We start from the raw sequence: 533,527 nt of genomic DNA, 5'->3' as shown, positions 1-533,527 counted from the left end.
TTTGTTTTTATCAAAAGTTCTTTCTGTATGATTTTTTAAATTTTATTTGTATTTATTTTTGACCATGCTGAGCCTCTGTTACTGTGCACGGCTTTCTCTAGTTGTGGTGAGAGGGGGCTACCCTGTAATTGTGGTGCTTGGGCTTCTCATTGCAGTGGCTTCTCTTGTTGCCGAGCACAGGCTCTAGGCATGGCTCAGTAGTTGGGGCTCCTGGGCTCCAGAGCACAGACTCACGGGCTTAGTTGCTCCCCAGCATGTGGGATCTTCCCAGATGAGGGATCAAACCAGTGTTCCCTGCCCTGACAGGTGGACTCCAAACCACTGGACCACCAGGGAAACCAGTCTGTGATTTTTAATAGCGTGGAATTTTGGAGTGAATAATTCAGCTCTGTGGATAAATATATGGATATTTGGAATCCTGAATAGGATTTTTAAGATTTGCATGGACTTATGATTTCATTATTTCTACTGTGGCGAACCTTTGTAGTGATCCCAACAGAATTTTTATTCTAACAAAAATTCCTGGGGTAGACATGAAAGGTACTGAAAATGAAACTCTAAATTGTATATCATGATAATTAGCTATTTATAGACACTGTGAAAGGATTCCCCCAGCTAGGTAATTAATATATCCATCATCTCACATATTGATCTTTATGTGTGTGTGTGTGTGTGTGTGAGAACATCTTAATGTCTATTTGTATTTCAATGATGCTTCTGGCTTTTCAGTCTTTCGCAGTGGCTTTTTCTTCTGCAGTAGCTGATGCTTTTTGTGTAACTTAATATTTAAGGAAACAAGTATTTACAGTGGCAACATCAGGAATCTGGAACATGCCATGGCCATTCTGGGGTCCTCCCCTGCTCCATCCACTCTCTGCTTCTGAATCCTCATAAGATGGGACTCAAACCCAGCCAAAACCCACTGTCATTTAATTAAGATTGCTCACCTGGTCTCAGGACTTAAGACAGGTTCTTTATGTTTTAGCTTAGAAGGAATACAGCAAGAGGCAAAGTGATAGGTAAGAAGTGGATATATTTAAAGAGATACACATTCCATACTTTGGCCATCTGATGCGAAATGCTGACTCATTGGAAAAGACCTTAATGCTGGGAAAGATTGAAGGCAAGAGGAGAAGGGGACGACAGAGGACAAGACTCAGTGGACATGAGTTTGAGCAAACTCCAGGAGATAGTAAAGGACAGGGAACCCTGGCGTGCTGCAGTCCATGGAGTCCCACAGAGTCAGACATGACTGAGCGACTGAACAACAAGAATACATTCCATAGCCAGAATGCGGTCCACCTCAAAAAACAAGATCAGTCCTGAGAGAAACACCCTCAACAGACAGAGTGTAGGCCACCTCAGAAGGCGAGAGGCCCTGAAATGTGGGGTGGTTAGTTTTTATGGATTGGGTAATTTCATAGGCTAATGAGTGGGAGGATTATTTCAATTTTGGGGGGAAGGAGTGGGGATTTCTAGGAAGTGGGCCACTGGTCACTTTTTGGCCTTTTATGGTTGACCTAGAGAACCATCATGGTGTCTGTGGGTGTGTCATTTAGCATGCGGATGTATTACAGTGAACATATACTGAGGTTCAAGGTCTACTGAAAGTTGAATCTTCTGCTATCTGGAACCTAATTGCTTCTAACCAGTTTTTGTCATATCCTCAATGACTGTCATTCTTTTAAATATTGTGCCCTGCCCACTTCCTTCCTGTTTCACAACCACACTAAAGCTAAGTCTCATCGTTATCCCATATTGGGGTACCTACTCAGAAGAAAAGAGCACCCCCAAATGCCAGGCTACTTAAAATCTGATGGAAATGTCTGTATCTTGGGGTGGTCTTGCACTACAGTTTGTAGGGGTGAGAAGCTGAGGCCCGAATTTCATAATAAAGTGGTTTTGGTGCTGGAAATGGCTGAGCCTCACAAGTAGTGACCAGGTGGAGTCCACAGACTATCAGAATTAACAACAGAAACATCGCTAACGTCTGTTAAAGGATTGTAATGTCCTCAGCACTTTAGGTAGATAATCTCGTGAAAAGTGAAAGTCGCTCAGTCATGTCCAACTCTTTGTAACCCCATAGACTATTTAGTCCATGGAATTCTCCAGGCCAGAATACTGGAGTGGGTAGCCTTTCCCTTCTCCAGGGGATCTTCCCAACCCAGGGATCGAACCCAGGTCTTCCACATTGCAGGCAGATTCTTTGCCAGCTGAGCCCCCAGGGAAGCCCAAAAACACTGGAGTGGATATCCTATCCCTTCTCCAGGGGATCTTCCTGACCCAGGAATCGAACCGGGGTCTCCTGCATTGCAGGCAGATTCTTTACCAACTGAGCTGTGAGGGAAGCACAACCTCCTGAAGCTTCTACTTCTTTTCTTATTTACCGCTGGCACCAACCCTATGGAACAGGCACTATTATCATCCTCATCTTGCAACTGAGGAAACAGGCGGGGTTTTTTTAAGATTTATTTATTTATTTTATTTTTGACTGCCCTGGGTGTTTGTTGCTGCGTGGGCTTTCTCCAATCGCGGCGAGGGGGACTGCTCTATCTGCAGCACGCAGGCGTCTCTTGTTTTGGAGCACAGGCTCCAGGTGTACGCGGTCAGTACTCGTGGTGCTTGGGCTTAGTTGTCCCGAAGCACGTGGGATCTTTCCGGGACCTGGGACTGAACTGTGTTTTGCCGAAAGTTGTCACTTTCCCCAGATTAATTTTTTGCCAAAAATTTTCACCCTCATCTCATGTTCAAAGGATTTGTTAAGAAAATAAGCCACTCATTGTATACAAATGAATACTACCAATTGAAGACTCTTGAGAGTCCCTTGGACAGCAAGGAGATTCAACCAGTCCATCCTAAAGGAAATCAACCCTGAATATTCATCGGAAGGACTGATGCTGAAGATGAAGCTCCAATACTTTGACCACCTGATGGGAAGAGCTGACTCACTGAAAAAGACCCTGATGCTGGGAAAGGTTGAGGGTAGGAGGAGAAGAGGGCAACAGAGGATGAGATGGCTGGATGGCATCACCAACTCGATGGACATGAGTTTGAGCAAGCTCCGGGAGTGGGTGATGGACAGGGAAGCCTGGTGGGCTACAGTCCATGGGGCGGCAAAGAGTCAGACATGACTGAGCGACTGAACTGAACTGAATAAGTGAGTAAATAGTGTTAGTCACTCAGTTGTGCCCAACTCTTTGCAACCCTATAGACTGCAGCCCACCAGGCTCCTCTGTCCACGAGATTTTCCAGGCAAGGATACTGGAGTGGGTTGCCATTTCCTTCCCCAGAACTGAAGTGAAATGAATATTTATTAGAGAATTATCTAGCTTACTTTCAATATACTAACATTAGAAGAGAAATAGAAACAGCAGAGGAAACATCACCAAATTGGATTTTGACCAACACCCAGACTCAAACAGTGTTGGGAAGTCCTATGTCACAGCCCATCCGGAGACCCAATTGGGAAAAGGTCCCAGGCATCACTTCTGCTCTGGGGGTGAGACTTCAAAGATTACAGTTCAGGGTTCCCCGTTTGCATCCTGGGACACAAACTGATACCATCATCAATCTGTGAGCAAATTCCAGCTCTGATTTCATGTTAATGTATAAAACTTAGAATGTTGTTAAGCCTGGGGCTTGGTTAGCCAGCCCCGCTCCAGGGACTCAACAATCTCAAGATTCCTCCCCAATCTTATCTATGGTGCTGCTAGTCTTGCAGTCAGAGCAGGCAGTCACTCATAGTCAGGGCAGTCTCCAGGCAGGTTAGAAGCAAGGTCAGAGGCCTGCTCTTCATTGTCTCTGAAGCCTAGACAAGACTGTTTAATTTCCCTAAGAAACCTGTGTCCCTGGATTGACTAGCAGATCCCTAACCACTACACCACCTGGGAAGCCCAGGAAACAGGCTTTTAGAGTGCTTTAAAATGGCAACCAACGTGCCCCAAATGGAGTCACTTGCCCCCAGAAAACAAATCTGGTTTGCTTTAAGATTTAATTTCAATTTCAGCTACTCTCAGGAGTGTGAACTTTAACTGGTCAATCTGGAATGACCACATCAGCTCCTGTGAGGTCAATTGCATGATAGATTGATAGATTCCCCACCCTTCTTCCAAAGAAAGGTGACTTTGCCTGAAATATGGTAACCTTTTACCTTTTTTATGACTTCCTTGTCCCACCCCCTTTCTATCTATGAAAACCTTCCATTCTGTACAGCTCCTAAAGCTTCTTTCACTTGCTAGGTGGAATGGTGCCCAATTCATGAATCCTTTATTATTATTATTTTGGCTGCACCATGGTAATTGAGGGATCTTTGTTCCCCAACCAGGGATCGCACCCATGCTCCTTGCAGTGGAAAGACAAGAGTCCTAACCACTGGACGGCCAGGGAATTCCCATGAATCTTTGAATAAGGCCAATTAGGTCTTCAAATTTACTCAGTTCAATTTTTTTTTTTTAAACAAGAAATAACTTCCTTCATAGCATCAGCTTACTGCTGTCCCCTTACAGCTTTGGGTTTTACTTTTTTAGTCGGGGAAAGCAGGGAGATTGATGCCCAGATTGAGTCATGGTTGTATCATTTAGGCAGTGAAGGTGAAGAATATGGGACATTTTTTTGTTTTTAATATTTAGAGGTAGAGCTAATGATAATTAGGTGACTAATTGAACAGAGAGGGTGAGGAAAAGAAAGAAGAGTCAGGAATTATACGAAGGCACATCAGGGAACCCTCAGATCATTCCCAGTGATCTTCGGCAATTTGCTAGGAAGACTCACTGGGCTCATAGTACGGTCATATTCATGGCTAAGATTACAGTGAAATTGATATCTAGCAAAACTAGAAAGGAGAAAGGGAAATGAAATGGAGATATAAAGGAAACCAGATTAAAGCTTCCAAGAGTCCTCTCCTCCAGGAAAGACTTGTGGCAACATTGCGAAGTGTTATCTGCTGATAAGCAAGCTCATGAGAGACTCACTCAGGATTTTAACTGGGAGCTGGTCACATAGGCACCCTCTGCCTAGCTTTTACCAGAATTCCAGGCTGCCAGGAAGAAACCAGGCTTTTAGCATGAGCCGCATTGTTTGTGCAATCAGTGTGGGCACAGTGAGCCATTATCACTTAGGAAAAGTTTCATATCTGTGAAAAGAACTATTTGCTTGCCAAGAGTCCAGTGACCATCCAGTGGCCAGCCTTGTGAGCAAGACTTTCTATAGAGAGCAGTCTGAGGTCTGTGGGCTAACTCCCACACACAAGGTTTATGTGGTGGGCGGTGCTAGTAACTGTGCCAGGAAATAGAGAAGAACAGCAGAGCTGGGATGGGGACAGAGAGAGGGGGAGTTTGGACACGTTCAGTTTGAAGAATATACGAAATCGATTCCAGAAGGCAGCTGCTGGAAATAGCTGCTTATCGTTTAGGACAAGACTCTTCCGGATATGGGCATCATCTGTGTAGAGGTGATGGTCACAGTCATAGGACAGATGAAGTCCCCAGAAAGACTCTGGTGAGAGGAAATAGATGAGAGAAAGGAATCAGCAAAGGAAATGAGATGAAATAGACAGGAGCGGGAAGTGAAACGTGGATAGTGGGAGGAAAAAAATCTCAAGGACAGGAGAGCAGGCAAAAAACCCCATGAAGAAGTGTGACCGTGGGACTTACCCAGGGGGCCCGTGGTTAAGACTCCATGCTCCCAAGGCAGAGGGCACGGGTTCAATCCCTGTTCAAGTAACTAAGATCCCGTGTGCTGTGTGGAACAACCTTAAAAAAAGAAAAGAAAAGAAAGTAGTGTGGCCATGAAACAAGGGCCAAGAATTCCAGACCTCTTTTGCTGCACAGGCTTGCCCTTGGTGAGCCAGTTCAGTCATCAAAGAACTCTGGCCCTGAGCTGGAGAGGAAAAACGTGGTGTCTGGTTAGGACCTGGAGCTAATGATAAGTGGCTGACCTGATTCTAGTTCTGTTGGTAGAACTGTGTTGCCTTCCTAACACTTTCTAGGGCTTTCCAGGTGGTGCTAGTGGTACAGAATCCACCTGCCAATGCAGGAGATGCAAGAGATGTCGGTTCAATCTCTAAGTCAGGAAGAACCCCTGGAGGAGGAAATGGCAACCCACTCCAGTATTCTTGCCTGGAGAATCCCATGGACAGAGGAGACTGGTGGGCTACGGTCCATGCGGGCTACAGTCAGTCCACAAACAGTCGGGTACGACAGAGCAGCTGAGCACGCGACACTTTCTAGGAATTGTTGGCTGCCATGAGAATGCATCTCCTCTGCTTGTCCCCAAGGAAGAATTTTGTGCGTGATTTGTGCAGTGTCTGTGATTGTCTATGCTGGTCAGTTGGTCTTAGTAAGTTTTATATCACTACGAGAAGATGCTAAAAAATGAGTGCATAGAACCATGTTGAGGCCCAGCTATGAACAGAGTCACACCGTGTGATGATTTTTCAAGTCTTTTCCCCTCATCAGCTCACACCCTTGTACTTACCTGTGCTTCGAAACACAGAGAAAACCAAAATTGAAACAAAATAGGCCAAAATCAATCTCTATGCTCTCTGGGCAAATTTGGAATAATTTCTTTCCCATTCCTCTGACAGAGAGCCTTGCCTGTCTCTTTTTGCTGCTTAACCTACTAAATGCAATGAGATAACCTACTAAATGCAATGGGACTCATTGAGGTGTTTTCTCCAAGCTCTCTGATCATACTTAGTCCTCAGTTTAATAATTTATGCACTAGTGGGCCTGAAAAGTCTTAGAATCTTTTCCTTGTGTTTTACCCTTATTTATTGGCAATATTTTAAGAAAATTGAAAAATATGAGTGAAGTCATATTAAAACAATTCAAGGAAGTTAATGAAATATCTTTTTTCTTTTTGGCTGTGTCATGAGGTTTGTGGGATCTTAAATCTCTGCCCAGGCATTGAAAGTGCTGAATCCTAATCTCTGGACCACCAGGGAATTCCTGAGAGCTTCAGTTTCAAGATGCTTTGTCAGCTTTAGCTCTGGCAACAGAAGGCATGACTTCTCCCATCTTTGATCTCTTCTCTCCCTCACTAGAATTGAACCTTCTAAGTTTTAAGGAAGGAAACGCTGCTATTGTTCCTATTTCTTGCAGTTAAACTTTTAAGAATAGCCTTAGAAAGTCTGCCCTTTACAAGAGTTAGTCTTCCTATTTTAGCAAAGATAAGACCTAAAGCCATCCCAGGGGAAGGAAACTATATTATGTGATTGAATCTTCCAAATTAGGGAAAGCCAGGGCAAAATACTAACGGCCAAGTTCAAGTTACCTCCACACTAATGAGCCTAAGCTACATTGCAACCCGTGACTGGATTAATCACCAATTCAAGTATCCTTAGTGTGGTGAGTAATACTTTACCATAAGTCTGACCAACAATACCCCACTTCTGTACTCTCATAAACCACTGACACTAAAGTCATGTGTTGTAGCCTCAGCTGTTTTAAATGAAGGTGTCTGTAAAATTCAGCTTAAGTATGGAGTTTTAAAAGTTTATTACAGAACCCCAAAGAATTAGGGCATATTTCAAAGAAATGACCTGCACAAGAATGTTTGTAGCAACTCTATAATAGCCCAACCTGGAAACAACTCAAATGTCTGCCATGGTATTTTTTTTTTTTGCCATGGTATTTTTATACCATGGAATATGACCCAACAATAAAAACAAACAAAAAAGATGAACTATTGCTATAAGTGATGTGGATGAATCTTACAGACATAATGTTTAGTGAAATAAAACAAGACACAAAAGATGACTCAATTTGTATGAAGTTCAAGAACAGCAAAAGCAATTTATGATGATAGAAGTCAAAACAGTGGCAAAAAAAGAAAAAAAGAATGGCATGCTACAATAAAAGTTCTACCTTGCTCTTTCTTGGATCACTTGCTCTGGAGAAAGCCAGCTCCCTGGTCTTGAAGGCAGATGAGCAGCCCTGAGCCACGTGAAGTGGAACCGAGGCCTCCTGCCAGCAGCATCTTGGAAGCAAATATTCCAGCCCCAGTCAAGCCTTTAAATGATAGTAGCCTGGCTGACATCTTGACCACAGACTCATGAGCCAAAACCACCCAGAACCACACAAAGCACTGATTGGCAGAAAATCTGATCTAGTCAATGTTTGTTCTTATCATCCACTATGTTTTGGGATAATTTGTTATCAAGTAATAGATAATATAAATATATAGTATGTAAGAACTTATTGAACTGTACATGTAAGTTTTTTAGATTTTACATGTGTATTATATATTAATAAAAAAGAAAAAAAGTTTTTTTTACCAAAAAGAGGCTCTCAAAAACACTCAACCTAAAACTCCCTAAGGGTTTTGCAGAAGCTCTAACTCAAGGTTTCCTATAGTTTACCAAAATATGTTTGCAATGTGTAGACTGACAGAGGGAGTCAGGTGTGAGCTGGTCACCTACTCATGTTCCCTGTGTTGAACTGGTCACTCTTCAATCATCTACAAGGTGGTGCTTTTAGAGTCAGCTCTAGTTGCTCTTCCTGGATCTTTTTGGGGGCAGTCTGTTAGCAAGATTTACAGTGTCTACAAAAGTGGGTCCAATTTCTCCATTAAGCCAAGTAGGCCTAGTGTGCCTAGGGCACTTGACACTTCTAAGGTCTCATGAAAATGTCTTAATAGCAATTTATTTTAAAATCAGAAGAAAAATATAATAATAATAATAAATATATAATATTGAAATCAGCTTGGATTATATCTATCTCTATACCAATGTGGTTATAAAGTAGAATTTTAAGTGTTTGGGTTTTTTTTTTTAAGGAAGGAGGGGTCCCCAAAGGCAAAGGTGCTTAGAGCCCACAAAAGTCATCAAGCAGCCCTGAGCACAAAGAGGGATGCAGTGAACTGAATTGTGTCCCCCTTCCCCAAATTCCTACGTTGACGCCCTAACCGCCAAGAAACTATTTAGAGACAGGGCTTTTTGTTTGTTGCTGTTTAGGGGCTGTGTCTGACTCTTTTGAGACCCCCATGGACTGCAGCCCACCAGGCTCCTCTGTCCATGGGATTTCTCAGGCAGAAATACTGGAGCAGATTGCCATTTCCTCCTTCAGGGAATATTTGTGACCCAGGGACCAAGCCTGCGTCTCCTGCATTGCAGGCAGATTCTTTATTGCTGAGTCACCAGGGGAGCCCCTAGGGCTATTAAGAGGTTTTAATAATTAAGGTTGAATATGGCCAAAAGGAGAAGAGGGCAGCAGAGATGAGATGGTTGGATACCATTACTGATTCAGTGGACTTGAACTTGGGCAAACTCTGGGATATGGTGAGGGGCAGGGAGGCCTGGTGTGCCTGGGGTCGAAAAGAATCAGAGATGACTTAGTGACTGAAAAACAACAACAATGGTCCTAAGGGTGTGGCCTTAACCCAATAGGATTTGTGACTTTATGTAAAAGGAAGAGAGATCTCTCTCTCCACACATACGCACCAAGGAAAGAGCACATGAGCACACAGTGAGAAGCCAGCGTCTGCAAGTCAGGAAGTGGGGACTCACCGGAAACCGAACTGACTGGCAGCTTGATCTCAGACTTCTCTGTCTCCATTACCATGGGATATAAATTACTGGTGTTTAAGCCATTCAGCCCATGATATTTTGTTACAACAGCCTAAGCTGACTAACACAACGGGGTGGGTCGGGGGGGGGGGGGCAGAGGTGAAGGAGTTGGGGGAGGTAGCGGGGGTGGCAGGGAGAAATGAAAAAAAAGCAAAGTGAAGAGGCACCCAGTCCATGCAGAACGATCTCAGGTATCACCAGGTGAGGTCAGCTGCATCCTAGTACCCCAAAGGCCCAGCTCCATCTACATTTCTCATGATTAAATTTCAGCCTTCAAGTTAGAAACTGGGCAAGCTTGCAATCTGTACAGAAGTTAGGCCTTCTTTTTTCTTTGTCCCCTTGAATCATTGCCTACTTTGAAGCTTCAAAGTTAGCAGCAGCAAAAGAAAGCTTTTATATTAGAAGAACTCAAAGCTATTTCATTGAAACAAAATTTTATTAATAGAAACATGCTGCTCAAATCATATCCCTTAGTCTCTAGGAGATGAGATGCAATGGCTGCTTAGCCAGTGAGGTAACCCAGGAGAATGAGGGTTAAAGATTGTTTAATGAAGAACATGTGATTATCTGTGCTCAGTGTTACTAAGAGAGCACGTGAGATGAGAACAAATAGGTTGTCATTGATTCTGCAACACGAAAACTAGTGATGACTTTAAGAAAAGCAGGTGTCCATGTGATTGACAAGGTTCTTGGACAGGGGTGGGGGTGGGGGGTTGGGGGGTGTGAGGGATGGGAGATGGAGGGTTGGGGTTGGAGGGGTTGGGGTTCCTGGGGAAAGCTGGATCCTTATATCACTGCTCACAGCAAAACAATTCCAGACAGATCATTATCTTCAAGAAATCATTAAAACTCAAAAGGAAAACATGGAATAATTTTTTATAACCTTGTAAACCATGAAATTAAAAGATGGTTACTCCTTGGAAGGAAAGTTATGACCAACCTAGACAGCATATTATTTTGCCAACAAAGGTCCATCTCATCAAAGCTATGGTTTTTCCAGTAGTCATGTATGGATGTGAGAGTTTGGACTATAAAGAAAGCTGAGTGATGAAGAATTGATGCTTTTGAACTGTGGTGTTGGAGAAGACTCTTGAGAGTCCCTTGGACTGCAAGGAGATCCAACCAGTCCATCCTAAAGGAGATCAGTCCTGGGTGTTCATTGGAAGGACTGATGTTGAAGCAGAAACTCCAATACTTTGGCTACCTGATGCGAAGAGCTGACTCATTTGAAAAGACCCTGATGCTAGGAAAGATTGAAGGTGGGAGGAGAAGGGATGACAGAGGATGAGCTGGCTGGATGGCATCACCGACTCGATGGGCATGAGTCAGTAAGCGCCGGGAGCTGGTGATGGACGGGGGGGCCTGACATGCTGCACTCCAGGGGGTCTCGAAGAGCCGGACACGACTGAGTGGCTGAACTGAACTGAACTAAAACTAGTAAATTAGTAAAAGTATCTGCACTGCATATACTAGACCAACAGGTTAATTTACTAATAGTTTTTACAAATCAATATGAAAAAACTAATAGAAAATAAACAATACAGGGGCTTCCCTGGTGGTCCAGTGGTTAAGATTCTTTACTGCCAACGCAGGGAGTGCAGGTTCCATCCCGGGTCAGGGAACTAATCCCACATGCCTCACAGCACGACCAAAAACTGTTTTTTTTAAAAATGAAGAATATGGACAAAGAAATAAAACTGCCTATAAATGTATGAAAATATTTTTAATCTCACATATAATTAATAAAATACAAATTAAAGCATCAGAATCTTTTTTTATATAAGAAATACAATAATTAAAATCACAGATGCTATTTTTCACCTATCAGAGTAGCAAAGTTAAGTGTTGACAAGGAGATAGAATCAGGTACTTCTGTACGTTATTAGCAAAGATGTAAATTGCAGTCTGTTTGGAGGGCAATTTGACAATTCAAAACTAAAATACACATTTCTTTTGATCCAACAATATATAAATTTTTCCAACAGTTCTATTTATATATGATTGTAAGGATTTAGGCATAATGATGTTCATTGCATTATTGTTTCCAGTAATGAAAAGTGACAAACCAAACATCCAAAAGGAGATTGATTAAATAAATTATCTAATGGATCAAGTTTGGAAAAGTCAGCAGTGGCCACTAGACTGGAAAAGGTCAGTTTTCATTCCAATCCCAAAGAAAGGCAATGCCAAAGAATGCTCAAACTACCGCACAATTGCACTCATCTCACATGCTAGTAAAGTAATGCTCAAAATCTCTAAGCCAGGCTTCAACAGTATGTGAACTGTGAAATTCCAGATGTTCAAGCTAGTTTTAGAAAAGGCAGAGGAACCAGAGATCAAATTGCCAACATCTGTTGGATCATCAAAAAAGCAAGAGAGTTCCAGAAAAGCATCTATTTCTGCTTTATTGTCTATGCCAAAGCCTTTGACTGTGTGGATCACAATAAACTGTGGAAAATTCTGAAAGTGAAGGGAATACCAGACCACTTGACCTGCCTCTTGAGAAACCTGTATGCAGGTCAGGAAGCAACAGTTGGAATTGGACATGGAACAACAGACTGGTTCCAAATAGGAAAAGGAGTGCGTCAAGGCTATATATTGTCAACCTGCTTATTTAACTTACATGCAGAGTACATCATGAGAAATGCTGGACTGGAGGAAGCACAAGCTGGAGTCAAGATTGCCGGGAGAAATATCAATAACCTCAGATATGCAGATGACACCGCCCTTATGGCAGAAAGTGAGGAAGAACTAAAGAGCCTCTTGATGAAAGTGAAAGAGGAGAGTGAAAATGTTGGCTTAAAGCTCAACATTCAGAAAACTAAGATCATGGCATCTGGTCCCATCACTTCATGGCAAATAGATGGGGAAACAGTGGACACAGTAGCTGACTTTATTTTTCTGGGCTCCAAAATCACTGCAGATGGTGATTGCAGCCATGAAATTAAAAGACGCTTGCTCCTTGGAAGGAAAGTTATGACCAACCTAGACAGCATATTAAAAAGCAAAGACATTACTTTGTCAACAAAAGGTCCATCTAGTCAAGGCTATGGTTTTTCCAGTAGTCAGGTATGGATGTGAGAGTTGGACTATAAAGAAAGCTGAGTGCTGTGCTTGCCTCGGCAGCACATATACTAAAATTGGAATGATATAGAGAAGATTAGAATGGCCCCTGCGCAAGGATGACACGCAAATCCGTGAAGCGTTCCATATTTTAAAAAAAAAAAGAGAAGAAAAAAAAATAAAGCTGAGTGCTGAAGAATTGATGCTTTTGAACTGTGGTGTTGGAGAAGACTCTTGAGAGTCCCTTGGACTGCAAGGAGATCCAACCAGTCCATCCTAAAGGAGATCAGTCCTGGGGGTTCATTGGAAGGACTGATGCTGAAGCTGAATCTCCAATACTTTAGCCACCTGATGCAAAGAGCTGACTCATTTGAAAAGACCCTGATGCTGGGAAAGATGGAGGGTAGGAGGAGAAGGGGATGACAAAGGATGAGCTGGTTGGATGGCATCACCGACTCAATGGACATGGGTTTAGGTAGACTCCGGGAGTTGGTGATGGACAGGGAGGCCTGGTGTGCTGTGGTTCATGGGGTTGCAAAGAGTCAGACATGATTGAGCGACTGAACTGAACTTCGTGGATCAAAAACTATTAACATCGGGATGGGGAACACATGTAAATCCATGGCTGATTCATGTCAATGTATGACAAAACCCACTACAATATTCTAAAGTAATTAGCCTCCAACTAATAAAAAAAAAAAAGTAAAAAAAACCAAAACTATTAACAGACTATTTCTAGCCTTCCCCTTCCATCTGTCAGGTGAAAAGAAATTTGGGGTCAACGTTCTCATCTCTCTCCCTCTGGAAAATGTTCAATAGCTTTTAGACTTCTGTGATGCAATATCACAAGGAAAGCCGAGGGCATAGAAACATGCAAAGCTTTGTGGAATCCAGACAAGCTCAGGGATGTGAAAAGGCATAAGAAAAAGAAAGGTGAATTTATGCAGCATTACTATGGACATACAAACACTTGGCACGTACCAGAAATGTAATTTGAGGCTTGAGTTATTATGAAATACTTTCTGATGGTGCAATCCATTTCATTGACTTAGGCACTGCTCTGAGACTGGCCCACACTGCTGGCTTCAGAAATGTCACATACACACAATGAAATCCTGTAAAACTAGTAAAAGTAGTGAGGTGGAAAAGCATACTGCTTACTGTTAAAAAAAAAAAAAGCAAGCTGCAGGGACTTCCCTGGTGGTCCAGTGGCTAAGACTCCATGCTCCCAGTGCAAGGGGCCCAGGTTTAATCCCTGGTCAGGGAACTAGATCCCACATGCTGCAACTAAAGAGTTTGCATGCTGCAACTGAAGATTCCACATGCCACAACAAAGATCAAAGATCCCATCTGCCACAACTAAGACCTGGCACAAACAAATAAATAAATAAATATTAAAAAAATAAAGCAAGCTGCAAACTATATACCATATGTCCCCACTTGTTTAAAAAGCCCATATATTATATTCACATACATGTGTTCAAATACATAGATGTTTTCTGGAGGATGTTTCTGCACATTGATAAAGATGCATACATGCAATAATTTCATTGACCCTCTTGTTTTGTCCTTTATTTTTATGCAATCAGTGTTGGATGATGTTTATAATGATAGTGGTATTGACAAGTATTTAAACAAACAAACGAAAAGCCTCTCCTAGGATTCTGACTACATGTCAATTGAAATAAAAATGCACAATATAAAAGTTGTGAGTTAAGTTTCATTCAGGGACCTTATTGAAGACCATAGCCAGAGAGACAGGCCTCTCAGAGAGCTCTGAGGACCTGCTAAAAAGAGGTAAGGGAAGAACCTGTGTGTACGTGAACTTTTCTGCTGGGAAAAAAACATGTAATTAAGCATGAAAAGATTACTGCTGTTGACTTAAGATGCACAACGTGAGAGATGCAAGTTAAGTTTTATTGGGGGTAAAATGAGGACTACAGTCCAGGGGATAGCACCTCAGATAACTCTGAGAAACTGCTCCAAAGAGACAGGGGAGAAAGGTCACTTTATATGTGACTTTTGGTGAAGGGGGAATACATGCAATCAAGCATATATTTGTCCAGAAGGTTTCTACCAGTCTTGGGGAGCCTTCGCTAGTCTTGAGGAACAAAGTCACAATGAAGGATTTTAGCCCTTTTCTATATATGAGAAGATATAAGAATTGGGCTCATAGAATCAGCTCCTGATTTAAGCACCCATGTGCTAATTTGTAGTTGGCATTGCTAATCACAAAGAACAAACATTTCAAGTTAATGATTTTAGGGCTTTTCTAAATATGGGAAGATGGAAGAATCTGGGGTCTTTGAAATTTTCTCTTAGATATGTATCTTACCTAGTGACCCGTATATCTAATGCACAGAATGCTTCCAGTTGTTTTGCATCCTAAATTGCCCTCCAAGCACCCATGTTATGGACTGCAGTGACTAAGAGCTTAATCCTTGTGGAACTGAAGGGGCAGGCAACATTTTTTTCTTTACATGCGCTAAAACAATTTTCAGAGAAGGAGAAAATACACCATGATGTGACATAGATTATCATAAATGGTAGAATTATAAATGATGTTTTTAATTCTTGCCTATAAATTTTCAAAATTGCTACCATAAGCATGGATTGCTTTATCAGCAAAAGCATTTCTCTTAAAAATAAGATACTTTATTTTAAAAATAGGTCATCACCTTTTAGATATCATCGAAGCTGTACAAAATACAGAACTAGAAATATATGTATATAGCCAAAAGATCTTTTTGTTCCTATTTTGGTGAGTGTGTGTGTGTGTGTGTGTGTTTCACCCACTTTTAATTGCTCAGTTGTGTCCGACTCTTTTTGACCCACCAGGCTCCTTTGTCCATGGGTATTCTCCAGGCAAGAATACTGGAGTGGGGTTGCCCTGCCCTTCTCCAGAGGATCTTCCCAATCTAGGGATCGAACCCAGGTCTCCCGCATTGCAGGTAGACTCTTTACTGTCTGAGTTCCCACCATGGAAGTCCATTTTGGTGAATAGTGGCCATAATTTACTGGGTATCAAAATTTCTGCCCATCCAAGAAATGTTTCATATGGTGCTTGAAATTTCCCTTACTCAATTCAATTATTTAATAAGGGTTTTTGTTGGTTGATTGGTTGGTTTCCCCCATAAGTACTGGAAGGTAACTAAGTCACTGAGATCCTGAGAACACGTTACAGAAGTAGTTCGTGAATTGGAATGTGACTTGGGACCACATGGAGGGCTTCATCCTCCTAGGGTTTGCATGGGGAGGGGTTTCCAGGGTGGGGCCCATAATTTGCATTTCTAAGAAATTCCCAAGGGTGGTCCTGCCAGCTGGCTCAGTGACAGCATTTTGATTATCTTGTGTGATGCATACCAAGTTATCATCAGTGAGCACAGCAGGCACTTGAGGGCAAGCAGATGCATGAGGCCAGGAGATTGCCAAGGCTGAATGTCCAGAGGGAATCCCTACAGTTCAGTGCCCAGCCAAGCCGGTGTACATTTCAAGGCTGAGGAGGTGGGGAGGCAAGTCAGTAACTGCAAAGTCAGTCAAGGACAGTTGCCTTGTAGAATAAGGATGAGAACATTACCTGATCATGGTCCTACCTCCACTGACTTTGATCATTGCTACAGATGGATATTTAGTCTTTACACTGTACATTGGCTTCCACTGTGGGGAGGAGGGATCCTTACGTCCACTTTCCTAACTTCAAAATGGAAATGACTGATTCTTCTGAGTGATCTTCATAATTAAATCTGAGGGGAAATGATACCAGAAATGCATATAACAAAAATAAGTGTCAGATCAAAAAAAGTATAAGGCTCGAAAACGAAGATGCTTCTTTATCTGTGTTACTTACTTCACTTCACCTAGAACTTACGGACTCTTGTCCCCCCTTTGCGCCAAACTTCCCGGGGGTGGTTGCGGGGGTAGCTCTTCTACCGCGGGCGGGTTCCCTGCCACCCTCTGCTCCGCCAGCAGATGGTGCGATTCTAGAACTTTTTTCAAAAGTGGGCTGAGCGGACAGAAAACAGAGATTGGGCGGCTCTGAGGCATCGCCCACTGCCACGCTCCGCCCGTCCAGCTCTCCGATCACAACACTGTCAGGCCACCGCGTGGCGCCGCCCCCAGCTTTGCTAGAACAGCCCAGGCACCGATTCCTTTTGGGTGACTGGGTTTGGAAAGAGAACTTGCTTGGGGGTGCTAATTGGGTCCGCTGAGAAGTGGGATCTTAATTGGGAAAACTGTCCCCACGCACCCCGATTTGCTAAAACCTTCTCGCCCTCCCATTTCCAATCGAGGAATGACAAAAAGGGGAGAAAGGAGTTAAAGCATCAAAACCACACACTGTTGCGACAACCCCAGAAATATCCTTCCCAGGCCGGATTCCAAATGTTCAGCTCTACCCGGGTCTCTTGGTCCCTGGCCCCACGCCGCGGCCCCAGGTGCCTCAGGGCGGAATCAGTGCAGAGCCCGGACTGGGAAGTGGCTGTGGCAAGAAGTGGTCCGGGCCCCATTAGCCCCGCCCATGCCCCGCCCTCACCCCGCCCTCACTCGCTCCGGCCCCGCCCCAGGGCGGGTCCTGGGCTCGGACGGCTCCACCCAGAAGTGGGAGGAGCCGACGATGCCTTCGTCCTTCCTGACCTGCGCGCGCAGCCCGCCGCAGCCGGCGCCTGGTCTCCCTCCTCCGCCGGCGCGGGAGCCGAAGACAGTCCCGGGCGCCGGGCCGAGCCTGCGAGCCAAGTCTGGCCGACGTCTGCAGTCGGTCGCCGCGGCAGCATGAGCGTGCGCGGCCCAGCCCTCGGCCTCCTCCTGCTGCTGTTCTGCCCGGCGCAGGTGAGCTGCCGCGTCGGGGAGGGCGGCGGTCTGTGCAGCGACTCTAGTCCAGTGCCTTTCTCTGGCCACGTACTCTTCCCAGTGGTCTGGAGGACGGTGGCAGCTGGGGACTGCCTCTTTGACCTGTTTTGAGCTTATTTCACCCGTGGTCATCTATTTTCTGGGTTTAGGATGTGGGATCAAGAAGGGAGGAAGAAAATGGGTAGAAAGGGATAGGTTTCTTATCATTTTAACCTGCCTCCCCACCCCCTTCATTCTGCCATTTGTACAGGAATTCTTTATAAATATGTTTAGGAGATCGGACTTCTCCCCTAACGATGAAGGAGAGCGGGGAGGTAAAGAAATGTTAGTTCAGCACCAAATCGGAATTGACCTGAGCGCTTCACATAAGGCAGCTTGGTCTTCCAGAGACGGCAAGTTACTTCTTATCCGTTCCCTTTACATCCGTGGTAATGGAGGCCCGCAAGTGCGGGGATTAATTGAATTTCGCCTTGTCACAATCCTAGCCGTGGAGAGGATGGCCTTGGAACCCCCAGTCCTGACTCCTTGGGTCGGCTTTCTCTTGCTTTGGTAGCCTTGGGCGTGAGCACCTCACTGCTATTTGTGTATCTACAGTTTTCTCCTTGAAAACTGGGTGATTGGGTGTTGCGCGGGGCGGGGGCAGGGGGGGGGGGTGTCTAAGGATCTAGTGCTGATTAAACCAGATCCAGTGGGAATCCCAAGCCCTGGTGCCCACTCGTAGGCGTGTCTGTGATGAAGGTGTAGTGAGTCACAGAGGAAGGCTGATGAAGGGGTTCCCTGCACTAGAAAAACCTCTCTTTGAACTATATCGTTCTCAGCAGGGGTTGGGTGAGGCTGACCTGGGAACGACCTCCTGTGATGGGGTGGAGGGGGGGTGGCCAGCCGTGTGGGCTTCTGGAAGAGCACGTGTCTGGTGCCTGGTGGGGAGGAGAGGCAGAGAAAAGCAGGTTTTTGGGAGGTGGTTTGGAATGGGGTCAACCGGTAGACCACCTGCTAGCTCTGTGGCTTTGGGCTCATTACTCTTCCTAGCTGAACTTTTACTGAAGATAAACAACACCTCATAGGATTATTGGGATTCTTAAGTAACATGGTGTATGGAGGGGCCTCATCACAGTAGTAAAAACTCAAAAAATGCTAGCAGTTATTTGCTTTGAAAATATAGCTGTTCAGTTTCCTTTTGGTTTTAGGTCAGGATCTAATAGGCAGGCTTCTGGGTAAGTAGCTTTAACTTATCTCTGAAATCCGTCAGTGCCTCTCGTCCTAGGACTTCTGGGGTAGGTCAGAGGTTGGTCACAGGTTTCTTGAAAAATGCTTGGAAGCCTTGAGAAGGTTTGTGAATGAATATGAATTGGAAACACTTCTGTTGTATTTAAGATTGTCTCCCTCAGGCTGAAAGATGAACCCATTCCTGATCTCCTTAGGAAAAACAATTTTAATGGCTTAATTCCTACCTAGGCCTCATTGTGGTCCAAGTTCCTCAAGAGAAAAAAAAAAAAACTTTAAAAAATTACAGTCAGGAGAGAGACCATTAATAAGGCCTAAGTAGGAATTAAGCCATTAAAATTGTTTTTCCAAAGGAGACCAGGAATGAGTTCATCTTTCAGCCTGAGATCATTGAAGAATAAGCCTCTGAAATTGGAGCGAGTGTAGGTAATCTTTCCCAGTCTCCCGCATTCCTTGATTGATGTTGTGATCAATTATTTTACTAACATAAGTAATCAAGGGAAATGAGTTTTTTTTTTTAATTATTATTATGATTAGCAAGTGGTTAGAAAGAAGACAACTAGCTGAATAGGTCTTTGTATTCCTTCAGTGTTTGTCATATTACCCGGAACAAAGAACTCTCTTTCCTGGGTAACCCTTCCCCTTCTTCCACTCCTAAAAGGGACTCTTGTCAGGGTGTTAATGGCTGACACGTTACCTGTCCGGAAGCCTGGAGTGGGCCATCTCTAACCTAATCTCGGGTGCTTCATCTGCTCTTCTCACCCACAGCTCTGTGAAGGGTGTTAGCTCTCTAGCTAAATAAAGTGCTGTCAAAACCCTGCCCATCTTCCAAGGTCCAGTTCAAAAGCTTCATCATCTATAACATTGTTATTCCCAATGAGAATGCCTTCCCTCTGAAGTTCTAAATCTTTATTTAAATGGCTGCAGCAGCTTTTGGTGTTCTGTTGTTGTTTAGTCACTAAATTGTGTCTTTGGGACCCCGTGAACTGTAGCCTACCAGGCTCCTCTGTCCATGGGATTTCCCAGCCAAGAGTACTGGAGTGGGTTGCCATTTCCTTCTCCAGGGGATCTTGCTGACCCAGGAATTGAACCTCTGTTTCCTGCATGGCAGGTGGTTTGTTTACCATCTGATCTACTGGGGAAGCATTTACAGGCTGGCACAAGATTTGGCATTAAAAGACCTGGCGCAGATCTTGACGCTTCCTCTTACCAGGAGTAGTCTTGAGCAAGGCAGCTGCCTCCTCTGTAAAATGGGTTAACAACTCTCCCTACCAGATGATTCATATTTAAAGTTCAGCAGATGTTCCACTTGGCCAATAACGTTCACAGCCTGTTCCTGGCTCCAGTGTGGCTTCTCCAAAAGCCAATGATAGATCAGGAGTCGATTTAGCCTGTTGGCCCAACCCTTGGTTCAGTTGTCACCTTGTAAAAAAAAAAAACCTGGGGACTGTATACACCCCATCTACTTTCATGATTTTATTTGACCTTGTGGCTTTTGAATTATTTTTCAAACTTGTTAGGTGCTCGAGCTTGTCTAAGACTAAACTAGTAGTATAACCTTGAGCAAGTCAGTTAAACTGCAAGCCCAGGGCTCATCTATAAAGTGAAGACTGGCTGAACCCATCTAACTCTAAAAACGTATCTTAATACATTTAATACGTTTAATAATATTTAATCTTAAATACCCATCTAAAGGCATGACTGGTGCTCACAGCAATTATCATTTGTTATGTGGATACGTTTATCCCAGATTGGCTATAAAACAGAATTCCAGAGGGTTGTGTCAGTAAAAGTCAGACCAGTCCAGCCTCCACCCAAAGTGTCCTGTCATATTTATTTGATCTGTCTACCTGACTCCAAAAGATACACAGCTTAATCTCTGGACAGCATTCTCTGGGCCACCCCCTCCACCCTTGTCCTGGGTTATCCTGACTGGCCAGACCAGCCCTGGTATTCCAGCCCTTGCTAGAGCTGAAGCTGGGCGTGTCTCAAGGTTCTGCCTGGAGCTTTCCTCATCCAGGACATCAGCAGAGTTCGCCCTGTGCTCCACCTGCGTGGGCTGGCCAGGTTACAGGCATGGGGCTGGGGATAGTCCTGGATCCTGAGGAAGTGAGTCAGGATTTGACAGCTCCCTGGAGTTGGATGTAAAGGGTAGTCACTAGTCATCCAAGTGAACAGTTCTATGTAGCAGGAGGGGCATGGTAGTGGCCGGGCCAGCCCATCCCTGGCATGTTCACAATCTAAGGATACATCGGCGTACAAGCCGAGCTGGGGTTTGAACAGTGCAGCAGCTGTGGGGTGGGCTTGGGGTGGGGGGAACGGGAGGGAGCATGCTTTCCTTGGTGTTCAAAACCTTGGTTCTCGTTATTGGTTTTATCACTTACCACTCAGGTGGCCTTGGAGAATCCTCTCTGAGCTCGAATTCTCTTACCTGTAAAATTCTGTGATGCTCCTCCATGGGGTGTCTGATAAAGAACCGAGGCGAGGAAGGAGGACTCACTCAGCTTTGTGCCCGGCACCTGGTTAATGTTCAGTGAGAATGTGAGTTAGTTAATAGCCTGAAGTATAGGATTCTGTGGCTGATGACCAGAGCTTCTCCATGTGGTAAGATGTGCTTTCATGGAGCTCCCAATTAGAGTCTGCCAGAGTTGCTGACATATAGCAGAAGGGGCTTTTTTTTTTTTTAACTGTCCTGAGCTATTGCTTTTATTATTGAAAGATGCTTCCCTATGCAGTCACATATCTGATAATTAAACTTTAGAGCATGTTGTGAAATAGCCGTACGGCCTAACCTTTAAAAGCAGAGACATCCTAGCCTTGTACTAAATTCTGGGTTAAAGCCAAAGTCACTTCTTACATAATCCAGTCAAGCTCCTTTAACTCATTGTGTACATTTGGATGGTTTCTGCATCAGGGAGCAAAGAGGAAGTATAACCCCCAACCTCTGCCCGACACTTGCAACCTCTGCCCACATACACAACTTCTCGATTCTCATAAATGAATTCTGCTTCATCCTTGCAGGAGTCTGCAAGTTAGTTGTGGATGGTTTCCTTGGGACACACCCATGCCCATCTTTTACTTGATGTCTGTGGTTACTTTTGAGTTACAGCAGACAAGATTGAGTATGTACCACAGACATCTTAGGACTCACAAGCCTACATATTTAACATAGTATCTGGCCCTCTAAGGAAAAGTTTAGGAATTTCCCTGGGTGGCCCAATGCAGGGGGCCCGGGTTCCATCCCTGGTCAGGGAAGGAAATTCCGAGTACCGCAACCAAAGATTCCGAATGCTGCAACAAAGATTGAACATCCTGTGTGCCACAGCTAAGACCCAACTCGGCCAAATAAATACGTGTGTGTGTGTGTGTGTGTGTGTTGCTCAGTCGTGTCCAACTCTGTGACCCCGTAGACTGTAGCCCTCCAGGCTTCTCTGTCCATGGAATTATTCAGGCAAGAATACTGGAGTGGGCTGTCATTCCCTTCTCCAAGGGATCTTCCCAACTCAGGGATCGAACGCAGGTCCCCCACATTTCGGGCAGATTCTTCAGTCTGAACAACCAGGGAAACCCAAATAAATAGCAAATTGAAAAAAGGAAAAGTTTATCCACCTGGTCCTGGTGGATGCACAGGGGAGCTTATGGAATGGGTGTGTACAGAGCTCTGGGTGCAGGATGCCTGGTGGCTTGAGCATTGAGGAGGGATGCCCATGAGCACCTTTGAGGCCACATGAGCTTTGCTCATCTGTAAGTTGGACATAATAATAGCACCACCTGCCTCTCCCCAGGACAGCTCACCCAGACCAGGTGAAAGAAGTTAAATTCAGTGTTGGCAGCGAGTCTTGGGTGAGGCTTGTAAAAAGGGAGGCTGTCCCAAGATGTGGGGGTTAGGGGGAGACTGAAATCTGTGGAGAAAACAAGGGACAGCAGACAAGGGCTAGAGGCTGTCCTTGGGGACCTGGATAAATACAGTTAGTTCAAGTAGAGCCAGTCACGGAGGGTAATCGAGATTTGTTTGTGAATATGTATTTAAAAGTTAATTCACTTGTGTTTGTGTAGGTGCATCTATATAGGTTTACCTATTGGAGGAAATTGAAAGCCCAGAAGACCAGGATCTAATAAATCAACATTTGTTAAATCTGAGGAATGTGATGGGGGTGGAGAGCTGAGGGGGGCACCCCATGCCATCTCATGTATACTTGTGATGTCTGAATATTTGTGATCACTGGATATTCTGTAATTAAAATATGATCATTTATTTTTGACTTTTTAGGAATCGGTCAAATGTTTAAATGCTTAAATAAGGTAGTTCTTGTGGTCATGAGTCACCCTGTAAGAGACTGGTCGGTGCCCATGAGATGAACTGGGAAGAACTATCCTTCTTTGGGCTTGTCCCCCCCACCTCACCCCCACTTCCTCAGTGGAGCTTTTGCAGCACTTATTAGAGATGCTGGGTGTGTTAGTGACTTTCAGACCTGTGGTGTTTCAGCTGATGGTCACTCTACTCCGGTTAATCTCAGGATAACCGAGAACATGCTCTCTGCAGTCCTTGCCACTGGACTTTTCTCTTAGGTGGTGAAGGACATCTGAGCTCTTGTTTTGTGTCAAAATACACATAAAGTTCACGGTTTTAAAGTACATAAAGGGACATTAGGTATATCACATGTCATGCAGCCACCACCAACCATCTCCAACGCTGAGCACACATGTGGTCTGGTGCCCTTGGAGCTGTGTGTGTGTGTGTGTGTGTGTGTGGTCGCTCAGTTGTATCCGACTCTTTGTGTGTGTGTGTGTGTGTGTAGTCGCTCAGTTGTATCCGACTCTTTGTGACCTCCTGGGCTGTAGCCCATTAGGCTCCTCTGTCCACGGGATTCTCCAGGCAAAAATACTGGAGTGGGTTGCCATTCTCTTCTCCCCGTGATCTTCCCAAGCCAGGGATCGAACCCACATCTCCTGCATTGCAGGCAGATTCTTTTCTGTCTGAGTCACCAGGGAAGCCCCCCCTTGGAATCCTGGCAAATCTCAAACCTTGGTGACTTTCAGTATCAGCAGGATCTGCCTTTCCCCAGGGGAGTATGGGTATGAAGCAGCAACAGGTGTTCTTGTATCAGTAAAGGCAGCTCTCACCCAGACACCTTCCTTTTGGAAATCACGTGGTTCCCTGGGAAGACAGGTATGTGACCTGTGGCCGAGCCCTTGGTCTGGGTGTCTGCTCTGGTTGCCCTCACATTCCAGGGAATCTTCCAGGGATCTCAAGGTGCAGCCCTTGTCTTTGTTAATAAAGTCCTGGCCGATGCAGTGCTGTGGCCATTTGGAGACCGGAAATTCTGGTCATTGGGACTGCAGCTAGGTTGTGGACGGGCTGCAGAGACGAGCACGGCCCAGTCAGTGGTCCACGGAGCAGTGACCCCGGTGCAGCGGAAAGGAGTAAGCGCTCCAGCTCCCAAACCAGCCAGGCCTGGCTCTCCCATCTCTCAGATGTGGCCTCAGAGGAGTCACTTTACCTGTGTAACCCTCGGTTTCCTCATCTGTGAAGTGGTGTTATTTTAGTACCAGACTCACAGACCTGTTGTGGGGTTGAGCTGCCGGGGGCACCCTTAGCCAGTGGCTGGCTGCTGGGTGCCATGGGGTGGGGGTGGTGGAGGTGGCCCCCGTGGGAACAGGCCAGGTGGAGGGAGGTGATGAGTGGACAGAGGAGGCCTGTGGGCTCCCAGGGGAGGGTTCAGGGAGGGCAAGGGTGAGGGAGACTGCACCAGGGAGGCTTCCCGGAGGCTGGTGGGAGAGGACCCGGGGCTTTAAACCCTGCTGAAGAGGGCCTGGTGATGGAGGAAGGATCGGTTTCCTTGTGAGCATCTCAGCTGTTGTGGTTGGAAGTGCAGCTGGAGAGGAGTTGGGGGCGGTTTGAGCGGGGAAGGAAATGGAACCGCCTTTATGGGAGGAGCAGGTGAAAGGACCGACATGGAGATGAGGCTGAGCATGTGGATGAGACAGGGGCCAGGTGGTGGGGTCCCCGGAGAGGCTTGGGATCATGGCAGCACCCGGGCCTGGGGCAGAAGGAGGCGCTTGGGTTTCAGCTGTAGTTGAGCCCAGGGGAGGTGGAGAGAGGGCCTGGAGGTGGGCATGGGGCCTCCCCCACTGGTGCAGCCGTGCAAGTGAGCTCAGAGGGTTGCGTGCCTGCACACAGGGTGGGGGGAGGCTGATGCCAGAGCAAGGGCCTTCATTAAAGGGTTAATTGTATCTTGTTGAGAGTCTCTTTTTGGAACTACAATGTTCTGGTTTGAATCCTGGCTCTGCTGCTCTTGGATTCAGACTCTCTGCCTCTGTTTGTTCGTCTGTAAATTGGGCATAATAATAGCACCTCCCGAGACTTCAGTGGTGGTTCAGTGGTTAAGACTCCAGGCTTCCACTGCAGGGGACAGGAGTTCTATTCCTGGTCGAGGAGCTAATCCCACCTGGCATGGTGCAACCAAAAAAAGAAGAAAAACAAAAAACACTGTCCTCTGGCTCATGCTATAAGGATGTATTGGGTTCATAAGGTGAGAACAGTTAAAGCAGTGGCCTGGCACCCAGCAGGTGGCCTGTGAGCACCTTTGGGCCCCGCTGGTTCATGCTTCTTCAAGCAGATGACTTGGGAAAGCAAACCTAAGAGCAGTGACTCAAGCCCAGCTCTTTCCTGGCCTGGAAGAAGCTTGAAGTTGTTTATTTTGTTCAGGTCTTTGAACCTCTTTGGTGAAGTCCCATATACTTCTCGGAAAACCTGGAGAATAATTCCTTACGTTTGATGGGTGGTGCTTTCTGGCTTTCTAAGTGCTTTCTCGTTTATTCCTGCATTCAGTCTTCCCACCTGAACTGTGATGTAACCGGGGTCGGGGGTGGTCAGGAGTGAGTAGGAGGTGGGAGACTCCTACTCGGCACAGCTGGGTGACCTGCTCCGGGTGCAGCTGGGCTCAGCATTTATTGAGGATTAGAGCCCAGAACTCCTGACCTCCCGACCCTCAAGCTTGTTCTCCACCCCCATCTCTCTTGCCTGGTGGCTAGAAACACCTTTGCTTTGAAACGGATGGTGTAGATTATGAAGGATGATCTTGTAAATAGGACCCAGACAGCATTGGGTCATCTTTATTGTCTCGTAGAGTGCCAAGTGCTGAGGAAGGGGAACTTAGACTCCAGATGCCCGTCTATTAGTCATGCTAGAGCTGTGGGGTTTTTTTTTTGGACTGGATTCCTGTCACTCCTGTGGGTGATGAGCCAGAGTGCCCCTTGGCCAGCACCTGTTTGCCCTGGTCTGTTGAGAATTCTGTGCGAGAGGGGTGGGGTGGGGTGAGAAATCCAAGGGGTGGGTCCCTAGTATGTAAGTTACAGGTCAACATCAGTAGTTGTCACCCTCCTTGGCTTATTCACCTTTCTACACTTCAGTAGATGGATGATGACCTTTCAGTGGGAAACCCAGAATCGGGAAGAGCAGTACTTTTCCTAGAACCACTGGGTTTACAGACAAAATTATGATTCTTTTTATATAGGAATGGTGGAATTTTGTAAGTTCTTGCCAAAGGTTTGGGACATGGCATTGCTGAATGCTTGTCACTTCCTCATTTGTATAAGTTCCCTCCCTCCCTTGTGGCCTAAACCTATGACTTAATGAATCAAGTTGGGGTAAGTCATAATTGCTGGTTTAAAATATCAGAAGATTGAATTCAGAGACAAGTCTTGTGGGCCCTTAGATTTCGCCTCCAGCACCCCTCCATCTCCTGCCTGCTGGTCCTCCTATGTTTTCAGGCCTGTTGTGAGGTTTGTGTCTTTTCATCAGGGACCAGCACAGCTCAGCTCCTCGTGGGTCACGTGCCCTTGTCCTTGGAGACAGTTCGCTCTCTTGCATCTGTGCCCATTTTTCAAAAATGGCTTTTCCATCAGGCACCTCGGAAGCCATGGTTACTTCTCAACGGCTGCTGTTTCCCTACAGGACAGCTGACTGCACAGTCACGCCAGCCGTGACCCTGGCCAGCTTGGCGGAGCTTGGTGGCCTTGCTAATGAGATGAGTCACACTCGTGCACCCCCCTGACTTTTCTGATGCCATGTGACTCTCACATGGGGAATAGGAATGGCCCTTGAGAAATCTTTATGCAAGAGGTTTTACATTTTTTCAAGATTCTGAGGTGATTTTCCTTAAAGTATGCACATTTCTTGCTTTTTACTTAAACTCAAGGACAAGATACTCATTCTTGCTCCTCCTCCTTACGGTTTTTTTTTTTTTTCACATTACTCATGGTGTGCTGATATTAATTAACCTAAGCAGATATGGAACTGTTCTTTCATTATTTACACCTGACTCAGTTCCTTATCCTGATGTGTAAAAATAGAGCCTTAGTAATTATAGACTCACATACTATCTTGCTTTCTTCTACACTGGTCGATAGTGATTCTTGTATGGAACTATCACTTCCTCTTAATAAATAATCTATCAGGAAGTAGAAATCATGTAAGTAATTTCTATTACCTTCTTTGCTGACTGACTTCACAAGTCCGTTTTGGACTTTGTTGTTGTTCACTTGCTAAGTCGTGTCCAGCTCTTCTGCGCCCCCATGGACTGCTGGAGGTTGTTCAGACTCATGTCCATTGAGTCGGTGATGCCATCCAACTGTCTCATCCTCTGCCTCCTGCTTCTCCTCCTGCCCTCAGTATTTCCCAGCATCAGGATCTTTTCCAATATGAAGTCAGCTCTTCACATCAGGTGGCCAAAGTATTGGAGCTTCATCTTCAGTATCAGTCCTTCCAGTGAATATTTAGGGTTGATTTCCTTTAGGATTGACTGGTTTGATTGCCTTTCTGTCCAAGGGACTCTCAAGAGTCTTTTCTAGCATTGAGCTTTGGGTTTATTTTAATTAATGTTTTTCAAAATGCTCTACTAACCAGTGCCTCTGGCTTTTACTTCATTTGGCAGGTACTGTTGGAAGCTTCTGTGAATGAGGCTTGAGTGGGCGTTTTTTGCTGTTGAAATTTGTGTTATCCCTGAGGCCCTAATGAACCATTTTCTGTTGACTTTTGCAGGTATTTTCACAGTCCTGCATTTGGTATGGAGAGTGTGGAATCGCATCTGGAGATAAGAGGTACAACTGCAGATATTCTGGGCCGCCAAAGCCATTGCCAGAGGACGGCTATGACCTAGTGCAGGTGAGTGAGTAGTCTTGGGCATTGGGAACACAAAACACTAATCAGAGATCCTCTGCAATTACACCGTAAGTATTCCCGTGGGGTGGGGTAGGGATGGAATGAATGGGCTTCTCTTGTCCCAGACTCTTACCTGTAGCACAGAGAAGATAATATACTAACTCTGCAGGCATCATTTTTCTGGGGTTGACCATGCCTTGCTCATAAAGTTTCCTAGTAGCAGGTTACTACTGAGGGACTTGGTCTTGATACTCCCATGTTGCTCTTTGCAGCTTCTGCAAAATACAGTCAGAGTTAGCTCCTTTTGTTCCTAGATTTCAGGACTCGAGTGGACAAGGATGCTGAGTGGCTGTGACTTGCTTGTCCTCTGTTCACTTTAGTGGTTCCTCCAGTTTCCACCGAGAGCCTGTGACCTTTGACTGCCGCCAGGAATCTGTTCCTTGTCTCTTTTACCATCCCTGATAGACCGGGATATTAGAAAAGAACTGGAAGAATCCAGGTTAAAAGACTGGCTTTAGAGGCTGCAGTTATCTAAAATCCAGCTGACAGGGCAGCAGGTCTTCTGGACTTATTTGCTTCTTCCATCAGAATTTTTAAAGGCATTTAACTTTCCCTGGAGTGACTCACAGAAAATAGCATTCTGGTTAAACATAACCAAATAATCTAAAAAGAGGTAAAGTGATTGTCACGGAAAGAAAGTGAGCTTCCCAATAAGAAAAAAAAATTGAAATGTCTCTATTGCCTCTATTTTTGTGAATCCCTGGTTATCTAGAGGAAATTTGATTGCCTTTTAAAAGAATTCTGCACAAACTTTGCAAATAGGTGTGCCACCCTTGTGTACCTATAAAAAGATGATGTGCATAAAGTAGTCTCCTCTTTGAGGAGTGTTTGTGTTTATTTAACTCGGCTACTCTGATGTTCATGTTTTCTCTCCCGAAAGGAGCTCTGTCCAGGGTTCTTCTTTGGCAATGTCAGTCTTTGCTGTGATGTCCAGCAGCTTCACACACTGAAGGACAACCTGCAGCTGCCTCTGCAGTTTCTGTCCAGGTGGGTTGACCGCCAGGCATGCAAAGAAAATGGGTCTAAAAGTTAGTTCTTGTTTCATTTTAAGAATGCTATCTTAGGGCCTCTCAGAGATAAAGAAGAACTTCTGATAAAGTAGTAATGATCAGACTTCGTTCTCGCTCTCGTTACATTCAGAGTTGCTACTTGGTTTGCTTCTGAGATGTCTTCACCCCAAAGGGGACCTGCACTGGGGTCTGGGTCTTTTCAGACTTGAGCCCCTTTGCACGGTGGAGAGGAGAGGCTCCGGGGATCCTGCCTGGGTCTCTGAGCCAAGACCCTCCTCCTCACAGTCCTCTGCATCGCCTCCCTCCCCTGTTTTGTGCGAGGTTCGCTCTTCCTCATCGGAGCCTGCCTTTGGTGACTGCTCACAAGCCTGTTCTGGCAGAGTCGGCTGGTTTTGTCGAAGTTAGTTTGCTGTCCATTATGTTCTCTGTAACTGGGACAGTGAAAAGGGGCGCGTAAAAGGTGTTCTCCAGGCTTACCCAGCAGTTTTCAAATGTGGGAAGAACGAGCTGGTGGCGGTCTTCAGAGCAGCACATTGTGAGCACCCTGATGAAGGTGGATGGAAGGACATGTGCTCCTCTGTGCAGGTCTCACTGCAGGTGACAGGGCTCAAGGGGGCATCCTTGTTTCTTCCCAGATTTTCAGTTGACAGTGCAGAGCAGAAAACCATCCCTCTGTATGTTCTCTCAGGGTGACATACAATGTAGTAATAGATCTAATTAGATCATCAGAGTTGAGACTCTAATCGGGCCAGTGTATCTTATGGAAGGAAATCTCATGGCTGTTGCTAGAGCCAGATTGAAGCTGTCATTCGGCCAAATACATTTATTTAGCATCTGCTGTACGTGAGGCATTATGGGCATAAACATCAAAAGATAGCCAGGTATTTCCCGTGTTGTCAGAGGTAGCAAAGCTTTACTTATAATAGCAATGAGATGCTAATATGGAATATTATGCAGCTTTCCAAACTGATGACTGTAGAAGTTAAATGGAGTAACATGGAGAGACGTTTGTAATTTATGGAAAGTGGTAGGAAGCAGTGCACCCCAGGAGCGATTTCTGTTCAGGTGGTGTAATTGTCATTCCTGTCTGTCACAGTAAAGCGTGGGACTCCTGAGAGCAAGTCAATGTGTGTGTCTGCTCCTTCACTACACGGGAGGCTTTTGTTTTATTTTTGGCTGCGCCATGCAGCGTGTGGGATCTTAGTTTAGTTCTCTGACCAGGGATAGAACCCATGCCTCCTAACCTTGAAAGCAAGGAGTTTTAACCACCAGACTGCCAGGAAAGTCCCACGAGACCAGCAGCTTTGAAGGTCGAGACCAGACCTTCCTCATGTCACGTGTGGTCATCTAGATGGGAGCAGAATGGGGGGCAATCTTGGTTGGTTGTGTTGCAAGAATGCAAGCCTGATGAAGCAATAGCTTTTGCAGATAACAGGGAACTAAAGGGGAAGACAGAGGTCTTCTGCCACATAACTGGTCAACATTAGAAGCATCGCAGTGGACAACTTGTGGTTCTTATGAAAACCGGGTGCTTCTGAAATGCATGTAGCTGGAGACCACCACTGATGTTCTTTTTATCTTCTCTAATCATGGGGAATCCTCTTGTGTTTAGAGATGGCCTAAGGTTATCTGGGGCTTGAAAGAGAGCCCTTCAGTAGGTTATGAGATGAAAGCACTAATGTGTATATCTCATTTTTCCCCCTTTATATTCTCAATCAGAATGTCACCATGGTAGTCCTAAGTCCTTTTGGCTTCAAGATACAGAAAACATGACCAGATTATAAAGTGCAGGATTCAGAGAGCATTTGTCTCTTGAAATTACATCTGGGCAGCACAAATGTTAGTAATTAGGGTGGTTTTTAAAGAGGTGTCTTTATTTTAACGTGAGGTTTTAGATTTGGAATTGCTGGGTTTAATATATCCTCATGGTAATCCATTTGCCAGTTTACGATAAATTTTAAGTAGTCTTTGTGTATTTTAAATCATCTTTTTGCTGGCCCTGCTATCCATGAGATCATTCAAAATAGTTTGCTTTTTCTTTAGATGTCCATCCTGTTTTTATAACCTTATGAACCTGTTTTGCGAGCTGACATGTAGCCCTCGACAAAGTCAGTTTCTGAACGTTACAGCAACTGAAGATTATGTTGATCCTTCTACAAACCAGACGAAAACAAATGTAAAAGAATTACAGTACTATGTTGGGGAGAGTTTTGCCAATGGTAAGTAAACTTTTAAGTTATCCCCTTTTATATTTGATATCAGGACAGTGGATCAAGTTATCCTGTTAGCTCTGTGAAAAAGGACAGTTTTCAGTTCCGTTAGCACTGAAATGCCAATGGAAATGTGAGTTGTTGCTTTGCTTGTCTTCTGGGACTTGAGCTACAACCTATGAAACAATCTCCTTAAAGTATTTACTTTAACTCCTTCCTAACTCTTAAGTTCCCTCATGGAAATTTTTAGTTTGTGCAAGTTTATTTCTATACATTTTAGGAACCATTTGGACTTTGGTTCTATTGGACATGAAATGCATAACTTCATGAATTATTGCAAGACTGCAGAGATGGGGTGGAAGGGAGACCTAGTTGGCAGAGGAGAGATTTTGCCTGTGAAGAAGCCAGTCACCATAAGGGAAATTAAGCAGATGTGACAAACAGGAGAATGATATCCCAGGAACTGAAGATCATAGAACAGTCTGAAAAAGACCGTGTCATGTTTGTTGAAAATGACTGAAATAAGAGTTCTGAAAGAATAGGACACTAGGGAAAGAGAATGAACAGATTAAAAATCGAACCAACTGGATCTGTTAATGAGAAACAGTCATGTAAGTGGATTAAAAGATAGAAGATTAGATGCAGCTTAATAAAGAATGTGCCCCAAAACAATAAAATGAGAGAATAAGAATTCAACAAAGTTGTTGACTATAAGAGCAACTATAGTCAATTACTATAACAATCAATTAAAAATGTAACCAAAAAATTTAATAAAAAACTTATGCTTTGACGGATACCATCAAAAGAGGCAAAAGTATTTGCAAAGCATGTATTTAATGAAGGACTTGTATCTATAATATATAAAGACCTCTGACAACTCAGTAAGAAAGTAACCCAGTTAAAAATGGGCAGAGGATTGGAGCAAACATTTCTCCAAGGATGTTATACAAATAGCCAATAAGTTTATGAAAAGATACTTGAAATCAGTCATCAGGGAAATGCAAATCAAAACCACGACGAGGTACCACTTGACAGCCAGTAGGGTGGCTAGAATAAAAAAAGATAAGTTCTGGTAGGTATTTGGAGAAATCAGAACCCTCATACATAGCTGGTGGAAATGCAAAACAGTGTAGTCACTTTGAAAAACAGTCTGGCAGTTCCTGAAGCAATTAAACATGGAGTTACCATATGACCCAGTAATTCCACTCACGAGAAATGAAAACATATCCTAATAGCCAAAAGGTGGCTATATGAAACAGCTCTATAGTACCATGGCTATATATCCATCAACTGATATATCGATAGATAGATAAACAAAATGTGGTATATCCATATGATGGAATATTATTTGACCATAAAAAGGAATAAAATAAGGATTCATGCTGCAATGAGGATAGACCCTGAAAACATCATGCTAAGTGGTAGAAGCCAGTCACAAAAGACTATACATGATTTCATTTATATGAAGTGTCCAGAACAGGCAAAGCTGTAGACACAGAAGTAGATTAATAGTTGCTTAGGGCTTCAGGGGATGGGGAGTTAAGGGAGCATTAGTTAAAGGTCCTGGGTTTCTTTTCTAAGGTGATGAAGATGTTTTAGAATTGACTATGGTGAAGATTTCTCATATCTATGAATATGCTAAAAGCCATCAAGCTGTAACTTTAAATTGGTGAATTGTATGTGAATTATCTCAATAAAGGTATAAAAAAAGGAATTCGTAACTAAATATAGCTCATTTTAAAAACTATAAAATCTGAATGACAGGTATCTTAAATGCAAGTAGAGAAAAAGTGGAAATCACTTCAAAAGAACGACAATTGGAGATTTTCTACCCAGCAAAGATAGAGGCCCAAAAGCAGTGGGATTATCACACTTCTGAAAAAAACTATTGCTCTAGCTAATCTGCCTTTCAAGAGTAAGGGTAAAACTCAGTGAGTTTCTAAGTATCTCCCTAAAGTTTAGGGGAAGAAGGTTTTAGGAAGTTTCTAACAAGCAGGGACTGGCAATTGAATATTAATATAAGACCCATTGAAGCCTAGTGTACTACAGTCCATGGAGCACAGAGTCCGACACGACTTAGCAACTAACCAACAAAAACAAGTAAGACCTATTACTACTGCTTTCTTACGTGCACAATGTCATTGACGTTGCTATTTCATGTGTCTTTATGTGTACTAAAATAAGGCTCCGGAAGAGAGTGTTACTCAGTTCATTCACAGGTGAGCTCTGTCCCGAAACCAGTCTTTACCCTGGAGGTTCCATCATTCGCCAGCGGTGGTTTCTTGGACGAGCTGCGCTGGCTGAGGAGGCCCTGACGGTCTTGCTTCTCCCTCCGTGGCCTTCAGTGTTTCCTTCCCTGCGCGGGGGTGGCAGCTCTCCAGGCCCCTGTGCACTGGGATGGCCACGGCTTGTCCTGCCTTTGACTTTGAATTGCTTGGAATCCGGCCTCGCCTGTCGCTTGCAGGGTGACAGGCCAGTGTCAGAGGTGACCGCCGTTCCTTCCCTTAGCGGCTGCTGTCCGGAGTCCCCGCCCTGCCTGCAGTGGGTCTGGGTTTCCACGTTCACACGTGGGAGGCCCCCGTCAGCTCTCAGCCGGGAAGTTCCAGCAGCGCCGTTTCATCCTCTCCCTTCCTCCCCCGCCAGCCATGTACAACGCCTGCCGGGATGTGGAGGCCCCCTCGAGCAACGAGAAGGCCCTGGGGTTGCTGTGCGGCCGCGAGGCCAGCGCCTGCAACGCTACCAACTGGATCGAGTACATGTTCAACAAGGACAATGGCCAGGCGCCCTTCACCATCACCCCCGTCTTTTCAGGTGGGGACAGAGGTGCACCCCCACCCCCCCGCCCCAGGTTTGGTGTATTGTACTTAACGTTTTTTTTTTAAAGCCCAGGAAGCCTAACCTGCAATAGCAAGATGAATTCAGATCAGTAGGTCCTGGAGTTCCTCCAGCGAGAGGTAGCTGGAGAGGTAACCCCTGGGTTATCAGGGGCGGGATGAGCGGGCGGAGGAGGAAGGATTGCCTTCAGGCGTTGATACTTACTTGAAGGAATAAGTCGTTTGTAAAAAGGAGCCTTTTCAAAAAATAAAATGGATAACTAATAAGGATCTGCTGTAGAGCCCAGGGACCTCTGCTGAGTGTTACGTGGCATCTGAGGGAGGATGGATGCAGGTGTAGGTGTGGCTGAGTCTCTTTGCCTTCCACCTGAAACTGTAACACTGTTAATCGGCCATACTCCAAGACAAAGTAAAAAATGTAAAATAAAAAAAAAGGAGCCTTTTCAGCAGCTCAGCCTTAGTATTAAACTAGCTCGTCAGTGGAGATAAACACTTGATTGAACGTTTACCCTGAAATGTGGTGGACTTGAATGTTGGTGATGAACCCTGTGCCCAGAGTTACTGAGGTTAACTTAAAAATTTTGCAGGACTGAATAGCAAAGCACAACTCGATCACCCAGAAGCCTCCAGTCTCTCTCATTCTTCCGGTTGCATGACTTCTTTCAGTGTGCTTATCATTGCGTTAACACACAATTTAATGCAACCCTTGTAATTAGTTTTTTTTAATGGAGAGTCTCACCACGCTCCTTCCCGCAGATCTCCCGGCCCATGGGATGGAGCCCATGAGCAACGCCACCAAGGGCTGTGACGAGCCGGTGGACGAGGTCACGGGGCCGTGCAGCTGCCAAGATTGCTCGGCCGTCTGCGGTCCCAAGCCCCGGCCCCCACCCCCTCCTGTTCCCTGGAGGATCCTGGGCCTCGACGCCATGTACGTCATCATGTGGAGCAGCTACATGGCTTTCCTGCTCGTGTTTTTTGGAGCGTTCTTTGCCATGTGGTGCTACAGGTAATCCGTTTTGTTTCCTACCCCGCCCCAGACAAGAAGGGCACACTTCACCCAGTGGCATTTCTAAGCTTTCACTTGGTAGACTTTGGTTCATTAGAATAAGAACAAAGATCTGCGTTAATACAATTCCATGATTTGCTTATGTCCTGCAACTAGTCAACACTCAAAAGCCTATTTAGACATTGAGATGTTTAAAGTTAGTTTCATTGGTTTATTCAAAATGGCGTGTGATTTAAAAGACCCATTCTCTAACAGAAGGTCTGCTGAGCCAAATCTGATTCAAATCCTTTTAAATGCGGTACTGTAGTCCTTTTAGATACCTGCGTCTTGACTTAGGACAACATGTTTATTTAAACCTTTGTCTTTGAAATAATTTTAGACTTACTAAAAGGGTGCAGAAATAGAGTTTATTTATATCTCTACTGGCTTCCTCTAATGTTACCACTCACATCACCCATGGTATATAATTTAATCAAAACCATAAAAATGACGTTGGTATACCATTATTGGTTAAACCACAGTCCTTAAGTTTTACCAGTTTTTCCTCTAAGGTTCTTCCTTTTTCTGTTTCGTGACCCCATGTCATATTCACGTCTTGTTTTATTCGTCTCCTTCAATCCATGGCAGTTTTTCATCTTTCTTTTTCTTTTATGACCTTGGCACTTTTGATGAGTGCTGGTCAGTTATTTTGATTGTACCCTGATTTGGTTTTATCTGATGTTTTCTCATGATGAGGTGGAGGTTTTTGACAACATCACAGACGCAATGTGTCTTTCTCAGTCAACGGCTTATGATGCCAGTATGTCTCATCACTGGTGATATTAGCCTACATCATTTGGTTTAGAAGGTGTCTGCTGGGTTTCTCCACTGTGAAGCTACTGTTTCTTCCTTTGGAATTGATAAACATCTTTTGGGAGCTGTGTTGAGACTGTGCTAATACCTCATTTCTCCTCAAACTGTCGCCTGCTAATTTTAGCATCCATCTGTGGGTCTTCAACACTTAACTCTTGTGGTTTTTGCCTAATGGTGATATTTCATTTCCCTCATTCCTTCTCCATTTACTAACTGGACTTACTCTGTTATTCCTTCTCCCCTACTTACTTAACCAATAGTTATTTATTTATGTTTACATAATGGACTTAAAAAAACTGTGATCTCTGTTCAGTACCATCATTTATCTTTTTGCTCAGATCTTCCCAATTTTGACCACTGGCACCACCTTCTGCTGGTTCCTGTGTATTTTTTAAGCATGCCCTCACCTTTCTCAAGCTTGTTCTTTTTTCTGGAATCCCAGGATGTTTTCATATTTTCCCTGCCCCAGCCCTAGAAGCACCCTCTTCTGCAAAGAACCCTGGTTCCTTTCACTGGAAAAGGGTGTTTAGAAACCAAGATCTAGGCTCCAGGTGTGCTCATTGTTCCTGGAATATAGTGTTCACTGTGTTTTTAAGGGACCTAAAACTTTTAAATGTGAGTGAGGGCTACAAGGTGAAGTTATCTTCTTAATACTGTCTTAAATTTTCCCTGAGACTAGTGAGCAGAGAGACCCGGGGCAAGGGAACTTCAGGAAAGGAAGGCACCAGTTAGGAAGGAAGCAAACAGGCTGAGGAAGTAAGCTTTTAACAGGGTTGTGGGAATGTCAGGAACAGTCTCATGATGCTGAAGTCCACTAACATGACTTACATGCTTTTATCTTTCAGAAAACGGTATTTTGTCTCTGAGTATACCCCCATTGATGGCAATATACCTTTCTCTGTAAACGCCAGTGACAAAGGTAGGCACATTTGTGCTTAAGTAAGAGGGTTGGAGCCGTGTTGGCAGGAGAGTGTTTATTTCTTTAACGTTTACGCGCCTCTTCTGGGAGCAGCACTGAGCTCGTGCTGGGGTCGCGACTGCGATGGAGATACAGTCCCTGTGTTTGCGGCACTGACAGCCTGAAACGGGGTGGCGGATGGGAAGCTCCTGGTTCATAGTATCTGGAGAGCGATGCTGGCCTGGGGTGAGAGCAGGGGCTCAGGAACAGTTGGAGGGAACTGCTTTGGCTGGAACGCTCAGAGCACTTTGCTTTTCCGAGGCTTATGTGTGAGTCCTGTCCCTCTCAGGGGGCTGGTGGTCACTGTTGGCAGGTGAGCAGGGCCTCCAGGAGACAGGTAGCTGGGCGGGGTGGGGGATGGTCTCATGCACGTCCCTGGGTGTCCCGCCACATGCAGTGGTAGTTAACACTCTTCCCTGTTCCGACTTTCAGGAATGGCTTGGCTCTTAACCTTTACCCTCCTTTCCTCTCCTGCTCTTCCAGGGGGACCAACCTGCTGTGACCCTCTGGGCGCTGCCTTCGAGGCCCATCTGCGGCGGCTCTTCGAACGGTGGGGCTCCTTCTGCGTGAGGCACCCCGGCTGTGTCGTGTTCTTCTCCGTGGCCTTCATCGCTGCCTGTTCCTCGGGCCTGGTGTTCATCCAGGTCACAACCGACCCGGTGGACCTCTGGTCGGCCCCCGGCAGCCAGGCGCGCCGGGAGAAGGAATACTTCGACACGCACTTCGGGCCCTTCTTCCGCACCGAGCAGCTCATCATCCGGGCCCCCCACACGCCGCCGCATACGTACGAGCCCTACCCCTCGGGAGCCGATGTACCCTTCGGGCCTCCCCTCGCCATAGACATTCTGCACCAGGTAATCGGCTCTTGGCAGAAATCACTTCCGGGGACCCAACACCGGGCCAGCTTTTGACCAGTTCACTTGATGTGGGTTTCGGGCTGAGTGTGATGGTTTATCTAGTAAACCTTAGTGATAAGACACTTTTCACTTACTTTCAAAAAAGTGATCAGTGTTGAACTTAATGAAAAATCTGCTGTAGACTGCTTTTGTGTTTATTTCATACAGTAGGTCTTGCTTGAAATTGAGAAGAGCATTTCTCTACTGAAACACAATGTATTTATTAATATACTCACCTTAGGAACTTACGAATTTTTTTTCACTAGTAATTGAAAAGTAATACACCAGGACCTAAAGGAATAAAGCCTCTCGTGTTGTCCTGGAGACCTCGGAGGGGCTGCTGGATCACTGCAGACCGCCCCCACCACCACAGGACTGACCTTGTCACTGCCTGAATGTGGGCCCCTGGCCTGCGTTTGGAATAAGATCCACCCCATGGTCCTACAGAGTCCTTTAAATGTGCCCATCCTCTCCTCCCACACTTGCCCTGGAGAGCTGTCTGTAAATTAGCTGCCTCCCTCTTATTTCTTAATGAACAGTTGTACAGTTGCATACTTTTTCCTTTCAACATTGCTCTTGCCCTACAGAATGTCTGATTGAGAAAACATCAGCATGTTTCCAAGAGTCTAATAGAATCTCTTTTGCACCTGGTGACCGTTGCTTTCTCCCAGCTTATTGCAAAAGGTGCACATGTTGTCATTTACCTCCTGGAGTGTATTTGTATTCTCTACTAAAAAATACGAGAATATACATAAATAAGCGTAGTATGGAGCAAGGTGGTGTTTGTTGGGGGTGGGAGGGCCTGTCAGGAAGAACCAGCAGATGACCCAGGCTCCCCTTGGCGGTCACTGTTTCTCCAGGTGGGAGGGCACATGTTGGTGTGTCCTGTGCTGGGATGTGGCCTGTCGTGGTGTCCCCTCCCCCTCTCTCCGAGTGCCCCAGTTTGCTGATCCTCAGCAAAATTATAGTAAATTAAAAAAATTTTTCACCCTCATTTATCTCAGTCTTCTCCCCTGTTTCAGGAAGAAGTTTCCCCAAAGACTCTTTATCTTCTAACCTCCCCCCCTCCCCCTAGAGCAGTAAGAGTTAATCAGCATCTGAGGGAAAACCGATGTATTTCTGGGTTTGTTTATTTTAAAAAATCCTCTTTCAGGTCCTTGACTTACAAACCGCCATCGAGAGCATCACTGCTTCTTACAACAATGAGACTGTGGGCCTGCGGGACATCTGCGTGGCACCTCTCTCGCCGTACAACCAGAACTGCACCATCCTGAGCGTGCTGAACTACTTCCAAAACAGCCACTCCGTGCTGGACCACCAAGTCGGGGACGACTTCTTCGTGTACGCGGATTACCACACGCACTTCCTCTACTGTGCCCGGTACGTGGCGGGGGCGGTCCTTCCTCCGTCCCTCCAGCAGGTAACGCCTGCCGTGGTCACACGCTGCTGTAGGTGCTAGAGCCCCGGGAGGGAGCAAACAGCAGGACCCTCACCGTGAAGCCTTTGTTCTGATGGAGGGAGACAGCCGGTGAATGGTAGATACTCGGCCTGATGCCAGGTCAGGGCAGCGCCAGGTCCAGGTGACGCCATGGGGGAAGGAAGCCGGGCGAGGGTGGGCTTGCAGGGGAGGTGCCACTCCAAGTGCAGCGGAGCCTGCCCAGCGGAGGGGAACAGAGGGAGCCTGTGAGAGTCAGGGAAAAGCTTTCCAAGCAGATGGACAGCAGGTGCAAAGGCCCTGGCGTGGAGTGTTCACCATGTGTCATCGAGGTACCTCCCAGCCCCTAACTCCCTCCCAGCTGGATTACACCTTGCTGCATCTGCTATACCACCCCAAGCATTTCTGAGCCGGTTTCTTGCTGCAAAGACAGAAGCCTCTAATGCCTTTTCTTATCTTTCAAATATAAATTGATTCCACAACACTGACTTTGCAAAACATGCGGCGTCCCCTCGAGGGGTGGGGGGTGGACTGGAGTTCAGTTTAGATGGGAGACCACTGAAGTGGCTTCGCGTCAGAGGCTTGTCTGGCTGCACAGGCCAGCGTGTGGTTTGAGTTAGGCACAGAGGAGCCGCGCGGGGTGACCTGTGAGGCGACCTTTAGGCCTGCCCTGTGGCAGGAGGAGCAGCTCGCTTCTCTGCCCTCCCTGGACGCCCTGTCGCTTGGCCTGACCTGGCCCACAGACAGCTGTCCGGCCACTCAGACAGCCACTGTGGCTGTTCATTCGTTACAGAAGCAGAGAGAGTGCTCCCCGTCACCTTTGAACGTGCTGCTCAATTAACCACGTCTCCACAGCCAAGTGCTCTGACTTCTGGCCCAGTTCAGTGACCTGAGGTTCCATCTGTTTTTGTTACTGGAGTGTGGCTGACTCTAGGTGTTTGTGCTGTATTTATTGTCTTCAGGAGGTAACCTCTATAAACATGAGCCCTTGAAGCAATAAGTGTAGCCCGTGTATCCCCAAACGAGCATTCTCTGAAGGGCAGGTAGTACAGGGCAGCCAGGGGCATTAGAGAAAAAAAAAGGTTTTGCATTATATAACTTTAATATTTAAAGAAAAAAAAATTTACTTTCCGTTTTACAAAATAAAACAGAAGTTTGGCAGTGGGGGAGACGCACAAGATGGGTGTATCATCCGAGGGGAGCGTGGTTCGTCCAGGTGTGGGAACACTGCTGGGAGCACCCCGTCTCCTGTGAGGCGGCCTCTATGTGGTCTGTGGTCACGCCTGTGTGTCTCCAGCTTTGAGTTACTTCACCCTCCGGCTTTCTCTGGGCTTGTCCCCTGGTTCCCTGGTTAATACCCCAGCAGCACGTAAAGGCATCAACACCTACCACTTATGGGCTCCCCGGACTCTTCCTCACATGACTCTGTGGATGTTAACTGCGCGATGAGCTCTCAAGCCCACGATGTGGTGGCATAGCCCCACGTGTGTGGGTGGACAGGACCTAGCTGACTGCAGCCCTGTAGCCTGTTTGCCCCAAGCATTGACCTGACCTTCTGTGGCTTGAGTCCGTCCCCAGGCACTGAAGGACGGTGGTTCAGGTTATATATGAGGTTATATATGACATATATATATATCAGATTATATATAAGGGAGGTGGTTCAGATTATATATGAGGGCCTTCATGTGCGCCCAGAGTCCAGCTGACACCTCTTCTGAAACACTGGTTGTCTGTCTGTCGGCCCTGCGCTGCTGGCATCCCTGCCCAGTCTCCAGACCTCTCGCTGTTTTGCCACCGAGTTATGTTTGCCAAACAGTCCTTGATCTCCCTTTCCTTTGATTGCTGCCAGGTGCCGACAGAATATAAACCCCAGCCGTGGTCACGACACTTACCCCCTCCTTGCATTGCTTCCCTCCTCCTTCGCAGCCCCAGCCCCTCCTTGGGTACCCCACGCACAGACCCAGGACTTCCTGTGGTCCCACAGGGACTGTCTGTCCTCTTCTTTCCTCATGCTCGCTCTTCTCTTCCTGCTGGTGTGCTGCCTGGACGCCTTCACCTGCTCCCGTGCAGGTGACTTCTCCCTGCTCCTCAGAGGCCGGGTCTGTACATAAAGTTCTCTCCATAGTGACAGCTTCACCACGTATTGGCAGCTCCCCCCTGTGCACCAGCTGATGTCAGCCACATCCCACTGTATTTGCCTGCCTCTCTCTCAGCGACTCTGAGTTCCCAAAAGCAAATACTGAACTGTGTCATTCACCCAAGGGGACCTCAGGCCCATGTTCTTAATCAGCCTCGTGACTGTTGTGGAAACATCTGGGTCTCCGTGATGTGTTGAGGTCGTTCTGATTGGAAGGTGTTCTCTGAATTCCCGGCAGGGCTCCTGCCTCTCTGAATGACACCAGTTTGCTCCACGATCCTTGCCTGGGGACGTTTGGTGGCCCAGTGTTCCCGTGGCTTGTGCTTGGAGGCTATGATGGTAAGTGAGAGAAGCTTTTACTCTTCTTACCGGATAAAGCAATCTTGGTTCTGTCGTTAACACTCAGGTGGTAATTATGAGGATTCATCAAACACTCACTAACTACCCAATATATTGCATACCAAATACCATATCTCCTTTGGCTTTAGGTCTTATTGTGCGTATGGAGGAAGCAGTTTTAGCCATTTTTAGGTTACTTTCTGGGAAGCTGTCAACAGCTAAGGACATTTTCCCAGAACAGTGTCACTGTTAACATCCACATAATATGTTGCTCAGTCTCAAGTTCATGGGACCCTTGAAACTCATCAAGAGAGCCCCCAACGAGTCTATGGACCTTGGATTAAAAACATCAGTAATGGAGAAGAGACATGTGAGATATAGGGGGAAAGAAAACAGATTTTTTTTTTTCCCTTCTAAACCAGTTGGACACTTCCAGTGGGAGGAGCAGTGGGGCTTTGCTCAGATTACTCCAGGTAGATGGGGTAATAACTCAAGTGGCAGCTTTGGCTTCTGAAGCCTAATTATAAGCAGCTCAACAGGTTTTTCTCCAGCCCATTGAAGAGGCCAGATGTTCTTCTAATCTGGTGGGAAGGGAGAGATTGTGAGCTATAAAGTAATTTTTAGATGGAGAAGGCATTTCTAAGCAGGACACACAATGGGAAGCCACAAAAGGAAACCCTGATGAGTTTGGCTGTGTGAGAATTTAAAGTTCTGTGTAGAGAACAAACAAAGTTTTAAGAAACTGAACAAATGGCCAGTTGGAGCAGGAAAAATGTTAGTGTATGTAACAGTGTTTCCTTAATACATAGAGAGCTCTTGAGGAAATAAGACAAGGTCAGCCCCCCAAAAGAAGTGGGCAGAGCCCTATGCGTGTTAATAAGAGAAGACAAAGGGCTTTTAATTATATGGAGAAAATGCTGAACCTTACTTTAAGCTAGTGAAACATCTCTCACTTCAGTCTTTCACGTAACAAACAGATTAGCAAAGATCTAAAGTGAAAGCATTAGTCACTCAGTGGTGTCTGACTCTTTGAAACCCCATGGACTGTAGGCTGCTAGGCTCCTCTGTCAGTGGGATTTCCCAGGCAAGAATACTGGAGTAGGTTGCCATTTTCTCCTCCAGGGGATCTTCCCAACTCAGGGATCAAACCCCGGTTTCTTGCATTGCAGGCAGAGTCTTTACAGCCTGCTGGGCTTCCATGGTGGCTCAGATGTTAAAGCAAAGATCTGAGAATTTGACAAAACCCTGTGTGCATGAAGCCCTGCCGTGGGCAAACTGCATTTTGGTGGGAGTGTAAATGGTTCTAGAATATAAGCTCTAGGAAGGTTGAGATTTTTAATTTCTGTTGCTCATTAATGTATCCACATTCCCTGAAATAACACTGGCACATAGTAGGTCTCAGCAGATACTTTGTTGAATAAAGAAATGAAAAATAGGATGGCATCTTTGGAGGGCAGTTTGGGAGATCCATCCAAATTAAAAATGCACATTTTTTTTTTCTGAATTCTGAGTGCTTGTAAGATTTGGTCCTACAAATATGGATTTTATGTGTTACAAATATCAGGTTAATTTTTGTAGTAATTCTACTTATAATACCAAAAAAAAAAAAAAAAAGAAAAACTTGGCAAAGATATCCATCAGCTGGAGATAGAGTTGAACTGTGCTAGAAAACATCATAAGCAGAAACAAGAATAAGGAAGTGCTGTGTCTATTAAAGCAGCATTCTCAGGATATAAATTTAAAGGCAGCATTTGCAGAAGGGTGTGTTACTATTTGTGTGAACAAGAAGGAAAGGGGAAGGCTGTGCTTGTGCACGTGGTCTGTGGCTGGAAGGGGCTGCAGCCGTCACGGTGTGAGGAGGAGAGCTAAGACACAGATGGGGACAGAAGGAGGAGAGACTTTTCCCCGAACACCTGTCCACTTTGTTTGAAATCGTCACCCAGCACGTGCTCGGTAGTCATGATAAAATGACAATTGTGTCTACATTTGCTCGAGAGTCCCCTTTTCTCCCTGGCTGAACTACACAAGCACCAGGTCAAGTGACCTCCCATTTTGTTCCACGAGCTCAGGCTTGTTTAGGCTTCAGGCCCATGAAGACCCATGAGAAACCGGGCACCTAGCCAGCTTGTGATTTTTTCCCCCCCTCGTATTGATCTGGTTTTCTGCACACTTATAATCTGCTTTTTGATGTCACCTTTTTCCTTTCTAGATCAAAACTACAATAACGCCACAGCCCTTGTGATTACCTTTCCTGTCAATAATTACTATAACGATACAGAGAAGCTCCAGAGGGCCCAGGCCTGGGAAAGAGAGTGAGTTGCTCACAGAGTCGGTAAACCAGCTGCTCTTCTCAAAGGAAGGTGGACGCTAGCGTCCATTGATGATGCTAACATCATTTATATGACATTCAGCTAAATTAACCAACATCAGATCTAAGTCATGCCATTTTTTTTCACTTGGTTCTAGTGATACTGTGAAAAATATATAAATTAATTTTCTTGTAAACATTCTTTAAATACATAGTCCTGCAACAGGAATGCACAGGTATCTATGCAGAAATGCTCCTTTAGTTGTTTTCTAACAGCTAAAACCTGGGAGCAAGCTAAGTGTGTATCAGTAAGAAGTACAGTAGAATGTTATGCCATCATTAAAAATAGTGAAGTAAATATTAATAAATGGTTCAAGAATTATTAAATAAAAACTGGTCAGCATGTTTGGGCAAATGTATGTCATGCATGCTGTTCATGCCTAGAAAGGATGTCAAGTAAGTGACCCAGGAACCGATTAGCTGTGATGTAACCTCTGAAGAAGTGGGAGGGGGGCCCAGGAGAATGGGACACTGGACAACTTTGTTGGGATATTCGTATACCATACAATTTACCCATTTGAAGTGTACAGTTCAGTAGCTTTTAGTATTTTCACCAGTGTGTGCAGACATCACCATGGTCAATTTTAGAACATTTTCTTTACCACAGATAGAAACCCCATCTCCTGCAGCAGTCTCCCTCCTAACATCCGGCCCCACATAACCCTCAGTCTGCTTTCTGTCTCCATCAATTTTCCTGTTCCAGACTTTTATATGGATGGAATTACATACGAGGGCTTTCCTGTCTGGCTTTGTTCACTTAGAATAATGTTTTCAAGGTTCATCCAAGTTGCCACATGTGTCAACACTTCATTCTTCTTTATGGTAGAAGATCATTCCACCCTATGGATAGACCACATTTTGTTTATCCACTCATCAGCTGATGAACATGTGCGTTGTTTCTCGGAAACTTGCTCAGTCGTGTCTGATCTTTGTGACCCCGAACTGCAGCCTGCCAGGCTCCTCTGTCCACGGGATCCTCCAGGTCATTTCTCCAATTCTCCAGTGGGTTGGGTAGCCATTCCCTTCTCTAGGGGATCTTCCTGACCCAGGGATCGAACCTGGGTCTCACTGCATTGCAGGCAGATTCTTTACCGCCACCTTTGGCCATTAGGAACAATGCTATAAGCATTCACATGCAAATTTTGTGTGAACATGCCTCCATTTCTCTGTTTGTGTGAACGCGTTTTCCTCTCTCTCGGTTGGTTGGTACACACTTAGGAGTAGACTTGCTCGGTCATATGGTAACCCTGAGGAGCTGCCAGACTCTTTTTTCCAAACGGACTGCCCCTATGGGTCTTCCCTTGTGGTCCAGTGGTTTAGACTGCCCTCCCTTGGATTAGGGAACTAAAATGCCCCATTCCTTGCAGTGCAGCCAAAAAACCAAATGACCACACCATTCTACATTCCCGCCAGCGTGTGTGGAGCATTTTCATTTTCACCCCTTGCCAGCCCTTGTTATTATTTGACTTTTTTAATTCTGGCTATCCCAGTGGGTAGGAACTGATATCTCATTGCAGTTTTTTTTTTTTTTTTTTTTGTCCACGCTGTGCAGCTTATGGGATCTTTGTTCCCCAACCAGGGCTTGAACCTGGGCCTGGCTGTGAAAGCACAAAGTCCTCAGCACGGGACCGCCAGGGAATTCTCTCCTTGCTGTTTTGATTTGCATTTCCCTGGTGACTAGTGAATTTGAATACCTCTTCATGCACTGATTGCCCATTTGTATTAACTTTCTTGGAGAAATGTTTATTCATAGCCTTTGTCCATTTTTTGACTGGATTGTTTATGTTTCTATTATTGAATTAGAAGAATTCTTATATATTCTGTAAATCCTTTATCAGATCTATGACTTCCAAATATCTTCTCCTTTTCTCTGGTCTGTGTTTTTGCTTTCTTAATGGTGTCTTCTGAAACATAAATGTTTTTAATTTTGATAAAGTCCAATTCATCTGTCTTCTTTTTTGTTACTCATACTTTTGGTGTCATAGCTAAGAAACCATTGCCTAACCCAGGGACGTGGAAGTTTACACCTGTGTATTCATCTGACAGTTACATGGTTTTAGCTCTTATGTTTAGTTCTTTGATCCATTGAGTTCTTTGTATATGATTCGAGGTAAGGGCTCAACTGCATTCATTTGCATATGGCTGTCCAGTTGTCCCACACCATTTGTTGAAAAGATTATTCATTCCCTGTTGATAGTTTTGCCACCTTTATTGAAAATTAGGTGAAGATACTTGGCGTATTTCTGGACTTGGTTCTGATCCTTTGTTCTGTATACCTGTCCTTATGCTGGTAACAACACTGTCTTAATTACTGTTGGTTTGCAGTAAGTTTGAAATTACGGAGCATGAATTCTCCTGCTTTGTTCTTCTTGAAAAATATTTTGGCTGTTCTAGGCCCCTTGCAATTCCATGAGAATTTAAGAGTCCATTTGTCTTTCTATAAAGAAGTCAGCTAGAATACTGATAGGGATTGCATTGACTCTGAGATCAATTTTTAAAATTTTTGTTCCATGAGCATATATCTATATTATAATACACTGCACTTAGAAATCATTTATAGTAAAAAATGAAATGAGACTATGAAGCAGTTTTTAAACTTGGTCCCAACTTGTTTTAAATGGTAGAAAACTCAGCATGTCTGGAACTTTGTAATCTGGCTAGGATATAAAGTCCTAATGAGGGAGAAGGGTTAAATGTGGCTTTTGTGTCGTAAAAGTTAGGAAAAAGTTCCTCACTTAGCTGTCACTCATTTTAACTAACAGTATAAAATTTTGCTTACCCTTTTAGGTTCATAAATTTTGTGAAAAACTACAAGAATCCAAATCTGACCATTTCTTTTAAGGCTGAACGAAGCATTGAAGATGAACTAAACCGTGAAAGTAACAGTGACGTCTTCACTGTTCTGATCAGCTATGGCATCATGTTTTTATATATTTCCATAGCTTTGGGACATATCAAAAGCTGTCACAGGCTTCTGGTAAGTGGGGTGTGTATGTATGTGTGTGTACGTGTGTGTGTGTGAGAAACGGCAGTACATAGCATGATGTTATGTTTTTGCCTCTATTTAATCCTAGTTCATTATGTTCAAAACTGCCTTAAATTGCCCTGTGCTTTTTTTATTTTTTGGCCATACAACTCGACATGTGGCATTTGGGATCTTTGTTCCCCGACCAGGGGTTGAACCCATTCCCCCTGCAATGGAATCATGGAGTCCTAACTGGAAATTGTCTGTGTTTTAACTGTTTGTCACATTTTCTGCTTCCTGCCCTTGTTTTCTTTAGTTCCAAATTTTAATCTTCAACTTAAAATTTATTTCACCTAATTCTTTTTTTTTTCCTAATTTGCCATCACTTAAGAGTGCAGGGTCATGAATATGTGGCTTGGGAAGACCTAGACAACTTTTCCTGTCTTCTCTCAAACCGGGAACTGTATGTTTAAATCTGGATGGGCAATAAGCTTGTAAAGAGGTGAAAGTGAGGACCTGTTAGGAGCAGGACAGAAGACACTATAAATGACTATTTATGTCTGTGGCATCTCCAGGTGGATTCAAAGATCTCCCTGGGCATCGCTGGAGTCCTGATCGTGCTGAGCTCGGTGGCCTGCTCCTTGGGCATCTTCAGCTACATCGGGGTCCCCCTCACCCTCATTGTGATAGAAGTCATCCCGTTCCTCGTGCTGGCTGTGGGGGTGGACAACATCTTCATCCTGGTCCAGACCTACCAGGTACGTCTCACAGCCTTACAGCGTCTAACCAGGTACCAGGCCCCACGTGCATGCATGCTGGCTCCACGCAGTACCTGTGGGTGTGACACGTGGAGGCTTCATTTCCATGCCTCTGAGTGTTTGCATATTGGTGCTTGTTTTGGACCCTTTGAGACCAGGAAGTATAAGACCCTTCTCTTTGCTTGGTGGCATAGATTCAGAGTGAGAATTTGGTTTTAAATATGTGCAACATGCGTGCAAAAAGTGCTGATACACTTGTGGAAAATATTTTGGGTACAGCAGCTATTAAAATGATTCAACATAGTGTAGAAGGAAGGACTTGAAAAAGTGCTATTAAAAGGCAAAAGGTCAACGTAGGACCCTGATGTAGAATATGACGTCATTCCATTGGTTCTCCCACGGTCCCTCGTCCTGCAGGCCTTACATGGGTGGAGGCCCAGTGGCACCTAGGAGTGTTATTTAAAGATTCAGCCACTTGCAGCCTATGTTGCATGTATTTTCCTGATAACCTGATTCAATCCTTCCTTTAGCCTCTCACCTGTTCCCTTGGCTCTGGGCTTCAGAAATACCCTGAATGCATCAACATGAGAAGTTTGGGGTCCTCACCACTTTGTTGTATAAGGTTTATAAACAACAAGTAGATGCTGCCAGTCATTTTTCTTTACTATCAGGCTAACACAAGGCAGCCAGGAAACAAAGAGGTGGCATTGTAATTGAGAAATGTGAATGTTGCATATTTCACTGTTTTTATTTTTAAGAGAGATGAACGTCTTCAAGGGGAAACCCTGGACCAACAGGTGGGCCGGGTCCTGGGAGAAGTGGCTCCCAGCATGTTCCTCTCATCCTTCGCAGAGACGGTAGCGTTTTTCTTAGGTAAGTACTCTTGAAACTCGGCCAGCCCTGCGGTGTCCTGAACATGGGTGTATCAGCATGCCCCTCTGCGTTCCTCCTTGGTTAAGCCGTATTCTGTAATTATAAAGTATCACAGTGGACCACGAAGAGAGTGGGTGGCAGTAACTTGGGCACCATTGGCAAGCATCTTCTCTCACGTTGTTTCAGGATGGTATTGATGTGGTTGGTTCGGATACCTAGGGCTGCTGCCCCTTCCCCTTTTGGGCAGCACTGGAGAGTGCTGGGATTTGAAATGGCAGTCTTGCACAGCCACGAGTCCTCCCAGCACAGTGCTCCCAGCAGCAACTCCACAGTCACAGGCACTAGCCCTCGAGGTGTGTACCCCTGTTCCTGAGGGCAGTCTTCCCCCTCGGCACACTCACTTCACAGTGAAGCACCCTCGTGACTGAGCAGAGGGGAGTCTCGAATCTTCCGTCTGTACAAGGAGCCACAAGCTGGAACACAACCCAGCGCTCCTGTCTTTTTATGTGGAGAAATCCAGTAGGCCCCTCCCTGCCCCGTGTCTGGTGATAAGTAGGAGGACACTGGCCACGTCCTCTGCACGGGACACCGGCTAGGATTGCCCCGTGAGTCCAGGGACGACGCACGGCCTGTGGGTCGCAAGTGGAAACGTCTGCAGGGGCTGCAGCACACCTTACAAGGGGCCGCGGGAGGGGCGGCGCGCCTGTGGCCTTCGGACTCATACCCCATTAGCACACGTCCTGCTCCACTTCCGCAAAGCAGTGCACTGTGGAGCCTGTGGCCCTGTGGTTCCTTCTGATAGACTCGGATGCAAAACAGTCACTTCCTTTCTTTCTGTGATAAGAAAACCAGCGCACGTGTGTTGGTGACAGCACCTGACCCTGGGCTTTAAGGTTGGAGTGCCTTTGTGAGGACAGGAGGAGTTGGGGTGGGAGGACCCCGTGGCTCCCATTTATAAGAGGCCAGCCCAGTGCTGCCAGATTCAGTTTTCTTCTCAAGCAACATTGTGAATCTAGAGGTTTTTTTTTTTTCCTCGCTCAGTTGACACTGTGACTCTCATTGTTAAATATTGGCTCCTTATGTTTTTAAAAATGTTTTAAAATTCTGATATTGGAATTGGAAATGGCAGCCCACTTCAGTATTCTTACCTGGAGAATCCCATGGACAGAGGAGCCTGGTGGGCTGCAGTCCATGAGGTTGCAAAGAGCCGGACACGACTGAGCGTACACACAGCATACACACAAAATGGGTTGATGATACACGTGTGGCCTGTGGGCGGCCAGTGTTCAGTTTCTGAGTCTTGGTGGCCTAGAGGATGCTTACAGGCAGCACCCTCATCTGATTGTAACTAAACCTAGAGACTGATTGGATGATATAAGAGCAGATAAGAAATACCATCCCTCTTGTGGACTGAATCACAACAGATCCCATAAGCAATGACCTCTGTTAATGGTTCTTAGATGCCAATGTGCGTGCGTTTGTGTGGAGAGAGGGTTAAATTACAGAGGTGGGGCCCTAGAATTCTGAACAGTAGAAGTAGGGTTGAATTTCCATCGTTTTGATAAATGGGATGGATCAGGTCCCTGGAATCTACGTTTTTAACTCCCAGGGTGGTTCTGGTGTGACACCCGCAGACAAAGTGCCTTTAGGAGGGGGAGGTAGGGGTCTCCTCCTGGGCTTGGCTGCTCTGGGGCCACGTGTTCATCCATGCATGTGCGTGTGAGGCCCGCATGCCCTCGGCCGGGCAGGACATGACCTCTGTCCTTTCCCCGCAGGAGGCCTGTCCGTGATGCCAGCCGTGCACACATTCTCTCTCTTTGCGGGCATGGCGGTCCTCATCGACTTCCTTCTGCAGATCACCTGCTTCGTGAGCCTCCTGGGCTTGGACATTAAGCGGCAAGAGGTAAGTGGTCATCAGGACTGCAGCCCGTTTCCTCTGAGTCTGGAATCTGGGTGAGGCGGCCGGAGGGTGACCTCTGTCTCCTTTGATCCCCTCAGAAGAACCAGCTGGACGTTCTCTGCTGTATCAGGGGGGCAGCAGACAACACGGGCATCCAGGCCTCCGAGAGCTGCTTGTTCCGCTTCTTCAGAAACTCCTACGCCCCGCTTCTGCTCAAGGACTGGATGCGGCCCCTCGTGGTACGAGCCTGTCTGTCGTGGTGTCCCCAAACAGACTCGTCACCTGCCTTCTGAGAAGTCACCTCGGGAAGGGTGCCGACAGCTGTTAAGTATACATACGAGAATGCTTGGGACTTCGCTGGCGGTCCAGTGGTTAGGACTCTGCTTCCACCGCAGGGGGCATGGGTGCAGTCCCTGCTTGGGGAACTGAAATCCCTCATGCTGTGTGGTGTGGCCAAAAAAAAAAACCATAGCAGATATGAACAAATATATAAAATATTTTTAGCAGTCAATATAAACAGGAGTTTTGGGGGCTTTGGGGTTTTTTTAAAAAAAATAATTACAGATTCATAGAAAGGAGCCTGCTGCCCTTTCACAGCTGCCTCCCACGGTCTTACATAATTGTAGTTCAGGATCAAAACCAAGAGCTTGACGTTGGCACAGTGTGTGTGTCTAGTTCTCTGTCAGTTTCTTAGCTATTGCAGATTTGTGTAAGCACCACAGCCGCCAAGATAGTAAATCTGTCTCATCACTCTTGTCCTCATCTTCAGTGTCACACGCACACACATACACAGACACATACAGCCGTGTAAGAGTGTTTCATAGTTTACATGCTGGATATACCCAATAGCGATCATGTATCATGTCTCTGCTAAAAGCATAAATTCATTCCAGTCATAGTAATATTTAGCATTTATTGAATACTTAATATCTGGTACTGTGGTCAGTACAGGATGCTACGCTAAATTCTGGATTGATTATTCCTAGAGTTTTCTCATGTAATCCACAAAACTATCTGATGCTACAAGTCCTATTTTTCCTGTTTTATTGAGAAGGAGATAGAAGCTCAGAGAGGTTAAATGACTACCCCAGGGTCACTCAGCTTGTCAGAGGCAGAACCGGGATTTGAACCAGGTGGTTTGGCTCTAGAGACCGTGACTTCAGCCACTGCCCCGGACTCCTTGTTTTCTTAGTATGTCATTTAAACTTGCTTTTCAGTTTAGGAAAGTCCTCTTTTGTGTGTTTAAGATCTGATTTGTGTTCTTTTTTTTTTTTTTTAATTTATTTTTGGCTGCGCTGGGTCTGTATTTCTGCTCGAGGGCTTTCTCTCCGGGTGAGCAGAGGGCTGCCATCTGGTTGTGGTGCATGGGTTTCTCATTGCAGCAGCTTCTCTTATTGTAGAATGCGGGCTCGGTAGTTGTGGGACACGGGCTTAGTTGCTCTGAGGCATGTGGGGGTCTTCCCGGGCCAGCGATGGAACCCATGTCCCCTGCACGGGCAGGCAGATTCTTCACCACTGCACCACCGGAGAAGTCCCTGGTTCGTGTTACCAGCTCACGACAGCTCTGGCTCTGTAACTCACTTCTCGTTCCAGGTAGCAGTCTTTGTGGGTGTGCTTTCGTTCAGTATCGCAGTCCTGAACAAAGTAGCAATCGGATTGGATCAGTCTCTTTCAATGCCTGATGTAAGATGCTTTCTCTCTTATTCTAACTTGTTTGGCCCACGGTGAATACATTTTCCCAAGCACACACAGTCGTTTCAGCCTCTGCCGGCTTCTGAACACAGTTGCTGGCGGGCTCTCCCACGTCACAGGGATTGCCCGGGGATTGCCCGGGGGCTCTGCCCACTAACCTGGGGCTTCTGAGCGCACAGGCCTTGGGCACCGCTCCAGAATATGAGCAGCCGGGCTTGACCTCATGAGGTGCCCTCCTAAGGGTGGGACTGACCGGAGAAGCACCTGGGCCCAGGGTGGAGGCCCAGGGCTGTGGAGGGACTCAGGAACCTGGGCTGGAGGCGTCTCGGCTCGCAGGACGTTCACGCCGTGTCCTGTCGTGTGTTCTCTCTCTCTCTCTCTCAGGACTCCTACGTGACGGATTACTTCCAGTCCCTGAATCAGTACCTGCACGCAGGCCCACCCGTGTACTTCGTGCTGGAGGAGGGCCATGACTACACGTCCCTGAAGGGGCAGAACATGGTGTGTGGGGGCCTCGGCTGCAACAACGACTCACTGGTGCAGCAGGTCTTCACGGCCGCCCAGCTGGACAGCTAGTGAGTACCCCGGCCACGGACAGGTGCCTGGCCTGGCACCTCGGCCTCACGCCTCTCTCTAAAGATAGCTTCTCCTAGAAAATCTTCTCTTGCAGAATGCAGGCTGAATCTAGCTTGACGTGAGCAAAACCTCTCAAAAGGCTAATTAGACCGCCTCATAGTCTTTTTTTTTTTTTGGTTTAGGCAACAACCATTTTATTTATTTTTTAATTCAGTTTTTTTTTAACACCAAAAACATTTTGTATTGGGATATAGTCAATTAACAATGTGATAGTTTCAGAACAGTGAAGGGACTCAACTTACATGTACTTGTATCCTTTCTCCCCCCAAACCCCCTCCCATCCAGGTTGTCCATTTTAAATATAGGAGGACCATCTTATATTCTGAAGCCTTTCCCATTAAGTACTAATGTGGTTTGTCTTCTGACTGGGTGGAATGAGAAGGTCTAGAAAAGGAAGTTCCGAATTTCAAGAAAAGGGACTGAAACTGGAGACTTCCTCCTCGTGGGGGCACCTGTAACACTTTCTCTTCTGTTCTGTAGCACCCGGATAGGCTTTGCCCCGTCGTCCTGGATTGACGATTACTTTGACTGGGTCAAGCCTCAATCATCTTGCTGTCGCATCTACAACAGCACAGAGCAGTTCTGCAATGCGTCGGGTACTTGACCCTTTTCTAGATCTTTTCCCTTTAAAAAAATTTTAAATTTATTGTTTAAAAATCATTTGCTTGTCACCTCCATTTCCACCTCTTTTTGTCGGCCATCGCTGGGTCTCATCCCCCTTGTCCTTGTCCCCTTTCTCTGTCATCCACTCTGGAGATGCCCCACTGTCCTGTCTCCTGCCCGCCATGGGCCTGCAGGCTGAACCGGGTCAGGGGACTTTGGTTTTCAGGTTTCTCATCTTTTCCCAGTGACATGGACGGCCTCTCTTAATTGTTATCTGGCTGTAGCTTGTCATGGGCCTGCTTTCTTTTGTTTATCACTATTGCCCTATGGTTTCATAAGTGTGTTGAGGTTGTCCTAGAATTCTTTTCATAAAACATGGAAGCCCTGTGCTCTGGTAATAACATACTGAGGTTGTCCTTAAAGCAGGAAAACTACTTCGGGGAAGGAAATTTGTACAACCTATATTAGGGGAAGATGGGACTTCCACTTTATTAGACTGCAAAGATCACGTGTTTGAAGCTTTTGGATAAGCAGATTTAGGAGAACTCCTGCCATTTCTTTATCATTATTTTAAAATGTTTTAATCTGGACACTCGTCCTTCCCACTCGGGCTCCTCCACCCGTTTGCACAGTGGTCAACCCTGCCTGTGTCCGCTGCCGGCCGCTGACTCCGGAGGGCAAGCAGAGACCTCAGGGCGCAGACTTCATGAGGTTCCTGCCCATGTTCCTCTCCGACAACCCGAACCCCAAGTGTGGCAAAGGGTAAGGGAGGCTGAGCCGTTGAGCTGCAGCTCATCGTGTGCACTGGGAAGCTGGGGGGTGGGGAGTGACTGGGTGGCCATGGTGGGCAGGAACATTCTCTGTTCTGCCATGTGCCACCCTGTGCCCACCCTTCTGTGAAAACAGAGAAACCAAACCACCTTTGAAGAAAATTCCTCCTTCCTCCTTCTCAGCTGATTCTGACTGGTCTGAGCATTCGGTCCCAGGCTCCCCTGTGTCCTGGCCCGCTGGTGGCCCAAAGGACTCGGAGTCCTGTGCAGGCTGCCAGCAGGGCAGAGTGCAAGGAGGGATGTGGGCATTTCAGGATGTGAGAGAGTTTGTCCAGTTGTGTGTGGGGTATATGAGACCTCGGATCTGTTCTGGTGATGTTGCCTGGGATAAAGGTCTCTGTTTTCTGTCCCCACTGTGCTTCTTGCCAGCCTGTCTGTACATGAGCTCTTGGGCTGCCCCACTTCCCCATCCATCCAGGCAGCCAGTTACCATGGAAACAGGATCTCTGGCCCGGAAATAGCAGAGATGACTGAGGTCTGTCCCCGAAAACAAAGTAGGAATGAGGCTTGCATCTTGATCTCCTTGCAGACTGAACACTCAGCCTGCATAAACGAGTCAGAGTGAATGCAGCTCTTTGGAAGGCAACAGCCACCACTCAGAGGGAGCTTCCTTTGAGCTCGAATAGTGCCTGGCACTACTTCGTTTATATACAGCCCTGTGAGGAGATGGTGGTGCACCCATTTGCAGATGACACTGCAGCCAAAATTTAGTAATTTTACCCCGGGGTTCCAGGATTGAGGACGATCTCATGGCTACCTGACTCCAGGGCCCCTGTCCCTTCCTGCCTCCTGATGCACAGCATGGCTGGGCACACTCTGTAAAAAACACATTGGATGGCAGAGCAGAGCCAGCTGCAGAAATGAGAGCAGCTGCGTGGAAAGAAACCAAAGCAGCAAAGGAAAGCCAGTGTGGGAAGGCATAAGCTAGACCTTCCTCTTTCCTTTTCGAAGGCTTCCCTGTCCCTGAAGTTGACAGCTGGTCTGACTCCTGAGCCCAGGGTCAGGTGACCCCACTAAGCTTGGATGCCCAGATCCTGCAGGTGTGGCACAAGGTGTGGCCTCTGACACTGCTGTCTTGTCGCAGGGGACACGCTGCCTACAGTGCGGCCGTCAACATCCTGGACAACGGCACGAGCGTGGGAGCCACGTACTTCATGACCTACCACACGGTGCTGCAGACCTCGGCCGACTTCATCGACGCCATGGAGAAGGCCCGCCTCATCGCCAACAACATCACCAGAACCATGAACCAGCAAGGGGGTGATCATCGCGTGTTCCCATACAGGTAAAGTGTTCATGAGGGTGTCCTGGGGAGTGGCCCCACACACCAGGCCTTCCTTGCTGGGACTGGTGTGGGGTAGGAGGGGTACGGTGCTGACACTTGGCTTTCCTTCTGAGCCCGGCTCCATCCTGAGCTCGGGGAAAGCCTGTCGCTGGATATGGCGTCTGGGCAAGGAGAGCCGGATTGTGCAGCACCTGCCAAAGTCTCAACGCGGAGCTCACCCTGCAGAACAGCACGGGGGGCGGGGGTGGGGGCGCCTGGGAAGCAGCTCCACAGGGAGGACCCAGCAAGGCGGGGCTCCCGACGCAGGTTACTGGAGATGGCACCTTTATGGAGGTTTCTTGCTTTCATTTATTAATTGTTTTTTCATTATAAAGAAAATATTGGGACTTCCTTGGCGCTCCGGTGGTTAAGATTTCACGATTCCATTGCAGGGGGCATGTGTTTGATTCCTGGTCAGGGAACTAAGATTCCACATGCCAGAGGGGTGTGGCCAAAATAATTAAGAAAATATTTTACGAAATACTGAATTTGGAAAACGTAGGGAAGTAGGAGAAACAAGTGATTTCCCCACCAACCCCCAGGGTCTCAGTTCAGGGAGCCTTGACTTTTTCCTGACAGAGGGCCAGCTTGTTGTCCTGGGGAAAGAGCTCTCAGAGTGGGTGTCCTGACCTCTAGGAGGAGCTGGTTAGCTTTGCCAAAATAGCATTATCTCCTCAGGACCTGCACAGACCCTGTTTGGCTGGGGGTAATCCTCCAGATAGACCAGGGCTTGTTTTCCCAAAGTACCCTGAAATATTCTTCATAGATGAATGCCTGCAAAGCAGAATGGAGGCTTCCCTGATGGCTCTGCAGGTAAAGAAGCCACGGGCCGAATAGAAGATGCGGGAGACACAGGTTCAACCCCTGGGTCGGGAAGATCCCCTGGAAGAGGGCATGGCAACCCTTTCCAGTATTCTTGCCGAGAAAAGCCCATGCATGGACAGAGGAGCCTGGTGGGCTACAGTCCAGGGGGTCACAAAGTCAGACATGACTGAGCACACGTAACACAAAGCAGAATGGATTGGGCATATGAACAAAAACTTTATATAAGATACACGTCTATGAGGCCCTGCTTTGGGCGTCAGTGGTCAGAGGTCCAGCTGAACTGCCAAAGGCGAGTCTTACAAAAACAGGTAGGTTTCCTGTGAGGCCTGCCTCTCAAGGTAGCTTCATTTCGCAGTGGCGGCAGGATGAGGAGTAAAGCCCCCTGGAGTGAGAACGAGCAGTAACAGACCCCTCTTCCCCTTCCAGTGTGTTCTACGTCTTCTATGAGCAGTACCTGACCATGATTGACGACACCATCTTCAACCTCAGCGTGTCCCTGGGCGCCATCTTTCTGGTGACCTTGGTCCTCCTGGGCTGTGAGCTGTGGTCCGCGGTCATCATGTGCGCCACCATTGCCATGATCTTGGTCAACATGTTTGGGGTCATGTGGCTGTGGGGCATCAGCCTGAACGCAGTTTCTCTGGTCAACCTGGTCATGGTGAGTCCTCGGGGAGTGCTCGGCCCTCACTCCTGTGCCACTGATGTGCCTTGTTTCTTGGGGTGAAAGGTCAAGGTCAGCTCTTGTTCTTGGTGCACATGGGCAGTTGGACGTGGTCACGTAATGATGACGGTGTGACCTCACAGTCTGGCTGAAGTGCTCTGTGTGTATTATTCTGAAGGGTGAGTTGTCGAAGTATGTAGCCTGATGACAGGACGATGTTCCATTTCCTCTTAGACTAATTGCCCCTTCTGAATGGAATTTTCTGACCAGGACTTTTAGCCTCTCATGTAGTTGCCAGGTGCTTTTTTAAGTCTTGAATGTATGCGCATCTGAAAAAGTATGAACAGAAGCTAGACCCAGTGCATGTGCCCTTCATATAGGAAAAGAACATGCTTCAGGGGGAGTGGTAGTGAGGCCCTGCTAAAGAGATGACAGTGTGCTGCTTGGGTCTGGGGTGGGAGGACCTTGAGAGGTTTCAGCCGCTTCCCTATAGAAGGCCGATCTGCTGGAGGAATCTCGAGTGCTGGGCACTGTGCCTGGAGGTTCCACGGGCTTCCCGGGACAGCTGATATGGGTGCCCCGGGGGCTTTGTCTGGCAAGTAGGAGGGGCTTTGCTCGGGGCTCCTTGACTCCCCAGGGTGCCCTGGTAACCACAGATCCCAGGAGAGGGGCGCTGCTTTTACCACCTTTAATCAGAGCAGGGCTCACGGGAGCACTTTGTTTCAGAGCTGCGGCATCTCCGTGGAGTTCTGTAGCCACATCACGAGGGCGTTCACGGTGAGCACGAAGGGCAGCCGTGTGGAGCGGGCGGAGGAGGCGCTCTCCCACATGGGCAGCTCTGTAAGTACCGCCGAGCGGGCCCCCCGGGCGGCAACTTCACTGTGAAGGGCCCAGTCGGGCGACTGAGAGCTTCTCAGGAGAAGAAACTTTACCAGATTCTGAAAACAGAATTTGTTATGTCTGACTTAGCGGCAGTACCTCAGGATTACAAGTTTTCAGGCAATTCAGGAAACTTGCGTAGAGCTGGATCTTGCGTAGAGCTCTAGCCTGGAATTCTTTGGGACTATTCCTTTTGGGGGACTCCTTTGCGCAGTCTGGCTGAATGAAGCAGGAAAACAGGTTTGATGTGAGAGCCATTGAAAAACCAGGCCCAGCCATGTGTGTTGAAAAGCAGGCGAGCTGCCATGCTTAGAGCCCAGTGTGGTTTGTGGGTCAGGTTGGCAGAATCTTCTCAGGCTGAACCAGGATACAGGGCTGGACTGTGAACCAGTTTCTTTTCCACCATAGAAAATACTGTTATAGATGAACAATGAAAAGTGTGCAATAGCATTGTCTAAAAACATAATGTACATACCTTAAAACTAATGCTCTTGGAAAAATGGTGCTGATAGACTTGCAAGGTTGCTATGGGGTATATGCAGAATACACAGCTTTTATCCTTATTACACCTTTTTTTTTTTTCAGATTCATAAACAGCAAATAAGCAGCATTTGGCTCTGCCTAAATTGTTTTATCAGTAACTCTGAAAGCTGGGGTTCAGTCCGTCATTACTTTGGACCTTGATGTTTAAGAAATTCCTTTAGGAGGAAGTGTTCAATTATGGTCGGTTGATACAAGTGGTTTCTGAGCCCATCTCTCTTCTCTTAGGTATTCAGTGGAATCACACTAACAAAATTTGGAGGCATTATCGTGTTGGCCTTTGCCAAATCTCAAATTTTCCAGATATTTTACTTTAGGATGTATTTAGCCATGGTCTTACTGGGAGCCACTCATGGATTAATATTCCTCCCTGTCTTACTCAGTTACATAGGTAAGAGCTTTTTGTCTTTAACCTGGTGGGATAGAGGAAGCCTGATAAAAGGGCGGGTACCTTGAAGCTTTCCTTTGAAGTATTTGAATGTACTTATACCAGTGGTCATTTGATAAATATTTATTCTAAGAGAAAAACTCTGATCCTGGGGCTTCATGGCTAAACCACTTCATTAGAAAACTGGAGCCTGACGTGGTCAGCACTGGGAGTAAGGTTGCATGTCAGAGGCCCAGGGCTTCTCCCCGCTGAGAAGGACCTGGTCTGGCCACAGCCCGGGGTGCCCTGGAGCAGCCTTCATTTCCGTTCACTTTTAAAGAATGCTGCTCTGTGGTTTGTCTCTAATTTGGAGTTCTCTTTAGGAGCATATTTTGCCTCTGTGGCAACTTCAGCTTCTATAAACGACCTGTGGTTGACAGAACAGTACTAATTTGCTTGATTTATAGCTTTGTGATTGAGAAAATGAGGATTTTTTTCCCCCCTAAATCTCTGGAGGACAGGAAGTTCTGTTACAGTAGAAACCATCTCCTTTTCTCAAGAAATGATTCATGGGTTATTTTATCCCTCATAGGCCCGTCAATAAATAAAGCCAGAAGTCTGACCGTGCAGCAGCGATACAGAGGCACAGAGCGAGAACAGCTCCTCAACTTCTAGCTGCCCCTCACGGGCTTGAGACTGTGTCTGCGGGTTGGCTGGTTTACCACGACGGCAACCGAGTTGTCGAGGCTCGGTTGAACTCTGGACGTGAGCAAGCATTAGGCTACTTAACAGCAGCCGCTCTGGCCCTAGCGCTTTTAAACTCAGGAATGCAGACTCTGACTGGAAGCAGTATTGCTGAACCTGGAGGCAGCCCCAGGGTGCTGGAGCACCTTTCAGTTCCCCAGGAATGAGGCCTGGTTCTCGGGCAGCCAGAAGGGGGCGCTAGGGAGCCTGCGATCTGCTCACTGACACTTCCTAAAGGCCAATCAATGCAATGTTTCTCCTTTTTCAGGAGTAAGCCATCACACAAGTTCTACACCTTATTTTTAGTAACATTTGAGGATGTGGTAGATACATACTTTATTACAACATTTTGTAGTTTAAAGAGCTTTATTAATGCAATAAATTAACTTTGTACACATTTTATATATATATATATATATATAAAAAACTAGCAAGTGACCTCAGAAAGTTGTAGGCCTCATCAGAGCTTGGTCTCCGAAAACTTGTTTGAAAAAAGCAACATGTTCTTCACAGTGTTCTCCTGTAAAGGAAAATGCAGATTTAATCCGTTAAGACGAGGCACAAAAGGAAGAAAACAAGGAAACACTCCGCAGCTCCTAGATGTGGATACTGGGTTTTAACTTATTTTTCTCTCATAAAATACTTTGTTTTCCTAAGCTTCTGAGTCATCCTTTCTGTTCACACAGCTCATGCCATCACAGGACTAGCTGGTGCCTTGACTGCCAACAGCAACCCCGCCGTCTGCCCTGAGAGACGGTGGAGAAGCAGGGAGATCTGTAAACACTGGAAGCCCTGAAGGAGTCACAGGTTCCCCCATCCTGAGGAAAAGGGTGCTTTAGATTTCATAACTTTAGAGATTAGACTGATTGGCCAATGCATCCTGCCTAGAAATGAAACATTGACAAGCCTCAGGCCACTGTTAACCCTCTGCAGCCATTTCCGGTCTTGTTCCTGATTCTTCAGAAAGGGCCATACCAGGCCCAGATGTGAGACAGCTTTGCCCAGATGACACTGTCTCCACCCCATCCCTCCCTGCAAGTTCCACAGCAGAACCCCAACTCCATCAGCACCCTGAATACATTCTCACTACAGTGAACAGGCTAAGGCTTATGCGGGCTGGTACAAAATTTTGTTAAGAACCAGCCCAAGAGTTCTCCAAACCAAAAGTCTTCTCGCCCCACCCCAGCCGTCAATGATCTCCTGGTACTGAGTGTGGCCACCCCACGTCTTTTCCTTGCAGTTGTATTCTCACCTGGTGTGAAACTAGGGTTCCCTCGCAGACGCTGGTTTCGCTGTTCAAAAAATCGGAATATCGTGTAGAAAAGCATGTGGTCTTCAGTCTGCTTTGCAGCATCTAGAAACTTCCGTGCAGAGATGTTATCATGGCCACCAATCCCCCGGATGAACCTTAAGGCAGCTAACACTTGGTGTTTGGAAAGGAGAACTTCTACTATTTCATCATTTGCTGTGGAAAGTCGCTGGAAATAAGGTAGAAAGCTGGGTCAGTGCATGCAGTAGGAACAGCCTTCTGTGTGGTTTGAAACTTGGCTATATCAGTTACCTTCAGCATATCCAGAGACAGCTGGTGGGCAGGAGGATAAAAACTTTCTAGGGAAAGCAGCAAACAAGCCTGAAAGATACACGCTTTCAGATTGCATTCATAATATGTTAGAAGGTCAAAGGTTTATTTTATACTTGTTTTTATTTGGCTATGCCACGTGTCTTAGTTACAACATGTGAACTCTTGCTTGTGGCAAGCAGGATCTAGTTACCCAAGCAGGGTCAAGTTACCCCACCAGGAATCAAACCTGGGCCCCCTGCATTGGGAATGTGGAGTCTTAGCCACTGGATCACCAGGGAAGTCCCTCAAATGTTGAGTCACAGAAGTAAAGCCGACTGGCACTCACCAAAGGCTTTGAGTCACTGAGGACGTGGTACTGCAGGAACTGGTGCAGCATGTAGAAGAGGTTGTGCTGGACGAGCGTCTTGATGACCAGCTCGTGTAAGTAATGCTGAGAGACAGACAGACACGTCAGTCAACTATGACAGACTAGCGATGCGGCGTGCCAAGGACCGTGGCTGCTCTAAGTGAAGTTCCCGTCACTAAGAGAAGTGGGTGCAGGTGAAAACCCAGCCCTGATCTGACACTGATTATTCCACTGAAGAGCACAGGGCCCTATGAGGGGGGCGCCTCACTCTGAGCCAGGTGTGCAGACCCTTGGGGGATACTAAGTCACTTCAGTTCAGACAGTGACGCTGCTTTTACTCTAATGATTCCCTGTCCCTGGAACGTGGGCCCACCAGAGGTACCTGTACTGTGATCTGAAACTGGTTCAGGGATCGGATGTACTCCATGAGCACGGCGATCACAAATTTGTGCGGCATCTCCTGCACAGAGGAGAACGGTTAGACACATGTGACTCCTTGTTCATCTGCCCCCGGATTCTGGGGTTCCACTTGGCTGCGCTGTGCTGCTTCAGTCATGTCCAACTCTGTGCGAACCCACGGACCGTAGTCCACAGGCTCCTCTGTCCATGGGATTCTCCAGCCAAGAATACTGGAGTGGGTTGCCATGCCCTCCTCCAGGGGATCTTCCTAACCCAGGGATCAAACTCACATCTCTTACATCTTCTGCACTGGCAGGTGGGTTCTTTACCACTAAGCCACCCTCCAAACCCTCCCTGGTCTGTGATCATATTTAAGCTTGAGTATTAGAGGCCAAATGATGAGCATTCATCCAGTCCTCACTCCAAGACAGCTCAGTTACTCTAATCACATTCTGAGTTCTTTCTCCTCAGTTCCCTTCAAGTATGATCACTGCCTTGTGAATCCTAAGCCCAAAGGGGGCTGGCGAGCCTCCCCTACCTTCTTCTCCGTGAACACTGACAGAACGTGGGTGTACATGTCAGACTGGTCGACCACGGCTTGGGTGCGCACTGGCCTCCTGAGCAGCGGGCCACTCCGGCTCTGCCCTGCCTCCATGGCCTGCACAAACCACAGACAGGGTCTCAGGCGTCTTCTGGGTAATGGCATGTTTGCAGTCAACCCCAAAAGACCAAATTCCTAGATGCTGTGAGCCTGGACAGGAGCAGAGGATGACATTTGGACAAACACTGCAGTGCAGCTGGAGAGGGTGTTGAGCAGGTCAGAGCTGATCATCCTGAAAACACACCAGTGTTCATGGATGGAACCTAAAAACCTAAGACGTAGTTTTATTGAGAATTTTAACCTCTAACTCCCTAATAATATTAATTGCAAACCATGTGGCATTTGTTGTCTAATAAAATGCCTACTGCATCTTTGTTTTATGAAGCCCAGATCCTACACTGAGTGAAAAATATCTCTCACAATGAGAATCAATAGAATTTTTTTTTTTTGGCTGAACAGCAAGGCTTGTGGGATTGACCACAATCCAGACCAGGGACTGAACCCAGGCACTCAGTGCTGAGAACACAGAGTTCTAACCACTGGGTCGCCAGAGAATTCCCTCAATAGCTTTGTAAATGGCAAGCAAGGCTGTCACTGAACAAGAAAGCCCTGTGAGATCTTGACGACCTCACCTCACTTTGTAATGCTGACTGCAGGGGGCACCTGAGAACCTGCATTTGCAGAAGCCCGATGCATTTCAGTGGTGGTGTTGGTGGCCCACGCTCTTGACTCCCACAGGTTTACAAAGCCAGAGCACTGCAGCGTAGGGGCTCACAGAGGCTGCCATTTGAGATCAGACCTGCTGCCTCTTCTGCCCACAACACCCGTGGCAGGAACAGGACAGCTCCAGAAGGGCATGGGTCTGAGGACAGGGCCACGCAAGGCTGCACACTGCGCCCCTGAGAGGCTAAAGGGAAGGGGTTCTGGGGGGTTGTCACTGTTTAAAACCACTGCCATTTTTAGCCTTCGGACTACTCAGGTTCATGAAGGCAAATAATTCATTCCACTTGTCCTGAACTTCCTTCTAGCTTCAGAAGACACACTTATGAAACAGTATAAGCCAGACACTCGACATTTTTGTTTGTTTTTTTTGGGGGGGGGGGGGGGCGCCGCAAGTGGCATGCGAGATCTTAAGTCCCCAGACCAGGGGAACTGGTCCCAGACCATGCCCCTAACAGTGCAAGTGCTGGGAGCGTGGAGTCTTAACCACTGAACCGCCAGGGAAGTCCAACAGACACCTGAGCCTACGACAGGAAAAGCGCAGTGCTAGTACTTAATCATCAGGATCCTAAAAGGAGCTTGACTGAATGACAGGATAAGTCTTACTTTTATAGCTTTTCCATCCTAAAAGGAAAGGAAGATGTGGCAAAATGATTTACATTACTGATTTACCAAAGTCTTGACTCTGGCTTGGCAGAAAGACATAAAATAATGCAAACCGAGACTGATTTTCTTCTCCGTTCCATAGAGGGAGACCACAAGGATCTATACATGTAATATGACCAAACAGATTAAAAACAACAAGTGAAGATGAAGCCATTAAGTGACATGCAGCCCCTGGGCTCAGGGGACACGGGGACTCAAAGTTTACGCTGCCTGTAAACATCCACCATGCCCCCTGGCACAGGGCAAACCGCAGTGGTATCATTCTATGAGAATCTTGCTTATAGTTACGTTGAAAATGTACCTGGGGTGGGGTGGGGTGGAGCGCCCCCTGGTGTACATACAACTTACCATCGTGTAACTCTGCTCGGCGTCCAGGTACTTCTTATACTCCTGGTTGAGTTTGTCAAAGACGGTGGCTATCACGGGCAACGTCGCTCTGTCTGACTCTGTCAACACTGGAAGGGATCAAGGTTCACACCGGTCAGCCGACACGCTAGGAGAGAAAGGACTCGTCTCCAAGGGTCACCAGGAGACATGACAGCGTGGTCACCAGCCCTTGCTGGTTCCTGACAGAGGGCGTCAGGAGAGTCTCAGAGCGTTAACAGACACAACGTCCTGAGTGACTTGGACTCAGAGAAAGGTTTCTTTTCCAGCTGGGGAGGGCATCCTCTACCCTCGTGTGTGCCCAGGTTTAGGTCTGTTTCTTTAGTCTCTCCTACCCAAGAAATGTCTTGCAGGGATACATCAAAAAGCAGCCTTTCCAGGGGTTAAATGATGCCTCTGTCACAAGCCTACAGGCTGCAGAGAGGAGAAAAGCGTGGCCCATCTCACAGCGGGCATGCAGGCCATGTCAGGAATCAGACCGAGGGGCTGAGGACCCCCAAGCCCTACTCACTCTGCGAGCACACAGACAGGATGACCACCTTGCACTCCTTCCTCTGCAGGAGGAAGTCCACGAGCCTGCCTTTATCCGGCAAGAGGTTCACTATGGGCTGCAGTTTCACCTGGAGGTTCCAGAGGTAACCTGGTGAAGAGGCGGCACGCTGAACCCTGGCTGCAAACCAGAGCAGCGGCCCCCAAGCTGCTTCCCTCCACCTTCAGGGCGGGCGGGGGGGCCATGCTGCAGAGCCGAGCCAGTGGCTGCGCTCACAACACAGCCAGGCTGCGACGCTCGGGACACCCACTCCACCGCGGGGCTGCAGCCAACGAGCTCTGCGTGTTGGCCGACTCCTCACGGAGGAACCCTCCCTGCACACCCGTGGAGCATCCACTGAAGACGGGCACCTCCTCCCCTTCAGCGCTGACGGAGAGCAGGTGGCAGCCCGGGCACGGACTCTGGTCCCGGGATCCTCTTCTGCTCTGACTCGTTAGTCAAAGGCAACTCCTGAGGCTCCCAGAGGAGCTCTGGAACCCACCATCCTCCCAGCCCTGGGCACCCCCCGTCCCCGAACCTCCCAACACCCTCACTGCTGGGCAGTGGGCACAGTCCTTCTCAACGGGGGTCTGGGAGAGAAAGGCTTCACTGGAAATGTCCGAGTCAGCCCTTTCTCCGCAGGACCAGCACTGAGCTGGTACCCTCGAGTCGGACAGAAGACCGTCCACAAGCTCATATTTTCTAACAGGACACTCCCCACCTGCACCTCAGACCCACCTTGACTCGCGCTGATGATGATATCGGGCTGGAAGACAATCCACGATGAAGAGTCCACACGTTATAGGAAACACTACCCCAGGAGAAGAGGACAGAAGACAACCCAGCTCCCATTAGCATCCTCCCCACCCCTCACTGAGGCCCCCATGGAGGCCCGGCCCTTGATGAGAGGGAAACCCCACAGGTGCTTTCCATGGTGTGATTCACCGCTTACTTGGGGGCTTGGACCACCCTTAGACCCCGGTGTAAGGAGAGGTGACAGCTCCCCTCCCCAGCCCTGCCAAGGCTTTCGGAAAAGATACAGAGTTTACACGGGACAGGAGACTGGCTGGTCACAGGAGCCGGACCTACAAACAGAAAAGACACGTGTGTAAGGCCTAAGTAACCCAGCCAGAAAGTGCTGCCAGTACGACACTTAATACTTTCTAAGGGCTTCAGTGAGTGTTCATTCGACTGCAGTTAAGGAGGAAGTGAGTTGGCATGTCCCACTGATAACACCCATCAGGAGTAAGAGGGAAGTCAAGAACAATTCATGAAGAAGTTTTAAAGGAAGAAGTCTTAAAAGAAGCGGAAAGCAGATTGAGGTTTCTTTCACAGAGCTGTCTTGCTTTTTCACACATGTGCACAAGAACTAAAAAAGTCACCTGGGTGATTTCAGATTGGAAGAAAGGTTTTAATCAGCTGGTTAGAAAAGATGTCAATTTTGCACAGACTCACCCACCCCTACCCCCCGCCCCATTAGAGGACTGGGCTGGAATATTTAGAGAGTTGTTTTTGCCCCAATTGCCAGCAGTTATTTTCATGCTGAGTAAGCAATCACAGATAGCAGCCATTCATCTGACACCATCTACTCTTTAAGTGCTGACATCTTTCAACTACCCTGGGAAAAGGAAGAAGCTGGAAAGACCAGAGAAGGCTGAGACCTAATCAGATGTGAGAACTACAGCCGACCCTCAAACAAGGCGGGCATGAACTCCACGGGCCCACTTACACAGGGACATTTCTCAACAGTAGAAACCACAGGACTACACGGTCTGTGGGTGGCTGAATCTTCAGGTGCAGATGGATGGATACGGGGGACTGACCATCAGTTATGTGCAGATTAACCCTCATTGTTCAAGGGTCAACTGTGGCTTGTTCTCAAACTCTGCTCAGCTGGCTGATCCTGCAAGACCCAGCGCGCAGGCACGAGGCAGCGCTCCGGCTAAACAATCAGCCAGAGCCTGACCTGATTCTTCTCGGGACAGGTACACGGACGTCCTGTCAGTGGGTGAGGTCAACCCAAAGCTATCGACAAGGATTCCTTTAAGAAAATGCTCCTCCCAGAGTTCCACATGTGCACCTTCTGACTCTGGTTTATACATGGCAACCAACTTGGTTGGTTGGTTGTATATACAACCATCTTGCTCCAGACTCCCATCTCCTTGAAAAAGAACATGCTTTGAGTTCTCCCCTGAAGTCAGTCACACTAAGTAAAAGCAAAAGGAATGAAATGGCTTTTCCCCTTTTCTGACATCCTGACCTTCTCTCTCCTCTGACTTCTCACTGCCACCACTTCGAGTCGGAGAATGGGTTCAGAACACTCACAACCACAGCCTTAACCCTTCCCATGACCACCAGTCAAGGGAAAACAGTCTTTGTCATCATAGTGACACAGAACATAAGAACGATAAGGAGAAGTGATCCCAGGTCAAAATAACAGCCATAAATACCCAAATTTAACTGCAGGGTTACCGAGCAGAGACAAGCAAAAACGTCAACATCTTACTTAACATTAAAAACTCTTTGAGCTTCAGTGGGTAATCACAATGCTCCATTGTAAAGCTCAGAGAAAAGAATCATTGTTTTCTTCAAAGGGAGATTCATATCACTTATAAAATGCTTTTCATGAGAACACAATTTTAACTTATAGACTCAGTAGTGTTAGTCGCTTGGTCGTGTCCGACTCTGAGACCCCAAAGACAGTCACCCAGCAGGTTTCTCTGTCCATGGAACTCTCCAGGCAAGAATACTGGAGTGGGTTGCCATTTTCTTCTCCAGGGGATCTTTCCAATCCAGAGACTGAACTCGCATCTCCTGCGTTGCAGGCAGATTCTTTATTATCTGAGCCACCAGGGAAGCCCAAGTTTCAGTAGTGACGTTAAAACAGACAGACAGAACCAGCCCTGGAAAAGCGAACAGGTGTGGGAAGCCCGGGACCTGCTCCCCCTTCCACCCACACATGGCGACTCCCTCTTACCTGCCGCGGGGATCTGATAGGGCTGGATGGATCGAGCTGGGAGCACCGGGTGATGCAGAGTAACAGAGCCGTCGAATTCCCCCCTCAACCTAATATCAAATATCACTGATGTCTGGCGGGTAGAAAGACAACAGTGTGGTATCAGTCCAACAGACCTCAGAACCTCACATCTTCTGATCAGATCTGCTAAGGGAGCCTCGTGTCTGCGATCTACCCCTGCATGCTGGTGGCTATCTGAGGAGGACTCTGCTGTGACATCACAGCTCTCAGCCAGCTCTCACATGGATTCCCACATCTATGACTCACTGCCTCTGAAGGGCTCCAGTGATGGGAACACAGCCTTTTCACTTTAACTTGCGACACCTTCATTAGTTAACAACACGGGTGTCACCAGCCTCCAGGAGGCAAGTGGCTTGTCTCCCACCGGACACCCAGCTGACAGGGCATTCTAGTTCTTTCTCTGGAGCCACGTGGCCTCAAAACCACCATCATTTACACTTACAAAGGAAGTGCAAGGCTCAGGCGCTAATGCAACAGAGTGGCTCAGCAGGAATTCCTGGCTTAGATGACTCAACCAAATGACTATTCTCAAGTTTGGTCTCATGTGTGTTGTTTTCTGAAATAGTATTTAATTATCCTAATCAACTGGTAGGGTTTTCCTAAACCATCTAGAAGACCAAACCCATTTCTACCTGGAAGACCAAAACTTTGAGCATTAAAAGCATTTTCTAATCTTTTTCAGTATGTTTTGTCCATTTTCACAGTTCCTTAGAGCAGGACACCCCCTAGTCATACCTCTGTGTCCTGATGATGAACCACTACCAGGTTGTCCACCACATTTAGGGCGAACTTCCCCGTCCGGTTTAACTTCAGTATGTGCATCTTCTTACAGGCACCTTCTCTGTAAAACAAGAGAAAGGTCACAAAATAGATCAACAAGCTTTAGTTCGTGTTTTAAAATTGGAGAAGAGGGAAGACAGCATTAAATGTACCGTGGTAGGTGATACAGGACTACCTCTGCTCCAGTACTATTGGAGGTCCGAGAATGATGCCTCAGGAAGAGAACGTACAGCTGGCCATATCTGATCAGAGAACAAGGAGACGTAAGTCATGATGGTCATCTGACATCCTTCCATTCTACTGAGTTATAAGGCCATAGGTAAGTGAATTACCAGATACCCACTTAATCAGATATTCTGCAGCCAAGAGAAACATTTACAAAGAAAGTGCAGTTAGCTTAAAAAAAAAATCTAATATTAAGTGAAAAAGGGGGGGTGCAAAACTAAATAGAACTTGATCACAGTAGTAAAAAAACCCACAAACTTATGCAGGCTGTCCAAAACTACTGGAAAGAAATGCAAGTTGTTAATAGTCGTCCTTGAGTAACATGCTGTGCTCATGTGCTCAGTCATGTCTGACTGTAGCCCACCAGCTTCCTTTGTCCATGGGATTTCCCAGCCAAGAATAAAGGACTGTGTTGCCATTTCCTCCTCCAGGGGATCTTCCAACCCAGGGATCAAACCCAAGTCTCCTGCAATGGCAGAGGGATTCTTTACCACTAGTGCCAGCTGGGAAGCCCAGAGTAATATGCCAAGTCTATTTTTCTTTTCACTTTCTGTGATTTCCCAGTTTTGTAAAATGAATACAGTCCTTAATCATAGGAAAGGATAATCACTTTGCATTTTTAAGCTTCATCTGATAAATGCTGCTGTGACCAGTTCCTGTAGGCAGGCTTTTGTTCCAAGAGTTCACACTGTGCTGGGGCCTGCCTCAGGGACAAGGAAGAGACAGAGGGAAGGGTCTCCTTTTGCAAAGATTGTTCTTATTTTCTTTTTCTACACCATCATGCCTCAGATTTCTTAAAAAAAAAAAAGCATTCTAAGTGCTAAAAATATTTTACCATTTGGAAACCAGTTTTAGGCCACAGAAGAATCAGAAGTAATTTAGAAGCAAAGTGTTGATATCTGTTGAATTTGGGTATACAGGAGAGTCTCTGAATTAGTTTTATTTTTGTGTTTGATATTTTCATAATAAAGTTTTTAAATTGAGCTATCTACATTTCCAAATGAAAATAAACCTTCCTACACAAATAATTTAGGTCTACATCTGTTAGATAAAAAATGTAAGCTATGTTTTTCTTTAGAACAAGTATATTTTATCTAAAAAGATCTTTGATAAGCTTCAACTCAGAACTAAAAAAAAAATTTCTGAAACTGAGAAATAAATTGGCTCAATGGTCTCATTTTATCAGACTAACGTGGTGAAAAAAACTTCTCTAAGATCACAAAGTCAATAAAATCAGAAAAGAATGTCAGGAAGATGAGGAGCTTTCTACATTCATAAGATCCAAAAGTGGAGAAGCAGGGGTCCTTCTCGTGTGTTCCGAGGCTCCAAGAGCCAGGGCAGCCCCGGTGTGCTTACAACAACCTCCTATCATGACAGCGCTGAAAGCAATTACGAAGAGGAATTCTCCCAAAGGACAGACATACATTGTCGCCATGGCAATGTCTCTCTCCGAGAGGCTCAGTTTAGTTGACTTTGGGGCAGCTGGTAATTCAATCTCAAACTTGGGCAGCTTCGACATGGTGCCAGCCTGTTTGGGGGAGAAAAAGTGTTTTTGCAAAAGCTTATTAAGCCCTTCTGATGTTTCAGCACTCCCCATGTCAAGTCACTGAGGATACACATGCACTGTCTTCCACTCCTTTTCAGGGTTCCAAGGGCCTGGTCTTAGGACTCATTTTTGGCGGAGATGGGATGGTATGGGGTGCCCTCTAGTGGTCAGAAGGGGCAAGGCTCTCGTTGGTGGAACTTGCACTTTTCAAGTTACAGATCAGTTAGGCTGTTATCAGAGGACTTTTTTTAAAGGGAGGCTGACCCTTACCCGGAAGTAGAAGGGCTGCAGCACATTTCCAAGCACTGTGGTGGACAGCAGAATCACGGAACCCTCGGGACAGTACATGTACCAGTTCACGTTGATGTTCTGGCTCTTCAGAAGCTTCAGATTCCGCTTCTCTGGTAACACCTGACACAAAGTTCAGAAACAGAAGCCTCATTTGAAAACAGCAAATGGGAAATTCCCTGGCGGTCCAGTGCCTCTGGGCTCTGTGCTTCTGCTGCAGGGAATCCAGGTTTGATCCCTGGTCAGGGAACTAAGATCCTGCATGCCTCGACGTACGGCCAAAACAATAAAAAAGAAAATACCTGAAGACTGACACAGTACACAAAGAAAATCATAAAAAGAAGAAGCCAGTAGTTAAGTAGGGGGGAAAAATCATTTTTATTTATTACAGCTACCATTCTTCCAGTGCTGTGCTTATTAACACTTCCAAATCTTAGCTCATTTATTCTTTCCCTGCCCCCAAGGGCTGGACATCATTAGGCTGATTTGAGGGGAAAAAATAAGGCTTCAAGGGGCAAAGGAACCTGTGACAACCCAGGCAGCCCACCTCACTCCAGGGCCGCCCAAGCCCCCACACTCCCAGGCACTATCCTCCCAGGAGTGGGGAGCAGCAGCATCCTTGGTTGATACGGATCCAGCAAAACAAGCCGACGCCCTGGAGCCACGTGCACCAAATCAGCCACAGCCCTGCCTGCAGAATCAGCCTTCCTCCTGGTCTCCCGCTCGATCTGAGGCTGGGGGTAAGGGGGTATCCTTCTTCTAACAGACTTGTTCATGAGACTCCACGTGCAAACCGAGTAACTATTTTATAATAATGGCACATTTAAAATATACTCAGAAACTCATTCATTAAGGAGTGCTGAATAGAGCCCCAAGATGATGTTAACACTCCCAGAACACTGCCCTGAAGAACTGACATGGAAGTCAGCGTTGGGGATGTGGGTTTCTCGATGATCCAGGGATAATAAAATAAAGATGTGTCAGATTCCTCTTTCTTTCCAACTTATTTCTTGAAGATCTTAAAACCACCTAGATGACCCAAATGTACATTCTTCTACTTCTGAGAACAGAAAGATATACTTTTAAATGACTGCCCAAGAACCCTTCTGTAAAGCTATAATCCTTTCCTTGCTATTCACAGGCACAAAATTCTATTTCTGTGTGTATGGGATTCAGGTAGCTTTTCTTTCTGCCGGTCACTAAGGTTCTGATAACAGACCTACAGCAAAGTACCATGGCATTCACAGCGCCCTGTGTTACAGAGGTGTGCCTCCTCCATTAGTACATTCCAAATGAAATTACACTGGTTTTGTTGGGGCAACAAACTTAATACCTGAAAGAATTCTAACCCTCTCCACATTGGCTCCACTTAAAGAGATTTCAGGAGCTTTCTCAATAGATCAGGCAGCTGGAACAGATTAACACATTACTGACCAGGGGATTTTTGCAGAAACTAAGGCCTGTGGCCAGCAATTTGTTATGTAAGTGAATACTGAAACACTCTGGTCAATTACATTCCGGTAACATAAGATGCATTACTACGTCTCTGGTCAATAAGTTAGTTATTAAAAGATAAAGAGGAAAGTCCAATGTAAACAGCAGAGTGAAAAGGCAACCTACAGAACAGGAGAAAGTATTTGCAAATTATCTATCTGATAAAGAGTTAATATTCAAACTATACAAACACTTCCTACAACTCGACAAAAAGAAAATAACCCAATTTAAAAACAGAGGGGACTTCCCTGGTGGCACAATGGATAAGAACCTGCTTGCTAATGCAGGGGACAGGGGTTTGACCCCTGGTCCGGGAAGATTCCACAGGCTGCAAGCAACTAAGCTCACGTGCTACAACTGCTGAAGCCTGCTCGCCCTAGAGCCCGTGTTCCCCGAGAAGCTGCTGCAATGTGAAGCCCGAACACCGCAACGAAGAGTAGCCCCCGCTCGCTGCAATTAGAGAAAGCCCTTGAGCAGCAACAAAAACTCAGCACCGCCAAAGATAAATGAAATAAATATTATTTTGTAAAAAAAAAGGAATAGACACCATCCAGAGCACGAACAAAAGGACAACAAGTCATGAACAAGGTGTACACCATCACCAATCAGAGAAATGCAAATCAAGACCACAATCAGACACCATCTGACACCCAGCAGGATGACTGCTATGGATAAAACAGAAAACAACAAGTGTTAGTGGTGAGATGCAGAAACTGGAACCCTTGTGCACCACTGCTGGGAATGTAGAATGGCATAACTGCTATGTGGAAATGCCTCAAAAATTAAAAACAGAATTATTATGTGATCCAACAATTCCATCTGGGGGTTATATACCCAAAAGAACTGAAAGCAGGATCTTGAAGACACACTCATACACTTGTGTTTATAGCAGCATCATTCACAGTAGCCAAAAAATGAAAGCAATGCCACTGTTTGTCGCTAGATAAACAGACAAACAGAATGTGGTGTATGTATTCAATGGAATATTTTCCAGCCTGGCAAAGGAAGGGAATTCTGACGCATGCTGTAATATGGATGAACCTTGAGGACATTATACTAAATGAGACAGGACAGTCAGAAAAAGACAAACATTGTAAGATTCCATTTATAGGAGGCAGAGGACCTTAAAGCAGACAAATTCATAGAAGCAGAAAGGAAACCAGTGGTTACCACAGGCTGGGAAAGGGGAAATGGGGAGTTGCTGTTCAATAGGCACTGAGTTTCAGTTTTACGAGATAAAAGTTTTGGAGCTTGGTTTCATGACAATGTGAAAATACTTAATGCTAATGAATTATACACTTAATGGTTAAGATGGTAGATTTCATGTTCTGTGCTTTTTATCACAGTTAAAAAAATTCTGGACTTCCCTGACGGCCCAGTAGTTAAAGCTTCCAATGCAGGGGGCAAGGGTTCAATTCTTAGTAGGGGAACTAAAATCCCACAGGGCATAGCCAAAAAATAAAAATAAATAAAATAAATAAGAATAATAAAAAAAGTTTAAAAAAATATTCTTTTTAAGATGAAAAGGCAATTCATAAAATAGGAAACACAAATGTACAATAAACAAAAGATGCTTAGCACCCTCCTAATGAAACATGCAAATTAAAATGGCTTTCCACCTCTTAAGATTAGCAAATGTCTACAGACTTACGATATCTACCTCTGCTAACGGTGTGGAAAACAGAGATTCCTATATTGCTAGTGAGAATGCAACTTCTGGAAGAAATTTAACAATATCTGTTCAGGTTTTTACTTTTTATTCTTAATTTAGTTCTTACTCACAATTTATCTTTTGGCCTTGTCGCAAGGCATGTGGGATCTTAGTTACCTGATCAGGGACAGAGCCTTCAACACCCCCACCCCACACATACCACCCATTGGAAGCAAGAAGTCTTAATTACCAGACCACCAGGAAAGTCCTTGTTCAGATTTTTAGGTATTCATACCTAGATTGTAATTGCCCTTTCAAGAACTGTGTCATCTAAGAATATAAACCAATGTTTACTAGCTCATACACTGCTTGAACTCACTACAGAATTGTTTGTAATCACTAGAAAACAAAGATGTTCATGAACAAGAAATGGTAAAACTGTAGCACATCTACACACCTGAATACCAATCAGAACAAGATATGGTAGGATGTGTAAGAAATATCCCTATGCAAAGAAAAAAGAGCCAGTTGCAAAAGTTTATACAATATAACCATATTTGTAAGTGCAGGAACCAAGTGGAGGAACAAACACCAAATCAGTTCATAATGGTTGCTTCCTGGAATTGTGGGGGACTTTTTACCTTCCATATAAAGTAAAGGTAAGATCTGAATGTTTTACCAAAAAATATGTATTAATTGTAATTAGAAAAAAAAGAATAAAAACCCAAGTGAATTCAAACAGCTGCTAAAACATGATCACAGACCTTTCTCTAGAACATGTAAGTAAAAAATATTTGTTCATGTTTGTTTGCTAAGTCCTATCTGACTTTTTTGCGACTCTGTAGACTGTAGCCCACCAGACTCCTCCGTCCATGGGAATTCCCAGGCAAGAATACTGGAGTGGGTTGCCATTTCCTTCTCCTGGAGATCTTCCCGACCCAGGGATCGAACATGCATCTCCTATATTGGCAGGTGGATACTTTACCACTGAGCCACCAAGGAAGCCCAAGTAATAAATATAATACCTGGTAAAATTCGATTCCTTGATCTGTGATGAAGACAATTTCAGTAGAACTGGTCCAGCAGAATCCTAGTATGTTGGCATTTTTGGTCTGAAAAGAATTGTAGAGAAATTTTTTTTAATTAATAATAAAAAAAAAAAGAACCTGTAATTTTTTTCAAAAGTTTAAAGTACTTTTTAAACTACTTTTAAAGTACTTTTAAAGCACTTTCTCAAAAGTTTAATGTTTAAAGTGCTGTTTATATCACTCTTTGATAAAAGTTACCAAGATTTGATTACTTATGAACAAATCAAACTTTCTGTTAAATACAGTGTTCCCAGATCTCCAGCTGAAACACCTCACTGAAGCACCTGAATGTGAAGTAATTCTCGTCAACAGGATGGGGGAAAGGACTGAGTTTGGCAGGAAGGTAACTGCCCAGCACTCTGATACCAACCTCTACCTTTAGAAATCAAAGGACAGCTGACATGCTGAGTCAAACACATCATAAAAGCTAGTGGTATAAAGGCCTAAAGATTTTCCTTGACTGTTACCCAAAGTGGGGTTGAAGATCTTGAGCCCTGCCCTGAGTCACCTAGAGCCACGCTGGGAGCCTCAGGGCAGCCAGGCCAGGACCAGGCTCTGCTGCACACAGCAATGGAGCCTGCCTGGAGCTAAGGTGTCTGCAGACGGGCCCCTCTTTGCTGAGAACCCATCAGAAGTATTAGTTACTCAGTCGTGTCCGACTCTTTGTGCCCCCACGGACTGCCAGACTCCTCTGTTCATGGGACTGTCCAGGGAAGAATACTGGAGTGGGTTGCCCTTTCCCCCTCCAGGGGATCTTCCCAACCCAGGGGTCAAACCTGCATCTCCTGCTTTGCAGGCAGAGTCTCTGAGCCACCTGGGAAATCTGAGGAACCCAGGTGGATTCTCAAGTAGCAAAACCATTACAAAGACGCACAAAGACAAACCCCTTCACCAGCAGCGTCTGCTGGGTTTCCTGGCTGCCAGGATGCTCTCTGAGCTGAGCCCCCTCTAGCTCATCACGCTCAGCAAATCTGAGCGTGGATTAGAACGCTCCACTGACGGGATGGATGGAAGAGGAAGGACACAAGGAGCCAAGTCCAGACAACATCATCAGGAAAAAGGGGGAGAGAACTCCTTTTCCGAAAACCTCCGAAGAGGCTGCTATGAAGGGAACCCATGTCTGACCCAGAAACACCGACTAGCAGAGAAGGGCAGGGGCCACAGGAAGACAACAGCCACCAAGGGCTGAAGCGGCTCGGTGTTCAACATCGCCCATCCGTTTAGTTCTGCTAGCTCCATCTTACAGCTGAAGAAATGCACTTTAAAGTTAAAAAGTGTCCGAAGTCAAAGCCAACGTGAGGCAGATCCCAGGGTCCAAGCACAATCTAATTCCACATTCGTGCTCTCAATTACCCAGCTACCCTGTGCTTCTGACCCTGGGGTTTGTGCCCACCAGCTCAGACAGAATCACCCCACCAGCCCATACCTTGCACTCCTGAGTGTACTCCAGCTGAGAACTATCCGGGATAAAATTAGAAAAGTCCTGAAAGGAAAGAAGCACACAAGAGGAGAAGTGTGAATCTTCGAGTACAAAGAGACAAGAGGAAAAAGACAAATAAATTTAAAAAGTGGTCAGGAAAAAAAAAAAAAAAAAACGGACAAAACCCCAAGGACAGGAAAAATAACCGATCTGGACAAACTGCCCCATTATCAGCAACAGGTTGACAATTCCAATTTTTAAAATGAGTTAATCCAAATATTCTGAGGGTTCAGAAACTGATTTTGAAAATGCATTCCTCAAATGACTGACTTCAGAGAAATGGGTTGCTATATTTTACAAGAGGCTTTCCAAAAATTTTAGCAGTTAATACTGACAGAAAGAAACAGGATTTGCCTTTCTCAACAGCTTTTTCCCTACAAATTGCGATGGTGAATACTGACGAAAGCCAAAATGCCAACAAGCTGCTCCAGCTTTGAATATCTGCTCTTAGATCAAGCATTCAAAGATGAGAGAAATGAAAATATGAAGATACTGAGGTAAGGCTAACTCCCAAAGTTGCCAAAAATATGCTTTGAAAAATCTATGGTTCCAGTTATCCATCAAAACAAAAGATGCCTGATGTTCCAAATAATTTTTAAAAACACTTTAAGGGGACTCTGTGCAATTCCAGGAGTTAGGATGCCTCACTTTTATTGCAGGGGGCCCAGGTTTGGTGCCTGGCTGGGGAGCTAAACTCCTGCAAGCCACGCAGAGCAGAAGAAAAAAAAAGGAAAAATTTTAAAAGAGGTACATTAAAAAAATTTTTTTAAGTAAAAAATGACAAACTAAGGCCATTAAGCATTTATCCATTTAAATGTATTTCTCATCTTCAAGAATACAAAAACTCAAATACAATGCAGCATGGAACTACAGCTTCCATGAAATTAAAATAAAAATGGGTCCTTTGACACTGGAATTTTGCAGTTCGTTCTCTTCCAAATGTACTTCTAGTTTTATATTTCCCCATTCCTTATTATTTACTGTGTACTTTTATTTGGTCTATTTTCTCTGCTGTCAAATGTCTGACTCTTTGCGACCCCATGGAATGTAGCCCACCAGGCTCCTCTGTCCACGGGATTCTCCAGGCAAGAATACTGGAATGGGTTGCCATGCCCTCCTCCAGGGGATCTTTCCAATCCAGAGATTGGATCCACATCTCTGGTGTCTCCTGCATTGCAGGCAGATTCTTTACCACTAGCGCCACCTGGGAAGCCCACCAAATGTACTTCTAATGTCCTTTTCTTTGTACTATAAAGATATGTCTTACCACGGTCTTTGAGGTCCTCTGAACAGCCAATATCTTATTTTCCAAGGAAAACTTGATGCACTTCACTTCTCCCTTGTCCTCCATTCTTTAAGAAGAAAGAGCAGGTGATGAGTTGTACAGTTCATGACTGCATTCTAGCTTCTATCATTTTATGAGAAGAAAAAAGACAAGTTAAATATTCAGGAAGCAGCAAATCTTAGTTTAAAATGACAATGATGTTTCTGAAGCTTCAGTAGGACCACTTTTTTTTTTTTCATTTATTTTTATTAGTTGGAGGCTAATTACTTTACAATATTGTAGTGGTTTTTGTCATACATTGACATGAATCAGCCATGGATTTACATGTATTCCCCATCCCGATCCCCCTCCCACCTCCCTCTCTACCCGATCCCTCTGGGTCTTCCCAGTGCACCAGGCCTGAGCATTTGAGTAGGACCGCTTTTCAAACAGCAAAGTCCAACTGGCAACAGGAGGCAGAAGAAACTGACCGAATTGCACGTATCAAGTGACTAAGGTGTTATGAACACTGTACTTTCACCTGAGCCTCCTTTTAGATGTCACTGAGTCTAGACCCCAGAGCAACTTTCTCCACACACTGCCGCCTTCTCTCTCCATTGCCTTCACAGCAACACCTTTTTTCTCCTGAGATGCTGGCAGCTGTGAGATATTTACTTATTTCTGATTGAAGTATATAGCAGCGCTTTTGAAAAAGGAGTCTACTTTTTCCTACCCAGCACCCCATGGGCTGCGCCGCCCAGGACGGCTGCACCTCCATCTCACAACCACCTCAGATGGACATCAAGAGGAAGTCAAGGGCTGGATCACAGGGGAAACTCTCGAAGGAAATGGGGCACTCACTGTCCCGATTATGACGGTTTCATGTATCAAAACTCATCAACTATGTATGTCAAATATATGCAGCTAGTAATAATTAGACCATAACAGAGCTATTAAAAGTAGCAAGATGTTTTTAAAACAGGGTAGGGAATTTCCTGGTGGTCCAGTGGCTAGGACTCAGCACTTTCACTACTGGGCCTGGGTTCGATCCCTGGTCGACAAACTACGATCCCACAAGCCGCTCAGTGTGGCCAAAAAAATCAAAGAGGGTAAACTCAGTATCTCCCCTCAAGTCTTCCTGAGCCTCCTGAGCTAGATCCTCATGGCCTCACCCCCACTTTCCACACCCAAGCGACCAGCGAGTCTTCCCCCAGACCTTCCTAAGCAACCCCGGAGAGCCTACTGGAGGCCAGTCAACCCTGTCTTTGGTCTACACTGCCTTCAGGCAGGTTTCCACTGCACCGCTCAGAGCGCAGCAGTTGTCTTTTACTGGGACACCTGGCTCACGTGACAGGTTCCCAACCAATCGAGCCTCAATGCTGCACCAGTGCACTCTTCCCACTACTCATCTTTTTGCCTTTTTTAAAAATCTAAAGTAACAAGATGAACAGAATATAGAGGGTTCAAGCTGACTGCTGTCAGTGGCCACATCACCACCCATGCCTTCCCTGCGTGAAACCTCCCCGCAACAGGGAGACTGCTTGTCTTCATGTTCTCTCCATCCGGAAGCCTCCTGTCCACCTAGAAGTCTCCCTTTCAGGCCTCAATCCTCTCTGAGGCTTTCCCCCCTCCCAGGCAGTGATCTTCCCCAGCCCATTCCAAGATAAATGCCCATCTCTTCTCTGTGCCTACATTCTGAAGAGCAGGTGATTACAATACCTATCACAGTAAATACTATGTGTCCACTCCTTGCCTCCCAACACTAAACGTATGGGTTTTCCAAAAGCGGGGTGTGCTCACCTACTCAGTGGCTCTGTCGTGTCTGACTCTTTGCGACCCCTAAAGGGGGCCAGGCTCACTCAAAGCCTCCACACGCTTGGAGCCCAGCACACTGCAAGTAGTGTTTTCCCAACAAAGGATGATCGAAGAAAAAGAGGCTGATTCATTTTCTACTTCAAAAATTGTTTTCAAGGGACTTCCCTGGTGGTCCAGTGACTAAGAACTCTGCGTTCCCAATGCAGGGGGCCCAGGTTCCATCCCTGGTCAGGGAACCAGATCCCACATGCCACAAGGAAAAGAACCCACACGCTGCAACTAAGACCTGGCCGCTGCTGTTAAGTCACTTTAGCCGTGTCCGACTCTGTGCAACCCCAGAGCTGGCAGCCCACCAGGCTCCCCTATCCCTGGGATTCTCCAGGCACAGCCAAATAAATAAAAACTTAAAAAAAAAAAAAAATAAAAACTGTTTCCTAGTTACACAGTCCAACTGTAAAATGTTTTTAAAGTCACCATTGAACTGAGGATTAACTCTGTACTTTCCCCTCTGTAATCACAAGAGTTAAGGTCATCAGATAGTTTATCATCCAAACTGAGATACTTCTGGAAGTGAAAGGAGCTGCTACCCATAGTTACACTGGTTCCACTGGGATATACTGGGACATCCAGTGCCCTTAAGTATACTGGAAGCTGAGGTTTCAACACACATGATTACATGGCAAACACTGACCCAGGAATCTCCTCCATCTCCCAAAAGCTCTGGAAAGCCCCTGAGCCAAAAGAGGAAATAAAGCCCCTCTTCCGCCAAGAAGCCGGAAATACGAACGCTGACACTCTGACTGGTTAATTTCAAGAGACACGAACTGGAGTATGTGGATCCCAAAACAACAAGGAAAGACTGCACACCTTCACTCTGACGGGAAGTCCAAGGATATCCACCAAGATTGTATAGCAGGTGTCTGCTTCCCTCTTCCTACAGGCAGGGATGTGCCCCACACCCAACATATAAAACAAGCTTCTGAATGAGAAACAGATAAAAACACCATTTTGTTGACACGTTGTAACAGTCTGGAAACGTCAATATGATAATTACCTAAATGAGATGGGATTCCTGTCATCAGGGCCTTTCACTACCACTCCAGTGGCTCCACCAGATCGAACGGCAAAAACCTGGGAGAAAAAGCAGGGACGTTTTAGCATCCTAAACTCTGAAAGGCTCCAGACACCTATGCCTACCTGCGACGATGATTTCTGCTACGCCCCACCCTGGGTTCAGCTGAACTAACGTGGCACTTAAGCAAACTGCGGATGCTTGGTGTCCACATGAGTGTTAAGAAACAAGAGAGTAGTGACCAAAACAAGCTGCCATTTGGCACGCTGCCCGCCGTGCGAGACCGGGTCGGTCCTGGAGCCTGCAAACTCTAACCTGTTTCTGCAAAGGCACCGTGAATGCAGTTAAGCACACCCAGCTACTCAGCCAAGCTGCTCCCCGAGTTTACAAAATTCCCTAGAACAGTGAAAATCTCAGCGCCTAAATCCTTCACTGCAAGGGAAACTGACGACCAGAAGGCGTCGGGGAAACACCGGCGTGCCACCAGCGGACCGCAGCGGCCGAGGGGAGCGGGGTCCGCCCGGCTGTCACTTCGGGAGAGGAAGCCCTGGCCGCGGCGGAGCCCGGTCACTTGGATGCCTCACAGGACCGGACTGGCGCGGGGGCCCTAGGCCTGATCCCCGGGCCCCCGGCCCCGGGGCGCGGAACACCCAGCGGCATCGGGGGCGGCTGGCAGGGCGCGCCGGGCCGCTCGGGGGAGAAGGGCGCGGGCCGGCCCGGACCTGCTTGTTGGCCTCGTCGAAGAAGACGCAGTTGACCGGGTTCGCTTTCTCGAAGTGCACCGGCCGCTCGCACAGCTCCAGGTAATAGTCCTCTTCGCCCATGGCGGGCGCCGCGGCGGCGGCGGGGGGCCCAGGGGCGGCCGCCAGCGTGAAGCCGGTAGAGCAACACCGGATGTAAGGAGTCTGGCTGGGCGGCGGCGGCGGTGGCGGCGATCTCGCGGGCGCTGAGGCCGCTTCCTGGTGCCACGCCCCCAACCCTCTGGCACGTGACCCGCAGATCTCTTCGCTTAAACTGGCGACTAACCGCCCGCCTCGTAGCGGTGGGGCCCACCGGCCGGAGACCAAGCCGGCTCTCCGCGGGAGGCTCCTCCCCTTTGCGGTGGGGGCGGAGCCCCAGGGCAGCCCAGCAGACGAAGAGTGAAGGGCGGAGGGGCGGAGGGCCTGACAGGGAAACGATGTTTGGTGCAGTGGGCAGGCGTGCGCGCCCTGGAGCCCAGCCGTACTTTTCCGGGCAGTCGGTGGTCCTGGCTCCCTCTCGGTCACAGGAAGCTTGCGTAGGGCCGCGTGCTTGTGTGGGGCAGGGCTGCCCCCTGGTCTAAGGAAAGCGCATCCTTCTAGAGCCTGTCTCTTACTAAAGGAGAGCATGGTCAGCGCCTGGATGCTCTGAGCGTGTAACAGGGAAAACTAGTTTAGATTGCGGGTCTGAAAGCCTCTTGATGGCTTTGATAGTTGAAGGGGATGGGGTAAAGTGGGGGTGGGTCCTCATTCAAGGGATAGAAGAGAGAGATGGGAGGGAAGAAGGGAGAAGCACAGATGACCCCCTAGATGTCTGTTCTCAACAACCAGATGAATTTTGGCACCATTTTCTTAAGATACAGGGTGGCTTGCGAAGTTTGGCGGAGAAGTGGGGAAGGTCAAGAATTGGGTTTTGGACACGTGAATCCGAAGAGAAATGATACACAGATGGATATATGGGCACCCCTGGTGGCTCAGACGTTAAAGAATCTGCCTGCAATGCAGGACACCCAGGTTCAATCCCTGGAAGGGTAAGATCCCCTGGAGAAGGAAATGACAGCCCACTCCAGTATTCTTGCCTAGAGAATCCCTTGGACAGAGGAGCCTGGCAGGCTACAGCCCATGGGGTTGCACAGAGCCCAACACCACTGAGCTACTAACACATATAGGTCTGAAGCTTATCAGAAGAGTGACAAAACTGGAGACAGAAATTGGGAGTTATTGGAATATAGATGGTATTTGAAACCATGGAATTGGGTGGGATCACCTAAAGTGAAAGTGAAGTCACTCAGTCGTGTCTGACTCCTAGTGACCCCATGGACTGCAGCCTACCAGGCTACTCCGTCCATGGGATTCTCCAGGCAAGAATACTGGAGTGGGTTACCATTTCCTTCTCCAGGGGATCTTCCCGACCCAGGAATCAAACCCGAGTCTCCTGTATTGGAGGCAGACTCTTTAACTTCTGAGCCACCAGGGAAGCCCCGGGTCACCTAAGACAGGTGCATAAAGGAAAACACACACAACCAGCCTTTCGAGGCCAGGAGCAGGAATCGCAGAGGACAAGCAGAGGCTGCCAGAGAAGTAGGAAACCAGGAGAGGTTGTCTGTGGAGCTGAGTGAAGAGACTGAGGAAACAGGTGTCATTTGCTTTGACAAAGGCTGCTGAGAAGTCAGCTAAGGAGAGCCCTGCAGATGTTCCAGGTTGGGACCCTGCTGAGCTTTCCTGGGACAGACCCCTCCCCTCTCTCTCTGCTGTTGCTCTTCTCTGAAATACCCAGATAATAATATCTTGAGTGTATTTGCTGGGTTTTTCAGATGCTGCTCCATCAATCTGAACAAAACAGCTTTCATCAGCATTCCCAGAGTCCTCCATGTCACTGTGAAGATTTGTGAACTCACTGTGTTTCCCAGAAGTGTGCAGTGCCTCTTAATCATGCCCTCAATCTCACAAAACGTTGATCTGTTCCTGTTTTACTGCAAGAGCAAGGGCTGTGTCATTTGTGGTACTCAGCCCTCATATCAGTGACCTCCTCTTCTCCACTTGGATGTCTCAGAGCACCTGGAAACCAGCATTTCTAAAACAAAACTCCTGATCATCCCCCGCCAGGGTCTTCTCCAAGGGCCCCCTACCCCAGTAAAGGCACTGTTACCAAACTAGTCAATGACCCATGCTGGGGTCCTAGCCTGGGCAAGACTCATCTTGACCTCGGAGGAGGTTCTTTTTCCAAGTAGACGGGCCCAGCTGATAGCAAAATGGATGCTGAGACTAGAGCAACATAAGCTTTATTTAATAGCCAAAAAATGGAGAAGCAGGAACCTAGTTTGCAAACAACTTCTCAACCTAATTCAGGTGGAGACACCAAAAATATAGAAGGGTTGAGGAAAAAGGGAGGAAATTGGAAAGAGTGAGAGGAATACATGAGTTATTCAAGAACAGGTGTGTGATTTTGACCTGAAACTGTTGCAGCTCTCCTTTTCAGTCCTCATACAGCTTTACCAGTTGTCATGACAACTGTCTTGGTGCTGGTGGGCGTGTCATTTAGCTAATGTATTACAGTGAGCCTGTTATCAGGCTCAAGGGCCACAGGAATCAAATCTTCTGCCATCTTGGCCCTAGCTGGTTCTAATTAGTTCTTGTTTTTTCCTCTTTGCAGCTTCCTTTTGAAAGTTAAACTTAGATATTCATGCTCAGTCGTGTACGACTCTTTGTGACCCTATGGACTATAGCTTGCTAGGCTTATGTCCATGGGATTTCCCAGGCAAGAATCCTAGAGTGGGTTGCCATCTCCTACTCCAGGCAATCTTCCCAACCCAGGGATCAAACCTGTGTCTCCTGCATTGCAGGTGGATTCTTTACTGCTGAGCCATCGGGGAAGCCTAACCCCAATAAATAGAAGATGCCAGTATTCCTCATTCCAGAGAAGACCACCGAAAGCCAGATTAAAAAAAAAAACTGGAGGGACTTCCCTGGCGGTTCAGTGGCTAAGACTCTGTGCTCCCAATGCAGGAGGCCTGGGTTCGGTCCCTGGTCAGGGAACTAGATCCCATATGCCAAACTAAGACAAATAAATAATTAAAAAAAAAAAAAAAGAACTGGAGAAGCTCATCAAGAGATGACTTGAGCCCAGATTAAAGGAGTGCAGGTCCCATACACATCCTAATCTCATCAGCAACCCCACCCTTGAACCATTGCTATAAAACTCACCTAATCCTCCCCAGTTAGGACACACAGTTTTTGAGGCAGGAGCCCACTTTGTCCCCCTTCGCCTGGTAGAGCAATAAAGCTGTTATTTTCTACTTCCACCAAAACTGTCTCCAAGCTTCGATTCAGCACATAGGAGTTTTCAGCGTCACCCCCACACCTGATAATTACTTCTGTTACCAGAAGGTTCTTTCTGTAAATTTCCTGTGTTACTTAGGTAGATGTTTCCTTCCTCATTTCATTTATTTATATAACAGTTTATGTTTCTGTGTTTCTTTAAAGCCTAAATTGAAGAATGGATGCAAAGCTGTATCTCTGTGTCCGTATGTCTTGTCTTCGCTGCCATACCTTTTCTCTGATTTGATTTTCAAGGAGATATAAAATTTCATTATACAACTCAGAATAATTTTAATGTTTAAAATTCACTTTTGGGCTTTCCTGATGGCTCAGTGGTAAAGAATCTGCCTGCCAATGCAGGAGACACTGGTTTGATCCCTGATCCGGGAAGATCTCACATGCCTCAGATCAACTAAGCCTGTGCCCCACAGCTATTGAGTCTGTATTCTAGAGTCTGGGAGCTGCAACTACTGAGCCCATGTGCCTAAAGCACTCAAGCCCCCGTGCCTAGATCCTGTGCTCAGCAACAAGACAAGTCACTGCAATGAGAAGCCTTGCACAGCAACTAAACAAAGTCCACGTGCAGCAAAGACCCAGCGCAGCCATAAAGAAACATCTTTTTTAAAAAATCACTTTTATTGGGAATTTAAAGTTGCATTTTTAAATGACTCATTAAAAATTTCTTGTACCTTTCCTGAAGGTGCTGGAGAGCTCCCAAAGTAGCTGGAGCCCAAGAAGCCATGATCCTGGGGAGCAGGGAGGCCCAGAGAAGACAGCCTGGCTGGTGTTGCTGCCATTTTGTTCTACTATGAAATTGCTGCTGTGAAAGTGATGGCTGAGACGCGGAGGCGCTGAGCGGAAGGGGAAAGAGAAAAGATGCTGAAACAGAGCAAAATGTGTCTTTAGACACCTCGGGGCTGCCATGGAGGAGCAGGGCTTTCAGCGATGCCCTGAAGGACACGCCTACCCAGGAGCAAAGGAAAACGGGGCTGCCTCCAATCGGCTCAATCTATGGTGGGTTGGAGTCACCTGCCCTGCCCTGACTGTCCCAGTGTTAGTGAATCAGCTGTTAAGTTCATAATTGGTTTCTTATTTCATTGTGGGCTTGAGAAAGCTCAGTGTATGTCTGGTGTTTAACATCAGCAGCTTTACAAGCATATTTTCTTCCCACTGTAGCTTAAAAGGTGCTTGTGACAGTTTCTAAAACCTAAACACAAAACAAGCAGGCTTTTCTGTTTTTCTGAGTTTTGTTTTGTCTGTCTTTAAATTCTTTTTCAGGCTTTATGACTCATCTGGAAGGATATGTATCAACACTATTAGAGTGGTTCTCTCAACCTGGCATGCTTTCAGGAATTTCACTTTCTTCTTTGAACTTTTCAAATTCCATTTGGTTTTTAAAACAAATGTAATTTTTATAAGAGGAACTGTTTTAAAAAGTTTGAGTGCCTTTCTTAACTGGAAGATCTTGATTATATATCACTGTTGTACAACCTGCTTTTCATTTTTAAGTATTTTATACATGAATTTATGTTTCCTTACATATATGTATTTGCCTGTGTATGCATATACAAATAGTGTTAGGCATAGTATTTATGATGGTTCTTGTACTGTGGTAATTTCTGATTTTTTTTCTCCTGCCTTTGGTATTATTTGCATTTAGAAAAGTAAATGTGCATTATCTTCATAAACAGAAATAAGAAAACACGTGCTGTTAAGTCACTTCAGTTGTATTCAACTCTTTGTGACACTATGGACTGTAGCCTGCCAGGCTCCTCTGTCCATGGGGATTCTCCAGGCAAGAATACTGGAGTGGGTTGTCATGCCCTCACTCCAGAGGGTATGCCCGACCCAGGGATAGAACTCACGTCTCTTACATCTACCTGCATTGGCAAGAGGGTTCTTTACCACTTGCCCCACCTGGGAAACCCAACAGGACACAAAGGAAGGTCCATAACAATTAGCTAATCTAACCAACCACCTTATGTTCCTCTGTACTGCACCATGAGTGCATCTAACACCTGTGTCTACTTGCTCAGGTGGTAAGAAGCTCACATCCTGCCAAACAACCTGTTCTGTTCTTAAACAGCTGCAAAGACTTGTTTTAAATTGAACCTGATTGCATGTAATTTGAACAGAAAAGGGAGCCGATTTAACTTCTGTTTAGAAAAGATCATTCTGGCTGCTGTGTTAAGACTTGTTTGAAATGAGGAGCAAGATAGGCAAGAACAGAAGCAGGGAGACAGTTAAAACACTAACTTGCACTAGGGAAGTGGCAGTGGATGCAGTAAAAAGTAGTCAGATTCCAAATATATTTAATCATAGGTGGAGCACAAAAGAAAGTTTGAGATGCCCACCAGATGGCTACGTAGATATGTTAAGGTGCTGCATATACAAATTAGAAAACATTTTACAGCATAAGTTTCTTTCCCTCACTATTTAGTTAGGCATTTGTTCATTAATTCATTCAAAAATTAAATGAGGGCCTAAGACACAATTCTGGGTGCTGGGGTTCCAGCTGGTGAAAAAAAAAACATGAAAATCTCTCCTTTCATAGAGCTTACATTTTTAGTGGAATCTCATCTATATTAGGACATATAAGACTTATAAAACATACTGGTTCAGTGGCTGAGGAAAACTGTATGGTGAGTCCTTAAAAAATTAAAACAGGATTACTAAATGATCCAGCAGGAGCTTCACCATCAGTTCTTCCAATGAATATTCATTGTTGATTTCCTTTAGGATTGACTGGTTTGATCTCCTTGCTATCCAAGGGACTTAAGAGTCTTCTCTAGCACCACAATTCAAAAGCATCAGTTCTTTGGCATTCAGCCTTCTTTATGGGCCAACTCTCACATCCATACATGACTACTGGAAAAACCATAGCTTTCACTAGATGGACCTTTGTCAGCAAAGTGATATCTCTGCTTTTTAATAACTCTGTCTAGATTTAACATAAGCATCTTTTAATTTCATGGCTGCAGTCATTGTCCACTGTGATTTTGAAGCCCCCAAAAATGAAATCTGCCACTGTTTCCACTTTCTCCCCCATCTATTTGCCATGAAGTGATGGGACTGGATGCCATGATCTTAGTTTTCTGAATGTTGAGCTCTTAGCATATACACACAACAAAAGGAAGCAGGGACTCAAACAGATAATTGTGCCCCCATGTTCAGTTCAGTTCAGTCGCTCAGTCGTGTCCAACTCTTTGCAACCCCATGGACTGCAGCACACCAGGCCTTCCTGTCCATCCCCAACTCCTGGAGTTCACTCAAACTCATATCCATTGAGTCAATGATGCCATCCAACCATCTCATCCTCTGTCGTCCCCTTCTCCTCCTGCCTTCAATCTTTCCCAACATCAGGGTCTTTTCAAATGAGTCAGCTCTTCGCATCAGGTGGCCAAAGTATTGAAGTTTCAGCTTCAACATCAGTCCTTCCAATGAGGATTCGGGACTGATCTTCTTTAGGATGGACTGGCTGGATCTCCTTGCAACCCAAGGGACTCTCGAGAGTCTTCTCCAACACCACAGTTTAAAAGCATCAATTCTTCAGCATTCAGCTTTCTTTATAGTCCAACTCTCACATCCATACATGACTACTGGAAAAACCATAGCCTTGACTAGAAACACCTTTGTTGGCAAAGTAATGTCTCTGCTCTTTAATATGCTGTCTAGGTTGGTCATACCTTTTCTTCCAAGGAGTAAGCGTCTTTTAATTTCATGGCTGCAGTCACCATCTGTAGTGATTTCGTCTGCAGTGATTTTGCCACTGGAGCGGCAACAGGCCAAGAGGAGATACCCTGTGTCCAAGGTCAGGAGCAGCGGCTGTGCTTCACTGGACCGGCCATGAGGAGATACCCCATGTCCAATGGCAAAGGAGAAGCCCCAGCACAACTGTAGGAGGGGTGAATTCATGTTTAGACTCAAGCCCCATTCCTGCCAGAGATACTCAGAGGGCTCAAACAAACCCTGTGCGCACTAGGACCCAAGGACCCCACAGAGACTGAGACAGAACTGTGTTTGAGTGTCTCCTATGGAGGTACGGGTCAGCAGTGGACTGCCGCAGGGACAGGGGCTCTCAGTGCAGCTGATGTAGGTATGGCATAAGCCCTCTTGGAGAAGGTACCCATTACCCTCACCACAGAGCTGCCAGAACTTACACAGGACTGGGAAATAGACTCTTGGAGGGGACAAACAGAACCTTGTGCACCAGGACCCAGGAGAAAGGAGCAGTGACCCCACAAGAGACTGACCCAGACTTGCCCGGGAGTGTCCAGGAGTCTCCAGCGGAGGTGTGGGTCGGCGGTGGCCTGCTGCAGGGCTGGGGGCATTGAGTACAGCAGAACATGCATGGGATCTTTTGAAGGAGGTCGCCATTCTCTTCATTACCCCCACCATAGTTTGGCCCCAGGTAAATAGCAGGGAGAAAGCAAAGGAGAAAAGGAAAGATATACCCATTTGAATGCAGACTTCCAAAGAATAGCAAGGAGAGATAAGAAAGCCTTCCCCAGTGATCAGCGCAAAGAAATAGAGGAAAACAATAGAATGGGAAAGACTAGAAATCTCTTCAAGAAAATTAGAGATAACAAGGGAACATTTTATGCAAAGATGGGCTCAATAAAAGACAGAAATGGTATGGACCTAACAGAAGCAGAAGATATTAAGAAGAGGTGGCAAGAATACACAGAAGAACTGTACGAAAAAGATCTTTATAACCCAATCAACCATGATGGTGTGATCACTCACCTAGAGCCAGACATCCTGGACTATGAAGTCAAGTGGGCCCTAGGAAGCATCACTACGAACAATGCTAGTTGAGGTGATGGAATTCCAGTTGAGCTATTTCAAGTCCTAAAAGATGATGCTGTAAAAGTACTGCACTCAATATGCCAGCAAATTTAGAAAACTCAGTGGTGGCCATGGGACTGGAAAAGGTCAGTTTTCATTCCAATCCCAAAGAAAGGCAATGCCAAAAAATGCACAAACTACCACACAATTGCACTGATCTCACCCAGTAGTAAAGTAATGCTCAAAATTCTCCAAGCCAGGCTTCAACAATATGTGAACTGTGAACTTCCAGATGTTCAAGCTGGTTTAGAAAAGGCAGAGGAACCAGAGATCAAATTGCCAACATCCGTTGGATCATCAAAAAAGCAAGAGAGTTCCAGAAAAACATCTATTTCTGCTTTATTGACTATGCCAAAGCCTTTGACTGTGTGGATCACAATAAAATGTGGAAAATTCTCCACGAGATGGAAATATCTGACCCCCTGACCTACCTCCTGAGAAATCTGTATGCAGGTCAGGAAGCAACAGTTAGAACTGGACATGGAACAACAGATTGGTTCCAAATAGGGAAAGCAGTATGTCAAGGCTGTGTATTGTCACTGTGCTTATTTAGCTTATATGCAGAGTACATCATGAGAAATGCTGGGCTGGATGAAGCACAAGCTAGAATCAAGATTGCTGGGAGAAATATCAATAACCTCAGATATGCAGATGACACCACCCTTATGGCAGAAAGTGAAGAAGAACTAAAGAGCCTCTTGATGAAAGTGAAAGAGGAGAGTGAAAAAGTTGGCTTAAAGCTCAACACTCATAAAACCAGATCATGGCATCTGGTTCCATCACTTCATGGGCAAATAGATGGGGAAAGAGTGGAAAACTATTTTTTGGGGCTCCAAAATCACTGCAGATAGTGACTGCAGCCATGAAATTAAAAGATTCTTACTCCTTGGAAGAAAAGTATGACCAACCTAGACAGCATATAAAAAGCAGAGACATTACTTTGCCAACAAAGGTCTGTCTAGTCAAGGCTGTGGTTTTTCCAGTAGTCATGTATGGATGTGAGAGTTGGACTATAAAGAAAGCTGAGCACCCTAGAATTGATGCTTTTGAACTGTGGTGTTGGAGAAGACTCTTGAGAGTCCCTTGGACAGCAAGGAGATCCAACCAGTTCATCCTAAAGGAGATCAGTCCTGAGTGTTCATTGGAAGGACTGATGCTGAAGCAGAAACTCCAATACCTGATGGCCACCTGAAGTGAAGAGCTGACTCATTTGAAAAGACCCTGTTGCTGGGAAAGATTGAAGGCAGGAGAAGGGCATCACAAACTCAATGGGCATGAGTTTGAGTAAACTCTGAGAGTTGGTGATGGGCAGGGAGGCCTGGTGTGCTGCAGTCTATGGGGTTGCCAAGAGTGAGACTGAACTGAACTGAAACAGCAGACAGGGAACACAGGTCCACACATCAATGGAAAATTGGATTCAAGATTTACTGAGCATGGCCCCGGTCTTCAGAACGAGACCCAGTTTCTCCCTCAGTCAGTCTCTCCTATCAGGAAGCTTCCATAAGCCTCTTATCCTCTCCATCAGAGGGCATACTGACTGAAAACCACAGTCATAGAAAACTAACCAATCTAATCACATGGACCACAGGCTTGTCTAACTCAATGAAACTATGAGCCATGCCATGTAGGGCCACCCAAGACGGACGGGTCATGGTGGAGAGTTCTGACAAAATGTGGTCCACTGGAGAAGAGAATGGCAAACCACTTCAGGACTCTTGCCTCGAGAATGCCATGAACAGTATGAAAAAAGGCCCCCATGTTCACAGCAGCAGTATTCAGGACAGCCAAGAGGTGGGTACAACCCAAGTGTCTGCTGACAGATGAACAGATAAAACAAACATGGCATGTGCATACAACGGACTTATTCAGCCTTTAAAAGAATGAAATTCTTACACCTGCAACAATCTGAATGAAACTTGAAGACATTATGTGAGTGAAATAAGCCAGGCATAAGCTAATATTTATATGAGGTGCCTGGGGTGGGTAGCCATTCCCTTTTCCAGGGGATCTTCCCAACCCAGGGATCAGACCCAGGTCTCCCACATTGTAGGCAGATTCTTTACCATCTGAGCCACTGGGGAAGCCCCACAAAGTGCCTCAGTTCAGTTCAGTCGCTCAGTCTTGTCCACCTCTTTGCGACCCCATGAATCGCAGCACTCCAGGCCTCCCTGTCCATCACAAACTCCCGGAGTTTACTCAAACACATGCCCATTGAATGGGTGATGCCATCCAGCCATCTCATCCTCTGTCGTCCCCTTCTCCTCCTGCTCCCAATCCCTCCCAGCATCAGGGTCTTTTCCAATGAGTCAACACTTCACATGAGGTGGCCAAAGTACTGGAGTTTCAGCTTCAGCATCAGTCCTTCCAATGAACACCCAGGACTGATCTCCTTTAGGATGGACTGGTTGGATCTCCTTGCAGTCAAGGGACTCTCAAGAGTCTTCTCCAACACCATAGTTCAAAAGCATCAATTTTTCATTGCTCAGCTTTCTTCACAATCCAACTCTCACATCCATATATGACGACTGGAAAAACTATAGCCAGACGGACCTTTGTTGGCAAAGTAATGTCTCTGCTTTTTACTATGCTATCTAGCTTGGTCAAAACTTTCCTTCCAAGGAGTAAGCATCTTTTAATTTCATGGCTGCAGTCACCATCTGCAGTGATTTTAGAGCCCCCCCAAATAAAGTCTGACACTATTTCCACTGTCTACCCATCTATTTCCCATGAGGTGATGGGATCAGATGCCATGATCTCAGTTTTCTGAAGCTTTAAGTTAAGCTTTAAGCCAACTTTTTCACTCTCATCTTTCATCAAGAGGCTTTTTAGTTCCTCTTCACTTTCTGCCATAAGGGTGGTTCATCTGCATATATGAGGTTATTGATATTTCTCCCGGGAATCTTGATTCCAGCTTGTGCTTCATCCAGCCCAGAGTTTCTCATGATGTACTCTGCATGTAAGTTAAATAAGCAGGGTGACAATATACAGCCTTGACGTACTCCTTGCCTAGAGTACCTGAAATCAGAGAAACAGAGTCAAATAGTGGTTGCCAGAGACTGGGGGAAAGGGGAGTTTATTCTTGGATGTGAAGTTTCAGTCTGGGAAGATAAAACAATTTTAGAGATGGAAGGTGATGATGGTTGGATAAAAAATGTAAATGCACTTAATCTCATTGAACTGCATTTAAAGAATGGTTAAAATGGTAAATTTTATGATACCTATATTTAATCACAGTTTAAAAAATGAAATTCAGAAAATAGAGGAAGAGAGAAAAAAATGATTTAACTGTTCAAACCAGAGAGCTACTAACCATAAGTGGTCTCGAATACAGGTCTCTTTGATTACTCCTGCTGTTAACTCCCTTTCTACACTGCCTTCATAACAAATCAATACACTCTCATTTCAGAAGCTAGTTGTTAGGTCCTAAATCTTTTCCAGGCTGCTGCTGCTGCTGCTACTAAGTCGCTTCAATTGTGTCCGACTCTGTGCAACCCCATAGACGGCAGCCCACCAGGCTCCACCGTCCCTGGGATTCTCCAGGCAAGAACACTGAAGTGGGTTGCCATTTCCTTCTCCAATGCATGAAAGTGAAAAGTGAAAGTGAAGTTGCTCAGTCGTGTCCGACTCTTAGTGACCCCACGGACTGCAGCCTACCAGGTTCCTCTGTCCATGGGATTTTCCAGGCAAGAGTACTGGAGTGTTTGGCCACAGCAATCAGAGCGGAAAAAGAAATAAAAGGAATCTAGATAGGAAAAGAAGTGAAACTCTCTCTGCAGATGACATGATCCTCTACATAGAAAACCCTAAAGACTCTACCAGAAAATTACTAGAGCTAATCAACGAATATAGTAAAGTTGCAGGATATAAAATTAACACACAGAAATCCCTTGCATTCCTATACGCTAACAATGAGAAAACAGAAAGAGAAATTAAGGAAACTATACCATTCACCATCGCAACAAGAAGAATATAATACTTAGGAGTACATCTACCTAAAGAAACAAAAGACCTAAACATAGAAAACTATAAAACACTGATGAAAGAAATCAAAGAGGATACAAACAGATGGAGAAATATACCGTGTTCATGGACTGGAAGAATCAATATTGTCAAAATGACTATACTACCCAAAGTAATCTATAGATTCAATGCAATCCCTATCAGGCTACCAACGGTATTTTTCACAGAACTAGAACAAATAATTTCACAATTTGTATGGAAATACAAAAAACCTTGAATAGCCAAAGTAATCTTGAGAAAGAAGAATGGAACTGGAGGAATCAACCTGCCTGACTTCAGACTATACTACAAAGCCACAGTCATCAAGACAGTATGGTACTGGCACAAAGACAGAAATATAAATCAATGGAACAGAATAGAAAGCCCAGAGATAAATCCACGAACCTATGGACACCTTATCTTCAACAAAGGAGGCAAGAATATACAATGGAAAAAAGACAACCTCTTTAAAAGTGGTCCTGGGAAAACTGGTCAACCACTTGTAAAAGAATGAAACTAGAACACTTTCTAACACCATACACAAAAATAAACTCAAAATGGATTAAAGATCTAAATGTAAGACCAGAAACTATAAAACTCCTAGAGGAGAACATAGGCAAAACACTCTCTGATATAAATCACAGCAGGATCCTCTATGACCCACCTCCCAGAATCTTGGAAATAAAAGCAAAAAAAAAACAAATGGGACCTAATGAAACTTAAAAGCTTTTGCACAACAAAGGAAACTATAAGCCAGGTGAAAAGACAGCCCTAAGATTGGGGGAAAATAATAGCAAATGAAGCAACAGACAAAGGATTAATCTCAAAAATATACAAGCAACTCCTGCAGCTCAATTCCAGAAAAATAAATGACCCAATCAAAAAATGGGCCAAGAACTAAACAGACATTTCTCCAAAGAAGACATACACATGGCTAATAAACACATGAAAAGATGCTCAACATCACTCATTATCAGAGAAATGCAAATCAAAACCACAATGAGGTACCATTACACACCAGTCAGGATGGCTGCTATCCAAAAGTCTACAAGCAATAAATGCTGGAGAGGGTGTGGAGAAAAGGGAACCCTCTTACACTGTTGGTGGGAATGCAAACTAGTACAGCCACTATGGAGAACAGTGTGGAGATTTCTTAAAAAGCTGGAAATAGAACTGCCATATGACCCAGCAATCCCACTTCTGGACATACACACTGAGGAAACCAGATCTGAAAGAGACACGTGCACCCCAATGTTCATCACAGCACTGTTTATAATAGCCAGACCTAGATGTCCATCAGCAGACGAATGGATAAGGAAGCTCTGGTACATATACACCATGGAATATTACTCAACCATTAAAAAGAATTCATTTGAATCTGTTCTAATGAGATGGATGAAACTGGAGCCCTTTATACAGAGTGAAGTAAGCCAGAAAGATAAACACCAATACAGTATACTAATGCATATATATGGAATTTAGAAAGATGGTAATGACAACCCTATATGCAAAACAGAAAAAGAGACACAGATGTACAGAACAGACTTTTGGACTCTGTGGGAGAAGGCGAGGGTGGGATGTTTCGAGAGAACAGCATTGAAACATGTATATTATCTAGGGTGAAACAGATCAGCACCCCAGGTTGAATGCATGAGACAAGTGCTTGGGGCTGGTGCACTGGGAAGACCCAGAGGGATCGGGTGGAGAGGGAGGGGGGAGGGGGGATCGGGATGGGGAATACATGTAAATCCATGGCTTATTCATGTCAGTGTATGGCAAAAACCACTACAATATTGTAAAGTAATTAGCCTCCAACTAATAAAAATAAATGGGGAAAAAAAAGAGAAGTTGGGTGTTGCTGTCAGCACAGAAGAATAGGCTGTAGTCATTTAGTGGTGCAAGATAGAGACTGCATTTGCAGTTTTTCCAAGCCTTCTTGTCATGTATTTATCACTAGTGTTACATTATCCGTTAACTGTTCTGATAGGAGATGTCTTCACAGATGGAAAATCTGCTTCTTTTTTTCATGGGTATTTACACAGGGAATTTGCAGTCGGTCAGTTCCCAGACTGGCTGAAGGCTTTGATGTCAGCACCGATGTGATTCAAAGGGTTTTAGAAAGGAAGTTTGTACCTGTTAGGGTCCACAAGGGGCTCAGAGTATATTATTTAAAAATGGCCCATTGCAGTGACTTGACAAACATGGGATGATGTCACAGTGGCCACATCGCCCTGGTGGCATCCTGTTCTTTCTTAAGGCAATGTCCTGTTTTTCCCTGCTGGTGCCAGTTGCTCAAGACTACGTGACCACCCGCCTGTGAGACCCCTTTGACTACGTGATCACAAGACCCCAGCTGCAGGCTGAAGATAAACTAAGGCCCCCTTCCTTCAGGGCACAATTTCCCATCGATAGTGTATGGAAGGGTTTGCTGTAAAGGGAGATCACTGGTTTCTCTCTAAAGCCAGTCAATTTCTCTCTTCCTATAATAAATCTTTCTCTGCCTGGAAAAAAAAAAAAAAAGAGTACTGGAGTGGGTTGCCATTGCCTTCTCCTTTTCCAGGCTAAGCACCTTCGAATTCTTTGGCTAATCCACGTACAAGATTTCCAGACCAATTCTAGTTGCTTTCCTTAGTATACATTCTCATGCTTGTATCTTTGACAGTAGCCATTCTCAAACTTTTTGGCCTTAGGACATCTTTTTACTTTCAAAAATTATTGAAGACCTCAGTGAGCTTTTGACTGAGTTACATCTATTGCTATTAAAAATGAAAACTGTGAAATTAAAACAACTCTTAAAAAATAACTAAACATGTTAATACTACAAATGTTTGCAAGTTAAAAATAACTGTATTTTCCAAGACTTCAGTAAGAAAAATGGCATTTTTATGTTTTTGGCAAATCTCTTTAATGTCTGACAATAGAAACAGGTGAATTCTCTACTTCTATATTCAATCTGTTGAGACAGCTTGTTTTAGTTGAAGTATATGAGGATAATCTGTCCTCCTGCAAATAAGTAGTTGAAAAAAGGAGGGGTAAATTAGTGGTCTTCTCAGATTATTATAGATATTCTTTATGTACAGCTGAGTCTGTTTGATGTCCACCTGAAACTATCACAATATTGTAAATCAGTTATACTCCAATGTAAAATAAAACACTAAAAAATGAATAAAGATGATTTTAAAAATGCTACACCAATACCCAACAAATCAATTTCTTAAATGGTAGTTGCAACATGGAATCTGAAAGTGTATCAGTGAATGTTTTGTACTGTTACATTAAAATTCATTAGTCTTTCTTGAACTTTTTAAATAAAGTATTTACTTGTTTTTATTTAGCTGTGCCAGGTGTTTTATTTGAGCACACAGGATCTTCCAGCTTCCTTGGGCACACAGGTCTAGTTGTGGCAGTCAGGATCTTTAGTCGCGGCAAGGGAACTCTTAGTTGTAGCACGTGGGATCTAGTTCCCTGACCAGGGATCAAACCTGGGCTCCCTGCATTAGGAGCAGAGAGTCTCAGCCACTGGACCACCAGGGAAGTCCCTTTCTTGAACTCTGAATCTCTTATCCATTGTATTCGTTATCTATCCCTCCAGTACAAATGACCCATAGGACTTGATGGCTTAAGACCACCACCATTTATGATTTAGCAGTTTCCGTGCACCAAAATTTGGGTATGCTTCCCTGGGTAGTTCTGATTCAGGGGCCCTCCTGAGTTGCGGTTACAAAGTTGGCCCGGGTCGCTGTCACCTGAAGGTCTGACTGAAAACACAGAAAGAGGGTCTGCTTCTAACCTCATTCGTGTGGCTGTTTGCCAAGGGCTTCAGTTCCCCACTTGAGTCTCTCCATAGGCTTCTGGAGAAGCTGGCTTCCCCCAGGGCAACAGGGTCCAAGAGGGAGCAAGGCAGGACCATATCTTTTTACGAATGAACCTCAGAAGTCACACACCATCACTTCTGCCACATTCTGTTGGTTAGATTCACTGAATACAATCCACATTCAAGAGGAGAATTTGCTTCTACCTTTTGAAAGGAGGGGTGTTAAAGAATTTGTGGGCATATGTTGAAAGCAGAACACTCATAAATGGGTTTTGTAACATCATGCATCAGTCACGTGGAAAATATTTGTTCACTGAGTTACATGGATCTTTTTTTTCTTCCTGTGTCTCTGGACTTGTGGGATTTTAGTTCCCTGACCAAGGACTGACATGGATATTTTCAATGTTGATAATCTCATTATATTTTTAAAAAAATCACATCAGTATTACTACTGATATGACTGCACACTTATTAGAATGGCTAAAATAAAAAAAAACTGATTATGTAAAACAGTGGTGATGATGTAGAGAAACACTGCAGGTGGGAGTGTGACATGGTTCAGTTTGTTTCTAACAAAGCAAAGCATGCATCTGTCATTCAAGTCAGCAACTGCACTCTGTGCAAAAACCTGTATATAAATGTTCATAGTAGCCTTATTCATAGCAGCCCAAACCAGAGACAATCATCCAAACGTCTTTCAACAGGTGAACAGTCAAAGTCTTGGCATATTTCACTCCCAGATTCCTGTCATTTCACGAATCTGATAACTGGATCTGTTATATCATCAAGTCTTTGCTAAAAACACTGAATAAACTATGCTTGATAGGGAAGTCCTGAGTCTCCTGAATCAAATTTGATAGATTAGCCAGATTTGCTCTGAAGCTAATTTAAAGCTACCACCATGTTGTCTATACTCTTCCAGTTTATGGGGTGGTAGAGCAGGGGTGGCAGAGAGAGCTAATGTCCAAAATCCTATTGTTGCATTTCCCTATTTTAATAGCCCTGCTTAACAGTTTTGATTGGTGTTTTCTTTTAGAAATTCATGCAAGCTCAAGTGGTAACAACATAATTTTAATAATTCTGTGTGTGCAATATACTATCTTATCATATACCTTCTTCCCTCTTTAGAATAATTTCCCAAATATCTTGGATATTTTTTACCTTAGCAAAATTCTTAACTTAGCTGAAGGAGTAGGATGCCCTTCCAACCTCCACTCGCCAAATACACTTTATCTACCTGGGGTCATGTATTAGTCTGCTTGGGCAACCACAGTAAAGAATCAGACTGCATGCTTAGAAAACAGAAATTCATTTTCTCACAATTCTGGAGGATAGACATCCAAGATTAAAGTGCAGGGTTGACATCTGCTGCGGCCCCTGTCTTTGGGATACAGACAGCCACCTTCTCCCTGGTCTTCACATGGCCTTTCCTCCGTGTTTGCGTGAACAGAGATCTCTGGTGTAGCTTCCTCTTCTTACAAAGACACCAGTCCTGTTGGATTAGGGCTCCTATGACTTCACTTAACATTTACAACTTTTTAAAGGCTCTGTTTCTAAATACAGTTGTCATAATCGGGGTTAAGGCTTCATATGGATTTAGGGGAGAAAACTAACGGAACAGACTTCAATTGCTCTGTCCAATATTTATCCTTTCCCAAATTTAATACAACTTGAAGATGAAATAGGAAATTAGTTGTTTTTGTACTTAATAAATTAACACTTTAAGCAATGGACTCATCTGTTTCTTCCTAATAAACTTCCCAAACCCTTTTTGATGTTTCCCACATTCTTCATAAACTCTGGCTCATCATCTAGCACTTTACACAGACACTGTTTTTATGGTTTTGCGCCTAACATTCTAATTATATGTTCTTTCCCTCCCAGAAGTCAGTAGAGAGAAAAAAAAATTCAGAGCTATAAGTAGTAGCTCACTCATTTATCCTGTAATGAATACCCTACTTCCTCCTCCATCTGCTGTGTTTTTATCTTTCCACTATATTTGGTCTTGACTCCTCAAAGAGCTAGCTATGTTTGGGAGAAAGTTGGAAAGTCAAAAGTCACACTGTTTCCAAATGTAACCTTTTTTATTTATGAATTGGGAAATAAATATGAAATCAAAGAATAAAAACAAGAGGCTTTGACAGGAATAAACTGGTATCTCCAACTATAAACTTTGAGAAATTAAGTCATTCATAAAATGTATCTTCAAAAATATATTGAGGTTTGAAAATACAATCAGATGAGCTTTTCCCTAGCAATTTCTGAAGTGTTGGAAACTGATCAGAAGTTTTCAAAAGGTGCAGACAACAATCTCTTCTGATGCCCAGGGCCTCAACAAGCAACACTGTACAGCCTCTAATGTATCTTAGGGCCTTTGTCTCCTTCATCTTCCTTAGGGCTTTACCATGACCAACACTTCATCAGCAGCTGCCTAGCTTCATCTCACTTTCTGTCCAGAGATTTTTTTTAAAAAGAGAATATTAACATTTGCTGAGAGGAAACAATATGGCATAGATGTATACCCCCACTGCATGCAGTGATTTTTGGAATTCAAGGGGGTATTTACTTCAGCACTTCTGGATTTCTGTAATATTTAAATTTAAATAAGCATGCATGTATGTCTTAGTTTTGGAAGCAGAAAAATGGATTTTTTTTTTTTTTTTTTTTTTTGCTGCTCCATAACTTCTGACCAGGAATTCAACCAAGGCAGTGAAAGCAAGGAATCCTAACCACTCCCAGGGAAGTGGATTGGATTGCCAGGGAAGTCCCTGATTTTTTTTAAGAAAAGGAAACTCAGAAAAAATTATCTTGTTGAAATAAAAATACACATAATCTTCCTTATTTCGATAATTTCTCTCATATTCAAACATCTACTTCCATTAAAGTGAGGCAAAAGATCCTTGTTTTCAGATTTTGTTATTTCTCATTTGTATTTGACTATTAGCAAATCAACATTTTCCACTGTGTGAAAAATTTACTCTCAGCTCTGCATGAGGGGAAAAACTTATTTGTAATGTGAAATAGGTCATTTAAAAGTGAAATCTAAAGATGGGAAGTTGGGGGGTGGGACTGCTTACAATAGCACTGCTGAATTTAAACAGGAGGGGTAATGTAACTCAATGCCAGGACCTATGTTAATATAAGCAACAGGAAGAATACACACAAAGAACCAATTCTAAAATGATCTCTTCATTTTTAATTTCTTAAAAAGCGTGTTCACAGCACACTCCAAGAATGCCACACAGCAGTAATTTGCTGCTACTGTCAAACAGAGTATGTCAGAAAACAAAACAAAACAAAACAAAATTTAATGGTTAATGGTTTTTAAAATTAGTTCTTTGAAATTTCTGTAAAGTCAATAATTCCCAGTCATTTAAATATTTGTTTCATAGTGGTAAACATTTCATGAAATGCAATGAGTAGCCCCAAATCACACTTCTCTGAAACACAATTAAAAGTTATACAACAGGGGAAAAAAAAAAAATAAAAGTTATACAACAGAAACAAAAATAAATATTTTTCTAGAGAGAATGTATTTGGCATTTTAAAATAATCTTAATGGAGAAGTTTTCAAGTGTAACTAATGTTCAGATTTTTACTTTCTACTATCAGACAGAGAGTTTAGGTCTTCAGTGATTTCAATCTGATTCTAGTAATAGGAGGAACAATTCTGTTGTTCTGAATGATCTTCAGTCTTAAAAGAGTCAATGTATTTCGTCTGCATTAAGAAGTGGTGCCCCAACAGTACTAAAAATTATTAAAAGCGAAGTCAGGCAGTTTAAATTAGTTGGTGATTTGGTACCCAACATGTTTTGTATGTACTTTTCTTCCTTTGATGATATAATCTTTCTAGGTAGCCTGCTGTATTTCTTTCAAAAACAGTAAGTATACAGCTTGAGTGATGTGTAAACTGAATTTTGTTTCAATGACTTCATTAAAAATGTTAAACATGGTTGAAGATTCTATTCTGTCCTTCCAGATAATTTACATTTTCATTATAAATGCAGAGCGGCTGCACCATGAGTTATATCCTAACCATTTCACCTAAATGTAGAAAAGCTGGAAGTTAAATTTAAAAACTGTGGATAGTTGAGAAGTACTTATTTATCTCCTTCAGAAACTGATGATGCATTTCCCTTGCATATGAGTGTGGAAAAGAATTCATGATGTACCAATAAAAAGCACTTTACTTCTGTCAGCCATTCTGAAACCAAATTTCCATTTACGCCACCTACTAAAGAGAAGAAATTTTCCTTTAGAATCATGGTCACAATCTGGAAAAAGAATTAAGAAGGGCTAATTTTAGGCCGATCAAATATTTGAGGAAAGATGCAACACAAAAGAGGGAGGTGAGAAAAGCCAAGTGTGTTGTAATAAATGTCTCCTTCGTAAACACATCTGTCCCTTCCTTCCATATTTGGAAATGTTAAAAATTCTCATCAAAACATTTTATGCCACAAATCCTGTAAAATCAGGTTGATTTCAGCTGGATAACCTGTAGCTGTTAAGAGTTATATTACCCTATTCATATCATGAGAGGTAGTGACATTTTATTCTCTCAATGTTGAGCTAAAAATTCCACGCATCTGGTATATGGGTTACAAGGGAAAAAAAGCACAGAAGCACCATTGTACACGCCTCATGTTTTGATATTTCAAGTCACCCGTAACTTCATTTGCCATTGGCAGCTGACAATCACCACTGTGTCAACACGAAAGCAGTGGGCATTAGTGCTATTCATCATATAAGACTGGTGGACCTCCATCATCTTTCAAAAATGAAGCAGCTTTCCTTCCATTCTTCTGAACATGATCTTCATTCATTTTCTCCAAAGCTTCTATCTGTAAAATACATACATTGAATCCATTGGTTAAAATGCTACTTCACAGAAATCATGCTTGAGATTGAACTGGTATTTTTATTCTCCTGAAACGACATTCTTATTGACACTGGACTTGAGTCAGAATTACAGTGTGTGACACAGATCACAGTGTGATACATACATCTATGTTTTTACTTGATTATGTTATCAGGATTGATGCTGAGTGTCTTTATCAAGCTAGCCACTGGCATCAGATAGGTCTTACGATATAATCTATACAGCTTTCAGGAACAAGAAAAAGGAAATCCGAAAGCTGATTCAGCAGCAGCAACATCAAGAAACTGTCCTGAACTAAAGGGTAGATGTACCAACTTCCCGTCATTTCTCTTCTGGCCTTAGACTCCAGCACGGCTTGGCCAAACTCAAGTCACAATGGGGCTTTCTGAAACAGAGTCTACAATCATTCTCTGCTTTGGTAGGTTGCTGGGAATAATTAGTTGCTATTTCACATTTCGGTTTTTGTTCAGTTTTGAGAGACCTTCCCTGCAGGAAGGTTTTTTTTATGGTTCTGTAGATCCACTGTAATGACTGGGTATTTCCAAGGAAGGATCAAAAACATCTCAAGATAAGAAAAATCTCTAATTAATTTTGTTTCTGAGGGGATGAGAGGATAAACTCAGCTCTGGGTTTCATTATCTACTCCATCAAGCTCCCCACTATCAGCGGGGTGAAAAACAGCCTTACTACACTTACCTCAGCTAAGAAATCAGCTTCATTATCTGCCGAGATGTTTAAGCCTGAAACAGCATTGAAGAGTTCTCGCTCACCAAGGGCTTCCTTTACTCCTCCTTTCTGAAAAAACTAGTAAAGAAATATGAGAAAGTCAGCAGAGATATTAGCAAGGTTCTCTCAGAAACAGGAAACGGTGTACTTGTAAGACACTGGTGAATTCCCTCCATAATTTTTTAGCTACAGATGTTTCCAACTCAAATATAACTGCACCCAGGTTCTACTTGCTTACTGTCCTCTCACACGTTCGGGCTGTCTTCTGGATTTAGTAATAAGTCTGTCATATTGCACCTTCTATACCTCTAAGTATGAGTAGTATATATGAAATTGCTTGGCACTGCTTTAAGTAGACACAAAATTATCACTAAATTTCATGAATTAAAATTTTCCAGTAAACTCAGACATTATTTCCAAAATGAAGTTGTTCTATCATATTTAAAAAGAACATTCCTATCTGAATCTGCTGCTGACAATTCATTTCCTTTAAAAAATAGCAAACAGATGTGTCTCAACTCTGTGATGACTGAGTTTTACCTTCCCTTGTCTACTCACTCTGCCTCAGAGAAACAGAGTCCAGACTACACCACAAGGAAGACTCTTTTCTTAGTGTGGTAACAATAGCAGGAAGCATGCAGGGTAGCTACAGTTCAGCTTCCCTTAAAGCACCGTGCATGGATTACATGTCTACTTGACGGCTTAAATATTTAGAACCAAAATAAAGCTTACTCTCTCAGAAATTTAATTCATTGGCCCAAATGTGAGGCATGCAATCAAATTCTTGCAAAAAAAGAAATCTGACGTATCAGTCTTTGTCTCTTTATCGTGAAAGTGAAGAACTAAACCCTTTAACTTCTAAGAACAGTGTCTTCTTATTGGTCTTAGGAGTCAGAAAAATATATCAATCTATTACAGCCCACCCATAAAAAAGATAATTTACATGCCCACCTGTGAGATGTTCCTACAGTCACGAAATAAGAACTCCAGGCCATGAGGGTGGGTTGGTTCTACAGACTGACTGACATCGATCAACCAGACCTATTTAAATACAGAGCACAGTGATTTCTTTACAGTCAGTCATTTACACCAAGTCACTAAGTCTGAACATGAACAAAATGCTCCTCACCTTCCCAGCATGCCAGAGCATGTTGTACTCACTGAGGTCGGCGTGTACGAGCGTACATTCGTTATATAACTGCTGCATCAACTGTGAGGAGGCAGGACAGACACTTAGGACATGAGGAATGATTCTAAGTTACCCACGAAACTAAAACATCTATATCAACCAATATTTTCCAGGGTAAAGAACTTCTTTGTGCTATTGTCAAGGCTGTGCCTTTCTTTTTTATCTCAAGGGAGGACAGGATAACAATGAAACAGTGGAAGAGATAAGTATGTGACACTACTTCCCTGCCCATGTGACAATAATGAGATCCGGAGACCAAAGGGCAGACCTGGATTCCCATGCATGTGAGACAGCTGTGGTCACTTAACCAGGGGACCCAGGCTTACCCTTCATAAAAGGGCAAACATCTCACTGAGAGTTCTAAGGGGTGCACACAACTCCAAGATAAAAAGCACTTCCTGCCAGACATGTGGAAAAGACACAGTCTTCTAGATTAAGTGGTATTATATATTATATAATTTTATACATATTATATGACTGGTGGTGATCCCTAGCCTTAGAGTAGAGAAATCAGCACTAATATTTGTTTCCCAGCTTTAATAGAATCAAATATGAAGTTCATCATTACTTCATCTCTTCCCTAGCCACCCCACAGCCAAAAGAAACCAGAAAGGTAGGCTTGATTTTCATTGAATGTTTTCCTATTAAAGGCAGAGAAAACTGGACTCTCTAGCCATACCTTAAAAAATTAATTTGTGTAACATGTTCATATTCACATCAACTGCTCCATGACATGAGAGCTCCACACAGACACTGCGCTAAAAACATGTTTCTCTGATTCAATTAAAAAAAAAAAAGATAATACAAAACAGAGGAATAACAAAATCAGGAGCAGTTTCTTGAGCTAGAAGGATCCCAGACTGAATTTGGTTGCTGTCCCAAAACATAAATAGCTTCCTCAAGACTCCTGACATATGCCTTCCAACTCTAATGCCTGCACAGATGGATAAACCACACCTCACCGTCTTCTGATCATCACTTTCTTACACTGAGAGCGAATTTGCTTCCTTCTAAGTTCCCAACACTAACGGTATTTCCTTCACTGTTTTAAGAAGGCATACAAACTAACAAGGCACTGTATCTGCTAAATATAGTAACATCAAATTTTATTTAATGAAGTTTTATGAATAACAGCTTCTGGCTTCCATGTCACTAACACTGACCCTTCACTTGCTCCACTGGTCCATGATTTTTGTAAAACTCAAGACACACACATATTGATAGAAAGACCACTCTTCAATATTAACATTCCTTCACAAACTTCAGTTTGTCCCTGTTATAACACCTTAAATAGTACTGTTAGGAATTTTTTTAGTTTAGAAGAAGTATTTTTAAAAATTGGTATCTGAATGCTCTGTACGGCACAACTTACATGAAGAGTTTGATAGTAGGCGTCTTTCATTTCTTCACTGCTGAGCTTTACTTCTTTCAATTTAGGGGCTGGAACTTGATCATGGCCAATAAAAGACATAACTAAAATGTGTTTCTTGAGTAGTACAACTGTTGGACAAGGAATTCCAGCTCTCTGCATCCTATACAGAAAGAAAGGATCAAGAAGGTAAAGATCAGTAGGAGAGAGTATTTCATTTATTCAACAAATATCTAACGAGGTCCTGCAACGAGCTGGCACTGTGCTCCACTCTGGGGAATGCTGGAATGCAAAGGCAGTATGACACAGCCTCTGCCCTCACAGAGCCTGTGGCCTGGTGTAAACAAAAGATGAGTGAGGAGATGATGACAGCGCAATGTGGTACGGGCACTGGCAGAGATGTGGGTAGGCGGCATCGAGGAAGAAGTGGGCAGACAGGAACCAGCCAGGTTCAAACTATGGGGAGGTGTGGTGTGGAAGCTGCTGTGAGATGCAGAGGCATCAAGGTGCACCGTCCACGTGGGTGTGTGTGGGGGTGGTTGTGTGTGTGTGTGTGTGTGTGTAAATCAACACAGTTGGATCGTGAGTGGGAGCAAGGACAAGTGGGCTGAGCCCACAGAGAACGGCTGGCTCCGCGTCACAAAACAGCTTTGAACTTTACACTAAAGACTAGGGGAACTGCGGAAAAACGTTAAGAAAGGCAGTGATGAGGTCTTAGTTAATACAGGAAAGAGCCTGTAGGGCAGAAAGGTCTCTTGGGAAATTATCCTAATTAGAAGTCCTACTAAATAGAAGACTTGCAACTAATAAATATGGATAATTATGTTTTAAAAGCAAATAACTTTAGGAAAAGCAAACTAAAATGAAAAGCTTTTAATAGTTCAAATATAGGAAGGTTTGTGAATAAGAAAGATTATTACTCAATTTCTTGGTTGACAAAAAAATTTCCTTCATAAATTCTGTTTAGAGAATTGGGCAACAAGTCTAAAAATTAAAGCAAAATGCAATCTCACTGGTAAAACCCTGCCCTCACCAAATTAACAAATATTAGATGGGATAAACCTTTCCTGAACAAAAAAGGAAATTATTATTTATAATATGCCTAACTGGAAGCTGGAAAAGATAGCATTTAGATATATGACAAAATATCTTTAGTAGAAAATGACTTAATTTCCCTCAAACTTTACTGAGGAAAAGAAAAAACAAAATGGATTTTTCACCATATGAGTATGAATTCAGGTTATATGCATGGAAATGCTTTCTTATAGAAGCCCTCCTTAAATACTAGAATTTCAAGGCCTTTCATGCTTTCTACAAATGAATTTAAAAGAAAGCATGGGTGTTTTTGCCAGGCTGGTAGACTTAATACAAAGAGGTGATCACCCAAGATGACTTCCAGCACAATGATTTTCTTTACCTTGTAAGATTGTGCATTTCTTTTTCTGCCCACATGCGGATGATCTTACGCGGATTTAGTTTACTGAAGCGATCTTTAAACCTGAAATCATCTTTAATATATTTGTCACGATTCTTAAACTCATTAAGGGTTGTTTTAAATACCTTGATGGCACATTCTGTAGGTATAACTTTACTATCTTCCTTTCCATCGTCCATGCTAAGTGGAAGAAACAAACATTAAGTCAGTGTAAGGTGCCAGGTAAAAAACAATTTCAAAATAAAAGATTTTATGACATGAAAGTAAATCTATCTTCTCTGAGAACGGAAGCCTTGGGGTGTTTTGCTTTTTTTAAAGCCTCCACGTTTTAGGTCTTAAGAAAACCCTAGCTTTTAGCTTTTTTAATAAGACACACTTTCAAATAAATTGTCAACGGTTTTCAACAACCCATAATATAATCCTCATTTAACGACTATGGAATTAAACTTGAACAGTGAAGACCTATACACCTGCCCAAAGTTTATTCAAATTTCCTTAATCAATTTTTTTTCCCTTTTTTTTTCATAACTTTAAAATAGGCTGCAGTCTGCCTGGGGTCTGTCTCCCTCCCCACAGCCAACCCCACAGCACAGACTGTCCACTCTCAGTTTCCAAACACACACCAGCAGTCTCGTATTCTTCATCTTCATCACCTGTTAGTCTGACTTAAGTCATCTCTCAACTATCACCACAACTTTCTAACTGATCTGTTTCTTCTCTTGCCTGACTAGAATTCATTTCCCACACAGCAATCTGAGTAATCTTTTGAAAATGAGACTCAAATCTGAGCTTTGGTTCCCACTGCACTGAAAAAGCAGACTCCTTACCCTGGCTTACAGAGTGTTGCCTGATCCACCCTTTGCTTCTCCAGCCTTCTGGATCCTCCTCACACACTACACTCCAGGGACACTGGCTTTCTTAATCTCCCAAAGATACCAAGCTTACACCTGTCTGAAGGCATTAGCACTAGCTGTTCTTCAGTCTGGAATATTCTTCCTTCTGATATGTGATACTGAATCCAGGTGTGTCATTCAAATCCAGGTTTAAATGTCACTTCATCAGAGGTTTCCTAGTCCTACTGATAAAAAGCAGTCACCCAGTCACTATGACATCACCCTGTTTTATCTATTTGCATGGCACTTATTTGATAATCTTGGGAGGGGATTGGAGGGAGGGGTGGGAAGGAAGTGGAGTCCACGAAAGCACGGACTTCCCTTTTACCAGTCATTGCTATAGCCCCAGTCCACAGAAGATGCCTGGAGCATGGTAGCTGCATAAACACTTGGTGAATGAGCGAACCAGTTTTCAAGGAGAATAGAGATTCTCTCCAAGCAAGAAATGATAATTTAAAGATGTTATAGACATCTCTCTCTGGATTTTGAGATAAGTTCTCTGTCACTGAAATAATTTAACCATAGGTAGATGAGGCCCTATCAAAAATACCACTGAGGAGATTCCTCACTTGGAAGGTTTCCAGGGTAGAATCTAATTTATATGATTCATCTTGTCATTCTCCTACTAAAAAAAACTTCCATGTTTCTCAGTAAATTACACAACCCTCTGCCGAGCTCTTAAGGTCCTCCTTATCAAATTCTGGTTTGCTTACACAATTTTATATCTTATTACCTCTAAATATGTAACTTCTAATTTTCTGTCTAATCTCATTGTCTAAATTTCAATCTTCCCATTTTCAGCACTCCCATCTCTACTTTTTTTTTAAAGAATTAAACTTTACAAATAAAGGTGAAACTTCCTTTGATTACCACCTGTGGTAGTTAGTTTCATTCCCCATTTCAACTCTTGAGAGACAGTCACGATCATGAATAGTACTTTTCTAATCTTTTAAAAAAGATACATACATATGTATTAAAAAAAAAACAACAATGTATGTGTGTTACATTCTGTATAATTTTTACCAGTTGTTACTGTAATGTCCTCCTCTTGAATATACCATAAGCTCTTTGAGAGAAGAAAACATGTTATATGCACTTATTTCCTGAAAAAATCTAGCACATGTTACTATTCAAATAACTGTTGATTACTTGGTCAATCTGAGCATGACAGAACCCAGAAGAGCTCTGTGGCAGGCAGGACCTAAAAGGGTCCCCAAGATCCCAGTCCCTGGTGTACATGCCTGTATAAGCCCCTCCCTTGAGTAGATTACACTACAGCAAAAGTGACAGTACAGTCATTGCCAGGATTATCTTCCATCCTCTAAGACTCAGTCTTAGTAGACCCAAGGCAGAGAGTTTCCTGATTATTCTGAAGATGCCACCTGCTGTACAAAAGGGCTTCATGACTAGGACTTACAGGGGCCTCTAGGAGCTGAGAGCAGTCCCTGGCTGGCAGGCAACCAGAAGGTGGAGACCTCTGTCCTACAGTCACAAGGAACTGAACTGCGCCTACGGAAGAGGACGTCACGCTCCAGAAAGGAACACAGCCCAGCTGACATGCAACACTGAGGCCCTGGGAGACCCTGAGCAGAGATCCCAGCTAGGCTGTGCCTGCCCGATCTTCCGATCAACAGGAACCATAAGATAATACATAGGTGTTGTTTTAAGTTGCTATATCTGTGGTAATTTGTTATGGAGCAGAAGAAACTAACTTATACTTTAAAATATATTTACTCTCAGCTGTTGAAAACCAAATGCTCTCTAGCTTTACTAACTTACAAATGCCAAAGTATAGATTATAATACCAATTCCACCATAAGGAAAGGGAGCTCACTTGCTCTATCAAAGGATCATTAAGATGAACAAAAAATGGACAAAGAATAAACAAGGCAAATGACAAGAAAAGAAACCCAAGTGGCTAATACATGTGAAAAAAAAAAACAACCTAATCATAACTAAATAAATGTACACCAAAACACTAAAAAGGTATTTTCCATCTTTTACACTGAGAAAAAAATATTAAGTTTGATAAGACTAGGCACTGATGAGGATGAGGGAAACAGGTTCATACTGCTTACTGGTGGTGGCATAAACTGGTTAACCGTCTCACTGGGCAATTTGGCAACACCTACTGACATTCAGAATTATGCAACCTGCAGATCTAACTAGCTCATAGAGAAAAGTGTATTTGCCCCACTATTAAAAAATAAACAAATTTAAGATTTCTGGCCTTTGGTGTGACACATAAGAAGAAAAAGTTTTTAAAAAATTTTAATGAATAACAGAAATCAAGAAATATTGGTTGCTATAATAGCCAGCTCAGCGGCCCAAACAGTGAGCAAAATCTGGTACTCTCCCTTCAGTAAGGCCTTCCACTGTTTAACAGCAAGGGGAAAAATGCATGCAGTCTTTGCCCCAGCAATTCCAAGTGTTAGGAATTTAGCTTAAGGATTTATTTGCAAAAGCACACCAAAGCTTATGTACAAAGATATTCCTGTATATTCATAGAGTGGAATGTTCTACTATAAAAATGGTATGATATAAACCAATAAAATAGAAGGACCTGAGATATATTGATTGAAAAAAAAGATGCTGAATGCAGCATATAAACAAAAATAAGAAATACATGCCTAAAAACTTCTAGAAGACTAGACTAAAAACTATTAATAGCAGTAACCTTTAGAGGAAAAACCTGTGGGGCCACAGCTGGTAAGATGAAGGCTACTTTAATTTGTGCCATTAAGTTATGTTTGCCTGATCTCAGGGAACCCTCAGTTGAAATTTGGAAAGAGGGCAACAGAGCTTAGAGTAAAAAAAAAAAAAAAGGTTTATTAAGATTAATTTATACCAGGTAAATCAAATATGATCTCAATTTCCCCCATTAAAATCCTATGAAGGGAGGGTCAGTTTTCAAATAAGTTTAATAGACTGCTCCAGAGCATATTGCTTTAAAAATGCTGAGTCATTAAAAAAAAGAAAAAGAAAAAAATGTTGAGTCATTTTAACCTAACATTCATTTTTATCCCTTTCATTTTGGAACTTAGTGTAATTCAATACATAATTATATGTGTATGTCTCATCCAGAAAGGGAAAAAAGTTAAATAAGAAAACTAAAGACAAGTACTTGAGCAGTAATTGTTTGAATCCCTTTAAGTATATAATAAATACCTTCTAAAGCTAAAAATAACTAGAATAATCTGTAATCTATTTTAACATTTTTGTTTATAAACACTGCTAACATAAAGGATTAGCTGAGCTAGTAAGCCTTGCTGAACTAGTTAAGACTTCAAAGCCAAGTAACCAGATGACATCATATTCCTGGTTTGCACATTCTCTCAACAGGCTCCACATTTAAAATGTTTTCTCTTCCTCATGCCATCCTTTACTCGACTAAGCTCCAGTAACAAAAGTAAAGTGGGTAAGATCTAAAATGACAAAAAAGCTTTAAAGACATCTCTTTAAATAATGCAAGCATCATTAAAAGGAGGAGGAATCAATAAGTGATCTAAGTATAACCCTCCCAACTTGGTATCAGAGTCCCATAGAGAAAAGAAAAGCTTTGAATCAAACTCAGGTTCAAATTTTGCTATGCCACTACAGCTGCCTGTATGATATAGAACAATTAACAATAATATGAAAAATAATACGTTCACAGAAAGAAGACTGGAGGAGTCTACACAAAATTATTACTGGTTCTCTCTTGATGGTACAATTGGGATGACTGTTTTTGTTTTTTTGTTTTTGGCCACACGGCGAGGCTTGCAGGATCTCAGTCTCCCAGATCAGGGACTGAACCTAGGCCACAGCAGTGAACCCTAACCACTAGACCACTAGGGAACTCCCGTGGAGCCTAACCACTAGACCCTTGATTGTGTTTTTCTTTTTATGTCCCTACATTGCTGAAACTTCCTAAAATAACACTTTAAACTTTGATTTTATGTATATTCAGAACAAGGGACTAAGCTTTGGTTTATATTATGGTATTGTTTTCTGCTCATTTACCTCCCTCCATATGCATGAAAGACAACAGATTCCTTTCCTGTACTAATACAGCCAGTGATTGTCTCCAACATTCCAGAGTTGACCATTTTATACATAAGTAAACGTGTCTTAGGATCAACTGCTTTTTCCTGCAAAAGATAAAGTGCTGTAAGTGAAAATGACTGGTAATCACAAAACATTTTCTGAGCCATTTCTAATATCTAACATTCAAAATATACACTTTAAAACTTTTATTGCTCATTTACTTAGATGTATATATAACAGGCTCTTAAAAGAGGACTGTTAAGATACCACCCATTCCTATAACTCTACTGTCTCTGAAAGTGAATATCTAGAAGAACTACTAAAAATTAGACTAGCTTAGTTAAAGTTTTATCTCCAAACTTTAAATAGCTCTCCTGATGTACCTACCATTAGTTTGTTTTTCTAAAAGTTTAAAAATTATTCTCAAGATACTATACACTAACTTGATTAATGTAAAACATTACAAACTATTACATTATTATAAATACGTCATGACAGAAAACAATTTCTCACATGCAATGAAAGCAATAGTCCAAATTAATTATGACCACTGAAAAGGCTAGTCTTGAGTAACTGATTAATAACCATTACATGAAATTTGAAAGTCAAATAGCAAAGCTACTTGGGTTTTATTCACATCTTTGATTTGAAAAGTCAATCTCATGAAAAAATATCAAACATGAACTTTTGTCTTGTTTTTCCTCCAAATGTGAAGTTTTCCAATATCAATCTTTCCATTAAACGTAAGAATACTTACTGCAGTAGAATGCTCCTTTTTCTCATGGAGACGGGCACTTCGACGTTCTTCTGAATAGGCATGTTGTTTTAAAGCATTGAAAACATGGTTTGATAGTTTTAAGTCCATTCCAATTCCATCTCCTACCTGAAACCCAGGTGCAAACTGAGAAAATGAAAAAGAAAAATCAGCATCTGAATAGTTTAACATGGGACAGGGAAAAACAGTTTTACTTGGATTAGGTTATCTACTCAATAGATGATTACACTATGAAAGCAGAATCCACAGACATTACAGAGGAAAAGCCAAAATAACTCACCAGTGAGTGCAACAGAAAGGGAAACAAGGCTTTTTAAAGAAATTTCATCCCAAAGGAAGGGAGGATTTATTTTATGCATAGAAAACATCCAAACACATCTAAAAACTAAGGTATTTTAGCATATGCTCTGAACTTTGCTTTTATATCAAAGGATATATTATATTGTGAAATCACACCAAGTCTTACCAAAAAAAAAAAAACCCAACCAATTTCACAGTCAATTAGTTTTGAAGAGTAGGGTAAAATAGCAAGCTATGCCCACATTATGACAATTAAGTCCAATATGGAAGACACTAGCCACATGTGGATATTTATATTTAAATTATTAAAATAAAATTAAAAATTCAGTTCCTCAGTTGTACCAAATTTCAAGTACTCAGTTGTCAAATATGGCTACCATATTAGATAGCACTGGTACACACAGCATGTAGTATTATAAAAAAATTCTATTGGACAGAGTTGTTCTAGAATCAGATCTAGATTATTTATAGAATTTCATAATATGTTTACTTAACAAGCATTTTTGTTCTGAAGTCTAAATGTCTTATATTTACCACAATATTTATGAAGGAGGAAAAAAATGTCATTTTTTTTCTATTTTTCAAAAATCACATTTTGTTTCTGATTTTGCAGGGGTATGCACAAAATAAAAAATTCAAAAACTGTAACACGGTATACAGTAGGAAGTATTTCCACCTCCCACTGTTATCCTCCAATCACAATATCCTAAGGTATTTCACATGGAAAACTAAGATATTGAAAAATGTTACTTTCATAAGAACAGTTTCTTAATTTTAGAATCAATGTAAATCAAACTAGTTTTCTTAACATTGTTGGAGAATTTTATTCTGAGGTACAATATATTCTCATCAGTGGCTGAGTTTCCATTGTGTTGCTGTACTGTCTTCTAAAGTATCTCTAGAAAGGATGAAGGATATTTTTAGAAACTTATAGTGTATTTAGAATCCTATGTTTTTAACTTATCCTAATAAAACTTTAGGATATTTATGATTCAGAGGAATCCTTTCTGTAACTTACATTTTCCATTCTGGCTGTGTTCTTTCTCCCACATACTACTTCATCGTGTTTGGTGGTGATGTCTTTTCCTTTTCCAATAAAACCCTTTTTGGGAGTAGGAACTGGTTTTGCTAAAGGTGATTAAGACAAGTCAAGTATGTAAAAATAGCAGAGACTAAATTGCTGCATTCATTATTGTCTGAAAAAGATATCTGAATCTAATAGTAAATTACCAAATGAGAGTCAAAGATGAATATAGAATACTTAGTCCTCCTGTCTCCCCATTCTATGCCCCCAGAAGGTCAAAGCCCTGATACCTGGTCTGTAGGGGTCATCACGAGTGTCCTGCCAGTCAACCTCATCTTCAGAGCTATCACTGTCTTCGTAAGGATGCACTTTTCGATAATTTTCAAAGGAAATGGAAACTTAAAAGGCAAAAACAGTTGAAGATTTATTTAGGGCCCATTACAAGCATTTCCTACCACCCAATGGGATTGTCACAATAAGGTCATAGTACCTTTGCTATCTCCATTGAATTTTTTTTCTTCACGCCTAAGCTGGGCATCATATTCTCTGTCAAACTCCATCTGTAGCATCTGAGCCAGCATTAGGTCGCTGGAAGTGTCAATGTTTTCTCCAGTAATAAACGGTCCTTCAGCAACACTATTCAAAATAAGCAATATAGACTAATATAATGTGCTGCTATAAACAGATGCTACCAATCATGGGTGAGCTGTGTCTTTTCAGTCTTAACACTGTATTGAAGAAACAATGGAAGAACTTCACAAAATCCTTCACCCTCTCCTGCCCAGCTGCCCTCTGACCAACAGCAGGCACCTGTGAGAGCATCGAACAGGATTAAGGGAGCTTTAAGAAACAGAAAGCTAAAGGGCCTATCATAAGAACCAAGCAGACCCCAAATTCATTTGTTCTGTGTTCTGATCAGAGAAGAGACGATGTATATATGGGAAGATAAACTACCAACACTTAATGAAAACTGTTAATCAATCTATTTGATTATTATTTGTTAATCTATTCAATAACAGAGTTCAACTGTTGCAGTAACTAAAACCCAGAGAAACTGAGTGGTTTGCCCAAGACAATACTGAAAACTAGTCACAAAATTGGGACCAAAACCCAAGTATCAGTGAACTCCCAAAATGGCACTCCTTCTATTGCACTGCTTTTCTAAATCTCTGACTTATTTGTTATGACAATCACTAATCAAATCCTAAGACTTGGCTATGGTCAGTTGCTAGATCAAATAGATTCTTTGTGACTTTTACTTACGCAACTTCAGGAAAAGCGGCAGCTTCTTCTTCTAACTGCAATTCTTTAGCCAACTGCTCACTCATTACATCAGACAAAGAACAAGATATTGTATTTTGAGGGGTAGCCCATGGACACTATAAAAAAAAAAAAAGGCAATTCAAAATAATGAAATGAAAGTGACTTCCAAACTTGGAAATAAGTTTATTTTTTGAGAATTAGATGAGTTAAATAAACTCAAAAGGAATGTTTAGTTTTTTGCAGAAATCATCTTGAAGGTAGAAATAGCTCCTAGCTCAAATCTTATCAAAGATACACCTAGACTATGACAGCCAAGAGCACTTTCCAGCCTGCTTGGTGGGAATATCCTTATAGCAGAGGGGAGCACAGGGTACGCCAGCATCACCTGACTAGCCACTGAGTTCATAGGATGCCCCTTGTTCTGATATCATGCTCACCAAGCAACTTATACTTTGCTCACCTTCCACTTTTGGCTTCCTGGGTAGATTCTCTTACAGGAACAGGCTATACCAACTACCACAATTCAAAGCCCACTTAGAAGTTATACTTCCTTCTAATTTAAGCAGCAAGTCTTCAACAAGTAAAAAGTGTACGGCAGCCCCTGTCAAGATATCCTGGGATACGCTAAAACAAACAAAAAAAAAACCCCAGCAGTTACAAACAATGAACCCTATACTTCTGAACTTTAGAAGTTGAGAGATGGATTCTTGAAACAATATTACTAGAGCAAAGTAGTATTCTGCGAGACTCTTCAGGAACAGCTGGCCGGTCAGTCCGTCTCAATGGCATCACCATCTCAGCCCTCCTGCAATGTGTATAAACCACAGGTTTATTTCACAATTCCTAATTTCTGAGAGGAGAAGCAGCCAATGACTCCACCTGAGAGTCCAGTGATTAAGACCATTAATACTAATAAGAGGTCTAAGTATCTCCTGAGCTTGCCCTCTATCCCCTTTCCGAGGAGTCATCCTCCCATTGCTGGGTTACTCACCGTAAGAGCCTCCTAACTCTGCCTTCTGTTTGCTTCCACTCTCCACACCACAACACAATGGATTTTCTAAAATGTAGATTTGACTGGCTCAGTTTCCTTATTAAAGTTCTTTTATTGCTTTAATGTTTCCCACTGCCTTCAAGATAAAGTCCAAACTCATTTCTTAACCACTACCACTCCTGAGAGTCTAATTTAGAATAGCATGTGATGCTAAGTGTTTCAGCCAGAGCCCAGCATAGGACTTCAGACCTAAAGAGGCATTCGATGTCTTTACTAAGCAGGCGTCAAAAGGAAACCTGGGGATATGTCAGGGAACGGCCATGGTGTCCCTAGGCTGGAGAGGTCTGATTTCTTTCTACACTGCTCCTAGGTTAAAGTCCTCCTCTCCACCACGCTGTCAACCCCTCTGCCCACCCACTTCTCAGGCCTCTAGTCTCCAGCCAGCAGTCAATCAATTCTCCTAAGATGTTAAAACATCTGTGGACAATCTCCCAAAGAGAGGTAAATGATGAAAGGCTGTCACTGTATTACTTTGGAGGCAGAGATTTACCGACTTCCAAGACAGACTGAATGGGAAAGGGAGACATGCAGAGACTGAGAGCACCAACAAGACACCAGGCCTGCTCAGTCCTGCTGACCATGCTCCTGGGAGCCTGAGGCTCTAGAGCCGGACTTCTCTCTACCCCTGCTGGCCAGCTCAGCTGGGCCACCTCACATTGAGGTGACTTCCTTGGGTGGGATAAATAAGTAAAGATTTCTGAAAGTCTGCCAACTTCCATATTTTGAAATCACATCTTCAAACCAGTAGCCCAAAATCCCTCCTTAAAACATTCTGGGCTGTGAGGGACAGCTGCCAGGCATGGTAGCCCTCCACAAGCTCAAGTGGTCCACCATCCCGAGGGGGGCTTAGAAAAGGCCCTCGGGTCCCTCCTCCAAATGGGCACCGTTGTGTGAATGGAGGGGAATCTTCTCTTGTCATATTGCAATTCTTAAGGAAGTTGCCGGCTCCCTCTGTTAAATGTTTAAGGAGATAAGAGTAAAATGCCCTTGTTCTACTCGTGCAATCCGACATCATTTCCCACTACTGCTGTCAACAAATTATAAACTGACCAGGGCATCAAGATCTGATGGGAAACTCCAACCACTTCCAGTTAAGTTATTCTGCTTTAAGTGACATCTACCAGTCCCATCATCAGCTCCCTGACTCCTGTTCGCTGAGGACCCAGGACCTACCCTGTTCTCCTCTCCTGGGAAAATGCAACCACTGAACGCAGCAATGTGCAGGCTTCACAGTTACCATCCTCCCACACCTGGCTGGCTGCAGATGGGAGGGAAATCATTCCCCCTTCCTTCTACTCTTCAAGATGCATCACAAGCTGCCCATCCCGCTTTTTGTTTCTTTTTAAAGATTTTACTGCACACAACTATGGGGAAAGAATCAACTTAAAAACAAGAAACTAAAAAAACAGCAAACACGAAGGAGGTACATAATAACAAAAATTCTGCCCTCAACTTGCAGTCAAGGGAACTATAACTCACAGCAAAGTCCCTTTTCTGCTCATGCAGCTGGAAGACATAATCTAGGCAAAATATTTAAGTGGGCAATTTTACTTCTCAAAACAAGGATTTCTGCAAAATGTGATCTGAGCCTATACAACAACACTACTTTTTTTTTTTAAACTTTCAATTTTAGAGTATTTTTAGAGTAACAACAACAAAAAATCACAAAGACTGTAGAGTCACCAGATTCCCTATACCCAGCATCCCCGTGTAGATACTGTACTTACGTCACAATTAATGAGCTCAATCATTAATTAAAGCCCATACTTCATTCAGATTTCCTTAGCTGCCCCCTAATGTCTCTATTCTGTTCCAGAATACCATCCAAGATACCACATAACATTTAGTCATTATGTCACCTTAGGCTCCTCTTGACTGTGAGTTTCTCAGACTTTCCTTGTTTTTGGTGACCTTAACAGGTCTGAGGAGTACCACTAACCCACTTGTTACAACTCTTTCCAACAGAGCTACATACTTCCTCACTTTTGCCTATAGTATGTCCATTCTCTCTTCTTGGAATAGTCCCTAAAATTCATTGCTCATAACAGCAGCTTGGCATTTTGTAACTGAGGACCCCAAGTCCCTTTCGGGGTGTCTAAGATGGGCATGAGTTTGAGTAAACTCCAGGAGTTTGTGATGGACAGGGAGGCCTGGCATGCTGCGATTCATGGGGTTGCAAAAAAGTCGGACACGACTGAGCCACTGAACTGAAGAGGTCAAAATTATTTTCATAATAGTTCTAAAAAAGTTTCACTCTCATTCTCTCAAGAAAGTTTCACTCTCATTCTCTCAAGAGTGTAGAGTTTTCCAGAATCTATATCAGATGTGACGGCAGCACTCTGGGGGCTACTAGAATGAGTGCCTGTGTATTGTATTCTCCAAAAATTTCAAAGGTAGTGGGTTTAGAATATAAACGTGAATTTTAAACTACCATACATAGGATGGACAAACACAGCACAGGGGACTATAGTCAATATCCTGTGATAAACCATAACGGAAAAGAATATAAAAAAGAATGCATGTATATGTATAACTGAATCATTTTGCTGTATAACAGAAATTAAACACAACACTGTAAATCAACTATACTTCAGTAACATTTTTTTAATGTGATTTTAAAAGATTAACTCAGTTTGTTCTCAGTGTATCTACCGGGCTCGTATTACCCATCTGCAATTATGCCTGCTAAAATTGATGTATTTGTAAGGACTGATTTTCTTCATATACTTCAACTGATACATACTGCAATGGACTGAAGAAAAACGAGCTATGAAAATCCAGCTGTCTTCTACTAAGTTACTACATTAAAGAGATTTGCAAAAACACAAAATACTACTCCACTAATTTTTCATTTTGGAAAACAGCTTTTTTGGTAAAACATAAAAATATTATTTATATAAACATCATGATTTATATCATTTAATAAAGTTTTTCAATATCTCAGTTTTAATTTCTGATATGACAAATAGCAATAGATATAACCAATATAAACAAAAGTTCCTGGAGTTCTCAATGGTTTTTAAGAGTATAAAGAAGTCCTGATGGAAAAGTTTTGAGAATCATTAGCCTTTAACATTCTTTCCATTTTCCAAGGTTTTCCTCAAATCTCCACTTACTCCACACAGGTTTCTATAATCACTTCCATCTTCCAAGAGGTTAAAGAAGGAAATGATACTTGCAGTGTATTTCTATTGTTTCCCCATGAAAATGCTGTCTTCTCAACAGAACATCAGTAAACCCCAAAATGATCTCTTATTGCAAGATGAAAATGAAATTTTATAGTTCTGATGATGCACACTTAAATGAAAATATGACTGATGTCAAATATTTTATTACTGAATTAGTTTTGTAAGTGAAGTTTGTTATGAGCTTAGGTATTCTGAGCAGTTTGTCTCATCTGACATTTTTACAAGCTTTACAAGCTTACCTGGAGAAATTTAACATGTATAGTATATATTTACTAGTGTCTTTCTAATGACTTGTTCTTTTATATCTACTGATCTCGATCTTGTAAACAAAGCTTTGACAAGGAAAAAAATAAACAATATAACAGACAGATGTAACCACATTTGCCAATTAAATATCCTAGATTCTTCTTATGGTTGTATGAGAACTTTTATAAAAATTTCCTTTACAGTACTTAATAGATTTCCCCCACTTTCTGTTAAGACCTGGTATGAAGATCTAATAAGATTAATGAATGACCCTTTAAATGGAACAAATGTTCTGTCAACATGTAAAGAAGTCGGTGAAATGGGTAAAGGTGGTCAAAAGATAGAAACTTCCAGTTAACAAAATAAATAAGGCATGAGCTGTACTATACAGAATGACTAAAGTTAATAATGCTGTACTGTACATGTGAAAGTTGCTAACAGACTAAATCTTAAAAGTTCTCATCTCAAGAAACAAAATGTAATCCTGAATGCTAACTAGACTTACTGTGGTGAGCATTTTGCAATATATACATGTATCAAGTCATTATACTGTACATCTTAAATTAACATGCTGTTAAATGTCCATTTTATTTTAAAAAATGAACAATTAGGAAGCTAAAAAAGTTAAGATTCCTTCACAACCTTAATTTGAGGAACACAAAATCTCAATTGACCCATTTATGCTTTCAAGAAAACCCTCCATAAAGCGACAAAAGAATCTTTTCATCCTTCTAATGAAAGTATCATGAAAAGCAGCAGCCAAAAATCAAAAACCAAATGTTAAATGAGCATTTTAATTGGCCATTACAGGAAAAAGCATAAACGTTAAAACCAAAACATAACCATCTTACAGTTTGTAAACACTTCCTGGAGGGGAGGAAGGGTGCGCCTCGACTTACCTCCTAAACTTACTACTTCAAAAACAACAAACCGCCCAAGTAGGATGACCACACTCGACAAGTTAAGATAACAGCTTCTTCAACCACCTTTCTGTCTGGCTTTCTGTGAGTAATTGGGCGGACTCATTTCGCTGGAGAAAAACAAGTTCGTGCTTGCCTTCCCTCAAACGTCAGCATCTCTAAGCAAGTCCCACCCAAATACATGCTGCTGCTGCTGCTAAATAGCTTCAGTCGTGCTACGGGGGTTCAAAAACCAAGGTGCAGAACTAGACGGAGACTCCGAAGCGGGGTGGCCTTTGGTAGCCTGTGCCTCTTCCCTGCCTCTCTCTCCCCGACACCCGCAGCCCGCCGCCCGTCCTCCCTTTCCCAGGCGGTTGGTATTCAACCCAAAACTTTCTAAGTAGCCTGGGAAGCCGCTTCGGCGCCTGCCATCCTCTCCGGTCCTCCAAGAGGACCAGTCAAGGAGGCTACGGCAGGTGCGTCAACCCCGACTGCCACTCACCTTGCTGGGTCCCCAGGCCGCTGCTGGCCCGGGCTCAGGGGATGCCACTCTGACCAGATCCATGTAGGGGAAGAAGTCAGCGACGAGAACAGAGCAGAGAGGTGGCAGGACCGGGAAGCAGCTCCGCCGAGGAGGCAGGCGGCGGGGCCGGGACGGCAGGGTGCCGGTGCCGGAGCTCAGGTGACAGATGGCGGCGGCGGCGGCGGCCGCGTCCGGAACTAGACCGCTTCTCTTCCGCCTTTTACGCTGGTATGCTCGCTTCCGATTGGCCGCCTACAGGGGCTCCGCGTTAGGTCACCTTTCTCCGCCTCAGAGGACCGCACTTCCGGTCGCTGTCCTGGCGGGAGGCTGGTGGTCACTGTCGCTCTTTCCTGGCAGGGCAGCTGCCGGATGTGGCTTCCTCTGGCCAGGCTCTACGCTGACTCTGAACCCCCTTTTTGGCTGCACGAGAGGGCAGCTGTATCAAGTTAAACGGAATCAGAGTGCGTGGACTGTAAATAAACAAGCAGAACAGACTCTGTTCATTCAGTATTTCCCCGGCTGGATTCTCAACTGGGATGAGATGGGAGACTGAAAATGGCAGGTTTAGAGAAGGGAGATCGAAGGAAACGGTCGGGTTTTGTTTTTATTACAGTTGTCAGTAGGAGGCGGGGCGAGGAGTGTGAAATTTTGTAAAATGTGTTATATAAAATGGAGCAAAAATAGGACTGCGTAATAAATGTTTTGATTCAGCTTTTCATAACGTGACCGGAAAAATCCGGAATAGGTAAATCTGTGAAGACAGAAATCAAACTGGTGGTTGCCAGGGAACAGGGTTGGGAGGAGGCAAACGAGGAGTGATTGGTTAATGGGTAAAGGGTTTTCTTTTGGGTGATGAAGCGGTTTTGGAACTTGTTAGCGTTGATTGGACAGTATTGTGAATCTGTTCAGTGCCACTGAATTTTACACTTTGAAACGTTTACACTTTACCTCAGAGAAAGAGTGTGTGAACGAACCATTTAAGTGTTTTAGGGGTAAAGCAGATACTGGCTATTCTCAGATCAGAGGAAACCACAGTGAAACATTGGTGAGGACGAGGTCAGGAAGCTTAAGGGAGCAGAGTAAAATGACAGGATGTTAGATGGGTGATCCACGTGGACCTTGAAATTACCCAGCAAGACTGCAGGGCTTGGGGTGGAATGGAAGAGTGTGAGTAGGCGCTGGTCTTCAGAAAATGTGCAGATTGTAACCCAGAAAGGTCGGTAGATGCTCTGCTCCGGAATCTTAGAGACAGGCAGAGATGTCAGAGGACAGCCTTATAGCAGGAGTCACGTTTTGGTAGCTGCACTGGACAAATCAAGGCGTGCCAGCTGGCTCCCCTGCCTTGCACACCAGGCAGAAATGAATAGTCTCAGAGGACACGCAGGCTTTACTTCAGACAAGGAAGAGAGAAGGCAGGCTGTGGGGACGAGGGAAGTTTCTTTATCCTGAGTTGGAATTCCAGGTTAGAACAGAGTTTGTGAGTTAACAATCCTAATGGTTGTGTCTCAACAGTTAAGGTATATACTTTATGCCATCAACTATGTGCTCCTTAAAAGGGAAGATAGAAATTTACAATATTTACAGCTTACATTTACAAATATTAACAGGAAAAATGTGGTTTACCAACAACAGCATGTTGTTGTATGTTACTTTTTTTTTTGTTTAGTCCTATATTATTAAATAGTGAGTTCTTGAATGGGGTAATGGCCATTTTGCTGTGAAGAGGAATAAGTACAATGTTTAAAAGATTTAGTTTCAGTTTTTACTTCTATCATCTCTGCTGATAAACTCACTGGTGCTCAGTTGAGATGATCTAGTCTAGAATTTGTACTCCCTAAGCACATGGAATCAGCAGATTCTTCAGTCTCTAAAGGGAACAGAATTAAAATTCTTTACTCTTTATTACTGAAATTAATTGTCACTTTTGAAAGTAACTGTTTCAAGCAACCAACAGATATTCAATAACTACTTACAACATTCCTAAAGTCCTGTGGGAGAAGAAAACTATGAGATATCGTTGGAGAGATAACATATTCACATAACAATGTTGAATGACAATACAACACTTCTGTCTCAAAAGGGTGCATGATTAATTGCCACATGACAGCTATAGACAGTGAATGTTTCAGGATTCTTTGCTGGTTGGAGAAATCTAGAAAGGCTGCATGGAGGAGGTGCTACCAAATTAGACAACCAATTTGGAGAGAAGCTATAAAGCTAGTTTAGCTGGAATGAACAGCATAAAACTAGGTATAGAGGTAGGAAAGTCTATCATATGTTTAGTGATAACAGAATTTTCCTAAGTTTTCTATAGTGGGGTGTTATGGATATAGGTCGGTTAGGTTCAATTGGGACACAGTGATTTTTGAACCCTATGCAACCCATTGCCATTTTCCATCTTTCTTTCTTTCTTTTTTTGACTGCACCGTGTGACTTGTGGGATCTTAGTTCCCCCAACAGGGACTGACCCTGGGCCACTGGCATTGAAAGCCTGGAGTCCAAACCACTGGACTGCTAGGTAATTGCTGGTTGCCATTTTCTAACAACAAATATTTTGTTTTGTTCCCTTTACTGCACAATTATTTTTAAAATTGATATAAAGAGTTGGACATGAATAACTGAACTGAATGTTCTGACTATAAAAGATAAATAAAGGGAGAATAATTTTTAATAAAATATATATTCTTGATCGCATTCAGATAAGGTATCCCAAGCAGTAGGAAGAAAATAGAATAGTGGTTCCCATTTCCAGGGGCCCCAGGGGAAGCTGTTCCCTGGGTGTAGAGTTTCAGTTTAGCAGGATGCAAAAGTTCTAGAAATCTGTTGCACAACAATGTGCATGTAATTAACACTACTATACACTTGAAAATGGTTAAAATGGTTATATAGCAAATTATATGTTGATATTTTTAATGCAATAAAAATGTGAATTTTAATATGTAAATATATCTGAGCGGATTTCTTTTCATTTAGTTTGCTCAGGATTCAGCGGGCTAGCTCTGAACATTTTTCTTTACGTGCTAATAGACTGTTGTGAATTGTCCTGTCAGCTGCTTTTCTCCTCTTTTACACCATTTTCTGCCTTTTTACAAGGAGTACCCGCTCTTGCTCTACAGGTGGTCAGAGTCCTGCTGCTGCTGCGGCTGCTGCTAAATCGCTTCGGCCTTAGTGAACCTTATTCCTCCCTCCACATCTTGGGGAGCTGGCCCCGCCCACCGCGAGCCTGGGAGTTCTTGAGGAGGCGCGGCCCCTTTAAGAGGCAGGCACCGGGGGCGGTCGCTGCGCCGATTGGCGGAGCTCGCAGCCACGTGGCGGTCCTGGCAGCAAGGGCTGTGGCCCGGCTCTGGTGGAGGCAGTGGGGCTTCTGGGGGGTCCCTGGGAAGGGGCGCAAGTTAGCAGATGTGCCTGAAGAAGTGTCTGGTCGGCCTCACGTTTTGTACCTGCTACCTGGCTTCTCACCTCACGAACAAGGTGAGGAGGGGCGGGTGCGGGGTGGTGATCATTGCCCGTGGGGGATCTGAGTCCCCAAATCGTGTGTGGACCAAATACTGCCTCCCGATTTTTATCTGATTTGTTCCTGATGGTGATGGAGAAGAAAACAACTCTGCACGATGCTCTTCTAGTAGTAAGATTTGTTGGACGGTACTGTCCTCGTTTCTCGTGCTGTCATACATTCTTTACATCTACTGGGAAACGGGATTTTTGACTGGTGAATTCCCAGGAACTTTATTTTGGGATATGTGGACTACTTTTTTGGGAAGGGGAAAGCTGTTGGCCCCTGTTCCCTCTAGGAGGAAGAGTAGAAGAAATCATGCACGTTTTGCTCTCTCTTCTAAACATATCCCTGCCCCAGAACCACCAAGGTTCCAGAAGCCTTTAAATACAAGATATCAGTCCATCTCCATCTCTGCCTCACACCACTGATTCTCAAACCTATTTTTCTTGTGACTCCATCCCAGGCATTTCGAATATATTTGAGTTTTTCGTGAAATTATTAAAAAATAAAACAAACTTAATTTTGTTTAATGTCATAAAACCCTTTTGATGAAAAGCAGTGGCACTGTGTTTTTGTTTTGTTAGGAGGGAGCCTTGGGTTTGGCACTAGGTAGAGAAATGTTAGATCCCTGTGAGCTAGGGTGGGATATCACCCCTTGTCCTGGACTCTGGGGTAGATGCCAAGCCAAAGTGATGATAGGGGGCTCAGGACCACCTTTCCCCACCATAGGGTCTCTATTACTCTCTTTCCACTCCCCCTTGTGGGGGGAAAAAAAAGCAAACCTAAAACCCTCTTTCTCTAGAAAAGAACTACTAGCAAATAGCAATGAATGAGCGTTTATTGTCTTCATGAAGGTTGTTCAGGATGATGCAAGACATGGTCCAGATGCTAACGTAATCCTTCCCCTATCTCAATGTTACAAATAAAATATCAGAGGAAAGTGCAGAGGAACATATTGACTTAACGTGAGTAAATAGGCTTCAAAGAAGAATGAAGGTCCATCTCTAGAATATATACACCAGAGCATAGGCAGGTAACTATACCTGTAACATTTAGAAATTCATACACGGGGAATTACAGGTTGATTAATCCATGGGGGGAGAAAATAGAAATGTAAGCTTGTATTAACACCAGTCTATTGTGCTTTTCCGGAGAAGGCAATGGCACCCCACTCCAGTACCCTTGCCTGGAAAATCCCATGGATTAAGGAGCCTGGTGGGCTGCAGTCAATGGGGTCACTAAGATTTGGACACAACTGAACGACTTCAGTTTCACTTTTCACTTTCATGCATTGGAGAAGGAAATGGCAACCCACTCCAGTGTTCTTGCCTGGAGAATCCCAGGGATAGAGGAGCCTGGTGGGCTACCATCTATGGGGTCGCTAAGAGTTGGACACGATTGAAGTGATTTAGCAGCAGCAGCAGCATTGCGCTTTTTAGATCATGTGAAGAATCAGTGGTGTCCTTGCTTAAAGCCATTTAATGGTCTTTAGGCTTTTAAAAAATTCTTTAAGTGTTCCATCATAGAAAAAATAGAAAAAGATACCCAGAAAGACAAAATACAGTTCTCCTGTTCATAATGTGCTGTAAATTTGGTTAAAAGACATACGAGAAATACAAGTTGATCTTAGTTGAATTGGCTTAAAAAAAAAACCCTTAAAAAACACACCTAACGTGTTAGATACCTGAGCAGAATTAGTTAGAAAAAAAATCCTAAGAATGAAAAACCAAACAAAAGTGGAAGGAAAACAAAGGAAAGAATGAATAGGATGGCAAACACAGAAAAGCAGTGAATTTTTAGGTAAACTGGGCAATATATCTACTTTATCAAGAAAACTCCGAGCAAACCGACTGTGTCCAGGGGTTTTTCCAGTTTTCTCTGGAGTTGCCACAGGTATAGCATGGCACTTCCAAGGTCTGGGAATGCTGAGAGGGGTCAGCTGGCCACAGTATCTGGCCCAGCTGTTGTATGTTCCACTTTGTTCCATCCCCAGCTGCGAGGTGGTCAGGCTTCTGGTGACCCTGGGGAAAGCAGCTTCCCTCACCCCCTTTTTAAAATTTTACTGCAGTATAGTTGTTTTACAATGTTGTATTGGGTTCAATTGTACAGTGAAGTCATTTAGTTATACATATGCTCATTTCTTTTTCAGCTTCTTTTTTCGTATAGGTAATCATAGAATATGGAGTAGAGTTCCCTGGGCTCTACAGTAGGTCCTTGCTGGTTGTCTATTTCATATATATGTATATGTTAATCCCAAGCCCTGATTTATCCCTCTTCCACAGGTTTCTCGTTTCAATATCTGTAAGTCTGTTTCTGTTTTATAGGTTCATTTGTCATTAAAAAAAATACATTCCACATATGAGTGATAGCATATAATACTTGTCTCTCTGACTTCACTTAGCCCCTCTCTTTAGTATAAATTGGAAGGTCATTGTTTTTCCCTACTGTGTGATTTCTTTGGGGAGGATAAGAAAGGCCTTTTTGAAACTTGAGTGTATTTATGTTTCTTTAGTAGGGATTTCCTTGATTATATGGTCTATCAATTCTCTATAATTTGAAAATGCCCATTAATTTGATATTTGTTTTTCAGTATGTCCTGTCTGTCTTGAAATTTACCTACCCTACGTTATTCCAAGGGTGAGTATCTTTTATATATATTTGTAGGAAATGTCCAACTAGCATCATTAAAATATTTTTAATGACTGCATAGATTTTTCATTAGATAGACATACTGTAAATTATTTAGTTGTTCTATTCATGGCATTTAAATTGTGCCCCCTTTGGAGGGTATAAACACAACAATATTCTCAGACTTTTTTTGCATTTAAATCTGCCAGATTTCTATTTCTTGGAACTAAATTCCTGTATACGAAGTTTAGATTAAAGAACATGAACTTCTTTAACATCTGCTTGAATTTTAAAAATTTATTTTTTAGAATTGTTTTATCAATTTACATTGTAACCCAGCCTGTGTGTGAAAGTTTCTATGATATTTTGAGTTGTGCTCAGAGTATGGCTCATTTTTTTCCCCTCTCTGCTAATTTCATGAGCAAAAAATAATAGCACATTACTTTGTCTTACCATTTCTTAGATTATTTGTGAAGTTGGATGGTTTTCTTATGTTATCTACTTGTATCTCTTTTTTCAGTGAATTATATTTTTGTGCCTTTTATCTTTTTATGATTTATTTATTTTAAATTGAAAGATAATTGCTTTACAGTATTGCATTGGTTTATTATCCTTTTATTTTTACTAGGGTTTTAGTATTTTCTTATTAATTTAATGAATTCTTCATATTTTAAGGATGTCAACAACTTTTTTGTCATATTTATTGAAATTTCTTTTTTTTTTTCAATTTATTCTTTACCATTTCATTTTGTTTATAATTATTTTGATTATTTGGGCTTTTTAAGTGACATTATAGACAATTCATTGTTTGAACATAGGAATGAAGCAGCAGAGAGAAACACAGATGAATCCAGAATGTGGTCTTGTAAACTGAGGGACGCTGTTAGAAAGAAGACAGAAAATGGTGTAGAGTCAGGTCAGTAGAGTAGATACTGTAGCTATATCATGGAGTGCTCTGGTGCTCACATTTCCCCCTCTTACCTTAACCACCTGCCCCCCAGCTTTTTAAAAAAAAATATTTTATTTTTATATTGATTGTTTCTTTTGTGATAGCTACCATTGCTTTTAGGGGCTTCCCAGGTGGCACTAGTGGTAAAGAACCTGCCTGCCAATGCAGGAGACTTAGAGATGTGGGTTTGATCCCTGGGTCAGGAAGATTCCCCTGGAGGACAGCATAGCAACCTACTCCAGTATTCTGGCCTGGGAAATCCCATGAACAGATGAATGTGATGGGCTACAGTCCATGGGATCATACAGAGTTGGACATGACTGAAGTGACTTAGCATGCACCATTGCTTTTATACTTATTCTTCTCATCACTATATCATATAGATATTCACCTATATGTCACTAAAATTTTTTTCAATTCTTAATTATTATCTGTTTATTTTAGTGTATGGTTCAATGTGAAGAAATCATCCCCCCCCTCATGGTTTTTATTTATGCTAGCCCCATTTATTATATTTCATTGTATAATCCTTCATTTTGCTTTTAGGTTGTTAATATCATATGTGAGGTCATTTTCCTAGAGTCTATTTTTGAGTGCTTATTTGTCAGCTTTTATGGAAAGGGGCTAGTGCTAAATTGTTTTCATTATTATAGTATTTAAATATGTGGTAGAGCGCACCATCCCTCATTCTCCTCTTCCTTTTTTTTTTTGAAGTATCACAAATGGATATAGAAAAGCAGGGATAGACATCTTAATATCAGTCAAGGTGGAATTCAAGACAAAAAGCATTAAGTAAACAAAGAAATATGTGTTACAATGCTAAGCAATGCAGTTCAGAATGAAAAGACACATTGTAACGCTAGAGCCTGGAGTTCAAAATGCAAATGAAATAGGGAAGAATATCTGTCAACCAAACAACAGAGCATCATCTTCTGTCAAATAAAAATGGCAAGACTATCAGGGATAAATAGAAACATACTACTAATAGGAGACAAACTTACTACTATTTTTTCCCATGACAGATCAATTGGACAAACAAAAAACTAGAAAAAAATATTTCATAAATAGTGCAATTAATAAATATCAGACTCAGTATCTTGAAAATAGAGATTATGCCCCCTTTTAAATTGCCCATAGAATATCCACCATGAATAAAGCATCAATTATTTCCGAAAGAGTCACAATTATATAATCCCAGTGTAGTAAAACTAGATCTCTACCTCAAAAACAAAAGTCCTACCTACAAAGGGCTCTTGAACATATAAAAAGATATTCTTCATTCATGAGAAAATATAATTTTATACCATGTTGAGATATATTTTTACTAACAAGATTTGAGAAATAAAATTTTTAAAATTTGATCATATAGTGTTGATGAGGATATAGAAAGCAGGTAGGTGTTCTAGGGACTTCGCTGGTGGTTTAGTGGTTAAGACTTTGCCTTACAATGCAGGAGGTGTGGGTTTGATCCCTGGTTGGGGAGATAAGATTCCACATGCCTCTTGGCCAAAAAGTCAAAACCTGAAAAAACAGGATCAATATTGTAACAAATTTAATAAAGACTTTAAAAATGGTCCACAGCAAAACAAACAATAAGAAAAAGCATGTACTCATGCTCTCATGTGTTGATTATAGGTGGAAAACTGTTGATGTTGATAATTGGCACAATGTCAGTGATTGGCATTTTGGTAGAATATAGCAATATGGCAATGGTTTGAATCCTTTAATCCAGCAATTCCACTTCTGGGAATCTACCTGACAGATTTACTTGCATTTATGTAAACAAAATATGTGCAGAGATATACATGTGAAACATTGCAGCCGTTTGTGACAAGCATTTTTAATCAGCCTAATTTTCATCTTTATAGAATCAATTAAATAAATTATATTGTATTCCTTGTGGAATACCATTCAAACGTTAAAAAGAAGTAAGGAAATTTGTGTATTGAAAAGGAGAGATCTTCAATGTCTCTCCAAAACAGTGTAGTACACTACCAACTTCTGGGAATGTATGTATGTTTTCCTCATTTAAAAAAAAAGATTGGGAATTCCCTGGTGGTTCAGTGGTTAGGATTCAGTGCTCTCACTGCTGTGGCCTAGCATTCAGTCCCTGGTCTGAAAACTAAGGTCTTAAAGCTGCATGGTGCAGGAAAAAAAAAATCATTAGAGCACTTCCCAGTGGTCCAGTGGTTAAGACTGTGTCTGCCAATGCTAGGGGTGTGGGTTTGATTCCTGGTCATGTGGCTAAGATCCCACATGCTTCCTGGCCAAAACATGAAACAGAGGCAATATTGTATCAAATTCAATAAAGACTTTAAAAATAGTCCACATCAAAAAAATCTTAAAAAGGTGAAGATTCTAGTAAGAGTGGTTACCATAGGGAAAGATGGACATGGTGCATATAGCAGACAGGGAAGGGGAGAAGTTTTATCACCACTTACTGTTTTATGCTTTTGAATTTTTTGTTCTTTATAATATTATCACCAATATGTTGTTTCAGGTGAACTTTGCAATCACTGTCAATTTTCTCACTAATAGTTCATAGCAAGAATTTTAAAAGATATCATCCATGATTGTGTATATTTTGGTCAATAAAGCTAGGCTATTGTTTTCTCCTTTTCTGACCCTGATTGTCCTTTCACTTCTGTCCAGGTTGGGGGACTTAGGGAATTTAGGTGGGAAAGGATGTTGTGGTCACCTGAATTGCCTTTTACCCTCCTCCTCTGTGGGCTTACCCCGAGGCTCAGTGGTAAAGAATCCACCTGCCAAGTAGGTGACACAGGTACGAAGGTTTGATCCCTGGGTCAAGAAGATCCCCTGGAGAGGGAAAGGGCGACCCACTCCAGTATTCTTGCCTGGGAAATCCCATGGATAGAGGAGCCTGGCAGGCTACAGTCCATGGGGTGGCATAACAGTTGAATACGACTGAGCAGTTCAACAACAGCAAGAAGCTTTCCTGGATCCACTCTCTCACCTGTGAGCCATTGTCCATTCTGGGCCTCCTGCTTCAAACAGTCATCTGCTCAGATTTATTGGCTTGGCCAAAAAGTCCGTTTGGGTTTTCGTACTATTGTATGGGGGAACCCGAATGAAGTTTTTGGCCAACCCAATACTATCTCTAGGAAAACTTACCCAGCTCCCTAGACTAGATTAATTGCTCCCTGCTAGGGTGTTTGTGCTACCTGGTACTCTTCCCCCTAGGACTTTATCACACCTTATTGTATTTACTGGTTCATTCACTTACTTCCCACTACACTAGGGTTCCTCTGCCTCAGCACTATTGATGTTTTGATCTGGTTAACTCTTGTGGGAGGCTGTCCAACATGTTACAAGGTGTTTGGCAGCGTCCTGGCTTCTACTTATCAGATGCCAGTAGCATTGCTTCCCCCACCCCCAGCGGTGACAACCATAAATGTCTCCAGATTCTGCCAAGTGTCCCCTGGGGGGAAGATCCAAATGATCAAGATCCACTGCTCTAGACCAAGTTGTTGGAGGACACGACCCCATGTATTTCCATGCTGCCTGGTGGAGTCATTGAAGGCTCCACAAGGGAGACATAAAAGCTGGATCTTATAGAATAGGCAGGTGTCCACCAACACAGAGGAGATGGGAAGATGTTATGGGTCAAGAGGACCACATGTGCAGACTCTAAGAAGTGTGAAATATCCTGGCACATTGCCAAGGCTGTGGTCAGTTCAGTGGAGCTGGAATGTGGCTGCCACTGGCAAATGAACAGGAGCTGACCCTGGGAGGGGCCGCTGCAGGTCCTGGGAGGCTTGTGTGTCCCATGCAAGTGATTTTGTCCTTTAGGCCAGGGGATCTCCACTGTCATGTCCCAACTCGTGGATGTGTTGTAATCACCTCTGGAGGTGAGGTGTCTCAAGTCATAACTACAAATAAGGTTTTGAAATTTATGAATGACTCACCAAAAATAGAGTAAAAGCAGTGACTGCAGAGCAGGATAAAGTTGTGACTATAGTACCTGTCACTCATTTGGCACTCAGTCATGTCTGACTCTGCGATCCCATGGACTGTAGCCAGCCAGCCTCCTCTGTCCATGGAATTCTCCAGGCAAGAATACTGGAGTGGATTGCTATTCCCTTCTCCAGCGGATCTTCCCGACCTAGGGATTGAGCCTGGGTCTCCAGCATTGCAGGCAGCTTCCTTACCATCTGAGCCACCACAAAGAAGACCATATAATACCCATCTTTCACTTGGTGTTTTTCTGTGCTGTCTGTACTGGGAGGGGAGGGGTGTTTATTTTGTCACCTCTGCCCCCTGCCTGAACTTTGCACTTGAGGAAATGTGTCTCCTGAGAACTTCATAACCCCAGGTGTGTTGGCGTAGCAAGGGGGCTGAGAGCTGCTGCCTATGGCATCAGGAGGAATCCACTGTTCTTAAAACAAGTGAGGAGCACAATTAGGTTTGCATTTTAGAACAAACCCTTTGGCTGCAGCATGGAAAATAGTGCAGGACAACCCTGGAGAGAAAGGGGACCCATTAAGAAACTGATGCTGTGAACTAGATGTGGAATGATGGGAGGCTGAATTAGGCAGAGGGATGGAAGGGAAGGCTTCAGGTTTCAGAACTGTTATGGGGTAAAGTCAATAGGATTTTGTAAGTAGATGAGGGAGGTGATGGCATAGGAGGGCTAGGATGACATCTAGGTTTCTGGTTTGGCTGATTAGGAATAGTAGGAGGATGACCAGGATGGGGAAGGGGAAATTCCAGGTTATGTTTCTTTTTTTTTTTTTTTTTTAATTTTTTGCTTTTCTTTTTCCCATTTATTTTTATTAGTTGGGGGCTAATTACTTTACAGTGTTGTAGTGGTTTTTGCCATACATTGACATGAATCAGCCATGGATTTACATGTATTCCCCATCCCGATCCCCCCTCCCACCTCCCTCCCCATCCCATCCCTCTGGGTCTTCCCAGTGCACCAGCCCCGAGCACTTGTCTCATGCACCCAACCTGGGCTGGTGATCTGTTTCACCCTTGATAATATACGTGTTTCAATGCTGTTCTCTCGAAACATCCCACCCTCGCCTTCTCCCACAGAGTCTAAAAGTCTGTTCTGTACATCTGTGTCTCTTTTTCTGTTTTGCATATAGGGTTATCGTTACCATCTTTCTAAATTCCATATATATGCATTAGTACACGGTATTGGTCTTTATCTTTCTTGTTTACTTCACTCTGTATAATGGGCTCCAGTTTCATCCACCTCATTAGAACTGATTCAAATGAATTCTTTTTAATGGCTGAGTAATATTCCATGGTGTATATGTACCAGAGCTTCCTTATCCATTCGTCTGCCGATGGACATCTAGGTTGCTTCCATGTCCTGGCTATTATAAACAGTGCTGTGATGAACATTGGGGTGCATGTATCTCTTTCAGATCTGGTTTCCTCAGTGTGTATGCCCGGAAGTGGGATTGCTGGGTCATATGGCAGTTCTATTTCCAGTTTTTAAAGAAATCTCCACACTGTTCTCCATAGCGGCTGTACTAGTTTGCATTCCCACCAACAGTGTAAGAGGGTTCTCTTTTCTCCACACCCTCTCCAGCATTTATTGCTTGTAGACTTTTGGATAGCAGCCATCCTGACTGGTGTGTAATGGTACCTCATTGTGGTTTTGATTTGCATTTTTCTGATAATAAGTGATGTTGAGCATCTTTTCACGTGTTTGTTAGCCATGTGTATGTCTTCTTTGGAGAAATGTCTGTTTAGTTCTTGGCCCATTTTTTGATCGGGTCGTTTATTTTTCTGGAATTGAGCTGCAGAGTTGCTTGTATATTTTTGAGATTAATCCTTTGTCTGTTGCTTTGTTTGCTATTATTTTCTCCCAATCTGAGGGCTGTCTTTTCACCTTGCTTATAGTTTCCTTTGTTGTGCAAAAGCTTTTAAGTTTCATTAGGTCCCATTTGTTTATTTTTGCTTTTATTTCCAATATTCTGGGAGGTGGGTCATAGAGGATCCTCCTGTGATTTATGTCGGAGAGTGTTTTGCCTATGTTCTCCTCTAGGAGTTTTATAGTTTCTGGTCTTACATTTAGATCTTTAATCCATTTTGAGTTTATTTTTGTGTATGGTGTTAGAAAGTGTTCTAGTTTCATTCTTTTACAAGTGATTGACCAGTTTTCCCAGCACCACTTTTAAAGAGGTTGTCTTTTTTCCATTGTATATCCTTGCCTCCTTTGTCGAAGATAAGGTGTCCATAGGTTCGTGGATTTATCTCTGGGCTTTCTATTCTGTTCCATTGATCTATATTTCTGTCTTTGTGCCAGTACCATACTGTCTTGATGACTGTGGCTTTGTAGTATAGTCTGAAGTCAGGCAGGTTGATTCCTCCAGTTCCATTCTTCTTTCTCAAGATTACTTTGGCTATTCTAGGTTTTTTGTGTTTCCATACAAATTGTGAAATTATTTGTTCTAGTTCTGTGAAAAATACTGTTGGTAGCTTGATAGGGGTTGCATTGAATCTATAGATTGCTTTGGGTAGTATAGTCATTTTGACAATATTGATTCTTCTAATCCATGAACACGGTATATTTCTCCATCTGTTTGTGTCCTCTTTGATTTCTTTCATCAGTGTTTTATAGTTTTCTATGTATAGGTCTTTTGTTTCTTTAGGTAGATATACTCCTAAGTATTTTATTCTTTTTGTTGCAATGGTGAATGGTATAGTTTCCTTAATTTCTCTTTCTGTTTTCTCATTGTTAGTGTATAGGAATGCAAGGGATTTCTGTGTGTTAATTTTATATCCTGCAACTTTACTATATTCGTTGATTAGCTCTAGTAATTTTCTGGTAGAGTCTTTAGGGTTTTCTATGTAGAGGATCATGTCATCTGCAAACAGCGAGAGTTTCACTTCTTCTTTTCCTATCTGGATTCCTTTTATTTCTTTTTCTGCTCTGATTGCTGTGGCCAAAACTTCCAAAACTATGTTCAATAGTAGTGATGAGAGTGGGCACCCTTGTCTTGTTCCTGATTTCAGGGGAAATGCTTTCAATTTTTCACCATTGAGGGTACTGCTTGCTGTGGGTTTGTCATATATAGCTTTTATTATGTTGAGGTATGTTCCTTCTATTCCTGCTTTCTGGAGAGTTTTAATCATAAGTGCGTGTTGAATTTTGTCAAAGGCTTTTTCTGCATCTATTGAGATAATCATATGGGTTTTATCTTTCAATTTGTTAATGTGGTGTATTACATTGATTGATTTGCAGATATTAAAGAATCCTTGCATTCCTGGGATAAAGCCCACTTGGTCATGTTGTATGATTTTTTTAATATGTTGTTGGATTCTGTTTGCTAGAATTTTGTTAAGGATTTTTGCATCTATGTTCATCAGTGATATTGGCCTGTAGTTTTCTTTTTTTGTGGCATCTTTGTCTCGTTTTGGAATTAGGGTGATGGTGACCTCATAGAATGAGTTTGGAAGTTTACCTTCTTCTGCAGTTTTCTGGAAGGGTTTGAGTAAGATAGGTGTTAGCTCTTCTCTAAATTTTTGGTAGAATTCAGCTGTGAAGCCATCTGGTCCTGGGCTTTTGTTTGCTGGAAGATTTCTGATTACAGTTTCGATTTCCTTGCTTGTGATGGATCTGTTAAGATCTTCTATTTCTTCCTGGTTCAGTTTTGGGAAGTTATACTTTTCTAGGAATTTGTCCATTTCTTCCAAGTTGTCCATTTTATTGGCATAGAGCTGCTGGTAGTAGTCTCTTATGATCCTTTGTATTTCAGTGTTGTCTGTTGTGATCTCTCCATTTTCATTTCTAATTTTGTTAATTTGGTTCTTCTCCCTTGGTTTCTTAATGAGTCTTGCTAACGGTTTGTCAATTTTGTTTATTTTTTCAAACAACCAGCTTTTAGCTTTGTTGATTTTTGCTATGGTCTCTTTAGTTTCTTTTGCATTTATTTCTGCCCTAATTTTTAAGATTTCTTTCCTTCTACTAATCCTGGGGTTCTTCATTTCTTCCTTCTCTAGTTGCTTTAGGTGTAGAGTTAGGTTATTTATTTGACTTTTTTTTCTTGTTTCTTGAGGTAAGCCTGTAATGCAATGAACCTTCCCCTTAGCACTGCTTTCACAGTGTCCCATAGGTTTTGGGGTGTTGTGTTTTCATTTTCATTCGTTTCTATGCATATTTTGATTTCTTTTTTTGATTTCTTCTATGATTTGTTGGTTATTCAGAAGCGTGTTATTTAGCCTCCATATGTTTGAATTTTTAATAATTTTTTTCCTGTAATTGAGATCTAATCTTACTGCACTGTGGTCAGAAAAGATGACTGGAATGATTTCAGTTTTTTTGAATTTCCCAAGGCTAGATTTATGGCCCAGGATGTGATCTCTTCTGGAGAAGGTTCTGTGTGCACTTGAGAAAAAGGTGAAATTGATTGTTTTGGGGTGAAATGTCCTATAGATATCAATTAGGTCTAGCTGGTCCATTGTGTCATTTAAAGTTTGTGTTTCTTTGTTAATTTTCTGTTTAGTTGATCTATCCATAGTTTTGAGTGGGGTATTAAAGTCTCCCACTATTATTGTGTTACTATTAATTTCCTCTTTCATACTCATTAGCATTTGCCTTACATATTGTGGTGCTCCTATGTTGGGTGCATATATATTTATAATTGTTATATCTTCTTCTTGGATTGATCCTTTGATCATTATGTAGTGTTCTTCTTTGTCTCTTTTCACAGCCTTTATTTGAAAGTCTATTTTATCTGATATGAGTATTGCGACTCCCGCTTTCTTTTGGTCTCCATTTGCGTGAAATATTTTTTTCCAGCCCTTCACTTTTAGTCTGTATATGTCCCTTGTTTTGAGGTGGGTCTCTTGCAGATAGCATATATAGGGGTCTTGTTTTTGTATCCATTCAGCCAGTCTTTGTCTTTTGGTTGGGGCATTCAACCCATTTACATTTAAGGTAATTATTGATAGGTATGGTCCCGTTGCCATTTACTTTGTTGTTTTGGGTTCACATTTATACAAGCTTTCTGTGTTTCCTGTCTAGAGAAGATCTTTTAGCATTTGTTGAAGAGCTGGTTTGGTGGTGCTGAATTCTCTCAGCTTTTGCTTGTCTGTAAAGCTTTTGAGTTCTCCTTCATATCTGAATGAGATCCTTGCTGGGTACAGTAATCTAGGTTGTAGGTTATTCTCTTTCATTACTTGAAATATGTCCTGCCATTGCCTTCTGGCCTGAAGGGTTTCTATTGATAGATCAGCTGTTATCCTTATGGGAATCCCCTTGTGTGTTATTTGTTGTTTCTCCCTTGCTGCTTTTAATATTTGTTCTTTGTGTTTGATCTTTGTTAATTTGATTAATATGTGTCTTGGGGTGTTTCGCCTTGGGTTTATCCTGTTTGGGACTCTCTGGGTTTCTTGGACCTGTGTAGCTATTTCCTTCCCCATTTTAGGGAAGTTTTCAGCTATTATCTCCTCGAGTATTTTCTCATGGCCTTTCTTTTTGTCTTCTTCTGGGACTCCTATGTTTTGAATGTTGGGGCTTTTCACATTGTCCCAGAGGTCCCTGAGGTTGTCCTCATTTCTTTTGATTCTTTTTTCTTTTTTCCTCTCTGCTTCATTTATTTCCACCATTTTATCTTCTACCTCACTTATCCTATCTTCTGTCTCTGTTATTCTACTCATGGTTCCCTCCAGAGTGTTTTTGATCTCATTTATTGCATTATTCATTTTTAACTGACTCTTTTTTATTTCTTCTAGGTCCTTATTAAACATTTCTTGCATCTTCTCAATCTTTGTCTCCAGGCTATTTATCTGTAACTCCATTTTGTTTTCAAGATTTTGGATCATTTTTATTATCACTATTCTAAATTCTTTTTCAGGTAGATTCCCTATCTCCTCCTCTTTTGTTTGACTTGGTGGGCATTTTTCATGTTCCTTTACCTGTTGGGTATTTCTCTGCCTTTTCATCTTGTTTAGATTGCTGTGTCTGGAGTGGGCTTTCTGTATTCTGGTGGTCTGTGGTTCCTTTTTATTGTGGAGGTTTCACCCAGTGGGTGAGGTTGGACAATTGGCTTGTCAAGGTTTCCTGGTTAGGGAAGCTTGCATCAGTGTTCTGGTGCGTGGAACTGGACTTCTTCGCTCTGGAGTGCAATGGAGTGTAGAGCAGTGAGTTTTGAGATGGGTCTATGTGTTAGGTGTGACCTTGGGCAGCCTGTATGTTGACGCTCAGGGCTATGTTCCTGCGTTGCTGGAGAATTTGTGTGGTATGTCTTGCTCTGGAACTTATTGGCTCTTGGGTGGTGGTTGGTTTCAGTGTAGGTATGGAGGCTTTTGGACGGTCTCTTATTACTTAATGTTCCCTGTAGTCAGGAGTTTTCTGGTGTTCTCAGGTTTTGGGCTTAAGTCTCCTGCCTCTGGATTTCAGTCTTATTCTTCCAGTAGTCTCAAGACTTCTCCGACTATACAGCACTGATGATAAAACTTCTAGGTTAATGGTGAAAAGATTCTCCACCGTGAGGGACACCCAGAGAGGTTCACAGAGTTACATGAAGAAGAGGAGAGGGAGGAGGGAGATAGAGATGAGCAGGAGGAGAAAAAGGGGGACTCAAGAGGAGAGAGACAGATCTACGCAGTTCTCTGTTCCCAAAGTGTTTTCCGTAGCCCAGACACCCACAAAGATTCACAGAATTGGATTGGAAAGAGAAGGGGAGGGAGGAAATAGAGGTGATCTGAGGGAGAAAACTGAGAGTCAAAAGTGGGAGAGAGTAATCAACACACTCCTGAGTAAAAATGGGTACTGAATATTGGATTCTTAAATGTCCAATATTGATGTCAAATACTGAAAAACAAAGATTAAAAATCTAGAGTAGAGGTTATACTCTTAAAAATACAATATTAAAAACAAAAACAACAAATTTTAGAAATATATATGAAGCTCAATTTAAAAATAGGCCCTCTTCTTTTTATTTTTTTGCAAGGTTATAGTGAAATGAAAATGAAAGTTAAGGAGTAATGGAGGAGTAATAGGGAATTTAAAAAGAAAATAAAAGATTAAAAATAAAAAAAGAAAAAAAATTTAAATTATCTTTTATATATATTTTTAATTAAAAAAAAAGTAAAAATATATCTAGAAATTCCTCTGGAGCTGTTTCGGTCAGTGTGGGTTCAGTTCAGTTTTTAGATAGCTCCTTGTTCCAGCTTATACTTCTCAATATCTATAGGCCCCTTCCGGTGTAGTCGGTGTTACCTACAGGGATTTTAATCTGTTGCACCGGTCCCTTCTGAAGCAGTTCCCTTTGTTTATTTGGCTTCTGTTTGCCGGTCTCTTCAGTGTCTAATTTCCGCCCTGACACAGGCAGGCGGAGGTGGTCTCTTGTTCAGGTTCGTTTGTTCAGTCGTGCTGTGGGGAGGGAGGGTCGCTCCTTTCGAAGATGATGGGCTGCTTTTCTGGGCGCCTGATGTCTTCTGCTAGCGGTCAGAAGTTGTTTTGTGAAGTTTGCTCAGCGTTCAGATGTTCTTTCGGTGAATTTGTAGGGGAGAAAGTGATCTCCCCGTCCTTTTCCTCCACCATCTTCTAAAGAATATCCCAGGTTATGTTTTATCATCAGGTGCTTGGGGTAGGTGTCAGGATGGCTGTATTCCATGAGAAGGGGGGTTTGGGCTTCACCAGTGCAAGGTCATGGAGACATGCTGGCTGTGGGTGAGATTGTTCAGGAAAAGTCTAGATAGAATAAGAAGAGGAGAGGGTCAGCGTCAGCAGGGAATGGTGCAGCTGGACTCAGGGGAGTGGCAGAGGTTGAGAAGGACAGGTCTAGAGCTGGGGTGATGATTAGGAGAAAGTGGTAGAAAAGAGCTGTAAGAAGGCTCACGTGTGTATTTGCCGGCCAGCATGTCTGCGGGGGTGAACCAGGAGACCGCGGCACTCTTAACTTCACCCTGGCCCTCTTCCTTTTCAGGTGGCAGACACTGGTTGCTGGGCTTCTGCTTCATGTGTCATGGAAGCTGGGCTGGGTGGAGATCAACAGCCGTTCAAGGTAGAATTGCCTCTTCTGTGCTTTATTCGTGATTCATACCCTGCTTCCTTGTATGTTATTTGTATTGCATGGTGTTACATTGGGAAATACTCATGTTTATTTGAGTCATTTGATCTCTTTAATTCCCTCCTAATCTTGAGATTCAATGGCTTTATAATCAAGTAGAACTCAAGTCGAGTTTTCCTGGTTAATGCCACTAATGTAATGTTAAAATAAACTGAGATATAAAAATTATAATGCCATATTAATTTGACTTTGTTTTAGATTATAGGCTCACTATGAGTAAGTTATTAAATCAACTTTAAATTTGGGGGATAAATTTTTTATTTTGAAATTCTTTCCTGCTTACAAAACAGTTAAAAGCAGTATAAAGAGGTCCCATACTCTTTATTCAGATTTCCAATTATTATTTTACCTTGCTTCTATTATCATTTTCTCTTAATATATACATATATATGTATACAGTAATTTTTTCTGAATTATTTGAAAGTAAATAGCAGCTTTTCTTTAATTCTAAATTGCTGAGTGTATATTTCTTAAGAGCAAGGACTTTCTCTTACATGACTTCAGTAGTTATCAAAATGAGGAAATTAACACTGATACAATACTATTATCTCATCTGTAGACCAATATTTATTTTGCCAGTTTCCTCAATAATATTCTTTATAACCCTCTCCACAAAAATTCTGATCCAGGGTCCAATTCAGTCACACATTGTTGTTATGATTCTATTAAGACCGCTTTTCAATTAGAGTTAAAAGAAATGTCAAAGACCATGATATTTTTCAGCTAAGATGATCATCTGAATTGGCTATGTGAATCATAGATAAATCCTCACATAGGTAAATCCTCATGATTCTTTGAGAACAACATGCTTCACCTGATATGCTGTAGAAAATGGAAAGAAAATGAAGTTAAAATTTACACAAATAAGGTAAACATCCCAGTTGAATGATCAGGCCAAGTCATTTGCCTTGTGTTCCGAGTTATCTGCCCAACTTCTCCATGAAGATAAGCTGCTTCCTTGCTAAGTCACCCCTTGGCTTAGCATACTGGAGAAGCATTGAGAATGAGACCAGTATAAATATTAATAATTTTGGCTTCTCCTGAAAACATACAATTGGAGAGCAAAATACTGGTCTGAAGAGGTTTGACAAGGGTGAGGCCCTGGGAACTTGGGTGTGGATTAATTTCCCTGACCCTATTACATCACAGTTCATATTCTGAAAGAATATCCCACATGAGATGCTTAACTAATCTGAAGGAATAGTTCATTAAGTCATACTCTTGCATTTCCATGATAGAGTGTTCTCGACTTGATAAAATACAGAGACTTCTGGGCTTTCATAGGTGATATTGAGCACATGTCTTATACTCCATTATTATGGTGCATAGTTTAGTGAGAACTGGGTCTCCATTTAAACAAATGTGGTCCCTGAATTCACAAAGCCTGTGATAGTTCTATGATTTAGTTAAATAATAAAGCATTTGGACTCTGAATAGTTGAATCTATTCCTCCATAGAAGCAAGAGAGTTGGCTGTCGGATTTTGGACTAAGGTCTACCAGGGCTGATCAACATGCATCTTCTGCTCTTACAGCGTTCCTGACTATGATTAGCTTGTAGTTTCTGATGAGAATTATTTACTTGTTCTTAATGGTCATTTAAACATTACTTAGGGATTCCCAGGTGGCGCTAGTGGTAAAGAATCAGACTGCCAGTGCAGGAGACTCAAGAGACATGGGTTCAATCCCTGGATTGGGAAGATCCCCTGGAGAAGGAAATGGTAACCCATTCCAGTATTCTTGCCTGGAGAATCCCATGGACAGAGGAGCCTGGCTGGCTACAGTCCATGGGGTTGCAGAGTCGGATGCTACTGAAAACATTATCTTACTCATATTTGCTGAAAAGCAATACCATTGTTCATACTTAAACATTTTTGGGTATGTAAAAGATACATAACATAACATTTACTGTTTTAAAATGGTTTTTAAGTATACAGTTCAGTGGCATTTAAGTACGTTCACAATATTGTGAAACCATTACCACCATCCATTTCCAGAACTTTTTATCATTCCAAACAGAAACTCTGTACCCATTAAATGATAGCTCTGGCATTAAAAAAAAAAAAAATCTTAAAAAAATATAGCTACAGGACTTCCCTCGTGATCTGGTAATTAAGACTCCATGGTTCCACTGTGGGTGGCATGTTTCCTGGTGAGGAAACCAAGACCCCACATATCTTGAAGACTGGCAAAATAAAAAATAAATAAATAGTTGATAGCTCCCCTCTCTCTCTACCACCCCTGCCCCTGGTAAAGCTCTGTTACATTTTCTGTCTCTATGAATTTACCTACTCTGGGTACCTCCTTTAAGTAAAGTTATATAGTATTTGTCCTTTTGTGACTGGTTTACTTCACTTGGCATAATGCCTACAAGCTTCATCTAGGTTGAAGATTATGTCAACATTCCCTTCCTTGTGGCTTTTTGTTGTGTATATAGACCACATTTTGTTTATATAGCACATTGTATACCGCATTTGGTGTATCCATTCATCTGTTGATGAATTTCTTCATATTTTTATTGCTTTTTTTTTTTTGAGGGGGAAGGGGAAAATGACTGTTAGAACTTGATGAAGTCAAAGATACTCAAGATGCTTTCGTTGAAAGAAGTGGTTCTCAACAGGGAAGTTTGAAACCCACAAGACACCGTTGTCCCTTGAACACACGTGATGATAGATGTTACCCATCTCAGAAGGGCTGTCATCATATTTCTTTTTAGTCCCCTTGCTAAAGCTCCCAGAGACTTTTTTTAGTTTTATCCCCTAGACTTCTTTGGTGATTTCACAGCCACATACAAGATATCAGCCCAGTTAAGCTTCTTGGCAAAGATTCTAGTGTCTTAGTTTGTAGTGGGTGTTGTAATTGATATTGGGTATCACAGCTCAGAATTTCCAGTCACCCCTGGCCCTGGGCAGAGGGGTGTTACCAGGTAGCAAATGGCAGGGATCCAGGCCCAGGGCTCCTGCATGGGCTGGGCGGAACTGGGTTTGTATTTGCCGTGGCTGCTGTTTCCTACCAGGCTTGGCTTTCTGATGATGTCAGTAGAGAACCAAAGTCCAGCTTCGCTGTGTGACTGGACTTGTTCGCTGTGTGACTGTGGACTTATGCAGAGATAGTAGAGGCTGGGCTCTACTCAGAAAGGAAACGACCCCAGGAAGACAGTTTGGAGTTCCCAGTGAATCATCCCTGGGAACATGGGTGACATCCCTGTCACCCATGGAGTGAAAGTGAGAGTCACTCAGTCGTGTCCAACTCTTTGTGACCACATGGACTATACCGTCCATGGAATTCTCCAGGCCAGAATACTGGAGTGGGTAGCCTTTCTCTTCTCCAGGGATCTTCCCAACCCAGGGATCAAACCCAGGTCTCCCGCATTGTGGGCGGATTCTTTACCAGCTGAAACACAAGGGAAGCCTCTCACCCATGGAGGGCAGGTCCCAAATTGGTCCTTTTTTTTTTTTTTTAATTGGAGGATAATTGCTTTACAATGTTGTGTTGGTTTCTGCTATACAACAATGTGAATCAGCCTTAAGTATACATATTATCCTCTCCCTCTTGAGCCTGCCTCCCACGGCTCCTTCCTGCCCCTCTAGGTCATCATAGAGCACTGGGCTGAACTCCCTGTGTTATATAGCAACTTCCTACTAGCTATCTATTTGACGCATGGTAAGTATATATATTCATCATGTGTATGGGCTTCCCAGGTGGCACTAGTGGTAAAGAACCTGCCTGCTAATGCAGAAGACATAAAAGACATGGTTTCGATCCCTGGGTCAGGAAGATCCTCTAGAGGAGGGCATGGCAACCCACTCCAGTATTCTTGCCTGGAGAATCCCATGGACGGGGGAGCCTGGTGGTCTACAGTCTACAGGGTCGCAAAGAGACAGACACATCTGAGGTGACTTAGCATGCATGCACCATGTGTATATATTTCAATGCTACTCTCTCAATTCATCCCACCCTCTCCAAATAGTCTTTAATAGCCTATGCCATTGAGAGTTCATTTAAACTGTCCTGGTAGCCAGGAACACAGGAGAATCCTAGATTCCCTCTCAAACAAGTCACAGAACCTCGCACCATGCTTCTTCTATTGCAGAGAGGCCACGACTGCTGTGTGGGTCAGCCTCTGGCCATGTCATGTACTGACTCCACCAACTGATCCGATGGAATCTTCTCCTCCCAGGATGTTTTCCTAGCACCCAGTTGTTATCACCGGGTGCTGGATGATACCCTGGGAGACTCTATCTTGGGAAAGATAGCACTGGTTTTCAGTTACAAGCTTGTCATTCTACAGTGGCTCCTGCTGTTGTCAAACCTTTGCAGAACATTGCAGTGATTTTTCTAGCAGATGTTGGAAGGCCTGAGTGTAAGCTTTCTGTATCTGCAAAATGTGATCCTGAATGAACATTGTGACTTGTTTCAGCTGACAACTGTCATAGCACCGTGAGGCCATGTCCTTCTGTTAGACTCTAGAACCACTGCTGAGGACAGACTCAGTTGTAAATTCACTGGAGACTTTATTTTATTTAAAAATTATGTATTTATTTTGGCTGTACCTTGGGGCATCCAGAATCTTAGTTCCCTGACCAGGGATTGAACCCATGCACCCCTGTGATGGACGTGCACTTTCTTAACCACTGGACCATCAGGGAGGTCTGTCACTGGAGACTTTAGATGTCATCTCCTGGCTCCTGTGTTATCAGGCTGTATGTTTAAATAAAAGTATTTTAAGAGGAACCTTTAGCCTGCTTGTCACTTTTTGTCCACTATATATATGGGGAAAAAGTTTGACTCTCAAGGTTTTCAGTTGAGAAATTCTACATTGGAAAAACAACAACCTGTGTCATAATACCTTTGTGACCAGAGATTTCTAATAGATGAAGAAGCCCCCACCCCTTAATTTTCCACTGAGAGTCTTTACTGGAGAACCTTAACAAATATCTTTGATAAAACCTGCAAATTAACTCAGCCCTGTCCCTAAAGAAATGAACAATGAGACAGCTAGCTAGGGTTGAAATTGTACTTCTTTTAAATTATTGATTATTTATTGGTTTTTAAGTGAGCTAGCCCATCTTTGTCAAAGCTACTGGCGGTCCAAATGTCCCAAATAGTGTTGTATTGACATTTCATTTTGAGTGACTTGTAGTTTTCCAAAACGTGATCTTTGCTCACGGAGGAAAGTTAGCACTCAAGTTCATGTGTTTTTTATATTCTTTCTTGTTGTTTTTGCTCCAGAGGAATACTTTACACATATGCATATGTTGGAATTACTTTGGGGGAATGATAAAGCCAGCTTTCAAAACTTCCTCAGGAAATATGCTAAGAACCACCAAAAGGATAAAATAGGGAATAAAATCTGATTGGTGTTGGTCTGGTGATTGGGGTAGTACCTGGGGGGAGTCCAGGAGGCCAGTGATAGTAAAAGGACAAGATATTTTTAAGTGTCAGCTTTTTTGGGGGCTGCTTTTGTTCTCCATTAATGCACGCAGGCTTTCTCTAGCTGTGGCACAGGGGCTTCTCATTGTGGTGGCTTCTCTTGTTGCGGAGCACTGGCTCTAGGGCCCTCAGGTTTCAGAGGTTGTGGCACATGGGCTTGGTTGCCCCGCAGCATGTCAGATCTTCCCGGACCAAGGATTGAGTCAGTGTCTTCTGCATTGGCAGGTGGATTCTTAGCCACTGGACCACCAGGGAAGTCCTCCTGAAGTATCAACTTTTTTTGAAGTATCCTTTACAAATACAATTTAAAGTTATTCATAGTATACAGTGAAGCTTCTCAGGTGGCTCAGTGGGTTAAGAATTCACCTGCCAGTACAAGAGACACAGGAGACATGGGTTCAACCCCTAGGTGGGGAACATCCCCTGGAGTAGGAGATGGCAACCTGCTCCAGTATTGTTGCCTGGAGAATCCCATGGACAGAGGAGCCTGGTGGGCTGCAGTTCATGGGGTTGCAAAGAATTGGACATGACTGAGCGACTGAGCATGCACATGCACAAAGTATACAGTGTGGTGATGTAATTTTATGTATATATATATATATATATATACACACATTGTGAAAGATTCCCACCTTGCAGTTAATAAAGGCATCTGTCACCTCACTTATTTATTTATTTGGGGAGAACAGTTAAGTTTATTAGCAAATTTCAGTTATAGGGTACAATGTAAGCAATTGTAATCACCGTATGCTATATTAGATCCTCATAGAATACATTTTTCATTGTTCACCAATAATCAATATACATTATTCACCTTGTAGCTGAAATTTTGTGTCCTTTTATCAAACGGAGCTATTCCCCCCATTCCCTAGCCACTGACAGCTCCTTTTCTTCTCAGTTGCTATGAAGTTTGACTTTCTAAAAAAAGGTGGCCCATATAAGTGATACCATGCAGTATTGGTCTTTCTCTGGATGGGATCTTCTGAGCTTTGACACTGCAGGCCTTGCCCAGACCACTCAGTGCCAAGGAATCTGCTGAACTCATTTTTGATAGGCTCACCATGTGGCACTGTCACTCCCTGGTCCAAATGGCCCTTTCTGACTTTTTAAGTCCCTGATATGAAATGTAAAACATTCCTAAACTGTTAGGTCTTGCATGTTAACTTGCATCTGCAGTCCCCTGGACCGTGTGCATGAGCAGGGTGCTTGTTTTCTTTCTCCCGTCTGTTAGAGATGAGATATGTACCTCTTCTATCCTGCCTCACTTCATATTCGGGGACTTGTACTCAGGCATATCCAACTCTTTGCAACCCCATGGGCTGCAGCCCATCAGGCTCCTCTGTCCATGGAATTCTCCAGGCAATAATACTGGAGTGGGTTGCCGTCTCCTACTTCAGGGGATCTTCCTGATCCAGGGATTGAACCCGGGTCTCCTGCATTGGCAGGCAGATTCTTTACCTCTGAGCCACCAGGGAAGCTCCCTGATCTCTTGTTCAAGGGCTGTTTTCAAGTTTGGAAACAGCTTTTGGGTCACTAGGTGTCAGTATAACACAGAGTTTTCAAGAATTCGGCTCAAGGATCCTGCCAGGCTCCTATGAACAGATAAACTGAGTGTTTTCAGAGAGCAGATGTTCCTTCAATAATGCACGCTCTATTTGAAAAACAAGTGATTTAATTTAATTAGCCTTCATCTCAATAACAACAGTTTTAAGATTCATGCCAACAGACTATTGTTAGCTTCTTGCAAAATGCTTTATTCATCAGGGTTCTTGGGGACAGTAGAGTGTGCAGAAGCAGAAAACAAAAAGTACACGATGCAAACAAGATGCAACATTTGTGCTAATAAATCATGTAGGAAAAATTGTGTGTCACCACTCTTTTTAAAGCCGACCCCATAGCAAATAGTCCTTCAACAGAGTACAGTCTGCAGTCTCTCTCAAAAAGAGTTGCTATGAGATCCCTCCTACACACACACACACACACACACACACACACACACACACACACACACACCCATGCACGCATGCACTTCTGGTTCAACAGCTCCCCAGAGGCCCTCAAACCACAGAGACTTCAGATTCTGTCAGGACCTTCTCAGGATTTATTCCTGTCTTGCCTCCTTTGATAGAACAATGCAAGAGTAAACCATCATGGGAGGCCCAGATGGTGCCACCTTATGAATTAAAGGTGGAGAGGAGGTGCTCCTTTGTTCCTAATAGACAGGCTGTTGAGTGTCTCGGAATCACACAGTGTTGGAGCTGCCAAGGATCATCTCCATCATTTCAAGCTGCTGGCACAAAAGACCGTGGGCTTAAACAACAGACATTAGACATTTCTCTCTCACAGTTCTGGAGGTTGGGATGTCCAGGATCAAGGTGCCAGTGTGGCTGGGTTCTGGGGAAGGCATCTTCTGGGTTTATAAACGTCTGCTTTCTTGCTGGGCTTCCCTGGTGGCTCAGTGGTAAAGAATCTGCCTGCCAGTGCAGGAGACTCGGGTTCAATCCCTGGGTTGGGAGGATCCCCTGGAGGAGGAATGTCAACCCACTCCAGTATTCTTGCCTGGGAAATCCCATGGACAGAGGAATCTGGCAGGCTCCAGTCCATGGGGTCACAAAGAGTCGGACACAACTTAGCAACTGAGCACACATGTATGCATGAACTCTTTCTTGCTGTGGCTTTACATGGTGGTGGTGTGTGTAGGAAATAGAAAGAGAGAGAGAGAGATCGTTGAAGCAGAGAATAGAGGAGGCATGTTCTTGTGTCTCTTCTTACAGGGGCACTAATTCCATCATGAGGGCCACACCCTGATGATCTGATTACCTCCCAAGGGCCCTGCCTCCTCCCATCACACTAAGGGTTAGAATTTCAACATATGAATTTGGGGAGTGCATTAACATGCAGTTCATAGCAGAGAGTGAATCAGTATAGGTCCTTGGAAGGCAATTATATAACCAGTTGCAAACTTTAATAGGTGTATCTTTGAACAGCAATTCCCTTCAGGAAATGTATTCTGAATATTGTGAAAACATCATGAATATGAGAGGAGGATATAGTCAAGGATAATCATCACTGCATTAGAATAGTGAAAAGCTAGTGCTCAGTCCCTCAGTTGTGTCTGACTGTTTGCAACCCTATGGATTGTAGCCCACCAGCATAGGATATAATTATTAATAAGTTGGGGATGACCTTTTTGACATGGGAAAAATGTTAAGCAGGTTATAAAGCAACCTGTATAGTTGGATCCAATTTTTGTTGAAGTGTTTGTATATATGCATATCAGTACTGTTTGGAAAGAGATGAAACAAGGTATTAACAGTAGTTATCTTTGGGTAGTAGGACTGTAATTATAATGTTTTTCTTGATAATCTGTGTTTTCAAAATTTTCTAACATGCCGCTGCTGCTGCTGTTAAGTCGCTTCAGTCATGTCCAACTCTGTGCAACCCCATAGATGGCAGCCCACCAGGCTCCGCCATCCCTGGGATTCTCCAGGCAAGAATACTGGAGCGGGTTGCCATTTCCTTCTCCAATGCATGAAAGTGAAAAGTGAAAGTGAAGCCGCTCAGTTGTGTCTGACTCTTTGTGGAAGGCACCATTTTTTAATAAGAAAAAGAGATTCAGTTATCATGGGAAACAAAATAACTTTGCCTCTATTCTAAGTTTCTAAATTCTTGTCTATTGAAGAAAAACGTTTGCTTTTTAATGCAGTTAGTTTTTTGTTGTCTCGGTTGTAGGTTACAACGTGATTGTTGTAAATGTTTATTGAATTTGAAATAGTTACAACTCCTCCACTGGGGCCATTTTAAAGAGGCAGATGACAGGATATAGGAATTTTTTGCTTTCATCCCCTGTCCTTGGAAACTGAGTAGCTGTAAGCACCCACAGTTCTGTTGAGAACAGTCTCTGAAGGGTTGAGAAAAGCAGAGGAAGAAATGTGAATTAGGATCATGACTGCAGTTTCCCGATGTATCTTGTTGCTTTGTACTGAATTAGCAAGAGCAGGGAAAACTTTTTTTTTTAAGTTACAGAAATAATTCATGGTGATTCATTCAGCACATATGTGAGTATCTATTGTATAAGCCAGATATTGTTTAAGGTGTATGGGATAAACAAGGAACAGAACAAACCAAAACCCTTGCTATATTCTAGCAGAGGTAGACAGACAAGAAACAAATGAAATGTAAATGGATGATGTGATAGGTGTAGAGAAAAGTGGAGCTGGATAAGTGGATAGTGTGTACGTGTGTGTGCCCGAGTGTGATCCAGTGGATGGGGTGATGGTTGTTATTTTGTATGGCATGAGTAAGAAGGATTCAGGGATAACATGACTTTTGAGTAGAGATCTGAGTACGTGAAAGAGTGAACCATGCAGGTATCTGGAGGGTGAGGGCTACAGGCTGAAGAATATTTGATGATCAACAGTGAGGTCAATGCAGTTTTATCCCACTTGTCAGTGGAAACATCATCATAGATATCTTTAAGTACCTCCTCAACAGCAATAATAAATAATAAAGTACAGAGCCTCCAGAAAAATACCAATTTAGATTCCCTGATGGCTTAGATGGTTAAGAATCTGCCTGCAATGTAGGAGACCTGGGTTTAATCCCTGGCTTGGGAAGATCCCCTGCAGAAGGCAATGGCAACCCACTCCAGTGTTACCGCCTGGAGAATCCATTCCATGGACAGAGGAGGCTGGCAGGTTACAGTCCATGGGGTCGCAAAGAGTTGGACATACTGAGCGACTAACACGTACACACATATCCCACAGCAGTATATGAAGGCGTTAATTTTATGACCCCCTATATTACATATCGTTTTTTAAAAACTGCTAGTTTCTTGGGCAAAACTTGGTATATTATTGTTTTTTAAAAGATTGGCTTAGTTTTTTATTTTTATTTTTATTTATTTATTTATTTGGCTTAGTTTTTTAAATTATTTATTTATTTTTAGCTCTGCTGGGTCTTTGTGGCTGTGCTTGGGCTTTCCCTTGTTGCAAAGAGCAGACGCTACTCTACTTGCAGTGCATAGGCTTCCCATCGTAGTGCTTCTCTTGTTGCAGAGCAGAGGCTCTAACTAGGCGGGCTTCACTAATTGCAGCACATCGACTCGATAGTTGCGGCACATGGGCTTAGTTGCTCATTAAGAACCAGGGATCGACCCCACGTCCCCTGCATTAACAAGCGGATTCCTGTCCACTGTATCACCAGGAAAGTCCAGTATATCATTGTTTAATTTTAAAATTCTTGTAGTATAATAGACGTTGAATAATTTTTCATATGTTTATTGGCCATTTGTATTTCTTGTGTGTATATGGGTATGAGAGAGAGACACAAAACCTATTTTTGTCATTTGACTGTTTTTCTTTTTTCTTTTGGGGAATTGGTTTTTCTGTCATTGATTTATAAACACTCATCCTACATCAAGCATATTAAACTCCAACCACTTTTATGTGTTGCCTGTATTTTTCCTGGTTTGTTAATCATTTTGTTAATTGATTTTCTTCATGATATTTTTGGCCATTTTATATAGGCAGATCTCTCAATCTTTCCTAGTGGTGCCTGTCCTTGGAGTTATGTATGGAAAACCCAGAAGCAGAACATTTATTGAATATTGTTTTTTAACATGCCATGCACTGCCCCAGATGCTGCTTATTCATTCTCTTAGCTAATCATCTCAGTAGCCTTCTGAACATTATTATCCCTATTTTATAAATGAAAAAATTGAGCTTTCACTGAAAACTAGCTTTAGAGCTGGGGTAAAAACCAACTAGCTTTAGAGTTGGGATATAGACCTGCTAAGTCGGAAGGTTTGCCTGACCATATTCTTTCTACTACATACAACCCCCTGCTCTGTATTTGTGCATCCTTCCTGCCCCCACCCCTAGATGACCTCGATGACCCCTAGATAACCCCTGTCCTAGATGCCCTGACCTAGAAGACAGGGCACAGCCCACCCAGAGATGTGAGTGAAATCTGTCCGTCTCTTAGAGCTGTTGGTTAAAGTTAGCTGACTGCTGGAACAGTCCTTGGAAGTGAAGAGAGCTAATCATAATTTCCGAGACTTGGGCAACCATGTGACTGTTATAAGATTATAGTCTCCAGTGCCCAGAACTAGATACGATTTTCATCACTTACTGCTATATCTTCTGAGAAAAGAATCCTCAGTTTTAGCTGAGCTAACTAGGATGTCAAAATTATAGTTTCCTTTCTTCCTGAAGAAAGGATTTTAAAGAACTGCTTCAAGAGATGACAAAAACACTAAGAAGCACCACCCTCGCAGCTCGTGTCTTCACCTTGTCTCCACACTGCCTGGAAGATCATGGAAAGTTCAGTTGTCCTGAATTTTATCTGCCCCAGTAGCTGTTGAAAGGTCTGACCCCTCCATATTGTGAGACCCCACTCACAGTTGTGAAAACTCTGGGAGCCAGAGATCCAAATTAGAATTCCTGAAGCAGCCTGTGTATATATTTTTTCTGGTTGAAGTTCTTTCTTTCTTTTTTTTATTAAAAGTCTTTATTGAATTTCTTACAATATTGTTTCTGTGGTACATTTTTTAGTTTTTTGTCCACAAGGCATGTAGGATCTTAGCTCCCCAACCAGGGGTCTAACTGGCACCCCCTGCATTGGGTGGCAAAGTCTTAACCACCTGACCACCAGGGAAGTCCCCTTTCTTTTTTTTTTTTAATAACAAAAAGAAACATGTTTTATTGAGAGAAAAAAATTCTATTCTAGTAGTAAGACATGGAGGGAGATTTAGTCAGACCTTATGCCATGCTCCATACTCATAGTACTTACAGAGATAGAATTTTTTTTTGGCTTAAAAATAACACAAATTTATTATCTTACACTTCTGGAGTCCAGAAGTCTAAGATGGCTTCACTTGGGATGACAAGTCTTTGGCGGTAAAGACTTTACTACAATTAACAGATTTTCCCTCATTTTTTTGTGTTTCAAAACTTTGCAGTACAACCTTAAATTTTCAGAGGTCCCAGTTGCTTTTCAGAATCTGCTGACAATTTTCATCCCCCCAAAAAATGTTTATTTGTACATATCTTCTAATTTTGCCTAAACGTTCTCTTTTTTTAAAAAAATACACATTTAAAAAATGTTGGTGGTATTTTCAAGCTGAACAGTCAATACTGTTTTGTTTTTGTTTATTTATTTTGGCCACACCACCCAGCATATAGGATCATAATTCCTCAACCAGGGCTTGAACCCACATACCCTGCACTGGAAGGCAGACTCCCGACTGATGGACCACCAGGCAAGTCCCTGTTGTGCAGATTTTTAAAATGATAACAGCATAGAAAATATTTAACACTGGGCCTGGTTTGTAGGAAAGGCTCAAACAATGTCAGTGGTGATGCTGGTAATATTAACTCTGCTGTGAGCACCTTGGCCGTTGCTGTGAGTTTTGGCTGAATGAATGTGTACAGGAGGTAGGGTTTGAAGGCCTTATTTGAGACTAAAAGCATTTTCATGCTGCATTCTCTGGGAGGTTGTGCAAAAAGCAGGTTTGATGATAGATAAAGTCCCTGCTCATGATAATCCAATTAACAAAGAACATTTCTTGAACAGGCACCATCCGAGGAGAGCAGTTCATTGAGTTACTTGGGATTATTATGTTATATTCTGCAGGAATGCTTTCACTAATTCATATTTATTATTAGAATGACTCTGGGAACTTGCATTAGCCAACTGAATGCATTTGTAACTAATGGGGAAAGCATACATCAGTGATGTGTGCTCTATGTAAAGCCTGGGATTTTGCTTTTCTTGAGGAGAGCAAGACCCTCAGCTGAGTTAAAAAAGCAGTTCTTGTTGTGGCCACAATGTAATTGAAGAAATGTGCCCTTGAGAAGTCCTTAGAGATTTCTCGAACTGGCATCCCAGGTTAGCTGCTGAGGCTCAGCACATGGCCACCCAGCTCAAGTTCAAGCGCTGGTTTCAATTCCATCCTTTTAAAACACTGTGGCTCCTTTCGTGGTTCGATGGAGCTGTTTGGTACCTTGCTAGGTGTGTGTGTGCTTAGTAGCTCAGTCGTGTCTGACACTTTGAGACCCCATAGATTGTAGCCTGCCAGGCTTCTCTGTCCATGGGATTTTTCAGCAAGAATACTGGACCGGATTGCCCTTTTCCTCCTCCAGGGGATCTTCCCAGCCCAGGGATTGAACCTGCATCTCTTATGTCTCCTGCACTGCAGGCAAATTCTTTACCCTCTGAGCCATTGGGGAAGCCCTTTGCTGGGGAAATAGCTTTTAAAAAAAATTTAAAAGGAATTTGGTGTGGCTTCAAAGCATCTGGCTACTTAAATTTCAAAGAATAATGTTCACTGCTCCTTAACAAAAAAAAACCCAGGTCTGTTCTGTCTCCCAACCTGCAGGAAGTCTTTTTCTGTCTCTAGCTTGTTTGTGGCTGATTGTGGGGTCAGTAACGCCACATCATTGGCTGAGTGATGGGCTGTGGGCAGAATGTTTTGGTCAGCCTTCATCCCGCTTGATGATACAGAGCGTGTCAGGCTTCACCAGTTACTTGGGGATGCTTAGACAACCACGGGTGCTGTATTTGGTGTATGGGAGGGTCATATCTTCCAGGGAGGTCTTTTGGACAGAAATATCATGGCCTCTTTCCCTCTTTTTCAGATCTGATGTTTTGACGTGGCTTCCTGCTTCGGTGCTATTTGTGGGTATCATCTATGCTGGTTCCAGAGCGCTGTCCAGACTGGTAAGTGTGAGAGCCTTTGAGGGGGGACAGTCCTTTTCTCATCTTCCTCTCTGCCTTTTAACTGGTTGCACCTCAGATCAATAGTGGACAGAGCATCAGCTTTAACGATGGTACAGCTAGATTGGAGAACTAGTCTTCAGGCTGAGGCCAATGTGGAGCCTGTTACCCCCTCTTCCTGAATTGAAGGGAACCACGTAACAGGGAAGGGACTTCCCTATAGCTCAGATGGTAAAGAATCTGCCTGCAGTGCAGGAGACCTGGGTTTGATCCCTGAGTCAGGAAGATCCCCTGGAGAAGGAAATGGCTACCCACTCCAGTATTCCTGCCTGAGAAATCCCATGGGCACAGGAGCCTGGTGGGCTATAGTCCATGGGATCGCAAAGAGTCAGACACAACTGAGTGACTAACACACACATGTTAACAGGGAAGAACAGACTTGTGTTATGAAATAGAGACTCAGAAAGGTGGAGACTCAGAAAGACAGAGTAGGGATATTTGTGGAGCTTGCTCTGTGTGGATGCAGCCTGTCCTTGGGAGCAGGGAGGGCGGGCTCAGTCTGTTCCTTACTTCCGGGGACCATGACCCCACCCATCAGTAACGCCGCCTGAGAGCGCTGGGCTTACTTGTGGGTGCACATGCCTGGCCTGAAATTGATGCCCATGACACGTGCACCCTAGTGAAACAAGTGTTCATTCTGTCCTCCCACCCAGCCCCCAGAATTGAGCTCCTCAAAGGAGGCTACTGTGAGGAACAGATTCCTTCCAGTTACATTATATAGTATGTGGAACTCCAGAAATTTATTTTGCCACCAAAAGAGAGCCCTCAAATATCACTGTTGACCAGAGTCAGAATGTGGCTTAAAAATCAGGAACGGTGTTAAGACCTCTTCGCTTTTAAAATCCCCTAATTGCTACTTTTATCTATCAGAAAATGATTGTATTCTGATGTTGGAAAAATGCAAACTCTTCACACAATTTAGTTTTCTGTTTTAAATGCATACTTCTCCAACCGATTTATTTCGGTAAAGGAATAGATTTTGAGGAGAAAAACCATGAGGCAGAGAGGTATGGAATAGAAAATAAGTACAGATGTAAGCTATTTTGCTAGTTGCAGTATAACCACAACAAACTAGTACAGAGAATGTTCTGGACAAAACAACACAATAAAGGTTCAGATATCAAGGTGTTCCCTTAAGCAAGACTGAAGATTTCAAGTCTCTGGTATTTGGAATTTAGGCTGCAGTCCTTGTTTTTGGATGGATCACTTGGTATGTGGCCCAGGCCATGCTTTAAACCAGATTTGAACCAGAAAATGACCCCTTGGCCCAGGTAGAAGTCGATGAAATGTTTGGTTTCATGTGTCACGTAACCAGCAAAGTTCCTCCACATGATGCTCTGCCGGGTGGGGTGTACTTCTTGTCAGACACCTTCTTGATGTGGGCAGCAATGTCCTTCTCTGATTATATTTCTCCAATGTCTGAGTAGCACACTCCACCAAGTCCTGTTGCATCTCCTCTGGCATATCAGCATTTAAAAAATTATTATTTAAAAAAATATTTATTTATTTGGCTGTGCAGGGTCTTAGTTTCAGCATGTGGGATCTTTAGTTGCGTTATACGAACTCTTAGGGCTTCCCTGGTGTTTCATTCAGTAAAGAATCTGCCTGCAATGCAGGAGACTCGAGTTCAGTCCCTGGGTCAGGAAGATCCCCTGGAGAAGAAAATGGCAACCCACTCCAGTATTCTTGCCTGGAGAATCCCATGAACAGAGCCTGTTGGGCTACACCCCATGGGGTTGCAAGAGCCAGACACCACTTAGCAACTAAATCACCATCATGTGAACTCTTAGGTTTGGCATGTGCAATCTAGCTCCCTGATCCCGGGCCCCCTGCATTGGGAACGTGGAGTCTTAGCCACTGGACCACCAGGGAAGTCAGCATATTGGCATTTTTGATCACAGCCTTTCGGTCACACATGGTTACCAAGGAGCGGTGTGTGTGCTTAGTTGCTCAGTTGTGTCCAACTCTTTTCGACCCTATGGACTGTAGCCCACAAGGCTCCTCTGTCCAAGGGGATTCTCCAGGCAAGAATACTGGAGTGGGTTGCTATGCCCTCCTCCAAGGGATCTTCCCAACCCAGGGATAGAACCTTGGGCTTCCCTGGTGGTTCAGCTGGTAAAGAATCTGTCTGCAATGCAGGAGACCTGGGTTTGATCCCTGGGATGGGAAGATCCCCTGGAAAAGGGAACAGCTACCTACCCCAGAATTCTGGCCTGGAGAATTCCATGGACTGTATAGTCCATGGAGTCACAAAGAGTTGGATATGACTAAGCGACTTTCACTTTCTTTACCATCTAAACCACCAGCTACTAGGGAAGTCCAAGAATACTGGAGTGGGTAGCCTATCCTGTCTCCAGGGCATCTTCCCAACTCAGGAATTGAACCAGAATCTCCTGCATTGCAGGCGGATTCTTTACCAGCTAAGCTACCAGGGAAGCCTGCCAAGGATCAGAGGGTTGGCCAACTGTGATGGTCTCCTGGGGGAGAGGCTGAAGAGGTTCAGACTTGTTGGGAGCGGTCATTGCTACCTAAGCCATGATGCTTCTCCAGATAATTTAGTTGGTTTTTTTTTGGCCATGATGCATGGCATGTGAGATCTTAGTCCTCCAGGAGTTGAATCTGCACCCCCCTGTATTGGAAGCATGGAGTCTTAACCACTAGACCGCCAGGGAAGTTCCAAAACAATATTGTTTTCTAACGTAAAGTTTATTGTTGTGCTGGCTCCTTAGAAGTCAGATATGAAAATGTGTTATGGTAGCTGTTCTCAAAAACAAACAAAATCTGCCTCTCTGGATAATGATAGCGTTGTTAAGGACAACTCCGAGGTTGCAAAATAGCAGTTGAAAATTAGTACTGGTAATTTCTAAATGAAATCATCATTTTTCTTTTGTGATTCATAAGCTTGAGTGAGTGGGATGTTCTGTGTGATGGGGGAGAGAACAGTCCGACTGACCTAAGAGGTGAGCCGCCACACCGCGTTGGTGGGTGCTGATCCTGGAATAGGGGCCAGGCTGGCTCACCGCTGCCCCTCTTGATGCGGTTGGGCTCCTCGGGTCTGCGGCCTCACTTTATGCCTTCTGGCCTGTAGGGGGAGCTGCTTCTCCAACCATAGAGTATAGGATTTGTTTGGGGAAAAAAAAAAATCTATAGTTGTATAAAAGCTTGTAAAATTTTTTTAGGCTCTGGATAGTTATGGATCCCACAATTTTTTAGTTTGAATAAGTAAGGTGTCATGTTAATAATGATGATGATTTTTTGCTTGTATGGTGCTTTTTCATATGTTTCTGGAGTGATTTCCTTTGTATCTCTCTGTGGGGTTCTTCCAGTCACCTGACAGAGGAAGGAACTTAGGTGTGGCAAGTTACCAAGACTTTCGCCACCTAATGGAAATCTCTTCTGACTCCCCACCTTTCACCTTTTCTGATTTGTCTTTTTAGGGTCAGTGTATATGGATTTTCAAATGAGCCCTGGGTATAATAGTCTTGCATAGACTTGAGACTCTTATGGTTGCAAGTGCTAGAAAGCTCACCAACTGGTCTGAGCAAAGGGGAAATCTCCTGGTTCACATTAATGAAAAGTCATCGGTTAGAAACTGCTTTAGGCATGGCTTGATTGAGAGATTTGAACTGTGGTGTTGGAGAAGACTCTTGAGAGTCTCTTGGACTGGGAGGAGATCCAACCAGTCCATCCTAAAGGAGATCAGTCCTGGGTGTTCACTGGAAGGACTGATGTTGAAGCTGAAACTCCAATACTTTGGCCACCTCATGCGAAGAACTGACTCATTGGAAAAGACCCTGATGCTGGGAAAGATTGAGCGCAGGAGGAGAAGAGGACCACAGAGGATGAGATGGTTGGATGGCATCACCGACTCAATGGACATGGGTTTGGGTGGACTCCGGGAGTTGGTGATGGACAGGGAGGCCTGGTGTGCTGCGGTTCATGAGGTCACAAAGAGTTGGACACAACTGAGCGACTGAACTGAACTGTTAGAGAGATTCCAGTGACCTACTCAGAATCCAGATGCTATCTGTCTGTCAGTTCTGCTCTGTCTTTGCTTCATCTCACAGTTCAGCTTTCCCCTCATGAGTCTTGTTGATTCCAGGCTCACATCCTCACAACTTCAAGTCTAATGGAAAAAGACTGTCTTCCTTGCAGCTTCTGCATAATTTCCAGGATTCACTCTGATTGCATCAGTTAGGGCCACTGCCCATCCCTGGTCTAAAAACTAAAAACTAACCAGGATGGAGTTATGCTGATTGGCTGGCCCTGGATCATGTCTTCCCTGAACCATTCTCCATGACTGGAAAGACCAAGAACACTATTTGGCCAGCCCTGGTCACACAGGATCCCCACCCACAACCATAGACTGATAAAGAATGAGGCACATCCTTGATATTGGGGTGTTTCATCAAAGAAAGGTATCAGGAGACGAGGTAGCCAATAAACCCTCAAAAGTCATTTGTAAATGTCAGTCCTGTATGTCTCAGGCACATGGAGAGCTCTCTAACCTGGAATAGTGCCTGTTCAAGTGTAGTCCACAGGTGGTGACAGCCTATGAGCTCTTGTTCAGTTCAGTTCAGTTGCTCAGTTGTGTCCAACTCTTTGCGACCCCATGCACTGCAGCATGCCAGGCCTCCCTGTCCATCACCAACTCCCAGAGTCTACCCAAACTCATATCCATTGTGTTGGTGATGCCATCCAACTATCTCATCCTCTGTCTTCCCCTTCTCCTCCTGCCTTCAATCTTTCCCAGCATCAGGGTCTTTTCCAATGAGTCAGTTCTTCACATCAGGTGGCCAAAGTATTGGAGTTTCAGCTTCAACGTCAGTCCTTCCAGTGAACACTCAGGATTGATCTCCCCTAGGATGGACTGGTTGGATCTCCTTGCAGTCCAAGGGACTCTCAAGAGTCTTCTCCAACACCATAATTCAAAAGCATCAATTCTTCGGTGCTCAGCTTTCTTTATAGTCCAACTCTCACATCCATACATGACTACTGGAAAAACCATAGCCTTGACTAGACGGACCTTTGTTGGCAAAGTAATGTCTCTGCTTTTTAATATGCTGTCTAGGTTGGTCATAACTTTTCTTCCAAGGAGTAAGCATCTTTTAACTTCATGGCTGCAGTCACCATCTGCAGTGATTTTGGAGCCCCCCAAAAATAAAGTCTGCCACTGTCTCCCCATCTATTTGCCATGAAGTGATGGGACTGGATGCCATGATCTTAGTTTTCTGAATGTTGATCTTTAAGTCAACTTTTTCACTCTCCTCTTTCACTTTCATCAAGAGCTCTTGTTATCTGGCTCTAAGCAGACTGTGCCAGAGTGAACATCAAGCTTGGTACTAAACACATTGTTTAGTTGAGCTGGCTTTTTTTTTTTCACAGCCATACTTTTTGAAGAAGGAAGCACTGTACCAACTTACATTCTGTGTGTGAGCTCCTTATTGTCTTTTTTTAAAATTTAATTTATTTATTTGGCTCCACTGGGTCTTAGTTTGAAAGTGAGAGATCTTCGATCTTAATTGCAGCATGCTGGATCTAGTTCCCTGATCTGGGCCCCCTGCATTGGGAGAGCGGAGTCTAGTCACTAGACCACCAGGGAAGTCCCTGGAGCTCCTTTTCTTCTGAGGGGACTGCATTTTAATGGCCCTGACCTAGAACACAGATTTGTTTCATGGGCAGAAAGAAGCTGCTGCATTTCAAACACTAAGCAAAGCAAAGCAACCCCAAACCAAATACACCTGGCTAGAGGAGGAGGAAGACAGAAAGGAGAGACTTACTTTTTTCTTTTTTAGTGAAATAACTCAACCCAGCATCTTTTCTTTGTTTTCTGAGTTTTTTTGTTTTTACATAGTTGCTTAAAAATCTACAACAGAGTGGATGAAACATGAGGTACTTGTACAGCTTGTGTTAGATGGAAAACAGGCATCAACATGCTGGTGCCAAGCTGTCAGTTTCATGGATTCACGAGGAACTGGGGGAGAAAGCACTCAGTTAAAATCCGTGGGCGTGTTGTTATGCAAAACACTTACGGAGTTACTTTGCTCCATAAAGGCCTCCTTTATCCAACGAGACTTTGAAGCCATTCTTCTGATGTGTACCTCCTGAGAGGAAGCTGACTTAACTCTGCAAAGGCAAGGTGGGGACATTCTTTATTTTCCGCCTTAAACTCACAACCAAATGATAGAATTAAGGCAAGATTATTTGGGGGGCTCTCTATTCAGCAAGTATTTTGTTGGGGAGTCTACTACTGGGGGCTTAACAAGGAATAAGACCCAATCAAAAAGTGGGCCAAAGAACTAAACAGACATTTCTCCAAAGAAGACATACAGATGGCTAACAAATACATGAAAAGATGCTCAACATCACTCATTATCAGAGAAATGTAAATGAAAACCACAATGAGGTACCACTTCATGCCAGTCAGAATGGCTGCTATCCAAAAGTCTACAAGCAATAAATGCTGGAGAGGGTGTGGAGGGGAACCCTCTTACACTGTTGGTGGGAATGCAAACTAGTACAGCCACTATGGAGAACAGTGTGGAGATTCCTTTAAAAACTGGAAATAGAATTGCCATATGACCCAGCAATCCCACTGCTGGGCATACACATTGAGGAAACCAGAATTGAAAGAGACACGTGTACCCCAGTGTTCATCGTGGCATCGTTTATAATAGCCAGGACATGGAAGCAACCTAGATGTCCATCAGCAGATGAATGGATAAGAAAGTTGTGGTACATATACACAATGGAATATTACTCAGCTGTTAAAAAGAATACATTTGAATCAGTTCTAATGAGGTGGATGAAACTGGAGCCTATTATACAGAGTGAAGTAAGCCAGAAAGAAAAACACCAATACAGTATACTAATGCATATATATGGAATTTAGAAAGATAGTTAGCGATAACCCTGTGTGCGAGACAGCAAAAGAGACACAGAAGTATGAACAGTCTTTTGGACTCTGTGGGAGAGGGCGAGGGCGGGATGATATGGGAGAATGGCATTGAAATATGTAAAGTAGCATATGTGAAATGAATCACCAGTCCAGGCTTGATGCATGAGACAGGGTGCTCAGGGCTGGTGCACTGGGATGACCCAGAGGGATGGGATGGGAAGGGAGGTGGGAGGGGAGTTCAGAATGGGGAACACATGTACACCCATGGCGGATTCAAGACAGTGTATGGCAAAACCAGTACAATATTATAAAGTAAAATAAATAAATAAATAAATAAATAAATAAAATCTTAAAATGGAAAAAATAAAAGAAATTTAGGTCAAGGGAAATAGAAGAAGGCCACAGAGAGACTTAGCACATAGAAATTTATGCTATAGCATCTTATGAAACAAATATAATTGGGCGTTGGTTTCAGCTCTTTATCTTTTTGCAGTGAAGTAAAGAAGTTACAAGAGGCTGCGTGCTTGTAAGGTAAATGCAAGCTTTTGCTGAAGAAATGCAGTGTCCTTCTTTGCTCTCAATTCCTTCTGTATGCTCTGTGCTCAGTGTGTCCAAGTCTTTGCGACCCAGTGGATTGTATAACCCACCGGGCTCCTCTGTCCCTGGCATTTCCCAGGCAAGAATACTGAAGTGGCTTGCCATTTCCTCCCCAGGGACTCTTCCCAACCAGGGATCAAACCCGCATCTCCTGTGTCTCCTGCATCATAGGCAGACTCTTTACCCATTGGACTCTCAGTTACTTAGTCCTCATTATGGGTAGGATTGGCCACATAGGGTCTTTGGTTCCGTCCTTATAACAAACCCAATGGTAACCTAGTTTCTGGGATTCCTAGTCCGTCTGGTAGCATGATGACAACATGGTTCAGTAGGAACAGTTCTCTAGGGTTAAAACTGCTGCTCTCCAATTATCTGACTCCTTTCCTTTAGGAACATTTATTTCTGCAGGCATGATTTTGATAAAAAACTAGGCAGCCAAATGTTCAAAGGTATATTCTTTGGCAAGAGCCTGGCGATGAATTATTCTATAATATATTGTAGATTGAAGTCACACACATCCAAATTGAAGGTAGGATTGATGTTCTACAAAACTAAGAAGCCAACCCACAGCTTGGCTAAGCGAGCCGTCCACACTCCTGCAGAGGGACCCGAGGCCGTGCCTGTGGACAGGGCCAGAGCTTTCCATAGAAAACTGTTTTAAGTCAGTCCCAACACCTGAACAAACAACAATCAAAGCTTGAAAATTCCATGCTGGGAAGCATGGGAATAATGAAAAATTTGAAGTAAAAGTTACTGATTTCTTTTTACAGCCAGAGAAAAATTTCCAACGGTGCATGGACAAAATGTTGAATTTTAAGTGAATGGACTCCAAGAATAAATTAGTTGCAAATTATGCCCCTGAGTCATGAAATGAATTGGACTGCAGTGTAGTTGAGTTTGGTCAATTATGTTTTGTGTAAAAAATGATGATTTGGGTTTCATGGTAGTTGATCTTGGGCCATTTTTCCTAATGAAAGATGGTGGGACCTTTTGTTATTGAGGCCATTCCTAGCACCTTGACAATGTGGAAGAACAGACTTGATTTTCTGTTCTCTTTAGCAGTAAGCTAGTGTCTAGATTGTCTAAAAGTGGTTTCAGATTATTAAGAGGCAGGTTTAAAAAGAGAATCAAGGTACATCCCTTCCTTTTCTCATCTGTATAATAGGGATGTTATTAGTGTTTCTCTCAAAGGGTTATTATGATGATTCAGCATGTAAAAGCAGTTAGAATGGAGTCTGGCACATAGGAAGCATTCAGGGTATCTTGACTGTTATTATTGTTATTATCATTTCTCAGAACTTTTTTTTCTTTGGCCATACCATGTGGCTTGTGGGACCTTAATTTCCCGACCAGGAATCAAACCCATGCCCCCTGCAGTGGAAGCGAGGAGTCTTAACCCCTAGACAGCCAGGGAAGTCCTCATTTCTCACAACTTTTGTCTGATTTCACAAAAGTAAGTCTACTGAACTTCAGCCTGTAAAGGGCAGGTTTTCTGAAATAATTGGTCACTGGCGTCTCTTGAACTAATCACGTAGTTCAGACTAAGACTTGGTACACAGAGGTGGAGGCCAGGGGAAAGTCAGTAATTTTAAGTTGCAGATTGCCTTAGTATTGTTCTTGATAGATCTCTTTGGAGGCCTATAAAAGTCAATGGTAGAGTTACTGTTTCTAAAGTCTGCTAGCTCCTCAGTCAAGAAAGATGGCTTGAGAAATTCAGATTAGACCATTTTAAAGTAGAAATGGATGATGTCTCTTTAAACATGGGGTTTACGCTAAGGTCATGCGTTTTAGATCACACCAGTTTTATCACTGGAGGACGAAGACTGGCAGATTTTGGAACAATACACAGTTGTGATGGACTTTGTACAGGTGTGGATCCAGGAAGCTTCCACTGGGAGCTTGCCATAACCTGGATCCTATAACTTCGAGGATGGGGCTTCCCTGGTGGCTCAGGGGTAAAGAACCCGCCTGCCAATGTAGGAGACGCGGATGCTATCCCTGGATTGGGAAGATCCCCTGGAGAAGGAAATGACCACTCACTCCAGTATTCTTGCCTGGGAAATCCCATGGACAGAGGAGCCTGGTGGGCTACAGTCCATGGTATCACAGAAGAGTCAGACGTGACTTAGCGACTAAACAACAACAAACATCAAGGCTGGGAGCGTGGGCTTTGCTGTTACTCGGTTGGAATCCTGGAGTCCCACCCTGAGCCAGTTGTGAGCTCACCAACAAGCTGCCCCGTCACCCTGAGCTTCAGTTTCCTTGTCCGTAAATCGGGGTAACAGCATCTGTGGATACAGTTGTTGAGAAATGATTTAAATAAGAGAATGCAATTAAAATAATTAGCACTGTGCTGGACACATTGTTGGTACTTATTATTAGTGAACTTTAACATCAGTTCTATATGTACAGATAGGTACTTTTACAGAATCTGCTCAGATTCTGCTAGGGCGATGGAGGAACCTATTGACGGTTTATAAAATTGAGAAAGTAAAACCTCTTTGAGGTCAAGAGTTAGAGTCTAGTGAAAGTGAAAGTCACTCAGTCGTGTCCAACTCTTTGAGTCAACCCTAAATCTCATCTCCTTTCTGACTTTAGAGTCACGGAGGCAGAAACATGTAAAATCAGGTCTTGTTGTGTGCTCAGACGCTCAGTCTTGTCTAACTCTTTGTGACCCCATGGACTGTAGCCTGCCAGGCTCCTCTGTCCATGGGATTTCCCAGGCAAGAATACTGGAGTGGGATCCAGTTTGTTTTTCCAGGGGATCTTCCTGACCCAGGGATCAGGTCTTAATTTTAAATAAATATGATCTAGGTGGCCCTTTTATTTTCAGTGTCATGTACCACAGGATTAACCTAAAGATTTTCTGTTCTGTCTTCTTAGGCTCAGACCTGGAAGGCCAGGGCCCAGGTTTTCCCAGCATGAACCTAATGGATGAGGCCAGTTAAAAAAGTCTCTAGTAATTTTAAAATACATAAAACATAATAGAAAACATAAAAGTTTAAGAGGAATAAAAAGAGGCACAAAAGATATGAAAAACATAGGAAATAATTATGATTTTAAAGGGAAAAAAGAGTTGAGTTGAACTTTCAACGAAAAAGAGTAGAAAACATTAAAAAAAGGAAGAAAAATGTAAGAGCTCAGAATGAAATGAAACGGTGTGAGTTAGAACAAAATACTAAAATAGGGCAGAGCTATAAAATTATAAAAGTCTTAATGACAAAGTAAAAATATATCCGCCCCAAAGATAAAGAATAAATCCACCTGGAAGTGATAGGGCAGTAGCATCTGCTTAAAGACCCACTTAAGGGTCCTCGAAGCGGAAACAATTTCTCAGCTCAGATGGCCCTTTTATTTTCACTGTCATGTACCACAGGATTAACCTATAGATTTTCTGTTCTGTCTTCTTAGGTGTCCTCGATCGACACCACTGAGTGGAGGCTTGGTACCCGTTAACATTGACAGCCTTCATGCAGGGCTCCTGCATGGTTTCCACCCTTCCTCCCAATAGCTTCAGGTTGTAGGTATTGTTATCCTCATACTACAGGGGAGCAAACTGTTTGGATAAGCGCCCTGCTCCATGAGCAGATGGTGGAGCTGGAGCCTGAAACCCAGGCTGATGCCAAAACCCATGCATATTCTTGATTTTCTTCTGCTTTCCAGGAAACATCACCAGTGGCAACAACAAAGAAAATAGCAAATATCCCTTGCCCTTCAATCCCTCCCTTGGCCTTGTCAAGATCATCTGTCAAATTAGGAAAGACTGCTGTTCTTAGCAAACAGCCTGGCAATAGTCAGTGTGCAGTGGGTACTCTGTGTATCTTGACAGCCCACTGCTTGTTGTCCAGTCTTTAAGTTGTGTCCAACTCTTTGCAACCCCATGGACTGCAGCATGCCTGTTTCCCCCATCCTTCACCATCTCCCAGAGTTTGCTCAAGTTCACGTCTGTTGAGTCGGTGAGGCTATCTAGGCATCTCATCCTCTGTTGCCCCTTTCTCCTTTTGCCTTCAATCTTTCCCATCATCAGGGTCTTTTCCAACGAGTCGGCTCTTCACATCGGGTGGCCAAAGTGTTGGAGCTTCAGCTTCAGCATCAGTCCTTCCAATAAATATTCAGGACTGATTGCCTTTAGGATCAACTGGTTTGATCTCCTTGCTGTCCAAGAGACTCTCAAGAGTCTTCTCCAGCACCATAATTTGAAAGCATCAGTTCTTTGGTGCGTGGCCTTCTTTATGATCCAACTCTCACATCCATACATGACTACTGGAAAAACCCTAGCTTTGACTATATGGAACTCTGTCGGTAAAGTGATATCTCTGCTTTTTAATATGCCACCTAAGTTTGTCCCACTGGAGTGTTACATTTTAAAAATATTTTCTCCTTCTCCCCCTTTTTTTGGGGTTACAGTGTTGATCCCAGTTATTCCACCTTTGACTTTAGTCTCCTAAATGTTTCCCTCCTGTGTCCACTTTTCTTCATCTACACAGCCACTACCAGGTTCAGGCCACCATCTGGGGATTCCTTCTGTTAGTCTCCTGTAGCTACTGTGACAAATTACTACATCCCTGGGTGACTTAAAACAACAGAAACTTTCTCTCTCCCAGTTCTGGAGGCCAGGGTTCTGAAACGGCTGTGCTCCCTCCAGGGGCTCTCGGGGAGAATCCGGGCCTCGCCTCTTCCGATTTCTGGGGGCTGCTGACATGCCTTGGCTTGTGGCTGCATCCCTCTGTCTCTGCCTCTGGGGTCACAGTGCCTATTCTCTATGTGTGTCACATCTCTGCTTCTCTCTTAGGAGGATACATGTATTTGCATTTGGGACCCACCTAGGTCATCCAGGGTATTCGCTCCATCTCCAGATTCTCGATTTAATTATATTTGCAAAGGCCCTTTTTTACTGTATGAAGTTGACTTTAACAAATCCGAGGGATTAGGACTCGGGCATAGCTTTTATTTTTAATACTTATTTCCATATGTTTATATGTATTTGTTGTATTTATATGTATTAGTATTTATGCAGCTGTGCTGGGTCTTAGTTGCAGCACTCAGCCTCCTCAATCTTTGTTGCGATATGCAGGATCCTTAGTTGTGCTATTTGGGATCTGATTCTCTGACCAGGGATTGAACCCAGGCCCCCTGCATTGGGAGCACAGAGTCTTAGCCACTGGACCACCAGGGAAGTCCTGCGGCTAGAGTTTTGAGGGTCGATTTTCAATCTGCCACACCACTAAACTTCTGTAATCATCTCTGTCTCTTCTGCACCCAGCAGCCCAAGTTCCTATAAACATGCAGATGCAGTCATGTCACTTGGACTTTAAACTCTTCAGCATCTCCTATGGCCCTCGGGATGGTCCTGACTCCTTGATATGGTTACCTCCTCACCTTCCCCTCGCCCACCTTCCCCTTCCACACTATTTCCACCCCACTCAGATCCTCTGGGCTCTCATGTGCTCTTCTGTCTCCAGCCTTCTCCCACCTTGTCTCTTTTTGCTGTGCTCATTCTAGCTCATCATTCGGTTCCTGTTTAGACTTTGGGCTTCATTTCTTCCGAGAAGGCGTGCTCTGCCCACGCTGGGTTAGTTTTGCCTTTCTGTGCATCTGGTCAGAGCTCTCACCTCTAGAGAGACAGCCTATCTGTCACGTGTGCAGCTGTTTATGGGATGTGTCCCCTACACCTAGCACAGTCCCCGACACACAGTAGGTGCTTAATAAGTGATGAGAAAACCCATAGGAAGGGAGTCCCTACACCTACCAAGCATCATGCCAGCAGCGAGAACACTGATCCACGCAGAAGGGTTTATGCTGGAGAGGAGTAGCTATGTGAATGCCAGCAGTTCCCACAGATCTTTTATTTTGAAGCAGACATCAAGAATTATGTAATTATGAGATCAAAGAAATATTTTCATGCTTATTCCTTTGTTTTCTTTCAGGCCATTCCTGTGTTTCTCACTTTGCATAATGCAGCCGAAGTTATCATCTGTGGGCACCAGAAGTGTTTTCGGAAAGAGGTAAATGATTACGCAAAAGGCTAGTTTCACTTCCCTTGCTTGAAATTTCAAAGACATGCTTTTTATGTACGGCCCAGGTTAGTGCCTGCCTTTTTCCTGCCATCTGTTTCCAGTCAAGGCTGCCTAACGGTGGTCATTAATTATTTTCAAGGACCACAGTTTCGACATCCCTTTCGGTTACCCAGCATACGCTTGTGGGTCTGAACAGAACTCACCTCCAGTCCAGTAATGAACCAGGGGCTGAGGGGGGCTGAGGAAGAGATGCCTGTGGGCCAGGAGGGTGTTGGGGGAGTGGGCATTACCCCACCGCATCCCAGCACCACGAGGAAATTGATGGCAAGCTTCCCATAGGGTGCTGGGAGCTTTAGCCCACCCCAGGGAAAACTTCTTTTCTTCCCCACCCCAGCTCTGCCTTCCACCACCTGGAACAGCTTCCCACACCTTCTGGGCCTCCATCTGTGCAACGGGGAGAGAAATGTCACCCGCCCAAGAGTCGTAGGAGGACCCTATCAACTACTTGGTACTCCCAACACTTTCTGGCACATAGTAGGTGCTTTGTACTCATGAGCTATGATTTTTAATCTTATGAGTGGTAGATTTTTTTTTATTGTAGTGGTTTTTGCCATACATTGACATGAATCAGCCATGGATGGTAGTTTTATTTTTTAATAATTTTATTTATTTTTTATCTTTGGCTGTGCTGGTCTTTGTTTCTGTGCAAGCTTTTCTCTAGTTGCGGTGCCCAGGCGTCTCACTGTGGTGACTTCCCCTGTTGCAGGGCACAGGCCCTAGGGCTTCAGCAGCTGTGGCTCCCAGGTTCTGGAGCACAGGGTCATTAGTTGTGGAGTGTGGGCTCAGTTGCTCCACGTGATCTTCCCAGATCAGGGGTTGAATCCCTGTTTCCTGCACTGACAGGCAGATTCTTTACTACTGAGCTGCCATGGATGCCCATTGGTGCTTTTAGTTTGGTACCTCTTTTGAGAGTTCCTTTGTTCTAATATCTGCCTGTTTCAGATGACTTCCATCAAAAATTTGTAACTCTTAAACTCGAGAGAGGCTAGTGGGTCATTCAGGCAACACACTTTTTGTAGGCGTGCTGGGAAGAGAGGTGGTCTTCCGGTGGCCAAGGCCACTCCACTCACTCCAAGGGACCAAGGGACTTTTCTGACACACAGATCTGATCATGTTCCCCCACATACAGCTCTTCAGGACTGCCCAGACCTACCTGGAGGCACACAAAGCCCTTCACCACCTGGGCCCCGTCCATCTGTCCGGCTTTAGAAATTCCAGCCATAGCCAAACTTCTGTCTTTTCCTAGACCATGTCTTGATGTTTCTCTACTCTGATCTGTCAGGAAACCTCTTCTCGAACCCCCACCCCCATTCACTCTGTGAATATTTCTGCATCCCTGGGTGTGTGGCTGCCCTGCCAGGCCCTGGGTCTACAGTCATGAGCAAGAAGCGTAGTTTCTGCTCTTAAGGACATGACCGAGCCACTGACATTCACGTGGGCACACGCCGCTGCATTGGAAGCTCGGAGTCTTAACCGTTGAACCGCCAGGGAAGTCCTGAGCATCCCTTTCGTTCTCATCTTCATTTCTACTCTTCTTCCAAACTCTGGAGATGTTGGCTGTGTTTAGCTCAGAATCTGTTAGTGACACATTTTCCCAAGTTGGGAGCAGTTATCCAGTTGGCAGGCCAGGTCACCTCTGCGTGTCATCCTTCCGGGACCGAAGGGATTCGAGTCTCCACCAGGGGGCAGGGGAGGCAAGGTCCGCTTTGCCTTTTGGACTGTTGAGGCAGGTTCCACAAAGCTGAGAGAGAACATAGGAGAGGTAACGAAGGATCTAAAGACGGGAACCATGGCTCTGTTCACAGACACCTCGTGTTTATTAAACCAATGCCAACCGGATGATTTAGTCACATGTGAAAACTTAAGGGAGCCTTCACAGCAAACCACACAATTCTCTTGCCAGTGCTTGACCTTCTCTAAAAAAAAAAATTGAGATATACTTGAAAGATAAAATTATATTCACTTCAGGTGTTCAGTATAAGGATTCAGCGTGTATATTTCGAAATGATCACCACAGTAACTCCAGTTAACATCCGTCACCAGGCATAGTTACAACATTTTTTTTTTCTTGTGATGAGAATTTTAAGATCTACTCTCGTAACAACTTCCAAAACATGCAGTAGACTGTTGTTAACTGTAGGCACTGTGCTGTACATTACATCATCAGCACTTGCTCATTTTATAATAAATGGAAGTTCGTACCTTTTAAGTGCGTCACTTTTATAGTGTTATTTATTTATTTATTTGTTAGCTGTGCTGGGTCTTCCTTGCTCCACGACCTTTTCTGTACTCTCTAGTTATCGTGCACGGGCTTCTCATTGCAGTTCCTTCTCTTAGTGGGAAGCACATACCCTGGGACGCGAGGGCTTCAGTAGTTGCAGCCCCCAGGCTCTAAAGCACAGACTCCATAGTTAGTTCCTCTCCTGTATGTTGGATCTTCCCAGACAAGGGATTGAACCCCTGTCTCCTGCACTCGCAGGAGATGGATTCTTTACCTCTGAGCCACCAGGGAAGCCCAGTGCTTCACTTTTAAATAATATGGTCATACTTCACACTTCGAGCCAGAGAAAGGAAAAAACCCCAGAACTGTAGTTTGTCCTCAACTAGCAAAACAATCCTTCTGAAATGTACAGAAATAATCTCTTACCTGGCCATTTTCCTGATCAAATGTAGAAAAATCTATGCTTCTCCCTGCTACAGATTTCTTCCCAAGTGCCAAGGCCTAATTCCCTTAAAGTAATAAAAAAGGAAGTAATAAAGGTGGAGTCTGTGTTAAAATTTCTTTGTTTCTTCATTTCAGGGAGCTGTAAACGCCAAGTTGCGATTTCCCCAATCTGCCCTTTTTTCCTTCTCTCTAGGGGTGGACTCAAATGTCCCTGCTCCTTTTTTTTTTTCTGTTTCCTAATTTACACATCATACCAGAGAATTTATAGCACTGCTCAGAGTCAGAGCTGGATTAATGAAAGGAAAATTTAAAGAGACAGAGTGGAATAGAAGTTGAACCAGAGCCTGATTTCTTTTCCTGCACAGGATACATCGATTTCTGTCTCCTTTTCATGGCGCGTGAGATATTTGAAGGCATGGGCGCGGCGGCATTGTGCCTTTTTGTGGGTAAACAGAGTTCTAATGGTGAGAGTGGTAAAACTACTCATCCAGAAGTGACTCACCTCTGGACCTCTGAGTCATCCTTCATTTGGTCCAAGCAGAAAAAGCCTCAATAAAAACTGAAGTGCAGCAACTTGTTAAGACCCCAATAAACTTACTCATAATTTATGTGCTTCTTGATCTAAATATTTTCTTTTAAGGAGAACAAAAAAAATTTTTTTAAAGACTAATGCTAAGTCTTTTTATTTTCATACAGAAAACTTCTCCTGCAAAGATTTGTAGGTAAGTTTAAAAAAAAAAAAAAAACTCCATAAACCTCTAAAATAGAAGATTTAACCTGATTTTAAACTCTGATAAGAAACCGTCTGTTGATGATTCATACTTGAGAGTTGACAGAGGAATTTCTTACAAACACTCGTATATCCCTGTTTCATGTCTATTTCAAAAATTTGCTTCCTTTTTTTTCCCTGAAATATTTTATTTCTAAGGGGAAAACAACCCGTGCTAGGTTTCAACCACTGATGCCCAGAATTTCGCTGAGTTGCGCAATACTGATGAAGAATGAAAATGGAAAAATGGAAACGACTTAAAGTTTTAAAAATAAGGTTTGCAGTTTATTGAGTTTTTAAGAATTCCCACGGTGGAAAAAGGTGCATCCAGGGATCTGAGTCGTGGTCTTGGGCCACATGGCTCCATGGCCGTGGACAGGCTGCACACCCCTGTTTCTCAGGGTCCCCAGTTGAAACATGAGCAGTGACCTGCCTCCCCCCGAACCCATCCCTGTGCCCCCTTTTGTGCAAATTCTGATCCGAGTGCCTCATTCTCTGATGACTTCCTGTCTCCTGGGCAGTAGCTGCGAAGCTCAGTCCTGTAGATAGAGAATCAGCAGAAATGCTTTGATGCATGGATTTGGGCCTTTTTGTTTCAGCTATTTCTGGGCTTTTATCCAATCTCCCTTTTTTTTTGGCCTGTATTACAGGCTGCTACTTGAAGAAGAAAAGAAACCCACAGTCAGGACTCATCCTCTTGTTCAAGAGATTAGCAGGTGTTAAAGAGAGGCATTAAAACCCATTCATGCCATGCCTGGTGGAATCAGGTGTTGCTCAAGGGCAAGTTTGGTGGGAACCTGGGCTCTCTCACACCTGGCAGGCCCCCTTCTCCCCTCAGTCCCAAGGGCCTGTCTGTTTGAGGGCTCTCACACTCATTGCCTGTGGATGGTGAAGTGTCCTACGTCTGAAGCAGGGGTCCCCAACCTCCAGGATCTAATGCCTGATGATCTGAGGTGGGACCGATGTAATAATAATAGCAATAAAGCGCACAGTAACTGTAATGTGCTAGAATCATCCCCAAACCATCCCCCTACCCTGGTCCATGGAAAAAAATTGTCTTCCATGAAACCGGTCCTTCGTGCCAAAAAGGATGGGGACCGGAGCTCCAAAGCCTTCTGTCCACTGCAGGCAGACACTGAAGTCATGAGGGTCCTCCTCTCCCCACACCTGCAGCCTGTCTATTCATGTGCAGTTGCAGGAATCCTCGCTGTAAGCCTCCCTCCCATTGCCTTACCCTGGCCTCTGAGTTGCTCTGCAATTGGGTGCCAGGGAGTCTTCTTGAGGCCATTTGTGTGTGTGCCTTGAAAGTTGGCGAGACTGTAGGAGTGAGTGGGCTGGAGTGGAGAACCTCTGCCGTGTCATCCTGCCCCTCCCAAGGCCCTGAGGCCCCCGCTCCGAGGCTTCCCCCATGTGTTCGGGGCTGGGCTGGCCAGGCCAGTCTGTCGGGTACACGTGTGTGTCATGATAACATTGAGGACTCGGGGGGATGGTGTGTGGACAGAACTGATTAGCATCACTATTGCCAATGTACTTAAGTTATGAAGAGCCCATTGTCATGTATTACATATATATGTAAGTAATACAGAATTCAATACGTAAATAGAATATATGGCTTCCCAGGTGGCGCAGTGGGTAAAGAATCTGCAGGCAATGCGAGGAGACGCAGGAGATGCGGGTTCAATCCCTGGGTCAGGAAATCTCCTGGAGGAGGGCATGGCAACCCATTCCAGTATTCTTACCTGGAGAATCCCATGGACAGAGGATCCTAGTGGGTTACAGCCCATGGGGTCGCAAAGAGTTGGACACGACTGAAGCGACTGAGTACACATAGAATATATATGGATGTGAGAAGTCCCACAATAAAATCCTCTACTGGTGAAAATGCTGTATTCACTGTCCTTGTTCATGTCCTTGATCCTTTGCTGTTTGCTGCCTGATGCAGTGGTCAGAAGGGACCCAATCCTAAGTATGTTGCTGCCTCATAAATGGAAAGAGGGTAAAAGAGCATGTGATCATGTGGGTATTGTGTTTTCTGCTGCCTTCCTTTAGAAAGAGAGAATGACTGAGACAAGATAGAAGGCAAGGTATGTTGGTATAGGAAACCCAAATACCATATAAAAACCATTTATTTCTAAGTCAAAAAATAACTCCAAATCAACTTTCTAATGAATGAGAAAATATGAAAATATCTATGATTGGCAATGTTGCTTTTTTGTGCAAGAATTTTTTTTTAAAAGCCTTTTATGATGGCAATTTCTAAATATATATAAAAAATAAAAAGAATAGTAAAATGAACTTCTGTAGACTCATCACTGAGATTCAACAATTTGCAACTTAAGCCTGCACCCAACGCCTCATTTCAGCAAATCCCAGGCTCTGTAGGATTTCATCCATAAATATTTTTGTATGTATAAGAGATTTTTTTCTAATGAAATTTTAAATTATTATTACTATTTGGCTGTGCCAGTGACTTGCAGGATCTTGCTTTCCTGACCAAGGATTGAACCTGGGCCCTTGGCAGTAAAAATGGTCAGAGTCATAACCACTGACCACCAAGAAATTCTCTTATTTGGGAAAAAAGTTTAAACTGGTAGAAAAGTTGCAGGCATATTACAATGAACTCCCATATACCTTTTATTTAGTGTCACTCTTTGATAACAGTTTTTGTATTTGCTTTCTTTCTCTCTCCATATATATATATATACACACACACACACATACATGGTGGCCCAGCAGTAAAGCGCCTTAGCCGATGCAGGAGATGCAGGTTCAATCCCTGGGTCAGGAAAATCCTCTGGAAAAGGAAATGGCTACCCACTCCAGTATTCTTGCCTGGAGAATTCCATGGACAGAGGAGCTTGGCAGTCCATGAGATCGCAAAAGAGTTGGACACAAGTTAGTGATTAAACAACAACAACATGTGTCACACAAAATATATATCAGAATATATATAATTATTACTCATTTTTTCTGGACCATTTGAGGATATGTTGCAGGGATTACGACTATACCCCTAAATACTTCTAAGTGTGTCTCCTAAAGATAATAATCTTTTGTGTAACCACAGTGCAATGATTATGTTTAGAAAATTAACGTCTCATACAATACTGCTATGTAATATTGAGTCGATGCTCAAATTTGGTCAATTATCCTGATATTTTCTTTTGTAGTATTCACCTCCCCCAAAGATGCCATATCTCTTCCTAACCTTTATTTTTTTATATATAACCTTTAATCTGGAACAGTTCCTTGGTGTTTTATTGCCTTTCATTGCCTTCAGATTTTCCAGTAGTGTAAGCCCATTGTTTTGTGGACTGTTCCTGAGTTTGGGTTTATCTCAGTATTTCCCTGAGATTCAGTCTAGGTTGTGCATACTACCACATGAGTGACACTGTACCCTTCTCAGTACATCATATCAGGAGGCACATGATATTGATCTGTCCCACTACTGGAGATGTTAAGTTTGATTATTTGAGTAAGTTGATAAGATTGTAATATGCTTTCCACAATGTTTTCTTATTGGTAAGCAGCAAAACTGTAGTCTGCTTGGCCACATTTTCCACTTCCCTAGTGGTTCAGACGTTAAAGATTCTGCCTGTAATGTGGGAGACCTGAGTTCAATCCCTGGGTTGAGAAGATCCCCTGGAGGAGGGCATGGCAACCCACTCCAGTGTGCTTGCCTGGAGAATCCCTTGGACAGAGGAGCCTGGTGGGCTGTAGTCCATGGGGTTGCAAAGAGATGGACACGACTGAGCGACTAACACTTTCACTGGCCAGTTTTCCACTAGTGTATTTGTTGGGATTGGTAGTTTAAAAAAATCTCCTTTTATGTACACTTTTTTTTTTTTAACCTCGACGCATGTGGGATCTTAGTTCCTCAACCGGCAACCGGCCATCCAACCCATGCTCCCTGCATTGGAAGCACAGACTCTTAACCACTGGACGACCAGGGAAGTTCCTATATATACTGTTGTTCCTGAGTGAGCCAGCTGTGGTTTTATACATGTCCTGCAAATGCCTCTTTCTGGGAAGATGGCTCACTGCGCCCCAGAGAAGGAACTGTTTGGTATCTGCAGAGCTCGTAACTGAAAACTAGACAGATAACGCGGTGCTCAGAGGATGAACAGGGCAGCTGGGTGTGGTCTCTCGGGATCTCTGCCTCACCGGAACTCCAATCCACCCTCTGGGATGCCCTTCATGTTGAATAGTAAAGCTGTGTCTTTTACCTCCTCTCCACAGTGCCCTCTTCCTCCTGGCCGCCGCCGGGTGCCTGCCCTTCAACGACTCCCAGGTAAGTTCAGGTAGACTCACTTTGCCTTCAGGTATCTATCTCTGAAGCCTGCCTGGATGAGCAGAATTTCCAAGTCCTTCCTTTGAGAAGTGGTATGACCCCGGCCTGTGCAAAGACATGTAAAAGCAAACTTTCAGGCAGGGCCTAGGGGATCCATTGGCCAGGCCAGCACCTCCCCTCAGGTCTTTGCCTTCTGTCTGTGTGTGGCAGGGTGGCCCACAGACCTCAGACCTCTGGGTGCTGTGATGGGGGCAGTCCACCCTCTGTACCAGCTTGGAGGACCTGCGAGCCCAAATAACCCACACACTGAGGCAAAATTGATTTTCCCCTCTCATCCCAAGGGGACTTCACAATGGCTCAGCGGGTAAAGAATCTGCCTCCAATGCAGGAGACACAGGAGATGTGGGTTTGATCCTTTGGTTGAAATGATCCCCTGGAGGAAGCAATGGCAGCCTATTCCAGTATTCTTGCCTGGAAAAATCCCATGGGCAGGGGAGCTTGATGAGCTATTGTCCATGGGGTCGCGAAGTGTCGGACATGACTGACCAACTACCATTTTCACTTTCACATCCCAAGGGCCTCATCTACACAGTGATTTTCACTTTGTTTTCCTGAGCTTTTCTTTCCTAGGCACTGAGGACTCACCGCCACCTCCAGGAGTCATCTCTTGCCTGGGTCTTTTTTCCCTTCTTTCCTTCCCCAGCATTGATTAAATTCCCATCAAGTGTCAGGCACCAAGCCAGGCTCTGGGGGCACAAAGAGAAATTGCCTTCATCCGGGCAGAAGCTGGAGTCTAGTCAGAGCAAAGAGGAGGGGGCAGATGATGAACAGATAATTATAACCCGGGGAGGCCAGGGCTCTGTCCGGGGCGGGGTGGGATCCTGCCAGGCGCCTGGGAAGACTTGGAGGCTCAGAGGAGGAAGAGCTGATGATTATATTGAGCTTGCTGGGTGCCAGGCTCTGGGCCAGTGCTTTAGTGCCTTATTTTATTTAATCTCACAACAATTCCACAAGGGTAGCGGCTATTATTGTCTCTATTTTGTAGTTAAAGAATAGTGAGGCCCAAAAGGTCACCAGCTAACAAGTAAGTGGAGATTTTAGAATTTAACCCAGATCTTTCTGATGCTGGAGCCAGGCTCTGTTTACTGGACCTAAATCTTTCTTTATTTGGCTGTTCTTCATGGCAGCGCACAGTTGCTTCTCTCTGGTTGTGGCTCATGGAGTTCTCTCTCTAGTTATGGTGTGGGCTTAGCGGCTTAGTAGCTGTGTTGCTTGGGTTTAGTGGCCCCGTGGCATGTGGGATCTTAGTTCCCTGACCAGAGATCGAGCCCACATCCCCTGCATGGGGAGGTAGATTCTTAACCACTGGCCACCAGGCAAGTCCCTGGACCTAAATCTTGAAGGGTGAGGAGGAGTGAGCCAGGAGAAGAAGGCAGGGGCGGACAGAGTCGTGGAGGTCTCCTAAGTGCTCTGTGACTCAGCCTCATGGAGCACCTACCCTGTGTGTGCCCCTGGGCTAATTCCTGCCCTCTTGGAATTGATCATCTCATGGAGGGTGAAGACAGATCATAAGCTAAATGGAATGTGTCAGGTGAGATAAATGAAAAAAATAAGGAAGGGAAGGAGAGGAGGGAGTGCCCCTTGGCCAAGTTGGCTGGGGAAGTGCAAGTTCTCTGTCTCTGAAGAGGTGATGGGCAGTGGATGGGACTGGTTGGGTTGACAGGGGCTTGTCATGGGGGTTCTTGGGTGCCTTGTGTTCAGATTTCATCCTGAAGCCACTGGGGGACTGTTGGATGATTTTAAGCAATAGGTGACACCATCTGATCTGCCTTTTTTAAAAACACGATGATTCTTTAATTTATTTATGTTTGGCTGTGCTGGGTTTTTGTTGCTGCCTGGGCCTGCCCTTGTTGTGGAGAGCAGGGGCTACTCTCTATTTGTGATGCGTGGGCCTCTCACTACCATGGCTTCTTTGTAGTGGAGCACGGCTTAGGGTGCCCAGGGGCTTCAGTAGTTTCGACACATCTTCTCAGTAATTGCGGCTCTTGAGCTCTAGAGCACAGGCTTAATAGTTGTGCATAGGGGCTTAGTTGCTCTGTGGCATGTGGGATCTTCCCAGACCAGGTATCGAACCCGCGTCTCCTGCAGTGGCAGGCAGATTCTTTATCCCTGAGTCACCAGGGAAGCCCCTTGGATCTGCCTTTTAAAGATGTGGTGCTGGGGTGTGTTGGGGGTAGGGAAAGAGATGCTGGAGACAGAGAGCCCAGTTAGGGAGATGTCGCGTAGGCCAACTGGGTGAGGAATAAGGAGGGGCTGGCCCAAGGTCCCAGAGTCCTGTCTGGCACCGTGCCTGGTGCTGTGTTGGCATTTAAAATTGCCACGCTGGATCCTGTTTGTCTGTACTTACAGCCTTTTCTTTTTTTTAAAACCCTGTGTTACAGTTTGATCCAGATGGATATTTCTGGGCTGTAATTCACTTACTCTGTATAGGTAAGTTTTTAAAGAATTCTTACTTAAACAATTGAGACTTATTATTTAGACCTCATCATATATCCACTTTTTAGTGATCCCAGACAATAGGAAGATTAAATCCAAGATGTCAAGGTTAAAATTAAATGGGCATTTTTTTTCTGGTTTGATTTTCCTATTTTGGAGTTTTCCCAAAATGGTTCCAGTCCCCATAGAGTCTCCTCTTTCTCATGAAAAAATGTTAACTAACGCACCAGGGCCTAGGTTCCATTTGCCCAGATCCACTTGTGCAGTGCTAGCTGGTCTTCTTTAAAAAATGGTGGGAAGAATTCCATATCCAGAAGTTTGTGTCCATAAAAACTCTCTTTCAGCAGTACACTTAAAAAAAAAAAATAGTGGGTGAAATAAAAGGACCGTCTACTTTATTTCAAACCAGTGTTTCCTCTCTTAGAGGGAAAGCAGTGCCCTGACTTTGTGACACACACAGTTCAGAAATCCAGTGATGTTTCTCATGGCACCCTCAGAGGAAACCCAGCCTCCTGTTGACTGTGTCCTTCTGTGGACCATGAGCCTCACTGGCCCAGCCCTTTTTGTGAACTGCATCATCTGGGGGATTATCAGATGCGCATCCTTAAAGTCCTCCGGAGTGCCGTGGTTCACCCTCTGTGGGCTGCGGGGGACCCTTGCGGGGAAGAGGGGTCCTTCTCCCCGAGGAGCTCGTGCCCTCTGCAGAATTCCCTGTCAGTGACTCCTGTTGCTTCCTCTCCAGGGGCTTATAAGATACTACAGAAATCCCAGAAACCCAACAAGTTAAGGTAAACTTCTAAAAAAATACATGTATATTTTGTATGGAGCTTCCCTGGTGGCTCAAATGGTAAAGAATCTGCCTGCAACGCAGGAGACCCAGGTCCGATCCCTGGATTGGGAAGATCCCCTGGAGAAGGGAATGGCCAGTATTCTTGCCTGGAGAATCCCATGGACAGAGGAGCCCGGCGGGCTACAGTCCATAGGATTGCAGAATTGGACATGACTGAGTGACTTGCACACATATATTTTATAATTGATTAATTAAAAATGTTTTGTTTGCAGTGGGTCTTGGTTACCACTCACCAGCTTTCTCTAGTTTTGGCAAGCGGGGACTACTCTTCAATGCAGCGCACGGGCTTCTCATTGCCGTGGCTCCTCGTGTTGAGGAACACAGGCTGCAGGCACACAGGCTTCAGTAGTTGCAGCACCCGGGCTCAGTAGTTGTGGCTCACGGGCTTAGTTGCTCTGTGGCATGAGGAATCTTCCAAGACCAGGGATTGAACCCATGTCTGCTGCTTTGGCAGGCGAATTCTTATTCACTCTGCCACTGGGGAACTTTTGAAGTCTGGTAAGTCAATGTTTCCCTAAAGTAAAGGGGGAGACCCATGGGGTTGTGAGCGTCTTCCATCAGAGAGACTCTTGAGAGTCCAGGGTGTGGGGAGGGCAGCAGTTTGGGTCCTCCAAGAGCTGAAGTGTGCCAGCCGCCAGCCACGTGCAAAGACCCTGAAAGTCTGTCCTCTTCCCTCAGGGCGGACGTTTAGATGACGTTTGACAAAAATTATGTGACTGGCTTCCTTGGGCCCCGGTTCATTTCTTGCAGCTCAGAAGCACAAGTCTTTTTTCTTGTTTCTCCAGCCCCTTCCAAACTAGACCCAGAAGTCCCTCCCATCACTAGCTCTGTTCTGAGATAAAATGAAGCCTTTGTTGAAGGCAGTCAGCGGCACAGTTGCTAAATGTAAATGAAAAAGATGAGAATTCAGGCCTCGGTCAGGCTGGAGCTGCCAGATCAAAGCCCCCTAGTGATCAGCTGGGTTTCGGGGCCAGGTGAGCCCCACAGAGAAAGGTTTGAAGGGACTGACTCCTGGGAGAAGGCGGTATATACTCTGAGGGTGTGTGATGGGTCCTAGGGCATCGTATTTTCTTTGAATAAAGTGTTTTTGCCGCAAGAAGTTGGTAGAGTTGTTAAGATAATATACAGGATACCCAGTTAAATTTGAATTTCAGCAAATGATTTTTTTAGTTGAAGTATGTTTCATGCACTATTTGGAACACGTTTGTACTAAAGCATTATTCTTTACCCGAAATTCAGATTTATTTGGGTGTGCTGTATTTTTACTTGTCAAATATGGTAGCCTTAGAAGCCAGTCCAATGGCCTGAGAGAGGTGACACTCCTTTTATTTTTTGTTTTTTGGCCAAGCCTGGTGGCATGTGGGATCTTAGTTCCCTGACAAGGGATCAAACCCTTGCCCCCTGCACTGGAAGGGTGGAGTCTTAACCACTGGACCACCACGGAAGTCCCAACACAGCTTTTAAAACTGCAGATGTACCTAAAGGAAATAATCGACCAAAATGAAAATGCATGTGATGGTACTAACTTAGGAAATGGTTTTCGAAATCAAGCCAGGAAATGGTTTTGAATATGAAGTACACTTTGTATTGTTTCTTGATGATTTATAAATGTAACTTGTACATAGGTATAATTTATTAATAGAGGAAAATTTTTATTCTGTATATGTAAAACATCTATTATTTCATCTTTTATCTTTTTTTTTCTTATTCCTTAGTGACATTGACCAGCAGTACTTAAACTATCTATTCAGGTAAAATATACTTTAAAATTTCAAAAAATAATTCATATTCTTCTAGAGCTAATGGGGGATTTTTATTTTCAATAATATCTTGATTAGGGAGATCTGAGCCAGTGTGCCTGCCAGCAAGGCAACCTAAATAATTGGTGAGATGATCAGAGTTGAGGAAACTAAATAGTAGTCTTATCCTCAGGCCAGACTAGCAGGGCTTCCACCCAGCCCAAACTTCAGAGGGCTATGCCTCTCCCTAGGGATTTTGGAGTCTATAAGGCTAATAAGAACCCACACCTTTTCTTCTAAACTGGGCCCTGAAATTTCCTACCCATGTGGATTCCAAAGTTTGTCTTCTTAACTCATTCCTAGACCCAGTGGATGTCCAAGGAAAGGATTTTAGTGGGAAGATTGTGGGTGGAAGATGGACTTGCAGGCTGAGATGTCCACACACAACACACATGTGTGAGGTCCTTTGGGTGCAGGATGGAGCCTGGTTTGGGGAGACAAGAGGGTGCTTTGGGGGTCAGGAGCCAGAGGCTGGACTTTCCCCGTACTACCACCTTCTGACATGAAGCTCCAGAGACTCAGAATTCTGCTTTAATCTAGACTTCCAGGTTGTTTTGAAGGTGTTTTTGTTAAGGTAGAATGAAGTTTGAGGCTTGGTTTATGACATTTAAGTGTGATATTGAATAATATTGAATAGATTACACTTAAATGTCATAAATCAAGCATAACATTGAGTATATGGGCTTTCTTGGTAGCTCAGTGGTAAAGAATCTGCCTGCACTGCAGGAGCTGTAGGAGACCAGGGTTCAATTCCTGGGTTGGGAAGATTCCCTGGAAAAGGGCATGGCTACCCACTCCAGTATTCTTGCCTGGAGAATCCCATGGACAGAGGAGCCTGGGGGCTACACTCCATGGGGTCACAGAGTTGGACAAGACTAAAGCGATTTAGCATGCATGCATTGAATATGTGGATCCTTCTGTACCCTTGCCCCAAAACAGGCATAAAATAGCGCTTGGCCACTCAGTAGAATAGCCTGGGAGCATTCTTGAACCCTGAGAGTCCCTGGGGCACCCTGCGGGACCTAATTGAGAAACAGCGAGGTTTGTTGTCCGAAGCTCAAGTTTGCCTAATGCAATAGCATTCTGTCCAGAGGACTGAGTTCACAGAGGTGCCTTTCAACATTTGGTGGTTTAGTCTCTAAGTCATGTCCTACTCTTGCAATCCCATGGACTGTAATCCACTACACTCCTCTGTCCATGGGATTCTCCAGGCAAGAATACTGGAGTGGGTTGCCGTTTCCTTCTCCAGAGGATCTTCCCCACCCAGGAATTGAACCCAGGTCTCCTGCATTGCAGGCAGATTCTTTACCAACTGAACTATGAGGGAAGCCCCTATCAGTTTTGGCCTCATAGATTTCTGGAGGAAGTTACTCAACTTAAAATGTTTGACATGAGCTGTATTCTCCACCTACAGATAAAGTTCCTGAATATCTGAGTATTTATGAAAATGCCATTTTGAAGGCAAGATTCAACTCAAACATAGCTGTGGCCTCTTTTGTACTCAGCTGAAAACAGTCATTAGTTCCACTCCGCCCAGACCCAACAGCTGCCTTTTCAAGAGATGTTTCTGAAAATGCAGAAAGACTCTTGGTGTTTGAAATGTTTCCATGACATCGCACCACTTTAGACAGTTCCCCCCCCCCCCCCCTCGCCCCACAGAACTTATAGCCAAGTCGAGCAGCAGCAGAGGGTTAAGGGGATGGAAAATCAAGCTGCTGTGACCATCCCCACCTGCTAGTTCTTCTGCCTGTCCCCCTGTGTGGTGAGGGTTTCACTGCCGAGGAGCCTGATGCTCAAGGCTTCCTGCCTCAGACTGCTGATTCTGTTTCTAAGTCTTTTCAGTACAAGTGAAGAAGGTGAACCAGGGCTGAGATTCGATTTGCCATGGGCCCTGAGCATCCAAACCCAAAGATCTGCAGTTGGTCAGATCTGTCTGGACCTCTGCCTGATAGGTTTGATCTCTCTGCTGGTTTGAAAACACAGAGAGAACCTGCTGTGTATCTGACCCTGCTAAATACTTGAGATCCAAAGATGAATAAAATATGGCTTTTGCTCCCAAGGCCATCATTGTAGGAATTAAGAAGATGTGACATTATATTTACAAATTTTCAGATGTTGACTAGAGAACCAACTCTTTTATTTAATGATTTTATTTTTACCCCCTAGTCTTTTCTTTTAGAGTCACCCTTTGGGGTGATCCTGATGATGGCATTTGGAATGCCATGTCAGGCCCTGGGAGATATTTTGGGATGGAAAAGTGTCCCTCATGTCCTACCATAAGAGCAATAACTTCTGCTGCTAAAGTTATAAGTGGAAGGGGATCCAGTGAGCTAGAATAATGGAGTATGTAGGGGGTATGTGCTTTCTGGAGAAAGAAGAGACAGCAAGCAGACAGCCTATGTGAAGGATAGAAAAGCTCATTTTGTTTGTGGTGTGTATGTTTTTTACAGCTGCATGTAAACACTTATCTTACAAACCTACAACTTCTGAATGGCCAGAATGTGGCTATTCTCCATGGCCTTTGTCCTGACCCTCCTCTCTTCTCACCTCTTTTTGTGATGCTGCTCCTCTGGGAGCTGTCAGAAAATCAGAAATGGTGCTGGGAGGGAACTCAAGGTCAGGGCAGGGCAGGGCTGAACTCACATTGGTTTCCCTGTAGAACTGGCCTCTTCTCCTTCCCTGTAATGTCACCAACTGCAGATCTGAGGCAGTGGTTCTCAGCCCTGGTACTTTAGAGCTTCAGGAGCCATGGCAAAGTAAAACCATGGATGCCCAGACTATTCCCTTAGAGATTCTAGCCAGGATACTGGGCTATTCAGATGTGTCTGCAGGGTTAAGAATCAGAGTGAGACCATCCAACATTGAAACAAACAAACAAACATTCTTTCTTCTATTTGAATACAAGGTTTTATTCCTACCTCCAACTAAACCAGCTGCCTGGTAGCATGAGTTTTGATAGAAGAGGGTATGGAAGTTGGGCTTAGGGCCACACGAAGGTGCTTGTAGACAGGCACTGGGAGATGGGACAGGTTTCCAGAGAGGAAGATGGGAGAGAGCCAAACAGATATGACCTGCATCGTCCCTTACAGCATCGACTACAGGTCCAGGTAGTTTTCAGGCACAGGGTGACTGGCATGGATCATGTTGTGGATTAGTTTCTTGGAAATCTAACACTCCTTTTGTAGTTAATTTTGTGATTTAGCTCACAAGTCGATTTAGCTTACATTCAACAGCTAGCTTTTAGGCTGCAGCCTCTTTGTAATTTAAAGTCTGTTCTGTTTCGCTGACAAGGACTCTGTTTAGATGAGCAGGCTATGATGATCATTCGTGGTACAGCTGATGCTGAAAGAAAAGTGTGGACCCTCAGAATCATCACAGGAGATCCAACCCTTTTGCCAAAACTCGAGGCATTTCAGGAGATTCTCACTCTCTTCCTGATGAGTTAGATTTCATCAGAATGAGAACATAGTGTAGATAATTTGCTTTTAGGCAAATCTCACTTTTTCAAGTATAATGGGTGGAAATGGATGCTGTTCTCTCAGTGCTGGGGAAGCGTTCTTTACCAGTCTGCTGTTTCTTTTTCAGCGTGGTGCTCCTGACTTTAGCAGCTCACCCCACAGGTAAGATTTTGTTTGTTTGTTTGTCTTACATTCCCCACTTGACCCAGTGCTCTGACCCTGCTTGTATCTCTGAGGGAAATTTTGTAAGAGAAAGTGGCTGCCTTCCAGGGTGTCACACTCGGGTCAGGAATGGCCCACACACTTGAAACTGCTCTTAGTGCTTCATCGTGGAATTCCCTGTCCATGTGCGTGTGTGGGAGCCCTCAGTCACTCAGTGGTGTCCAGCGCTTTGCGACCCCGTGGACTCTATCCCCCACCAGGCTCCTCTGTCCATGAGATTCTTCAGGCAGGGATACTGGAGTGGATTGCCATTTCCTCCTACTTTTATGTGAATTGGTAACAAATAAAATTGTGGTCTATATAAGCCGAGCAGTTGTTTGGAACGAAGTTGTATAATGCACAACTTTGTGCCGCGCAAAAGCAGCCCATTGCTTCAAAAAGCACACAGGTTTGTTAGAGTAGGTAATTAAGGCCGGTAGATATTAAGGTAGGAATTTGGTATGCGAGATTACAAAAGCTCCGAATCTAGAAGATCCGTCAGAGATCAGTTTTTCCCATTTTTATAAAGCCAGGTCACTTGACCTAAACCCTCTGATGGGTCCTGGTGATGTTTTCTCATAGGACCGTAAGGTTGATTACAAAATGTAAGCAGCTAAAACAGTGAAGGAAACTCCCTCTCCTCCAGAAGCGTCCAAGGACCACCCTGATTGGGTGGCTCTTATTCCTGCCAATGTGTTAGCTTTCTCATAGGACCCAGCCCTCTGGGTAGTCTAGCCCATTTTTAAGACAGAAGGACACTTCATTCTTTCCTGCTTGCTTATTACACTTTCTGTGTGAAATGTCCACTTCACAGAATGGGTGTGGGTCAGCCAGAGTGCTTTCAAGACTCCTTATATCTGCACCAATTAAGACATGGTAAGAGCCAGGACCCATGGGTGCAGTCTTTTTCTTTTTTTTTTAAGGCTCTGTTAATTTCCTTCTTTTTTTCTTTTGGCCATTTTGTACCACTTGTGGAATTTTTGTTCCCTAACCAGGGATTGAACCTGGGAAGTTCAGAGTCCTAACCTCTGGACTGCCAGGGAATATCTTCTGTTAATTTCTGACATTTTAAAATAGGGCTTTATCCTTTTTGGTTTTGTCTTACCTCTTCTTTTTTTTTTACTTGTGTCTTCATTATTTAGTAGTACTTTGAAAACATTTTAAAATTGAAATATGATTTACACAAAGGAAATGCATATTCTTAAATGTACAGCTTGATCAATTTTGACAAAGGTACACACCCATGTAACTCACACCTCTATCAAGATATAGAAAACTTCTATCACTCCAGAAAGTCTTCTTGTGTCCCTTCATAGTCATTCCCTCCTTACCAACCACCAGAAGCCCCTATTGATCTGGTTTCTGTTACCATACAAAAGTTCTGTCTATTCTAGAGTCTCATACAAATGGAAACACATAGGAAGTATTCTTCTGTGTCAGGCTCTTGCATTCAGCGGAGTGTTGAGGTTCATCCAGGTTGTCGTGTGCCTCACTAGTCCGTTCCCTTTATTGCTGACGAGTGTGCCAGTGTATGAACCTTTTGTTTACCATTCACCTTATGATGCGCACATGAATTGTTCCAGATTAGGACTGGTTTGAGTAAAGTTGCCATCAACATTCTCATAAAAGACTTTTTGTAGACTTACATTTTCAACCCTCTTGGATAAATACCTAGGAGTAGAATTTCTGGGTCTTAGAGTAGGCATATGTTTACCCTTGAAATAAAGTGCCAGTTTTCTAAAACATTTGTATTGTTTTACCTCCCACCCAACTGCTAGTGGTAAAGAACCCACCTGCCAATGCAGGAGACAGATGCAGGTTCAATCCCTGGGGTGGGATTGAAGATCCCCTGGAGGAGGGGCATGGAAACCCTCTCCAGTATTCTTGCTTGGAGAATCGCTAGGACAGAGGAGCCTAGTGGGCTACAGTCCATAGGGTTCCAAAGAGTCAGACATGACTGAACTGTCTTAGCATGGAAGCATGCACAGTAATGCCTGAGGCTTCCGGTTACTCCATGTCTTCACCAGCCTTTGGTGTTGTCTGTCTTATGTTAGCTGCCCTCCTAGGTGGGTGATGGTCTCTCAGTAGTGCTTTTGACTGAGCTGCGCTTCTCACTCATTCCTGAGTAACTAGAAAGATAAGTTTTCCTGTGATGCAGATGGTGTGGCTTTGACACCCACCTTTGGGCTGCACTGGGACGTGGTGGTAGGTAGGGACCGGGTAGACAGTTCACTGTGTCCTGGGTGCAGACCCTGATACTTCTCCCCTTTTAGGCATTTGGTTTCCTTCTTGGTGAGTGGGGTCTACGTCTCCATCTAATCTTGCAAAGTCACAGTTCATGCAGAAGCTCCAAGAATCTTGGAACCTTGCTTTCCCTGGGACTATTTTAGGTAAGAGTAGGGAAAAGAAATTCTTCCTTTGTTTGAAAGGTTGCATTTCCTCTTTGTGTGAGGTCCCTCTCCGGTGGCATTTTAAAGAGAGAACATTTCATAGAACCAGAAGGGCAGGAGGACTTGCAGGAATCTGACCAGAAATGACCTTGTCACCTGGTGTCTATTGCTAGCACTGAGATAAAGCCAACACTACTCACTACATCTTGGAACTGACTTCTGCTTTCCCACTGATTCTGAGTACTAAAATGTGGTGAGAGGAAATTTTCCTGCTGTTCAAATATCAGTTGTTCTTGGATGTAATAAGATCATTGCCACACTTTTCACTGTGGCAATTTCATGCTCCATTATCTTCAGAGAGATGGGATTCATTCCCTCAGAGAGTCAGCAGAATTTTAACCGTGGAGTATGAGAATGAAGGCTTAACTCAGACCTCGGTGTATAAGCTGCGTGTTGGTACCACCAGATATGTTTACAACGCTTGGACCACTTACTTTGTGCTTAAAGTGGGCATTCTGCTCTAGCGGTGCAGGAGTGTTGTCTTTGGAGAAGGAAATGGCAACCCACTCCGTACTCTTGCCTGGAAAATCTCATGGACGGAGAACCTGGTAGGCTACAGTCCATGGGGTCGCAAAGAGTCGGACACGACTGAGCAACTTCACTTCTTCACGCCATTTTTAGGCTCCTGGATTTAGTTCTTACGTGATTGGGTCCAGCCAGCCACATACTGCAAGATCATCAGGGCTAATTTTGTAGCACAGTTGAAAAGCTGGTGTGTACCCTCTCTGTTAAAGTGAAAAAAGAGGCCAGCTAAAGTCATCAGACGGGAAGCATTGGGGATCGATTTGAGATTGATTGGGCTTCCCTGGCGGCTCAGACCATAAAGAATCTGCCTGCAATGCAGGATGCCCAGCTTTCATCCCTGGAAGATCCCCTGGAGAAGGAAATGGCAACCCACTCCAGTATTCTTTCCTGAAGACTCCCATGGATAGAGGAGCCTGGTGGGCTACAGTCCATGGGGTCACAAAGAGTTGGACATGACTGAGCGACTAACATAAAACTTGAGATTGAAGACCAGCAGAGCCAAGTGGGAAGTGTTTGGAACATTCTCTGTAGGGAAAGCAGGAGTGTTGAGGTCTCCTGGATACCCTTGGTTCACCAGCACTTGTTATTTGTCAGAGATGGCCCTAACACAGTGGATACGAGTGATGAATAATCATAGAATCGTCGCAGTCAAGAATGGGATGGTTCTAGAAGAGACCGTCATGGGATCAACTCCGTGACAAATGTGTAAGGTTTTAGAACTGGCTCAAAGAGAAGAGCCAGCCGTGCTGTCTCTTGCTCTCAATAATTTATGTGATCAATTTTTCAGATTTGGGTGAGGATTATCATGTAACTGGTCAATCCCTTAGGATGGTGATTTTTTTTGCTTTATCTTCCTCCCTCTACTCAGGACCACTCTACTGCCCTTCAGATCCCTCCACAGCTTGGGCTGGGCTGTCAAGACCACCCCTTGCCCCCACCTCCCTGTTCCAGGCACCAGGAAGGAGCCCAGTTCACTTCCCCTGAATGAGGGAGTAGCACCCAAGGAAACATGAGGTCGTGCATTTAATGTATGCCTCTCTGCCTAGTTCTCCTGATCACACAGACTGCACTGCAGTCTCCCTTACTCTAAAAGGGAGGTTGGGAAAAAGCCAAGAACCAACAGCTGCTAACACAGAACAAAGCCTTGGAGAACAGCCTTCCACCCTCCCGGAAGGGGGTCGGGGCCACCCAGTAGGATCCAGATGCTCAAGGTTACCCTGGCTGTCGCTTCTGGAAAGAAAGGGACCTCAGAAGCAGTGGAACTCTTCATACACTTTACACGTCTGGGCCTGATGTTGGTTACAAAGTCCCTCACTCAAATAAGTCTCGAGTAGACAATAGAGGTGTTCAGTGAGGCTGAATATAAAGAGAACCAAAACTCTTAGCCTTTTGCTGGGCTGTGAGAAAACCAGATCCTTGAAGACCCTCTCACTTTAAACACAGGTACACATGCACCAACCAAACCAAACAAAGTCACAATAGTTACGGTAGAAAAAAAGCTACCCTCCAGAGAAATGGAATTCACACCTTTCTTTCCCAGTTGATGGTGGAATCATTTGAGATCATTTTAAAAAAATTTAATTTTTTTAACACCAAAATCATTTTGTATTGGGGTATAGCCAATTAACAATGTTGTGATAGTTTCAAATGAATAGTGAAGGAATCATTTGAGATCATTTAAGACTGAGGAAGTATAGCATGCCCTGTGTCTTTAGTTCTGAAACTCTTGATTAATAAGCTTAGTGATCTAATTTTACGTATGGTAATATATATGACTCAATGCTACTCTCTCAATTCATCCCACCCTCTCCTTCACCCACCCCCTGTCCACAAGTCTGTTCTCTATGTCTGCCTCTCCATTGCTGTCTTGCAAATAGGTTCATTAGTACCAGCCAGTGGAAATTCACTGGGAACTCAAATCTGGTACTCTTCTCTCAACCTAGAGAGGTGGGATGGGGTGGGAGGTAGGAGGAGGTTCAGGAGGGAGGGGACATGTGCATACCTGTGGCTGATTCATGTTGGTGTATGGCAGAAACCAATACAGCAATTGTAAAGCAATTATCCTCTAATTAAAAAATTAAAAAAAGAAAAAGTGATGAAGAATGTTCCACTGCCTCTACTGTGCTGTGAATGCTCAGAAAAATCAGCCTTTCTGGCTCCAGACCATCCAGAACTGAGAGACAGACCCAGGCCTGGGAGTCTTGAAGGCCTGGCGCCTCCAGAATCTCAGAAATCCGAGATTTGGAAGGATTAGGCTCTCTGCCGTGGAAATGCTTAATTCCTTTTCTCTGGACATTTTTGGAAGGCTTTCTGCTTTTTTAATCTCCTGACTTCTTGTTTGTGACCAAGTTCAAATTCCAGAGAGGGAAGCAGCCAATATGTGTGATTTTCCTCTTACACCAAGTGGAACTAAAAGAATGAACTTACTTCACTAGAAATAAATGTACCCTTTGGACCTTAAACTAAAATGAGTATGCATGGCCGTTGGCCTCTGCTCTCTTTGTGTGGTAATTAAAACACAAAAATGAGAAAAGATGTTTGAGGCATGCACTCATGATCCTTTTTTAGATATAAGAAAAAAAATAATAGAAAGATCTTAAAAAAAAAAGAGAGAGAGATTCTTTTTGTCCTGTACTCTGCCTGAGGCAGAGGTGGCTGCCTGGTGAAGAGTAAAAATCTTAGGGTTTGGAGTGACCAGGGCCCGTGTTCTGGCTCCAGAGTTCAAGAGTTGTGCAATCTGAGACACTTCACTTCTCTGAGCTCCAGTTGAAATGGGGATAAGAAAGCCTCACAGATTGTTACAAGGATTGGGAAAAAAACAATGTACGAACGCTTCTAGCCCAGGGTCCTGCTCAGGGCAGACTCTCACTAAATGCGTGATAACTGTCATCATACTTGGGCTTCCCAGGTTGCCCTAGTGGTAAAGAACCTGCCTGCCAGCGCAGGAGACACAAGAGACGGAGGTTCGAAGCCTGGGTTGGGAAGATCCCCTGGGCGAGGGCATGGCAACCCACTCCTGTATTCTTGCCTGAATCCCATGGACAGAGGAGCCTGGTGGGCTACAGTCCAAGGGGTCGCAAAGAGTCAGACACGACTAAAGCGACTTAGCACAGCACAGCACGTCATACTACTTTTAATATATTAAGACAGTGCTAATGACATAGAGACCCTCGAATGCTGGAGTGAATTCGCTGATACAGTGTGTTTCTGGGCAGCGGTGGGCAGGGGGCTTTCGGGCGTTGCGTCTCACTCTTGCTGTTTCCACCAGGTGATCTCCTCAGCGTCCTGGACTTTCCGTTCCTGTATTTCTACGGATTCCACGGCAGCTGCTGTGCCAGGTAATCCCGGCTCGTAAAGCCCCTCACACTGTGGATCTGCATGTTTCTGTCCTACCACCTGTGTCTTTGTGAAGCCCAGGCTCACTGCCCGTTGTCTGAATGTGCCACAGAAGAAAATGGTGCCTAGTACCAATGAGGAAGGTTTCCCCCTCAGCCATCAGGGGGTTGTTAAAGGACATTCTTGGATGCTCAGAGCTGGCCTGGGACCTGCAAGGTCCCCTGTCCTGAATAATTTTCTTAGCCAGAGCAGTGGTTTTCAGAATTGCAGGAGAGAGAGAATTCTCCCACTTTTTTCCTCCCTGACAAGCAGTTCTTAAACAGAACTTCAGTATGTAAAAATGATGAAACTGATTCAGTTCAAGGTAAGATTCGGGTGCAGATTCACACCCTGTCAGCTTCTGCCTTGTTTCTAAGGGGTGACCTCCAAAAAACCTTGACTGAACCCTAAGACTCTTAGATTTTGAAACCAACAGCTAGGAGCTATCTAGACCACAAGGTGATCCCTAATATTGGCTTTGGGAAGTATCAGAGATGTGGACCAATTAGATGGATACATTTATGGTGCTACTGATAAAGAATTCGCCTGCCAATGCAGGAAATGCAGGAGACACGGGTTCAATCCTTGGATCAAGAAGATACCCTGGAAGAGGGCATGGCAACCCACTCCAATATTCTGGCCTAGAGAATCCCATGGACCAAAGAACCGGGTTGGCTGCAGTCCATGGGGTTGCAAAGAGTTGGACACAACTGAATGTCTGAGCATCACAGATAACCAGAAGTTCATCCCATCCTATCCACCCTCTTTCCTGCATGACCCCCACTTCACCTGACTTTCTTGTGCTGAGAAATGGAAAGGCTTCTGTGGATAATCTCAAAGGATGGATTCTTTATTTTTTTTATCATTATTTTTTAAAACATTTTTATGTATTTATTTGGCAGCACTGGGTCTTAGTTGCAGCATGTGGAATCTAGTTCCCTAACCAGGGAGCAAAGCCAGGCTGCCTGCATTGGGAGTGCAGAGTCTTAGCCTCTGGACCACCAGGGAAGTCTCAAAAACATGGATTCTGATATATTTGAAAGATTACACTTGGGTTGAATTCCAGCCTTACTGTTTGCTCCTTTGTGTCTTTGGGCAAGTTATCCTAGTTCTCTCAAACTTTAGTTTAGTTTTCTCATCTGTAAAATGGAAAGATCATACCAATACAGGGTGACTGTGTGTATTAAATAAGGTACATAAAGTTCTAAGCATCTTGCCCAGTCCAGCAATGGTGAACATTATTATTACCTGTAAATAGAATGTCAACAGACCAGGAGCAATTGCTGCATGAAAGCCAGATCAATTGTTCCCACACAAAAGAGATTGTGCCTTGTGAAGCAGTGATTCTTCACAGAGTCAAAAAACTGATATGCAGGCTAGGTGCTGTTTCTGATGGGGGTGTGTCAGCACACACACACACACACACACACACACACACACAATATTATAGAGTATGCTCCTGCATTTGGGGCTTCCCTGGTGGCTCAGATGGTAAAGAATCTGCCTGCAATGCAGGAGTTTCAGGAGACCAAGTTTCAATCCCTGGGTGGGGAAGATCCCCTGGAAAAGGGAATGGCTCCCCACTCCAGTATTCTTGCCTGGAGAATCCCATGGACAGAGGTGTCTGGTGGGCTACAGTCCATGGGGTCGCGAAAGAGTCGGACACGACTGAGTGCTAACACTTTTCTGCCTTTGAGCCGCAGAATGATTAAAAGAAAAAAAAAAAATCATGCTCAGAGAAGTTTCAGGAAAGCACTGACAGAATTCATCTTCTCTGTTCCTGTCTCTTTGGTCAGGCCTTGTCACTTGCCTGTTAGCTAGGATTTGTGGTGTGAGTGTCCATGGGCTTGCTTCCCTTTGAGCCTGGTTATTTGACTGCATTGGGTGACCAGGGTGCGGAGGGAGGGCACCAGGCTTAGTTAATTTGATCAGAGCAACAGAGTTCACGGCCCATGGGTAATGGCTTTGTGGGGTGATCTTCTGCCTCCATTTGTGTCCCTTTTAATCTGTCTCATAACCCAACATGAAAAATCAGGTTTTTTCATTTAAAAGATTTGGAAATCTTTAGTTAGTTTAACTCTCCATTACGTTCTACCTCTCGCTTCAGCACACAGAGCTTACCCTCTTTTAAGAATGTGTCAGGACCTCCCTGGTGGTCCAGTGGTTAAGAATCCACCTGCCAAGGCAGGGCACATGGGTCCAATCCCTGGTCCAGGAAGATTCCACATGCCACAGAGCAACTAAGCCTGTATGCCCTTTAGCCCATGCTCTGCAAGTAGAGTAGCCTCCCTACCCCCTGCCACTCGCTGCAACTAGAGAAAGCCTGTGTGCAACAACAAAGACCCAGCACAGCCAAAAAGTTTAAAAAATTGTAAAATTTTAAAAAAGGAATGTCTCAGTTTTCCCCACATCCTCTCATGGCTCCCCCATAACTGTATCTCAGACTACAAGTTGTCACCTTCAGAGGTACTGAATGGCTTCCCTTGTGGCTCAGATGGTAAAGCATCTGCCTACAATGTGGGAGACCCGGGTTCGATTCCTGGGTTGGGAAGATCCCCTGGAGAAGGAAATGGCAACCCACTCCAGTACTCTTGCCTGGAAAATCCCATGGACGGAGGAGCCCAGTAGGCTACAGTCCATGGGATCGCAAAGAGTCAGACATGACTGAGCAACTTCACTTCAGAGGTACTGGGGGAGCTCAGGAGGGGTCATGGAGGCCTGAGGGATCAGAGGCCCCATTAACAGGGAGCCCTAGGCTTCCTCACTCCTGGGGTCCACCCAGTGCTTTTTAAGACCTGCCTCCACATTGAGAGGTAGGCGAGCTGGAAGTGGAAGAGCTGGATGAGGGCAGGACCCACGAATCATTTAGAAACGATTAACCGACATGGAAGTCAGGTGATGGGAAGGACTCATGGGTACTTTCAGGAGTTTGTTGGTCACAGAGCAGGGGTAGCTCAGTCCTTCTAGAGTCTGTGCTGAGGGGAACCATGCCCTCAGGAGAGGACAGGAGGAACCCCGAGTGGACCGAGGTATGGCGGGTGAGAGCCAGGCACCTGTGATGTTGGGGCTGTGGGGCATGGATGCCACCAAGGGGAACCCTGGAGGGCCGGCCACCTCACTGACCCCTGCCAGCCTCACAGTCACAGGCACCCAGAGCGTCTCACTCCATCTCTCCGGCGGAGAGCACATTCCACAGCGAGTTCTGAAGGGCTGTGGAGAGCTTTGGAAGAGCCAGGAAACCTGGACCCTAATTGTGTCTGTGCCTTAGTTTGCTTGCTAATAAAATGAGACTTGGGGCTGGGGAGCCTTTCTCTTTTGAAGATCTGATTCCCTTCAGGTGGGATGAAATGACTATCCTTATCCCTACTTTGAGAACACAGAACTGAACCTGGGGCAAGAAAAAAAAAGGGGAAAAAAATGGGGATTTGGTCAAGGTTACACGGGTCGTTGAGCACAGCCAGGAACAGAATCGCAGGTCACTGGATTCCCAGCCTCTTGCTTCCCCACAGGGACTCCTGTGGGGGCGACTCAACGCCTTAATCCAGAGCGGGCCAGGCTCCCATGTCTGCAGACGCAGACCTGTGCAAACTTTGCAGGTTGTTAGGCCAAACAGGCTGGATTGCACACAGAGGAAACCTAATCCCTGTCTCTGGTTCTGCCCCAAGAATGTGAGCTCATCAAATCTAATGAAGTGAAGGCGCGCATTTCTGTGAAATCTGGCCTTAGGTGTGTTTAATCAGTTCAACCCGCTTCTAAGTACACCTGTCAAGACACTTACGTAATGCCTGCTGAGACCAAGGCACCTTGTTTGAGTCTGTTGGGGAAATACAGAGACGCCCAAGATGGGACCCCTCCCTCTCAGGGCTCATGAGCTGGGTGGGAGCCACACCCCAGAGCCCATAATAGAGGTCAGATGGCAGGATGGCACCCGACACCCCTGAAAGTACAAAGGAGGAGGTACATAGAGGCCAAACCCCTGGGAGGCCAGCCTCAGGTCCCCTTGGGAAGCGAGGGCTCTTTCAGGCATTATTCCCAATGCATCTCTTCTGTGTAGATCCCCTTGTTTTGCGGGACTTCTATTACGCAGCCTTCCGCTTGGACAGCAAGGAGATCAAACCAGTTGATCCTAAAGGAAATCAACCCTGAATATTCATTTGAAAGGTCTGATGCTGAAGCTGAAGCTGTAATACTTTGGCCACCTGATGTGAAGAGCCGACTCATTAGAAAAGACCCTGATGCTGGGAAAGATTGAAGGCGGGAGGAGAAGGGGATGACAGAGGATGAGATGGTTGGATTGGGATCATCAACTCAATGGACATGAGTGTGAGCAAACTCCAAGAGATAGTGAAGGACAGGGAGGCCTGGGGTGCTGCAGTCCGACTTAGCAACTGAACAACAACCCCTTTAGATTCTTTTTTGTTTAAACTTCTTGTTTTACATTGAAGTATAGCTTACTAACAATATTCTAATTGTTTCAGGTGGACAGCAAAGGGACTCAGCCATACATTTATCCATTCTCCCCCAAATATCCCTCCTATCTAGGCTGCCAGTTAACATTGAGCAGAGTTCCCTTGGTTCTTACCTTGAACGTAGGGGCCAGTCCACACCCTCTGACATCATATGATGAGTATTTTCTTGGAAGTCTTTTCCTAACAGTTTGTTCTGCTTGAAAAAAAAAAAAAAGTTGAAGCACTGCCTTGGCAAAGACCAAGCTCCAGAAGTATTATAGGAGGGAGCAGGAGATACTGTCCTCCAGATTTTTTTTCTTTCATGATTTACCCAGAGATCTTCCAAATTTCTATACCCACTCCCCACCTCCAGGGAAATGATCTCATCATAGCTCCTTGGCATAGTAGAGCTTAATGGTTTTTGTTTTTTTTTTAACTTTTGATGTTTTTATCCAGAGATCACTAGAAAACAGAGGTGAGATAGAGGTGCTGTAATAACTAAAAGTTGACTAATGTTTGTACAGGTAACTAAAAAATGTCACAGAAATAGCTACTGGCTACAGGAAGATAAGTCTCACTTAAAAAAATCTATTTTCTCCTTGCAGCGGATTTTTAGGGTTCTTTCTCATGTTCAGCACCATGAAACTAAAAGGCCTTATGGCCCCGGGGCAGTGCGCAGCCTGGATTTTCTTTGCTAAGGTAAGAGGGAGGGGGAGGGTGGGGAACCCATCTCAGGGTGGGGAGGGTGGGGAACCCATCTCAGGAGCTCCCGTGTCCAGTCTTCTCAGAGCCTGTGTGCTTCAGCTGGGTCTTCAGGGACTCATCTCTAGTTACTGACCCTGAATCTCATCCTTCACTTGTTTGGGTAACAATTTCCAAGGGCTTCTGCCTAATTTTAGGCTTCCCCTGTGGCTCAGATGGTAAAGAATCCTGCCAGTAGACACAAGTTTGGTCCCTGGGTTAGGAAGATCCCCTGGAGGAGGACATTGCAGCTCACTCCAGTATTCTTGCCTGGAGAATCCCATGGACAGAGGAGCCTGGCAGTCTACAGTCCATGGGGTTGCAAAGACTCAGACAAGGCTCACACAACTTAGTAGGGATGCACGCATGGTTGATTTACAACTTGTGTTAGTTTTTGGTGTATAGCAAAGTGAGTTAGTTATACATATATCCACCCATTGTTAGATTATTTTCCCATATAGGTCATTACAGAGTATTGAGTAGAGTTCTCAGTGCCTGCTATGTAGTAGGTTCTCACTAGTTATCTATTTTGTATATAGTAATGTGTATGTGTCAATTCCAATCTTCCAGTTTATCCTTCCCTCCCCTTTCCCCCCTCAGTAATCATAATGTTTTCTATGCCTGAGAGTCTGTTTTGTATATAGATTCGGTTCAGTTCAGTTCAGTTCAGCCGCTCAGTCGTGTCTGACTCTTTGTGACCCCATGAACCACAGCATGCCAGGCCTACCTGTCCATCACCAACTCCCAGAGTCCACCCAAACCCATGTCCATCGAGTCGGCGATGCCATCCAACCATCTCATCCTCTGTCATCCCCTTCTCCTCCTGCCCTCGATCTTTCCCAGCATCAGGGTCTTTTCCAATGAGTCAGCTCTTCACATCAGTGGCCAAAGTATTGGAGTTTCAGCTTCAGCATCAGTCCTTCCAATGAACACCCAGGACTGATCTCCTTTAGGATGGACTGGTTGGATCTCCTTACAGTCCAAGGGTCTCTCAAGAGTCTTCTCTAACACCGCAGTTCAAAAGCATCAATTCTTTGGCGCTCAGCTTTCTTTAGAGTCCAACTCTCACATCCATACATGACCACTGGGAAATATAGATTCATCTGTATTATTTTTTAGATTACACATACAGGTGATATCATATAATATTTGTCTTTCTCCATCTGACTTATATCACTTATATCACTTAGTATGACAGTCTCTAGGTCTGTCCATGTTGCTGCAAATGGCATTATTTCCCTTTTTTATGGCTGTGTACTATTCTGTTGTTTATATGTATCTCATCTTTATCCATCCTCTGTCTGTGGACATTTAGGTTGCTTCCATGTCTTGGTTATTGTAAATAGTGCTTCAGTGACTCATTTGAGAAGACCCTGATGCTGGGAAAGATTGAGGGCAGGAGGAGAAGGGGACAACAGAGGATGAGATGGTTGGATGGTATCACCAACTCAATGGACATGGGTTTGGGTAGACTGTGGCAGTTGGTGATGGATAGGGAAGCCTGGCGTACTGTGGTTCATGGGGTTGCAAAGAGTTGGATACGACTGAACACTGAACTGAACATTGGTGTGCATGTATGGGAAGAAATACATTTAACTAGATTGGGAGGAACTTCGGGGGAGTAGGAGAAAATTGGGCACAGAAGAGTCAGATTATAGGAGTCCCTAAAAGCCAAGCCATAGAGAGCATTGTGAACTTTTGAAAGAGACTGACCATGGGTAATTTTTTTCTTTTTTCCTGTACCTTATGGCTTGTGGGATCTCAAGTTTCCTGACCAGGGATTGAGCCTGAGTCCTGGCAGTGAAACCCTGGAATCCTAGGCCACCAGGGAGGTCCCCTGAGGGTAATGTTTTAAGCAGATTAATAAGGTGACAGTGCTTAAGACAGATTGGAAATGACTTCCAAGCATTTAGAAGAGAGGTGAATCAAGGTAGAGATGGCAGGAAGAAAGGTGAAAGGTCAAACTTGACTTACAATTTGATCTCGATCCAGGGATGGAACCTGAGTGTCCTGCATCTCCTGCATTGTCAGACGGATTCTTTACCACTCAGCCACCTGGGAAGCCTGACTTACAATTAGAAGGAAAATAAATTTTAATTACACAATTTGTCCTCTAGCTGCTACGTGATGTGATAAAATTAGCTAACAAAGACTCAGATCATTTTAGAACAGATTTTGGGGATAGCTTGGACAAAGGAATGATGAATATTGTTTGTTATTGTATAGTCGCTAAGTCGTGTCCAACTGTTTGTGATCCCATTGACTGTAGCCCACCAGGCTCCTATGTCCATGGGACTTCCCAGATGAGAATACTAGAGAGGGGTGCCATTTCCTTCTCTAGGGGATCTTCCCAACCCAGGGATAGGACCTGCATCTCCTGCATTGACTGGTGGATTCTTTGCCACTGAGCCACCGGAGAAGCCCAGTGATGAATATGCACGGTGACAAGTGACTCCAAGGTTTTTGCTAGAGACAAATGAGATCTGTGGCCTTAACAAACAGAAATGGGGGTGATTATGAAAGAACATCCTTTAGGAGAAAGCTGGTGATATACATTTTAGACAGATGTGTATAGTGATAAAACATCTGCATGGAGCTCTTTTGTGTTGGAAACATGGGGTGAAATGTAGGTGAGTGTTCAGGGATTTGTCCATTTGGGCTTCGCCTGTAGAAAGATGCAGTTGAAATCAAGAAAACCTATCCATCAAGGAGCTCACTAAGAGAGTGAAAGGATTTGGGGGGAGCAGAGCAGAATCTTAGGACTTAGCCTGGGAGAAACTTAGATGCCAGGGGCCAATAATGAGCAGGAAGGCAAAGTCATAGCTGGAAGGTAGAGGGAATCAGAGAAGTTCAGAGCAGGGAAGGAGAATTGTAAGGAGTAAAGCAGAATGCTACCCAAAGGTCAAAGTGATCACACTGAGAGTCTAGAGCAGGCATTTTGCTAAGCTTTGAGGAAACAGTTTAAGGAAAAGGGCAGGAGTGGGAGTGGGCAGGGGGGATCATAAACATCAATACCTAAGGTGTGGAGAGAAGATTGTGACTGGTGGTGGGCAGAGTTAATGAAGATAACTTCTTTTGTAGGAAAAGAGGGACTTGGGCGAGCTTGAAAATAGAAAAGGAGACACCCTGATACAGAGATTTCATGATGCTAGAGAATGAGGAGAAAATTTGGAAAATAAGTTGCAAAGGGAAGTGGAAGGAGTGTGTGTGTAGAGGGAAATGTAAAACCTTTTCCCTGGGCTTTACTTGAAGGTAAAGGCCTTCCCAGGTAGCTCAGTGGTAAAGAATCTGCCTGCCAGTGCAGGAGATGCTGTAGATGCAGGATCAATCCCTGGGTTGGGAAGATCCCTGTAGGAGGAAATGAGAAATCAAACCAGTATTCTTGTCTGGGAAATCCCATGGACAGAGGAACCTGGTGGGCTACAGTCCATGGGGTTGCAAAGAGTCAGACATGGCTGAGCACACATGCGCCCATGGGAAGGTAAACAGGCTGTTCTGAGTCATGTGGCAGAGAACCTGGGATTCCCGGGAGTTCAGGGGAGGAGAGACTGACTTTGATCACGATGCATTGAACCCCTTTAGTCCTCAGTTTTTTTGTCCATAAACCTAGGGATCTATCTGGACCAGAAGATAGAGAGATAATTAAAAAACATGATTCTGACAGGGAATGTCTCATACTTGGGACTAAATGCTGATGGCATCTATATCCAATTGTAGGATTATCTATTATGAAGATCTGCTGGGAACCATATCATTGATTGTCAGTGCCTACTTAGTAAAACGTGTGCCAGATTTTAAAAGTCTTTCATAGAACTGATCAGAATAAAGTAGAAAACCACGTAGCCATCGGACTTTCTTTCATCTCTATTATCAAATTCCATCTTCTCCTGGGGAAGATTATGTATAAAGGCCATACATACATTATGTATAAAGGCCATAAGATATGTATAAAGATTATACCAGACTGTTCATCTGTGTTCTTATTTAGAGTCTTTGTTATTGTTTTTTGTTGTTGTTGCATACATGCTCAGTCATGTCCAGCTGTTTGTGACCCCATGGATTTGTAGCCCAGCAGGCTCCTCTGTCCATGGGATTCTTCAGGCAAGAATACTGGAGTGGGTTGCCATGTTCTCCTCCAGGGGATCTTCCCAACACTGGGATCAAACCTGTGTCTCCAGCATCTCCTGCACTGGAAGGCAGGTTATTTACCACTAGTACCACCTGAGAAGCCCCTGTGAGATAATGTATGTAAGGATAAACCACAGAGTGGTTTATGCAAACACAGTATGGTGTAGAATCACTTAAACCCTGACCAAGATTGAATTTATGAACTGGGTCTGAGTCCTAACTTGGCCATACTTTCTAGGTGTGCACTTTGTTTTCTCATTTGTAAACAAATATAATAATGTCTACTTTCAGAGAGGGTTGAATAATATTTAGACAGCCCTGGAATAGTGAGCGTCGGGCAGCTGACAGGCCCTCCTTGGCCCCGTCGACCCCTGGTTTAATTCTTCCACCAGATTAACCAGTGATTTCCTGAGTCTGTATTTTCCATTTGTATTTGCTGGTTCTAGATTGTGAATTGAGTTGGGAACTGCGTGCTCCAGACTCTGCTCAGAGATCTAAGCTCAGGAGAATAGACCCTCTCACAGTGTATTTCATGAGACACTGCCTAACAAAAGATGCAATTGATGTACCATTCACAATGTTTTTCTGCTTATATAAAGAGTCATTGATTCAGAGCAGTTGCTGTGCCTGTGAAAATGTGTGTTTGTTGGTCTCCATGGAGACCACCTCTGGCTGTTCCGTGACCACCAGACTTAATTATACACTGGGGTTGCCAAGGGGTCCTGCAGAGCTGTCTCCATAACAACATGTCCTTGTGTAGTAAAAGGACCGCAGTCCTGAACTGTTTTCCATTTAGGAGTTTCTCTTAAAAGAGTTGAGAAGGTTGTGCTGGGAAGTAGCAGCCTTCTTTTGATTTATCCTTAGGAAGAACTCTTGAGTGGATAGGAATTGCTCTGAGTTTTGACCTCCTCTTCCTCGGGTTGTTTGGCCAGGTCTTGGGAGCATGACCTGGCATCTTCCTTTTTTCCAGTGGACATGTTGACATTTCTCTTGACCTATTGCCAAGATATTGAACTGAGAAGGAAGCTTGGCTAAGTGAGTTTCAACGTGTTTTAAGTACAGGATGAATTTGTGAAAATGTCCTCAACAGATGCTGTGATGGTGTTTGGAATTTTCAAATGTCTCCCAAGACCATGGGGGAAACGCTTGCTGTTCCTGGTGGAACTGCAAAAAAGAAAAAGAAGAAGCAGCCTAGTGTCTTTTTTAATGGAATCACACAGATTTCAAAACTTCTAAATAACATAATCTTTTTCCATCAAATTTTTTTTCTGATGTATTTGTAGGAAAGTTTCAGAGCTTAACATAAAGCCATACCTTGAACTTCTGAGAAAGTGACAAGTAAACAAATCCTTCATGTTCTGGAATAGATGTAGATTCAGTTTCTGGTGCATACATGCTTGTTTGTGCATGCGTGCATGCACACACACACACACACACACACACACACACACACAGATTGTAGAAAGATCCTGAAAGTACAGCTGTGACCTCCATCACGCTTTGCTCTCTCTAGTTCTAGTCTATACTGAACAGAGTGTTAGTTCTCCTCTGTCTTCTATTTCCTACTCTGTACAACTCTTACTTTTTTTTTCCAGTTTCATACAAATATAACTGTCACATAGCACAGTATTAGTTTAAGATGTGCAACATATTGACTTGATATTTGTATATACAGATGATCACCATGATATATTTAGTTAACATCCCTCACCTCCGATAGTTACAAAAAATATAGATTAGCTTTGTGAATTTGCGTTTCATCCTCATCCGTGTGATTCTGGTTTAGTATACGTGCTGCTGAAACAAGCACAGTTACTTCTTTTTCTTTATCATCATCATCCTCCCCATCATCTTCATCACCATCTGTTGGGTGTGGAGCGCCTGTTGCTGTCTTTCCTTGCTTCCTGGGTGGTAAAAGGTAATCCCCAAAGAGAAGGTTACACCCCTCAATTTATTATTGGCATGGTGTGCTCAGTCATGTCTGACTCTTTGTGACCCCATGGACTTTTGCCCACCAGGCTTCTCTGTCCTTGGGATTCTCCAGGCAAGAATACTGGAATGGGTTGCCATTTCCTACTCCAGGGGACCTTCACGACCCAGGGATCGAACCTGAGTCTCCTGTGTCTCCTGCATTGGCAGGCAGATTCTTGAACCATTATGCCACCTAGGAAGCCCTTCCCCTCACTTTGGTATTTGCATTTCTTCCTATTTTCTCAGCTTCTTTAGACTCCTCACTCGTTCTTCCTGTCATATTTAAAATCTCATTTGAACAGATTACTTTCTGGGTGGCAGTTTCATATTTCTTTATTTTCTTCCTCAAGCTGTTATTCAGCACCTTGATGTGTTCTGGAATGGTCTGATGAAAAGAAATGATTCAACCCAATGTAGCTTTAGCTTTTTTTAAAAAATTTTTCTTTTTAGCTGTAATTTTTATGTTGAAAGAATGTGCTTACAAAATCTAATTATGACTGTTTCCTAATTAAATCATTTTTTCTTTTTCACAGTCTAAGTGGCTAGGGCTATGAGAAAAAATTTTTCATGGAAAATGGAAACTTAGAGGCAGCAGCATAATTTCCTTTACAGTCTCTAACTGGGCAATAATAACATGTCTATGTCTTTCCATGACATCACCGCTGAGGCGACGGGAGCATGAAATAGCAAGTTCAGAAGCTGCTCTCTGTTTGTTGAACTATATGGAAACAGTCAGCAAGAAGCTGGTTATCTGGGAATTGCTCATTTATAAGCAAGGTTTTCCCAGAGGACATGTGAGAGGGGAAATACAGTTTTGGACTAGGGGGGGAAATTAAATTCCATTTCCTTTTGTCAAAATAATTCCTAGGGAAGTGAGTGATGTTAGTGGACATTTTGCTATTTTGGATAAGGTTGTTGTTTTTTCTTGTTTCTGATTATGAACTGAACTCCTGTTTTTTTTCTGGGCTATTTTTAGTGCCATTGATCATCACAGTGCTCTCTGCTGCAAAAATGTGATAACGATTCTGGACTTCTCAACTTTTGACCTGAATGAATTTGCTTTAAAGGAAATACCCGGAATTTCTGCTCATGTTCTGACTGCAAGGTTTATAGGAATTCTGTCAGTATCCAAGATAATTTATAATACCTAAATTAAAGTTATTGGCAATACAAAGAGCAGTTAATTGGGAAAGTTTACAAGGCCTCCACTGTGGGGATGAATTGACGTTTCCTTGGTTCATTGTGGATACAATAAATGATGGCTGAGTTAATGCTTATTTTATGCATCTTTGCAGGCTTGTGCACTCAGATTAGAAATAAAGGTACAATTCTGCACGTATCTTGTAAAGTCCCTTCCACTGCCCCCAGTTATGCTCTTATAATGTATGTGCCTCTTTCTTTAGCTGTGCCCTGAATCCTGTTTGAGTTCACTTTTCCTTATGAAGATCTTTTGTCCCAATCATTAGATCCAAGTTCCCCAGGGTGTGGCTGGGACACAAGGTAATTAGCAGGGTGCACTTCACCATCTGTATGTGCCCAAACCAGAGGGCAAGCTTCAGGCCTGTGTCATTGGAGAATGAGCTGGCAGTCAGAGCTAATAAAATGAAGCAGTATTTGGGAAATCAGAAGGAGCAAACTTTCATTATGGGAAAGCTAACTTTTTTGTTGTTGTTTTGTTTTTTAAATTTATTTGGCTGTGCCAGGTCTTACTTGCAGCCAGGGATGGAACCCAGGCCCGCTGCATTGGGTGCTCGGAGTCTTAACCAATGGACCACTAGGGAAGTCCTGGGAAAGCTAAGTTTTGACACATGATAACAGAAAAGAATGACATGTGGATTTGAAAAACGTAGTAGACATCTACTTGGTGCCATTTTGGGCAAATAACTTCTCTCTCCCACAGTGCCTTAGAGACATCTTGGTGACCTGGCCCCTGGGGGGCCCCAAGTACCCCACTGGATCTTGCCCCATACTGTTCTCCTGTTTTATCCCCCTAAGTGGAATTTGCTTAAAGTTCCAGTGGCTCAGATGATAAAGAATCTGCCTGCAATGCAGGAGACCCAGATTCGATCTCCAGGTCAGGGAAGATCCCCTGGAGAAGGGAAAGGCAACCCACTCCAGTATTCCTTCCTGGAGAACTTCATGGACAGAGAAGCATGACGGATTACAGTCCGTGGGGTCACAAAGAGCAACTAATATGACTGAGCAACTAACATCGCATAGATAGTCATTTGCTCATTTTTTTCTTTAGAAAATGCCCTCCCTGACAAAAAGTAGTCCAAATTTGCTCCCCCCGCCCCGACCCCCTCACCCCGACCCCCTCACCCCGACTCTCCATCAGCACTTTAAAGTGACTCAGGGGCTCTTTAGGTTAAGATTTCTGATGTTGTTTTTGTTTTTTTCTAAGTAGACTGCGTCAAACTGTAAGGTCAGGCAGTTCAGTATTGAACACAAGCTGTTATGGGACACCAAAACAGCCAGTTCGTTAGTCAAATGTGTGGCAGAAAAGGTTTTTTACAATCAACAGTTAATTGCCTGATATTATGTAAGATGTACTAAGTCGCTTCATTTGTGTCTGATTCTATGCGACGCTATGGACTGCAGCCTGCCAGGCTCCTCTGTCCATGGGATTCTCCAGACAAGAATACTGGAGTGGGTTGCCATGCTTTCTTTCAGGGGATCTTCCTGACCCAGGGATTGAACCTGTGTCTCCTGCATTAGCAATTGGGTTCCTTATCACTGGCGCCATCTGGGAAGCAGATGTTATGTAAGCTAGACCACATTTGACCACGTGTTAGAACACATATGTAATTGTATTTGATTGTTTTTGTGCACATCTGGGGGTTTGGGGTAGTAGGTTATGAGAGGAACAGGCTGTCTCTGGCTACATTTCCACATCTGTCTTCTTGTCATGTGACTTCTGGGGGTGTTGCAGGGGATACAAAGAGATACCCCTCCTTCAGTGATTTGAAATGAACTTCTTTTCTAATGTCTTGAGTGTTCTAGCTATCTGTCAAGGACAGAACATATCTAGCGTATTCCAACAAAAAGGGAAATGGAATAATTGCCAAAACGTTCCTTCTCAAAGTGTTGAGCTCCCAAATCCTAACAATCCTGTATTGTTTATCTTAAAAAAAAATTTTTTTTTTATTAGAGTATGGTTGATTTAGGGCTTCCCAAGTGGCACTGGTGGCAAAGAATGTGTCTGCCAGTGCAGGAGATGCAAGAGAAATAGGTTTGATCCCTGGGTCAGGAAGATCCCCTAGAGGAGGGCATGGCAACCCACTCCAGTATTCTTGCCTGGAGAATCCCATGGACAGAGGAGCCTGGAGAGCTACAGTCCACGGGGTCTCCAAGAGTCGGACACTACTTAGCATGCACCCGCAGATAGTTGGTTTACGGTGTTGGGTTAGTTTCTGCTGTATAGCAAAGTGAATCAGTTGTGCCTGTATTAACACATGTATCCACTCTCTCTTAGATTCTTCTCCCATAGGCCCTTACAGAGTTTTTTCCATTTATTATTTTTTATTGACGTGTAATTGCTTTACAATGTTGCGTTAGTTTCTGGTATACAACAAAACAAATCAGCTCTATGTGTATATATATATTCCCTCTCTCTTGAACCTCCCTCCCACGAAATCCTAACATTTTCAGGGTGCACAGAGAGAAGTAAAAAACTCTGGCATGGTCATGTGGGAGCATACATTTGGCAGTTTGGAACAGGAGTGCCGACACCACTTACAGCAGGGTTTATAAGATGGGAATGCAAGCCTTGAGGTGGTGAGCATGTCTCTGACTCTCACTTGAAGGGAAAAACCAGCCCAGTTCTGAGCCCAGGGAAATGGTGCTTTTTCTACTGGTATATCCCTGCTCTGACATCTGAGTTGAGCTTCACCACGTGAACCATTCAGATCCCGTCAAGTCCTGATGCATCTTTTGTGAAGCCAGTCATGCTTATTCTTATTTTCAAGTTATGCTCAGACAGTTGACTGTTCACTCTAAGAATTATATAATCATGACTCCATTTCAATACTCACACCTCCTATGAGGGTTTTCTTTTCCCTGAAAAAAAATTTTTTCAAATTTCTCTGTGGGAAGTTGATATATTCAACAGAGATTCATAGAGTGACCTGTCACAGTCCAGGCTGAGAAGATGAGACAGCAGAGGGAAGTGACAAAGAGCCCTGCATTTTGGAGACAGAGAGGATTGGATAAAAATCCCACTCTCCAACAGTGTAACTTTGAAAAGATTCCTTAGCCTCTGGATGTATCAGTTTTCTCATCTGTAAAATGGGAATAATTGTATAACTTTCACAGAAATATTACAGAGATCATTTGAAATAATGTACTGTTGTTGTTGCTCAGTTGCTTAGTCCTGTCTGATTCTTTGCGACCCCATGGACTGCAGCACGCCTGGCTTCCTTGTCCATTCTCTCCCAAAGTTTGCACAAACTCATGTCCATAGAGTCAGTGATGCCATCCCACCACCTCACCCTCTATCATCCCCGTCTCCTCCCACCCTTAATCTTCCCCAGCATCAGGGTCTTTTCCAATGAGTCAGCTCTTCGCATTAGGTGGCCAAAGTATTATAGCTTCAGCTTCAGCATCAGTCCTTCCAATGAATATTCAGGGTTGATTTCCTTTATGGTTGACTGGTTTGATCTCCTTGCTGTCCAAGGGACTCTCAAGAGTCTTCTCTAGCACCATGATTTGAAAGCATCAATTCTTCGGCGCTCAGCCTTCTTTTTGGTCCAACTCTCATATCAGTATATGACTACTGGAAAAACCATAGGTCTGACTACACGGACCTTTGTTGTTAATAATGTATGTTGAGCGGTTAAAGTTTGCTCATATTAATTGAAAAGAATAAGCTTTTCCCTTGCAGATGGAGAAGCGTTTGAAGTACTCTTTGTATTTTGGATTTGGCTACAATTTGAGAGCTGCTGACTTGTATCGTTAGAAAACCTTCGCTTCTGCTTTGTCCCAGTTTGATGATCTAGTGTCGAGAGGGATTTAAAATGACCAGCTTCAAGTGGCATCCTACGTTTTAAAGTTCTTTTTTCAAGTAACTCAGGGAACCTAATTTATCATTTGATCTAACATTTTGGAAGCCACAGATGTCTATTCTATAAAAGAAAGGAAAGAGGAAGCAGCGGTCCTAAGGTTGATGGATGAGCCTTCAGTAGGGAAATGCAGCTTTCAGTCTGTGCTAGTTCGGTTGTCAGAGAATGGGGGTTTGAGACAGAAGTGGTTTTAAATCTGACATAGAACCACACACCCACCAGAATGACTAAAATTAAAGAGACTGACAATACCAAGTGTGGGTGAGGATTTGAAATAATGCCTGGTTTAGAAAACACTGAAGCTAAACAAGATTTGTTATGACTAGGCAGCCTCGCTCTTGGTTTATACCCACAAGAAATGAAGACATATACCCGCAGCAAGGCATGTTCAGTGGTAGGGAATTAGAGGTGATGGTCCCACGACTCTGTGAATAGAGTAAAAAACTTTTTTTTTTTTCTTTTTGCCACACCACGCAGCTTGTGGAATCTTAGTTCCCCAGTCAGGGACTGAACGCATGCCATGGCAGTGAAAGTACCGAGTCCTAACCATTGGACCTCCACGGAATTTCCCATACTAAACAACTATTGAATTGTATGCTTTTAACAGGGTGAATTTTATAATATGTACATTTTATGTCAGTAAGACTTATTTTTTTAAAAATCCATAATAGGAATATCCACAGTAGTTTTACTCATAATAGCCTCAACCTGGAGGAAGTAGTCCATATGTCGGTCAAGGAGAAATAAATTTTGGCCTAGCCATACAATGGACCAGTACACTGCGATAAAAGAGCCTATAGCCACAAAAGTGATTTGGATGTATTGATTGGGAAAGAACCTTGTGAGATGCTGAAAGGGTTTGTTTTCTTTCTAGCGGTGGTTACATGGGTACTTAAAGATGTAAACATTCAACAAGCCCCACTCTTAAAGTTTGAGCTTGTCATGCACTTTACTGTATTTGTGTTATAATTCGATTTTTACAAGTCTAATGCAGGTGCTGCAAGGGTGTGGTCCTCAGAAAGAACAGCTGAGCCGCTTCTCCAGCTGGTCCCTGGGAAGCCCAGGTGTTGGGGCCGGCAGACCCTCCCGGCTCTGACCTTGACCCTGTCTTTGCACTGCAGATGGCCTGGGGTTTCGCTTACTGGAGAAAGAGAAGAGCCCACAGGCTGGAGCCTTGCTGATCTGGGCGCTGGCCATCAGTTCTCTTGAATGTCATGGTTGGAGAGGATTTCTAATCAATATTCAGCTCAGTGCCAAGGCAAAGAAAGTGAGCCCAGGCTTCCTGGTAGCATTGCAGAAGTATTTATTGTTCTGCCTCTGTTCCACAGGCTTCATTGTTTCTTCAGTAAGTAGTAGCCTCTGCTGAACCCTCTCTCCTTGACAGAGGGGGCATTCGATAGGCTCCTGGCTGCACCCGGAGGAGGGTGGGTCCACGATCGCTCCCTTCACTCAGGCTTCCTGGTTTCTTTGATGGCACCCCGGCAGGACCACAGTGCATATTGCTCTGTTCTTAGCTTTCTAAATTATTCAGGGGATACTCCTTGTAAATTGCATGGGGACTGCCTCACTCTAGCCAGCTGCCCAGGTTTTCTAAGTTAACTGATCTCTGATTTTGGGGGGGAAAAAAAAGTAATTATATATATATACACACACATATGTATATATATATGAATGTATGTAACTGTGTTTACAGTTTAAACTTCGGAGACAGGCTAACATTAGGGATATTTTGTTGTTGTTGTTGTTCAGTCGCCAAGTCATGTCCAACTCTTTGTGACCCCATGAACTGCAGCATGCCAGGCTTCCCTGTCCATCACCAACTCCCGGAGTTTGCTCAAACTCATGCCCATTGAGTCAGTGATGCCCTCCAACCATCTCATCCTCTGTCATCCCCTTCTCCTCCTGCCTTCACTCTTTCCCAGCATCAGGGTCTTCCAGTGAGTCAGTTCTTCACATTAGGCCAAAGTATTGGAGTTTTAGTTTCAGCATCTGTCTTTCCAGTGAATATTCTGGGTTGATTTCCTTTATGATTGACTGGTTAGGGATATTACTCTGCCTTAAAAAAGCGAAACTGGATCATTTGTAGAGATGTAGATGGCTTAAAGCTCAACATTCAGAAAACTAAGATCATGGCATCTGGTCCCATTACTTCATGGGAAATAGATGGGGAAACAGTGGAAACAGTGTCAGACTTTATTTTTTTGGGCTCCAAAATCACTGCAGATGGTGACTGCAGCCATGAAATTAAAAGACACTTACTCCTTGGAAGGAAAGTTATGACCAACCTGGATAGCATATTAAAAAGCAGAGACATTACTTTGCCAAAAAAGGTCCGTCTAGTCAAGGTTATGGTTTTTCCAGTGGTCATGTATGGATGTGAGAGTTGGACTGTGAAGAAAACTGAACGCCGAAGAATTGATGCTTTTGAACTGTGGTGTTGGAGAGGACTCTTTTTTTTTTTTTCTTCATTTATTTTTATTAGTTGGAGGCTAATTACTTCACAGCATTTCAGTGGGTTTTGTCATACATTGACATGAATCAGCCATGGAGTTAGATGTATTCCCCATCCCGATCCCCCCTCCCACCTCCCTCTCCACCCGATTCCTCTGGGTCTTCCCAGTGCACCAGGCCTGAGCACTTGTCTCATGCATCCCACCTGGGCTGGTGATCTGTTTCACTGTAGATAATATACATGCTGTTCTTTCGAAACATCACACCCTCGCCTTCTCCCACAGAGTCCAAAAGTCTGTTCTGTACATCTGTGTCTCTTTTTCTGTTTTGCATATAGGGTTATCATTACCATCTTCCTAAATTCCATATATATGTGTTAGTATGCTGTAATGTTCTTTATTTTTCTGGCTTACTTCACTCTGTATAATGGGCTCCACTTTCATCCATCTCATTAGAACTGATTCAAATGAATTCTTTTTAACGGCTGAGTAATATTCCATAGTGTATATGTACCACAGCTTCCTCATCCATTCATCTGCTGATGGGCATCTAGGTTGCTTCCATGTCCTGGGTATTATAAACAGTGCTGCGATGAACATTGGGGTGCACGTGTCTCTTTCAGATCTGCTTTCCTCAGTGTATATGCCCAGAAGTGGTATTGCTGGGTCATATGGCAGTTCTATTTCCAGTTTTTTAAGAAATCTCCACACTGTTTTCCATAGTGGCTGTACTAGTTTGCATTCCCACCAACAGTGTAAGAGGGTTCCCTTTTCTCCATACTCTGGAGAGGACTCTTGAGAGTCCCTTGGACTGAGAGGTGATCCAACCAGTCCATCCTAAAGGAGATCAGTCCTGGGTGTTCATTGGAAGGACTGATGCTGAAGCTGAAACTCCAGTACTTTGGCCACCTCATGCGAAGAGTTGACTCATTGGAAAAGACCCTGATGCTGGGAGGGATTGGGGTCAGGACGAGAAGGGGATGACAGAGGATGAGATGGCTGGATGGTATCACCGACTCGAGGGACATGAGTTTGAGTAAACTCCGGGAGTTGGTGATGGACAGGGAGGCCTGGCGTGCTGCGATTCATGGGGTCGCAAAGAGTCGGACACGACTGAGTGACTGAACTAACTAACTAGATGGACCCACAGAGTGTCATACACAGTAAAGTAGGTCAGAAAGAGAAAAACAAATATCGTCTATTAACGCATATGTGTGAAGTCTAGAAAAATGGTACAGATGAACCTATCTGCCGGGCAGGAATAGAGGTGCTGACGTAGGGAATGGATGTGTGGTCACGGGGCAGGGAGATGGCCTGGGGGATTGGGATTGACTTGCGTGCACTGCTGTGTGTGAAATAGATGGCTCGTGGGGACCTGAGGGCAGAGAGCTCAGCTCGGTGCTCCGCAGTGACTTAGATAGGTGGGGTGGAGGGTGGGGAGTGAGGTCCAGAAGGGAGGGGATGTATGTATGCGTATGTATGCATGTAGCTGATTCACTTCATTGTACAGCAGAAACTAACACAGCATTGTAAAGTAACTATACTCCAATTACAAAAAAAAAAAAAGCTGACTAACATTGAGTGGTTTCTCCCACGAAGTCGTTCTGCCTGCCTCTTGGGGACACATGTTGTGTGTCTGATCATGGACCTTCTTGGCTTCGGCTGCAGCGAAACTCCTGAGCCGCCGTCTCCTCAGCTGTGTGTCCCCTTCCCACCACAAAGGTAGATGTATCTGGCATGGATTTGGCGTAATAGCCTCATCTCTGCTTCCCTATCTTTGTTTTCCTGCTCCCTTTATCTCTCTTATCTACTTCCTACAGACATGTTGAGTCTGTAACACTGTCTTTTTAAGCTTCTTGAAAATTCTCACTGGAACAAGTCAAGGAGTAAATCAAATTCCCCCTGTCCCTTTCAAAAAAAGTTGTAAGTGAAAGAGTAAAATGCAATCCCTGAGAAATGCCTTATAGGTGATTCCTTTGTCTTAGGGATGGGGAAACTGAAATCCAGAGAGGGGGATGGCCGGTCTGAGGTTAGTCAGTGAGTTTGTGGTTCAACAAGGGGACACTGGAGACTCGGAGTCCCGAGGCTGTCTCATAGATGTGGCACAAGAACAGATTAAGGTGAGCTCTTCTGAAGTCCGAGTTCAGACATCTGATGAAACTACACGCCCCGTTGTCCTGGCCCTGGCTGCCCATGGTTTAGGGGATTTTTTGTGTGTTTTTGGCCACACTGTGCAGCTTGTGGGATCCTAGTTCCCTGACTAGGGGTCAAACCCTCACCCCTACATTGGAAGTGTGGAGTCCTAACCACTGAACCGCTAGGGAGGTTCCTGCCCATGGTCTTTAAGTGAATAGGATTCCCATGGGATTTTTGTTTTCAATACCTTGCAAGGAAAAAGAGTTTTCCAGCCATTGGTTTTTTCCTCTCTCTTCAGGTTTTCTTTGGCTTTAATGGTGGCCTCCACCCACCTCACACTTTCCATTTCCGTTAATACTAATACCCAGTGGCTTAGAGTTTGTGAGCTTGTTCATACTGTTCCTTCTATGTAGAAAGCCCTTTCCACCTTTCCTCACCTGGTAATTCTTAACTGTCTTTCAGCATCAGCTCAGGAATAATCTCAGTGTGGGACTTGTTCCCATAATTGGGCACACCCACTTCTTGGCATGAGTGTGTGCTCAGTCACTCAGTTGTATCCAGCTCTTTTCGACTAGTCCTCCAGGCTCCTCTGTCTGTGGAATTTCCGATGCAGGAACACTGGAGTGGGTCGCCATTTCCTCCTCCAGGGGATCTTCCCGGCCCAGGGATCAAACCCCTGCCTCCTGCATGGGCAGGCACATTCTTTACCACTGCCAACACCTGGGAATCCCATACCCACGTCTTAGCACTTGTCATAGGATATAGAAAGCATTTTCTTAGTAACCTCCGGAAATGGCTAACCTAGAATAAGGGTGCTCGGGGCAGTTTCTTACCTTTTCTTTTTATCTCTTTAGTTCCTAGCCAAGGGAATTTGACCTTAGCTTCATTCCAGCAATAATTCAAAGCCCTTTTCCTCTTTCCTTTCTAGTTCAGTGAAAGCTTCTTCTGAAGCAGTTCGTTGTTTTTTTAGCTTTCCTTTTTTAAACTCTCCAAAAGAGCAAGGAATAATGTCTTAGCTCTGGCTGCCATAACAAAATGTCATAGATTGGGAGGCTTGAGCAGCAGACATTTATTTCTCACAGTTTGAGAGGCTGAGCAAGGTGCCAGCAGGGTCGGCCTCTGGAGGGAGCTCTCTCCTCGGGTTGCAGGTGGTGGTCTTCTGTCTACATCTTCACATGGCAGAGAGAGGGCACGAGCTCTCTGATCTTTTCTTATGAGTTCACTAAGCCCATCACGAGGACCCCACCCTCATGAGCTCGTCTAACCCTAATTACCTTCCAAGGGCCCCATCTCCAAATACCATAACGTTGGAAGGTAGGGTTTCAACATGAATTTAGGGTGGAGGACAGGCACACAGTTTAATTCATAGGCAAAAAGTGCACGGGTGACCCACTGACATTTTGCAGTGAGTGCCAAGAGTACATGGGTGACCCACTGACATTTTCCAGTGAGTGCCAAGAGTGCATGGGTGACCCACTGACATTTTGCAGTGAGTGCCAAGAGTTGGGAGGCAAGAGCTAGAAAGTCTTCATGGTTTATAGAAATTCCTCAGGTGGAACTGAGCTGGTGGAGTGAGTCTTGTGCAAGCTTTGTCTGTTTCTAAGGCGTTCTCACTCTGGTCATGTGAAAGTGGGTGTGATCAGACCTGGATCTGACGTACAGCCCTTGACATCATGGACTCCCTTCTCCCAACTGATCCTCCTTCAGGAATTGTTGGGATTACGTACAGAGGCAGGTTAAAACTAGCAGAAAGGTGTTTTTTTTTTTTTACCAAATGAGTACCACATTTCCTATCTTGAAACATTGCAAGCAGATTTTTTTCTCTTTTTTTACTTTCTCTCTCTCTCTTTTTTTGGCTGCACTGCCTGGCATGTGAGAGCTTAGTTCCCCAACCAGGGATTGAACCCATGCCCCTTGCAGTGGAACCATGGAGTCTTAACCACTGGACTGCCAGGGAATTCCCTGCAAGTGGGTCTTGCTCTGTATCTTTTGGTAAATCTATTCTTTCACTTCCATTATTTCCGAGTATAACAATATGAAAGTGAAAGTCACTCAGTCATGTCCGACTCTTTGCGACCCCATAGACTATGCAGTCCATGGAATTCTCCAGGCCAGAATACTGGAGTGGGTAGCCTTTCCCTTTTCCAGGGAATCTTCCCAACCCAGGGATTGAACCCAGGTCTCCCGCATTGCAGGCAGATTCTTTACCAGCTGAGTCACAAGGGAAGCCCAAGTATTAAGTATAACAATAATGTAAAGTTATTGTTAAATCAAATGGAGATTGAAAAAAAATCCTCATGGCCTTGGAGTAAGTATAATTATGGTGCTTTTATTTAAGGCTCATTTGAGCTTAAATTCATTTCATTGCTAAAATTTGATGGCAGTGATTAGATCCATTCTGTGAGTGAATCAAAATAACTTAGAAAATAAAAACACTTGGGTCCTCTTCTTTCCAGAAGCACAGAGTAACTGCTTAGCTGGGAGACTGAACAACATTTTAATCAATAGGACAAAAGTTTGAAAAATAACTTTGGCAGAAATCCATCTTTACAAAAGTAAGTCTGTCAGTAGATGAGTGTATTTACTGAATAGAATGGGCTTCCCTGGTGGCTCAGATGGTAGAGAATCTGCCTGCAATGCAGGAGACCTGGGTTCAATCCTTGGGTCAGGAAGATCCCCTGGAGAAGGGAATGGCAACCCACTCTGGTATTCTTGCCTGGAGAATTCCATTAACAGAGGAGCCTGGTGGGCTGCAGTCCGTGGGCTTGCAAAGAGTCCTAGATGACAGAGCGACTAATACCCTGAATAGAATGAGACTGAAAAAGTTGAAAAAAAGTACTAGAATGAAGAATCTATCGAGTCTATACCAGGCTGTCACTGAATTGAATTTGAAGGAAAATTAGTCTCAAATTCTTCTTTTGTCTTCAACAATTGGATGTTCTGATTATATCATTTTGCCCTTTATACTTCTTGCAAAGAAACAATACTTGGGGTAAAAAAAGAAGAAGCAATACTTGGCAAATTGTAGCCCCTTTATTTATTTATTTTTTAGATTTTTTTTTTTTTTTTTGATGTGGGCCATTTTTAGTATTTATTGAATTTGTTACAGTACTGCTTCTGTTTAATGTTTTTGATTTTTGGCCCTGAGTGATGTGGGATCTTAGCTTCCTGACCAGGGACTGAACTCGCACCCCCTGCACTGGAAGGCGAAATCTTAACCACTGGATCCCCAGAGAAGTCCCAATAGCCCTTTTATTTAAAGAATTATAGTATGTTATAGAAAACAAAACAACCAACAAAATCAGATATTTTAGGATGAGCAGAAGTGGAATGCCCACAGAGATAGATGAAAGGCACCACCCCACAGGTGCCAAGGAACACCGCTTCAGCAGACATGATATTAATATGGCCTCTTGAGAAATGTTTGAGTACTCAAGAGAAACGTCTGACACCCAGCTCTCAGGGAGAGCCAATACTTTCTGGCACTGCTGATCCAGGAAGATTGTGGGTCCCAGATAAAAGGTCCAAAGGTCCACAGATTTCTAAAAGTGAAACCAAAGGACCAGTGCCAAATGGTATAAAAAGTCACAGGTCTTTTCAGCACACAGCATGTGTTAAAGATGTCAGAGTTTTGCTATTTAAATTCTTCTGTTCATTTATCCTCCCTTCTTGGGATGTAGACTAAGAGAACATATGAGACTTCCCTGGTGGCTCAGTGGTAAAGAATCCACCTGCCAATGCAGGAGACATGGGTTCGATCCCTGATCCAGGAAGATCCCACATGCCTCGGAGCATCTAAGCCCATGTGCCACAACTACTGAGCCTGTGCTCTAGAGCCTGGGAGCTGAAATGACAGAGCCCATGTGCTGTAACTACTGAAGCCTGTGCACCTAAAGCCTATGGTCTGCAACAAGAGAAGCCACTGCAGTGGGAAGCCTGCATACCACACTAGAACATAGCATCTGTTCTCTGAAACTATAGAAAGCCCATGCACAGCAACGAAGACCCTACACAGCCAAAAATAAATAAATAAAGTGTATTAATAAAAAAGAAAGAGAACATATGGACAAGGCAAGTGGGAAACAAATTGGAATTGAAAAACTCAGCCTTGGTTTAGAGACATAATACTTTCTGTTCCTTGTAGGAGGCATGCCTTCCTCTCTACCCTCCACTCCCATCCCAACAGGTGGAGACAGAGGGTAAAGAGAATTTTATTGCATGGATTCCAGAGAAGAAATAAACCATGTAGAGTTTGGATTCTTGCCTTTAAAGCGCTGGAGTCCCACTAACAAGCGTAATGAGCCTCATCAAGTGTACAATCAGATGAATAACTTTTCCCACTAGAGTGATCTTGGAAGAGATTGAAAGGATGAAAGGCAGAAGATTTTCCTCCCCCTAGGCAGAGAGAATCATGAGGACAGAAAACTGTGTGTTCCTCTCACCTCCAGTTTGCCCGATTAATCATCATCAGTTGCATCATATCTGACTCTGTGTCTGAAGAGAAGGAGACTGGGCCTTTGAGAAAGCTCTGTTACTGCTGGCCGTTACATACAAGATCCTAGACTATAATAAAAAGACAAAGCCAATTTAAATTGTAATGATGAGTTAATATGATTGTTACTGATCAGGAAGGTGTTCAGAACAAATCAAATAAAACCCCACCTTGCTAAAGAATCCATCTGCCAGTGCAGGAGACAGGGGTTTGATGCCTGATCAGGGAAGACCCCATATGCCGAGGAGCACCCAAGTCCATGCACCTCAACTACTGAAACTGTGCTCTAGAGCCCAGGAAGCTGCAACTACTGAGCCCACTTGTCGTGACTGTTGAAGCCCACATGCCCTGGAGCCTGTACTCGACAACAAGAGAAGCCACTACAGTGAGAAGCCCACATACTTCAACTAAAGAGTAGCCCCTGCTCATCCCAACTAGAGAAAAGCCCGAGCAGCAATGAATACCCAGCATAGCCATAAATAAATGAATAAACAAAATTATTTCTTAAGAACAACCCCCCCCCCCCCCACGACATCCTAGGTGGCTCTAGGGAAATTGTGGTCAACCAAACCTGGTTTGAAAAGCAATGCCTTACCATCTCTCTGCGTCTTAGCTTTCTCATCTGTGTAACAAGGGGAAATCCTCTGTTTCCGAGTAGAATGTTGTGCATTGTGACAGGCCAACATTCAACTGAAACAACTGGGAGAAAAACAAATCAATTGCAAAATATCATATTTTTAAAGTAATCCGAGATCTATGAAGGCAATGAGAACCAAATTAGATATATTTCCAGAGAAGGAAGAACCCTGCCTAGGTATACTAAGTAACACAGGTTATTGTTTTTCCCAGAGTGGGGTTGGAGGATGAAGGATAATTGTTGATTCTGGGTGTGGCCTAAGGATCTGACTTAGTCCAAGAAGAGGAAATATTCTGTGGGAAGGAGAAACTAGCAGATCTTTTGGCAGTCGTGTGGAACTGGCTTGATCGGTTGGAAAGGAGAGGATCCCCAAAGGCAAGTCCAGTATTCCCATGAGACATTTGCTGAGCTCTGAAGCAGTTCTGGGGGATGCAGGCTCGCCCAGGAAGGCAAAGCAAAAGCTCATAATATTGGGGGTACTAGGAAACAAATTCTGGTTTTATTTTTTGCAGCAACAGCATTTGAACTTTTTTAGCTCTTTATTTGATATTGGTGTATAGCCAGTTAACAATGTTGTGATGGTTTCAGGTGGACAGCAAAGGGACTCAGCCATACACCTACATGTATCCATTCTTCCCCAAACTCCCCTCCCATCCAGGCTGTCACATCACATTGGGCAGAGTTCCCTGTGCTATCCAGAGGTCTCTGATGGTTATTCATTTTAAATATAACAGTGTGTACATGTTCATCCCAACTCCCTAACTGTTCCTTCCCCTCATCCCTGGCAACCATAAGTTCCTTCTCTAAGAGAGACAAAATCTTGATAGAAAGAGGACCCTGAAGCAAATATATCATGAGTCTTCACCTAAAGACTGTTGCCAGATTTTGAATCTATATGGGATGAGAAGCTAAGAAGCTAAGGTCAAAATTTTTGAAAGGCAGAACTTACAGGAATGAGAAGACAGATCAAGCTCTTAAGCATAAGTCTCGGAGGGCCACACCTGAAGGACTAGGTAAAGAAGAGGTGAATTAAGCCTTACTAGAGCTACAGCTCCAGAGAAGGCAATGGCACCCCACTCCAGTACTCTCGCCTGGAGAATCCCATGGAAGGAAGAGCCCGGTAGGCAGCAGTCCATGGGGTCCCTGAGAGTCGGACACAACTGAGCGACTTCACTTTCACCTTTCACTTTCATGCATTGGAGAAGGAAATGGCAACCCCCTCCAGTGTTCTTGCCTGGAGAACCCCAGGGACGGGGGAGCCTGGTGGGCTGCCGTCTATGGGGTCGCACAGAGTCAGACACGACTGAAGCGACTTAGCAGCAGCAGCAGCCGAGCTACAGCCCATCAGATTCACTCAGTCCTTGATTATAGTTCCTTTATACACAGTGTTCAACATGTAGTTGTAGAGGACTTCTGTGATGATCCAGTGGTTAAGACACCATGCTTCCACTGCAAGGGCACAGGTTTGATCCCCAGTCAGAGAAGTTCTGGATGCCGCTTGGTATGGTCAAAAAATAAATAAATAAAAACTCAAAGTTGTAGACATGTGAAGAGGCAGGAACACTGGCTGATAAAAAAAAACACTGACAATGTAAACACAAAGGATCTGGATTTTTAGAGCTAGTGATAACTTAAAGTGACTATGAAGAATATGTTAAAGAAAATTGAGGAAAATATGAGTTAAATGATAGAATTTCATTGCAAAATTGGAATCTGTAAAAAATACAAAGTTATTACTGAACTGAAAAACTATATGTCAAATTAATAACTTAGTGGATGGGTCTAAGAGCAGATTGGACTTAGTGTTACAGAATTAGTGAAGAACAGAGAGAAAAAATTATGGAAGTACAGAAAAAAGCATAAGAGACATGGAGGAAATTCTCAAAGTCTAATATATAGGTAATTGAAGTAGAAGGTGAAGAGAGAAGCAATGTATGAAGGAATAATAGCTGTGAATTTTCTAACACTGCTGAAAGGCATCAACCCACAGCTTCAAGAATCTCACCAAACCCCAAACAAAAAATATAAAGAAAAGTAAGTGTCAGGGCTTCCCTGATGGTCCAGTGGCTAAAACTCCACTTCCCAATGCAGGGGGACTGGGTTTGATCCCTGGTCAGGGAACTAGATCCCACATGTAGCTACTAAGACCCGACACAACCAAATATATAAATAAATATTTAGGAGAAAAGTAAGTATCTTTAGGCATATCCTAGTTAAACTGTTGGAAATCAAAGATAGAGAAAATCTTAAAACCAACCAGAGGAAAAAGACACCTCAAATTTAAAAAGTAATTGACTTTTCAACTGAAACTATGAATACCAACAGACAGGGAATGACATCTTTAAAGTGTTGAAATTTAAGGGAGAAATTAGATAGTCTGAACACGCTATTCCTTTATTCTTACTTTATATTTGTTTATTTTTACTTATTTGGCTGCTCTGGCTTTTAGTTGCACTATGTGGGATCTAATTCCCTGACAAGGGATCAAACCTAGGCCCCCTGCATTGGGAGCTAGGGTCTTAGCCACTGAACCACCGGGGAAATCCCAGTGTTGTTTTTCAATACCTGGAAAAATAATGGTGAATTGTATATTTTAATGAGGTGATACCAGACACTGTTAGTGGCTGTGCCTGGAGTTTAGCATGATTTGTCTGTCATTAATAATTACACTGATCCTGGAATAAATCACAGGATTGATATTAAATTAATTCAATATTTTAAAAACAATGAACAGAGTTGTCAGCTTTAGCTGTGGTTTCTGTCAAATGGATTTGGAATAGTTTCTTTAGTCCTAGGTGAAAAAGAGAGCCTGCTCTCAGATGATACATTTTTGTTAGATTTACTCCTGAACCTAAAAGACAGGCACGGCTGGTAACATTCATATGTGAATCTGTGACACAGATGGACTCCAGGACGGTCTGACACATGTGTCTACAGCGTGTGAGAAAGCTGGAGTCCTCCCATCTCTGGAGATGGGACAGCACCATCTGGACAGTGTTGGAGCTGAACAGTATGAAGCAGAATTCCTCACATTTTAGCGTGCATGCATCTCACCAGGGGAGGAAGGGCTATTCCCTTGTAGATGGTGCTCAGGCAGTCTGGGGTGGAGCCTGAGATCCGGCCTTTCCTCCAGTCCTCCAGGCTCCCAGATGGTGTTGATGCTAAGGGTATAGAAGACAGCTGTTCTTCTTTCTGCCCAGCACTTTCCCTACCTTCCTCCAGAGAAATGTTCCTTCCTCCATTCCCACCGTGAAGTTCAAGGGTGAGCTTCCATGTTCTTACCTTACTCTGTTTCCCAGACCGTAGTCAGGTGGTTTGCGGACCTATCAGAATCTTCTCTGACATTTTTAAACTTGGAACCAGAGAACCAGTCTCAGATCTTCTCAGTGGAGATAATTGGTCAAAGAAACACAGATGAGGGACCAGGGTTTATCTTCATGGTTCTCAGGTCTGGGTTCCAATGGTCCCTAATATATGAAAATTGATTTGAAAATCAACAGCATCGTGACCTTTGGGGTTATGTTAGCAGCTCTGATGACTGAGTGTATTTGCATAAAATGTTTCAGACACTTACCATAGGCAAGTCTCTGTTGCTGTGCCCTGAACATAAGATGAATAGCTCACATCCTGGTTGGGGAGACTACCATTTCAGTAGAATTTGGCATGTGCAATGATAAGGGTTTATGGAAGCCCCTAGAAGCTCCTGATCCATTTGGATCTGTGAATGGCGGTCAGGGTCAGGAAAAGATTTCTAGAAATGTATTTTCAAAAGGTGAGTAGGAATTGTTTGAGCCTATGAAACTATTACAAGTGGAGAGAACTTGCTGGGCAAAGGCAAGAGATGGGATGCAACAGTGTTTGAAAAACTATAACCTGTTTACGTGGGAGGTGCCTGGCTGAAACTGGGGAAGTTATGGTGAAGGGCCTCATACACGTGCTGACTTGGTCACATTTTCCTTAAGTCATATGTATTTCAACAACAACATCAAAACAATAATAAACAATAAAGCTAAATTTCTGATTCTCTTCCAAATCCTTGACTCTGGCAGGTTCCCACTAACAACTGCTCCTCTTTATTTTCCTTTAAACAAACAGGAAATTTGTCTCAGGATCGAAATGAATGTTTAAAAAACAAACCTGATCTGCTTTAAATACCAAAATCTGTTTAAAGAACACAGAGGTTGTGACATCCGTTGACAAAGCCAGGAAGTTCAAAGCCCCGCCGTTGACACAATGTATTGAGTTCTGCTGTTGTTGGCAGCCCAGACTGTGGCAGGTCCTGGTGTTTGTCATCCAGGTCTGCGTGTGCGCAAGGGAGACATTCCTGAGACCACAGGACTCTTTCTTCTTTGGGAAAACATTTGTATTTTTAAAAATGCTGTTCGAACGCAAGAACAATAATTGGCAGTAATGGCTGCTACTCCCGTCTCTTGAATGGCAAGTCCCAGGAGTAACTTGGAGTCTTTCTCATGAGCAGATTTTAGCCATTTTAAAGGTTAAAAAAAAAAAAAAAAGTTTATGCTTTTACTGACATCCATCTCCAGAATTTTTTCATCAACCTAAATTGAAACTCTGTACTCATTAAATGCTAACTTCCCACTCCTGTCCTTCTCAGACCCTGGTAAAATTCATTCTGCTTTCTACCTCTATGAGATGGGCTGTTCTAAGTACCCCATATAAGTGGAATCATACAGTCCTTATCTGTGTCTGGTTGATTTCACTGAGTTTAATGTCTTCCAGGTTCACCCATGTTGTAGCATATGTCAAAATTTCCTTTCTCTTTAAGGCTGAAAAATATTCCGTTGTATGCATATACCATGTTCAGCTCATTCATTCATCCCTTGATGGACACTTGGGTTGCTTCCAGATTTTAGCTATCGTGAATAATGCTGCTGCCGACATGGGTTTGCAGATACTTGAGTCCTGGCTTTTAGTGGATTTTTACTTTCAAAAAGGCTATATGAAGCTCCTTTGCATCCTCTCTGGCTATGAGAGGAAGCTGATCTGGGAGTCAGAGCCTGGGCTCCATGGCTCCCTGGCATGAAGTTGCCAGGCCCTGGAGTCAAGTCACACACCGTCTCTGGGTCACAGTTTCCCCACCTCTGCGCTTAGGGAGTCGATTGAACCTCTCCAGTTCTGCCCTCAGGTGCCTGTGCGTGGGACATTCAGTGCCCAGACCTGCATAGTCAGCTATTCCTGGCTTCTGTTTGTTCCTCAGTGGAATTAGAAGTGAAGTGGACTCTTGGCACTAGCAGGTTTATCATTCGCACTTTGCAGTGTTTTCGAGCAGCCCTGAAGGCCCATGGCATATGGAAATCTGTCGATTTGCTGAGGCATGAATTTGAAGTTCTTACAGGGTGAGGTTGGTGTGTGGGTACATTGGGCTGGCCACCTGCGCAGTGTCTGCCCCTCAGTGAAGTGTGACCGGCTGCTATTCATCCCTTATACAGTGACTTTTGTGAAGTGGTCGAAATTTGGTGACTGTGTGTGTAATACACACACACACACACCACGGGATGGGGCAGGGGGCGGGGGGAATGAGAAATGTTTTTAAAAAGAGAGCTGATGGCTGGGGCTGGTGATGGAAGTAAAGAAAGCAGAGAAGGGATCTCCCTGGCTGTCCAATGGTTAAGACTTCACCTTCCAATGCAGGGGGTGGGGGTTCAATCCCTGGTTGAGGAGCTAAGATCCCACATGCCTCATGGCCAACAAAATAAAACATAAAAAACAGAAGCAATGTTGTCACAGATTCAATGCACGTGAGAATGTTGTCGCTTCAGTCGTGTCCAACTCTTTGCAGTCCTGTAGCCTGCCAGGCTCCTCTGTCCATGGGATTCTCCTGGCAAGAATACTGGAGTGGGTTGCCATGCACTCCTCCAAGGGATCTTCCTGACCCAGGGATCGAACCCATGTCTCTTATATCTCCTGTATTGACGGGTGGGTTCTTTATCACTAGCGCCACCTGGGAAGCCCACAGAGTCAATAAAGACTTTTAAAAAAATGGTTCACATCAAAAAAAAAAAAAAAAAAAACCGAAAGCAGAGAAACCTAAGGAGCTAAGGGTCCTTCTGGAAATAGATTAAAAAGTGGCCCATCTAACTCCGCAGGAGCATTACAGAACAAACAAGGTCACTATAAATTCCCTACAGAAATAAGACAGATCTCTTTGTGAGATTTCACTGAGTGTCTCAGCCAGCAGAAAATTTGCTCCACGAGAGAGGAAAATATAGACATGTTTGAAAGAGGGGCCCAGGAGAAAGGCAGGAGACCATGCAAACGTTTCCAGGAAGCGGCAGATGGAAAGGCACCAGTCTGGCTACTAAACCAACCTTATTTTCAAGTCAGGGCTGGTTTGAAAATTTTCAGAGGTGTTTTTCTTGGCAAAAGGTGTGGTTAATAGGAACAAGCAGGCCAGCTGTCTATCTCACGGCAAACGAGATTCCTTCTGAGCTGAAAGAAACCTGCAGAGGGCTAGAGATGTCAGTCCTTGGCTGTGACTTTTGCAGGGTATGGGGGAGGTGACAGTGTCACAGAGGAGACTGAAAGTTGTATGGAAAAAGCCACCAGAAGGACTTTCCTGGTGGTCCGTTGGCTAAGACTCCAAGCTCCCAAGGCAGGGGGGCCCCGGTTCCATCACTGGTCAGGGAACTAGATCTGACATGCCACAACTAGGACCTGGCACCATCAAATAAATAAAAATATTTTTTTAAAAAGCCATTAGATATCCACTAATATTGTAAAGTAATTAGCCTCCAACTAATAAAAATAAATGGGAAAAAAAAGCCGTTAGAGAAGCCAGTCAGAGAAGGCCATGTATATATATGTATATCCAGTCACCGTGTACAATTGAAATATATACAGTTACATTTGCCAACTTTATTCCTCAATAAAGTTGGCAAAAAAAAAGACAAGAGCTGGCAAAAAGGCTAAAGGAGATGAGGATAATGGTGAAGAGTTAAGAAAGTCTTCAGAAATTTCATGAGTTGTTCCGTTAACGCCAAGCTGCCGTCGCTAACCTCCCTCAGTACAAGAGAGGCTTTTTCAGCAATCCCAAGAAATAAATCTCTGTTGGCACTCTCCCAGGATATGTGCAGGAAGTTGCAAAAGTAAAGAGGGATTGATGAGATTAAGATTAACTTTGGTTGAGACTAAAGAAGGAAAGAGAAAAAAAAGTATGAGAAAATGATAATAAAATTAAGAATAAAAGGGAAGATGATAAAAATGGGCACAAATGAGATAGAATAATGTTTCTACAAACTGCTGAATGTTAATGAATGGAAAACCTAGATGAAAAATATTTTTGGAAAAAATGAAAATAACAAACTTGAATCCAGGAGAAAGAGAGGATTTGATTAGGACAGTGGCCATTAAAGGCCGCCCCAATTAGGGCTTCCCTGGTGACTCAGATGTAAAGAATCTGCCTGCAATGCAGGAGACCTGGGTTTGATCACTGGATCGGGAAGATCCCCTGGAGAAGGAAATGGCAACCTGCTCCAGTGTTATTCCTGGGAAATCCCATCGACAGAGGAGCCTGATAGGCTACATCCATGGGATCACAAAGAGTCAGATGCAACTGAGTGACTAACACTCTCACTTTTCACTTTCAACTAGAACCGCCAGGTCCAGGGGCAGTCAGGTCAGAGTGGAGACCCCAGTAAAGACCGTCTTTATCCTTTACAGAAAAAGAAGCAGGGAGGCTGATGTATTAACTTATGTGGTTTGTATAACCTTGTTTCCAAAACTAGACAATTGCATTGCAAGATAATAAAATTTTAGGCCCACTTCATTTATGACTGTAGATGCAAAAGTCCTAAATAAAATGTCAAACAAGAAGAGGGGAGGATGGGGGAAGAAGAGCTACTCATTGAGATAAAAGCTCTTTGAGATAAAAACCAGCACTCTGTTTTCACTTTGAGAAATATTTCCTCTTGTCCTTTGCGTTCTGCTTTGCAACTGTTTCTCTGACTTTGTTGTCACTTCTTTTTTGTTCCTGAAGACACCACAGGTTCTTTTTTGTTGTCAAGGTTTTTAGCTGCAAATTGATACAGGGGAGCAAATAGAAAGTGACCTTAAATGAAAAAGCTATTACAAAGGTTCTAAGATCTCACAAGGTCTCTATACTAAGAGTTCCAGGTTTATACTTCCAGGCTTCTTTTTGAGATGGTAAATGAGTGAAGATGAGACTCATCAAACATACTGCCTCCTTCTTATTTTTTAAATTGTTTAAAAACATGTTTGGCTGTACTGGGTCTTCTTTGCAGTGTGGTCTTTCTCTAGTCGTGGTGCACAGGCTCATTCGTTGTGGTTGCATGGGCCTAGTTGCTCCACAACACATGGAACCTTCGTTCCCTGACCAGGTATTGAACCCATGTCCCCTGAATTGGAAGATGGATTCTTAAACACTGGACCACCATACTCCATACTCCCTTCTTCTGACCATCTGCTTGCTGCCTTGTTCCCATCTTGGGACCTGAAGAGGCCTCCAAGACAGGCCATGACATCCCTTTGGTGATATGGCAGTTCATATCTCTGAGGACACTCAGCCTGAGTGACCTGTCCTGATACGGCCTACATTTTACTTCTTCTCATTGCAGAGAAGCAAGTTCTTAGGCTAACTTTCCTCACAGAAGCTCCTTTGCATTCTAGAGTGCAGAATCCTGGGAGAGGAAAAAAAGAATCTTACTTGAGCCAGAGTTTCAGAGTTGGTCTTTGGTTCTCCAAACTTTCTGTGTCGACTTTTTAGAGGCATCTCGGGAGTCTGAGTCCCGTTACTGCCACTTCTAAGAGGTTTTTTTGGAATTTCTAGCTCTGAGAAATGTGGAGTAACTCTTTTCTCTCCTTTGCCTCCTGTGTTCTGCTCGGTCACTGCTTCAGTCAGGTCTGACTGTGTGTGACCCCATGGATCATAGCCCGTCAGGCTCCTCTGTCCATGGGATTTTCCAGCAAGAACACTGGAGTGGGTTGCCATGCCTCCTCCAGGGGATCTTCTCGACCCAGGGATCAAACCCTCATCTCTTTTGCCTCCTGTGTTGCTGGTGGGTTCTTTACTGCCGAGCCACCAGGGACGCCCATTTACTGCCTCCTAGATGTTTGCAAATAATTAATGATTTCATTGCGCCCTCTCTTAGGAAGAACCTGGTTTCTCAGAATGTGTGCATTGGGCCAGAAAGACAGGGACATTAGGACAGGGTGAGAGACAGTGCTGTTGGCAAAGGTGGGTCAGCAGCTCGGCTTTTAGCTGGAGGATCTGGGAATGGGTGAATGGATGCTTCTGGCCTTGGGGGTTCTTGTTGTGCAGCTGAGACAAGATGGAAACAGGTATTCTTGCTCTGCCGTTGCCCTGGAGAGAGAGGAGTGCAATCTTAGCTGTGTGCCTCCTATTTTGAAAAATTTGGAAATTAAATACTTCTTTGAAGATTCTCATCTCAAAATAGACGAGGGCTTAGCATTTTCCGTGAAACACCAGGGACTAGGAAGTGTGGGGGGACGGGAAAGACACAGAGTGGGAAGACATAGGTGATGTCTGGGATCTGAACTGCCACCAACTAAATGTGTGAAAAAGTGGCTTTGGAGGTCACCAAGGTCTTGCTGCTCTGATGACCTTTTGCTGAAACTGTTTCTGCAGGTGATCACGTCTGGCTTATCAATGTTGCTGTTTGATATAATTCTGACCAGGGAAACCATGGGATGGTAAGTCTTTAGCAGAGAGAGGAGGGGAAAATAAGTTCTTTGGGTTTCCTTGGGATACTAATATTTGCTCTCAAATGTTAGTGTGCATGTTTGGGGTATACGTCTTATGGACATATAAATAAACATACATTCAGAGGAGTGCTTATATCATGAATATTTTCAGAAACTGAATATATTATATCTGGTACAGCCAGCATTCAGGAACCAGAACCTCACCAGGACACCTTTCAGCCACTCATCCACACAAGAGTAACCACTGTGGGTGAACCACTAATTATGTGTGTATATAGAACTATAAGTGTAACTATAAATATGTAACTATAACTTTAACTGTGACTATGTTTTGTGTTTTCCTTTGATCCTTCAATTCATTTTTCTCTTAGACAAGCTCCAAACCATCCTTGTTTAGAATGCACTCACCCATTTGCTTAAAGACAGCACTGCCTCTCCCTCCCATATTTGAGCACAGACCTGAAGAAGTGGGGGAGTGAGCCCCGGGGACACTGGGAGGTAACAGAAATTGCTAAGGCCCTGACGTGGGAGGGTGCTTGGTTTGCTCAAGGAGCAATGCGACCAGAGCAGGTTGCTGGGCGAGAGTGGTAGGAGATGAGGCTGGAGAGGTAGTAGGTGGTTAACCATGTGGGTTCTTAAAGGCCATTATAAGGGCTTGGCTTTACCGTGAGTGGAGGCGGGGAGGAGTGACCCAAGGATTTTTGAACAGAACTGCCACACGCTCCTACTTTAAAAATCACGTTCCTTGGCCTGCTGTGGGGAAGGTAAGGTGGTAGGGTTCTGCCCCTGAACCCTGTATACAGACTGCTGATCGGCGACTGACCACGTTAAGACTTCAATCTACTCCAGCTTACTAATATTCAAACCAGCTGACATGATGATCACCAAGGGTTGTGGTTGTCATCTTCAGGGAGGGTGAAGGTGAGGTGGGGAATGATGCTGAGTTTAAACTGTTAGGACTGCTGTTGCTCCCCTCAATCAGTAGGGAAATCAAGCTATTTTGGGGGGTATGTACTTCAGTAGGGCTTCCCAGGTGGCACTAGTGGTAAAGAACCCACCTGCCAAATGCAGGAGACATTAGAGACATAGGTTCAATCCCCGGGTTGGGAAGATCCCCTGGAGAAGGGAATGGCTACCCACTCCAGTATTCTTGCCTGGAGGATCCCATGGACAGAGAAGCCTGGTGGGCTATCTTCCATAAGGTTGCAAAGAGTCAGACACAACTGAAGCGACTTGGCACGCATGCTTATACTTAGGTATTTTATTTTATAATTTTTTGCTATGCTGGGTCTTGGTTGCTGCATGCAGGCTCAGTTGCCCCGTGGCATGTGGGATCTTAGTTCCAGGACCAGAGATCAAACCCATGTCTCCTGTATTGGAAGGCGGTTTCTTAACCTCCAGACCAACAGGGAAGTCCCAATACTTATGTATTTTAAATCTATATAGTAATGTATGCTATTTGCACCATAAGCAAGGTAGTCAAACCTACCATATTAGGCAGCAAAACTGGAAGGCAGTCAGTGTGGGGTTGACTTAGGAAAAGGATGGAGAGTCATCTAGACTGTTGCTTAACAAGTTATAATAGAAATATATCAAAAATGGATAAGCAGAAGGCAGAAGTCATTTACCTATTTTAAAGTGACGATCCTTGGCCAGTTTCCAAACCTGAGTCAATTCTCAGAATCAGAATCTATCAACTGAGGGAGAGATCAGTTCCTAATGGATAAAGATTCAGTAGGAGACATTTACGACAATACAGAAATGCATCCAGTAAAAAGTATAGATCCTCTGTTTCCATGGTCTCCACTTGCCAGAAGTCACACGAGTTTGGCCTGATGGTGAGGACAATGCAGTTTGGCCAGGGAAGTCTGTGCGGAGGGAGGTGGGCTCTATTGTCTATAAAGCAAAACCACGCTGAGTGGTGCTTGTCGAGCCAAGCCTGACGAGCCTCTCAATGACCTGGGCATGGGTCAGTCCTTCCCAAGTCTTCACCCAGCTTGCCAGCTGCTGGCCTGGTGACCCACAGCTTTCCTTTCCTGTGACCACGGCTACCTGCTATATGGCCTGAATCACTAATGCAGCACCTTAAGGAGAATAATTTGTGTTGGTTCTCGATACTTACTGTCTCTTATCCTCTGTTTTAAAAAGAAAAACAAGCCTAGGGCCACTTGAAGTTATAGAATGCTTATTTCCATTCCAGTTTGAATATATTGTTTGGCAATACCCGCCCCCACTCTCAGCACCAAGAATGGCACTCCAGAACTGAATTGCAGACAAGTTTTGGAGGTTTTTACATTTCTTTACCAGCATGATGGAAAGAAAAGCATTTTATTTAGTTTTGCTGAAATAAGTCATAGTCCTTAGAAAATCCGTATTTTTTCTCATGCTTGTTGTTGTTTAATTGCTAAGTCATGTCTGACTTTTGCAACCCCGTGGACTATAGCCTCCCAGGCTCCTCTGTCCCTGGAATTCCCCAGGCAAGAATACTGGAATGGGTTTCCATTTTCTTCTCCAGGGGATCTTTCTGACCCAGGGGTCGAACCTATGTCTCCTGCATTGGCAGGCGTATTCTTTACCACAGAGCTACCAGGGAAGTGCCTCACTTGGTATGAGAGTAATCCTAAGGGTTGGCTTCCTCCACCTCCTCCCCCAGTTTTTGCACTGGTTTTCACATTGGACCTGTAGAACTGTCACCTTTTGCTCCAAGGCCACAGTGCAGGTTGGTGGGGGCCAGCATTAGGCCCCATGTGTCCAGGGCAGCCTCCTGTCTCCCAGGACAACTTGTAAATAATCCCCCATCTTGTGCTGTCATAGTCCCCCCCCAACAACTCACACACACACACACACACACACACACACACACACAAATGGTGTCAAGTTTAAACATCAGTATGAGGTTTCTGCAGGATGAATGTGAAAGGCAGGACCAGGCTCTAGGAATGCCATGATGAGGAAGTCGAAGAGGCAACTTTGCATCTCCTGTGGCTTTGGGCTGGAAGGGGCTTGTTCAGTAAACAAATATTTCCTGGGACCCAGTATGTGCCAGGGCCAACTCTTGGATAAAAGTGAAAAGTCACTGTCCCTGGGGTGTCAGTAGTTACTTATCTTCCTGCATGGTGTTAGTTGCTCAGTCATGTCTGACTCAATGAGACCCCAAGGACTATAGCCCACCAGGCGCCTCTGTCCATGGGATTCTCCACGCAAGAATACTGGAGTGGGTTGACATCCCCTTCCCTTCTCCAGGGAGCAGGTCTGTATCTAAACCATGCACACTGACAGAAATGAATCTTTTTGCTCATGGCATTCTGTGAAAGTGGTTTTTAGCCTCTCTCAAGAACCCCTAATGGGGCACTTCCTGCCCTAAGAAGGAAAATGGAAGGAACAGAAAAATTAAGAAATACTTCTACACCATCCTCCTCCTCCTCCTAATCTCTTCTCTTCTTTTAAATAACTAACCATTTATTGAGCAACTACTATATTTCAGACATTTTCATATTAATATTAGATATCTCATTAACTTTCACAGCAACCCTCCAATTTAGCCCCCATTTTAATTTTTAAAAAAATTTTTGGCTGTGCTGCATGGCATGTGGGATCTCTGTTCCCTGACCAGGGATTGAACCCTCACCTTGTGCATTTGAAGTACCTTCTGCTTGAAGCACCTCCTGCAAGGAATCTTAACCACTGGACTGCCAGGGAAGTTCCCTAGTCCTGTATTAAAGATGGAGAAGCTGAGGTTCAGACATTTAACTGTTTTTTTCCCCCCAAGATTTTAGAGCTACTATGTGACTGGAAGAAAGGAAATGAAGTATTAGTTGCTCAGTCATGTCCGACTCTTTGCGACCCCATGGACTGTAACCCATTAGGCTTCTTTGTCCACGGGAGTCACCAGGCAAGAATACTGGAGTGAATAGCCATTTCTTCCTCCAGGGGATCTTCCCAACCCAGGGATTGAACCCAGGTCTCTTGCATTGTAGGCAGATTCTTTACCATCTGAGGCAACCTCTAATGTTTCTCTTCCCACCAGTCTGATGATTTATAAGGAGCATCTGGATGATTCGGCAGCAATACAGAAGGAGCGTTACCCAAGACACATCGGCCCTATTTCTTATTCAGAGACTGACACAGTGAACTGGAAAAGTCCAGTGGAACATTTTTAGGAAAAGAATCTCACTGCCTTAGATTTTTAATACTATAAGTTAAATTTCTGTGAATTAACAAAAAATATTTATTGAGTGACTGGTGTATGCAGAGCGTGTGGAAGTCATTACGGAACATAAGACATCATCCAGCCCTTAAGGAGTTTTCAGGAGGAGAAGTCGTAAAGATAATTTCTGAGGCAGGATAGCAACTGTTTTTTTGAAACATATATGTTTTTGGCCATGCCACTAGCACACAGCATGTGTGATCTTTCCCAACCAGAGGTCAGACCTGTGCTCCCTACATTGGGAGTGTGGAGTTTTTGTTGCTGTTGGTGGTTTGGTTTTTTTGTTTTTAAGCCATTGGACCACCAGGGAAGTCTTGGATAGTATTTGTAAACACAGTGGGTGTGAAGATCAGAGGAGAGAGAGAGGCCGGGGTGATAGGGAGGGGCTTGAAGCTGGACCTGATGCAGAAGGGAGAGGCTTAGCCAGGCTGTGGGTGGAGGAGGATTTGGTCCCTCTGGCCCCAGGAAGACAGGGAAGAACGGAGGGGCAGAAGGTGCCCCTTGGCGAGACTTAGCCATTTGGAACTAGAGCTGGAGGGGGGGCAGGAACTGACCCTCCAGTTGCTCCTCCTTCCCCTCACCTGTCCTCCTGGGAAGGTGGGACACAGATGGTGGACAGGTTGATGTCCAGAAACCCAACCGCCAAGGTATCCTGGTGCATCCTTGAGACTGTTCCCCCAGTTTCTATATCTTAACCTTCATCTAATATCATGGCATTTGGTAGCATCACTTTATGGCAAATAGATGGGGAAAAAATAGAGTGACAAATTTTATCTTCTTGGGCTCCAAAATCACTGTGCCTGGTGACAGCAGCCATGAAATTAAAAGACGCTCCTTGGAAGAAAACCTATGACCAACCTAAACAGCATGTTAAAAAGAAGAGACATTACTTTGCCAACAAAGGTCCATATCATCAAAGCTATGGTTTTTCCAGTGGTCATGTATGGGTGTGAGAGTTGGACCGTAAAGAAGGCTGAGTGCCAGAGAATTGATGCTTTCGAACTGTGATGCTGGTGAAGACTCTTGAGAGTCCCTAGGACAGCAAGGACATCAAACCAGTCAACCCTAAAGGAAATCAACCGTGAATATTCCTTGGAAGGACCGATGATGCTGAAACTGAAGCTCTAAAACTTTGGCCACCTGATGTGAAGAGCTGACTTATTGGAAAAGACCCTGGGAAAGACAGGGCAGGAGGAGAAGAGGGCAACAGAGGATGAGATGGTTGGATGGCATCACCGATTCAGTGGACACGAGTTTGAGCAAACTCTGGGAGATAGTGAAGGACAGGGAGGCTTAGTGTGCAGCAGTCCGTGGGGCCACAAAGAGTCGAACACAGCTGAGTGACTGAACAACAACAGCAACCTTTATAGTGACTATCTCAATTCTTGATGGCACTTTTTTTCCAAATAATTCTCATTGACTATATTTTGTACATAATTTCAGAATGAACGAAAAAAACCAACAAAAACCCAGGTGTTGAACTGAGTGTAAGAAACAAGTGTGAGATGCTCTGCAGGGGGGAGGACGTGCTTAGTCTGAAGGTTCCCACAGCCGTCTGTGGGAGCCGTGCCTACAGGCTGTCCCACATCCTGTGGACTTCATGGTATGCCCTGAACACGATGGAAAGAAGGGCTGTGTGTACCCAAGTCAAGGAAACAGCATGTGTGATCATTGCAAAAGGAACCTTGACTTTGGAATTTCCTGATTCTTGAGAACTCTTGAGTTTAAGGATGGTGTGTTTTCAGCCTCAAAGAATTTTCCGACCACAAAGTGAACCACCAGAAGAAGAGTGTCAGACTGTGTTTCAGATTTCCTGTCTTTTGCACAGAGCTGGTCTGCATTGTCCGTAGACTGGGTGTGTTCAGGCTGTGACTGGGTGACCGGCTAGTCGGATTCTGGGCAGGAATCCATGGCCCATCTCTGCCCTGTGGGAGCCTGAACTGATCGGAAGTCACAAAAGGCTGTTTGGTTTGGACCGACTGTGTTTGTCTGCATAGTTATCGTTTCTTTTTTTTTTTTTCCTTTAATTTTCAGATTTCAAATTATTCAACATTTAGAAATCAGGTGGTTTCCCTGTAAAAGTCTGAATCTCCAGATTCTTTAAAAAATATGGAGCAGCTGTTAAGTTGGGCCTGCACGTCCAAATGGCAGCAGTTGCTGGAGTGGGTGGATGTGGGTAGAAGGTATACAGCCAGCCCCCTGCAGCCCGGCTGAGGCTGAGGACTCTGTAACCACTGACACCCTCACCTCCATTGCTTGTATGTTCATTCATTCTACCAGAAGTGCTTACTGGGTTCTGTGGACACAGTTCAAGACCCCAGCGAGGTCACCATCTAGGAAACCAGGGTACACGTCATTGTCCATCTCCTTGGATGGGCAGCAGCTTAGACACACAAAATAGCTCATTGTCTAAAGAAGGTTTCTCACCCTCAGTGCTGTTGACCTCTTTGCTGTGAGGGGCTGTCCTGTACCATGTAGAATTTTCAGCAGCAAGCCTAAGTCCCACCTCACCAGGGGCCAGTAACACTCCCTTAATTCCAACAACCAAAAAACATGTCCAGGCTTTGCCAAAGGTCCTCTTGTTGGCAGAATCACCACAGTTGGGAATCACGAATCTAAAGGTTTATGGTGGTGTGTGGAGAAAACACCATTTGAAATTTCAGCAAGATCTTAAAGAACTTATCTCTGCACTAGAGATTTGGATCAGCTCTAGGCTCAGGTCCTTGGCAGCCCCTGCCACCCTCACTGTGTACCTCCATCAGCAGGTACCACAGGAAGTGACAGGTGTGCACTTCCTGCCTACCTGCTGGCTGAAGATCCTCTAGGAAGGGGTTGTTTCATTCACCTTTCTGTCTCTCTGTCTGGCACTGTTAGCTCAATCAATGAGTCCTGTACTCAAGAAAAATGATAAACCCACACCCCCAACGTCAGTCAACTTTTAAAGCCTTTAATTAAAAGCAACTGCTCTTGTCCAGCTATCATATCTTCTTTTTAACAATAAAAGCCCAGCATTTTAATATCTATTGCAAGTTCAGTAATCTAAATATCCAGATTCATACTTAGTTATTTGTTTTTAAATTAACAACATTCTAGATTATGTATCAATATGAATTCCCAGTATTCCAAAATTTTGGCAAAGGGCAACATTTTGGCAAAAAATTTTGGCAAAATTCAACACATTCAAAAAAAAATAAATCTGAACTGTGAGCGGTGTTTCTGTTGAGTAGAATTATTAATAGTTGTTGGTGCTTCCTCTTTGAATGCTCTTTAGATGAGGAGAGTCGCTTTTCCCTGTGAAATCATATAAGTACAAGGAGAGAAAGGAATCACCAAAACACAGCCTCTTTGTTTGTAGGATTTGGTGATCAACTTTTCATTTTTACCCATCATTCACTGGGCTTGCCATTGACCCTGGGTTACAAACATGGCAGTCACTTCAACTTGATCCTAGTCTCAACCTCACCTTTAGAGAATGGTCCTATATCATCTCTGAGTAAAGATGTCTTTACCTTTAGTTTTAGGGGGATGCTTAGAGACTGCCGAAGTCTATTTGTAGAGAGAGTGAATTTCGGAGTAAAGAAGGAACTTCCTCCAACATACCCCAAACTGCAGCTAGGATCACAGTGTCTGCAGTTTTTCAGCTGAATTAAGACTCTGAAACCTCTTCTTTAAAATGCTGAGAAAGGCCTTCTGAATAACTACACTCATTACCTTTCCACACAGAGTAGTTAATCAGATTGTAAATTGTCACTCAGCAAGCCCCCAAGGGAGTGGTGCATTCATTTTGGTGAGGAAAGAGAGAAAAAAATAGTATGGAATCCAGATGGGGAAGTGGGGAGCAGGTATAAGAATTCCATCACTCATTGAGCAAATATTTATTGGGTGTTGTGTTAAGTGCTAGGCCTACAGCTGAAAAAAGGATACAGTCTCTGTCCTCAATCTGGAAAGTTCCATAGGAATTCATTGAATCACCACAGTAATAAATGTAAGTTCGAGATGGGGCCTTTGGCTCCTGATAAGAGAGAAGAGAAAGAGAGGAGAGACGTTGAAAATAAATAACCCCCTGGAAGAGAATTGAGTGATGACTATTTCTGGCTGGCTCTGCAATCTGAATGTTTATGCCTTCGTTACATGAAGTTTGTTCATTTCAGGAATGATGGGGATTACAAGATTTGCAAACAGTTCAGTAAAGCTCTGACTTAAACAGCTGTAATGCTATTAAGATTCCTGCACCCCGTGTCAGCGTCTCCCGCTGTTTAGAAAACAGCATCAAAGCTCACCTCCCTGGCGCTCTTAACGGTAAACGGAACCAGGTTTGTTTTCATGTCAGCCTTCTCTAAAGCCACTCGGTGTTTCATTAAATCGCTAAACCAAGGGGATGCAATGCAAGGTTATTACGCTGTAGCATTGTTCTAAGGCTGGGGGAGGGAGGGTGGCAAAGAGCCAGCCGAAACCCTGTTCTCCCCGGTGATTAAGGAAGATTAGTGGAAATGATTGACCCCCTGTTACATTTGCAGAAATAAAACTTCTCAAGTCAAAGTTCTGTACTGATGTCGCATCAGGTCACGGTGACTCTGTGCTCATCCAGGGATTTAAGAAGACGGTGTGTGTGTTCTTGAAGGAATGCAGAAGGAAACAGCAGATCGACTTAGAAGGCAAAAGTGGGTCTTTAGAAATCAGCCTGTGTACAGAACGGGCTTCCCAGGTGGCTCAGTGGTAAAGAATCTGCCTGCCAATGCAGGAGACGCAAGAGGCGCAAGTTCAATCTCTGGATTAGGAAGATCTTCCCTGGCGGAGGAAATGGCAATTTTGCCATTTCATTTCATTTTCAGTATTCTTGCCTGGAAAATTCCATGGACAGAGGAGCCTGGTGGGCTACAGTCCACGGGGTGGCAAAGAGTTCAGACACGACAGCACACACTCGTTGTGTACAGAACAAATGGCTTCCCCTTCCAGGGTCCTTCATCCAAAAAGAAGAGGTGATAGAATCCACCAGCATCTAGGTCTGTCCCCGAACTAGACCAGGGACAAGCCCAGTGGAGTTGTGTTAAAAAATACAGTCTTTTGGAACTTGGTCCCCAGTTTCTCCCAGAAGCAATGCTATAAATGACGAGTATATATCTAGGAAAGTCTTCTGAAATTTGTTTTGTTTGTAACAAACTTCAGCTACATTATTCTGAATTCAGTGTGTGTTAGAGAGAATTCATTGACTTATTGTCACTATTTGTAATACTTCTGATTGGGGAACTAAGATCCCACATGCCATGTGGTGCAGCCAAAAGGAAAACCCAAAAAAACCAAGAAACACCTGAGCACAGTTTGAACTTAGCTTATTGTTTTCCTGTTCCCACTTACTTCACTCCTTTATTGGAAGTGGTTCATGGTAGATGCTATCTTTAGGTCATAGTCACCCCCATAGGTGACTTTTTTTTTACTGAGAACAGAATATACATGGCCTAAGTGTATCTCATACATTTGATGCCTTAGACATATGTTAGGACCAGGGAGACACCACTACCCAAGTATGAGTGTGTTGTGCGTGGGTATGTATAATGAGTGGGTATATAGGAAGAGTGGGATGCTAGGGGGTAAATGGAGAAAAAAGGAAGAAGAAGGTGGCATCAAAAGGGCTGTTGGCACTTCTGAACAAGAGCACTTCATCCTCAGGAACCCCCATCACAAGACTTTACTCATGGCCCAGCCCGGACCTCAGAGGTGCTTTGGGGGAAGAATGATGGGGGCTTCAGACAGACACTAGAGTGTCTACTGAGAAGTTTAAAATAGAAAATGTGGGAACCTTTGAATGTGTTACATTTTAGGCATGTGAAATCCACCTCTTTCTCACAGTCTTATGTTCTGCTATTTTTCATTTTCACTGGCTGTAGATCTTTCTGCTGTGGTGGGCAATTCATGCGTCCCCATTTGTATTTTGTCTTTAAATGTTCTGTTAGTCTAAATGAAATAAAAGGGTTCAGAGACTGTCAATAATCATAGGATTATGGATACATGCACGGTTTCCTATCCATCACTGTAGCAAAATGCACCAGTGGGAAGCCCTCCTCCTATGTTTGTGCCAGAGAAGAGTAAGGAAGTGCAGTCACCATCACCTGGTCAGGATGGTTGGAACACGCCACCTTTCTCCCTGAGGGACAGCTGAGGTTTACCCTGGATGACTGGGCAGTCCGGGACCTGACTTGAAGTCAGGCAGTGTGGGCAGGGGACAGGATGCTCAGCTGCATGATGAGGAAGCATCACTTGCCCTGCGGTAGGTGGACACCAGGCAACTTCACACGTCCACAGCCTCTAGGTTCCCAAGAGGGCAAAGCTGACCTCTTGCTGTTTCTCGCAGCCTCCTGCTCGGCGGATTTGGAGAGGCCTTGCTGGTTTTCTCGGAGCGGAAGGGGTCCTAAACCCGGGGAAAGTGGACTCCCAGGCTGTGGTGGAGAACACCGCGCTGTCCAGGTGATAGAAAGCAAGGACGGTGAGATGCCACTGCTCGCTGCAGCAAGGAGAGCTCTCTGGGGTCTCTAGGATGCTTCAGGGAATGGACTGTGTCGAAAGGCTCGCCAGGTCCAGCTGACTGTGTCCCACGCCCAGATGTGCAGAAAGCGACGCAGGGTTTCACCTGCGTGGGGATGGCTCCGCCCACCTGGATTGCCGCGCATGCTCCGTATTAAACACCCTTCAGCGAGCAAGCCTTCACTGCCGGGTAGTGGAGGTATTGTGTCGTGGTTTTGGTCTTGTGTTGTGATTTCACAGCCTTGAAGGCGTCTCTGACAGCCTTGCTGTCAGGTTGCCTCGAACCCACACTCACTCACTTAGGGGCACACGGAGAATTTCATGAGAGGGCTTCCCCTGGGGGCCCAGTGGGGGCTCAAATGGGAGTCCCGGGCCGAGTAAGACGCCAGCAAGGACACTGTTTCTCTGTGCACTGAAGACTTTCTGTGGTTGTGTGTTGTGTTGAATTCTGAACACCCTTTTGGGCCCACCATCAGGTTAAATTGGTACTGATGATTACCCCAGAGTAATGATTACCACGGATGAAAAAGCACTGATGGTGAAACAGATATAAGCAGGTAAACACACACGTATTTTTATTCATAACCCATGTGATTCCCTTATATCTCAAAAGAGGTTTCAAATCATTGGAACCTGAAATATATTTTTCAGGCCAGGTTAAAAATGTAAAACTCTAAATCTTGCCTTTATGGGAGTCTGAAGAAATGAATTTGCATGGAATGGTCATTTGATTTTGAACCTTGATGATGGTTTAAGAAAATAATGTCTAACTGTAAATATTCCTGCTCATAAGAGGTTTTCTGAATACATTATACTCTGCTAGGAGTCAGTTTTGGTCATTTTGAGATGTCAAAGGTAGTGAAGTCCAGAGAGTCCTGTCCAGGCAGGATCCAGGCCTTGCAGGATTGGACATTCATGTCAGTAACGAAGGACCATCTCCAGTATCTGGGAAACAAGCCTTGTCCATTCTTGGCCTTGTGAAGACTAAGGTCAGCTGAGTCAGGACATTCTTCCCACATGTTTTCTCCAGGCTGTTGCAAAAAGCAGCAGAAGATGAAACAAATAGGAATAGATTAGTGTTTGTGGACCTTGAGTACCTTACATTCATTTCCTTGTCTTTTCCCACTCTCTGCTTGTCATTTAAGGTAAAGATGTTCAGAGTGACCTTTATACATATATAGTTGCACTCTGCTTTTTCTTCCTAATCTGTGATGTCAGACTTGCTCCTCAGGATCAAATAGAAAATCTGGGTTTAGAATTTTCCTTGTTCTTTTGCTCCCGTAATGGAGAAGGCAATGGCAACCCTCTCCAGTACTCTTACCTGGAAAATTCCATGGATGGAGGAGCCTGGTAGGCTGCAGTCTATGGGATCGCTACGAGTCGGACGTGACTGAACAACTTGACTTTCACTTTTCACTTTGATGCATTGGAGAAGGATATGGCAACCCACTCCAGTGTTCTTGCCTGGAGAATCCCAGGGATGGGGGAGCCTGGTGGGCTGCTGTCTCTGGGGTCGCACAGAGTCGGACACGACTGAAGCAACTTAGCAGCAGCAGCAGTTTGCCCTTGTAAAACCCTCTCTGAACTGCTGAGGCTGGTTCCCTGTTTGCAGAAAGTGACATCTGTCCAAATGTCTTCTTATGTCTGTCCTTCCAAGTGTCATTTGAGCAAATGAGATTCCTGAGGCTGGAAAGAGCTGTGCATGGTTAACAAGCCCCCTCCCCTGTTCTATCGGAACTAATTTCAAAAACTTTTGCAGCAAGTTTTTGTTTTGTTTTTTTAAAGAATCTTTATAAAGGATTTTTGTTTGTGTGATTTTTTAAAAAAACTGAGTTTGAGAATTCCACTGTTTTTAAAATCTCAGGTCTTTTCTTAGTTTAACACCAGCAAGAGGCAGAGGATAGGTGTTACCTCAATATATTGTTCTGTTTCCTTTAGCTTCCATTTCTTCATGGGCTTTTTTCTTCAAGCTTTAACCACCATCTTTTATGCGCAAGTGCACATGCTCAGCTCTGATATGAGGATGAGCCTGTTGTTATTCAGTCGCTAAGCCATGTCCAACTCTTTGAGACCCATGGACTACAGCACACCAGGCTTTCCTGTCCTTCACCATCTCCCGGAGCTTGCTCAGACTCACGTCCATTGAGTCAGTGATGTCACCCAACCACCTCATCCTCTGTCGTCCCCTTCTCCTCCTGCCTTCAATCTTTCCCAGCATCAGGGTCTTTTCTAATGAATCGGCTCTTTGCATCAGGCAGCCAAAGTATTGGAGCTTCAGCTTCAGCATCAGTCCTTCCAATGAGTATTCAGGACTGATTTCCTTTAGGAGAATGAGCCTAGAGCTCTGTAAATCAAGGGACTTCTGTCTCTTTAGCTCTTATTCTTTGGGGCTCTCTGGGTCCTTGGGCCCCCAGGCAGGGAATCCACAGATAACCCCAGCACTCCCTTTTACCTGAAATGATCCACTTGGTCAAGACCTATCTGGGGCATGTCCTTGCTGGCTGCAAGTCAAAGCCAGGGTATTTTTAGTTTTTTTTTTAATTTGTCCTAATAATGAATATGATTTCTGTCAAGAGAGGCACGGTTCTGTCTGGTGGTATATTATTACAAATCTGCTGTGGATATAAAGAAAAATAAACCATTTATTTTCTTGGTAATTTGCCTTTCTCTTCAATGTTGACAGGAGAGTAGAGTACAAAAAAAAATGTTGTTATCCTGGGGGAGTGAGTTCTTACATTTTAAACACAGGCCTCAGGACTTCCCTGGTGGTCCTGTGGTTAAGACTCTGCACTGCCACTGCAGGGGGCATGGGTGTGATCCCTGGTTGGGGAACTAAGATCCTGCATGCCCTACAGCCAAAAAGAAAGAGAAATCCAAATACACCAGTAATAATAAAGCCAAAACACAGGCCCAGACTTCTACCAGCATCCAGGCCACTTATCTCTGCAGAGTGAGTTCCACCCCGCTCCTCCTGTGGACTTGCCCTGTCCCGTAGGGTAACCACCAGTCAGGTGAGGTTGCTGAGCACTGTGATGGTGTCCGCACCCTTCCCCCGTCCCCCGATGGTATTTATACACCTTGCAGTTCCTGTCTCTTCCTCTTGAGTCTGGGCTGGCTCTGACATTCTGGCTGCCAGTAGGAGGTGATAGAAGCAATGCTGCCAGACTTCCAAGCCGAAATCGAAAGCAGCCTGGATCTTCTTGAGCAGCCTCTGGGAGTCCTGAGCTGCCATGTAGAGGTCTGACTCCCCTGAGGTGGCTGTGCTATAGAGACCAGCGACAGGAGCCCCCTAGACAGTCCTGCTGCACCCAGCCTTCTAACCGTCCCCCACCAGGCTCCCAGACGTGTGACGGGAGCTGCCCTGAACCCTCTGGGCCCAGCCAATCTACCAGCCGAATGCCATCAAATGACCTCAGTCAGTGCCACGTGGTGTGGAAACATCAGAGCCTGCATGAATGCCTGACCACAGAATCATGAGATACAGAGAGTTGTTTCAAGCCACTAAGTTTTGGGGAAACCTCGCACAATAGGGGCTTCCCAGGTGGCCCTAGTGGTAAAGAACTGGCCTGCCAATGCCAGAGACATGAGATGTGGGTTTGATCCCTGGGTCAGGAAGATCCCCTGGAGAAGGACATGGCAACCCACTCCAGCATTCTTGACCAGAGAATCTCACGGACAGAGGAGCTTGGCAGTCTACATCCATGGGCTCGCCGAGAGTCAGACGGGACTGAAGCTACTTAGCATGCACACATTCATGCATCACAGAATAGAGAGCCTTGCATTCTCCTCCTCTTAAGTGGATCCAATCTGAGCACTCTCAGTCCCTCCCCTGAATGGACTTTTGCTACAGAATAACCAGCGTCTGCTCCAGGTGCCCTCCACCCCAGAGCTGCCTTGAGGAGGGGGCTCCGCTGACTGTCCAGGGTTTGCCCAGATACCCGTTACAGAGCAGGATCTGTGCTTTTGGGTCAAAGAACCTCACGTTCATTCATTCAAAAGCTACGAAGAACCCACTATGTGCTGGACTCTGTTTTGGGGCTTGTGGATACAACTGTGAATAAGATGAGTGCCTTGAAGCTTACTTTCTAGTGGTAGAGACAAGAAAGAAGTAAATAATGAAATTTCAGAGAGACTTAAGTGCTTTGAAGAAATAAAGCCCAGATGGGAAGCACAGTCTTCTGAAAATCTGATGAAAAGTAAAGGATATCTCTTCCAAAATGTGCAACCTCATACCTGTGTGCACACACAGACATGCGCACACATATATGCATGCACACTGACACACGCACACAATTAAGCATGTAGTCAGGGGACTTATTTTCCCTGAAGTCCATCTGTTGGGCCTCTGTTGGACTCCGGTTAAGAACAAAGGAGTGAGAACCTCTTTGGGGGACATAGGGTATAGTCGATTGTCCCCACAGTGGAATGTCCGCCACTGGTCTGAGTGGAGGCCGGATCACTGGTACCAGATGGGCCTTGTGCAGAGAGTGGTGCCGTGGAAGGCTCAGCGCTGCCTCGGAGTTGCTCTCAGCTGGTGTGAGAGAGATGTGCAGACCTGAAGATGGGTCTTGTGGTCAATTTCAAGGACATGACGCACATGGTATGAGCCCGAAGAAAGGATGGGAGGAGACGTCATGCTGTGAAGCCCAGCATCGAAACTCACTGTGGGCCTCGCAGAGTGTTGCCCAAAGGTCTTCACTCCTACAGCCTCTCACCTAACCCTCACAGGGAGCTGCTGGTGGAGGAGCTGCTGTTGGCCTCCTTTCTCAGAGGAGAAAGTCGCCTCCCTGTGGGGGATCAGGGCGAGGGGATTGGAGGGGCCTGTGTGACCTCGCAGCCCTGCCTTTCAGCATCCATGTTATCTGCCCTCCCCTTGAGGGTGACAAGGGGCTGGAGGGAGCAGAGATGGACCTGGGAAGTCTGGCCACGCTCAGGGAGTGACCCCCAGTGCATCAAGACTCAAGAGGCCAGGTGGTGGGTTGGGCCAAGGCCGGGGTGTTTTGAAGGCCTGGCTAGGAAGTCACGTTTGTGAGCTCCGTGATGCTCTGGATGGGGTACAGGTGCTCCCCCACATTATATCGCCTGCTCTTCATACCCCAGGACTTAAAGATGACACCTCTGAGAGCCTGACGGGGCAGGAAAACAGCCTGCTCACCGCTCCTGAACCGAGATTCCGGCTTTCATGACCCTTCTATCTTGGCCCCTCCCGTGTTACAGGTCGTCTATGGGCTCTGCCCACCTCAGCCACCGGGGTCTGAACAAACCAGAGGAGCCAAGCCCCCTCATGGGCGGCCCTTCTGCAGGGCCGAGGGGAGTGCTGTGCCCCGGGGTGTCGGCCATGCAGGCGGTCTTTCCGGCAGCTCCCAGGTCCTCTGACTCGGGTAGTGGACCACGGGAAGGCCGAGCCCATAGTGGAGCTTACGTGAAGCTCCCCGTGTTCTGGAGACTTTCAGAGACTCAGCCATCCTGTGCTCCTGGTGAAATGAGGGAGCCTTTGCTCCTACTGCAAGCTGGTTTTTTTCAGTGGTCTGACCAATAGTGGCTTGCCCTTGGCAAAGCAAACATCGGCATACAGGCCTTCATCCAGTTCCATCCAGGACACACTGGGCCAGGTCTGAAGGAACGGTGCCCGGCTCCACCCCCAGCTCCCCTTCCCTTGGCCTCGGAGGGTGGAATCCCGTTTAAACAACCGCCTGAGCCAAAAGGAGTATCTGAGTCATTTATTTCAATGACTGTGTGAAGAGGCCTCGGGCTGGGGCATGCAAGGCCGCTGTGCCCAATTTTGTCTTCACACCTGTCACTCTGAGGGAGCCCCTGGGAGAGCAGTGGAGACCTTGGAGACGTGGGGATTCAGTCCCGGCACTGTTCCCTGGGTCCATGGATCTTCGTGGCAGATTAAAGGGAGCTGTTATTGAAAAGCGCTATCAGTAGGGGACAGACCCTTAAGTTCTGTCCATGTTCTCTCCCCACCCCAGCAAGTGCTGTCGACCATTCTTTGTTGATCGCCTCTTTTCGTTCATCACATACCATCGAATGCCCACTGGCCGCTCGTCTCTGCTATCTCCAGGTGTCTCCAGAACGCTCCGTGCCCTCCAGCAGAGCTGACCTACCATCTCTGTTGCTGCAGGTGAGGCGCCAGGCCTCACCCAGGTGAGGCCGTGGGTGGTTAGCCTCCCACGGGGGCAGCTGTAAGTTGTCCTGGAGGCAGGAGCTCCCTTGTCCTGGCCGGAAGTGCTCTGGTGACCTTCTGTGTGACTGTAAACTACAGCAGATACACCCTCCCTGTTCTCAGGGATGCCCCGAGTCTCCAAGAAGACCCTAAGACTGAGGTTTTTATTAAAAATTTAAATTTTTAAAAATGTAAAAATTTTGTAAATTCTATTTATTTAATTTAAAAAAGTAACAGCTTTATTGAGATATAATTGACATTCCCTAAATTACTCATTTAAAGTGTACAGTTCAGTGGTTTTTAGTATAGGCACAGAATTCTGCAACCATCACCACTATCTAATTTTATTTTTATTTTTAAAAATATTTATTTGTTTGATCCCTGGGTCAGGAATCTCCTGGATCCCCTGGAGGAGGAAATGGCAGCCCACTCCAGCGTTCTTGCTTAGGAAAACTCCCATGGACAGAGGAGCTTGGCGGGCTACAGTCCGTGGGGCCACAAAGAGACAGCAGGAATAAAAACAGCGACTGGTTTATTTACGTGGCTGCAGTGGGTCTTAGTTGCAGCATGTGGGATCTAGTTCCCTGATTAGGGATTTTACCTGAGCCCCCTGCACTGGGAGCATAGTGTCTTAGCCACTGGACCAGCAGGGAAGTTCCACCACTGTCTAATTTTAGAACATTTCCATCAGCCCCAAAAGAAACACTGTACCCATAGTCACTCCTTCCTCCCTCCCCCACTCCTGCTGACCCAGGTAATCCACTTTCTAGCTCTACAGATCTACCTCTTCTGGAGATTCTGTATGTACAGGAATTATGCAGTAGGTGGCCTTTTGTGTTAGAATCCAGGTTTGTGAGTAGTTCCTGTCCTTCTATCAAAGCTGCCCTCCCTGGTAGCTATGCATCTGCCTGGAGGGGTGGGGCAGGTCTCCTGAACATGGAGAAAAGCTGAGGGTGGGAAGAAGGCTGACCAGGCATCTGCAGGTGGGCGAGGGAGCTCCAGAGAGGCGGCAGGAAAGAGGTGGTCCACACTCTTGCAGAGCCCGGTGGCCACATCTAAGGTTCATTTTTTAGTCAATGCCCTTTATGGTTCTCAGGCCTTCAGTAAAGTCTGTTTCGCATCACAGCCTGCTATTGGCTGTCCTCTAGGGAATAAAGGGCCGGGGTCTCCCATTTGTGGTGAAGCTGGGCAGGGTAGAGGCCGAGTGGTCATCACTGTCCAGCTGGTGGCTCCACTTTCAAAAGCTTTCAGCTCCCCAAACTTGTCCTCCTCTCTCCGGAGGTCTTGAAGGTACAGTAGAGTCAAACTCGTCATTTTACTTGTGTGTGTTGCCTACTTATCACGAGTTCTTTAAGTAGAGTGCTCTCTCCCGGCAGGAAGGAGAACACCAACATGGCCATTTGAGGGTTCACTTCCTACAGAACAGATTCATGCCCACAGGTGACAGAGGACAAGGACCAAGAGGGTCTTCCGTGAAGAGAGGAGGAAAGATGACCCCAGCATCTCACTTTTCCAAGAGCCCAGGCCATTTGCAATGTGATGGAGCCAATTCCCCACTGCTCAGATCTGAGTGAGCCTTGTGACTTGCTCTGGATGATAAATGCAGTGAAAGTGACCCTGCGCATTTTGAATTAATGCCTTACTAGAAGTCTTGGACACTTCCACTTGTATTCTTGGACTTCCCCTCTGAACCCTCTTCTTGACCAGTTCAGCAAGAATCCTGCCAAGCCAGTTTAGCAAGAATGCCCCCTCCCTCCACTTGGTACCTGACCCAGTTTTCTCTTGGTATTTTTCCATCCACTGACTCCCTTGCCCTGCCCATTGGCTGTAAATCCCCAGCTGCTTCCATTGTGTACTGAGTTGCATTCAGTCTTTATCTCCTGTTATCTCAAGTTGTCTTGACTCATATTGCAATAGTCTTAAATTAAGTTTTCTTGCCTGTTTAACTCTCCCTGATGCATATTTTCATTGACTACTTCCACTGTGAGAATTAGTCCGGACAACCTGTTGGAGAATGAGAGACTATGTGGAACAGAAGTAAGTCCTCCCAGCTGAGGCCATTCTAGACCACCCACCCTCAGGTAACTGCAGTGACATTAACAAACCAGGTCAAGATCAGCTGGACCCCGAGGCTCTTGAGAAAGAGTAAATGTCCCATAGTTCACTCCACAATGATTTACAGTGAATTGATTTGCAGCAATATGGCTCAGATGGTAAAGAATCTGCCTGTAATGCAGGAAAATTTGGTTTGATCCCTGGGATTAGGAAGATCCCCTGGAGAAGGAAATGGCAATCCATTCCAGTATTCTTGCTTGGAGAATTCCATGGACAGAAGAGGAGCCTGGCAGGCTACAGTCCATGAGGTTGCAAAGAGTTGGACATGATTGAATGACTAACACTTTCACAGAGAAGAAAAGCAGAGCAGAAGGACCTTTAAAAAGAGCCTCTGCCCTGAGCACCGTGGATCCTGCAGGGTGTTATGGCTCCCGTGGCAATTAGTGAGGGGGCAAACCTGTGTTTTTGGCCACCGTTCCCAGAAAGGAGGGAATAGAGCTGCAGCTGACTGCATGGGTATTGCAGCCACTGGGGGCAACAATAGAGAAGGGAGGGAGGGAGGCGCCTCGGGCAGGAAGGGACCGGCTTGCGCTATGGCTGCTCTCCTGGGATGTGCCAGCTGGGAAGCAATCAAGCTCTATATTTCAGATCCCTTCAAGTGAAGGCACTGGGACTGAGTTGTTGATAGCAGGCGAAGAAGTCTGCATTATTAGCAGCAGAGCCTCAGGTTGGTGTCATCTCTTGAATGCTCTCCTCCCAGTCTGCCCCTCCCTCCGCCTGGACCTACTGTTCTCCACACAGCTTCTCTCACCTCCTCAGCCCTTTCTTCTTTTCTATTTTGGCTGAACATGGTAAAAGATACATAAGATAAAATCTATCATTTTAACCATTTGTAAGTGTACAGTTAGGTACATTCACAGTGTTCAAAAAATTAAGATCATGGCATCCGGTCCCATCATTTCATGGCAAATAGTTGGGGAAACAATGGAAACAGTGACAGACTTTATTTTCTTGGGCTCCAAAAATCACTGCAGGTGGTGAGTGCAGCCATGAAATTAAAAGATGCTTGCTCCTTGGAAGAAAAGCTATGACCAATCTAGATAGCATATTGTAAAGCAGAGACATTACTTTGCCGACAAAGGCCCATCTAGTCAAAGCTATGGATTTTCCCAGTAGTCATGTATGGATGTGAGAGTTGGACCCTAATGAAAGCTGAGTGCCAAAGAATTGATGCTTTTGAACTGTGGAGAGGACTCTTGAGAGTCCCTTGGGCTTCAAGGAGATCAAACCAGTATATCCTAAAAGAAATCAATCCTAAATATTCATTGAAAGGCCTGGTGCAGAAGCTGAAGCTCCAGTACTTTGGCCATCTGATGTGAAGAGCTGACTCTTTGGAAAAGATCCTGATGCTGGAAAAGATTGAAGGCAGGAGGAGAAGGGGGTGACAGAGGATGAGATGGCTGGATCACTGATTCGATGGACGTGAGTTTGAGCAAGCTCCAGGAGTTGGTGATAGACAGGGAAGCCTGGCGTACTGTAGTCCATGGGGTTGCAGAGAGTCAGACATGACTGAGCGAGTGACTGAACTGAACTGAATGGGATTGTACAATCATCACTGATGTCCATTTCCAGAATTTTTTTTATTACCTCAAGTAGAAATTCAGTACCCATTAGATAATAACTCCCCATTCCCTCTATTCCTTCCCTGTTTCCTAGCTCCCAGCAACCCCCTCTGTAACCTTTGTGCAACCTTCTGTGTCTTTGGACTTGCCTATTCTAGGTGTTTCATGTGAGTGGAATCATGTATTTGTCCTTTTGCATCTCCCCAGCACTTTATTCTTTTTTAAAATGTTTAATACAGGGATTAATTGATTCACAATATTGTGCTGGTTTGTGCCATACATCAACATGAATCAGCCACATGTTACAGCATGTGGGATCTAGTTCCCTGACCAGGGATCCTGACATGGGAGCCTGGCATTGCGATTGCAGAGTCTTAGCCACTGGACCACCAAGCAAGTTCTTGCACTTTCTTTAATACCCATCCCCCTTCCTTTGGCCTGCAAGAGTTGGGTTGCATGACTTTGGCCTTGGGGTGTCCCTGTTCCCATCAAATCCCCAAACAAAACAAACAAGTCCCTCTTCCTGGTCACGCTGAGCAGGGCTGGGAGGACACCCCGCCCTGCGTTTTCCTCTCTGCCTTTGAGTCCAGCTGTTCTCACCCATGCCCCTGCAGCCCTGGCTGCTCTTGCTCCAGGTGGATGGGGAGCATAGAGGGCGCCATGAGCCTCAAGTTTGCCCCAGCAACCCCCAGAGAGTAGGGTCCACATTCCTCGAGCAGCTCCAAGGGGCCCACCGTGAGGTCAAAAGCTCAACGAGTAAGTTGAGGTTCAGTAGCAGAAGCCCTGACTTGAGGTGAGTTGGAATCAGACCAGCCCGGTGGGACTGGAACAACCTGATGGAAACTGAGGCCTGTAGGCACCTTGTCTGTCCAAGTGGGTGAAGTCAAGGAGATGCTGGGGAAGATGCAAAATGTTGCCAAGTTTCCATCCTCTGCTTCTCCTCCCTCATCCTAACACACATACAAACACACACACTTGCTCACACACCGACACTCATGCACAACTGCCTCAGGGACTTACGTTTTTAAGGCCTGAGGTGAGAGGTTTACTCCAGCTATTAATAAAAAATGTGTTCTAGAAGACCCTGGGGGCTGTGAACAGTGGGATCAAAGGTGACCCTGAGAGGGAGAGAGGGATTTTTCCCCAACTTCCTAGAGGGGACAGCACTGCTCTGGCCATTCAGCACACTGGGGACAGTCCCCCGAGGCCTGTGGGCAGTGGCTGCGGTGGCCCTTGAGGTGGGGAGCCTTGAGGGCCTGTGCTTTCCTGACGGGGTGCGGGGGGAGGGAAGAACGGGGGAGAGGAAGGGCTGGCAGCTTGTTGTTGCGTGACCCCCTCCCAACCCCGCCCCGGGGACTCTTCAGTGGCCTTCCATCAACTTTGCCCCCAGTGGGAGACCAGACAGTAAATCCGCTTTGTCCTCAGACACGGAATTTATTTTCTTTCTTCACTTTCATTCTGAAGCTGATTCTTCAATATTGAGAATTCTCTACCTGCCTTTCCTCCAGCCCCCTTGGTTAGGGGAGTGCACAGCTGCCTCTGTTGGGCAGGGGGTTCCGGGCAGGAGTGGAGGAGCCCCATGGAGTCCTAGTTCTTTAAAATTGGAGGGGTAAACGAGTCTCCTCATAGATTTGTGGAAATACTTAAATGGGAAAAAGTTATATGTGCGTGTATGATAAGTATGTGTAAACATACATTCACCACATATGTATGTATGTGTATGTACGTGTACCATGTATAGACCATCTGTGAATGTTTGAGGCTTAGAAAAACACCCAGCATATCATAAGCCCTAAATGTTACTATTGAACCTTATCATCACCTGGGACTTTCCCTAATGGTTGGAGTTCTGTGCAGGGTGTCCGAGTAAATGGAGTGTGACAACGAGATAAAGTGACTTTAAAATCTCTTAGCACTCACATATCCAAGTGAGTGTGGAGCAGGCAGTTACCTAGAAACCTTCATTCATTCATTCATTCCTTCAGGAAGTCATAGAACAGGGTGGATTATATTCTCTGCACGTTCACAAGCACCAATCTCAGATGGCTGTCTGCACCATGGAAACCATGGTTGCTCAGGCTGATTCATGTTCCAACTTTTGCAAACACTTTCACTCTTTTGGACTTCCCTGGTGGCTCAGATGGTAAAGAATCTGCCCACAAATGCAGGAGACCCGGGTTCAATCCCTGGGTCGGGAAGATGTCCTGAAGAAGGAAATGGCAGCCCACTCCAGTATCCAGTATTCTTGCCTGGAGAATCCCATGGACAGAGGAGTCTGGCAGGCTACAGACCATGGGGTCGCAAAGAGTTGGACATGCCTGAGAGACTTAACACAACACCCACCTCTTACTTAAAGGGAAAGCGGAAGCTCTCGGATGAGAACTGTCACCTTCCCAGTCTCTTCCGGACAAACCTGCTCCCCTGAGCTCGCCTCACCCCTGCTTTTCCCTGTGGAGAAGTCCCTCCCCGCTGCTCATTTTGTTTCCAGCCCAGGAAGCCAAGCTGCCCTCTCTTGGTTATTTAAACTTTCCCTGACAACTGGCTTTAAACACCCTCAAGTCTTTCAACACAACAACAGAAAAGGAGAACAAAAATGTGCTGAACCTGACTTCTTTTTTAACCCACTGTCACCAGCACGCTCCCCAGGTGTCACCAACACACCCACTGATGAGACAGCCTCTGCCCTGGTCGGGAGGGGAGAACAACAATGCCTGGAGTTCAAAGCCAGGAAGACAAGGTCAGAGCTTGCCAAGAATTCAAGTTTGGTTTGATAAGGGTATCTCAGGTGGGTAGTGAAATCAGGTTATGATGGATCAGTTCAAAGAGCCGGACATGACTGAGCGACTGAACAACAATGTTGGATCAGAATCCCACAGTCCAGGCTGGGTGGAGATGGCAAGGTGAGGGGACTGAAAAATCTTTAGGGACAAATGGGTGATGCTTTTCACAAAACAGCTGTCTTGCGGGGGAGGTTTCCGTAGGAAACACTTTGCTTGGGAGGACAGTCCCCTAAGAGTAAAGAAATGCCAAGACAGACAGTGGAAGGGCCCCATCTTGTGACTTGTGACTTCAGGCAGTAAGGTGTAGTTTCACTTCCCTCTGTCCAGGCTGAGTGCGGGTAGAAGGTTTGGTTCTCAGCCTCAAACTTCTGCCCTAGCTCCTTCCTCCTATTCAGGACTCCACTTCTCAAAAAAAAACAAAAAAAACAAGAAACAAACAAAAAAACTCTTCTCTGCCTGCTGATACCCCTTCCTCCCCTCCTACTCATTCCTGCAACCTGCCTTGGGAAGCAGGACTCACTGAATCAAGCCTGGATGCCACAGAGGCCTCATTATCTCCCCATCCAGTACCGGAGGTCAGTGCTTGGGGATAATTTGGGTTTAAAGAAGCAGCAAGGCACCCAGCGCCCATCTGCCACCTCTCCCAGATCTTGACTCCCCAAAGGGCAGTCAGCACCAGTGTCTGACCAGCAGTGGAGACAAGAAAGGAGCGACTCCCTGGGGGTGAGTGGGGGAGAGTCAGTGAGTGAAATGCCAAGGGAATCAGGAGGACACTTCCGGCTGGAACGAAACAGACAGGCTGGGAGCAGGAAATGGAATCAGCACGTGGTGCATTGTTGCAAAAGACACTTTCTTGTCATCTCTCCGAGTCTCCTGAGATCTGAACTCATGGCTAGGTTCTATCGTGGGCAAGAGCAGGAGGTCTCAGCCCTTGCCTCTTACTCCAAGCTCCACAGCCCAGGGCCTGGCTGGTCTGACTCAGGCCAAGCTGGTAAGTGAGCCTGGAACGCCGCGTGAAAGTGACCCAGTGGCCAAGCGCAGTGCAGGCTTTGCTTCGGGGGTTCAGTGAGCAGAAGGCCCTTCCTTGACAATATCCATGCCCCCACCTCAGTCTCAGGGGGTAAAGTGCTGGCTTCATGTCTTCTTTATTTTTCCCTCTTTAGCCTTTAGGAAAGTGACCTTGTGCAGGAAGGGGGAGGTGCTAGGAGAGTGTCTGAAAGTCAGGGTGAAACAGGACTCCCAGGTGTCACTGGGCTTCTCCAAACTCCTTCCAAGAGGTAACTGACCCCCTTCCAAGAGGTGACCACCTGCCCGGCCTCCACCAGGTAAAGATGTTCCAGAGCTGGGCCCTGCACCCGGCCACACTCCTTCACATCCACCTTGCTCTGGCCTCCACCACCACCCTCTTCTCCCCTGGCTGGTGGCCGAGGCAGGTGGCTCCTTACTGAGTCTCTGGTCTGCAGCCCCAGCCCCCCCCATTCACCTTGCTCAGAGCTGTTCCATTTCCCCTGGATTTCTAGGGAGCTCATCCACGCTCTACACCCCTGACCGTAGATAGCATGGCCTCCTGGTCCTCCGAGCAACCATGTAACCCAGCTGCACCCCAGGGCTCCAGCAGCCAGCTGCCCCATGGGATGGGGCTCGTCTCATTGGACTCACAGGGCCTCTGGTTGATCCCTCCACCCCCACCCTCTGCCCGCTGCCCTCCCACCCCCAGCTCCTCTGAAGGGTCAGGAGCAGACCTGCCTTTACCCAGCTGCCTGAGCACAACAGTCAGAGAGGTGTCCCTTCCTCCACACTTGTGCCTTGGACACAATTTGGTGAGTGAAGCTACGGCTGAATCCCAGCCTCCCAGCACCTCCTCAGCTGGGCATCTGGGCAGGGTGCAGCCACACAGCTGTGCCCTCCATGGAGACGCCAGGTCACCTACCCCGGGGACCCAAATGAGTCGGTGTACCTTCCTTCTCTGGCCCTAGATGTCATATCTGTGCTCCAATAGCTTCCCCTATAGAGCAGGACTTTTTATTTTTTGCTAACTCAGTTCAGTTATAAAATTGATGATGGCCATTTATGGAGCACCTACAGGTGTTTTTTGTAGCATCTCATTTGATCCTCCCGAACCCCTCTGATGGGAGGTATTAAGGCCCCCTAGCAGGCCGGCACCCTCCAGTGGCTGGCTGGAGGTCCCCTGGCTTGCTGGCCCCAGAGTCTCCTTTGCTTCTCTGCTTTCCTCTCCCAGGGTTGCCCATTCTGGACTTCCAACTGGCTGCTGCTGCTGCAAGTCATCCTTTCTGATCTGGGCCCCCCTGTTTCTGGCTGCTGCTCTTCCCAGAAAAATCTCTCTTGCCTACTGTCTCCCCTAGAAAACTGCTCCTGCCTCTTCCTAATGGGCTTCCCTGGTGGTTCAGACAGTAAAGAATCTGTCTGCAATGCAGGAGACCCAGGTTCCTTCCCTGGGTTGGGAAGATCCCCTGGATAAGGGAACAGCTACCTACTCCAGTATTCCGGCCTGGAGAATTTCATGGACAGAGGAGCCTGGGGTGGGGGGGCTACAGTCCTTGGGGTCGCAATGAGTTGGACACAATTGAGCAAGCACGTGTCAAGCATCATCACATGCTGAGAACAACCTGCCCGGAGGGTGACTCTTTCATGATGGTTTGACTCAACCAATGTTTACGTGGCAAATTGCACATGCCTGGTGCTCTGCTAGGTGTGTAGGGATATGGCCGCAGATACTGCTCCTGCTCTCATGATCCCTGTGGTCTAGAGTAACAGTCAATGACCGTGAAAGGGCCTCTCTGCACCTCTGATGAGGGCCCAAGTGCTGTACGTGACGCTTGGGGGCTGAGGCACGAATTGTCTCCAACAGCTCATAACCCCTAAGCCATTCCTTGGCTCTACCTTGTGAAGTGGGTCTCGCCGCCAGCTGATGGCCTGCCGAGGTGAACTTGCTGCGCCTCAGAGCAAAACAAATGTGTATTTCCTAGCCACACACTGACCGGAGTGACAGCAGCCAAGGAACACGTGGAGCAGAGGGGCAAAGAGAATTTGTGTTAATTGTACCACCTTGTGGAAAAACCACACACATGTGCACAATGAGAAGCTGATGGATTGAACACTGGCAGACACTCACCCGGACCATATTACCCTCACTGTGATCTTCTTACTTTTCTTGATTGTTTTTTATGTGGGCCATTTTTAAAGTCTTTATTGAATTTCTCACAATATTGTTTCTGTTTTTGTTTTGGTTTATTGGCCACAAGGCACGTGGGATCCTAGCTCCCCAACTCGGGATGGAACCCGTACTACCTGCATTGGAAAGTCGTCTTAACCATTGGACCACTGAGGGAGCCCCCTTAATTCTTAAATTTTTTTGGCCCTGGTCATGTTACTGCAGGAGACCCAGTTTTAATCCCTGGGTTGGGAAGATCCCCTGGAGATGGGAATGGCTCCCCACTCCAGTATCCTTACCTGGTGAATTCCATGGACAGAGGATCCTGGTAAGCTACAGTCCATCGGGTCGCAAAGAGGTGGAAACAACTGAGCAACTAACACACAGACACACACATGTTACCCTCACTGTGGTTGTCAGCTTACCTTTTTTTTTTTTTTTGGCTGTGCCACACTGCATGTGAGATCCTACTTCCTGCTCAGGGATCAAACCTGTGCCCCCTCCATTGGAAGCATGGAGTTTTAGCCACTGGACCACCCGGGAAGTCGGGAAGTTCCCTCTTCTGCTTACTTTTCAAAGCCTCTTAGCTCACCTGTTGCAGAAGCACATTTCCACAAAAGCCCACAGTCCCCCAGAGCCCAGAACTCTGTCTCACGTCAGCTATGAAGGCTGCTCACACCCGAGATGGTGGCGGTCTGCACTTTGGGGCTCCAGATTCATTGTCCCAGCTGCACAGAAGGAATGGCGGCCACCAGGGGGAGTGTGGGGAGAAGACCCCACCTCAACTGAGAGGCCTCGAGTACAGCAGGTCTGGAGTGACCCCTGAAGTCACCTGGCTCTGGTCTCTCCACTTTCTCAGCTTCTGTGTTTTGATCCCTGCTTGAGACAGCACACAGCTGGTTGGGCTTGCGATTTGGACAGACCTGGCTAGGAAACCTCCTGTCTTGGCCACTTCATGCTGGGTGACGGGGGGCAAGTAAAATCACCTTTCAGAACCTCAGTTTCCTCATCTCTGAAATGGGTGCATGATACCTGATTTTTTACAGTTTGTTTGTTAAGTGTTAAATAAGAACATGGACTTTTAAGTGCCAAGCACAGGGCTGGCAGGGGCTGTGTGCTTGGTGAATATTCAGTTCCTTTGACAAACACTGTGTCCAAGGGATTATCTGTGTCTGCTGGCTCAGGTGGTAAAGAATCTGCCTGCAGTGCAGGAGACCTGTGCTGGGAAGATCCCCTGGGGAAGGGAATGGCTGGCTACCCACCCCAGTATTCTTGCCTGGAGAATCCCATGGACAGAGGAGCCTGGTGGACTACAGTCCATGGGGTCTCAGTAAGTTGGACACGACTGAGCGAATGTAGTAGAAGTTCCGGCTTCTCACCAAGCTGTCCAGATGCCCCAGTAAGGAGTCCTTGATTTCATCCTGTCTTCTTGATCTTCACTCATTAAACCAAACAAAGGCTCTACTTGCCCACCTTGTCCCCTGTGTGCCAGGCTGATTTCTGAGTGGCAATTTCTGACCCTGTGGTCTTGGGCATTCCAGGTCCCTCCTGGGCTGTCCTGCGTCTGGAGCAGCCTTATTGTTGGGGGAGTCCATGCAGAGAACAGTCTCATGGCACCTGGAGAGGTTGCCTTCAACTTGCCTCCAGTGGTCTCACTTCAACCTCTGGAAACCTCTCAGGGGCCAGCCCTGGGGTCCCTGCTGTCACCTGAGTTTCCGAACCCAGAGTAAGACACATCTTATAAGATGCTACATGGATCTCAAAAATGAAGGTCAGTCTGGAAGCAAAATGGAGATCTATTCATCATAACGTCCCGAGGCCATGACCGTACAGCTCCCCCACTCTGGTAGAGGGGGCCATGCTCCAGCACCCTCAGCGACCCTGACCCTCCACCATCGCAATGTCCCACCTGTGCGTGGACCCAAGAACCTGAGATACAGACCTCACCTCCGTGTAGCGGCCCTAGTCAACACCCAATACAGCGATGCCTGTAAGCCGGGTTTGCGCTTGAGACCTACGATCAGTTTAATGGTAGCTTCATCCACTTAAACATCTCTGGCCACACGCATCCCCAGAAAGGTAAGATGAAGCATAAAGGTAAACAGGTGTCAAAACTTAACTCTCAGTGAGAGACTGGCACTGTTCCTTTTGGTGTTCAAAACCATCTATATTACCTCTGTTTTAGACAACCCTGTACATGAGTAGTATCTTATTTTCAGGCAGAAAAAATTTATTTCCTATGCTTATATTAGGGCTTCCCCAGTGGCTCAGCTGGTAAAGAATCTGCCTGCAATGAGGGAGACCTGGGTTCCATCTCTGGGTTGGGAAGATCCCCTGGAGAAGAGAACAGCTACCCACTCCAGTATTCTGGCCTGGAGAATTCCATGGACTATAGTCCATGGGTTTGCAAAGAGTCGGACATGACTGAGCAACTTTCACGCACATGCTTATCTGGAGGAATTGTACCTCTCAGATTTTAATGCATACAAATGTCCATGGAACCTTGTTGAGATGCAGACTCTGCATGTGTCACAAAGCCCCAGGGGATGCTGATGATGCTGGTCCTCAGACCACACTTTGAATAGCAAGATGGAACTAGGAGATGATACACAGCACCATCCTCACCCAGTGTGTCTTCAGGGTTCAGCCAGCCCTGTGTTTGCAGACTTTCTAGAATTTCTATTTAGAAGTCTTGATGCAGTGTGGGTTGTCAGAGCTAGCACTCCCTGCTTGGACAGTAAGAGGACCATGCCCTTCAATTATTATTTTCTTACAGCTTTTTCGCTCATCTCTTGCCCTGTACTTGCCCTCCTGGAAGCCACGTTTACATTAGTGTTGACAATATGTGACCCAGACTTATTGTGTGGATGTTTCTTCCCCCGTCAGGCCCTCAGCTGGGACCTGGCCAGCAATTGTCCTGACAGCCCCAAGATGAACTCAGGCTGCCTCTGGAGGAGGGGAGACCCTGGGCTGCTCCCCCAGAAACCTTTCTCTTCAAAGAACTCCTTCTATTGCTGGACAGATACTGCAATTAATGGGTAACGAAACTACTTGGCTCAAACCTGCTCTGTCCCAGCCCGCCCCGCCTCCTCACGTGCAGATTGCAAGGGAGACGAGAAGGCTTCAGGGAAAATGAGTTATAGAGCCAGCCAGGGTGTGGGGGGGTGAGGGCTGGCCATTCAGCACTGCACCGGAAATGTCTGGGAGAGACAGTTCAGCAGTGAGGGCAGTAAACAGAACTATGTGCTGCTGGGGTGTGCAGGGGACTGGCACCTTCTGACACCCCTGTGCCCACATCAGCAAAGCAGGGTTGTGCTATGGAGCAGTTTGTGTAGGGTAAGGGGTGGCCCCAAATGGGCCTGCTGGGTGGACCACAGAAAGAGCAGACGAGTTTCTGATCAGGATAAAAAGCCAAGGAAAATAAACAGCTTTGTGTTGTGTGTGGGTTGCTTGTTTGAGCGTAGGTTTGACTGAGAAGGGGGGCTGCGGGTAGAAGGGAAAGGAGGGACCCTGCTAAGTGTCACTGACTGAGGTTCCAAGGCTTTTAGGGGGCAGGAGACTGGCTTAGGGACAGGCCGGCTGCTTTGCTGGCTTCCGGCTCTACCAAGATTTCACAGTCAGTCCATCAGAAGAGAGGCACCTCCAGTCCACCAGCCCAGGCTGGGGAAACTAAGTCAGGTGGAGCAGCTTCCTGCTGTCCCGAGGGGCACGTGGCTGTGGTGGGCTTCCCCACACACATGGCCTTGGGGAGAACTGCAGGGGCTTCAGGCAGCCCTTCAGGGAGCAGGGCCTGCAAGGGGCCTGAACTTGCCCCAGTGGTGGAGGATGGAAGGGGGCAGAGCCTCAGGATCTTCTAGAATAGTCTGCCTTCTCTCCACACAGCTCAGGCAGCCCCCACGACTCTGCACCAAAGGCCGAGGATGGGAAGTGACTGAAAGGCACCAAGTCACAGGGAGGCTCCAGCAGTGACCCTGGTTCTCCTTTCCCTTCAGAAAGCTCATGAAATGGACAAGAAAAAAAAAAGGGAGCTCTGGACAACATCTTTCATTCTAAGCCTCCCTCCCAACTAAATTAAAACCAATAAACTCCTCACTTAACAGATCCACAGGTCAAAATAAACTTTTAAATAGTCTTAAAAAAAATAGACCCACAACTTTCTAAGTCTACCTCCTAAATGCCAAAATCCAAACTGCCCCAAACCGAAGAATGTTAGCCTGACTTTAAGACAGGGGGAGGACGCAGGGTGTAGTCCAACACATATCTGGGTTGGTGGCCCATGTCACCCACTGGACGTCCCCCCAAGCTTGGCAGGAGACTCAAGATGGATGGATGGCAGGGAGCCACCTGCAGGCAATTTCTAGATGCTAGTGACCTGGCTTCTAAGTAAGGCCTTTCACCTGCAGGCCCTCACTGCAGAATTTCCCTGGTGACTCAGATGATAAAGAATCCACCTGCAATGCAGGAGACCTGGGTTCAATCCCTAGGTCAGGAAGATCCCCTGGAGAAGGGAATGGTTACCCACTCTAGTATACCTGGCTGGAGAATTCCATGGACAGAGGAGCCTGGCGGGCTACAGTTCATGAGATTGCAGAGTCAGACATGACTGAGTGACTAACACTTTCAACTATTATTTGACAAACCGGGCCAAAGAGGTCATGTTCATCGTACCTCCCGACAAAATCATCTCACAACTGAACGCAGTTAAGGAAACCTGTTTGCAAAATACTCAGGACTAAACTTGGTTACGTGTCCTGTTTGCTCTCTCCCCCGCCACTCCTTGAATTCCTCCAGCCTGTGACTGTCAGATTCTTTCAAACCCTACTAAGTAAAGCTGGGTACACTCTGTTCCCCCATCATCCCTTCGCTGGGGTGAGAAGCTCCGAATCTGTGTGTGGGATTGAGGTGGAGCTGGTGGCAGACGCATCCGTAATGCACGGTGAGGGGTGACTGCTGAGACTTATGTGTCTACACATACACGGGTATAGAAATCATAAAATATTTTAATTCTCTTTTTACAGGGCCACAGGCTTCCTTGTGTCAGGTGAATCCCAGCAGGCACCTCTCTCTAGCAGCTACGAGGTGATGACATGTTGAGAGGCCTCCGTGCAGGTTGCCCCAGTAAATCGGTACAAGTTGCAATGAAACCTCTGCACTAACAGCCCTGGGGACATGGTGATGCTAAGAGTTGCTGCCTCTTTGATCGACTCAACCTCAGTTCAAGAGGCAGTTTGTCCCAGATGTCAAAAAGTCTCAAGACACCAACCATGCGTCTTATCCCTATTCTGGATTTTATAAAACACTTTTTATATATATATATATACATATATATATATATAGATATAGATAGATAGCACAAGAAATGTGCCTGTGATGCACTCTAACATAGAGCACAGGAATACACACCACGGAGCCCAGCCCCAGCCTGTCCACAGGAGAAAAGTGCAAAGGTTCAATGCACACACAAGGTGTGACAGTGGAAAGGTACACAGTGTCGCACGCCACACCTTTCCACGCAGCCCGTCTAACAGTGACAACTTGTCGCCTCTGTCCCGTTAGTGGTAATGGGGGCAGAAACAGAAACTATATGATTTTCTAAGGGCAGAGGATATCCATCTGGTATGGAGAGAGTGATGGTTATCCAGAGATTTATCTAGAAACAACTGCCGAAGGTCAGTATGACTCCAGGCTGGGGTCCGCAGGTGGGGCTGGCTTTGCAGGTGGAGGCTGATTCGGCATCTCTCAAACACACAGACTCTCACGCTTCTCCATACACTCCTCCAAGGGAAAGTGCACTTCCAACAGCGGCTACAAAAATAGATTGGCATGCTCTTTCGATACAGTGAGGGAATTTTCTAGAAGCTTTCCCCCTACTTCCACGAATTCTCTTCCGCGATCTGCTCTAGGACTTCGCACTCTGAGTTGGAACGGGTCCGGAGAGAAGGCCCTGGACCACGCCTGCAAGGTTTGGGTGTGGCTGCGAGGGAGTCCCAGTGGGGCCTCGTGCTCCTGCTGGGGGAGCCATCTTCTGAACGGGTCTCCCCTTCCTGGTTGAGCAGTAATCAGCTCACTGCCCATCTCGTCTGGCCAGATGGAAGACTCCCTGAAAAGTTCCCGGTACGGCTTCTGTACAGAAACAAATGTTGAGAGGAAAACAAGTTTGCTATGTCGAGTTCTAGTTCTGCATTTCCAGTAGTATGGTGCTACCACCCCGGGCTCAGAAGGAATGGTCCCTGGCCCTCCCAGGAGGCCTGTGCTAGGAGCTCTGGACCAGGCGTCTGTAGTGAGGCATAACTTCGTGCTCTGGGAGGTGAAGGGCAAACTCCAAGGCCACCAACACTGGGAACTCAAAGGCGATCAGTTCTCGTCGATTCAGCCGGAACTTCTCTTCCAGTTTCTGCAACAAAATGTAAGAAAACCAAAAGCCTTTTAGCCTTGAAATAAAAATCCTAGGTTTTCTCCATGTGTAGCCCCTATATCCATCAGCCAGCATTTATAGAGAAACCTGTTATGGGCAAGACCGTGGAGGAAGAAAGGGAGGCGTCAGCTGTTTCCTGCTCACAGTCCTAGGGCAGAAGGACTCATACCTCCTGAGGATCCACAGGCTGCCCGGAGCCTGGCATACATCCCATGACTTCATTTAATCCCTCAATAATCTTACGATGTCAGTGGTTTTTCAAATTATTTATTTATTTATCTGGCTGCCCCAGGTCTTAGTTGCAGCATGTGGGATCTAGTTCCCTGGCCAGGGATCGAACCACGGCCCCTTGCTGTGGGAAAATGGAGTCTTAGCCACTGGACCACCAGGGAAGTCCCTGAATAAACAGAATTTTAAAACAGGCATTCGTATAACTGTCCAAGAAGATCAGTGTTTCCTTGCTTTGATGACATTCTACTTTAAAAGTAAGGACATCAAAAAGTGTACAAACAATAAATGCTGGAGAGAGTGTGGAGAAAAGGGAACGTTCCTACACTGTTGGTGGGAATGTAAACTGGTACAACCACTATGGTGAACAGAACGGAGGTTCTTTAAAAAACTAAAAACAGAGCTGCCATTAGACCCAGCAATCCCATTCCTGAGCATATACCCAGAGGAAACCATAATTCCAAAAGATAGATGCATCCCAGTGTTCACTGCAGTGCTATTTACAATAGCTAAGACATGGAAGCAACCTAAATGTCCATCAGCAGAGGAATGGATAAAGATGTGGTACACATATTCAATGGAATATTACTTAGCCATAGACAGAAGGAAATAATGCCATTTGCAGCAACATGGGTGGGCCTAGAGATTGTCTTATTGAGTGAAGTTGGACAGAGAAAGACAAGTAACACATGATATTGCTTGTATGTGGAATCTAAAAAAAAAATGTACATTATGTACAAAACAGAAATAGAGTCACAGGTGTAAAAAACAAACCTATAATTACTGGGGGAGAGAGGAAGGGAGTAATACAGTGGGAGATTTTGATTGACATATACACACTACTGCATATAACACAGATAAATTACAAGGACCTACTGTATAGCACGGGGAACTCTGCTCACTGCTTCTATAATGGCCTATATGCAAAAAGAATCTAAAAAAAAAGAGTGGATACTATATATGTGGGGGCTTCTTAGGTGGCGCTAGTGGTAAAGAACCCGCCTGCCAATGCAGAAGACATAAGCGAAGCAAGTTTGATCCCTGGGTCGGCAAGATCCCCTGGAGGACAAAATGGCAACCCACTCCAGTACTCTTGCCTGGAAAATCCCATGGACAGAGGAGCCTGGTGGGCTACAGTCCACAGGGCTGCAAAGAGTCAGATACGACTAAAGTGACTTAGCATGCACACATGCACGAACTATGAATATGTATAACTGATTCACTTCGCTTTACACCTAAAACTAACACAACATTGTAGATCAACTATACCCAAATAAAAATTTTTTTTAAAGTAGAAGATATTACCACTCAGTCAAGCCCACGCCCTTCCCCAAAAAGGAGGTGGCCGAGGTCACAGGAGGCCAAGGTGTGAGCCAATGTGACTGATGGACACTGTTGGTCACCATGCCCACAAGACCCCTGGCCATCATAGTGGCTCCTGTGGCTTTTGAGAATAATCTCATCCCTCTTGGTGCCTGAATATGGATTTTTATGGCCAGACCCAATACTAGGGATCTTCAGTCTTGTCAAAGGGACCCATCTCTCTGTTCTAAGATAGCCCAAGATGTGGGGTTTGACATTTGCTTCTGCAGAAGGGCCGACATCATGGTCCTGGTCCCTCAGCTGGTACTAAGGATCAGAATTCTCCCAGGCAGGGTCACCAGTCAGGATTTTCTGAGAGACAAATGCTAGCCTGGAGCACATGCTCCCACTCCAGCCAATCAGGACTCAGGCCACTTACGTCAATTAAATGCTTGACTTCATGCTTTTTGAGGTCGCTTCCGATTTTGGCCGCTAAGAGCACGCAAGCGCCGGCACAAAGCTTCCGGTTCTGTTTGTTCAGTTTTCCCTTGAGGGCGAGCTTCTCAAAGTAGACAAATGCCATGGCCACCGTGGGCTCCTCGAGGCCACAGTCCTCCTGGGCGAGCTTCCGCATCTCTCGTTTCAGGCTACAGAAAGGTGGGAAAGAGGGAAGAGTCTTGTTAGAATGTGGAGTTTCGGGGGACTGCAAAGAAAAAGACTATCCTGTCTCGAAAGCATCTCCTCTTTCTCAACCACAAAAGGGTGAGGTGGAATGGGAGTCGATCTCTATAATCAAGATAGTTATATGTGGCCAACACACTTAAGAGATCAAACCAGTCAATCCTAAAGGAAATCAACCCTGAATATTCATTGGAAGGACTGATGCTGAAGCTGAAGCTCCAATACTTTGGCTACCTAATGCAAAGAGCCAACTCATTGGAAAAGACCCTGATGCTGGGAAAGATTGACGGCAAGAGGAGAAGGGGGTGACAGAGGACGAGATGATTGGATGGCATCAATGACTCAAGGGACATGAGTCTGAGCAAACTCTGTGAGATAGTGGAAGACAGAGAAGCCTGGTGTGCTGCAGTCATGGGGTTGCAAGGAGTTGGACACAACTTAGTGACTGAACAACAACAGACTTAAGTCGCTGGGACTTTGAACCCTTCTCTGTTGGTCAGGCTGTATAGACCATGTCAGTTCCAGACCATGGTGAACTCAAGTGGATGGCTGGGGGTCTCGAAATGGAATAGAGTCCGTTCACAGTGACAGGAGGAAACAAAGGTCATTCCAGAGAGATAGTCACTGAGATAAACTAGGTACTTGGTATCAGGTCTGCTGAAGATCACTTATGGCCACTAACTGTGGCAGAAAAGGGGTTCAACTAAGAGTGCAGCAACCAGGGGGGGACACATGTGTACCTATGACTGACTCACATTGGTGTATGGCATAAACCAACACAAGGCTGTAAAGCGATTATCCTCTAATTTGTTCTTGTTCAGTTGCTCGGTCATGTCCGACTCTTTGCGACCCCATAGACTGCAGCATGCCAGGCTTCCCTGTCCTTCACCATCTCCCGGAACTTGCTCAAACTCATGTCCATTGAGTCGGTGGTGCCATCCAACCATCTCATCCTCTGTCGTCCCCTTCTTTCCCACCATCAGGGTCTTTTCTAATGAGTCAGCTCTTCTCAGCAGGTAGCCAATAATAAAAATAAGTAAATTTTTTAAAAAAGAGTGCAGCAACCAATCTTCTTAGGAGAGTTGCCTGGCCAGCAGACCAAGTATATGAATACTTAATTTTTCTCACTTCTTGGCTCGGAACATGCCAGAATCAAATCAGTATTAGGATATGTACTCACATGTACGTTGGCACATGTTCCAACACTGTATTTGTGTATAGTTTAGCCTCCATTACCACACACACACACACACACTGAAATCTTGCTGTCCTGGCACACAGTCTCCACAACACAGGTCAGCTTCTCTCCAGCCCAGCAAGACCCGCAGATGTGGGTCACCGCAAGGCTGATCCAATCTGCTGCAGGGGAAATTGGGGCCTGATTTTGCTTTGGCTGTTTTTGCTGACGGATTATAGATAGGGCTTGGCTGTCATCGCTGGGAGGATGACTGTGGGTAGAGAGTTATCTCAAACTCTGTGATGCCAGCTCTTTTCTGTTTTGCCTGCATTTAAGGAAGCTGGGGACCGAACGTTTCCTATTCTGAGTTTTCCATAACATAAATCTTACTGAGCTGTGAGCCACAGAGAGTATGAAATGATTCCTTCATAAGCAACCTCCTCCCCCACGCCCAGATCCTTGTCAGCTCGTGTCCAGCCTCCCTCGGCTCTCACACTTCCGGGCGCTGGTCAGCCAGCATCGGATGTGCCTCTTTAATTAGAGCTGAACATGACCTGTTTCACTTCCCCAGAACAACAGGAGAGCCAGCATACAAGGCATGAGCTCAGGGTGTGCTGGGTGAGGGGCCTGGGGGAAGTTCAGGTGGGGGCCCAGCCCCAGCATGTGTCCGACTCTTTGCGACCCTCTGGACTGCAGCCAGCCAGGCTCCTCTGTTCATGGGATTTTCTGTCCCCACCTACCTCCGGATTTTGCTGAGTGTTAACTTAATGTGAGGGAACTTCTCCTTGAAGGTCTCGTTCATGTCCTTCTTGAGATCGGAGGGCTTCACGTAGTCAATCACTGTGGTCTGAAACAGATCGGGCCACATGAGTCACTACTTAAAATATGGGTCATGGGTCATAATCACGTGCAAGTCACAGCCAACTTCTAACACCCCCACCACCAGCAACGGGGAACCCAGGCCTGAGCCACCTTGAGGGCTCTGCCGGATGCAGGAGCCCGTCGGGGCAGAACCCCTTCAGGTGGATGGAAAAGAAAGCCCAGTCATCAGCAGGCGACATTTAGAAACCCTGGCTGCCAGAGTCAGTGCCTGGCAGGCAGTCACGAGGTTTGTGATGATGTGAGCAGGTTCAAGCAAAGAAGCTCCATCTTTCATTGGGTGCCAAAGCCAGGTGAGCCCCCAGCGAGGATATTCCAGGGGCTGGAGGTGGGATGGGGGATGACTGGATCTCACCCAGTGGCAACCATAGCAGCTCTGCTGTTTTCTGTCTTATATGTAGATACGTGCAATGCTCCTTTCCACTTTTTTTTGGTGTGTGGGATACTAGTTCCCGAATCAGGGATGGAAATTGGGCCCCCTGCAGTGGAAGCATGGAGTTTTAACCACTTGAACTGCCAGGGAAGTCCCAGCACAACACTTCTCTTGAAAGAAGCCTCCCACTGCCAAAAGAAGTTTGCAAGTGACTTCCAGCCACCCTAACCTTATGGAGGGGGAAACAGAGGGTCAGAGAGGTGACCAGGCTTGTCCCCACTGAGGAAAGGTGCGCTGCTTTCCTGTTCTGAATCAGACTGAAAGAGTAGTGGTTAGTAGCAGCCGGGAGCAGCTTCAGGCTGCTGAAGGTGGGAAGGGTTGGGGACAGAGGCTGGAGGCTCCACATCCAGCGAGTCAGGCAACTTGCAAAAAGTGGCTTATCCTCCCTGAGCCTCACCCTACTCTTTGCTGCACAAGATAAGAACACCTGTCGGGCTGCTTCACAGGTTTCTCTCAAAGATCAAACAAAGAGAATCCAACGTATCTAAAGCACACTGGAGAATTCTATCAAGACGACAACGGGGAGGCAGCAGCCAGCTGGGCTGTGCTCCTGTTCCACCGAGTCAGTGTCTAAGGGTGGGCTTGCTCTCAGCACTGTGATCTTGCCCAGGTTTTTATGCAAATCAGATCCTCCTTTGCCTCGCCTGCAATGTTACTTCTGCAGGATCATCTTCCCTAAGTCCCCTGGTGGACTTGGCTAAATCCCAGCCATCACCCTTTGCTGTACACTATGGCTCAGATAGCCAATCTCCTTCCAGACGCCATGCTGTCCTTCCCGATTCCTTTGCAGCTAGGATTCCACACACAATTCCAGGTCCTCTGGGGTGACGCACTGGTGTCAGAAAGCAGAGTGCAAGCAGAGGCTGGGCATCTATTCTCTCTGCTGACAAGAGGAGTGATGGCAGAAGCCCTGGAGTCCCAGTTTCCATTTTGTGGGTGTGGACCACAGCAGGATCCAGAGCTGGCAGCAGTGGCAGCATCCTCACCGTGGAGGTGGCAGAACTGTCATCTCTGGAGCTGATTGCTGGTGCACATTCCCCTGGTCACATGGTTCTGCAGTACGGTTTGGAGATCATTCCTGAAATCCCAACTCAGGCTGTTCCATCAGCCTCCCCAGTGACGACAGGCTGTTTAGTACCCTGTAAAACATGCTTTTCTTCTTAAACTAGCTTGAGTGGATGCTGTGCTTCATAACTGAACCAGCAGACACTGTCTTTGTTGATGGCATTTACCGCTTTTGTAACAGGACATCTTTGGCGGGGGGGGGCATGGGATGACAGCAGAGTTGTTTCCCCTAAAGGCACTAATGTCATGTCTTCACCGCGGCGCTGGGGGCCTCCCATGCCACTTCCTGACCAGCCCTCACTTTAAAACAACCCAGCGAACAGCAAGAACCCAGCCCAGCTTGCAGCCTTAGAGGTGGGGCTAGGAGGGCTTAGGCCATCCCAAGCCTGGACCTCCAGGAGAGGTCCTTTATTTTTGTACACAGCCTCACTCTAGCTCTTGGGGTCCAGAGCTAGGGGCTTATTTTTCCCGGCGGCAGGATGAGTGGACATGTATATTTGTTTCCATGCTGGAAGCTTGAGAGGAGGGTAGAGGGTAGGCCAGTGAGCTGATGCTATGAGACCCTTGGCTCAGCACTTGGCCCCCAGTGAGGGCTGCACACGATCAAGCCCTCAAATTCATTTTCTCGGTGGCAGAATGCTGAATCCCAGCTCAGCCACCCGGAGTTGCAGAGGTGGCCTTCTCTGCTGCCTTCTAGGGGAGGTTTCTAGCCACTCGACATCTGGGCACTAGTGCAGGCAGTTTCAGCTCTCTGTGCCTGTTTCTTCCTCTGGCTTCTCTGTCACGTGCTTTATGTTGATGGTTGCAGGGCACCAGGTGTGCAAGCTGCTCGCGATCAGGTGCGTGGGGCACGCAATCGTGGTGGCTGAGTGGGCGGCCCCCAAACTGACAGTCTGCTCCCAGGCCCTTGCTCAGACAGGACCGTGCACACACAGTATGCCTGTGGTCCACTGTTCCAGACCGGCCAAGTATGGGAAGACATGCTCAGAGCCCAGGAAGACCCTGCAGTCAGATTTCAGAGGACGACCAGGGCTCACTGTCCTCAACTCTGGTTCCCTCGAGGGAACACTTTCTGGGAACATAGCAGCTATGGCTCCTCTGCGTGGTCCTGTGTGTCTTGAGGGAGCCTACGACATTCTCTAGAGGCTGACCTCCCCACATTCCCTCCCCTTCCCGAGAGACAGCTGTCTTCTTCCCAGTGATGGGGGTGAGCCGAGGGGGCAGTGCTCAAGGTTGAGTTGCAGTGTAACCCCAGCCACTCACTTGTTCTGGCTTGTATGCGTATGGCGTGTGTGTATGTGCACACGCTCAGTCATGTCCACTTTTGCAACCCCATGGACAGTAGCCTGCCAGGTTCCTTTGTCCATGGAATTTTCCAGGCAAGAATACTGGAGTGGATTGCCATTGTCTTCTTCAGGAGATCTTCCCGATCCGATCCAGGGATCGAACCCTTGTCTCTTATGTTTCCTGCATTGGTAGGCAAGTTCTTGACCACTAGCGTCACCTGTGAAGCCCAAGGCTCAAGATAGAATGAATTAACCGGGAGGCCCACACTTCGTTCCAAGTCTCCTCTCTAATTGCATGGTTTATGAAGACTTGCACTGTCTGGGTTTTGCCACTGCACGTGTGTGCCTAGGAATCAAAGTGCTAGTAAATGGGCTGTGGGCCCCTCCTGGCCTGGGACAGAGCAGGGGGCCACTGCATTCAGTGCCACCAAATTCCTGGCCAGGGTATTGGCCAAGTGCAGGGCTCCTTGTGGCCCCAGCAATGGCCACCAGCTGGGCCAGGCAGGCTACATAAGGGACAGGCAGTTCCATCCTTGGCGCCCGCAGTCTGCAGAGGAGGGGTGAGAGATGGCTTCCGTGTGCTTTCTCACAGCTGCCTGGCTGCAGGGATGCTGTGTGCACAGATGCAGGAAGAAGAGGGGAGGTCAGCTGGGAGGAGGCTACCACCCCAAATGCAGAAGGTCCAGGGGGATGCAATTCAGAAAGGAGCCCTGCTGGGCCTGCCGTGCCGGGGACAGTGGCAGAGTTAGGGGGGCCAGCCTGGAGGCTGATGCCTGCACCCCTTCTGAGATAACAGGCAACAGCAGTTAGGCCACAACCTAGTGGCCTAACCTAGCTAGAAGCATCTACCACATCTACCGGAGATGCCGAGACACCTTTGCTTTATTCAGAAACAAAGACTTGACTCATCCTGAGAGAAGGGAGGGAGCCTCCACGGAGGAGCTGAATGTGGGCCCGGTTCTGGCCCACGGCAGCCACCATGATGCCCCAAGGTGGAGGCCTCTCGGAGTGGGGGTAGGGGGCAAGCGAGGCAGCAGGAGTGTGTCAAGGAGGGCACGTGTGCCCCAGAAGCAGTGCTAGAATGAGGGGCTTGGAGCTGACAGGTTGCTGGTCTGATTCCCAGAGAAACAACAGAAAATGTGCTTCCACCTGGGGCCTGGTAGGGTTCTTCTTCCTTCTGCCTGCATTTCCAAGCCTCACATCTCCCTGGGAATTCTTAAGGCAGTTCTGCAAGACGTGAGCTTGCAGTCGACTCTGCTAGTGCTCGCCTTTGGGTCTGAGGAGCCCCCGGGGGCAGGAACATTCCAAAGGGGCCAGGTTCCAGCCGCAGGGCTGCCTGTCACCCCGGAGACACGGGGAGCCTGGGAAGCCGTGTAGCCACTCCTTCACCCTGAACCTCGCTTTCCAGGGCCTGTGACACGGAGCATACAGGCAGTGATGGGTGCAACTCCTTCGACACCTAGAGCCACGGCCTCCACGGCACTTACCCGCTGTCCACCAGGCTCCAAGCCCAACTGGGCATCGGAAAGCAGACGTGACGTGCTCGCTAAGGAAAGCGGAGCCCCAGCCCTCCATGAAATCTCTAAAACCACACACAGCCAGGCATTCCGGCTGTTCCCTGTTTACTCCTTTCCTCTGTGCTGTATGCTCTGTGCTCGGCCCCGTCTGACTCTCTGACTCCATGGACTGCAGCCCATCAGGCCCCTTTGTCCATGGGATTCTCCAGGCAAAAATACTAGAGTGGGTTACCGTTTCCTCCTCTAGCGGATCTTCCCTGACCCAGGGATCGAACCCACATCTCCTGCATTGGGAGGAAGGTTCTCTCTTCCATTGTGCCACAAAGGGAGAGGAAAGCAAGTCACAAAGAAACTTCGGGAATGAGTGCACGGACAACACGGCCTGGGGCTGCATTTGTCCCTATTTCTACCCACCAATTCCAAACACAGGATCCTGGATCTAACCTCTGTCCCATCCCCTAAGGTGAGCAGCTCTTCAGGTTCTCTCACTGAAATGAAATGCGTTGCTTCGAGGAGAGCCACACAAGGAAAGCTGCCTTTGTCAGAATTACACCATCATGTGGACTGGGCAGGTGTGCAAAGCATGTCCGCAGTCGCAGATATGTGACGGGCATTCGCGTGGTACCACAGAAACTTCTAGAGTCCTGCCTCCACCCACCTGAGCTGACACTGGGGAGGGGTGGCCCCTGAGATCACACATAGCCAGCTCGCATTTGGATGTAAACACTCAGTTCTTAAGATGGTGGTTTCAGAGCACAAGCTGATGCCCGTGTGTGCAGCGTCACGTTCAAACTCATAGTGTGATAATTGAAAATCTGAGACAAATACAGAGAAAGGGAGCAGACGCTACAACACCTTGGGTGAAACGTAAAACAATGCTTCACATTAGTTTTACAAGAAAAAACAGATAAAACCCAAACCACAATACCGATGCATGCCGCCACATAGATAACCCTTGAAAACATAAGTGAAAGAGGCCAGAGGCAAACGACCACATAGTGCATGATTCCATCTTCATGAAATGTCCACCATAGGCAAGTCTATGGAGACAGAAAGTACATTAGTGGTTGCCTGGGGCTTAGAGGATGGGGGCGGCTGGTTAAGGCTACGGGGGGCTCTTTTGGGGGATGATGAAAATGTTCTGAAACTGATTGTGGTGATGGTTGCACAATTTTGTGAATATACTAAAAACCACTAAATTGTACACTTTAAAGAACTGAGTTGTTCAATACATGAATTACTATGTAACTAATAAAGCTCTGGGGCTTCCCAGGTAGCTCGGTGGTAATGAATCCACCTGCCAATGCAGGAGACACAGGAGACTCGAGTTTGATCCCTGGGTTGGAAAGGTCACCTGGAGGAGAAAATGATAATCCACTCCAAAATTCTTGCCTGGAGAAACTCATGGACAGGGGAGCCTGGTGGGCTATGGTCCGTGGGGGTCTCAAAGAGTCGGACATGACTGAGCAGCTGAGCAAAGCAAGAGAAAAAAAAAACAAATAAAGCTCTTACCAAAAAAAAAGAAAGAAAGAAAAAACCCAAACCCAAAGTGGAAAACAAAACCCACCATGACGCAATAAGGCATTTTAACACTTACACCAAAAGCCAGCAGGCCTCAAAGCCCTACTGCTCAGCATCTATGCAGGTGACTGGCGGGGAAGTTCCAGGGCCCCTTCCAGTCTCCAGAGAGGCCCCGCAATGGTGTGTTGGTGACGCTGAACTACTTGTCTCAGAGAAGGTCTCCCAAATAAGCTCCAGGCACTCTGAAACCTGGGGGCCTGGACAGAGCCTTGCAAGGGAGGGGCCCTTGGACTCAAACCTGCTTTAGCTTCTCAATAAATCCACCTGCAGACAGGTAAGTAAGTGCCCACATCACCCAGACAGCTTCCAACGAAAAGGAAATAAGGAGGGAAAGCACAATCCAATCTCACGGAAGGCTGGGTTAATCTTCCTTTTATTGCTTTCTATTCCCTCCTGCTCAGCATCTCACACTGGCCTGAAAAATTAAGTTCTAAGATATATTCCCATAAACCTGGGGAGATGCTGAGATGGGAGGAGGGGCTTTTCAGGGAGTCTTTAGAATGTAATATAAGAACAGGTAGTATATCACAGAGGTCAAGCCAAGGGATGTCCTCTTGAGATGCAAATATGCTAAGTCACTCAGTTGTGTCCAATTCTGCGACCCCATGGACTGTAGCCCGCCAGCCTCCTCTGTCCATGGGATTCTCCAGGCAGAAATACTGGAGTGGGTTGCCATTTCCTCCTCCAGCGGGGAATCTTCCCAATTCACGAATCGAATCCACGTCTCTTGCATCTCCTGCATTGGCAGGTGGATTCTTTACCACTAGTGCCACCTGGGAAGCCCCTGAGATGTAAATACCTACAGATATCATAAAGGTTCTGAGTCGGCATTCTTTCTGATGTCAGAACAGTTCATGAGAGCTACCTTCCTGAGAGACTAAGATCCAGAAGTCCATTCACAGAACATTAATTTTGTTGGCTTTATCTCAGTCAGCTCTTTCACTCACTCTCTCCTCTGAATTGCTCTCCACACCCATAAAGAGGAAAAAAAAAAAAAGCCCACTACCAACTTGGCTGCCAGGTTCTAATGATAAATAACCGTTGTCAAGTGAAATGTAAATTATAGGCCAGGAGGCGCATAGGGCAGGAAGCACCGGTTTGGGGAGCCGGGGTGGAGGGCTCTGGCCCTCCCTCTCCTCATTGAGAAACCACCACGAACCTGCTTATAGCCAGCAGACTCCACAGGCTTGCTTGCTTTCTTTGTTTATGAGCAAACTTTGTTTTATATTGCAGTATAGCCAAATAAAAATACTGTGATAGTTTCAGGTGAGGACAAACAGACTCAGCCATCATGTACACATATCCATTCTCCTTCAACAAATTTTCATGTTCTGGAGTCACCTTCTAGAAACTTTAAGGCCAAAACCCAGGGACAGCTGCAATCTGATTTCCATACCTGCCCCAGGAAGGTTTTTTTTTTTTTTGGTTCAAACTTCTTTGCCCTTTCACAGTGGCAAGTACTGGGAGTGACTTGCTTGGATCAAAGTTAAAAAATACAACTATAACTAGGAATGCAAGGCTGGCTTCAAAGGATTCCTCTTAAACTTTGTAAATAACAGCCTTCTTTCTCAGCCTCAGGGAACGTTCATCTCTGGAACCCTCCCACTTTGAGTCCCACTGGTGGTGATGAGTGGCCCTTTTATCATCTATGGAGAACAAATGTGAACCTTCACCTACACCCTGGTTGGTAGACGTTACCTCCACTATGACTCAGAAAGCCCACTCCCAGGTAGTTACGCAAGAGAAATGAAAATGTACATCCACAGAAAGGCTTGTATGGGAATGTTCATAGTAGCAAGATTCATAATATCCCTAAATGTAAATAATGCAAGTGTCCATCAAAAGCAGAATGGACAAATAAGTGATGGTCTATCCATATAATGGAACCCTACTCAGCGATTAAAGAAAAACAAACTGCTTATTCATGAAACATGAGTGAATCTCACAGATATCAGTTGTGTGAATGAAGACAGATTTTTAAAAAAGCACATACTGATAGGACACGATTCCGTTCCTATGAAGTTCCAGGAGAGGCAAAACCAACTCTGGTGACAGAAGTCAGAATGGCAGGTGTCTTTGTTGGGAGCAGGTATGATGCAGAACAGGATGGAAAGGAGAGAAGTTTCTTTTTTAAAAAATTTAATTAAAATTTAAAACATTTTTTGGCCACACTGCATAGCTGGATCTTAGTTCCCTGACTGGGGGTTAAACCCATGTCCCCTGCATTGGAAGCACAGAGTCTTAACCACTGGGCCACCAGGGAAATCCTGAGGGAACTTTCTAAATGAACAGATGTGGTCAGAGTGGAGGATAGAAAATTCATGGAACTATACACTTTCAATGGATACATTTGATTAAAATTATATCTTAATATGAAAAGAGAAAAACAATGACTGCTGCAGGATTTGATGGGGTAAAAGGGCTAGCTCGTCGCTATAAAGGTGGCTTGATTCTGTAGAGGCCACACCAACACCTCAGACCCTGAAATTCCACAGGTATAGGACCACCTCAAAACCCGGAACAGTCCCTGGTTCCTAAACCTGGGCCCCTGTTGAGCTGACTAAACTTAAAACTGCCCCGGGGGCCTAGCGGGGACAGGCCTAGGGTGGCAGGACCGCAGAGGCCTTGGAGGCTGATTATTTAGGGAGGTGGGTGGTTTTGCTCAGACTGTGAGGGACTTGCTAGTCCCTTCCCCAAACTCCACAGCTGGGAGCCAGGGAGCGGGGCCCAGGGGCTGGGCTCACAGGACTTACGTCTGCCTGCAGGGGGCGCCCTGCCAATCACGAGGGGTCACTTGGTGGCAGGAACGCTCCAGGCTGTGTCAGTTCTTCCTGCCCACCTACAGACAGGTGCCCCACGCCCTCAAAGAGGGCCCTCAGCAGCCTGGATCAGGTAACCCTGTAGCTCCTTCTGTCCACCTTGGTGCGGATGTGCTCAGCTGCTTCAGTCATGTTCAACTCTTTGCGACTCCATGGACTGTAGCCTGCCAGGCTCCTCTGTCCATGGGAATCTCCAGGCAAGAATACTGGAGGGGGTTGCCATTTCCTCCTCCAAGGATCTTCCAGACTCAGAGATCTAACTTGCATCTCTCACGTCTCCTGAATTGGTAGGTGGGTTCTTTACCTTTAGCGCCACCATCCACCTTGGTAGTCGGCACCTATTAACCAGCGTAGCTCTCTGTGTATGGGGTCAAGTTAGTGGAGTGAACTTGTCAGGATCATCAGTCTATTGACTTCCTCATGTGTGTGCCTGTGGGTGTGCACGTGTGTGTTAAGGGTGGCAACTGGTACTGTTCAAAATACCCATTTGACACAAGGTCAACCTCTCGCACACCTCAGGCTGTGGCATGTGGGGCCTCCCTCCCAAGGCCCAGCAGGCCAGCTCCTTCCCTCACCTCAGCGTTCACTTTTGATCCACTTCCTCAGGGCAGCCTTTCTGGAAGCCTACGTTCAAGCCCTGACTTGCCCTGACTTGCCCTGTCAGTCATTTCCCACCACTTTTCTAAGATGATTCTCTCCTCGCCCTCCTCACTACAGTGACTTGTCTGACTTCTCCATTCACTCTAAGGTCAAGGAGAATGGGGGCGGTGGCTGGACACATTCTATACCTGTTACCCAACACACAAAATAAAACGAGCAAACCAAAACCCAACTCCTTCTCCTGCAAGTTCAATGCAAAAATTCTGAGTCTAGCAAACCTAGAATTCATGTCTACTAGAGAGGAAGTCTCTTGGGAGCCAGGGTTCTTTATAACCCTCCACATGCACGTCAGGGTGCAAAGTAGATGTGCCATATTTTATTAAAGATATTATCAATATCTGTGGCCAGATCAGAAAGATATATAGGTCTTATGAAACTGACCAGGCAAGTGCAGCTCATGAGCAATTTCATTCCCTAAAAAAATGGACGGTTACAGGAAGCACAGGCTACAGACTCAATGTGGTGAACTGAAAAATGACCCACTTGGGATCATAAAATGAGGGTTAGGACATATTAATATATGCTGACCTGGCAGGTCATCTAAAACACTGTCCAGGAGAGGGGAAATGATCTGTGTGCACAGGTGTGCCCGCATAGACTGTAGCCCAGAACCTCAAAGCTCACAATTAAAGCATTTAAAGAAAAACAAAAAATCAGAACCACACTGGCCAGACACCAGACCTATAAAAGTAAAATTTGCTCAGTCGTGACCAACTCTTTGGGCCCCATGGACTGTAGCCCACTAGGCTCCTTTGTCCATGGGAATCTCCAGGCAAGAATACTGGAGTGGGCTGCTATTCTCTTCTCCAGGGGATCTTCCTGACCCAGGAATTAAACCCGGGTCTCCTGCACTGCAGGCAGATTCTTTACCATCTGGGCTTTACAGGGAAGCCCAGACCTATAAAAGGAGTGAAAGTCACCCAGTCGTGTCCTACTGTTTGTGACCCCATGGACTATACAGTTCATGGAATTCTCCAGGCCAGAATACTGGAGTGGGTTGCCATTCCTTTCTCCAGGGATCTTCCCAACTCAGGGATGGAACCCAGGTTTCTCGCATGCAATTTCTTTACTGTCTAAGCCAACAGGTCATATGAAAAAAATAATCATACATGGCCCTGGCTTTGCCTTTTGTGTTAAGAGTTGGAGAATAAGGATGGGAGAGAGGAGCCAGTGTAATTTTAAACAAGATGCCTTTGGCAACTCATCCTGGCTCAGTGTAGCATTTTAGAATGATCTCTGAGCTATTTGCCAAATTATTAATACAAGAGAATCTATGTTGAAAGTATCAATGCGGGCTTGAGTTCTGCCTGGTGCTTTTCTGACGTCAGCTACTTGCCAGATGCTGGCCAGATGGACAGGCTGGGGGTGGGGTGAGGGTGGGGGCTTCCGCTGCTAACGATAAGCTTAACAGCGAGTGCATGGACTGGGGTCTGACTCTGGCCTCTGCAGACATAACAGCCTAGAACAGAGAAAGGATCTTCTGCCCACTCCTGGGGCCAGGGTTTCTGACATCAGGCCAGGCTGGAGGGGAGAAGGGAACCAGAGCTGGATGTTTTTAGCTATACCTGCCCATCTGAGCCTGGCAGGGGGTGGTGGGGGTATCCCGGGTCTGTGATCTCTACCTGGAGGTGCATGTGGCAGGCCTGGCATGGGCGAAGGTTCCCACAAAGCCCGGCTCCCCTCCTCCTGCAATACCCTGGGCTCTGCCCACCTCTGAGTCAGGGCAAGCCTGCCCACTGAAAGCACACGGGACCCCGTCAGGCCCCATAGGTGTCTGGAGACCCAGCGGCCACTGTGGTGGGAAACGGTGGTCAGCCAAGAGCAGAAAGCGAATCACCCAAAGGGAAAAACAGGAAGAGCCCGTGAAACAAAAACAGCAAGGAAAGGTTTTGCATTTAACACCCACATTGTCCTACTTTCACTTTCCCAGGAGATGATTCTGTCATCCGGAGTCCGGTGCCAAATGTTTGCTCAGAGGGCGGACAGTGGCCCATGGTCACCAAGGAACCCCAGCGAGCTGAACTTGAACTCAGCGCTACTAGTGATGGGCAGGACTGCTCGTCCCCTACCCACTGAGGTCCATGGACATGCGACCTCAGAGGTGCGGTTCCACCGTGAGCTGGCAGCATTCACACGCACGGGCCACTCAGCCATCTCACACCCTCTGAAGTGCTGTACCTGGGCCAGGTGGCTGGAAGAATCCTGGATATGACACATGTGCTGGTCCTTCCCTGATCGACCCCCCCAGGGCAAGCCGGGGCAGGGGGTGTCATCGAGAAGAACCAGGTGGAGCAGTGTTTGAAAGCCCCAACCCCAGGAAGAACCACCACCACCGTCCACAGGGACAGCATGGCACCTCCGAGGTCCCTGAGGAGGCTGAGGGGCTCAGCGCCCTGACCATCCCTCCACCACCACTCACCATGTACGAAGGGAAGATGAGAACTCGCTTGTGCTTGCCACAAGGCCACTGGGGGTCATCCAGGAGATTCGGGTCGTAGTCCATAAAGTCTCCCAGGTCGCTACCTGAGGATCAACGCAAAATGATAATTAGGGCCTTGACCTCCCGAAGCAGAAGTGGCTGGGCGAATGCCTGGTCCAAAGTTCGATGGTAGAAAGGCTGGTTTCAGGTTTCCGAGCCCAGTCACATCGCTCGCTCTGACCATCAGTAGATGTCTCTGCATGCCAATGAAGTGTGTCCCACCCGTGTGCCCACCGCCCCTCCCTGCCCTGGGCAAAGGAGTTCGTCAAACACTTTACATTCTGACATTTTTTCCATTAAAAAAAAAAATTAATCTCCTTGACCTGGCAAAGCACAAAATCTCATAAGCATGAACGTTGCTATGAACACTCACAGACTACAAAACAAGGCACAGAAATGGCTCACTTTCTAAACGTACAGATCGAACGAGCCTCAAGTTGTTGCATGTGAGTAGCATGTTCGGTGTGAATAATTGTGGGCAGGCTCTGGGGGTCTGAATGCACACAAACCAGAGCAGATACCAGTGCAAACAGCAGTCAGTGACTGGAGGAGGCCGAACAGCACCTGGACGGGCCTGAGGAACTTCACGCTCACCTGGAATTTCTCTGAGAGTGGAAAGAATCCTGCCTCATAAAGCATTTTTCTCCCTGTGTCAATTCCCACAAAGGCTTGTACAGGAGAAGCGGAGTCTTCCGTCAGCGGCTGAGTAAGCTCACCTGCTGTGAGAGTCACTAATGGAGTTTTCACACCTGCCTGCTCATTTATGGTCCAATTATTTGAAGAAAGCCAACTTGAAAAAAACATTTATTTGGCTGCACCAGGTCTTAGTTGCGACTTACAGGATCTTTAAATTGCAGCATGTGGGATCTAGTTCCCTGATCAAGGATCAAACCTGGGAGGGCAGAGTCTTAGCCACTGGACCACCAGGAAAGGCCTGAAAGGCCAAACTTGAGCACTAGGAGAATGTAGGTAAGAAGCAGGTAAGTGGAGAGATGAGGAGCTGAGAGGCAGAAAGAAGCCAGGGAGCCAGGCCTCTCTACAAGGTGGTCTGGTCGTAGAAGCTTAGGGGCTGGCGACTAAGGTTTCTCATTAGAGAAACTGCCCTGTGGCCTGGTCATAAGCCTGCCCATCTACCAATGCACACAAGGAGACCCAATCCATGCTGTCCATTGAGGCACCTCCTGCAGCCAGACCCCAGCTTACCCGTGTCGAGGCTCCCCTGGGTGCTGCTCGCCCGGCCGATGGAGAGGCTGCGGTGGCTCAGGGTACGGAGCTGGGAGAAGGAGGACGTGGAGTCTAAGGTGTTTCTCCGTGTTCCGAAGGCATTCGTGGGCAACAGAAACTGGGTGTAAGAAACAGTCTAAAAGATGAAGACAAAAACAGGCAGTGATTAACCCCCGGCAATGAAGGAGACGACAGATGAGATGGTTGGATGGCATCACTGACTCGATGGACATGAGTTTGAGCAAGCTCCAGGAGTTGGTGATGGACAGAAGCCTGGTGTGCTGCAGTCCATGGGGTCGCAAAGAGTCGAACATGACTGACTGAACTGAACTGACTGTGAGGTTTGCATTCTGACCAAGCTGCGTTGCCACGCCAAGTTCAGGTCAACATTCTCATAGCTGGGCAATTCTAAAATCCAAGATCTGAAAAATGAAATTTGTTTTTGCACATGTTTGTGCCAAAACCTAAACTGGACTGACTTGAGGCCATCCTAGTTTTAATTTATCCCACTTAGCGTGAATATTCATGTGATATTCGTGTGTCTGAGAGATACTTGTGTGTCTGATCGCAAGGGACCATCTCTAAAGCTGCTGGGATGTTTTCTAACTCAGAAGGCATATGTCGCAGTGCTTTGTTTAATCCACCACGGGTAGAATTCCAGAAGATCAGGCCCCAAGAGTCTCTAATGAGGGCTCTGCCCTCCCTCGTTTCCCTGGCAGATGCTGTATCTATGGTGCTCATCTCATTCCACCCTCCCTCCATCCCCTGTGAACACTCAGTCCTCAGGAATGAAGCTGCAACACGTGTTTTTCTTTTCACCTGCTTGGCAGAGACGTGGCTCATGACGCCAGTCGGAGGCAGCGCGGGTGCTGTGTGTTAAGTCGTTTCAGTCGTGTCTGACTCTTTGTGACCCAGCCGACTGCAGCCCGCCAGGCAAGAATACTGGAGTGGGTTGCCATGCCCTCCCCCAGGGGATCTTCGCCCCCCAGGGATAGAACTCATGTTTCCTTCATTACAGGTGGGCTCTTTACCACTCAGTCACTGGGGAAGTCTGGAAAGCCCCTAAACACTGTCTAGTAGTGGGATTGCTACTCACCACACTTAATACATGTTCAACCACCCGCCACTCCTCCAGGCACACACATGTGTGTGTATGCAAGATAAAGCAGTTTCCCCTCACTCAGTTTGTTACTCATGGTCCAAAAAGACTACATGGAAAATTCTAGAAATAATTCCTCAGCTTTAAATTGTGAGTCAGTCAGAGCAGTATGATGAAATCTAGTGCCATCCCGCCCAGCACATGAACCATCCCTTTGTCCGGCGATCCCACCCCTTAGTCATGGAGTAGCCGTTTTGGTTATCAGATGGATTATTGTGGTATCACAGGGCTTGTGCTCGAGCATTATTTTACTTACTAATGGCCCCAAAGCACAAAGTAGTGACAAAGTACAATTCGGATAGTCTCTTACTGTGCCTAATTTAAAAAGTAAACGTTATTAGCGGTATGTACGTATAAGTAAAAGCGTTAACATATATAGGGTTCTGCCCTACCCAAGGTTTTAGGCATCCACTGGGGGTTCTTGGAACATATCCCCCGAGGACAAGACTGGGTAACTGGACTAGTCAGGATGGGCATTCACGGAGAAACAGTTGGCCAGCTATGTAACCCATCTGCACACCTGGACAGGGGGCTTCCCTGGTGGCTCAGACGGTGAAGAATCTGCCTGCAATGTGGGAGACCCAGGTTCGATCCCTGGGTCAGGAAGATACCCTGGAGAAGGGCACGGCAATCCACTCCAGTAGTCTGGCCTGGAGAATCCCATGGACAGAGGAGCCTGGTGGGCTACAGTCGATGGGGGTCGCAAAGAGTAGGACATGGCTGAGCGACTAACCCTTCCTTCTGGACTGGCGTCACTCATGCACCCAGGTTGTGTCCCACGTCAGGTTTTCCAGCCTAAGGGTGGTTCATGGTCCATCACGGCCTCTGCTTTCTGGCCTTTGTGGTGTCTGTTGCACAAGCCAGAGGTCTGGGAGCCACGTGGCCTTACCTTCCCGTCGGCACCCAGCTCCACGCCTTCCAGGCCGATGATCTCTTTCAGGCTCACGGCTCCTGCTGATTGTCTCCCTCCATCCAGCTTCAAATCTCTGCAGGGACAAGCCAAGGATAAAGATGCTTCTGTTTGCACCCAAAGGAGCCACGGAGATGTTTACTATTGGAACACCAGAGTCACTCTCACAATAATGATGGAGGAGGTCCCGCCGTGCCTGACGGGATCTTCTCTGTCCTTCTTTCGGGGCTTCTTGGTAGTTCCACCCACTTTGACATAATGAAATTCAACTGAACAGAGAGCCTGAAGATGAGAGGCAGGCTCAGTAGCCAGTAGATTACCAAAGTCCCTTCCCGCTCAGCAAGGCCGTTGGCTCTTAAATGGCCAGACTAACAGGAAGCCAGGGGAGGTCACCTCTCCTTGCCACTCCCTTATTAGACAGGAGGAAGAAATTCTTACCCAAACAGTTCTCAGCTTTATTACTAGTAATGAAGGAACTAATGCCACAACAGCCGCCCCAGCTACCTTACTGGGCCACTCAGACAATGACTATCTCTATAAAAGAATAATGTCCAGTACTACCAGCAGGGTCTTCCATGTTGCTCAAACGGTAAAGAATCTGCCTGCAATGCAAGAGGCCCGGGTTCGATTCCTGGGTCAGGAAGATCCTCTGGAGAAGGGAATGGCAGTCCACTCCAGCATTCTTGCCTGGAAAATCCCAAGGACAGAGGAGCCTGGCAGCCTACAGTCCATTGGATCGCAAAGAGTCGGATATGACTGAGCGACTAACACTACGACCACTACTAACAGCAAGCACTTCCTAATTTACTTTCACATATCCTCCTTTTCATTCTTTAAGATTACCCTATTGGACATGCGTTGCTATTGTTCCATTTCACAGATGAGAAAAATGAGGTCCAGTGCAAGTAACCGGCTCACCAAGGTCCCCACCGACAGTGGGCTGTAGACCCTGGTTTTGTATCCAGTGCAACATTTCATGCAGCATTCTTCCCTGGGTCTGGCTGTGGCTCTGCTCGCGGGTAACTATTCACATTTTCAAGGTCAATCCCCCTCCTTACAGGAGCTCTCAGACTTTCACTGCATATTAGAATCGCCTGGGATCTTTGACAAACTACAGGCACATCTCAGAGATTCTGCAGGTTCAGTTCCAGATGTCCCCAGCAACACAAATATTGCAACAAAGCAAGTCACACAAATTGTTCAGTCTTCCACTGCATATAAAAGTTATGTTTGCACTTTAGTCTATGAAGTTTGCAATAGCATTATGTCTAAAAAAAAATGTACAAGCCTTAATTAAAAAAATACTGCTAACAAGTGCTAACCATCATCTGACAATGCAGACTGCCACAAACCTTCAATCCATAAAAGGAAAAAAAAAAAAGCAGTGTCTGTGAAGCACAATAAAGCGAGGTGTGCCTGTATGATGTCTGGCCCGCGTCCCCAGATGTTCATTCTGATTCAGTTGAATGGGGCGTAACCTGGTCGGCTTGAGTTTTAAATACTCCCAGGTGATTCGGATTGGAACTGAGTTTGGAAGCTCCCTCTTCCAGCTGGGCTCCACACGCAGCCTTGTTAGTCTAAGCCGCCCCAGGCCGGCAGCATTCGTGCCTTGTGGCCCGGAGGGAACCGCCACACTCTGAGACGTCTCCTACAACCTAAGCAAGAATAAACACCATGTAAAGGCCAGACTCTCCAGGCCAAAGGTGACAGAATCACTGGAGGAGAGAACGAGAGCCCGGTGTGTGGTGAGGAAGAAAGACAAGAGGCTGTCCCTCCCACCTTCCAGGAGGGAAAAAAAAGTATCTTTTCACTGTGTTGAGCAATCATCCTTGTCTATGGGCGTTCCAGGCATGGACTGGCACCCTAATCCTATCTGATTGATGACAGTTTTCAAAAGAAACACCCAAGACCTGTACCTAGGAAGTACTGCACTTTCTAAGGTATTCTCCTTGGGAGGCCATGGTTCTGCCAGATCAAAGGGTCTCTGTAGCCCCTTTTGGAATCAACACTAACATCATGCAGAAAGAAAAAAACAACCAACCCATCCCAGTCTTCAAACTTTATACTTATATATATAGTGCATGTGTATGTATGTGTGCATGCATATATATATGTTAGTGTTAGTCGCTCAGTTATGTCCCACTCTGCGACCCAATGGTCTGTAGCCCACCAGGCTCCTCTGCCCATGGAACTGTCTAGGCAAGAATACTGGAGTGGGTTGCCATTTCCTTCTCCAGGGGATCTTCTTGATCTGGGGATAGAACTCAGGTCTCCCGCATTGCAGGCAGATTCTTTACTGTCTGAACCACCAGGGAAGCCCATTGAAAGACCCCCAAATATTCTGAGTCATAGAAGTGACTGAGCTCTGGGGAAGTGTCTGAGTCCACCTCGGGTGCCTCCTCTGCTGAGGACCACACTCTCCCTGAGGGCTCTGAGGGTCCAGCTGATTTAAGTCACATCACCTTATGAATATGCCACGCCAACAGAGAGCCCCGCTTCCCAGTTATTGACCTCAAATCCAAAGCGGGAAGGATCAGGTGGGCTGGAGCAGAGCAGGGCTCAGCAAGACCACGAGAACCTCAGGTTCCCCGGAGACTATGCGAGGTTGCCTTGCTTCCTATGTGAGCCACCGGGGGCGACTCTCAGAAAAATTCCTCAAGCAATTAAGGACAAAGACGATGACTGAATAAGGGCCCTAAAAAGGGAAATGCCTTCACAGCAAGCACCAGAACAAGAGGCAAAAATAGCTGTGGTGGGAAAGGATGGAGTGGCCCAGCGGTGGAAGACCAGGAGGTGAGCTGGCACAAAGAAGCAGAACCCGTATTTTGTTAAAGGACCCACAACACGCTTCCTCAGACTTACTGCTTTCCCAAAGTCTAACCCAGCAAGCATGTGCCTCAAATTCCAGCTCCTAGACAACTGCCTCCTTGTTTCCACTTCACCCAGATGGAGAATGTTCCTTAGGACTGAAACGAATACAAGAGCAGGAAATATCTTTATGGGATGAGAAGATTAAAAGAACTAAGGCGTATTCAGATAGTTCCCTATTAAGAGTGCTCCTGGACACGGACGTAGAGAATAGACATATGGACACGGTGGTGGGGGTGGGGAGGAAGGAGAGCGTGGGATGATGGAGAGAGGAGCAAGGAAACATACATTACCATATGTAAAATAGGCAGCCAATAAGAACGTGCTATATGACTCAGGGAACTCAAAGTGAGGTTCTGTAAAGACCTAAAGGGTTGAGGTGGGGAGGGAGGTGGGAGGGAGATTCAAGAGAGAGGGGACATGTGCATATCTACAGCTGATTCATGTTGATGTTTGGTAGAAACCAACACAATACTGTAATGCAATCATCCTTCAATTAAAAATAAATCTTAAAAACTTAACAGAGTTTTAAGTTAAAAAAAAAAAAGAAGAAGCTTTTCCTGTGGGAGCCGAGGGGTTGAGAGCAGCGTGACCTTCTCCTCTCCCCGCCATGGCGTGTGCTCGTCCACTGATATCAGTGTACTCCGAAAAGGCGGAGTCCTCTGGCAAAAATGTCACTTTGCCTGCTGTGTTCAAGGCTCCCATTCGACCTGATATTGTTAACTTTGTTCACACCAACTTGCGCAAAAACAACAGACAGCCCTATGCTGTCAGTGAATTAGCAGGTCATCAAACCAGTGCTGAGTCTTGGGGTACCGGCAGAGCTGTGGCTCGAATTCCCAGGGTTGGAGGTGGCGAGACTCACCTTTCTGGTCAGGGTGCTTTTGGAAATATGTGTCGTGGGGGCCGCATGTTTGCACCAACCAAGACCTGGCGACGTTGGCACCGCAGAGTGAATACAATGCAGAAGCGATATGCCATCTGCTCTGCACTGCTGCCTCAGCCTTACCAGCCCTGGTCATGTCTAAAGGTCATCGTATAGAAGAAGTTCCTGCACTTCCTTTGGTGGTTGAAGATAAAGTTGAAGGCTACAAGAAGACCAAGGAGGCTGTTTTGCTTCTGAAGAAACTTAAGGCCTGGAATGATATCAAAAAGGTTTACACCTCTCAGCGAATGAGAGCTGGCAAAGGCAAAATGAGAAACCGTCGCCATATCCAGCATAGGGGACCCTGCATCATCTGTAATGAAGACAATGGTATCATCAAGGCCTTCAGAAACATCCCTGGAATTACTCTGCTTAATGTAAGCAAGCTGAACATTTTGAAACTTGCTCCTGGTGGTCATGTGGGATGTTTCTGCATTTGGACTGAAAGTGCTTTCTGAAAGTTAGATGAGCTTTACGGCACTTGGCGTAAAGCAGCCTCCCTCAAGAGTAACTACAACCTCCTCATGCACAAGATGCTCAATACAGCCTGTGGTGGGAAACAAAGAAAAGAAGGCTATTGGCGATGAGAAACTGAAGAAGCCTGTGGTGGGAAAAAAGGCTGCGGGACCAAGAAACCCACAGAAAAGAAACCCACCTCAGAGGAAAAGAAGGCTGCTGCCTTCTTTAAATTTGTTTATTCCATAAATGCCAAATCATTTTGGACAGCTAATTTTGAATAAAGACCTGAACAAAGAGGCAAGGAGAAACATGAAAAAAAAAAAAAAGAAGAAGAGTGCTCCTACATGGAGAGCTGGCTGTAGGCAGGAACAGTCTCAGTCCACGTCTGTATCCTGTCTACCTACCGTCTGAGGTGTAAAGATGCTTAAAGAAGTGTTTGCTGAGCGGAGGTCAACTGACTCCTTGTTGGTTCATAAAGATGGCACAGCTGGTGGGTGTTTTTCCATTGTGCCCCTTTCCATCTGTCTCAATTTGCTCCCAGGCTCAGTGCTTCCCCGGGGCAGCCCTGCCTTTGCCAACTGGCCCCTTGATGCTGGAAGCACAGATCCCAGTTCGCAGAACCAAACCAGCCACTTTTACTCCACACTCCCCTTCTTTAAAAAAAAATTTGGCAGCACCTAGCGGTATGTGGGATCCTAGCTCCCCAACCAGGGATCAAACCCATGTCCCCTGCATTGGAAGGTAAAGTCTTAACCACTGGACCGCCAGGAAAGTCCCTCCATGCTTCCACACACTCCCATTCTCGACTCCTCCCTTGTGAGAAATGGAGCCATAACAAAAATTATACTTTATGTGCACATGAAATGCAAGACTCTTCTCCATGAGAGAAACCCAAGCCCTGCTTAAAAGGAACAGGGAGGACTTCCCTGGTGGTACAGTGGATAAGAATTCACTTGCCACTGCAGGGGGACACGGGTTCGATCGCTGGTCGGGGAAGATTTCATATGCTGTGGGGCAACTGAGCCTGTGTGCCACAACTTCAGAGTCTGTGCTCTGGAGCCTGCAAGCCACAACTCCTGAGCCCATGTGCTGCAACTACTGAAGCCCGTATGTCCTAGCGCCTGTGCTCCGCAACAAGGAGAAGCCACCGCAAGGAGAAGCCAGTCATCGCAACAAACAGTGGCCCCCACTCGCCGCAACTAGAGAAAGCCGGTGAGCACCAACAAAGACCCAGCACAACCACAAATAAATGAATAAAATTATTAAAAAATTTAAAGGAACAGGGGTTCTTAGCCTATCCCAAGTGCCTCACGGACACTTTGGACCACGTGGAAGAGAGAGCTCTATGGGCAAAACTCCACCACCCCTGACCGCAGGAACCCGTCTCTGGAGAATTACTGTGCCCCCTGCATACCACAGCCACCACTTTGCACCCCCGGCGCTTCACCTGTATCATTCTACTTTCTAAATAACTACGGCCCGCTGAGAATGAAAGTGAGACAGGAGAAGAGTGCGTCCACCCTCGACGGCTACTGAGAAAACACACACTGCTCATTACAGTCCAACAGAATCTCCCTCAGCGATGGATGGTGCTCCGTCTGAGCCGCCCTGCGGGGCAGGCACGAGCCACCCACGGCAATGCAGCGCTTGCAGTGTGACCAGTCGACCGAAGAACTGAATTCTTACTTTTGGTTAATTTTAGTTAAAATTTAAATAGCCACGTGCGGCTACTGTATGGGATGAGTAAGTCGGCCTTCCCGAGGTGGCCTGGCCACTCTCTGCCCATTGTCTCCGGGGATGTCTCCGACCCAGGCCCCAGCTCAGGGAAGAGTCCTTGTTAGGAGTCTTGGGAGAGTGAATGGGAGAGAGGTAGGACCCTGTGGATGAAGCCAGTGCAGCAGGTCTACCCTCCGTGGGGAGGAGGAAATGAGGACTGTGATGCCCACGGTCACAGGGGACCCATGCCCTGCACCCCATCAGCACTCCAGGAACAGAGCTCCCAGCTGAGATAAAAATTCACATCCTATAAAAGGCACAGAGTGGCACATTCTTTTGCCCTGAGGGGCTGTGCAGACGGGGGCACGGCAGTGGGGGTTTTGGTGATGCCAGAACACACAAAGGACAGTGAGCAACAGTGCTCCCCAAGTTCACAGCATCCCAGGCCCTTCATGCCTCCTGGAGAGGAGAAGGGTGGTGCCCAGTGATAATCAAGTCTGAATTCCTTGCCGGTTTTGTAGAAGGGAGTTTATATTATGTCTATTAACTAAAAAGATATTTCCTACAGACTGAAGCTGCTGCACCAATATTGGCTATATTCACATTTCAGAAACTTCACTGACATGGTTATAAATATCACAACTGCTCTAGAAAAACTGACTGCTTCGTGGTGGCAGCCAAGGGCACACTTGTTCATTTTTCTCTGCCTCATTTTCAGGAAGAGGTTGTCACTAACTTCAGGGCTGCTGTTTTGGTGAGACTGAATTAAGAGCGCCCACATATACACATCCACTTATACAGCCACATGTGCACGGAAAATGAAACATATCTCATCTACATCAATAATGTCACCTCTTTAACAGCTTTTGAATTTGTTCATATTGAGACTCTTGGGATCTTAAACATCTTTCATAAAGAGGCTGACAAACTTCTCGAGGTGCCTTAGCTAAGTGCTCTTATAAGAGTTGCTGAAACCATATACAGTCAACACTCCATATTCCAGGTTCTGCATCCATGGTTTCAACCAACCTTGGATCAAAAATATTTGGAAAAAAAATCCAACAAAAAGCAAAACTTGAATTTGCTGCGTGCTGGCAACTATTTACATAGCATTTACATTGTACTAGGTATTATAAGCAACCTAGAGATGATTCAAGGGGCTTTCCAGGTAGTGCTAGTGGTAAAGAACCCACCTGCTAGTACTGGAGATGCTGGAGACAAGGGTTCGATCCCTGAGTCAGGAAGATCCCCTGGTGAAGGGCATGGAAACCCACTCCAGTATTCTTGCCTGGAGAACCCCATGGACAGAAGAAGCTGGTGGGTTACAGTCCATAGTGTTGCAAAGAGTCAGACACGACTACAGTGACTTAGCACACACATACACAGAAATGATTCAAAGTACACAGGAGGATGTGTGTAGGTTATACACAAATATGCCATTTTACATAAGGAACTTATTAAGCTTCTATGGATTTCAATATCCACCAGGGATCCTGAAACCAGTCCCCTGTGGATACTGTGGGATGACTACATTAACAGGAACCATATGAAATTGCTGTTGTCTGTCTGACTCACATAAACAGCAACTTCATATCGTGGTTCCTAACTTATAGATTCAGCAACTGCTCGGGGCTTACATGTGAGTGTAAAGCAAGCAAGAGACCCGTGGCCCTTGATGCCCTGCTGTTTTGGGATTCAAGGGTTGAAGTTGACCTCAGAAAGGAGTTCTGAATGATGTTACTGGTTTACCCAAAGACAGTCCTGTAGAAACAGCAGTGGAAAAGAATTAAGCAGAAGTCCCATAGGAGCAGTGATAAAATCTTGATGTTTTCTTCCTAAGATCATCCTTCTGAATTCTCATCAAAATGCAGTATGAAAACAGAAATATCTTTTCAACTCAAATGCCAGCATTAACCCTCCAGTACCAGGAGACTGAGCTGGATAACAAAACTGCAGCGGAAAATAATTAAAAGCAAACTGAAGCTGGACATTTCTATTTTTCTGAAAAGCCTAGGAGATTATTTTTTCCCCAGGTATCTCGAGAGTTCAAATGTCAATTTATTTATGTTCTACCTGCTTCTGAAAATGAAATGAGCCAGGTTCAAAAATACCAGATGTGGCTATTGTCCAAAATTGTATGCATTAAGGTTGAAATTGCGCGCCCTCAGAGACAAACAGGGACAATCAGATTACAGAAGAAAACCTTATTTGGGCAGATGTGCCAACAGAAAACTAGTTAAGAAACTTCGGACAATGCAAAGGTCTGATTCCTTCTCTTCCACGGGCCTGGGGGATGCTACAGCTCGGACTTATTTTGCTACGAGAGCTCATTTCTCATTCAAGTTTGTTAACTTTTGCAGAAGCTATAGGCATGAAACATGCTTTGAAAACTCAGCACAGACTTTTTAATACAATATGTGGCCAATGGGGATGGGGAGTGGATGCTGTTAATTCAAGGAGGGGGGATGGGGAAGGGGGGAGGCTAAAACAGAAGATGAAAATGCACTGGGGGATGCATCCAATCAGCAATTATACCCTTAAACAAGCAGAAATACAGGCTGTTTCTTTTGGGGGGTGTAAACCCCTCCTTCATAGGATAGCACTGGAAGTCATTCAATGTAGCTCTCCCGAAAGCTCCACGCTGGAAACCCCCTGGACCTCTGTCTTAGTTTTGGCTCCCACGGCATAAAGTGAATATATGTGACTGCACAGTTGTGAAGTCAACCGACCAGAGCAGATGGCCAATCTAGATATTCTGATGCCCAAAGGGGGTTACCCAGGTTGCTATTAACCACACAATGGCCAGCTCCTGATTTCATCTTACATAATAGGCAAAATGATCTTTTGTTTCCTTTTTTAAAGCTCACTGAGCCATAGTACATGAAGCTGATCAAACAAGGTTCCCTACTAGATAACAAGAAATTCAAGTGAAGACCCTTTCCTTAGGGAGCATGTGAACTAATATTCCTCTTACTTTTAAAATAAAAGGATTTAACTATTTAATACCTGGGAAATAGAGGAAAAAATTGTGTGTGTAGGCAGTTAACTTTTCCATGGCTTTCTGCTTCCAGAGTGGGGATGGCCTTTTATCCCTAGTCATTCCTCTCATGGTGCTCTAAATTCGAGACCTTGGAATGCCAGCCTGGAGCGCCACTGGGCACTTGCCCTTTAAAGGATCACAATAGGTTGAACATTGATGTGTAAATAATTTAAAAGCCTATTAAATATTAACAGGATTTCCAGATCCTGCAAAAACAAGAGAGCTTTGAGGTGCACAAAGCAAAGCTTGAAAAGCTGGATTAGGAAAGAAAATGCCACTTGTGGGCTCATTTTAATTAAGAGCTCATACATCCACTGGAACCACACATAGCATTTGTCATCTCTAAGAGGTCCTATGTGTCACCTCGTCAGATATGGAACAGCCGCCATCTTGGATTGGGCCTGCTCCCTTCTGTCAGAGCAGAACACTGTTAACTCATGGTTTAGTTGATGGAACAATGCCCAGAACTGACAGGAAAAAGTGAAATCAAAGCAGCTTTTAGTCCAGAAGTCCAGCCTCTTTGACACTCAGCACTTCATTGATAAACCACCCCTCCTCCCCACTTGGGTAACTGGCAGACAATGAAGGGACCTTACCACAGCTTACACCAAAATCTTTGTCTAAAGGCAGTGCCTATAAACAGCGGGGTAATAGCATGATTCATCCATGAGATCATTCCTGAATCTGTCTCTGTGTGGAAATATGCTTGGTGTGAGGAAAGAAACACAATTTGTGAATGTGCAATTTTCCACAACGAAGAGAGATGTTTTTGGCGAAAATGGGTGGGGAGGAAGGGGGGATGGGCCAGGAGCAAGGCAGGCAGCACTTAGGCTTCGAGGCCCTCTCTAAGAATAGAAGAAGCTGTCCTCTGTGTCACAAAATGATCAACTCAGGAAATGGACCCAAGAGGATGACCTCATCTCAAATTCCCCAATGCCAAAAAGTGAAGCACATAAACACCATGTGGAAGCTGCTATTTTATATCACGCCCCCCAGAGGTCACTTGTGCTCCACTGGGAAGCCATTTTCTTCATCATATGGTTTCTGATACATTTGTTATTTTTTAAAAAATCTTTATTGAATTTGCTACAATATTGCTTCAATGTGCTGGTTTTCTGGCCAAGAGGCATGTGGGATCTTAGTTCCTCAGGAGGGATAGAACCTGAATTGGGAGGCAAAGTCTTAACTACTGAACCACCAGGGATGTCCCTCTGATACATTTATCATAAAATTAACCCAGTGACTATCATTCAATCTGGTATGGTTATCTGAATGAGTCTGTACCCACACACGTCTCAGAAACTGGTTTCTGCTGGAATCACTAGTTTAGTCAGCTTCTCACATAGCTCTGAATCACAAGTTAATTGGATTCATTCCTACTTCGTTTTGGTTGGATCCACACATAGGAAAGCTTCCCAGGTGGCTCAATGGTAAAGAATCTGCCTATCAATGAAGGAGACACCCGTTTGATCCCCGGATCAGGAAGATTCCATGGTGAAGAAAATAGCAACCCACTCCAATATTCCTACTTGGGAAACCACATAGACAGAGGAGACTGACAGGCTATAGTCCATGGGGTCATAAAGACTCAGACACAACTGTGCGCGCGCACACACACACACACACACACATATCATACATACAGAAATACCTACGGATGTCCACATGTTTCAGGAAGTAAGAGTATGTGGGCACCCACATCACTCCCCTTATGCACAGGGACAATCCCTGGGCTGGTCCCCAACACAATGCCTGCATGTCTCACTCACCAGCGGGTTGTTATCCAAAAGCTTTCGAGTCAGCCCTCTGGACTCAGAATGCATTCTCTACTGATGCAGTGTTATAAATGGCAATTAGCCCACACAGTGCCCTTTTGGCCTGCAGCGTGACTCAACTAGCCAGCAGTACCAGCAAGAGATATGGTTGCAAGGGCAACAGCTCAGAGGGTGAAAGATGGTGAAGACAAGATGAAGCTGGGTTTCTCTTGTGGTTTCCTGGTTTGGGGCTAACCCTCCATAATATTTTAAAAGAGGTCAAGTTTGCATTATTTCCACCTCCCTCTCTGAATTTGCTTTTTCTCCTCAGGACTGCAGGAGCCTTTCTCCCAAGCTGTTTCTCCATTTCACAATTTCCCCTCTCTCTAATTCTGAACTCATAGATGCCTTTACAGCTCCCAGATTTTCCACTCCAGCTCCCACAGTGATGGCACACCAGCCCAGAGGACGGGGTGTGACCTGAGAAGCAAGAGGAGGGGCAATGGTTTTAGAAGTGTGGATGAGCTGTTTATCAAGTAGGATCTGCCTACTCAGGAAAGTTGGGCATCCTGCTTACGATTCACTTTATAAGCGGAGGGTCGCCAAGCCAAACCACAAATCCACGCTAGAAAGAGAAGGCAATGAGTAATGTGGATAAAAAGCAACAAGACTCAGTCGGGGCTTGGCAACTGGTTGAGAGAAGGGGAGCTGGTTTAAGGCTGGGACTCTTCCCAGAAAATGGCATAATTTACAAGCTTAATCTGAGAAGAGTGTTTACAGCTATGGGAAGGTTTGATGTTTCAGTTATAGTGAAAAAGACAGGCAACATCTGTTCCTCTTCTCAGCAATCAGCTTCCAATAGCTTGTTTTGAAAGGTGGGATCTGGCAGAGCCTCTTACCACCAGCAAGAAAGATCAAAACAGAACAATCATCTTGTCATATTCCATACAAGCACATGTTCCAATGGAGGAAAAAAAAAGACTGAAAGGAAATATACCAACATATCCATGATGGCTTTGAGGTGAGGCTCAGTAATTTTCATCTTCCTTCTGTTTTTATGTACTTTCCAGATTTTTTTTTTTCTTTTTGAAGTGTGTTATTTGCTCAGTTCTGTCCCATTCTTTGCGACCCCATGAACTGTAGCCTGCTAGGCTCCTCTGTCCATGGGATACTCCAAGCAAGAATACTGGAGTGGGTCGCCATTCCCTTCTCCAGGGGATCTTCCTGACCCAGGGATCAAGCTCGGATCTCCTGCGTTGCAGGCAGATTCTTTACCAACTGAGCCACCAGGTCCTTTTAATATTTATTTATTTGGCTTCACTGGGGCTTAGTGGCCCTGAGGCATGTGGGATCTTCCCTGACCAGAGACTGAACCTGCATCCCCTGCATTGGAAAGCGAATTCTTAAAACACTGGACCATCAGGGAAGTCCCCGATTTTTAAAAATAATGATGTATCACTGAGGAAAACAAAGACCAAGTCCAAGATCAGATTAATCCCTTTGGTTTGTGTTTGTAGGCACCGGCTGGCTCCCCACGAAGAGGACTGAGAATGCCATATAGGGGCAGATCGAGAAAGGGTGATGAAGTAGCTCTGTGACCAACAAACACATTCCCAAAGTTAACATTTAATGAGTATCTACTGTAGCCTGGCAGGGTACGCAGAGTGTTCATATGTTAATCTTCCACTTAATGTTCTCAAAACTCTGAGGTTGACATTATAGCTGATTTTACAGACAAGTAAGCCTGGGCCTAGAAAGGCTGGTTATTAATTTGCTAGGACTAAGGATCCAGCCTGAGCCAGCTCTCTCCCATGCACTTGATGACTCCCTGGCTTGAGGGATGGATAAAGACTATGGTTTCCCTAATGGGGCCACAAGTGACAGAGTGGACATGAGTGGGCATCTCATCCTCACTCCCACTTTGCTGGAATAACTCTGCTGTTAGGGATTTTATTTACTGGTACTTTGTGTAAACTTGCATTGGAAGAATGGCTTCTTCAGCTAAAAAAGAAAAAGCCTGCAAACCACAGGACTAGACAGTCTTCAAGTTCCTTCTAGCTCTAAAAGTCTATCTTGGGAGCTGAAGAGCGGTCCCTGTCACTGAGCTCACGTGAGCTGGTGTGAGCTGGTGCATTGTCCACGCCAGATGACCTTTAATGAATTAGCTGGGGGATACCTGAGGAGAAATCTCAATGCCCTTATGTCCAGGAAGAAAGGATGCTTTTGAACTGTGGTGTTGAAGAAGACTCTTGAGAGTCCCTTGGACAGCAAGGAGATCAAACCAGTCAATTCTAAAGGAAATCAGTCCTGAATATTCACTGGCAGGACTGATGCTCAAGCTCCAATACTTCGGTCACCTGATTCGAAGAGCTGACTCAATGGAAAAGATCCTGATACTGGGAATGATTGAGGGCAGGAGGAGAATGGGGACAATAGAGGATGAGATTGTTGGATGGCATCATCGGCTCAATGGACATGAGTCTGAGCAAATTCTGGGGGAGAGAGAAAGCCAGGGAAGCCTGGCATGCTACAGTCCATGGCATCACAAAGAGTCGGACATGACTGAGCAACAACAACAACAAACAGTAAGATTATTATTGTTCTTATGGTGGCACTAGTGGTAAAGAACCCGCCGGCCAATGCAGGAGACATAAGGGATGCAGGTTCAATCTCCTCTGGAGGAGGGCACAGCAAACCCGCTCCAGTATTCTTGCCTGGAGAATTCCATGGACAGAGAAGCCTGGTGGGCTACAATCCATGGAGTCACAAAGAGTCAGACACGACTGAAAGCGACTTAGCACTAATAATAGTCAGTATTCCATGAATAAGATGCATGACGGAGGTTTTGGTATAGAGTAAGAATAAAGATCAGAGTGAGTTTAACAGGCTGGAAGTCTGACAGGTCTGTAGAGGGGGCGGGTGGGGAGGGGAAGGGAAGGAAGGTCACGGTGAATGCAGAATGACCAGGCAGAACCCACGGGAGCAGGTGGGAGAGAAGTGAGGGGTCGGGGCATAATGCCCTCTGAAGGGGCAACAGTCGGGTGTCACTGTGACAGTGACCAGAGGGCAACACCAGATCTGGTCTGCAGAAACCAGACCTGCCATCTCACGGTGCTCCTGTCATCCTCCACAGGGACCTGTCCTGCCCTAAATAATACCAACAGCTCCCTGATGACAAATAGTGGATGCAGTGACCAGGTGAATGGGCGAAGGAGTCAGACCCAGGGTGAGAGGTGGAGAGGAGAAACAACACAGAGTTCTGGGATGCAGAATGAGGAGGCGGGGCTTTGCCATGTCAGAGCACCACTTAGTTCTTTTTAGAGCAAAGGAGGGGCTTGTTGATTAAGAGATGCGTGCATTTCTCCATCTGAATCACACAGGTCTGTTCCAATACTGCTTTGCTTTAATATTTGCTGCAGCTCACTGGTCACTGTCCAGCCGCCTGTTCAAGGGCAAGGATGCAGGAATGCCACCCGTTTGTCTGATTCCTTTCTTGACCTACCTTGATGAGGCCCTGCAGGACGGGTGGGCTGCAGATTGCTCTTGCCTTATAGTATTGCAAGAGGTTTAGAAACTGCAGACAAGGTGGTAAGACACACACACACACAAATAGCAACAACAAGGAAGCTTCTTGGCTGAAAAGAAAGTGAAACTTTTTTTTCTTTCAAATTTACAAATACTGAATTGGCAAGGCGAGCTCTTTGAAATGTAAAGCATGGCCACATCACGCACAGGGTGTCAGAAGTTTTCGCCCATAGGGCTACAAAGCAAGCATGCATATACATACCCAACTTGGGTACTGTCCCGATACGGCAGCACTGAAAATATACTACAGAAGGATCTTCTGCCACTGATAAGGACTATTCTAAAAAATAAAAATAAAAAACACAAACACAAATAAACAAACTAAATGCAAAGCGTCTTAAATTAAAAAAAAAATTCTATAGCAATTCAGCATTCATGGAATTCACAGCAGTATATGCACCCTCCCGCCACCTCCTCTGACAGATGGTACTCTGTTCTGCTTGCAAAAATGCAACCTCAGGGCAGCAGAAGTACGCTGCCATTCCTCATTTGAGTGTTAACACAGTGAGACCCCGGGGAGGGTCTCTAAGGAACACATGTGCATGAATCCATTTTCTGGTGGGAGGGGCTGGCTGTGGGCAGCCCGGGGCAATGGAGCTATGAGTCCAGGGTGCCCTATGCTGGGTGAACAGTCCTGCCACATTTAAACCATCAATTTCTACTTTGCAGTGAGCAATGCAAAAGCAACGGTGCCAGAAACCGTGAGCAGGAAAGACACTCAGATGCCATTGTGATCATCAGGGATTTTCATATGCTGGCGGCGTGTTAGGTTCTGAGAATAAATTGAGGGAACAATTACATAATCAGTCTTAGCCTCCATTCCTGCTAAAAAGATACTACTGGAAACAGTTCTACATGACGCTCTTATGCAATCAAAGGCACTTCAAAAAAAAACATTAAAAAAAAAACCCAAAAAACCTCCCCAAAGTACTTATCTTGGCATCTGAGAATAACTTTTGCCAAAGAGGATTGCTGATGAAAAAACGGAGAAACAGTGGGGGAGATTAAAAACCAACATTCTTCAGCATGATGGTAACACACATCAGATATGAAGCTTACTGAGTTTGACTATCTTTTCCTTCAATAATTACTATCAGGGAATAAAGCAGTAGTACTCAAGGTTTGGGTATTTTGACCTTGTTTTAAAACTATGATATTCAATTGCCTACATGCCCAGAATTAAGTCAGGTTCCCTGGCATGGGGTTTCCCTGGTGGCTTAGATGGTAAAGAATCTGCCTGCAATGCAAGAGACCCAGGTTCAATCCCTGGGTCAAGAAGATCCTCTGGAGAATGGAATGGCAACCCACTCTAGTATTCATGTCTGGAGAATCCCATGGACAGAGGAGACTGGTGGGTTACAGTCCACAGGTTCACAAGGAGTCCGACATGACTGAGCGACTAACACTTTGATACTTTTGCTGGCAAGGCAGGTTCCCAGGCCCTTTGTTTTCTGGCCCTTTCTGCCTCTCTGGTCTCAACACACACAATATTTCCCCTGCGCTTTATCACTCATCCATGATAGAAGCACTTGCTGTACACTCACTGTTTTTTTCATAAGGTCCCTGGAGGGGACTTTTTTTTTGGTCAAGCAGCATGCATGTGGGTGGGATCTTAGTTCCCCAACCAGGGATTGAACCTGTGCCCTCTGCAGTGGAAGTACTGAGTCTTAACCACTGGTCTGTCAGGGAAGTCCCACCTTCATCTTTTAAAAAATCCCTGCTGTTTCATATCTCCATCCTTTGCGTGCTATTTCTTCTGACTGTTGTGTCTTACTAAGTATGCTGGGCGAACTCCTATTTAATCTTCAAAACCCAGTTCACAAGTAACCTCCCCAGGAAGAATTTCCTCCCCTTTCACTGAGTTACTCTTTCCCTTTATGGTGCAGCCTCCACTCTGCTTTTATTTCCAGGAACATCCTGATCGCAAAGTGCTGCTAAACATTTGCTGCCCGCTTCTTCTCCATACATGACAGTTGCTCCGGAAACACAACCTGGGCAAGGCGGTACTTCAGAGCAGCCCCTGAGTACCCATCACTGGGAAGGCAGGACCAAAGCTCCAACCTCAGCCTCAAATACCAGCTCTGTCACCTTTCTGAGCCCTCAGGCAGCTCACTCATCCTATAGTTTCCTCATCCAAAACCATGGCACAAAAATCAGTAGCCATCTCATTGGAATGGTGTAAAGAGTAAATGAGCTCCCATATTGTAAAGCCTATAGAACAGGGCCAGACAAATAAGACGAGCTCAATAAATACTATTTTTACCAGGAGCTGCCATCTTGGGTTGAGGTAAGTTTTCTCAACAGTCTGCGGATTCAGACCCTAAAATAATACAGGCCTGCTAAAGGCAAAAGGTCGGGAAAGGACAGCTGAAGGCCAACACACGCAGCCTCACAAAGGTGAACAGGGACACAGAGGTTGGTCTCTCCTCTCTCCAGGGAGATGTTTCTCATCAGATATCACAGACTCAAACCCTAGCCTCAGCTCTGAGAACAGAGCCAAGAAAGCTTACTCAGGCAGACTGAATGCACACCTATTAAGTGTCAATTAGGTGCCTGCATGCTGAGTCGCTCAGTCATGTCTGACTCTTTGTGACCCCATGGACTGTAGCCCACCAGCCTCCTCTGTCCATGGGATTCTCCAGGCAAGAATACTGGAGTGGGTTTGCTGTGCCCTCCTCCAGGGGATCTTCCTGGTTCAGGGATCGAACCTGCATATCCTGCATCAGCAAGCGGATTCTTTACCACTAGTGCCACCTGGAAAGCCTGTCAATTAGGTAGTGGTGGTTTAGTCGCTAAGTCATGTCCCACTCTTATGACCCCATAGACTGTAGCCTGCCGGGCTCCTCTGTCTATGGGCATTCTCCAGGCAAGAATATTGGAGTGGGTTGCCATTTCCTTCTCCAGGGGGTCTTCCCGACCCAACAATCAAACTGCATTGCAGGCAGATTCTCTGCAGACTGAGCTACGAGGGAAGTCAATTAGGTATCAGATCCTAAATGCTTTAATTGACGAGGAATGAATGAATCAGTGACAGAACCAATGCACTAGCTGGTGTGACTGGGGATTTGAACCATGCACTTTAACATCCTGGGCCTCAATTCCTTGCTCTTCTCTAAGACTTACTAGAAAAATCTGCTCCTGCAGGTTTGACCAGGCACCCAGGGATGCTTTCGTCAAAGATTTCCTAGGGCAGCTTTCCAGACTGGCCCTCAGGTCACCAGGAGGAGTGTGGGGTGGGGCCAGAGGGTGAGCGATCACAACAGCCCTGATCACAACCGCACAGGAGGAGCAGGAGCCCCAGGCGGCTCCTGCTCCCACTCCCCTCAGCCTGGGCCCCTTTCTAGATGGAAGGATAGGGGTTCTCCACACACAGCCCCACCGCCAGTGGGGGCAGCCAGCCAGGCAGGCGGAAAGCCCGAGTCCCTTGTGACCCTTCCACATACGGAGGAAAGCATGTGTTGCACAAACTCAACAGGCTTAGTCAGTGGTCCTGCACTTCCTTCATTACTCACTACTGCTGTGGCCTTCCTTCCCACACCCAGAAACTCTTTGGACATTTTTTGAAAATTCATTTGTAATTGAAGGATAACTGCTTTACCATGTAGTGTTGGTTTCTGCCAAACATCAGCATGAATCAGCCACAGGTATACGCATGTCCCTGATGTGTCCATCTGATGCGAAGAACTGACTCATTGGAAAAGACCCTGATGCTGGGAAAGATTGAAGGTGGGAGGAGAAGTGGACAACAGAGGATGGTTGGATAGCATCACTGACTGGATGGACATGAGTTTGAGTAAGCTCCGGGAGCTGGTGATGGACAGGGAAGCCTGGTGGGCTGCAGTCCATGGGTTTGCAAAGAGTCAAACAACTGAGCGACTGAACTGAACTGATACATATGTCCCCTTCTCCTTGAACCTTCGTCCCACCTCCCACTGCATCCCAACCCTCTAGGTCATCACAAAGCACTGGGCTGAGCTCCCTGCACCATACAGCACCTTCCCACTAGCTAGTTATTTTATACATGGAAGCTACTCTCTCAATTCGTCCCATCCTCTCCTTACCCTGTGGTGTCCATAGGTCTGTTCTCTATGTCTGCATCTCTATTCCTGCCCTGCAAATAAGTCCATCAGTACCATTTTTCTAGAATTTTTGGACATTTTAAATAGAATAAGAAAATGTGCTTAGTCGTTCAGTCATGCCTGACTCTTTGCGACCCTATGGACTGCAGCCCGCCAGGCTCCTTTGTCCATGGGATTCTCCAGGCAAGAATACTGGAGTGGGTTGCCATGGCCTCCTCCAGGGGATCTTCCCAAACCAAGAATCAAACCCAGTCTCAACAACCAGGGAAGCCTGAACAAGAAAATCAGAGACTATAAATGTAAACCTTCTTTCCAAAGTTTCAACCGGGATGTGCCCATAGCTACATGGAACATTAATTCAATCTCACACTACTGCTGTGTGATCCTCACTTCCAGGTACAAGAGAGGCTGGCAGTGTGGATCCCATTCAGAAAAAAACTGTTATTCTAATGCCCCGGTCTAGTCTAGCTACTACAAGGTGATTGTTTCACATTAATTACAGGAGGGTTGGTCCTCCTCTGGTTGGCCATTCTTGAGCAGCTGGAGGAGAGGGCAGGAAGGAAGGAAAGAAAGAAGACAACATCTTGGGGCACCTTCTTTCCATTCTTGGGTCCAACTACCCCTAGATGGCCACTCTTGGCAGGGACCAGAGGAGGAATCCAGAGTAGAGACCTGCACGGCATCCTGCAACAGCTCTGCAACTCTTCACGCCCTGGAGAGCTGAAAGGAGCTGGTAGAGCTCCCAAGAACACATCCTACGTGTTTCCCAAAACATCTTTGGAGTCAAGGGGGGACTTGAGGTCTTCACCAGAGCACACAAGTATCAGCAAGTGGCCAGCTCTTGACAGTTTCTTGCTCTAGGGACTTCAAATGGCGTGAGTCTCAAGATGGGTCCCACATGATCAACTGCTGTGTCTAGAACCTGGAGGGCTCATGTGAATTTGCAGCTTTGTTCTTTACAAGCATCAGGGCAATGTCCATCATAACTGAGATGCTCACAAAGAAAGTCAGATTTGCTTGCCTCCTTTGAGTGCATTTGTGAAAAAATTAAATCACATGCCAGTTGTCTGGAATGATGTTAAGACAGCCAAACTCCCATTTCCAACGGGCTTTGGAAATTCACCATGTTTTCCCCTTCACCACTACAGTTATCTTCTTTTGGGCCCAAATGTCATGCAAGAAGCCCACAGAATTTTCCATCTGTAACATATAACACTTGGAGTCAGGATGACCAAAAAGCATTACACAAAAGATTAGGACTTCAAAAGAGGGATTAACTCCGGGGAGATGGGTCTTTAAGAAATTAAAGATCACATTTCCATACAAACATCTGCTGGAGGGGAAAAAAATAGCAAGTGGAAAAGTTCCCCAGGGCTGCAGCTCATGTGGGCAGAGTTCCCCTCTGGACATACCATGTTTTCTGAGCCCTTAGGAAACATTGAGTGTGCTCGGCTGCTGGAACACCGTCTGATCTTCTTCTTTATGTAGCTCTATTTCCGGGCTTAAGAAAGTGTTTCTGGTATGAGGGAATTTACAGCTTCAGACCACAAAGCTTCCAAAGGCACGCTTTGCCTGTGAGACGCTGGAGCCCTCAGAAACAGCATGGAGATGCATCAGGGTCACCACAGCTGATCCAGGACTGTAGACCACTTTCCCTGCATCTGCTTTCAAAGTGTCTGACCAGGCAACGTCTAACTCCACCCAAGATCCTTAAGTGTTCTCTCGTATGCCAAAAACTGGCTTCTTGTTCTATTTCCAGCCCCCTGGGGAGTCTCTATTGGCTGTGAGAAGTTTTGATCTCTTCCAGGTGGAATATTCCATGATAGCAACGATATTCACTTAAGGACATTAAAAACAGGCAACCAACTTTGAAAGTTTAAAGCAAAGAAAATCACGTTTGCAACAGCGGTGGGTGAGCACAGTGATACATGAACCACAGCCCAGGGTGCCCACTGCCCAGGGGTCCATGGTGGGTACTGGACACCGTGTAGAAGCACATGCTCAAATTCTGTATTTCACTCTCTACAGGCCAAGGAAGCAAGAGAGAACACACTTAAAAATGCTGGTGTTGTGGGCTGAACCGCGTTCCCCCAAAAGACATATTCAGGTCTTAATCCCTGTGGCTGTGGCTGTATTGGAAAAGGTCTCTGCAGATGTGATCAGTTGGTATGAGGTCATACTGGATTGCACTTCTCGGGTAATGTCAGTGGTAAAGAACCCGCCCACCAGTGTAGGAGACGCAAGAGATTCGGGTTAGAACCCTGGTTGGGAAGATCCCCTGGGGGAGGAAATGGCAATCCATCCGGGTTCTTGCCTGAGAAATCCTATGACAGTGGAGCCTGGTGGGCTTCAGTCCATGGTGTTGCAGAGTCAGACACTACTGATGGATTGAGCAGACACACAGGCTGACAGGAGGAGCAGAAGACCCAGTGAAGGAACAAAATGTGCAGTGAAACTCTCTTCACTGACTTCCCTTGCTTGCTGCACCATGGTCTCCAACTCCCCGCTGTAGATAATCACTTTAACCAACGACCACGGCACGCCCAAAGCTCAGGCTGGTAGGCCGCTCTCTAGAGCACTGTGTGAACAGTGATAGCGTGAGGTCAACGTCACCGCTCACTCTGCTCAGGAGCCTCAACGCACAGAAGGACCTGGCATCACACACCTGTGGAATGGCTGATCGCCAGCGTGCCTGAAATGAAATCCGAGGTATTTAAAGCAATTAAGTTAGGACTTCCCTGGTGGTCCAGTGGTTATGGCTCTGAGCTTCCAAGGCAGGGGAAATAGGTTTGATCCCTGATCAGGGAACTAAGATCTCACATACTTGTGTGGCCAAAAGTGAAAACTATGTACGTCATTTTGTGAGTATTTGCACTGCCCACTGTTTACTGACCTCTTCCCCTTAACCAAGCAGTTACTGTGAATAATTTAGCAGAGCTGGACCTGGGGCTCGGGGGCCTGGGGCAGTTACGACAGCGATGGTGACTGAGCCATGGCTGGGTGAGCACCCCCAGGGCTGGGAATGCAGTGAGGAGAGGGGATGGGAGAGAGGAAGTGACAGCCCGTGAGACTGCAGCGAGAGAGACTGAGGGAGCGTGTGAGTTCGCCGAGGCTGCTGTAACAAGCAGCCCGTGTGCCCTGCGCCTTGGCTGTGGCTTCCACAACAGAAATCAGTCATCTCATGCCTGTGGAGACCAAGGCTCCCCCTGAGGGCAGGATCTGTCCCAGCTTCTGAGAGCTCCTCAGGACAGGAGCCCTCACAAGGCCGCGTGTGCACGTGTCCCCAAGGGTCCCCCTTTAATAAGGACACCAGTCATTAGATGAGGGGCCCACCTTCCCCCAGCACAATCTCCTCCTAACTCATTACATCTGCCACGGCTCTATTTCCAAATAAGGTCGAATTCTGAGGTACAGAGGGTTGGGGCTCAGCATAAGCATTTTGGGGGGACATCATCCAGCCCAAGAGAATGATAGGAGGAAGGCCAGCTGAGTGCGGTGTCACAGAAGTCCCCTCTGGGGCCCTCTCATCCTTGCTCTTCCAGGACAGCACTGGCATCCAAATCCTGGGCGTGGTTTGGGCCTCCCACCAGCCCTAATGATGGTTTCCCTCTCAGACGGCCGGGTACCACTGGTGGAGACCAAGGTCTGGTCTCTCCCAGGCTCCCAGGCCCTCTCATGAAGCAGTGTTGAGACAGAATTACCAAGAGAAGACCCTCTCCAACCCCTTACACTGTTTTTTTTTCTGTGACTCACTTTATTTCCTGTAAATCAAACTGGTTAGAAAGAAGCAACAAGCATTCTCAGGCTGAGTGCTTTTCAGCAAGGTATTAATACATCTGCTCAGGAGAACCATGGTTGCTTACATTTGAAAATCATTTTCTCAAAAGCGTCAGGCAGAGTCACAGAAAAAGCCAGCATACCTACTGTTCTTCTTAAAGAGGTACGGATAGGGACTTCCCTGACAGTCCAGTGGTTAAGACTCTTGGGCTTCCAATGCAGGGGGCACAGGTTCGATCCCTGGTCAGGGAATTAAGAGCCCACATGCTTCAAGGCATGGCCAGAAAACAAAACAAAACCCTTAATTAAGGAAACAAACAAACAAGAAATATGGATAATAAGACTGTAATAAACCCTGCATGCAGTGCTGAGCCAGTGCCAGCCCCAGCTGGTCCCTGGTGGCTATGGTCCGGCTTCTCCTTCCTCCGGTGGCTCAGAGAACCAGGGAAGAAGCAGAGGAAAATCAATGGATCAGTTTGAGAACAGCTCTGGGAGACACTTTGGTGGCAGAAGAGGAAGTCTCAGTGAGGTCTGGAGGTTACTAAAGGCTTCCTCAGGGCTTCCCTGGTGGTGCAGTGGTAAAGAATCCGCCTGCAATGCAGGAGACCTAGGTTCGATCCCTGGGTCAGGAAGATCCCCTGGAGAGGGCATGGCAACCCACTCCAGTATTCTTGCCTGGAGAATCCCATGGACAGAAGAGCCTGGAGGGCTACAGTCCATTGGATTGCAAAGAGTCAGACACGACTGAGTGACTAACCCTTGCTTCCCCTTCCTTCAAGTCTATCCACTCAATGTCCTTTAGGTCTGAGGTTTTGCTGACAATTGGTTATAAACACAGATGATGACACTGATAAAGATGCTTCTCTTCCAGCCTACTGCTGCCGGGGATGGAGGGGTCTAGTCTTTTAATAAAAAACAAAAGTTTTGGGAGGAGAAAAGCATGCTGGGGAAGCAGCAGACATTTCACGGAGTCTCGCAGAAGATGCCATGCATCTATCGAATCAGAAGGCTTTGTTTCAGGGAGAAAAGGCGATGATGACATATTTCTGCTTTCTAGAAGGCCCGTTCAGAGCTGGTGACTAGCTGTTTTGTTTTTTGAAATGTGCTACTTCCTCCAACACATCTCTCAAACTAAACGAAGCTGACAGATCGGAACTGATGAGATGACAAACAAGGTTTTAATTTAGTTATTACCCATTCGCCTAGTTTCCTCCACAATTTTCAGTATAAAATGAGAAGTGACAACTTGACTTCACTTACTGCACTTTTTTTTTTTTTAACATCTTACTTTACAAAGCAGATGAAAGGTGTTGGAATCTTTTATATTTTTGTTTTTCCTACTGAGTTCGCACTTTAGAGAGACTACCCTCTGGCACACATCTCTGTCCACTATCTCAAATCTTTTTAAGTCTCTTGAAAAGTTCTGTCAACGGATGAGACAGACCAGTCCACGCACTGCAAAAAGTATTTCTTTGCCTGTGCAGAAGGCAATGATTCCCACGGCAGACCCAGGAAGGGAGCACTTCCAGTGTGTGTGACAGCCATCGACTCTCCTCAAGGCAGACATTCGAAAACCAGATGACTTCAAAAGGACCTGAAATAATGTTTGGGGGAGGGTGATGCCCACTTGAAGCCATAGCTCTTGTCTCCCATGGCCCTCAAACATTTTGAGTCCTGAGGCTGGAAGCACCCAGAGGAGAGGTCCTGTCCTAACAGGACCATGAGGGTCACTGGACAGGAACGTGTCTTTGGCCGGTGGCTGGTCATCAGTCTTCATGCTCACCTTCCAATGACCCAGTTCTACCTGGCCAGCAATCAGCTCCCTGTTGGCACCCGCTGGCCTCACAATGTTTGTCATTTTCAAGGCTGTGGAGGGCCGAGCTCTGTCTTCACTTCCAGTTAACGTCCTTATGCAGATGACAGTGGACACTGACTGGCTCTTCTCTACTAACCAAGCGGCAGCTCCCAGCCCCCACTGACCATCCTCAGAATGTTCAAGGGTCCCCTCCAGACGCCAGGACACAAGGCCCTGGACTCCTTTCTACCACGACAAATAGTTTGCTCACACATGTGTGAACAGTTTTTTTTTAAAGACTTCATGTCATTGCTGGAGAAGGACATGCCAACCCACTCCAGAATTCTTGCCGGGAAAGTCCCAAGGACAGAGGAGCCTGGTGGGCTACAGTTCATGGGGTTGCAGTGCTGGGCACAGCTGAGCACGCATGCGTTGTGCAGCACGTGGGATCTTAGTTCCCCAGCCAGGGATCGAATCCTCGTCTTTTGCATTGGAAGCATGGAGTCTTAATCCCTGGACCCTCGGGGAAGTCCCCCTTTGAGTTCTTTAATGACCATCTCCAGGCTTCTCAGCAAAGCCTCCTTCCTCCCAACATGGCAGGAACTTGAGTCGAGGGGCTTCAACACTGAGCTGCAAGAAGCAGTAGGTGTGGTGTTGTGTGTGTGCCCTGCACGCCTGAGGTGGGGGATCAGAGACCCCCCCACCCGGGCCATCTCCCAGTCCCTCCCTCCTTAGAGCACACCCAGGCCCCCTGGTACCCAGCACTGCTGCCCTGAGCTCAGCCCTGCCCCTGGTCGCCTTCAGCAGGACGTGCTCTGCCTGCTGCCCGGCTACGGTGGGACCTCTCTTCGCCCTTCTCAAAAGGCTGGGTCTTCTCCTCCCACTCATCAGCTCTTGACCCCAATTTCCTTCTGTCACCTCCGAAATTCTAGGCTCTTCCTGGTGTCCTCCTGAGTTCTTCCTTTCATCTATCTAAGAATGGTCCATCCCTGCTAAAGGATGCATCTCCAGCCCTTTCATCTTCGCTGGCACATAAAAAGCAGTTCTCACCTGGACAGGTAGGACTGGCTGTCATCACAGTTTATAGCCAGTGCTGAGGGTTCGATTTTCTGCCCGAAATTCCAGTTCTTAGATCTTCAGATGAGCTAAAAGTCCTTCCTGGTTCTGTCTGAAAATTCCCCAGTGAGACTACCAGCAACTGCATGCTTTCTGGGCTATTTCTGTTGTTCCTGGGTCAAAGGTGTGCCAGGAAAGGCATCTTCCGAACACACTCGACACTGGTGATCCCATTAGTCCAAATCTTTTACCTACATCCCTTCACTGCTTCCCCGGTGGCTCAGACAGTGAAGAATCTGCCTGCAGTGCAGCAGACCCAGGTTCGATCCCTGGGTTGGGAAGATCCCTTGGAGAAGGGAATGGCTACCCACTCCAATATTCTTGCTTAAAGAATTCCATGACAGAGGAGCCTGACGGGCTATAGTCCATGGGGTTGCAAAGAATCAGACACAACTGAGCAACTAATACAACACTCACTGCAAACCATGCCAGGTGATTATCTGACTCTGTATCCTCAACAGCATTGAAAAGTGGGGAATACTATTAATTTGGCCCACTTTTTGGCTTTGCCATTGATTTTATTTAAGAACTCATGGTTTTATATGTTTGTTTATGGTTCAAGAGATTATGAACAAAAACACCAACATAAATTAATGATGAGTAATTTATACTAAAAATGGTACAAGTGAGGTTTGGATTCAGTAAGTAAAAGACGCAATAGAAAAGAAAAATATGGTGGTTAAATGTGTAAGGCACAGTAATTGTGACAGTGAGAGTCAGGGTGAGAGAAAGAAACCCAGAGTGTATTCTATTTCACAGATGACAGTTGGGTTCATTTTAACTAAAAGCTTTGTACTTAAAATAGGAATACATACTGACTACTTAAAAATGATTTGACGGGAGAATTCAATCGTGCCATTCTGAAATTGTTGAATAGCTATAAAATTGTGTTCTCTATTCAACAGAGGTTTAAAAACTTCAAGAAAAGAAGTCTTTACAAACTGTAATTGTTAGTGTTAGTTATTCAGGTTGTACCGTGTATTTTACACTAAATTATAGTGATGCTGGGCCTTAATCATGCCATGAGTCTAAGTTTTTAGCAATTTTCATTTTGTTATAGATTAGAAAAAATTAGTGGGGCCCATATGAGCTTCTGAAAATCAGTAGATTAAATGGGCTTGTGGCAGTAACTCCACTCTGGGACGTGTCTTTAGCTACGATCTAGGTCACATATCAGAGAGGAGGAGCCACCCCCAGGGAACAGAGCTTCAGGGATCCCAAGGGGTCTTAGAGCCCTATTCCCAGCACTACCATGAGGCTTCACCATTCAATCATAATCAACGCTGGCAACAAGGATTCATGTCCACTTGTCACCAGGACAGTTTTAATACCAAGATCATATTGCAAATTCTTTCGATTGGAAGGAGATCAAACCAGTCCATCCTAAAGGAAACCAACCCTGAATATTCATTGGAAGGACAGATGCTGAAATTGAAGTTCCAATACTCTGGCCACCTGATGCAAAGAGCCAACTCATTAGAAAAGGGCCTGATGCTAGGAAAGATTGAAGGCAGGAGTAGAAGGGGATCACAGAGGATAAGATAGTTGGATGGCATCACTGACTCAACGGACATGAGTTTGAGGAACCTCCGGGAAACGTTAAAGGACAGGGAAACCCAGAGTGCTATAGTCGATGGGGTCGCAAAGAGTTGGGCACGACCGAGCGACTGAACAACAACATATACATGTTAACCATAATTTTCATTTAATAGAGTTTTCCCAAAGAACAACTCTTTGATGGAGAAACACATGCTCCCAGACAGCTGGCCCAGGAGTCTGAACTGGCGCCCGGGACGAATCTGCTGGCAAAATCAGGATCCTCCTCTCTTAATGAACATCATCATAGAGAGAGAGCCAAACCCGACTTTAGGCCCAAGATCTAGCAGGATGTTTACTGACCAGAGCACAGAACCCTGGTGAAAATAGAAAACAAAACCCAACAAAGCAGAAAAAGAAATGCCGACAAACCCTCGCAAAAAAAACTCACCTGTTTTTCTGTTCAAAGTTTCCTAATAAAAATATATTTCAGTACTATTGAAAATTCAGTTTTAGTCTAAAAAAACCAAGACTTGGGTCACCATTAGAGAGCAGCATTTTCTACAGACTTCTTTGCATGATTCTGGCGGGAGAGGGGTGGAAAGAATGGTCTGTTTGGGAAGGTTACATGACATCATGTTCATTTTTACAGTGGGCTTCACTCCGTGAGGTTTGGCCATGCAAAGGATCCCCCTTTTCTTCCCTACGGGACCAGCCCCCTCCCAAAGCTTCAGTTAGTACGGTACCTGCCATTCCTGGTATCATGCTGCCGCATATTCTTGATAAAATGAATCTTCTTAAAGTTCTTTGGTCTGGGGGAACCTGAGAGAGTTCGACATCTGAAAAACAAAGCCATTTCAAAAACAGTCAGTTGGTCTCGGATAGCTGAGACATCTCCACACAAAGACAGGAAGGAAAGACCAGACAAGTGGTTTGAGTCACCCCAAGGATAACGAGGACCTTGCGGCTGGAAGCGAGGAAGCTTAAAAAAACAAAAAAACAAAAAAAACCACCCAACAGACAGACAACTTCCTTGATAATACTGATAAGAATTTATATGGCTCTGAAGAGCCAGCTAATGAAAACTATTGTCCTCAACTGCAATAACATAACCTACGTGGATTCCAAAGACATTATTCATTCCTGTCATCTTAAAAAGAATCTTCCCGTATCAACACGGGTATCGGGAACGGAAAACTGCAAATTCAACGAATTCAGAGGCAGGAAAAAACACTGGCAAATTCAGTTTAAAAACAACCCTGAAGCATTTTTCTTCTATAGCAGGATTCTGGCTTGAATCACCTGGACGACTGCCTCAACACTCAGCATGGCTATGCTTGGAAGTCACAGCTTTACTTTGAATGAGAATCAGAGACCTGCCTAGTGGCTGTTTGTTTTTGGTTTTTTAGATAAATTTTAAATAAATATTTGTTGAACAAATTGACTTGGATTCTAATTAATTTTCCCTAGAATATATGACATGTGCGTGCACTGCAGGAATAACAGAACAGAGAGGTTTTATTTGTGTATATTTTTTCAAAGTTACCTGGCAAAATTCTAAGACACATAACTGCAACAACAGCTAGGATAAAAAGCAAAATCCCAACAAATGAGAATCTGAAGTTTGGACTTGTCTTGAGAAAGGGAGCAATGTCCTCTCTAGTTGGATTTTTGCTGCCAAAATTTTTTGTTTACTTAAACCTTTCTGACCATGGATCCCGAAGGCTGGTTTCTGGGATCACATCAGATGTGGGTCCCAAGAAGTGGTGCCCAGGTTCCCAAAGCCACAGTGAATGTCTGAGCTGGGCTGTAACCTGAGTTCAGTCAGTTCTGAACCTGGAGGCTTCAGGTAAGGGAGTAGCAAGGTGACCCAAAGAGAAGGTAAAGCTGAAGGCTGCCCCTTTGAGGGGCAGAGGGTTAAGGAATGTTCAGAGTCACACACCTGCCCCTCAGCTCTGATCTTTACTCTCCCCCAGGGGCCTGAAGGGGGCTTCTCAAGTGGCACTAATGGTAAAGAACACTCCTGTCAATACAGGAGACATTAAGAGACGTGGGTTCGATCCCTGGGTTGGGAAGATCCCCTGGAGAAGGGAATGGCTACCCACTCCAGTATTCTTGCCTGGAGAATTCCAGGGACAGAGGAGCCTGGCGGGTCGCAAAGAGTCGGACACGACAGAAGTGACATAGCACGCACGCAGGCAGGGGCCTGAAGGGAAATTAGGGGACGGCCCCGGTCTAGACCTCAGGGTGTACATTCTCCTGAAACCCCCTTATCCGCCCTCCAGTAAGGGCCAATCTTCCTAGAAGACCCTTCTTAGGGAGCACTGAAAATTATTTATTTTTTCCCCATAAGAACAGCACCTTAAAATAGAATTTATCTTGGAAAAAATACAGTGAAGTGAATGAGTGGTCAAAGCAATGACATGGTAGCAGGTATCTGGTGACTTTCATTAGGAAAGGGGGTTTCCTGGGCATTGGGTCTAGAGGCAGGAAGACCCCTGCCAGTCATGTCCACGTCACCGGAGTGAAGTGTCCACAGCTCATGGCCACACCTCGAGTGGCCCTGCCAGCATCCACTCCAACTCACTACCAATCCTAGTGACCTATCAGTAGTAATATTCCCTGGAGCTCTTGTGAGAATTACATGTGAAGATTTCTGTCAGAGCTTCATACACTGTCAAGTGACATGTTCAAATACAGAAGTTCATGTCCAAACATATGTGTGTGTATGTTAGTCATTCAGTTGTGTCTGACTCTTTGGAACCCCCATGAACTGTAGCCCACCAGGCTCCTCTGTCCATGGAAATCTCCAGGCAAAATACTGGAGTTGGTAGCCATTTCCTTCTCTAGAGGATCTTCCCAACCCAGGGCTTGAACACAGGTCTTTGGCATTGAAGGTGAACTCCTTACAGTCTGAGCAATCAGGGAAACCCACACTGTGGGACCCCGTGGACTACGGCCTGTCAGGCTCCTCTGTCCACAGAATTCTCTAGCCAAGACTACTAGAGTGGGTAACCATTCCCTTCTCCAGGGGATCTTCTTGACCCAGGGATTGAACCCAGGTCTCCTGCATTGTAGGTGGATTCTTTACTGTCTGAGCTACCAGGGAAGGCCCATATGTACACACATGTAAATATTCATATACACATTTCAAGTGTTGTGATTATTATTAAAACTTTTAACTACAAAGGGTGCATATTTTGTTACTATTTGCCTCCTATACTCTTAAAACTGCAGCCCTGGGACTGCCCTGGTGGTCCAGTGATTAAGGCTCTGAGCCTCCAATCCATGAGGTGTGGGGTATCTGATCCCCGGTTGGGGAACTAAGATCCCACCTGCTGAGCGATGTGGCCAAGAAAGTATTAAAAAAAAAAAAAAAAAGAAAGAAAACCTGCAGCCTTGGTTAAGAGTCCTGATGTCTTGGTTTCAAATAGATTCTTGTAAAGACAGGCAGTGCCCTGCCTGAGGGCATTCTATAGATGCTTCCTGTGGACCTCAGGAAGGGTTTGAATCAGGGAAGACACTCACCGGTCCCCCTTCCTACTCTGAGCTTCCAAACCCAGATCCAGCCTTCCTGGGGTCCAAGGAGCTACAGCCTCACTCTGCCTTCTTGAGGCCGCACTCAGAAGCAGACCCAACACCTTGAAGGGTCTCAGGTCTACCCCCAGAATGACTGTTAAGAGTCTGCAGGCCACTTAAGGTCCCCCACTGTCTCTCTAACACATGGCAGAAAGTTCTAGAAATATGTAGTCACTGGAGAGAGGAGGATCCTTGAAGGCATAAACGCGTGCTCCCACTGGTTTCTGGACAGGAGTTCAGGAGCATCCTTACATGGTTACCCCGTGCCCCCCCCCGGCCCCAACTGCCCCCAACCAGATGCAGAGTTTCCAGGCCCCCAGGTCTAGATGAGGGCGGTAGGCTAAGAGCTGGACTGTGACGATGCCTTCCGATGGCTCCGAGCTGCTCCCAGTCTCCATGCTTGCAGAAAGAGGTGCTGTTACCCTCGGATTTAGACACAAAATCTTTCAGCCTTCAGCTGGAGCTGGAAGTTGGCAAAAGGGCACAGGTGTGTGTCGGCACTGGTAATCACTGAATGGTACAGCAGGCGGCACCCCTCAACCCAGACAGGCTGGACCGGGCCGGGGGTGATGGCTGCCACACCTGTGGGAGCCGAACAGAGGTTTTTCTGGACACCTAACAGACAGCCTGGGTTCTTATTTCTGGGAGACCAGGTGACCACCAGACAATGTGGAAAACCCCAATCTAAAGGCTCTCACGGTTAAGGCTCAAGTCTTGGAGTTCAAGGTGGATACAAGCAACTAACTTGTGATGTTCAAGAGAAAAGCAGAACTTTTAAAAAGGTAACTGATTGCCAAGTCGCTTCAGTCGTGTCCAACTCTTTGTGACCCTGTGGACTGTAGCTCGCCAAGCTCCTCTGTCCATGGGATTCTCCAGGCAAGAATATTGGAGTAGGGTGCCATTTCCTACACCAGGGGAGCTTCCCAACCCAGGGATCGAAACTGCGTCCCTGTATTGGCAGGTGGGTTCTTTACCATTAGCTCCACCTGGGAAAGGCCCCAAAAGATAACTGAAGAGGTGCTTTATTTCTATATTAGCATACAATTCTAACTGCAAAGGGCTTCCCCGGTGACTCAGCGGTAAAGAATCTGCCTGCCAATGCAGCTTAGATCCCTGGGTCAGGAAAATCCCTCTGGAGAAGAAAATGGCAACCAGCTCCAGTATTCTTGCCTGGGAAATTCCGTGGACACTGTCGAAGGAGCCTAGCTCACTGCAGTCCATGGGATCACAAAAGAGCTGGACACTTGAGTGACTACACAACAACAACAATGCTACTGATCTAGCCCTTGGATCAGCAAGCTATTTGTTGTCTTGTGTGTGTGTGTGTTTTTAAAGCATTCATCTATCACCACCCCCGACCTAAGAAACACTTTAAGAGAACTGTGGCGTTGGCAACAATTGCCAAGGAAACCGGAAGACAGAGCACTCAGGTTAAAGCAGGTTAAGCACGGAAGAAACTAATTTCAAAACCACCTGCATTAATGTGTAAATACCCATTTAAAACCATACATTTTAAGTGACGCAAAATTAAATTAGGATGGAATTAAATTAAAAACTAATTTAATGAAAGATTAGCTCTTTCTTGTTAGCACTGATTACAGGATACACCTAATTATGCAAAAGGTTTTTAATAGATGCCTTGGAGCAGTTTGTTCTGAGTGCTGACTTTAAAAGCAAGTTGGGCTAATAGCCTTCCACCCCCGCAGTTCCCAAAACACTTTGGCGTCATTACTGGTATTTTCATTTCACAGAATGGAAAGGCTGGTAAGGACCTCAGAGATCAGTCAATTTATCCCTTCCATTTTACAGGTGGGAAAACGGAGGCCTCCACATAAGTAAATGAATTTCCAAAGCCATGCAGGCAGTTAGTATAAGAATGGGGCCAAAAATTCAAATCCCCTGACTCCCAAACTACTGCCCCTTTTGCGATTTTTATTTCTTAGGAACAAGTTTCTAAGTACATATCAGAATTTTTTTGTCGAAGTATAGTTGATTTACAACTTTGTGTTAGTTTCTGGTATATGGCAAAGTGATTCACATATATATCTGTGTGTGTGTATTTATTCTTTTCCATTATGGCTTATTACAGAATACTGACTACAGTTCCCTGTGCTCTACACAATAGGATCTTGTTGACTTTGTACATAGTTGTTTGTATCTGCTAATCCCAAACTCCTAATTTATCCCTCCCATACCCACTTTGGGGCTTCCTTGCTGGCTCGGTGGTAAAGAATCTGCCTGCCAATGGGTTCAATCCTTGGGTCAGGAAGATCCCCTGGAGCTCGAAATGGCAACCCACTCCAGCATTCTTGCCTGGGAAATCCCATGGACAGAGGAGCCTGGCAGACTACAGTCAAAAGAGTTGGACATGACTTGGCATGTCCAACAACAAGACAACCTCCTTCAATAACCATGAGTTTGATTTCTCTGTCTGTTTCAATGGTAAACATCAGAAATTTTTTAATTAAGGAAAGTCCACTAGGGAAAATCTAGACTTCTTAAACTGCCCAACTCCCTTGATTTTTACTTATTTTTTAAACTTTTTATTTACACAAGATTTGTAGGAAATTAAGTATAGCACTCTGTAAGTAGAGGCTGGATGAATTTACAGTTAAGGCAAATCAGCCATTCTGTTTTTACCCTGAGCGTTTGTGCCATCATAGGCCTGAGAGCCAGAGGACAGAGGACCAGCCTGGGCGATGCTGAGAGAGGGTACCTGACCAGGAACAGCGTCCAGCTCCTCCTCTGCCCCCTCTTTACCAGAGGAATCCCTGAGGAGGTGACATTTAGAGCCTGAGATTTTTTTTTAACCTGGTTGCCTTGGTCACAGCTACCACATTGCTCGAATGGCCATGCTTCCTGAAGCCTCTCCAAACTCCAGGGCCTTTGCAGTTCTGTTCGCTGATTGGCATCAATTGTGCTCAAATGCCGAAGCCACTCGGTGCCACTTGAGGATGTTTCTCCTCCGCATTCGTTGATTGACTTAGGCCACTTAATAGAGACGGACAGAAGAACACTTGCCCCTGGGCCACGTGGATCACAGCCACATGCCATCAGCCTAACGTGGTCCCAGAAGTTATGAACATTTTCTTTTTTTCAATATTTATTTTATTGACTATTTGTTTGGCAGTGCCAGGTCTTGGTTGTGTAATCAAACCTGGGCCCCCCTACATCGGGAGCATGGAGTCTTAGCCAAAGAACCATGAGGGAAGTCCCTTGGACGTTTTCAAAAAGCCCTCAAAAGTGGAAATCTGACTGTCTGGCCCTGACTTTCTCTTTAGAATGATATCGGTGACGAGATTCACAGTCACGAATGCTTCGGAGCAGATCCTAGGCCTGTCTATGCTCCAAGCTTTATGCAGGTGGTCGTGGACATGACCTGTGGCCTGAGAATGAGGCTCTGTGCAGGCAAGGGGACGGCTCCAGGGGGAGACTCTCCCTCCATCTCAGCACCCTCCAGGCTCAAAGGGACGAGCCAGGGACTTTCGAGTCCTGGCTAGAGGTCAAAGCAGGACGGGTGAAAATGTGGGTTCCGAGGAGCTGTGTGAGGGTGTGAGAGCACACGCCCCCTCACAGCCTGCCAGCATCCCCGGTAAATCCACAGCATCCCATCCTACTCGCCCCCCGCCCTGGCCCCCTGGGCTGACCCCGTCTTCCCTCAGCCACTCCTCCACCGGCCAGCCCAGCTGGGGCTGCAGTGAGGACTGAGGGGGACGTGGTGTGGGTCCCCTGCCCTCCAGGAGGGCCAGGGGGACCCAGCACAGATGAGAGGAAGGAGAGCTGCCAGTCAGAAGCCAGGCACAGCTCCGCAACTGCTGTCACCCCCCCCCCCCGCCCCCACTCCCCGCCAAAAAAAAGATGCCTTGAAAGCACTTTTCTAATCTGGAGGGAGACACAGAAGGCTTTCAGCCCGGAGGGAGCACTCACAGCTGCCTTAACCTTGTCCCCACCACCTGACCGTGGAGGAGCGCAGCGGCCCCTGTTAACCGAGTCGGAGACTGCAATGCCTGTGTCCCCTCTAGGAAAGCCAGAACAGGGATGCATTCTTCTCCATCAAGCAACCATTTTCAAAAAGAAAGGGCCACAGCACCCGAATTCACATGCAGACTGGGCTATTCTGGTACATGGTTGGGATTTCACAGTGCTCTCCTTCTAATATTCCAAAGGGTTGGGGTTTCCAAACTGAGTCTGGGGGTCAGATTGTCATTTTCAGAATTTAATTCTGTAAATCAAGAACTGGAAAAGAAGAGCAAACTTTGGCCTCCTTCTTGTATTGCAGGCCATCCACATACACATAAACGCAACCAGAAAACTGACCTCCGTAGAGGGGCGTTCTCCTCAATGTCTTCCAGGGTCTCCAAGGATGATCGCTGGGAGATGAGGCGACGTCTGCAGAGAAAGGGAAAAAAATCTAGGTGTTAAAATTGCATCATGAAATGAATCAGGAATTTCCATAAAGCTAAAACTGTTCTAAAAAATAGTCTATTAAAAAAAAAATCAGACAAAAGGTGTCTTTAAGAGGCTGTCATGTTCCCGGACTATGCCCTGAATGCCAAGCCCATCTTGCCTTGCTGAATCCTGACGTTCTCCCTGGGAAGAAACAAGGCGTGATGGAGACATTTTATGCTGCCAAATAACAAAACCAGACAAGGTGCCTCTTACTGCATGTAAGTTTGGTACTGTGTGTGTGCTGTGTTCAGTCGCTAAGTCGTGTCCCACTCTTTTGAGACCCCATGGACTGTAGCCCGCCAGGCTTTTCTGTCCATGGGATTCTCCAGGCAAGAATACTGGAGTGGGTTGCCATTTCCTCCTCCAGCGGATCTTCCTGACTCAGGGATTGAACTCACATCTCCTGCATTGGCAGGTGGATTCTTTACCACTGAGCCACCTGGGAAGCCCATTGGTACTGCGTGCACATTTTCTAAAGCATTAGATATGTTTTTACTATTAAAATACTGTTAAATATTGAAATATCAGTGATCTGAACCAGCTTTACCTGATAAATATTAAATTTTAAAACCATACTAAATAAAATATCAAAATCATTAGGAGGCAATAAATAAAACTTATGGTCTCAGGGACTTCCCTGGTGGTCAAGTAGATAAGATTCCATGCTGCCAATGCAGGGGACTCAGGTTCCATCCCTGTTTGGGAAGCTAAGGTCCCACATGCCTTGTGGCACAGCCAAAAGATGAAAAACAAAAGCAAACAAAACTTATGGTCTCTGGATGGCCATGATTTCAAAAGCAACTAGAAACACAGATGACATCATTCCCCTGGGAGAATTTCTCAGCGACCATTAAGAATATATATCAGGACATAACTAGGCAAAACACAAATGCTTTCTAGATACTAAAGAACTGAAAACCAGCTGCCCAAACCTCCTTAATCTTCTTTTGACCAACTGAAATAAGAATGGGTCCTAGATAACTCAGAATATCTGACACAGGGACCAGGTTGGGTGACGGTTGGCAATTTCACAGTAAATCCACTTGAACAAAGACCATCACTTCATAGTACAACAGGTGATTTGGCTGATGGTGGGGGATGGTGGAGATCAGAAAAAAATCTGATTCAGTCTTTACCTTGGAAAGGACTAAAATTAGAAGGATAAGTCTATTTTATATCACCTGACAACATTTAGGTTAAGAACATGCAATTATAACAAAGGTCTAATTTCTCATAAAGAAAAAAATGAAATGCTTTTTGCTTTGTTCTGTGTGTATTGTTCCTGACCAACCACGTGGCTACCTTTTTGTTTCACGTTTTATTTTTAATAAGACAATCAGAAAGGTCATTTTTGCAAACCGTTTGAGGGCTTCATCGATTTTCTCAGAGCCTGTCTTCATCTTTTAAAAAAATATTTACTTATTTATTTGGCTATGTCGGGTCTTAGTTGCAGCATATGGGATCTCTGATCTTTAAGGCGGCATTCAGGATCTAGTTCCCTGACCAGGGATTGAACCTGGGCCCCCTGCATTGGGAGTGTGGAGTCTTAGCCACTGGATCACCAGACAAGTCCCATCTTCATATTTTGACATCAAGTCCTTTCTAAAACAGTCAGCACGTTCTCCCTGCTTTTCTCTCCAGTGACCCTTGTCCGTCCACATGTGAGAACCAGAAGCACTCCGACATCACCTTCAGTGTCTTCATGACATGATGACCTTTTGTAAGATATGCAGTTTTACTCTGCAGTTAACTTACACTGAATTTCCATTTCTCTAACGTTGCCAGATTTCCAACAGTCAGCCAGACTGGAGGCAATGGCCTTGGGGAGATGCTGGTCTTAACTGAGGGGTTGGAGAACTGATTTCATAGGTGGGGATTTGAAAGGAAGCCAATTCTTGAGCAAGCAGAACCTCTCTATGCAGCCCCATGGGTCTGCAGACTCGGCTCACCAGGACTCCTGTGACCCTCTGGTTGAAGGAAGGGTCCACTTCATCCACTGAGATGCAGTTCCTCCGGGTGCCAGGTCTGGCTGGAATGTAGTCACAGGCTGGGATGGGGGCCTAGTTAGTCGCACTCCCAGCCACCAGAGCTCTCAGAGATAGGCGTCGCCAAGCTCCCCACCCAAGGGATGGTGTGATGCTACAAGGAGCATGTGTGCTGGGGCAGACAGACTCAGATATCAATCCTGGAGTCTGGAAGCTTTGGGACCTTAGAAAACCTCTTAATCCTTGAGCCTCAGTCTCCTCATCTATGAAATGGGGAGATGAGAGAAAGTAAGAAAGAGAGAGACATAAAGTCCTTGGTTCAGGACAGTTCGTGACCAGGAACTCCTGGGTTCTCATTATCACTCCAGTTCCTGCCCCTGGGGCTGCACCCTGACCCACCACCCTCCCCGCTCAGCTGGCTGGGGCCAGCTCGGCTCTCTCAGCTCCTCCAACCCCAGCCAGTGGTGAGGTAGCTCCAAACACCCTGTGCCTGAGTCAACCGGGGACACCTGCTCCCTCCACTCCTACCCCTCCTTCTACGCAGAACTAACTTGGTGTCACGTGTGCTGATACACCGGCCACCCATAAAATTAGTGTCCCCACACTTCTGTGTGCTGCTTCTCACTTAATACCAACATTTCCTCCATGGCTGTGATTAAAATGGTAATTTACTCTGTCTACTTCTGGATAATGTTCTGAGTTTTTAAATCAAAAGTGAAATACTATTTTAGGTATGCACCTCTAGATTGTCATTAGAAAACCTATTCACAGGCAGAAATAAGTGTATGGATTTCGGATCCTCAAAATCCCAACAAATTCCATCAAACTCCAAGCCTTCCTTTCTAGAATAGCATCATCAGGTGACAGGTGAACAGATATTTGATGTTTGGCTCAACCTGCAACCGGGGTGACTGCCATGACTGTACAGCTTCAAGCTCTCCCTTCCTTCAATCATCCTGACAGAGGTCAACCAGGAAGCCCTGAGGTCAGCCCTGGGCAGCAAAGATACAACTGAGATTGCAGCAAAGGCCAGGCAAGTGCTTTCTGCCCACCCTCCCGACCACACCAACAGCGAGCCTGGCCGGTTGGGACTGTAAAGCTGACCCCGGCTTGACTCCTGTCCTCAAGGAGCTCATATTCAAGGGGGAATCTGTGGGACCCCCAGCAGGGAATTCCATTAACAATCCCTCAAGCCCCTCTGGCATTTGGGGCTGCCCCTCCTCCCACCTCAAAAATGGTGAGACCAGTATTCCAGATGCAAAAGCCAAGGGAACCCACAGGGGACACATGAAGCCCCCCGGGGCACCCTGGGGCGCAGAGGCTCCTGTCCAGCATTCAGACCTGGGTTTCACCCTAGAAAACTAGGTCCATTCCCACAAGCACACAATCTGACAATTTCCTAATCTAAAAGCCACAGCCAGCATGCTCTTTGAAAAATAATCAAATTAGGATACATCTTTCTACGTATTTATAAGGATTTGTTTTCTAAAAGCTATTAAATCAGATATTCTCTTCATGAGTTGAACAGCTATAAATTCTCCCTTTCTCTCTCTCACACACACAGAGGCACTTTTAAGGTCTGGATTCCTTAATGGGAAAAAAATCCAAAACTCAAATGCCCAACTGTTCCTTTAAATTCAGCAAACGTGCCTCCCGTCTTCATGAACAGAACCAAGCTATACACTCTTTGAGATGCATATATAGAGCTTGGAAGGAACTACCACGGATCCTTATAAAGAAACCATCATATGCATGTATACACTGCTATATTTAAAATGGATAACCAACAAGGATCCGCGAAAGAGCATAGGGAACTCGCCTCAGTGTTACGTGGCCGCCTGGATGGGAGCGGGGTTTGGGGGAGAACGGATACGTGTATATGTATGGCTGAGACCCATACATACGTATACATGATGACCGGTGGATATGCTGTCCACCGGCATATCACAGTGTTAATCAGCTATACGCCAATATAAAATAAAAAGTGAAAAAAAAAAGAAAAGAAACTGTCATATGGCACCAGGAAAACGAAGACGTGATCCCTGCCCTTCCTGCCACAAAGGGTCTGCCCTGTGGTGGTCGCTCATCTCTGCCCCCTACCACCCGCTACATCCTTCCAGGCTGTGTAAGAACCTCTTCCCTTGCCTTCTATCCTCAGCCCCAAATAGAAGGGAAGGCTAAGAATAGGTGCCAGCCTTCACTAGGCACTTTTCACACTGCAGTCTGCCTCATAAACCAAGTCCATGACTGTGCAGACTCCTAACCATTGGGCACAGTTAACAAGCAGAGGTCTTTGCATATTTTAATGACTGATGAGGAATACTTAGCTTTGGACCAAAACAGCATGCCCCCTTATTAACCAAGCAGACATTCAATAACAGCTCAAGCACTCTGCGCTGACATCACTACACGGATGGCTGAGTCCTCAGAATTCAGGGTCCCCTGTGTTGTCTGACAACTATTATCTGGGTCCCTCCACACTGACCACCAACACCTTTGAGGCCGATGTGGTTCCCATTCAACACTCATAGGTGAGTCAGCCTCCCTAAAGCCCCCAGGCTCACTTTAGAATATTATCCTTTGAAGGCTGGACTCTGCTGGGGCAAGGAAATGCAATCCATGATGCATTTGTCTATCTAGACATACCTAGTCCTGGGAGTCCTGGCAGTGGCGCCTCAACAAAGTGGACGCTGGACTCACTGATGTCCCTGCTGACCAGTGAGGCCAGGGCAGGGTCATCCTGGGTCCCGCTGGCCCAGAGTAATTCCTTTATGGGGTGACCCAGGGCAGCGGCTCGGCCCCAAATCCAGTGTCAGGGAGTGGGCTCCACCCGGGACAGCAATGGCCATTGATTTAGGACCAACAGGGGATAAGGAAGGTGATCCCTGGTCCAATAAGTAAGTCGGGTTGGATCAATGCTCTCCATCCTGGCTGCACCCAGGGAACACTCACAATCTCTGGGAGAAAAACTCCAGCTTTGAGAGTAAGAAGGGACCCTGACCGCCTGAGCCAACACATCGCTATCTTGTGTGGCTCTGGTTCTCCCCAGGTAAGGAATCCCCTTCCCAGCTGTAAGGCGGGCCGCTGGACGGCACAACAATGAGGAGCATGAGGGCCCCACAGATTGCTCGGCTACACAGGGGCTGTGCCAGCTGAGGTCGTAATTACTTCAAACCCATCTAGACAGTTAGCATGATCAAAAAACCCCAACCAAAACCTCCAAACACAAAGAACTTTTCCCTGCATTCACCAGGCACCCACACACTTGTAATTTACTTGCTTTGTTACTTGTGTCCTTCTCACACTGACCACCTCCTTCCCGTTGGAAAAAAAGCGACCACTCCAGGGGACTTCCCCAGTGGTCCAGCAGTCAAGACTCCACGGTCCCACTGCAGGGGGGCCTGGGTTTGATCGCTGGTCAGGGAATCGTGATCCTGCATACGTTACAGTGTGACCAAAAAAGAAAAATTACAAAACCAAAACAAGTACAGGGAGAATAACATGGAAACATATATATTAGCGTATGTAAAATAGATAGCCAACAGGAACTTGCTATATGACTCAGGGAACTTTGTGACAATGTAGAGGGGGTGAGAGTGGGTGGGAGGAGGTGGGAGGGAGGCTCAGGAGGGAGGGAACATGTGTATACCTATGGCTGATTCATGTTGATGCATGGCAGAAACCAACACTATATTGCAAAGCATTGATCCTTCAGTTAAAAATAAATAAACTTAATTATAAAAAGCAAAAACAAAATGGCCCCTCCCTCCAGTGAGCTGTTCAGGGAAGCGCTCGCTCCCCTCACCTGTGCAGGTTCAGGGGTGGAGCGTACTTAGCCAACAGCAGGGACTCGATCAAGGCCAGCTGAATAAACTCCTGGAGTGTGGACTCAGCAGGTGGGTGTTTGGGGAATCTTCCCAGAGAGCATTTTCCTGGCCTTCCACTCAAGGCTTCTCTATACACAGTTATTACTGGGTCTTCTCTGTTCAATCCACCGGATCCCAGTCTGATCACTAGGGCCCAGAAATCATCCTCAGAAAGCATCCCATAGACTCACTACAGCGAGAAGCAGTAGATGGCAGAAGATCCTCCCGCTGCAGGAGAGGGAGGGGGGATGGGGAGAAGGTTCAGTGCCCCTAGCACAGCCCAGCAGTGTGCAGGTAGAAGGCCTGATCTGTTTAATATGGAATTCTTCTAAATTTATTAAACATTCATTTCCTCCCTGCTTTTTGACTGTAAGAGTAATATGTTTCATTGTTAAAAAAATTCGAATCAGGAAATGAAGTAGAAACTGAGGAAATGACCTGCAAACTCCAAGGTCCAGAGAGCACCCTCTAAGAATCTGGTGTGTGTCCTTTCAGACTTGTTCCTAGTTTCACATATACTTATAAATGTAAATATATATATATACACAGCCTCCTCTGTCCATGGGATTCTCCAGGCAAGAATACCGGAGTGGGTTGCCATGCTTGCCTCCAGGGCATCTTCCTAACTCATGGATCGAATCCACGTCTCTTACATCTACCTGCATTGGCAGGTGGGTTCCTTACCACTAAGCCACCTGGGAAGCCCCTTCAGACATATACTTTTTATTTATCTGGGCTGCATCGGATCTCAGCTGCAGCACATGGGCTTCCCTAGCTCTGGTGCATGGGCTTCCCTCTAGTTGTGGCACACAGGCTCAGTAGTTGCAGCATGTGAGATCAGTTGTAAGGCATGTGGGCTCTTAGTTTCCTGATCAAGGATCGAATCCAAGTCCTCTGCATTAGAAGGCGGATTCTTAACCACTGGACCTCAAGAGAAGTCCCAGAGATGGACTTTTTAGCAGGTAGGGAATCCCTTTGCAAAATGTCATAAGATCCCATCCCTTGGTCAACATATCTCACCTATCAGAGAGGGCTTATTACTTCATCCAGCCATAAAGAGAAGAACCCCTATGAATCCAAGAATCATACTTTCATTGATACAGCTTTTGTGAAAATTCTCGCTTTCGAATACCAGGCTCTCAAGGTCAAGTGCTAATGTTCCACTGCTCTTTCCTTCATTTCCCTCACACGGCTTCTGATTGTCGGGGTCATAGCACCAGGAGCTCGAGCTCCAGACTCAGCATCTAAATTGGGATGACTTTGGTCGTGATCTGGCAAATTTTAAAGCCAAGATCCCAGATGCTCCTGTAGCCGAAGCTGTCAGATTGTGCTCCTTGAAGAAGCAAACTGTTTTGCACCAGTACATACGTGTTCACAGATGAAGGCAGAGAAGCCAGCTGCCACCTCTCAACAGAAGCTACAGAGTCTTAGAGCAAAACGGCCCTGGCTTCAGCCTGAAGACGCGTTCGTTAGACGCATGCTCAGTTCTGCTTTCCACGGATCTAAAGCGATCTGTCTCGCAGCAAAGGTGCTGATGGAACTAAGTGAGGCCCTAGCTTGCCCATGTGGCAACAGCTGCTTGTCAGACTGTGGAAGAAACTCCAGAGGAGAGCTGGGGACTCTGACATCACAGTCTGGCTGGGCCAGGCCACTAGGCTGGGGTGACTGCAGAACCCCTGGCCTGGACCAGTTAGGCCCTGCAGGGGTATTAGGCAGAGCGCATGGCTGGTTTGCTTGAGCAGGGAAAAAAACCCTCTCCCCTGTGGCAGCATAATGCATGTATAGTCAGATCCACCCTCAGAATACTTATGTTCACACTCCCAGAGGCTCATGGGAGGTTTTCTTGCAAAGGAAGAAAATAGATCATCTTTAATAAAAGAAGAGCTGTGTGGATCCAGAAACAGGACACCCCCCCCCCCCAAAAAAAAGGCTAGGAAACTGATTTTGAATCTGACTACATTTTAAGAGTTACTAGTTGATGAGCTGGGCAAAGAATCACATTGAAATCAATATGCTGAGATGCCAATCAGCTTGTTCAATTAAGATCTGTTTCTATGTTTAAAAAATTCATCCATTTATTTCATATTTTTGCAAACATTTATTTATTAATGGAATATCAAATAGCAAGCAGCAAGCTGGATGCTGAGAGACAGCAGTGTATAAATACTGTCCCCTCCCTCATGGAGTTCACATTTACGATCAGGAAGACAGACAAGAAACAAGTAAAATAATTCTAGTTGTGAAAGAGATTAACACAAAGGGGGAAGAAAACAAATGACCTAATAATACTGTGGGGCTACTAGCAAGATGGACTTCCCAGGTGGCTCAGTGGTAAAGAATCCGCCTGCCAAAAAAGGTGCTGCAGCAGACACAGGTTCAGTTCCTGGGTCAGGAAAATCCCCTGGAGAAGGAAATGGCAACCCACTCCAGTATTCTTGCCTGGAGAATCCCATGGACAGAGGAGCCTGGTGGGCTACAGTCCATGGGGTTGCAAAGAGTCAGATGTGACTGAGCAACTGAGCATACACACACACTCAGGATACACATACGTCATCTGTAAACGTATTTAGTTCTTGTTGCCACTTTTTTTTTTCCATTTATTTTTATTAGTTGGAGGCTAATTACTTTACATCATTACAGTAGTTTTTGTCATACATTGAAATGAATTAGCCATGGATTTACATGTATTCCCCATCCCGGTCCCCCCTCCCACCTCCCTCTCCACCCGATCCCACAGGGTCTTCCCAGTGCACCAGGCCCGAGCACTTGTCTCATGCACCCAACCTGGGCTGGTGATCTGTTTCACCCTAGATAATATACATGTTTCAATGCTGTTCTCTTGAAACATCCCACCCTCGCCTCCTCCCAGAGTCCACAAGTCTGTTCTATACATCTGAGTCTCTTTTTCTGTTTTGCATATAGGGTTATCATTACCATCTTTCTAAATTCCATATATATGTGTTAGTATACTGTAATGGTCTTTATCTTTCTGGCTTACTTTGCTCTGTATATTGTTGCCACATTTCTATACTCCTGTCAACAAAGCAACTCCAAGTGTTTACAGGGAATATGGAGGCACTCAGCTTGTCCGAGTCTACTTTTGTTTCAAGGTTCTCATCAGACTCACCAAAACCTGGCAAACCAAGGTGTGAGGTCATCTTGGCATGGAGGGCTATGCACAGACAGACTTGTGGGCAGGGTTTAATAACTCTCCAGGTATTTACACCTCAGATTCCCAGTCCACCCTACCCACTGGGCCCTGCTGATCTTACAAAATCCCCTTTCCATCATGTCATTCCCTAATTTGAAGATCCACAATGATTCTCTCTGGGAACAAGTTCAAACTCCTCTAAAAAAGGGACTAAGACCTCTGACGTCAGAGGTCAGAGCAAACACAGCACAAGGGGCCATCCTGAAAGCAGGTCTCCTGGGGGCATTCCTGGGGTCCCAGGGAATTGGGGTGGGGGGCTTGGCCAGGGCCACGAGCTGACAGGACCACATTCTGATTCTCCTGCCACCCCATCCTGGAGGGAAGGGCCTGGCCCTGCAGCTGGAGGGAGCAAGTTGGCCAAATGTACAGAACAAGAACCAAGAGCAGGTGTTTTTGTTTTTTCAGGACCCAGAAAGGTTTTGGGCTTTGTGTGACTGATGAGATAAACAACAGTGCCCTTCAAAAGAACATGCCAGATACCCATGGAGGGTGAACAGGGGGGCCCAAGCCAGGACAGGGTGAGGATGGAAAGGAGACATGAGCCATAAAAAGACCACTCAAAATAAAAAAAAATCAGCTTCATACGAGAAAGGAAAGAGGCCTGTTGATTGAAAAGAATCAGTTCAAGGAGTGTGGGGCCAACTCACGTTTGTTCTGGGTAGGAACCAGAATCTAAAGAATCAAATCCAGGTATTTCTGTGAAAAGGGTGCCCTGAGTCAGGTGTGGAGCGTGTGGGAGGCAGGGGAGGGCACTAGTGAGCTCAGACAAAAGCCAGGATTTAACTGGGAGAGGATCTCCTGGAGAAGCAGCAGCTGGTCTAGCATAGGAGATTCAAGGGTAAACTCAGCAAGGATGGACATACATGCCTCATGGGAGCTGGACAGGACAGAACACCAGGTTTTGCAAGACATAGAGGCATTCCCTGAAGCAACGTCAGGGAAGAAGTCCAACAGAAGCCAGGAGCCAGACAGGTCCCAGTCAGATGGTGGTTCCGGGAGGAACTGGTGAGACCCCAAAAGTCAAGTCACCATGCAGGTGGGTGGGCTGGGAGCTGCACCGCAGTGCGATGAAACAGACATGTGCACCCAGAAGCATGCGTGCACTTGTGTGTGCATTTACACGGTTGTTGTTGTTCAGTTGCTAAGTCATGTCTGACTCTGTGACTCCATGGACTGCGGCACGCCAGGCTTCCCTGTCCTTCACTATCTCCTGGAGCTTGCTCAAACTCATGTCCATTGAGTCGGTGAAGCCATCCAACCATCTCATGCTTTGTTGCCCTCTTCTCCTTTTGCCTTCGATCGTCAAACATTTATATGGTGTTTCCTTCTAGAGCAGAGCAACAAAGGAGGGGCAGGAACACCTGCAGGACAGGTGTGGGGGAGTGAGGTGGAGGCAGTAGGTTGGAGATGCTCCCTTAGACCGAGGCTGATTGTAACCTGTTCTCAGCCTTCTGAAGGCCTGCAGGCACCCAAGTGGTGTTGGATGGACCCATGGCCTTCACTCCCCTCCAGCCTCTTCAGGAAGCGTGTCATCCTGGATCCTCTTTTTGGTAGTACTCAGCACGGGGTCTTCTTGTAAACAGCTCACTCTGACAATAGCCCCAGCATCAGCAACCTCACCTTTCTTTCCCAATCTTTAGGACGACTTAACTGTTGCTTTGCAAGGAAGCCTTTACATGCTAAAAACCTTCTGGGACTTCCCTCACGGTCCAGTGGTTAAGACTCTGAACTTACAACCCAGGAGGCAGAGGTTCTATCCCTGGTTAGGGAACTAGGATCCTGCATGCTATGCAGCCAAAACAACAAATAAATAAGAAGGCCTTCTAGGCCATTATTAGACAGAATGGGGGCCCTCTATGCCCAGCGCTATGGGGTCTGCAGCACAAAGACTGGAGGCGGACAGGAGGAAGTTAAGCCCTACCCCAGGAGGTGAAGTCTGCTCCCTGACTCTCTGTCTGAAGAGCTGAGCTGTCAGTGGAAGCTGATTTAATTAGAACCAGCAGAGACAGGCGGGGCGGGTGACTTCCATGCTGGTATTTCACAGAACCTTTCGAGGCCGCCTTCCAGCATAATCGTTCCCCTGAGTTTCTCCTTTGGTTTCCAGCTTGACCTTTCTCTGCTCCGAAGGGCCTTCAGTAGAAATGGATTCTGACAGCTCGGAAACAGCAGGCAATTATTTATAGCAAATTTGGGATGGATGGGGTTTCATCAATCTTTATTTTCTGGTTTTCCCGATTAACCACGGCCTGCACTCAGTCACAGTGTACAGAAACGAAGACAGATGCGCCCTTGTCTTTCCAGCTTCAAGCATCAGCCTCCTCTTGCCCACTAAGGGACTAAAATGATCTCATTTGTCTCTGGAAGCCTTTTTAAAAATCACTTGTTTCTCCTTGGCCGCTGAGGTTTAGTCTCTTTATTGAAAGCTGATGGGGACTGGGCACAATGGAATTGCTAGGCTCATAAGGGGCTTATGGGGTAAGGAATGTGCCATGGTGACCAAACCTTAATTCAAAAGAAAACTCAGAATCTGTTTCACCTGCTCTTTATCTGAATCCTACCATCCTCCTAAGGCACAGCGCCGTGTCACCTGCTCTGCCAAGCTGTCTCTGACATTTTCTGAGCTCTTATAACATTTCTGAGTTCTTACAGCCATACTACAAGGAAATATTGATATCTAGATACTTGTGGAATGATTGATTTTATTCTTATTACACCCTGTATCTCCATGATGCATGCAAGCTTAGTTGCTCAGTCGTCTTTGATTCTTAGCGACCCCTTGGACTGTAGCCCTCCAGGCTCCTCTGTCCATGCGATTTTCCAGGCAAGAATACTGCAGTGGGTTGCCACTTCCTTCTCCAGGGGATCTTCCCAACACAGGGATTGAACCTGCGTTTCCTGTGTCTCCTCCACTGCAGGGGAATTCTTTACCTGCTGAGCTATCAGGGAAGTCCCCGTATCTCCAATCTGACTACAAATACCTGGAAAAGATAATTATGTCTTCCCTTCTCTATTTTTTATTTTTCTGGCTGCGCTGGGTCTTAGCTGTGGCATATGGGTTGTTCACTGCTGTGTGCAGACTTTGCCTACTTGCAGCCTGTGGGTTTAGTTGCTCTGTAGCATGTGGAATCATAGTTCGCCAAGTAGGGACTGAACCTGTGTTCCCAGCATTGGAAGGACCACTGGACCACGAGGGAAGATCCTGTCTTTGAAACCTCCTTAATGATGAGCACAAAGCCTTGTCATAACAGTTGTCTGCAGCTACATCAGGCTCACAAGAAGCAAGGATAGGTCTTAACTGCTCCAAGGAGTCAGATGAACACTGCTCAGGGGCCTCTTCTGAGTCCTCTCAAAAAATCAGCAGAGGCCCAAACCGCATTATGAATGAGGTCCAAATGAAAGCTGGGACCGCAGAGATCATCGGTGGTCAAACTTCTTCTGAGCAGCATATTTTTTTTTTAAACTAAATGTTAAATCAAGTCCCAAGATATAAAACAGATTAGAGTAATGATAAGTTTTACAAGTAATTTTTTTACATTCAAATGTATAACTCCATCACTAGTACAGCAGTGAAGCTATTTTGATGCACAAACAAATCTGATATTTGCGGATGATATTTCTAACCTGAGGTCAATGTCAGCGTCTAGTTTATGTCTTTTTAATCTTGGTTGTACAGTATGGAGATAATCCCAGTTGATACACGTAAGTAGGTACCTCTGGTAACCATTTTCAAACATCTCAAGACTCACTTCAATTAAATAGATGTGGCCAGCTACACTTAGTTGCACAAAATCAACTTACTCTGGTAGCATAATTAATGCAAAATTAATATACAGGCGGTCACCAGCATGATATAGGATTTGCTATAGAAAGCTACTGATTTTGTATTTTTCAGCAGTTTTTAAAAACACTTTATATGTATGTATACATTATACATGTATACCATTATATCTCAAAATGTTAAACACAGAATTACCCCATATAAGTGGCAATTCCATTCCTAGACATAATCCAAGAGACATGAAAGTTGCATTCCCACAAAAAGTTGTATGTGAATGCTCACAGCAGCATTATTTGTAACAGCCAAGATGTGAAAACAACCTAAATTTCATCCGACTGATGAATGGATGAATAAAACGCAATATTCGTCAGCCATAGAAAAGAATGAAGTACTGACAGAGGCTACAAAACGAATGGCCCTTGAAAGCACGATGCAAAGTGAAAGGAGACCACTGTAACAGACCACACAGTGTATGATTCCAACTAAACAAACTCCATAGAGGCAGAAAGTGGATTAGAGGTTGTCTAGGGCTGGGTGTGGGAAGCAGAAGGAATGGGAAATGACTGCTGATGGCCACAGGGCTTCTTTTTAGGGTGACGAAAATGCTCTAAATTAGAGAGTGGTTGCACAACTCTGTGAATATACTAAAACCCGTGAATTGTTTGTTGTTCAGTCACTAAGTTGTCTTTGACTCTTTGTGGACTGTGGACTGTAATCCTCTAGGCCCCCTGGTCCTTCACTGTCTCTTAGAGTTTGCTCAAATTCACGTCCATCGAGCCAGTGATGCCATCCAATCATCTCCTCCTCTGTCGCCCCCTTCTTCTTTTGCCTTTAATCTTTCCCAGCACAGGGTCTTTTCCAATGAGTTGGCTCATCCTGTTTTCTAGAAAGGACAGAGACTGGGGGCAACTTCCAAGAAGAAGAAAGACAAAACACTCTCTGAGGTGCTTCTATCAGTGTCTGGGGAAGTAGTTTAATTTTTTAACAGCTTATTCGGAACCCTTTGAAAATACATTATTAGCACATCGGTCTCACTGTCTACCTAATTAGCAACTGCAGCTCTAATTACCAGGCTGTTCAGGAAAGGTTTCCAAAGTGAATGTGCAGTCAGAGAGCTGTGTCGAAAACCACATGGACATTCACTTAAGAGTCCTGTGGATCCAACTGCTTATTGGATGCTCTGGCAAAAGTCCAGAAGTCTGAGCAGCTCTTTATGCCAGCGTTTTGGTGTGATATTCCGTGGTTATTATGGAAAATAATCTATTTTTGTTAAACATTTGCATTGAGGGCTTCCCAGGTGGCACAGTGGTGAAGAACCCGCCTGCCAATGTAGGAGATGCAAGAGATGCAGGCTCAATCCCTGAGTTGGGAAGATCCCCTGGAGTAGAAAACGGCAACCCACTTCAGTATTCTTGCCTGGGAAATTCCATGGACAAAGGAACCTGGTGGGCTACAGTCCATGAGGTCACAAGAGTCCGACAGGACTGAACACGTGCATACACACACACATAGTTGAGTTATTAGTTTCAGGTATACAACACAGTAATTTAACACTTTTATAGGTTATACTCCATTTAAAGTTATTATTAAAATATTGGCTATATTCCCTGATGTACAATATATCCCTGTAACTTATTTATTTTATGCACAGTAGTTTGTGTCTTTTAATTCTCCTACCCTTATCATGCCTCTCCTCTCTTGCCTCTCCCCACTGGTAACCACTTGTTTGCCCTCTATACCTGTGAGTCTGTTTCTGTTTTGTTGTAATTCATGTGTTTATTTTTTTAGATTCACATATAAGTGACCGCATACAGTATTTGTCTTTCTCTGACTGATTTCACTAAGCACAACACCCCTGGTTCATCCATGTTGCTGCAAATGGCAAAATTTTTCTTCTTTATGGCTGAGTGGTAGTCCATTGTGTCCATGTGTGTGATATATCACAAATAATATATTCTTCACAACCTCCAAGGTGAGGGATATACTGTTTTCAACTAATGTTTCCAGAAAGCAATGGGCTAAAATAAATGCAACCAGTTGATATTTTATCTTCCTAAGGATGTTCACTGGTGTTGCTGAGGGCAGGATCCTTACACAGGATCTCTGGGATCTCCTAGGGGGTCTGCCTGCATACCCTTAAAATCAGATGTAAGGCACGCATGCACATGTGTGTGCCCACACTCTCTCTCTTCTAAAAGAGAATCTATGAGATCCCAAGAAAAGATTAGAACCCACTGTTATCAGGCAAAGGATGCCAGCAGGGGTGACAGGGCAGAGTCCCAGATCCAGTTCTGTCCCTATTATGTAACTTAAAGCAAGATATCATTGTCACCATTATCAATGTCATCAGTACATACACATAAATATTCAGTCTTAGGTGGTGGAGATACAGAGAAAAGCAAAGAAATGTAAGTCCTGGTTCCTGTTCTGGGTGGTTCATGACTATTATGGAGACAGGGCAAACATAGCTCTGAAGCTTGGAGAATTTGATCAAGTACTCACAAGCCTGAGCATGAAATGCAGGTGAGCTGGAGCCAGGCCCACTTGGCAGGGAGGCAAGGCTGACGGGCTTGCGGGGAACCAGAGTTAAACTGAGGATGCGTGGGGAGGGTGACTCTCTACAGAGCCTTTCGCTCTGCTTGATGAGGGAGGCGTGGAGCCCAGGTGGCTAGGGTTTCACTAGATGGCAGGAATCTTGGAAAAGGCTAAGGGATGATGGTCAAAGCAGAGATGAAGGTAGACTGTGAAAGCTGGGTAGACTCTAAAGATCGCAGGAGAAATAATAACACTTTGATCCAGTGAAAGGAGAGGAGCAAAAACAGAAGGATTTTGTAAAACGTTACCAAGAAAGGGATGCTCAGGACTTCCCTAGTGGTACAGTGGCTAAGACTCCACGCTCCCAATGCAGGGGTCTGGGTTTGATCTCTGATCAATGTCAACTACAAACTGGCACCTGCCAAAAGCATTGCCAGTGTACTGAACAACAAGGGCATTTGCCATCTGCTTCTGCGGAGATTGAACCCTATGATGCTGCAGCTGTTGACCTTCAACACCTGCTTGGGAGTTCAGGGTGGAGTGAGGCACTCTGTGCTCCAGGCAATCTGGTGGGACAGATCTTTAGATAGTTAGATATCTTCAGGGACTGATTTCATAATCCCAATCTTTGCATCTCCTCTTATCTAGAAAAGCATTAAATCCATTCACGATGACAAGCTCCTCATGACAAGCAGAAAACCTTTCATAAAATGAGTACTTAATTGCATTGAACTCCTCCTTCACCAAAATCCTGTATATTGACATTCCCCTAGTGCCTCTCTGGAGCATCTCTCAGAGCTATCTGAGGTGCTGCCTCCAGGGCTGCAGTTCTCATGTGGCCCCGACTAAAACTTAACTCCCGACTCTCGTGTGGTGCATCTTTTTTAGTCAACATCAGGGACCTAGATCCCACATGCCACAACTAAAGATCCTGCATGATGCAACTAACACCCGGTGCAGCCAAAAAAAAAGAAATGGAGGTATGAATCAAGACATGCAGAGCAGACAAGAAGCGTGCATATATACTATGGGGAGTTTCCACACACTTGAACCTACTCCTCCATCACCTGGACAAAGCTCACTTGAATTATAAACTATTACTCATTCGCGTATTCAAATGTCCATCCAGCATTTACTAAGTACCCACAACAGGAGCTGGGGGATCAAGGATGAACTGAGCACAGTCCCCGCCTCCAAGGACAAACTGATGAGGAGACACCTTAAGAATGATTAGGGACATCCCTGGTGGTCCAGTGGTTGAGATTCTGAGATTCCACTGCAGGGGGCTCGGGCTCCATCCCTGGTTGGGGAAATTTCACATGACACGAGATGTGGCTGAACAAAAAAAAAACAAAAAGAGAGATTATAAAAAGGGAGAGGATGTGTTGTGGGGGCAAGGAGAAGGGGGAACCCCAGGGCAGGGCCAGGAGGGAGACCTGGGAAGGCTTCCTGGGTGTCAGTGCTTGGACGGAACCTGCAGATCACTCATCCAGGTGAGGAGACCACGCATGGTCCGGCTGCAAGAGCCACATGATAGCAAAGCCCCAGGAGGAGCTCCCAAGGATGTACCACACCACCCCGTCATCTCCAGAGGGAACAGAACTCTGCCCTTCTCTGCAGCCAGCATGTATGAAGGTTAAGAAGGTGATCTTAACTGTTTCTCCGCAATGCAAAGTATCCCCTAAAACTGCCCCCCACTCAATCTGGGAGATTTTGTGTCTGGATTTCGACTTGCGTCCTTTAAAACGGAAGCTTGTCAGGGGTCAGGACACGTGAGGCTCACCCCGAGGCTGGACTGTGCCTATTAAATTGGCGCCAAGGTTTAATACCTTATAATCATCAGGAGCCCACTTTCCCAGGTTCATAAACCCAGCAGCGGTCCAGCTTCTGAGTTTAGACTAATAAAACGCACGAGGCATAAAGGGACCCATGGCCTGGCCACAGGCAGCCCAAGAAGCTTGGGGTGTGTGGTCTTAGAAACCAGAAACACCCCCACTGCCCACCTTGCCAGAGGCCAGAGAGAAGGTGTGAAGAAAGCATTCCTCCTATATGGCTGGGACGGTCCCTCCAACAGCAACGAGGCTCTCAGCAAAGATGTCAGACCAGACCAAAAGCCTGGCAGGCCCTTGTTACAGGAATATCACATCCTAAGTGCTCCAAGGGCTTTATAGAAATCCTCTATCCATGGGATTCTCCAGGCAAAAATACTGGAGTGGGTAGCCATTCCCTTCTCCAGGGGATCTTCCTGACTTTGGGATTGAACCAGGGTCTCCCTCGTTGCAGGCGATTCTTTACCATCTGAGCAACCAGGGAAGCCCTTAAAAACATCTCTGCATTTAATTCTCAGTTTCTCTATAAGGTAGGTAGTTCTGACTCCCATTTCACAGATGGAGAAACTGAGATTCCTACATGGTATGCAACTTCCCATGGTCCCAGAGCTGGGAGGTGGTATTGACAGATAATGAACTTTCATACTGAACACTCTGAGGTGGTGCTTTGCAAAGGAGATTGATTCCTGGATCTCTTCCACAAGGAGCAGCTCACAGCCTGACGGAGGAAGGAATGGCTGTCTTCCAGAGGGGAGTCGGGAGGGATGCAGGGCTGCTCAGTGGTCCCCCATCCCTTTGGACTGGCAGCTCATCACCGTCACTGCCAAGCCCCGCCAGGAGCCACCGCCCTGAGGTCTCCCATGATCCCACGGGGCTGGCTTCAATCTGGGGGAAACCCCAGGTTTCAAAGGAGTCTGGGAGAGCCTCTGCAGGTCACATGTGGCTTTAAACCCCCTCATGTACTTATCTGAACACTAGGACATCTGCCCCACGGTCATTTCAAATTCTGATGCATTCTCCAGATGCTTGTTTCAAAAGAAGTGAAGTTCTAACAGTTTCTGCTAGGTTTGAAAGAAAGCTCTTTTACTTCAAAGTTTATTTCAAATGAAAGCTGTGTTGTCAAAGAAATAAGACAGCTTTACCAAACCAGGTAGGAATAGTGATTTCAAAAAAAAAAAAATTCACTTTGGAACCTTGATTGGGCATAGGAGAGCTTCACTCTTGGAACTCCAAGGCTCAGTTCACATTAGGAATAACTGAGTTTACCTCATAGATTAGGCTTTTTTTTTTTTTTTTGGGTCGCCTGGGTTGTGGGATCTTAGTTTCTGATGATGGATGGAACCTGGGTCCCCTGTAGTGGAAGCGTGGGGTCTTAACCACTGGAGAAGTCCCTCACAGGCCAGGCTTAATGTGTTGAATCATTAGATCAACACATCCATAGATCAATCATTAGACTTCAGAAGCTAGAGTCGAGTGGAGATCCTGTACTGTGGGCACCTGGGCGGGGAGCCCCAGTGCAGGTCTGAGCGCTTGTCTCCTGCTCTGAGGACCTCATCACGGTGGGGGCAGGGCTCAAGTGTGGAGGCGGGGGCTCTTCTTCTGGGCTCAACTGTCAGTCCCACCCTGGGGCTCAGCTTTGCTCTGTGTCCTGGTTTTTCCCCACTGAAAAAAATGTTTTATTGTGGTAATAAACAGGACTGCCCTGGTGGCTCAGATGGTAAAGAAGCAATGCGGGAGACCTGAGTTCGATCCCTGGATCGGGAAGATCCCCTGGAGAAGAGAGTTGCAACCTACGCCAGGATTCTTGCCTAGAGAATCCCATGGACAGAGCAGCCTGGTGGGTATAGTCCATGCGGTCGTATATATACAACCTAAAATGTAGCACTTTAACCATTTTTAAGCATACAGTTTAGTGGCATTAAACACATTCACATTGTTGTAAAACCATTACTATCCTCCAGCCTAAACTCTGGAGAAGGCAATGGCAATCCACTCCAGTACTCTTGCCTGGAAAATCCCATGGGCAGAGGAGCCTGGTGGGCTGCAGTCCATGGGGTCGTGAAGAGTCAGACACGACTGAAGTGACTTAGCAGCAGCAGCAGCCTAAACTCTGTAGTCATTAAAGCTAACTCTCCATTCCCCCCAACCCCACCCCAGAAACCACCATTCTCCTTTCTGTCTCTGTGGATTCGACTATTCCAGGTCCTTCATCTAAATGGAATCATACAGTATTTGCCCTATTTCACTTGGCATAATTCATCCAAGTAGTATGTGCCAGAATCTCCTCCCTTGAAAGCTGAATAGTAATACAGATCACATTTTGTTGAGTTTTCATCCATTATAGGGCTTCTCCAATGGCTCACATAAAGAATCCACCAGCAAGGCAGGAGATGAGGGTTCGATTCCTGCATCAGGAAGATCCCCTGGAGGAAGCAATGGCTACCCACTCCAGTATTCTTGCCTGGAGTATCCCATGGACAGAGCAGCCTGGAGGGCTATAGCCCATAGTGTTGCAAAGAGACACAACTGAGCCACTGAACACACAAGCACACATCCATTGATGGATACCTAAATCACTTCCGAGACTTCTGGCTATAGTGAATAATGCTGCTCTGAACATGGGTAGGCAAATACCTGTTCCAGTTTCGTGCCTGGCTTTTTTGTTGTTTGAACTCTGAAAGGGCAAACTGGCATCAGTCCTATCAAATGCCCTGGGGTTGCCCCTGGCTGGCCCAGAGGGGCCTCAGGGGTGAAAGGAAGGGAGGCAGTCCCCAGGGAGTTGCCCACAAAGACACAGGTGTCTCCCAGAGAGCTACCAGTGCTGCTTCGGTATTCATGGGAGCCGGCCTGGTGCTTTCAGGTGTGGGAATGAGCAGAAAGGCACAAGCCCCTGCATACCCATCTCCTTCCCTGCCCCAAACATACCCTTCCCTCCAAGAAGGGAAAGCTGCCCACTGAGCCCCCAAGGCATATGTGGGTGGCTGGAGCCCTGGTGTGGAGCATTTCCATCCTCCCTCCTTACCCTTCGTCCCTTCTGCAGGCAGAGCCCCCTCCTAGCTCCCGTGACATCCTGGACACGGCTCTGTCACGGCAGCCCCACACCGTCCTGGTGGATTTCCCATCTGGCTCTCTTAGGTGACTCAGGACTTCCTAAATCCAGGACTGACGCATATTACCAAAGGTGGTGGCTGCTGCTGCTGCTAAGTGGCTTCAGTCGTGTCCAACTCTGTGCGACCCCGTAGACGGCAGCCCACCAGGCTCCCCCGTCCCTGGGATTCTCCAGGCAAGAACACTGGAGTGGGTTGCCATTTCCTTCTCCAATGCATGAAAGTGAAAAGTGAAAGGGAAGTCGCTCAGTCGTGTCCGACTCTTAGCGACCCCATGGACTGCAGCCCACCAGGCTCCTCCGTCCCTGGGATTCTCCAGGCAAGAACACTGGAGTGGGTTGCCATTTCCTTCTCCAGTGCATGAAAGGAAAAGTGAAAGTGAAGTCGCTCAGTCGTGTCCGACTCTTAGCGACCCCATGGACTGCAGCCCACCAGGCTCCTCCGTCCATGGGATTTCCCAGGCGAGAGTACTGGAGTGGGGTGCCATTGCCGTCTCCAAAGTGTGGCTCAGATGGTAAAGGATATGCCTGCAATGAGAGTGATCCGGGTTCCATCCCTGGGTTGGGAAGGTCTCCTGGAGAAGGGAATGGCAACCCACTCCAGTATTCTTGCCTGGAGAATTCCGTGGACAGAGGGGCCTGGTGGGCTACAGTCCATGGGGTGGCAAAGAGTCTGACATGACTGAGCAACTAACACCAATGCATATTAGGTGCACAATAAATATCCATTGAAATGTTAGGTGCTCAGTCATGACTGACTCTTTGCGATCCCATGGACTATAGTGCCCTAGGCTCCTCTGTCCATGGAATTCTCCAGACAATGTTGAATGATGGAACAAGGTAAAATAATTGGCTCCTCAAAACTCCCCAAACAACCCCAAATGAACATCACATAAATTATCACCGACAGAATCAACCCAATACATGTTTCCTAAGGATGGCACCTTGCTAACCTTTTCAAGTATATTTTGAATGAGATAACACAACTGCAAAAAAGGGGCATCTGGCAAGCAACACGGACCCTGAATTTCCAAATAACTTTTTGAAAAAAATTAGTCTGCAGCTGGACCATCCGGAGTTGAAAGATTGTTGGTGGGGGTGGGGGTGGTAGGGTCCCAGGCTCTGTCTGTTCTGAGGCTCCGTTTCCTGACATGTGAGGGGAAAAATCCAGGAAGTCTCCCAAAGAAGCCTGGAAAGTTTTTGGTTTTTTTAAGTGGAAAAAAAAATAGACGCGTAATTGAAATTACCATTAAGCAAACATGAAAATATGAAAGCACACTCCCAGGAGAATAGGGAAAATAATTTCCGCTGATAGTGATCTTGAGGTCAGTTTTATGGAGTGAATCAGGCATCAGGCAGAGAGCAAGGGATCGGCTTTCTATTCCCAGCTTCCCGAGCCCTGGTTCAGTCATTCAGAAATAACTCCTACTCCTTGCTTTTTCTACTTTACAACGAGGGAACTGCTGCCCTTCCTCCTCCATTAAGACTGTCAGCAGAGAGATCGTGCCCGACACAGAACCTGGAGGATGCCCTGACTTCTGACAGCACAGAGAGAATTCCATGAGTGCCCACAAACACAGCCACCAACAGACACATGCAAGATGCAACCTCATAACAAGAGGAGGTGTTCATAATGTGATACTTAGTGAAGAAAGGAAACTTGCAAGATGGTAAGTGCAGTTTGGTCTCTATTAAAAGAGAGAGAATATATACACACACCATAGCCAATTTACAGACTGTAAAGCACACAGTTCTGTGGATTCGAGCATGCTCAGTCGCGTCCGACTCTGCAACCCCGTGGACTTGGAGCACGCCAGGCTCCTCTGTCCATGGGATTTTTCTAGGCAAGAATACTGGAGTGGGTTGCCAGTTCGTCCGCCAAGGGATCTTTCTGATTCAGGGATCAAACCTGCATCTCTTGTCTCTCTTGCATTATAGGTGGATTCTTTACCACTTGAGCCACCTGGGAGGCCCCATGCCCTACAGCAAAAACAGTAACTGGTCATTTCTGGGTAATAACAGGCTTATGGATAATTTGAATTTCTGGCTTTTTTCTAAATGTTTCACACAGGTATTCCTTTCTGTTATCAGGGGAAAAAACTACAGTCTTTAAAAAGATGTATAATTACACAGAGACATAAATATATACTATATGTGAGTGTGTGCGTGTGTGCATGCGTGCGTGTACACTCTGGTTGTATTCTGGGTGGTAGGGAAGAGTCAACTGGTGCCATTATTGAAGAAAATAGGTGGAAAGGCAAGAAATTAAAGGTTGATAAGACAACCCTTATGATTAAGTGATTTCTTGGCCAGTGGCTCACACGCACATCAAAAAAATCCCTAGAATTGCTTCTTTCCAGCAGACAGGAAATCACTCATTTCCCCTGAATTGTGAACTTTCAGGCACCAAGTCTGATGAGGAATCACTGCATTCAAACCAACCTTCCTTTTCCTTCTGTAAATCACCTCTAAGTGAGAGCTTGCTTCTAGACAGTTTGGGAAAAAACAGCAAAATCTTTGGCTGTGTCCACCCAGGTTCACAGCAGTATGAGTCCCAATAGCCAAAAGGTGTAAACAATCCAATTGTCCATCAATGGATGAATGGGTAAACAAAGTGTGATGTATACACAATGGAGTATTATCCGGCCTTAAAAAGGAAGGAAATTCTGACACATGGTACCACATGGATGAACCTTAATTGCTAAGGGAAACAAGCCAGTTATAAAAGCACAAGACACTACACAATTCCACTTATGTGGGGCTCCTAGAGCAGTCAAGTTCACAAAGACGCGAAGCAGAATCTGGTGTCCAAGAGCTGGGAGAGGGGGGCAGAGGAAGTTATTGTTTAATGGGTACACAGTTACAGTTTTGCAAAACGAAGAATGTTCTGGAGATCAACTGCAAAACATTGTGAATGTTGAACACTACTGAACTGTACATTTAAAAATGGCTAAGAGGGTTGTGTGCGTGCATGCTAAGTCACTGTAGTCGTGTCTGACTCTTTGTGACCCCACAGACTTGCAGTCTACTAGGGTTCTCTGTCCATGGGATTCTCCAGCAAGAACAGTGCAGTGGGTTGCCGTGCCGTCCTCCAGGGGATCTTCCTGACCCAGGGACTGAACCTGAATCTCATGTTTCCTGCATTGGCAGGTGGGTTCTTTACCACTAGTGCCTCCTGCAAAGTCCTAATGTAAAAACTTGAATCAGAAAAAGCAAGAGAGTTTCAAAAAAACATCTACTTCTGCTTTATTGATTACGCCAAGGCCTTTGTGTGAATCATAACAAACTGCAGAAATTTCTTAAAGAGATAGGAATACCAGACCACCTGACCTACCTCCTGAGAAATCTGTATGCAGGTCAAGAACCAACAGTTAGAACCAGACATGGAACAATGGACTGGTTCCAAATTGGGAAAGGAGTATGTCAAGGCTGTATATTGTCACCCTGCTTATTTAACTTCTACGCAGAGTACATCATGTGAACTGCTGGGCTGGATGAAGCACAAGCTGGAATCAAGATTGCCAGAAGAAATATCAACAACCTCAGATATGCAGATGACGACACCCTTATGGCAGAAAGTGAAGAGGAACTAAAGGGCCTCTTGAGGAAAGTGAAAGAGAACAGTGGAAAAGCTGGCTTAAAATTCGACATTCAAAAAACTAAGATCATGGCATCTGGTCCCATCACTTCATGGCACATAGATGGGGAAACAATGGAAGCAGTGACAGACTTTATTTTGGGGGGCTTCAAAATCACTGCAGATTGTGACTGCAGTCATGAAATTAAAAGACACTTGCTCCTTGGAAAAAAAGCTATGACCAACCTAGACAGCATATTAAAAATCAGAACAGTACTTTGCCGACAAAGGTCTGTCTGGTCAAAGCTATGGTTTTTCCAGTAGTTACGTATGGATGTGAGAGTTGGACCATAAAGAAAGCTGGGTGCTGAAGAATTGATGCTTTTGAACTGTGGTGCTGGAGAAGACTCTTGAGAGTCCCTTGGACTGCAAGGAGATCCAACCAGTCCATCCTAAAGGAGATCAGTCCCGAATGTTCATTGGAAAGGCTGATGCTGAAGCTGAAGCTTCAGTACTTTGGCCACCTGATGCAAAGAGCATACTCACTGGAAAAGACTCTGATGGTGGGAAAGATTGAGGACAGGAGGAGAAGGGGATGACAGAGGATGAGATGGTTGGACAGAATCATCAACTCAATGGACGTGAATTTGAGCAAACTCCGGGAGATAATGAAAGACAGGGGAGCCTGGCGTGCTGCAGTTCATGAGGCCACAAAGGGTTGGACATGACTTGGCGACTGAACAAGAAAGAGACGAGTAGCCACAGACAAGTATTATTTGATCAATTCTCCGGAGACAAGAAAGAAATCTAGCTCCCGGTGAGGCTATCTTAATGGTGTAACTTGACAATGAGTTTTTAAAAAAACAGTCAAAACTTTATCATGTTCTCTACCTAGATTTTTAGGATGAGATAAAAAATAGGAAAAAAATCATAAATTCTCTTGAGAAAAATATAAAGAGTCTTTGGAATAGCAGACTAATTTTAATCTCGCTAGGAGCAACCAACTTTTTGTCTGTGCATGTGTTTTAATTATTTATTTTTAAACTTCAACAGATGTCTTTTATAAGCTCACACAGCCAGGATCATCTGACTGGAATCTATTTAGCAGCATATCTCGCACTGACGCCTTGGGCTGAATAAACACTGACATGGAAGAAAGAATCACTGTTCACTGATAAAACTGTACACAGCAGAAAAAAACCATCGAGGGGAAAAGGTCTACTTGAAATGTGTCACAAAATACTTGCTTATAGGAAAGGTGTCCTTTCCCCTTAAGGAAACAGGAGTTTTCTTTCTTTTTAAAAAGCTTTTACTGAAGTATAGTTGATTTACAGTGTTATTAATTTTTGCTGTATAGCAAAGTGATTCAGTTTTTACATTTTCTTTTTCATATGCTTTTCCATTGTGGTTTATCACGGGATAATGAATGTAGCTAGTTCCCCGTGCTATACAAAAGGACTCTGTTGTCCATCCATCCTATATATTAGTAGTTTGCATCTGCTAATCCCAAATGTCCGATCCTTTCCCTCCCTTGGGCAACCACAAGTCTGTTCCCTGTGTCTGTGAGTTGGTTAGTTTCGTACATACATTCACTTGGGTCATATTTTCGATTGCACATGCAAGTGATACCATATGTATTTGTCTTCCTCTTTTTGATTTACTTTGTTTAGTATGATAATCTCTAGGTCCACCCATGTTTCTGCAAAAGGTATTACTCCATTATTTTTCATGGCTGAGTAGTATTCCTCTGTGTGTGTGTGTGTGTGTGTGTGTGTGTGTGTGGTGTCACACCTTCTTTATCCATCATCTGTCAGTGGACATTTAGGCTGTTTCTTTATCTTGGCTATTGTAAATAGCACTGCTATGAACAGAGGGTGCGTGGATCTTTTTGAGTCCTAGTTTTGTCTGGGTATATGCCCAGGAGTGGGATTGCTGGATTACATGGCAATTTTATTTTTAGTTTTTTGAGGAACCTGAAAATAGGAGTTTTCTAACAAGAGAACGCTGGCAAGCTTATGTTACGAAGGCAAGCAGGTTAGGCCAAGTTTAATATTCCATGCAGATACATATATGAATTTAGGGCTGCAATTTTTTATAGGCAAATAACAGAAAGCCCCACCCCAACCCCTCAGGACTGAAAACTTCCAAACTCTGCTTTGAGAAAGCAAACAGGAGTTTCCTACAATGCTCTCACAGTCAGCTGCTGTCTGTCCTTGGGCCACAACCCCGCCCCCCCGCACAAAAGATTAATTTTGTACCACTCAGCTGTGAAGTCCAGGTCTGTGGAGGGAGGGAAGAAATGCAGAAAGTAACTTGACTGCCCAAGAGCTGAGATTCTGGAGAGGGAAAAAAATCAATTTTCCAAATCACTACCATATCATGATTACACAGATGTGGAAATGAAGCTACATCCTTTGTTTTTATCTTCTGCTGGTGACATGAAACACATTACCAAGGAAACAGGCAGGGTCTGCCCGGGGTCTGCTTAGAAAGGTGCATGTGTGATGGGTCCTGAGACGACTCCAGGTTGGGGGGCCCCATAAGATCTGGTCCCCCCCTCCCTGTGGGACACAGGATTACTTTTGACTAACATCTGTACCAGATGCTGAGTTGCAGATGGAAGGGAAAGAAAACTGGTGGTTTTAAATACACTTGAGTAGCTGTAAAGATGGAGGTTTGGGGGTGACATGGAAATTTGCTGTTTACATGCCTTAATTATGCTCTCCCCATGTGACATCGCATATTCTTGTCCTCTGCCACTTGAATGTTCACAGACAGAGACTATCAAAGCCAGCAGGGTGCCTGGAACCCAGCAGGTGCCTGCTAATATTTGCTCATCTGATTAGCTGTCCACTCATCAAAAATGGTGGGGACTTGACAAAAGTCTGTTTAATCTGCTGACTGCTGACAGTCAAACTGGATAAATAAAGCTCTAAAACAGATTTTCCAGGTCCGAACTACATAACCCAAATGGATCAAAAGGACTGGAAAATTGCAAAATCTCCTTTTAGCTCTGGGCCGTGCAATTACAAGCAGACTTTACCATTTGCCTAATTTAAGAGCCATCGTTGATGACCGGACACTCATTTCCTGAGCACCTGTCAGCTCGATAATCATCACGGCTAATGCACAGAGGGTCTAAGGCAGGCGCAGGTCTAAGAACTGACTGTGAATGAATTCACAGAATTCTCACATTAACCACACACACTGAGTGTTCATCCTATATTTGTTTTACAAAAGAGGAAACCAAAAGCCAGAAAAGGTTTTACTCTATTTAAGAAATTGCCCAAAGTCACGCAGGTAGGGAGTAGCATAACCAGGATTTAGTTTTTAGGCTCCAGAATTGATGTTCTTAGCCACAATGCTACACTTCCATTATATACTTAAATCACAGAAAAATCATTAGGAAGATAACTTTTTCATATTAAACTATGATGTCAGCATTTCAACTCCATTGTTTAAAGCACTCTTGCCCTGGTGAAGGAAATGGCAATCCACTCCAGTATTCTTACCTGGAAAATCCCAGGGACAGAGGAGCCTGGCAGACTATAGTCCATGGGGTCGCAGAATCAGACACAACTGAGCGACTAAACAACAAACATAGGTGCTAATCTCTTCTCTTTTTACTTTTATGTGTTTTAGAATTTTCTATAATAAAAACTTAAGAGGAAAAAAAAAAGCACTCTTATAACTGTGCCTGCCCTGCAGAGTGGGAAGAAAATGGCCAGAAAGTCAGGCTTCACTTCCGGGGGACACCCAAGTCCTGCCTGCTCTGTGGTTCCTGGCTTCCTCATCAACAAAGGGAACCCAGTAACTCCAGCCCTTCCCCACTCAATGGCATTATCGGGAATAAATATGAGATGGATGGGGCAGGTGTCTGTAAAAGAGCAAAGAGAAAAACTACCCCCTGCCCGCCACCTCCCAAGACAGACCAGCCGTGGGAAGCCCCCAACACACAGCATCTACCTATACCTGAATTAAGTATAGGCAAATTTCATTATTCACAGATTTTGCAGCTGTGCACTCATCTCTTTGCTAACATTTATTTGCATACCTGTTAATATTTATTTGCAGCCCCAGGTCAATACTCACAGGACTTTTACCATCATTCACGGACATGTGCACGTGCGGAGCAGGGAACATTTTGAACAGCTGAGGTGAAAAGGAGCGCTGGCCTGCCTGTTTTCAGCTCTCAGACTGCAAAGGAGTAACTCAAGATACTTTGAGTGCCTCACTTTTTGTCCTTTTGCGCTTGCTGTTGGTGATTTCATCATTTAAAACGATGTCCAGGCCAAGTGGCCAATGGGGCAAATTTGTGAGCGAGAAGTTTTGTCCAGGAATGAGTTACTGCTGGCTGTGGGTTCAATGCTAATGAATTAACACTATGTATTAACTATGGTATCTTCCCTTCCCAGGGCTTCCCAGGTGGTGCAGTGATAAAAGAATCCATCTGCTAAGGCAGGAGACACAAGAGATTGGGGTTTGATCCCTGGGCTGGGAAGATGCCCTGGAGAAGGAAATGGCAACCCACTGCAATATTCTTGCCTGAAAAATTCCACGGACAGAGGTTCCTGGTGGGCTACAGTCCATGGGGTCACAAAGAGTCGGACAAGACTAAGCATGCAATCCAATACACACCCAAGGCATCTTCAAGCAGAGACACGTAAAACCAGGTTCTGTACTGACTAGATGATGAAAATATGACAAGAGACTGGCAGGCGCCCCCCGCGCTGTATTTCCCTGGGAGCAATGGTCCAGTGGTCAGCGTCTGCAGCTGATTCGGGGTTCATGGCCGCTTGACAGAACATAACTTTGTACCACCATATCAGTTCAAGGTTTTATATTAATAATATAAATAATACAAATTGACTCCCTTGGAGTAGAGGCAGCTGACACAGGAGGACAAAGCCGAGTTCTAAACAGTTAAGACTTAAGTACTTGGAGCTCAGTCTCGGCCCCTCCCGAGTCTCCATCCACAGTCCAGGAGCCTCTGGCCAACATCAGCCTCGGCGAGCAGGGTTGAGGGCTCTCATCCTTTCATTCCACAGTAACTTTACCACTCTGGGCCTCTTCAAGGTCCCTTCTCGTCCATCTGAAAGTCTAGAGCCCGGCTGCTGTAGGAAACCCCAAGGCCTGGGCGTGGAGCCCCTCTGCTCTAGGTGACCCCCCTCCACTCCACTCCTGCGAACCCCCAAGCCACTGGGCTCTGACAGTTCTCTCTTCTAGGCTGAGAAGGGATTCTCACCCAGGTCTGCCGGCGTCCAGGTTGAGGACCCAGAATCAGACTCGGCCTTCCCGGTCATCTGGGAGAGTCTCCAACACCTCGAATGGGAAAGTCAGCAAACATCCTTACACAGAGGCACCTTTAAGAAAGCACTCAAGGAATGCAGCAGAGGTGTCAGGCTACTCGAGACTCTGTGAGTCATTCCCAGGCCAGCGCCAGGGAGAAAAACTGCCTGGAGGAGAAGGGATCACTGTTGGGACCCAAGTAAGACTCAAAACAAAAAGCCACTTTTTTAAGCCACTGGGGGGAGGGGTGGAGGGAATGTACGAGTCAGCCCATGAGCCTGGGGTCCTGCAGAGACCACACCACGCCAGCTGCCCTGGACACAGCGCTCCTGTGTTCTTCCTCCGACCTGAGGTTGAAGTAGGACGGGAATGAAGCTCCCAGCTCTGGCCGTGGCTACACAAGGCTGAACTAGCTCCCAGGGCAAGCAGGAGATGCCAATACTAATAAAATGTCACTTCGATTACGTCTGCCAGCGTTATAATAAGAAACTGGAGACTTCCTCCCTTGGGCATCCTCTGTTAATTGCCATTTATAAAAGTTCTGTTTGCCGGGTCTGGAATATGCATTATTTTCCCTTTGAAAACAAAAGGAAACTTCTAAAATATCAATTGGCATTCCAAATGGCAAAGCGATTTGTTTTCCAACTGACACTCTGAGATCAGCTTGGGAGTCTGTCTGGAAGGCAGGCATCTGGTATCAATTTGCGACAATATAAAATCAAAGCCGAACTCCCATGTAAATACACTTAAAAAAAAAATTCCACAAGTCCCTTTCCTACATCTATGTCTCCATTTCTTCCCTGCAAATAAGTTCATTAATATCATTTTTTCAGATCTCATATATATGCATTAAATACAATATATGGCTGTTTCTCACTGTAGTACGGCTGAAACCAACACAACATTGTAAAGCAATTTTCCTCTAGTTAAAATAAATTAATTTAAAGAATAAATTTTTAAAAAAGATTTAAAAAATTCCATATTTCACCAGCCAGCATGTATCTTATCCATTTCCTTATATTTCAGTCTTGACTTCTTTTTTTTTGGCTCCAAAGAACTAAAGTTACAGATAACAAATGTGGCACCTCTTAATAAAGATCTACTGGCTAAATTCTTTCTAGCTCTGTGAAATACAGCTTAGAGGGAGCGTGTATCTAGATGAGTGACTGGATTGAAATATTCCCTTACCATCTCCTCCAATCTGCTTGCTTGTGTTTGGAGCAAACAGGGTCAGATAAAAAATCTGGTTGAGTCACTCTACATACCCAGGGCAGCTCCCCACAGACACATCCAGTCAAACATGGGCTGGATATGTACGTGACAAAGACCTGCACATATTCTTGGACAGTTCAAGTGTCCAGAAAACAATCCGGACCCTAAAGCAAAACCTGTTTTGCTCAGGAAGATCACAAAACTTGTCTGAATGAACTTTAAACACATGACAAAGGCAATCAAGCTCAGTGGCAGGAGTATGGTTCAGGATTAGACAGGATCCTGGCTCTGCGAGCTCCATTGTGCATCGGAGAGAAAAGTGAGCTCCACGGAGTTCAATTCCCTCATTTACATAGTAATGTTAGCCTCTATGAAAGAGCATTAGCAGAGGAGTTGGGATATAATAATCACATTGAATAGTTACTGAGAACTATGGTTTTTCCAGTAGTCATGTACGGATGTGGGAGTTGAAACATAAACAAGGCTGAGTGCCGAAGAATTGATGCTTTCGAACTGTGGTTCTGGAGAAGACTCGTGAATGTCCTTTGGACAGCAAGGAGATCAAACCAGTCAACCCTAAAGGAAATAAACCCTGAATATTCATTGGAAGGACTGATGCTGAAGCTGAAGCTCCAATACTTTGGTCACCTGATGCAAAGAGCTGACTCATTGGAAAAGACCCTGATGCTGGGAAAGATTGAAGGCAGGAAGAGAAGCGGGTGACAGAGGATGAGATGGTTGGATGGCATGACCAACTCAATGGACATGCGTTTGCCCAAACTCTGGGAGATGGTGAAGGACAGGGAAGCCTGGCGTGCTGCAGTCCACGGGGCCACAAAGAGTCAGAGATGACTAAGAAACTGAACATCAACAATGTATGTACCTAGCATTGTGCAAAGTGCCTCAGAGAAATCAGATTTAATCCTGGCTGTTATGCCATGAGTCTGCTGTTGTTTAGTCACTGAGTTGTGGCTGACTCTTTTCAACCTCATGAACTGTAGTCCGCCAGGCTCCTCTGTCCACGGGACTTCCCAGGCAAGAATACTGGAATGGGGTATATGATTATTAACATGTCCCACTCTTACAGAGATTCTGGAATCTGCCTATGGGCACACCCGGGAAATGGCAGATCTGAGATGGGAAGCTATTTCCACATGGCTCTGCAGCTCATAACATTAGCGTGCAATAAGTACACCACGATTATGAAAAACCACCCATAAAACAAGAAAAAGATGCGATTGTTGCTGGAATGTTAAGACTCCATCCTGGGACTTCCCTGGTGGTCCAGTGGCTATGACTCCGTGCTCCCAATGCAGCAGGCCCAGGTTTGATCTCTGGTCAGAGAACTAGATCCCACATGCCACAACGAAGATCCGGCACAGCCAAATAAATAAATAACTTTTTTTTTTTAAAGACCGCATCCTGGCCTTACTTTGAATAACAGAGCAAGTACAAAATCACTAGACAGGGGTGCTTGTTTAGCTACTGCAGCAGACTATTAAGCAGCTTTGCAAAGGCATGTTTTCCTTCTCTTGAGAACGTATCTTTATCCTCCACACTCAAGATCACTCAGACTTCAACACCTGGTAATTAGCTGCAAACATGCACAAGCTGAACCCAGGAATTGTTTGAAAAAAAATCTCATGATCTTGCTCAAGGGTACTTTTTTCTTTAATAAAAAGAAATTATATGTCTTAACTGAAATTAAATACACAAAATTTGACTTTTTTTAAAATTGACATGCTCAGCATTTACCTTAAAAGGTAACATTAGAATTTTTAGACCAGAAGACCAATGAGCGTAAAACTTGGTTTTTCTTGAAGCTGAACATGTATACATCCTCAACCAAAACGTTATTTACGACCCTATATACATCGCCTTGAGCTATCTGGAGAGTAAAGGCACAATGTTATGAGAAACAAGACAATGAGAAGAAACAGGGTCAGAACTTTCTTGGTGGTCCGGTGGCTAAGACTCTGAGCTCCCAATGGAGGGGGCCTGGGTTTGATCCCTGGTCAGGGAACTAGATCCCACATGCCACAACAAAGAGTTTGCATGCCGCAAGTAAAGATCTTGCATGCTGCAACTAAGACCTGGCACAGCCAAATAAATAAATATTAAAGAAAAAAACAGGGTCATCTTCAGATCTGTAATTTTTTCTTCTAGAGAATATTTCTTAAACGCATAGCATTGGACTGTGCTCACATCCATCCTCTCTGTCACTGAGATGGCTCTGCTGTCCCGTCAGTCCACACACTGGAAACCGGGTGTGTGTGTAGCGGGTGGGGGGGCCTCCCTTGATGCCTCTTTTTCCCGCCCTCCACAGCCAGTCCATCTCCAAGTTCATTCCTCTGCACCCTAAATCTCTGTGAGATCCACCCCCTTCTCCTCACCCCCATCACTGCAACTCCAGCCCAGTCGCCACCATCCTCTGCCAGGACACTGGCTACTCTGGTCTCCTCCCATCTGTGGCTTCTCTCATCCACCTGTCCTTCCACGCTGCCGCCGGCCCAATCATTTCAAAACACAGGTTTCACTCTGGTTCCACCTGGCTGGTGACGTCACATTGCTCTGCTGATAAACATCAAAATCCTCCCTGTGGTCCTCATTTCACTCTGGGGTCCAAACACACTGCCTGCCCTTCGTCTACTTCCTTCACATCTTCCTGCTTCTTCCCACCAGAGACCCTGCCCAGGCTGGTCCTGTGGTCTACACACTCCTCCCAGCCGGTGTTCACCCTTTAGACACCTCCAGAAGCCAGCCCTCCCCACCACAAGCAGGTCAAACCCACCGTGGCACTCATCGCAGGCCACGACGGAGCAAGGCCCTCCCCTCTGTCCACGCACCACAGCTGCAGCCCTACACCTGCGGGTGATTATTTAAGAGTCTCTAACTGGACACAAGCTGGCACTGACCACCCAAGTCATGCATGTGTGTGCATGTGCAGCTGTGTCTGACTCTTCGCGACCCCATAGACTGTAGCCCATCAGGCTACTCTGTCCCTGGGATTCTCCAGGCAAGAATATTGGAGTGGGTTGCCATGCCCTCCTCCAGGGGATCTTCCCAACCCAGGGACTGAACTCATGTCTCTTATGTCTCCTGCATTGGCAGGTAGATTCTTTACCAGAATTGGTGCCCGTCAATTCTATCCCATTTTTGAGTCAGTCATCCCCTCACTGTCTCCACCCTAGTCTCGAATTGAACCTGCAGTATCTCCGAGGTGCACCCATATTTCCAAATAAAGTCACATTCTGAGGGTCCATGTGGGAACACCATATCCACAAGAGCTGCAGAGATGGGTGACCCGGAGGACTTCAGGGCACATAGGCAGTGCCCCAAATCCATGTGGTCACCGAGCATCACAGTGACAAGTTAGTGTTGGGGGTTAGTGACATCAGAGGCCTCCGGTCTCCACTTCCCTCTGGGGCTCTGAACACCAGCTTCCTCGCTGGTCTCCCTCCCTCCAGGAAAAATTTCCAAGTGTCCATGAACCTCCTGAAATTCTTTCTAAAATTCTCTCTGTATAAAAATAGATGAAATCCCAGAACAGAAAATTTTTCATGGGCACAAGTTCCTCTTTCCGAAGTGACAACTAAGATGCCAAAAGGGTTAAAAACAAAAGGCACTGCTCTCCTTCCTCCAGCCAACCCGCCTCACCTCCATCACCAGGCACTGAGCACTGGGCCGCCAGTCCCTGCAGACTCAGCTCCAAGGCCACCTCCAGGTCAAACGCCCGCTCCAGAAGGGGACCAGGGAGCCCCGCTGCCTCGGTCCATAATTCTCCTCTCTTCTGGAAGGCAGGTGCTGGCCCACTCATCCCTGAACCACCAAAGGACCTGATGGTTCACACACAGGCGTATGAACAACCTAGCACGGGGGGGGGGGCGGTTGCTGCTGACCCCACGCCACGTGGGTGACATCGGGGACCCAGACAAGCCCCACCTCTGTCTTCCCAGGGGGGTCAAAGAGCAAAGGCAACAGCCAGGTGCCGAGAGACCTGCGAGCAGGGAGGGGATGCCAAGTCCATCACCAAAGTAGCATTCGCCCGACTCCGCGGTCATGGCCACAGGGACCTTTGAGGGCGCCCCAAGAGCCCTCACACTCCAGGAGTGTCCTGCCTAGAGAAGGTGACTGAGCAGGCAGCAGGCAGACCACAGGAGGAGGGCCACAGCTTCTGCAGGGGAGGGAGCAGAGACGCATCTTCCAGAATTGTCTTGGCAGGTAGCACTCCCCTCCTGCAGCCCCGATGGGCAAGGCAGGGTCTTGCATGCCTGGGTGTGGACCTGACCGGCTCTTGCACTTGACCGCACCACTGTGCTGCTCTAAGCAGATGACACTGAACATGTGATTCACCCCTTCTTGCTGCCCTGTCCTCAACACTGTTATTTTCCAGTGTACAAAAGGACAAAAACGCTAAGGGAGGGGGTGGAGGTGTCCTCAGCTGCTCTGGTCTTATTTTACTAGTATTTATGAAATTGAACCAACGCGGTAAATCATCTGGAAGCAAAAAGCTCCACTCTGGATGATCTAAGCAGACCCTGTCAGATTTCTCAACTGCTTTTTGACTGATGGTGTAGGCAGAGCAGGGCAACTGTGCACAAAACAGCTACGGTCTTACTGGTCAACCACCAAGGACCAAACCTCTGCTAGGTGCAACACCCCCAAATGGGCGGGAAGTTTTGAAAAATTTATTTTATTTCTTTATTCGACTGCACTGGGTCTTAGGTGCAGCATATGAACTCGTAGCTGTGGAATACGGGATCTAGTTCCCTGACCAGGGATCGAACCCCAGGGTCCCCTGCAATGGGAGAGGGGAGTTTCAGCCACTGGAAGTCCCCAGGCAGGGATTATTATCCCCCAGCCTACAGGTGAGGATGTTGACACTCAGAGGAGTTACAAGAGTTTCCTCAAAAGGTGTTGCTATGTGGCAGAGTTGTCTGACTCCAAGGTTGGTCCATCCACTCCTGAATCTATTCACTCAATTTTCTGGGAAGGAGGCAGAGCAGCAGGGGTGTGGGAAAGGAGGAACCGACACCAAACTACTGTTTGGAGAGAGCTGTTGTTATTGGGAAAATTTTCCACGACTCGGGCTCCAAACCAGGGTTCTCTGTTGGCCTGTCCCTCGAGGTTATCATATGAAAGTCAGAATCCTTGCTTGATGAGAAAGCGTTGCTGGCCAAAAATACTGTACAATATTTCTTTGTACTTGAACATCCTGACTTTGGTTGACTCTAGCCTATAGGTCTGAAATACATGAGGCCCTAGCATTTTTGTTCTCTGGGAGGTTAACTAATATACAAGTGGAAGTTGCAGGCAGGAAGGAGAATTAAATTCTACAGCTTAATAGAGTTCTTTGTTTTTCTTAAGTGAAACAACTACATTAGAGTTTGTGGTTTATTTTTAAAACTCTTGGCTTTGAACCAGAAAACCCAGGTTTCAAAATTCCAGCTCTGCCATGTATGGGGTACGTGACCATGGACATGACCACTTTCTTCTTTGTGGTCTCAACTTTCTAGTCTATAAAACAGCTACCACATTGCCTTTCTGAAAACGATTTAGTATATATGAAAGCGCTTTGTAAATTGTAAAGCCCCAAACAAGTAAGCAGAACTTAATAATCAGAAGTTTGTCTTGTGGTGGATAAACTGAATCCTCAAGGACTTACATAATCACCTTTATAATTTGTAATCTCATCTTCCCTCCTCACAACTCCCTCTTTAATAGCAAACTTTATTCAATTCAATAAAATATAAAAAACTTCATCAAGAACCACTTTTCCACATCAGATCAACCATTTATCCCCTAACATCTGAATTTTTTAAAATTATTTTTGATTGAAATATAGTTGACATACACTATTACATTAGTTTCAGGGGTACAACCTAGTGGTTCGGCATTTAAAAACATGGATATGTGCAACTCTTAATTCTTTCACCTATTTTGCCCATCCCCACTCCCCATGCCAACATGACAATTTTAGTCCTTAAGCAAAACATTAGACTTTGGCTGTTCTCCTGTCTCTTTCAATCCTCTATCCCCTTCCTAAGATGATCAAAATAGACACTTTGCTTTATAAATCATTGGGTCAATGAGTAAAACGCTTTAAAAATAAAAATCAGTGTGCTAGACACACAAATCTTTGGCATTCTCGAATATTTTGTTAGTCTCTTCCTGAATGGCTTGCCGTCTATTTGTCACGGGTTAAACTTAGATTTGCCAACAAAGGTCCGTCTAGTCAAGGCTATGGTTTTCCCAGTGGTCATGTATGGATGTGAGAGTTGGACTGTGAAGAAAGCTGAGTGCTGAAAAATTGATACTTTTGAACTGTGGTGTTGGAGAAGACTCTTGAGAGTGCCTTGGACTGCAAGGAGATCCAACCAGTCCATCCTAAAGGAGATCAGTCCTGGGTGTTCATTGGAAGGACTGATGCTAAAGCTGAAACTCCAATACTCTGGCCACCTCATGAGAAGAGGTGACTCACTGGAAAAGACCCTGAAGCTGGGAGGGATTGAGGGCAGGAGGAGAAGGGGATGACAGAGGATGAGATGGCTGGATGGCATCACCGACTCGATGGACATGAGATTGAGTAAAGTCCGGGAGTTGGTGATGGACAGGGAGGCCTGGCATGCTGCAATTCATGGGGTCGCAAAGAGTCGGACACAACTGAGTGACTGAACTGACTGAAACTTAGATTTAAGTACATTCCTAACCTTTAAATTGGGGATAAGATTTTATCCTTTCACACACATTATTACAATATTCCAAGTCCTAAACGTCTAGTATTCGCAAGCTCTGTTTTATAAACTTTTGTCTTTGTGACCAAATGTTCAGCAATAAACTCCAAACCACATTAATAATAATCCCATTAAACATAAACTAGTGTGCAATTATCCAAAATGCTAACACCAACAAAAAGGGGAAAAAAAACAGGAAACCCTGCTTGATTGTATTATCTTAGAGACTTTTAAAAACCTAACAAAAATTAAAATGCATCACACAGTTTGTAAAGGAGAGTAACAGGTAATGATTTTATGATTCCTACAGATAATACTAAGCAATCTGTTTGAGACTGAGTGTCTGAAAGTTTAGTTTTTAAATTGCACGCAGGTTGAAACTTGAGGTGGGGGGTTGTTAGATTTTTTTTTTTTTTTGAGGTGTAAAATAGTGGTGGTGGTGACCCTTTGAGAAATTCACAGAATCATGTCAAGTAACAGATTCTGATAAAAATGTTTGGTTTTTCACTCTTCCTCTGATGACCACATTTTGCACAGCCCCCCAGGGGAGAATGGAACCAAGAGACATATGGTGAGGGCCTGGCACACGTGCTGACAAACCAGCTCTCTGAAAGGGAAAAAGCAAAACCCTGGCTTGTAATAACCACTGGCTGATTCCTGTGGTGTAAATGCTCCCACTATGACTGATTTCAGTTACCGATCAGCTCAGATTCCTTGGTCGTCCTGTCCCTACGGAGTCAGTCCAGTATATTCTCAGCTCTGGCAGAAACCAAGATCAGAAACCAGAGAGACCAGGGCTCAAATTCTAACTCTATAGATTCCAGCTATCAGGCCTATGGCAAGCTTCCTTAAGCCCTCCAAGCCTCATTGTCCACAGTTCTAAAACGGGTATAAGCACTATGTCTTAGAATTGCCACACAAATAAAACAAAAGAATGCATATGAGGGGCTTCCCTGGTGGCTCAGTGGTAAAGAACCCACCTGCCAATACAGTTCAATTCCTGGATCGGGAAGATCCCCGAAGGAAGAAATGGCAACCCACTCCGGTATTCTTGCCTGGGAAATCCCATGGACAGAGGAGCCTGGCTACAATTCATGGGGTCGCAGAGAGTCAGACACAGCTTAGGGACTAAACAACGAATGCATATGAAGCCCACTGCACGCAGGAAGGTGCTGCTTCCCCTCCCTGAAGAGCGGGGAGAAGCCACCGTGGGTGGAGTGGGGTTGGTGGATAATGCAGGGGGAGAGGAGAGACATTCAAGGAGGGAGATTCGGAGCTGCAGGACTGAGGGAGGAGGTGGTGGAGTGGCTAATTTACCAAATAGAATATTGAGAGTGAATTTGGTTAAAAATAAAAGACCTAGAAAGTTGGGGGGGGGACACTCCCAGGCCTGTAACCAGCAAGTCCCCTAACCACCAAAGAGTTGGGGACAGGTGCACTCAGACCCACAGAGAAGGAAGAAAGTCATCCCTAGGAGGGCGTGCTCAGCGCCATACCTGGGGCCTCTGCAGGGTGATGGGTCGGAAACGGAAGAAGGGGCGTCTGGTGGGGAAGCATCCCATGGAGAGGTCGGTGGGTGCCAGAACCCAGGTGCCCTTTGTGAAGCCAGCGCAGAAGACAGGCGTGTAGGGGAGCAGGAGCGTGCTGGCCACACATGGAAGAAAAGGAGTTTAAGACTGCCGGGATCCGAAGGGGGCCTCAGAAAGGTCCCTCTGCCAGCGGGGAAGAAGGGATGGCGGGTCCAAACAGAAGACAGGCGCTTCCAGGAGACAAGGATGGGGAGCAGCCCTCACCTCTGGGGACAGAGCCCTGGGCGGGGGGCAGAGCTCTCGCCCATTTCTGTAAGGAGTCAGAGAACAAACAGTTCAGGCTCTGCGGGCCATGTGGTCTCTGCCACAACTACTCTACTCTGCCTATAGCACAAGGGCTGCCCAAGACAGTACAGAGATGAGCAGGAGGGGCTGTTTCCCAGAAAATCTTATTTATAAACAGCCCCTGGGCCCGAGTGTGCCGACCCCTGGGCTGGGGAGAAGGGGTGATGCTGAAAAGACACTCAGGGACCAAAAAAAGGAAACACACCCAGGAGGGAGGCGGTATTATTATCATTCCCATTTCACGGGTGAGAACCTCAGCACTAAGGAAGTGGGAGAACTACCGCTATACACCCAATTCCCGGGGGCGCCAGGCTCCTGATTCTCCTCCACCTCCCTGTGAACCACGGAAGGCAGGTGGACTAAACAGGTAATGAAGGTGACGGGAATTCGGGTGTGGCCGAGAACCGGGGGCGTGGTGGGGAGCAGGCAGGCACCGGGCAGGACTGGATCCCTGGAGATACGGATAGAGGAAACCGCAGGGCCAGCACTGCTCTTAGAGGTCACGGAGGCCACGCTCACCCCCGTCCAGCTGAAGTCAGTCGAACAAGCATTTAGGAGCCTGACTCAAACCACAGCAGAGCAGAGACAAGCGCGTCCGGACACACATCCCAGAGCCAGACTGCCCACGAGCAGGCTGAGGGATCCTGGGTCAGTAACTTAACATCTCTGTGCTTCAGAATAGGGGTGATGCTGTGTATGAGCTGTTATAAATGTGAACCAGCTTATGCGTTGTTCCCTCAGAACCACACCTGGGACAAGGTAGTTAAATATAAATACTGCATCAAGGCACTGAGCCAGGGCCCACGGTGGGCACATTAAGTGCCTCTGCCCGGGTGGGGCTCAGACAACAGGCTCAACTCTAACCAAGCTCTCATCACTGGAAAAACCGTCCTGTTGATGTGTGCCTCCCAACAGACTAGGACCATGTTCACATCAGTAGCTCCCCAAACTGGTACCTCTTACTTGATATTCATCATGCTCATGTTTGTTGAATTAATCATACAAGGCATTAGGTCCCCAAACTAGAATTTCCTCCATGACATAAAACACAGCTCCTAGGGTCACCCTCTGTTCACTCTGTGACCCTGAATTCCTGCTCCTCCACATGGTTGGGACCTGAAATCGACATCTGCTAAAGCACTGTGTAAACATGATGGCCTTTTGGTCCATCTTCCCCAGAGGAGGGGACCACGGATCACTTCTGTGACGGGGCTCGTAGAGACAGGGCTGGACCGCCTCAGCGGCTGTGGCTTCCAGCCTGGATGGAGCAGGCAGGCCAGCTGTGACACCTCTGCAGCCAGAGGAGCACAGCTGACCCCCCCCTGCCACCCGGGGAAACCCATTCCTGCATCCATTAGCACACGTCCTGCCAACCGGAGTCACCTGGGATAAACTTAGCTCCCCCTCTTCATCTGACGCTGAGGTTCAGTTATCCACTTGTCCTCAGGCATTATGCCCGGCCTCCGAGGCAGGTCACAGGGCACTAGCCTGGAAAACCACACCACTCCACTGTCCCAGCGCTTTTATCCCAGAAGAAAACTGAGGCGGGGAGGTGAAGTCACCTGCCCGTGGTTACCAGCCAGGGCAGGGACTGGCTCTGAGCCCAGGGGGGCAGGGTACCGGCTTGGCATTCCTGACCAACACGCTGTCACCTCATCCAGCCTCACCTACCGCTCCTTCCCAGTGCGTTCAAAGGCCACCTGCCCTTCGCCCTATTCCTACCTAATAACTCTCCTTCCCGGGGAAAAACGTCCAGGCAGGTGGGGCTCCCCAGGGTGGCTATGGGGACACGGTGCCTAGCCAGCTTGTGGCTTCCCCACCCTCCCTGGAGGACAAAGGATCACACTTGAACTTGCTGCCTCCCTGAGCACTTGTCAGCAGTGGGCAGGCTTCCAAAGCACTTCCCCTTCCGAATTCACTCACAACCTGACAACCTGGTGAGTGTAAGGAAGAGGACGGCAGGTGAACCCTGGGCTCTTGTTTCAGGCCCTGGGAGGAGGCACAAGGGAGCATCCTGACCAAGGCCTGGACCAGCCCAGGGCTGTACCTGGCATCCACAATGCACATTGCTGGAAAGATGGCTCAACAATAACTCGGGCTCGCTTACTGCTAAAATCCAGAAAGATCAGGTGGCTTGCAGCTAAAACACAGTGTCACGAAGTCCTAATGCAGGGAGGTGACGAAGTGGGGGGATTGGAATCCAAGGCTTGGGGCTCTTCTGCACCACGGGCTTTTTCCATCTAAGACCGGAGTCTCCACAAGGCAACTGCTAACAGAGGTGCTCTAAGAAGCAAAACCCCCACCTTGTTTGAAGTGAATACCCTGGTTCCCATGCACCCCTTCATCAGGCCCCATGGTGCACACGTGTTCACCTGGGCCCCATTCTGCAATTCAGCAGCACCAGGAAGTGGAAGAACCCAGGACTGCTGCCAGCTTCTACCTAAGGGGAAACTTTTAAAGTGAAAGAAAGCCTTGAAACACACTCCCTTTTACCTATTAACGCCTTCCTTGGGCAGAGAACACAACAGGGTGTCAAGCTAGAAGGCATTTTTCTGGCTTCCCCCTTCTGACACCTAGCCACAGAGCAAACCCAGCATAAACCCCAGCACACTGGCTTCCCATCCCTGGAGCCCCATCCATGAGGCCTGTGATCCTGGGTTCTCTACGCACTTCAGTGGAGACTGGTAAAGTGTCAGTAAAGCCGGGGACCCCGAACAGCAAGGCTAAATGTGGGGAGGATGACTCGGAGAGGGTGTACAGAATCACACAAGCACCCCTGGCCTGCTGTGTGTCCTGGACAAACATCTGGTAGGGTCCATAGCTCCCAAATTCTCCTTGGGCCTGTGCATGCCCGGCACAGTGATCCGCGCAGGGGCAGAGGAAAGGCATCAAGTTCAGGACTTTCCTGGTGGTCCAGTGGCTGAGACTCTGCGTTCCCAAAGCAGGGGGCCTGGTTCGATCCCTGGTCAGGGAACTAGATCCCACCTGCCGCAGCTAAGAGTTCACATGCCACAACTACAGATTCCACATGCTGGAATTAAAAGGATTCTGCATGCCGCAACAAAGATCGAGGGTCCTGCATGCCACAGCTGGGGCCCAGTGCAAGCAAATAAATATATATTTAAAAAAAAAAAAAAAAAAAAACAAGAAGAAAGAAAGAGAGATGTCAGGTTTGGATCTCAAAGATGTGGGGTCCTATCTTGGCCAACACTGGGTCTGAGAAAGAATCTACACATAGGGAGGCTGTGAGAATTTACTGTGATAAATATCAACTCTCCAGCCCAGAGTACAGGGATCGGTGTCATCAATCCATCAACACATCTGTGCCGAGGTCTGGGCACACACATTTTCCTGCCATATTTCAAGATTTGGAAATACAAGTCATAAATGTGATTAGTTTTACAAGTGTCCAGATGAAAGTAACAAAAAAAATAAGATTTTGGATCAGGAGAGTCTGATTTTTACATACCCATAACAAACTGAATGTGTGAAATTCCAAGTTCATGGGGAAAAAAAGAGGCAGATCTCAGATGAACTATGGCAGCTTTTCCCAAATTTTCACTTGTATATGAATCATCTGGGGATCTTGTTAAAATGCAAATTTGTACTCAAGTAATCCAGAATGGGACCTGAGGGTTTGTGAAGGTCCAAGAACTCACTTTTGAGCAGCAAGGTTGTTTGGAATTCTTTAAATTGCAAGAAACAAATCCAAGGAAAATATATGATTTAAAAATGACACCCCAGGAGAACATCCATGAAATAGTATATGGAACCACCCAGGCAAGCACTGTTTCTTAAAGCGAGGCACACCAGGAAAGTAAATGACATTCTTTAAACTGCCCGGAGTTCTTCAAGTTGGCCCTGGGTCTGATTCAAATAAGTCTATACTCCACATCACAATTCATCTAAGCATGTGAAAGTTCTCTCTAGCAATCAGAAAAACAACACACTTCTGACAAAACTCCTGTAAGCAGTTCAGTGTAGGAAACAAAGTGTCCTAGGAGATTTCAAGTTTCTGGCCATGAGAAGAGACCACGCTCGCTCTTCAAGGCCTTTCTTCAATCTCAATCTCACCGATTTATTTCCTCTCTGCACATTAAATTTGACATGGATTCTGTTGACAGCTGTAATTTTTTAAAAAGCCTGTCAAGTTGCCAGATACGGATAATTCCAAAGTCATAAGATGAATGCGACTGTCAAGTAAGGAAGCATCACACTGACTCACTCATCTTAAAGTGTGTGTTGGGGGAGGGGATCAATAAAACATCCATGGGGTTCATCTTTATAGGATCAGCGGTTAAATCGGGCTATTTGGAGGATCAGAAATATTAACACACAAGACCGTCTAAAGGAGATTCTTAGAGATGAAGTGTGAGGTCATTTGATCTCCAGCTGTTGCGAGCAGGGGAACACATCTGTCAAGCATGAGACACAGGCTAGTCTGGCACATGGCTTAGAATAATACCTATGTTTATTACCACTCCTGCCCTGACCCACTGGACAAGCTGGGCTCAGGCTCAAACTACAGAGTCATTAGGAGCCAGTGCATGATGTCAAGCCACAGGGAAACTGCTGAGTCTGAGCCACTCGCCCAGAAAGGAAGGGATCCCCCTCCCCTCCTGCCCACTGGCCTGCTATGCTATGGGGAGATGTGAGCCCTGACAAGAAACTCAGGCCCAGATGGTCACCTGTGCCCAGCATCACTAATCACCCAGGGAAATCACAAGGCTGTCTGACAGGTCCACACCCCTGTCTGCAGACGTGTGCACTCAACTAGGATGCTGCACACCAAACAGGGTCCTGATTTCAACACTTGGGAGGAAAGAGACTCTGGACAAAATTTGGAAGGAGCCTGGTCCATTCATCACCATCTGTCCATTGGGAGAGGAAGTTAAGTTTTCCAACAGACCACCTTCTTAATAGACCAGAAAAAGCCTAAGTGTTCAGAGAAGCATCACAGGAGAGAGGCTGTAACAGAAAAGGTTCTCCTTCCTCATCTCCAGGCCTGCAACAGGCTGGCAAGTTCCCATCCCAGAAGGGGAAACTGAGGCCCCAGGGAGCTGACATAACTGAGCCATAGGAGGCCTTCCTAACTAACTATCCTGGACGTTCCCTCCCAGGAATCAGGCCTGCACTCCCTCCCGTTTGCTCACTCCTGTTCTACCCCCATCCCACCCGCCTGATGCAGACAGAACTGCCCAGGGTGCCTGGAACAAGCTCTAGCCATTTCCTGAATGGGCGAGTGTCCAGCATTTCATGGTTTTGCTAAGATGCTTGAGACCTGGAGATGACTTAAGTTACCAAACACAACCTTTTGAAAGATGAAAAACTTTTCACTCATTTCAGGGAATTCACGTTGGGATGGAAAAAAAGAATTCTCAAGCCCTACTTCCTCTCTGTCCCCCACCCTCAAGGCCTTCAAGGGCACATAAGAAGGACTTTCCTTTTCTTAGGAAAGCAAAAGGAAAATGCCAAGTGCTCCTGGGACACTGGAATACTTGGAGCGCAAGCAGAACTTCTCAGAAGGCATTTGCGGCGGCGTGCCTGCGACAAGTCAAGGCTCACACGCGCCGCTCGGCCGGCTGCCGGACCCACTGCTGGACTCTGCGTCCCGCCCAGTCTTGCCGGGCGCGAGGAGAGTGCTTCTCCGGGTCCGGCCCGGGTTTCTGAAAGCTCGTGCTCTCTTCCTGGCAATGAGAGGTTTTGATGCCACTTTTTTTTGGAGGGCTCCCGCAACCTCTAACTCCAACCCCACTTGCATGAGCACGGTGCTTCTTCTCGGTGAGTGCCGGGCTCGTGCACATACGTGTGAACACACACACACGCTCCCCAGAGACCTTCCTTCTTCCGCGTGCCCTGGCGGTTTGGAATTCGCGCCAGAAGCCCAGGGATCCGGCAGGGCGCGGGAAGTGGGAGCGCCCGGTGTCCCGCAGCAGAGCGCCGGCCGGGCGGGGTTAGGAGAGGCGCGCGTCGCGTCCTGGCTACTCACCGGGACCTCTGCAGCTGCTCGAAGGCGCTGGAGCCGCTCCCCGGACCCGCCTGCTCCAGCGAACAGTAGTTCTGCGAGGTCTGCCTGGAGAAGGCGATGGGTAGGATTCCCTGAGTGAACGAGTTGAGGCGGCCCCGACTGCCGCTCCCGCCCCCGGGGGTCCCGGAGCTCAGGAAGGCGGCCGCCGGCACGTGCACTCCGGTAAAGGCATCGTCCTCCTCCAGCTCCTCCGGCCCGGCGTCCCCGGGCCCGTCTGGCGGCTGCAGCTGAACGCCCGCGGCGAAAGGCGAGTGCCGGAGCGGCTGCCACTGCTCCCCCGACGCCCGGCCGGCGCCCATGGGGCTCGCGAACCCCCGGGCAGCCCCGGGGCCGAGCACGGTCGCGTGGCCGCCGGGGACGAGCGGCGGCAGCGGCGAAGGCGGCGGGAGGCAGGGGCCCGATCCAGCCGCCAACGCCGCCGCCGCCGCGCCCGCCGCGGTGAGCGCGCCGCAGCCGCCCCGCTCGGCGGCGGCGAGCAGGCTGAGCCGAGTCCTCGCGCCGCAGCCGCTGCTGGGCTTGGCCGCGCTGCTGTCCTCGCCGCCGGCCCACTCCTCGTCCTGCAGCGGCGGCCGGCCGTCCAGCGAGATGTTGGTGAGGAAGGAGAGGGCAGCCTGGCGGCGCCGCGGGTCCATGCGCGGCTTCCTGGGGGGCTCGGGCGGCGGCAGCGGCGGCTGGGCCGGCACTGCGGCCGCGGGCCGGGGCTGCGGCGGCGGCTGCAATCTGCCGGTGCCCGCGGCGTCGGTGCCGGCGCTGCTGGTGCTGCTGCTGCGGACGGCCGTGCCGGCGGTGGCGGCCGTGGTGGCGGCAGTCGCCGCCATTGTGTCCGTCTGCGGCGAGATTTCCGCGATGCCCCCGGAGAAGCGAGCGGCGCCCGAGTGTTAAGCGGCGGGCGCGAGCGCCGGTGACCCGGGCTGGGCAGGGCGCGGGGCGCGGGCGGCGTGCGCGGCGGCCCGGCCCCCCAGCGGGCGGGCCATGCTCGCCCCTCGGTGCTCGGGCGGGGGGCGCCGCCGCCCCGGCCCACGCGCGCGGCTGCTGGCTGGCTCGCTGGCCGTCTGCCCGCCCGCCTGCGGGATTGGTGCTGGGCCCTCCGGGACCCCGCGATCTCCGGCTCCCCGGCCCCCGGGTCGGTATTTATAGGTGCGCGCGCCCCGCGCTCGCTCTGCGAAACGCTCTGTGCAAAAAAAAAAAAAAAAAAAAAAAACAGTATCACGTGTGGGGGGTGAAACCTGGGAGGAAAACAAAGCCGCAGGCGGCAGCCGCGCAAGCAGCCGGCGGGAGGCGGGGGGCCAGCGGAGGAGGAAGAGGAGGAGGAAGGGAAAACCGAGCGGGTGGCGGGGCGGGGATCGGCCTGACGGTCCAGGTAGTCCGAGCTGACTGCGGGGAGAGTTGGTGGCTCCCTGCCAGGGCGCGCGCCCAGGTGCGGGAGGCGAGCACGCTTCACCGTCGTGCTTGGGCTGGGAATTGCGGGGCGCGAGCAGAGCCCCGAGTCACGCATGAGGATGTGGTCCCGGGAGGGTTGTGGGTCTGCGGGACGAGTCACTGTAATTGAAGCGATTTGGCCCGCGAACTTGTTAACTGGATCCCGCGCTGCCCTTCTTGGGCCCCGAAGTCCTTATTAATAGTTACACTCGTAGGGCCACACCCCTTTATGTGGACAGTCCCACCAGCAAGCGGTCGCTGACCGTTGAGTTTGAGTCTCATTCATTTGCAGGCGGAGGACGCAGCTCCTGTTATAAATACACACCCCGGGGTGCACAAGAACCCCAAACAGATGTTTAGAGCTTCCAGTGTCTTCTATTAAATAAGTACCTGTACAAGGATGCAGTGACCCTTCCAGAGCTGTAACGAGGATCTGGGAGGGGTCGCAGTATGCTGTACCCCAGCCCCACCGCCAACAACCTTCTGTTCTGGGGTGAGGGGGCTTTACCGTGAACCATCTGAAAATGCCTGCAGATTTCCCTCTGCGGTTTGGGTGACTTATCAAAGGCAGTAGGAACAGTTGTCACACTGACTTGAGTTCTCTGACATCTAAGAAACCTCTCTACACTTTCCTGAGGGAGAAGCAATGTGTTTAAGATCAAGTGATTAATTTAATTAAAGGTTTAAATTTAGCCTTGAAGCTAATGGGTAACTCTACATTGAAATTCCACTCCATTTCAAGTTCAGGAGAGTAAATTGAGTAATGCAGAGCAAATACACCCTTCCAGATACATGCAGCCAGCCTGGAGGAGGCGATATGGGAGGAGGAGGAGTTCAGGTTACAGTGGCTTAGGCCAAACTTGGCACATGGCCCTTTACATGAACAATTGTTCATTTTTAATTTTATGCCATTTTTAGGCCTTTTGAAAAAGTGGAACCAAGAGTCTAGAGCAGCCTTATTGCAGCTAAGTGACCAGCTCTGTGTAATTTCATTAGGATTTTAATTACTCTGTTTAACTTCTTGAAACTCCCAAGTTACTCTATTACAACTAACTTAATTTACTTGACCACTGTTCTGGTTGTGCTGGCAAGCAGTGTTTAAAAAAACCACCTCCACTGCACATATAAAAGAAAAACTTTTTAAATCACAAAAGTGATATATATTAATTGCAGAACATTTACAGAATAAGATAAGCAAAGAAAAGTAGGGGGGGAAGCGTCATTAACAATCTCATCTCATATGGAAATAACCATTACAATTTTGATTTCTGTCCTGTGTTTATTAAACAAGTTAAAGCTGGCTGTTTGTGTCTTGTGATCTTTTCTTGATGTGTTTCAATTATCCTCCTTTTTAGAATATTTTTCTATAGCATCATTTTATTTATTTTTTAAATATAGCATCATTTTACTAACTGCACAGTGTTCAATTTGATGGAGAAACTATAATTATTAAACCTGTACCCTACATTGAATATTTAGGGTATTTCCCTAAATATTCCCTTTTGCTGTTATAAAGATTGATGATGACATCCTCTATTTTTCTAAATCTTGCTACTTATCCAGTATTATTTTCTTAGGATAAATAGATGCTGGGGCAAGGGCCAGATCATGTTTTAAGGCTTTCTATCCAGAAAAATTGCTACAACCTGCTTCCTCACTCTTGCCAGCATTGGGTATTAAATTTTTTCACCAATATTCATTTATTTGCCCACTTAGGCTATTTTAAGGGTTAAATATGCAAACTAATATCAATTATTTAGTAGGCATCAAACAAGAATTAACTGGTTCTGTGATCTTATGGCGATCAGGAGAGATACAATTTATTGTTCACCTACTATGTGCTGGGCTTCCCTGGTGGCTCAGATGGTTAAGAATCTGCCTGCAATGTGAGAGACCGGGGTTCAATCCCTGGGTCAGGAGGACCCTTGGAAAATGGACTGGTTATCCACTGCAGTATTCTTGCTTGGAGAATCCCATGGAGAGAGGAGCCTGGTGGGCTACAGTTCATGGGGTCGCAAGGAGTTGGACATGACTGGGCAACTAACACTTACTTACTTTACTATTGCTAGCCACAGAATATTTCTAATTCATATGTTATGACCATGCTGCAATGGGGCGAGAGGGGTTATCATCAATAGTTTGCAAATGAGGCTCAAAAAAATTAAACAATTAGCCCAAGGTCAGTAGCTCTTAAAGAGCCCAGAGGAACTGGGTGGAGAGGGAGGTGGGAGGGAGGATCGGGATGGGGAATACATGTAAATCCATGGCTGATTCATGTCAATGTATGACAAAAACCACTACAATATTGCAAAGTAATTAGCCTCCAACTAATAAAAAAAAAAAAAAGAGGCTGGGCCAGGATGCAAATTTTACTCCAAGACCCATGCATATTCTTACGCCCTCTGCTGGTGAGCATGTTTTCTAGGGGGTGTGCTGTCTGCATATTTAATTTCATATTCTTACTGAAGGTCAACTGTAATGGCACTAAAACAAGCTTTGGAGGAAGGGATCCGGGTGTCAAGAGCAAGTCTCTAATCAACTTCTATGTGCATAGCACCGTCCTGCTACAAAAGGGATAAAAAGAAGTATAGCTTTTAACCCTTGTGCCCTTGACACTGGAAGTAGTGAAAACCAAAAGCTCAGGACACATTGAAGTAAAATTGTAAAATGGACTCTGGTTAAGTGATCAAATGAGCAATCTGACTGGACTGTCTATACATGTTATCATATTGTGAAGAAGTAGTTTTTATTTGAGGGGAGGCCTCAGGTAAGAGCCAGGATTTAAGCTGACCTGGGAAATGAAGGACGGAAGGAGAAGTTCAGTTCAGGAAGAGAAAATTCTGCAAATTCCTCGTAGACTGCAAGCACAAAAAACTAGAACTTGAAGTCTAATTCTTTCTGGTTTGCCAAGGTTTTTTTTTTTTTTTTTTTTTCAGTTACTTTCATGTTGCCCCTTCCAAGCACCCATTCTGAAAACTGTAACTGCATGCACAAAGTGTTTTGATTGACATATATGGGAGTCAATTAAAAAAGAAAAGGAACCTATTATAATACAAGTAATCACTGACCCTTTTAAAAAAATAATCCAGCAGACCAAAAAGTCTGAAAATTTGCTTTGAGATGACTGTGTTAAGAAAATACATTTCAGATGCTTCCCCGAGGTGTCCTCAGTCTTCCAAAAGGAGATTGTTTATGCCCATTTTGCTACCTACAGTTGCAGAACTTTTATGATATTGGCGTTTTTTTTTTAAAAAAATCAATGAATTTTCTTTGTATTACTTTGATACTTGAATTATAGCAAACTTGATTTTATTTTGTTTGAAATTAACCTGTTTTTTTAAAAATTATACTGATTATGCATGAATAAGCATGTCATGTACAAAGAGGGGCTTCCCCAGTGGCTCATGGGTAAAGAGTCCGCCTGCAATGCAGGAGATGCAGGAGACAATCCCTTGGCGGGGAAGATCCCCTGGAGGACAGATATGGCAACCCACTCTGTTATTCTTGCCTGGAGAATCCCGTGGACAGAGGAGCCTGATGGGCTACAGTCCATTGGGTCGCAATGAGTTGGACACGACTGAAGCGACCGAGCATGCACACATATACAAAGAAAGCACTTCTCATGTAATTATAACTCCTGAACATGCAAATTACATATGGTGCCAGCTTCTAGATGAAGTCTCCTCTAGACTGCGCACAGAACAACAGGCCTAGAAGGCTCTGTGTCTCCCAGTATAAAAGCATTATTTTACAGCATTTGTGTTTGCTCAGGTCAGTCTCACATCAGAGTGGGATGAATGTGGCCAGATTCTGAGGGAAACATCACCTCTTTGCTGCTGGGAAGATCAGCTGGGCTAATTAGTGGTCCATAGTAACCTTCACTGATAGGTGGGCAAACTACATGAAGAGATGGCTCAGAGCAACTGAAATGCAAATGCCTACCAAGCATTTGAAAGAAGAAGAAATGAGTGATGGACATTCTTATTGGAACAACCTTTGTGGAAAGTCATTTGCTAAAGGTATCATGAGCCTTAAGAAAATCATGCTTGAGAGCTTGGGCTTGGGAGTCTCACTGCCTGGGTTAAATTTGGGGCCCACTCTCACAGTTTTGAGAACATTGAGTACGCTATGCTTTGTGCTTCAGTTCTGTCACCCTTGAAATGGGAATGGTAATATCTACTTTGTATATTGATAGCATTGTTACCAGGATTCAGTGTGGTAATGGTTCAGTTAATGTATGGAAAAGGTAACCACTCAAGAAATGTAGTTACTATAATAATTCTCAGGAGCTATTGTGAAACAAGGTCAAACATGTATGCACAAAAATATTCATCACAGCATTGTTTAAAGAAAACTTGGAAAAAGGAAACCCTAAATGTGGAACAATGGAAAAACTAAGTAAAAAATGGTTTTCTCAAACAATAGGATATTGTGCTTCTATTTTTTTTTAATTATCTTTACCAAGCTTTCTTAATGACATGAAAAATGTTTTTTTGAAACAATGCTAACATAAACAGAATAGAATAGAAACTAGACAGACCACAATGTCTCAACTTTGTGAAAAAATAGAATCGTTTTAAATATTAATATGTGCCTAAAGGGTACATGTGACCAAAAGGTTAAATAATTGGCTAAGACAGTAGGATTTATGGTGCTTTTTATTTGCTTCTTTTTGCTTATATAAATAGAAATAAGTGTGGTCATTATAGAAGCTGCTTTCCAATGAATGCTTTTAAAAATATTTTTTAAATGACTGGAAATAAAGCTTGAAAGAAAATATGGCCAAATGTTAACTGGTGGAATTATTGGGGAACTTTTCTCAGTCTCTTTAGGGATATTAGGAAGCAACTAGCTTTCTTTGCTACAGATGGATAGGAGGTGGTTAGCCAGAGAGAAGGAAATTCTTTTAGGAAGGAAACCAAGTATGAATGAAGGTGCTGAGCCAGGGATAAGAAAGGAAAGGACTTTTTGGAACTGGCTGGCAATGAACAGACCTCCCAGAACGGTGACACTGAAAGGACTGTAGCAGGGACGTCTCTGGTGATCCAATGGTTAAGATACTGTGATTCCTGTGCAGTGAGGGCAGGTTCAGACCCTGGGCAGGAAACTAAGATACCACATGACTCGTGACAAAAAAAAAAAAAAAAAAAAAAACCTGCAGCAGTGAATAATGGGAAATAATACCAAAAAACAATATTTAGGGCCAGATCATGAGGGATCCGTAATCTAAAGGGAGAAATTTGAACCTATGTGTACTGGAGACCGGTACTGGAGACCCATAGGTGATTTTTTTTTTGAACAAGAAGTGACACGTGTGTTGAGAGCCAAACTGAAGGACTATAAGAAGGGCTATTAATTTGGCAAGTGTGCACTTGGGGTTGAAGAGAGAGTCGAGAATGGGAAGGGTTTTTTCCTTCAGTCTTCCATTGTGTTTATTCACTCAGCATGCTTTGAGCTCCTGCTTTATGCCATGCTCTCTGCCAGGCACCTAGTAACACAAGGTTCCAGGGTTCAAGGAGTTAGCAGTCTGGTGAAAAAACTGGGGAAAGACAGCAAAGAGAACGAGAATGGGTTCCCTTTTAGGTGCAAGTCCCGAGACGGTCATTTCTACTTAATAGTTTGACTGGATTCTCGTCAAAGCCCTGCTGTTGATTCTGTCGAATATATACAGAAATAGAGGCTCAGACAAGTTAAGCCTCTGGGGTTGTGCTTACCTGGATAATTAAGCTGGTCCCTGGATAATTTTTTCCTTAACATCTTAGGGTGCAGGTCCATGTCACGGGGAGCGACTGAATCCTAGGAGCCAGAGAGGCCCCATGGGGAAGGTGGTATTTGAACTTGGACTTTAGTGTACATGTGAGACGGGGCATTTCAGGCCACGCAAAGGCACAAGGACAATAATGTTAGGACTCTGTTACAACAATTTGGGCCCGAGGCAGTAGCACTTGGAATTGGCAGTGAGAATGGAAAAGAAGGGTCAAGGGCATGAGGCATTGAGGAGAAGCTGGCTTCCAGATTTCCAACCTGGGGGGGCAGCTGTAATTCCTGAAACAGGCAACAATACCCTGGGAAGGGGAGCCCAGGTGAGAGGGGAAGACGCTGACTGCATTCTGGCAGGAGTTCCTGGTCTACACTCATACAGGGTCCCAGGGAAAGGTAGGAAGGTCTCATTTTACTAAATCATGACTTAATTAGATGGAATGAGAAGAAGGCTCTGTGTTTGCATGGTCACAACCCCCTAATCTGATTACAGATAGGTTTGCAGGGGGAATGGCAGAGGCACTGGTCTCTGGAGCCCCTACGCTGGCCATAATCACTCACTCATTTGCCCTTTGAGACTCAGTTCAGAGTCAAAACAGGATCCTGGCCCCCTTTTGTGATGTACCCAAGAGAAGGTGTTAGAAACAAGCCATTCCAGAACTGGGCTCATTTTAGCCACATTCAAGGATCCCTTTGATCACAGGTGACCAAAACCCAAGTCAAAGTGGCTTAAGAGGAATTTATTATATTTATAGTAAGTATCTAAAGGTATAGGATGGTCTCTAGACTTCCCAGTCCAGTGATTAAGCCTTCACTTTGCAACTCAGGGGGAGTTGGAAAGGGGTGTGCGTCCAGTCCTTGGTTGGGAAGCTAAGATCGCATACCTCTCGTCAAACAAACAAGCCATAAAAACAGAAACAATATTGTAAAACATTTAGTGAAGACTTTGAAAATGGTTCATATAAAAAAAATCTTTAAAAAAATAAAATAAGGATATACGAAACTCTCAAGGAACACAGAAATAGGAATACAGCTGCGGCCCAGGCAGAGAGTACGTGGATTTGAACACGTGGGAGCCTGCCTTTTCTTGCCCCCTTGACCCTTTCCAGCTCCTGGTTCACACACTCCCTCTGCAGATTCTGTTCCTTTGGTCCACTGGGCAAGAAATGGGGCCCTGGACAGATTCTCACCTTTATAACCTACTGAGTCTGGAGCCTCTGGGTTTCCATCTCAAATTTACAAAGGAAGACTGATTGGCAGAGCTTGTGTGGAGCAGGCCCTGGGCTTCTCATCTTGGCTAAGAGGCAGGCATTCACTCCAGAGGCAGCTGGATGGTAACAGGGGGAGGGGCATCCCCAGAAGAAAGGAAGTGCAGGGCAGGTAAAACAGTAAAGTCCAGCCTCCTGGGACACTTTTCTAACTTCTCTAGGTCTAAATTCCTTGCTTGGAAAATGGAGATGCACGCTCTATCTTGGAGGTTACTACTACAAAGAGTAAAGAGGATGGGGCTTCCCTGATGGTCTGGTTGTTTAGAATCCGCCTGCCAACGCTGGGGACATGGGTTCAATCCCCAGTCCAGGAAGATTCCACATGCTGTGGAGCAGCTAAGTCCATGCCCCACAACTACTGAGCCTGTGCACCTAGAGCCCGTGTTCTGCAACAAGAGAAGTCACCATAATGAGAGCCCTCGCACCGCAAAGAAGAGTAGTCCCCACTTAGCACAACTAGAGAAAGTCCTGGGCAGCAAGGAAGACCCAGCAAAGGAAAAAAAAAATCTTCAAAAAGAGTAAAGAAGATGAAAAGACTTCCCTGGTGGCCCAGATAGTAAAGAATTCCGCACCACCCCCCCAACACACACAATGCAAGAGACCCGGGTTCGATCCCTGGGTCAGGAAGATCCCCTGGAGAAGGAGGGGATGGCTACTCACTCCAGTATTCTTGCCTGGGAAATCCCATGGACAGAGGATCCTGGCAGGCTACAGTCCATTGGGTCACAAAGAGTCAGAAACAACTGACTAACATTTTCACTTTCAGAGAGGATGAAAAGATATTGCTGGTACTCAGGCTCCCCACCAAGTGCTCCTACAGGCAAAAAAGACACTAGGACTTTCCTGGTGGTTCAGTGGTTAAGACTTGGTGCTTCCACTTTAAGGACGCAGATTCAATCCCTGGTGGTGGGGGTACTAAGATCGCACATGCTGCACCATGATGTCAAAAAATAAAATAAATAAGTTAGAAAAGAGAAAACTGACAGCTTGAGGGGTCTGTTGGTGAAGCTGAAAGCAGAACATTTATTTGAGGTCTTTTTAGCATAAAAAATGTGTGAGCTAGGGGAATTTAGCATATGATAACTGACATCTCAAATTAGTAAAGATAAGATAAATTATTTAGTCAGTGATGTCAAGATTGACTGGGTTGCCAGTTGGGGAAAAAAAAGTAGATCCCTCACAGTTTATACCAGGTTAAATTCCCAATGGAAGAAAGATTTAAATGCAAAAAAATGAAATCATGTAAGTAGTTAGGAAAAGTGTCAAAGACCTTAGCAAAAGAGCTCAGAACCGGTACTCACGGTTTGCCTTGCTCAGCACCGAAACTCCAGCCCCTAAAGCAGGGCTTGGAACAGAGTCAGAACTCAATAAATTTTTTTGTGAAAAGAATTAATGAGAGAATATTTTTAAAAATCAGCTCAGATAGGGGAGAAGCCTTTGCAAGTATGACATAAAACCCAAGAGCAATGAAAGCAAAGGTAAATTGGCACTTCCTTGGTGGTCCAGTGATTTAGACTCTGTGCTGCCAATGCAGGGGGTACAGGTTTAATCGGCGGTAGAGGAACTATTATAGAATCCCACATACCATGTGACTTGGCAAAGATTATTTTTAAAAGATTTTTAAAATAATAGAAACAAAACGGGTAGGGAATTCCCTGACGGTCCAGTGATTAGGACTTGGCGCTCTCATTTTGGTGGCCTGGGATCAGTCCCTGGCCTGGAAACGAAGATTCCACAAGTGGTGCACTGCATCCAAAACAATAATAAATATTGCTTTAAAAAAAACAAAGGAAAATTTAGCTACTATATACATATGTATAAAGCAAATTAGGTGGGGGGGGGTAAGGGAAGCAGACTAATCAAAAGACAACTATACTGGAGGAAAATATTTACAATTCACTTTACAAAAGGGACCTTTCTTTAATATTTAAAGAAATCTTAAATGTCAATTAAAGAAAAGCCAACAATCCAGGAGAAACATGGGCAGATGATATGAAGAAATAGCTCCCAGAATAAGAAATACAAGTGGGTTTTGCACATTCAGAAAATAAAAGGATACTCCTCCTTCTGCATAATTTAAAAAAAGAAAAAAGAAAACTCTAACAGGATACAAGTGTCACCAGTCAGACTGGCCAAGGTCAGAAAGGTTGAAGCACTTTGTCTGTTGTGCCTTGGTTAAGGGATCAGAAACAGATACTCTGATGAAGTATAGACTGGGAGCACTCTTCAGAGAGCACGTGGACCACGCACTCTGCCCCGTGACCTACTTCCAGAAATCTGCCCTACAGATATATTAACACATGTACAAATGAAGAATATTCAGGATTATATTTTTTGGAATGTTTCTTGTAATAGGAAACTATTGGAAATAACCATCACAGGGCTGGTTAACAAATTTTGGCACATCCACATAACGAAAAATTGTGCAGCTGTTGAAAGAATGAAATAACTCTTTATGAATATTTATGAAAAAGTCTCCAAGATGTAGTGTTATCTGAAAAAAAGAAAGCTGCAGGGGCAATGCGTATTTTATGCTCCTTATACTAAATAACAAATAACAACCCACATACATACTTTCTTGTACTGTGTAGAGATGATTTCTTGGAAAAATCCCAAGAATATGGGAATGGTGGTTGCTTCCTGGGAATGAAGCCAGTTGGTTGGAGAACAGAGGGGTAACTTTTCATTCTCAACTCTTTGATACCTTTTGAATTTTGCTTCATGGACATGTATTATCTCTTCAAATAGTAAATTAAGAACAATGTGGGTTAATTGAGCACTCTGCCCGGAAGTATATCCACGATTAATTTAATGTGAAAAGGTTTTAACTGACTTAGGTTATGCTAATGAACTCCCCCTCCCAAATCTCTGAAATTAAAATTCAGGAAAAGACGCAGCACACACGCAGGCATTTATCCCGGGACTTGGTTTGCCGGGCCCACCAGCAGTGGCCCCTTTCGGAAGAGAACAGAACTTTGCAGGGTGTTTGGCACATCACGAAGCTGCCCTACAAATGTGAGTTCTTGTCTGTGGGAAAGGAAATGCTCTGGGAGAGGAGCTGGAGGGAACCTCCGCTCCCCTGGCAAGGACAACGGGCTGATGAATGGCTGGTGCTGGGAGCAGCGCCTTGGGAGACCAGGAAATCCAAGGTCATATAGGGTCCGGATTCTTCAACCTAGCACAGTCCCCTGCGCACGGTAAACACTCAAAAAAAAAAAAAGCATTCCCATTTCCAGTGTGAATGAAAGTACCAAGTTACCCGGATCTTGCCTAAGGGTGGTGTCAAATGCTGTTTTCAGTCCCATAAATAGATGACATTTAGCCTGGGGCTTTAAGGAGGAATCCCCCAGACTTCCCTGATGGTCCAGGGCTTAAGGCTCTGTGCTTGCAATGCAAGGGGCATGAGTTCTATCCCTGGTTGGGGAACTAAGGTAGACCAGAAATTAAAGAAAAAAAAACACCTGGCGGCCAAGGGGAATAAAACGGGATTTTAGGCAGAGAGAATGCCTTACCTTTGGACAGAAGAGTGGAGGGGGAGGAGCTCGTAGAACACCTATCTGTCCTGCCTAGCGGGCTCAGTCGCTCACTCCTGTCCGGCTCTGAGCCACCCCATGGACTATAGCTCACCAAGCTCCTCTGTTCGTGGGATTTCCCAAAGCAAGAACTCTGGAGTGGGTTGCCATTCCCGTCTCCAGCAGATGTTCCCAGTCCAAGGATCGAACCCGACTCCCCTGCATTGGCAGACAGATTCTTTAGCGCTGAGCCCCCAGGGAAGCCCCGTGTCCTGCTTGGAGCAGCCGTCATGTGGTCAGTTATCGCTGGGGGCATGGCGTGTGTTGGCAGCTACCTGACAAAGTGAGCTCAAAAAGGTCCAAAACTGACGGACAGGAAAGAGAACAACCAGGTCCCATTCACTTGAACAGAGAGGGGAGGCTTCAGGAAGGGAAGGCCTCACTTGGAGCCCATCCCCACCTCAAAGGCTAACTGTGAGATGTGGATGGAGCCGAGCTCGCAGCCTATCAGATCCAGTTCCTCCTTGGTAAACCGCCCCCTTCATTATAAATATTATCTCCGAGAACCACAGATAATGGAGGGCCACGATCCGTAAATGCTTTCAAAATCCTAAATTGGTTTTTAAATTTTTGTCAGCAAAACCCACCCTGAGCTGATCTGAAGCTACTCATAGACTTAACTGATCGCATTCCGTGTGTGTGTATATACATTCTGCTCTGGCAATACGTGTGATTGATTATAGGATGCTATTCTAGACACTGCTGAGGCGTTCTATAACATATCGTCAGTGTACCATGCTGCTTTTCTAAAATTTGGAAAATTCTGAGTTCTGAAACACATTAAGCCCCAAGAGTTTTGCCAGGATTTGTGATCTAAGAGACCAATACAGGTAATGTCTAAAATAAAAATAGTATAATGCCCTTAATATAAAAGAAGAAGAAATCAAAGAATAGAAATGTATAAAAATAGGATGTATATTTCATTATGTAAATGCTAGGGCAGGACTACACCAGAAGACTTAACACAAACTGGGGAGAGTGGTAGACACCCCACCTGTGGGGTGGGGGTGGCCCTAAAGTAGACTTTTTTTAAAAATAGTAACTCGTTTGTGTGCTCCACTCCTATTGGTGAAGTAGCGCCTTCTCCAAGGGCCGATGGGCCACGTGGTACTTGGCTGATCTGCCCAGGTTGGGGCATGTCAAGCAGTCCATGGCTGCTCACCTTCCTGTAAAACTCACTCTCCAAGTCTCAATATATCTTAAGGGTGAGGAGTTAAACAGCAGTCTGTTCACCAGAGCCAAAAGGTAGAGGCAAACCAAGTGTCCTTCCATGGATGAATGGGCCCAAAAATGTGGTCCATACATACAGTGGAATATCAGTCAGTCTTAGGAAGGAAGGAGATTCTGGCACATGCGACAACGTGTGAATGAAACTTGAAGACATCACACTAAGTGAAACAAGCCAGTCACAAAAAGACAGGTACTGCTGGATTCCAGTCTCTAGAGCAGTCAAATTCAGAGACAGGAAGTAGAATGGTGGTTGCCAGAGGCTAGGGAGAAGGGAATGGGGAGTTATTGTTGAATGGGGACAGTTTCAGTTTTGCAAGATAAAGAGAGTGCTAGAGATGGACGACTGCACAACACCGTGAAAGGCACTTCATGCCATTGTGCTGCACTCTACTGCACTTAACGCCACTTAAGAATGGTTACGATGGTAGATTTCATGTCAAGTGTATTTTAGCACAAATAAAAATTTAAAAACAAAGAATGAAGGCACTGATGGAAAGACTGGGAAGCAAATATGAACTCTATTGACCAGGTTGTTGTGAATCTTGGCCAGGTTAACCTCTCTGGGTCTTAGTCTCCATATCTGTGAAACAGGGATAGCAATGTACTCTTCTTGGGGTGGGAGTGCATTACCAGGTTCACCCAGGATCATGTGTGTAAGCCACGGGCACGCTGTCTGCACTCAGGAAACTTGGTTGTTATTATGCATGCACGTTTCACTTACTGCTCCTGAAAGCAATCTTTTTCCCTCAGACACTCACATAGAAGCATTTGGGGTATCAGCCCAACAGCAAGGTTAGATGGACATTAACAAAAAGAATGACTGGAGACCCAGGGAAGTGTGAGTATAAGTTTCCTGGGTCTTCCTGCCTGGAGATCAGCATCTGTCTCACCCACAGCGAACCATCCTCAGAAGTGTTTTAGGCAACTTCCCTGTATCTAAAGAAAGCCCTTCCTAACCAAACCGCCCTCCCAGAAGAACACTTCTCCTGAAATGTAAAACCTTCACTATTCCCATTTAGACTCTCAGGGAGAGTTGATAATTGTTGTTGACAGCAGCAAGTGTTCATTTTCTTTTGTTTTGGTTAAACAATAATTTGATTGGAAAAATGCTTCCTGGTGCAGTAATTAATGATCGGCTGGAGCTAATAACACCAGAGGTAAAGCAAAGGCACTTAACCCAGCTAGTCATTAGCTACCAGGAAAAATGTTAGACCTGGAGGGCAATCTGTGCTGGTACAAACTCTAAGATTGGTAGGAAGAAAGAGGGAGGGGGAAAAAAAACTAAGCAATTTCTTTTTGTGAAATGAAAAGTTTAAAAATGGAGCCTTTTGTTGCCATAGACACCATTCCTGGCTCTGGGCTGTCCCCCACGCCTGAATCCAGCCACACAGCAATTAGACCATTTTCAGCAGGGCAGCAGAGCCTCCTAAGTACCTATAATGAATATCTGCAGCTCCAGGCTTCCGCGGAAATCCTCAAGCCTTCACTTGTCACCGTAATTTCCTTGGGAAGTGTTTCTAATTACACATTTCTTGCTGCCTGCTCCAGGTCAAGTCTTCTTGTGTACAATATACCAATTACATAAAACCTCAAAACAGTGAGGGGGACCCTGGAGTGATCCAAAGTGCTCTGTGGTTGTTTTTTAACTTAGTAGTTAAGCATTACTGGGTGTAACAGGGCATCATTTGCATGAGCAAAAATAACGTTTAAGGAACAGCACGTGCCTTGTTCTTTATAAATCTCTGTAGAGGTCAGACCCATTTCAGCAAGACATTTATGTAGTAACAGAATCTCCATCGCCAACACATGGTCTGTTTCTTTTAAGTGTTATAGCAGGGTCCCTGTGAAGAAGAACTTCATTCTTTCGTATTATCTCCTGGGACCTGCCACTTAGGGGACTCCTGGCAGTTAAGTTTCCTGGAGGTGGACTCTTAGTTTTAGTAATTCTCCAAGATGTCAATCTTCGCCCACTATTCTTAGAGAAAATTGAAGTAAAATTAAATCTCAATCCAGATGCTACTGTATGGACGGTAAATTTTCTTTGGATTTGAATAAATTGGAGGATATTCTAGCTCTTGAAGAAGAGGCAAAAATAGGTTTTCTAAAAGGGTGGGTTTGCTTGGACTGGGGGTTCCCTTCCTTACAGGGGAGCTCTAAGTTCCACTAACCTCTCTAACTTGCCTTGTGTCATGAAAGATTAAGAGTACTGAGTCAGTGTTCACAGGTAGGGACTCTCTGATCACCTTGGTGGGGCTGAGGAGATGGGCTCAGTAGAGCCCCCAGGCAGTGTCCACTTGCGGAGGGCTGGTCCTGGCCAGAGCTTGCAACTGATGCTGATGCAAGACCATTCTCTGACCCTGGTCCCTAAGGAGTTTCAGCGGAAAGTGGCAGCTGCTGCAAGATATGGCATTTGCTTCAGGCTTGCTTCTGCCCACTGGCCCCTCCTCCCAATCTCTAAATGTTGATACCTAGGGCTCAATCCAGGACCTCTTATCTCTGCCTACACTCGATTCTTAAGTGACCTCATCCAGTGACAAGGCCCTAAATCAATACTGTCTTAGAAGATTGTGTTTTCCAGAGTTGGCCCCGACAATGATGTCTCCATCCTCTATGCTCATCTACAATGTGGTCTTCACACTCTTTCCGTGGAGAGAAGGGATCTCTATCGACCACCCTCTCATCCCACCTTGAATCCTGGCAGGCTCTAACTCTCTGGTAGCTCAGAGAATGAGGTGGGAATGTTTTCCGAGGCTAAGTTAGGAAATATCTTGTTTACTGATATTCTCACCTTTGGAAGCCCTGAGCTGCCATGTAAGTAGTCCAACTACCCAAAGACTGCCATGGTATAAGGAGCTCAAGCCACATGGAGAAGCCATATTAAGTGTTCCAGTTGACAGCCCCTGCTGAGGTCCCAGTGATTAGCCAGCGTCAACTGCCAGATTTATAAATGAGGACATTTCCAGGTGTTCCAGCCCCAGCCATCGTGTTGCTCCCAACCCTTGAGTCTTCCAAGCTCAGACACAAAAATTGTAAAGTAGGAACTAAACTTTCCTGCTATAGGCTGCCTCTGAATTTCTAACCCCAAAATTGATGGGTAGATGAAATAGATTTTTTAAGCTATGTTTTGGAGCCATTTCTTCTTTAAAAAGATATTTATTTACTTGGCTGCACTGGATCTTAGTTGCAGCATGTGAGATCTTTAGTTGAAGCATGTGGGATCTAGTTCTCTGACCAGAGATTGAACCTGTGCCCCCTGCAGTGGAAGCGTGGTGTCCTAACCACTGGAACTCTTTTAAATCTTACTTCTCTTTAATCCCTCAAGTATATTTATATATACTTTTGAGAATATATGGAGTTGCCCAACTCTCTCTCTATATATATATGGAGTCCAGTGACTATACATTTCTCAAGGAACAGGACTTTTTCCTTGATTCATCACTGTTGATTTTCGGCCCTGGTCTTTGCACTATTCACCTGTGTTCATTACACAGTGTGTGCTGGTGGAATTCATGAAGAAGCAATTGTGTCCAGTGTGTGTTTTATCTATATTTAATAACCCTGGAATGTAGTAGCTGCTCAATTAATACATGTGCTTAGGGACTGGATCATGATCTACTAACTGCAGGACATGTAAGGGGGAAGTAAGCATAAAAGCTGGTCTTGGCCTTCAGTTACTGTTTATGCCTTGCCCAACAATGAAAGAGCTATCACAAGGCAGTATGTGATTATGATTTGTTGACAAAAGTTTGTGGGATATAGAGAAAGCTTTTCTAAGCCTATATAACCAAAGTCATAAAATAAAAAGAAGACTGTTTGTACTGTATAAAAATGAAACACTTCTGCACATTAAAAGAAGATAATAAATATGTTTTTAAGGCAAATGGAAAGCCAGGAAAAACTTGTTGACATATTAGCACAGATATAAAATATCTTTGATATTTAAAGAGATATTCTATGTCAATAAGAAAAAGATGAATAGTTTTCAGTTAGGGAAACAATATAAACACTCACAACAAACAAAAAATGTAAATAGTGAACAAAAGGGAAAAAACCCTCAACCTCATTAGCAATCATAGAAATTCATAGTAAAACCACACTAAAATAACATTTTTTTAAAATCAAATTGGCAAAGTATTTTCCTTAAGATAATCTGCAATGTTTGGCAAGATTAGGAAGACTGAAAATTGATGTTTAAAGTTGCATGTCAAAAACCTTTCAAATGGGCATGCATTTGAACATCCAGCATTTCAACATCCCCAAATTTATGCCTAAGAATTTATTGCTGAAGTTTGCCAAGATCTGTACACAAAGATACTTCATGAAGTACTGATCTTAATAGCAGAAAATTGGGATTAATGTCCAGCCATTGGGATTTAATTGGTTAAATAAATCATAACACCACTCTGTAATATAGCATTATATAATCATTTCAAATGCTGATCTGAAATAATATTTAGTGAAGTGGGAACATATTCATGTTATACAGTTAAAGATTCAAGTATCAAGCAAATGTAGAGTCATGTTCTTTTTCATCATATATATATTTCCATCATCAAAAAGATGCATAGAAGCCTAGAAAGATTTACACCAAAATTTTTAGGATTCTGTGATTTTATTTTTTCTTACCATTTTTGTGTTTTTAAGTTTTCTACATTAATACTCTTTTATATTCAGGAAAAAAAAATACCATTATTTCTTTTAAGCTGTATAGAAGGTTGCCCCTGCAGGGAAGGTGGAAATGCCAGTTCAGATTGCTTCCTTTGAAAATCTCTCAAGGCACCACGGGCACACGTTTATAAGAGCCCATTCTGTCCTGAGAATAGAGTGGGTATGGGAGGAATTTGGGTGAATGTTTTGTACTTACAGCTCAACCTGTAGTAAATCTTTAAGACTGTGGGAATAGGTGCTTTGCATTCTGTAGAGCGATGAATGTAGGTCAGGTTTCCTCTCCATCTGTCTTTGTCATGTGAAAAGATCTTTGAATGGAGGGTTTCATTAGTCTCAATGCATCTCCAACCCCATCAGGAGCTTTTCAGTTTCATGGGCAAGTGATTTGCCTTTTTTTTTTTTTTTATAGAAATAAAGGATTGATACGATTAGTTGTGTGTACTGCACTTGCGAGTGGAGCTGCAGTGAATTCCAACATTCTGCAGCAAAGTAAAAATGAGATAGGTGTGAGAAGTGGGACAGTCACAGGGAAGCAAAGCTGATTGATTTTCTCCTTCATCTAGCCCTTAGTTTTACAAGGATACACAAAAATCATACAAAGAAATCTGATGGGAATAGTCCCTAAAACTAAAAAGTAACATCACCAGTGGTTCAGCCTTCATGAATTCCTCTGACAATATTTCCAAATGTAAATCCCTGTATATAAAACCTATATAAAACCTCCCTGTATAAGACCATCCCTTTTCACTTTGGGGACCACTAACACAAGTGACTATTATAGGACAGAAAAAAGGAAAAGGTTTTTAAAATGTGTGTGTTTAGATGCTCACATCAAATGTGAAAACCCATCAATTCACAAGGCAGAATACCACCTGCATATAGATACAAACAAAAGCATTTCCTTTGCTCCAAGGGATCTTTTCTCCATTTTATTATTGCTAGTATAAAAGATCCCTGGCTTGGGAAGATCCCCTGGAGGAGGAAATGGCAACCTGCTCCAGTGTTCTTGCCTGCAAAATTCCATGAACAGAGGAGGAGTCCATGGGGCCACAAAGAGTCGGACACAACCGAGCGACTGAGCAGACTATAAAAGTTCAGGAAATGTCTTAAAACGCACGAGTGGCTTTGCTGACTTTTTGTGAGATTTCTTTTGGATTCAGGAAGCTTTGAATGACTCTCTACAGATGTTTCTAGAAGGTTTATGGCTCTTCTTCGAGGTTCCCAGAGAGTGGTCAGCTCCACATCACACCTCATGGGACCCAAGGCCCAAGACAATGAAATCAAAGGAGGCTTTCTCTCAACCTTCTTTGGGCTTGAAAACTGGAAACACCACTAAAGGCAATCAATTCAATGACACATCAGACTGGTGTCTTTCCTGTGTCAACAACCACACCCACAAGTTGTCATGGTGTGGTGTGTTATAGCCTTTGACTACCGGAGTTTATAGTTGGGGATGAGGATGGAGCCAGGGAGGGGACATTCATTTTAATAGGCTTATGGGTGTTTCCATTCTTATTTCAGAAGAAGGAAATGGTTTTCAACAACCTCTGTGATAAAACTATTTGCTTATTCAACTCAGCTCTAAAAATACTAAAGGACAATTTAATGGTCACACAAAGTCCCCCAACTATCTCTCTCTAAATATAGTTCACATATATGAGGCAGGAATCTCTCTCCTGCTTTCCTCCACACTCTCCCCAATTTCCCCCCAGCCTGGCCTACCCTGGTTCTTTTCTTCTCTCTCCTTTTTCTCATCCTTTTCCAATGGATTTTTCCTTCTTCCTCTGGCAACTCTCTGCTCTTCCCCTACAAATCAAATCAGCCTACCTTGGCCTTTCTCAATTTCCTCCTTTACCCTAACACCACACACAAAGCCCAGTATCTACCAGGAAAGATGAAATTCTCTTACTGGGCGTGGTAACTCCAAATATTAGATCTTGTTAGCTCACCAGACAGATGAGAAACCTGGAGATAGAGAGGGGAGATAACTTAGCCAAATTCACACAGCCCACAAGCCTCAGAACCAGTCTTCAAAATTCCTCATTCCAAGGACTTCCCTGGCGGTCCAGTGTCTGAGACTCTGTTTCCAATGCAGGGGGCTGAGTTCAATCCTTAGTCTGGTAACTAGATCCCACATGTGGCAACTAAGAGTTCACATGTCACAACAGATGATCCTGCTTGCCACAACTAAGACGCAGTGCAAGAAAAGTAAAACTATCAGTTCAGTTCAGTCACTCAGTCATATCCAACTCTTTGTGAACCCATGGACTGTAGCACCCCAGTCTTCCCTATCTATCACCAACTCCTGGAGCTTGCTCAAACTCATGTCCATAGAGTTGGTGATGCCATCCAACCATCTCATCCTCTGTCACCCCTTTCTCCTCCTGCCTTCAATCTTTCCCAGCATTAGGGTCTTTTCAAATGAGTCTGTTCTTCCCATCAGGGGGCCTAAGTACTGGAGCTTCAGCTTCAGCATCAGTCCTTTCAATGAATATTCAGGATTGATTTACTTTAGGATTGACTGGTTTGATCTCCTTGCAGTCCAAGGCACTCTCAAGAGTCTTCTCCAACACCACAGTTCAAAAGCATCAATTCTTCGGTGCTCAGCCTTCTTTATAGTCCATCTCTCACATCCATACATGACTACTGGAAAAACCATAGCTTTTACTAGACAGACCTTTATTGCAAAGTAATCTCTGGTTTTTAATATGCTGTCTAGTTTGGTAGTAGCTTTTCTTCCAAGGAGCAAGTGTCTTTTAATTTCATGGCTTCAGTCACCATCTGCAGTGATTTTGGAGCCCAAGAACATAAAGTCTGTCACTATTTCCATTGTTTCCCCATCTATGTCCCATGAAGTGATGGGATTGGATGCCATGATCTTAGTTTTCTGAATGTTGAGTTTTAAGCCAACTTTTTCACTCTCCTCTTTCACTTTCATCACTCCTCATCACTTTCATCTTTAGTTCCTCTTCACTTTCTGCCATAAGGGTGATGTCATCTGCATATCTGAGGTTATTGATATTTCTCCTGGCAATCTTGATTCCAGCTTGTGCTTCATCCAGCCCGGCATTTTGCATGATGTACTCTGTATAGAAGTTAAATAAGCAAGGTGACAATATACAACCTTGATGTACTCCTTTCCCAATTTGGAACCAGACTGTTGTTCCATGTCGAGTTCTAACTGTTGGTTCTTGACCTGCATACAGATTTCTCAGGAGGCAGGTCAGGTGGTCTGGTATTCCCATCTCTTGAAGAATTTTCCACAGTTTGCTGTGATCTACCTCATCAAAGGTTTAGTCAATAAAGTAGAAGTAGATGTTTTTCTGGAACTCTCTTGCTTTTTCTATGATCCGATGGATGTTGGCAATTTGATCTCTGGTTCCTCTGCCTGTTCTAAATCTGGCTTGAACATCTGGAAGTTCATGGTTCACGTACTGTTGAAGCCTGACTTGGAGAATTTTGAGCATTACTTTGCTAGCGTGTGAGATGAGTGCAGTTGTGTGGTAGTTTAAATATTTTTTGGCATTGCCCTTCTTAGGGATTGGAATGAAAGCTGACCTTTTCCTGTCCTATGGCCACTGCTGAGTTTTCCAAATTTGCTGGCATATTGAGTGCAGCACTTTCACAGCATCATCTTTTAGGATTTGAAATAGCTCAACTGGAATTCCATCACCTCCACTATCTTTGCAGTGATGCTTCCTAAGACCCACTGGACTTCACATTCCAGGATGTCTGGCTCTAGGTGAGTGATCACACCATTGTGCTTATCTGGGTCATGAAGATCTTTTTCATATAGTTCTTCTGTGTATTCTTGCCACCTCTTCTTAATATCTTCTGCTTCTGTTAGGTCCATACCATTTCTGTCCTTTATTGTGCTCATCTTTGCATGAAATGTTCCCTTGGTATCTCTAATTCTCTTGAAGAGATCTCTAGTCTTTCCCATTCTATTGTTTTCCTCTTATTTCTTTGCATTGATCACTGATGAAGGCTTTCTTATCTCTCCTTGCTATTCTTTGAAACTCTGCGTTCAAACAGGTATATCTTTCCTTTTTTCCTTCGCCTTTGGCTTCTCTTCTCATAGAAAAACTATGACCCGGTGCAAATTAAAAAAGAAATTCCTCATTCCAATGCTTGGACTGTTTCCAAGGTGGAAGGGGAGGCCTTGAGGGAGGGCTCTGGGGGGCGGGGGTGGTGAGGAACAGAACTAAGTCCTGTTGACCGACAGCCACATCCTCTCAGCTTTGCCAGGCGGCTTCCACGCCCCAGACAGGAAGCAGCCCTTCTCCCAGGAAGCTCCCTGTGGTGTTGGCCTCAGGCAACACAGACACTGTGGAAAAAAGCAGTTTTTGTTCTCAGAGGTCTGTATCTGCCCAGTTCCAGGGGGACACTCGCATTGTTTTCCCAGGAATGGTGCCCCCTTGAGTTGTATGAGGGCTCAGCCTTGTCTTCATGGTCACTTTATTTCTCATGGTGCTTTTTTGGGAGATCTTTAGAGGAGGACTGTGACATCTGCTCTTGGAATGTTTTCAGCCCTGCTGAGGTTCAAAGCCCACATCTGTTCTGGGGTCTTTATGTTTTAAATTTTTGTCAATTTTTGGCAGCACTATGTAGCATGTGGGATCTTTGTTCACCATCGAAGGATTGAACCTGTGCCTCCTGCAGTGGAATCTCACAGTCTTGACCACTAGACTGCCAGAGAAGTTCCACGTTCTGGGGTCTTTTGCTTCTGGATCTTCCCAGTTCTCACTGACACTTTGGGCGGGGACCGATAACCTAAGTTTAAAACTCACATTGTCTTAAAAACCCCTCCTGTAGCACGAAGTATTTCAAAGGCTCTGAGAAAAAGAAATCCCAAAGTGTATGTGTGAATATATGACCAGATCCTCTAGAGGTTACTGTCGTATAAAATTCAGAAATGACCACTTTCAGGTGAGAATCTGTGAGTCATTTTGGTGAATGTCGGTGGTGGGGCTGGGAAGAGCAGGAAGAGAGGAGACTTCAAAGTTTCGGTAGAAATAATTTGAGGGAGAAAGGGCATCTTCCTGACTTTTGTCCCTCTTAGGTAGGTCTCCTGACTTTGCTGGGCCCATGAGAGTCTAAATGCCACTTTCCCGGGGCTGAGGGGCTGTGGCAGTTTTCTAGTCGAATGGCTTGGGAGCTGGTGACCAATGGGAAGACCAGCATCGGCGAAAAAAGCAGTCTTGATCTGTGGATGAAGGGCGGCTTTAAATGAGCGAAACTCCCTGTACTTGGGGTTTGAATAAGCCTGGGCACCCTAACCATTTTTAGTACTCATTTTTGATCTGCTTTTAACATGATGACCCAATCAAGAGACAATTGACTCACAAGAGCCAGAAGGGAAGAGAAGCTGAAGGAGGTTTCTAGAAACCATTTCTCAGGGCCAACTTTCATCTGCCAGCCAGCTTTCCAAGTGAGATTAGAAGTATTGAAGCAAGAAAGGAATTATGGGTTTTGTTCCTGTGAGTGTGTGAGTGTGTGAGTGAGAGTGTGTGTGTGAGTGTGTGAGAGAGTGAGTGTGAGTATGTGAGTGTGTGTGCATGTGTGTGAGTGTGTGAGTGTGTATGTGAGAGTGTGTGTGTGAGTGTGTGAAAGTGTGTGTGTGTGAAAGTGTGTGAGTGTGTGAGAGAGTGTGTGAGTGTGTGTGAGTGTGAGTGTGAATGTGTGTGTGAGTGAGTGTATGAAAGTGTGTGTGAGTGTGTGTGTGTGAGTGAGTGTGTGTGTGTGAGTAAGTGTATGAAAGTGTGTGAGTGTGAGTGTGTGTGTGAGTGTGTGTGCGTGTGTATGTGAGAGAGTGTGTGAGTGTGTGAGTAAGTGTATGAAAGTGTGTGAGTGTGTGTGTGTGAGTGTGAAAGTGTGTGTGTGTGAGTGAGTGTGTGAGAGTGTATGAGTATGTGAGAGTGTGTCTGCATGTGAGTATGTATGAGAGTGTGTGAGTGTGTGAGTGTGTATGAGTGTGTGAGTGTGTATGTGTGAGTGTGTGTGCGTGTGTGAGTGTGTGTGTGTGAGAGAGAGTGTGTGAGTGTGTGAGAGTGTAAGTGTATGAAAGTGTATGAGTATGTGAGAGTGTGTGTGAGTGTGAGTGTGTGAGAGTGTGTGTGAGTGTGTGTGTGTGAGTGTGTGAGAGTGTGTGTGAGTGTGTATGTGAGAGTGTGTGTGTATGTGTGAGTATGTGAGAGTGTGTGTGAGTGTGTGTGTGTGTGTGAGTGTGTGTGTGTGTGTGTGAGTGTAAGTTGCTTCAGTCATGTCCGACTCTGCGACCCCATAGGCTGTAGCCCACCAGGCTCCTCTGTCCATGTGATTCTCCAGGCAAGAATACTTGAGTGGGCTGCCATGCCCTCCTCCAGGGGATCTTCGTGACCCAGGGGTCGAATCCAGGTCTCTTAAGTCTCTTACCTGGCAGGTGGGTTCTTTACCAGTAGAACCACCTGGGAAGCCCTATAAACCTGTGGGGTCTGCATTAATTCAGTGTGGTTAGTATCAGAACTGAATGGAATGAAATTGCAGGACACCCAGTTGGTGCGAGAACAGCTGGAAAATTGGTTGGTGCAGAGTTAAGTGAAAAAAACCTCATTTAGTGTCAGATGTGGTATGAATGGAAACTGTACACCTCATTACAAGTGTTCTCTTTTTTTTTTTTGACAAATATCATATGATATTGCTTACATGTGGAATCTAAAAAACAGGCTACAAATGAACATATGTAAAAAACAGAAGTAGAGTTACAAATGTAAAATATAAACTTATGGTTAACAGGGGTAAGAGGGGGAGGAATAAATTGGGAGATTGGGATTGACATAGACATAGTACTGTATGTAAAATAGATAACTAATAAGGACCCAGTGTGCAGCCAACACTACTCTGTACTCTATAAGGGCTATAGGGGAAAGAATCTTAAAAAGAATGACTATATGTATATGTATAACAGATTCACTTTGCTATCCACCTGAAACTAACACAACATTGCAAATCAACTGTATTCCAGTAACAATTTTTTAAAAAAGTTTAACAGGAGTCCTCTTTTGAGGATGGAAAATTCTGGAACCTTGAAGCAATAAGCACTGGGGTTTTGAATAAAGCAGGTGGGGGCAATTATTAGCCTTTTGGCTCTTTCTGTTCTTTCACGCTTGGACAAGCAGATAAAGGAAGATGGTTTTAAACAGCCGGTTTGATAAGACTATCAGTTTGTTTGAGGTTTAAGGGGGGTGGTTTTATTGTTTTAAAGATAAAATGACTGTTAACTCCTACACCATGTTGTGGGGGTCATGCTGGCTGTGTTGTCCTGGCTTGGTCAACAGTGGGAGACACTGCAGCTTGGGATCCAGAAGAGACCTGCTGGCTACGTTGATGCCGCTGGACGAACAGCTGGGCTGTAGACCACAGGCTTGAGGAATGTTTTCCCAGCCGGGCCAAGGGAGGCTACGCACTGTTGTGGTTTGTTCATCTGTTTTCTTCATCCTGTGCAGAAAAGGCAAGCCCAGCAGAGGCTGTTGTCACAAATCCATAATACGTACCTAACATTCAAAGTTCCTCACATACCTTTATGCCATATAAAAATAACATTCTATTTGTAATTTATGTTTCTTAGAATCTAAGTATGTTCACTATGCAAAGATGAGTTCATAACATACTCTCTAATCATAGCTGAAAAATGTTTAAGAAACCAGAACAAGATTTTAGACTCAAAGCACACTTGCTTTCTCAATGAGTAAAACTCCATGTGCTTGGGGTTTGAATGAGCCTGAACTTCATAACTCATTTTAATATTTGTCTTTGATCTGTTTTTTGCCTAATGATCAATCAACAGACTTTTGAGTGACTACTTGAAGAAACTTTGATGTAGAAAATGCTAGGCTAGAATCATTACCTCGTGTCCTGTTGGGATTCTATGGAAAAGTATTCTTTCTAGTTTCATGTTCAGGAAAAATCCCTTCATCAATTTGAGTCAGTATTAGCAATTTAGAATCTACTAAAATACAGAACAGAATAAATTTGAAAGAGCTGAGGATGATCTTTCTAAAAACTCATTAGCACATTGAAGTGACGTGTCCAAGATGTGATCTTCCCAGAAACTGCCTACAAAACTGTCTTCATAGAAGCTCTCTAGTTTCCCCCTCCTAGAGTGGTTTGGTTTTTTTTTTTTTTTCCTCTCAATGGTAGTACACAAACAGCATCAACTGATTTGAGTTGCCAGTTGTTTTTGCCAAGGGAAACATGCTGTTGTTATCAAGTATCTATGTTGTGAAATGTTCATAGCTTTTCCAAGTCTCTTCATTAAGAGACTTGTGCTCCAGGGCTTCCCTGGGTGGCTCAGTGGTAAAGAATCCTCCTGCCAATGCAGGAGACACAGGTTCGGTCCCTGATCGGGGAAGATTTCACATGCTGCAAAGCAACTAAGCCTGTGTGCCCCAACTATTGAGCCTGTGCTCCCGAGCCCAGGAGCGGCAACTCCTGAGCCCACGTGCTACAGTGACTGATGCCTAGGCGCCCTAGAGCCTGTGCTCCTCCACAAGAGAAGCCACCGCAGTGAGACGCCTACACAATGCAACTAGGGAGGAGCCCCCACTCACCGCAATTAGAAAAGAGAAAAGCCAGTGCAGCAACAAAGACCCAGCACAGCCAAAAATAAACAAATAAAATTACTTTTAAAAAAGAGAAATGTGCTCCAGCAGGCACAACAATAACAGCTCATCCACACACACACACAAACACACACACACACATACACACATCCTTATCCTTCAAAAACTCAGAACATTCATGCCTGTATCAACATGATTTCAGATAAATACCAACCCACGAACCCAAGCATCATGTTGGCAGTGCCAGTAAACAAAGAAAAAGCACAGTGTTCAGCTTGCCCTCACCTCATCCGCCTCCACGGGCACTATATTTTAATGCATTTTTGTTAGGTGGCCAACCCTGTCATAATTTGTGTCTACTTGGGTATTTTACTAGGAAGTACAGTTCTGATTTTTAGAAAAAAAAAAAGTTCTTTTTTTGCAGAACTGTGAATGGCAGTAACTTATGGCCAAAAAAGATGTATAATACGTAGTTTTTAAAAATCACATTTAGGGACCTCCTGGCTATCCAATGGTTAAGAATAATCTGTGCTTCCATTGCAGAGGGCACAGGTTTGATTACTGGTCGGGGGTGGGGGTGGGGTGGGGAACTAAGATCCCATAGGCTGTGTGGAAAGGTCAAAAAATAAATTAAAAATCATGTTTAGAAGAAACACAGTAATTTATTTCAGGCCATCATGAGTATTACAGCCCCAATATATACATGAATTTCACACAACAGGGTCTTTTTGGTTACAATTTATATCATGACCCATTTAGATTTATTAACTCTTGGTGGAGCTGATGTATCAATGCTTTAAAAAAAAGATAAATTGAACATTTATTTAAGTTCTAAAATACTGTATATAAATAGCACTTTCCATGACTAAAGTCCCCCAACTCCCACTTAAAAGCATGCATAATATTTTCTCCATGTACATGGATTGACTTTTTGTCTGGACTGTAAGCTTCTTTTTTTAAGTGAAGTATAGGTGCTATGCAACATTATATTATATTCTGAAACTAATTACTGTATTAGTTTCAGAATCTGAAGCTAATTATTACATTAGTTTCAGATATACATCTTAGTGTTTCACCATTTATGTACATTATGACTTGATCATCATAATAAGTATAGTAATGGTCTGTCACCAGAGAAAGTTATCACAATATTATTGACTACATCCCTATGCTGTACATTTTATCCATGTGACTGATAAATCACATCTTTCTTTTCTAGTTGTCTGTTGATGGACACTTAGCTTGTGTTTGTATCTTGTCTATTGTCAATCGACATAGGCATAGGTGTGCAAATTAGTGTTTCTTCATTCAGTCACCCTATGTCTTTTGATTGGAAGGCTTTAGTCCATTTGCAAAGTAATTATTATTAGGGATATTGTGTATTGCCATTTTAATTGTCTTCTGATTGTTTTTGCCGTGCTTCTCTATTCCTTACTTCTTTTCCTGTCCTCTTCCCTTGTGATTTGATGACTTTCCTTAGTGTTATGTTTATATTCCTGTCTCTTTATTTTTTGTATCTGTTATAGATTTTTGGTTTGCAATTACCATGAGGTTCATATAAAACCGCCTATGTATTAATGTGTAGCAATCTGCTTTAAGTTGATGGTCCCTTAGTTTTGAGCACTTTAAAAGGCACTACATTTTTACACCCCCTCCCACATTTGTTTTTGACATCATATTTTACACCTTTTAATTTTGTGTATCACTTAACTAATCACTTTAATCTGAGTATTTAAAATATTTATTTTTATTTATTTATTTGGCTGTACCAGGTCTTAGTTGCAGCATACAGAAGGTTTGGTTGCCACATATGAGATCTAGCTCCCTGCCCAGGGGTGGAACCCAGGCCCCCTGCATTGGAAGCATGGAGTCTTAGCCACTGGAAAACCAGGGAAGTTCCCAATTATTTTATTTTATTTTATTTTTAAAATTTTTTTTCCAATTATTTTAAATGTAGAGAATTTTACTACTTTTGTCTTTTAACGTTCATTCTACCTCTACTATGTGTTTGCCTTTACCAGGGAGATTCTTTCAGAATTTTCTTGTTTTGAGTTATGGCCTTTTCTTTTCTGTTTAAAGTTCCTTTCGTTTCTTGTAAGGCCAGTTTAGTGGTGATGAACTCCTTTACTTTTGCTTGTCTGGGGAACTATCTCTTCTTCAATTCTAAATTATAACCTTGTCAGGTAGAGTTTTCTTGGCTGTGAGTAGTTTCCTTTCAGGACTTTTAATAAATGGTGGACGTCATTTCTGATCTGCAAAGTTTCTGCTGAAAAATCAGCTGATAGCTCATTGGGGGGTTCACTTGTATGTAGCTAGTTATTTTTCTCTTGCTGCTTTTAAGACTGTCTCTTTAACATTTGACATTTTAATTATAATTATTTAATATTAATTACTTAAATATATTTAACAATAATTATAATTTATCTTGGTGTTGATCTTTTTGAGTTCCTTTTGCTCGGGACTTTCTGTGATTCCTGAATTTGGGTGTGTTTCCTTCACCAGGTTAGGGAAGCTTTTAGCCATTATTTCTTCAAATAGCTTTTCTGTCCCTTTCTCTCCTCCTTCTGGGACCTGATAATATGAATGTTAGTACGCTTGATGCTCTCCCAGAGATCTCTTAAACTATCTTAACTTTAAAATATTCTCTTTCTTTTTGCTGATTTCCACTTCTGTGTTTTCCAGGTCACTGATGTGTTCTGCATCCTCTAATCTGCTATTGATTCTCTCTAGTACGCTAGTAAAGTAATGCTCAAAATTCTCCAAGCCAGGCTTCAGCAATACATGAACCGTGAACTTCCAGATGTTCAAGCTGGTTTTAGAAAAGGCAGAGGAACCAGAGGTCAAATTGCCAATATCCGCTGGATCATCAAAAAAGCAAGAGAGTTCCAGAAAGACATCTACTTCTGCTTTATTGACTATGCCAAAGCCTTCGACTGTGTGGATCACAATAAACTGTGGAAAATTCTGAAAGAGATGGGAATACCAGACCACCTGACCTGCCTCTTGAGAAATCTGTATGCAGTTTAGGAAGCAACAGTTAGAACTGGACATGGAACAACAGACTGGTTCCAAATAGGAAAAGGAGTACGTCAAGGCTATATATTTTCACCCTGCTTATTTAATTTATATGCAGAGTACATCATGAGAAACGCTGGGGTGGAAGAAGCACAAGCTGGAATCAAGATTGCTGGGAGAAATATCAATAACCTCAGATATGCAGATGACACCACCCTTATGGCAGAAAGTGAAGAGGAACTAAAAAGCTTCTTGATCAAAGTGAAAGAGGAGAGTGAAAAGGTTGGCTTAAAGCTCAACATTCAGAAAACTAAGATCATGGCATCTGGTCCCATCACTTCATGGGAAATAGATGGGGAGACAGTGGAAACAGTGTCAGACTTAATTTTTTTGGGCTCCAAAATCACTGCAGATGGTGACTGCAGCCATGAAATTAAAAGACGCTTACTCCTTGGAAGGAAAGTTATGACCAACCTAGAAAGCATATTAAAAAGCAGAGACATTACTTTGCCAACAAAAGTCCGTATGGTCAAGGCTATGATTTTTCCAGTGGTCATGTATGGATGTGAGAGTTGGACTGTGAAGAAAGCTGAGCACAGAAAAATTGATGCTTTTGAACTGTGGTGTTGGAGAAGACTCTTGAGAGTCCCTTGGACTGCAAGGAGATCCAACCAGTCCATCCTAAAGGAGATCAGTCCTGGGTGTTCATTGGAAGGACTGATGCTGAGGCTGAAACTCCAGTACTTTGGCCACCTGATGCAAAAAGCTAACTCAATGGAAAAGACCCTGATGCTGGGAGGAATTGGGGGCGGGAGGAGAAGGGGACAACAGAGGATGAGATGGCTGGATGTCATCACCGACTCGATGGGCGTGAGTTTGAGTAAACTCCAGGAGTTGGTGATGGAGAGGGAGGCCTGGCCTGCTGCGATTCATGGGGTCGCAAAGAGTCGGACACAACTGAGCGACTGAACTGACTGACTATGTATTTCAAGTCAGTTATTGTATTCTTCAGTTCTGACTGGTTCTTTTTCCTGCTTTCTATCTCTTTGTTGAAGTTCTCACTGAGTTCATCCATTTTTCTCCTGGTGAGCATTTTTTTTTTCTGTTGAACAATTCTCTATTCATATTTCTTTATTTTTAGATTGGATCCAGTTCTTATTAAGTCATCCACACAACTATTAACATATTTCTCTTCCATGTACCGCTATTTATACCACTAACATTTTATGTAGTGATCTCTTTATTTATAAAAAAAAAGTTTTGAAAAATAGTTAATTTACAGTGCTGTGTTAGTTTCAGATGTAAAGTGATTCAATTATACATATATATGAATACATATCATTTTTTTAAAAATTTTCTCCCGTTATAGATTATTGCAAGATATTGACTTTGGTTTCCTGTGCTATACAGTATAGGTCCTTGTTCCTTATCTATTTTATCCATATGCAGTAGTGTGTATATTTTAATCCTCAACTCCTAATCTATCCCTTCCCCCTCTGCCCTTTGGTAACCACAAGTCTATTTTCTATGTCTGTGAGTCTGTTTCTGTTTTGTAAATAAATTCATTTGTATCATTTTTTATATTTCACATATAAGCAATATCACATATTTGTCTTTTTCTGCCTGACTCACTTCATTTAGTATGATAATTCCTGGGTCCAACCATGCTACTGCAAATGACATTATTTTATTCTTTCATGGCAGAGTAGTATTCCATTGTATATATATGTACCACATCTTCTTTATTCATTCCTCTGTCAACGGACATTTATGTTGCATCCATGTCTTGGCTGTTGTGAAAGTGCTGCAATGAACATTAGGGTACATGTATCCTTTTGGATCATGTTTTTCTCTGGACATATGCCCAAGAATGGGATTATAGGTTCCTATGGTAGTTCTATTTTTAGTTTTCTAAGGAGCTTCCATACTGTTCTCCTCAGTGGCTGTATCAATCTACATTCCCGCCAACAGTGCAAGAGTTTCCCTTTTCTCCACACCCTCTTCAGCATTTATTGTTTACAGATTTTTGAAGATGGCCATTCTGACTGGTGTAAGGTGACACATCATTGTAGTTTTGACTTTCATTTCTCTAATAATCAGTGATGCTAAGCATCCATAACTCTTCAGGCCCTCTCTACCAGATCTAATCCCTTGAATCTATTCATCACCTTCACTGTAATATCATAAAGGATTTGATTTAGGTCATATCTGAATGACCTAGTGGTTTTCCCTACTTTCTTCAATTTAAGCATGAATTATACAATAAGGAGCTCATTATCTGAGCCACAGTCAGGGCCAGGTCTTGTTTTTGCTGACTGTACAGGGCTTCACCATCTTTAGCTGCAAAGAATATAATCGATCTGATTTTGGTTTTGACCATCTGGTAATGTCCATGTATACAGTCATCGCTTGGATTGCTGAAAAAGGGTGTTTGCTATGGCCAGTGTGTTCTCTTGACAAGTCTCTGTTAGACTTTGTCCTTACAACATTTCAATAGGCCTTGGGTTAGTCACAGAGAAAAAGCAGATTATCAATGCTCTGAGGCTCACATCCTCAGCATCTGCTCTTGGTTAAATGTCATCAGGTCCTGTTTTTATTCTCCTATCTCTCTAGAGGCCAAGGCCCACCTACATAACCACACCCCCTACATCTTTGGAACCGAGGATTTAAGTAACCTAAGCTGCTGCTGCTAAGTCGCTTCAGTCGTGTCCGACTCTGTGCAACCCCATAGACGGCAGCCCACCAGGCTCCTCTGTCCCTGAGATTCTCCAGGCAAGAACACTGGAGCTGGTGGGCATTTTTGTGACTGTTTCTTTGAACTTTTTATCTGGGGAAATTGCCTATCTCTGCTTCATTTAGTTATTTTTCTGAGATTTTTTGCCTTTCTTTCATTTGGAAGGTGTTCTTTTGTCTCCTCATTTTCCCTGAGTCTTTGAGTTTGTTTTCATGTGTTAGGTATATCAGCTACATCTTCAGGTCTTAAAAGACTGGTCTTATGTAGAAGGTGTCTTGTGTCATTATACTCCCTGGTCATCACAGCCAGATCTCCAGGGGGCTGTGTGTGCCCCCTTGTTGTGGCTGGGTCATGACTGCTGCAGGTGCATTGATGGGCAGGGTTGGTTTTTAGCCATCTGGCTGAGTGGTCCTGTCACATCTGCTGCCAGCGTGCGGATGGGCAGTCCTGGCCCCCAGTGTTGCCAGGCCTGGCCATGACTATTGCAGCAACTCTGGTGTGCGGGACTGCCCCCAGGAGCTGGAGCCACTCCCCAGAGTAGGCACTGGTGCTGGCCAGGGTGACCTGCTGGGTGGGGCAGGGAGGGAGCCACTTTGGCTGGAGTAGACTGGCTGGGCAGGGTTACTTGTCAGAGGAACACCAGGGCGGATGCATGGTGTTAGCTAGTTTGATGAATCATGACAGTCATGGCACCATCCAGCACCAGGCCAGCTAGGTGGAAGGAGAATTTTTTAAATGGCACCCGCCAGCACTTTGGTCTTAGAGGAAGTCCCACCCAATCCCTTCCCCTCCAGCACATGCCCTAAATTAGTCAATGAGTCACCTTCTCATATGACCCAGGAACTTTCCAAGCTGCTGCCTCTGCCCCGGGACTCACAGCAAGTAAGTCTGTGCCCAGGCCCTTCAAGATCAGAGTCTCCGGGGACTTGCCTGGTGGCTCAGTGCTTGCGACTCTGAGCTTTCAGTGCAGGGTTCCTGGGTTCAATTCCTGGTTGGGAAACTAAGATCCCACATGCCGTGCAGCGTGACCAAAAACAAACAGCTGAAAAATGATCAGAGTCTCAGTTTCCCACAGGCCTCCAGCTTCCCTGGACATGGATCCTCTGGTTTTCAAAGCCAGGTGTTGGGGGTAGGGTGGGGGAGCAGAAGGGTTTCGGGGATGTTCATCTTCTCTGTGCAGCACTCTCTGCAGGGGGCTTCCTCAGCTCTGATACCCCTCCTCCTTTGTGGATGCTGCACAGGGAGGTGTGACTTCTCACTAGACTTCATATCTCCCCCTCCAGCTTGTCTCAATGTGGCCTTTTCTTCCTATCCTTAGTTGTAGAAAGTCACTTCGGCTGGTCTTTAGGTGGGTCTCAGGGCTAGTTGTTCTCCATGCACTTGTAAGTCTGGTGTGTCCGTGGGAGGAGGTGAGCTCAGGATCTTCCTACCTGATCTGAAAAACTCATGATCAATGCTTTATAAACTGATTCCAGATGCCACATTGCCACTGATTCAGTTACTACCACTTTAGCAAATATTTTCCCAAAACATTCCAATTTACCATTCATGATGCATTTAAGTGAATTTCTCTATCAGGTTTGGTGCCAACTTTAAGAAAATAAAAAATAACTAGATACAGAGATCTGTATCAAGGCCTGGAGAGAAATAGAGAACATTTTTGGACAAATTTTCCCATGGATTTGATTACAGCACTCAGGGACTTCCCTGGTGATCCAGTGACTAAGACTCTGTGCTCCCAATGCAAGGGTCCTGGGTTCAATCCCTCAGGGAACTAGATCCCACATGCCACAACTAAGAGTTCATATGCTGCAACTAAAATCACGCATGCTGCAGTGAAGACCTAAGCCAGCAAAATGAGTAAATACATAAATGGAACATTTTTTAAAAAGAAAGCACGCACAGACCATGATCTCAGTTCCCTGTCCAGATAAAATGCTGTACTCCTTCCCTTTCTTGGGAATGTGTCTGAGCAGTTTGTCCAAGGGTGACCAGTGACACTTACTTGTATCAGGCCAAGGCACTGAAGCAATTGGCCAGAAGAGATTCTGAGAGATCTGTGGCCAGAGGACAAGAAAACCCAAGGGCCTGAGCAGTAATGAGTCAGAGGCAGGTGCACTGTGGAAGTCCAGAGCCCAGAAATACCCAGGGGCTGAGCAAGGCAAGAAGACCAGACTCTAAGCACACACCTGCTAGGAAAGTAGGGTGTCTAAGTCCTAAGTCAAGACATGGTCCAAGGATGAGGGCTTTTTTCATTTTCTTTCCTACCCCCACACACATATAGTTGTCATTCTGTCGCTAAGTTGTATCCAACTCTTTGCGACCCCAAGGGCGGCAGTACACCAGGCTTCCCTGTCTTTCACCATCTTCTGGAGTTTGCTCAAATTCTTGTTCATTGAGTCAGTCCATCCAACCTTCTCATCCTTTGAAAGTGCTGCACAGAGAAGATGAACATCCCCGAAACCCTTCTGCTCCCCCACCCTACCCCCAACACCTGGCTTTGAATGAAGGACAATATCATATTGAACTTCAAATCCCCTTTGCCTAGCACAGTTCAGTTCAGTCACTCAGCTATGTCCGACTCTTTGCAACCCCATGGACTGTAGCACGCCAGGCTTTCCTGTCCATCACCAACTCCTGCAGTTTACTCAAACTCACGTCCATCGAGTCTGTGATGCCATCCAACCATCTCATCCTCTGTCGTCCCCTTCTCCTCCTGTCCTTAATCTTTCCCAGCATCAGAGTCTTTTCCAATGAGTCAGCTCTTTGCATCAGGTGGCCAAAGTATTTCAGCTTCAGTTTCAGTCCTTTCAATGAATATTCAAGGTTGATTTCCTTTAGGATTGACTGGTTTGATCTCCTTGCTGTCCAAGGGACTCTCAAGAGTCTTCTCCAGAAAGAATTGAAAGCATCAGTTCTTCAGCACTCAGCCTTCTTTATGGTCCAACTCACATTTGTGCATGACTATTGGAAAAATCATAGTTTGGACTATATGACCCTTGGTTGATGACGTGATGTCTCTGCTTTTTAATACGCTGTCTAGGTTTATCATAGCTTTTTTTTCCAAGGAGCAAGTTGCTGTCTGAGCTATGGGAGAAGCTATATATTTACATACACACATATATATATTTGCTACACCAGGTCTTACTTGTGGCACATGAGATTGTTGATCTTCATTTTGGCATGCAGGATCTAGTTTCCTAACAGGATTCAAACCCGGGCCCCCTGTCTGTACTGGGAGCAGGGATTCTTAGCCACTAGACCACCAAGGAAGTCCACCTACTCCCTAATTCTGTACTTTCCACAAAACGCTCTCTCCTTTTAATGGTTACTTAAAACCTGCCTCTCTCTTAAGATCAGGGTTGCATCGCCTTTTGTTTCATCCTCTGCTGACTCCAGCCACAACGCTTCCTCTGCTTGGCTTTTGCTGTTAACCATCTATGCAACTCATTTAGGACTTAAACTGATGGTGTTTTTCTGACCTTCAGAATGGTTGTTTCAATGTGTCTTGTTTCCCCAAACCAGACTAGAAGCTCCTTGAAGTTAGGACCTGATCCACAGTGTGGGAGACCAGACACAGACTTGAAGTCAGGCTTGCTCACCCACTGACAGAGCCATGCATGCTCAGTCGCCAGTTGTGTCTGACTTTTTGCAACCCTATGCACTGTAATCCTCCAGGCTCCTCCATCCATGGGATTTTCCAGGCAAGAATACTGGAGTGGGGTGCCATTTCCTCCTCCAGTGGAATCTTCTTGACCCGGTGATGATACCCAAATCTCCTGCGTCTCCTGCATTGGCAGGCAGATTCTTTACCACTGTGGTGCCATTGACCTGTGGTTTATTGCATTTTTCTGAAAGGAGATTAGACAGCTCCCAGAGCCTGAGGCAAGGGTTGAGTCTTCCTGGTTGAGTAGTCCTGGCACAGCCTCCCTGGGGTCTGGGTATAATTTTTTGGGGGTGTTTTCTCATGATTTACCCTCTTACCATTTTGCTCTCCAGCTCTCTTTTAACCACACTTGTGCTACTTTTTCTAGATTAAAGGAAATTCTACCTTCTTTCTGTGATCTGCAAAAGTTAGATTGTTATTGTACCTCAATATAGTGCTGACTTTTAAACTTGGCAAGTGTCTAATCATTCAATTTTTGGCTTTCTTGCACCTTTTCTCACAATCCCATGTGAGTCTTTATTATTCATTCATTACTATTTATCCTTCCCATCCACGGGCCACGTGCTCTTCAGGTCAGGTTAATAGAAGAGTTCCTTGGTGTCCACTTTGGCACTTTGGTTTCAACAGTTCAGTGGGGTTGCAGCTGTCATTGGGAGGACAGTTATATGGCCCTTGGGCTAAAGGACTTTTAGCATCCCTGGCCTTGTAACAGTGAGGACCAGCATTGCCCCCCAGATATTTCAACAAGCAAAAATGTCTCCACCAATTTCCAAATGGTTCCTTGTCAAGTCACATAATTTTTGAGGCTGCCTCCTCACCCCACACTCCAAAAACACTCAATCTCCCTAAATGGGATTGTTTGTGCCTCTGCCAATAGACTGTTTCTTTTTTGAAAGCTTGTCATATCTTTAAGTTATTCTTCCTTTCAGAGGTTTTATTTTTGCTTTGGAATGAGTCACCTATTATTTTGTTTTACTTATTATTATGGGAATTGTCAAACATACTCAAATGGAGAAAGTAACAAAATGAACCCCCATGGATCTATCATCTAGTTTCAACAATAATCAGCTCATAGACAATCCTGTTTTTTTCTCTACCCCCACCTACCACCCTCCATCCACTTCCTGCTGCCATTAGATAATTTTGAAGCAAATTACAGACATCATTCATTGTACACAGCATTTAGATAAGCTTTCAGATACCTTTTTTTTTGATTTTTTAAGACAGCAAGGGTTAAGGTGAAACACTTGCTTAACTCTCCAGGACTCCACCCTCCACATCCCTGCACATTCCTTCTGACTCAGCTAACTTCCTTGCTTCCTCTATATTCTGAGACGAAAATGCCAAGACAAGTCAAGAATTTATCAGATGCTCTGTTTTTTAGCGAAGGGAGACTTGAGGCAGCTGTTTGGGTCATGCAGATCTTATTGCTGCTGTGATGTTTCTGTGCTTGTTCGGTGACTTGTAGTAGCAGCTGACCTCCACATCTTCTCTAACATAGTTTAGCACCATCCAAATATCATTTCTATTTCTACCTCCCTTTGTGTTCCCTGGAAAATTCTCCACCAGGCTGGGAATCTGAGTGTGTATTTTAACCAGCCCTCCTGTTTTATTTTTTTGTCTCTCCTGCTAATTCGGAAAAAGATATGTCCTTCTGCTGATGTACTCGAGCTACAATTCTATCCCAGTGCTTAATGAAGCCAAAGAAACTGTTTGTCAGTTGTGACTCTAAGAATATTTTGAAAATGAGGAGAACACATGTTGAGTCAGTTAATGGTTGAGTGCTAATAGGCAACGGAGATCAGATTGATTGGTTCTGTCATGAATGGTTCTTAAGTGATTAAGACAATCAAATGGTCTGTCCTGCTTTCTTCCTTCATAGCCTCGTGGGATGAGTTTGCTGACTATTTCATTGCCCAGTGGTTAGAATTGATTAACCCTGCTGACTTTGGGGCAGCTCTTTGAAAACAAATTGATGAGCCATGTAAGCACTAAGCTTGACCCAGAGCACTCCTAAGTGCCGAACCATTGACTCTGAGCCCGCTGGGCTCTTCAGTTTATTCAGGGAGAAATGACCTTGACCTGGAATGCAACTTTTCTGCCAGCCTCTCACTGAATGATGGCTATCCCCTTGGATATTTTTCCCCAAATGTAACTCCCCATCCAACTTCTTGCCTCTAGACGCGCGTTTAAGAAGAGTATAGATCTGTGTTACAAACAGCTTGAAGGTCTTCTGTACACCTATGCTGCAATCAGATCCAGAGAAAGGAAGAGGATGTTAAATGCTCACGTCAGACACTCCAAAGGAATGCTTAGATTGCTATATTCAATTAGTAAGTGCAGTGTTGTTTAGAAGAGTCTTGTCAGAACACTTTTTCAAGTTCTACTCCTAAAAATACATAATTTTGACTGATTTATCTTCTTTTGTATTTGTAACATTTAGCCCCAGATTTGAGAGCACAGTGGTATTATTATTATCATTATTATTGACTTTGGTCAAACACAGAGAGAGATTTAAGGAACTTAAACTAAAATCAAGCAAGCAGTTCATTAGCACAGTCTGGAGCCTATCTCTCTGCTAGAATAGAGTGATTTGCCAAAGTTGCCCACTCATTCTATCTGCTTTTGCCAAAGTTATAATTTATAATAAATTTAGTCCAGTGTGGCCATTTACGTGGTTGGCAGCAAACGGGTAGGTCTCCATCTTGAGCTGAAGAGTGGAAGGTCTTTGAGACAAAAAGAGATGCTCTTCCACAGGACTTCCCTGGCAGTCTAGTGGTTAAGACTCTGCGCTGCCAATGCAGGGACATGGGTTCAATCCCTGGTTGGGGAAATAGGGCCCCACATGCCATGTGGTGCAGGGGCCCTCCCCCCAAAAGTAAAAAGATTCTTATCTTTGCCTACCTCTCTGAGATGTTGTGGCAGCTAAAAGAGCAAATGTGTGTGAAAGTTCTTTGTAAGTTGTAAAAGTGAAAGTGTTAGTCTTTCAGTCCTGTCCATCTCTTTGCAACCCCATGGACTATAGCTCACTTTAGGGCTGCAGTCCACGGAATTCTCCAGGCAAAAATATTGGAGTGGGTAGCCATTTCCTTTTCCAGGGGATCTTTCTGGCCCAGGGATCAAACCCAGGTCTCCTGTATTACAGGCAGATTCTTTACTATCTGAGCAACCAGGGTAGCCCTTTGTAAATTACAAAGCCCTATTCAAAGAAAGTAAAGGATGTTGATACTAAGAGCGTATGACACCTTTGGGGTATTTTCAGTTAGCCAGTCATTCAGCCAGAGCTGAATTCTTTATGCAGCATCTCTAATCCTCACAACAATTTTATAATGTTTTTGTCATAATTATCACTTTTCTACTTATATAGCAATATGTATGGTATAATATAATATAGCAAAAGTATAAATTATGCTTAATAAGATAGTTTCTAGTGCTGTAAAGACTTCTCTGGACCAATCTCACTCCAAATCATTAATGTCTTAAGAAAAATTATAAAAAGAACAAGAAAACCCAGTGGGTACTCCCAAATAAATCAGGCCCTTAAACCTAGCCTTCTCTAGCATTCATAATTCATTACTTACTTTCCAGGGGTTTCTAAGCATCTAAATATATGTGTGTATATAAATATATATGTATACACACAGACAGACAGACACACACACACATACACATGAATGTATAGATATATATACTCTTAAATATGCATAAACAAATATATATGTTCTTAAATATGTCAGCAGTGACCTGCAGTTTATAAAGAGCAAGAACAAAGCTTGTTTTCTTCCAAAGCATCACTTAAATAATTATCCATTTAGTAAGTAATAATTCCATAAAAACATTCCATAAAATATATTCATAAAATAATTTAATAATTATCCACTCCTTTGGTCAAGTTCCTCTATGTAGGGGCCTATTTTCTCACTCCTACTCTTCAGTACAACAAAAGGAGAAGCTTTAAATAGCTAGTGTAAAACAAAGACAGCTAAGAGATAATTAGAGGCAGAGAAGAGGAAATGCCAGCTTCTTTCAAGATGATGTGACTTCCTTCTATAAATGGAAAACCCAGTCTCTTCATATTGGCTTGTCAAGGCATAAGTAGCAATGTGGTTCATAAATGCTTAACAAAAGGTAAATAATTTAATAAATTATAGTGCAGCCATACAATAGAATATTATGAACCAATTAAAAACATTTTTTTAGATGGGGAAAATTATAGTGTGGAGAAATCTGCAAAATAAAAGAGTAAATGATAAAAATCAGGATCTACAACTGTGTGTGTGGTACATCCCCAAGACTGCTTTACACACACACAAACACACACACACACACACACTGGCACAAGATAGGGATTAAAATGTTAAGAGAGGTTATCTTCAGATGTTGGAGATATGAGTTTTTAAAAAACTTTAATATTATACTTTTCCTTATTTTCCAAATATTCTATAACAAACATTTATTATTTTTATAATAAGGAGATGGATGTAAACTAGTTACGAGGTCATATATTGTGATTTAAATGTAGATGAGAGTTTCAGAAGATTATAGCTTTCAAGTTAATGTGGTTTTAATAGTCTTACTTAGTTATGAATAGAAGTCTGATTTGTCTATGTTGCTTTCCCTTATTCCGGGTGCTTTCTAGTAGGTTCCTGTTATACTACATGGTTCTGAGCTTCTCAGAATGCACAGAATTTCCCAGGGGTACCTGCTAAATGTTTTGGGCAAATGACTTTCAGATGACTGGGGCTCAGCCTAGCAAAGGAATCCTGCAGTGAATTGAGTGTCCTTCTAATTTAAAGTAGATTATTTTAATTTGCCTAAAGCTCTCAACATGCTACTTTATAAAGTTCTGCTAAACATAGAACAAAACCAAGGAAAAGCTCTAGGGAATAAATGCAGCAAAAGTAGGACTAAGATGCATTTTTATGAGCAGATATTTGAATATCAAGTGTTGAAAAGAAAGACAATCATTAATTAGAGATAAACTCTTGAAAACAATTGAAACATAAACATGAGACATATAAGAATGAGAACATATAACATGAGAATATAAGCAGAGGTATTGGTTTCTGCAAAATGGACTGGAATGGGTGAATTTAACTCAATGACCATTATATCTACTATTGTGGGCAAGAATCCCTTAGAAGAAATGGAGTAGCCATCATAATCAACAAGAGTCTGAAATGCGGTACTTGGATGCAATCTCAAAAACAACAGAATGGTCTCTGATCGTTTCCAAGGCAAACCATTCAACATCACAATAATCCAAGTCTATGCCCTGACCAATAATGCCGAAGAAGCTGAAGTTGAACAGTTCTATGAATACCTACAAGACCTTCTAGAACTAACACCCAAAGAAGATGTCCTTTTCATCATAGGGGACTGGAATGCAAAAGTAAGAAGTCAAAAAACACCTGAAGTAACAGGCAAATTTGGCCTTGGAGTATGGAATGAAGCAGAGCAAAGGCTAACAGTTTTGCCAAGAGGACACACTGGTCATAGCAAACACCCTTTTCAAACAACACAAGAGAAGACTCTACACGTGGACATCACCAGATGGTCAACACCAAAATCAGATTGATTATATTCTTTGCAGCCAAAGATGGAGAAGCTCTGTATAGTCAGCAAAAACAAGACTGGAAGCTGACTGTGGCTCAGATTATGAACTCCTTATTGCCAAATTTAGACTTAAATTGAAGAAAATAAGGAAAACCACTAGACCATTCAGGTATGACCTAAATCAAATCCCTTACAACTATTCAGTAGAAGTGACAAATAGATTCAAGGGATTAGATCTGATAGACAGAGTGCCTGATGAACTATGGATGGAGGTTTGTGACATTGTACAGGAGGCAGTGATCAAGGCCAACCCCAAGAAAAAGAAATGCAAAAGGGCAAAATGGTTGTCTGAGGAGGTCTTACAAACAGCTATGAAAAGAAGAGAAGTGAAAGGCAAAGGAGAAAACAAAAGATATGCCCATTTGAATGCAGAATTCCAAAGAATAGCCAGGAGAGATAAGGAAGCCTTCCTCAGTGATTAATGCAAAGAAATAGAGGAAAAGAATAGAATAGGAAAGACTAAAGATCTCTTCAAGAAAATTAGAGATAACAAGGGAACATTTCATGAAAAGATGAGCACAATAAAGGACAAAAATAGTATGGACCTAACAGAAGCAGAAGATATTAAGAAGAGGTGGCAAGAATACACAGAAGAACTATACAAAAAAGACCTTCATGACCCAGATAACCCTGATGGTGTGATCACTCACCTAGAACCAGACACCCTGGAATGTGAAGTCAAGTGGCCTTAGGAAGCATCACCATGAACAAAGCTAGTGAAGGTGATGGAATTCCAGTTGAACTATTTCAAATCCTAAAAGATGATGCTGTAAAAGTGCTGCACTCAATATGCCAGCAAATTTGGAAAACTCAGCAGTGGCCACAGGACAGGAAAAGGTCAGTTTTCATTCCAATCCCTAAGAAGGGCAATGCCAAAAAATGTTCAAGCTATCACACACTTGAACTCATCCCACACACTAGCAAAGTAATGCTCAAAATTCTCCAAGCCAGGCTTCAACAGTATGTGAACCATGAACTTCCAGATGTTCAAACTGGATTTAGAAAAGACAGAGGAACCAGAGATCAAATTGCCAACATCCTTTGGATCATCAAAAAAGCAAGAGAGTTCCAGAAAAACATCTACTTCTGCTTTATTGACTACACCAAAGCCTTTGACTGTGTGGATCACAACAAACTGGAAAATTCTTCAAGAGATGGGAATACCAGACCACCTGACCTGTCTCCTGAGAAATCTGTATGCAGGTCAAGAAGCAACACTTAGAACCGGACATGGAACAACAGACTGGTTCCAAACTGGGAAAGAAGTACGTCAAGGCTGTACATTGTCACCCTGCTTATTTAACTTATATGCAGAGTATATCATGAGAAATGCTGGACTGGATGAAGCACAAGCTAGAATCAAGATTGCCAGGAGAAATATCAGTAACCTCAGATATGCAGACGACACCACACTTATGGCAAAAACAAAGGAGAACTAAAGAGCCTCTTGATGAAAGGGAAAGAGGAGACTGAAAAAGTTGGCTTGAAACTTAACATTCAAAAAGCTAAGATCATGGCATTTGGTCCCATCACTTCATGGCAAATAGATGGGGAAACAGTGGAAATACTGTCAGACTATTTTTTTGGGCTCCAAGATCACTGCAGATGGTGACTGCAGCCACGAAATTAAAAGATGCTTGCTCCTTGGAAGAAAAGTTATGACCAACCTAGATAGCATATTAAAGCAGAGACATTCCTTGCTGACAAAGGTCTGTCTAGTCAAGGCTATGATTTTTCCAGTGGTCATGTATGGATGTGAGAGTTGGACTGCAAAGAAAGCTGAGCGCCGAAGAATTGATGCTTTTGAACTGTGGTGTTGGAGAAGACTCTTGAGAGTCCCTTGGACTGCAAGGAGATCCAACCAGTCCATCCTAAAAGAGATCAGTCCTGGGTGTTCATTGGAAGGACTGATGTTGAAGCTGAATCTCCAATACTTTGGCCACCTGATGCGAAGAACTGATTTATTGGAAAAGACCCTGATGCTGGGAAAGATTGAAGGCAGGAGAAGAAGGGGACAACAGAGGATGAGATGATTGGATGGCATCACCGACTCAATGGACATGAGTTTGAGTAAACTCTGGGAGTTGGTGATGGACAGGGAGGCCTGGTGTGCTGCCTTCCATGCGGTCACAAAGAGTTGGACATGATTGAGTGACTGAACTTAACTGATTGATTTCTAATTTTTCCAAGGTTTTTTTTTTTTTTTTTTTGGTGAGATATTCCTGACCAGGGATAGAACCCCTGCCTCCTTCACTGGAAGTACCAAGTCCTAACCACTGGATCGGCAGGGAGTTTTCCAGAGGTATTTATTTCTAACTTAAAAAACTATTTTTAAACTTAATTAGAAATAATGCCATTTTCAGCAACATGGATGGAGCTAGAGATTGTCATACTGAGTGAAGTAAGTCAGACAGAGAAGGAGAAATGCCATCTGATATCACTTGTATGTGGAATCTAAAAAAAAAGGTACACATGAACTTTTCTACAAAACAAAAATAGAGTCACAGGTGTAGAAAACAAGCATGATTAGCAGCGGGGTGATGGAGGGAGGGAAAAATTGGGAAACTGAGATTGAAATATACACGTTACTATATATAAAACAGATAACTAATAAGGACCTGCTTGAGGAGCTCTACTTGAGACTCTGTAATGGCATATATATTACAGGTCTTGCTCCTTGGAAGAAAACCTATGACAAACCTAGACAGTGTATTAAGAAGTAGAGCCATCACTTTGCTGACAAAGGTCCGTATAGTCAAAGCTCTGGATTTTCCATGGATGGATGGATGGATGGATGGATGGATGGATGGCATGTATGGATGTGACAGCTGGACCATAAAGAAGGCTAGTGAAGTGGAAGTCACTCAGTCATCTCCAACTGTTTGCGAGCCCATGGACTATACAGTCTATGGAATTCTCCAGGCCAGAGTACTGGAGTGGGTAGTCTTTCCCTTCTCCATGGGATCTTCCCAACAGGGATTGAATCCAGGTCTCCCGCATTGCAGGCAGATTCTTTACCAGCTGGGCTAAGCGCTGAAGAATTGATGCTTTTGAACTGTGGTGTTGGAGGAGACTCTTGAGAGTCCTTTGGATAGCAAGAAGATCCAACCAGTCATTCGTAAAGGAAATCAACTCAGAATGTTCACTGGAAGGACTGACGCTGAAGCTGAAGCAGCGAAGCTTGGTGTGCTGCAGTCCATGGGGTTGCAAAGCATTTTCCAGGGCTTAGAGACTGAACAATGAACAGCAATGGCCTATATGGCAAAAGAATCTAAGAAAGAGTGGCTACATGTATATGTGTAACTGAATGGCTTTGCCTTACAGCAGATACTAACACAATGTTGTGAATCAACTATACTCCAATTTTTTAAAGATTAGAAAAACAAAAAGAAGCTTAGATTGGTATTTCCCAAAAGTTGGCCAACCGCACCTGGAGAAGAGTGGGATGTTTTGTCAGTACCTGGGTGGCTAAGGCTTGCTGCCTGTGGAATTCTGAGGAGGTCTGTGAGCAAGCCTGGGCTAGAAGTAGGCAACACTTGGTGTGACAGAGCTTTACCTCCGGGGCTCAGGTGCACAGATTGCTTTCCTGTTTGCGGTCAGACCCATTCCCCGTCTCTTTCCTGTTCCTACCCCCTATTTCAGGGAACACACTTCTCCGGTTCCTTGGCCTCTGGCTTGATGTAGCTTCCATTTGGTCAATAGAAACTCCTGGAAGATTGAGGGAGAAGGTTAGAAGTTGTGGTATTTTTTTTTTTTTTCTCTCTCTCTACTGTGGGCAGTGTCTGGTTGTAGCTTTTTCTCTTCTTTGGTACAGTAAGTCCCCTACATATGAACCTTCAAGTTGCAAACTTTCAGAGATGTGAACATGCTCAGAGGAAGGACAAAGAGAGACAAGAGGAATAAGTAACTGAAGAACCAAAGAGATTCATGATGCAGGAAATGGCAAGGAGATTTTATTTGAGGATAATTTTTGAGGCAGCGGACCCGAACATAAAACAGTAAACAGGTGTTCAGAATGCAATCCAGAGGTACCATGCGATGTATGATGAGAAAAAAAGAGCTACTACCTAGATATCAGTGGATTGTGTTCTCAAGATCTGTGCCGTCAGTATCAAGCATGAATGAAACAGCAGCTCGCCCTCCGTCTCCTATTGCTGACGATCCTTCAGCTCTAGCATCCACCACTTCCTCTCCCTCCTCCAGTCAGTAACTCTTCTTGCCTGGTCCCTCTGTGCTAGCTCCTGTGTGTCAGCTGTTAACACTGTGTGAAACTGAAAGTGTTAGTCGCTCAGTCATGTCTGACTCTGTGTGACCCCATGGACTGTAGCCTGCCAGGCTCCTCTGTCCACGTAGTTCTCTGGGCATGAATATTGGAGTGAGTCACCATTCCCTTCTCTGGGGATCTTCCTGACCCAGGGATTGAAACTGTGTTTGCTGCATTGCGGGCAGATTCTTTACCATCTGAGCCATGTACTTTTCAAGGTACTGTTCTGTAAAACTGTTTATTTTTTGTGTTTGTTTGTTATGTATTATTTGTATGAAAAGTATTACAAAACCTATACCAGCATACAGTATAGCCAACTGTGTTAGTTGGGTACCTAGGTTAACTTTTTTTGACTTATAAACAAATTGGACTTACAAATGTGCTTTTGGGATGGAACTCATTCATATTTAGGGGACTCATTGTACTGGCTTCTGCCAGGTGATTCTGAATTCTGAGCTCCATCAACACCCTCTACTCCTTTTGTGCTCCCAGCATTTGTAGCTTCCAGCTGTTGCTAATCTGTTTGGCTTCTCCACTCTTTCATCACTTATATATTAAATTCTCAGTATTAAATTCCCTCCAAAATACTCAAATTGGTTTCTGCTTTTCTCACTAGACTCTGGCAATATAACTGGTTATAATTTAGGTTCATGCTGGGAAATGTACCCCAACTTCAGGGAACATATATAAGGGAAGCAAAGTGGAGATTTCTCAAAGATCCACAGTATCTCAGATATTTTGTTGCAACAGCAGCAGAGAAAACGCAGGGACAGCATAAACTGGGGCTTGTTTATGCACAGAGATTTAGAGAGAATTTTAAGCACGTGTCAAAAGAAAAACAAAAGTTGGCTATCTCCATAATTCAGGGCTGATGGCCAATAGCTGGCGATCTGTTTATGGATCATGTGAGAAGCTATTTATTTTCTTAGGAATAAGCGTTTTGATTCCATGGAGCTTCAAACAATGCTTATTCTCTTGAGTAGAAGCCTTCTGGAAAGACCTCAGTTTAATAAAACTTGAACCAAGTCTGAATATAGGAGGCCATCTCGCATGGCTGTGCTAAGCATGATTGGGTAACGGAGCGTATATAATCTTTAAAAAACCACTCTGGGATAATTACTAGGCCCTTTTTAAATTTTAAAATTCTCGACTCTATATTTATTAAGTCAGGACCATAATTAGTGAAATCAAAGAATTACCAGTTGCTACAGTTGTGTCACCAATGGGAAATCCTTCTGATAGAGGCAGGCATGGAACAATTACAAAGCGTGCCTCCTAAAGAAAGAAGGCAAACAAGATGTGCTCAGTATATCGAGACAAAATCTTTGCTGCATGAAGTTAGGCACATCTGAAATCATCAATGAACAGGAGCAAGCAATTCTTTCTGTTTGGACTTAATAGTATCTTTTAAGCAAGTGTTTTGTTTGTTGGTTGCACTGCAAAGAATGTGGGATCCCAGTTCCCCAAGCTGGAATCAGACCCACACTCTGCATTGCAAGCTCAGTCTTAACCACTGGACCCCCCCCGGAAGTCTCGCGAGATTTTGATGAATGAGAACTCACGGGGCAGGCGGAAGCAGAGAAGGACTTCAGGAAGGCCCAGGAGACAGAGTGGAGAGAGCGAGCCGCAGCGAGGTGAGGCTACAGTGGGGAGTGTTATAGGACAAGGCTGGCTTTGTAGGTCAGATCAAGCAATCTTGACTTCCTTTTGTGGCTGGGAGGGCACCGAAGGCTTTTCAGCTGAGGAATGACCTAACCAGATTTGTGCTTTGCGAGTTCCTTATGTTATGGAGTCCAAGCTCCTACTTCTCACTGCATGGTGTTCGTTCAGTCGCTCAGTGGTGTCTGACTCTTTTGCGACCCCATGGACAATATTATAGCCCACTAGGCTCCTCTGGCTATGGGATTTTCCAGGCAAGAATACTGGAGTGGGTTGCCGTTTCCTACTCCAGGGGATCTTCCCAATCCAGGAAACAAGCCTGCATCTCCTGAGTCTCCTGCATTGGCAGACAGATTCTTTACCGCTGCACCACCTGGGAAGCCCTTCTCACTGCATGACCAGCCAGTTAATCAAGAGCTGAACTGTTGGGGCAGGGAAGAGTGACTTCATTTGGAACACCAGCAGCCTGAGAAGATGGTGAACTAGTGTTCCAAAGAACCTTCTTACCTGGGTTGCCATTCAGTCATCTTCTATACTAAAAGGGGAATGGTGTGAGTGGCTGTTGCAAACTTCTTGGTGGCTCTGTCCTTTGCTCTGGTATCTCTACATATAGGCCTGGTCACAATGTTCCTATATACCTCCAACAAGAAAAATGTTATTCTCTTTTCTGCAATTATTTTTCTCTATATGAATGGAAAAGTGTTACACCAAGGTCAGAGACTTGAGAATGGGCTTCCTGTATATTTCAGGCTTAACAGGCAGCATTCTTTACAAAAGGTACAGAGTCAGCATGACTCAGCACAGGCAACAAAGCACAAAGGTTAGAGCTAAAGGAGTCCATCCAGTATGGACTCAGCTTTGTTCTCCTCTGTTACACTTGCATGTAAAAGTTCAATAAATGTTTGTTAAACTAAATTTTTGAGAGATGATAGTGAAACAGCAATGGCTTCCCTGTTAGCTCAGTGGTAAAGAATATGCCTGCATGCAGGAGACGTGAGTTTGATCCCTGGGTTGAGAAGATCCCCTGGAGAAGGAAATGGCAACCCCCTCCAGTATTCTTCCTGGGAAGTCCCATGGACAGAGAAGCCTGGTGGGTTACAGTCCATGGGTTCACAAAGAGTGGGACATGACTTAGCGACTAAATAGCAACAATGAAACAACAGGCAAAAATTCTGAATATAATTATAGGGCTTTAGGTTGGGAGTATTTTCATGTGAGGTATGGTGTTAACCACACCTGCTGTTGATTTCCTAACAACCATGTGTCCTTTTGGTGGAGAAAACCAAAGGGTCACTTAATATCTGCACTTAGAATCACTCATGTTTATCTCAAAGGAGACTTTGACCTCTTTTGTTTCCTTGACTTCCAGAGAATACAAGTCAGGTCAGAGGAATGAGTGAGGTTTAGGGTGGATGGGATTGTGCTTTTGCAGGAGAGTTGGGGCATACAAGATGGGGGAAGCAGTGCAGTGCCACCCTATTATGCTTGCATCAGAATAAGGTTTTCACAGTAAATCTAAACATAAAGGAATTTGCAGAGAGAGGCTCAGAGGACATGAGAGGTAGCAGAGTATCCCTTGAGCTCTAGGGATGAGGTTTGGGTGAATGCAAGGCAGAAACATCTTCAAGACACTGAGAATCTTTTTAGTGATCCTTAGAACAGTCCTGAAGGAAGTTTTTGTCATCGTGCCTCATTTGTAGCTGAGCCATCAGAGACCCATACAAGTTAAGTAACTTGACCAAACTAGCCAGACCGGGGCTCATTGCTCCAAGCACAGGGACGCAGGCACAAACAGTGACCCTCCATGGCCACCTGTGGCCAACTTGTGCAGACTCCACTCCTTGCTGCTCTTCCTTGACTCCTTTTCATCATTCACTTGTTTCCCATTTCCTCCTTGAAACGTTGCGTGGTTCCTCTCCTCGTCTCCTTCCTTCACCTCCTACCTCTGCAGCTGCTCCTTGTTGGCATCCTTGGTCCGCATCTCTTCCCATGGCTTTCCCTTCCTCTAAGAGGTGATGTTCCTCAGACCTCCATGTCTGGTCTCTTGTCTTCTCAAACTGCAGACCTGCAGGGCTGGGGGCGTGTGATTCATCTTCCATCTAGGCGTCAACCTCCACTTCCATCCCACTGATGGCCCATAAAGGTGGATTGTTGTTTCAGGCAGTTCTGCTGCCTCCAGTCCCACACTTCTCAGATATAAACATGTGGATATACTACAATCATTTCAAATATCAAAGCTGAACCCACTATTCCTGCCCTATCTGATTCTGAATTCTGTTATGAGTTTCTCATCAGGGGATAATTTATTTCAAAAATATGACCAGTGTTCTCTGGGGATCCTTTCAGATCTCAAGTCTGTAATTGTGGAATGAACATATCACAACCCCAGTGAATGCCAGCGTGGCTTCTCCCCGAGGGGAAAATAAATCTCAATCTGCAATGTGTGTTTTAGAAACCAGATCATATCTTTGTTCCAGAGGTGAGGTTTGCGCAGGAAACTTCTCTGTCCTCACTCCCACTCTTCTGGGTGATCTTTTTTCTTGACTCTGTCAAGTGAGAAGAGGAACAGATGATAGAGAGGAGGGAGGGAAAGGAGACCCTTGCAGAACTGGGTTGGCATCTGCTGGGAATGAAGTCAGTTGCCCAGCAACCGTGCCCTTTCCTCAACTCCTGCTAGGTATCAGTTGGTGATGTTCCTTTCCTCCCTCCCTTCTTTTAGGGTTGTTCTTGGCATTCATTTTAAATAGATTTTACCTGTATGAAATTGGAAGGGAGGGGATGTATATGTTGTGTTCTTAGGATTACACAGCTGAATATGAAAATTGCAGATCATAAGAGGAATGCACAATTCTTCAAATAAGGGTGCCTTCTTTTGGCCAGTACTTATTTAATAAATGTTTATGAGTGTGTCTGCTTTGTGTCTGATACTCTGCATAGTAGTGAGTTGAAATATCTCCCACGAGAAAGTTTAAAAACAAAAATGAGTCCCTTAGGTCCAAGAAGGACTAAGAATTGGCTGAAGAACTGCACATTAAAATTCTAACTTTAAGAACATATGTGAGTTGCTGGATATGACATGAATATATCAAAAATCAATTGCAAGTACATTAGTAATAAGCATCTGAAAAATACCATTTACAACAGCAAAAAACCCACAAAAGCACCTAGAATGAGACTAACATATGATATGCAAGATTTGTGTCAGAAAAATCAAAAAATTTTATGAAAAAATATTTAAATCTAAACAAATGGAGATAACTCTCACGTTTGTGGATGTCCGACTCTTTGTGACCCCACGGACTGTAGCCTACCAGACTCCGCTGTCCGTGGCTTCTCCAGGTAAGAGTACCGAAGTGGGTTGCCATTCCTTTCTCCAGGGGATTTTCCCAACCCAGGGATTGAACCCATGTCTCTTATGTCTCCTGCATTGGCAGGCAGGTTCTTTACAACTAGCACCACCTGGGAAGCCCTCCTGACAAGTTTGTGGATGGGAAGACATCAAATCCTAAAGAAGTCAATTCTCCCCAAAGTGATCTGTGAATCAAATAGAATTTAGGTAAAATCCCAATGGGCATTTTGTGGATTGTCATAAACTGATCCTAAAACTGATACAGAAAAGTAAAGGGCCAATAACAGCCATGGAAATTTTAAATACAAAGAACATAGCAGATTTGTCTTATCAAATGTTAGGATTTCTCTTAAAGCTGTAGGGATTACAGCAGTGGTGCCAACCCCTGGAAAAGAATGGGAATGCCGACTTACATGTGATAGAGTTTTGAAACATAACAGAGATAGAATTATCAGTTAGTAGTGGAAAAGTGGACAGTTTAATAAATGGTGCTGGCAAAACTGGCTCTCCACAAGGAAAAAAGTTAAATGACATCACCATCTTAAACTATCTAAGCAAAAATCTGTTGCAGATAGTTTAAATATTAAAGTAAAACTTCAATTGGCCTAGAAGAATATGTATAAGTCACTCTTATAATCTTGGGGGTCAGAATTATTTCTTACGACTCAGAAACACAGATTGTAAAGGAAAAGATTGATATATTTGTTAAAGGAAATTTTCAGAAAGGTAAAATCATGACCCATACCGATATAAAATTAATGTATATTAAAGATTTTCTTTACTTCATTATTAATGAAGGAACCAGGCAGGCATTATGACTATTAAAAGGAGAAAGCAGAGAACCACAAGTTTATATGGAATAAAGGAATGTTGAAATACATTTTCAAATGGATGTGAAACTGGCTTTTCTTGCAGGCAGGTTGGGGGAGGGAGATTAAGGGGTTTGGGCAGAAAGAGGCAACTGAACCATCATCAGACATAATTTATTTTCATGTCAAGAAACAACAAGTTGCTGGAAACAATGCAAGAAACAATGCATTGCTGTCAGTATCTGCAACTTAAAAGCTGTAAAATAGCTCAAAACAATTAACACAGAAGGATGTGCTCTAAACAATGCATGATTTTCCATTAAGAACATGCAGGCATCTTTTGACAACATTAAACAAATATTTTGCCCATCAAAAGACATCATAAAAAAGTGAAATAATAAGCCACAGACTGGGAGAAACTAACTGTAATGACTATAATTCACAAAGGATTAGTATTCAAAATATATAAAGAATTCACTTAAATACAATATATACAAATCACTTAAAAAACATAAAACAGCTAGCAGAAAATGGGTAAATTATATGAACCGGCAGTTCTAAAAAGGGAAACTCAGAATGACAAAGAAATGTACGCAAAGATGCTCAGCTTCACAAATTAAAAAATACAAATTAAATCAGAGACACACAAATTAAAATCATAGATAACATTTTACATTCATTAGATTGTAGGAAAAAATAAAGCAGCTGACAATTACAAATGTTGAGGACTGTATGAAGCTATAGGAACAAACTACTGATCAGAGCATAAATTGATACTATCACTAAAGCAACTTGCTTGTAAAATTAAGGTTGCACATGCCTTCAAGCCCAGTGATTCATTTCCTGCGGGGCTGAACCCTTGGAGCAGCCTTGTGACGCTGCAGGGAATGGCAGCAATCGCCTTGACTTGCTCAGGCTTTGGGGAGCAGCACTGCTGGCTCAGATGGTAAAGAATCTTCCTGCCAGTGCAGGAGATATGGGTTTGATCCCTGGATCGGGAAGATCCCCTGGAGAAGGGAATGGCTACCCACTCCAGTATTCTTGCCTGGAGAATCCCATTCAGGAGGGACGGGATTGTCCTCCCATCGAGGAGCCTGGTAGGCACAGTCCATGGGGTCGCAAGGACTCAGACACGGTGGGCACACACAAACACATGTACACCCCTAACTTTGCAGTGATGGAGTAGCCTCCTCACGTGGCTTCTTCTGTGGCTAGATTTATAGCTCTTGTCTAGGTGGTACTGAACCCAGTGTTTCAGGTCTTCCAAGAATGGGACTGGCAAAAGTCAGTTTCTGTTGCTTGAGATTTATTTGTTTATAATATTTACTTTTATTTCTTTCTTTGGCTGTGCTGGGCCTTAGTTGTGGCACTAGGAATCTTCGTTGTATCATAGCAGGTCTTTATAATTCAAACTCTTTGTTGTGGCATGTAACATCTAGTTCCTCGTCCAGGGATTGAACCTGGGTCCCCTGTGTTGGGGGCACAGAGTCTTACCCACTGGACCACCAGGGAAGTCCCTGCTTGTAGTTTAAAATCTCGACTGATATGCCTAACAAAACAACCATGAAATTGATAAAATATAAAGGATAAGAATCACATGACAAATGCCATGATCAGAATGGCTGATCCATGTTTTTAAGCTATAAGAATTATGAAGTTACTTTTCTCACTTTGCAAGATAACCAAGAGGAGACAGAAGCTAAATTATAAACCCATATAATTTCTATTTCTCCAGGACTGCTACTTAATGAAGATCAAGAAAATGACAATAGTGAGAGGACCCAAGAACACAGGAGGTCATTTGATACAATGCTATTTCCAGAAAACAAGCCACCATTATACATTTAAAAGTATTATTTAAAATAGCCAGCTGGGGACTTCCCTGATGGTCCATTGGTTAAGAATCTGTGCTTCTATTACAGGATCCAGAAAGTAAGCTCCTGCCTGTCTCATGGTACAGAAAAAAAAAAAAAAGGATTATGGAGTTTGAGATTCATTTTATAAAAAAAGAAGATTTTTTGTTTACTCTAAAGTATGATAAACAGGATGTTACAAAGAAGATAAAAATTTTTTTTTGGATGATAATGTTGTCCTGTCTACCTTCCTAAAGAACAGAGAGAAATTATTTATTTCACTTGGCACTAATACAGTTTCTCTCTTCCAAGAACTCAAAGCATGTGTACAAATTTTAACTGATAGCCTTGTAGAGATGGAGGAGAAGAGGGGAGGGGCACAGAAACAGGAAAGAGGAGGAAGAGGGATGGGGGAAAAGAAGGAGGTGATTGTGGGGGCCCGTGGTAAAGATGATAAAAATGATTTTCCTGTTTTATTTAATAATCCTCAAGGTGTCCACACCTAGGTCAGCTCACCAACAAGTCAGCTGCAGTGCAGTCTGTCCTCAAGCTAACATTTGTTCTATAAACAAGAGTGCTCTGCTATATAAAGTTGTTCACTTGTGTCTCTGTCTCAGCTGGGAAAATGGGTAAATATTTGTACAAATCAATCTGTTATCTCAGAGTCCAAGATTTTCTCAAAGTGGTTTCAGTTCAGCTTAAAGAATATTTATTGAGCATCTTCTATGTTGTGGGTATTCTAAGGATTTGGTGGTGGATATATTCACACAGTGCTTTTCAGAATATGCTCCTGGGATGGGCAACAGTTGTACCACACAGAAATTTTCAAGAAATGCAAATTCCAGGGCCCCACCCCCTGTATGGTCAGAGCTATGGTTTTTTCCAGTAGTCATGTACAGATGTGAGAGTTTGACCATAAAAAATGCTGAGCACCAAAGATGCTTTTGAACTATGGTGCTGGAGAATATTCTTGAGAGTCCCTTGAAAAGCAAGGAGATCAAACCAGTCAATCCTAAAGGAAATCAACCCTGAATATTCATTGGAAGGACTGATGCTGAAGCTGAAACTCCAATACTTTGGCCATCTGATGAGAAGAACCGGCTTATTGGAAAAGACCCTGATGCTGGGAAAGACTGCGGGCAGGAGGAAAAGGGGGTGGTAGAGGATGAGATGGTTGGATGGCATCGTTGACTCAATGGACATGAGTTCGAGCAAACTCCGGGAGGTAGTGGAGGACAGGGAAGCCTGGGGTGCTACAGTCCATGGGGTCGCAAAGAGTCAGATTCAACTTCGCAACTAAACAACAACAACCTCATTGCTACACAATTAGAAACTCAAGGGCCCAGGCCAGCAGTCTGTATTTTAGCAAGGGCAGCTGTAAGGCAGGGAAGTTTAAGAACCACTGAAGTTGTGCTAATGGGTGACTTTCAATACAGTAACTGCTCAGTAACTGTTAGACGAATGGATGAATGACAAAATGAAAACAACAACAAAAATGAATGAGCTGCTGTAGACTCCGGGACAGGATAAAGTATTTGCATATTTATAAGAACAGGAGAAAAGACTCAGTCTCACAGCTTTCTCTGTGGGCTTTGGCACACTCCTGGGTTCCCAGGACGGTCTGTCGATTTCTTTTTCTCTCCTCATTAATTTATTGATCATTGTTCACTGCCAGCTGTGGGAAAAAAAAATAAAAGAGACCCACCAAAATAAATGAACAAGATCAAACAGAACTCTGAGCAGCAGCTTTGGGAACCGGTGATGTCAGGAGGGCGGTTTTGGTTTCTACCGAGAAATTGGGGTGAACGCGAATAGAGTTTGGTTTGTTGTTTATTTAAGAGACGAACAGAATTCATTGTTAATTGACTGTGCCCTGGCAGAGCTTAGCTCAGCTGTTTTAGTGAAGTCAGAACTTGCTTGGGGACACAGGACTTCCTCCACTAAAGGATTTTTTTCTTTTTTTTGTAATGAAAGAAGCACTTTCGTGTCTTCTGAGCTCCAGCTGGCCCCCAGCCTGGCTCTCTGCAGCCCCTCTATTCCCACGATCTGACTAGGGTCTAACAGGACTTTTCTTTGGCATTCAAAACCCCACGATGTTTTTGCCCCCACAAGAACCTCTTGACGTGAATTTCACGGGCATCTCAGCTGGGAGCCCTGGACTGTCATTCTGCCCCTGGGGAGACGGGAGATGAGGGCACTTTGGTTTCATTTCTAATGTGACTTTTGTCACAGTAGAGCACGCTTTGGATTCTCACTTCCTGTTTTAATTTGGTTTGGAAATAAATCTGCTGAGATCTCGTTTCAAAAGAGCAGTCCAACTTCGTGAGGAACGTTCCTCTGCAGATTGGAATAGCGAATGAGGACAAAACTGTCGTCAGCAGGACAGGCAGCCAGTTAAATAGTAATTTAGGAGCCAATTAACACTGGTGGTTAAAGACTGATGGTATTTGGCACGTAAACCTTGCTCTGCATTCTGAGCACTGTGGAGGGTGGGTAGGGGGGAGCAGAAAAAGCATTGCACAGGAGGGGACTTTGTTTGAGATCTCAGAGCTGAGCCAGGGTGGGGGCGCAGCCTGGGAAGGGCAATCGAGAGGAAATGGGCAGGGGAGGGGTGGCATTGGGAAGGTAGGATGAAGAACCAGAGTCGCAGGTATGGAGGGAGCAGGGTGGGTAGGGAGCAGTTGATATCAAAGTCTTATAAAGCTGTTGGGAGTCAGCTGTGAGGGAGTCTTGTGCCAAGTGAAAGAAACTGAACTTCACTCCACAGGCCAGAGCGGGTTGTTGAGAAGGTGTTTCCTCTGAGAAGATGGGCCATGCCCGCTGGGCTTGTAAAAATCACTATGCTGGAGGAGAGGAAGCAGCTGGGAGGCTGCTGGGATGGGGGTGGGGGTGGGGGGTGGTTCTGGGCTGGGCTCTTCTTTTAGCCTGGAGCCCTCTGGCAGAGCAGAGTTCATAGCCCCTGCCCAACTGGAGGCAAGGCTGGAATACGGCATGCCAGAAAGTTCTTTGAAGTACCGTATTTTGCCTTTAAAAAAATCATGCAAATGTTTGCATTCTACTTCATTCAATTGGGACTCCAGGAAGCTGGGCCGTTGTTTCCTGTGGCCTGGGGTGTCCCCTACACCCCCCAGGGTCAGCCATACTCCAGTTTGGGGAGGGGGCTGCCCCCCGCCCTCCAAGAGACTTCCCAGGTGGCTCAGTAGTAAAGGATATACCTGCCAATGGAGAAGATACAGGAAATGTGAGTTCGATCCCTAAGTCAGGAAGATCACCTGGAATAGGAATGGCAACCTACTTCAGTATTCTTGCCTGGAAAATCCCGTGGACAGAGGAGGCTGGTGGGCTACAGTCCATGGGGTTGCAAAAGAGTCGGACATGACTGAGTGGCCGAGCATGCACACACTGCCCTGTGACTCTCTGGACATCCCCTTCCAACACCACAGGGGCAAGATGTTTGAAGGGGTGGTAAGCACATTTGCAGCAATAATAATACCTTTCTGTGCTGTGAGCACAGTGACTCCGCTTGTCTTGATCTTGAGTGAAAGGATTTACTGAACTGGATGCCCTTAAATGGATTTTACTGTCATTCTCTAATACCTTTTCCTCCCCTCACTCTAACTATCAATACATAATTGGCTTTACAGATCAATAGCTGGCTACTTGGTGGGTATAGAGCCAGGGGTGACTCCAAAATGGGGGTCTGGCTTTAACTTGATTGCAGAGTATTTTGTATTCCCTGGAAAAGGGAATGGCTACCCACTCCAGTAGTGTTGTCTGGAGAGTTCCATGGCCAGAGGAGCCTGGCGGGGCTACAGTCCTTGGGATCACAAAGAGTCAAACATTACTGAGTGACTAACACACACACACACACACACACACACACACACACACAGAGATGAGTAATACTGAAGATTTTTGCAACCCTGACATCTGATGATTTTGTGAACTCTTAAAAGAGCAGATGGATTCTGGTAAGACTTGTTGGATAGAATTTACTGTGAAATTATACTTTTTCTCCAGGCTTACTGATCATGCACGCATGTTCCAGGTTGTCATCTTTGGACAAAATGGTACCCAAGAAGACTTTTCCATTGGATTTTTAAAATTTTCATTTTCATTGGGTATATAGTTAAAAGTTTCAGAACTTAAGCTATCTCAAAGAAAACTTGATTTTCTTTTCAATTGTAAAACAAAAATATTGTCTGTCTTAGTCTTCTAGGACTGCCTAACAAAATATCACAGACTGAGTGGCTTAACAGAAGAAATTTATTTTCTCATGGTTCTGGAGGCTACAAAGTCAAAGATCAAGGTTCCTGCAGGGTTTGGTTTCTGGTGAGACCTCTCTTCTTGGCTTGGAGATAGCTACTTTGTCCTCATGTTTCCTTTCCTCCAAGAGAGAAGGGAAGAGAGAGAGAGAGAGAGAGAGAGAGAGAGATCTCTTCTTTTTACAAAGCAACCAATACCACCCTATGCCCTCACTTAACCTCAGTTAGCTCCTAAAGGCCCTATTTCCAAATGTTGTCACACTTGGTGTTAGGACTTCAGCACTTGTGGGGGACACAGTTCAGTCCATAGCAGTCTGTCCTTTGCCTTGGCATCCAGCCCCCCTCCCCCACCCCCCATGTAGGGCAGCAGCGCAGTGACTGAGCCTGGTTCTCCTTGTGCACTTGGAGGAGTCAGCTCTTCCCAGGCTGTCCATTTCACCTGCCTCACCCTCCTCCATGTGTCTGGAGCATGCAGGACCAGCGCAGAGGCAAAGTCTCTAACATTATCTTGAAGTGCGTTTGTTTTGCTTGCAAAGCTGTCTCTCTTCTGCTGGGTTTAAAAAGGCAATGGAAGGGGACTTCCCTGATGGTCCAGTGGCAAGAGTCAGTTCTCCCAATGCAGGGGGCCCAGGTTTGATCCCCTGTCAGGGAACTAGATCTCACATGACACAATTAAAAGTGTTCACCTGCTGCAATTAAAGATCCCCGGTGCCACAGCTAAGACCCAGCACAGCCAAATAAATAAATAAAAATAAATATTTTTTGAAATGCCATGGAAGTTTCGTATTGAATTGTATCTTTCAGCCTAGTGCATTTTTTTGGAAATCACTGTTCTGTATGTTCTTCAAGTGAAACTCTTCTTTTATTTATACATTACAGAACAGCAGTAATACAATTTGTCATGTTTCTAGAGAGCTTTACAGTTTTCACATTGATCTCACTTTCCTAATTTTCTCATGTGATGGCTAGGTGATCAGCAAGTTGAGTAGTATTACCCCTGTTTTACAAATAAGGAAATAAAAACCCAGAGGCGTTCACTGACTCACAGAGGTGAGCTGGGAAAGTCTTCCATCCGCAAATAGCATTCTTCCTACAATGTCTCATGCATGGTCTACACCGGTCTCTGTAGATTTATGTGCCAGCTTCTCAACGACATCTCTTCACTCCTATCTCCTCTGGGTTCAGTGCCCTCTTGACACAAGAACAAATTCTTCCTAGTATTAGGTTTTGGATTGTAACCTTGTGTCAGTTCAAGGGCACAGTCCTGGAAGATTTGGTGGAGGCTTCTTTGTGGTGTCCCCCACGTGGTGGCGGCCTCTGGGTGCTTCGGAGTCACTTGCCAGCTGAGACACAGCACTGCCTTGCTCACGAGCACGCCGGGACTTGTTTTGACTGTACATAGATGGCATCTTTGAGCGGTGACGACGTGCTTTGAAGGTGCAAAACTTCACAGATGGCAGGTCAGACTGTAAATACTCTACTCCCATCCCATCGTAAAACCAGGCCAAGGAAAACACCAGAAACTAATTAAAATGAAGACAACAGTGCAAATATTTATGGGGGCAGAAACTCAAACAACACTAGCAAAAACAAAACATTTCAGATTAGTGTTAACTAAAGTGGAAAACATAGTGGTATCTAATGGGAATATACATATATATAAATATATGTATATATAAATATTTACCATCAGATCTGAGACCTTCAAATGATTGCTATAACTGGGAGGATAAAGTCATGTATGTTGTTTACTCAAAATGGTAATTAATTTCAGCCATTTGCCTTCATACTGATCGTCTGGTGTTGCATGATGTCATAAGAAGGGCATGAGAACTGGAACCAGGATAAATGCCACAGGAGTTGTGTAACTTTGAGTGTGTTACCTAACCCTGTCCAAAGTGACCTTTGGTTTCTTCAGCTGAGAGGAAAAGAAGAGGGGAAAAGAGAAAAGAAAAAAAGGGAGGTGGAAGAGACACAGCTCTGAAGATGGGGTATCATTTGGAGGGGCTAAAATGTATACTCTCTAGTGTGCTGGCTTGGGCTGTGGGCTTGAACTGGGGTGCTCAGGTTCAAAGCCCAGCTCCCTCACTCACTAGCTGTGTGACATTGACAAATTCCTTAGCATCTCTGTGCCTTTTTTTCTTACTTGGAGTGCCAACCTGTGTTGTGAGCATTAAGTTAATAAGTATACACACATAAGTATTAACACTTCCAACAATGCCTAGCTCACAGCAAGCACCTGGTAAGTGTTAGATATTACTATTATATGAGATGGTCTTTACTTGGAGGATAAAATAAGTGTGCTGGAGGAGTGAAAGAATGGAGTGGATTTCCCTAAGGATTCTGTGCTTTTGACTAGGGAATAAACAGCAGAAGGGAAATAAATGAATATTTAAGTTGCCTGGTGGCTCAGATGGTAAAGAATCTGCTTGCAATGCGGGAGACCCAGGTTTGATCCTGGGTTGGGAAGATTCCCTGGAGAAGGGAATGGCAATCTGCTCTAGTAGTCTTGCCTGGAGGACTCCATGGACAGAGGAGCCTGGCATTATTTCAGGTCATACCATTTCATACCTTTGCATGTGCCTGTCTTATATTAGAAGCTGCATCTTCCCACTAACTAGATCAGATATGATACAAGACTCAAAACAGTATTTGTTCTAGGAATGAGTAATACTGTGATCAATTTTTTTTTTTTTAATTTCTACTTTTTGGAAGAGGAATCTGAAGATCAGAGAGGTTAAGTTATTTGCTTGAAATCACACAGCGAGCAACAGTTGGGCTGGGATTTGAGCCCAGGTCCCTGTGGCTCTGAACCCTCCACCCCTTCCATTATACCATGATGCCTCTCACAAGGAGTCAGCCAGGAGGGAGATGCTGAAGTGCTCCTTACACTGCCAGAGGGAGCCGGGCTCCTATTTAGTGATTGCTGCGCAGCAGCCAGGACTTGGAGTGCAGTCATTCTACCGAGTGTTGCCTGGGTGCCCCTCTATCACTGCTGCCCTCCCTTCCAGCTGCTACCATCACCCAAGCTCCCATGACCAATGCCAGGTCCGGGTGGGCTCGATCTGAGGTAGTTTCACAGGCAAAACTGGCAGATATGTGGCTGACCCTCAGCTGGTACAGGGCAAGTTTTCAATATGTATGTTTTGCTCCCTTAACCTCTGACAGCCATCATGCCTGCCTAAGGCCAAAGACCAAGCTGATCTACATGTTCACGTTAAAGGCTTTTCTCTTGGCAATCACCCTATACACTGTTAGGGATACAGAGGTGAGTGAAGCAAGCAGGACAGGATGCCTGCTCAGGAGTTTTCCTGTAACTGGGGACACGGCTGCGCTGCAGGTGCGTGAGAAGTGGCGAATGCTGACACTGCTGAAAGGAGGAGGGCTGACTCGGCTGCAGGGAGACTGGGAGTGGGGGGCGGTTCCATGGAGAGAGCGAGTTTTGAGCCAGGGCGGGGTGTGAGAAAGGGCAAACTAGACAGCTGTTCGGTCACTCAGTCATGTCCAAACCTATGTGACCCCATGGACTTAGCCCCCAGGCGCCTCTGTCCATGGGATTCTCCAGGTCAGGATGCTGGAGTGGGTTGCCATTCCCTCCTCCAGGGGATCTTCCTGACCCAGGGATAGAAGCTGGGTCTTCTGCATTGGCAGGTAGATTCCTTGCCACTGAGCCATAGGGAAGCCCAAAATAGAGACCACCACAGATACAAGGGCCGGGGTCACAAAAGACCCAGAGCTTCCAGGATATGGGGAGAGTCCGGCATGCACATGGCACAGGGGGCCTGGGGAGGAGGTGGGGCTGTGGGCAAGGAGTGAGCAAGGCTCCGGGGCCTGGACGGTCCCCAGGGCCAGGGCCCGGGCAACTAGGAGGGCAGAGGTTGGAGGGTTTGGAAGAGGTTCCCTCAGAAAGTCAGTTCAGATGCTGCAGTGTAGGGATAGACGTTTGCAGGGGAACTCTGGTCTGAAGGGCCGGATGCACAGGGCATTCTGTGAGCCAGTGGAAATAGACGAACCACAAAGGAAGAGTTAGACCTCATCACCTAGATTCCATCTCATTCGCTCTGCACCCCTTCCACTCCTAGAAGCTTTGCCTGGCAACACTGAACAATTTCAGGACAAGAGGTTGAGAATGTTCCATGATAGTAATAGTGGCCCCGTATCAAGTATTAGCCACCCCACCCCAACTCTGAAGGGCACTGGCAGGACTTCAGAGGATGCTCAGGTGAACCTGCTGGTGACAGACGTGGGTCCCCTGGGTGAGACCCAGGCAAGCTGGGGCATCCTCGGCGCTTGGCCGATTCCGCCTTGTGTGGAGGCAGGGTCACCAGCCCCCTGAGCCTCCTCCTGAGTGTTTGTTCTTTGTTCACTCTGGGCTTCAGCCAGGTGACGAGTGACCAGGAACATGCTTGGGTCATGGTGCGGCTGTGCTCAGGCTGACTTAGAGACCCACGGAGGTGGTGCGCCCAGGTGTGTGTTACTGTTACCTGGGGACAGGTGGGGCTTTCCAGACGACGGCAGGTGACGTGGGTTGTGGTACAACCAGTGGGATGTTCCCCCCACCCCCCCACATTTCCCCTGGACGAGTTACAACCGTGCAAATGAGTCAAAGCATCTGTTTTTCTCTCCTGAGCAGATGCTATCCCGGTTTGTCCTTTCCCTGGACTGGAGTCAGGACACCTGAGTCTCATCTATGTTCTGTGGTGAATTCACCTGGTGAGTATGTGCCAGGCACTTACCTCTGTAAGTGTACTTAAAATAGTGTAAATGAAATAAAATAGTAAAATTGTGTAGCTGCTGTGGAAAACAGCTTGATAGTTCCTCTGAAAGTTAGCCATAGAATGGCCATATGACCTGGCAATTCTACTCCTAGGTAGATGCCCCAAATAATTGAAAACAGGGAGCTAGACAGGTACATATACACACAGATTTGCAGCAGCACTATTCACAATAGCTAAATGGTGGAAAGTCCATCCTTGGATAAACAAATTATCATATACACATACAACAGAATATCATAAAAGAGAATATCATCATAAAAAGGAATGAAGTAGGGGTACTCTTTCGACCCCCTTCTGATGCCTATGTCAGAAGCTTTCTCTGTCTCCTTTATACTTTAATAAAACTTTATTACACACACACACACACACACACACACACACACAAGGAATGAAGTACTGACACATGCCACAGTGTGGATGAACCTCCAAATCATGATGCTAAATGAAATGTGTGACTTCATTTATATGAAACCTCCAGGTTTATTTACTCTTATTATTTATAAGTAAATAATAATATTTATTTACTACTTGTAAATAAATAGAGACAGAATGCAGATTGGTGGTTGCCAAGGGCTGGGGAAGGAGGGCAGGGGAGACATTGCCTAATGGGTACAGGGTTTTACTCTGGAATGATGGAAATGTTTTGAAACTAGAAAGAGGTGGTGTTGTACAACACTGTGGATGTACTAACTACCTCTGCATTGCTCCCTTTAAAACAGCTAATTTTCTGTTAAATGAATTTCACCTCAACAAATTATTTAAAAAAAAAAACACAAAAAACAAAAAAACAGGCAGCAAGGTACATATGGCCCATGGACAATAATATGCCAGTTCCTGTTACAAGAGAGAGAACAGGATGGTTCAAAGACAGAGTTTTTATTGTCAAGCATGTTTGTTGTTATAATTATTTATCCTATCAAGGAACAGAAATAAAGCCATTTTCCAGGTGTACTATTTTCAGGGCTAAGAATGTTGAATGCAAAGAGGTCTCCAGGTGGGTTTTGGACAAGTTTCAGACACAATTTAAATCCAATGACTCTTTGGGTAATGACCACATTCATGTGGAAGGGCTTTTACTATTTTTAGAACCTATTGGACATCTCCCTTCCCATTCTGGGGAACTAAAATAAATGTTTGGAGCTTTTTGTCAACTTCCTGTTTCTAAGGAAGAAGAACCTAGAAAAGTCTAATGTAAAATGTGCCAGATGCTTTTGGAACTTCAAAGAATTCCCAAGAAACAAGGGAGTTTGTTCATTGTAAAAGAATCTGAAAGAAGACACTAGATAATTTTATTTAATAAATACACAAGATGACCCTTTCTCAAAGATAATTTAAGGGACTTAATCCATTTGGGGTTCAGTGACCCCTAAGCCATGTCTAATTCAAGCACGAAAACAAGCTGAGAAGTCCATGGAAAGATGAGAAATTCTCACGTGAAACTGAACAGCTTGGCCTGATAGGGCTCCCTCCTGTTTGAATTCACTTCAACAGTTAGGAAACATGAGACAAAGAAGCTTTTTTTCCAAAAGAGAAGGTAGGAAAGAAATGATGTCTGTGGTTTGACTTGTGAGTGCCAGACCAGCTTTCCCAGGTGATGGAGGTAGCAGAGTGCTAATTCACAGAGAACAAGCCCCTTAGGTGGCTGGTTCACAGAATAGCCATGTCTCAAGTTACAACAGGATCTATTCAGGCTTTAAAAGTCACTAACAAGAAGGGCTGCCTGATGTTAGAATGGCTTGTTCCTGAATGAGGACCGTCTTTCATGGCATCCTGCTTCCTAATTCAGATGCCTAGAGTTATGGGCTTCCCCCCACTTTCTCCTTGCAGAAACATCAAACAGACCTCATTTACATTTTAGTGTGAATGAATTTAAGGCAATGGGTATTTGTCCTTAGGCAAATTTCACTGTGAAATGACAAGTGCTATTTCCTGAGTTTTGGTTGTAGGGAGTGGATTGAAACAGGTATGTCTGGACACAAGCTTCCTTGGGGACCCTGGACATTCACTTTATAGGGGCTCCCAGCTCTGCTCAAGACTAAGGCTGGCACAGGAAGTGTCAACAGGGGCTCTGGGATTGTGGATGAGGAACCCTTGGCAGACACCAGAACACTTAAGGACATTCCTTGATCCCAGAAGATTCATTTGGCTCCAGATTTATTTAACTTTAGGTTGAAAAGCTTTTCACAGCCAGGTTGGAGGAGATTATTTGTGATTTTTTTCTTTTTCCTTTGTGCTTTGCTGCATTTTCTGCAATGAGCAGTATAACTTTGTATGTATGTGTTAGTTGCTCAGTTGTGTCCAATTCTTTGTGACCCCCATGGACTATAGCCTGCCAGGCTCCTCTGTCCATGGGATTTCCAGGCAAAAATATTGGAGTGGGCTGCCATTTCCTTCTCCAGGGGAGCTTCTGGACCCAGGGATTGAACATGGGTCTCCTGCATTGCAGGCAGATTCTTTACCATCTGAACCACCAGGGGAGCCCATCCAAGCCACCAGGAAAGCAAACTTTAGTAATCAGGAGAAAAAAAAAAAAAAAAACACTGAAAAAAATGTAAAATTAAAAACCATTTTCTTTATAAATTATTTTCATTGGTCTGCAGACTTTCATTCGGTTTGTCATTGCCGTCCTTCTGAAACTGCTTCTTAAAATAAATGCAATAGGAACATCCCAAGAATTGCTCTGGCTATAGGTTTTGCTCGGATTGATCAATGTTTTCTGTCTACACGGCCATGGAGATTTGGAAGGATTAGATGTTCTGATCACACTGGGCCGCGGACAGATCACCACACTTGGTTTGATTGAAAGAGACAGTTGGAATAGTTGTTGGAAGGATTCTGCCCCTGTGTGTGCAGGCACGCTCTAACAAATAGATGGTCTTTTGTACCCCTCCCCACATCCTTAAACTGAAAAACCACAAACACCGTGCTCATTGTTTACAATCTTATCTGATTGAGGATAAAGGGGAGGGTTGAGCGAATGAGGACAGCAGGATACTGTATCATCATGAATTTCAAGAAGATATGGATTAGAAGGAAAAGGAGCCTTTAGGAAATACATATGCTAAATATGTATAAATGAGATATAATAAATATAGACACATTTAATAGTTTAAAAATACATCCATGTCGATGCAATGGGGTCTCCATTAATCCATCCCTAAGAATATATTTGGAGACGGTTGCATTGTCTTTCAAATCCTTAGTATGTACTGTTGATGAGTTTTATCCTCAATCTCCATATTTTATGCTTTTGTGGCTATAAGCATAGACGTCTTAGATCAGTGTCAGTGTCTGGAAGAACGAAGGATTATTTTACTGTCAAAGAAATTTGTTGGGCCTTGCTTTACTGTTGAGAGCTACAGTAAAGTATCTAATTACCAAGCCAGACTCACTTCGCCAGCCACTTTCATGTTGGTGCAGTAACAGCACACCAGCCCATCCTGCGCCTGCTGGTTTAGATTACCTGAGGGCAACGGACGGGTGATCCACATGCCACAGGCCATCAGCTCAGGACTCATCAGCTCAGTCTGCAGTCAGGCTGAAAGCTGTATCATGTCAGAGTGGCTATAATTCTGTTTTGGAGATTTACATTTTGTAGTAGGAGTATAGTATCAATGGTTCAGGCTTCAAATCTTTCATTGATGACTTTGTGTGTGGGGGGGTGGGGGGTGGGGAATGGGGGTTTCTCTTCTTTCCTGGGAAGTTAGGATCCTTGCCAATGCATTCCCCATCTCATGCTTGAGATCTGTGCCTGTATCTAGTGGAAGGCATCTTTGTTTCTATTTATGAAAGGCAAGCATGAAAGTAAAACTTTCAGATTGACACAGTTTGCATTTCTGCAGGAACTGGCCGTTTGAACTCCACCTATCACTTCTCTCTTCCATTTTGGGTTTTGCATATTTGGAGCCTAGCATCTTGCAAGGAAAGCATGACTTTGATTAGCTGCCTGGGTCAACCAAGGGCTGGAACAGATGATCTCTTTGGTAATCAAGAAATTTAAGAGAGAGTCCAGCCATCTGTTTCAGCCTGGCACCCTCAGGGTGACTGTATGTTGGCAGAGTCACCACATTCCCCACTCTTAGCTTTGCAAGTTCAGATACTCAGCATCATCAGATCCCCAAGGGCAAATCAGGCTTTGGGAGACGGATCCCAGTAATCAAACTCACAAAAGGTTGATGGATAAACCTACCTCATCATGTAGTTTTGACAAGCAACAGCAACCACACAAAACTAAGGATTAGAATCAACACATCATCTAAAGAAATATAGGATCTAATTGAAAAAATGGGCCAAGAGTATAAACCAGTAATTCACAGAATAAATAATAAAAATGATCAAGATTTATATACACTGGTGCTCAGCCTCACTTTAGCAGAGGAAATTCAAATTCATTGAGTATACTCATGCTCAGCTGGAGGGAATATGGGTGTGAGTACAGCCACTTAAGAAGTCATTCTGAAATTGAACAGCAATAAATAATATTTAGTCTTTAAAAAAGAGGTCACTTTGTATAACCCACTACCCTGAAGTTCTACTGTTAATCGCTACCCCAGGGAGAAACTTAAACCATGTGCTGAAGGAAGCAAGTACAAGCATCTTCTTCACTGCACTGTTATTTATAACAGTGGAAAAAATCAAAACAACAAGAAATATTCATAAAAACAGGAATGGCTAAATAAATAACTGTGTACCGCTTTTATAGAAGACATGCTGCTACATTCTAAAATGAGGTATACCTAATTGTACTGACATAGGAAGTTGTCTAAGCCACATTGTTCAATGAAACAATAGATCACTTCTGTTAAAACACACACACACACACAGATATCTTTCTTAGGGCAACTCCTTAAAGAGAAGCCTGGAGGCATATACATTATATTGCTAACAGTGACTGTAGAGAGGGGACTAGACTAGGAGGCACTGGAAAGGGAAAACAATAAAAAAGAAAAAAACCAAACAAAACCTATTGATTTGCAAATCACTCTTTCCTGTAAACTGTCACTTACTCTTTGGTTGTTGTTTAGTTGCTAAGTCCTGTCCCACTCTTTGTGAGGACCCCATGGACAGTAGCCCTCCAGGCTTCTCTGTCCTTAGGATTCTCCAGGCAAGAATACTGGAGTGGGTTACTATTTCCTTCTCCAAGGGATCTTCTCAACCCAGGGAAGGAACATGAGTCTCCTGTGTTGGCCTGTGGATTCTTTACCACTGAGCCACTACTGAAGCCCCATGTACTCCTTACATTGATCTCATAGTGTAAGCATCATTTCCACTTACCTATGGGGGAACCACAGCTAAGAGAGACCAAGCAACTTTTGCGAAGTCACACAACTAGTAGACAGAGACGTCCCTGGGCTTGCTCCTGTGCTTTCCAGGTTCCAGAAGGAGTCGGCAGTTAGGTTAATTGGAATCTGATGTCTTTGTCACTTCTCACTTTTAATTATTTCTCGTTGTTTCAAGTCAAAGGCACTTTGAGGTACCTCAGATAGCCCTCTGTGTATCAGAGTGAGAGGGGCAGGAAAGGAGACAATTTGCAAGTGATCAGAAGACAGTCCTGATATTTAAGATTCTCTTACTTTTCATTTTCCAGGTGAGGTCTTAGATTCTCTTACTCTTCATTCTCCAGGAGGGGTCTTAGACATCTCAGGGCCAGGTGTCAAAGGGCCAGAGTATCCACAGCTCGACTCTCTCACTGCTGGGGTCTCCTACCAGGCTGGAAGCTTGGGGTGGGGTATGGAACTTGGCCCTCCAGTCTCAGGATGGCCAGGAAAGAAGAAAGGCACTGGGAACAAAGACTGAGCTTTGACTTGATGGCGGCTCAGCTCCCGTTCCTGCAGTGGCCATGGGCCCCGGGGGTGGGGGGCAGTTAGGGAGGGCCCCTCGGTGACCTGCGCCTTGCCTTCTTCATAAACTCCAGTCTAGTCTTATGACAGCTGCAAATGAGGTTAGGCATACAGTTATACCTAGCAAGTGCCTGTGCTGAAACCATTAATTTGTTAAATATGAACAAAACATATCACATTTTTGGTAACTCTTAGCACCTAGCAATTTTCTTCTTTCTGCTGTCCCTCTGCTTCCCCTCCCTCCTTCCGTATCCATTCTCTCTCTTTTCTCCCTCACCCGCTCCCTCCATCCTTCCCTCCTTCATTCATGGAGGATTCCTAGTACCTGGCCTCTCCTTTAATTTCATCCCAAGTTTGCTAGAGATTTGTTAGTGTAGCCTCTATTGGCAGTGTACTTGCTATTTTAAATCTTAAAAAAAAAGTTGTAAGTGGATGATGGATAATGTTTTGAGATAGTAATTTGCTTTATTTAGTATTTATTTATTTGGCTGCACCAGATCTTAGTTGTGGCATGCAAACCGTTAGTCGCAGCATGTGGGATCTTGTTCCCTGACCAGGGATGGAACCTGGGCCCCCTTCATTGGGAGTGCAGAGTCTTAGCCATTGGACCATCGGGGAAGTCCCAAGGTCTGTTTTTCTCCATGTTTTATTGTACCCATTGACCTTCTCTCACCACTGGGAACACGGGGTAGGGGCTTAAATGTGGTACACTCAGGAGAGAGTTGACCGAGAGACAAAGTCTTAGCTCTAAATTCTATAATAGGTAAAATAAAATAGATGCACTGCAAAGACAAGACTTGAAAGTCAAGGCTTCTGTTGTCAAGAGCTGGATTTTTAAGACAGAGAAGGATTTTAAATTCTGGAAGTTTGGCTTTGACCATTAATAACCAGTGGCCTCAACACCCTGGGGGGGTGCCTGGGTGGGCCTGCACCTATTCCTGGGAGCTGACTGTAGCCTCTCTTCTCAACTTCTCGTCCACTAGCTTGAAATCAGCCGTGGCAGAAGTGTCTTTAGCACAGAAGTTGGCAAATACCACAAACCTGGACATTTTTTTTTTCCTGGAGAGTCTGTCATTGAGGTTTCTGAAGGAGGGGAAGTAGGAAAAGAAAGCATGGATGAACTGCTGGGTAGACTTTTCCTGGGCTGAATCCAGGGGAAGGGGTGTGCTGCAGAAAAATGTTCAGACAGACCTGGAGCTAGGAGGCTGAGATATTTCATCTCTCTTTCCACCTGCAACTCTGCTAGAAGGTGGCAGCTACGCAGAGAGCTTGTGTGATAAGGCAGAAGTGAGAGCAGGGCAGCTTCGACGGCAGTGAGGATGACCTGGGATAGCTGGTCTCCTGCACCTCGTCCCCCCAGCTTCCCTTGAGTTCGTTGGGGCCGAGCAGTTCATAGAGACTTCTGTTTGGACACCAGGATGGGGCGAGATCCGCTCGGAGACTTGGAGTGCATGGCCAGTGGGGTCGACCCAGCTTCCCTCGAGTTCGTTGGGGCTGAGAAGTTCATAGAGACTTCTGTTTGGACACCAGGATGGGGCGAGATCCGCTCGGAGACTTGGAGTGCATGGCCAGTGGGGTCAAGGACCTTCCTTCAGGCTCACTAACTTTTTCCTCTGATTCCTTCTGTGCTGTGTTCTCACAATAATGAAACCCCATTTAAAGGGCAGCCATCCCTGGGATCCTCTTGGAGGAAGACATGGCAACCCACTCCAGTATTCTTGCCTGGAGAATCCGAGGACAGAGGAGCCTGGTAGGCTACAGCCTATGGGATTGAAAAGAGTTGGACACAACTTAAGCAACTGAGCATGCACGCACGCACAACTAAATACATTATATTTAAAACACAAAATACTAAAAACTCATCATGTTCTAATAATTTTAGCATATTTACTATCTATACATCTATCACTCTATGTCTATTGTATGAAAATACTATGCACTGGTTGTCACTGCATGAAAGTGAAGCGAAAGTGTTAGTCACTCCGTCATGTCGGACTCTTTGTGAGCCCTCCCCGACTCTGCCTTCAGTGACTTCACATTGGTAGATTGAAATCAGCCACAGTGGAAGTATTCACACTATGCAAATCAGCAAAGGTTATAAATCGAGGCTTAAAAATACTGTTTTATTGATTGCCTAGATGCAGTAATATGGTGGAGACAATATAGATTCAGCTTAAAAGCATGTTGTGCCTGTGGCTGTTACATTCTGAATAACACAAGAAATTGAGGAAATATTCTTCCAATATTCAAAAACCTTCATCCGATTCATTTGAAAAATTGCTTACATCATTTCACTTGTGTCTTATTAAAATGTGTGAAAATATCAGTCAACATTTTCAGTAGAACTGTACTTGTTTATCAGTTGCCACTGTCGTTGGCTGCAGACACAGGAGTTGTGCAAGTCAGTGAAATTCCATGAAAATCAATTGCTATGTGGAACTTAGAATGTTGTATGTTTTATTATTAGTAGCAGTAATAAATTGGGCAACTCATTATCCTTAACATCAGTAAAATTTATACTAAACTTATGTACCAATATTTGCACGCGAGTATTTTTTGTTCTTGTTGGAGAGCCCATTGTTAAACATTTACCAGTGCATCACTGAGTAATTAAGTCATTAATCATTGCTTCACTTAGCAACCATGACACCCAGAAGCCTTCCTTTAGAAAAGGACCTGGAGGCAGTGAAAAACATAAATATATTTAACTTCCTTTTTAAAAAATCATGGTCAAACATACATAACATAAAATTTAACATTTTAACCATGTTTTTCTTTTTTTTTTAATGAAGAAAGGCTATTTTCTTTTTTAAAAAATATCTATTTATTTATTTGGCTAGTTGCAGCATGTGGAGATCTCTAGTTGTGGCATGAAAACTCTTAGTCGTGGCCTGTGGGATCTAGTTCCCTGACCAGGGATCAGACCCTGCCCCCTGCACTGGGAGCACAGAGTCTTAGCCAGTGGACCATCAGAGAAGTCCCCATTTTTTCTTTCTCCCTGATATATTTATCTTATGGGAATTGGTGTATGTAGGTATCTATAATGAGGAATACTATTATTTCTTATTTTTATTTTTTAAGTTAAATAACAAACTTTTTAAGTTAGATTTTTCTTTTTAATTAAAGTATAACTGACATACAATGTTATGTTATTTTCAGGGGTACAAAGATTCAACATTTGTATACATTGCAAAATGTTCACAGTAAGTCTAATTACCATCTGTCATCATACAAAGTTACAATTTTTTTTTTCTTGTGGTGAGAAAAATTCCAAGAAAAAAAGATTTTCTTTAAGATTTACTTTCTTAGCAACTTTCAGATTTGCAAAACAATATTATTGACAATGATTCCCATGCTATGCATTACATCCCTTTGACTTATTTACTATATAACTGGAAGTCTGTATCTCTTGACCCCCTTGATCCATTTTGTCTAACCCCTAACCCCCTTTTCCCTCTGACAGCCACCAGTCTGTTCTCTGTATCTATCAGTTTGATTTTTTTTTATTTTTTCATTTGTTTTGTTTATTAGATTCCACATGTAAGTGAGATCATATGGTACTTGTTTTTGACATTTTGCTTAGCATATCCCTCTTAAGGTCCACCATTGTGATCATTTTAAGTTTGTAGTTCGGTGACATTAAGTACATTTACATTATTATTGCACAACCATCACCATCATCTTCAGACTGTTTCATCATGCCAAAATGAAACTCTCTACCCATTAAACAACTGCATATTCTCCACTTTCCCAGCCCCTGATAACCTCTAGTCTACTTTTTGTTTCTGCAAATTTAACTACTCTCAGTACCCTGCATAAGTGGAATCATACAATATTTGTTCTTTTTGTATCTGGCTTATTTCATTTAGCATGATGTCTTCAAGATTCATCCATGTTATAACATATATCAGAATTCCTTTCTTTTATATGGTTGAATAATATTCTATGGTATATATATATATTTGGCATTTTAAAAATTGAAGTACAGTTGATTTATAGATCCCTAGGTTGGGAAGATCCCCTCGAGGAGGGCATGGCAACCCACTCCAGTATTCTTGCTTGGAGAATCCCAAGGACAGAGGATCCTGGTGGGATGCCAGCTATAGGGTTCCAAAGGGCCAGACATGACTGATGCAACTTAGCACAGCTGATTTATAATATTCTGTTCAGGTGTACAGCAAGGTGATTCAGCTATATATTTATGTTTTTAAGATTATTTTCCAGTATAGGTTATTACAAGATATTGACTATAATTCCCTGTGCTATACAGTAAATCCTTGTTCCTTATATGTTTTATGTATAGTAGTTGTCCTTTAAGGCAAAGGAGAAAAGGAAAGATATACCCATTTGAATGCAGAGTTCCAAAGAATAGCAAAGAAAGATAAGAAAGCCTTCCTCAGTGGTCAATGCAAAGAAATAAGAGGAAAACAATAGAATGGGAAAGACTAGAGATCTCTTCAAGAAAATTAGAGATACCAAGGGAACATTTCATGCAAACATGGGTTCACTAAAGGACAGAAATGTTATGGACCTAAGAGAGCCACCAGGCTCCCCCATTCCTGGGGTTCTCCAGGCAAGAACACTGGAGTGGGTTGCCATTTCCTTCTCCAGTGCATGAAAGTAAAAAGTGAAAGTGAAGTCGCTCAGTACGAACAAAGCTAGAGGAGGTGATGGAATTCCAGTTGAGCTATTTAAAATCTTAAAAGATGATGCTGTGAAAGTGCTTCACTCAATATGCCAGCAAATTTGGAAAACTGAGCAGTAGCCACTGGACTGGTAAAGGTCAGTTTTCATTCCAATCCCAAAGAAGGGCAATGCCAAAGAATGCTCGAACTACCGCACACCTGCACTCATCTCACATGCTAGCAAAGTAACGCTTAAAATTCTCCAAGCCAGACTTCAACAGTACGTGAACTGTGAACTTCCAGATGTTCAAGCTGGATTTAGAAAAAGCAGAGGAACCAGAGGTCAAATTGCCAACATTCGTTGAAACATTGAAAAAGCAAGAGAGTTCCAGAAAAACATCTACTTCGGCTTTATTGACTATGCCAAAGCCTTTGACTGTGTGGATCACAACAAACTGTGGAAAATTCTTCAAGAGATGAGAGTACCAGATCACCTGCCTCCTGAGAAACCTGTATGCAGGTCAAGAGGCAACACTTAGAACCGGACATGGAACAACAGACTGGTTCCAAATAGAGAAAGGAATATATCAAGGCTATATATTGTCACCTTGGTTATTTAACTTCCTTTTTTTGAATGCCTTTAATTCTGGAGGCCCTGGAGGGCAGATGAGAGCTGGATGGGTCAAAATGAGGCCCCAGGACCCATCTTATCTCTGTTTTCCCTACACACTTGCTGGCTGTTTCTGCTCCCTCTTCTCCAATGAGAGGCTGTGTGCTTTGGGAACAGCAACCCAGAGAGGCCAAAAGCCTGGCCACTGGTGTGTGACACCACCTCATGCCTTTGTTGATGGCTGGGTTATGTTCAGTAGCCCCACAGTGTGAGCCAGCATGGCCCCCACCACAGGCACCCTGAAACTGCTGACAGAAGCCACGGAGGAGTGGAGGGCTGGTGAACTAAATGTCTTTGATATTATGATAGGCAAGTGGCTTCAAGGGTTGAGGGTTATAAGTTGCTCTGTTGTGTTTCACTCTGTGGCCCCATGAATTATATATTCCATGGAATTATCTAGACCAGAATACTGGAGTGGGTAGCCTATCCCTTCTCCAGGGACTCTTCCTAACCTAGGAATTGAACTGGGGTCTCCCGCATTGCAGGCAGATGCTTTACCAATTGAACCACCAGGGAAGCCCCAAGGGATGAGAGGAGCAGCCAAGGGCTTGGCCCCTCTTTAGGGTCAGGAAATGCCAATGACACTGAATGACCAGTGCAATGTGGATCTAAATAAACTTTTTTTTTTTTAAATGCTGGAAATAATCCATCCTGATTCATGCCTGGTTGTTGAACATGCCATCGGCCTTTTCCCAGATGGAACAAATTATTTGCTATTAGAAATTCTTTTAAAAATAGCATAACCAATCAGGGTGTTTCCCTGTCCATGTATCTTCTAAGAGGAACTGAAAAGAGAGTGCAAATGGGAAAAGTTTTTTTTTTTTTTTTTTTTCCTGAAGGAGAAAGCAGACATCTTCAGTTCCTCTGAGCAAGTGGTAGAGTTGTGTTCAGCAGGACAAGGTCAGCGTGACAAATCTTTTTATGTGACATCAAAGGATGGGCGGACAGTGGAATCAAAGCTTGCAATGAAGAGCACTTCCAGATCCATTTTTAAGGTCTTTTGTCAGGCTTAGAAAAGCTTTCCACATTGTGGAGTGCTGGCTGGTGCTGATATGTTAAGAGCCTCAATAAGGTAGGTAGCGGCAGAGAACTGAAGGATTGGAATTGCTGACTAAGGTCGGATAATACACACCAGTCACCTTCCTCCACGCTGACTGCTCTCCAGTTCCTAGCCTCCAGACCCCGAGTTTACAGGCATCTGCCCTCCATTCCTTAACTCTTGTCCACATCCCTTGGCCATGTGACTCTGGAAGCTGAGTCTTGTCGGGGCCCAGTTTCTACAGAGTGAGCTAGTGATCACCTGGGGGGAACCTGCTCAGCTGTGCCCAGGTGATCCTCACGCCCCTCACTGTGGAACAGAGTGGGCAGGTGCTCTGGGCAGAAACAAGCCGCTTCAGTCTCTATCTTCACCTGGGCTGGGCACCCTTTTTCTCAGAGAAATGGGTATAAATCAGCAGAGTTGTGGGAGGGGTGTGTGTGTGTGTGTGTGCTGTGAATCTTTATCTCTAGAAGGTGGGAAAACTTAAGCATCTAAGGAGTCAACATGCTTTATTGTTTTCTGGTCCTGTCTTAAAAACTGGTACTAGGACTTCCCTGATGGTCCAGTGGTAAAGAATCTGCCTGCCACTACAGGGGAGATGGGGTCAATCCCTGCTCTGGGAAGACCCCACATGCCACAGAGCAACTAAGCCCCTGCCCCACAACTACGGAGCCCAAGTCCTGGAGCCGGGGACATAACTACTGGAGCCCGGGGACCCAGAGCCCATACTCTACAGAAGGAGAAGCCCCTGCAGTGAGAAGCCCAGGCACCACAGCTGGAGAAAGCCCTTGTGCACCTGTACACCACAGCCAAAAAAATGATTAAAAAAAAACAACCCTAGTGCTTACCAAGCGGGCATAAACAACCTTCAGCCCCCCTCTGAAACTGCTCTAGGGTAAAGCTACCTTCCAGTTAAATGAATTTTACAAGATGGACTTCCTATTGAGAAAAGTAAGCAAATTTCCACTTCAATAAAAACCATTTTCAACAGTTAAAAAAAAAAAATCCAATCGGAAAATGGGCAAAAGCTGTTCTGAATACAGATGATATACAGATGGCAAATAAGCACATGAAAAGATGTTCAGCATCATTAGCCTTCAAGGAGATGCAAATTAAAACCACAATGCGCTATCACTATATATCTGCTGGAGTGCCTAAAATAGTGACAACAATTTGATGTTTGGTGTTGTTGACAAGGATGAAGAGAAGTTGATCACTCATACATTGCTGATGAGAATGTAAAAGCTACAACCATTCTGGAAAACAGTTTGGCAGTTTCTTATAAAACAAATCATGCTATTATCATACGATCCAGTAATGACACTCTTGGGCATTTTCCCAGAGAAATGAAAGTTTGTGTTCACACAAAAATCAGTGCGTCAATGTTCATAGCAGCTTTATTTGTAATAGCCCTTAAGTGGAAACAGCCCAGATGTCCTTCAACAGGATAAACAAACTGTGGTCCATCCACACTGTGGAACAGCAGTCAGCAATAAGAAGGAATGAGGTATTAATGCGTGCAACAATTTAGATGAATTATGCTGAGTGAAAAAAGCCAATCCCAAAGTGTTATAGGCTATATATTCTACTTATGTAACATCTTTGAAATGAGAAAAGCTTAGAAATGGAAAACAGTTGTTAGGTGACTGTGGTGGATACCTGAGCATGTGATAAAACTGTAGAACTAAATACACACACACACACATGCACACACACACAGGTATACAGATGAAACCTGGGAAATCTGACTAGGATGGGAGGCTAGTATTGAAGGCAGTATCCTGGCTATGATACTGGGCGATAGTTTTGCAAGATGGTACCATCATGGGAGCCCAAGTTAAGTGTTCATGAGATCTCTGTGTAGTATTTCTCACAACTGCAAGTGAAGCCACACTTATATCATTATAGTTTTCACTAAAAGAGCATAAATCATAAGTGTGACAGCTGGGCTTGCAACTCAATTGTACAAGTGCTTTACCTCAGGACAACCATCCCTATACAGAATATTACAAAGGTGATAAAATTTAATACAATTAATATAGATATTTTACTGCTTCAGCAAGGACACTTGTAAAAATTAATGTATTGTTTGCTTATTGTTGGCTGTGCTGGGTCTAGCTGCGTGCAGTCTTTCTCTAGTTGTGACGGGCGGGTCTGCTCTCTCACTGTGGTGTGAGGGCTGCTCACTGTAGTGGCTTCTGTTGTGGAGCATGGGCTCCAGGTATGCGGGCTCAAGAGTTGCAGCTTTCGGGCTGGATTCCACTCCACTGCAGTTTCTAGGTAATTCCCTGATCTCTCTGCTCCACAGAGAGTATACCAGATCTCGTATTCTTTTCAGCTGTCACTGTCCAGAAGACCCTTCCCCAAGACACTTTTCTCCTTTTTCAATGTGGCAGCTGGTTCCCTGAGAAATGAATTGCTGTCCAGCTGAGAATGACCATTAGAGTGTTCTGGGTGGGAGGTAGGCATGCTCACATCTGAACAGGAGCCTCCTGGAGTTCTGTAGGAAACCGACCAGAAAGAAAGAATTCTGTGATGAGGAGCAGTTCACTAGGATCACAGGCATATGGGGGTGATTTTGGAGCCCTGAAGTGGCATCAGGGGTCTGACAGCTGAGAGCAAGTCAGAGGAATGGACTGATTAAATGATTGGAGGAGGGAGAAGAAATCCACATAGCAGTGGGTTGTCTCCTTGTGACGAAAGGCTGTTTTTATTTCAGCTGCTAATGAATGAAAAACATGCAATATTTACATGGTCAAAGGACACGCAGATCCACAATGTACATCTTCACTTACACAGCTGGTTTCCTGGGTGATCGTATTTCTAATATTTCCACCCTGTTCTCCCTTGAAGGTCTTTCTTTCTTTCTTTTTTTTTGCTGGTTGCTCAGTTGTGTTCAACTCTTTGCAACTCCATGGGTTGTAGCCCACCAGGCACCTCTGTCCATGGGATTTTGCAGGCAAGAATACTGGCGTGGGTGTCCATTCCCTTCTCCAGAGGATCTTCCCAACCTGGGGATCAAACCCAGGTCTCCTGCATTGCAGGTGGATTCTTTAGCATCTGAGCCACCAGGGAAGCCCTTGGAGGTGTTTGGACAATTACTTATGTAGGTCATGTTTTAGTATTTTGGGGGAAGTCTCCTTGACAATGCCTCCCACTGTAGTTTTCCTGATGAGGAGGCTTTCGTCTGTTTTCTACGTCGAAAGAGGGGGCAAGGGTTGTGCCAGGGAATGTCTAGATAATTCAGCAGCTGTGTCAGGTTAACCTAGCTACCCCTGTCCCCCAACTTACTTTCCTGGGCACCCCAGCAGACACTTTGTACCTGAAATGCACACCTATGAGCCGAGTTATCAGCCTCCCGAGTGTTGCTTCTGCAGATAGGCCACCTGGCTTCTCTTTCAAGCCCTGAATTATAAAACAAGGTTGTACATGTTTTGGAAAATCCCTTTGTGTGTGTTCTTCTAAAAGTGCTGCTGCTGCTGCTGCTAAGTCACTTCAGTCGTGTCCGACTCTGTGCACGACCCCATAGACCAGACTCCCCCGTCCCTGGGATTCTCCAGGCAAGAACACTGGAGTGGGTTGCCATTTCCTTCTCCAGCACATGAAAGTGAAAAGTGAAAGTGAAGTCGCTCAGTCGTGTCCGACTCTCAGCGACCTCATGGACTGCAGCCTACCAGACTTCTCCGTCCATGGGGTTTTCCAGGCAAGAGTACTGGAGTGGGGTGCTATTGCCTTCTCCGTCTAAAAGTGCTACTTTGGTCTTTTTCATCTGGGCCTGGGAAGACATTTCCACTTTTGCCTTTGGTCTCTGCTGACTTTAATATGACCTAATGAGTAGTGGTCAATTCATATCTGTGGAATAAAGTTTATAGAACTAAATTAATTCAAAAATGGCAGCATTTGGAATGACTCTATGGCTTAGAAGTGACACCTGCTCTGCATCCATCCTCCAGAGTTTGAACATTTAGGAACATTTAGGAAGTGGGGAGGATCCAGTGGCTTAGAGAGTATTGGGGTCACAGAGCCTCCTTTGTGCAAATTTCCTTAGAGATCACAGCTTAAGCACCCATGTGTGGCCTATGGGCTCTGACTTCCTTGGTCTCTCCCACCTGGTAATTCTCTTTCCCTTGGAGCCCCCACCACTGCCTGAAATACCCCTCTTGTTCTCCTGCCTCCATGAACCTTTTCCTGTATGGCCCCTGTCTCCCATCTTGCTCCTCTGGTTCTCTGTAAATCCTGTGTGTGTGTGCGCGCTCACTCACTGAGTTGTGTCCACTCTTTGTGATCCCATGAACTATAGCCTGCCAGGCTCCTCTGTTCATGGGATTTTCCAGGCAAGAACACTGGAGTGGGTTGCCATGCCCTTCTCTAGGGAATCTTTCCAACCCAGGGACTGAACCCACGTCTCCTGAATCTCTTGCATCGGTAGGCAGGTTCTTTACCACTAGTGCCACCTGGCAAGCCCCCTCTAAATTCAACCTAGTTGTTAAGGCTCGGCTCAAATTCTGACTTCTCTGAGAGGCTTTCTGATTCATCACTACCACCTCTGCAATACTGACAATAATGATAACAGCTCTCAGTATGTAAAGAGTTACTATGTACCAGGCCCTGTAGTAAGTTCCTATAGTATCTCATTCAATCCCAGCAATAACCTTGTACCTTGAAGGTGCAGAAAACTTGGAGAATTTGCGTGCACTGGCCATGTCATACTCTAAGTGACAAAGCTGTAACTCCTGCCCTGGTTTGTCTGGCTCTGAAGGCCATTCTTTTAACTTCTCTTCAGTCTGCCCTCCTGAAAATTGTCAGTCATTTCACTGTGAGAAGCTGATGAAGCTAGGTGGGACTGCCAAGGTCATACTGTCCAGTCTTCTCATTTTAGTTTTTCTGGTTCTGTCTTGCTCATCATTTATTCATTCAACAAACATATAAATCCTTCCCCATTTAAGGCATTGTGTTGAGTGTCTTTCCTGCTGCGTGCTCTCTGGGGGCTCCTTTTGTGAGCTTAATGAAGCCACACCCAAAGCCACCTTACAACGGGGATTGAGTGAAGCCCCCGCCTCCTCTGAGTGTGGGTCTGTGCAGAAGTGCCATGCACCACTGATGCCGCAATGTGGAACCCTGGTCATCAGCCTGTCTCACACTCAGAGCAGCTACATTGGAGCCAAAAACTCTGGAGTGACCCCTAACTCCAGATAAGGGAGCCTGGCGTGTGGCAGTCTATGGGATTGCATAGAGTTGAACATGGCTTAGAGACTAAACAACCACAACTAAGTCTTCATTTACCTTAGACCTTTTAAAATCACTCAGGGCTTCCCTGGTAGCTTAGTTGGTAAAGAATCCACCTGCAATACAGAGACCTGGGTTTGATCCGCGGGTTGGAAAGACCCCTGGAGAAGAAGATGGCAGCCCACTCCAGTAGTCTTGCCTGGGAAATCCCATGGACTGAGGAGCCTGGCGGGCTACAGTCCATGGGGTCTCAAAGAGCCAGACATGACTTAGTGACTAAACCACCAGTAAATCCTACTGATGCTCAGCCTTCAAATAACCAATTCTTCAACCACCATCTTGCACAGGACAGCTGCAGTAATCTATGACTTTCTGCTCCCACTGTGCCCACCACTGCCCCCCAACCCCCACCCCATTATCTCAGTCCTTTCTAGCATCAGCTTGAATAATCCTTTTAAAACAGGCCAGGTCCAATCACATTCTCTCTCCTTATGATTCCATTTATCACTTAGACTAAAGCCCAGCCCTTTCTGGGCACAAGGCCCCACATCATCTTTTCCTTGCCTTTCTGACCACATCTCCCCACAGATTCACTGGTTCGCTCTGCTCCAGGTAAGAGCTGAACACGCCAACAACACACTCCTACCGCCTGGGCTCCATGCTGCTATCCTGTGTGAGAAGATCTTCTCCCAGAGATTCCCACATTCACCTCTCTTCTTTCTGATCTTCTCAGCAAGGCCTTCCCTCACAGCCCCTGTTCCTATGTCATAGCCCACCAGGCTTTCCAACTAAGAGTATGGTAGTTAGTCAGTCTGCTAAGTTAGATAACTGTTTCAACTAAGAGTCACGGGAAGTCCTGAACTTTGTTGGTCTCTTTAGCATCTTGTGGCTCAGTGGTCAAGAATCCGCCTGCCAGTGCAGGAGCTGCAGGTTCGATCCCTGGATCAGGAAGATCCATCGGAGAAGGAAATGGTGACTTGCTCCAGTATTCTTGCTTGGGAAGTCTCATGGACAGAAGAGCCTGGTGGTCTATAGTCCTTGGGGTCACAAAGAGCTGGATACGACTTAGTGATTAAAACAACCACAACCACAAATTAGCATCAAAGATAGTCTGTTGAAAACTTAAAAAAATTTTTTTCTTATTGTGATAAAATACATAAAAGTTACTATTTTAGCCATTATCGTAAGATTTTTTAGCACAGCTTTTAGCCTCCTTCTAGTGTAACTTCAACAGGTGACTGACACCTTGAGGAGAAAGCTGAAGGAGCTCCTCAGTCTCCAGTTCTGTCCCTGCAGCCTTGGGAGACCCCCAGCAGTCCTGTCGGTCTCTCCCCTCTTCCTGGAAGAGACCCTCTGGTTGGTGAGGCCTGGCGGCCTCAGCCTCCTCCCCAGGGAAACGTGGATAGCAGAATACAGCTCCCCTGTTGGCATCTCGTTTCTCTATAACCTTAGTATTTCCAGCCATTGTTTCTTCAGCAGCTCAAGGGCACTTAGAGATGATTTTTGTCTAATCTGTCCCACTTGGAAACCTGAATTCCCTTCTCTCATTTAAATGTAGAGGCTTTCTCTAGCTTCTCTGTCTCTCTTTCTAAGAATTACTGACTTAGGTTTATTAAACCGTTGCCTGGATCACTAGAAACCCCTTTGACCCTTATTTTGAGTCCATTTTTTTTCCCTCTCAGCTATCTTACTGAAGTAGATCATCTGGTCTGTATGGTCAGGCCACTCAAGATGGCTGTTGTCTTGCTCTTTGTATGGACTAGCACCCTGCTCACGTGAATGGGATTGCCTTCTGCCCAGGCTAGTGATCGTTCTAGTCTTTAGGCCAGAACGACTCCACCTGCTAGTTTTTGAAAGGGAAGTATCTACCCTTGTGATGGTGGTTAACCTGAGGGGCTGGGAGAGACCTGCCCTGGTAGTTGCCCTGGTAACTGATGAGCCAATCTGAGGTCAATTCCCCTATAAATAAATGGTAGCTTCCTCCCCCCAGGTGGCAAAGGTTGCTACCGTGGCCCGCCTGCCCAGAGAGGGTGGAGTGTCCCTCCAGGACCCTTTGTTTTGGATGAGTAAGATCCCCCTGTCTGATAAATCATTGTCTCTGGCCTTTTTTTCTAGCTTCAAGGCTGGGCAACCATAAGGCTTTCAGACCTTTGGGGTTCAGCCCAACAATTGATGAGCAAATAGGAGGCTGAGAAAACTTGTGTAAACCCTGAAATGGTAGGAAATAAAGATGAGGAATGGAACATTGCTGGGGAAATCCTGAGGTGGCCGTCTACTAGTATATGGGGCCCTGTGGCAGCTGACCACCATGGGAGATGATGGAAGAGAAAGCTCTTCCATTATACTGATGATAGCCTGTTAACCTCAGAGTCTCTTTCAAGTTTAAAAGTAGCAGCACCATGGCTTGTGGCTCATCTGACTGCAGGCTGATGGCTGGTGAATACAGACCAGATGCAAGGATCTGTACTGTCTAATCAAATAATTGGGTGTTCCTTGGTCAGGTGAGACACGCATACCCCGTCAGACCCACCAGTCCTAAACAGTTACAGACACTGGCTTCAGGGATATTAACCCAGGGCCAGGCTTGTGGATGTGGCCAGAAGGGTCTAGTGGGGACCTGAGGCAGTGGCAAAACAATGAATGAGTACTCTTGGGCTTCTGGTCCCACCTACAAAATGGGGCAGAGCAGTGATAGAGCATGATGGGACAATAGCCCTCTGTTGCCTACACTGTGTCACAACAGGTGAAAGATGTTACAAAGAGCCTACTCAAGTTGTTGAGCAACACAAAAACCCCCCATGTGGGGTCTTGAACAGCTGTGCATGACATATGGGACCCCCTCCACCCACCACCATCACTATGGACATAGACGGGGACCAAGGAACCCACTTTACCGATCATGAAGTTCAGGAATAGGCTGATTAAAAACAACGTTCACTGGTATTCCTTATTATCGCCCTGCTGCTAGGCAGTGGATGGGCTGCTCACTGATTACTTAATGATGAGACAGGAACCCGGCTCTCAGCATGAGACATGTCCCAGGAGCAAGAGCCTCCACCGCGTTAACCCAGAAGCAACTTGTCAACACAAGCAGAGATCACCCGTTGACCACTGAAGGACTGTTGCCAGTATCTTACCTTTGTCCTCGCCGTAGGCCTATCCGCCAGGGGAACATGTTATCAAGTGGCCTTGGGATTGGAGGTAAGTCTGGGGAAGAGGATTAGAAAGGGACTTACAGATTTCACCTGTCTTCTACTCGGCCCCACGTAAGACTGCTAAAATAATCTAGGTGCACTTTGGGAGAAAGGCACCGCTGTACCATATTAACCTGTGGCTGGTTGTCACACCACCTCTCCAGCCTTTGGACTAAGGGCAGCTGAGCCGTATGGGTCTGCAGGCCGGGACTTGGTTGCAGAGGTGGTATAGTCTCAGAATGCTGAGACTGCCGGTGTTCTGTTGACTGGTCATGGCTGTCCCTGAAATGAAATCTTAAATTTTATCCCTGGTCTGAGCAGAGGGAATCTATCCATGGACTGGATGGTGGCCTCACTGTGAAACTGAGTTTGACTGCTGGAACCAGAGTGAGATTCTGTTTTCTGGAACTCCGTGAAAAGTGACCTGACAAGCCACGGGGCTCTGCAGTTTGTCCTCTTTCTTAGATTCTTGATACTCTAGCTTATGTTGTCTCATTGCATTTGCAGTATTTGGTTGCAGGGCACAACTCGGTATTGACTCCAGGGAGGGATATCTCAGAAGAGGGTTAGTCAAAACTGTAAGGGTCATGCAGGGTATGTGGGATGGAGGGTAATGGTCAGGCCACTCAAGATGGTTGTTCTCTTGCTCTTTGTACATTCCCTGATCAACCAGTCCCTGCTTACAGGAACAAGCTTGTCCTCTGCCCCAGCTAGTGATTCTAGTCCTCGGGCCGGAACAGCTCCAATTGCTAGTTTATTAAAGGAAAACAGCTACCCTTGTGATGGTGGTTCACCTGAGGGGCTGGGAGGGACCTGCCCCAGTTGCTGGTTTCCCTGATAACTGATGAGCCAACCTGAGGTCAGTCCCACCTATAAACAGTAGCCTCCTCCTCTGAGTGCAGAAGATTGTCGCCATGGCCTGCCTGTCATCTGCCATACACGGTAGGGTGACCCCTTGTCTCAGACAGGTAGGATCCCCTATCCAGTAAATCACTGTCTCTCCCTGCCTTGGGGCTCTTCCTTCAGTCTCGAGGCTGGGTAACTACAAGGCTTGTAGGCCCGTGGAGTGCAGCCCAGTATGACCTGAGGTTCGTCTGAGTTTCATCTCTTACTGGTTCTTACCAACCTTTGGAAACATTAAATAAAACTGAAAGGGCCCAGAGTCAGTATGAATGAATGATTATCTGAGTCAATAAATAATAGAAGGATAAATACTAAAGAAAAAATGTCTCTTGGACATCTCTTCAGCTGGATAATAGGCATCCTTGAATTTGAGTGGAGAGTAACATTTGAGAGGGAAATACCTTAGAAGGGAATTCGAGGCTGGCTGTTACTGCCCTATATGTTAATCTGGGCTATGATTTAATAAATTCCTTTTGCTGGGCAAATGTTCATGAACTGTTGCTGGATCCTCTAATATGTAAAACTTTGCTTTAGAATTAGAGATGCATCTAAGTGTTTTACAATATAAATGACATAAAACTAGGGTCTCTTCCCATTTCCAGTGGGAGACACCATCCAATTGATTCTATTACCCTAGAATCTATTGATTCTATGTTATGTCCCTGGTTACCACTGAGTTAATTATCAGCTCACTGAGAAACTGTCATATTCATCTTCATATCCTCCCTCAGCTGCCAAATTCTGGTAACAATCAGTAAATGGTGGCTTAAATTTCTTCTCCATTCCTACTGCCATGTTCTTGGCCCAGATGGTCTTCATCCTTGTTGTGCATGCTAAGTCTCTGCAGTTGTGTCCGACTCTTTGCGACCCTGTGGACCATAGCCCACCAGGCTCCTGTCCATGGGGTTCTCCAGGCAAGAATACTGGAGTGGGTTGCCATTGCTTTCTCCAGGGGATCTTCCCAACCCAGGGATCGAACCCACGTCTCTTATGTCTCCTGCATTGGCAGGCGGGTTCTTCACCAGCAGTGCCACCTGGGAAGCCCGATTCCTTGGCAGATTACTAAACTTGTTGTCGTTGTTCAGTTGCCCAGTCGTGTCTGACTCTTTGTGACCCTGTGAGTGCACCATGCCAGTCTTCCCTGTCCTTTACCATCTCCTGGAGCTTGTGCAAACTCATGTCCATCGAGTCCGTGATGCCATCCAACCATCTCACCCTCTGTCATTCCCTTCTCCTCCTGCCTTCAATCTTTCCCAGCATCAGGGTCTTTTCTAGAGTCAGTTCTGTGCATCAGGTGGCCAAAGTATTAGAGATTCAGCTTCAGTCCTTCCAGCTGGACACCAAACAGTAGCAGTAATGTGCGTGATTACTCCTTGTCCCTCACACAAACTCATGTATACGGCTGCCTGATGATTATATCTAAATGAACACATTATTACCCAACTCGATCTTTTTGTCAGAGGATGTTTGAAAGCTCAACATGTTGCTATTTAGTTTTTGCTGTTGTCTTAAGCAGTATTTATTAGATTTGATTCTTCATAATCTGAGAATTTTAAAATTCTCACAAGACGAGCCCCCAAGAATCTCTACTAAGTATCTGGGTGACTTTCATAATTAGGTATTTGTGGTTATTATACTAGAAGCATTAGTATCATCTGGGAACAGTAGGAAAATGTAAATTTGGGGCCCCTTGTCACTTTGGGGTTGAGCAATCTGATTTAATAAATCTTCCATGTGATTCTGATGTACACTGAAGTTCAAATACAATGTAACTAGCCTGCAACAGTGACTTAGGGTAGTGGTTCTCAGATGTGGCTGCACACTAGAATCACCTAAGAAGGTTTAAAAAAAAAAAACCCAGAAAACTGATGCCTAGACCATACCCCCAGATACTCTGATTTAAATGAATTGGGGCACAAGAAGCATTTGACTAGGATATCATGGATGCTGAGGCTGATGTAACCAGCCGTCCATAATTCATCTCAGAATTTTGTGTTTATCTAGCCTCAGTGATTGGGGCTTCCCAGGTGGCTCAGTGGTAAGGAATCTGCCTGTCAATGCAGGAGATGCAAGAGATGCGGGTTCAATCCCTGGGTTGGAAAGATCCCCTGGAGTAGGAAGTGGCAACCACTCCAGTATTCTTGCCTGGAGATTCCCATGGACAGAAGAGCCTGGAGGGCTACAGTCCAGGGTTGTAAACAATCAGACATGACTGAGTGTGCGCGGGTGCGCACACACACACACTGATTGGATTTATAAGGGGACAGATTTGAATGCTTAACATGAATATGTGCATTTAAAATATTGATTACTGATATTCTGTGTAAACTGATTTAATTTGAATAATGGGATCAGCTATTAACAGTTTGAAAACCACAGGACTACGGACTCAAATCCAAACTCTATAAGACTTGCCTTTACAAATGGGACCTAATGAAACTTAAAAGCTTTTGCACAACAAAGGAAACTATAAGCAAGGTGAAAAGACAGCCCTCAGATTGGGAGAAAATAATAGCAAACGAAGCAACAGACAAAGGATTAATCTCAAAAATATACAAGCAACTCCTCCAGCTCAACTCCAGAAAAATAAATGACCCAATCAAAAAATGGGCCAAAGAACTAAACAGACATTTCTCCAAGGAAAACATACAGATGGCTAACAAACACATGAAAAGATGCTCAACATCACTCATTATCAGAGAAATGCAAATCAAAACCACAATGAGGTACCATTATACGCCAGTCAGGATGGCTGCTATCCAAAAGTCTACAAGCAATAAATGCTGGAGAGGGTGTGGAGAAAAGGGAACCCTCTTACACTGTTGGTGGGAATGCAAATTAGTACAGCCACTATGGAAAACAGTGTGGAGATTTCTTAAAAAGCTGGAAATAGAACTGCCATATGACCCAGCAATCCCACTTCTGGGCATACACACCGAGGAAACCAGATCTGAAAGAGCCACATGCACCCCAATGTTCATCGCAGCACTGTTTATAATAGCCAGGACATGGAAGCAACCCAGATGCCCATCAGCAGACGAATGGATGAGGAAGCTGTGGTACATATACACCATGGAATATTACTCAGCCATTAAAAAGAATTCATTTGAATCAGTTCTAATGAGATGGATGAAACTGGAGCCCATTATACAGAGCGAAGTAAGCCAGAAAGATAAAGACCATTACAGTATACTAACACATATATATGGAATTTAGAAAGATGGTAACGATAACCCTATATGCAAAACAGAAAAAGAGACTCAGATGTATAGAACAGACTTGTGGACTCTGGGAGAAGGTGAGGGTGGGATGTTTCAAGAGAACAGCATCGAAACATGTATATTATCTAGGGTGAAACAGATCACCAGCCCAGGTTGGGTGCATGAGACAAGTGCTCGGGCCTGGTGCACTGGGAAGACCCAGAGGGATTGGGTGGAGAGGGAGGTGGGAGGGGGGACCAGGATGGGGAATACATGTAAATCCATAGCTAATTCATTTCAATGTATGACAAAAACTACTGTAATGATGTAAAGTAATTAGCCTCCAACTAATAAAAATAAATGGAAAAAAAAAAAGACTTTAAAACGCAAGTTTATTGCCTCTCTCACTAATAATGCCACATGGCCCTGCTCTCAAGCTCTAATTTATCTGTGGGCAGTATGCTTCAAGGGGAAACAGCACCAGATCGAGGCCCAGAGTAGTATTGTTCCAGGCTGTTGGGACCTTGCAAGTCACTCTCTTTGGGCTTTCCTTTCCTCCTTACAAAATAAGGGGCCAGAACCAAATTATGTCCAGAGCTCCTTAGCATTTTAGTATTTCCACATTTGGGTTCATTTCCCAACTTAGACTGTATTGTCTCTTCTTCTTGAGGTTAACTCATCCGGAGGCATGGTTCAAGTTCTAATTATCCTTAATATTTCTTTGGCACTCAGTCCAAGCTTCTTTGACCTCTTGTGCATCTTTGTATGCTGCTGTCTGGTCTTCTACTGGATAATAACTGGTGTCACATCTCTCTTGTATATAAATGCCCAGTGTGTAAGTTCAGTTCAGTTCAGTTGCGTCCCACTCTTTGCAACCCCATGGACTGCAGCACGCCAGGCCTCCCTGTCCATCACCAACTCCCAGAGTTTACTTAAAATTCATGTCACTTGAGTCGGTGATGCCATCCAACCATCTCATCCTCTGTCATCCCCTTCTCCTGCCTTCAATCTTTCCCAGCATCAGGGTCTTTTCCAGTGAGTCAGTTCTTCACATCAGGTGGCCAAAGTATTGAAGTTTCAGCTTCAGCATCTGTCCTTCCAATGAATATTCAGGACTGATTTCCTTTAGGATGGACTGGTTGGATCTCCTTGCAGTATAAAGGACTAAGAGTCTTCTCCAACACCAAGTTCAAAAGCATCAATTCTCCAGTGCTCAGCTTTCTTTATAGTCCAACTCTCACATCCATACATGACTACTGGAATAAATGAAGCTTTGACTAAATGGACCTTTGTTGGTAATGTCTCTGCTTTTTAATATGCTGTCTAGGTTGGTCATAGCTTTTCCTCCAAGGAGCAAGCGTGTTTTAATTTCATGGCTGCAGTCACCATGGGCAGTGATTTTGGAGCCCCCCCCAAATAAAGTCTGTCAGTGTCCACTGTTTTCCCATCTATTTGCCATGAAGTGAGGGGATCAGATGCCATGACCTTAGTAAGTACATGCTTGTTATTTTTTTGTCAGGACCATGAATTATTTGCCTGTCATTGGTTTAATCAACAGCAACTATGTTGAAAGCTTTTTGCTAAGTGAGCTCTCATTACTGTACCAAATTTCTAATTTATATCCTATTTAGCCTATAAATTTTCTTCTGAATAGTGTTCAGCCCCTAGTTTCCATTGATTATTTTCCAAAAATAGCTCTCTTGTGGCCTCTGCTGGTTTAACAGCAGACAACTGCTTCACTAATTCCTTAAGTGCGTTGTAAAGAATCCAAGTGTAAGGACACTTCAGTTTTCTAAGGAACCATTCTAACAACATCAACTCAGCAAAGAGAAAGATTTTGAGATGTCTTAAACTGCCAGGCTTGCTGATAATACACACCTGAATGGTAAAGCTTGAGTTATTTTAAATGCCTATTCTGAAGTGGCATTTTTCAGAATTAAACTCACGCTTGTTAGGAATAACTGAGTAAGATACATAGGTGTGTTCTTTAAAACTCGCCCCTTTGGGAAAAAAAATTGTCAAGATTTGCCTGATTCTAATACTTGTATGTATTATACCTCATAAAGATAAAAGTGCTTTGATGAATGCTTAAGAAACATGTTGTTCAGTCACTAAACTGTGTCTCTTTGCAACCCCATGAACTGCCAGGCTCCTCTGTCCTCCACCATCTCCCAGAGTTTGCTCAAATTCAGGTCCACTGAGTCGGTGATGCTATCTAATCCTACTAGTGTTATGTAATAGCTTTTTGCAACACTATTTCTTTTTGGCAATTACATTATGAATTAAAGATGACCTAGGGAGAAATCTTTGCAGTCTTTCAGAGTTGTTTTAGAGGGCCTAAGAATGTTCTCCAAGTTTTTAAATACATAAGCTAGATGCAATTTAAATTGAGTTTCTAATACATTAAGCCTACTAATAGCTGCCTTTCCAGTTGGATTTGGGGAAATTTTTCACTACATGAAAGGTGCTAGGAATATTCCTCTGCTTCACTTGTTCTTTTCTCTAGGTAGCATGTTATTATCTTCTGTATGTATCTGGGTACCATGATTAACTCATTCAGACTGCTACCTCTGACAACCTTAGGTTTCAAATGGTTTAATCAGAATGCCTGTCACAGGCAGGAAAGGTGTTAATCTAATGTTAAGTGCTAACAGAGGTTTTGCATGTTTTCAAACATTTAAATCACAGGTCTTCAACTTTGAAAAGCTCAGAGGTAACTTGAAACTATGTAACTACATACAAACAGTGACACATGTTTGTATGAAAATAGTTTAACATGTATGATGCTTTACAAATGAAGACAGTCTTTTCATACATATTAAATACCAAAGTGTACTTCTCCATTTAAATGTGTGACAAGTGTTTTTAAAAAGTGTCTATTACTTCATTTAAAGAGAGCTGATCAATGGCAGATAAGAGACCTCAGCTTACCCAATCTCACAGAGTAATTGAGGAAAAATGAAAAATGCTGCTTAAGGGGTTGGAATGCTGTCAAGTCACTATCAGGTAGACAATCTCCTATTGTCCCTGCTTATGCTACCTTAAAAAAAAACAAATCACTAGATGTATACAGCTCTAACTGCTCATCCTGTGGTGCCCTGTTCCAATTCGGGTGTTTCTGATTCTCGCCTGTCAGAAGCACTACGCCAAACAAGCTGATTCTTGAATCAGGCAACCCTGAGCTCTGACTTCACCTGTTATTAGAGGTAGCCGAATCACTGGGAAGGGCCTTCTGGAAAACTTTTTAAGAGGGACAAAAACAACTGATGTGTGTTTTTTTTCTTTTCTCTTCTACCTGCCTAGAACATGGACATGATGCTAGAGGTGGCATAACTAATAAAAGAATGGAGGCCACACATAAAGTATGAAAGAGCAGAAAGCTAGAAGAAATCTGGGTCCACCATGAGGGCACAGATCAGCTTTGGACCACTGATCTCCAAACTTTTCAACATTAGAAAAAAAACTAGTCATTTGTTATTTAATCTGATTTTGGGGTCGATTTTTTTCTATAGCTTAGTATTAAGTTGATTCATAAATTCACAAGATTAGTTGAAGATTAAAAGAAAAACCTATGTGAAAAGGGCAGCACAGTTCCTGGCATATAGTAGGTGACCAGTGAATGGCTAGTATCGGGAGATATTAGTTGACTGCCAGCAGAGAAGAAAAATCAAGCACGGGATGAACCACCTGAGATGGGAAGAGCAGCGCTGAACAGAAGCTACAATAGAGCTGTTTAAAAAAGAACTAAGATCGCGTTCAGAGCCAAACAATGTACAGAGGGTCTAACATACAAGTAGATACTAAATGTAAGTGATTTCTGATCCTGTGAAAACATAAACCTGATGCCATTTAATTCACATGAAAACCCTGATCAATGAGGAAGATGAGGCTGCAATACTATGATCAGGAGATGTTAATCTATAATACATGGCAAAGGAAAGAAAGTTATTTGCAGCCACTTTGAAAGGAATTCACTACAGAATACTGTGTGTGTGCATGCTAAATCTCTTGAGTCGTGTCTGACTCTTTGCAACCCTATAGACTATAGCCCACCAGGCTCTTCTGTCCATGGGATTCTCCAGGCAAGAATACTGGAGTGAGTTGCCATTTCCTTCTCCAACAGAATAGTACTTGAAGTTAATAAATGAAAGAAGCTGCTGAAAAGTTAAAGGAATATTAAAATTTAGCATTTTTAAAAAGACTTGAAAGTTGGGTATTAGGATGATCTACATAGGAGAATAAAAATCTGTAATGTTAACATGAAGTCACTGCTGAATGTGAATAGCAAGGGAAGATGGAGTAAAAAGAAGAGAGGAAACAAATCAGACTACAACTATTGTATTTTCAAAATTGTAATTAGGTATTACCAAATAAAGTAATAAACAACTCTTAATTTAGAGTGCAAAATAAAAGCACCTCGTTATTTACAAGGTGCAAAAGCAAGAAAATACAACATAAACTTATCCACATTTTTAAATAGTTGTCTGTGTGATGAGTAAATGCCATTTAAAAACACTTTCAATAGAAAAATGATTTTTAAACCAGTTTACAGAAGATAAAAAAAATCAATGTTTAACACCAACTTTAACTATAAATAACTAAAAAGAAAATTATCCTCTCTTCTGTTTTTGCTTCAACATTTATGTCTTCTGCTCTTTGCCTTTTGGAGAAAACACTGCATTGTAAGGCTGCCGTCTTTTTGGACGAGGACAAGGATCAAGGTCTTCTTTAATGTAACCTTAAAAATAAGTCACAAATTCAAAAGACTATATTTGCAATATACATATTTTAGCATATATCCAGTCAACATCTGTCTCATGTCATGCCTTTTAAGTTCACATGATTTTTCTATTAGCTGCTTGTGATGATGAATGATTTTACTACTTAGCATCAGTTTTCTCATCTGTGCTAAAAATAACAGCAGACATTTATCAAATGTGCTGCATACAACATTGTCTGGGATAACTCACAGTCCTCTGCAGTAGCTTCCACTACGCCTATTTCACAGCTGAGCTTATGGAGACCCAGGGAAGTCCGATAACTTGCTCAAGTTCCTAGAGCTGGGAAGGAAGTGAGTGGGGACTCTGCCAACATCTCACTCCAGAACTGGGGCTCTTGGGCACTTTCCTATTCTACCTCCCATTGGGTGCAAATGGGGACAAGTATTAAACATGATCTTTCGATTATAAGGATATTTATAAGGATAAATTTCGGTGCTTATCAAGAAGACTTTTTTTCAGTAGCTATTCGATGAGATGACATGGTCCCTATACTCTTCAGACTATTTGATTCTCCTAAGGGTGTCTCCTCCATGATGTAGTTTTCAGGAAGGACTGTGTCTGCCATACCCTGAGACCATATCAGGGGTGCAAACACAGGCTATATCCAGACTAATTCTATCTGATGAGCAAGCAGAGATATCACGTCAAAGAGGACCTGCTAAAAGGGAGAGTGGAAGTATGGTAACAGCTATAATAGACTTTGCATCTTTTGGAAAAGTTTCTTATGGCTAAAAAATTTGGAGCTTTAAAGCTGCATATGTTCTTCAATTCTATTAAATGTAAGCACTGTATTTGAAGGAGTGAGTTGCATGCTAACAGTTTTCCAAACAAAAGTCTTTTTTACTCAAATATGGTTTATAAATAACTAGCATTCTTGATAAGTGAAGTTTTAACAGCCAAATTCACAGCAGCCTCTTAAAAAAAAAAGATGCTTTTCAACAATATAACTTTGGCAACTTTTGTAAAGTTACTTTATTAAAAGTCATTTCGATGACTAGACAGAAGAGAAATTACTTTCTGAAATTTGAATGATAAAAAAAGCAGGTTAACACATACGCAGCTCATTAACATGCTTGTAAACAATGATTCCAATGAAGTTATTTGAAGAGTTAAACGTAAACCTTTTATCTTTAGGAAACTGTATTTGTGCCACAAAACTGGCTCTCAACTTATAGCAGAAGGTAAAGAACCATGAAGAAAAAGTTTAATGTTTAGACTTGGGTATATATATGTTATACACAGTATTTTTTTAAAGAGTTCCAAAATGTCGTAAGCTATACTCTCACCTCTTTCCATACAAGTCTGAGTAGAAGGAAAACCCACTTCCCAGAAATTCTCTGGTGTGTTGGGTGGAATGTAGCGAAATCGGTGTCTTGAGCAGGAAGCCAACTTCTTTTCTCTTTCTTCTGCTGGAAAATCTGCATAATACTGATAATAAAACTGGTTAGGTTTTCCACTGAGGAATAATAAATGGGAGTGTTATGCTTATTGATTAAAAACCAGAAGCGGAGCTAAAAAAACTATTAAAGTATTCAGCAAGCTAAGGAAAATGAATTCTTCTGGATAATATTAGTAAGTTATACCGCCTACCAGTAAATTACTACCTATAAATTACTGATAATAATGAGTGGCCTGTGAAATGTTTGCTCCACAAAGAGGGCTCGTATACTGTTTCCTTCATCAATAGTATCACAATTTTAAAAAAAAGCCAGCTGAACTTTACAGTGAGTGTGCTCAGTGGTATAGCGGATTTACATACATACAAACTATTAATTTTTCTCAGACCAGTAACAAAAAAGCCAAGGCCTGTGCTCTGAACAGCATATTTCTCAACTGTTATTTGGATATAGCGTGTGTTTTGAAGTAATTTTCCTTTCACTACAATTTTTTAAAATAAAAGTTTAGCTTTGAAGGTTGTAGGCTTCAAGACTTTGCCCTTTTAAACTAGATCTATCAATTAGGATCAAAAGCATATTATTTTTTGCAACTGTGACCATAAAGAACCTAAACTTCATGCAAAGAAAGATAAAACTTATATGTGAAAACTATACAGGTCTTCAAGCTCTAGATCCAAAGAAAACAAAGCAATGGTGTAAAGTTTGATAAAACACAGATGACTGGATCACACAATCCAGCTAATTCTGTTTTACACTTGAGGAACTGAAAATCAAAGTGATATTTTACCAAATATTTTACCTATTGAAAGTGGCAGACTTAGGATCAGAATTTTTTTTTTGAAGTGAGGGTTTTTAACATATTTTTCTTTCACACAGACAAAACAACAGTAGGTGAGGGTGGCTGTAACACAGCGGGCAGGTGGAAGAGTGCTTGAAGATGAAGTCAGGAAATGGGTGTGAGTTTGTTGTCCTTGATAAGGGCTTTGATTTCATTTCTTAGAGAAGATGACATTTAAGGATTCTGGGCAGAAGACTGACATGATTTAACTTTTATTCTAAGAAGATCATTCAGAAGAAGAGACTATTTATTGCTGTGTTGAACATACAATCAATAGCATTTGCCGACAGATCCATTACTGAGATATGAGAGATGAAAGAAGATGCCTAAAAGATGTCTGGTTTAAACACTAGGAGAATGGACATATAGAAGGCTCAGAGGTAAGGGCTGAGAACTAGAGGTAGAAAGTGTATGTTTGCTTTATGATGTGAAATTTGAGGTGACTATTACACAGCCATACATGTGTTGCATGTTCACTGAATATTTCACATGGAATATGAAATAGGAAATATTTCAGAACTGTAAGTAGATAGATCGTATTTAGATATATGTGACTGGCACTTTCACTCTTGGTCATGAAGGAATAACAGGGAACAGATTTACACTCTATCTTAGAAAACTAAAAAAAAAAATGGAATAAAACACATGAAACAATGTTTTCAGAAACTGAATAACAGCACAAAAAAATGATTTCTGAGAAGGAAAGTAAATTGTTTCCAGTGAAAGAGTTTTTTCTAATTGGTAATTTCAGTTCCAGTTATAACTAAAAACTGGAGGTTCAGTTAGTATAGATCACATGATATATTCAATTTGTATTATGAAAACTCATGATACATTGAGGGTTTGCTTGTTATCTCCAAACTGCTTTCCAAATTAGTGACCTCAGTGTACACTCTCACTGTTAGTTTATGACAGCACGTCTCACCAAATGCTTACCTGCACTGTAACCTATTCACACACAACTTTAATGTGCTTGTGTGTGTGTGTGCGCGCGTGTGTGTGCGCGCGTGCGTGCACGCACGCAAAGTCACTTCAGTCATGTGCAACTCTGTGTGACCCTACGGACTGCGGCCCGCCAGGCTCCTCTGTCCATGGGATTTTCTAGCTATAGTTTTTAAAAAGAAAATTTAAGGGGGAAATAAATACATTGCTGGAAACAAGTATCCAACAGCTAAAGGAGAGCAAGAGAAGAAACAAAAACAGCAAGTTTCAGAAAAACACAGAATCTCCTAGGACTCTTCAGTAACAGAACAATTAGTACAATCTACTTCAAGATACACATCTAGTCCAAGACACCCAAAATAAAAAAGGAAAATGCAGGTGGGTTCTAAGGATGGAGTAGAATCTGTTCATTCTATTTTTAGAAAGGAAAATGTTTAGGGGAAAAAAAAGAGCTTATGGTTATACTGGTTATTTAGAAAAAACAATTATGAGTATACCTCATTTCCTGAGTGCTGATGTTTAAGTAAAAAATGTTACAGCAAAGTTTCTGACTGAAATATCAAAATTTTCCCCAATAGTATATGTATTAAAGTCTCCACTATAATATAACACAAGGGGAAAAAATTAAAAGAAATACAAATAAATATAGAAAAAACAAATGGCATAAATGTCTTTTTTTTTTTTTTTAAAGAGTCAACAGATAACTTTTATTTATCTCAGTTATCATTTCTTACTCTATCACATCTCCCTCCCACATGCCCACATAAGGGAGCAACATTCTCAGCTACTTGACAGGATGGTAGCTCCCTTGGGTTGCATACCCAGATCCCATTTTCATTCAGATCTGAGCTATCTTGCCCCCTTACTGGAATCTGACTTTTCCCTCTGTTAGTACAATGTATGATGAGGGTTGGTTTGCCTGCAGTTTTAATATTACAGGTAAAGGGAACTTTATGCAGATTCTGGCTCGTTACGGATTTTCTCAGACAGTGGAGAAATTCAAACCCTAGCCAATACCTGTCAGTCTAAGAACAGAGACAGAGCCATGTAAAAGGATCTGGCCTGCTGTAACTTTAAATATAACTCATGCAGCTTTTTTCTATGACACATCACAATATTTTTTTTCAAAAATCTTTAAACATTTCATTAACTTTGAAGAAAGAATAAGAACAGTTTCTTCATAAACTAGAGACACACAAGCATTGATCTATTCATAGACCTGCTTCTACACAGATGAAGAAGTTTACATCAAATGAACAAAAAATAGTACAGAAGACATAAATACAGGAAGACTGAGAAAAATCTGTCTCTAGAAATCAGGTCAGATGGACTCAAAGTAGGATAATCACTGGGAAGCCACGTAAAGCTTTCTGTTGGAGCATAAAGGTAGAATAAGTTCATGTAGTCAAGAAAACACTCTTCTTCATCCTCATCTTAAATGCTTGCCTCCAGCCTGGGTCCACAGAAAGGACCCGATCACTTGAACTGGTTGTCAATCAAGGTTCCCTTCATTTTTGCTTTCTTGGCTTCCAGTTCAGCCAGCTCCTGCAGGCGCCTTTTGCTCATGCCTTTGCGCTCCAGCTGCTTTTCAATCACCTTGGCATTCTGAGCATAAGAGTCAGCAACTTCTCTAGCCTCAATCTCTTCTTCTTCTTCATCAATAGTAGACACAGTCACAGAGCTGAACTTGCCCATGTCTTTAGTCCGCTTGGTCATCATCACCTTCTTAGGAGGCTCTTGTTTCTGAGTGTATACGTTCGTTTTCCCAAAACCCTGGCCAAACTTGACCACTGCTCCATCCACAATGAAGGTCACAGGAGCATTCTTGGGCTGGGACTGGTAGAAGAGCGGCAGCCCACACTTTGCACATTTCTTCCTGTACTGCCGTTCAATGCCTTCAGGTCTCCGAAGATATATAGTCTCCTCATCTTCGGTGTTACAAAACTTGTGGGCGTGTTTGGCACCATCAATCACACGGGACCGGTCCCGGGGCCTCATGGGCAACTTCTCTAACTGACAGTCCAGCACCAGGACCATCTGGCCGCACAAACAGTAGTAGACGTGAAGGGGCTTCTCGCCGTCGTCATATTCCTCCCGGTCCCGGGTGTCAGAGCAGACAACGGACCGGGACACTACTTTAGGCATACTTCAGAGCGGCAGCCAGGAAACGCTAAGCCCGGCATAAATGTCTTAAGCTAGAAGTAAGAACTAGTACTGAGGCTCCACATTCACTTAAAGAGAATCTAAGAGAAATGGAGGGCTTTCCTTTTCATCTATTTATATCTCTCAGGTCCTAGCCAGTCTGTATACTCTATGTATTATTCTGTTATTCTTGGCTCAAACTTGTTTCTAGATACAAATATGGTTTATATCTATGATTTTTAAATCATGCATATGAAGTCATAACTTAAAAAAAAACCCAAATGACAGTGTTTACATTTGTACTTACAATTTCACATTCCTTACATGTGTGTCCAAGTAATTTTCTTCTCTCTTCTTTCTTCCGAACCACCTCAATATGAGGAAAATTCTGTAATTCAGTCTCTCTGGGGGAAAAATAAATTAATCTGTTACTATAGAGACCTTTGGTTTACATTTTAAATTAGCAAACATGAGCATCCAGAGGAAAAATAATCCCCATTCATTCATTTTATTTGAAATGCTTCCTCAGTACGTGAGAGACAAAAGCATTTCTTCATCTCTCTTCACTAAAATGCTAAGTGCCTACTACATATCAGTTATTTTTACAAATACTTTTCTCTAACTGAAAAAGATAACTATTACTTCCTATTTTTGCCTCTGGCTGGCTGAAATTAGTTATTAGGTTGTGTGGTAAACTATAAAACAACCTAATTAAAAAGGAATGCTGTTATTATTAAACTCAGTAACTGGTATTCAATAACATAACCGAGAGAGACTACTGCCTCTGTTGACTCAGTTTCTAGTACTATGAAACCATATATCAGGGCTAACCTGCTTCTCCCCGAAGAACAGATTCATTTGTCTGCATGTAATTTGCTATTTCCTCTAACAATCTCTTTTGTTGCTTCTGTCCGCCACCTTAAATTCTTCAGAATATTAGACACAACTATCATTTGTGCTTGGGTGGCTCAGATGGTAAACAATCCGCCTGCAGGGCAGGCGACCCAGGTTTGGTCCCTGGGTCTGAAAGATCCCCCAGAGAAGGGAGTGGCTACCCACTCCAGTACTACTGCCATGGAGATTTCCATGGACAGAGGAGCCTGGTGGGCTACAGTCCATGGGGTTGCAAAGAGTTGGACTGAGTGACTAACACTTTCACTTTAAATGGATCAGATCCTACTATGAACCACTGGAAACCTAGGAAGGGTCAAAGTTACTGAGGTATTACAGATTAATGAGGTATGCAGTACTTTGGTCAGAAAAAGCAATCAGGAATCTTTATTAATATACTTGTATCCTGCTTTAAGAAGCCCAATATAGAAGACTCCAAACTTAGAAGTAAGCCAAGACTTATGTAACATCATCATTTGTTTATAATAGAAAATAACCCCAGTGAATTTAAACAGTCTGACTCAAAAAAAAAAAAAAAGATATTTTAAAATGACTTGTGGGTATCAGATCTACTCTTTTGAGGTATTTTGATAGCTGGCAGTGCTGTTCTTCAAAGGAAAGCTTTACATGCTCTATTTCAAAACGTGTAAGGTTCGAGGTCCTTAGTTTGCATAAATCCAACTCTCAATTATGGATCAACAGTGAACTTAAAAAGGAAGACAAAGAAGAGATAAAACAATATTGCTACAACTATATTTTCTTTCAAACAGTTTATGGACTCCTAAGTTTATACAGAATTTAGTCATGTCCTTTGACCAAAATCTCATCTGTTTCTGTTTAAATTTTTTTTAAGATTTAAAAATTCTCCTAAAATAATTCTGAAGCACAAACCTAAGGTTTGCCACCTAGTTAGTGAGTGAAAGTCACTTAGTCATGTCCAGCTCTTTGCGACCCCATGGACTATACAGTCCATGGAATTCTTCAGGCCAGAATTCTGGAGTGGGTAGACATTCCCTTCTCCAGGGGATCTTCCCAACCAGGAATCGAACCCAGGTCTCCCACATTGCAGGCGGATTCTTTACTAGCTGAGTCACCAGGGAAGCCCAAGTTACAGTATTCAACAAATTCCTGAAGTTCAAATAAAGTTCACAATAAAATAGGGTAAGAATAAAGTATGTTATAATAAAGCAGAAAAAATAACTGTTACCACCATCCAAAAAACGGTGTGATGGTAAAAAAAAAAACTTTCTTATTTTCAAAATTTGTCATTTTTTATACCTGAGTTCCAGTTTTGTTATGGTCGGAAGGGGCATTCTATTTTAACCAAAGTAGCAATTTTCACAGTTCAGACATGCTCTGACAAAGATAGTTCTGTTGTACTCCCAATCATATTGCTGGTATTAACCAAGGCCAACATACCTATCATCACCTTTAAAATATGGCTCCACAAATGCTTTCTGTTTGACTTTATCTTGTTTATCACCAGGAGCTATAAACAAAACAAGCATACCACAAACTTATTGTAGAACTTACTGAAAAGTAATTTGGTTTTTCTGTGGGGAAAAAAAAGACATATGCCAAAACATCTATTTTTATTGGATTTCATACTCTAGGCCCTAGGCAATTAGTTTAAGTTCTCTGTAATAAATTCTTTCCTTTCTTTTTCATCTGCCTAATAAGAAGAGTGCTGATTATCTCACCTCAGAATTACTGAAGAGATAAAAATCATAACCATAAAAGTATTTTAGACTTTAAAGAACTACTTAGATGCCTATTATCATTTGGCACCAAATGACAATAACAAGATAGGTTTTAATCTGTTCACTTATTAGTCCTGTTGACTTTTATAATGTGACTTTAAGGTAGTTGATAAATAGGAAATAGAAAGATTTAAAAATGTTATTAGAAAACTGGTGACAGAATAGGAATGAAAGCCCCTGGACCTGAATTTCAAGTTGTCTAGACTCAAATAGCTAATTGCTATCATCTGTTAAAATTATGAAAATTTATTGAGCATTGTGCTAATGTAGAACAGGGGAAGCCAGGTCTGCCGTCCTCATGGAATTTACACTGTAGTGAGGGAAACAGACATTAAGCAAGCAGACAGCTGAGGCTACTTGAATATCTCAGGTAATAGCTAATGATTAAAGAGAAGTCAGTCATGACAAGAGTACGAATGGTGAATGTTCTAGGTAAAAGTCCTCAATGGCAAAAAGTCTGGTACATTATATGATGTAAAAAGAGGACAGTGTGATTAATTCAGCCAAAAAAGGGAAGTGTTGGGAAAGATGGGGGCAGGGTTAGGTGTTGGGTGGGCAGGTACCCAACCATGATGGGCCTTGGGAGCCAAGAGAAGGAGTTTGAATTTTAAGTGCACTGGGAAGCCACTGAAGACTTTAAAACCATCTACTTTATTGAGGCATAATTTACATATACTGATTTTAAGTGCACTAAGATGAATTTTGACTAGTGTATATTCCAGTGTAGAAAGTGAAAGTGAAGTAGCTCAGTCGTGTCTGACTCTTTGCAACCCCATCGACTGTAGCCTACCAGGCTCCTCCATCCATGGGATTTTCCAGGCAAGAGTACTGGAGTGGATTGCCATTTCCTTCTCCAATATTCCAGTGTAACTGCTACCCAAATCAAGATACTGAACATGTCCATGCAAGTTACATATTCTGTTGTCTCTCATGCACAAGAACATTCTCTCATGTCTCTTCCCTCCCCTACAGTCACTCATTTAATTTCTATCACTGTAGCTTAGTTACGTCTGTTTTAGAACTTCATATCAATGAGATGATATACCATTTATTCTTTTCCATCTTTTGCATTTGTCTAGCTCAACAAATTTTGGAGACTAATCCATGTTGCTGAGTCTAGTAGTTACCTCCTTTTCATTGTGAAGTAGTATGAACATGTTTTCATTTTTTGTGGGTATATACCGAACAGTGGAATTCCTAGGTCACAATACAGGTATATGCTTAACTTTACAAAAAACTGACTGACCTCAATAAAGCTGTTTAAAAAGCCCCCTGATGAACTGGTTTCCAAAGTATAACCAATTTTCTACTCCAGCAATGCGAGAGTTCCAGCTGCTCTTCACCCTTGCTAGAGATACATGTTATCCACCTTTTCAACCATTTCTGTGGGTGTGAAGTATTGTCACCATCCCTGATGTTCAAGAGTGTTGGCCATCTTTTCATGTGCTTACTAGCCATTCAAATATCTTCTTTTCATTGAAGCATAACCCTCTGAACTATTTTTGGTAACTCTTCTATTAATCTGAAATTATCTTTAAAAAAAACTGAAAAAAAATTTATTCAATAAACATCAAGTTTTAATTGTTAAGATACCTCATTAGGCCTCTGTTAATAAGATTGATAACTTACTTTACTAAACTCAGTGTAATGGAAAAAAAACATAATTTGAAAGAAAATTGCCTTACTGTTTGTTTTTTTTGTAGTAGTTGACAATTCCTTCTCTTCATCTGCTACCTGGGGGAAGCTCTCTGCCAAACAGGACTCATATTCTTCATGTGTCGTCCGATCAAACATGTCTTCCAAGCTATCATTCATCTTTCTTTCTCCATCTATGTGAAAGAGCATCGGCTTAGGCCATAAGAAAGCGTTTTGCTTTCTAGGTAGACTAATACATAGAAACTTATAAGAACTGCCGCAAAATAATTTAGATGTGTATTAGGCAAGAATAAACCCCAAGTCTGGGTAATTACTGTACATTTACAAAGGTTTTTAATGTTATGCCTTCAACTGTCCTTTATTTATGTGAAGAAAATGCTGGGTTTTTGTTACTGTCATTATAAATGTTAAAACATCTTTTTCTATCAGCTCATGTATAATTCATAGTAAACCAAAAGGAACTACCAAAGGAATTGTGAGGAAGAGAAAATACAGCAATAATAAATGGTGAAAAAAATGAAGTTTAAATAAACTGTGTATAAATAACTGACATAAAAATCTCTATAATAGAGTTTTGTTTAGTTCTTTATTTTTCTAATGTAGCAGAGAAGTATTTTCTTGCATTATTATGAACACTTGGTAGTTCAGTGTTATAGAAATAGTGAATTCAATTCCATATTTGATATGCAAATACTAATTTCATCTTCAGAGTACTAACTGTTAGGTGGGCCAAGAAATTTGGGTTTTTCCGTAAGATGGTATGGAAAAACCCGAATGAATTTTTGGGCCAACCTAATACATTTTCACTATATAATCACATTTTAAAAAACCAGTTTACCAAAAATAGAAAGAAATTCAGTTGGCTAACAAATGTGACAAAACTGGAGCCTGCCAGGATTACTCTAATAATCACTACCGCCTCTCCCAGTGCAGATGCTCTAGTGCCTCAGCCCGTTTTCTCTTTCTCCAGCACTTACCATCATCTAGCACTTAACACTTGTTTCTCCCCTATTACAACGTAAATTCCATGAGACGCAGGTACTTTTGTTTATGATTTGCTCCAGTTCCTGATACAGAATTGTGTCTCCATAATTACTGAATGATGAAGCATTTGTTCATTTTTCATTCTGAGGATCAAATTTGTAAGTAAAAATAATTCCTGTGCGCTAGGCATTCCCAAAGCATTCTGTTTATGCTGTCAGTAAATCATAGTAAGTTAATGATTTCTTTTTGTTGCTGACGTCTGACTGTAAAATGCTTGAGGACAGACTACATCCTATTTTGATATGTAAGGATATATATCTACCATAGCATCTACTAAGTCAAACAGATATTAAAAATTTTTTTTGAACTGAATATTAGCAGTACCATTTAATGGTATGTTTCATCTTTAAGCTTATATTTCATCAATTCTAAGTATGAAAAAAACCTACCTTATGGGTAAAATGGACAGATTGTTCTCTCCTAAGTATGGGCTCAACAGTATCTCCTATCCCACCTGCTGTTCTTATAAATGTGATCATGGCACTCCTCCTATTGAGTCCAGATCATAAAAATGCTGTGCACTTCTGCCTTGCTCTTTGGGGATGCTTACTCTGGGAACCTAGTCTCTGTGCGGTAAGGAAGCTCAAACTAGCCCACATGGAAAGACTGTATGGAGAAACCCTGAGACTGAATGATGAGAGAGGAGCCAAGAGTCTCCCATCTATCGAGTCCTCTGCTGTTCCAGCTCCAGCCACTATCTGTATGAGACCCTGAGATAGAACCACCCAGCCCAGCCCTTCCTGAATTCCTGAGGCACAGAAACTATGAAAGATAAAAAAAATCGCTATTGTTCTAATCCTCTGATTTACTGGAGTGACTTATTGTACAGCAACAGTATTCATTATGCCTTATTTAGCTGAAATTATCTCCACTCATTAGTTTAAGTTCTGACTTTACCTCCATAAGCTACTTGTTTCAAATATATTTGGGAAGCTATCATCTTCTTAGATTAACTAGATAAATTAGAAGTCAAAGCTGCCATACTTTAGTTTTGCCCTTTTCTACAAAACTGAGGAAAACATCAGGAACTGGTACCAGGAACAAAATAATCTTAAAAGCAAAGTCATCTTCTTAAGAAGAAAGTTATGTAAGTGTCATTCACTATAAAAAGACAATAAATCACTGTTAAGGTTTTCCTTTTAGTAACTACTGTCCTTTTCACCATAGGCAGCCAGCTGTTTGATTGTATGGATAAATTATTCATTACTAAAGAACAAAGAATTAAGGAAAAGGCTGTTAAAATTTTCTTACTTACTGCATTTACTGCAGTGAGAGATAAGGTGTTTTTTTTTTTTTTTTTTAATATTGTAGTGGTTTTTGTCATACATTGACATGAATCAGCCATGGATTTACATGTATTCCCCATCCTGTTCCCCCCTCCCACCTCCCTCTCCACCCGATCCCTCTGGGTCTTCCCAGTGCACCAGCCCCAAGCACTTGTCTCATGCATCCAACCTGGGCTGATGATCTGTTTCACCCTAGATAATACACATGTTTCGATGCTGTTCTCTCGAAACATCCCACCCTCGCCTTCTCCCACAGAGTCCAAAAGTCTGTTCTGTACATCTGTGTCTCTTTTTCTGTTTTGCACAAGAAGCAAGAACAAGACCTGGGACCCTGAGCAGGTAGACTGGAGAATACAGGAAATGCACAAACAGTCTTGAGTGTCCTCAGTTTCTAACAGAGGATCATTGGAAAATGCCTCTGCTTTTAGCCCTGCATCCTGATGTGGCAGGTCCTAACTCTTCAACACGTGAGGGTGATGAATGACAACTATTCACAGTCTAGTTGATCTCGTGTCACATGCCTCTATATCAGAAACATTGCTAAGGTGGTGCCAACCCAAATCCTTCCACTGTTCCCACCTCTTTCAGAAAATCAAGGCTTTAGATGAAGAATTATCAGTTTCTTACTACAAAGGGCTGTAGACCCCCTAGTTTAGCCAAATCTCCTTTTCTACAGAAAAAAAAAAATGGCAGAGTCACTCATCATATACACTATTAGTCTGAGTTTACCACTCATTTGCAAATCTGTACTAAAGAGAGTCAAAAGAGTCGGACAAGACTTAGCAACTGAACAACAACTAATACTTCTCAGTAGAATCCACCCTTTTTCTCCTTATCAAATTGCTTTGGAAAATAATATTTCTAAAACAGGACTCTCAAGATTCCCTTTATACCTTTTATGAAAAAATTATCTTAACAAGGGATCAGGAAACTTTCTTAAAGGGTCAGGCACTAAATATTTTAGGCCTGTGGGGCCATAAGGTCTCTGCAGAAACTACTCAGTTCTGCTGCTGTGTCACACAGGCAGCCGTAGGCAATAAATGAAACAAGTGAGTGAGGCTGGGTTCCAGCAAAAATTTACTGACAAAACTGGCAGCTGGTTGAAGTTTGCTGACCCCTGGACACAACTTGAATTCTTTTGGAAATAAAAATTTTTTTTACTAAAGGTTTTTTTTTTTTGCTGAAATATGGAAACTAAGTTTTACTAAAGAGAAGTCTACTATTAGTTGGGGGGGGGACTGATTTATGGTGAAAAGGTCATTTATGCTCTTCAGTGCAATGGTATGACTATAAACTTCCTTCCACTTTGTATTAAAATTAAAAAACAAACAAAACAAATCTTACTTGGACTCTCTTCTTCCTTCTGCTCTTGCTTCTTCAGTTTTAAGAGCATGGTTTCACTAACCAACGTACAGTCCATGTCCACTGTCTCTCCTGCTAATCTTGACTGACTGCCATCCTGAATAAATGTTTAAAAATTCAAAATTTTAACTGTTATCCCTTATAGTTATTTTTTGGTGGAGGGGGGTGGTAAAAATATACATAAGTGTTACCATTTAAACCATTTTTTAAGTGTACACTTACACTTTAGTAGCATTAAGTAATATTTACTTTTACCCAAAGGAATATAGATATATTTTACAGGCATTTAAACCTAATGTATTAGCTTTGATATACAAGCATCATCTCTCAAGTCCAGGAAAAGGACTGCTGCCAAGGAAGAGAGAACTGTATGTTACCAAAATCCCTGGAGCTTCCTTTCCTCCCTAATCTGCTTCACAGAAATGAACATCAATGTACACTGAAAAGTTCGTAAGTCAAATCTGACTTCTTGATGGCTATGGATTACTCTAGCAACTGTTAAATATTTTATTAATATGCTACCATGTGCAAGAGAACTTCTCAAACTATGTAGAACCTAAATACAAGCCAAAAAAGTAATTTCTGCTATGAATGTTAACTAAAAAGAAAATACACAGCATTTAAAGAAACAGCCAACTAGGAAAAATGAAATTTTTTTCTTGAAGGTATGTTAAGTTAATCAATGCATACGATAGATTATTTTGATAAAAAATTAAATTATTTAATATGTAATTAGCATTTGACATTATTTTAAAACTATATTTTTCAGCAAACGTTTCTAAAAAGTCAGAAAGTATTATTACCCTTTCAAAAATACCATAAAATTGAAAAATAAATGTTATTATTTTGTAGTTTTCTGAATAAATATGTGAATGTTGTAAGAGGTGTGTGACTCTCAAGGTCACAGATGAATCAGGGGAGCAGGGTGACTAACAATACACTAGAATAACCACATGGGCTCTGATTCTACTTTCTAACTTACCTTTGTATCATCTACAGTAACATCCGCTTTATACTGAGAAAGGTCTGCTCCTGGATCTATACTCCACTGGATATTTTCAAAGGATACATCTTAGATAAGGAGAAAAAATACACAATTAAAAACAGATTTTTAAAATTCTCATTACTTTAAAACATTGTAGGACTCACAGAATGAGAAAAATATTTCCAAATCATGTGTCTTAATAGGACTTATACTGAGGATACATAAAGAACTCTCACAATTCAATAATAAGACAACCACTCCAACTGAGAATAAGCAAAGGACCTAAATAGACAATCCTTCAAAGAAAATGAAAATGGCCAGTAAGCACATGAAAAGAAGCTCAACATCATTAGCCATCAAAGAAAAGGCAAACCAAAAGCACAGTTGAGACATATTAATAACTTCACACCCATAGGATGGCTAGAATCAAAAAGACAGACAATGAAAACAAGTGTTGGTGAGAATATGGAGAAACAGGAACTCTCACATGCTGCTGGTGGGAATATAAACTGATGTAGCTCCTTTGGGAAAAGACAGATAGCTCCTCAAAAGGCTAAATATAGAGTTAGCATGCATGTGCTGTGCTTAGTCGTTCAGTCCTGTCCATCTCTTTGCGACCCTGTGAACTGTAGTCCACTAGGCTCCTCTGTCCATGGGGATCTCCAGGCAAAAATACTGGAGTGGGTTGCCATGCCCTCCTCCAGGGGATCTTCCTAACCCAGGGCTAGAACCCAGGTCTCCCGCATGGCAGGCAGATTCTTTACCGTCTGAGCCACCAGGGAGGCCCCAGAGTTAGCATATGGCCCACCAATTCTACTTCTAGGTATAACTCAAGAAAAATGAAACTTACATCCACACAAAATTGTATATCAATGTTCAAACCAGGATTACTTGTAACTGAAAAAACTGAAATAGTGAAAGAAGTCATAAAATATCATATATTGTACAATTCCATTTATATGACTACTTCAGAATATGCAAATCTATAGCAACAGAAAGTAGATTAAGTGGCTGCTTAGGACTGGGGAAGACGAGAGAGGCTGACTGCTAGCAGGTACTGTTCTTTGTATGGTGATGAAAATGTTCTAAACTTCAGAGTACAGTGATGGTGACACAATTGTGACTACATCAAAACCACCAAATTATACACTTTAATGACTGATTTTTATTTCAATAAAAAAAAATTTAAGTTAAAACTAACACTGGAGGAGGTTTCAATGTACGTTAATATACATGACAACTACATAAGGTACAGTTATAGAGTATAAAGTGGTAACAGTATTAACTCAAAGTAGATTGTGAAAGGTTAAGTAAGTATACCACAATCCCTACAGCAACCACAGGAAAAATAAAAATAAAAACAAAAAGATTAAAAAAAAGATCAGGAATAAGAGTTAAAAAAAATTTTTCATATAGAGACTGAAACCCTCACTGGAAGAATTACTAAAGAATGAGCTTCAGGAAAAAAGGAAAATAAATGCAGATGAAGGAATAAGTTTCCAATAAGGAATAAATATGGCATATGAAGAAATGAAAGGGCAAACAATGTTTTCAAACAAGAAGTTTAAAAACCCATATAAATTTGTATATACAAATAGTTAAGAGATATATATATATATATATACATGAATATACAAAAAAAAAGGACTGGCTATTTATATGGTGAGGAACAAGGTTTGGATGATAGATTTCTACTTTTATATTTTAAAAATCTGTATAGTTTAAGATCACCAGCCCAGGCTGGATGCATGAGACAAGTGCTCGGGCCTGGTGCACTGGGAAGACCCAGAGGAATCGGGTGGAGAGGGAGGTGGGAGGGGGATCAGGATGGGGAATACTTGTAAATCCATGGCTGATTCATGTCAATGTATGACAAAAACCACTACAATATGTAAAGTAATTAGCCTCCAACTAATAAAAATAAATGAAAAAAAAAATAAATCTGTATAGTTTAAATTTTTAAAGCTTTCTTTTTGTAAAGAAAACAAGAAACAACTACATAAAAGAAATCTATAAAATTACCTATAAAAGTAGGTATTAAAGATTTTGATTTATTTTTTCAAAAAGCAGAAGAGCAGGAAAATTTTAAGGTGAAACCAGTAAGACTTGTACTATAAACACAGAAACACACAGGGATAAACTATTTTTTCCAGAAACAATGAAATCTATCCAAAGAATGTAAATAATAAATTACAATACTCAATATAAATTCATTAAAAAGAGAGTGGAAATGCTATTTATAGTTTACATACCTTGGTTGTTTTGTAGAGGTTTTGTTTTAGCAATTCTACATGGATTTAACTGAAGAACTGATGCAACTTCACATGCTCCACGGATGGATCTGGTTTTTATCTTTATAGGCTCATGAGAACCAGCACCCTAAAACAGAAAAAATGATTAGCATCTAGGAAAATTCACAAACCATCATTTTAATCAAAACTCTTGAATACTGAACACATACCTTTGTGTCATCAAAAAGATTCTCTGTCTCCAGCCTTTCACGTGGACGAAGAGGGATTTTAAATACTGTGTTTTCTTCCTTTATTTGTAACAGTGTTTTATTATCTGGAGATTTACTCAAGGACTGGAAAAGGGACTCCTGTAAACAGGGCTCTTCTGGGGAGTCTTTGCTTGGCTCACAGCTCCTGCTCAAGGCCTTGCAGCTTGAGGAAGAGTCCCTTGGAATGGGCTTCAGAGTCTCATAGAGAGTCACTTGCCTAAATCTGATTTTAGAGTTCTCACTTCCTTGGCTCTTCTCTTGACGTTGGATAGCTGAAAATCGATCAGACAAATCCAGAGGTTTATCCATCACATAGTCTCCATTCATGGAAGAATGACTATCCAGTGGAAAAGGAAAAGCATTTTCTTTATCAAAGGAGGCTTGGGGACAGATTACTTCATCTTCACTTTCTTCCTCAATTTTCTTCCTTTTGGTTCTGCCTCCCAGTGACTTCAGGGGTACCACATGTTTATCTTTATCAGTATCTTTAATGTGATCAATACTATCCTGCTCACTTAGGGGTTCACTTGTATTTTTATTTATAAGCATCTGCTTATTAGAAGATGACTGATTAGGGATCTTGTTTACTTCAGTCCCAAGAAGATGATATGTGATAAGGGCTCCGTCTTCAGATTTTGATCTAGGTTTCTCTAGTCCAGAAGCACAAGTGTTGCTGAGGGGCACTGTTTTCAGGTGGGTTTTTTTCCCAGTCTCTAAAAGAGAAGGGGACAAACTTGTATTCAAACCTAAACTACTTTTCACGTTAGAGGTAGCTCCAAATACAGGAGATGATACCCGAGTAGTCAATTCTTCTTGAAGAGGAGTCTTTGAATCTGAAAACCTAAAAAAATAAAGAGTGGTAAAAGTTTTTTCCTATTAAAGAAACAGGATAAAAATTAAAAGATAAGCATAATGAGAAAACTTTTGCTAATACAGAATTATTAACAGTAAGGTCTTATCTACATATTAAAAGCAGATCATTGACCAAAATTTAAGATATGATTCTGGTTACTGGCTTTTCTTTATTTGGTTGACAAAAAAGCAGAGGGAAATAATACAGCAAACCTATCTCAATAACCATGATATTCCTATCTATAAATATTTTTCCAAAGTAACTTAAATAAATACACTATATAAGAAAATATTTGGACAAATCCCAAATTCTTTTGTTGTTATGAAATCTCATCAAGAGTAACTCCAAGAAATAAATTCTTATACTAAAAAATAGAACATAACTCATGACCCAGCCTGCCTGTAGCAGAGGAGACAGCTGGGGTAGTAGAAAGATCACTAGGGTTAAGTTTGAAGAAGTGGAATGGCTAAGAGCTCCGACTCTCTTACTTAATAGTTGTGCATGCAGGCTAAGCTGCTTCAGTCATGTCCGACTCTTTGTGACCCTATGGACTGTAGCCCACCAGGCTCCTCTGTCCATGGGATTCTCCAGGCAAGAATACTCAATACTGGAGTGGGTTGCCATGCCCTTCTCCAGGGAAAATCTTCCTGACCTAGGGATTGAACATGCATCTTACATCTCCTGCAATAGCAGGCAGGTTCTTTACCACTAGCACCACCCGGGAAGCCCACTTAATAGTTGTGTGGTCTTAAAAAGACATTTGACCTCCGTGGGGTTGTATTTTTGTTGACTGTAAAATATGGGGGTAATAAAACCTACTCTAATGACTTAGTATAATGACAATTAAATGTGATATATATGTATTTAATACTGAAAACTCTTTTAAAAAGCAAAATGCTACATAAATAGAGTATTGTTAATGGATGTTCTAAAATTAGTAAAAGCAACAGTGTATCCCAATCTTGAAAGCTCATCAGAGCTAATGATGGATTTCATACAACATTCAGTTTTAGAAAATACAAATCCAGGAGGGATGACTGGATCCTAAAAAGAGATGAGGCTGGGACTTCTGAAGCACTGCTTGATAGAAGTACAAAAAGAACCTAATAGTAACATCCTGATCTCTACAATAACGCAAAAAGCCCTCAACAGGTCATAAACTGGGGGAAATATTTTTTTTTATAAAAATTAATACAACCAGAATAACAAGCTGAGGGAGAGAAATAGTTTAAATCTGTGGAACTCATTGCAATGGAATTTCATTGACAGTTTATAAGTTTTTACCAAAGTGCCCCAAATTACCTTAAATTATCTTCACTATTTCTTCTACATCCCTCAAAACCTTGTTTTTTGTGATCTCCTTCCAGACATTGATAGAGTTCATCACCAAGAGGGCTCCGAGGGCCTTGAGATTCCTTCAATAATAAAATATAAAGTACATAAATACAATGGAAGATTATTCTTAAAAAGAAATGAAATACTGATACATGTTGTAATGCAGATGAACTCGAAAACAAGCTAAGTGAAAGACGCCAGACCCAAAAGCCACATATAATTCCATTTAAATAAGTTATCCAGAATACATAAATTCTAAGGACAGAAAGCAGACTGATAGTTGCTAATTTTAAAAAACCAGATTAGTTAGATGAAAGGTAGGGAACAGAGATGATTATTTATACTTATAGGAGACGAATTTAAAAGGATCTTTAAAGAACAAGTGTTTCCCAAACTTTTGCATACACATTAATCAACTGAGGGTCCTATGAAAACAGAAGTTCTCGTTCAGTAGGTCTGGGCTGGGTTTAAGATTTTCTATCTCTCACAAACTTCCAGGGATGAAGATGCTGTTGGACTGTGGATCACACTTTGAGCAGCAAATCTTCAGAGATCAGTTCCCTCAATGGATTTGGTGTCTAAACTACTGACATGCCAGGTTTATTGGTAGGAGGGGATTTTAAAAAGTTAAAACATGTTTAGAGTTCAAAGGGTAAAAACTAACCACCATCACTTGAAGTTAGTTCTAAAAGTAGAAAGAACCCCACCCCACCCCCTGCAAAAAAAACATTCAAAGGTAATCAAAAGTCAATTCAATTTTGGAAATTCAACAGCAAGAAAACTTTATAAGAGCCTATACAATTTACTGACTAAAGCAAAGGGATATGTTTTAAAGCTGTATCAAAATGAAGTTTCCTTAAGATTGATGAATTCAAGGCTTCCATTTTTTAGAGATTGGTTAAGAAAAAGAGTAAATGTATCTGATGTAAGTAAGCACTAAATAATGAAAAGAAAATCATGGGGTCAATTTCTGAGTCAATCCCTAAGGATGTGGCCTAACTGGATTGGCATTTGTAAGGACAAAGATGAATTAAAGCATCTGTAGTAGACCCAAGAATTTAGTCTGTTTTCCAAATCAAAGCCCAGTTTAAAGGATGTCAAAAAGATCCAATAAACTCTGAACTCAATCTAAAGGTTTAAATCTTCTCTTTAAGTTGGAACAGGGTAGGGAGGAGAGGGGATAGGGAAGAGGTTTGGCTAAATCCTCTAAGCCATGTAAGTTTTTTTCATTATTTAACTTTTTATTGGAGTACAGCCAATTAACAATGCTGTGACAGTTTCAGGTGGACAGCAAAGGGACTTAACCATATATATATACACATGTATCCACTCTCCCCAGACTCCCCTCCCATCCAGGCTGCCACATAACACTGAGCAGAGTTCCCTATTAAGCCATCTAAATTCTGACTCAACCGGTAACCTATATCCAAAGAATTCTCAAGACTTGATAGAGTTTTCTGTAACTGCCTGGAGTGAATAATATAAACGAGCCTTTTCTAGTGACATCAATTTTGTTCTAGGCCTTTATCTAATAATCATTGGATAAAAAATTTTTTTCTCTTGCTTTATTCTCTAAAAACTGATCTCAAAGGACACTAATTAATTCATATTTATTACCAAACTAAACAATTACTTACAGATTCTTCTTGAACACAAAGTCCAAGTGTTTCAGCAACCACTGTAGCTAAACTATCAGGAGGATAACTGCTTTTTCCATGTGGTTCTAAGTTTAAGGAAAAAAAAAAATTATAACTGTAGAAACTAGCCATATGAAAACGTACAAAAAAGCAAAGAAAAAGCTCAAAGGACCACTTTACAAAATGGCACTGCACAATTTTAAAAATTCTGTTTTATAAAGCCCAAAATACCTACTATAAATTGCAATACACTGCAGGCTTATTGCCACTGAAAATTATCATTAAAAATATTTAATTAAATGGATTTCTTGTGCTATATTAAAATTCCATGGAGGAAGTAATTGGAGGGGGAAAAAAGTCTAAAACGGCCAGATGGGAGTGACAATAAAATACAGTTGAAAATCACTCCTTTCCATGATGGAAAGCCTTGTGCTTAAGTATTGGAACTACTTCTCCTCCCATCACCATTCACTTGCTTGGCAATCTCACCCAGTCTCATGGCTTCAGATCTCCAGATCTCCCCTACATGCTAACAACCACCTCTATCCCAGACTCATCTATATTCACATTCACCTACCCATCAAAATCTTTACCTGAATGTCTACTCAGTATCTGAAACAATACATTTTCAAAAACAAACTCCTGATTTCTAACCACCCCTACCCTCAGCTCCATCCTGCAAACCTCCAGCTACCAGTCTCTTTCCTCTTAGAGTTGCCCAAAACAATCTCCTGTTCACTCATTCTGCCCTGCCCACAAAGGGCTCCTTAATGTTCTTCAAACAAATCAAAGAGCATCCTCACCTCAGGGCCTCTGTGGTCACTGATGTCTCCACCTGGGATGCCCTTTGCCCTGAAATCCACATGACTCATCTGCTTCCCTCAGTCTCTGCTCAAATGTTACTTTTTTTTAAGGTGAGACTTTCTAAAATCTCTTCTTTTTTCTTTTTTTTTTTTTAAATCTCTTCTTACACTGCTTTATTTTTCTTCAGAGATCCTGCTTCATCTAACATATATTTACTTTCTTTCTCCCCCAATGAGACTATAAGCTCTATGACGTTAAACATTTTATTTTGTTTAGTGCCCGGTATACAGTAGGCACTCAAATATTTGTTGAATGAATGAGTAAACCATGGTAAAGCCTTATTTACTTAAAATTACTAACAATTTGTATTAAAATGGATAAGGCTCCTCAGACCATTGAATGTTCCAGGCAAGAATATTGGAGTGGGTAGCCATTCCCTTCTCCAGGAGATCTTTCTGACCCAGGGATCGAACCTGGGTCTCCTGCACTGCCGGCAGATTCTTTACCATCTAAGCCAACAGGGAAGTCCATGGATATTAATATGAACTAATAACAGAATACATTACTGTTCAATATGAAAAAGACTATTAAACAAGTGATACAAACAAAATTACATGGAAAATATTTTAAAATATTGTCTAAATTCACATGGTTGACCACTCTTGCCCACCAGTTTATAATCTTAGTATCTTGCTTACTAGCCACTGGAGCTTGACTCTGATCACAAGTGTCAGCCACTAGAATTTCACTTTCCTTAGGCTTATGTTGTGGATGAGCTGAAGACTTTGGTACTTTTCTCAATTCTAAGGGAAAAAAAAACAGGAGAGATTACAAATAAACATACAATCATGATAAAATTAATAGCCAATACAAATCTATCTTTAAATCCACTGGAAGTCTATTTTATTGATATAACAGTCTAATAAAGAGGTTATTCCTTTAGTTTCATTAAAGTTGGAAGTTAAGACAGTGGGGGAAAAGAGGACTGGAACAGATAACCTTCTTCTGACCTAAGCCTACTAGAGTTGTAATATTTTAAGGTGACCTTTCCTTGTGTAATGCTGGAAATCAGTGGGTTCATCTGCAATGAATACTGCATCATATTGCTTTTCAGTCTTTATTTCAGAGTTTTCATTTTCTGGAAGGAAATCTGAAACATGCTTTACCAGAAATCATCCCACTACTTAAGGATTTAATTCAAAGAAAACCAAAAGAAGGACAAAGTAAAGGGGAATAGATTTTTACTAATTATAACTAGAAATTATCATTAAAAAGCATAAATGACAACCTACTCCAATATTCTTGCCTGGAGAATTCCATGGAGAGAGGAGCCTGGTAGGCTACAGTCCATGGAACCACAAAGAGTTGGACACGACTGAGTGGTTAACACACACACACACACACACACACACACACACACACACACACACACCATTTTAAAATTAACAAGCATGGGTGTTAGAAAAAGAAAAGGAGTAACTAGTCATTAAATTAGTTTTAAAATAATTTGCATGGCTTCAAAGTGATATTTTAAAACCAAAATTTCATAGTCCAAGTAAAAATGATCAGAACAAGATTAAAACTGACATGGTTTTAAACAGTTACAAGTTATTCTCATAAAACAAAGAGATAAACCAAGAGCATTTGTACAAGATGACTTTCCTGAAAAAGAAAATTGCTGTTTTGTTTTTCTAGATATTCTTTCAGATAGATTTAAACATGATCTAAACTATGCTCATGCTTATCTGTGGTTATTCATGTCCTATATGATATTAGACTAAAAGGCCCACAAATGTTCATTCTAGATCCAAGATGTTACATTTTACTTTAGTTCTTAATTATGTACAAGATTTTTAACAATTCTTTTGTTTTCCACTAGATGGTGATGCAAGCTCATATAAAATGGGAAAAAACTGTGTCAATTTTCTAATATTAAAAATTAAGACTACTATTTTTTTTAAAAAGGCAGAGCTACTGTCAACAATTTACCTGCATTATAAAAATATCTCTAGGACTAGATATACTCCTTTCCCTCAAATGCTTTCCTTGTTACAAACAGTTTAGGTTAAAGATGGAAGTTCTAAATACTGATTTACTTTTAGATCAATATTAAAAGGAATTAGCACTGTGACACACCACAGGATAAATTACAGGACTATGTGAAAATGTAGTTTCAAAGTATTTATCAGAAATGGTAAACCGGCCTGGAATTAATAAATATGCCACTGATAAGCCACAAACTAGAAACATTATAAAACCATTTCCTGATTTACCACCAAGTGCTACACATTAGAAAAATTAAAAATAGCTAGTTAAACCTTTGGTGGGAGTAGCTATGGATAATACTTCCAAAGTACAAAAATTTAGAGGCAGGAAGATCTATACTTGAATTTTGACTCATCCACTTGACAGGCTATTTAACTCCTCTTAGGAACAAATCTTGCCTCATCTATAAAACAAAGGTGCTAGAAGCTACCCCACAAACCTGTCGTGAGAATTAAAATACAGTAATAATGTATTCAAATCACTCAGCATAATAACCAGCATACAGGAGGTGGGACTCTCAATGTTAGCCTACCTTCCTCTTTCATTGTATCCCACTCAGATATACACATAGGGATATTTTTTAAATAAAAAGGAAAAAACTATTCCCTACATTTGTAAAATGTTGAGTGCTTACATATTCAGATGAGCAAATCATGTCTGTACATAACACTGGCAGAAGATACCTTCCCAGTCACTTCACTGATGGCAGTTAAGGTTATAGTTGTAATGTACGTTACCCTGAACAGTGACTATCTTCCTAACAATAGATGAATACTCGTTTTTTTTTTTTTTTAACAGAATTAGGTAACTAAGCTACAACTCTAATCCTCACCATGTGCACAGCCAGAGTGCTCCAGTTTAGCATGTGTTTGCTCTACATATCGGACGCGGAGGTTCTCCTTTCTTCGCAGCCGATTAGTGCCAGAAAATGAAAAGGTTGTTATTGGTGAATCTGGAATAACATCTTCCTCGGATTCAAGATCAGTTGCTTTATGTGGCTGATCATTCCTAGAGGAAAATAAGGAAAATTAAAAGAAAATTAGTTCAGTAAATATTTATTAAAACATCTACCATAAGGTATGAGCTATAGCAGAACACTCTCAGGAAGATCCCCTGAAGGAGGAAATGGCACCCCACTCCAGTATCCTTGCCTGGAGAATCCCATGGACAGAGGAGCCTGGTAGGGCTGCAGTCCATGGGACTGCAAAAAAGGAGGACACAAAGACTGAGTGAATAAACAACAGCCAAACACAGGTATGAAGTTGGAAGAGAAATAACTTCTTGCATCTAACATTCCTAAATACAAGGATCAGATAAATACTCAAATGACTAGAATACCAGATGGAAAATATTATTGTGAGAGGTGAAGTAGAAAGTGTAGCTGGTGGTACTTGAGGCGAAAATTAAAAGAATTTTAAATGGCAGAGAAAATCCACTGAGGATCCTTCAAGTTTGCGAAAGGCAGGCAGTAGTACCATGTACTTGTGTTAGAGAGGGATATGCTGGAACTACATGAAGGAGAGCCTCGAGTAAGTATGCACATCATTTAGAAAGCAAGAAGAAAGGAATTAAGGTTTTAGAGATGGCAGTAATGTGACAACCTAGCCAGCAGGACTGTGCAAGATTGGCTGGGACAGAAAGAAAGGAAGCAGTGGCTGTCATAGTCCAGGCAGGAGCATCTGCAGGTTTAAGCTGGAATTCTGAAGATAGGTATGGAAAGGAAGGGACCAGTGTTAAACACTGTGACAACAGAATCAATAAGTTTTCACTTCAGTTCAGTTTAGTCGCTCAGTCGTGTCTGACTCTTTGCGACCCCATGAACCGCAGCACGCCCAGGCCTCCCTGTCCATCACCAACTCCCGGAGTCTACCCAAACTCACATCCATTGAGTTGGTGATGCCATCCAACCATCTTATCCTCTGTAGTCCCCTTCTCTGCCTGCCCTCAATCTTTCCCAGCATCAGGGTCTTTTCAAATGAGTCAGTTCTTCGCATCAGGTGGCCAAAGTATTGGAGTTTCAGCTTCAGCATTCGTCCTTCCAATGAACACCCAGAACTGATCTCCTTTAGGATGGACTGGTTGGATCTCCTTTAAGTCCAAGGGACTCTCAAGAGTCTTCTCCAACACCACAGTTCAAAAGCATCAATTCTTTGGTGCTCAGCTTTCTTTATAGTCCAACTCTCACATCCATACATGACCACTGGAAAAACCATAGCCTTGACTAGACAGATCTTTGTTGGTAAAGTAATGTCTCTGCTTTTTATTATGCTGTCTAGGTTGTGAGGTCATAACTTTCCTTCTAAGGAGTAAGTGTCCTTTGATTTCATGGTTGCAGTCACCATCTGCAGTGATTTTGGAGCCCAAAAAAATTAAGTCAGCAACTGTTTCCCCATCTATTTGCTATGAAGTGATGGGACCAGATGCCATGATCTTAGTTTTCTGAATGCTGAGCTGTAAGTCAACTTTTTCACTCTCCTCTTTCACTTTCATCAAGAGGCTCTTTAGTTCTTCATTTTCAGCCGTAAGTGTGGTGTCATCTGCACATCTGAGGTTATTGATATTTCTCCCAGCAGTCTTGATTCCAGCTTGTGTTTTCATCTAGCTCAGTGTTTTTCATGATGTACTATGCGTATAAGTTAATTAAGCACAGTGACAATATACAGCCTTGACGTACTCCTTTTCCTATTTGGAATCAGTCTGTTGTTCCATGTCCAGTTCTAACTGTTGCTTCCTGACCTGCATACATCAATAAGACTGGCAAATGACAAATTCAGTGTCTGAAATAATACGAAGCTGTATACTGTCACTCTGCTTATTTAACGAATATGCAGAGTATATCATGAGAAATGTTGGACTGGATGAAGCACAAGCTGGAATCAAGACTGCTGGGAGAAATATGAATAACCTCAGATATGCAGATGACACCACACTTATGGCAGAAAGTAAAGGAAAACTAAAGAGCCTCTTGATGAATGTGAAAGAGGAGAGTGAAAAGTTTGGCTTAAAACTCAACATTCAAAAAACTAAGATCATGGAATCTGGTCCCATCACTTTATGGAAAATAGATGGGGAAACAATGGAAACAGAGAGAGACTTTATTTTTTTTTGGACTCCAAAATCACTGCAGATGGTGACTGCAGCCATGAAATTAAAAGACGTTTGCTCTTTGGAAGGGAAGTTATGACCAATCTATACAGCATATTAAAAAGCAGAGACATTACTTTGCCAACAAAGGTCCATCTAGTCAAAGCTATGGTTTTTCTAGTAGTCATGTGTGGACATAGAGTTGGACTAAAAAAAAAGCTGAGCACTGAAGACCTGATGCTTTTGAACTATAGTGTTGGAGAAGACTCTTGAGAGTCCCTTGGACTGCTAGGAGATCCAACCAGTCCATCCTAAAGGAAATCAGTCCTGAACATTCATTAGAAGGACTGATGTTGAAGATGAAACTCCAATACTCTGGCCACCTAATGTGAAGAACTGACTCACTGGAAAAGACCCTGATGCTGGGAAAGACTGAAGGCGGGAGGAGAACGGGACGACAGAGGATGAGATGGTGGGATGACATTACCAACTCAATGAACATAAATTTGAGTAAGCTCCATAGTTGGTGATGGACAAGGAGGCCTGGTGTGCTGCAGTCCATGGGGTCACAAAGAGTCAGACACGACTGAGTGACTGAACTGAAGTAATAGGAACACTGATACCACCAATGTTAGTTGCAGGTTTGCAATGGCAGGCACTCTTCAAAGTGCTACATGTATCAGTTCAAGCATAAGATATTACTCTCACTTTCCAAAGGGAAAAATTGATATAGACATTAAGTGACTTACTAAAATAAAAGTAGCAGTAAGTAACAGAAACAGGATCTAAACCCTGGCAGCCAGACTCCCAAAGACAATACTGTTATCCTGGGTATAGAACATGGGACTAATGACTGGCTACAAGTAGGACTCAAACAGTCCCATTAAAACAAGTCATACTATGCCACTCTTCTGATTAAAACCTGCCATATCTTCCCACTTAACTGAAAACACAAGCCAAAGTCCTTAGAATGATTGGTTTATCTCTCTCCCCTTATTACCTATCTGACCCCTTTCAAATTATATTCTATTCCCGCCACCCTCAATTCCCCAAGGCTCCTCAGACACACCAGACACACTCCTGCTTTATGCTCTTTGCTCCAGCTGTCCCATCTGCTTGGAATGCTCACCCCCAGATATCACAAGGCTAATTACCTCATCTTTTCCAAGTGTTTACTGGAGTTTTACCTGCTCATCATTGCCTGCCTTAAACATGCTATTTAAAACTGCAACCCCTTCCCACACCCTAGTACTCCTGCTCCTTATTCTTATTCCGCTGTAACTTTACCCGTAGCAGTTACTGTATTCTAACCTAGTACATAATTGATTTGTCTACTGCTCATTGGCCAGAACTGTGAGCTCCAAAAGGCTAAGGCTCTTTTTGGCTCACTGATACAGCACAGAGTATCTGCAACAGTGGGTACCTGGTACATGCTCAATAAGTATTTGTGGAATGAATGAATATGGAAGATTCCTGATTCCACTAGAAAAATAAATTCGTGCTGATCTAGGCATACGTTTTTGCCCAATTCAAGACTGAGGATAAACAAAGACTGGGTTATGACTGAATTGTGGGTATTGAGTAAAATAATTCATTTTAACTCAACTGACTTTCCCATGCCAAACCATTTTGGACCTTACGTGCCAACAATTTTTATCAGTCTGTCAGGCATTTAAGTTTTACATGACAAAACCAGTCTTTTCTAATATAGTCCTATCAATTTGTATGACTACATATTTCCAAAGAATGAGATTTTTATAAACTATGACCAACATAGTTTTTTTAATTGAGATTAATTTTTCCTAACAGCTTTGTATCTAAATTTTCTAGATAATATCAGTATTATTGTGGTCTCTAATCCTATGCTACATTCCAAGGAAAATCTTTAGAATTAATATCTACCTACAATTACCATTTTATTCTGGAAAAAACAAAGTAAGCTAAAGTCATGAGAAACTCTTACAAATTAATGGAGTGTGAAATCTATCTGACCTTGCTTTAACTAATCACGTCATAGGCTACCTGCCTATTAGTCATAAAAATTCAACCTGAAACATGAATGAGTCACAAGAAGAAATTGATTTCCTGGCAGTCAACCTAGAAGTAGCTGGGATCACAAAAGGGAACCCCCCCCCACAAAAACCAGCTCTAACTAGAGGTGTCTAAACTAAGTAAAAAAGTGCTGGCTTTGTCCTCCTTTGTCCTTTGTCATAAAAGAAAAAAGGAAAAATACAACTTTCCATGTCTTAACTAAATTTCTTCTTTAAAGCATTACGTTTCATTCTGATTTTCTGAGAAAAGTTAAAAGTTTATGCCACACCTTTTGGTTAATTAGGGGTTGAACACAGGTCTCCTGCACTGTAGAAGAACTCTTTACCATCGGAACCACACTTACGAGTCATGTTGGGTAAGTTAGTTAACCTTTCTGAGTCTCAGTCACCTCATCTATTAAATTAGATACAGTACTGTACTTTCCTACTTCATTTTTCTGGAAAAGTTGAAAGAAATGATATATGTAAAAATGTAATGCAATGCCCAGAAAATAGCATTTAATCAATATTGCACTTATTTTACAATGAAGAGTCCTTTGATGTAGGTTTCTGCAACAACTCCTACAAAGTCATGACTCTGAAGTCCTGTATTTTTATACCACCACAAAAAGTCTACAAGTAGAGGATAGGAGAAGACTTTGACTTGAAGGTTCTAGTTAGCAGTAAACCCAGTAAGGTCAAAATATACCTATCTTGACCACATTAATATTAGGGCTTCCCAGGTGGGTCAGTGGTGAAGAATCTGCCTTTCAGTGCAGGAAATGTAGGAGATGCGGGTTTGATCTCCACATCAGGAAGATCCCCTGGAGGAGGAAATAGCAACCCACTCCAGTATTCTGGTCTGGAGAATCCCATGGGCAGAAGAGCCTGGTAGGCTACAGTCCATGGGATCACAAAGAGTTGGACATGACTGAACAACTGAGCATGCAAGCACATACAATATAAGTAAAGATACAGAACAATGGAGTGGGCAGTACTACTCTACTGGTCAGACTATACCTAGAAGATTGACTTAATTAAAATATTGACAAACTGAAACATTAAAGAGAAATAATTGGAAGAGTCTTCAAGTAATGTCTCATGAGGAATAGTTAATGAACAGAAAATATTTACTGTGCATATTTACCTACTTATGATGAAGACTCAGGAAGGTCCCATACCTATCTTTAATGCACACAAAGGGCCATCAAGTAGAAGGAGGGGTAAACTTGTTCCAGATGGTCCCAGAAGTTAAAATCAGAATCAACAAGTATCACTCCGTACAGCGATCTCTACCCAGACTTAGAACTTTCTAACAGTATCATCTCACTAAAATTAAATACACTTGGGAGACAGCAAACCTATATAAAAGGTATTTAAACAATGGCGATTTAAGTTATACAAGGAATTCAGTTTAAAAGAGAACACTGAGGGAATTTCCCTGGTCCAGTGATTAGGATTCTGCACTTTCAATGCCGAGGGTGAGGGTTAAAAAAAACAAACAGAAAAAGAAGACTCCTTTGACTTCCACTCACCCAGGACATTCATTTCCCAAAACAAAGTGAGTCATGTCCTCAAAACTTAATTATTTTCTTTCTGTGATTGGTACAGTTGAATATATATTTTTAACTTCATAACAGCAAAACTTTTTCTGAATAATTTACTATACTGTCATTGAACAACTGTCCTACCTTAAAAGGTATCTGTAACATCTAACTCAGATTAGGTGAATCAGAATTACAGCATTTAGCAAGAAAAAATATAAATAAAATAATACTTTCTTTCTAACGATCAGAGACACTCCAGACAAGATAATACTTGGCTTTTTTTCTGATTGAAAGCAAAAGGGAATTTGTTTGAGGAGAATAAGCTGGCTTATGTGAATAACTGTCTTAAATTTCAAGAGAGAATTGAAAGACACAGCAGATTATCCCCTACACTGTCCTGAGGGAGGCATGTACTAAATAAAAGATACATGCCCTAAACTGACTGATATGATTGGGGTGACCTTTACTTCACAGAACATAAATTAATGTAGGTCAGCCACCACTCATCTGAAATCTTTGAACCGGATGCAGTTCAGAACGCAAGTTCTTTTTAAAAGTGAAGGGTAATACAGAGCATATACAGTTTGTTACAAAACACCTTCAGTGAAAGTGGTACCCCCTGCATTCAAGCACGGATCTTATCACAGGAATGCTCAGAGAAGTGGGACAGATAAGGAAGACTGTAACAAAAACCGGGCTTCCCCGGTGGCTCCGCGGTAAAGAATCTGCCTGCCAATGCAGGAGATGTGGGCTTGATCCCTGGGTCAGGAAGATCCCCTGGAGTAGGAAATGGCAACCCACTCCAGTATTCTTCCCTGGTAAATCCCAAGGATACAGAAGCCTGGCGGGCTACATTTCATGGGTCACAAAGAGTCAGATGCCTCTTAGGAACTGAACAATAATAATAAAAAGTATCTTGTCAGTTGAGGTGAGAGTATGTTGTAATGTTTCAAAAAAAACATTTGAGGCTTTGGAATCATATAGAAATGATTGTGAATTTGTGTTCTAGCCTCACTTCAATATTCAGCACAAGTAAAATCAGTAAGTGCTGACATCTTCATACACACTTGTTTTAATAACCTCAGTCTGGCCCCAAATCCTTCTTTCCTCATTTGTTATCCCCCCTCAAAATTCTCCGTGGCTATCAATATTCAGTGGACTGCTAATATGGCAGAAATATCAAAATCTTTTTGGACACCCACTACTTAAAAAAAGCAGATATGATAAAGATGCTAATTCCACTTGTGAAATGTGTTTATACATAAGATAATAACTAAGGAAAAATCATGTTATGTCTACATAGTTTAGCAAAATTTTCGAAGATGTCCACTTAAATGCAACAGTCTTACCCTGGAAACCATTAAGACTATCCTGAATTGTAACTCTTAAAAGATATTACATAAACTTGACATAAATGGGAACTAAGAACTGGCCATAACTCTTTCTCTCTATCAGACTAGATCCAGAAAAACAGATTCTTTTTTTGAGACACTGTCAAATAATGGAGAGGACAGAGTCTTCTAAGTCAGAAGATGGGGTTCTGAGTGATGTCTCGTTATCTACTACTTGTGAGACCACGGCAAGTTACCTGACTTCTGTAAGATGTGGATTCCTTGTCCATAAAGTAGAGACAATAAAACTACCTTGAAGAATCACAGTGAGGATTAGAAATAATAAACACAGAACACCAAGAAGAGTAACTGGTATACAGGATAAAAGTTATTATTTTTATTAACAAAAAGTGGGGGAGACGGGAGAGGGAAAAGAAGTAGTTCTCCACGCCTGAGAAATGTGTAAGAGGACGTAATCATTCATATTACTTTTATTAAGTTTCTAGAACAGAGCTGGAAAGGTGGTAACAAAACTCAAGTATTTATTTAAAATAGAAGTATTTCAAATAATTTATTTGAATAATTTAATTATAATAGTTATAAAAATGAAAATGCTTTAAATTAAAATGTTTTGATACTTTATACATTCACATACTAAGCTAAGAGATGCATACAAAGTCTTCATATATACTTCCAAAACAAAAATACAGCAATTTTCCTTGTATTTTCAACTGCAGAATACTTTATAATTTTTAAAAAAGAAATCTTTGATTCTTAATATAACTTTACAGTTTGCATAGCTAAGTAAAATGAAGAAAGAGAAGGTAGGAGAAAATACTCAATTTTTGGCCACAACTATGAAAAAATACTTACTCAATTTTCTGCTGTAGCTGTTCAGAAAGCTTTTTATTTTCTTCCTGCAGCGTGTTCTTTTCATTCACTTAAATATAATGTGAAAAGAAGGCATAAATTATAGCTATATTAGGATGCATGTCAGGCTCTTTCAATAATTTAAACAGTCATGGAGAAATTAGGATTTCAGATTCTAAGTTATATGTTAGTCAGGGTTAATGCTACTATTCAAAACTAATTTGTTACTAGGTAGTGATTACTACACCTCACACTGTTCCAGTTTCACATAAATGATTAACTGATAATTTTATGTAATGCTTGTGGGCAAAAAAGAAAGAGGACCTCATGTACTGGGCAGTATAGTTTAATTATTCATGTGAGGACAAGAAAGCATTCCATCTGGCTACTCAGTCCTACTAATTTCAAATACCATTTTAGTGAGTCATTTATCTCAAAATAAATCTAATCATAAAATATAACAGTGAATATCAGTGTAATTTTTTATAACAGAAGCACACTTAAGTAAATTTTCTTTCTTAGTCATACTCTATGTTTCATGAATAATTATGGTATCAGTAACTTAATATACCACTGAAGTAGCATCTCCTTGTTTGACTCGATCTTGACTAAATTTTCCTATCCATCCTTATTTATAAAGCAAAAACTCAGTTTGGGGCTATAATTTCTATGGCTGCCAGGACAAAATTTTTATTAATCCTTGATATTATGTCACTGCTTAAGCATGTGTTTTACTAGGAGGAATATATCAAAGAGATCAAGTCAGAATAAGTACAATTAACCTCTCATAAAGTTAATCACACTCCAAAAATCTGTTAATAATTTAGTGGTTTACAAATCTCAACATATTTTCTTACATTGAGTAAGTAAAAATTTGTTGACTATATACAATATGTGAGGGCTACTAACTGCCTCCTTTGGAGGATCGGGAAAAAACTCCAAAAAACCCTTAAGATATGACAGTGACCTAAAGGAAAGTATAGTCTAATAAGACACAAGATATTATATAAACTTTTTTTTTAACTGCTGAAAGTAACAAAGGTGTTAAGAGAAGCATAGATAAAATACTAAATGAAATTCCAAGGAAAAAAAGGTTTACTTTGGGCTGTTGAGAAAATCAGGAAAGGATCCGAGAGGACAACTGAGCCAGACACAGAAAGAGACATCCAGGAGACTCCCACACCACTACCACAATCAACAGCAAAAACAAAATGTGAGTGAAACCCAAGCAGAGTAAGCAAGTGGCTGTTGGTATCAGCACTGGTGGAGGGACTGAACTTGAAATTTCCAGTTCAAGCCTGAACTCCTGGAATGGAGCCAGAGTGATCCTAATTCAATGACCACTAGAGTCAGTAGAAAATGACTCATATATAGATTCCCAAGTATTTCAGGTAACAGCATTATCTTACATAATAATGAAATGTTTAAAGATTTAAAAGACAGAAGACCTCGAAGTAACATGATAGAAGTGATTACCAAAAGAGAGTAGGCAGACAAGATTGAGGTGATCAGTATCAATAAAATAAAAAACATAACTGACACACTAAATACATAAAATTCCACGTGTCTCGTGTACCCCAATGTTCATCGCAGCACTGTTTATCATAGCCAGGACATGGAAGCAACCTAGATGCCCATCAGCAGACGAATGGATAAGGAAGCTGTGGGACATATACACCATGGAATATTACTCAGCCACTAAAAAGAATTCATTTGAATCAGTTCTAATGAGATGGATGAAACTGGAGCCCATTATACAGAGTGAAGTAAGCCAGAAAGATAAACACCAATACAGTATACTAACACATATGTATGGAATTTAGAAGAGACACAGATGTACAGAACAGACTTTTGGACTCTGTGGGAGAAGGCGAGGGTGGGATGTTTCAAGAGGACAGCATCGAAACATGTATATTATCTATAGTGAAACAGATCACCAGCCCAGGTTGCATGCATGAGACAAGTGCTCAGGCCTGGTGCACTGGGAAGACCCAGAGGGATTGGGTAGAGAGGGAGGTGGGAGGGGGGACCGGGATGGGGAATACATGTAAATCCATGGCTGATTCATGTCAGTGTATGACAAGACCCACTGTGGTATTGTAAAGTGATTAGCCTCCAACTAATAAAAATAAATGAAAAAAATAAATAAATAAATAAAAGAAAGCAATGAAGCCCCCCTCCAAAAAAAATTCCACATGTCTATTATGCTCAAGACAGAGAAAGCCCACTCACCTCAAAAGCAAAATGAAACATAACATACGCAACACATAATACCTCATTTGTCACCATTGTAGGTAACTATTATATAAGATCTTATTCTGAAAACTGGCAATTAAAGGGAAAATATTAAGCTGCATCATGCCTTTCTAGTAGGAACTACATCCTACGGTAACTAATAGCCGTAACTGATGAGGGAGAATTCTTGTTTACAGAAGAATGCCAGCTGATGAATGTAAGAATAACAGAAATGGAAAATTATCATTTTTAATCTAAATTAAATAACTGATTCAGGCCAGAATCAACAATGGATACTAAAATTACTAAAGAAAGATTGAGGGAGAATTGTATTTTTGCAAGATTTCAAAATATCACACATCCATCCTTCCAACTCAGACCACTTGGTACCAGGGGAAGATTCAACTGTATAATGGAGAAAGCTGACAATCAACCCCAAAGAGTGGAAGAACCTGACAATACCTATATCCTGATAGGATGCAATATAAAGTAGACAACTTTACCCATGAAGTACTGCTGTTAAAAAGGTTTAATTTGGACCTATCAAGCTTTCAGATCCAGTTTCTATTTTATAGGAAATAAAGAAACAAGGTAAAGAAAATGATGAGGATTATTCAGAGGGTGGCATAATTTTAGGAAATAGTCCTACTTCTTCAAGAAGTCAGTGTCATAAATGTAATAGTTTTCTACTCACTGATAACCTTATACTCCTAAATAAATGCATGCATACAAGTATTCATACACACCACAAAATCTATGGGTCTAAACCTGCCTCTTGAGAAACCTGTATACAGGTCAGGAAGCAACAGTTAGAACTGGACATGGAACAACAGACTGGTTCCAAATAGGAAAAGGAGTACGTCAAGGCTGTATATTGTCACCCTGCTTATTTAACTTCTATGCAGAGTACATCATGAGAAACACTGGACTGGAAGAAGCACAAGCTGTTATCAAGATTGCCAGGAGAAATATCAATAACCTCAGATATGCAGATGACACCACCCTTATGGCAGAAAGTGAAGAAGAACTAAAGAGCCTCATGATGAAAGTGAAAGAGGAGAGTGAAAAGTTGGCTTAAAGTTCAACATTCAGAAAACTAAGATCATGGCATCTGGTCCCATCACTTCATGGCAAATAGATTGGGAAACAGTGGAAACAGTGGCTAACTTAATTTTTGGGGGCTCCAAAATCACTGCAGATGGTGACTGCAGCCATGAAATTAAAAGATGCTTACTCCTGGGAAGGAAAGTTACGACCAACCTAGATAGCATATTAAAAAGCAGAGACATTACTTTGCCAACAAAGGTCCGTCTAGTCAAGGCTATGGTTTTTCCAGTAGTCAGGCATGGATGTGAGAGTTGGACTATAAAGAAAGCTGAGCACCGAAGAATTGATGCTTTTGAACTGTGGTGTTGGAGAAGACTCTGGAGAGTCCCTTGGACTGCAAGGAGATCCAACCAGTCCATCCTAAAGGAGATCAGTCCTGGGTGAGATCAGTCCTTCACTGGAAGGACTGATGTTGAAGCTGAAACTCCAATACTTTGGCCATCTGAAGCAAACAGCTGACTCATTGGAAAAGACCCTGATGCTGGGGAAGACTGAGGGGGTGAAGGGGACGACAGAGGATGAGATGGTTGGATGGGATCACCAACTCAATGGACATGAGTTTGGGTAAACTCTGGGAGTTGGTGATGGACAGGGAGGCCTGGCGTGCTGCGGTTCCTGGGGTCGCAAAGAGTCGGACATGACTGAGCAACTGAACTGAACTGAAATATATAAACATGTAAAGATTTCTTACAGTCTAAAACAACATATGTCAGAACAAGAAGAATATTTTGGAGATGATCCTTTTAAAATTTAAAAAAGAAGAGAGAGGAGGGGGTAAAGTAAAGGACAGAGGTAAACAAAAGATAGACAAACTTGGACCTGGAAAGATATTTATTATGTTCTTAATAGTAGTTACCTTTGGGAGCAAAACAAAATTATGTTTTTTCTATCTCATTTTATAATAATGATAATATACTCGTATATTCTGCTTGAGTAACCAGAGGACAGCAATATAATTAATAGAAAAAAATAAAGTCAATATATGGAATTAGTTTGGAAAGGAAGATAAATGTAAGAAAATCCTACATGAAATGGGTAAGTAGACTAATCTGAAAATGATATACTTGTAACAGTGTGTAAAAGAACAATGAAAATCAGGAAAAGCATACATCTTTGTACTACATTGTCTGCTTTATGTCTATATTTACTAAATATAAATAATCAAATTACATGAAATGAAACCAAAGAAGCAGATATGTATATATCCAAAGAAAATGTGCTTCTTGTCTTACAGCTGGTAAGACTTTAAGGCCAACACGGACAGTATTTGTATAACCTTTCTACACCCTCAAAAATTCCATGGACAGAGGAGTCTGGTGAGCTACAGTCCATGGGATCACAAAACAACAATCTATACCCTATTTCTTACTAAAATAAGTATGAGATTACATCTACAAAAAGGGAAAAAAATGACATCTGACCTTGTGTCTAAATGAAGAAAACATGTAAATAACCCATCTGCTTGTAACCAATTTAATAATAGGTGTTTAACAGTAGCATACTATGTTTTAAATACTTAGTAAGTGAAGAAAGGAAACTCACTAAGCTCTGTGATAAGTTTAAGATTCTGCTGCCGAATATTTTCAAACTCTTGTTGCTTCTTCCGCATATGTTCTTCAGTTACTGCACAGCGATCACACAATCCTGCTCTTAATCTATGAAACAAAAACAAAGTATTTTTAGAGTACAACTAAAATGTTCTCATCAAAAAATAAGCATAAAAAATATGTGAGGTGATGGATGTATTAATTTACCAGATGGTAGGGATCCTTTCACAATGTACACATTTATCAAATCACTATGATAAACATTAAAAAAAATTTATTTATTATGCCTCAATTAACTGAAATAAAAAATATTTGTCAACTACTATAAGATACTGCTCCATATATTAATTTCAGGATTTTTATACTTTAGGAAGAATTAAAAAGAACTGAATTGGAAAATACAGAGAAAATTAATTAGTTATAATGCCTTTCACATATTCCCATATAGGCTGAAATCATGCTATATCATTTTCTACAGGCTGCAATTCTGAGTGCAATTCTATAAAAACCTGCTACTAATTTTAAACTCTATTCAAGGGGAACTTATTTATTGAAGAAACTGACCTTGTTTTAATTTATTAGACCCAAAAATTGAACCCAGTCCTGTACCAATGGACTGAATGCAAACTTGCATCTGCTTTGCCCAGCATAGCATATCACACATAATGAGTATTCAACAGCTTTTTTAGTTGAATGAATACTAAAGGTCAAAGAATACAAAGTTTAAAAAAAAGTTATGTTCTTTCAGTTTTAAAAAAAGACTCCAGTGTTAGATTGCAAAATAGATTTTATTATCTTGAGGGCTGAAGGGAAGAGGGAATACATACATGAAAGGGGTGGGTGATGAAAAGAAAGGTATTTTCCAAAATGTTACTAATAGTTATCTCATAGGTACCAATAATACAGACGATTTTCTTCTTAGTATTTTGTTTATTTTTCAAAATTTCTCTAATTTCATTATTTATATAACCAGGAAAAAATATGGTTGAAAAAAAAAGACACATATCCCACTTTAGGAATTCAGCAAATATAAATTCTATATAATAATTTTAACTCAATAACTTAATAAGATACTAAGTATACATAAATGTCTATGGAAGTAATAGCATGGTAGGACATGCCATGAATTCATGAGAACTGTACAACTGAAACAAAAAGAACCTATAGATTTTTATGTAAAACTCCTATCAACAAATGTTGATATGGGTATAAAAAATAAAGATTAGAGATCATAGGTTGCATTAATAGGACTAAAATGTCTAGAACAAAGGATAAAGAACTCGGCATCATGGTTTGATTGGAGTACATTCTAGAGACAGGAATTAGAACAATCAAGATCTAAGAAAAGATGACAAAGTGAACATCTGCATCTACTATGGCTCCCTCCCCAAATCCCACAAAGCTACAGTAAAGATTATATATATATATACATACACACAGACACACATATATTTTTAAAGACACAAGACTATGAAGATGGAAAATGGGAAAGAAAGCAAACAAATTGAAAGCAATTTCAATTGCTGGTAGATGAATAGAAACTAACTTGAGAATGCTGAATCCTAAGGCAGTACTGGGAAAAGTCTAGAATTGTGGTTCAAAATGGTAGCCACAATCCACATGAATCTATTTCAACTTAAATAAATTATACTAATAAGAGAGAAGATAAAAACAGAGGATTAGGTGCTCTAGTTGTGATCCTGAACTTAACAGCTGCTGCTACTGTTATTCTTGCTATTTGCCTTTAAAATTCCAAAGGAAATAAAGATCAAGTTCTCTCTATTCCAAACCAAGACATTGTTAAACTGTTATAAGAAGAAACGTGGCTGGTGCACTGGGAAGACCCAGAGGGATGGGATTGAGAGGGAGGCGGGAGAGGGGATCGGGATGGGGAACACATGTAAATCCATGGCTGATTCATGTCAATGTATGGCAAAAACCACTACAATAAGGTAAAGTAATTAGCCTCCAACTAATAAAAATAAATGGAAAAAAAAAAGAAGAAACTTAATTTTAACTATTTTTTAAAAAATACTTCACATTTCATATTTCTCTTTCCAACATCTATTCAAATTAATAGCTTGGGCTTCATGCAATAACATTCAAATAGTTCTGATTGTAGGTAAATAATTTATTCACTTTAAACTATCAAACTCTAGAACTATTAAATCTAGAGGCCAAGAAGAGCATTGACATTGAAAAGTCACTGAAAGACACTGAAGGAGCTAAGTGGCATTAATCAATTCTAACGAAGTATTTTTTAAACATTACCCTACCATTTTCCGTATTGTTTCCAAGAATTCAACTCTGATATATTAAAATGTCATAAGATATTATGGAACACAACCTCTTGAAACCCTTAGTTTCCAAGCTTAAAAATGTCACTGGTATAGGCAGTCATAAAATGAAGCAATATTCCCCAGCTTGTTTATTACTTCTAGTTTTCTCCAGTTTACTGCCACTTTTAATATTAAAGTATCTGTAAAGAGTCAACTCCTGATTGTTCACTGATCCTAGCTTAAATTTAAATGGATGTGAGAAAACAGGATAGTTCCTATTTCCATCAGTAGGATTCCACTCCTTTCCTCTTGCCTACCTTTAACTGCTGCTTCAGAGAAAGAAAAAACAGCCTCACTTTCATAGGAGAATGCAATCTCAGTAGCTATAAGCAGGTTAAAAGGGAAAGGAGTAATTCTACTTTAACAGCCAAAAAGCATTAGGCATTCTGAGTTATATTCCACCTTGTTCATAGAGATGAAGAAATAGAAGCTTTCATTTTGCAGTAAAACTTACCAGATAAACAAGTATGTTCAATTGTTTGCTATACCCTAAAAAGACTTCCTCAGATTTATTCATTTTCATTCAAAAGGGTTTCACTAAACACCTATAATGAGTACTGTCAGTGCTAAAATACAACAGTGACCAAGATAATGTCACTTCTTATAAAGGGTTTATCAGTTTGGTTCAGTCGCTCAGTCGTGTCTGACTCTTTGCGACCCCATGAATTGCAGCATGCCAGGCTTCCCTGTCCATCACCAACTCTCGGAGTCTACTCAAACTCATGCCCATCGAATCGGTGATGCCATCCAGCCATCTCATCCTCTGTCGTCCCCTTCTCCTCCTGCCCCCAATCCTTCCCAGCATCAGGGTCTTTTCCATTGAGTCAACTCTTTGCTTCAGGTGGCCAAAGTATTGGAGTTTCAGCTTCAACATCAGTCCTTCCAATGAACACCCAGGACTGATCTCTTTTAGGATGGACTGGTTGGATCTCCTTGCAGTCCAAAGGACTCTCAAGAGTCTTCTCCAGCACCATAGTTCAAAAGCATCAGTTCTTCAGCGCTCAGCTTTCTTCACAGTCCAACTCTCACATCCATACATGACCACTGGAAAAACCATAGCCTTGACTAGACGGACCTTTGTTGGCAACGTAATGTCTCTGCTTTTTAATATGCTATCTAGGTTGGTCATAACTTTCCTTCCAAGGAGTAAGCATCTTTTAATTTCATGGCTGCAGTCACCATCTGCAGTGATTTTGGAGCCCCCCAAAATAAAGTCTGACACTGTTTCTACTGTCTCCCCATCTATTTTCCAGGAGGTGATGGGACCAGATGCCATGATCTTAGTTTTCTGAATGTTAAGCTTTAAGCCAACTTTTTCACTCTCCTCTTTCACTTTCATCAAGAGGCTTTTCAGTTCCTCTTCACTCTCTGCCATAAGGGTGGTGTCATCTGCATATCTGAGGTTATTGATATTTCTCCTGGCAATCTTGATATCAGCTTGTGCTTCTTCCAGCCCAGCGTTTCTCATGATGTACTCTGCATATAAATTAAATAAGCAGGGTGACAATATACAGCCTTGACGTACTCCTTTTCCTATTTGGAACCAGTCTGTTGTTCCATGTCCAGTTCTAACTGTTGCTTCCTGACCTATAAGAAGTATTTAAAATAAAGCACGACCAGGTGGCACAGCAGTAAAGAATCCACCTGTCAATGCAAGAGAGACAAGAGATGTGGGTTCAATTCCTATATCAGGATGATCCCCTGGCGCAGGAAATGGCAACATACTGCAGTATTTTTGCTAGAAAACCACAGGAGCCTGGTGGGCTACAGTTAGTTCATGGTGTCATGAATTGGACATGAGTGAGCAGACACATGTCCAATGCATAGGATTGGACGCATGCATAGGATTCACATTAAAGTGGAAATACAGGACACTATGAAAGCACACAGCAGAACTAAACCTAGTCTAGGAAGTCAGGGAAGGTCTCCTGAAGAATAAATTTAAATTCAAATCTATGAGTAAGAAGACTCAGCAAGACAAAAGAAGACATTTGGTTCAGTATTTGAAAACTAGAGAACCACAAATCCTCTGATTATGTGTACCGATTTTCCCTTTTAACAACAGTTGAAACATGTGTTTCCTATGACTGCCAAAAGAGCTTTTAAAGATATTAAAATCTATCAGACAACTATGGTTTAACTGCTTAGTTCAGATTTTTTAAAAAACTTCTTCTATCTACTTCTTTAGCACAGTGACTGCTCCTTAGATTAGGGGAAATACTTTGCTTCCTTAAAGGAAAGTCTATAAATGTAATATAATAACAGTAGTAGTAAAACACAAACAAGCAAGCCACATTAAATTAGAACATTTTACTGTCTAATTTATCTTTATTGCATTAATTCCTTTCATCTAAACCTCTCTTGATGTTTTCACAATATTAGGCTAAGAAGTAAGAATCACTTCATCTTATGAAGAGTAAACAGCAAGCTGCAGAATTACCACTAAGAAATTTTAATGAAATACATGTTGTTTTTTAAAGGTCTCAGAAAAACTTGCTCTAGACTATCATTCATTCTTACATATGACATAAAATTAAAGTAAAATTTTAACTAAGTAGAACTTTACTAAATGGTACCTACTTTGACATTTAAAGGTAGCATTTAATTAGTAGCAATTTAAAAGGAAAAGAACCAAAACCAAACCAACCTTCCAATAAAACAAGACTATGATAATAGGCAATGTTGAAGACTTAATATTTCAGAGTACTTGTTTTAGTAACTTGATATCAAACATACATACTCTGAGATAATCAGTTAAGTTGTAATTTACTTATACAACATTTATAAAATTAAGACAATACATATCAAACAGTAGAAATCAGGAAGCTTGGGGATCAAATTTAAACTAATTATTCATTAGCTATGTGATCTTGGGAAAGTTTAACTGTTTGTCAGCATTGTTTCCTCATTTGTAAAACTGATTTATTATCTATCTCACAGGGTTAAAGTGAAGATCAAGTGCTGGATACCTGGGTATAAAGTGAGCCCTCAAACCTATCAGATCCTGCATTAAAAAAATAATGGTCAGATCTAGATCACTCTCAGTTTCATTAAATGAAGCTTCATAAAATGAGGGACAAACATTAAAGTAATCCCAGAAGGAAATTTTAGTGTTGAAGAACAGAGAGAAAAAGCATGTGAATAAAGGAATGAGCTACCCTCCTTGTCCCACCCCCAGATTAACACCATGTAGTGAATTATAGGCTCACCTGCCTAAAAATGTAACGGTGAACAGAATGAAAGGCAACAAGAACATTTAGGAATAAGAAACAGTGGAGAAGTGTAATACCCACATGAAATCAGTTACCACAACCAATAAACAGAAAAGAATCATTTTTAAAAACTGCAGAATAAAAATGGTAATTTTAACAATTAAATGTATTCACCAAATAAAGGAGAGTAATTTAGAAAAATGCTTCTCCAGGAAGGGTAGGGGCACTCATCCACTGTCATTTCTTCTCAGAACGAGATGGGAGAAGAACAACTCACTTAAGAAAAGAAGCATAAGATGCAAAGAATAACAGAACAGCAAAAACTTTAAATCACAAAGTGAAGAAATATTCTGAATATGTTAAAAAGGAATATCTTCAAAAGCTAAAATGGAAGACGACTATAGCTTGGGGATGAAATGGAGAGCCAACGGTATTAAGCCAATTAATGCAAAACATAATGAAAACTTTATTTTGTGATTTTTTTCCTCAGTGTACTAATCTTGAGTCCTAAGCAATTTGTGAATGATCAACTAAACAGAAAGAGTGCTGGAAATAAATACAATCAGTCTTTTAGTGTGGCAACCACAAAAACATATCTCCTATTGTGGGAAGTAAAATCACGGGCTCCAACTGTTGTGCTCTGAAATCGTTCACCTGTTCAGACAGGTGACCACACCAAGCATCTCAGTCAGAAGCCAGCCAATGAATGAGCAGAGCAGAACCCCCCACTGACCTTGTCGAACCTTTCCTAAAATACAATGTAGCCTAAGACCTTCCTTTTTCCCTTTTTTTTCAGAAGGGTTAGATGTATGAATATTTGATAGGTCTGTGGTATACCTAGAGGGATAACATTATTCCTAGCCCCTAGAGTAACACCTAGAACATGGTACAAGGCTCAACTATTTATTATTAAATTTACTTAAGGCTATAGTGTGAAACTGGAATTCAAATTCATATCTCTGATTCTAAAGCATATGGAGTTTTATATATTCCAGAACAGGCTGCTTATCCCAGTAAGTGTACATCCATGGAGATAGCAGTCGTGGATGACAGAGTACTCAACTTCAGTTTGCATGCACACGGAATATGAGATTATTCCACCAGTAAAGGCACAGCAGCAAAATCAAACCACCAGCCCTCTTGTAACATATACAGAAATGATAATAAAGGAAAAATATTAACTATAAATAAAGCAAGAAGAGACATTAAGTAGTTCAAGGTCATAAATAGCACTTACAGTTCAGACAAGGGAAAACAACAAAATCTCAAAGTCTTTTCTAATGTAGTGTTAACTTCATAGAAGTGGAAGAAAAGAAAGTCGGTAGGTGGAGGTGAATAGCATTATCTTGGGAATTCTCAGTAAAAAGAATCCCTAGAATGCCTGAAAGTGGAGAAATACGCAAGAAAGAAAACAGAATGGCAGGACAGGAGTTAGACAGTAACAGAACTGTGAAGCAGTTGCCACCTATTCAGAAGTAAAAATGGAATTAAAGCATCAAAAGCATTAGAACACTGCTATCCTTGAGCTTGTCCGATATCAAACACCAGATAAAGAAACATCATTTAAAAGATAAACTGATGTAATTGCTATAACTAATGAAAAAACAAACCTGTAAGGGAATATCCTTAATTTCATAAGCTATTTATCCAAAGTTGACCTGAAGCTGGAAAAAAGATCACTTTAATTAAGCCTCAGAACTGATGACAAATGAACACCAATGTATATTCTCTGTTAAGAGGAAAACCACCTCTTACTCAAGAGGACCCAAGAACCACACTCACCGATCTTCTAACACCTTAATGGTTTCATGAAGGACTTTCTGTTGCTCTCTCAGCTGTTGATTTTTGGTGAAGAATTCTTCTAGTCTTTGTGCATCTCTGAAAGTCAAGCAGTAAGTTGTTTTTTTCCTTTTTAAGGGAAAAACACTCTTAACAGGACTATTCTGTCATTAAGAACTTCAAAGTATGATCTCACCACGTACATATTATGAATATGTTGTATAAAAACAAACACAAAAGGTGAGATTTGAGTATCTTGTTAATCAGAGATCAAATTATACTCGAATTTGCTCTGCAGTATTTTTATGTTCTATAGAAGTATCTTTCTAAGCACTAGGTATTCATTACACAATGCTGGAACACAAACAGAGTGAATTCTGATGCCACCACTGACTCAACATAGTCAAAATTACTACTGAACTGTACACTTACTGGTTATTTTTATTATTTTATATACATTTGTCAATATAAACAACAGGTAACTCTACTCGTATTGCTTCTATTCCAACTATGAGGGATTTATACTTTGTGTTTTTACAAAATTTTGTGTTGCTTAAACTTTTACCTGGGATTACTTTTAAGCCAGGGTCTACTGTGAAGTAGATGCAAACCAACCCTATTCTGATGCCTCCTAGGTTTGAATCTCAGCTGCCAGGTACCAACTGTGTGACCTAGTGCAAGTAACCTAAACTCTCTGTACCCCCAAAAATGTGGATATGTTAGTATCTACCTCATAAGGCATTTGCAAGGACTAAGTAAGTACTAACGAATACAAAGCCTGCAGAACAGTGCTGGCAAATAGTAAGCTCTATTTAAGTATTTACCATTTTGATTATGGTCAAGAAAATACAAAGACATCTAAAATTTTCTTCTGGTAGGCTATCTAGTTATTTTCCAAGGCTGTGCCATATTTTACCCCTCCGTCATTATTACATTTCAGGGAAAAAAAAAAATCACATATATAAAATATGCATTTATTTTATGAAAACCCGTTAGAAACTGAGCTGGGACTCTCTGTGTGATGTGGAAGCTGAAAATACAAGATAATAGAGTGGTTCAAACACCTTCCACCAAACCTCTCAAGGGTCAAAAATATCAAATCAAATAAAGGTGACAAACAAGGAGATGTCCATATGATGGTATCAAAATTGCTAATGAATGTAATATCACTGGCAACAGAACAGGTGAGCAAAACAACTAAGTCAAAATGTCAGATACCAATGAGGGTATGTCTTAAATATTGGTTGAATATTTGATATTGAATGACAAACCAACACATCTAAGAGTGGTCTCCTGCTAAACAACAAATATTGTTCTGGTAGCATATGTATAGATACTAAATTTTGGAAGTAAGAAATAGCTGAAACTAGTAATTAAAAAACTCCCAATACTTCTTGAAAATATATTTAATTCAGAAGCAGCACTAGGTTTTCACTGATTCTATTTTGGAAGCATTCAACCAAAATTCAACAGTCAACATTTCTACATGTATAATTTTGTAAATGAATTTGTGTAAAAGAGATACATTAGCTATATACAGAGACAACATCAGAACACAGGCCTAAAGCAATTACATGATAGACAAATATAGTACAGTTACTGATTTCTTTTCTAACTGCTTCTTCCAGGTGGGAATTCCTAAGGAGTGAGATATTTTACAAATAAAGCTGTTCTAACAATATGGAGACCAGACATCTTGTTACTGTACCATGGCAGTCTACTGTAAAATATATTTGGAAAGGGGGGTTATGGTAACACAGGCAAATCCAAGTTCCTGGTCCCACAAAGCAATGACCTATCCTTCAGAAAAATGAAGCATCCCTTTACTTCTCTGATTACTCAGAGGGATTTAGTTACTTACCCATGCTTCCAAAATGTGTAACCCCAAGCTACCTAAGGTAGGCAAGGCAAAGAGTAATCACAATATATATTAAAAGACTGCTAAGAAGATCAAATGACTGTGAACCATACAGTGAAGTAAAGCATAGATTTATAAGTGTTATAGGTGACTTTTGAGAAAGTAATATTCAACAGTCATTTACAAATTTAAGATTTTTCCTGTGGTTGTTTGGTTAGACATGTGGAAAAATACCTCTTGTATAAAAAATATATCCTAACTAATAAGATATACATCCTGAAATTTAAATGTTTAAAATGACATCTTTAAGGTAGGAACATGTTGACTTTCAACATGCAAAGTATTTAAAAGTGCCACTAATTAAGAATCATAAAATTATTCCTTAAAAAAACTTTAAAAAATTTATGATCTCATATTTCTGTATCTAAATCATCTTCCAAACATCACTTTCTGGTTGCAATGGAAAACTTCACAATTTCTGATTTCAGATTATAATAGAAAAAAATAGTGAGGCATGTTTTGTTTTGATGAGCAGTTGGTAACTCCAGCTTCTGGTTAAAGCCCTGGAAGATTCAGGAATAGGAAAGAACTGAGACCTACTGGTATATATACTGTAAAGCAAGTACAATATTATTAGTACAATGATGTTACATTTTGTTGTGCATAATAGTATTCTACTAGGCCATCTGTTTCAGATTTCTGAATGTAGAAGTTCTAAAAAACCATGAGTAAAATCTGCTCCTGACTTAGAAAATCAGATCTGATTCTGGGGTTAATAACCAAAACAATTCAGGGGAACTGCTGGGAATTTCAAACTAGTTAAACGGTGTCTCAGAATATCCATTTAGTTTCCATTTCTTATGAGTTAGAAATCCCACAATTATTCTGCTCCCCATCTTGTAGTATCTTAAATTCCAGGTATTAACCATAGGTGAGAAAAAAATGCCATTAACAGATCAAAATGATATATAGATCAGTTTCCATCTTAATAAGTTTAAGGAAAAAGATTATATATATACTAAAATTATATTAAAATATAAATATATTCAAATACTACCTAAGGCTGAAAGTGAAAGAAAGTTAAGTCGCTCAGTCATGTCCGACTCTTTGCGACCATGGACTGTAGCCTACCAGTCTCCTCCATCCCTGGAATTCTCCAGGCAAGAATACTGGAGTGGGTTGCCATTTCCTTCTCCAGGGGATCTTCCTGACTCAGGGATTGAATGCATTGCAGGCAGATGCTTTAACCTCTGAGCCACCAGGGAAGCCTTACCCATACTCTTATTATTTATAATTATTGATAAATTACTATTCTTTTTCCTTTAGAATTTTGAGTAACTTGCTGTCAGCTATACAACGTACACACTAAATAGGTCAAATAGGACACCAATATCAATTACCCCATAAATAAGACACCAGTATTATATATACTGATACTTACAAAATTCGTTCCTTTTTCAGTTTGGTTACTTTCATTTGTAAACCTGAAAAAGAAAAAAACACCCCACAGTATTTTATTTATACATTTTATCATTTCTAAAGCAGTTAATCTAAGTTTCTTTATGCCTCTAATGCTACACTATTAAATCACTTGAGTCTGGCCTCTGAACAATGAGCCAAGTCCCATTAGTTTGAAGAATATACTTCCCTTATTCGCACCCTTAAGTCACAAAATATCTGCAACATTGTTGCTCTGAGTCTATTGTATGACAGCCAAATAGAATGAAATTTTCTCCGCCAAAGTTACTTCCTAATAGCATGAGCAAGCATATAATTAGATGTTCACTATGAATGAAGGTTTATGTTCTGGCATAGCCTACGTATTTTGCTAACAGCAATACTGCTTATATAGGCTGAAATCTTCTGGGATTAAAACAGATTGTGTCAGGAAGTCCTGGACTAGGAACACAACTGCTGACAAAAACACACTTAACAAAAGGCACTATTGTATCTAGTTCAAAATATGTATTATATGTGTTATATGTATTTTTGAATCAGACAACAAAATATAAAACTACTCCCTATGCTACTGTGCTGTGCTCAGTTGTGTCTGACTCTTTGCCATCTCATGGACTGTAGCCTGCCAGGCTCCTCTGTCCATGGGACTTTCCAGGCAAGATACTAGAGCGGGTTGCCATTTCCTACTCCAGGGGATCTTCCTGACCCAGGGATAGAACCCATGTCTCTTGCATCTCCTGCACTCCTGGTGGATTCTTTACCAATGAGCCACACAGGAAGCCCACACAAGATGTTATCACCATTGGGGTAAACTGGGTAAAGGGTATACATACAGTGTGAATCTATAATAAGTTCAAAATAAAGAAAATTTACAGAAAAGTATTGAGAGAGTTGGAATACTGTGAAAATGTAAAGCATTATAATAAAAGGAAAAATTTTTTAATGTTAAAAATAAAAACTGGTATGATCTTTTGATTTTCAAAAAATCTTTCCCATCTGTCAAGTTAGTTCCCTAGCTGGGGAAGATTTCTTTTTCAGGTAGTGATGACAACTCAGAAGACCTTTAAAGTATTTAATAAAGCATTAAATAAAGGAATTAATTCCTCATTTTTGAGGAATTAAGAAAAGAACTTGTTACCCCACTAGGCCAAAGACTAGTCAGTAGTTTTCTACTCCTCTACCCTCCCCAAAGTGTGTGAAAATTTAATTTTGGCTGACTTCTAAAACTCAGGTCTGCCTTTAGAAGTGAAAAGTAGCACCCAAGATGAAATGGATTATTGCTATGAACCATTTTAAGAAAAGGAACAATGAGATAGAAAATCCTTAAAAACTTCAAAAGAAAATTCTTGGGAAACATGGAAAGACTACTCTTTTATCTTGTAAGCATTCAACACCTGCGAGGCATTTGTTCTGTCATGCAGTCCAGCCCTGAAGCAGGTTTATGTTAGTATGTGTATGTATGTGTGTTTAAATTTTAGCATTTGCTATTCATCAAGTCAATTAGGCATCCACAATTAGAACCCCTATAAAGTGTGCTTTAATCCTGCTCCACACCCATCGGAAGGAATGAGGCTATACGACAATGCAGCTCCTGTATGAACAGGCAGTCTGTTCAAAAAAGTATTTGGGATTGTTAACGCTGGAAACCTGAGACACCTAATGAGAAAACAGTGCTCAAAAGACCAAAAGCACTGTACACCCAACACCCATGTGTATATGAATTTTGGACAAAATGAAACAATTAAGGGCCCACATGTGTACTCACGTAACAGAAGAAACAAATTTAAGTAAGAATTCAGAAATAAGGCAAGAATTCAACTTGTCATAAACAAAATCATTGCTATGCTAATTTATACTCATTTTCGTTCACTACCCAGAACAAACCATTTATGTATATACTGTCACTGTAAAACAAGTTATTTACGGTTTTGAATGATAAATTTTAAGTCCAGTAACATTTTGCCTGACAAATAGTGGCTTTACATATAGCTTAAATAATTAAACTTCTACCAAAAACATTACTATTAGTATTTCGGTAACTGCCTAATCAATTTCAACTCCAAAGTAAAGACATTTGTCTTTATAAAATGCAGCCACTTTTAAGGTTTGTTTAGCTTACTTTTAAGATTATATCAAAATGGGTAAATTAATTTTTTACAGATTTCATTGAGTTTGTTAATACAAATGGAAAAATAATACATGTGATAGTTAATGACAGTATTCTTTTTCAAACTGAATTATAGTTGATGTACAATATTATGTTCTTGTTTGTTGTTAAAGGTGTATATTTAGTGATTCCCAATTTTTAAAGATTATACTATAAAATATTGGCTGTATTTCACGTGTTGTACAGTATACACTTGTAGCTTATTTTATACATAATAGTTTATATCTCTTAATCCCTTATCTTATAATTACCCCCACTTACCTCTCCCCATGGGTAACCACTAATTTGTTCTTTATATCTGTGGGTCTGCATCTTTTTTTGTCATATTCACTCATTTAATTTTTTAGATTCCACACAGAAGTGATACCATACAGTATCTGCCTTTCTCTGTCTGACTTCTTTCACTTGGCATAATACCCTCTGAGCCCATCCATGTTACTGCAAATGGCAATGTTTCATTCTTTTCATGGCTGACCAATATTCCACTGTGTGTGTGTGTATTTACACGTATCTTTATCCATTCATCTGTTGATGGATACTTAAATTGTTTCCATATCTTGGCAATGGTAAATAACACTGCTATGAACACTGGTGTGCATTTACCTTTTCAAATTAGTGTTTTTATTTTCAAATATAAACCCAGGAGTGAAATGGTTGGGTCATATGGTAGATCTACTTTCAGATTTTTGAGACATCTTCATACTGTTTTCCACAGTAGCTGCACTGATTTATATTCCCACTAACAGTGTATGACGGCTCCCTTTTCTCTACGTCCTCACCAACATTTGTTATTTGTGTTCTTTATGATGTCATTCTGACATGTATGTGGTGATGTCTCATTGCCCTTTTGATTTGCATTTTCCTGATGACTAGCTTTTTATAATAATGAACAGGACACTGATGTTATGGACCAAAGTTACTTGTCATTCCTTTCATTGCTAATTTGTGTAGTCTTAATATGAATTTTATCTTTTTGGAATTTTTGATGAAACATGGGAAAATAAATGGAGCAATCCAAAAGTGAATCAAGACATATTTATCCTGTCATATTAGAGCCTCCATACTTTCCATTTCTTCAAAGGGGTCCAATTCTGTCCTCACAAATCTGCCTCACTTTCTATGAAACTGATTACCATATTCACCAGATACAGAAAATATGAGATGTTGACGGCAGAATGTAGCATGGACAAAAAACTATTTATTAAAATGGTAGCACTCTGAAAAATATTCTAAATTCCATCTTATAACTTGTGCTTTTAAAATAATAAACCAGATACTGACAGGGATTTTAAAAAGTAAAAAAAAAACCACCCCAAAACCCCCTGCATTCAAATGAATTCAAATGTATTTAAGTTCATATGCATATCTAGGAAAAATTATATAACTCAAGTACTACATTTATAACTTTTCCATTCTTTTTTAACCTGGGCATGAAGGTTTAGAAGTAATGAGTCAATTTTGATTCCTGCATATACTTCAAAACCTGCGAAGTCTGGACAAGTCCCTGTTTGATGTCTTTCAAGTGGCCTCTTACACTGGTTTCTCCAAATGGACCCTCTACTTTCAAATAAAAAAAGTAAAGTATCCTTTAGGCATGTCTTTGATGTTATAATAAGAGTCACAGGGCCTGATTTTACACGGAACTATGTGGAACACACTGACAAGGGACTGTCAAGAGGCTTTCTTTCAGCAAATGTGCCAGGCCCCAACCAAAATATTTTTAAATAACATATGTGTGCTTCGTCACTTAGTTGTATCCGACTCTGTGACCCCGTGGACTGCAGCCCGCCTTGCTCCTCTGTCCATGGGACTCTCCAGGCAAGAATACTGGAATGGGTTGCCATGCCCTTTTCCAGGGGATCTTCCCGACCCAGGGATCAAACCCTGGTCTCCCACATTGCAGGTGGATTCTTTGCCGTCTGAGCCACCAGGGAAGCCCAAATACTAATTTTTAAAAAATAGCGCTCGATCATTTAGAATCTTTAAGAATCCATAAGTAATTTCGAAATTGGTAAAAGTTGCCTAATCAATATATTAAAATGTGCCAGAAGTTATCTTCTCTCAACTCAAACATATATCCAATGTTAGATATGTTTGATACATCATGTATATCAAATGATTCACAAAGCACAGATATTAATAGAGTTTGCTGAAGAACCTGAAACACCAAGAAACATGAAGAAATCGAACAAATATTTTATCCCTGTTATGAGCCTAAAAAATAAAACTGTCCCAGTTTTAAATGGGTATGCATAAAAATTCTAAAATGGTGATGATTATGTGCCACATGAAAAACAAGCAGTTTGGTTAACAATAACAGCAAAAATAAGTCACACATAAAACAGTATGTATATGGATCACGATGATACAATAAGCTACATGCATTTCTCTTAAAACTAGAAGAGAATAGACAACTGTCATTCTTATAAAATGATGCTTTTACAGTATCACTGAAAAATAAAAAATTTAAGGTAAATGGGTAGTAAAGTATTTCAGGGTTTCAGAGACAAAAAATTTCGGTATTTTCATATCGTATGGAAATTTTTTTTGGCCATGCCACAGGCTTGTGTAATCTTAGTTCCCTGACCAGGGACTAAACCCAGGCCACGGCAGTGAAAGCTCTGAGTCCCAACCACTGACTGCCAAGGAATTCTCTTATGGGATTTTAAAAACTTATGTTCAAGAAAATGTTCCATTGATGCAGATATAAACTATGCAATTCATTCGGATACCATTTACTAATTTCTTACTAGATGCCAAGCACTTTTACCTATGGAAATGCAAGTAGAAAGATGAGTAAGATATGGACTCTGTATGATAAAATTTTAATGATCTTAAAAAGCAGTTATAAAACAGAAAGTAATTATTTGAAGGGTAAAGAATTTAACCTTATGCTTGAAGATGGCAGAATGCTAATTCTCTATCAAATGTTTAATAAAAACTCAAGTATGTCTGGTCCTATTTAAATCATTTGGAGATATTATGTCTGTTTTACCTCCAGGTCACAAAGAGTAAGCTTTTATATAGTGCATTGCTCCTATAATAGTTTAAACTTCAAGTTGTTCCATGCAAGGTAAACTTGCATGGTGGAGTCACAGATTTATAAACCAAGAGGAAGATAATGCTGCTCTTCAACAGAAGTTGGGAGATGTTATTATTCCTTTGCAGATTTAAAAGCTCATGCAGCTGATTACATTGTTATTATCAGTGTAACCAAGACAGACTGTCCTGTATTTGGCTTATTTTTGTTATCACTTCATTATATAATTATACTGTATTAGTATTTTCCTAAGGAGAAAAGAATACAATGCTCCCCAAACCCACTGTATCTTCTTCACGGCTATATCGTCAGCAACTGCTATGATTCCCAATATATAATTCAGTAACTACTCACTGAATGAATAGCAAGTCAGTACTAAAATTCAGAATCCTTCCTCAATGTTTCACACTGTATTTTCTGGGGGAAAATAGTGTAGTCAAGTGAAAAGTAGAATTAATGTAAAATACTCATATTTGTCCCTGGACATATGACCACAAGCATAGTCACTTTAAAATCAGATCTTTACCATTAACAACAAATTTGAATTTCTAAATTTTTAAATATTTGAAGTCAATAACATGCCTAGGATATAAACAGCTCTATCAATTGATAGGGAAAAGGCCAACAACCCAATAATCAGGTATATAAACAGTTCTTAAAAAAGAAATGCAAACCACCCTCAAACATAAGCAAAGATAATTTCACTCATAAGGGAAATATAAATTAAAACTACACTTTTCAGTAGATATGTTAATAAAATACAACATGGAGATATGTTTTAGATACATATTAGAACAAACTAACTATAAACAAACATTTTAGGTAACTGGGTAAAGTTGAACATGATCACCTAATAGGTATGAGATGACATTAAATAATTTATTTAGTGTGATAATGGTATTTTCTGGTTAAAAAAGACTATTGGAATATACTGAAATGTTTATATATGAAATTATGTCAGAAACTCCAAAGTAATTGAGTGGAAGAGGGATAAAGATACAAATGGAATATGGGTAAAACAGGACTGGCCATGTTGGCTGAAGCTGAGTGATGGGTAAGTAGGAGTTCTTTATATTATTTTCTTTACTTCTGTAAGTGAGTAATATTTCCTAAAATTAGTCTTAAACTTCAAATTAAAAAAAAATAGAAAACAACACAAAAGGTAATAAAAAGTGGTTGCCTTTAGTGTGTGGGGAGGAGAGGGATAAATTTTTACTGTTTATTTTGTACTTTGACAATTTTAGAAAAAAAGTTTAAATAATAATAAAAAAACACAATAAAACAATAAAACTCCACTGATACTGGATTTCTAAGTGAACACTAATGTACCTATACTAAATCATCAATCCTAATATGCTGAAAGAGAGCTTTAAAGGAAACATGGATCAGAATAATTTATCAAAGAATGAGCATAACAGAGCAGTAAAGTATGCATGTGAAGTGGGAGATGTATTGAAACTCCAACCTTTCATAATAAAATTAAAGAGTTTTTAATGTTTATCTCAGCCATGAATTTAAAAACTACAATTAAGAAATAGTTTCAGTAAAGTTGTAGGATACAAAGTCAACACACAAAAATCAGTGGTGTTTCTTTACATTAACAATGAGCAATCTGAAAAGAGAATCAAGAAAATTTCATTTACGGTAGCATCCAAAAGCATCCAATACAAAATTAAGGAATAAGCTTAACCAAGGAGATGAGACTTGTATGATGAAAACTACAAAACATTGCTGGAAGAAATTTTAAAAAGGAAAGACATCTTATGTTCATGGAACAGAAGACTTAACATTATTAAGATGTCAACACTACTCAATGCAATCTACAGATACAAGGTAATCTGTACTGAAATTCCAATGATATTTTTTGCAGAACTAGAAAAATCTGTCCTAAAATTTGTATGAAATCTCAAGGGACTCCAAATAACCACAACAATCTTGGAAAAAGAACAAGCTTGGACATCACATATGTCTTGACTTCAAAACAAAATAAAAAGCTACAATAATCAGAACAATGTGGAACTGGCATAAGGACAGACATATAGACCAATCAGAATAGAGCCCAGAAATAAACTCTTGCAGATATGATGAAATGGTTTTTGAGAAGGTTTCCAAGACCATTCAAAGAGGAAAGGGCAGTCTTTTCAACACATGGTGCTGGGCAAGTGAAATATATACAAGCATAAGAAGGAAGTTAAGACTCTTACTTTACACTAAATACAAACTTTAACTCAAATGGAACAAGGACCTAGACATAAAAGCTAAAAATGTAAAACTCTTGGAAGAAAACACAAGGGAAAAGCTTAATGGCAATGGATTTGGCAATGATTTCTTGGAACAAAAGAGAAGTATAGGCAACAAATGAAAAAAGTAAATAATTTAGACTCTACCAAAATTTAAAACTTCTATGCATCAAAGGAGACAATTGACAGAGTGAAGAAGCAACTCACAGAATGGCAGAAAATACTTGCAAATCATGTATCAGAGAGATTAATATCCAAAATACACAAAAGAACTTCTATAACTCAACTACAACAAAAACCAATCTGATTAAAAAATAGGCAAAGAATTTGAACAGACATTTCTTCAAAGGTACACAAATAGTCAATAAACAGGAAAAGATAATATAGCCAATAAGCATGAAAAGACAACATTACTAACCATATTAGGGAAACAAAAAGAGTATGGAGTTTTCTTAAAAAACTAAAAAAAGAGTTACCATATGATCCTGCAATCCAACTCCTGGGCATACAGCAGGAGAAAACTAATTTGAAAAGATACATACGTCTTAATGTTCACAGCAGCACTATTTACAATACTCAAGATATGGAAGCATCTAGTGTCCACTGACAGATGAATGGTTAAAGATGTGGTACAGATATACAATGGAATATTACTCAGTTATAAAAAAGAATGAAACAGTGCCATTTGCAGCAACGTGGATGGACCTAGAGATTATCATATTAAATGAAATAAGTCAGAGAAAGACAAATATCATATCACTTATACATGGAATCTAAAAAAAATGATACAAATACAAAACACAAATAGAGTCACAGACACAAATAACAACCTTATGGTTACCAAAGGGGATGGATGGGGTGAGATAAATTAACAGGTCGGGATTAACATTAACACATTACTATATATACTATAAACAGGTAAACAACACGGACTACTGTATAGCACAGGTGACTAACATTTTGTAATAAACTATAATGGGAAAGAATCTGAAAAAGATTCTGAAAAAGAATCTGAAAAGAATCAGATTCTGAAAAAGAATCTGAAAAAGAATACATATTTACGTATAACTGAATCACTGTGCTGTACACTTAAAACCAACACAATTGTAAATTAAATATACTTCAATTAAAAAAAGAAAAAGCTATGTGACTTACAGAGCACTGTATGAGCAAACCTATGGTGGCAACATATAATGAAGAAATACATGTAAAACAAAGCATTTCCACATACCTTAGATAGGTATACTAAGGTTTAATATCAAACTTGAGATCAGCTTTCATAGTACATTTTAACAATCACATATAATATTTATATACTTATCCAACCACAACAGCTCAATTGTCTGTACGCTCACTACATTTCATACAAATGTTTTAGTTCTTATTACACTGTAATTATCTGCTCACATGACTTTATCTTTACCAAAATGCAGGCTCTCTGAAGGCAAGCTGCTATTTATTTTTGGATCACAGGGCTTGGTGGCAAACCCAAGCACTGAGAAACAAATTCTCAAGGTTTACTGAACTTAAGTATATAAAAAAAATCCTGTAAATAAATTCACAGAAGAAAATTAAGTGTAGCGGTTATATAACTTGGCTAGGATCACAGAGCATGTAGATAAATGAAATCAGAATTCAAATCCAGATCTTCAGTCAACAATTTCTATGCCCCTTCCACCACACCATACACATTACCACAAGTAACTACAAGTTGTGTAAGAGCTACATCCCATGGTAGTTGTCTGTAGTCAAAAAGCAACAACTCAACAATAAATATGAATCCCCCAAAATTAAACAGTAAAGGTCCCTTAAGAAGGAGATCTTTGAACTGTCACACAGACTAGTTATTACTACTATGTCTCAGCAGAATAATGCTATAGGTATTTAAGAAAAAAAATTACCTTGTACTTCCTTATCATGATACTCCTTCAGTTTTGTCCAAAGATCCTTGAAATCATTAGATACATCTGCAGAACTAGGACTTCCACAACTGCTTCCTGAGAGGTTCATCTTGCTTAATATGCTCCACCCTTCTGTTGGTTAATGTTTCCTGACCTTTTTTGTTACATTATATAGGTCTGAAGTTGCCTTTGGCCAGTTTAAATACCTGAAACAACAGATTACAACATAAATAAATTCTGCATTTATCTTTATGTGATTTGAAATCAGGATGACTTCAAGCCCAGCCAGCTATACTCAAGTTTTCCTTCTTAACCTATGATCAATCACTTTAGAATTTGAGGAGGCAGAAGTGAGGGAAAAAAAGATGATTTTGGAGAGAAAAGCCCCAATTTAAGTTATCTGGCCTTAAGTCATGCAAATTTTTTTCAGGTGAATTTTTTCTTATTCTGCCAAAAAGGAAGCAATTACCTACATTGTGTAACATTGAAAGGACTCTTACATAGGTTTGTAATCATTCATGGTCAGAACCAATTCACCATTCTTAAAGAATTTATTGCTTTTTAAACTTCTGAGCTGATATGGAATACAACATTTTGAACCAACAACTGAAAAGCATTTTGAAGTATTCTTGACTTCGGCATTCACATCTAGACAAACACACACTGTAAAAGAGCAAGAAAGATGATTGACAAAACACAAGTATCTGAAGAGCTTTTTCATAAGAGAAATCTTCGAGCAAGAAACACACAGCAAAGATCTATGGATACAGAAACAACTAATAATTAGGCAACTAGGGAAAAGTTATTTTGTGCCTCTCAGAGTAAAGGTGAATGATTAAGTTTATTATTTGTGTAACCCCTGAAGGAAGCAAAAGGCTATTAGGAAGTTCAAGTGAATTAATAAATATTTTAACATGTGTTCTTAAACTGAAACCATTAACTAGTTACTACTAAAAAAAATTAAATGATTAACAAGTCTACTAAACCTCACATTTGGCTCCTTAGTCAATGCCTTACCATTGCTAACAAGTGCCCAAATAGATTTAAGTGTCCCTTACTAACCATTTCTTGAGGTCTCTGATGAAGAGGCTAAGATAAGCAATGGCCATTTCCAAAGGGAGCAATATATGTGCAGAGTCACTTGGTAAACTATAGAGCACTAAAGAAATAAAAATACATTTATTAAGCCTTTTCAAAATTGTGGCTACACTTTTTAAAGATAGTGAAAACTGAACAAGTATTAGATTTTAAAAGTTAATTATTTAATTTTTTGTATATGATAATAAGATGATCACGTTAAAAAGAAAGCCCTTTCTTTATCTATTAAAGGGATAATACTGTGGTCTCTATAGGTAAACTGAAGGTTCACTGGGACCTGCATTAAAATACTCCAGCGAAAATAAGTAAATTTTGGGTGGACAGATAAATCAAGAAGGGCTGAACTATCAGTTATTGAAGCTGGGCAACCAGATAGGTATATGAAGATTTCATAATTCTAGTATTTCTCTAGTGTGTATTATATTATTATTATTATTTACACAATATACAGCATACATATTATATAATATAGTAACATATTAAGTATTATATTACTACAATAATGTATTACTATATTATTTATAAAGTTTTAAAAAGTGGGTGCATTAATACAGCTTTATCTTCAAAGATGCCTGTTCTACAAGATAAAGCAATGGGTCTCTTTTATCGTCAATAAAAGCCACCATTTATTAAGTGTTCACTATATACCATGGAGTGTGCCATTTTCTATTCTCTTTTAATTTAATCATCAGAGCAACTGCATGAAAACAGCCACTATTACTGATTTCATTTTAGAGTTGAAGAAAACAGGTTTAAGAGATTAAGTGACTCGCCCAAGGTCACACTACGAGGCTATATCACGGCTGGAACTCAAGTTGTGATGTCAGTGAACTCCAAAATACTTCTAAGAAGCTAAAAAAAAAAGTAAGTTAATTACTTCTATTAATCAAAAACTTCAAATCAATATGTTACTTTAATGAACAATTTAACATTGTACATTTTAGTATTAAATGGCTTAAAGCCAATAGTGTAAAATAAACTTCCTTTAATAAATCTATCTTCAGAGATAGTAAAAAGGTTATTTCCCCCCCCCCCCGCCCCCGCACATAACAATGTATCAATACTAAACTTGCAAAGTCTGGATCACAAAACCCTCTCCACTCTAGTTTGCAAGCTTAGCACTTATTGCTGGCATCTCTTTTGGTATTGAACCGTTATTTATTGGCATGACGTTGCCCTTCAACTTCTCAGAAATGTGCATCTTTCCTCTCAAGTTGCATTCTGGGCTAAAAAGTCGGCAATCATTTAACACATTTCAACGCATCCTGCTGCAGGGTAAATCATAAACCACCACACTGAAGGCGCTCAAGAGATTTCTTTCCCGTCAACACCACGCATATGCTTACACAGGTGAGGTAAGAGCGGAGCCTCGGGGTCATACAAGGGTTCTGAACACACTGAACAGGGACTCAGAATCGTACTCTCGCGGGCAGAGCAGAGGTCCAGAGGCTTCCATCTCAGCACCCTTAGCCATCAGCCTCTTCTCCCGCGCCTCGAAGGGCTGGTGGGCCGCCCTCAGTGAAGCGCTCCACAGGACTGGCGCGGAGACCGCGCGGGGAGACCCCGGGCACAGGTCGACGCATGCGCGGGGCGGGCTCACGCCGGCAGCCTAGTTCTCAGCTGGTGAGGCGACCGAAGAACTGCACCGAGCGGTACCCCGTCCGCGCTCGGGTCCACCTCCCGCTGAGTTTAGGCATGCCCCAGCCCGCTCCTCGACTCAGACCCAGGACCAAACAGCCATCCTCACCCCCGGGCCAAACGCCTTCGGTCAGCCCGCAGCTGCGGACCGGAAGTAGTCGCCAGGACCCAGCGCTCCGGGTCGGGGGAAAGGGATTCCTTCTACTCACAGCTTACAAGACGGCCTCGAGATTCTCCAAAGCCCCCAGCTGGGAAGCAGGCACGCTCTGAGACTGGAGACTCTGAGACGGCCGTTTGCTTTTCTCCTCGCTCCCTCACTAATCTACCAAACTGGCGGCGGCCAAGCAGCCCCCTCGGGGCAGCCCGCGCTTTCACGGGCTGGGGGAGGGCCCGAGGGCTGCCGGCTCCGCTCGCCCCGCCCGGGCCTCGCGTGACGTCATGCAACGTCGCGTGGGAGTTCCCGCGACGTCACGCCCCTTCCTCCTCCTCTCCGGGCGGTGTGAGGCGTTGCTCCCAGGGGAGGAGCGGGGTCGGCGGGCAGTCCCACCACCGTGGGCGGTGACTGGCGAGGGGGGCGCCACCTCCGAGCGGTCGGAAGGGGCTCCGAGAGCTGGTGGCCGCCACAGTGATTCTGAGATCACCCGGAGAAAGCTCACGGTGTTCTAACTACGGAGCTTTCAAATGTGTCGGATTTAAGCCCGTTTCTGGGGAAGCACGTTTGAGTGGCCTGTACCGAATGTAAAGTTAAAGATAATTGAGGAGTGAAGGGACACGTATCAGTCTAACGTCGCTCTCCGCCACGTAACTCTTACCTAGTCTAGTGATGCGACGTGACAGGACTGGGTAGCGAGGCCGGGTAGCAAAATGAATGCTGTGTATATTATGCTCAGGTTCAAGACGGTTTCTGAAGAACCTGAAATGAGATGGAATCAGAAATTACACATTGTTTGTTGGAACAACATGCTGTTAGATAATCTTTTTAAGTCGACGTTTTCTGTCAGTGCTTGTAAACATTGAAATTGTTATTATGTTTTCCTATTTATTTTGGTTTCCAAAAGAAGCGTTTTTAGTATTAGAAATTCTGTAAATAAAGGTGAAGGAAATAAACAGAATAGACTAGAATCACAATATCTTTTAAACTAGTTAAATACTTTAATACTTATAAGACCTGGGAGGAAGACAGAGGATAACATCATAAACTTAAAAAAGTTAAGTTGTAAAAAAAAAAAAAAGTTGTATTTAGGAAATCATAGGTATAAAATGTAAAAGTAATTTTCCCATTCTTTCCCGGTCTTTAAGGGATGAATATCGCAGCTTACTCCTTGAGAGTGAGCAAAACAGGACGTTTCTGTACCTTGTTAGCAAATGCTGTTGGTATCTTTAAAGCTGCTGAACATTCATTACCCTGTTAAAGTAACTCTCATTGACTTCCAAATTTTATCTTGTTTTAATCTTTTTTATTAGATCCTCTTACAGCTCTCTGTACTACTGACAGTTACTACAGTTTTCATTATTTAATTCTGTCTCTGCACTGGACTCAAGCTTCCTAAGATCAAAACCACATCCTGTTCACTTTTTTTTTTTTTTAAATCACCAGAAACTAACTGGTTTCACAAATTTTATGGCTTAGAACAAAGCTTTCCAAGCTTACTGGGTACCTGGGAAATGAATACTTGTGTTACCTATTGTAAAACAGATCAGACTGCTTCCATCCAGAGGCAACAGAAATTAGGATTCTAGCGACCTACGCCCAGCTCTGCCACCTTGAGGTCTAGGAGTTCAAGGACCTAGTATATGTATAACCTATTAGAGGCCCTTAGGATGCTTGATTTGAAAAGGGTGTGAAGTGGTTAAATCGTAACTTTTCTATATGTACATTTAATCGAAATAAGAAGAACCATGCACTAAAAACTTTAGGATTCTTAGAAGTGTACACTTTTGAAACTGTGTAGATTTTGAAGTCATCTGTATGCATGCTGAGTGGCTAAGTCATGTCTGACTCTGCAACCCCTAGGACTGTAGCCTGCCAGACTCCTCTGTCCATGGGATTTCTCAGGCAAGAATACTGGAGCAGGTTGCCATTTCCTCCTCCAGGGGATCTTCCAGGGATGCAACCTGTATTTCCTGCGTTACAGGTGGATTCTTTAACCATTGAGCCACCAGGGAAGCCCTGGAGTCATCTAACTCAGGCCGTTTTATAACTGAAACTCTTTGTTGATTCATTCTACAATCTGCTTAACTTCTTTTTTTTTTTTTTAAAGTCATCTTATTCTTTTTTTTTTAAACATATTTATTTTATTTATTAATTTGGTTGCAGCATTCAGGATCTTTAGCTGTAGCATGTGGAATCTAGTTCCCTGACCAGGGATTGAACCCAGACCCCCTGCATTGGGAGCTTGGAGTCTTAGCCACTGGACCAACAGGGAAGTCCTACAATCTGCTTAACTTCTATAGCTGGGTAACTGAGGGTTGTGAAGGAAGAGTCACATAACAGGTTAGACTGACATCACTAAAATTACATGGTTTCAGACTTCATATAGGGCACCAGTTAATGTCTAAGGTAGCCTTTATACAGCTGCTTCTGTTTCCTTTGCTGTCTTCCAGACCTTCACTGTTTTCCTCAGCCTCTACAGAATACTCACTCTCAGCTAACACCTTCACCTCCTGATTAAACAAGACAGACTGTACAAGTGTGATCTTCCTGAACTTTCCTTTTCCTTTCTCAACTCTGAATTAGGCAATACCATTTTGCAGTGAAATTGCAACCCTAATCCAATTGCTTCTCGTCACTTTGTCTGTATCCACCCTGGGCCTGTCCACCACCATCTCAAGCATTTTCTGAAGCAGTACATCCTCAGTTGCTAAGTCATGTCTGACTCTACAACCCCCAAGGACTATAGCCTGCCAAGTTCCTCTGTCCATGGGATATCTTAGGCAAGAATAATGGAGTGGGTTGCCATGCCTTTCTCCAGGGGATCTTCTTGACCCAGGGATTGAACCCACCTGCATTGCAGGTGGATTCTTTACGACTGAGCAATAGCCTTCCTTTAAAAAAAAAAAAATCAACCATCTTTCTACTAACACTGTTTTCCCTTTACAGTGTATTCAGCAGCAGCAGTCAGAATGATCCTTTGAAACCTAAGTCAGAACATGACACTCCCCTGCTTAAGACATTCCAAGGTCTTTCCATCACTTTAGAATAATAGCAACTCCCTTTCTAAGGAATCAGGACAGGTCAATTACTGTATTCTACTGATACTATCTTCTAAATAGAGTTCTGAACTAGTGCTTTCCTTTCCATCCTCACTCTTATTGCCCTAGCTTGAGCTCTGATATTTCTTACCTAGACCATGCTTCCAATCTTGCTCCTAAATGTAGTTTCCACACAGCTGCCAGAGAACCCAACCATTGTTTCTGATCTTGGTACTCCCTTGCTTAAAACCCTTCAGAAACTCCCCATTACCTAAAGATTAAAATTCAATCCCTGGGAACTTCCCTGGTGGTCCAGTGGCTTAAGACTCCTTGCTCATAGTGCAGGGGGCCTGGGTTCAATCCCTGGTCAGGGAAATAGATCCCACATGCTTCAATAAGACTTGGAAGATCTTAAATGCCACAACGAAGACCCAGCACAACCAAATAAATAAATAATAAATATTTTAAAAAATAAATAAAATTGACATTTAAAAAAATGTCCAAAAAGTCCTTCTTAACCTTGCACCTCTAACCACCACAACTGATGTTGTTTAGTTGCTAAGTTGTGTCTGACTCTGTATGACCCCATGGACTGCAGCACACCAGGCTTCCTTGTTCTTCACCATCTCCCAGTGTTTGCTCAAATTCATGTCCATTGAGTCGGTGATGCCATTCAGTCAAGGAGGCTGCTTATATTCCTCCTTCCAGCTCCTTGCTATTTCTTTGTCTTGGCTCATATAACCCTCTTCTCTTGAAATGACCTCCACCCAGATACTTTATACTTCTTTGTAGCCTTTAAGACTTAGCTCTGGCAGTGCAGCTTCCGGGAGACTACCTTAAGGCCTCTCATCACTGCTCCTTCCTACCCTCTTGCTTAAATAGCCCTCCTCATTCTCCCATACTCCTCTGTGTATGTATCTTTGTCACTGCATTTAATGCCATTATATTGTAATTATTTCTATAGCTTTTACCCAACTAGACTGCAAGGGGTTCCTTGATAGCAGAGACTGTGCTTTCTTTGTTCTTCTCAGTATTCCGAGTTCTTACCAGAGTCTTGTGTGTGTGTGCTTAGTCGCTCAGTTATGTCCCTTTGTGACCCCAGGGACTGTAGCCTAACAGGCTCCTCTGTCCGTGGGGATTCTCCAGGCAAGAATACAAGAGTTGGTTGCCATGACCTCTTCCAGGGAACCCTCCCAACCCAAGGATCAAACCCATGTCTTCCACATTGCAGTTGGATTCTTTACTGCCTGAGCCACCAGAGAAGCCCATGAATACTGTAGCGGATAGCCTATCCCTTCTCCAGTCTTAGCACAGCATTATCTAATAAAGCCACATATGTGATTTAAAATTTTCTAGTAGCCGCATTTAGAAAGGTAAAATACAGCAGGTGAGATTAACTTAATATATTTTGTTTAACCTAGTTTGTCTAAAATATTATTTCAGCATGTAATCTATGTACAAATTTATGAATGAGACCTTTTACGTTAATTTTCTTCATTAATTTGAGTCTTCAAAACCTGATGTGTCTTTTACTGTTAGAGGACATTTAATTTGGGTTAGCCACATTCCAAGTGATCAAAGACACATGTGGCTAGTGGCTGCCATATTGGACAGCCCAAGACTATCATATATAATGAACAGATGAGGTTCCATGGTTTACCTGAAGAATCAGGATGGAGCTGATTCATAGTCTAAGGCTATTTCTGCTCTTTGTCCTGGCCATGTCCCATCTCTTCTCCTACTCTATACATCATGTTCTCCTCCCCTCCCAGCACTGAGGGCTGTATCCCCAAGCAAAAAATTTAGTGATTAAACCCATTATGACTGTTTGCAATAAAGTCTGGCACTTCTAAAATGAACACACAATACTAGGGGTGAGTTGTATCCCTAGAGTCAGAACTATTTTAAGAACAAAACAAAGGAGATAATAAGACAGAGAGAGATAAAAATAATGAGGTTAAGTATAATAAGAGAGAGAAGAGGGGAGAGAAGTGTTAACATAATAGAAAATTATGTTAACTGTCAAAATTTATGTCAACCTAAATGAACACTTGATTTAATTTTTTAAAAGTTGTTTACAGTAATTATTAAGTGTTGTTTGGGGGTAGGGGTATACATCAATTAGTGATCTTGCCCCAAGTGCCAGAATGTTTTATGATTTGAGTGGATGGTGCCAAGATTCCAGTTAGGTTGAGCAGTTTTATAATTGTTTTAAAGATATAGTTAACATTCATGGAGGATGTCAGTATCACAATTTTTATTTTGATAGTCTTAGATGGTCATTAAAGTGCTTATAACAGACATTGAAGATTATACATTGCTTTCTAATTAGAAAAATTAGCTTCATTAGTCTAGCCAACTTCCAAATTTATTTTGATAAAGAAGCTTTATTTATTTTGATTATCACTATGGCTACATAGAGCATCTTCATTTCCCATTATAAGCTATTAAAGTTGTTTGTGTTTTTAAGTATTTAGCTACTTCATTTCACATCAGCAATGGGCAAAGTTTTATTAGATACATAATTTTCCCAATTTCAGAACTATCTCTTTATACTTGATAGTCTTATACAGTATACTATGTGCTTGCCTGTTGGCATACGTTTAAATGATGGTTGGCTGATCAAGAATGTTAATGATCTGGTATTGCAAAGTGACTTATTGTCAATGGAAAGGAGTGTCTTTGTCTTCCAGATCATCTGTTTCTATATAGTGGCTGCTTGGGCAATATTTTATATCTCTCCATACAGATTTATAAAGCCCAGAAATTTTGCTGGATAGGCCTTAGACCCTTTTTGTAACACTGACATTTGTAAGAACCTCAGAGCTCAACCGCTACAGAGATGATAAAAGAATTTAAGATTGATCACTAAGACTGTGGGGTGATCTGTAGAGAAAAATGGATTGTATTTTCGGAATCTTGAGAAACTAATATTTTAATTCAGCAGATGTCATTCTATACAACATTGTCCTGTATGTGTGTGTGTGTATATGTATATATATGTATATTGTATACACATATATATATATATTTATGAAGTTTATGATGATAAAAATACAAATTTATATATATGTATATAATGTGTATATATGTATAATGCTAACATGAAGGCAGCTGTGGGAACAATATTTATTTATAGTAATGTAAGTGGAAAATAATATGAACTGTAGGAACAAATCACTGACACTTGGAGTCTATTCATTAAAGCATCCTTGATAGGTTCATAAGAGCAAGCACATTTAATAGTCATTGCTTTGTCCACTTAAAAATATAATGATTCACATTTCAAATAATGATTTTTCCATCAGTAAACTGGTGAATTTATTCACTGAGGGCAAATAGTTGTGACCTTTAATGTATCCATGCCTCACAAATTACACATATGTCTTCAAACACACTGGCTGACTCCCCCCCACCCCCATATTTTCCCTATTCTAACTATGTTTGAGAAAAATAGACTTTTTTAAAAATAATAACTTTTTCCTTTTCCTAATCCATGTTAGGTTAAGGAAGCTTTGATTGTTACCATTCCAAAAATGTTTTATGTTCAAAATTCAGCTCTTAGAGACCTTCAGTTTTAGCCAATAGTTTTCAATTTTACTTAAGTTATTAAATTATGTTTTATTCAATTTTACTTAAGTTATTAAATTATGTTTTAATTCCCTTCTCACCCTTTAGGACAATTTGTTTTTGCAGGCTATTTAGGATAGATAGAATTCTTCTTCCCAAATCTAGTACACTTCTTATATACAATGCTCATATGCCTGGCTTACCATCAACAGTTCTGGTTAAGGTCTATTTTTCTGGCTTAGCTATTAACAGGGCTCCCATTTACTCTAAAAAATATCCTGGTTTGAGTGATAAGTCAAATGGTCAGAAGGCTTAGGGAATTCAAAATATAGCATAATAAAAAAGGGAAGATTCAAATGACCCTTTGTTGGCAGGAATATTTCCTTCTCAACTATATGCAGATCTATCTAAACTTGTTTTAAAGAATATTGTGATATAGATAATATAAGCCATAAAAGAACTGCACTTTTTGATTTATTGATAGTACTTTGAAATTCTCATTAGTTGAGAAGTGGTTTATTTAATTCTGTTAGAAAATGGATTTAAGAAAAGTTTATGATGATAAAAATACAAAGTACTGTTCCTACTTATCTTCTCTTTTGAACCTAAAAATAATTATGTCATAAAAGTGTAACAGGTGCAGTTTTCATCTTTTCAGAGAAGTTGATAAATTAGGTGGTGTGACTAGCACTGTATGTACAAACTGGTAGATAAGTTGACCCAAGATTCCAAACCAAGTTTTCTGGACATGAGTCCTGTATCTATGATCTTTTCAGTACACTGTGCTATTTTTGAATAATAGACTCTATATGAAGCTTATTCTGTGCTTTTCTTTTTTTAATTTAGAAAATATTTTTAAGAAAATAGCCAAATAAAGTTTCTGAAAAGTTATTTGGAAATTATTATTACCTAAATGCTAATTTACAGTTCCAGTGCATTTTTCTATTTACTTCAGAAAGATTTACATTATACGAGTTTACTAAAAGGACTTTTAAATTTAGTAGCAATTTAAGTCTCATTGAGAAAAGGAAAATAAACTGGGTTCTCTTGGTCAGGCTTGGAGTGAAGCACTTTTATCTCAGTTTTTAAACTGTTTTGCAAAAACTGTTTTATTTCTTGGTAACTATGGCACATGTGCTCTTTCACTTGGCTTACAATAGATGTGGACATTTGAAAGAGGAATATAAATTGATTTCTAATGGAATTAGTGAAAGTGTTTATTCTAGCTTTCCTAACTAGATTTTTCATGTAGTAAGATTTTTCAATCTATTTGAAAACTAAATAGATTGAAGGGCCTTGAATTATGTTGTAACCTCAGAAGGGACCAGAGTAGGAAGTGCTCCAAAAAACTGTAGCCTTGTTCTACAGTCATTGATGGCATATGGCCATATTCCCAGCTGTGGTACTGTGTGAGTCCTGAGCTGAGAAGTGACCAGGATTTATGCTCTGGCCCTGCCTTGGGTTATTTGTATGTTTCCTAGTCAAGTCTTACTTCCTCAGCTGGAAAATGAGAATACTCATCCTTACTGTGTCCAAAAGGGTTGTTGTAAAAATGGGATATTATTTGTGAAACTTCTTAGAGAACACATCACAGAAGTTTGAAGCAGCTTGCCTATTGGGAACAGAGTGGTAGAAGGCTTTCTAGGCAGAAGGCATGTGCAAATGTTCTGCTGTGGGAAATCGCTGTGAGTTCTGGAAACTGTAAGTGTAATGTATTTATGTGGGCTTCCCAGATGACGCTAGTGGTAAAGAACTTGCCATCCAATGCCAGAGATATGAGGGACACAGGTTTGATCTCTGGGCTGGGAAGATACCCTGGAGGAAGGTATGGCAACCCACTCCAGTATTCTTGCCTGGAGAATCCCCCATGGACAGAGGAGCCTGGTGGGCTAAGACCATAGGGTCACAAAGAGTCGGACACAACTGAAGCAACTTAGCATGCATGCGTGCAATGTATTTGTATAGGTTGATAGTGGGAAATCAGCAGCAGCTTCACCTAATTTTTTGAATGAATTATAATTTTTCATTTTAATCTTTTTTAAAGCAAGTAATTTAACCTATCTGTGCCTCAGTTGTTTATCAGTGATATGAAGATAATAATATCTGCCTTGGATATTTCACAGGATTGTTAAGGACTGAACGGTTCTATGTGTTGTGCTGTGCTTCAGTGATGTCCAGCTCTTGAAGACCCCATGGACTATAGCCTGCCCGGCTCCTCTGTCCATGGGGGTTCTCTAGGCAAGAATACTGGAGTGGGTTGCCATGTCCTCCTCCAAGGGATTTTCCCAATCCAGGGATCGAAGCCAGGTCTCCCACATTGCAGGTAGACTCTTTTTTTTTTTAATTTTTTAAAATTTTTTCTTTTCTTTTTTTTGTTCTTTATCTTACTTTATTTTTTATTTTTTTCCATTTATTTTTATTAGTTGGAGGCTAATTACTTTACAGTATTGTAGCGGCTTTTGTCATACATTGACATGAATCAGCCATGGATTTACATGTATTCCCCATCCCAATCCCCCCTCCCACCTCCCTCTCTACCCGATTCCTCTGGGTCTTCCCAGTGCACCAGCCCCGAGCACTTGTCTCATGCATCCAGCCTGGGCTGGTGATCTGTTTCACCCTAGATAATATATATGTTTCAATGCTGTTCTCTCTGAACATCCCACCCTCGCCTTTTCCCACAGAGTCTAAAAGTCGTTCTGTACATCTGTGTCTCTTTTTCTGTTTTGCATATAGGGTTATCATTACCATCTTTCTAAATTCCATATATATGTGTTAGTATACTATATTGGTCTTTATCTTTCTGGCTTACTTCACTTTGTATAATGGGCTCCAGTTTCCCCCATCTCATTAGAACTGGTTCAAATGAATTCTTTTTAATGGCTGAGTAATATTCCATGGTGTATATGTACCACAGCTTCCTTATCCATTCGGCTGCTGATGGACATCTAGGTTGCTTCCATGTCCTGGCTATTATAAACAGTGCTGCGATGAACATTGGGGTGCATGTGTCTCTTTCAGATCTGGTTTCCTCGGTGTGTATGCCCAGAAGTGGGATTACTGGGTCATATGGCAGTTCTATTTCCAGTTTTTTAAGAAATCTCCACACTGTTCTCCATAGCGGCTGTACTAATTTGCATTCCCACCAACAGTGTAAGAGGGCTCCCTTTTCTCCACACCCTCTCCAGCATTTATTGCTTGTAGACTTTTGGATAGCAGCCATCCTGACTGGCGTGTAATCGTACCTCATTATGGTTTTGATTTGGATTTCTCTGATAATGAGTGATGTTGAGCATCTTTTCATGTATTTGTTAGCCATCTGTATGTCTTCTTTGGAGAAATGTCTGTTTAGTTCTTTGGCCCATTTTTTGATTGGGTCGTTTATTTTTCTGGAATTGAGCTGCAGGAGTTGCTTGTATATTTTTGAGATTAATCCTTTGTCTGTTGCTTCGTTTGCTATTATTTTCTCCCAGTCTGAGGGCTGTCTTTTCACCTTGCTTATAGTTTCCTTTGTTGTGCAAAAGCTTTTAAGTTTCATTAGGTCCCATTTGTTTATTTTTGCTTTTATTTCCAATATTCTGGGAGGTGGGTCATAGAGGCTCCTGCTGAGATTTATGTCGGAGAGTGTTTTGCCTATGTTCTCCTCTAGGAGTTTTATAGTTTCTGGTCTTACATTTAGATCTTTAATCCATTTTGAGTTTATTTTTGTGTATGGTGTTAGAAAGTGTTCTAGTTTCATTCTTTTACAAGTGGTTGACCAGTTTTCCCAGCACCACTTGTTAAAGAGGTTGCCTTTTTTCCATTGTATATTCTTGCCTCCTTTGTCGAAGATAAGGTGTCCTTAGGTTCGTGGATTTATCTCTGGGCTTTCTATCCTGTTCCATTGATCTATATTTCTGTCTTTGTGTGCAGGGAGGCTCTTTACTGACTGAGCCGTCAGAGAAGCCTGAATGGTTATATATATGTATTCAAATAGTATAAGAAGCTGTTAATAGAGAAATGCAAATCAAAACCACAATGAGGTACCATTACACACCAGTCAGAATGGCTGCTATCCAAAAGTCTACAAGCAATAAATGCTGGAGAAGGTGTGGAGAAAAGAGAACCCTCTTACACTGTTGGTGAGAATGCAAACTAGTACAGCCACTATGGAGAAGAGTGTGGAGATTCCTTAAAAAACTGGAAATAGAACTGCCATATGACCCAGCAATCCCACTTCTGGGCATACACACCAAGGAAACCAGATCTGAAAGAGACCTGTGTACCCCAATGTTCATTGAAGCACTGCTTTTAATAGCCAGGACATGGAAGCAACCTAGATGTCCAGGCAGCCGAATGGTTAAGGAAGCTGTGGTACATATACACCATGGAATATTACTCAGCCATGAAAAAGAATTCATTTGAGAAAATTCTAATGAGATGGATGAAACTGGAGCCCATTATACAGAGTGAATAAGCCAGAAAGATAAAGACCAATACAGTATACTAACACATACATATGGAATTTAAAAAGATGGTAATGATAACCCTATATTCAAAACAGAAAAAGAGACAGAGATGTACAGAACAGACTTTTAGACTCTGTGGGAAAAGGCGAGGGTGGGATGTTCAGAGAGAACAGCATTGAAACAAGTACACTATCAAGGGTGAAACAGATCACCAGCCCAGGTTGGATGCATGAGACAAGTGCTCAGAGCTGGTGCACTGGGAAGACCCAGAGGAATGGGATGGAGAGGGAGGTGGGAGGAGGGGTCGGGATGGGGAACACATGTAAATCCATGGCTGATTCATGTCAATGTATGGCAAAAACCACTACAATACTGTAAAGTAATTAGCCTCCAACTAATAAAAATAAATGGAAAAAAAAAGGTGATAATAATCAATAAATTTAAGAGCTGTAGATAATCAAAAAGATCTTTCCAGTTGCTAATGTTATGTAATTGTAGTGAAACTGTTGAATTGGTATGCAAATTGTGAGAGATTTATAACTATAGAAGGGATTAAATAATAATTTGTTAAGTGGTATTACATATCTTACTTGATTCAAATGATTAAGTTTAAATAAGTCAGGTAGTTAAATAGTCAGGTAGTTATTATATTATTATTTCTGTTATATTTTAAAGTGTTAGTCACTCCGTCGTGACCGACTCTTTGAGACCACATGGACTGTAGCCCACCAGACTCCTCTGTCCATGGAATTCTCCAGGCAAGAATACTCAAGTGAGTAGCCATTTCCTTCTCTATGGAGTTTTTAACAACTGCCCAACTGCAGAATTGTAAGGAAAGGGGAAACTAATTTATTCATTTATTTCAGAAATTGGTTGTTGTAAGGAATCATTTATTTAACAGAGGTTTATGATCTATTCAGTCTTGGGAAAAGGAACATTGGTATCAAGTTGATTGTGATCTGAGCTAATTTAGTGAAGATCTGAGTATGTTTGAGAACTCCTTTTGAAAATAGTATCTGCTATTATTGGACTTTGTTCAGCAGTTTATGTTCCCACTTTTTCTTATTTCAATGCCTTCTTCAGTCTAGTTTCCCTTTTTCAGTTCATTAGCTAAGTTAACCACTTTCTAAGAAAGAGTTATTTTTTAAAATTCAGATAATTATTCTATTCTGACATAGTTCAAATTAAATGGAAAGAGGATATGATTTTAATCAGATTTCTTTTTCAATTGTACCTATTTCTTCCTCATTTTCTCTAAGCTAAGTTTCTATCATTATGCAGACAAATATGGTATTTACTCAATTAGAGTACATAACTGGCTATTTAGTTTTCTATTTTTAATCAACTTGATTAGCGCCTTCATCTAACATATTCTTCAGAGCCATGCTCCAGGATCACATTAAATGTTATAATGAATTAGTTCTTGTAACCAGACCCTATTGGAAATAGTCCAAGACAAACTTGTAGTATTCAAAATTCTGTGTTTTACTATAGTGATAAGTGTTATTTGAGGATGCAAGGTAGTCAATATGTTTTTGCTTACAGTTTTACCAATGTAGACTTAAACAGTAAAGTCCTCAGATCAATGCTGGACATAAAAGTATTTATAAAGTACATACTAATTGTTCATTCTGTGACTGGCTCTTTAAAAACTGGCAGCCAAATTCAGGAAATGAAATGTAGTTTATTAGAAAATACCTTTCTCACAGAAGATCAAGTTTCCGTGCATCTCAGGTTTTGTGAGAATGGATCAAATACATCAGACAAAAGTGAGGCTAAAGTTCCTCACTTTCCATTTGAAATTGCTATACTTATTTCTCAAACAATCCATTTTAGTTGTACAGTGTATTAGTTAAGCATATATTGTTAAACTAACAGAAAAACAGTTTTACCATGTTTATTCTGTAATGTATCTGGACTCCTTTTGGGCCCAGGTCGCTCCAGTCATTGCAGTGCCCACAAGTTTCCTGTCGGGTAAAACCTGACAGCCCTCATCTGACTTCTGGTTTTAACATTTAGTATTAACATGTGGTTTGTTGTGGTACCAAAGGAACTGCTGAGAATTTAGTTTATACTAATGTGTTTAATTTACACCTACTGGTGGAACTAGAATGACATGTCATTCATCTTAACAAGTAAAACTGTGGGAAAAGAGGTTGGTATTGTTGTGCTGAAATGGACTGAACAGCTTTTCTTGCTGAATGGCCTATTGCCAGTTTCCAGGTACAGGGTTCAGGTTCCTGGCCAATAGTCAGGTTCCAGAGGTTGGTTCTATATTATAGTTAAAAGACCGTATACTTGTTCCTGAGCAACATTTCTCTCTTTTAACTTTCATTAAACGAGTGCTTGGACAGTGACTAGAGCAGAAGATGAGGGCTCACTAAACTTCTACGTGGGTGGGTATTTACCATTCAGTGCTTATTTGGGGGGCTTCCCTGTGGTGCAGCTGTAAAGAATACACCTGCCATTGCAGAAGATGCAAGAGATGGAAGTTCGATCCTTAGGTGGGGAAGATCTGCCTGGAGAAGGAAATGGTAACCCACTCTGTTATTCTTGCCTGAGAAATCCCATGGACAGAGGAGCCTGATGGGCTACAGTCCATGGGGCCGCAAAGAGTTGGACATGATTGAGGACTGAGCATACGTGCACACTTATAATATATGATTGAAAATTGATCACAATATTTTCAGAAGTGCAAATAATCCTTATATCTCAGAGTGCATTTCATCTACTTTCAGTTAGGAGACCTCCCAATGTAGACCTGTATGAATGGTCCTTGACTTAAGATAATTTGACGTTAATGATTTTTTGACTTTACAATGGTGTGGAAGCCATATGCATTCAGTATAAACCATAATTTTAATTCTGAATTTTGATCTTTTCCTTGGCTAGCAATATGCAGCATGATGTTGTCTCATGATGCTGGGCAGCTGCCTTGAGCCGCAGCTCCCATTCAACCATGTAATCATGAGGGTTAACAGTTGGTGGCCTTAAACCATTCCATACCCAGACCAACATTCTGTTTTTCTCTTTCAGTACAGTATTCAATAAATTATTTAAGATATTCAACACTATTATAAAGTAGGCTTTGTGTTAGATGATTTTGCACACCTGTAGGCTATTTTAAGTATTCTGTGCATATGCAAGGTAGACTAGGCTAAGCAATGATGTGTAGTAGGTTAAGTGTATTAAATGCATTCAAAAATCTTTTTAAAAATTATTTTCTGGCCACACCATGTAGCATGAGGGGAATCTTTGTTCCCCAACCAGGAATTGAACTTGTGTAGTGGAAGCAGAGTCTCAACCACTGGACTGCAAGGGAAGTCCGTAAACGCGTTTTTGACTTGTAATATTTTCATTTTACAGTGGATTCATGGAGACTTAAGTTGACAAATCATTATAAGTTGAGGAAAATCTATATATGTTAAATGTAAATTTTTTCCTCATCACAGAACTCTGTAATATTGCTCTATGTCCATGAATATTATACTGCAAGCCACAGAAAGTTATCAATCATTATTTCTTAATGTTATTGAAAGTTATCAAAACCTTATTTCTTAATGTTTCAAGATTCATTTCTTCATTTCAAGAAATTCATTCGGTTTAAAATATTTTCATTTTGGAAGTGTTTCTCACTCCTCATTTAAATCATTGTAGAGACAGATTCAGACCTTCAAGGGAACAGATTTAGGAGATAGTATTTGAAAAAAAATTTTCCATGTAAGTTGTATTTCCACTTTGTCAATAATACATAATTTCTAAATTAATAGTTTTCTGATTATTTTTAAAACTATATGTCTTTAACATAATGAGCTATACCATTCTCTAATTCCCAGTTAGTTTTTGATGCATAGCAAGTTTGGTTGTTAGTCCTGTATTATTCATATTAACTATTTATAGAGAAACATTTAAAAATTACATGTGTGCTTTTCAATTGTTTATAGAAATATCCACGTTGAATGTATGAAAATTAAATGGAAATTAAAGGCTAATTTAATGAATAGTCATATAAGGTTTAATTGCTTATGGATGTAATAGTTTTAATAAGAATGTATAGTTAGTGGGCAAATTGGTGAAGTGCTTTTTTTGTTTTTAGGTATACACATGAGCTTTTCAGTTTAACGCATTTACCATGGATATAAATTTGAATTATATTTTTCCCATAAAACTTATTTGTATAGCAGTTAAACATCTTTCAGGAAGTTAAAATTGATTGCAAAGGCCCAGTAAGATCAGTCTGTGTTACAAAGTGGATCTGTTTGTTGATTTAATATCAAGTCATAATCTCTTTCCTATTCCTTCTTCACACATTGGAAGATGTGTGACCCAACTTCCATTAGATAAGATTTTTAAATGTTTTATCATACTATTCTGAACTCCCTTCTGACTAATGAGATGAGATATCTCATTAGTGAACTTTGTTCATTGGCTCCATTTCCTAATCAGTTTATCAATCTGTGGCTAATTTAATATTATTTTTAGAACATGTTGAATCCTATTGTAGCTTACTCCTTACATCCAATTTTGGACACACTCTTCCTATCATTATCTACTATCAAGGGAATGGAATATAATTTCATATTAACCTACAGTAAATTAACTCATCAGAGAATCTTTTGGAGGAAAAAACATACTCTATAGCCCTGAAGAAATAGTTCAATCAGTAGTAGAAAGCACAATCCTTAGAGCACATAGAAACCCTTGGCCAACTAATCTAATGTGAAATGATATATATAAATAGATGTAAAATGCCTCTGAAGAACAGATACTAGGTACGAGTAAGGCATAATTTGCACTATCTTTGTCACATTTTTGTCACTATCTTTGTTTCCTTTGGTAGAGATGACTGAATTTTTAAAAATTATCCAAGCCTTTTAATCACATTGGTATATTGCTCTCAAAATACATTTAACAAAGGTATCTTTGAAATGATTCTTTAATTGGGTTCAATTATATGGGTTTCTAATCTCTTTAACAAGATTAAAATATTAAATCTTAATGCTTTCCAAGATTGCTGATTAAATTTTATCTCTGACAAAAATGTATATTCTAAGTTGAAGCTTTGACTTCTCTTACTCAAGCTATTTGTTGAAATTTATTATATATTCTATTAAAAAGGTAGGAAGAATATTGGCTGCTATACCTACTATGTTCTAGAAACTCTCCTAGGTATTTACATATAATATCTCATTTGATTCTTCCAACTACTCTTAGAGAATGATTTCCATTTATTTCCTTCATTTACAGATGGAGAAAAGAGAACTCAGCATTAAATAATTCCCAAGGGTAAACTAGTTTGTAGTAGAGTGAATATTCAAATCCATCTCAGTTTGGCTCAAAAACCCATATGTTTTTCAGTATACTACCTTTTCTCTTGAGTATAAAGATAAGAAACAAATTATTTTCCAGAGTCCACTTGGACTGAACTAAATTTACCAAATTTAGAAATATACCCCTGGTAAGATTTTACCTGTGAAAAGATAAAGAGCTTAGGAGAATTAACTTTTAGCTTGAAGAATCAGAATTGAAAAATTTACAGCCTTTTTTTCTCAAGCTTTCTGTGGTCCTATTACCTTGGAATTCCTCAAGTTAAAAACAACTTAAAGCATTTTTGAGTGCTTGTGTACAAAGTGCTGTATTAAGATATCACCCTTTATATAACAGGTTCTATCCCCTCTAAGATGGGTTTTGAGTCCTGTAATCCTGGGCTTCATCTACTTTTTGAAATGTTTTTGTCACTTCTAATCAAATTTTAGAAGTACAACCTTCTTGGCAAATCCTAAACTGTATCCATGTAAGAGTGACTAAAATAATACAAAAATACATACATACTTAACACACATACTAAGAAAATAAACAGTTGAGACAGTATGAAGTAATAATAAGTTAAAAAAATGACAGCAGTATCCACAAATAATCTGGATAAAGATGGAGTAATGTGAGGTACTCATCAGTTTGATACAATGTTATGTGATGGTCTTATGAGATTAGGGTTTGAAGAGGTAGTCATCTTCCTTACCAATGGCAATCCCATAAATTTGGCCACTATACCAAAAAAAGTTCAGGGGCAATAATTATATAGATTAAAATACAAAAGCAAAGAGTTTCTTGGTTCAGCAGATACTCCTTAACATAACTTACACAATTTTACCTTTTTACGAATCTTTCAGAACACAGAGTAGATTTTGTGTAGTACTCAGAAGAATCAATGTAGAGTGGTGAAAAAATATTAGTCTGGGCTGGTATCAGGAAGCTGGGGTGGTCTAGTACCACCTCTACCCTTAGACTATGTGATTCAGCTACATTTGGGGGCTTTTCATTCAACTAAAAAGTGAATTCATCAGTCATTCTTAAAGAGTCCTTCTGGCTCAGAAACGTCTTGATTCTAAGGGCTCTTGATAGGAAACCCATGAATACATTCAGGAAAGAAGGAGGTTATAGGTGTTAAGAAAGCTAGCATGGTTGACAACAAGAGTCATTGTGTAAACTGTGTGGCCAGCAATAAAGATAAAGGAATGCATCCCCAGCTAGACTTAAAGAGTAAAAAGGTTATTAAATGACTAGAACAGTTTTTGACCTAGGCCCTCAGATAATGCAGGGCTATATAAAATATATATGCATACACAGACTGGTAATTTGATTGATAAATCTGTATATGCTTAATTTTAATCAAAATATCACAATGTATCAATATTTTAAAGGAATCAATTTAAAGAAAGTACATAAAAGTCATATTTAATAGGAAATCATATATTTGAAACTAAAAATTCCATTAAGTGAAAACTGCAGACTCCCTCTCCAAAATGTAGCATTAGACTTGAAATTTTACCCACAAATTTTATATGAAATATATATCTAGTTCCTAAATAGCTTTCCTCAAAACCCTAAGCATAAAAAATGCCTAGTAAATAAGCTGGAATCCCAAATTAAGTTTATCTTTAATGAATAAGCTCTGTATTATAAATATAGTAAGATTTAAAATTTTTAAGTTACTATGTATATTTACCAGAAACAGTGTAAGTAAACACTATTGACATATACCTATATTTAGCCTGAAAACTAATTTAAAAGAGAAAAATTCAATCAACTGAAATTTTTGATCCATATTTTCTTCAAAAATTGTCATACTACAGTTTATGCTGAATAAAATTAATTTTTTGCTTTGCTGAATCAGCACATTCCTTTTGCAGATTCAACATTACATAGCTTTTTATAAATTCAGCTGAATATCAGAAGCTTTATGCAGAACTGCCTTGGAGTAGGCCAGCATCTAAAAGTTTTCCCTGCAAAAACTGAATCTCATCTGAACATTTACTCACTTAAAAAAAAAATCTTTATTATCATCCTGAAGAAACTCTTACAGCCTTTGAATTTGAAAATAATGACAAAGTGAAGACTCTAAAGGGACAATGAAAAGAATGCATCAGTCTTGCTCAGTTCAAGGTGAGTCATATAATGATCTGCAGATAGTCTTTGAGAGAAAAGTATTTAGTATAAATCTATGTTTAAAAGTAATTTTTAATTCCACGATAAAGTTCATATGTCAGCTGTTATATTAAATTGCCCAGAAGATGTGTGCATTCAGTTCAATCTAATACTAATAACTAAGGAGTAGGTTGGTATGCCAACATAAATCTAAAGGGTTTGGTAACTTTCGTTTTAAATGACACAAATTACTAAAATAAATTAATTGGATCAATGAAAAAGAGAGGTAAAAGAATTATTTTAAAATATAAACTAAAAGAAGATCCAAATATTCTTTAACCTAAAAAGGTTTTCAGTCCTAATAGGCATGACAAAACCTGTCTTCATTCCTTTCTATTCAGCTCAGCAAGTGCTTTTGAGCTCCAATAGTTAATCAGTTACCAGATTCCACAATCTTTGTTTTTCGCACTCCTCACTTCTTGCTGTGAATTGTTCTGTTAATGTGCTGAGGATCACCAAGAAGAATAGCACTGTTGTGTTTTTTTTTTTTTAATGCCTTAAAAAGGCAATTATTCTTTTATCCACAATTAGATTTGCCATATAAAATGTTACCATATAGCAACAGCCTGTAAAACATAATAGTATATTATCAAAGGAGTAGATGGCTTAAGATGAATCATTACATTAAAAGATGAAATATATTTAGCAAAATTATTCAACCCAGCTTTCTTAATGACCATAACCATGCATGACTTACCAAAAGAGTATAGAAAAGTATATTATATGCCAAGTAACCTTTATCCAAACAAATCAATGAAAATGTATGTATGCAAGTACTATGAAACAATATTTAAGCAAATTTATATAAAAGATACAATGCAGGTATTACCATGTTAAAAAGATATCATCTAAAACTTAATTTCTTAGCCTTCTAAAAGTGCATAGAAAATTGAGAAAGATAAAAAAATATATTAACTTACCCTTCAGTTTATTTAGAAAACTTCTACTCTTGGTCAAAAGCAGAAGGTGTTTCACTGCGGACTTTCCCTGAAGCTATGAACTTACACAGTAATCAGTGGGAGACACCTCCCTGGACCATGCTAGAGTTTGCTAGACACCACTGCTGTGTGGAAGAGTTGTGTTGCATCTAAGCTATATAAGGTGTGCAGTGGATAACCTAATATGCCTTTCATTTAACTGGCTGGGCAGGTTTCTACCGTCTGTGGAACATGGAATCAAACCAGAATATGTTGGCACAACAGGCCAGTCAGACCGGTTCTTCTGTAGATCCAGAACCCGTCCAACCAGTCTCCATCAAAGGCTAGCCCAACAAGCTGCAGCCCAACAAGCTCAGCTCTGCTAAGCTTGTACAGGTGAGTTATCCCCACCTCCGTCAACTCCCAACATACTGCTCAGAATGTTGTAGCCTGCAGCAAAATAATTCAGAGTTCCAGTGGGAGGGGAAGATCTGTGTCAGGTACAGCAAGAGTCCATTGTTACAAACCTCTCATTGTAGATAACTTGAGTATATCTCATCCTCCGAGGTAGGTAAACCTTTTTAAAAATTTACTTCAAGACTCTTCAGACTAAAGCCTCTAGAAAGAGATTACAATGAAGAAGAATCCATAATGCCTGACCTTTCCACCAGTCCACTTGGTCTAGCTCAGCCTTGAGGGGGTGTTTATATTCTCCAAGAGGGCAGTGGCCCTGAGAGTTCGAAGGAAGCTTTTCTAGAGGGAGGAAAACAAGGTGTGGGTGGACCAAACATTTGCTTGGGTGTGTTATCTTCCTTGTACTCAAAGATCCTCATACCATTCCAGTCTAAAATTGGAAAAACTCCTATTCTACATACTAGGACAACTTAGAGAGGTTTTACTTTGGATAGTCAACAGCTGAATGAAAATTCTTGATAACTACTATGTGCCAGACTGTGCCAGGTACAGGGTTACAAGGGCGAAAAAAGGACAAATTTGGTAAGAGATGGGGAGAATGTCCAGGTTCACAGTTAAGCTTGTCTATTAGTCTTTTTGATGGAGGAAGTGAGCAACACTCACTTCCAAGATCACAAGATCAGGTGTTTTTTAACTTTTCATGGGCTTCCCCAGTGGCTCAGTGGTAAATCTGCTTGCAATGCAGAAGACGTGGGTTCAATCCCTGGGTCTGGAAGATTCCCTAGAAAGGGAAATGGGAATCAACTCTAATATTCTCCCAGGGAAATTTCATGGACAGAGGAGCCTGGTGGGCTACAGTCCATGGGATCACAAAGAATCAGACACAACTTAATGACTAAACAATAACAACATAACCAATCAACAATGTGATAGTTTCAGGTGGACAGCACCTGACTCAATCCTACATATACATGTATCCATTCTCCCCCAAACTCCCCTCCTATCCAAGCGGCCACAAAATGTTGAGCAGAATTCCCTGTGATATACAGTAGTCCACTTGGTCTAGTTATCCATTTTAAATACAGCAGTGTGTACATGTCCATCCCAAACTCCCTAGCTATCCCATCCCCCCACTCTTCCACCCTGGTAACTGTAAGTTTGTTCTGAGTCTGTTTCTATTTTGTAATTAAGTTCATTTGTACACGAGATCACATTTTGACAGAAATTGGTTTGTATTAAGGGAGACCATGTGAGATTTGTTCTTACTCTTTCATAATACTTGCACATTTAGAAACAGTCTTTCCTATCTACTGATGGAGTGAGTCTACAACATTCCTGCTAAAGTATAATCTGAAGTTTATACTGGACCTTACCACCACTTACTTACTTACGTCTTCTCTGGTGGCTCAGACAGTAAAGAATTTGCTTGTGATGCAGGAGACCTGGGTTTGATTCCTGGGTTGAGAAGATCCCCTGGAGAAGGGAATGACAACCTACTCTAGTATTCTTGCTTGGAGAATCCCATGGACAGAGGATCCTGGCAGGCTACAGCCTATGGGGTTGCAAAGAATGGAACACGACTGAGCAACTAACACTTACTTACACCTCCAGGGATTCTGATGAGTAGAGATTTACCAAAGTACTTACAGTGATCCTGCTGCAGTTGTTGCGGGGACACAGGCTCAGCCTCCATTGCTCAGCTTCTTTATATTGTTGTACCTAATTAAATAGACTAGATATTAATCACAAGTTGCCATATTCATCTTTATATTTCTGGTGTCTAGCACAGATGCTTAGAAAATGTTTAATAAATGCTTATTGAGTAAATATGTACTCAGGGGCAACATTGCTAGATCCTAGGGGGAATCACAATTAGTGTTATGTGAATCAAGCTTTATTAAGTAGAATAATTAGAATAATTGAGATAGGAACAAAGAAAAGGGAGCCAGTGTGACTGAGTATGGGAAAGACTTCACAAAGGAGATTGGTTTAGAGACTTTCCTTTTTAATCTTGACCAAAGATTGCTATCTGCAGGATAACCAAAGCTTGAAGGAACAATAAAAAGAATGCCTTTGATATAGCAACAAAAGTTGTAGGTACCTGAGTACACCATGACCTCAAAACTTAGTAATAAGGTTATTTTCTGTTGCAGGGGTCAGCAAATTTTTCCATAAAGGATTAGAGATGAAATATTTTGGGGTTTGTGGGACAGATTGTGTCTGTTTTAGCTATTCAAATCTGACATTGTAGCTCAAAAGCAGATATAAAGGGTAGTCAATGAATGAGGATTGCTGTGTTCCAATAAAATTTTATAAACAAATAACAGGTTGGATCTGACCCCTGCTCTAGAGAGTAACTTGTGAAAATTAGCAAGATTGCATAATTGGTTAGGAAAATAAGCTTGTAAGTCAAAAAGACTTGGATTCCATCCCAGTTCTTTTCCATATTAGCTTTGTCACTTAAACCAGGAAACTCTTTTATTTATAATATGTGAATCAAAGTGGCAGTAACTAGCCCTTAGGGTTACTGTGAAGTTCAAATAATATAATTCACATGAGGCTTTATCCAGAAATTTAGTACACAGTGTGTGAGTGCACGTGTGTGTGCTCAGTCATGTCCAACTCTTTGCTTAGTATACAGTGAGGGTCCAATAAAAGTCAGTTAAAAATAAGACTAGTTAAACATGGTAGTTGAACATGGATGTTTATTTTCATTATTTCATAAAATTTGATAAAATGATAGTAAAGAATCAAAACAGCCTGAACTCAGACTTCCCTGGTGGTGCAATGGATAAGTATCTTCCAGCCAATGCAGGGGACACAGGTTTGAGCCCTGGTCTGGGAAGATTTGACATGCCACAGAGAAACCAGCCCATGCACCACAACTACTGAAGCCCCCGTGCCTAGACCCT

The 533,527-nt window shown here is 43.5% G+C and overlaps 6 protein-coding genes, 2 long non-coding RNA genes, 1 other non-coding gene and 3 pseudogenes across 22 annotated transcripts; 6 read left to right on the top strand and 6 right to left on the bottom strand.

Moving 5' to 3' along the window:
* The first annotated feature begins 12,675 nt into the window (after positions 1 to 12,675).
* Positions 12,676 to 12,782, top strand: LOC139030485 (U6 spliceosomal RNA). Its single transcript, XR_011482850.1, has one exon. It is a non-coding gene; the product is annotated as a U6 spliceosomal RNA (small nuclear RNA).
* Positions 12,783 to 17,201: 4,419 nt separating this feature from the next.
* NPC1 (NPC intracellular cholesterol transporter 1) lies at positions 17,202 to 60,218 on the top strand. Its single transcript, XM_020881778.2, has 25 exons — positions 17,202 to 17,452; positions 27,741 to 27,863; positions 28,801 to 28,907; positions 30,974 to 31,149; positions 33,784 to 33,951; positions 34,731 to 34,980; positions 36,678 to 36,751; positions 37,274 to 37,644; positions 38,840 to 39,066; positions 41,497 to 41,597; positions 43,807 to 43,909; positions 46,753 to 46,942; positions 47,506 to 47,688; positions 48,447 to 48,561; positions 50,337 to 50,464; positions 50,560 to 50,700; positions 52,055 to 52,144; positions 52,538 to 52,728; positions 53,270 to 53,385; positions 54,025 to 54,154; positions 55,307 to 55,507; positions 56,798 to 57,029; positions 57,759 to 57,872; positions 58,680 to 58,842; positions 59,411 to 60,218. Exons 1-25 carry the CDS (start codon positions 17,396 to 17,398, stop codon positions 59,491 to 59,493), a joined length of 3,834 nt encoding a protein of 1,277 aa, XP_020737437.1. The 5' UTR covers positions 17,202 to 17,395; the 3' UTR covers positions 59,494 to 60,218.
* RMC1 (regulator of MON1-CCZ1) lies at positions 59,910 to 81,487 on the bottom strand. 2 transcript variants are annotated; one of them, XM_020881775.2, is made up of 20 exons: positions 81,252 to 81,487; positions 80,512 to 80,588; positions 77,646 to 77,730; positions 76,325 to 76,381; positions 74,836 to 74,922; positions 70,648 to 70,788; positions 70,256 to 70,359; positions 68,759 to 68,848; positions 68,562 to 68,667; positions 67,767 to 67,878; positions 65,830 to 65,874; positions 65,528 to 65,581; positions 64,772 to 64,900; positions 64,225 to 64,331; positions 62,428 to 62,547; positions 61,873 to 61,950; positions 61,470 to 61,574; positions 61,124 to 61,192; positions 60,815 to 61,040; positions 59,910 to 60,082 (listed from the first exon to the last, which is right to left on the bottom strand). In XM_020881775.2, exons 1-20 carry the CDS (start codon positions 81,351 to 81,353, stop codon positions 60,003 to 60,005), a joined length of 1,974 nt encoding a protein of 657 aa, XP_020737434.1. In that variant the 5' UTR covers positions 81,354 to 81,487; the 3' UTR covers positions 59,910 to 60,002. The 2 variants fall into 2 exon arrangements, with proteins under 2 accessions (XP_020737434.1, XP_020737436.1); XM_020881777.2 differs by lacking the exon at positions 81,252 to 81,487 and having other exon boundaries at positions 77,646 to 77,786.
* An 18,931-nt stretch (positions 81,488 to 100,418) lies between these two features.
* RIOK3 (RIO kinase 3) lies at positions 100,419 to 121,237 on the bottom strand. 3 transcript variants are annotated; one of them, XM_070452740.1, is made up of 14 exons: positions 121,011 to 121,237; positions 115,125 to 115,240; positions 114,352 to 114,497; positions 114,152 to 114,259; positions 113,856 to 113,965; positions 112,520 to 112,663; positions 111,739 to 111,866; positions 109,154 to 109,245; positions 106,969 to 107,023; positions 105,412 to 105,571; positions 103,980 to 104,060; positions 103,802 to 103,891; positions 102,821 to 102,928; positions 100,419 to 102,086 (listed from the first exon to the last, which is right to left on the bottom strand). In XM_070452740.1, the coding sequence occupies exons 1-14, from the start codon at positions 121,071 to 121,073 to the stop codon at positions 101,979 to 101,981; spliced, it is 1,509 nt and encodes a 502-aa protein (XP_070308841.1). In that variant the 5' UTR covers positions 121,074 to 121,237; the 3' UTR covers positions 100,419 to 101,978. The 3 variants fall into 3 exon arrangements, with proteins under 3 accessions (XP_070308841.1, XP_070308840.1, XP_020737411.2); XM_070452739.1 differs by lacking the exon at positions 109,154 to 109,245 and having other exon boundaries at positions 106,826 to 107,023; positions 121,011 to 121,234; XM_020881752.2 differs by lacking the exons at positions 109,154 to 109,245; positions 121,011 to 121,237 and adding an exon at positions 115,585 to 115,728 and having other exon boundaries at positions 106,826 to 107,023.
* Positions 121,238 to 124,120: 2,883 nt separating this feature from the next.
* Positions 124,121 to 243,678, top strand: TMEM241 (transmembrane protein 241). Of its 5 annotated transcripts, none has more exons than XM_070452741.1 (15): positions 124,126 to 124,502; positions 127,118 to 127,164; positions 140,017 to 140,094; positions 154,231 to 154,312; positions 167,792 to 167,869; positions 171,303 to 171,328; positions 175,615 to 175,666; positions 178,108 to 178,156; positions 178,905 to 178,950; positions 180,728 to 180,763; positions 184,397 to 184,431; positions 190,714 to 190,783; positions 195,874 to 195,967; positions 226,509 to 226,573; positions 243,287 to 243,678. In XM_070452741.1, exons 1-15 carry the CDS (start codon positions 124,431 to 124,433, stop codon positions 243,414 to 243,416), a joined length of 960 nt encoding a protein of 319 aa, XP_070308842.1. In that variant the 5' UTR covers positions 124,126 to 124,430; the 3' UTR covers positions 243,417 to 243,678. The 5 variants fall into 5 exon arrangements, with proteins under 5 accessions (XP_070308845.1, XP_070308842.1, XP_070308843.1 ...); XM_070452742.1 differs by lacking the exon at positions 243,287 to 243,678 and adding an exon at positions 226,764 to 226,903 and having other exon boundaries at positions 124,127 to 124,502; XM_070452743.1 differs by lacking the exon at positions 243,287 to 243,678 and adding an exon at positions 237,142 to 239,968 and having other exon boundaries at positions 124,128 to 124,502.
* Positions 155,503 to 156,286, bottom strand: LOC110130030 (dynein light chain 1, cytoplasmic-like; annotated as a pseudogene).
* A 14,413-nt stretch (positions 243,679 to 258,091) lies between the features above and the next one.
* Positions 258,092 to 359,541, bottom strand: CABLES1 (Cdk5 and Abl enzyme substrate 1). Of its 2 annotated transcripts, XM_020881758.2 has the most exons (10): positions 358,588 to 359,541; positions 313,471 to 313,542; positions 306,321 to 306,413; positions 293,474 to 293,551; positions 278,904 to 279,000; positions 276,835 to 276,991; positions 275,572 to 275,675; positions 263,653 to 263,759; positions 261,494 to 261,701; positions 258,092 to 259,503 (listed from the first exon to the last, which is right to left on the bottom strand). In XM_020881758.2, the coding sequence occupies exons 1-10, from the start codon at positions 359,442 to 359,444 to the stop codon at positions 259,363 to 259,365; spliced, it is 1,914 nt and encodes a 637-aa protein (XP_020737417.2). In that variant the 5' UTR covers positions 359,445 to 359,541; the 3' UTR covers positions 258,092 to 259,362. The 2 variants fall into 2 exon arrangements, with proteins under 2 accessions (XP_020737417.2, XP_070308839.1); XM_070452738.1 differs by lacking the exon at positions 293,474 to 293,551.
* On the top strand, positions 282,373 to 283,319 carry LOC110130037 (large ribosomal subunit protein uL4 pseudogene; annotated as a pseudogene).
* A 44,920-nt stretch (positions 359,542 to 404,461) lies between the features above and the next one.
* LOC139030383 (uncharacterized) lies at positions 404,462 to 450,142 on the top strand. The gene is made up of 3 exons (XR_011482743.1): positions 404,462 to 404,657; positions 421,008 to 421,087; positions 449,153 to 450,142. It is a non-coding gene; the product is annotated as an uncharacterized lncRNA (long non-coding RNA).
* Positions 450,143 to 450,171: 29 nt separating this feature from the next.
* RBBP8 (RB binding protein 8, endonuclease) lies at positions 450,172 to 530,343 on the bottom strand. Of its 6 annotated transcripts, XM_020881737.2 has the most exons (20): positions 530,205 to 530,343; positions 511,402 to 511,502; positions 507,854 to 508,059; positions 498,489 to 498,531; positions 495,193 to 495,288; positions 487,855 to 487,967; positions 482,974 to 483,040; positions 474,941 to 475,116; positions 472,761 to 472,865; positions 471,259 to 471,344; positions 469,589 to 469,701; positions 467,395 to 468,274; positions 467,186 to 467,312; positions 464,931 to 465,019; positions 463,931 to 464,045; positions 460,286 to 460,429; positions 458,260 to 458,329; positions 456,257 to 456,353; positions 451,917 to 452,058; positions 450,172 to 450,587 (listed from the first exon to the last, which is right to left on the bottom strand). In XM_020881737.2, exons 3-20 carry the CDS (start codon positions 507,960 to 507,962, stop codon positions 450,490 to 450,492), a joined length of 2,670 nt encoding a protein of 889 aa, XP_020737396.2. In that variant the 5' UTR covers positions 507,963 to 508,059; positions 511,402 to 511,502; positions 530,205 to 530,343; the 3' UTR covers positions 450,172 to 450,489. The 6 variants fall into 6 exon arrangements, with proteins under 6 accessions (XP_020737396.2, XP_020737394.2, XP_020737399.2 ...); XM_020881735.2 differs by lacking the exons at positions 511,402 to 511,502; positions 530,205 to 530,343 and adding an exon at positions 510,799 to 511,006; XM_020881740.2 differs by lacking the exons at positions 511,402 to 511,502; positions 530,205 to 530,343 and adding an exon at positions 510,699 to 510,787.
* On the bottom strand, positions 454,864 to 456,214 carry LOC139030382 (STING ER exit protein pseudogene; annotated as a pseudogene).
* LOC110130022 (uncharacterized) lies at positions 519,418 to 530,591 on the top strand. The gene is made up of 4 exons (XR_002311698.2): positions 519,418 to 519,674; positions 522,475 to 522,571; positions 528,990 to 529,242; positions 530,434 to 530,591. It is a non-coding gene; the product is annotated as an uncharacterized lncRNA (long non-coding RNA).
* Positions 530,592 to 533,527: the final 2,936 nt, after the last annotated feature.

This window comes from Odocoileus virginianus, chromosome 22, assembly GCF_023699985.2.
Source record: "Odocoileus virginianus isolate 20LAN1187 ecotype Illinois chromosome 22, Ovbor_1.2, whole genome shotgun sequence".
NCBI classification, from domain to species: domain Eukaryota; kingdom Metazoa; phylum Chordata; class Mammalia; order Artiodactyla; family Cervidae; genus Odocoileus; species Odocoileus virginianus.
The sequence above is the reverse complement of the archived record's forward strand: the minus strand, read 5'-3'. Positions and strand labels throughout refer to the sequence as shown.

Bases quoted from the DNA above. Each gene is read 5' to 3' on its own strand.
- NPC1 (XM_020881778.2), top strand. From the start codon at position 17,396: ATGAGCGTGCGCGGCCCAGCCCTCGGCCTCCTCCTGCTGCTGTTCTGC. The intron at 41,598-43,806 runs GTAAGTGAGAGA...TTTCCTTTCTAG, and splicing joins TGTGCTTGGAGGCTATGATG to ATCAAAACTACAATAACGCC. The intron at 53,386-54,024 runs GTACTTGACCCT...CCGTTTGCACAG, and splicing joins GCAGTTCTGCAATGCGTCGG to TGGTCAACCCTGCCTGTGTC.
- RMC1 (XM_020881775.2), bottom strand. From the start codon at position 81,353: ATGGGCGAAGAGGACTATTACCTGGAGCTGTGCGAGCGGCCGGTGCAC. The intron at 80,589-81,251 runs GTCCGGGCCGGC...TTTTTCTCCCAG, and splicing joins TCGACGAGGCCAACAAGCAG to GTTTTTGCCGTTCGATCTGG. The intron at 61,041-61,123 runs GTAACTGATATA...CCTTATTTCCAG, and splicing joins TGTCTCTGGATATGCTGAAG to CGACTTTCCACAGCAAATGA.
- RIOK3 (XM_070452739.1), bottom strand. From the start codon at position 121,073: ATGGATCTGGTCAGAGTGGCATCCCCTGAGCCCGGGCCAGCAGCGGCC. The intron at 114,260-114,351 runs GTACTATGACCT...TTGCCTTTTAAG, and splicing joins ATTCAATGGAGATAGCAAAG to TTTCCATTTCCTTTGAAAAT. The intron at 104,061-105,411 runs GTAAGTTGTGCC...GCCTCCTCACAG, and splicing joins CCTACTATCAAACTCTTCAT to TTGATGCAGCAGTTATATAA.
- TMEM241 (XM_070452741.1), top strand. From the start codon at position 124,431: ATGTGCCTGAAGAAGTGTCTGGTCGGCCTCACGTTTTGTACCTGCTAC. The intron at 154,313-167,791 runs GTAAGTGTGAGA...GTTTTCTTTCAG, and splicing joins CCAGAGCGCTGTCCAGACTG to GCCATTCCTGTGTTTCTCAC. The intron at 180,764-184,396 runs GTAAAATATACT...TTTCTTTTTCAG, and splicing joins TACTTAAACTATCTATTCAG to CGTGGTGCTCCTGACTTTAG.
- CABLES1 (XM_020881758.2), bottom strand. From the start codon at position 359,444: ATGGCGGCGACTGCCGCCACCACGGCCGCCACCGCCGGCACGGCCGTC. The intron at 306,414-313,470 runs GTCAGTTTTCTG...TTTGTTTTTCAG, and splicing joins GAGAACGCCCCTCTACGGAG to ATGTCGAACTCTCTCAGGTT. The intron at 261,702-263,652 runs GTAGGTGGGGAC...ACCTTTCTGTAG, and splicing joins ACACTCAGCAAAATCCGGAG to CCTGAAACGAGAGATGCGGA.
- RBBP8 (XM_020881737.2), bottom strand. From the start codon at position 507,962: ATGAACCTCTCAGGAAGCAGTTGTGGAAGTCCTAGTTCTGCAGATGTA. The intron at 495,289-498,488 runs GTAAGTATCAGT...CTTGACTTTCAG, and splicing joins CTGAAAAAGGAACGAATTTT to AGATGCACAAAGACTAGAAG. The intron at 487,968-495,192 runs GTGAGTGTGGTT...TTTGTTTCATAG, and splicing joins ATTAAGGTGTTAGAAGATCG to ATTAAGAGCAGGATTGTGTG.